The sequence below is a fragment of the Mesoplodon mirus genome (assembly GCF_964341445.2).
Source record: "Mesoplodon mirus genome assembly, chromosome: 9".
Lineage (NCBI taxonomy): Eukaryota > Metazoa > Chordata > Mammalia > Artiodactyla > Ziphiidae > Mesoplodon > Mesoplodon mirus.
In genome coordinates, this window is record NC_138985.1 from 101,349,356 (window position 1) to 101,846,697 (window position 497,342).

The following is a 497,342-nucleotide window of genomic DNA, read 5'->3' on the forward strand; positions in this document are numbered from 1 at the left end:
TATATTTGGTCTGTGTCCCCATTTCTGGCACATAGTTCCTAAAACCCTTGCAATTTCTTAAGTGATGAGAGCAATAAAGGTGTCTTTTGTTATGTTTATAAGGTGACTTTTGGACCACACCAAAGGATGGGTCTGCTTGTCAGGAGAACCAACCATGTGACTAGAGGGCTGAAGCTTTCTTTTCTTTGCTCCTTTTTTTTTTTTTTTTAAGAATTTCAACTTAAAAAAAAAAATTTGTTTATTTATTTTGTCTGCGCCAGGTCTTAGTTGCAGCATGCAGGATCATCGTTGCGGCATGCGGGCTCTTTAGTTGCAGCATGTGGGATCTTTTAGTTGTAGAATGAGGGCTCTTAGTGCAGCAGGTGGGATCTAGTTCTCCTACTAGGGATCGAACCCGGGCCCCCTGCATTGGGAGCGTGGAGTCTTACCCACTGGACCACCAGGGAAGTCCTGAGGGCTGAAATTTTCAGTACCACCCTTGACCTCCAGGGACGGGAAAAGAGCAGAAGGTTGAATCAGTCACCAATGGGCAATGGTTTAATCAGTCATGTCTGTGTAATGAAGCCTCCGTCAAAACCCAAAAGGATGGGGTCTGGAGAACTTCTGGGTTGGTGAACATGTGGAGATGCAGGGAGAGTGGTGCCCTTGAAAAGAGGGGCATGGAAGCTCTGCCGCCCCTGCCCATATTCCTTGCCCCATGCATCTCTTCCACCTGGCTGTTCCTGAGTTATATCCTTTTATAATAAACTGGTAATCTAGTAAGTAAACTGGTATCTTGAGTCCTGTGAGTCGCTCTAGCAAATTAATCCAACACAAGGATGGGGTCATGGGAACCTCTGCTGTATAGCCAGTTGGTTAAAAGTACAGGTGGCAACCTGGACTTTCAATTGACACCTGAAGTGGTGGCAGTCTGGTGGGACTCAGTCCTTAATCTGTGGGGTCTGACTATCTCCAGGTAGACAGTGTCAGAATTGAGCTAAATTGTAGAATAACCAGCTGGTGTCTGAGAATTGATTGGTTGTGTGGGAATACCCTCCCACATGGGAACTGATACCCAGAATCCTTACCATCCTTGACCTCTGTCTCACATTCTATAAAATTCAACCCCTCAGGACTTCCCTGGTGGTCCAGTGGGTAAGACTCCGTGCTCCCAAAGTAGGGGCCCGGGTTTGATCCCTGGTCAGGGAATTAGATCCCACATGCATGCCACAACTAAGAGTCCACATCCCACAACTAATTAGTCCACATGCCGCAACTAAAGATCCTTGTGCCGTAACGAAGACCCTGCGTGCTGCAACTAAGACCTGGCACAGCCAATAAATAAATAAATAAATAAATAAATAATAAATTAAAAAAAATTCAACCCCTCACCTTAGGTAATAGCTGCAGAGATTAATGACTTGTTAGTTGAATCCTATCAACTTCCTTTCTTATTTCTGTATCACTGTTGTGATGGACAGGGCTCCTAAAAATTCAGAATGGGTAGTAATATGCTTTTCAACATTCAAGGGCAAGAAATGTCACCTTTCTTTATTTTCCTAAGTCATACTATATCCAATTCAAGCTGTCACTTATGAAGATGCATGAGAACTTCACTATGAGTCAATTTCCAGGGGCCCCTCTCGCAAGCAGATTAAACAAGGACCCCAGGATTTATTGGTGCCTTGAAAGAGGAGGCCCATTCTCGCGTTTTGGGTCCTGATTGGGCTGCTGCTTCTGCCTGAGACAGATGTAGCCTCCAGGTGCTGGTCTTTACCAGGCTTAACCCCACCCTTCACATGTGGGTGCAGGCAGCTGGGACCTGGGTCTTCTCCTGCCTTCCGACTGGAACTACACCATCAGCTCTAGTGAGTCTCCAGCCTGCCAACTACACATCATGAGATTGCTTGGCCTCTATAATGGGGTGAGTCAGCTCCTAATTATACAAATAGGAAATATATACATATGAAATATATATACACACATATCCTTGTTGGTTCTGTTTCTCTAAAGAACCCTGACAAATCCAGCCTTTGTGTTACAGACTCCCTCCTCCCTGGCCGGCCATCCAGAGCTGCACCTCTCAGAGCCAGCCTCCACATGCATCCACTTATGCCCTCCCCTGCCTGAGGTCCTGCCCACTCCCTGTCCCTCCAGGGCAGGTCTCTGGCACTGTGGGAACACCTGTCCCCACCCAGTCTCCTCCATCCTTGGGCTGTTTTTGGACTCAGTCCTTGGAGTCTTCCTCTATCCTAAACCTCCTGCGTTATGATTATTTTATGAGTTTAGGCTTTTAAAAATGAAAGCACTCAACTCTCTCCTGGGGCTAGAAACACCTCAATTTCCAGGACAACAAGTCCAACCGCCCTCTGAAGAGGAAGAAGCAGAAAATACCTCTCGTTTTTGGTAATGAATCTATAGGAAGGTGAGACGGCTAACTTCGCATCACACTATTCGTACACATCAGCTTTGTCTCTTTATGTCAGGAGCAGTGGTGATGAGATGCTCAACTCCAGGGACACTCAAGCTGCTCACGTCAGAGTCCAGAGGAGGGGCACCCGGGGCTGAGCAGCTCACGGCCTGTGCTGTTGAATGCACACCCTGGTCAAGAGACCCTCTGCTAGACGCTGTGCCCAGGCCCCAGTGGGTGACCGATCTCAGAGGAAGATGTGGGGTCTCCCTGTAAGACCCCAACTACCCTCTGTAGGCCCGGCAGTGCAGACCTCAGTGCGGACAAAGAGCCTGGTCTTCCTAGGCAGGTGGGAATGCTGGGCTAGATGCTAGGCTAGATGGTGGTACTGGAGCCAGCAGGCAGCCCAAGGTCGCTCAGGACAAAAGGTCAGACGAAAGGTCTCAGCAATCTCACAGCCCATTAGGGATCCCCTGACTGTCTTTCGGGCCCTGGACTTGGCTCTATCGGGATTGAACTGACCTGGCTACCTCTGCTTGTCAGAGGTGTGGGGTCGCCTGTTGGAGGCATGGAGTCACTTGCCCTCCTAGGCCCTGGTCCATCTCAATTCTGTTCTCTGTGATGGCTCCCTCTCACCTGCCTCCCCTGAGCCCCTTCAGCCACCTTCAGCCATAGGTGGGCCTGCTTCCTGAGACCTGTCTCAGATATTGGAAGGGTTCCAGACACTCAAGGACTTTCCACGTGAGAAAGAGGAGGGGTCTCACACAAACACTGAGACTTCCCAGGGACTCCCACCCTCCTCAAGAGGGAGACTCCAGGGATTCTCCACATGCTGCCTCCAAGTCCTGGCCTTGCCTCTTCCCTGCCAGCCTGATGTTAGCACACCTCATGGTCACAGAAATGGGATTTGTGAGGCTCTTCCTTGGCCCAGGTTAATAACACTGGTAAAGACCACAGCCTTTAAGGGAGACCAGGAGCACATGACAGTGTGACACACTGTCACTAACACCCGTGCAGAAGGCTGGGCTGGGGGGGGGGATTTCATTAGGCCTCACTCTTGGTGATGTCATGCAGATGCTTTCCAAACAGCGAGCATATTTGTGCAGACCCTACCCAGTCCCGCACGGTAATGAGTGTAACGTGATTGCCAGCCTGTCAAGTACAAGGAGAGGGATGGCCGGATAGAGGTGGTCACAGCACAGAGTGAGGTGGAGATATTCCCAGGTGCTGTCCATGTGCATCGAAACACCCCAGCTTGCTAGAAGACGTTAAAGCAAAAATGCAAGCAAGTAGAGAAAAAGAGGCTTCTTTCCCCAAAATAAAAGCCAAATTCATCAGTTGGTGAAGAACTGATGTCGGATGCGGAGGCTACTGAAGATCTCTGGCTGCGAAGGAAATCTATTTAAGAAAATAGTTTAAACAGTTTGCTAAAATTTCTTCTTTTATTTCTGTAAAAGTTGATATCGGGCTTCCCTGGTGGCACGGTGGTTAAGAGTCCACCTGCCAGCGCAGGGGACACGGGTTCAAGCCCTGGTCCGGGAAGATCCCACGTGCCGCAGGGCAACTAAGCCCATGCGCCACAACTGCTGAGCCTGAGCTCTGGAGCCTGCGAGCCACAACTACTGAGCCCATGTGCCACAACTACCGAAGCCCTCGCGCCTAGAGCCTGTGCTCTGCAACAAGAGAAGCTCGCTGCAACTAGAGAAAGCCAGTGCGCAGCAACAAAGACCCAACGAAGCCAAAAATAAATAAATAAAATAAATTAATTTTTTTTAAAAAGTTGATATCTGGCTGTCCCTGTTATAATAATTCAGACTGAGAACTTTCCCTACCGTGTACTATGGATGTACATGTATCTATCTAATATCGATCTGTCATCTATTTATTTATCATAGGGTAGAGTGGTGGAGACGGGTTGGACAAATAGAGAGAGAGAGACGGAAAGACGGAGAGAGAGAGAGGGCGCTGGACCAGCTTCTGTCTTAAATACAAACATCGTGAATCCTTTGGTCAAGTAGAAGTTGTCTGCCACTCAGGTCTGGTTGATGTGAACAAAAACCCTCTAGGGAGGCACACTTCTGGGGGAAGGGTCTTACATCCCTAACAATCTTGGAACCCAGTTCATGGACTCCCTTCTCCATAAAGGAACAGACGCTTCTATTACTGGGGACCCATCAGAGAACCCAGGCCACAGGGAAGCACATTATATGCCATTCTGTGACCACAGAACCTAGCCTGCACATTCCCAATTATAGATCCACATGTATAACCTTGACAGGAACTTCAGGGTCCAGACTGGGAGATAACCATCGTCATGTTTAAAGGTCTTGCTCCCATCATTAACAATTCCAAATTTCATGATGAGCTTCTGTGCTTTAGAAGAAAATTGACTTTCCTCGTTTACCATAAAGATGTGGGGCGGGATGGGAGTTTTTAGGGCAGGATTTCTCTTTCTTTTTTTTTTTTTTTTCCACAATGCACACCTTTTGTTCTATTGTCCAGAAACACTGTTGACGTCCATTACACAGATGGGCAAACTGAGGCCTAAAACCAGTCCCACTGAGAGAGAGAGGCAGAGCGGGGGGAGAACCGAGACTTCCGGGCTCTCGGCCTGGGGTGCTTTCAGTTGGGGGCGCGGGTCCCGTTTGTAAGTAGGTATCCTCGGACAGCCACTGCCGATCTTTGTAGCTGTGTTAACCAAGTGCGGACTATTCTGAGTCATCGCAAGCAATCAGTGCGGCTGGGACTAAAAGCTAAAGGGACGCGCGGGCGACGGGCCCGGGAAGGCAGTGGGTCGAGAGCCCAGGCGTCCATGCAGTCGGGGCCACCGCTGGGATTCCCGCGGCATGAGCACGCGGGAGGCGTAGGGCAGTATTTCTTAACTGGTTTATCTATAGATTCCTTTGAATCTTCAGTGAATGCTGGGAACCCTCTCCCTAATAAAATACATACATTTTACAGTTTTCAGTGTTGGGGGTCACAGATTCCCTGAAGCCCACCCACGAACAGCAATGTAAGGACCCCTGGTCTTCTGGCTGAAGCTCTAACCAGCTGGCTTATCGATTCCACTGCATGTTTGCCCATGAAGCTTTCACAGGCCATTGGAAGGCTGTTTTCCACCTGTCTCATCAGAGCCCCAAAGTGGGATTATGTGACTTTCATATGTGGCAGATTTAAATACCATGACTCAGGCAGCAGGAGAGCCAGTCTGGCCACAGTGCTGGAGATTTAGACACTGTGGTTTTGAGCCAGAACTGTGCCATTTCTGCAAGCAAAATACAACAACCAAAACAGGCAGTTAAGCTATTGTTAATTTTTTTTTTTTTTTTTTTTTTTTTTTGCGGTACGCAGGCCTCTCACCAATGTGGCCTCTCCCGCTGCGGAGCACAGGCTCCGGACGCGCAGGCTCAACAGCCATGGCTCACGGGCCCAGCTGCTCCGCGGCATGTGGGATCTTCCCAGCCTGGGGCACGAACCCGCGTCCCCTGCATCAGCAGGCGGACTCTCAACCACTGCGCCACCAGGGAAGCCCCAAGCTATTGTTAATTTTGAGGAGACCTTCACAGTGATGATTAAGACAATGTATAATTTCAAAAGCCTAACGAGCAACCTCCTGCAGGGACCATGACGACTCTGGCTGAGTAGGCCAGCCTTCCACAGACCTGTGTTTCTCTGGCCACTGAGACAGCTCAGGGTCTGTTTGGGCTAACAAAACCTTCCTTTGCTTTGTGGTCTGGAGATGCATAAACATGAGACCGTCTGGTTTGTCTGTCTTAGAGATTTTTTCAGTTACGTGGGGATCAGACAGTCTCCTGATCCCAACCTGACACAGAAAGAAAAGCTTTCTTGTAGCTTCTCTGCGCTGAACTTCCCTGTCCCTCCAGCCTCCCCTCCTCCTGTCACCATGGCAATGGGTAGAAGATGAGGGTTTAGTGCTATATTTTGGGGGATCTTAATGTTATCTGTTGAATTGTGTCCTCCCAAATTCATACGTTGAATTCCTAACCCCCGGTACCTCAGAGTGTGACTATTTGAAGATAAGGTCCTCGCAGATGTAATTAGTTCAGGTGAGGTCACTAGGGTGAGCCGTAACCCACTGTAAAAAGGGGGGATTTGGACACAGACATGCACGCAGAGAGAACACCATGTGAACATGAGGGCAGACTGGGGTCATGCGGCTACAAGCCAAGGAACACCAAAGACGGCCAGCAAACCCCCAGAAGCTAGGAGAAAGGCAACATTCTCCCTGACAGCCCTCAGCAGGAATCCTGCCGATGCCTTGATCTCCGACTTCTAGACTCTAGACCTGTGGGACAGTACATTTCTGTTTAAGGTACTTTGTTACAGCAGCCCTAGGAAACAAACACACTGACCTGGGCCTTTGACAGGCCCCAAGGAAACGCCTCGCTGTCCCATTTCAAACATCAAAAAGTGCTCAACTACCCAGATTTTATAGACCAGGTGGCAGAAACATAACCCCACCCTTGGGCCCACACCTAAATCTCTGTCCACTGGAACTGTAATGACCTTTCTGTCTATAGAGGTGTGTCTGTGTATCTGAGATATTCTGGGAACAAGAGAAATGAAGGTGAGCCATTCACAGGCTGGCTTGAGGAACTAGGCTAGAGTCAGCAGAATGGTGCAGAGACATGTTTTCTGCCTGAAAATCTTATAATCAAACACCAAACCTCTGCAGGAGTAGTATTGCCGTCCCTCCCCGGCAGAGCCCCTTGATGGAGACCACAAGCACTGGAATAGGTTTGCTGCTCCAGCTGATACACTGAACACCTCGGGGGGAATTTCTACTTGTGGGAGAAGAGAGGTGAGTTGGGGCCCACAGAAGCCAAGGAGTCCTGGGCTGGGGCTCCGTGCAGGAGCCTCTTCTCCAAGGAGTGTCACCTAACTCCCCAAAAGCTGCAGCTGGCCCCCATCTGTGAGAATTAGGAAAAGGGCGACCCTGTGGGCAGGATCACGAAAGCAGGTAAATTTGAAAAGTGTACCCCTTCCTCCAGGTGGCATGGCTTTGTGATCAGGTAAGAGCTGAATTCCAGATCCTAGTGGCCCCCCAGGCCAGGCGCCCTTGTGCAGTGAGTAACCTGCACAAACGTCCATGGCAACCTATCCACAGGGCTCAGTGAGCGGTGACTACTGAGAACTTTCCCTCTTTCCCCTCTCCCCATCCCCCTCAACATCGGATAAGGAGGGAAGGAGGTCAGCCGCCTTTGGGAGCTCAGTGCTTGTGGAGAGAAGCTATTCTCTGAAAGAGTGGGGATGTGGGGTGCAGTGCTTTGCCTCCATGAAGCCAAGTTGACAGCTACAAGAAAATCCCTAGTAAAGATACGGGGTCTCTAAAAAAAGAGGACACTGGAGTCTCTTTCCACCTGAATGTTTGCTGAGTTGCAGAATGCACTTGCCCCTTGGGTCTGTTCTGGAGCAAGTGAACATGGCGGGGGTGAGGTAGCTCAGGGCCAGACTGTTCCAGGAACCTGGGAGGTCAGCCCTCTCCCTTCGCCCATCTTCAGAGTCTCTAACTGGAGGTGCGCTCAGGGAGGGCACGAGGCAGGCCCATCTGGGTGGCGCTCCATCTGGCACCCCTGTCTTCCCGAACACCTTTCCCAGTCCCGACAGACAGTGGGGTATCCTAAGCCAGAATTCCTCCAGACAGGTCCTATGCCGAGTGTGGCTCTCAGAGCCGACCTCAGGGGGGCCACCGGCCTCCCCTTTTGAAGAACAAGGCACTGTCCACACGAGGCGGGACTCGACGTTTGCACCAGACCCACCGCCCCCTGCGGAGATGGCCCCAGGCCGCGTGTTGCAGGGCAGGGAAGGTCTACCCCTCATCCGCCCCCAGCAAGGCCTGGAACTGGCTCCAGTCCCCACCACAGAGCTTTCCCGCACTCACCGGAACGTTCCACACTTGGAGCATTAGCCTGCCGAAGTTAGAACGTGGTAGTACATCCTTGTTGTCACTAGATGGCGACCCTGTGTAAAGGGAAAGCAAAATGCCGCTGGAAGCTGCCCACCGCCCGGCTGCCTTTTTCTCTCGAGGCGGGGTCCCTGGAGGGAATCAAGACAGCAGAGGCCGGATACGGAAGGTGCTTACTTTCGGGTCCGCCCGGGGGCTCTGGAGGCGTGGCTCCAGAGGGCAATTCCTCCCCCAGTCCCGGGGTCCTTCCCCAGCAGACGACCCAGGGGCCAGCCCAGCGACCCGGGGCTCCCGGAGCTGTGCGCAGACGCGAAGTGACTCCTCGTTACCGGGTTGGGACCTGTTTTGCCCCCCAAATGCTGTTTTTAGGTGAAGCAGTATCTCAGGGCAAGGACGTGAGCTCTGCGAGATGGGGAGAGAACACTCACCTGCCGAGCGGGGGCCTCCGAGGCACAGACTCCGGGCTCAAGGCCACCGCGAAGGTGGCGCCCTCTCGCGGAAGCAGCAAGACCAGACACAAAACCAGAGTGGCTCTGTGTGCTCACAGCTGTACACTTTAAACAACCACCACCGCCACCACAATAATAATAAAAGCTCTGCAGTGTGCTTGGAAGCTTGTGGAATTGCTCCACAGTCACGCATATCACGGCACCAAAATCGAAGCGTTTGAGTTATCGATGAGTCTGTTAAGGTAGAAGAAATGGCCCTTGGGAGCGAATTTTCTGTGGCCCGATTAGACCTCACGCTTGGTGTGAATTCACTCAGCTCTGCGAAAATGCCGAAAATGCTGGGCTCAGGCATCCTAGAACATGCCTGTCCAGGACTTCAGGCTCGAGGCTCCGCGAGGCCGTCGGTGTCACCTGTGGGTAATACACAAAACGAATGAGGGAGGGGGCGGAGCTTCAGAGAAACTTTCACCAGTCGTTTCCAAAGCCAAACCAGGGAACATAAAAATGTTTCAGGGACTTCCCTGGTGGCGCAGTGGTTAAGAATCCGCCTGCCAATGCAAGGGACACGGGTTCGAGCCCTGGTCCGGGAAGATCTCACATGCCGCGGAGCAACTAAACCCGTGTGCCACAACTACTGAGGCTGTGCTCTAGAGCCCATGAGCCACAATTACTGAGCCCGCGTGCCACAACTACTAAAGCCCACACGCCTAGAGCCCATGCTCCGCAGCAAGAGAAGCCACTGCAATGAGAAGCCTGCACACCTCAACAAAGAGTAGCCCCCGCTCTTCGCAACTAGAGAAAGCCCGCGTGCAGCAACGAAGACTCAGTGTAGCCAAAAATAAATAAATATATTTTTTAAAAGTTTCAAAGGCTGTATTCTTACCCCACTCAAAATGAAAACAGTTTTAGTATTACAGGAAACAGGGCATTTTTTTTTTTTTTTACCACTTTGAATCCCTACTTAATTGAATCGTAAAATATCTGTGAGGAAAAAAAAAAAACTCTAACCTGCTTTTTAGACCCCCAAATGTTCCTTAAAGTCTGGGCATATTTGAAAAGTCACAAATGGAGGCCACTTTCTAATCCTCACCTTTTACATCAATTCACAATACTGTAGGCTATGTGTATGTTTCACTTCAGCCCTGAAACAACTCCAGCAGGGGGATGGGGAACTGAGGCTTACAGCAGGGAGGTGATTTGCCCACGCCCAGTAGTAAATTAACAGCCCAACTAGCACTGACATTAGACTGTGCCATACTGCAAGAAGCATTTGCCAAGACCACTTGTGTGCCAGGCACTGTGTAAGATTCAGGGAACTCGGGGCTAAATATGATGCTTGATTCCTCACTTCTCTCAGGTTGAAAGTTATTCAATCAGAGAGATGTTGGAGACTTCCCTGGTGGTGCAGTGGTTAAGAATCCGCCTGCCAATGCAGGGGACACAGGTTCGAGCCCTGGTCTGGGAGGATCTCACATGCTGCGGAGCAACTAAGCCCGTGCGCCACAACTACTGAGCCTTTGCTCTAGAGCTTGCAAGCCACAACTACTAAGCCCACGTGCCACGACTACTGAGCCCCACGTGCCACAACTACTGAGCCCGCATGCCTAGAGCCTGCTCTCCGCAATGAGAAGCCACCGCAGTGAGAACCCCTTGCGCCGCAATGAAGAGTAGCCCCCGCTCGCTGCAACTAGAGAAAGCCCCCGCGCAGCAACGAAGACCCAACACAGCCAAAAGAAAAAAAAAGAGGTTTAGACAGCAAGTATATACAGTGTGAGTTTTAGACAGCAAGTATACAGTGTGAGTTTTGAGTAAGTGAGAAACTGACCCGGAGCTTATTATCTAAGCAGGAAGAGGATCAGCCCCACTGTGTGAGGACAGGTGCTGACACCGAAACGCCTCTTGGGTATGCTGTTCTCTCTTCAGAACAGCACTTAGGAGTCTGAGGGCTTCTCATGCGCACGTGAGATCCATCCTCTTGTGTGATCAACTGATGCGTTCAGTCCGTGAATAATTCTGATCTGCCATCAAAACCCTTCACATGTTCCTGTCAGTGGGATCAGGGAGACCCCTGGCTCAGGAATCCTGCTCTGCTGATTTCCTGTCCTCACAAGGAAACTGGAACATTTCTGACAAGGCAGCCCAAAGGCACAAAGCATACCCTTGGGCACACTTTAAATATCACTCTGAATAATTCATCTTGTGCATTATTTAATAACTCTGCTCTGCAGAATGTTTACTTACACAGTATTTTCACCTCAAACTCAAGCTGAACCATTTCAGAGAACTTTTGACCCAGCAATTCCACTTCTGGAAACTTATTCCATAGAAACACTTGTACAGGGACTTCCCTGGTGGAACAAGGGTTAAGAATCTGCCTGCCAATGCAGGGGACATGGGTTCGAGCCCTGGTCAGGGCAGATCCCACATGCTGTGGAGCAACTAAGCCTGTGCGCCACAACTACTGAGCCCGTGCTCTAGAGCCCGCGAGCTGCAACTACTGAGCCTGCGTGCCGCAACTACTGAAGCCCGCACGCCTAGAGCCCGTGCTCCGCAACAAGAGAAACCACCGCATTGAGAAGCCCACGTACCGCAACAAAGAGTAGCCCCCGCTCGCCACAACTAGAGAAAGCCCGCGCGCAGCAACGAAGACCAAACACAGCCAAAAAACAAACAAACAAAAAAAGAAACACTTGTACAAGGGCACAAAAGTAAATATGCTAGAATATTCATTACAGCATTGCCTGTGCTATTAAAAAATTAGAAACAGGGCCTCCCTGGTGGCGCAGTGGTTGAGAGTCCGCCTGCCGATGCAGGGGATGCGGGTTCGTGCCCCGGTCTGGGAGGATCCCATGTGCCGCGGAGCGGCTGGGCCCGTGAGCCATGGCCGCTGGGCCTGCGCATCCGGAGCCTGTGCTCCGCAACGGGGGAGGCCACAACAGTGAGAGGCCCGCATACCGCAAAAAAAAAAAAAAAAAAAAAAAAAATTAGAAACAATTTAAATGTCCACCCCTAGGAGAATAATGAAGTAATAATAATGATGGTATCTCCAAACTGTGGAATTCTATGTCAGTGTTAAAAAAGGATGCAAGGGCTTCCCTGGTGGCGCAGTGGTTGGGAGTCTGCCTGCTAATGCAGGGGACACGGGTTCGAGCCCTGCTCTGGGAAGATCCCACATGCCGCGGAACGACTGGGCCCGTGAGCCACAGCTACTGAGCCTGCGCGTCTGGAGCCTGTGCTCCAGCAACAAAAGAGGCCTCGATAGTGAGAGGCCCGCGCACCGCGATGAAGAGTGACCCCCCGCTTGCCACAACTAGAGAAAGCCCTCGCACAGAAGTGAAGAACCAACATAGCCAAAAATAAATAAATAAATGTGGGTTTTAAAATATATATATATAAAAAAAAAAAAAAAAAAGAATGCAAGAGAGCTATATGAAGTGACATAAGAAGCAAGTTGCAGAATGTATTAACTCTTGTAAAAAATAATCATAAATATTTATTTTACATATATTAAAAAGTACTTAGAAGCACATGTAGTATACCAAACTCAAGTGAAAGTTTAATATTAAAAAATGTATATATTGTTTGCATGAAAACAGCTTATGTATTAACTTTATAATTTAGAAAATTTATTTTTGTCACTTTAGAAAAAAAGTACAAAGTCAGACTTGGTGAATACAACAAAGATTTGGTGCAAGTTTTCTGGGTCACTTGCAGGTTCCTCTTACCCTCCAGGGAGAGGGCTAATGCCTGAGACATTGTTCTCATTGTGAAGTCAATCTTTTGGCCGGGAACAGTTTTTCTTGCCTGCGGAGGTTGCTTCCATCAGGAAGTGCTGAGCACAGTTGCCCTCTCACTCTCAGAGCTGGTAGCCAGTCACCAAGCGGCCCAGCTTCCATCCGCTGGTTAGGCTCTCATCATGAAGCTCCGAGGGCCGGGACTGGGTGTGTCCTTGGCCTCTGTCTTCCCAGCACTTAGCAATGTGCCCAGTGTGTATTTGATGCTCAATAATTGTTAAAGAATTTGTGGAAGGAAGAGTTTTTGATCTCTCTCGGCTTGATTTTCAGGTTGGGGAAGTGGGGGTGTCTGTGAAGGTGGCTGGCAGTTCCTGGGTCATGAGTCTGTGGGTATCTCCTGGGCTCCTAATTTTGGAAGGTTGTAAGCAGATGGCCCAGCCACCTGAGCAGCACCTGATGAAGTCTTAACACACAGGAGCAGACGCTGTCCCTGGACTTAGAAATGATACCACAGAGTTGATTTGACATTTTAGCAATTTGCAGAATGTTTCTGCTACACGATATCTAGATGTAAATGGTAATCACCTTATATAAATAATGGTAAGTGGGTTCACAGCCAAGGTAAAATCAAGCACTTCTGGGGGCATCTTTGGGGCCAGGGTGCCAAAGAGGGGACTTGTAGCTGCTGAGATCCTTCCAAAGATGCTTTGGACCCCAAATCCAGGCCCACCCAGATGCTAGTTTTCTCTTTGTTTCTGAAAAAGGAAGACAGTGCCCAGCCGTGAGCACTCAGAGCTGAGTCCCAATCTCCCCATTCCCTCTGAAGGGCTCCCCAGCCGCTACCCCTGACATAGAAAACATGACAGGTGGCTCTGCTTTGCCCAGCTCCTGGCCCAGGGCCCTGGGGCCTCGCTATCCCAGACCCATTGCCCCTCAGTCAAAATCTCAGCCAGGCCACAGATTCCATGGACCCAGTGATCTTCCCCCATTTCTGTGAGGTAACAATTCTAACACAGATGCTCTGAATACGACTTAAAGGTGGGGCCTGGTAAGTTGATATTTAATGAAAATGTACACGTATTCAGGTAAAAATTCAGAAGGACAGAAAACAAAAAAAGTCCCATGCCCCCCAGTTCCGCTGCACAGAGGTAAATACCCGTGAACTGTTTCTTGTAGATTCTCGCAATAATCTTCATGCCTGTACAAGCACACACGCATACATGAACACATACGCATCTTTTGGCGGCCACAGATGGACATACACTCTGCTGCTTTTCTGCATCTTGCTTCCTTCTAACTTAGCTTGGAGATTGCTCCAAATCAACTAATACTGATTTACTTTATTCTTTTTAAAGGGCTTTACTATTCCACTGTCTATATGGCAAACATTTGCTGTTTTTTCCTGCCTAACAGCCTGTCCCCTTTCTTCCCATGACAGTAGCATTTTCTTTGTCTCTTCCCCACTCTCAGTCCTGTGATTTGGGTGAGGATGACCCTGACCTCAGCTACAGGCTTGGACATATGACCCAGACCTTACCACAGAGATTGGTTCGGGGGTGGACACATGACCTGGGTGCGGGCAAGGTCAGTCAGGGCCAGGACTTTATCTGAATTATTAAGGGAAGAGAAGCTCTCTTTTTCCTGCTGACCTTGCATCTGGGAAGATGTGGTCCTGGAGCACTTTCCATTGTGTGGAGTCTGAGTACGCAGGCAGTATGGAGAAGAATGGAACCAAAATACAGAGCTGCTGCTGGCCTTGATGACATAGTGTAAGAGTCTGGTTTAGGTTTACCTGGAGCCCTCCCTCTCCACCCTGGACTTTTAGTTACATGCGCCAATGGATTCCTTTTTTGCCTAAGCCAATTGGGCAGGGCTTTCTGTAGCTCACCCTAGGAAGAGTCTTGCTATAGAAACTGGCATCAAGAAGGGGGGGTTGGCAAGTGACCCTGGAATATGGAATTGGCTGAGTCAAGGAAGGTGGAGAGCCTTCTCTTCTTGGCAGCAAGTTGGCCATTCTCATTACCCAGTAATGAAGCAACTAATTAAACTGTGGCCACTCAGACTAGGTGCACTATTTTACTTATAGGAGGTAAGCAGACTAGTCAAATTCATGGGGAGAGAGGGTAGAGCAGTGGTTGCCAGGGGCTGGGAGGAGACGGAAACAGAGAGTAGTTCGATGGGTAATGAACTTCGGTTTTGCGGGATGAAAGGAGTTCAGGAGGTGGATGGTGGTGACGTTTGCACAAAATGAATGTACTGAATGCCACTGAAAGATGGTTAAGATGGTAAATTTTATGTTGCGTGTTTTTTACTAGAGTTAAAATAAAACATACACAGAAGGAAGAAGATACAGCTTTATCATGAGAGGCCCTTTCTGCCTGTGACCTGCAATCCAACGCGGCTGAGAGTCCGGTCGAGCACTATTGGAAAAGCTGAATTTTCTGCAACAAGCTGAGAGCACAGGGACCACAGGCTGAGAGGCAGAAAACAGCAAGAGAGAAAGTTGGGACTTAGGAGGCGAGTACCGCGAACTGACATTTAGGTGTCTCTTGTACGTGTTCGCCTATATGAACTCATTACTTATGACAACTCACTGGGGTAGATGCTGATTTTCAGATGAGGAAAACAGAGGCAGGAGGAAGTTAAACAAATAAAACAAATAAACCTCGACGAAGTAAGGAACAGAGCCAGGACTGTGACCTGGGCAGTCGGTGGTTCTGTTCCTACTCCATGGCACTGGGACACAAATAGCCTGGAAGCCCCCTGAAATCCCAAGCGGATCGTGTTGTCAGAGAAACCCACACCAGCTCACAAAGCCTCAGTCCCAGGGTGACCTCCCGACCTGCTGCACCAGCGCGGTGCCTCTCTCCCTGGATGCAGAAAAGCCCACGCCGCGGGGATTTCGCAGCTGCTGCCTTGCCTACCCTCCCCTTCACTTTCACGTGCTTTAAGTTCTGTGGACTCTCCTCCTTCCAGAGAACAACCTGTGGAGCCGCTTCGGGAAACCGCTGGCCATACAAAATTATTCCAGTGCTTCGAAGATTTACTCGCCACAATCCGCTTTTGGTGTGCCCACGTCCAGGAACTGATGCTCATTTCCTGGGCCACAGTATCATTGTTCAGTGTGTCTCACAGTTGGCTCTGGGATAGGAAAATCTCTTGGCCAACGTCTTTTGACTACCCTCAGTATTTCTGCTTGAAGAATCTGTTTGTGTGCGCTACTTGGGGTCGCCAGCATAGACCGTGTATTAGGGTTAGGTTGAGGATGAGAAAGATTCAGTCATCATCTGGCCTGATGGAAACCAGTGAGGACCTAGGAATCCCCTGGCGGTCCAGTGGTTAGGGTTCCGCGCTTTCACTGCCCAAGGGACCTAAGGTCCCACAAGCTGCGCGGTGCAGCCAAAAACAAAACAAAATGCAACAAAACAAAACCAAAACCCAGCAGAGGACAAACCACATCATCACATCACTGGGGGCCCTGTGACAAAGAAGGACAGGACAGGGGAGTGGAGACTTATTTTAGCAAGATGAGCCACGCTCTAGAGAGAAATACACATCAACTAGACAGAGGGGAGGCTTTGCCCCGGTGGAGAGGAACTTCTTCACCAGAAGGATGTCTCCTCTGTGCCACAAAAAGGACAGTGTCTTCCTGAACCCAAGGAAGAAGGACCGTGAAGACCCCATGGCTCCAAGCAGCGTAGTGAGTTATACAACAATACTCACATGGACTTGGCAATGAGAATTTGATTGTAGACAGCCAAGAACAGACTCTGCGAAGGAAACTATGCCAAAATACCACCATGTAATAAAATATATTCTACCACCAGTACTTAGTTTGTCTTCTCCTTGTGTTGGTTTCACAATTTTTTCACTTTATTAACTTACGGATAGTAAAGTGAATTATTTATGTTTGTTGTTATAAATGATCTGTTCTTACTCCTCTCACTGCCAAGAGCTAAGACCTTCCTGGTGTCCCACAGTAATAGGGAGTCTGGTTGCAGATCTCAGGTGATTTCATTGACTTATGGGGAGAAGGCAGTGTGATTCTCAAGCCCACTCCAAAGGAATAAGCAGAAAAACCTACAACCCGTATATAGCTTCAGCCCTCATCCATATGGAAATACCTTTCCTAATATCCTCCGAGTTCAGCACCTGCTCATAACCATGAGGACCCACACCCTATCCTCACATAATAAGCAGTGAGGAAGTTTCTTTCCAGACGGGGGAGACAGGCCAGCAAATGAGGCCCTTGCCTAATTAGGAGGTATTTGTCTTTAGGGGTCTCATCCAGTGACAATTTACCTAAGGGTTTGTGATGTCTTGTGCTACAAGGGGTCCCTGACATCAAGTGTATCCTTAAATCAGAGACTGTCAACTGGTAGCCCAGAGGCTGAATCAATCATGTAGATGTGTGTGTGTGTGTGTGTGTGTGTGTGTGTGTGTGTGTGTGTGTGTGTGTGTGTGTGTGTGTATTGTGGCTGTTATTTTTTGGCTTATACAAGTTTTCTATTAAAATATGAATTATTTGCCAGAATTAAGAATTATGAAGTTTCATATAACAACTCGTATTTCCAACCCCTTTGGAAAACACCAAAATGCTGGGAAGCGCTATTAACAGTGGAACAGCATTGCCACTTGGCAATAACCCACTGACCTGAGTGAGGGGGCCCCCCACAGCCTCCACTGGTAGGATTTATTCCTTCCTTCCTTCCTTCAAGTGTCTGCCCCTGCACATTTGGGTTCGCAACTCTGTGCCCTCCTGGTCTAGTAAACACCAGTGTTCCAGAATTGCTCAGTGCACGTGGGGATGCAGGGCCAACCATGACACTCTGGCAGGTAGTAGGATAACCTACTCTCATGAAATTTTTGTTTGGCTCTCTACGTATCTCCTAATTGTAAGCAATTTGCCAGGCTTTGTATGTCTTTGCCTTAATAATTGTGGTGGGGCAGAGAGCAAGGCAGCCTGAAAATGAAACTGATCTGTACTAAAAACCTAAGGCCACTGAAGAGATGATGGGGTGTCCTGGAGAGAGGGGGCCCTTGGAGAAGTGGTGAGGTGAGGAGGGTGGACCCTGCCCGGGAAGGGCAGACAGGTCTGGGGACTCCTCCAGGGTAGCAGGGTCACTACCACTCATGAGAGCCTTCTGGAGCCACATGGCTCGGTGGCCAGGAGAGGCAGCTCTGGCCCCAGAGCCCCAGCCCCAGCAAAGACTCCGTATCCCAGGAAAGCCAGGAAGCAGGGCCTGCCTGGCTTGGAGGACAGGTGCCAGCCAGGATTTCCCTCATAAGCCTCAGGGACTCTGATACCACCTTGGAAGGACTACAGCCTTCAAAACAGACTGAGATGAAAAGGAATGAAGGACTGACATAGGCTATAACACAGATGCCCCTCGAAAATGTGCTAAGTGAAAGAAGCCAGGCACGAAAGGCCACATAGTGTAGGATTCCAGTGATATGAAATATCCAGAATAGGCAAATTCATAGAGACAGAAAGCAGATTCGTGGTTGACAGGGGCTGGAGGAGAGGGAGATGAGGGGTGACCGCTTGATGGGTACCAGCTTTCTTTTTAGGGTGGTGAAAATGTTCTGGAATTAGATAGTGATGATGGTCACACTATGTTGTGAATATATTATGAATGTACTAAAATTGTAGCCTTTAGAATGGTTAAAATGGAGAATTTTATCTCAATTTAAAAGATGAGCTGGAATTTGCTACCACCTTAGCGGATGGTGACCTGAAGTTACAATTAAGTTGATTTAAAGGAAAAGGAAAAATTCCGCCCCCCGAGCCTCTGAGTTTGTGGGCAGGACTCATTCCTATTATCTAACCCTAAGAAAAGGAGCCTGTATCCTGAGACACAGAAGGACCCAGGTTTACCTGGGATGGAGCTCTAGAGACAGGAACACGGAGTGTGTTAGAAGGTGGTAAAAACACTGTCCAGGGGAACAAGACTGGGTCCTGATGACCTTGGAGCTCAGCCCAGTCCTGGGCTGACCAGCTCCAGACTTCTTTTATTGGACTTTCGAGTTTAAGCCTTTGCTCTTGCGGTCTTCTCTTACAGTCTGCCGAATCGAATCCAAACGAATGCAGCGTCCTAGAGGATGTGTGATCTGAAGCGTTAGCAGACGTTATGTGGGCAAACTGGTGTGTGAGGGGCTACAGGTTGGGATGAGAAGGACCAAGAGGAAACGTATTCCAGGCAGAGGGGAGAGAATGTTCCCTGGCCTGGAGGAAAGACAGAACACAGTTGGGTGTGTCTGGGGCCAGCAGACAAGGGGTAGAAGGAGATGAAACCTGAAATAGGAGCAGGGCTAAGACATGAGGGACCTTGTAGTCTTGTAAGAAGTTGGATCAGGGCTTCCCTGGTGGCGCAGTGGTTGAGAGTCCGCCTGCCGATGCAGGGGACATAGGTTCGTGCCCCGGTCTGGGAAGATCCCACATGCCGCGGAGCGGCTGGGCCCGTGAGCCATGGCCGCCGAGCCTGAGCGTCCGGAGCCTGTGTTGCCTGTGTTCCGCAACGGGAGAGGCCACAACAGTGAGAAGCCCGCGTATCGCAAAAAAAAAGAAGTTGGACCAAGCCCACAGGTAGAGGGGGCCCTGAAGGACTCGTGAGGTTCACATTTTTGGAAGATGCCTCTGGTGCTGAGACAGGAGGAAGCAAGAGCCGAGGGAGACCATAAGGAGACTGAGGCTGCGGCCAGACAGATGAAATGGACTTGTACTTGGCGAGGGGCTGTGAGAAGGGAGCCTCTGAAAGGGACAGTTCACAGGAGTCGGTACTGATTGGATCTGGTGGTGGGGACAAAGCAGGAAGGTTGAGGACGAGGAATCATGGGCTGAGAGAGGACGCAGACGTGGGGCTGGGACTGGAGAAGGAAATGCAGTCCTGGGCGTGGAGCCGGAGGTGGCCCGGGCTCAGCCACGGAAAGAGTGCCCGAGTGAAGACCATCGAGGGAGCCCTGGCCTGGGAGTCAGAAACCAGCCAACCGTGCGCTTGTGCGGTGCCGCCTTCAGCCATGCCCTTGACCTCTCTAATTCCGGTCCTCATCCTAAACTGGGGGTGTTGTCAGTTCATGTTTGTAAAACCCCCTGGCACTTACTAGATGCTCTGTCAATGTTAACTGAATCTGAAATGTTGCTCCATGCGTCCCATCGGCACTTTGCTCTCTCGTGCGCGCCGATTCTTGCCGAAGACACAGCCCTCACCCCTCTGCTCTGGCTACAGGGTAGCCCAGAGGAAAGCCCCTCATCTTCGTTGAGCCGCATGAACTTGATTCCCGTTTAACAGAGGACAAGCAGGAGGCTGCCAGGTGGACCTGGATTAGAAGCCAGGGCTCCCGGCTCCAGGGTCCGCGCTCCCAGCTCCGCAACATCTGGACTCCTGCCGAGGGGGCGGGAGACCGGGGGGCGGGGCGCCGGGAGGCGGGGCTTCGGGTCTCCTCGCGCCCGGAGCCTCCTCCCTCCCTGCGCCCGCCCTGCCGCACCTCCCCGCACTCGTCCTCCCCCGCCCCGGCTCTGCGCGGAGGCTGCGGCTCGGCGGGGCAGGCGCGGCGCGCGGGGACCCAGGCGGTGGCGGCCGCCGGGCGCAGCGGGTCCGGCGCGGGGAGCCGGGCTCAGCCTCGGGCTGCGCCAGCCGCGACCCTCGCCCACCCGAGGTCGGCCTGGGGGGCCCGCAGGGCGCGCGGAGCGCCGAGTGCGCGTCGGGCCGGGCCCCGCACCTCGGCACAGGAGCGCGGGCGCGGCGCGGCACAGCGACAGGCATGGAGCCGGCCCGGGAGCCCCCCGCGCGGGCCCGGCCGCCGCCGCCCCCCGCCGTCCGCCCCGCGTCCGCCCCCGCCGCGCCCAGGCTGCGCTCGCCCGCCGAAGCGGAGGGCCGCGGTCCCGAGGGGCTGCTGCGGCGATCGGGGTCGGGCTACGAGGGCAGCACCAGCTGGAAGGCGGCCTTGGAGGGTAAGCGCCTATCGGCCCTCCATCCCCCGGCCGGGGACCCGGGAGGCGGGACAGAGTCACCTTGGCCGGTCTCCCGGTGGGGAGAGCGGGGAGCGCGACTCTGGAACCCGGAGGATTGCCAGGGCATCAGATGCCACATTGTGGGGCGGTGGGGAACAGGTAACTGGGGACCACCTATAGTACAGCCCTGACCCTGTCTCTGCAGCTAACTCCCTCTTTGACCTTGGGAGCAGGTTTCCTGCTCCGAGCCTGTTTCCTTATGAGTGAAGGCGGACAGTTACTGTCCGGCACTAACCCGATAGGCATATTGAGAGAGTGGCTTGACCCTATAGCAGTGAAAGTACTTTGGGCAAAGTGACAAAAGCTGTGGACCCCGACGCGGTGCTAATGCCCCGTGAGAAGGGGGTTGGGGGATGGGGCGCTGGTGGTGCCGGGAGGGAGAATCAGCCAGAGGGCCTTCCTTGCAAGTCGGGGGTCCCACCTACCTCTTCCAGTCAGAGGGGCTCACGGCCTGACCCCTGACTGGCCAAAGGGGCGGTCACCAAAGTGGAAGACAGATTTCAAGTTCATGAGTTCTTTCACTTAACTCGTGTGGCTACTTGTGTGGTGTGGGAGGTGCTGAAGCTGCCCAGAGGGCTGGTCCTCTGGGCGTTTCTCGGTACTCTGGACACCCGGAGTCCAAAGGCCGAGGACCTGCCTGGATGGCATCAACTAGGGAAGCCCAGGACCTGGATCACCCAAGCATTAGGGAAGGAGTGTCAGAAAAGGAGGGCTTCCTGGAGTAGGTGACCTCTTAGGAGGTGTGGAAAGAGAAAGATGGGTGCACCAGGCTCGAGGAGTGACATGTTCAGGGATCAAGTGGCGAGGACTCGCCTGTCCCTTGTGGGGAACTGACCTCCAAAATACCAGGATCGGGGTGGGGCGTGGTGAAAAGAAAGGAGTCTGGAGAGCCCAGACCGTGAATGGCTACCCAGGCCTTGCCAAAGTGTTTGGACTTTGTCTGAAGCGGCTGTTGAGAGATTTGAAGCATAGAATGAGACAGTGGGCGGCCCTTGGAAAAGTGGTGGTGGCCCAGAGGGGTCAGACCAAGGCCAGGTCAGTGAGGAAGGCGGGGCCGTGGTCAGGGGAGGGACATAACCAGCGCCAGCCAGGGCAGGTGCCTGGCCAAGGAGGGAGAGGTGGGGACAGTTCTGTCAGCATTTGGCCCAAAGGCTGGTAGGCCAGGGGACACGGATGGCCTGAGGAGGGGCTGTGCAGACTCTGAGGGGAAAGCTGGACACCTGGATGGTGATTTGGGACAAAGGAGGCAAAGATGTTGGAACTCAGTGTAGGAGAGCCACTGCAGAGGACCTTCGGGCTGGGGAGAGCTGAGCTGAATAAAGGTGGACAAACCCTCACTGTTAGATTTGCCTGTGACCCACTGCTTCCCTCCTGCCCAAGTTATTTCTTGAAGTTGCTCACGCCTCTTGCCTGTATTTCTCCACTCAGTCATTCGTAAGCATTTCTCCAGGGGCTGCCCTAACCTCATTCTAACCCCCAGTGCTTAGGGGCCACTTCAGGGGTGGTGTGGCTTCTTTCAGTGCCTCCAGCTGGCTGGCTCCCATCTTACCTCCCATCCTGACCTTGGCCCCTTCTGCTTCCTACTCCCAGCCATGGCTGGGCCGACCACCTGCAAGTTAGGCTGAAGAAGCAGCCGCACGCCCGTCAGGAAATGGCCCAGGGGGCCTCTCAGGACACTGGGTCTTCCAGGCCCTGTGGAGTCTAGCCCACTCTGTGCTCAGTGCCCGCCTGTGGCCCAGCCTCGTCTCGCCTGTCTGGACATGGCTCCCTGCCTGGCCTGGCTCTGTGTCTCGTGGCACCTCTGGCCCCTGCCCTCGTTCCCATGGCCCACCAGGAGCAGCCCCACCCTGGTGCCTGTGGACCTTGGGGGCTCAGCATCTGGGGCCTGTGGGCCTTTTCCCACAGGAGTTTTAGGATGTGGAGTCTGTGTCCCTGCCAGGGGCCTCCCCTCCACTGGTCCCCTGAGCATCTCCTGGGTGTTCCCTGGGCGCCGCGTCTCCTGCGGGGAGAGGGGAGCTCTCAGACCACGATGGTGCTCTCCAGGGTCCTGCCGTGTGCTGATTCCCCCACATTCACTCACTCTTCCTCACCTCCCACAAACACTCCTGGAGGCCCCACTGTTCCAGCCCAGCTCTAGGCACTGGGAACATCCCTGCCCTTGCAGAAGTCACACGACAGGGGCTGAGGCAGCCTGCTGCAGTGCAAAAAGCACGGATTCTGGAGTTGGGTAAGCCTCAGCCAGATCCTTCAACTGCCAGTGGGCTGGCAGGTTTTCAAACTTGTCTGAGCCTCAGTTTCTTCATCTGCTGAGCAAGATAAGGATTTCTGCCTCTCGGAGCTACACGGACAAAGGTGCTGGGGTGTAGGCTGTGTGCGGGTGATCTCTTTCCCCAGTCCCTAGAGCCCGGCATCCCTGATGAGGGAACCCAGGGAAAGTGTATGACCAACTGCTCAACTGAAATCCTTTGACTGCCCATCTGCCTACTGTGAGTCCACTTCCCACCCCAAACTGAAGTCCTCATAATGAGCCCAGTCCACAGACCCTGAGAAACACCCGTGATGGGATGAGGGGTCTGCCAGGTCTGGGGACCAAGGGGTTTTGCAGCCCTTGCTTAGCCAAGCATCTGTCTTGAGACTTCTTGATTTGACCAAGCTGAACCCTCAGGGGGCCTGTGCTCCTGTATTACCACGTACCGAATATTTATCAAGTACCTACAAAGTGCCAGCCCCGTGCTGGGGCTTTCACAATAGCTGTCTTGTTTAACCCTCCCATCTACCCTTGCAGGGGCTTGGTGAATGTTGTACCTGTTTTATATATGAGGAAACTGAGACTCAGAGAGGCTGAGTGTCTTGCCCAAGGATGCACGTTACTCTCTCACACGTGAAATCCCGTCGGGTTTGCCACTAGGCCCTCTGATATGAAACCTCTTACTCTGTCCTGAGCTGACCAACATGCGGCTTGGGGAGGCTAATTGGAGAGAATCAAATTGTGCTTCTGATGCATGTAGCCCTCCTCCCTGTGCTCCTCAGACAACCCTGCCCCCTCCGGCAGATGCTTTTTCCTCGTCACAGGTTAAGTGACGTGGAAAACGTCTTAAATCTGAAGCTGAGATTACAGCCCAGGTCTTTAAGACTCTCCTTCGATGAACAGTTAGCTTTGTAAATAGGAAGCCAAACAGAAATTCTCCTGATTGAGTCCTCTCCCTGTGGATATTAACCTTTCCTTCCATCCTCAGCCTTGGGGGACAGGCTGGAAAAGTGATCCAGAGCTCCCGCCTGCGTTCTGGAAAGACTGGAGGTGATTGGAGATGGGAATCTATTTCTGGCATTGGGGTAGGGAGGGTGAGGAAAAGCAGCCTGGGGGTACAGGAGTGGGGACAGTGATTCTGCAAATCTCAGGCTATAGATTTTCCAGGGCTCACCAGTTCTGAATTTTTAATGTTGAAAGTTTCTTGATAAGACACAAACCCACAACTTCCTACTCAAAACCACACACACGCATTTAGCAAAGCCTCTTAAAAATTTAAAAATGACCAAACTCTACATTTGATAGTTTGTGACAGTCAAGAGTATGCCTTCCAGGCTGTGGCCCTGGCAACTTAAAGACCTCAGCTATGATTCTCTTTTGCACTGTGGATATGAGGGTGTTGGGAGATTTGTCTGGGCTTGGGTGCCAGGTTGTTTTCAGTTGTTCCTTCTAACATCAGGCTGAGTCATATACATTTATAACATAAATAAACTGCACCCTCAAACTCCCTCTAATAAGGGCCACTGCATAGAAGGAAGGACTGCTGAGTTAGACATTTGTTACGGCTTGAATTGTATCCCCCCCCAAAGAGATATGTTGAAGTCCTAACTCCCCAGCACTTCAGAATCTGCCCTTATTTGGAAATATGGTCATTGCCGTTGTAATTAGTTCAGATGGGGGCATACTGGAGCAGGGTGGGCTCCTAACCCAATACGACTGGTGTCCTTCTAAGAGGTGGTCACATGAAGACAGAGACACAGGGAGAAGGATGTGACGATGAAGGCAGAGACTGCAGTGATGCAGCTGCAAGCCAAGGAGTGCTGAAGATCGCCAGCCAACCAGCATAAACGAGGACCGAGCAAGGAAGGATTTCCCTTCAGGTCTCAGGGGGAGCACGGCCCCGCCGACAACTTGACTGTGGACTTCTAGCCTCCAGAACTGTGAGACAACACACTTCCGGGGTTTTAAGCCACCTGCTCTGTGGTGCTTTGTTACATCAACCTAGGAAACTAACACAACATTGTTTTGGCTTGTCCAGGCCCACAGCTGTCCTCGAGGGTGAACAAGGAGTCAGACTCCGTAGCGCACCCTCTCTCTGTTTACAGTGCAGCATCCAGAGCAGTTATCCCCACGAAAGAATGAAGAGAGTCCTCAGTTCTGGTGATGCTGGAGACACAGGCACAGACTCCCCTTTCCCTGAAAGCAGGTGTATATCCGCATGGCCAAGGGCATTGTCATTCAGGGTGACACTGTCATTCAGGGTGACATTGTCATTCAGGGTGCTCTGTAACATGCAAGGCAATGACCGAGCCCTGTTGTAGGGAACCCAAACGTGAGTAAAGCACTGCCCTTACCCTAAAGGAGCCCATGGGCCAATAATCATCATGATAGTAATTGCTAACACTGAAGGAGAGCGTACCATGCCAGGCACTGCTCTAAGCCCTATACGTTGAATCCTCATAAAATTCTAAGAGGGAGACACTATTATGACTTCATTTGAAAGATGAGGAAAATGAAATAAAATAGCAGCTAAGTAGCTTTGCCACTAAAAAGTGGCAGAGCTGGGATTTGAACCCACGTGAAGTGGTTTACGATGCTATGCTCTTACTGCGGTGCCAGGGTTATAGAAGGGGATTGAGAGGCATTTAAAGAAGCGAAAGGAGGGACTTCCCTGGTGGTCCAGTGGTTAAGACTCTGCATTCACAATGCAGGGGGCCTGGGTTCGATCCCTGGTCGGGGAACTAAGATCCCCCATACCGCAACTAAGCCCGCGCAAGCTGCAACAAAGACCCAGTGTAGCCTAAATAAATAAATAAATTAAAATAAAGAAGGGAAAGGCAGGATTCATACGAAGCTCAAGGGGATTAGTCTTACAACAAGCTGCCCCTGAGGACAGCAGAGCAGATACAGAAGGAGCCCAGCCCTTGAGGGCAGGCGTGAGCCTCTGTTCTTACCGCGCCGGAAGCCACCCACCTCTCTGGTCACTTGCCAGTATAGACCGTGCTCATAGGAAGGACTCCTGGATGTTTGTTGGACTTGCAAGTAAAGATGGCAGACTGAATACGTGCGTTTATTTTCTTTCCCTTCCAAAGCTCATTAATACAACAGTAAAGGGATTTTTAAAAGGTCACAAGGATAACAAGAACAGGAGACAAAACAATAGCAACGAGGGGCTTCCCTCCCTGGTGGTGCAGTGGTTAAGAATCCACCTGCCAAGGCAGGGGATACGGGTTCGAGCCCTGGTCCGGGAGGATCCCACATGCCGCGGAGCAAATAAGCCCGTGCGCCACAACTACTGAGCCTGTGCGCTAGAGCCCGCGAGCCACAACTACTGATAGCCCACGTGCCTAGAGCCCACGCTCCGCAACAAGAGAAGCCACCGCAATGAGAAGCCCGCGCACCGCAATGAAGAGTAGCCCCCACTCGCCGCAACTAGAGAAAGCCTGGCAGTGCGATGAAGATGCAACGCAGCCAAACATAAATAAATAAATAAATAAAATTTAAAAACAAACAAACAAACACATAGGGATCAACGATGGTGTAACTGACACTGAATCCACTGGCCTGAGAAAGTTCAGGAAGCAGAGGAACAACCTGAGTCACAACCAGGAACCCCACGCGCAGAGACCGGGGCACCAGTCAGCATGGCTGAGCTGAAATCAGGAGGGCTGGTTGAACACTTGTTAGGAAGACTTCAGATCCCCAAATCCTCTCCCCACTCTGTAAGCCCATCCCCAGCCCTCTTCCTTGGGGAGAGAGGGCCTCCGGACACCAACACATTTGAGAGCAAGCAGTTAAGGCGACATTTATGTATTGAGGGCTCAGGATGGCCTCCTAGCCTCTTTTCCCAGCCAAGCCTACACCCTCCAGGAGGGAAAACAGAAGAGCCGTCTCCAGGGACACTGACCCAAGAGGAAAAACCCAAGGAGGTCAACAAACAGACAGCCTTGAGGACCAGCCCGTCACTCTGCCATGACCCTCACAGTTAATAAGCCCCTCTTCCTGTCTCAGAGGTGCCAGTGAAGTCTTATTCCTCCTGCCTTAATCATGAACAAATAACCAAGGATCTCCAGACATCTCAGGAAAGTCTCTGACATGGAAGCTAGAGATCAAAACAAATGAACAGGAAAAAAAAAAAAAAAACCAGTTTGGAGAAAACAGAGATTATACAGATTAAACTTTCTGCCCACCTCTCCTCCAGCCCCTCCGGAGCCCCCTGCCCCCCAAAAAACCCCTAAAAAACTATCAGTAATATCCTCAGAGAGATAAGAGAAAATTTTGCATCATTAAAATAAGAACAGGATGCTTTAAGAGGGAGTATTCAGGGAACAGCATCAACAAACCCAAAACAACCTTAGCAGTTAAAGATAATTGTAGAAATAATAAAAGATTCAGTAGAGAGTGGGAGATAAAGTTGAAAAAAATCTTCAAGAAATAGCAAAGGCAAAGTGGATATGAGACCCTCTCTCCTCTCTGGTGGCTTTTCCTTTTCTAATAAGGGCACTAATCCCATCCTGGGGGCCCTCACCAAGAATGGAATCTGCTGGTACCTTGATCTTGGACTTCCTTGCCTCCAGGATTGTGAGAGAGAAGTGTCTGTTGTTTCAGCACCCAGTCTGTGGTTTTTGTTAGAGCAGCCTGTGCAGACTAAGTCATAGGTGAAGTAGAATTCCTGATTTTGCCTCATCAGCTTAAAAGAGCTTTGAAGTTGAAATAATGATGAGCACACAGAAGTGTAAGCAAAGGAAAATGATTAATTACAGGGAAACAAGAAGTTGTGTAGAAATAAAGATCATAATACACTGCATAGCTTTCCTGGGAGTAGCATTTACATTGCCATATGAAAAGAACACCTAATTATCAGTCTAACCCAAACTATGATGTTGAGAGAGCAGGTAGTGTGTGAGCGGTCAGGGTGAGGACAGTAATGCAGAGAATTAAATCTTCCTCATTATTGTGGGAAGTTAATAAGTAGTGTCTTAAATAGAAAAGTCAGGGCCTCCCTGGTGGCGCAGTGGTTGAGAGTCCGCCTGCCGATGCAGGGGATGCGGGTTCGTGCCCCGGTCTGGGAGGATCCCATATGCCGCGGAGCGGCTGGGCCCGTGAGCCATGGCCGCTGGGCCTGCGCATCCGGAGCCTGTGCTCCACAACGGGAGAGGCCACAACAGTGAGAGGCCCGCATACCGCAAAAAGAAAAAAAAAAAAAAAAAAAAAAAAAGAAAAGTCAAAAAGTATTGACATACGTAAAGCTTTTAGAGATTTGGAGGTAAATACCAAAAGAATTAGCTAAAAGGGTTGGAAGTAGTTGCCTCTGTGGAAGGGGCAATGTTCTTTGTTTGGTTGTTAGTTTGTTTAGTGAAGTCTGGTAGAATTTCTTGACTTCAGATCTGTTGCTTTTCAGATCCTTGATAAAGGACCAGGTTTCTTTTCCCAATTTGTTGGGAAGTACAATACAGACAAATTACTAGAAACAGTATCAGGCACTTGGAAGTCACAGCAATGCTGAATTGCTGTAACAGTTTCTAGATACTTCCTCTCTCTCGATTTTGGTACTTAGCTCATCATGGGTGAGTAATGGTGGACAGCCCAGCTCTGGGCTGTGGAGACACTTCTTTCATCTATGCACACATATAACTGTTAAAAGGTTTTAAAAATGGTTAAAAATAAAAAGGGAGTTCTCACCTACTAGGATGGCTATAACAAACAAAAACGGAAACTAACAAGTGTTGGTGAAGAGATGGAGAAATTAGAACACTTGTGCGTTAGCATTGCTGGTAGGATGCAAAATGGTGCAGCAGCAGTGGAAAACAGCTTGGTGGTTCCTCAAAAAGTTAAATGTAGAATTCCTATATGATCCAGCAATTCCACTCCTAGGTATATAAAAGAATTGAAAACAGGGACTCAAACAGATATTTGCCAATGTTCATAGCAGCATTATTCATAATAACCAAAAGATGGAAACAGCCCAAGTGTCCATCAATGGATGGATGGATAAACAAAATGTATATAATTATACAATGGAATATTATTCAGCCATAAAAAAGGAATGAAATTCTGATGTGCTACAACATGGATGAACCTTGCAAACATTATGTTAAGTGAAAGAAGTCAGACCCAAAAGGACAGATATTGTATGATTCCACTTACATGAGGTTCCTAGAATAGGTGAATTTATAGAGACAGAAAGTAGATTAGAGGTTACCAGGGGCTGGAAGGAGGTGGGAATGAGGCGTTAATGTTTAGTTGGTACAGAGTTTCTGTCTGGGGTAATGAAAACATTTTGCAAATAGGCAGTGGAATTTTGCAAATTCACAGTGCACAACATTGTGAATATAATTAATGCCACAAATTGCACACTTAAAAACGGTTAAGATGGCAACTTTTATGTTATGTATATTTTATCACAAAAAACCTTTCAAAGACCCTGTGTCTGAAGTCTAAAAGGGTTCTTTCATTACACATCGAATTAAAATTTTAGGTGAGAACAATAAATATAAATTTAAAAGGGAGAAGCCAGAGGATCAGGAAAGCTTTCGTGAAGAGAATGAAGGGTGTGGGGCAGGATTTCAAGAGACTGCAGTGGAGGAGAAGAAACTTGGGAGCAAAGACCCAGCTGAAGGGCTGTGAGGACGGACTGGGGTATTTCAAGGAGTCCGTCTGGCTAAAACCAGGGATGAGGTAGAGAAGCAGCAGGTGACGAAAGACTGGAAAGCTCCGACAGCCACAGAAGAAGTTCAAGTGCGTAGCCCCGGAGGGAGGGTTTTTAAGCAGGGGGATCGCAGAATCAGACAGACCCGTGCTTTAGAATGGCACCTCAGACTTCAGCATCAGAATCTCCTGGAGGGCTTGTTCAAACACAGCCCCAGAGTTTCTCACTATCAGGACTTGGGGCTGGAGGTGGGGATGGGTGGTGGGGATGTGCCAGGTAATCAACCCCTTTCTCTCTCCTCAGACACCACCACGCGTCTCCTGCTGGGGGCCATCGCAGTGCTTCTGTTTGCCATCCTGGTGGTGATGAGCATACTGGGTGAGCATGGACGTCAGAGCATTTATGCCATTCAGTTCCTACACACCTTGTCAAAAGCACGTCTAATTAGGTAAAGAAAGGTTCCAGACATACCGCCAATTCTGTGGGGTCAAAGTAAATAGGAAATAGAGTGTTGGTTCTAGATGAGATTTTAGCCTACAATAGTACATTCACACATCGACTATACCCGTCCTCTTGGCTAAGCCATGCGGCGGAAGTGGAGATGTTAACTTAGGAACGTTCACAAAAATGCTTCGGGAACGCAGAACAAACTTGGTGTGTGTTAGTCACGTGATGCATCTTGAAGGAGACGGTTTGGGGTTAAGGGCCTTACAGTGATAGAGGTGTTCATGCCTGGGGGCTTCCCAGAGCGGGGGGTGGGGGACACATGGGCTAATCCCCGAAGAATGAATAGTTTCCTAGAGAGCAGGAGGTAGAGAGACCAGAGCATTCCAAGGGGGAAGGTATGTCATGGCTTCTGAAGGGTTTGCAAAGTGACTTCAGGACCTCTGCCTTTAATCTTTGAGAAGCACCCTAAGACCTCAAAATGGGAGGAAAATCCACGGATAACATCAATTCCTACCAAACCCTCACCTGTGGGGCATGCAGGTTAAGCAGGGAGTTGTGAGTGCTTAGCAAAGAATGTGGTGACCACTGGGGTGAGCTTGGATTCACCTAGACTACTTGTTACAAATTCAATTGTTCTATTGCTAGGTTGGGAGGACAGGGCAATGTGTAAACACAGCAGATTGATGTTGCAGTAAAACACAACAGAGCCCCTGGAGCTCCTCGTGGGAATGCATGGCCAGTAAGTCTAAGGGGGCCTGTAGCTCACTGAGCAGGAATGCCAGAGTGCCCGTTAATTAACTGGTGTTGGTGTGGTGGTAGCTCCCTTGGGGGCTTGAGTACCATGGACTTGTTCTCAGCTCTGTCCTGGTCTACATTTTCGTCAATCTCTTGTATGAGAACAAACAAAAACATATGCTTACGGAATTTGCAGGTGAAACAATTCAAAGAGGGATGCTCAATAGGACAGATGAAAAAGAAATCAAGATTAAAATTTCTCTTCAGAAACTCAAATGAGCCAATGTGAATGAGATGACTGTGGAAGAAATAAACCCAAGATCCTGCACTTGGATTTAAATGTGATTTACACATGTTCTGGACAGGGGAGACCTGGCTTAGACAGAGATCATAGGAAAATAGTTGAAGAGTATGGCTGAATTCCTTTTGGCAGGGAGGCTTAGAGAACCTCATGGAAGTTCTGGGCCTCCTTCCCAGAGAAGTGCACATAGACACATATCCACAGATTCTTCTCATCGGAGCATCCGAAGACTGGAAAGCCCACAGCAGCTGGAAGGGGTACGGTGATCACTGCTGGGTGCTGGACCACGGCTCACGTGTCCCAGCCTGTTCTGGTGGCAGCATTTTACTGGTGATGTGGGCACACCGTACTGAGCCAGGCAGGATGGAGAAGGGCCTGGAGGGCACCCCCTGCAAGGGACTGTGGAAGGGACGGTGTCTGTTCAATCCTGGAAGAGGGGAGGCAGGGGTCCTTCTTCAAGTAGGAGGTGGAAGACAGACCAGGTCTGTCCGGGTCACTCCAGAGGCAGATCCTGGACCCACAGGTTCCAGGTCACGGGAAGGCAGGTTGGGACTCAAAATTGCGAAGGATCTTTCCAGCAGTTCAGCAGTGTTAGCTGATGAGGGTGTGGCCAATGAGAGCAAGGCCCATCGAGTCCGCCGCCGACGGTTCCCACCCTGGCCGGAGAGAGAGAACGCATGGCCCCCGGGTCCCTTCCAAGTCCGAGTTTCTCGGGTTCCTCTCCTCGCGGAGTTCGGGGAGAGAGAGGAGAGCTTAACCCAGGGGCCTAACCTGCTGTCACTTCCCCTCGGGGCGGTGTCCCTGCCAGTGTCCCAAATTCCTTTTCCTTACTCATTTAGTCACCCACCTTTTACCTGCTAGGCACTGTGACAGGCGCTCCCCCGAGGCAGGTGGCTGATGGGCACCAAAGTGGAGGCCGGTGGAGGGGTGGCGGGGAGCAGTGGGATCCTCGGGGGGCCGGACAGAGGCCCGCTGTGCTGGTGGATGCTGAGCCACTCCTCTTCCCTGCAGCTTCCAAGGGCTGCATCAAGTGCGAGGCGCCCTGCCCAGAGGACTGGCTGCTCTACGGAAGGAAATGCTACTTCTTTTCTGAGGAACCGAGAGACTGGAACACGGGCAGGCAGTACTGTCACGGCCACGAGGCCGCGCTGGCTGTGATCCAGAGCCAGAAGGAGCTGGTGCGTGCCGGTGGGGTGGGGACTTTCGGGGAGAGCCCTGCCCCAAGAACCTGGTGTCCCCTGTGACCTGTTTCCAGAGCACGGCCTGGGGTGGGGGGTGCAGGTGGGCTCCATGGGGTCTGAGCAGGTCCACGAGGGGCTCTTGTTTCCACTGCTATTGTCAAGGCCAACTATGTCCACCCGAGGCTGGTTTGCTGAGCTCAACTCAGTACTGAAGCATGAGCATTACAAATTATACCCGCACTTGTGAAATGAAAAATCGCGTTGGCTTCTTCTACTGGTCCAAATCAGGGCCTGATCTCTCATTTAACACCCCAAACAGTTATATCACTAGAAATGTGAAAGAAACACAATTAGTGGGTCTCTTGGCCATTCTGGGTTTTGAGGGCAACAGTTCATGCAATTCAAAATAGCAGAAAATCTAAAAGTCACTTCTGTTTGTCTCTGATACAACAGTCTGATAGCTCCTTTCGGCAGAGAAAGGCCCAGAAATACGCAGGTAGGAGGACATCCAGCCTGAGCTTTGAGACGTATCCCAGATAATCCATCAAGTAGGCAGTTCCAGGCTTCCTGAAAATGAACGCAGGCATGCTGGCCCACTGAGCTAGGAGACAAACCCTGTTCCAGGCTTCCTGGCCCAGTGGTGCACTCCCAGAGCCTGGGTCCCTTGGAAGCCATTGCAGGCCGCTCCATGTGAGCGCAGGGTGTCTGTAACCCCAGCTCCTCACACTTGGGATGCAGTGATGGGATGTAGACCCTCTCCGTGTCTACACATCTTGGGAGCCAGTCTTCCAAGCTGAGGTTAGTCTGGGGATGTGTGAGCAGTCAGGAGACCGCACCTGACTCTGAGGTTTCCCTCTTTCCTTGGTGCAGGAATTCATGTTCAAGTTCACACGGAGGGAGCCCTGGATTGGTCTGCGCAGAGTGGGGGACGAATTCCACTGGGTCAACGGGGACCCGTTTGACCCAGACACGTGAGCTGAGGCTTCATCTTCTGGCCAAGGAGCTTAGACCGGGGAAGCCATAGCCTCCCAGATGCACCTCCTGAAGAACCTGGTTTTGTGCTAGCTGGAGTCACTCACCTCTAGGGTCAGGGGTATGGGACAGAGACCCAGTCATGATAATGGCTTTACTACTCTCTCCCTGGTAAAGTCCAGCCTGGTTTGGTGGCCCTGCTCCACGCAGGCAACAGAGCTTCCTGCTGCTGGAAAGGGCCCGGGCTCTTTCCACCTTGTGGCTCCCCAGTCCACCTGCACGGCTCAGGGAAAGGGAGGACGTGCCCTGGACACCCCTCTGCGTTGGCCAGAACTTAGCTTCATGGCCACACCTGACTGCAAGGGAGGGTGGGAGGTGGGGCCTCTGTTCTTAGGTGGGGCAGCCACGTGCCACCTAAACGTTGTCACTGTGGGAGAAAGGGGATCTGACCCCTGGGCACCAGGAGGGTTCCCTTAGAGAAAACACCTCTTGAGGGTGTCGGCGGTGTGTGCAGTGGTGGTATTATTTGTGTGGCCCAAGTGCTGTGGCGGGGAATGTGTGATGGGTTGGTGTGTGTGCAAAGCCAGGGACGGTTTGCGGGGCGATGGCGGCAGCAGTCATGGGTGTAGGGGCAGTTTAGGCTTAGGGAGACGCAGAGCAGCACACACAGGGGAGTAAGAACCTCAGCTTCTGATGTAGACTCTCAGGCTGGAGGACTAGGCCCGGGGAGCCGGGCGGGGGCCCAGCTGCTGACCTGACGTGAACTGCGCCCGTGACAACTCCTTCCCTGTGCCGGCTTCTCCCTGCCTCCTGCACCTGTCTTTGTCCTCAACTGCCTCTTCCTTGTTTTCTTTTCTCCTTCTCTTTCCTTGTCCTGCCCTCATCCAAGATCTGTTCTTAGAGCTGCTGAGAAAGTCTTACCCTTGCTGCTCCCACCTCTCCCCTTCTGGAAGCTTCCTGCTCCCGGAACCCAGGGAGCCCTGGAAGCTGGGGTCCCCAGAGCACTGACTACCTGGCAACCAGCGGGCCTTGGGGCCACGCTTCTCTGACATCGAGGTGGTCCTGGCCCCCCTACTCCCTCTTGGGGTCCTTCTGATGCCCTCTCTTATGAGACCCCAGCTCCAGCCTTGGCAGGGGGCTCAGGTCAGGGTGACCAAATGAGGTGAAGAAGAAGTGTTGAGATTCAAAAGGGATGATGTTAGGCGCCCCCGTGCTAGATACAGGAGGTGCAGGCAGGGCGCTGTGGGGAAGGTGGGTGTGGAGCATGGTCCTAGACAGGGCCCTGGGTTCCTGGGACGAGTGAGCTGGGCCCGACAGGATGGCGGAGCCGGATGGAGGAGTGCAGGGTGCGTCCAGGAAACATCCGTGGGCATCACCGGGGGGCTGGAGCCGTGATGCACCATCTGGAGGCGATGGGAGCCATGCTAGCAAGGCCTGTGGGGGCCGACTGTCCCGGAAGGCTGCTCCAGAGGGAGGGACAAGTCATAGGGCCTCCGGGGCTGCCCAGTGACGGGCCGTGTCTGCCAGGTCGTGAGTGCCTGGTCTCTTCTCTCCCCGCCACAGATTCCCCATTTCGGGCCCAGGGGAGTGCGTCTTCGTGGAGCCCACCAGGCTGGTGTCGACGGAGTGTTTGATGACCCGGCCCTGGGTGTGCAGCAAGATGGCCTACACATGAGGTGGGTCAGGCCAGAGGCGGCCCTCCAGCCAGCCTCCAAGACCTGCCAGCCCCGGGCTCGTCTCCAAGCGAAGCAGTGAGGAGGGTGCCTTCCGCCCCTGGGCGCTCTCCCACGCCCTGGAGTCTTGGTCCCTGGTCTCCTTGGCCCCAGGCAGGTCCTGTGGCTCAGTAGTCAAATCCCATGAGTCAGTAGTACAGCAGGCACCTGTCCCCAGCCACACATGCCCACAAGGGCACACAGCCCCCGCTCAAATTCAGAGTCCACCCTTAGTCACCCCAACAAGTCCCTCTCTGGCCCTACCCTGGAACATTCCCTCCTCCGGAGGCCCTGGTGCTCTGAGGAAGGCCGGGGGCTGACAGGCTGCGGTACTGTCCACACAGACGGGCCCCCTCCCCACGCATCTCTCTCCTGGCTGCTGGGGAGGCCGAAGGGAAGCCCCCCTCACCTGGGCCCAGCATCCACTGTCCTTGCCTCGCCCGGGGTCTCAGGCAGGCCCCTGCTGTGTCCGTGGTGCTGCTGTGTTGGTCACTGATGGACTAAAGAGATGACTCGCATCCAGAGAAGTCGGCTGCCATTTGTTCCAGGATCATGGCTGGGGGGAGGGGCATGTCTCTGGGTGCCCGTCCTTGGAGGGACATGACCAAGAGGCACTGGTGTGGCAGGCGGCATGTGTAGGAAGCAAGGCCAAAAACACACTCTGTGGCCTCAGGGCACCGTTTAATGTTGCCAGGCCACTGAGTTATTCTCAGGTGTCTGAGGGGTGTGCTCCATCTGGTTCCTTCATTACTATTCAACTCAGCGTGACAAACATTGATCCACACCTACCTCGTGCCAGACACCACAATAGGCATGGGGATCCACAGCTTTATCCCCCAAGGAGCACACAGGGAGCAGAGGAAACAGCCTGGAAAGCACCAGAACATTCTGGAACCCAGTTGAAGGATGGCTTATTCTGCCTTAGGGGAAGATGGGGTGAAGAAGGCAGGAGGATGAGCCACGGAGAAGAGATGATGTTCATGTTGGGCCGGTTAAGAGTTTGTGCAGGTGCTAGGGCCCCTTCCTGTTCCCCCTTGGTCTGCCTGGAGAGGAAGCAGGGACAAGGGGGTGGGGGGGAGGCTGGTGGTTCCCCTGGGCCGACGGGGGCTGCAAGTGCCACCCTCTCCAACGTACACACGTGGAGCCCAGAGCAAGCTGTGGCCGGGTGAGATACAGCCAGCCTGCGTGGGAGCCGCGTGTATGAATCTGGGTCCCGGCCCATCTTCAGAAAATGGCTCACAGGGAAACAGGTCCTGCTCTGCTCGGCTCAGTCCTTTTACTGTCAGTTTTCAGACAAAACTGTCAGCTTGGGTTCGTTGACCTATTTAGTAAAATCTGGGTATTTTGTGGTTTCATTTTTTTTTTTTTTTTTTTTTTTTTTCTGTACGCGGGCCTCTCACTGCTGTGGCCTCTCCCGTTGCGGAGCACAGGCTCCGGACACACAGGCTCCGCGGCCATGGCTCGCGGGCCCAGCCGCTCCGCGGCATGTGGGATCCTCCGGGATCGGGGCACGAACCCGTGTCCCCTGCATCGGCAGGCGGACTCTCAACCACTGCGCCACCAGGGAAGCCCCTGTGGTTTCATATTTTATCTTTATGGGGAAGCCAGCGTGGAACCTGACTGTGCAATAAAGAAGCTAAGGGAATTCAGTGCGGCCTGTGGAGGGGTGGCAGGAGCCCACCGCCTTCCCAGCCCCTGTGGGGAAGTGTGTTGAGGGGCTGGGGATTGAGGAAGCCGTCAGCTGCCGCTACTGCTGCTTGGGTTGGTCAGGGGTCGGGGTGGTAAGTGGGAGGGCGTCTCTCCCTCACGCCAGTTCTCACCAGTATCCTCCCCTCAAAGATGGTCTCGTTGCATTCCACGTGGCGCCTCATTTAAGTCTCTCAGAAAGACCCTGAGGCAGGTAATGCCGCCACGGGTGACAAAACTGGTCCTGGACGGGGAGGACTAGGGCTGTGCTCTCATCCTGTCCTGTGGGTTCCGGTGGGAAGAAGGCCGCCACGACGTGGGTGGGGAGGGAGCAGTGTGGGAGGGCAGGGACCGAGGAACCCGGGCCACTGGGATCTTAGTTCTTGGGCTTGCCCTGGGACTGCACAACAATTCTAAGTCCGGTAGAGCTAAGAGGAACTCTGACCCAAGGTCATGGGTGTTTTAAGGGATCTCTTCTCTGTTCCTGCAAGGAAGACCAAAACAAAACACTGGCACGCCAAACTTCAGAAACGTTGAGAATTCTTGCAAAGGTTATACACCAACCAGGCACCCGCCCCTCCCACGTGGGCGGAGCCAGGCTGGGTGGGCGGGGCCGCGGAGTCGGGTGCAGTTGGGGCCGGCGGCCACAGGTGGCAGCACGGAGGCCGCACGCTCTGCCGGTTTCGGAGCTCGAGCTGGCCCCCCTCGGTGGAGCGTGGAAGGAGGTGTTGGGGGCAGGCCCAAGGGACCACCCTTCCTCCAGCCCCCCTCCTCAGCCCCTTTGGAGGATTTTCCCTTCTGAGGCAACGCCCCTGGAGTTGAGAAGGTGCTTGGCTGGGAGCCTGGGCGGCTGCGCCCTGGGTGAAGTTGACCCCGCACGGCAGCCCTGTCCTCGGCGTAGCCCCTGGAGCCGGCAGGATGCGGGGAGAAGGCTGGAGCACGCGCACCAGCTCACCCTCAGACGTCCTCTGCGAAGACGGAGGGACGGGGTTTTTTTTGCAGGAGGACTCACTGGGAGGTAGCGTTTGTTGCCGTGCTGGTGAGTTTCACTAGTGTTTGCTTAGGAAACCCTCCTACAACCTTACAGATGAGGACGCAGGCTCAGGGCGGTTAAGGGACTTGCTCTGCTGCTGTACATCACAGGCCTAGGAGGTGGTGGAAGGGGCCACCTTGGGAGAGGACGTGGGGTGCCCACAGGCGATTTTTTTCCTGTGCACTTTTATCGTCGTCGTATGGTTTTTAGGTGAACTTCCCATAGGGAGGGGTAATGCAAACACTGAGTTCCGTCCTTGTCTCCCTTCAAGGCCCAGCTCAGGCTCCCTGGGACTCCTTCCAGGACAGCAGCAGCCCTCAGTGACCACTCTCCCTCACCCCAGCGCCTCCAGCACTTAAGACTGAGCCTCTCACACCGCCGGAGTCTGTCGGAAGTTTTCATCTGTGACTCATCTCTGAAGTCATCTGACCGCTCTTGGCATCTGATTATAAGTCCCCCGATAGCAGGGATTATGTGTCACTGGCCTCTCTGTAGCACACATAGCATGTGCTCAAAAAAACCTGTTGTATATGACAGTAAGATTGCCCCCAAACGTCATCTCTGAAACTCTTTGCCATGGCTTTGGTGGGCGTGGCATGGTTTTAGAGGCCCGGCAAGATGCACTCTTTAGTTTGTTTTGCTTCAGGTAGGTTAGCTCGCTCACATTCCCTAAGCATGTAGATACTGCGCGGGCTGAGTGGAGGTGACAGGGAGCACCCGGGCCGTGAGGGAGAGCTGCCTTCGCCTCCAGAACATCCTCTGCGTCATACACAGAGCCCAGCCGGCGAGGTTAAGGAGCTGGCTGTGAGTGGACACCAGGCCCGGGGAGGGTTTCCATCGGTGACTGGGGTTGGCGGCTGAAGATTCCTGTGGTCACCAGGATAATTATGCTAACGTCACTGTGCTGTTTGTGAAAGACGACCTGGTTTTCAGAAATGCCCACTGTCTGCTGTGCACTTACACCAGGACGGGGTGGAGGTAGAGGAGGTAACTGCTCTTTCCTTAGTCCGTAAAGAACTCCAAACTGGGAGCAAGTAGGAGGTTCAAACAGGGGTCATCCAGAAAACCTCCTGCCGTGCCCATCAGAGATCCCACGTCGCAGCCTGGAGTGGATACGCACTTGGCCTGACTCAGAAGACCTGCCCGAGTCTGGTCTGGGCCCAGCTCTACCAACAAGCAGACGTGTAGCTCAGGCTGCTGTGCTCAACCTCCGTGACCCCAGGCTTCACCGCTAATATAAAGTAGAAATCGTGCCTGCCCTGCCTACCTCACAGGGTTTTGAGGCCTGTAGATGTGAGAATTTCAGGGATTAGAAATGATCGACCCCATTCTCACTATCCATGAGACCCCGAGAGGTTAAATAACATGTCCAAGGTCACGCATCTAGTGGCAGAGCTAGATCTCAGGTCTTGTGGCTCCTCTACTCGTTGTTGATACTATTCTTGCACGTATCATGCTTTGTTTGTTTACCTGGCCACCATCCACGCAGAAGTGTAAGCCCCTAGAGGGCAGGGATCCACTCTCACGCCCCTTTTTCCTCTAGCGCCTGGTACATACTAACGGTGCTTAATAAACGGTGTTGACCTAAACTGATCTTGACTCCTAGTTCAAGTGCTCCTTCTACACCACACTGTCTCTGATCTCAGAAATCTGTACTGCCAGTCCAACTGCCCACAAGAAGTATGAAAACTTGCAGATGTTTGAGAGAAAAAGATAAGATGCTCAACTGCCTTGCAGTGTGCTTTAGGGTCCTGTAGTCTAGAGCACAGAATCCATTTGAACAAAGACATACACATCTAAGACAAAATTGTAATAACAATGAACACTAGTTAAGAGCTTATTAGGGCCAGCCATTCACACAAAGTGCCTGGCCCATAATAAGTGCTTAAAAATTATCATCTTGGGCTTCCCTGGTGGCGCAGTGGTTAAGAATCCGCCTGCCAATGCAGGGGACACGGGTTCAAGCCCTGGTCTGGGAAGATCCCACATGCCACGGAGCAACTAAGCCCGTGCGCCACAACTACTGAGCCTGCACCCTAGGGCCCGCGAGCCACAACTACTGAGCCCACGTGCCACAACTACTGAAGCCCTCGTGCCTAGAGCCCATGCTCCACAACAAGAGAAGCCACCGCAATGAGAAGCCTGTGTACCACAACAAAGAGTAGCCGCCGCTCACTGCAACTAGAGAAAAGCCCGCATACAGCAACGAAGACCCAACACAGCCAAAAATAAATACATTTATTATAAAAAAAAATTATCATCTTGTTTCACTATGATGTAAATTGAGTAGGGTCTTAGAGCATGCTACCTTTTGTAATACCCACATTTCAGAGGCCTACCCAAGAAAAGATCCCTTTCTGGCTTGCACCACAGACTAATGCAGGTCAGTGACAGGGAAAAGCATTGCTCCATCCAGGGTCTTTGCCAGGGTCTTTGAACATAAAGGCTCACACAGGATGTGTTTTAGGAAATGTGGTAGATGTGGCTGCCATGCACCGAGAATTTTTCCTTTCCTCTCATTCTAGGTACATGGAAGGATTGTATTTCCTGGTCTGTTTGAAGGTAGGTGTCAGGTGACATCAGAGCTTTAACCATGGAAAAGTGACAGATGTCGTTTCCAGGTGGAAACATTTAAGAACCAGTGCATACTCCTCCATATTCTCCCTCCCCGCCGTCGTGATTTTTTGATTTGGAGGCTCCATAAGACTGAAGCATCCTGGGATGCTAAGTCAGTGTGTGGGGGAGAAGCTTCCTGGAAAGCCTCTGAGGTTTTGGGTTTGTTGTGATTATAGCATATCTTACCCTAGACTAGACAGGGGCCAGGCCTGGAGGCGGCACACATTCCATCCACAGTCCATTGGCCAGGACAGTCATGGAAGGCTGAGAAATAACTTCTAGCTGTATGCTTGGATACATGAGATTCTTGATTCTAAAAGTTGAGGATTTTCATCAATTTTGGAAGATTCATCACCTTTGTCTCTAAATATTTCACCTGCCCGACTCTTTTCTCTCCTTCCAGGACTCCAATTAAGGCTGTTTGAGATTGTCACACAGGTCTAATGCTCAAGTTTTTTGTCTTTTGATCAATTTGACACATCAATTTGATGAGCTATGACTTTTTAGCAATTTGACTCTTCCAATCAATGACTGAAGTAGCTCTCTCCATTTAACTTTTTAAAAATTTCAGCAACATTTTACAAGTTTTAAGGGTAGAGCTTTTGCATATATTTTGTTAAATTATTTAAATATTTTTAATTTTTATGCTACTGTAGATGAATTTTTTTTAATTTCATAGTTTGTTTGTTGCCAGTATAAAGAATGAATATTGTTAAAATGACCATACTACCCAAGGCAATCTACAGATTTGATGCAGTTGCTATCAAAATACCAATAGTATTTTTCACAGAACTAGAACAAATAACTTCAAAATTTATATGGAAACACGAAAGACCCCAATTAGCCAAAACAACTTTGAGAAGGAAGAACAGAGCTAGGGAGATCATGCTCCCTGACTTCAGACTATACTACAAAGCTACAGTAATCAAAACAGTATGGTACCGGCACAAAAACAGACACATAGATCAATGGAACAGGATAGAGAGCCCAGAAATACACCTACGCACTTATGGTCATATGGTCAATTAATCTACGACAAAAGAGGCAAGAATATACAATGGAGAAAAGATAGTCTCTTCAATAAGTGGTGCTGGGAAAACTGGACAGCTGCATGTAAAAGTCTGAAATTAGAACATTCTCTAACACCATGTACAAAAACAAACTCCAAATGGATTAAAAACCTAAATGTAAGACGGGATCCTATAAAACTCCTAGAGGAAAAACATAGGCAGAACACTCTTTAACATAAATAGCAGCAATATTTTTTTGGATCCATCTCCTAAAGTAAAGGAAATAAAAAATAAACAAGTGAGGTCTAATTAAACTTAAAAGCTTTTGCACAGCAAAGGAAACTATCAACCAAACAAAAAGATGAGCCACCGAATGGGAGAAAATATGCAAGTGATGTGACCAATAAGAAATTAATATCCAACATATATAAATAGCTCAAAAATATCCAACATATATGAACAGCTCATATAAAACAGCAACATCAAAAAAACCAAACAACCTGATTAAAAAAATGGGCAGAATAACTGAATAGACATTTCTTCAAAGAGTAAATGCAGATGGTCAACAGGCATAGGAAAAGGTGCTTAACATCACTAATCATCAGGGAAATGCAAATCAAAACCACAACGAGATATCACCTCACACCGATCAGAATGGCTATCCTCAAAAAGAACACAAATAACAAATGTTGGCGAGTATGTGGTGAAAAGTGAACCCTCATACACTGTTGGTGAGAATGTAAATTGGTGCAGCTGCTTTGGAAGACAGTATGGAGGTTCCTTAAACTAAAAATAGAGCTGCTATATGATCCAGCAATCCCACCACTGGGTATATATCCAACAAAAACAAAAACACTAATTAGAAAAGATAAATGCACCCCAATGTTCATGGCAGCACTATTTACAATAGCCAAGACATGGAAGCAACCTAAATGTCCATCAACAGATGAATGGGTAAAGAAGATGTGGTATATATATGCAACGGAATATTACACAGCCACAAAAAGAACGAAATTTTGCCATTTGCAGCAACTTGGATGGACTTGGAGTGCATTATGCTAAGTGAAATAAGTCAGACAGAGAAATAAATACTGTGTGATATCACTTACATGTGGAATCTAAACACAACAAACTAGTGAATATAACAAAAAAGAAGCAGACTCACAGATATAGAGAACAAACACTGGCAATGCCTACCAGTGGGGAGAGGAGGGGGAGGGGCACCCTAGGGGTAGGGGAGTGGGAGGTACAAACTATTGGGTGTAAGATAGGCTACAAGGATGTATTTTACGACATGGGGAAGATAGCCAATATTTTGTAATGACTGTAAATGGAATGTAACCTTTATATATATATATATATATATATATTTATTTATTTATTTTAAATTAATTAATTAATTTTTGGCTGCGTTGGATCTTCGTTGCTGCACGCGGGCTTTCTTTTTTTTTAGTTGCAGCGAGCAGGGGCTACTCTTCGTTGCGCTACACAGGCCTCTCATTGCGGTGGCTTCTCTTGTTGCAGAGCATGGGCTCTAGGTGTGCGGGCTTCAGTAGTTGTAGCACATGGGTTCAGCAGTTGTGGCTCATGGGCTCTAGAGCGCAGGCTCAGTAGTTGTGGCACATGGGCTTAGTTGCTCCGCAGCAACTTCCTGGACCAGGGCTCGAACCCATGTCCCCTGCATTGGCAGGCGGATTCTTAACCATTGTGCCACCAGGGAAGCCCCAGAATGCAACCTTTATAAAAATTCTATTAAAAGAAACGGAATCAATTTTTGTACACTGATCTTTTATCCTGTAATCTTACAGACTGGCTTGTTAGTTCTAGATTTTTTGGTGGACTGAACAGGGTTTTTAGTTGCATGTGTATCTAAATGTTTTTATTAAAGCATAACATGGGCCACCATGATTCCAGCTCCTGAAATCAATTTCCTAACTTCTCTGTCCAGCTGCTAAGCCAATGCTTTTTTGTGTGTGTGTGTGTGGTACGCAGGCCTCTCACTGTTGTGGCCTCTCCCGCTGTAGAGCACAGGCTCCGGACGCACAGGCTCAGCAGCCATGGCTCACGGGCCTAGTCACTCTGTGGCATGTGGGATCTTCCCGGACTGGGGCACGAACCCATGTCCCCTGCATTGGCAGGCAGACTCTCAACCACTGCGCCACCAGGGAAGCCCACCATGTATTTTATTTTAGCTGTTTGCTACAGCCGTACCTCACTTTCAGGAACTAATGTCTATATTAGTCAGGGTAGGTTAATTGCTGTATAAAAAATCCTAAAATTTCAGTGGCTTAAATATAATAAAAAGATTTCTTTCTTACTTTTTCTGGTTTTGTCCAAAGTGGTTTTATTAGGAGGCCATGAAATCATTCAGTGATCTGGGCTTCTTCATCAGAATGCTTCATCAGCTCTTCCACATGTGGGCAGAAATTGAAGGCAGAGAGTGTGGATCAAAGTATGTGAGTTTTGTTTTAGGGGTCAGGTCTGGCTATATTTAACTGCAAAGAAAGCTAGGAAATATAATCTACCTTTGTACTCAGCAAGAACAGGAAATGGCTATGGGGAATATCCACCCAGTCCTTGCCACATGTGGCATTATCTCCATTTTACAGATAAGAAAACTGAGGCTTGAGAGGTTAAGTGATCTCCCAGCTTTTACAGTCATAAACAACAGAGCCTCGAATTGAACCCCAGTATGGCTGACTCCAAAGCCATGCTCTGAATCGCTCTGCTATGCATAACGCTTTCTCTCCTAGTGCCTCACTGGCCTGTGCAATCTTAAGACCTGTGGCAATCTTTTCCCCCTTAGAAGGGTTTCCTCCAAGCATCCACTTTTTCCTTCTAGTTCTGGCTTTTATTAATGGGTAATCTGTTTGCTTATAAGCAGCCTGGTCCACGGGCTTAGTCTGCAGCAGACAAAGAGTCTGAGAGCCACCATGGCAATAAGCCATAAGAAGACATCGAAACAGAACACAAAAAGACATAGAAGCAGATATCAAGAGGTTTATTGACAGGGTATCTGCCCTCCAGTGTTGTTTTACAAGTGCTGTCAAATGCAAAGTGTCTGAGTAGAAGAGACCACATCTATAGATCAGCGCGTGTAAAGAAAGCACTTAAGAATGGGAATTACGACTTCCCTGGTGGCGCAGTGGACAAGAATCTGCCTGCCAATGCAGGGGACACCGGTTTGATCCCTGGTCCGGGAAGATCTCACGTGCTGTGGAGCAACTAAGCCCGTGCGCCACAACTACAGAGCGTTGATCTAGAGCCGGCGAGATATAACTACTAAGCCCACGTGCCACGACTACTGAGCCCACACGCCACAACTACTGAAGCCCACACGCCTAGAGGCCATGCTCCACAACAAGAGAAGCCACCGCAGGGAGAAGCCCACGCACCGCAACAAAGAGTAGCCCCCCTCCCCCGCTCGCCACAACTAGAGAAAGCCCACGCGCAGCAACGAAGACCAACGCAGACAAAAAAAAAAAAATAAAATAAAGTGTACCCAAGCTGCTTTAAATAATAATAATAAAAAAAAAGAACGGGCATTAGATGGCCTCCTTACCAAAGCGACTTGTCCTGCTGTCGTACAGCCAGCCAAAACGCTGAGACGCCAAAGTTCACAGCAAAGAGGGTTCTTCGCAAGGCAGCCGAGCAGAGAATATGGGAGAAAAATCTCAGATCTCAAACCTGCCTCCCCAAAGGCGAGGGGCTTGGGGTATTCATGGGACGACGAATAAACAGGCAGGGCTGTGTGAAGCGTGGGCGCACGGGGGAAAGCTGATTGGAAAAAGGTGCGGGAATCATGGTTCCGCGCAGGCGCAGGCGTAACTAAGCTACGGGTCTCTGCAGGCGCCCAGCTGGAGGATCGCTGGTCCTATCCAGTTTTAACTGGCTAAGCTGAACTAGACGCAGCTGCAACTCCAAGTTCCTAAAAAACAACTCGGGCAAAGATCTTGCTGTTCAGGCTACATGCGGCTTGGAGGACACGCAAGCGTTAAAGCGATCTTGATTAGTGAAGGCAGGTGGAGTGGATTTGACTCATCACACACCGTTTCAGTCTCACAGAACTGGAGGACTATCTCGCTCCTGGCTGTTTCTTCCCTATAGAGTGAGGATTAGGGTTGTTGCTGAACAGTGGTTTTTTTCCCATCCTCAAGCAGTGCCAGGCAGTGTAAGGAAAATAGATCTTCTAAGGAAGATCTATTGGAGGCCGTTTGCATGGACCAAGTTGGACCTAAAGCGTGCCAGGTGGGGGGCGGGGGGAAGGGTCCGAGGCTCCTTCGTTAAAGCTGAGTACTGGCAGAAGGGAGGGACTGAACACAGTGAAGAGGTCATGAGGACACCCACCCCACCAGTGTTACATTTACCCTTTGCTCTTAGTGTATTCTCTGCTTTTATACTTATTGATATTTGCTTAAGCTTAGCTATTCCAGGGAAGGGTTAGAAAACATGTAAGTCAGACTCTCACAAAAAAATGTAGTACACCTGGCTGTTTGGAAACGTCTCTTGGGCACGACATCCACTACACAACAACGTGCCCCCAAAGCAAGGGGAGCTTGGTGACGTGGGAGCACCTCCCCGCAAAGCCAAAGCCCCAGTGGGCAGAGTGCCGAGCTGGCTGCTGGGTGAGAGCACCATCTATCTGTGGCTTGGCCCTCCCCCAGGGGCTCCTTGGCTCTGCTGGGAAATAGCACTTGTTATGGGCGTCTAGAACTCTGCTTCCTGTTCATTGTCAGTTCAAGGAAAGAATCTGTTTTTTTCATTTCCCCAGTACTGAATATGCTTGGAGGAACAATTGAGCACAATAAGTTTGTCTTTTCACTTTAGATTTATATAACTTTCTGGAGACGCTGGTGGTGAGATCCTTAAACACAGCTGCACTGCATTCCCCTGTTGACACGCTCTTATCTCACTTGGAATATAGGGTCTGCTTCTCCCTCCATTTCCACGGATTGTGATCCCTGGCAGTGCATTTCTAACTTAAAAAAAAAAAAGTATGTTGGAAGCGTTCCGAATTCTGTCAAAATCTTTTGCATGGATTTTTATGGAACTTGAATTTTGGTTGAGTTGCATTTAACCTTGGCTGCATTTAGGGTTTATTAGTAATACCTGAATTCTGGGAGACACGGAATCTGGAGGGTGGGAAGGTGGGTTGATTGGACAATAACACGGGCTGAGTAGTTTGTGCATTTATCCAAATATTTCTTGACTTCCTACTCTGCCTGGCAGGGTAACAGATGCCCTAGAAATAGAGCTGAAAAGACAAATCCTTACCTGCAAGGATTTTGTGGTTCCATGGGGAAGGAAAATCAGGAAAGAAAGATTGACAGTATGGCATAATGAGAATTATGCACAAGGGGTTGGGAACCTGGGCAAGGGACACTCATCTCATCAGGAGCCTGAGGACGAGCCTCCCAGAAAAATGACTCAGGCTGGCTCTTGAAGGGCACAGGTGTGAGAAAAGCAGGAGGATCCCAGGTAGGGGGCGGATGCTTGACAGAAAGAGCTCTGGATACAGGAAGGGATGGGGTGGGCACAGGGCCTTACTCCTCTGAGGCTGAAGGGAGAAAGAGGTGTGAGGCACAGGTTTGTGGGAAGGGGAGGGGTTGAGGGAGCCCTGCGGTGGCCTGGGTTTCTCTGGGTTACTCTGGAGGGTAAGGGTTGGGGGTGGAGGGAGTGGTGGGTTTCCAAGTAGCCACAGGTGGAACGGATGAGCACAGGTGCTGGCCCAAGGTTCCTGCAGTTCTGGGAGCCTGGGTGGAAAAGCAGAGCTGCAGATGGTTGAAGTGGGTAGCAGGGAGCTGAGGGTATGGCTGAGAAGATGGGTGGAGTTGAGGCTGGTTGGGGACCTTGTGAAACCAGGAGGCACAGAAAAGGCAGGCCCAGGAGGCTGGCAGTCCTCAGGCCCGAGAACACTGGCCATGGAAGCCAGGATAAGAGGGCTGGGTGAGGATATTGGAGTTGCAGGGAGTGTTAAAATGGGGCAGCCGCTGTGGAAAAGTGTGGCAGTTCCTCAAAACGTTAAGAATTACCATACAATCCAGCAATTCCACTTGCAGGTGTATGTCTTAAAGAATTGAAAGCTGGGACACAGATGCTTACACACCAATGTTCAAGCAGCATGATTCACAGAAGCCAAAAGGTGGAAACCACTCACTTATCCATCAACAGATGAATGGGTAAACAAAATGTGGTGTACACATTACAATGTAATCAGACTTAAAAAGGAATAAAATTCTGATATACACTATAAGATAAACAGGTGAACCCTGAAAACACTGTTGAGTAAAATAAGCCATACATAAAAGGGCAAATATTGTACGATTCCACTTAAATGGGGTAGCTAGAGAAGGGAAGTTCAGAGACAGAAAGTAGAAGGGTGGCTGCCAAATCGAAGGGGAAATGGGGAGTTATGGTTTAATGGGCACAGAGAGTCTGTTTGGGATGATGAAATTTCTAGAAAGAGCTGGTGGTGATGTTTGCACAACACTGTGAATGTAATTAATGCCACGAACGGTACACTTTATTAAAAAATTTTTTTTAAATATGTATTTTATTTTTTATTGAAGTACAGTTGATTTATTTGTCTGCACCCCGTGGCATGCGGGATCTTAGTTCCCTGACCAGGGATGGGACCCGTGTGCCCTGCATTGGGAGCTTGGACTCTTTTAACCACTGGACCGCCAGGGAAGTCCCTCTAACAGTACACTTTAAAGTGGGTAAAACAGTAAATTTTATGTTATGTACTGATTTTACCACAATAACAATAATGTTTAGAAAAATGACTGCTGGAAGGGTGAGAAGGCCCAGTCAGAGGGGATGGGGTGACTCACCGTGGTGGAGCTCCGGTGGGCCGTCCCGGGGAGGCCCTGGTGGTGAGGCCGGCAAGAGCCTGCCTGGCACTGAAGTCTCGTGAGAGGGCAAGGCCTGGGTGCAGAGGACGGCGGCTCCGCACCCAGATCCGGGATGGACTTGGGAAGCTCTTCGGACGGCAGATGACAGCGGCGACTTAGGCCTCAAGGCTGGAGCTGGGGAGCCGTGGGGGTTGGAACGGCTCGGGCGAGTCAGTGGCAGTGCGCATGCTCCCCGCCCTCGGCCCAGCTGCGCGGGAGCAGGTAGTGAAACGACCTCAAAGCCCGCCCTCTACCGCCACACACAGTGGCAAATTTTAAATGCAGTGGTGGGTCGTGAACATGTTCAGAGGTGTTAAATTCTTTCCGGAGGGCTAAATAACTTACAAAAGACGTGGCTGGTAACGATAACCTCTGCAGCCTCAGAACTGGTCTGGTTCTAGAATAAACAAGCATGCCAGGCTGAGTGTACAGTGATTCCAAACAGTTTAATGTAATTCCAAGACAAAGTGTGATTACATTTCTACACATATACAATATGCATATGTGAGTTTACAAATTTTAATTAATAACTCGTTTCACCTCAGAGACCGAAAAAATGATCAAAAAGAAACTGTAAGTAACAAGCTATAACATAGTTCACCACAACGGGACCCCCCTTTCTCACCCTACAGTTAGTAATATTACAATTAAAATAACTATATTCTTCTATAATTTTTTTTCTGTTAAAATCATCTCATAAATTTACAATGCTATTATTAGTTTCCAAGACTAATATAAATTCACTCCATTTTTCTACAACGAAAATGATCATTAATTTAGAAGCACACGACGTCATGATGAAAAACACAAGCATTTTAGTAGCAAGGACTTGATCAGTTAAGAATTATTTTTCTTGTAAAACATTCTAAAGCCAAGTAAAATATCCATTCTTATAACATACCTATAATATGAGACTAAGGGATAGGTTACATATAGGCCTACAACACATTGGTTTGTCTTTTTAAAAAAGTAGACATTTATAAATAAAAAAAGAAAAGAGGGACAATTCACATAGGAAAAAGAGGTACACGAGAAAATACTGTTGCACGCAATAATTTTCACAAAGATTAACGTGGATTAACACTTTTTATTACAGAAACCGTACAGTGAAGGAACACAACAGGCCAGGGCTTCCATAGGGTAATTGAGCTGAGATGACCTGGTAGAGAAAGATCTGGGCGAGATAGCCCTGGGGAGGAACCGCGTTCCTGGGACCGGTGACCGAGCCTCACCGGGCCTCCTCTTCCCTGCTCTCGTTCTGGGGAGTGAGGCTTTCTATCCAGGGTGTCCTGAATTTGTGGGCAGTTGAAAGGTAAACATTTCTACAGATCCGTTCTCTTTCCATCCTAATGGATACCATTTTTGGAAACGTGATATAATATCAGAGGCTGCAGCTCAATACATGTGGTCAAAGCAAAACAGGATGGAAAATTCCGGTCACTCTGATGTGCTGCCCCCCCCCCCCACTCATCTATGCCCTTGTCGCTGGGGACCCAGAGAGAGCAGCGGCTCCCTTTGGGGCCACCTGCCTCCACGGTGGCAGGGTGGTGGCCGGGGCCCGGCGCTCGGCCTCAGGCCACGTGCGAAGGTGCAGCCTGGGCCGCCCCGGGCTCCCCCCATCCACCACCCAACGCTGACTCCGCCTTCTAAAAGCTCCTCTCCCCCCCTCATCCGTAAAGCTATACTTTTCCTATCAGAAATTTGGTTTGATATATATATACACAAACATATATATCAGCATCTCTATCTATACAGTGATTCCACTAGACTGGAAACTCTACTGCCCCGAAGTATGACTTCCTGGTCTACTTCATTTGGTTAAAAAAAACGCGCAGAAAGAGGATGAGGAGATGCTTTGGGGGCCAGAAGTGATTGTGCCCTGGGAAAGCCACAGAAGAAAGCTTTAAATAAGCAGTAACACAACAGTGAAAGGGTGAAAAGTGACAGGGGGAGTGAGACGGTGGGGAGAAACCATGCGCCGTGGAGACGGCGAACAGGAATATCTGCAGGAAGGGACAAGGGGGAGTGGGGTGGGGACACTTTAGGTTCCATCCAGAAGTCACAGAAAGCTACGAAGGATGGGAATGGTCAAGTCACTTTCCATCTCCCAAGTTCTTCCTGAGCCAAACTATTAAAATAATAATAATAATAATAATAATAATAAAAATAACAATAATAGTAAATCCATTGCCCCTTCAACCAAGCAGGTGAGTATCTAACAGGGAGGCAAGACCACCACTCACAAGGCTAAGTGGGTCCTTCTTCCTGGCTCTTGAGAGCTTCCTGGGAGTCCTGGGTGCCTGGGCATGGGGCTGTGGTGACAGAAGGGTAGAGGCCAAGGTGGCCACGGGGACAGTGACCCAACACAAGAAGGGGGAGGGGGTGCCAGGAGGTCCGCGTGGAGGCTGGCTTAAAGGCAACCAGAGGGCGAAGGCAGAGTCCTTTTTCAGATACAGCATATTTACTTAAAAAAAAAAAAAAGCCAATTTCTATACCTTTAGTTTTAAAAAATATGATTAAGCCCCAAAGACAATGACATAAAATTCATTTGGTTAATTAAATCAAAGGGAAAAAAACCAAACAGAGGAAAGCAGAGGATAATTAGGAGGGGCAAGATGAAAAATATTTTACAATGACATTTCTAATCAAAAAGTGTGATAAGAACATACTATCAACAGAGTTCACAGCGGAAAAGCAAATGCATTAAAAACCACCACCAGTTAGTTCCCTGGTCCCAGGTGTTCTGCAGTTTTCAAGGGGTTATCTGCTAAAGGAATGCCCTTCAGATCACAGCGGGTCCTCTGCCCTGAGGTTGTGGCACAAGAGAAAAGAAGAAATGAACCAAAACTCTTAGGGAAACTGGCTCCTGCATCATGGTGATGGGCCCTCTCAATTATGACCTCTACTCGGATGGATCTCACGGCTCCTCCCCCCACCCCCACTGCCCCTCGGTCCCCAGTCCCCTCCTCCCACTCAGCAGCACTTACAATCTCCAGCAAAGAATCTGGATACCCCCTCCTAATGACCTAGGCTTCAAAACGAAGTTTGACAAAGAGTGAAAAGGAAACACAACCTTTTACACTTATTTTGTTTTAAAGGAGAAAAGGAATAAATGACAGCAGATAGATGGAAAACCCAACCAATAAATATGGGCACAGGGGTGTATGACTCTCCCCTGCAAAACGCCAATCAGAATATTGCTGGGGGCCCAGAAATAGCAGCTGTACCTTCGGGGCCACCTGAATCCCAGTGTCTTCTACTGCCCGGTGACTGGAAGTCAGTGGACCGATGAATAAATTAAACATTCAAATCAAGACAGAATCAACAAACCAGGTATCTGTTCTCTCTGCCTCTTCCAAGACGACCAGTGTGGATACAACGTGGCACGAGATCTTCGCATCTGGCCCAGGCTGTGGACTCACCCCTTCCCTGCTCGACCTGGAAATCCTTTCACATTCTCTCGCGTTCCCATGGAAACCAGTAATATGGAAGGCTACACAACATTACGGGTAGAACACACCTGCCTTGGGGTGCCTTGGGGGAACGTGGCCTCCAACTAAAGAGGCGAAACTGCTGGGGTTTGAAGATGTCAGTTATAAACAGAAATTTTCTTTAAAAAGTACCAGTTTACATGTAAACTATAAAACACTTTAACTATAAAACGTAGCCAGAAATATGCTTAAGTATCCACAGTCAATTATTTAGTTCACGCATTTTAAAATGTGACTCTCTTGATATCTTAGAAGCCTAACAGCATTTTACAGTAGCTAAAAACATATATACTTAACATGTGCATTTGAAAATCACATTTGATTACAAAACACAAGGAATAATCTCTTCCTTGGTTCCATTTTTGTTGTGAAGATTACCTATTTTCAGAGTTCACTTAAGCAACAATGACCGGGTGTGCATTAACCGTTATTTTCAGCCCACACAGAGTTCATAGTCTTTTAAATCCCAAGATCAAGCTGGCTACATGATTTCAAAAAAGGCTATAACCAGGATGAATGCCCACGTTTGAGGTAATTATTGCCATCAGGTCACAGTTTGTGTAAGATAATGTATCTAAAACCTTCTTTAAAAAAATCTTTAGGTGTTCTGTCAGAATTCCAGAATACCTATTGAATGAAACCAACCAGGATCTCAAATTCTGATCAGCTGCGTTTGCTTCCAATGGAATTTAAGTTCTAGAAGATTCTAGAACTTGTGTAAACTACCTAAGAATTTAGGCGAACATGCCTGGAGCCAGTCAATAAAGTAGTTTTTAAAGTAAAAAAGAAACGAAAACCCCACCCCAAACAACTGAGGAGATGTTTCATAACAAATGGTGATAGTTTTCTAAAAAATTAAAAATCTAGTCCTAAAGCATTTCTAAATTCTCGCCACCTTTCAAGCAAAGTAAAAATCTTCTGTGTTACTATTAATCTCATACCTCGGCAAGAGACTCTCCTTATCTCCTGAAAGTTGGCTCGTTTTTCTCAGTTTACACAACTGTTGCTTTCCATTTCTTTGAGAAGACTATCTCGAAAGAAAACTTTGTTCCTCTTTCTGAAAGTCATCTTGTCTTTCTCCTTCTTCTTCTTCTTCTTTTTTTTTTTTTTTTTTTTTTTAAGCACAAAGAAAACAGTTCCTGGACACCAGACCCACATACGGTATTTACAAATTTGGTGTGAATCCCGCATCTGGTTCTACCCAGAGCTGAAGAGTGGATCGATTACAGAGACCAGAGTTGTCATATTTATCAGTGCAGTAGAAAATAGCATTTTGAAAAAAATATATACCTTTAGTATTGCCTTTCTAGAATTACCTATAAGCAAGAAAACAAATTATTTTCTTTTTTGAAGAAAAGAGCGCTTTTTCTCCTTCAGTCTCACAAGAGTTTCTTGTAGCAGCATTACTAAAGCTAACCGGGACCCTGGGAAGGAACAGAAAAGGAACTCTACTACCAATCAAGAAACTCCCCTAATTTTTAAAAAAAAAAAAAAAAAAAAAGAAACTCCCCTAAGATGTTCTCTGAAAGTCAAACTAATTCTGCCCCTGCTGTTTGGACCCAATTCAGGACTCTCTCTACACACAGACCTTCTGCTGAGTTCCACGCGAGGGGGCAGGGTGGCACGGGGCGACGTTCCTTCGAGACCTTTCTTCGCTCACACACCCAGAAGACAGCCGAGGCTGGTGTCTGCGAGCTCGGTTCTGGAGCTGGGCAGGCCCAGGTTCAAGGCTAGGCTCCCCTACTAGCTGTGTGATCCTAGGCTGGTTACCAGCTCACCAAGCCAGCTACCTCATCTGTAAAGGGACTAGTACTGCCAATTTCATAGGGTCGTTATGAAGACGGAAGGAAGTGGGGTAAACATGAGAGACTGTCCGAACAGTGCCTGGCACACGATCCATGGGAACGTCCTTAGATGGTTCATCAGAAACACGAGGCCACTTACTGATGCTAATTTAAGAAGTGCAACAATTCATATTTTAGTAAAGGTCTGATTAACAAAAAACTTCACTAGAAACTTGGGGATTTGGGGCCACCATGGTATTTTCTTTCCTTTAACACATGCTGCTTTCTTACAGGGTCAGCGGTCTCATCAACTCCTTCCTCTGTAAATGGGGGAGGGGGTGTTGTAAATGGCGTGGATCTGAGGGCACCACGAGCTCACACAGGGCTTGGCACGAGCCTGGAGTACTGAAAGCATTCAGCAAATGGTGGCTCTTATTCACTGGACAGATGTGACAAGTTTTACCAGGAAGAGACAGTCAACGTAGCATTCTAATGCAAGGGCCTGTGATTAGGGGCTCTCGAAGGCTTGCAGGAGTCAAGCTGGGGCATCAGGAAGCTCCCTGCTGGTAGAGGTACCCAGAGCAAGCGTGCCCCACAGGAGGGTCGCTTCTCTGTAAATTCTCACTGGGTCTCAAGGGAAGAACTGGCTTGGAGCTGGCTCTCCTGGGCTTCTGGAAGCTGCAGGAAGGATGTGAGCAGCCTTTCCTAGGTTGGGTCACTCTAGCGAGCGAGGGCACCGAAAGCCTTCAAAAGGTTTCTACTGCGTTTAAATGTCATTTCACCGTCTCCACTTCTCCACTGAATCCAGTCTGTGGAGATCAGAAGTGAGCGTCCTAAGGCAGCAAAGCGGAAAAGTACTGACACCCCGAGTCCGGCCCCAGCGTGCACCGGACCCCGATGCGGCCGCACCTCCTCGCAGAAGGTCTGCTCTGGCCGATGCCCGAGGTAACGTGAGGTTAGTTAAGCCCACAGATCCGTGCGGTGCCTCCAGTTTCCCAACAGCAGCAGCATTTAGGGTTATGAACCTCCACTCCTCTTACAAGATGAGCACAGTTTTAAAATAAAAGCAAAAAAAAAAAAAAAAAAAAAAAAATCCAAGTCAGGATAGAGACGAAAGAGAAGGAGACAAATGGGATCGCATCTCTGACAAAGTCATTATTGCCGGGAGAGGAACGCCACTCTGTCCGTATCTGGGGTGTCTTTGAGAAGGGTTCTTTGGCTAAAGAAAGGAAGACTTCACTTTCCTTTCCAGTTTGGTTAGGACAGCTCGGGCCTGCTCAACTCTGAGGCTTCCCCCTCTGAAATCTGTAAGACACACCAGAAGGAAAAGACGGAGAAGAAAAGGGAGGGAAGCATGCACGACCCTGGCGCTGGCATATTTCTTTGCAGAATCGCTTGGACTGGCGTTGAGTGGCACCCGGCGAGGCCCGTGACCTGCGGAAGGAGCCCCGGCCTCTCTGCCGCGCCCTCCCTGCTGCTTGGGGGCACCTCGCTTTCCTCTTCTCTGTCCCAGCAGCTGCTGAACAGGCCAGCGAGAGCCCCACATCCTACCCCGCCCCAGCACCAGAGAACCCGGGAGGAAAGCCGGGGCGAGCCCGTCAACGCACCGCGTTTCATCAACCACAGCCCATCAGCAATAGCTCCTTGAGCCTCCTCATCTCCTTCCTCCAGTTTCCAAGAAAGTCTGCTCCACTCACTCACACGCACTCACACAACCCAAATCCTCCACCGCAAGCTTGTTCAAAAATGAGTGTTTGCCACACCAAAGATCTGGTCAAGGGAAATCCGCCTGTTAGCAGCTGGGCTGATCTCGCCTTCCCTTCCTTACATCCCACAATCTGGTGTTTGGGCGGGTTGAGTCTTCCAGGGTGAAGAGGACAAGGCCAGCTGGCTCCCACAGCCCGCCAGCCACTCACCGCCAGTAAGGCCAGAATGCAAATACAGTCCAGGAGACCACCGCTGCTTTACCCCAACCCTTCTCTTCCCTCTGCACTCCATCAACCACATGTTCCACTTCACAGTATTAACTGGCACCAAGCCTCAGACTCTCCCACCCATCGGCCTGCTCACCCCTTTCCTTGGAAACAGCCAAAACATCACGAAAGAGGCACTAAGCGCAGAGATCCGGGTGCAAATACCCAGAGGGGTCTGCAAGACCCCACCGAGCAGAAGCAAATCGACCTGCGGTTCCTAAGGCTCCAGTTATGAGGCTCTCCTTGACCGCTCCTTTTCAACCTTCCCTTTTAGCCTTAACCACGTTTCCTCAGTAAAGAGGGATGGAGCCAATTCCAGAGCAGATGATGTCCTAAGTTATTTGTGATCTAAATAAGGACTAGGTTGGCATCCCTCTACGTGAGAGCTGGGTCTTAGGGACGGGCAGCCTTTTATTCATCCTATTTGCCAGGGCGACTCGGAGTTGGAGGGCAGGATGGGAGTTGGGGCAGATGCTAAGGACCCCACACAGGGGCTGGCCTCTCCCACTGGGGTCTTCTCCTGGGGCTTCGGAACCACAGCTCTGTGTTTGGCTGGAAGAGGAAGGCAGATAGCGACTCGGGGAGGGCGCTAATGTTTGCTGAGCAGCTCTGGGCTGGGCATGGCCTGGCGTCTCCCTTCATTAGCTTCGGTGAAGCCCGCCATTCCAGACCTTCCTTTACCCGCCCGGAGCCCGGCAGTTTCTGGGTTTGGTGGGCAGCGTGTGGGCACCTCAAGCTGATTTAAAAAGCCCATCGCACACAGCACCATGCCCTAAGGGGCACAGTCAGAGCCCCGTGGGCCTGGCTGCGAGGCCCCACTGTGCCCCTACGTTGGCCAACAATTTCAGGGGGGCAGCAGCCTGCAATGTCCAAGGAGCTGCTGGACTTTTGTTAGTGTCCCTCTGGCCTCCTATTAACCCTCCACCTTTTTTTTTGGGCTCCATAATTTGTCCCTACAATTGTGTGCTGAGAACATGCACCAGGGTTTGGGGGGCACTGAAGAAGTGGGCAGTGTGGTTAGTGAGAGGAAGGGAGGCTGATGTTTCCCAGGGGAAGGTACCACCTGCCTAGCACCTTCCATCAGCTTTTTACCTCCAGTGGCTTCTAGGAGGGGACAGTTATCTCTGCACTGAAGGACGTAAGCCATACTCCTGGTGTGCTGATGGCAAAAGGGGGGACATTTGGGAAAGGGGCTGAGTCAGCTCTGGGCAGAGGGGAGTTTTTTTTGTTTTTTGTTTTTTGCTTGACAGGTCAGTATCAGAATCAAGGCATGCCCGGGATCTATTTGGCAGGTTTCAGAAGTGCAGGGAACATGGGAGAGAACCACGGCTAAGGGTTCAGCCCATGAGATGCCTCCTCAGATCTCCTCTCAGGCCACTGAGAATCTAGAAAAATGCAGTATTGATGGTGACCATGGACCATGTTGTCCAGAGCCCAATTTGACCTGTATAGAGATAAAGGCTTTGATTCTTCAAACTTTTGTTCTGTGGTGGATCTTTCTTGACATTTTCCTAATTCCTGGATCTTTCCTTTCCTTTTTTTTTTTGTTTTTTGTTTTTTGGTCTGACAAAACTAGACATCTGCATGTCCCTCCTGTTTACTCAGATACTCACAGATATAATAAAATAAATTTAAATATTAAAGAGAAAACACAAAGATACTTGGAATAAATGTGCATTTCAAAACCCCAACTAAAGTATCAAAATGATTATGATAATAATTACAATGGTAATAACCAAAATAATTAGTACAATAATATTATCTTTATGAGCAGCATGAAACTTTCATTCCTGATCTGGAAGAAAAGGAAAGAAAATGTCAGGTGAAAGAGCAACTTCCAACTTAAGTAGACGAAATAATTTTCTTTAAAATGGAAGGCTATGTTGTCTTTTCCTGTAAAAGATCAGATCTAGAAAGGGCTGGAAGTGAACTGTACAAGGGGGTCCAGGATGCTACCTAATAAGGCAAAAATGCTGGCTCGTTTGCAGCCGAGACTTCTGTAACTGGGCACGGGAAGATCGGATGGGGCACTGCTGCCCCCGGATGCCGAGAGTCCAGAACAGAGATGGTTCCCCAGGCTGGCGCGGCTCTGGGATCACTCTGGCTCACATGGCCTCCAAAGACTTTCCTCCCCTCACTCTCTCTGGAAGGGCCATGTTTCTGTTGTCTCAGAACTACCGCACTTCCCCACGTCCGGATAAAGACGTATTGAGCGTGGCACCACGAGGAGAGAATCTGGTCCTGCTGCCCATGGCTCCCCGGCGGGCCCGCTGGGTACCTGGGGCTCTGCCCGAGCCTGCCCTGCCTCGAGGGGGACATGGTGTCCTTCCTTCCTTCCGGCCTGAGGCCGGGACTAGGCTGGTTCCGACCTGGGGACCGATTTCTTTGTAGGATAAGTAGAATTCATGCTTGGAGAGGGGAAATTTCCAGAGTTATTTCACATTTCACAGCTAAGAGCTAAGGTAAGGGCTTGGCTTCGTTACTGAATTAGGTCGGATATCGCGATAAAAACACCTTTCACAGTAGATCGATCGTTAAGGGAGACCACAGAACGAGGACATAAAGGGAGGGAGGACGAGGACGGACGGCTGTCCCAAACTGGGAGCCAGCTCTCTGCACCTTGGAAACGTGGCTTTGGGGTCAGTTAAGGACTCGGCGTCAAGAGTCAAACAATTAGGACCACCCTTTCAAGTCCCACTGATGGCCAGATAGCGTTTCCCAACATTCACGTATTTTAAGAATAATTTGCTATGGACAGAGTGACCCCCTGCCCTCACCCCCACCAGTGTTCAAAGCCTGAGAAAGTTTTCAGAATGTATCAAAGGTGCAAAGAGGGCAAAGGGCAAATTTCCTTGGAAACTGAACTGCCCAAGGGAGTGTTTTCCAAAGTGCAGTACAGGACCACACAGTTACCCTCATAAATGTCCCTCCAGCCTCTGCCCACCAGACTCCTCAAAAACCAAGAACGCAGGCGTGCCTTGGGTAGGCCTGGGTAACGCGAGGAACGATTCAGCAGCAAACGACGGCCGATGGTTGTCTACAGGGGGAAGGACCCGGCAAAACGGTGAGAGCAAAACACAGCTGGTGGAACCAGAGGAGAGGGGGCAGGGCTCCGAGAGTGAAGCGGGGGGCGAGTCTGAGAACACGGGGCTGGGCCGGGCACCAGGTCAGCTCTCCATCCCGTGGACAGCGACAGGAAGGCTGTGCCAGGACTGAGGCTGTGCCAGGACTGGAGGCTGAAGGCGGCGGCTGCCTGGCAAGGCCAACATTCCTAAAACAGATATGGGACCTGCGGTCCCAACGAATGGCAGAGCCCCCCCACCCTCCCAACCCTGGGGGCAGAACTGGGTGGGGGTACAGGGTGGGGAGTCAGCCAAAGTAAAAGTCATCCAAAGCCATCACCATCGTCAGATTCACCCACCACTATCCATCTCGCACATCTCTCTCCAGATCCATGGGCTATCCTAGCCCCTGCCAGCTGCCTGACACCCCTCTGCTAGCAAACAGTCCAGGAAAGACAACAGGTATTAAAATAAAATAGAAATTAAACAAACAAACAAACAACAAAAAAAAAAGAGGAAAGGCCAGAGTAAAATGTTGCAACAGCACAGAAGAAGGGCTGAGATGATGTGACTCGCCTCAGCCGGCTTCCTGGAGTACCGTGGAAGTAAACCCTCAACCGCGTCCCCGGTCGCTAAGGCACTAGGAGAGAAAGATGTAAAACCAAGTCTGCGAGAGCCGGCGGCGGTGCCGGGGACAGGAGCGCGGCACCGCGGGCACCCGCGCGTGCACCTGGACCACGGCGCGGGTCACGTGCCTAGGTGAGATCGCTCTTCTTGTGCAATTACATTGAGGAATAGTCTCTTGGTATCGTTGGGGGTGAACACAAAGTAGCACAGACAGATGCAGACTGCGACATCTACCAGGGTGTCGGCGACGCCGCGGGCCCTACGCTACGTGACGAGGGATGGACTCAAAGAGAGAAGAAATCTTCAGAAAAGAAAAAAAATCATTAATGACATTTGAGGAATATCATTGCTTAGGGATTTTATCCAGAGTGCTCAGAAAGAGAAAACGCGCCCTCCTCTCCCAGGGGTCCTCGCAGCCTGGCTGCCCCCATTGCTCCCAGCAAGTGGGCCAGATCGGGGCTTCCCCAACCCCGGACCCGCCCCCAGATACCAGCCTCCTCCGGCCATGGCCTGACCTTTCTAGACGGTTGCTGACCCTTTAGAGTTCTGGAAAAATCCCTAATTCTTACGTTCAATCATTAAAAATCTATTGGCTTTTTAATCCAATAGATTAAAAATCATATCAGGTGTCCCTGACAGCAAATTCTTAAACGCCACTTGCTGCCATATGAAAATAATCTTTGAAAAATTCATAAAGTTCTTCAAACACTGGGCGGCCCCCCTTCCCCCCCCCCAATTTCTGGAATCTTCCGTGCCTCTCTTCTTCTTCTCCTTTCCAGTCTGGTGCAGAATGGGTTCGTGAGCTGTGGTTTTTTGTTACTGACGTTTTCTTTTTTTTTCTTTTTCTTTTTTAAAATAAAAAGCATAGATTTCCCCCCCCCTTAAATCCCTTCCTTCTTAAAATGTTCTCTTCTCCGCTCTCAGTCCTCCTACTTCCTAGTTCAAGTTTCATTTGTGTCCCGTCCCTGCCCCCTGCCCCCCTCCCCTGCCCCGTTTGCATTGTTTCTGTGCGGCACCTTCAGTATAAAAAGCCCAGCTCCCCCCTCGTCCCTCCTCCTCTCCCTCCTCCCCTCTGGCCATCCTCCCTCCCCTCCCCTCCCCTTCCAGTGTTTATATGTAAGGGTACTGGTTGACCTTGGCGGGGCTCAGTGGGTATCCAGTGTAGACGGTGGAGGCTGGAGAGGCGCTGATGTAGGTCTGGTGGGCGAACTGGGCTGGATACTGACTCGGGTGGATGGTGGGAGAGGGCAGGACCCGGGGGCCCATGCTCACGGGAACCTGGTGGACGATGCTGGCTGGGTAGGCGGTGTGCTGCACGGTGTGACGCGCCGAGCCTTGGGAGGCCACCAGGTGGGCCACGGTGCCAGTGGAGCCCAGGGCGGCGGGCGCCGTGTAGGTGTAGAGGTGGGGCTGGGCGGGGAGGTGGGCGGCGGCGGCCAGGTGCGGGTGCACGGTGCCGTGGCTGGGGCTGTTGTGTGGGAAGGAGTATGGCGCCTGGGCCATCGTAGGGGTGATGTAGGCCTGCTGCCGTCGGTGGCTCCCCGTGCGATCTGCGGTGATGTGCTGTTGAGCCTGGAGGGGGAGAAGCACCAGGAAAGGGCTGCGTCATCGGGGCTGGACACGCGCACGCATGCGCACGCACGCGCATGCACGGGAGAGGGCGCGGGCGGGGAAAAGGAGGGAGAAGCGGGGAGTGGGGAGGAGAGCAAGGAGGGGAGGAGGGCGCGGGGGGAAGGCGGAGGGAGAGGAGCGGCAGGCGTAACAGAAGACGCCTCCGTCACGCGCCCGCGAAGTATCAGTTAACCTGGGCTGAGAAGGAAGGCCGTGCCCGCCATGCTCCGGGCTGGGTGACACTCAGAGCCAGCTGCAAAGGGAACGGGAGCCAGTAGGTCCCCCAAGGGCATCCTGCAGCTGTGAAGTGTCGAAAGGAGCCCCTCTTTGAGTGCAGACTGCTTTCTCTCTCACCGTGAAGTCCTGCTCCCTAAACTGCAGGCTCTCAGACACTTCGCTGTCTGAAGTCATAGGTACACATGAAGCAGCCCTCTCTAACCTGGAGAACCTAAGTCATGACATAGACGCGGCCCCGGTTTACAGCCCAGGGGCACCACTTCCGATGAAGGGCTTCTCAACACAAACTTCCCCTTATCTTACCTCTGAGCTTCTAAGGAAACAGGGCCCGGAGTCCACTTTGCAACTCAGACCTGAGTGACCCTCTACACTAACAGGCTGAGCGCTGCCCGTGGAGACTCTGTCTTGTTTACATTCCCCCTGAATGTCACCCACCTTCTCCGAATCCTCCGGCTCTTTTCCTGGGTTTGAGGTCCCTGTGGGAGGCCTCCTTCACCGTAATGACTCACTAGACCCAGCACGGTCAGACTATGGGACCCAGACACAGTGTTTTACCCTTTGCTGGGCCGAAATAGCAAGACGTGGGCCAGCCTATTTTTAAGCTCTGGCACCACGTCACTAAGTACTTCGGAGCATCAGACGAGTCATTTTGCTTTGGGCCGGCTCTCTGTGAATGGCGGATCCGCCTTCCCCAAGGTGACCCACAGCAGAACGAGAACACCAGAGGTCACTCGGGGCGCCTCCTGCCGCCACGGGAGGGGCTGAGGCTCCGGGAGGTGGCCAAGGGTCCACCCTGGCGCCCCTGGCGAGCGGCCGTCGGGCGGGCTTACCTGGCTGAGATTGAGAGGTCGCTGCTGCCGGTAGGCAGTGGCTCCAGATGAGCTCCCTGAAGAGTGACCGCTGGTGGAGGTCACGTTGCTGGAGGACTTGGACTTGTAGGAGGACGAGTGGTGACTGGTGGTAACTGTGTTGGAAGGAGGAAAAGGTCACAGGTCCGTCACAGGCCCTCAGCTGCCCGGAAGACCCTACTCCTTGGGGGACAACAGTGGTCTTTCAAGAACCCTTTCCCAAGACTGGGGGATCACCATTCGGCAGCAACGCCCCCAGACCCGGTGACAATGCCGACTCTGGGCTGGCACCTGGGCTGTGGCTTGGGAGCAAACCCTGCTGGAGTTTAGAATTACTATCTGGTGAGACCGAAAAGCATAAGGAGAGTCTAAGAGACAGAAGGAGAGCTCTCTGCAGCTCCTCGTGTCCCAGCCAGGGGTGCAGTGGGGGGCCATCTGCTGAGATGCAGAGACACGCTGACAGATGCAGCAGGGTACAGAAAACCGAGTCTCAAAAGAGGGACTACGTGTCCCAGGGGGAAAAACAACCGGAATAAAATGAATAAGGCGAGGAGGTTTATATTAAAGAAACCATTCTAGTCAGTTTCGGTGCTGAGTGGTCTGTGAACACCAGCTCCTGGCGGAGTGGGACTCATGTCTCCAGGGGGCAAAGTCAGAGGACTGTACACTCGGGTACAGGATTTGCAGAATCAAGTGCAACTATTCACCTGCCTCTCAGTGTCTCTCTTGACGTCAGACATCTCTGTGCTGAAGCTCTATCTAGATCAAGAGGAAGTGATCCACAGTGACTGCCAAGAAGCCTTTGGCACAGGGAATCCAGACATCCGCCCAAACCTGCGTTGTCCTCCGCAGACTCCCCGACTCTAAAACCACTCACGTTTGAAGGAGCTGCCCAGAGTGGGGAGTTCAAGAGGAGACCCTGGTAGCTAAGGGAGAACCGGCAAGACGTACACAGGACCTCAGAGGCAGGTCTATTTCTTGTGCTGTTCAGCAGAGAATTCAGAAGATTTACTGGGGCTGAGCATCGTTGGGAAACACAAAAGCCTAATATGGTATCAATCAGGTACCCTGGGGTCGCGAGTGTAAAATGGGCAAATCTGGCAGTTCTTGGGGGTGAAGGATGCTAAGAATTAATGAAGCACACATAATAAGGGTCAGGCCCTTGACGTAACTGGGTTGGATCAATTCTATTACGAATCCCAGGGTGATGAGATCAAAGTCAAAGAGGAGACGCCTGAGGCTGGGGCCGGCAAGAGAGAATGCTGATAATTGTTGATGGAGAGAAAGCTGAAAAGAAGGCAAACCAGAAACCGGGGGACAGGGGACTGGGGAGCACAATGAAGTCAAGAGGAGCCTTCTCCTCCCCGATGCAACAGTCCCCCTCAAGTAAAGGGAGAGCTGCCTCACTGGGAAGGGGGCAGCACGTCCTAACAGAGACCCCAAATCCAACCGTGGTTTGGGGCCCAGCGGCCCTCCCATCCTACCCACTGAAGTGCACCCCAGTTGGGGGTGCCCAGGAATTCGTATTCTCCACAAGCTTCCCAGGAGAGCAGGAGCCAGCCAGGCCTTGGTGGACACAGCTGACCTGCATCGTGGAATTGGGGTCTGGTGCTCAGGCCAAGCTTGGTTAGACTCTCAAAGGCCCTCCAAAGCCAGGGGGGTGGAGTGCGGGGTTCCGGGGACCCACTGTAGGGTGAGGGATGCAAAGCTGCAAGTGCTGCCCATCAGGAGAACTCTGTCGCCGTCGATCAGCCATGGTGCCACTGTGCAGGCATCCAACTCCTTCCTGCCCTGCAGCGGATCACCAGCTGTGTCTGCTGCCTGGGCCCAGCTGTGAATGGCACCTCTCTGCTCCTATTTCAACTCTCTGGGCATTTTGTGGTAATTATATTTGAGGGAGAAACTCTGAGTGCAAGGGATCCATAGCGTGAGGCTGCAAGCGAAGAGATTAGAGGGCTTCAGATGAAATGGGTGTGACAGAGCCAGGCTACCGTCATCGCGGGGACAGGAAGTGGGGTCGGAGCTTGTCAAGTTGCCAGAGCAGGGGACCCCAGAATCAGGGAGGGGGTCCTGAAAGGGACCAAGAGATTAAAATAGTAATTTCTTCCTGCAGAGAAAGTGACCATGGAGTGGAGAAGGCAAGTGCCGAAGGTCAAGCTCCGGAGGCGCGTTTCGGAGCTGGGAGGACAGTACAGAGCTCTCTGCTGGAGCCTTGCCTAGTTGCTCTCATAGATCTGCTTCCCGGGAAGAGCCCTGGGTTCACGGATGGCCCCTGGTGGCCCTGTCTGTACAAGGCGGATGGGAGAGTGCTTCAATCCTGGGTGAGCCCTGGAGGGACAGCCGCATGGCTGTGGTGGAGTTAGTTAACCTCTCTGTGCTTCCATTTTCTTATCTGGAAAACTGGGAAAGTAATGGCGACTACATGTAGGGTCGTTGTGGGGATTACGTGAGTTAATGCACATAGAACGCTTAGTATCTGGCACGTGTTAAGCGCTTAAAGGTGTTAGCTGTGCTAACTACGGTTGATGTCTTTATTACCGCCCTGTCCCCTGGCCAAAGCGGACGCTCAAGGAACAGGTGTCTGCCCCAAGCTGGGACCAGCAAGTTCTGTTTCCTGGGACTGGGAAACTGGGAGCCCGGGGCTCACTGGGTCAGGGTGAAGCAGTGTCCAGAGAGCAGGTGTCGGGCCCCCAGTGGCTCAGATCAAGGAGTTCTGGTTCCCGTCCCACCTGGGACTTAGTTGTTGAACTTTCTCTCAGCCCTGCACCCTTCCAATAAATTCCTTATTTGCCTTAAGGCAGTGCAGAGTTCACTCTGTTGCCTCCCAGAAGAACCTTAGCTGACCCAAGAGACCCGAGGAGGCTACGTGAGAAATAGGGATCCTTCCTGAGCTGAGACCCACAGAGGGGATTAGCACTGAGGGAAAATGGACCGTCACCTGCACAGCCTCCGTCCTGACCTGATGGGGCTCAGGGAAGCCTGGCAGCCCAGCGGGGCCCCAGGAGGCTGAGGAAGGCTGCTTTGCTTGATTCCTCCAAGCCTAGGACGACTGAGATAACGGAGGATATCAGCATTGAGAAGGACCACGTTCTGGGGGCGGACAGGCACCAGCATGAAGTTCCTTCCTGCCCCTTGCCTGTCACTAGAAAGACTGTGCAGCGTGTCCTCACAGGGGAACATAAATCTCTCTTTACAGTGGGAAACTATACCATGGGCTTCCCCAGAGACAGTGGCACTAGGTGCCTTAGAACCAGCAGCCTTACTGAGAATAACCTTCCTTTTTTTTTTTTGGTTGAAAACATCCCTGAGAGATTCTCAGCCCTTCAGCTGTAGCAGTCCTTGTGGAAATGCAGTGGAGTGAGTGCTCAAAACCGCCATGGGCGGCCCACAGCCCGACGGCTGATGGTGGAAACGGGCAACGGAGCGTGAAATGCATGACCTGTGGGCTCCACAGACCTGCCTCCCCCCCTCACCGTCGTGGTTCCCCACAGAAAACTGTTGCATTATGTGGGGCAAAGCTGGCCCTCAGTCCCCTGACCTGTCTTAACTAGGGGGTTGGACTAGTCTTAAAATTTCAGTAGCTCTCAATTTTGTCACCTTCCACATTGTGGCGCAGGCACCCAGGCCAACAAAGTTCCGAGCTGGAAGACATCTAGCCTGCAATGATCTGGCCGCTGCCTTGTGCATCCTCCACCGTATTTAAAAGGCCAAGGGAAATTCAACACCAGCTACCTTCCCCGCCCTTTATCAATTCCTAGAGGACCGGCGTAAGGTCGCTCCTGAGCCAATTCTTATAGACCATCGTCCTGAAGTGTAAAGGGACCGTTACTACTACAGAGTTCCCCCGAGATGTCCTGGAACACGGGCATCCTCGATTTACAACACACATCGTCTCCTCCTGTAGGTCTACAGTCTCTGATCTGAAATCCCTGGTGTCACTTTTTTTTTTTTTTTGTGCCACACTGCGTGGCTTGTGGGATTTGAGTTCCCCGATCAGAGATCGAACCCGGGCCCTCGGCAGTGAGAGTGTGGAATCCGAAGCACTGGACCGCCAGGGAACTCCCTGAAATCCCTGGGGTCAGACACTTTTGAAATCAAGAATTTCCGATTTTAGAAGGTCATTTGGTATATATTCAATATATTAGGTTACCCCCAGTGGAGCCCTGTGCACTACCACGTAATTAAAAAAAAGTGATTATTTCTGCTACAGAATACTGGGACATTTCACCAAGTGAGACAAACAGGAATATGACAAAGGGACTATAAATAGCCTCTGGTTAGTTCAGGTCAGGTTTTACCAACTGACTTTGCTGTAAACTTAAAAATCTGGTTTGTGGAGCTTTTTGGATTTTAGATTACAGATGAAAAGGAATATTTCCTTCTCTTCCTGTTCGGTAAAAGGGCCGGTCTTGAGACCTTCACTGTTAATTAAGCAGGAGAGCCCTTCACACCAAGCTGTGCGCACTTAAGGCTGCGATCTTTATAACTGGGGTACGTGCGGGGCTACCTGAGGACTTGAGGGTGCACGGCAAGCAGAGGTTTGAGGGGTCCAGAGTCTCACCTTTCAGATGTATCTTTTCCTAAACAGATGCACCGGCCCTGGGACCCGCGGGTTCCCTTACTCGCCTTCTGTCTCACATTCACCCTTTCTCCCATATTACAAAAGAAAGGCTTCCTTCTCACTCTCCTGAATGTTAAAATGGTGCATTGCCTCCAGGCGTGAGAACCCTAAGGGGCGCCCAAATGGGATAATTCCAGAACAAATGGCTCCTGAGGGACAGCCCCGTGAGAGCAAAGACAAGCCACTCTCAGTAGGAAATGCTGAGGGCTGACCAGGCTTGTTTTCGCTCAGGCGGCCAACTCTTTGCAAACTCCCTACCCCATCCATCCATCCATTCATGAGATACAGTTCAGAAGTGAGGTGGCCATCACAGGGAGGACTTTTTTCTGACAGATGTGAGGTCAGCTCTGGCCTCCTGGGCTGACAACAAGATCCTTGGGTGAGGATCTACCACCACCCGGGGCTTAGTAGCTCCCCCGTAACAAGAGGGCGAGCAGCAGGGAACCAGAAAACCAGCCTCCAGAGAAATGCTGCTGGCCGCCCCGGCCCCAAATTACCTGGCCCCAGGCTGTCACACTCCACCAGCGCCTCGCTGGCCTGGGTTTTCAGGGGCGGCACGATGATGGTTCGGGGGTTCCCGGTGCAGTGCGACTCCAGGCTCCCCTTGCTGTCGAAGGTGGCGGCGCTGTGCCCGGAGCGGTGCTGCACGGCGTAGGGGCTGGTGATGCTAGAGGAGTCGGAGTAGGGAGAGTCGTGGACCGTGACACAGCTGATGACGTTTTTTCTCTGCTTGGACACAGGGCTGGAGATGGAAAGGGAGAAAGCAGGACTGTGAGAGGCTGGGGAGGGAGACACCAAACTGACGGTGAAGAGCCTCTCTGTGCTCTGGGGCAGGGGCGGGGGCAGGCAGAGCCGGAGGCGGGGTAGGAATGTGACTTCTGCTCTCCAGAACCCTAACGGGGAGGCACAAGTGTCACCAGTCTGACCGGTGGGGGTGGAGGAATATGTGAGGATGGGAGAAAGGGCTGGAGGGGGGCCCACAGAAGCTTCTGGACATGGGGGCGAGAGAAACTTCCAGGCAGGCCTGGGCTGTCCCCTGTGCAGCCGGGCTCAGCTGACCTACCGGGGAGGTGCGTGCAGCACAGAGCTGTGTGGCAGTGCCCTCTGAGCCGCCGGAAGGGGACACAAAAGCAAACAGAGAACCCAGCCAGACCCAGGCAACCTGAGGCCCAGGTGTAGGAGAAAAACACCGCCGGGAAGGGAACAACATAAGCTCGTGAGGCTCGGGACCTGGAAGAGCCAGCCAATTTAGGCAGGAGGGAAGAGGACATCCAAGAGGAACCAGGACGCAGTGAGAGGGACGGGAGAGAGTGAGGCTCTGAGCACGCTGATCCCGCACACAGCAGCGACCCAAGACCTCCGGGTCCCCTTCTCAGGAGAGGCCCGGCCCTCCTGCAGCTTCCCCTCTGCCTGGCCGACGATGGGGTGGGGGACCGGCACCGCGTCTGGGTGAGGGCAGAGATGCTGAGTCTGTGAGGGCGTGGCTCTGAATCCCTGGTCTTCATCCTATAACTGAGGCTTAATACACTGATACCAGGAGGTATCAGTGGCTCTGGGCCAGCACATTTTTTCCGGAGATATTTATGTTTGGTTCCTTTGGGAACCAATTCTGTCTGCCTCCAGGCTAGTGAGAGGCTGGTGGGATGACGAATATGGAATTTGTTGCTTATTGGGAAGGTTTTAAAAATGGATTTTCATCTATTTTTGTATATTGATGGTCTATTTTTAAGAAATATCGATTGCCTAAATAAGACGGTCAGTTTGCAACGACTTGGCTAAGAGAAGAAGCTGGTATTTATAGAGCACCTAATGCAGCCGCCACACCCCCTCCAGGTGCCTTGCCCAAGGTCACACAGCCAGCCACAGGCCAGATTCCAAGGTCAATCCTACCACCACTAAGGGCGGCAGAGAAATGAGGAACTCGAGCCCCAGGAAGTGGGAGGACAGCAGGGCTGCTAGCCTACAACAGGCTGAGGGGCTGGGAGTGAGCCCGCAGGGGGCCTGACGCCCTGCTCCCTGGACCCTGCCCTGCTGACATCTGGCCCAGATAATTCTTCTGGGGCTGCGTATTCTGTCCTCCCCGGTTCAGGGTGGAAGGGTCCCTCCCTAACCGTGTTTGTGGACAAGGACACATGCCCGGCAGACAGACGTCTAACTTCACCATGTGTTGGTGGTGTAGCTGTTCCAACCCCTGAGCGACTCAGTCTCCTTATCAGTAAGATGTATATTAACAGTACCAATGTCACAGGCTTGCTTTGAGAAGTGAGGAAAGACATGCAAAATGCTTTGGATGGCGCACGACACACAGTAAGTATACTATAAAAACTAGCTTCTGGGCTTCCCTGGTGGCGCAGTGGTTGAGAGTCCGCCTGCCGATGCAGGGGACGCGGGTTCGTGCCCCGGTCCAGGAAGATCCCACATGCCGCCGAGCGGCTGGGCCCGTGAGCCATGGCCGCTGAGCCTGCGCGTCCAGAGCCTGTGCTCCGCAACGGGAGAGGCCACAACAGTGAGAGGCCCGCGTACCGCAAAAAAAAAAAAAACCCAAAAAACTAGCTTCTAGATGAATGGATAAAGAAGATGTGGTACATATATATAATGGAATATTACTCAGCCATAAAAAGAAATGAAATTAGGTCACTTGCAGAGATGTGGATGCACCTAGAATCTGTCATACAGAGTAAAGTAAGTCAGAAAGAGAAAAAGAAATATTGTATATTAACACATATATGTGGAATCTAGAAAAATGGTATAGATGAACCTATTTGCAGGGCAGGAATACAAAGGCAGACGTAGGGAACAGACGTGTGGACACGGCAGGGAGGGGAGGGTGGGATGAATTGGGAGATTAGGTTTGACATAAATACACTACCATGTGTAAAACAGATAGCTAGTGGGAACCTGCCGTATAGCACAGGGAGCTCAGCCTGGTGCTCTGTGATGGTCTAGTTGGGTGGGATGGGGGCGGGGTAGGGGCGGGAGGGAGGTCCAAGAGGGAGGGGATGTATGTATGCATATGGCTGATTCACTTCGCTGTGTGGCAGAAACTAACACAACACTGTAAAGCAACTATACTCCAGTTAAAAAAAAAAAGCTAGCTTCTATCATGATTATTATTAGGGTTACTTCATTTAAAAACAGGTGAAAAGAGGTTTGCAAAAAACACCTCTAGGCAAAATGAATTCTATGAAGGTACATACTTGCTGGAAAAGTTTCTAGTCTAGGAATAAACCAGAGATTGATATGAAAGAAGTTAAAACTCATCCGTTAGGTATCTTAGAGATCTATGCTAGCTGCCACAGGGAATTTCTGTATAAAGAAATATAATACATGTCTCCACTCTTGGAGGAGATTAACATCTCAGTGGGGGACTGTATAAAAACATGACAAGTTAAACAGTAAAAGCTTTAAAATAATCAGTTAAAGAGAAGGGATGTCATAAAGACTTCCACGATGAACTGTCAAATGAGCTGTGCAGATGATAATTAAGAACTCAAAAGAAGGTGAGGAATGAATTGATTGCATATATTTATAGTTCTTCATGCTAACTTTGATAAAATGGGTATATCTTAATTAATAAAGAGCTACACTTCCTACTTATAACAGTTTAAATCCAAAAAGCCCATATGCTTGTTGCTCAAACATAGTTTGAGGTAAACAGTTACCGTATGACACAGCAATTCTGCTCTAGGTTAAGTACGAAAAGGAACTGAAAGCAGAAACTAACAGATACTTGTATGCTAATGTTCACTGCAGCATTACTCACAACAGCCAAAAGGTGGAAATAACCTCAGTGCCCATCAACTGATCAATGGATAAACAAAATGTGATATATCCACCCAATGGAATATTATTCAGCTATAAAAACGAATAAAGTTCTGATACATGCTACAATATGGATGAGCCTTGAAAACATTACACTAAGTGGAATAAGCCAGACACAAAAGGACAGATACTGTGTGATTCCACTTATATGAGGTTCCTAGAATAGGCAAATTCATAGAGACAGACATAGATTAGAGGTTACCAGGGGCTGAGGGAAGAGGAGTTTGGGGAGTTACTGCTTGATGGGTACAGAGTTCCTGTTTGAGGTGAATGAAAAGTTTTGGCAATAGTGGTGATGGCTGCACACACTGTGAATGTATTTAATGTCACCGAACTGTACACTTAAAAATGGTTAAAATGGCAAATTTTATTATATATGTAGTACCACAACTTAAAAAATTAATGTAATAGGCCAAAAACCATTTAATTATACACTTTAAATGGGTGAACTGTATGGCACGCAAATTCTATCTCAAGTTTTTAAAAGTCCATATGCTTATTCAGAAACAAGAAAGCAGGCTTCCCTGGTGGCGCACTGATTGAGAATCCGCCTGCCAATGCAGGGGATGTGGGTTCGAGCCCTGGTCCGGGAGGATCCCACATGCCGCAGAGCAGCTAAGCCCGTGTGCCACAACTACTGAGCCTGCGCTCTAGAGCCCGCGAGCCGCAACTACTGAGACTGCTTGCTGCAACTACTGAAGCCCGTGGATCTAGGGCCCGTGCGCCACAACTACTGAGCCCACGTGCCACAACTGCCGAAGCCCGCGTGCCTAGAGCCTGTGCTCTGCAACGAGAAGCCACCGCAATGAGGAGCCTGTGCACCACAACGAAGAGTAGCCCCTGCTCGCCGCAACTAGAGAAAGCCCGTGTGCAGCAACGAAGACGGAACGCAACCATAAATAAATAAATAAATAAATAAATAAATAAATAAATTTTAAAAAAAGGAAGCAAATGGGATCAGCGGGGAGGGGACGACTGAGATCTGGCAGAAGAACTAGAAAGTGGGGCGCCAGGGAAAGGTCCCCATGCCTGGAAAGTAGGGACAAGGGACCCAAGGGCAGCAGGAATTGTGGAAAGCTGTGGAAGTGGGAGGAACCCTGGGAGGAAGGAGAGCCGCCTTAAAAAGCACAGACACGTCCTGGCTATTGTCAATAGAGCTGCAATGAATGCAGTGAGGTGGACGGACCTAGAGTCTGTCATACAGAGTGAAGTAAGTCAGAAAGAGAAAAACAAATACCGTATGCTAACACATATATATGGAATCTAAGGGACAAAAAGGTCATGAATAACCTAGGGGTAAGATGGGAATAAAGACACAGACCTACTACAGCATGGGCTTGAGGACACGGGGAGGGGGAAGGGTAAGCTGGGACGAAGTGAGAGAGTGGCATGGACATATATACACTACCAAATGTAAAAGTGATAGCTAGTGGGAAGCAGCCGCATAGCACAGGGAGATCAGCTTGGTGCTTTGTGACCACCTAGAGGGGTGGGACAGGGACGGTGGGAGGGAGGGAGACGCAAGAGGGAGGGGATATGGGGATATATGTATATGTATAACTGATTCACTTTGTTATAAAGCAGAAACTAACACACCATTGTAAAGCAATTATACTCCAATAAAGATGTTAAAAAAATTTTAAAAAGCATAGACAGGTGAAACCTGCAACTGCTTTCTGGGGGGGGGGGGGCGGGGCTGGTCTACGAGCAGTCTGTTGTGTAGTAAGACGCTGTTAAAGGAACGCCCAGCCCTCCACCTCCACCCCTGGCACCATCACAAAACGCTCCCAGGACCAGGGTCAGCGCCGGAGGCCATGAACATGCAGCTCCAAGTGTCCTGACCTTCACTCTCAGCTTCGGTCACAGCCAGTTCTGCCTGATTAAATGACACACACACACAGTGACTCATCTGGTCATTTCACAAAACGCAGAAATGTTCTGCTGCAGATGCATGGTCTGTGGGTGGTGGACCCCACGTGAAGAACAGAGGCTGGCTGCTCCCAAATGTGTCCTGGGAGCTCGTGCTCTAGTCCTGGCGCTGCTGTTCATTTATTGGTGTGACCTCGGGCAGTGGCCTGGATATTGGGGTGACCCTGGATGTCCCTCCAGCTCTAACCTGCTATGACATCCGTTAGGGAGAGTGGCCTTAAAGGAGCCATTGTGATGGTCCCTTGAAGGTTTATTATTAAAGACACTTAAAATAGGATTCTCTTTACTCCTAATTTGGAGAGAAAATAAATCCTTTTAGTTAAGTGTACCTTATATGTAGACCCAGACCCAGACAATTCCTGCTGACTATATATCCTCCTTAGGTTCTGAATAGTTTAGAAAATGAGCAAATTAAACACACACATACACCCCCACACACACACCACTGAGTTTGGCCAAGCTGCAATAAAATTCAAGTTGGACATATTTGGAATTCTTCACTCAATTTTAGAAATTGTGGAGAAGCTTCAGCTCAATATGAGTATGAATTCTCTGACAACTAGAATTATCTGAACATACAATGGGCCGCTTAATGACTCAGTGAGCTTCTTGTCACTGAAGGAAGGCTTTCTGGCAAAAATCTTCTAACAACTGACAGCTTGGTCTAGATGACCCCTCAGAATTGGGGGCCATCTCCCGACGGAAATGTTGAGGAATTCTGCATGTCGGTATCTTGTCATCTACACTAAGGAGTGTGGAAGAAAACCTCTCCGAACTCTTCATGGGTCCCATCCCTTTTTTCTGATCTGGCAGTCCCCATGCCCAGGGAGCAGATAGGTACAACACAGTCTAATGCTGATTTACCTGCCTCTTTGGATTTACATGTGACAGGTTTGGAAAAGGTGAATTAATTTGATAGCTCTGTTTTTAATCTCTTCTATTGTTAGAAATCTCTGTGCTCTACCTGATGTACTATGCAGATTAGAGAACAAGTGAGAAGCTGTTAAACGAGTCAGCTTAAAAATTGAGCACATGGGCTTCCCTGGTGGCGCAGTGGTTAAGAATCCGCCTGCCAGGGCTTCCCTGGTGGCACTGGTTGAGAGTTTGCCTGCTGATGCAGGGGACACGGGTTCGTGCCCTGGTCCGGGAAGATCCCACGTGCCGCGGAGCTGCTGGGCCCGTGAGCCATGGCCGCTGAGCCTGCGCATCCGGAACCTGTGTTCCACAACGGGAGAGGCCACAACAGTGAGAGGGGTCAGGAATGATAATTTTGCTTTGGCATTCTTCTGAAAATTCTAGGCAATTATCAGCTGGTCCTGGAGATTTAGTGACAAGCTTAGTCCTAAAAAATGTGGATTGACCATTATTTGCCTCACGTTGGCTCTAAAAGACGCTGCCCTGTGGTCTGCGCTCACCAACCCTGTTCGCATCATCACCCCCCCACCCCGCCCTCTGGCTGCTGTGTGGAGGCTGAGTCACGTGATGGGGAGTGATCGGCATTTCAGGCAGAGTTACAGGGCTAGCGCTGGGGGTGGGCCGCAAATAGGAAATGAGGTCAGGAACACAGAAGATCAGAATCAAGATGCTCACGGCTGGGAGAAATCAGGTTTGGGAACGAGAACGGTCAGGGTCTAGGAGGGAAGTCTCCACGGTTCACACTGGAGCACTGACAGGGAGAGAAGCTTCCGGCTGGAGGGCTGCACCTGGGGGCACGTCCTTGTTTTCCCCGGACTGATGCTTTCCCACCAGCTCCTCGCAAAGTTGGCCACGCCCACCTAAGGAGAGACCCTCAAACTCCCTTTCCAATCTGAAGTCCCTTCTCTCCTTGCCTCCTGCTTTCTCTCTGATCAGTGGCCCCACATGCTCTTGATCCCTTCTGCCCACCTCTGAGGCTCCACCCACCACCTATCCTGCTGGAATTTGCAAGTCTCACCTCCTCTACCCACTGTCCACACCCATCAGGACCTTTGACCTTGAAAAGCCTCCTCTCCCCTGCTACTTCCTCAAGCTATTTCCCCTTTGAATCCCCACAGGCCTCTGCTAGTTTTTAGGGGGCTGATATTCTGTTTTGTGTTATGATGATTTGCACGCATCTTACCTGGCTTATTACCCTGCAAACCTCCTGAGGACAGAGGCTGCCTACATCATTTATGCAGCACCTGTGGTTCCGAGCGTAATATCTTACCAGCGGGGCCAATAGATATTTACTGTGTTAAATTTTGCCATAATTCTGATAGCTAAGAACGAGTAATCGTATTTCCCCGTTTTTTCCCTCATTACAAAATGCAGTCACGGGCTTTCCTGGTGGCGCAGTGGTTGAGAATCTGCCTGCTAATGCAGGGGACACGGGTTCGAGCCCTGGTCTGGGAAGATCCCACATGCCGCGGAGCAACTAGGCCCGTGAGCCACAACGACTGAGCCTGCGTGTCTGGAGCCTGTGCTTCGCAACAAGAGAGGCCGCGATAGTGAGAGGCCCGCGCACTGCGATGAAGAGTGGCCCCCGCTTGCCACAACTAGAGAAAGCCCTCGCACAGCAACGAAGACCCAACACAGCAAAAATAAATAAATAAATAAATTAATTAAAAAAATGTCAGCGAGAAAGATCTATATCAGAGTCGGGGGGTTTGTTCATTAAAAAAAAAAAAAAAAAGAGAAAAAAAATGCAGTCACATTAACGTGGTCACATTACACGGTGGTTTCGCTATGAATAAAATAGCTACTGGTTTCTGTTTGATCCTCCTCAGACTCAAACACACTTTCCTGTCTTCCTGGGTCCTAAAACATTCCTTTAAGGCAACAGTAAACACTATCAAACACTATCCAGAAAACACTATCATCCCATTCTGTACGCCTCCCGTCTCAATTACGCGCTGGCCTCAGCCTGCAGCTTCCCCCATTTGGCGGAACCTCTCAGGTGCGTTTCGTTCCCCTGGGCAGGCAGGCCGTCCCCTGCACTTTCCACTGTATGAAGCTCTGGTACTCAGCAGCCCACTGTCGCTGTCTGTGGTTGTCGCTTACACATGCACCTGCCAGTCAGCTCCTTCCCTGCTCTCCCCTACGTCTTGACTCAGTTGTGAAGTCACCAAGGTCCTCACATGCTGTCCAGTACTCCAGTTCTCTTCTTTCTGGGCCCCGGAGCTGCTGCGGAAGCAGCCTGTGCTTTGGCTCGCTTTGCGCTCACGGCCCCGGCAGCGGCCTGACAGGTGGAGAGATGCCTCTCTCATCCTTCTTCTCAGACCCACTATTCAATTCTCTCCTGAACACATAGGTCGAGATTCTGTGTCAATTCAAATGTCAAAATGATATTCCAATCTAGTCAGTTGTCAGGTTTTAAAATCGCCTTTTTCCAGTCGTGGCAAAGGGCTGTGTGTGGTTGCTGGTCCTTCTTGTGCCTGATGCTACAAATGTGTGCACAAGCTGCTCCAGGCTGGGGACCGGGCCGGAGTCGGGAGGAGCCTTTCTCTTTGGGAAGGGCCTGCGAGGCGCGAGGCACTGGGCAGGACGGGGTATTGACTCAACTTGGGACTGTTCTCCAAAAGGAAACTGAGCCCAGTTCTGGAACAGGCAGCCTGGGAATGAAGCACTGAACCCCATCCCCCCGGCCCCGTGGCCCCTCTAGCGCCCGGCCCAATGCTAGGACCAGAAATGCTCCACGATATGCTTCTCTGAGACACACTGAAGACTAGGCTGGGCCACTAAAGAGGACACTGGAATGAAAGATACACTAGCCCTATCATGAGAAGGTAAGACACTGAGTTCATTATAAAGATGGGAAGTGGATGCCCCATGCAGGAAGAAATAGCTGTAGTGAGAATGTTTGAATCAGTCTATCTGCATATCTTGTAATGATTTTAAGTGTAGGAATTTATTATCTAATCAAAAGGATTTGTGATTATAATCAGGGACATTGTATCCAATCAGGAATTAGTAATTTGGGCCTAACTGTGAATGTTAAGCTTCACATCAGGTCATGGGATGTGCGCTGACTGGCAGCGTGGGGCAGGCCTCCCTTCCCAGGTCCTGGGTCCCAAAGGGAGGAGCCAGCAGGTTGGGACTGTGAGACTTTGGATCTACAAGGTCCCGAGGCCCGGGGGTGCTGAAGGCCCGGGGACCGACTGTTCAGAGGGGCAAGTTCCAGGGGACTATCAGACAGCCCAAGCTCACACCGCGCTCCGTTGCAGTCTGGCTGGAAAGTGTACAAGAGGCTCTGGCACTAGGGTGAACAGTCTCGCAAATATAATAAATATTTCTTCCCTCTCCCCGGGAAGCATATAGAGACTAAAATGAGTTCTTACTACTTTGGAATAAACAGTAATGCTCTCTGAGTGAAGAGCCAACTGGCAGTTCGACAGACCGGGTTAATCAGACACAGGAAACTTTCTGATTAATTGGACAATTACCTCAAATTCTGAGAGAGCCAAGGCAGTGTTAGAGAAACAGCCTGACCGACTAGGAATAAATTCAATAGTCCGAGGCAGAGATTTTTAGCATACGAGGGTTGAAATACACTGGCACCGTGTGCCTGATTTTTATGATCTCACGTCCCTCAAATGTAAAGGGCCTATAACTTTTTTTTTTTTTTTTGTGGTACGCGGGCCTCTCACTGTTGTGGCCTCTCCCGTTGCGGAGCACAGGCTCCGGACGCACAGGCCCAGCGGCCATGGCTCACGGGCCCAGCCGCTCCGCGGCATGTGGGATCTTCCCGGACAGGGGCACGAACCCATGTCCCCTGCATCAGCAGGCAGATTCTCAACCACTGCGCCACCAGGGAAGCCCCTGTAACTATTTTTTAAGACCAAAGTGACTCAAAATTATCTCCGCTTTCAACAATTATGGAAAATCTGTTTGACATTCCCTTGAAATCACCTTAGGGCTCCAGGACACGGCAAAGCCAAAATTCAGGGGCCGGGAGAGAGGGGTCATCATGCTGGACGATGGAAGGTGGTCCAGATCCACCATAACTGTCTCCGTGCGAGACGGAAACGCAACTGCGCTCCTTCCTGGAGTCTGAAGGTGGCACAGCCTCACCTGGCAGGGGGATGCTTCTGCTCCTCCTCTTCATCCGTGTCGCTGCTGATGGTGATGACGCTGACCGTGGGGCTGGGGGTGTCAGGAATGACGATCGTCTGCCGCTGCCGCTCCCTGGTGGTGCTGGAGGCCCCGTCGCCCCAGCCGCACGTGACGGAGGAGCTGCAGGCCGGGCTGCTGTGCACCAGGGCGCAGCGCGGAGGCGTGTTCTCCTTGACACGCTTGGACCGCTGCGGGGAGCTGACGGCCTGAGAGGAGGACACCTCACAGGTGGAGACGTTTCTGGAACGACAAAGCCACACACGCTCACGGAGAGGGTCAGACTCGGCAGCTCCTTCCGAGGAGCTCAACTGTCTAGAAACACCAGCTTTGCCAAGTCTCCGTAAAACAGAGGGTCAGGGCACTCAGACTTAATGTGACTGCAGAAGCGGCTGCCTGTGGAGCTCTCTCTTCCAGCTAGCTGCGACACAGACGGGGGCAGCAGCCTGGCCTTCTCTGGGCTCCGGCCTGGCCCCCTGCACCCGCCCCCAGCGGGACAAAGGGAGTAGTCAGGGCTCTCAGGAGAGGGCACAGGGGGCAGATGTAACGCCCAGGATTTCAGGGGTGTCTGCCCCAATGCGGCCCCCTGTCTTCAGGGTCAAGGCCCAACTTCCTAAGCTCAATCTGGTCACCCTCCCCAATGTATTTAGCTCTTGTTTTAGAGGTGGAAGAAAAGGTATCTGCACAGAAAGCTTTAGTTTCCTTGCTAATGGCTGGTTTACCACTGATTAAACTAAAACACTTCCTAAGAGTTCCTGGATCTAAAGGATCTAATGTTAAAGTTCAGCTTTCCCTTCTTCCTCCTTTTATGGACATGACCATAAAAGTATCTGTGTGGCTATAATTTTTCAAAAAACGATTTTTTTGGATGTTGACACATGGGCGTCACAGGAAGCTTACCAGTCTGTTTCAATTGCAATGAAAAATCAGGAAAAATGCAAGAGGAAAATGTATGCTTAAAGAGGGACCGTTTTTTTTGCGGTACGCGGGCCTCTCACTGTTGTGGCCTCTCCCGTTGCGGAGCACAGGCTCCGGACGCGCAGGCTCAGCAGCCATGGCCCACGGGCCCAGCCGCTCCGTGGCATGTGGGATCTTCCCGGACCGGGGAACGAACCCGTGTCCCCTGCATCGGCAGGCAGACTCTCAACCACTGGGCCACCAGGGAAGCCCAAGAGGGACCTTTTAATCTTGATTTTGATTACTTATCAAATCAGCCAATGTAGTTTCTGGTAACTTTGGAGAAAAAAATACCTTGCCTTTTCCCCTCCCCATCAATCCCTGTTGACCTTGGTCATATCTGTACAGTGAGACCAAAGCCAGCCTATAATGAAACTTAAGACTGTGATATGTCCTTAGAGATTCTAGCACCTTCTAGCTAAAGGGATGGCAATAAAGATGAAAATAATTCCATAAAGGCAGATCTATTTAATTTTCTGTTTAGTTGATATCAGATATGTTGCTTGTTCCTTTTGGGGGGCTCGTAATAAGAAGTGTTACTGATAAGATTGTTCCATTCTTTGTACTTACCACAGAACTATGTATTTGTAATTACTAATATGTTACAATTTTGAGATTATGTTTTCACTACTCGAGCAGTTAAAATATGGTCCATTTGGGGCCTCCCTGGTGGCGCAGTGGTTGGGAGTCCGCCTGCCGATGCAGGGGATACGGGTTTGTGCCCCGGTCCGGGAGGATCCCATATGCCGCGGAGCGGCTGGGCCCGTGAGCCATGGCCGCTGAGCCTGCGCATCCGGAGCCTGTACTCCGCAACGGGAGAGGCCACAACAGTGAGAGGCCCGCGTACCGCAAAAAAAAAAATATGGTCCATTTGGTGTTGTTAAAGAAAAGTATGCCTGATGGCACCACCTGACAGGGGAAAGCCTTCTAGTCTTCCCAACTGTTATGCCTAAGGCACTGGTCTTAAAAATAGGAAAACACCTAATTTTCACTATAGTGATACTGATCTTGAAATGCACTGGCAATGAGCCTTCCTAAAGGCAGCTGGGTGGTGAGGAGGCAAGAAAGAGGGACTTGCCAGCAGGTCAGAGGCCAAGGGTTCTTCCTGCCCCTACCTGGCCAAGGTGAGCTACAAGGAGGCTAAACCCCACCTCCCGGCCAGACCAGGGTTCTGGCGACCACCTACCAGGGTGAGCATGACAGCACGTGAGGATCGAGACAGTGGCTTCTGTTGCCACACAATCTAACAAAGACACAGGTGTGCTCTCACAGGGCTGCCATGCAAAAGCATTCTGGAAGCCTGCCACTGCTCTGACATGAATTTCCCTAAGTTGTCAGAAACATCCAAATAAGAATCTTGTTCAGGAAGGATGACAACTTAAGGAAGTTAGCTCTTGGATTAGTTTTCAAGTGAAAAAGAATGAAAAAAGGCAGGCCTAATTTATGGCACCTTCCTATAGAAGGAAGTAGAAAACCAAAATTCACTAGACATTTCCTATACCAGACTTCTCTTCATTAGCCTATTCCAAATAAGCAATTAGGTACCTCCCAGCCAGTGCCACTGGAGAGAGATGTAGGAAAAATTCTGCATCCACACAATCTTGATCTTGATTTTTTTGTTTGTTCGTTTGTTTGGAAATCTCTATTTTTTAAAAGTCAGGTCTCTTGAGGTATTTACATCCAGTGGAAGACACCGTTTTGAAATGTCTGATGAGTTCTGACAAATGTACAGTCAGGTAACCCCCATCACGATCCAGATATAGAACTCTGTCATCACCTTGAAAAATCCCCTTATGCTCTTTGCTTGTCAATCCTCTCCTCTCCAACCCTAGTCCCTGGCAGCTCCTGATCTGATCTCTGTCCCTATAGTTTAACCTTTTCCAAGATACCTTATCAATGGAATTAAACAGCACATGGCCTTTGTCAATTTTGATTTTTAAGAGTTCATGGAGATGAAACTGGATTTAAAGGAAATGGGAAAGATTATTGTTCTGCTGGTTAGTGTCTAGGATTAACCAAAGTTACTGCTTATATTTAAACAAGTAGCTAAATGAGTTAAATTTCTGACCTTAGATTTCAAAAAAAGCACATTTCTGCACTACCATTTTTTTTTTTTTTTTTTTTGGCTGCACCGCAAGCCGGGTCTTAGTTCCAGGACCAGGGATTGACAGGGCGGCCATGGCAGTGAAAGCACCAAGTCCTAACCGCTGGACTGCCAGGGAATTCCCTCTACTACTTTTTTTTTTTTTTTTTTTTTTTGCTGTACGCGGGCCTCTCACTGTTGTGGCCTCTCCCGTTGCGGAGCACAGGCTCCGGACGCACAGGCTCAGCGGCCATGGCTCACGGGCCCAGCCGCTCCGTGGCATATGGGATCCTCCCAGACCGGGGCACGAAACCGTATCCCCTGCATCGGCAGGCGGACTCTCAACCACTGCGCCACCAGGGAGGCCCCCCCTCTACTACTTTTAAATAAAGTTATTATGGTTTTGAAAATGCAACTTCAGAGGTCAGCCTGAGTGTTTTCTAGAGAAGTGGAGAACCGCTCAAGGCCCAGACACTGAACACTGTGGTCCCAGGCCCCCAGCCTTTGCGTGCTGGCAGGGTCAGCACTCAGACCTCAGAATGAGTGCCTCCTTCAAACCCTAGTGCTCCCCACATGGTCTAGCAAATTCTACCGGCCACTTTCTGTCCCACTCCAGGGATCCAGATCTTTAACTCCCAAGATCCTTGAGGTCTCCTTCCTCCAGGGAGAGACGCCTTGACCGCCTACCTCGCAGAGGATTGGTGCTGCTTACTCTTCCGGGAGGAAGTGGTGCTGGTAGGTTGCTGCCGCATCACATGGGCCACGCCCACATTTAAGGGCTGAGCTGCTGGAAGGGTCACGTGACCAGTCAATAGCGCCGGCTGCTGCATGATGGGATTGTAATGGCTGCCGTGAGCATGCGTGTTCCTAAAAGATGGGAAGACAGGCTCTTTACTGGTTTTATAGAAACAGAGCTCGTTTTTAAGATAAAGTTCCCTCCCCAGTTAAAAGGCAAACTAAACCCAAAAGGTGGGTCTCTCACTACCCGGAGAGCTGTTGAAGGGAGGAGCCACCCCAGATGACTTCAACAGGTAAGTTTCCCTGGTGCAGTAACATTTCAGTGGCAGGGACACAGCTTGGTGAGTGAGAATGAGGGCATTTCAAGCGGGGAGAATGCCAAGTGGGCAGACTCAGCTTAAGTTCTGGGGAGAGAAAATAAATATTCCCTCCAGCTTTTCAAGTCCCTGAACAGGTGACTGTGCTGTGTATTTTATTTTAGAATTTACCAAGTGCCTTCAGTGGGTGATTCCACTCTGTGAGGGAGGCAGGATATCTTAGTAATACCATTTTATAAGGGAGGATATTGTAGTTTATGTGAAAAACAAACTTCGAAGACTGGGAGCCGTATGTTTCTGGCGTTAGGAAGTAACACTTTAGAATTTTCTCAGCGTCTAGCACAATGCTTAGGCGTGTAGCAGCTGATTAATGAGTTATACGCTTCCTGAATGAACAATCAGATTAACTGAAGGTTGACTAGACATGTATAGAGTTTGGTACTAAGTGAAAATTACTAACGTCAGACACATGTTGATAAGAAATACTGCCAGCCATTATCCCGAAAATGGGTTATATGGGATCTGGGTTGTGTGGCGCTCAAAGGCTTATTTTCCCACAGAAATATTAAGAGTAGTGATGAATTAAGAGAATTGCCCATAAAAACCCATTTAATACATAATAAAATGAAAAGGTATAGAATTCATCTGAATTTTTAAAATATTATGAAATTTATCTTTGAAACTTAGGGGGAAAGATAAATAGGAAAAAAAGAAGTAGGGAGACACTTTTGTAGAGATTTTGATAGTCTTCTGGACATTTACATGAACTTTAGAAACTGATGTTGTAGCTTCTTTACTTTGTTGCTATTTCATCTACAGACATGGCACTCTTTTTCCTTTGATACAGGTCTAGCACTGGTACTTCTGTTTATTAGCCATGATTACGGATGTTCTTTGGACCACACATAAAATGGAGAAGAGACTGAAAAGAAACTGTTGGCTTTAGGTGTCTTCAGATAAGAGATGAGGAGGAAAGAGGGATGAGGGGTAAGAAAATATGCATGAGTGAGTGAGTATGTGAGTATTGCTGAAATTCAATGAGCTAGAAATGCTGAAAGACAAAGGAAAGAAGGAGTACAGCGTTATGTGTGGTCTTTTAGGAGAAGGGGTGAGGAAAAAAAACAGCTGGTCAAACAGCTTTCCACTTGGTTGCTGTCCCTAATGAGCTGAAGAGGGAAGGTGGTCTTGCTGAGCAGGAACCAGTGTGAATGGGGGAAGGGCAGATAACAGATCTATTTACTGCCTGTCACGTACCAGGCGCTGGTACGGTACGTTAACTTCAGTCAAGTGCTTTGTTTCTTTACCTTAAATTTAACCCTCCCAACAATCCTATGAATAGACATGAATATCCCCGCTTTACTGAAGAAGAACCAAGGCTCATACAGGTTAAGTAACTTTTCCCAGGTCATGCAGGGCCAGACATGACCCCAGTTTTACCCGGTTTGAAAGTGCTTCCAAAATGAGTGGGGGTAGGTGTAGGGGGAGTGCTGTCAGTGGGAAGTGAATGGGGCTGTGACAGACAGCCCGTGTTCCTCTCTTCTTCTTACTAAATTAAATTAGAATTAGTATATTAGTAATTAGAAAATTAACTGGCAGAACAGAGGAAGCTGCAGTTGAGGCTGGACTGGGGGCCTCTCTACCTCTCTACCTTTCATCCAGAGCTCTTCATTCACAGTAGCCTTTCAGCTCAGAAAAGGAGCTGTCAGGAGGCTCCATGGTTGTATGGAGACTGTCAAGAGGGTGAGGGGTGTGACCTGCCCTGATGTTTGGGCTGAAAGCGAGACAGTGCAGAGGGCCACGGGAAGTTGGGGACAACTTGGGGGCTGCCATTTGGCTCTGCCTGGTGCAGGGGGGCATGGTGGTGGTGTTGGGATGGGGTGGGTGGCAGGTACAAGGAAAAGTGGAAAGCGGCCATAAAAACAACGGAGCGATGTGTCAGTGATGAAGCTGGCAAGTGGGATGGGGTGGGGGGCTCTGGAAACAGATGCAGGGGGTGTGGCATGCTGGCGGCTGTCAGCTGGTTGCCTCTGGGGTCTGCGGAAAGTGCACTTGCATCTCGAAGATATGACTATCAACTGAAGAGACACACTCAGCAAACACACCAGAGTTTATCATCCCAAATAAAGCCCTTTCTGTCAAGCCTTCCCCTGGGAGGTCTGCTATGACTCCAGTGTGCTCGCATCTCAAAACACCTCGAGAACACTTTCTGGAATTGCATAGGAGCCCCGGGGACTCTCTTCCGCATCCTTTCACTGGTGACAAATCTTTGTTTTCTGAGAGTGGAATTTAATTCTGAGAAACAACCGAAAAATCATCCCATGCCAAGTCTGGTGAATTACACTGGTGATCAAATAATGGAACTGAATTTTGGGTTGAAAATGACAACTGACCATAATGTAATGAAGCTGATTTTCTAGTGTCCTGGTACACATTTATTTAAAAATAACCTCTCATTACACTGTAGTCTTATTCCACCTAATAATCTTTTTAATTTAAAAAGTAGGGGATTCTGCCAGCCCGGCAGCTCTCTGGGTCAGTGGTAGACGTGCCTCCCATCCCAGACATGCCTGCTGCCTTGCTTACCTCCAGTCGGCCAACTGCTGGGTGCCGGCCATGGTCTCGGGAATCACAGTCGCGTGCTGCACCGACGTGTGCGTGGCCACCCCAGTCAGCTGCTGCCACGCCGGGGGAAGCAGGATCTGCTGGGTCCCACTTGGCCAGGCCTGCTGTAGGACAGAGGACGTTCGCTATCACCATGTCTGTTAGTCATAAAATCAATCTGCATGAGTCAAGCACTTATTCTGTGCCCAGGGTTGTGCTAGACCCTGTGATAGGTGTGAAACTGGAGACCTGCTCTCTGGCCTCAAAAACCAGGGGAGATAAAATTAGCACATGGGACGTCAGTAGAAGACAGTAAGTATATGGGCAAAGAACTGTATGGAAGCAATTCATTCACACTGAAGAATGATTTATTTATAAATTTGCTCTAATGAACAATGCTTAAAATTTCCAAGAGTTCATTTATTGATTTATTCTGTCACACAATTATGTGCAAGAGATTGAGGTAGTTGAATTGGGCCATACAAGGGTAACTTCTTGCCCTCAAGAAGTTTTCTGTCTAGTATCCTTTATTTAATATTTTGCCTTTTGTTTAGCAGCTAGAATCTAGAGGTCCAACTTGTGTTATCTTCTGAATCTAAGTTAACATAATTCTGAGATCACCAAGTATCTGATACTTGCCTGCAACCGAGGGCAGGCAAGTGTGCAGTACAGTTCTTAGCTGGAACCTTAAGCTTAACTGAGAATTACCTTGACTTCCTCAAAGCAGAAATGAGACAGTGAGGAAGTCACAGCTTGATTCTTCGTAAATATTAAGCTTTTTCTAAGAAGTCTAAAACGAACTTTCTTGATTCCTCCTTGAACAGACTTACATGTGTGCGTGCATGTGCGTGTATTGTGTTTTGAACTCTCTGTATCTTCAATCACTATTCTGCTTGCCTTTGGTTATTAAATGATTCACAATGAACACAGCTGTCCAAAGTTGGACACTTGAAGGAACACCACTAAGGTAAAATTCCTCTTGGGCAGGTCAAGGACTTAAAGATTTGGGATCTTAGTTATATCTCTCTTTCCATCAGGATGGAGATGACTGACACTGGGTAATGAATATAATGTAGTGCTCCACTAACTGTGCATGTGTTTAATATGTGTGTTGTGGCTCACATGTACAAAAAAGCACTTCTGGAAATGGATTACAAATTTGAGTCAAGGCTTAATAAACAGTGGTGTGTATAAAATGATATAGCCGCAGTTTAGACCTCAGTGGATCGTTCACCTGGTCTATCCTGTCATCTCTGTTGCAGATGAGACCCAGTGAAATCTCTTATACCTCGTAGATATTGCCTGTTTGCTTATTGATCTTTTTTGATAGAGGCAGAAAGCTCAGGGACCACAGATAAAACAGTAAATGCTTAATAAATGTTTGTTGATGAAGGAAGCAGTGCTACCAAGGCAATTAACTATACTTAACTGTATTTCAGGTTTACTGAATTCAAACACAGTGAGCAGAAAAATAATTTAATTGATTGAAACAGTTATGAGCTCAAAAGCTTAAATGAATAACAGTTTCACTGGCAGTAAGATTTCTACTGATTTTGCCTGGAACTTATTTCAGATCTCATAAAAAGCACGTGTTTTGACTCATGTCATCTTTAAATAATAAATCTTGATATCAAGCTAAGGACATTATTTTTTCCCTATTTCCCTAAAATGAATATTAACATTTTACTTCAAAGAGAGATATTTTTGTACCTCCATCACTGATTGATGTGTTCAACTCATTTCAGACAACACTTCATCAGATATTTCTATAATTTATTACTACTTTATAATTTATAAGATTAGCGCTGGTATTTCTGGATGCATACTGTGTGCCAAGCATAGAACTAAGACCATAAATAGATTTTCTGACTTTATCTTAAGACCAATCCTGTGAGGTAGGGACTGCTTTCCCCTCCCCTTTCTCAAATGAGTAAACTGAAACACAGAGAAGTTAAATAGCTTGCCTGGAAATATGGTAAATTAAACGTACATTTACTGCTCTTCCTCTTTAAGCTCAACTAAAATGACAGTGAAGGAATGAAAAAAATATATAGATCCATAGGACAAAGAGAACAGGAAGTGACAATAACAGTTAACAACATTTTAGAAGCTGTTAAACTGAAGGGCGATTACTGAGTTCACAGACTGAAGGAATCTAAGGACAAGTCTGTATATTAAACTATGAGATGCCTTCACCCCCAGATCCCTGGTATGCAGAATTATTACCCGGCCTCCCCAGTCACAAAGCAGGAGCCTGGAGGATTCTCTCTAGGGAAACTGACTATTCCAAGAGAAAAAAATATAGATAGACATTTGACGAGAGGGGATCTGCCAATGAAAATGCTGAGCTCACTCCTTACTGGTCTATAACGAAGCCCACATTCAGCTATGGAGAAGTCTACCGCCCGGCCCCTGAAGCTCTCCAGTTGTTTTAGTGCTGCAGTCTTAGATATGAATGAACAGCCAGGGATCGCCAGATTTTAAAGGAAGCTTCTAACATGAAAGAGACTAAAATTAAAAAATGAAACTCAGAGGAAACAACAACAGTGTAGGAATCAGAAGAAATTTTCAAAAAAATATGTAATTAATGTCCTCACAGAGGTAAAAAAAAAAATCTATCTATCTATCTCCATGAAACAAGATCATATAAAAGAAGATATATCTATATTCAGAGAACAAGAAAGAACTCTTGGAAATGAGAACTATGACAACAGAAATTAACGATTCCATAGAGTTGAGAAAATATTAGGAAGTAGCACAGATCGAATATATAGAGACAAAAAGGTGGGCAGGGTTGGGGGGAGATATGAAAATCATTAGATCACTTCAGAAACACCAGTACCTAATTAATAAGAATTCCGCAAAGAGGGAACAGAGAAAATGGAAGGGAAGAAGTTAACAAGGTCAAACATAAAAGAAAATTCTCCAGGTAAAAAGGGCAAATAGGTTGTCCGGGACAATGTATTCTAAAAGACTCACAAGGAAACATGCAGTCATGAAATCTCAGACCACTGTAGAAAAGGAGAGTCTTAAAAGATTTCAGAAAGAGAGAAAAATAACAACCACTGAACTTCTCAATATGCTCAAACACATCAACACACCAAACACACACGCCTTGTAGAACTCTGGAAGAGTTTGGGGCTGCATAATAATAGACACAGAGGAAACTAACCCAATGAAAAGGTGAGACAACCATTAATTCCAGGAAAAACAAGTTGTACAGGAAAAGAAATGGAATCATAGTATATTATGAGGCTCAGCTGAAAATAATATGATACAATATCGATGATAATAATTAATCAAATTTAAATTCAAAAATAACTTCCCCAGAGTGATAGAGCCAGTAAGTGGTGGGGCTGGCACCTGGACACGGGCAGTCAAATTCTAGAGCCCATGCTCTCAGCCAAGCTACTACCTCTTTTTATGGAGATGATACATAAAAATGCTGGCCCTATTCAGGATCAGGTGTTGGTGGTAACTGCATAAAAGTGGTATGAAAAAGTCTTCCTTATTCATTAACAATACCAGGCACCAGGCAAGACTGACACAGACAGCAAAACAGAATGGTTGGAAAGACTGGCTGAAAATAACCAGAGAAGGTTTTGAGAAGCATCGAAGTTTTGTATTTTAACAGTTTAAAGAGTCCAAGCCAGTGGTTTATCCTTAGGGAAACATTTAAAGGGGTTCAGGTGATACAAGCTGATTGGCTAGAAGAATGCACAAAACTTCTTCATGGCAGGGCAGAGTCTACAAGGATCTGGCAAACAGAAATCTCCATATCCTGGGGGCTCTGAAAGGTCAAAGGGGGTTTGGGATCTTGCCATTTGAAAAGTGAGGTAAATTCAATACTGCATCAATCAAGAACTGTACTTCCCATCTCTCTACCTTTATCTACTCATTCACAGTTTCTGATGGTGGTCAAGATGCCAGTTCTGGGCTGGGGCTTGGAAGGACAGAGGTGACAGCTCCTTTTAGGCGGTACCAAAAAAGCCTTACTGGGCTTCCCTGGTGGCGCAGTGGTTGGGGGTCCGCCTGCCGATGCAGGGGACACGGGTTCGTGCCCCGGTCTGGGAGGATCCCACGTGCCACGGAGCGGCTGGGCCTGTGAGCCATGGCCGCTGGGCCTGCGTGTCCGGAGCCTGTGCTCCGCAATGGGAGAGGCCACAACAGTGAGAGGCCCGCATACCGCAAAAAAAAAAAAAAAAAAAAAAAAAAGCCTTACTGGTAAGGCAATCCATATCACCCCCCTGTCACTGAAATGAGAGGGTGTGATTATACCCTCTTCTTCCATGAACACATCTTTGGAGTGCCCCAGAGAGAGTGTTTCCCTTTGAGGGACATGTGATGCTGCTGGGAGGTAGGGCAGAAAAGGGCAGAGCAAACAAAGCTAACATGAGGGATGGATTTAAAAGACTCTCTAAACTTTCACAGATAAACTCCTTGAAAAGGTATAACTATTTAGATAAAAAGAAATACGCAGGGCTTCCCTGGTGGCGCAGTGGTTGAGAGTCCGCCTGCTGATGCAGGGGACACGGGTTCGTGCCCCGGTGCGGGAAGATCCCACATGCCGCGGAGTGGCTGGGCCCATGTGAGCCATGGCCGCTGGGCCTGCGTGTCCGGAGCCTGTGCTCCGCAACCGGAGAGGCCACAACAGTGAGAGGCCCGCGTACCACACACACACACAAAAAAAAGAAATACGCAGAATTTTGGGATATATTTAAAGTAATAATCTTTGGAGTGCCTTTGCCTGATACCTAGAAATTTACCCAAGATAAATGAAGGTGTCAGCTTCCATGTTTAATTATTGCTTTTTTTCTTTTTTTTTTTTTATAGCTGCCCTACTAGTTTTAGAAGTTAGCTTATTTTCGTCCTTTGAAGGGACCATTAAAAAATACCTAGGAGAGGACTTCCCTGGTGGCGCAGTGGTTAAGAATCGCCTGCCAAGGTAGGGGACACGGGTTCAAGCCCTGGTCCGGGAAGATCCCACATGCCGCGAAGCAACTAAGCCCGTGCGCCACAACTACTGAGCCTGTGCTCTAGAGCCCGCGAGCTACAATGACTGAGCCCGCACGCCTAGAGCCCGTGCTCCATAACAAGAAAAGCCACCGCAATGAGAAGCACATGCACTGCAATGAAGAGTAGCCCCCGCTCACTGCAACTAGAGAAAGCCTGTGCGCAGCAAGAGAAAGCCTGTGCACAGCAACAAAGATCCAATGAAGCCAAAAAAAGAGAAAAAACCCAAAAACCTAGGAAAGCTCGATCTTAATAGGCTAACATATTGTCATGAATTGAGTGACAGAAAAATCAAAAGCAACCAATAAACAAAAAGACACACAGTGATGCTAGATAGGACAAGACTTTTTTTTTTTTAAACTTAAATCTCTCTTAGGCGTCTCTGCATGTCAAGACACTTTGGTCTACCGTGTCCTTTTTTTTTTTTTTTTGCGGTACGCGGGCCTCTCACTGCTGTGGCCTCTCCCGTTGTGGAGCACAGGCTCTGGACGCGCAGGCTCAGCGGCCATGGCTCACGGGCCCAGCCGCTCCGTGGCATGTGGGATCTTCCCAGACCGGGGCACGAACCCGTGTCCCCTGCATCGGCAGGCGGACTCTCAACCACTGCACCATCAGGGAAGCCCTACTGTGCCCTTTTTAATGGCTACATGGTGTTCTGTTTTATGCATGTATCAATTTATTTAGCAAATCTCCTCCTGAGGAATGTTCAAATTGCTCCCAGCAGTTCCCTGTTATAAACACTGTAGCAATTAAAATCCTTGTACATGTATTTTTTTTTTTTTTTGGTTCACTTTCCCACTTAGTGCTTTAGGTTAAATTCACTTGGAGATTTACAGCACGTTCGGGACTCCTTTTCAAGTACGCAGTAGGTAAAGCCCTTCCCTGCTATGATTAAAGGACTGAAATTCAGAAATGCTGAGCATGTTGGTTTCCACCAAACTGAACAATGAAGAACGTCTATTTTAGCTAGTAAGAGATGCCAAGTATTCTTTCTTTCAGAGATGGTTCCTGGCTTACTAGAGTTAAGTGTGCAAACACAAAAAAGGATCTATAAGTACCCTTTAAAGTACATGTGAATTCTGCAGGTTTTGGCTCACAGATGAGCAGCAGTGGGAAAGTGGCCTGGATTTCTCCCAGTCAGATAAAGTATGAGCAAGCTGCTTTGCCCCTGGAGGGAGCTGTGGTTCTCTTGATCTACCAGGGCCTTTTTTTTAACTCCCTACTACCAAACTGTGCAAACAAAAGGGAGCTATGAGGACCAGAGACAGAGGAAGGAATAGAAGGTGTGCTTTATACACTGAAGGTTCTCTGTTTACAAACTTTCAGCAAGACACAGCTTCCTGTGCCATCAGAAGCTGGTGTTAGTGGTCATTTGCAGTCTCAATTTGGACATAAGAACAAAGAGATAAAGAATGGCTAATATCAATCTCAAACAAGCTGTTCCAGAAAACAGAAGAAGAGGTAATAATATCCAGCATATCTTATGAGATTGGTGTAATCTCGATGCCCAAAGCAGGTAAAGATTCTACAAGAAAGAGAAATTCATGCCACTTCTCACTTATGAACATAGATGCAAAAATACTAGCTATAGTGTTTGCAGACTATCCAGAATTGAAAAGCATACAAACACATCAAGCACAACATGATTAAATAAAGTTCACCTTGGACATACAGGGATAGTTTAACATTACAAAATCTATTAAGTAACTTGGTACATTAACAGATTAAGGAACAAAAACACAGGAGTATTTCAATAGATGAAGAAAGAACATTTGATGCAATTTAATATTAATTCATTAAAAAATTAGCAAACTTGATTAAGTGTCCCTATCAACTCTTCAGAGTAAACAAAATCCCTAATGGCAAGCAGCTAGAAGAATTTCCTTTAAAGTTAGGTTCATCATTGCAGCTCTATTTACAATAGCCCGGAGATGGAAACAACCTAAGTGTCCATCATCGGATGAATGGATAAAGAAGATGTGGCACATATATACAATGGAATATTACTCAGCCATAAAAAGAAACGAAATTGAGCTATTTGTAATGAGGTGGATGGACCTAGAGTCTGTCATACAGAGTGAAGTAAGTCAGAAAGAGAAAGACAAATACCGTATGCTAACACATATATATGGAATTTAAGAAAAAAAAATGTCACGAAGAACCTAGGGGTAAGACAGGAATAAAGACACAGACCTACTAGAGAATGGACTTGAGGATATGGGGAGGGGGAAGGGTAAGCTGTGACAAAGTGAAAGAGCGGCATGGACATATATACACTACCAAACGTGAGGTAGATAGCTAGTGGGAAGCAGCCGCATAGCACAGGGAGATCAGCTCCGTGCTTTGTGACCACCTAGAGGGGTGGGATAGGGAGGGTGGGAGGGAGGGAGATGCAAGAGGGAAGAGATATGGGAACATATGTATATGTATAACTGATTCACTTGGTTATAAAGCAGAAACTAACACACCATTGTAAAGCAATTATACTCCATTAAAGATGTAAAAAAAAAAAAAGTTAGGTTCCAGTTAAGGATGCTCAATATTAACACTTATTAAATGTTGTTTTGGAGGGGCTGTCAGCACAGTGATATAAGAACAATAAATAAAAGTTATAAAGATTGTAAAGGAAGAAACAAAACTATCATTTGTAAATGAAAAGATAGTCTACATAGAAAATCCAAGGGAATTCACAGAAACAATCAGAACTAATCAGAGTTTGGAAGGATTGATAGATAACGAACTGAATAAAGAAAAATCAGTTACATTCCTATGAACCAAAGACAATTAGAACATACAGTTAATAAAGTTATTAATAAGAAAACTAAAATATTTAGGAATTACTCTAACAAAAGAAAACTTTAGTGAAAGGAATAAAAGGTAATTTATATACAGTTATACCATGTTCAGGGATGACTTAATATTATAAGGATGTCAATTTCCCTAAAAGTAAATATAAATCCAATGCAAGTCCAATAAATACAAACCAGGGTTTTGGGTTTTGTTTTGGCTTGTTTTGGCACCAAAATTCTTATGTAAAGGTGATGATAAAATTCACATGGAAAAGGGAAGGGATAAGAATAGACAGAGAGGGGCTTCCCTGGTGGCGCAGTGGTTGAGGGTCCGCCTGCTGATGCAGGGGAAACGGGTTCGTGCCCCGGTCTGGGAAGATCCCACATGCCGCGGAGCGGCTGGGCCCGTGAGCCATGGCCGCTGAGCCTGCGTGTCCGGAGCCTGCGCTCCGCAACGGGAGAGGCCACAACGGTGAGAGGCCCACATACCGCAAAAAAAAAAAAAAAGAATACACAGAGAAATTTTGAAGAACAATATAGGAGCAGGGCTCTTCTGACCAGATACCAGACATATATTAAAGTCATAATAGTTAAGACAATACGATATTGGAGCGGACAATGGAATAGAATAGAGTGAGTCCAAAATAGACCTATGCAATGTGACTATATTAAAATTAAAACCCCAAACTTCTATTCAACAAAAGACACTATAAGTAAGTAAGTGTCTTTGGGAACCAACTTTATTTAAAAACAAAAGTGCTTCTAAACTAACATTTTGGTCAAGCTGTCCTTGACGCCCAACAACAGAAACAGTACAGCATGGCGGTTAAAATACAGATGCTGGTGTCTTGGGTTTCTATTCTAGTTCTGCCACCTAATTGCCGTGTGACTCTGAGCCAGTGCTTGTGCTTCACTTACCCTATTTGTCAGAAGGAGACAAATACCTTACTATGTTGTGGGGATTAAATCAATAACAACTGTAAAGTGCCTGGCAAAATGAGGATGTATTTGTTATTAAGGTTCAAGTGACATTAAGGATTGATTACTATTATCATTACACCACTATGGTTACCTAAAATTTCCACGACACTTTGCAAATTTTCAACCAGTTTCACCTCTGTGATTTCATTCTAAGAATCTGTCAGAGTACCTGTGTGAACAGATAAGGAAGGTTCCATCCCAAAGCTTCTGTCATCCTGGTTTTCAACTATAAAACAAAGAGATAATCTCCAAGGCTCTTTTGGGCTTTAAAAAAATAATTTCAATTTTACAAGGAAGAAATGCTAACTGACTTGCCTTGGGTCACAGAGAGTTAGGATTAAACCCTAGGTCTCCCATATTAATTTGCATTACAAAGATACAATGATAATTTCCCCAGGCTCTCCCTGTGTCTAAATTTCTTCTTGTAATTGTAAGCTAGATACTTAGGAAGGTAATTCACTTGGGGATCATTCAGAATATTACTGATATATTCTAATGATCTGAAGCATCTAACTCATTGCCAGGGAGGGAATTAGCAAAGATATGGCTCTTTTGTGAACAACATTAACATGGACCATGGTAATACCAGTAATAATAAAGAAAGAATTACCTGGGCAAGCAGACCTGGTTGGATCTGAAGAGGCTGAGCTCCTGGGGCTTGAGTGACGATGGGAACTGCGTTTTCCATTCTCACAGAGTAGCCAGCATGCTTAGAGGGAGAGGCCTGCAATCCTAGTCCAGACAACGGGCAAGGGGGAAAAGGGCTAAGTGACTGGAAACAGCTGGACGAGAACCTTCCTAGCCCGCTGTGTCAGCTCTCAGCTTCCCTTGGCACTAGATACCGACTGGTCCTTTGGAAGTCTCCCCTTTAGTTTCTAACTTAAAAAAAAAATTTTTTTTTTCTTTTGGCCGTGCCGCATGGCTTGCGGGATCTTACTTCCCCGACCAGGGATTGAACCCAGGCCCTTGGCAGTGAAAGCGTGGAGTCCTAACCACTGGACTGCCAGGGAATTCCCTCTAACTTAAAATTTAAAAAAACCACGAAAACAGCCTTGAATGTTTTCAAAGACTAGGTCAAATTAAGGAATCTTTAAAGCCAAAAGTGGAACAGTTATGCTGGCAAATTACAGCAGGAAAACAACTGCTTTCGACATGAAGATATATCTGCGTATGTCAAAGCCAGGCCTTGGGGGAGGAGTGAGGCGGCTGGAATTGCACTGATTCAGACTGAACCACGTAGACTTACACCAGGAGGGTTTCAGAAACAAATTCTTGAGCTTTCTGTGTAAACTGTAACCAAGCAGTCAACTCCAGCTTAGAATTTTCAGGAGAAGAGTGCCGGGGGGCATGGCCAAAGGATCACCTGGTGGGCACGTGGTCGGGGGGTGGTGTCCAGGAAATGCTTTTCAGACAGATTTATATTCTTCACAAGAACTGGGACTAGTTGGCTGTTGGAGATCGGCAATTTTTTACAGATAAGCCACACAGGATATTCCATGTGAGGAAATGCAAGAGCTGACATCAGCGTAACAATGGGAACACACACAATGTGCTGATTTACAGACAGCAGCTGGGCCTGGGACGAAACCACTGGTAGGTGATGAGAATAACAAGGCGCTGACTTGGTGCCGAAACGTAAGTCCCACTGTTTCTAGGCTGGCCACCGCAGTACGGGGGCCCTCAAGTTCAGTGATGCCAGGGCTCTCACCAAAAGAAATGAAGAGGGCTTTAGCAGGACAGAAGAGTTTGGGGGCCGGCGCCCCAGAGGTGGTCCTCTTGGAAGCAGGAGAGAAGCTGTGTCCGCTCAGCCTTACCTTGGAAGCCGGGTGGACACACGATGAGCGCTTGCTGGAAGGGGTCGGGCCGGGCGCAGATCTGGGCCGCTCCCGTCTGCAGGGGCATGCTCCGCTGGGCCACCGCAGCCATGGATGCCGCTGAGGGCTGGTAGAGTGCAGATTGGTAGTTTAGTATGGAGACTTCAGGATTGGCTAAGGAAATAGTGGCACTGGTGGAGGTGGGAGCCTAAAGGAATGGTGGGGATTAAACAAAAATAAACACAAATAAAAAATGAGGGAGGTGGCATGTTGGGAGACACGAACCTAAATCAAATAAATGAACTCAAAGAAGAGCAAACAAACAAACGAAAACCAAGAGCAAAAAAGCAAAAACAGGGGAGTGGAAATACAGTTGGAAAGTCTCAGGGAAAAAGCAGGCACCTGCAGCCCCATGAGACACAGAACCACCTTCGGTGCTTACATTCAGGCCTGTTCCTAACATTTATGGGGCCTGCAAATGCAAATGGACGCCTGCATATCACGTCTAAATACTGCAAAGTTAAAAATCGGCTAAAGGACTTACATTCTGCCCTTCCACTTGGACACGTACACTTTCATAACCACCTGGAAGACTGGGTTTGAGTTTGAATCCCTCTTGGATTCCTTGGCTTGGCCACTGGAACATGGAGCTGAATGCCTGCCTTCCTTCTCTCCCTGTCCCAGCTCTGTACCACAACTTGAGGGCCTTTGAGTGCATGTATTTGGACTTGGTGGTACAGTCCATACTGGGGAGGATGAAACCAAGCCTGGGGTGCCAGGTAGCCAGAGCTTGGCATGGAAGCACACATACCTGGGGAGGGCCCAGGCAGGGGGCCCTTTTTCTCAGGTCTAAGGGCAGCACTGTTTACAGATGCCCTGAGATGTCTGCAGAGCACCGTTACTGTAAAGAAATACGCTGCAGAAATAGAGACGGAGAGGGACATGCTGAGACTGGGGTTACTTGTTGGAATTCGGTGCATTCTCATGCTGGTGTTCAACTACTAAAGCTGGAAGGCAGGGAGAAAAGATGCCAGTGGGCCAAGAGAATTTAAATGGAGATGGGTTAGACAGATACTGAACTTATGTCCTCTTTCCTTTCTCTTCCAGAAAGAGACAGCATTTGAGATTGAAATTCCACGTGAAGCAAAGCCACACACGGAAGGAAAAGAAATTCTAAATTGGGAATTCTCCAGTTTCACCCCATCTTAAGTCTTCTTCATGCTGATCTTTTAGCAAGATAGGTGGAGTTACCTATGGCTTCAAATTCAACCTTGTTTCTAAGAGGTTTTGCCACTAGAGGTTACAAGGACTAAAAAAGTAAGGAGGGAAAGAGCCACAAGGATATCGTGGACACATACAAAATTAGGATTTCAAGAAGGGTATGCATGTGTGTCAAATGTGATAAAAAGGATAAAGTCTCATTTTACATGATTTTTATACTTATATTTGATGCTGAATTTCAGTGCAAAGCAAAAGAATTTGAAAGTAATCACTTAAATTATTTGGCGCCCATGTTTAGATTTTAAGATATTATTGTAACAATAAGTGTCTGTTTTTGCAGCACCACACAATCGGCCTCCAGGTAGTGTGACTGGGAATGCACGTGTGACACGTGTGGGCCAGCATCTTTTATTGGGTTGGCCAAAAAGTTCGTTTGGGTTTTCCGTAAGATCTTATGAACTTTTTCCATGAGATCTTAGGAAGCTGAACGAACTTTTTGGCCAATCTAATTTTTTTTTTTTAATTGACGTATAGTTCATTTACAATGCTGTGTCAGTTTCTGGTACACAGCAAAGTGATTCAGTTATATATATGTGTGTGTGTGTATATTCTTTTTCATATTCTTTTCCATTATAGGTTACTAAAAGGTATTGAATATAGTTCCCTGTGCTATACAGTAGGTCCTTGTTGTTTATCTGTTCTATATACAGTCGTCTGTATTGGGCCAGCATCTGTGTTCCTACTGATGGCACGACTTGTGTTTCCTCTTTGTTCTCTCCATGGCCTCACCTCTCCGGGAGGCTTCCCCACATACACACTTCCCACCACCTGCTTGCACTCTACACACCAGAGACCAGACCCTCCTCACATCCTCCTGCCTCTGGGCTTCCCTCTTCAGGGCGCTAGCACCAATCTCCTCCAGGTTCCCACGCTGGTGCTCAACTACTCCCCCTTCTGGCCAGTCACTGGTACTGCTGCTCCTTCCTTCGAAATGTCCCCAGAACCCTCTTTTTAATCACTACTTCCTTCCTGAGGCCTGTCCTGGTGCCTGGGACCTGTAAGCCCCTGACTAGTGATGTTCTGGCCTCCGCTTCTTCTCTTCCAATTCTTCTTGGACACAGAGGCTAGAACATTCTTTCCAAAAGACTACTTTGTGCATGTCACCACGCTGCTCAAAAATCTCCAATTGCTGCCTAACGAATGCTGTATATGCATCTTAGTCTGGCCCTCCTTCCTCACAGTTAGGCCAACCTTCCCATTTCAACGTGTCTTCTACTCTCCCTACACACGGCACCAGCAAGATAGTGCACTCACTGTGATGGGGCTCTGGTGATGAAGAACAAAACCACGGGGATATTTTGTCGAGGAGTTCACCTGACTGGCTGTGGCTGCCTTAGCCTGAGGACTGAGCTAGGCACCGGGTGGGAATGTTTATTATTTTGGACTCCAGGCTGTAGAGAACATTAGCTCTTCCCACCAAGGAGAATTGTAAGAACACCAAGGGCCTCCAGGGGGCAGCAGATTCCAGGCAGCCTCTCCTAGAGTTTAGGCAGGAGAGGACAGGCTGGGAAGTAAAGCTGGGCCTTAGCAACACACCATGCCAGGAATGGCCTGGAAAACAGGGTCAATGACTCTTCCGTGGGAGTAGGGGACCTGTCGGAAAAGAGTAAATGGCCAGGCAGAGTATTCACACTTCAGGATTAGAACATATACACTCCTTTCCTATGGGGTGGGGTGTGTGTGTGTGTGTGTACACACACACAGAGGTGTGCTGTTGTCATTAAAGATTGATATTAAGACTGAAAAAAATCTAGGGACATTTATTTGGTGGAACTGGTAAGGCTGGTTGGTGGGAATAAAAGTCAAAGTCTCTTAGATACCAGAGGCAGCCTGAGTGAGGATTGGGGGTTATTCATTCAGTAACTATTTCCTGGGTGTCATCCATATTTCGAGCAGTGTATTAGGTGCTAGATTCTGCTAATTTTCTGCAAAAGGTTGGAAAGCTGTGGGAAGAAAAGCTCAGTCTCCCGGTCCCTTTTTAGTTCTAACTGCTGGAATTCTGCTGACAAGACTGATGAATTGATTCTCCCCAAGAACTGGAAAAGGACAGGTTTTATCTGTCTCGCAAGGAGATCACGTGGACCCAGCAGTGTGGACACCAGGAGCAGGGGCCTGAGCTGGGGGGCTGCCAGCATCCCTTCCAGTTCTAGAATTCTCTGTCAGGCAGATGTCGGTCATAAAAGGATCACAGCATCTCCTTTACCTTATTCCCACATCAAGACAGGAGAGCAGTAAGAGGTACCATCTCAGAAGTAACTCCCTTAGTGAGTCATTTCTGGGACCTTTCGATGAGCCAGTGGTCAATACAAAGAGTGCCTGGGATTCTCAAAGGAGATAACCTTGGGAACACACACGTTCTTACAGAGTTGAATGCGACAGCAGAGGGATTTTGTCTGTTGCACGTGATATTGGAGGAGTTTTGTCTCCTGACTCGGTTTGGTGGCAAAGTAGAATTCCTGTCGCTCACACTGTCAGCCCCGCCTGCCTTCCCCTCCGCTGCCCACTCACCTGGTTGTGGACGGTGTTCAGCTGGTTGTTGAAGGTCATGGTCAGGTTGGTGGACGTGCTGGGGGCCACGTGTGTGATGAAAGGGGTTTTGCTCTGGTTTACCGTGTCATACATGTTCACCCGACGCTTGCAAATCTCCATGTTCTGGAAACATGATTTGACGCTGTTCATGCAAAAGGCAGAGACAGAGGCATTAGGGAAAGACAAGAGGGTAAGGTGGAATACAGGGGAGAAAATGGAGAGAGAAAAAGAGAGAACAGTTAATCTAATCAACAAAACAACCGGGACACTTCACGTTAGGTCTCAATTTCCTGGATTTCTCATGCAGCGTCTGCATTTGCAAGAGTCGGCGGTACTTAGATGAATCCCCGCATTGTCTCACTACCTCTTCTCCCCATCCTGGTGGGTAAAGGTTCTCCACCAGCACAACAGACCTCTTGGCTCTCACTGCATTTCCTCATGCTGCTGATCTGCCTCCACCTTCACTGCTCATTCTCAGCTTTCAAGGTGGTTTCTGGCGCATAAACAAACGTATAAGTTCTCTGATTGGGAGCGTTGAACAGCAGGTGATGACCTGCCTCCACCTTCCTCGCGCTCACCCTTTCCAGCTAGTCTAGGGCACCAGCACCATCTAGGGGTCAGCCAAGGAACTAACCAACCCAGCATCGGGACCTCTTGCCGCTCTTGTTCCTCCCTGGATTGTGTATGGAATGAGAGCAATGATTTTAATGATCACTGCTAGTGGCTAACTTTACTGACAGCGTGGTAGCTGTTCGCAAGCACTGTCTCGTTCAGTCCTACAGCAACCACGAAGGGAAGAGATACGACTGTTGGCCCTATTTCATGAGTAAGGCTGAAGCAGACAGAGGATGGGTAATTTGTCAAGATCAAGAGCTAATTATTGGCAGTCTTCACATACACAAGTACATTCTCTTTACCTTCCTGCATTCTGCCTTTCAGCTTTCTAATTCTTGCCCAGTTACATGAAGTAACATTTCTCTTCCTCTTTTTCTTCCTCCATTGCATTTGTGAATCAAAACAAAACTCTAATTATGAAAGTCAAGTATAAAAGTGTTGCTGACACCAGCATCAAGGACAAGGAAAGCCACGAGTGGCCTCGACCAAGTTTCTGAAAATCCACCGTATAGTGTCCTTTAGAATTTATACATCGTTTTTCATTCACTTGTGTCTTCTTCTAATTAAACTTAATTTTCCTCAAATGGTAATATTCAAGACAATGAATATTACATTTCAATTTAAAACACTTATTTTAATTATAAACAGTTTAATAACAATATAAAATTCTACTATTTTAAGATTACAAATGCATACTGTTTCCACATACTATAGGTAAGTTATATTCTGGGCCAGGCAGGTGCTTGTGGGCTATCCCAAAACATCCTCTCCGTGAAAGATGTTCTGAACTGACTTAGGCATTCTTTCTGAGTTAATGACTACTTACACTGGCTACACAATGCACGCTAAATAAACATCTACTGACTGACAACCCTGGAGAGGAAGGGAAATGTACCTCCAGTAACCAAGAGCTAGAAACACCATTACTAATGCTGGGAATGCCAACATGTTTTGAGCATCTACGAAGTATCAAGCCCACTGCTAAGTGCTTTCACGTGGAGGCTGAAGGAATAAAACAGTAGATTTTGTGTTCTTTTTGGACTGTATTGAATGCATCAACGGTTTTCTGACAATTCAACACAAAGCTTTTAGACTCAGAATCTTCTAACTGAAATGGTCTGAGTTTTTTTCTGTTTTGTTTTTGCGGTACGCGGGCCTCTCACAGTTGTGGCCTCTCTCGTTCTGGAGCACAGGCTCCGGATGTGCAGGCTCAGTGGCCATGGCTCACGGGCCCAGCCGCTCCGCGGCATGTGGGATCTTCCCAGACTGGGGCACGAACCCGCGTCCCCTGCATCAGCAGGTGGACTCTCAACCACTGCACCACCAGGGAAGCCCTGGTCTGAGTATTTAGTTTCAGTTAGAGGAAAGCACTTTCACGTTGGGTTAATTCTGAGAATGGTTTTTAAGGAATTTGTGCACTAGAATCCTGGCATGGAGAAATGAATGGAGTCTCTTTCACCTGTTAATCTGGATGTTGGGGTAACCCTGGCCGAGCCCCAGAGGTGGGATCTCTAGTGGGGGGCGGTGGCCTGGAGGTTTCTTCTAGCCCCAGAGTTCTCCATGGTCTGCCCAGCAAGTTCTAGGGTTACCTGGGGATCAGGCCTACTCTCGGGTAAGCCTGGGTATGAGCAAAGACCCTTCTTTCCTTCCGAGGCTTATTTTCCGAAATCTAAGTTGTCAGTGCTTCTCTTGGTCTCACACCAAGTTTTGAATTGGAAGCTGATGCCCGTGGATTCCACGCTTGGTCTTCATCCCACACAGTGAAGCACCCTATATATCTGTTTCCTTACAGAACCCAGAGACAGACAGCACCCTGAGGTCATTCAACCAAGCCCCCAACTTTATGCAGGGGACTGTCTCACTGACTTGGTGCAGATGGTAACGGGGGCCCTCTAGTCAGCACCCCTCCATCTCCTATCTATAGCTGTTTCTCAGTCATCTCACTTCACCCCGAATACGCAAAGACTCATCTTATGGGGCCCTATCCAGTAAATCACCAAGTTTGACTTTCTTTTGTGGTATAGACTGACACCCCTTGACTTGCCCCTACCACACCCAGAAAAAGGACAAATCCCGTAATGAGAGTTTGCAAGGGATGGGTCCAAGTTCCTTCTTTATACAGGAGTTTGGTTGTTTCAAACGTGCTTCTAAATTAGAGGCAATGTCTGGTCGTTGCAATACAATTTGACTTGCTCAACAACAGCTAATAAGGAACAGACTTAAAACTGAGGAAGCACCGTCTATGGTAGGTGTGACACCATCCTTTCTCATATGCTGGTTAAGGTCAAATCCAGCCTTAATCAGCCCAATCTGATTGTGCCCATGGCAGGGCCCCTGATGACCTGCAGCGGTCTCTGATCTGCGGCCTCTTCCCGTGTGTTCCCTCTCCCTCCTGACCCTATCTAAAAGCTGCTGTTCTCTCGAGCACCCTGCTTCTCCCAGCAGACACCCAGGGAGGTGACTGTTTATTCTTTCACACCCCAAGTGCCTCGGGGTCGAGAGGCTGAAGTGCTGTCTCTCATTCCTCTCTGTTATAGGCTGAACTGTGCTCCCCAAATTCACATTAAGTTAAAGTTCTAATCCCCCCCGTACTTAAGAATGTGACTGAATTTGGAGATAGGATCTTTAAAGAGGTAAAACGAGGTCATGAGGGTGGGCCCTAATCCAATTCCTCAGAAGGAGGAGGAAATTAGGACACAGACACGCATAGAAGGAAGGCCATGTGAAGACACAGGCAGAAGCCAGCCATGTGTAAGCCAAGCAGAGAGGCCACAGAAAAAGCCAACTCGGCCAAACGCCTAGATCTTGGGCTTCTAGAATGATGAGAAAATAAATGTCTGCTGTTTAAGACACTCAGCCACTCAGTGGTCCTTTCCTCCTCATTTCGCCGAGGCCGGGGCCACTAGCTCAGTCCTGCCCACCTGGGCGACTTCAGAGGTCACCCTGACTGCTCGTCAGACGTCCCGGCTTCTTAGTTCCTTCTCACCTCCAGTGACCTGTGGTCAATTCCAGCCACCCATTCCTTAGACTGTCCAACCGGAAACTGCTTTGCTTCCCCCAAATTCAAGCCTAGAAATTCAAGCCTCCCATCTGGTCACATTTTCTACCCACCTGGCCTATTCGACTATTACTACACGAACCGATCTTGGAGCTGATCAGACCACTCAGTCTCTTTGGACCCCTCCCATCTTCACTTCCTTTCTCTTCTGGCTAAGCCTCCCGTAGCCATCACTTTGGATTTCAGCTGCTCCACTGCCAACGCCTAACTCCGTGTCAACCTTTTTCTCTCAGCAGCCCGGCAACACTCCACCTGACAGACCCAGCTACCTCCATCCCTCCGTGTCTCTCCACGCCTGCACCTGGGGAGCTCAGTTACAGCCGCGCTATTCATGTCCAACCTCCGCGCTCAACGGTTCTGCTCTATTTCTCTGTTCCATTTACTCTGCCACCTCCCACTACCTCAACTTTTCTACCCTCCTTAAACCACCACCACCACCTTGCTCTCAGCAGGAGGAGACAGAAGCCGGCTGAAGAAGCCCCGCACCTCTCCTCCCCTGCCCCAGCCACACGCCCTCCCCCATCCGCCCGTCCCATGGGGTTGGCCTAGTCCACCACCTGCCCTCTGAATCCCGGTCATTCCCACTACCTCGGGAAACATCTTCTGAGCATCCTTTATCTCTAAGCTCTTACTACCAGACACTTCCCATCAGCATCTTAAATTGCTCAAGTCCCTTCCATATGAAAGGAAACCCCACCCCTGGGCCTTCCCTAGTCCCCCCTCTGTTTTTTCCCTCCCCTTTCCCAGCCTTCCTTCTTGAAAGGGTCCTATCGATTTCTTCACCTCTCAGTCTTTCAACCTGCTAAACTGGTTTCTGCTTCTACCATCCACTGAAACAGCTCTCACTAAGTCACCAACAACTTCCAAGTTGCCAAATCTGATGGGCATTTTTTTCCAGGCTTATTTGACTTGATCAAGCGACAGCAGACACATCTCTGTTACACACAACTCTCAGCAGCCGTTCCCCCGCCGTCAATCCTTGAATGACTTCCCGCTGCTCTTAGAAGAAAGGCTGAAATCCGTAACACGGAAGGCCCGCCCCTGGCCTATCCTGGGGCCTCATCTCTCCCCCTGTCCTCCAGCTCCTGTGCTGGTCCTGCCCGTGTTGGAGTCTCCATACAGCAACGCCCCTTCCGCTCTCGCAGGCCCTTCCACCAGGCACCTCCCTCTCCTCTGGCGGTCCTGTCCTCGGGTCTTCCCCGCCATGCCCCAAGCAAGGCGCCCTTGTTACATGCTCTCCCCGTCCTATGTGACCCCTGATAGCATCCTGGATATGTGGGGACCGCTGGTTTAGTACCTTCCTCTCTCCTATAGACTGTAAGCTCCAGCAGGCAGGGGTCCCATCTGCTTTACTCCCCACATACTCCAGCCCCTGGCACAGCACACCGCACAGCGAATGAATGAATGAACAAACGAAAGCACACCCAGATCCAAACTGGACCGAGTCCACTCGTGACCTCTGCCCCCGCACGTGGCTTTGCGTCACAGAAACTGCCATTCTGAGCACCTCGCTTCGTGCACAGACCCCCAGGGTCCGGCCCACCCGGCCTTGTGCCCTCTCACGCTCCACCATTCCCCTTCTTTGGTGTCAAGAAAACTTCGGCCCAGGGTCCCAATGTGGCCGCCACCTGTTTTGATAAATAGTTTTACTGGAACACAGCCTCCCTCCCTCATCGGTTTATGTATCGTCTACAGCTGCTTTCAGCTCTAATGGCAGCGCTGGGCCGCTGGGCCAGACAGAGACCGTATGGATGCAAAGCCTCAAATATTTACTATCTGGGGCTTTCAGGAAAAAGTCTGCCGAGCCCTGGAATAAAAAAGCATCGCATGGGACACCTACTGTGTGCTGTGGGGAAAATCGAGTAAGTGTGTCATGGTGACAAAGGGGTGGTTCAGAGTCTCGATCGGAGTGATTCTCTTATCAGCGTCTATGGTCAGCATCTTCTTCAACAGGTCGATGAACTCCCGCCGGTCCGCCTTTTCCACCAACATGTCACTCCCTTCCAAATCCGTCGTCATGTTCACCTGAAAGCAAGTGGGGACAGGTTACCAAGACCCCGCGCGGCCTCCCTCCCCCTGACCCCTCTTATTTTGCGTCCTGTAGCTCCATCCTAATCTCTTGGTTACCCCTTCCCAACCCCTGGAAGGCTGTGTCTGCCCCGTGGGAGACGCTGCCTCGGGTCATCACTGCCCACCGGACGCGGTTGTTCTCTCTGCAGGAGAGACAGAGGGAGGGCACGCGGGGAAGGGAGAGGCCACTGCCGGCACCTGCAAATGTATAAACGTGCCGGGGGTACCCGGCTCCTGTTCATCACTTAGGCGGAAATGCACCTCACGTCACGCCTCACTGCAAAGAACCACAGGATGAAAAGAGTCCTGGAGACGGAGTGCGTGACAATGTGAGTGCATGGAATACTACTGAATGGTACACTTACAAATGGTTTAAATGATAAAATTTATGCTACGTGTATTTCCTCACAGTTAAAAAAACAATAATTACAACCAAGCAGTAAAAAGTAAGATGCAAAAAGGTTTATTTATTTAACCTTCCGAGGGCGATGTTGGGGCCTCAGCACCCTCTTCCCACACCTACGGTGTCAGTCCTCTTGCAGGTCCTGAACTAGGGCCCCAATTATTCAAGTCCCTGGGTTCGCTGGGATCACCTCTGGCCAAGGCAGGCAGGACATCTGAACACAGGATTTTTCTTCCAAGAGCAACTTTATACTAGGATGGCCTTTAAAAGCCTTGTTTTGTGGTGCTTTCTATATTTTCCAAGACATGCGCTGGAAAGCAATTTCGGTTTTCTCAGACAATCTAAGCTTCTAATCAACTGACAAGTACACTTTACTCAGAGTCATGATTTTTGGTTACACTTCTCTTCCATAAGAGGTGTGCTAAGTGTTTATTGGTCTGTAGCTTTATTTTTCATTGCTTTGAAGAAAAACTCACTTTGGGTTGCCCTAATTTCAGACTAGTTTTTACCCTAAAAATAGCTGACGTTCTAGAATTTTCTCTGGGCACAAAGGTGACAGCCTGTGGTCCCTCCAGTGAGCTGAGAGCGACTGAGTGCAGTGGGCTGAACTGTGTTCTCGCAGAAGATGTAACTCCTAATCCCTGGTACCTGTGAATGGGGCCTCATTTGGCAATAGGGTCTCTGCAGATGCAACCACGTTACAGTCATGCTGGAGTGGAGTGGGCCATAAATCCAATGACTGCCGTCTTTATAAGAGACAGAGGGGAGACTGGGACACAGACACAAGAGGGAACACAGGGATGAAGACCCATGAAGAAGGAGGCAGAGACTGGGGGGATGCAGATACAAGTCAAGGGAAACCGAGGATTGCCAGGGGCCACCAGAAGCTAGGAGAAAGGCATGGACAGTTTTTCCCTAGAGCCTGCAGAGGGAACATGGGCTGTTGGTACTGTGATTTCAAACTTCCAGCCTCCAGAACTGCGAGAGAATAAATGTTGTTGTCTTAAGTCACCCAGTTTATGGTCCCTTGTTAAGGTAGCCCTAGGGAACGAATCGTGGGTATTAAACTCGAATGTACTAATGGGCTTGAAGTCTTCTCATGAAGACATCAGTATGATTGGCCAGTACTATTTTACAATTGGGAAGCAATAAACTGAAGCCATTTTTAAAGAGCTGGTGTAAAGTTTTTTAAATTTTTCTATTTTTGGCTGCGTCAGGTCTTCATTGCTGCACACGGGCTTTCTCTAGTTGCGGTGAGCAGGGGCTACTCTTCATTGCGGTGCGCGGGCTTCTCGTGCTTCTCATTGCGGTGGCTTCTCTTGTTGCGGAGCATGGGCTCTTGGCGCGCGGGCTTCAGTAATTGTGGCACATGGGCTCAGTAGTGGCTCGCGAGCTCTAGAGCGCAGGCTTGGTAGTTGTGGCGCACAGGCTTAGCTGCTCTGCGGCATGTGGGATCCTCCCAGACCAGGGCTTGAACCCGTGTCCCCTGCATTGGCAGGCAGATTCTCAAGCACTGCGCCACCAGGGAAGTCCTGGTGTAAGGTTTTAAAAATGTTCCACAAACCCAATGGTATTCTTCCTAAGGCTGGCATATCATTATTTAAGGTCAAGGTCAACCACCACAGTTGAGTAATGTGGAGTTCTACCCGCCATCCTATATTAATTGCTCTCCCAGAAGTCTTGCTGTGCTTGGTTTTTAAAGGGCTAACACTGCATACTCACCCACGGAGCTTACCTGGGCCATGTCATCTAAACAGTTGAAAATGTACTTCCTTGCTTCTTTTGACTTAATCCCCGTCTCTGCTTCATGGTCATCTGGTGTCTGGTCAAGAGAGGCAAAAGCCCATTGGTAATGTGAATTATTTCCTAGTCACTGTGACTCAAACCTGCCAGCTTCTGCTTCTCCCAGAGGGTCTTTTCCCACCTTTCAGAGAAGGAGTCTAGGATTCTTCTTAAAGTGACCTGTGTGCGAATTCCTTCCTCTCTTCAGCCTCCACACTAACTCATCCCTCCTCCTTCCTTCCTTCCTTCCCATGAACACCTGTTGGAGGCCTGCTCGGAGTCAGGTCTGGAGGATCCCCAGATGAGCAAGATATGCCACAACCCTGACAGCCCTGCATTCTCCCCTAAGTTTAAGGAATAAGGTCAGGTTCCATATGTGGAAAAGCAGAAGCCCTTTTTCCACTTGTCTTACAATGTTAATTTAATTTAATTTATCAAACTCGTATACATCGAGCTCTCCCTATGTGCCAGGCACTATTCTAAAGCACGTGAACTCATGTAATGCCCTTCACAACCATCTTAGGGAGGGCAGGTGCCAGCCCATTTTCCAGAGGGAGAAACAGGAACAGAAAGCTTGAGGAGCCTGCCAAGGTCCCAGGGCCAGTAAATGGCAGTTGGCTCCGGAGTCTGTTCTGTGTGTCCCCTCCGCCTGGGCCCGGGGCACACACACCCAGTTCCCGAACTGGCCTCAGTCTAGGAAGCTGCTGTTTCCAATTACTATGGATTTTTGGACTCATTCATGGATCACAGGTAATTAACCCTTCAGATCTCACTCAAGGACAGCACACCTGGAGCTGCTAAGATCCAGGCTTCGATCTGGGAACAGCTGGCCAAGTGGGCCTGAGGTTCTTAACTAAGACGTAGAAGTGAATCCTGCCCCTGCCCGGCCTCGGCCTCTTCCCCACCGGGACTCTTTTTCACCGGACCTGACCTTGAGCTGCTCACCCTCACAGCTGCCAAACGCCAGCCTCCCGTCAATAGCCTAAGACCCTTGTTTAGCTTCCAGATCTCTTTTCAAAGTCTTTTGCCACCATTGGCCACACATTATCTTTAAATGTATTAGAATATAGCGTGGTTTCTGTCAAAAAAAACACCCACCCACACTCTTGCAAAAAAAGAAGCACCTAAAATGAACACAAAACACACTTAAGACTTGTATTATTTTCTCCTTCCCAGGAAAAAAACATTAATTTTAATTACTAGGCACAAATCAAAGTGAAAGCAAAATATGTTTCTGTTAAAGTCAAACCACCAGAGTTTACGGTGTGCAACGGTGCACTCCACCACCTGCCGGCCGGGACCAGCAGACCCCTCCCCGGAGCCTTCGGATGCTGTGTTGCTTAGGCTGCTTCCTCTGCCTGGAAGGCCCTCTTCATCCTTTAGGGCCCGGCTCGAATGCTCCTCCCCGACCCTCTGCCACAGCGGGATTAAAGGCTCCCTCCTCTGGCCTCCCACGCTCTGTTCCTGCCGGGAACACAGCGCTGGTCACGGAGAGGAGGCAGGGCTTGCTACACAGGTTCAGGCTCCCCCTGGACTGGGAGCTCCTTGAGGGCAGGGGGTGGTTCATTTCTCTGTCTAGTAACCAACCAGACAGGTCGTTAAGATGCACTGGATTAAATCTCAGGAGTTTAGCGATCAGAGTTTGAGCCGCAAAAGGCAGCAGGTCAAGCAAAGTGGTGCTTTTTGAACATTCAGATTCATCCCCACCATGTATCAACCACAGTCGCGCCTCCCCCGTGGCCGAATCACAATCAGGTCCAGGACCAACGGGCCGCTGTCAAAGGCTCCCCACCGACGGGAACTTCTTCCCTGCGTGCTGGGTGCTGGAGGGGACGCTCTTCCTACCTTCAGCCTCCACAGAGGATACGGCGAGTCTGTGTCACGGTTGAAAAACCTAGCTGTCTTTGTCCCTGCGCTTAATAAATATTCTGCTGGCAAACCCTGTGTTTGTGAAATATACCGAATCTGCAAGAAAAGATGAGAATGAGGTCAGGGCTTTTCCTGTCATCATACCTGTGGCACACTAATGGCTCTAGTGTCTTGGAGAAAAACAACAATTTTATAGGGAGAGAAAGAAGTAATCAAAGGAGAAGGGGAAAGAAAGAGGAATAAAGAAAGAAAAGTGAGGTGAAAGGAAGCAAGGTTCAGGAGACAATATAACACCGCGTAGCCCCGTCCGTACGTCAGGTTATAAATGAGGTGCCAATCCAGATGAAGAATGAGGGCTTGCTGTGCACGCCTGTGCTCTCCGGACCCACCTGATCGTACTCTGAAGCTCCTGGATACAGCGGCCAGCCCAGGAACAGCTCTGCAATGACGCAGCCCAGGGACCACATATCAATTGCCTCACAAAACGGTAAACCAAGGATGATCTCAGGGGCCCTGAAGAGGAAGAATGGAAAAAAATCATTAGCAATTTGGAAATGCAGGCAGCTATTTCTACATGAATTGTACATAAAATCCAGTCTTTCAAACCCGAGGTACCATTACTGACCCCCTGAAGGGCCTGTCATTCTCGAGCTGGATTGAAATGACCCCTCTATCCTTTGACTTGGTCCTCCCCATCAGCAGGGAGCCTGGCTGAATGACTGGCTGAGAAGAAGGGAAGGTCTGTGGCTCTAGAACAGACCCCCAGGGAACCACAGCTATTGACTTCATCACCATTACACTCCAGCCAGATGAGCTAAGTATCATTTCAGAGACACTTGGGGAATTATGTTTTGTAGCTGAAAATTCAGGAAACCAACCTTTAGAGTGCCCAGTTTTTACAAAGGAATTCTTAAGTACAGGTATTCTATTTTCAGTAATATATATAAAACAAGTTGCCTCCACCCAGAATGGGATTAAATCCAATATCTGTTTATGTCAACAATCCTTAGGAGTTTGTATCACTTTCCCAAGGAAACACTGTGTTTTTTCATTAGCTTCTAAAAAGTTCTCTACTATGACAATTATAGAACCCTGTTCGCGATACCTAGTTTGGGTAGCAATCAGAATTCCATTATAAACCCTTTCCTAACTGTAGAAATTATGTTCCTTCACATGATAAACCAGGTTACATGATGGAACTTCTAAAGGAAATCACCTAAACTCAACGAGAAAATTTCACATGCAGTTGGTAATCAAAACCAAAGACCACAGAGTACCTCTTCTTTTCTAGGAATTGGTCATGATCACTAGGGGTACATTTTGGAGAAAATCACATTCCGAGTATGAGATACGAACCCAGTTTATGTTTTTTTAAAAAACGTGGCTCGAGGCACTCTGCTGATACATTAGCCCAACTTCTGTTTTCTCTCTGAACTGTCCCCTTGATTAAGCGATACAGGAAGATGCTACTCTCCACCCTTTCAGCAGCCTGGAGTGGAGCGCAGGGAGCGGGGACACCTTTCTCTGCCTACGTTATCTTCGCCCAGCTAGCACGAGAGGCGGGGGGTGGCAGGGAAGGTGGCATCAGAGACACCTCCACTTGGAGCTTCAAGCTGAATTTTCCCTGCTTAAAAAGCATCTCCCCACCTGCTCCTTTTTTTTTTATTTTTTGCGGTACGCAGGCCTTTCACTGTTGTGGCCTCTCCTGTTGTGGAGTACAGGCTCCGGACGCGCAGGCTCAGCAGCCATGGCTCACGGGCCCAGCCGCTCCGCAGCATGTGGGATCCTCCCGGACTGGGACACGAACCCATGTCCCCTGCATCGGCAGGCGGACTCTCAACCACTGCGCCACCAGGGAAGCCCCCACCTGCTCCTTTAAATTTGCTCTCAATGCGAATCTTCTTTTTCTCTACATCATGGTACTGAAAAAAAACCAAACAAGAACCAAAGTGTCTTGCTACCAAGTCTTTTGACTTTTCAGGTGTAAAAAGGAGTTTCTTCACTTCCTTGGAGCTGGAGAGTCAGCACTGCTGCCGGTGCTTCCAGAGCTCCACAGTCACGGTCTGGGAGGTAAGAGTGCCTGTCCTGAAGCCCAAGGCTGGGTCTCCCCAGGCTTGGGAGAAGGGAGTTGCTGCGGAGGGCGGCGGGGGGGGGGGCGGCGAGCTGCTGCTTAGTGGGTCTGCCCTGTCCCCATCCCCTCACTGCTGGGAGTCTTCAGCTGCCAGTGTTTGCCTGACACTTCGCCCTGTCTTTGGTCTTTTTCTCCTCCAAGCCTAGTAGCTGACGGTCCGTTGTGAATAGGGGAGGCTGCTCTTGCCCTCTGGCACTGATGCCCTGGGGACGCTGGGGGTGGTTTTATGACACATCACTGCTGGACTGTCCTGTGTCATGGGGCCTCTGATCCCACAACTGGCCTAGGTCACTGTGTCCAGCGCTGCCGCCCCACACCAGGGCTTCCGGAGCCACCTGATCATTGTGTGTAACCGACCAAATTATTGCAGGTTGCCTCTGGTAATGCAATCTCTTCAGAGGTGGTTTTGGTTTATTTAAGAAAACACACCTTTTAGAAAAGAAGGGAATATTTGAAAAGAACATTAGAGAGAGAACAACATGCTTTTCCTACATATGTGTCAGAAGCTGCTTTGCTTTCTGCCCTCTCTGTTCTAGAGTCAGATGTGTCCACCTGCCTCCTCTCCCTGGGAGAGGTATTCTGGTCTGGTCCTGAGAAGCCCCTCCTGTGGCGGCCACTGCTGCCTCAGGATCAAGCATCTCGGCACCTCTGTCCCCTCTTCCTGTGACCTGTCCTTCTGACCTTTGCAGCCTGGACACTCCAGTGTCCAGGTTGGGGCTTAGGAACAGGCTGCTGCTGTTCCATATGGGGAATCTCTGGATGTGACCATGGGGCTGCCCTTCCGATCAGGTTAATCAACTGGTCCTCATGCCCCTAAGCAGGCCACTGGGAACCTCTGGAAACCCATTTCCCAGATTCTGTTCCCTGATGTTCTGCCTAGCAGAATCCAACAAGTAAGACTGTCCCGCAAAGGGCTCTCCAGCAATGTTCTTTGGAGAGAAACACTAGACGTGGATTCCGTCGGCTGACGTTACACGGACAGGGCCTATGAAAATCGTTCAGTCCATTCTCCATCAGAAAAGGAAACGGCAGCAATTCGTGGTACCGTGACATATACAGCAGAGGATTTCTCTTGCCGTGACCATAGTGAACAAATGCTTGAGCGTCAGTCAGGCAGGGCGGCCGGGAGACAAAAGAAACAGAGGGCGCAGCCCTGTCCATGGGGGCCCCAATGCTGGGAAGGCAGCACTAAAGCACACGTGGCAAGTGAGGTCGAGCACAAAACGTACACAACACACACACACACACACACACAGATATGAAAACAGAGTGGATCCAAACACACAAGCTCGCTCCAGCATCTCCCGTTTTAAAAAATCAAGCAGGGCTTCCCTGGTGGCGCAGTGGTTGAGAGTCCGCCTGCCGATGCAGGGGACACAGGTTCGTGCCCCGGTCCGGGAAGATCCCACATGCCGCGCGGAGTGGCTGGGCCCGTGAGCCATGGCCGCTGAGCCTGCGCGTCCGGAGCCTGTGCTCCACAACGGGAGAGGCCACAGCAGTGAGAGGCCCGCGTACCGCAAAAAAAAAAATAAAATAAAATAAAGCAGAACGCAAGGACGAAACACGCCAAACCCAACACCAAACCTCTCCTAATCCCTTCAGCTCCCTGCAGCTGTTGCCCTAGTTCTCTGTTCTCCTTCCAAAGCTGCACCTCTAAAGAGTCGTCTCCAGCAGCTTCCACTGCTTTGCCTCACGCATCTTCCCTCCCTCCTCCAACTGAACTTTCCCCTCTGCTTCACGCAAGTGCAGAGCTCGCCAAGACCAGCAGGGACCACGTCACGTCCCCTGGTCGGCTTGTAAGCTCTGGACCCCGAGAGCCGCATTTCTTCCACGCAGTTGACCGTTCTGTCTTGTTTTGAAACACAGTCTTGGTTTTCACGACACCACGCACTGCCGCGTTTGTCCTGCCCCTCTGCTCATGGCTTGTCTTCCTTTATCCAACTGCTACCTGATGGCAAAGCCCTAGGACCCCTTCTCTTCTCTCTTTTGTTTTTCTAGGTAATTCTTATGGGTTGAATTGTGTCCCCCAAAGACACATTGGAGTCCTAATCCTTGTTACCTCAAAATGTGCCCTTCTTTGGGAATGCGGTCATTACAGATTAGTTAAGATGATGTCATCCTGGGGTAGGGTGGGTCCTTAATCCAATGTGACTGGTGTCCTTAGAAGAAGAGGGAAATTTGGACACAGACGCAGAGGGAAGATGGCCAGGTGAAGATGCAGGCAGAGATTGGAGTGATCTGCCATAAGCCAAGGAATGCCAGGAGCCAGCAGAAGCTAGAAAAGGCAAGAAGCCTCCTCCCCTAGAGGCTTCAGAGGGAGCACAGCCCTGCTGACACCTTGATTTTGGACTCCTAGCTTCCAGAACTGTGAGAGAATAAATATCTGTTATTCTGAGCCATGCATTTTGTGGTACTTGTTTCTGCAGTGCTAGGAAACTGAGAGAGTCATTGTATCTGTTCTTACAGGTTTAAATCCCATTTTGTGTTATTTCCAAATGTCTATCTCCATCTTGGACTTTTCTCAGCTCCAGCTTTATGTTTCTGATGGCCTGGCATCTCCACTGGAATGTCTCACAATCATCTGAAACTTACTCCGTTTGAAAGGAAACTCTTCCCTTCTGCACCCGCCCCCCACCCCGCCTGCAAATAATTCCTCCCTCTGTCCTTGTTTCACTCAATGGAATCACCACCCCACCCCGCTGTTACTCACGTTGGAAACCTGGAATTCACCTTCGATTCCTCTCTCCCTCTCCATCCTCATCACCCAATCCATCAACATGGCAGCTCCGAAGTACATCTCAAATTGGCCCCTGATTCTCCACTGCCACTGCCACTGCTCTGGCCCTGGCCACCCATCTCACCTGGAGCTTCCTACCTGGTCTTTCCACTTCGTCACCCCTTCCTCCAATCCAGTGTCTACTGGCTGAACAGGTCACACGTCCCTCGGCCTGAAGCCCTTCAGAGGCTCCCTGCCACACTTAGAATGAGGTCTCAGTGCCCTCCAGGCCCACGGAGACCTCCTCGGCCGGGCCCTGCCCAGCCTGGCACTGTCCAGGTTCAATAAGCTCCAGGCTAACCAGCTTCCAGTTTCTGGACCTGGAGCCTTCATGCAGTGTTGTTCCTTCTGCCTCAAATGCTCCCTCCGCTGCCTCTCAGGTGGTGGCCTCCTTCTCATCCGTCAAACCTCAGCCTAATCGTCACCGCCACAGACAGGCGTCCCTTGGCACCAGTTAGTCTCCGTCTACAGTGCCATAAATGTCACTTTACAGCACTTTCCCAATAACCTGCTTACTGTCTGTCTCCCCTGCTCAGCCCACAAGGGCAGCACAGTGCAGCACAGTGCCTGGCATTTAGCAGCCACTCAATCAGTAAGGATTGGTTGACTGAATAAACCTTTATTAAATATAAGGAAGTGCTGAAATACGTGATTCAGATGGAAAGTTCTAAGGCAGCACAAAACACAGGAGGATGGAAGCCAGGGCACGAGGCTTTCGCCCGGGGAAGAGCAGGCCTCTGTGCGGGCGGGACCCGCAGAAGTGGAGGCCCAGAGACAGGCGTGGGCATGCGGCCCTGCTCAGCCGAGCATGGCACCCACAGCGGGGCTGGCACCGAGGGACGGAGGACACCTACCTGTAGGGGGCTCACGAACAAATTACAGCAAAAAAGCCAGCGGAGGTAGCGGGGTGGGGGGGGCGCTGGAGGTGGCACCAGGAGAATATAGGGTCAGGACCACAGGGCTGCAGAGGCCCATCCCTTCTCACCTCCCTCTTGAAGCCACCACCCTCTCAGCTCCACGGCTGCGGGATTGCTGGTGCCCTCTGCAATCCAGGCCTCTCTTGTAACTCCCTACTGGCCTCCTGCCTTGGATTTCAACCTTTTCCAATTTACCCCAAAACTCCCTCTCATTCAAAGGCTGTGTCCTTTTCTCTGCATGCATGACACGTTGGTCATATTTCTGATATAGCCTGTCCCCTCCCTGCCTCCTTCCTCACTCAAACACACCCTGTTTTCTGTGCTGGTGGACTACGTGATGAACATATCGACACGAACCACCAGATCGGTCCAGTAAATATTAACTGACCACCTACTATTGGAGATATATGTCCGTGTGTCTGCCCTCTACTAAACCGTCCCAAGGGCAGAGTCTGTGTCTCGTGTGTTCTTTTTTTTTGCGGTGCGCGGGCCTCTCACTGTTGTGGCCTCTCCCATTGCGGAGCACAGGCTGCGGACGCGCAGGCTCAGCGGCCATGGCTCACGGGCCCAGCTGCTCCGCGGCATGTGGGATCTTCCCGGACCGGGGCACGAACCCGCGTCCCCTGCATCGGCAGGCGGACTCTCAACCGCTGCGCCACCAGGGAAGCCCTGTCTCGTGCGTTCTGATCCTCAAGTCTGGCACACAGCAGATGCTCCATAATAATCTGCTCAAAACCCAGGCCACGAGCCCTCGGGTAAGGAAGGCACTTCTCTGGCCCCTCAGTAATCCTTGGGGGAATGAAGACCCTTCTGCTGTGGCCTGGCAGATGCCTGGCCCCTGTTCTGTTGGTCCATAAGGCTCTGAGCTCCTGGATGTTCCAAGTCAAGTCTAAAATCTGTTTCTTTTGGTTTAGCACACCTGAAGCACGTTCGATGGTTGCTAAGGTGCGTTTATTCTTCAGTGAAGAAGAAACCACTCTTACCAAGGGTTATTCCATGCCAGAATTTAGCGTCACTCATTCACTCACCTAGCGGAACAGTTCAACTGCCATTTTCCTAAGCGCCTACTATGTGCCAGGCACCGTGCTGGGTGCTGAAGATCAGAAGCCAGACCCTGTGGCTCCTCTAGGAGTTCACCATCTAGTCAGAGGCAACAGCGGGCCTACAGCTAACACAAAACGCGAGCCCGGCACACGGAAGAGGGGGTACCGTGGGGAGGAGAGGCGAAGCCCAGAGCGCTTCTCAGGAGAAGTGGACAGGTGGGGTGGCCTCCAGGTACAGGGCAGGGTGAGTGCACGTCCCTCCCTGGCTTCTCGCCCATGTCGCTGCTGTACCTCCAGCACCTAGCACAGCGCCTGGGGCATGTAGGTGCTCACTATACATCTGTAGAAGGAATGCATCTTTCTGTTTCAACCCCACACCCTCAGCAGGTGCCAGTTTTCCCTGAAGCTGGCACCTTCTCCTTGGCAACACCTCCTATGACAAAAGACAGACTACTTGGCCTTTCTGCTTCAAAGTTTACATGCTTAAAAAAAAAAATCACATTCCAGTTTCTTGCATGGGGGCCGTTTCTGTTCTCCGTTCGGCTCCGCAGCAGGTAGGATGGCTGGCTTGGGAAACGGCCTTTACCTCTGGGCTCAGAACCGCCCAGGTCCTGTCAGTGACTCACCCTTCACTCACCAGCCCGTGGAATCATCTTACAGAGGCTCTTTGGTGCTATTTTGGAACATCAAAAATACTTTAAACATACATGAAGTGTCAGACAAAATTTGCACCTAAGAAAGAGAGAGATTGTTCCTTTCCAACATTCCCATAGCAAGACATGGGAAATTCTACTTTTCTATAGAAAGAGAATGGACAACTATCATTTTCGACACACCAGTGATTAAGCTTCTATATTTCACTCCACTGGCTCTCCTGACAGTGTATGTGGCTGATAAGGCATTCCCAGATGTCCAGATCCTGTGACCCTATAGGGGAATGACACCCAACTGAGGTGTGGACACCACCCGAGTTCAGAGGAAACACTCAAGATCCCGTGTTCACAGGGAGAATAATCCAGTGCCATTAGGTTGTGGCGGTAGACCGATTTCCTGACGTTGGTAGGAGGATGAAACGAAACAGCATCACAGGAAGCACGTAGCACAGGGCCCGGCATGGAGCAGGCAATCAACAGATAGCACATCGCTTGTCTATAACGTGTCTAAGTCCATGGGACAGCAGTTCAGTAAAGAGCATCCCTTTTCCCCATTTTTAAGGTCCATTTCCTCCTTATAAGTTGAGACATTAGGAAAACTGTTTAAGTATATTGAAGCATACACATTAAACATTTTGCTTCATTTATTTATAAGAAAAAGGTACAAAGATTAATATGACCAACAACTAAGTCGCTACCATTTAGCTTTAGAAAGAAAACTGCCCATCCGCAGCCCGCCCCCTTCCTCCCACCGGGAAGCACAGCTCTAAGTCTGCATTGCCTTTCACGGTACAGTCTCTTCCTCACCCAACCTCCCCGGCCAAGTCCATGTCTCCATCAACCACACAGCACACTAATAAAGCAAGTGCAAGGTTCACGGCCACTCCCAGCTTGGGTAATAAATCTGCAACACTAATCAGAGAGCACAGGAAGAACTGTGCATTTCTGGAAAAATGTTACTCAATTGCTCTGAGTTTTTATTTCACCATCTATAAAATGTGATTATTAATCTTGCCTTTTTTTTTTTCTTGCCTCTACAGCAGCTTGTGAAGATAAATTATGGTCGGCAGAATTACAAGGCATTTTGAACTCCTTGGAAGCAAGACACTTTGTTAGTCCGTGGTATTTTATACTCACTGATATTATAAGGTGTACTTGAACTGAACTGCAGTGAAAAAAGCCTGTTCCCACAAATATATGTAGATTGACAGTAACCTCGGTATGGCTAGGGCAGAAGCAATCAAAATGTAAAACTGTATTTCAGAGGGGTTGTTAAATCTTATGTTTCCACCACAAAAATAAGGAGACTTGGAAATGCTGACACGCTCTCGGAGCCACTATTTGAGCTGGTGACCCGGAGTAGAAGGCAAAGGATTACATCAGAGCAACACAGGACCCTAGAAATGGCAGAAATCTGAGGGCTACGAGGAGGCTATTTTAGAGAAATTGGATCCCAAAGCCCAAAGGATCTGCATGGAAGACACCATGGGTTCATACCATGTCTGGGGGATCCAGAAAGGTCCAAGTGGAGATCAACATAGCAAGAGAGGCCTGGCTAATCTCAGGTCAACCTGGGACTTGATTTTGAAAAAGACACAGCTTCCTCGGTGAACAGGAGATATGAAAGAAACAGCTCTGTCGTTGGGGTGCTAGAAAGATGAGGTGAAAGACAAAGGGACTCAGAGATGGAGCTCCTGGGACAAAACACAGGGTGTGGTTGACCAGGAGCCCCCTTGTTGTGTGAGCCTGCACTGAGCCAAGGTAATAAGGGGACTGTCCTTGCAACGGCCTAGCCAAACGCTGTGCACCCTAAGAGCTCCAGACACACCCCACAGAAGAGTATTTCAGCCCTGTAATAAGCTGAGGATGGCACTGTCATCTGACAGTACCATGGCTCTGACTTTAGAAGGAAAGCCAGGAAAGACACACCACTCGTGCCTGTGGTGGCCCCAGCTTGATGTTACATATGCAACAAAATTGTCGCAGAGAGGTTCTAGAAGTTCTCCCTCGGGGCCACTGTTGATATCCATAAAACTGTGTGCGAGCTGATGAGGATTAAAGACCCTCACTGGTGATTCTGCTGTAATTGAGTATCTCCAGCTCTCACCAACAGAAATGCTCAAGACATCAGAATGAAGCATCACATCCATATGGGAAGTTGATTATATACGTATATATATATATATATATATATATATATAAAATCAACTTCGGTTGATTGTGGGTTTGGCTGTGGTGTTGACGTCATTCTCACGCCACACTTGGACGGCCTCCCAAAGGAAGTGAGCTTCCTTGGTTCAACTGACCATTTTCAGTACAATGTTAGAATCAGAGTGGAAGTTTTTTGGATTTGGATTGGCAATGAACATCCTGGCTCGGAATAAGACTTTCCTGGTGTGCCCTAAATAAACGTATATATCTCTCCACTCCCATCGCCCACCCCTGTGCCGACCCTTGGTTCCCAGCACTGCTTCAACGCTGCAAAGTGCAGTGCCAAAATCTAACCTTCTTGATTATATACCAGAAAAAAAGGTTGGATCTAGAACTCAAATGCCTAAAATCTCCAAAGGCTTCTAAATGATGCTGGTGTAAACTGGAAATCAGTTCTCAGGAATCTGGAGGATAATCTGACATCAGCCTCTAATTTCCTTGTAAACCTCAGTAAGAAATGTTCACAGGAAGAACGACCTGGAATCCACAATGGGTCATTTCAAAGACATGCACACTGCCCTGGCCTTCCTTTTCCTCTTGACACGTATCACTGTACTGTGTCTACTTGGCCTGTCCCAAGCCCTGTATCTCTCAGTCTGGTCTCTGGGGCTTCTACCATGAAGCCAAGGATTGCTGGAGAAAGCCGGATCTTGCTTTCTAACACCCCAAAGGACTATAATGTTATCAGGTCTTATACTCATACTTTTGGCCAAAGAACATGCTCAGTAAGTGTCTGTGGAAGCACCTGTCAGCCAGGGAAATGGAATCTCAGGTTTCAGCACTATGCACACATAATGATTCATGTTACACATGTCCTGCTCCAGGTTCTTATAAAGTTAAAAAAAACAACTTTGTGAAAGATAACACACGTACCAAGAAGTGCACAGAGCAAAGACATACGGCTCCATGACTTATCAGAAGGCAACGCCCAGTGTCACTCCCAGCCGGGTAGAGAGACGCGGTTGGCATCACAAAGCCCCTCCCGTACACGGTCCCCTCTCCGCACGCAGTGGTGACGTACATGGGGGTGTAGACCGCACGCCTCCACCGGGCTCTGCCTTCTCCCGGCTTGCAGTAACAGGGGCTCAGCACAAAGGCCCGGGGCGTCTGGCTGAGGGAGAGGAAGGACACAAAACCTCAGACGTTCCCGTTAGTTCTTTTGGTTGATTGTTTCTTCTGCTTTGTTGCTAGTCTGCTGACTGAAGCTGAGGGTTAAAACCGTGCATTTGGAGCTTCTCTGGAAAGCATGCTGATATCAGGAAGGCCTAACTCATGTTGTCACACTGTCACCCTTGGCTTCCTGAGGCCATGCCTCTTTTCTCTGCGCTAGGAGGGAATTTGGAATTTCAATTCCCGTGGACCAGGTGTAGATGCAGCCCCTCCACTTTATTCAGAGTGGTGATGTGTCACCCCCAAGTGGAGTGAAAGTGGGACATCAGGCCGGCAAGAAAGGCAGGCGGGCCTCCTTCACACCTTTGAGTCAGTGAATTCAAAGCTCACGCTCTACCCCAGGGGAAGCACACTGAGAAGGTACTATTACTTACGTATGTGCAAATTATCCATTTAAATGTAAAACTTTCTATTGGTTAACATTTAGCTTCGACTGGCTCGTACTGAGTACTCAGAAACGTCTGTCGGGGGAAGGGCTGGACCAGCACAAGGCTGGAGAATCAGGATGCTGTCCTCCCAGGGGTCCCTGGGCCTGCCCTGCATAGAGGGCCCTGAGCGCCCAGCTCTCAGCAAGCGGACGGCACCAAAGACAACGCTCATCCTCAGGTTATTTCCTTTATTGCAGCAGCACCAGCTGATCCTGTGGCTTGTGGGGCTAAATCCCGAGGCGCTCTTTATGGCTGATGGATGGGGGTGAGGAAGACAGGGCCTGAAGACAGAAACCTGCTTTCTCTGAAAGGGAGATGCATTTGGTGTCACTGACTGGAGAACTACCAATTGAGAGAGCGGGAGCCGAAACCTGATACATGAAAAGGAATCCGCTGTGTAAAGATGCTGAATGCACGCTGGGGGGTGACTTTCCCCTGCAGCCACAGGGATATTCCCATTTCCTCAGAGGAGGCTTCCCTCCCAATACTGCGCTGTTCGTATAGAATTACAGAGAAAGAAGGGCCAAAGCCAGCTAATGCGCTACCTAAGCAAGTTTTCAACTAAAGTCAGGGGCCATCCTGGCCGACTGGGTAGGTTCTGGCCCACAAAGTGCAGGATGCGTCCCGTCTCCAAGCGGACAGGCGTGAGCAGGGGAAGGCGAGGCTGGCTTTGCTCCCTGGGGATGTGCACACCGTCCTGGCTTTGCCAGGAGACCAGACGGGCAGAAGAGGACTGAGGACACCATCCTTCACCCAATCCTACAACAGGACATGCTGCAGAGTGGACTGAACCACGGTCTGTTAGGACCCGCTACAGTCAGGACAAGGAGGCCGCACCCGTGGCGGCTGGTTGTCGGTTCCGGCAGGCGTTAGGACGGGAGAGTTTCGCCAAACAAAGTGGGCATACGTGCCAGGTCTCCAACCAAGGGCAGCTGATTTAGGGAAAACCTTCCAATATTCACCTCTTCCTAAAGGAACTGGAAAACAGAACAAAACAAAACTCAAGCTTGCTTTCTTGTGCTCGCTTGGGTCACGGAGGGAAAACGAAGCTGCCTCTTTGCAGCTGACATCAAGGGCTGCCGGAGGGCAGCGGACACACCCTCTGAAAGGCCCCTGGACCTTCGGCTCCTGCGGGACAGAGGGATGGAGCCCACGGGGGACAGCCCGGGACCTCACGGTGGCAGATGCACAGCACACTGCAGACTAGAGCCCGGAAGACGTTTCTGGCGGTGGAAGAGGGGTAGGCTGTCCTCGCAGACGAGGATACCACTGCTCATCTGCCCAGAAACTGTTTTTCTCATCATAACAAGGAGGCTTCTTTGTAATCCAAGGGATGAGACTCTTGGATCTTGCCTCTGGAATGGAGCAGCCTTCAGCAAAAGAGACGAAAATATTCACTTTGGTCTCTCGAGCACTGAACCCCACTCCAGCCGAGTGAGCTAACCCGCGTGTGGAATCAGGGCGCTGCACACCAGTCAGCTGGGGCTCAAGAGGGGGAGTCAAAGGAAGGGAAGAAAGGACTCGAGAGGGAGGGAGGCACTGACCCGCTGGGAGCACGAGAGGAAACAGGGCAGAACCCTCCAGACTCGCCACAGTGGTCAGGACGAGGCCCTGGACACCCTCAGGCATCCCCCGCCTCCGCCACTCCCACCCCCAGTCTGCCTCTTTGGAAAGCACTCCTCTGGACCGCAAGGTTTCCAACTCGAATCCTGCTTCCTCCAGAACTCTGCCCTGAGGCTCTCTCCTATTCTGTGTCCCACATCTATCTCCTGACGATTCCGTCTTTCACTCATCCCTGCCCTGATAATTATTTCTTAAAATGAGAAAAATCTTTTGGCAGCTTCTCAGCTGGACTGGAAGCATCTTGAGGCAGTGGGTTGTTCATTATTCATCTGTACACCTGGCACAGGTGCTGTGGGGTGAGTCCTCCACAGATATGGGTGGTCATGCTTCATACTCACAGGCCGGGAGAAGCGACGGGCTCACTCTTTTTCCTACCACAAGCCCCACGCAAGACGCAGTAAATGCTCAACATACAGATGTGTGCTGAACGGAAGTGATGATCTGAGAAAGAAGTAAACACGGGGACTTCCTACTATTTGTTGTTTATGTATTTATGGATGTATGTGTTTACGTTTAAGGAAAGAGAAGGGGTAGGGAACAAACAAGCCCTTTCTAGTACTTCTCTGACAATGGGGATTTCCATGGAGAAATCTGAAGAGAAACCTAAAAAGCTTTATTTATTTTTAGTGGGAGAAGCTTGACACAGGAAGTTTGTATCCTTAAAAGATACGTAAGCAGAGGAATGGTGGGAGAGAAGGAGAAACTATTTATCTGGAATTGAGGAAAGGAATAACATATGGAGATGGGAAGAGAAGAGGCAGCCAGGGAGATTTTTAAAAATACAACTAAAAAAACCACAAGCAATTAAATGGATGTTTGAAAGAACGGCAGTCATCCTTGGTATGAAGAGCTCAGTTTTTTGGGGTTTTTTTTTTTTTTGGCCAAAGAATAAAAATTTTGAAAAATCATTTAAAGTAACCGAGCGGCTGCTTGTCACACTCGCCTCTGTAGAGTGTCAGCTGTGTAAGTAGGTTTTTGTACATACACATTTAGGCTTGTCCTGGATTCCCCCACGAGATCCAAAGTTCCTTGAGAAGAGAGAGCCTATATTTGCCTCCTAAGGAAGTGCTGAGCTGCCGTGCAGCCCGGTGGTGCCCTGCACACAGCAGGTGTTCAATCGGCATTAACCAACTAAATGGAACTCACCAAATTCCGTCCCCTCCGGTTTGAAAGCCTCTGACACAGAACCGTCTAGTTCCTTTTCATTCAGCCTCAAAAAGGGTCGGTTTTTCAAGAAACAAAACAACACCACATACCCCAAAGATTCAACTCTAGATTCAACTTTGAGGCTAAGTGGAACAATTCTGCCTGACTCTTTAACGATGCTTACTTGCGTGAAAATCAAACAGATGTCTTCCTTCTTCTCTCTTCTGGGGTCCCCTGACTTTACAGAGGCTGATAGGCTTCAGATGATCATAGAGCCCAAAGTTACAGGCCATTGCCGGGGACTCACAGTTCAGACCAGGAAATCAATACCAGTGGAGGAAGTGTGGAGTGTACAACACCGAGTATTTCGGGTTTCAGAGAGGAAAGGTTGATGAAAGAAATATGGCACATATTCCCCAGCCTAGTTATGTTTGTTTTTTCTCTGTGATTGCATCAGTAGTTTAGATGAGTCTCATTCCTGCATGCACCTTAACGTCTGGTGAAAATGAGTCTATTCTGCAAGCTGGGGCTTCAGGTCCATCATCGGTTCCGTCATCCCTCCTACTGAGAGGCCACGTCCCACACATTTCTCACCGGCCCATCTGCATCATCCCTGAGGACCATTCGCAGGCCTGTCTTACTTGGCTGGGGGAGCCAGCTTTGGGAGGGAAAGGCAGGGGGCAGAGGTGGGGAAAGGATGCTGCATGGGTATTTTTCTTTCCCTGTACACACTGTGTTCAATATGGACAAATACTTGTGTAGCCTCTGTATTTACCATTAATACCGGGATGAAGTAATTAGTGACTAGATTTTACTAGGGGAAGCTGCAAAGCTCTGGGCGCGGCGGGGACGCAGTAGGGGGGTGCCCGAGGGGGGGCGGTCAGGAAAGCAAAACCCCAAATGGAAGAACGCAAACGCTAAAAGCTGGCATCTGAAGGTATTATTCAAAAACAATACGGGAAAAGGCAGAACTGTATTTCCTCTGTTCTTCTAAGGGGAAGTTCAGAAGAAGGTCAGGAAGAGAACCATGCCGGCCATCTATCACAGCAGCCTCTAACCTAGAAAGGTTACTTACCCGCCTGCAGCGTCATTTCTCAATTCTGTAATTACCACCCCGCTTTCCACAGATCGCACGCCATCACGGCCTTATGAATTATGCATGTCATTTCCATTTAGCAGCACCCTTCTCGGTGACCACCGCTAAGGCAGAGTGGATGGGACGGGGCGGGGCGGAGTGGGCCCCGCCCCCAGGTGCGCGCGCAAACGCTGCCCCCGCCACGCCCCTGAGCCCCGCGCATAGTGTGTACGCGTGGACTCGCCTTGTGCTCCCCTTCAGTTCCTAGCCTAAGGTTTTGTTTATTGAACAAATAAGCACTAGCTACCAGCGGGGATTTTCCTAGGGGAAATCACAGTGGGGCACTTTTCCTTCCCCTGAACATTTGTATTCAGGTGAAATATGGTTAAAATTAGTATTTAGGGTGGTCTTAAAGGAGGCAAAGGCAAGGTGCAGGATGTGTGTGTGTCTATGTTTAAAGTAGCAGCAGCTCCAACAGAGGAAAGGTGCAGAGAAAGAGAGAGAGAGAGAGAGACTGTGTGTGTGTGTGTGTGTGTATGTTTGGAAGCAGTAGCAGCTCCCACTTGGTCCTGCGGTTGGAGTCAGGGTGGGGAGCTGCACAGGGGGTACCTGAAATAGATCCTGTGGCAGGAACTGAGGTCACCCCTCTCTCTGTCTGACCCTCCGATAACTGGCACCCCTCTCCTACCAATTCAGAGGGCCCCAGGGAATCTCAGGGGGCTATTTGTCTTCACAAATGCTATTAATATATCAAAGAGGGTACTATTCTTTGTTCAGGACACTACTTCTTGGGGATTTTCCTTTCAAATCTTAAAAAAAACCATTAGGCTCAGTAGAGAAGTGTCATCTCAGGCAACCGAGAGAATACGAGAACAAGGAAACCCCATGGAGCAGACAGAGGGAAGCAATAATTGAAAGGGCTTCCTTGAAAAGCAAATGGTACACCTGAGTCTATCACTCTAAGAGGTGAAACAGGCAGAATTTTAAAATCTACTTTTAAAAAGTGATTTTTGACACATTCAGGGATGACAGTTTTAAGATGGGCTATGAAAATAGGATATTTAATTTCTGAGGTTGATCTCAAGAACACAGTAGTAAATGAGATGAATATTAGGTACAAATCACGAAGACATAAATATTATTCCCTTAGGTTTTTTGGGGAGATCAAACACTACTCTCAGTGTTTGATCATTTGTTTAAAAAGGATTTAGTGACTATTGTGAGCATGGCTGTGACAGACAGCTTCCAAGATGGCCCCTAGTGATGATCCTTACCTCCTGGTATTCAACAGTGAATCCCCTCCCACATGAATAGGGCAAATGTGTGTAGCCAACAGAATACTGCAGAAATGATAACATGGGACTTCTGAGACTAGGTTATAAAAGATGTTGCAGCTGCCACCTTGCTCCCTCTTGGATCTCTCACTCCGGCAGAAGCCAGCAGCCACGCTGTGAGGACGCTCAAGCAGTTTTACGGAGAGACCCACACGGCAAGGAACTGAGGCTTCCTGCCAACCGCCAGCACCAGCTGGCCAGCCATGACAAAGAGCCACCGTGGAAGATCCTCCAGCCCAGGCAAGTCCTCAGACAACTGCAGCCCCAGCTGAGAATTTGACTGCAACCTTACGAGAGAACGTGAGCAGAACTGTCCAGCCAAGTTGCTCCCAAATTCCAGGCCTACAGACACTGTGAAATAATACATGTTTATTATTGTTTTAAGCCAATGAATTTTGAGGTCATGTGTTATGCAGCGGTAAATAACTAACACCCACATGTGACCATACCTCTAAGGGAGGAGGGATCATGCAAAAGAAGCTTGAGACTTGCTCATTTGACAAGCCTCAGTTGAGCATCTGCCTGGTGCCCAATGCTGTACTTGACGCTCCACCTGGTCCCTCCCCTGCAGGGACAGACACTCTGGATGTCAATCAACGATCACCCTCTTTTTTTTTTTTTTTGCGGGACGCGGGCCTCTCACTGCTGTGGCCTCTCCCGTTGCGGAGCACAGGCTCCGCACGCGCAGGCTCAGCGGCCATGGCTCACGGGCCCAGCCGCTCCGCGGCATGTGGGATCTTCCCGGACCGGGTCATGAACCCGTGTCCCCTGCATCGGCAGGTGGACTCTCAACCACTGCGCCACCAGGGAAGCCCCGATCACCCTCTTAAAAAGGTAGGTGGCACAATGAAAGTGATGCCCAAGGAGGACTTTCAAGTGCCCAAAGGCAGGAAGGCCTGAGGGATAGAGCCAAGGTTGCAAACTGCTATCCCATAGGAAGCGTCTGACACAGACACATAAACTGTTTGGCCTGTAAAGAGTTAAAATTTTTTTTGGAATTAGTTCTTAACATTTAGAAATCAAGTGAACTCTCCTAAAAATTTGGATTTCCAGCTTCTCTTGAAAATTCAGAGCTCTCCCAATTCAGGGCTACATGTCTGTGCTTGGCAGCCATCAGCTTGGGCCAAGTAGCGCTGCCCCCTTGAATGGCACCCAGGTGTGCCCCCTGCTGCATCCTCACTGCTCGCTGACTTTCGCTGACCTTACCCACCTGGCCCTACAGGCATGTGAGTTTGCAACCCTTAAGAAAGAGGCGAGAGGCCAGACAAATGGGGTAGCTAAGCAAAATGATTGCTTTTAGCTATCTACTGGGGACTTTTGATGGTATAAAACTAGTTTTCTTTGATTAAACAAAGAAGGTTTAGTCAACAGCAGCTACCCCAGAAGCAAGGGACACTTCAGAACTTAGAAGGAATATAAAACAATTATTACACTTTACACTGAACAGCATGAACTTTAAAAAGATCCCACGTGAAGTGTGTGCAGTGTGTGTTTATGAAAGTCTCCGTTATACAAGACCTCAGCTGAGAGGAAGTGGGATGCTGGAGTCTCGCTTTGCTGACCTGGCTTTCTACTAGAACAATAATTTACAATAACAGAAGAAAGGAAGGCTCTGGCGCCATAACTCAGTGACTATCTGCCGGATTCTTCCCTCCTACAAGATACAATAATATACCCTTTTTTGGCCCTTGCCCAACTCTCCAATTGAAATAGGATTATAATCAGTTTTCAGAGTGGCTTACTCAGGAATTAACTAGCCAACCCCTGGATAACTGATTCTTGAACAATTCTATACAGTCCTTCGCTAATTTACCGGAAGAGGAATGAAATGATAACGACATCATGCTCTTAAGAATGTCCTTCTTAAACACTCAAGTGCTGGGTGGGAGGACAGGGGCCCTTGGACTGGCTCAGAAAGCTGCTCAGGATGGCTTTATATAAGAGCAAGAGAAAGACACTCTGCCTGCCTCCCCGCCCCCACCCCGCCCCACGCTCAGGAAACATTACTGAGTGATTATGTCGTAAACGCAACCACCAGTATTTACTGAGCTCCTGGCGTGTTCCAGACTCTGCTACAGGGTGATACAAAGTCATGGATTCCGTTCTCAAGAAGCTTAGCATCTGGTGGGCATGTAGAGAAGGATGAATACAGACAGAAGGGATATATGTCAGATGGCCACCAAGTTTACAGACAGCAATCACTGTCTTTCACTCCACAAAACTTACTAAGCATCTGCTCTGTCCTGGGCGCTGAGTATTTGGCAATAAACAAAAAAGGTGGTCTCGCCCTCACGGGGCTTACACTCTAGGGGACTTCAGTGACTCACTCCAGGCTGGGAAGAACATGGAAGAACACAAGAAGGTAGGATTTAACTATGACCGCTAGGGATGGGGAGACGTTCAGCTGACTTGAGAGGGTCCAGAGAAGGCAGGGGGCCTGCAGACTGGAAAACTATAAGCGACGGCGCAGAGGCAGGAGGACACAAGGAACGTCCAAGAGGACAAGCAAGGGACATAATGGGCTAGGCCGGCGTGAGTAACGGGCAAAAGACACCAGGGCAGCAAACACTAACTCTGCATTTCTGGGGCCCCAGCCCTGAGGTAAGACAATAAGCTATTCTTTGATTCCTTTACTCACAAAGTACAGACACAAGGGTGTTTGTCTCTAAATATGAGTAACTGGGAAAGGTGGTACTGAGGCTTATTAGACGCTGTAAGATGGATGGTGGGATTAGAGATCTGATGGGACTCCCACGCTCCTAGCACATACCGTAAACGCCTGACACACCGACCTTGGAAGGAGGCCAAGGTCTCCTGTTGGAGATGCCACTGAGAGCTGAGAAGTGACAAAGGAAGTGAGCCACACGGCCTCGGGGAGCACAGCCCAGGACCCCCGGCCCCACGTGATGCACATTGCCAAGTTTTCTGTCGCGTTAGCAAGGCTTTTCCACCTGGGCAGTGTTTCTTCCCTCTCAAAGGTGGGGAGGCAAGAAGCAAACCACGCCACCCCCCACCCCGAAGACCGCGTCTGTAACAACCCGAGACGGTTTTACGCACGTGCGGCCCAGCATGTCGGGTGACAAAGAGGCAAAACGGGGGTCCCAACGGCGCAGAGACCTGACGGGGCCCATGTTCACATGGGCTTAATGGTACGGGACACACAGAAAAGCGGCTGCTGCACGAATGCAGCTCTTCAAGGTAAACATCATTCACATCTTTGGAGCTGCTTCGGGCATTTAGGAAGGGGTGGGTCTGTCCTGGACTAGGGCTTCACTGAGCCTGTCATCTGGTCCCCTCCGCCCCCCACCCCATGACAGCACCAGCGCCGTCTCCACGGAGGGGATGGCAGCAAGTGAGACTCAGATTCTCACAAATTCAGCAAGGTTCTGTTTTTGCAGAAAGCACGCTCGTCTCGATATTCCTGGTAGTATCAACTCTCAAACCACTCCTTGGATCACCCACCCAATATTTATTTTGGGAACAGTTTAAATCAAGAGAAAAGCTATTTATTTAATAAGTTAAACAAAGGCTGTTGAAGGGGCTCCTTGTGAGCGGGAGCTGGGATGGGGCGGTTTCTCAAGTCCTCGCCAACATCACGGTTCTAGGATTCAATTCTGCTTTCCTTCTGATCCCACACAGTTACACAGGCACAGGCAACACAGAGCAGCGGAAGATCACGCATTTGCACAAAGGGCTGTATGACTGCATAGGGAACCCACCACGATCAGAAAGTGTCCCTGGGAATGAGGATCTAAGGCTGGAGCTGAGGGCTGTGAGCAAGTGACTGAATTCCAGGCGCCCACAAAGTGCAGAGTCAACGGCAATAACCACGCTTGGTTGAGGGAGCACCTTCACGATAAATGCAAACCGGGGAAACAGCGGACGGAAGTACTGAGAAGGCAAACAAATCAAGAGCAGATGAAGCAATTTATGATCGATTAGCAAATGTCAATCTTCCCTCTGGAACAAAGGGAAGATGTACCATCAGGTAAGCTGTAAGCCGCAGTGCAGAAGAGGTAAGCGGAGCTTCGCGGGGAGACGAGGTGGGAGAGGCCTTCCGCCGGAGGTGGCGGCCAGTTCCTGGGTTCCTGGAGATGCAGGAAGGAGGGACCTGCAAGGCCGTCTGTCTCCTGCTGTAGCCGCCGCACCTCATCCCGGGCTGCAAAGTTTTTGCTTCGGGTTCAGACGTGCTCGCTCCCTCTTTCTTTTCTCCTTTCCCTTCTCTCCTTTTTTTTTTTTTTTTTACTTTTCGTTTTTGGCCGTGCTGCGACACATGTGGGATCTTAGTTCCCGGACCAGGGATGGAACCTGCGCCCCCTGCGGTGGAAGCTCGGGGTCTTAACCACTGGACCACCAGGGAAGCCCCTCCTTCTTCCTTGTTAGCAGCACTGCCTGCACCGCCCCCCCTTTCTTCGGCACACTCTTCTCCCCACCGACCTAGAGCCCACGAGACCTTCCTCCTCCGCCCAGGTAACTCACTCATCCAACTTAAGATGTATCGTTAGATCTGTAGTTTAGAAACATAACTATTAATAGCTTATGATTAAGATTTTAGAGCAAGAGCATTCTCCTGACAGGCCCCCAGAGAACCCGTCAGAGCTGAGAAGGCTGGGGGCAGGGAGTGTGGAGCCCGGCAGATGATTTCCGGGGAGGCCCACCCTAAGCAAACTAGGGAGACTGCTCTCATACCAGCCCTGACCTCCCTCTGCGCACACCCGCTGGCCTTCTCCTCAGTTCCCACCCTTAGCCTCGTCTTTCTTTGATAACAGACCCTGATAACCTTCGACTCTTCCGAAGTCCGTTCACATTTATAACGTGCTTTGCTGGCTCTCCACTGATTTCTCCCATCGCTCTTCTCTTTCCTTTGCTGCCTTCCTCTTCCTTCTCTCTTCTTCACTCTGGACCCCCATACCCTCCTGTGGGACTCGTCCACTGTGGTTCACTGTCCGGCACTGGCCGTCAGACAGATGCATCCCCGGCCCCAACCTCTCGGCCTCTAGGTCCATATTCTCAAAGACGGAAGTATCTCTATTTGGATGCCTCAAACTGAACTATCACCTTCCCCCTTCGAAATGGGGTTCCTTTCCAGACCACCCCATTTATCCCAGTAGAACCATTATTTTTTCATTTCCAAAATTAGGACCCTCAAGTCATCTCTGCCCATGGCATCTTCCCTTAAGTCGCAAGTTTCTGCTTTCTTTGTTCCTCAGTCACCTTTTCCTCTTCCTTCTCAGTGCCACGACCCCCGTGGCTTTATCCAGATGTCTGACAGAGTCTCCTGGCTGGTTTGCCTCTAATCTTTCTCCCTTCCAATCCCATCGAAGATGCTGCCAGACTTGTTTTCCCAGAACCGCTTTCATCATACCAACTTCCTTCTTCCAGAACCAATTTGCTTATCACATGCAATCCAAATTCTAAGTGCTTCCCAGCCCCTGAGCAGCCATTCACATCTCTTTACCCCATCCTGTCTCTGTTCAATTCATAACTTCTTCTTTCAGGCCAGAATCTTCCCTTCTTACTCCATACTTTTGTGCGTGTTGCCTTCTCCACCTGAAAGGCCTTCCCCTCTCCGATTCAAATCTGAAACATCCTCGGGGTTCAGCTCCACCCCCTTTATTGGCCGTTCCTCCAGGCCTGCCCCATCAGGAGCCCCAGACTGCTCTCTGCGCCCCCCTTGCCACGGTCTCTCCACAGGAGGCATTACATCAGCCCCAAGCCTTCTTTAGACAATGTTTGCTTTGCCATGACAGCTCATGATCACGCTGTTTACAGTGGGTCGAGTTGACCCAAATGTCCCTTCAGACCTCATCTAGTCAATTTTTCACTTTACTGGTCCAAACTCTCGGGCCTGACCTCTGTGGAGCTTTCAGACCTCACCTTTAGCTCATCTCTAGATACGACAGGACCTGCACAGTCTGCCTACACTCAAATGACCCCTGGCCAGAATGCCCTGCTTGCTAGACCCTCGCTCTTGTTGGTGTATGGTTATGCAGTCCTATCTCTGCCCGAGATTCAGTTTCATTTCTTCCCCCAGGAACTTTTTTGGTGCATTCCAGAACTTTCTTCTCTCCCTTCACTCACCTTCCATTAAACCTAATTGTTTGTAGGTGTAGCAGTTTGAGCCCTCCCACGAAGCTGCTAGCTTCTTGATGGGAGACCGTGGCATCTTCTGTTCCTGGACACCCAGGCCAGAGCACCCAGTGTTATATACTCGGTGCTCACCAAGACACAACTGGTTGTCTTATTTTTTTTTTTTTTTTTACGGTACGTGGGCCTCTCACTGTTGTGGCCTCTCCCGTTGCGGAGCACAGGCTCCGGACGTGCAGGCTCAGCGGCCATGGCTCACAGGCCCAGCCGCTCCGCGGCATGTGGGATCTTCCCGGACCGGGGCACAAACCCGTGTCCCCTGCATCAGCAGGCGGACTCTCAACCACTGCGCCACCAGGGAAGCCCCTGGTTGTCTTATTTTGTCTCACACCACGCACCTGGCCAGCATTCTTCTAGATTCCCTTTAAAAGTTCTGGATCAGGGATCGGGAGACCTGGGTTCTACACCCAACTTTGCCATGTACGTACTTTGTTTTCCTGGTTGAGTCTCTTCATTGTTATGAGCCTAAGTTTTCTCAAATGGAAGATGGTAAGAATAATTCCTACCTGGTCACCTTATATATTGGGGTAAAGATCAACAGAGCGTCAATATACGTGAAAGACTGTTAACCGTAAGCTCAGTTCACTCACTCACTCAATTATTCAATGTACACTATAGAAATGGCAAAGCTGCTTTGGGATCATGAGCCAAGAATTTTCAATCCCACTAAGTTATTTTCATGGAATAATTTCCATGAGAAAATGGGAAGGCAAAACCAAAATTTCCTTCATAGAAACTAACTTAATGCCAACACGACTGGAACCAAATGCTAAAAGTTTTGACAGGGGTGAGCCTTTGGAAGCATAGATTTGGTTTACTAATAAAAGACTTCAGAGCTTCCCTGGTGGTGCAGTGGTTGAGAGTCCACCTGCCGATGCAGGGGACACGGGTTCATGCCCCGGTCCGGGAAGATCCCACGTGCCGTGGAGCGGCTGGGCCCGTGAGCCATGGCCGCTGAGCCTGCGCGTCCGGAGCCTGTGCTCCGCAACGGGAGAGGCCACAACAGTGAGAGGCCCGCAAAATAAATAAATAAATAAATAAAAATAAAAGACTTCATTTTGGGTAAAGAGAGGGGACAGTTGGGGTTCTGATGGGTACAGCAAAGTTGGGAAATGCTTCAAAGGTGGGTAAGACCTTGCTTTGTACATTCCCCGTCCCGAGTGCCCATTAGGCCAGCTGCTTTCTGCTGTCCTCTTTAGGCAGGACCCCAGTAGGTTGCTAAAATACCTGATGATTTTATATCAGAAGGCCAGGCACTGCCAGTCTTCCTCAAGGAGGGTTCTCCACCTGAACCACAGAAGACAGAAAATGATCACTGTCCCCTTTCTAGGCAGCACCCCAGGTGTCCAGGGGAGAAGCTGACTCTTTACACACAGTGGACGTCTAGGGCGGCAGGGCTTCATTCTGCCCTGAAGCCCTGGCTGGAGAAGGTGAGATGCTGACCAGTGGATGTGTTTCTCAGTGAGGCCAACAGCATGTGGTTGACCAAAACCAACAGGGTCCCTGTTTCTTTGCTGCCGCCAAGGGCAAGGGGGCAGGAGGGACTTTCTTTACTCAAGAGCCCCACCTTAAGGAACTCAGTCAATTTTCTACACCCCTGTGTCCACATTTCCCTCGCTGCCCTACGTCTTTCCTGGGAGCATCCCTTTTCCTCACCTTCTCCCTGACTTGCATCGCGATCAGGCCATTCAAACCAAACTCTCTACTCTGCACTCAGGTATGCATTTCACGCAGCTGAAGATTTCCACGGGCACAACTGCACGGCATTCAGTTCTTTCTGTACTTATTGCAAGTCTTAAACAATCCTTTTCAAGTCCATCCTTTTGCAAGGTTCTCCAGGCCCTGAGCCCAGGGCTCGACAGAGCTCCAAGCCCAGGCTGTGGCTTCTCTAAGTCTAGAGTGACGCTCTTCCCTGGGCTCCTAGGGTCCCAGGCCCGGCCTGCGGTTAAAATGATCATCAAGTCACCACCTCCTGGCATCCTACAGCTTCTGAAGTAGGAACCCGTTTTCTCTTCATTCCCTGTCCTTGGCCTACACCTGTCTAAGGGTGGGTCCCTAGCCTGTAACCCTGTGGTGCCACAGCTGCATTCCATCTCTTTCCTGCCCTTCCTGTCTTGCCTTTATTCCTTTATTCAGTTCTCTCTGATCCCCCTTCACACTCCATCTCCATTCGGGGATATAGCTCATCTTCACGGGTTTTGTCACTCCTAAAACAGACCTCTTTACAGCTTCACAACACATTACTGAATGGTAAAAGCAACCCCTATACTTCAACTCCCTTATTTATAATTTGGATATTGGGATTCAGAGTCGCTTGCTCCACAGCTCAAAAATCACCTTTGGATAGTTTTATTTGGCAAAACAACTTTTTATCAAATACAAGCTGTTCGCTGGCTGGCCATATGAATGTTCCTGGAAGGGCCATCCCCCGTGTACAGCCTAACCATTCCTGGGTGCTACTGTCTGTCTCCTGGGGAACCAATAACGGGTGGGAGTGGGGAGAAGGCAGCATTGGGGGAAAAAGAAAAGCATTGGGGGCTTCAAGTGGGACATCGTAGACATATGAGAAAAGTAAAAATTTTTTGACTTAGAACTTCAGAACACACTCAAATAGTATCATTTGCGTGACCACAGCTGACTTTGCTGTCATGTCTACCACAGGACATGTGTTTTTCCCTTACACACGATTCAGACTTTCTTCAAATCCTTTCTGTAAAAAGAAGTAAGAGAAACAGAATTAAAATCATTGTTTGCTCTCTGCCCACAAGCCATGGGGACAGAGGCTGATCTGAGGTCTGCTGTTGCCATATGGCTTCCAGGGCTTTGTTACACTTGTGAGTTGGACCTTGCACCTGTGATCACTTGTCCTCCACAGCCCAGGTGTTTCCAAGTCCTGTTTCGATGGTTGAACTCGTTTGTGACTCACAGTTCTTTAGGCTGGTGCTGAGAATGGAGTGGGGCTGCCTCGTGCCCAGGGCTAGCCAGTCTAGATATTTAACAAGGAAAGAATTATTCCAAGAAACAGAAGGTATCTGAGTTTCCCTGGCAGATCCGGTGACAGAGAAACTCCCAGCCCTCAGATCTTGGCAGGAGATAGGAAGTGGCTTGAGCACCAACAAGGGGAGCTGTGTACAATGGAAGGAAACAGAATCTGAAAAGGCCAAAGAACATAAACGTTGACGTTCCCTTCTCCGATTTGCTGTCTCACATTCCGCAGGCTCATGGCTTCTAACAGACACTCTTTTTTCTTTTTTTTTAAATTAAAAAATTATTTATTTATTTATCTTTGGCTGCGTTGGATCTTTGTTGCTGCTCACGGGGGCTACTCTTCATTGTGGTGCTTGGGCTTCTCACTGCGGTGGCTTCTCTTATGGAGCATGGGCTCTAGGCACACGGTCTTCAGTAGTTGTGGCACACAGGCTCAGTAGTTGTGGCTCGTGGGCTCTAGGGCGCGTGGGCTCAGTAGTTGTGGCTCTCGGGCTCTAGAGTGCAGGCTCAGTAGTTGTGGCTCATGGGCTCTAGGGCGCGTGGGCTCAGTAGTTGTGGCTCTCGGGCTCTAGAATGCAGGCTCAGTAGTTGTGGCGCACAGGCTTAGCTGCTCCACGGCATGTGGGATCTTCCCGGACCAGGGCTCGAACCCGTGTCCCCTGTGTTGGCAGGCAGGTTCTTATCCACTGCGCCACCAGGGAAGCCCCTAACAGACACTCTATTTGGGACAATCCTGGGGTGTGCTGGTACGTTGGCACTGGGTGGGGGTGGAGCAGGTCATCTGTAATATTTGTGGACTTCTGTGGTGTAAAAACTGCCCCCATGGCTGACTTCAAGCCACCAACAGTTGAACTCCTGGCTTGCAAAATTCCTCATTATTTAACCACTAGCCCCTGAAAGCTGGTATAAGCCACCTGCACACCACTGGATAACACATTAGAAACCATGGAGTATAACCCTACAACCAATAAGAGTCTCTTCTACAGAATCCCTGACAACTATTCATCAAAGCTCTGTCTAATCCTCCACTGATGAGCTGCTCACTAAGTCCAAATCTGCTCACCCTAGAATCCCGTAAGTGTGCCCATTGGAAGAGTGCAGGATAAATCTACCTGTCTGGGTGGTGTCTTCAACATGGCAACCCTCTACATATTTAGACGGTTACCATAAACCCGGAGGTGTTTCTTCTCCTTACTAAACAAACATCCTCAGATTCTTCAATCACCATCCTTCACATCAAAAGTAAAACTGGCCCCCCACAATAAAATGAAAAGAAAATGTTCTGTACGTAACATGACCCAAATATGATTCAATGAGAATCATATCCCTATCATCTCCCTTGTTCTAAATACTACGTTTCTCTTACTCTGTCCTAAGGTTGCATTAACTCTTTTGACAGCCACCCTATACCGACGACTCATCCTTACACAACGGTCTTTCCCAAAGCCCCCCAACCCGGCCAACCCTGCATCCCAAAGTCTTTTAATATATTCCACAACTAATTCAGGTTTCTTCCATTAATTGATTTTTATTTATTTATTATTTTTTTTGCGGTACGCGGGCCTCTCACTCTTGTGGCCTCTCCCGTTGCAGAGCACAGGCTCCGGACACGCAGGCTCAGCGGCCATGGCTCACGGGCCCAGCCGCTCCGTGGCATGTGAGATCTTCCCAGACAGGGGCACGAACCCGTGTCCCCTGCATCGGCAGGCGGACTCTCAACCACTGCACCACCAGGGAAGCCCCCATTAGTTGATTTTTAAGAACACCATGCTATGACTATATTATTCTTACTAAATGTTATATGGTGAGCTTGGCTCATGCTTCTATCCTACTGAGATCTTTTCCAATTTTCCAGTAATGTAGTTATTCTTCCACAGTTTGTGTTACCCACAAATTTGATAAACAAGCCGTTTACGTCTTCATCCAATTCACTCACTTTGACAGAATTCTGCAGCAGCTGTAAAAGACCTCCTTCTGAACTGAACAATTCTTTAACCCACGATCTTTGAGCGTGTTCCTCCCACCAGCTAAAATCCACCAACGTTACCACTGTCCAGTCCATATTTCTTCATCTTGCTCCTAGAGTTTCAAACACCCGTCAAATGCTGCACTGAAATTTAGAATGTACTTTTAGCAGAAAAGCACTATATAAAGGTAAGGATTTGCCTATTATCCACCCCACTCCCCTGCGGATCTATCCCTCCAGAAACGTTAAGAAGAAAATAACGGGGACCTTACGATGGTTCCATAGCTGCTTATAAACCACTTTCCAATTAATCCCTTTTAGAATCTTCCTGGGAATTAACAACAGGTTTACCACCCAGGTTCTCACCCAGGTTCCCACAGATCTCTCTAGCTTACTCTCTTGTGTGTTACAGCCAAACCAAGTTTCCTAAAACGCCACTTTCTTTATGTCGCCCTCCGCCCCACCAACCTGGCCACTGCCCCCCTTCGGCTCTCTGCCTGGCGCCTCTTGTCTGTCCACTGCTGGCCACGCTAAGTCCTGCTTCCACCATCCTCAGCTTGTAAACTCTCCCTGCCTTCTGCCCTGCTCATTCCTACCTGCTCTACAAGGTGCACCTCAAGCCCCTTCCTCCACGAAGCTTTCCTCTCAATTCTGGTCCTCACTGACCTTTGCCTTCTTTATATAATATTCATTTGAATGTTTACAGCTGTGGAGTCATAGAAGAATGGCCTTTACAACCTGGAAGACTGGACTGGAGACCACCAGGCCGAGCTCTCCCTTTAGCTCAGCAGGGAGTTTACACCCAGAGATGCAGCAGCACGTGTGGCTGGAGGGCCCCAGGACCTGGGCCTGAGTGACTGCGCTGCCATAGGAGCTGGAGGACACATCCCATGGGCTCCTCAACTGCTCGAGGCTCAGATACGAGACTATAGAGCAAGTTCTTTAGAAAGAGCCACACGGCTGTTGGCTGCCAGTGTTATTACTAGTTACCCTCAGCTAGGGGGTGAAAACCTTAGAGTTCACTGCGCATGGAGGGGGGCTTTATTGAGCTTTAAATAGTGCTATTCATAAGCATTAGGGGCCAAACTTTAAATAACAGCTACAGGTAAAACTGGGTTCATGAGACATTAGAAACAAACAAACAGAAAACATGTGAAAGCTAAATTCAGTTAGACTCGGGGGTACAATTTAACCTTGAGAGACTAGTACTTTCCACCTTCCAACCCTGGAAACTAGCGACAGAGTAACTGATAAGAAGTAACTAGCCCAGAAACCTCCTACACTCTATCTCCAGGTCCCCTCAAGCCCACCTTTGTTTTGAGAGTGCTTTGTCCAGCCACTGTCACCAGCAGAATGAAGTGGTGCCTGGGCCTCTCTCCAAGAGGCTGCTCCCATGAGGACTTTCTCTCCTCACACTTGGTCACTGGCTTCACTGCCACCCCTGCTTCATGCCTAAACACCCAGGCTTCCCCTAACTGAAAAGACCCTCACGGGGGTAGTAATCACCCTGCTTTCATCTTCCTTTTTCCCCTGTCATCTGCATTTTTCTTGTCCTCCTTTCTCAACTACTCCAGTAAGTTTTTTCCCCTGAAAACTCTCTCCCTCATCCCTACAGCATGGCTTCTGCCTGTGCTGCTGTGTTAGGACATTCCTGTGGAGGCCACGGAGCGTCCCCTCTGACGGTCTCTGCGGCGGCAGTGATGTGGGTCTGAGGCCACACTATGGCCCTATTTCTCTGCTGTCCCTTTTCCCCTCTCCACCACAGACTTAATCCTCCCCTTGACTTTCAACTGCGTCTTCCTTCTGAGTGCAAACTCGTCCAAAGCACACAAGACCGACAAATCTAATCTTTGCTCCTAACTGCTCCTGAATTCTATACCTTAATTGTCCAGATGAACATTCTGCTGATACCGGATGGAGACAACACACCAAACAGGCAGCTCGGAATCCCTGTTCTGTCTTATTATAGGTACTCTTTCCCCAGCCTGTCATCAACACCAACACAACAACGGTTTCCAAATGCTTAAAATTCCTTTCCCTTGGTTACCCTTCCTTCTCCTTATCTCACATTCAATACTTTACGAAACCCAGCAGATTCCTTTTCTGTAAAAGATCTAACGTTGCTGTGTCTTCCCCATTTTCTCAGCAGACACCCAAGCTATGCAGGCACTGACCCAGCTCTTCTGCCTGGACTCCTGTCTTCAGCCCCTGATCACATTCATCCATCAATTCACCCCCTAGTCACAATTATTATTCCATTACCCACTTTCCAGAAATCTACAACTGCCCTTTATTCTCACTACATTACCAAACTCATCCCCTGTTAAATTAGTACCTGGTACTTAACTTTCCCTTACATATATAGTCACCCCAGCTGGGACACCCAGGGCTCAGCTAATCTGACCCTGCTGCTCATCTGAGGATCACCCAGGACTGGGATTTCAGTGCAAATGCTTATGGTGAGACCTGTTCATTTTGAGCTTTGAGAACGTTCTTCAGTTGTTCTGTTTCCAACGAGACTGTAAGCTCTTTAAAATCAGTAAGTCAGGGCTCCCCTGGTGGCGCAGTGGTTAAGAATCTGCCTGCCAATGCAGGGGACACGGGTTCGAGCCCTGGTCTGGGAAGATCCCACATGCCGCGGAGCAACTAAGCCCGTACGCCACAACTCCTGAGCCTGCGCGCCACAACTACTGAAGCCCGTGTGCCTAGAGCCCCATGCTCTGCAACAGGAGAAGCCAATGAACTGCAACGAAGAGTGGCCCCCACTCACCACAACTAGACAAAGCCCGCGCCCAGCAACGAAGACCCAATGCAGCCAAAAAAAAAATCAGTAAGCCAGTAAGCAGATCTATACACTGAGATGCCCAGATGGTGGTTTCGATATGGCAACTACTCGATAGACCCTGCTGATGGGCAGTGACCATTAGTAGCCAGAAGCCAGTTTCTACGAGGGCTAGCAATAATGCACAATCAAAAGGACATCTAGAAAAGGATAGAGGTGAGCATGTTTCTGGACGCTGCAATTTTTCAAAATTATTCATTGGTCTACGTGAAGAGCAAATATTTTACCCTTTGGGCTTTCCCTCCTTTAATTAAAAAGGTCAAGATGAGTACTAGGTAAATCAGAGTTTTAAATGGGGTAGGAATGCCAAGCTATCTTTAACCTGCAACTCACTGACCATGAGTTTGGGCCTTCTGAGACTTGAGAGGGGGCTGGCCAAGGTGTACCCTTGTCAGATGGGCTGTCACTATGCCACAGAAAACCCAAGCCTCACTGGAACCATTAAGGATACTCTGGCACTTCTTCTTATTTTTTTTTGTAACATTATAAAGATGTCTGATTTTAACTGAAAGGAATTCACTGCATACGCTTATCCACCTCTTTAAATCTTATTACTCCCTCTGGCACTTCTTAAAAGTCAAAGGTCAGGTGACCAAATGTCATTTTATGGACTGGCAAATATCATCTTCTTCCTTGAAGTTTTAACTAGACAGATAAGACGCTCAGAAGGAACTGTCCCACCGTGTAAGTGACTCTCTGGGAGTTGGTAAAGGACTCCTAGAAAGTGCAGTCATTCTTTGAGGATGCCACAAATAGATGCAGTCATCTGCTAAATGGCACCATGAGACACCTTGTTTTTGATTCTATGACCTGCAGTCATTTTGACTAATCCTTTCAATTCCTCCTTAAAGTGGTACGGAACAAAAACATGCTAGGAAGTGTATTCAACAACCTTGTAACAATATTAAAAAACTGTATTAAAAAAATCTGTATTGCCACTCACACACAAGTTTTTCACTTACAATTTTTTATATAGTTGTAATCACAGTCCACGTACAATTTCGCTTTCTTTTGTCACTGATAGTTTGTAATTACTCTTGTATACTTTTGATCTTTATACTTATAACCCAGACTCCACCCAACTATTAATATTCCATTTTCAAACTTTTATTCTTCATTGCTCATTTGCTGATTCTGTTGTCCATTCAATTTTTAGAAAAAAAAGTTGGATAATTATATATATGCATACAGTTTTAAAAAATCAATTATTTGTAATTTTAAGGAATGAGATTATCAGGTGAAAGGGTATAAATATATTTATGGCTGCTGTTATAATTTGCCAAGTTGATCTTTAGTAGGACTGTACAAACATATAGTTTTAAATTCAATTTTATAATTTTTGATCTACCTCTTGTGTTGAGTCACTGCTGCAGGGTCCTAAAATAGTGACTGCCATTTCAGAAACGGCACTGACTTGCTGGCTTTTGTAATAAGAAAAACAATAACAAAGGGAAAGCTCTGACAAAAAAAGCCATATATCCTGGAAAAAGTTTGTACATTTGTACAATGTACAAAACATATTGGTTAATCTCCTTTACACACAGAACAATCTGGTTTCATATGTAATAAGTTGTGAATACTTTCTATTTTACCTGGGTTATCTTTTAGGTAGGACAGAAGAGAGCATTTATTTACACATAAATTAAAATTAACACTATCTTATGCAACAATAGTTAGATAACTTACTATTAACCAAGTAAGTCTGATTAATGCTACATGTTGTGGGAAACAGACATGATTTACTTTTTATTTAACTGGGTGTCTGGTGAGACATCACTCACGTAAAGCACTGATAAGTGTGCTTTATCACATTTATTTCTTCTAGATTGACTAGAAGAAATTAATAAATGAAATCAATTCTATTAGAGTTTAATGCCATTAATTTTGTGATTAAAATTACAAATGTTAATTCAGATTTTCTGGGACTGTCTGGCTAATGTTAAAATTGCACATTTGATTGGATATTAGCTGTTCTATTTCACTGAGACAAAATCCAGCTTTGAATCCAAGTGGTTAAAAATGGTGAAGTAAAAAAGGACTGATGGGGCTTCTCTGGTGGCGCAGTGGTTTACAGTCCGCCTGCTGATGCAGGGGACGCGGGTTCATGCCCCGGTCCGGGAAGATCCCACATGCCGCGGAGCGGCTGGGCCCGTGAGCCGTGGCCGCTGAGCCTGCGCGTCCGGAGCCTGTGCTCTGCAACGGGAGAGGCCACAACAGTGAGAGGCCCGCGTACCGCAAAAAAAAAAAAAAAAAAGGACTGATGACTATCTTTTATTCCTCTAAATGTAACTATTTACACTGATTGGCTTTTGTCTGTATGCCTTTCAACTGTCAAGATATTTTGAAAATAACAGACCATGGAAGAATTCATGAAGTGGCAGGATCAACCTAACCTGTGCTTTCTAATGTGAGGTGCAGAATTTACAGAAGGGCCAATTCAATTTTCTTATCAAAAACAAAACCAAGAACATGGCCTTAAAATCCCTTCCTTTGGGTTAATTAATCCCTTTAGCTAACAACTACTTTAAAAAATGGAGGTTTATCATTCTGACTAGGGAGTGACCTTTCTGGAAGAATCTCAGAGCCCTCCTCCCACTTAGGAGGTCACAGTCTATCCCCTAGGCCAGTGGGTCACTGTGTACTCAGCCTGCTGTTAAGTCATTTAAAAGGATGAACCATAAACAGAAGCCCTGATCTCTCACTTTGAGGAGCTGGTGATCTGGCAGGGGAGATAGCTACACTGACTTCACATAATTAAAGACAGCGGTACCATTAATAAGCCCATTTTTTTCTTTTGTAACAGGGAAAGATCTTAAAAATTGTCTTCTTAAATCCAGCTTTTCAAGACTCATTTGTGAATGAGAAAACAAGACTATGAAAGGTTCTCCATAAATTATCTGATGAGTATGGTTCTTACACAGATGATATTTGGCAAATGGAGGGATGACCTGAAACCACATAAATGCACTGGGAAATTCCTAGATGTCACTGAATTGTTTCACGAGCAACGATACTACCACACTCACACACACACAAAAATTAAGTAGAAAAGCACTAAAGCCTAGGCTAACCAAATAGATTATATCTCAAAAAAGACTTCAATAATGTGAAACTACATCAACTATGATGGAAAAAAATAGTCTACAAACATTATAAATGTGTCAGTGTGGCTTTTAGAGGAAATGGATGAAATATAAAGAGCTATTGACAGCAGTCATACGGCAATGAGGTCAGCACAAGAGCCAGGCACAGGCGCACCTGGCTGAATCTTAAACTGGGATAATTAAGCTTTATTTATGTCTTGCAATGCCCATCATTTTAATCTTTTATTTATGGAGATTCCAAGACAGAGCAAAATGTGGCACAGTTAACAGGTTAAATGTATTTTTTACTAGCTCTACTAAAAGATTTGGTTTAAATTACCCTCAAATTACTTTCAGACACTGGGCAAGTGAGAACTGATACGGTAAACGCTAAACATTTTCAACTCTCATAATGGGTTTGAGAGGCTGGCCTGAGAAGGTTCAGAAGTCATACAAGAAGCTGTTCTTCCTTCAGTGGACACCTCTCCCCGCACAACTGGTGGAGGGGTGCAGAGTCAAAGGGTCCCCCAGGTCTGCACCCTGATTAAGATTCTGGACTCTCAGGGGGCAGGAGCGACATGATGTCATGACTGATCATTCCCGTAGTGGGCAGTGGAGGGGGAGCTGCACCGCTCACTCCTGATACTCAAATCGGATTGTTTTCAGCCAAGTTTAAGTATCTTCTGGCTTTGATGATAACTTGAAAAGCAACATTCTTAAAACCCACAATTTGGAACAGTGAACCAAAGGAGTAATTTGTGACAGAAAGAACATTAAGATATTTTCATAATACTTGAAAACGAAGTATTACAACTGGAATTTGGTGAAGTGAAATTGGCACGTCAAACACAATAGAAGACTGTAAGAGTAAAAGGTAGAATAACTAAAAGAAACAGTAATTATACCCAAGACAGGTTTATAGAAAACCACACTGGTTAACTTTGTATTTATAGACTTGAAAAAAACTGCGAATGTGACATTTTCTCTAATATTGTGATTGCTCTGAACCCATCTTTATGCCAGTCTCTAAAATTGGTACAGCCACTATGGAGAACAGTATGGAGGTTCCTTAAAAAACTAAAAAAGAGAACTACCATATGATCCAGCAATCCCACTACTGGGCATATACCCTGAGAAAACCATAATTCAAAAAGAGTCATGTACCAAAATGTTCATTGCAGCTCTATTTACAATAGCCAGGATGTGGAAGCAACCTAAGTGTCCATCGACAGATGAATGGATAAAGAAGATGTGGCACATATATACAATGGAATATTACTCAGCCATAAAAAGAAACGAAATTGAGTTATTTGTAGTGAGGTGGATGGACCTAGAGTCTGTCATACAGAGTGAAGTCAGAAAGAGAAAAACAAATACTGTATGCTAACACATATATATGGAATCTAAAAAAAAAAAAAGTGGTTCTGAAGCACCTAGGGGCAGGACAGGAATAAAGACGCAGACGTAGAGAATGGACTTGAGGACACGGGGAGGGGGAAGGGTAAGCTGGGACGAAATGAGAGAGTGGCATGGACATATATACACTACCAAATGTAAAACATAGCTAGTGGGAAGCAGCTGCATAGCACAGGGAGATCAGCTTGCTGCTTTGTGACAACCTAGAGGGGTGGGATAGGGAGGGTGGGAGGGAGAAGCAAGAGGGAGGAGATATGGGGATATATGTATATGTATAGCTGATTCACTTTGTTATAAAGCAGAAACTAACACACCACTGTAAAGCAATTATACTCCAATAAAGATGTTTAAAAAAAAGAGTGCTGAATGCAGATCAGAAAATCAAAGCCGATTGAGAACTATTTATACGATCTGTGTGCCCAAATGGATTGGACTCCCTTACAGTGCTTTCAGTTGTGAGTAAAGTTGTAATGAAGTGACTTCAATGTATTTATTAGAAACGGGCTTTGCCAGACTCTGAGCTTTGAGTGCTATAGTTCAGATGGGCAGAGCAGACTATTTTAATTATTCCCATTTGTTCACTGTAGGCAGACCTCAGAGATATTTCAGGTTTGATTCCAGAACACAGCAATAAAGTGAGTCACACGAATTTTTCGTTTCCCAGTGTATATAAAAGTTATTTTTACATTATACTGTGGTCTATTGTGCTTAAGAAAAGTACTTTATTGCTAAAAAATGCTAACCATTATCTGACAATGCAGCGTTGTCACAAACCTTCAATTTGTAAAAACTGTAATATCTGTGAAGTGCAATAAATCAGGGGTATGCTTGTATTTATAGATCTAGTTTAAAATGACACATTTGAGGGGCTTCCGTGGTGGTGCAGTGGTTGAGAGTCCGCCTGCCGATGCAGGGGACACGGGTTCGTGCCCCAGTCTGGGAAGATCCCACATGCCACGGAGCGGCTGGGCCTGTGAGCCATGGCCGCTGAGCCTGCACGTCCGGAGCCTGTGCCCCGCAGCGGGAGAGGCCACAACAGTGAGAGGCCCGCGTACCGCAAAAAAAAAAAAAAAAAAAAAAAAAAAGACACATTTGAATTTTAACATTATAATACATTGTTCTGGATTTTTGTAAAACAATTTTTATTAATTTCTTATAGTTTGTCTACAGCTCATTCATTCATTCCTTCATTCAATATTTATCTAGTGAGCACAATGCATGCTGGGCACTGTTTTAGATGCTCGAGATAATACAGTGAATAAAATAGACACACCCACTGCAAACCTCCCTGCCCTCATGGAATTTACATTTTACCTCATATAATACACGGCATGTTAATAGAATTGATTAGCTGTTGACTTAGTGATTTGACAATATGTTACATTTATTTAAGCTGGCATGAAATTATACAATATCTTTGATATGGAAGACCAGTCAGGTTTATAAGAATAACTGGGAAAGTTTTAAATATGTCATATCAACTAGTCATTAATTACTGTAGAAAGGTCCGTTCAAGTCCTGACTTCAGAACATAAGCACTTAAAAGAATAATTAAAAGTAATTATTATTAATTTTTATTAATTCTGGGGTCAATTAAGATCATTAAACCAGAATCATGATTTATTTAGTCATTGTGGGTTGTCCTCTACATGACTACCTCATCTTTAACTCCTATTATAAAGAATTTACACTTTTACTATCCTCAGACATGGTATGATTTAGTATTTTATAACATATTCAGTATCCTCCTTGCAAAAAAATTAACGCAAGTTGGAACAAAGCCTAGAAGGCAAAATTACCACCTGCAACAATTAAGACAAATATTTTAACAGCCATAAATCTGTCTAGAACAGAAAGTCCTAGTGGTTAGAACAGGGGTGATTAGAAAAGCAGTGGTTAGAACATTTTTATGGAAAAAATAAAGGGGGGGGAGGGGAGGTTGGAGGAGAGGATGGCCAGTAAGTGACATTAGAGACCTACAGAGTCACCCCACCTGCTCTGAGGCCCGGGTAGAGGTGAAGAGTGGGCAAAGGATGAGCTGACAATGCCAGAGACTGAAAAGAGTGTCAGTCGGGAAGAAACAGAAGGAGCATGTTGGTTGGCAGCAAATGAAGGGAGTGGTGGCAGTCTCGTGACCTTGACAGTGATGTACTCTCGCTCTCATTCATATTCTGTTAGTTCTCTCTCTCCCTCACAGAGGAAAAGTCAGTCAGCCACCAGTGCTCTGAGCACACTGCCAAATCCCCCCTCCCAGAGCAGCAGCCCAGCATCGTCTGCTTCTTTTTATAAGACGAAATGGAGGAAGATGAGGTTGCGGGAGCCCCTGGGGACTGAGGTCTGTGGGGCTACCTGTGTGAGGCTCTGGGCGGGCTGGGGGTCGGGTGGAGATGCTGGCCGGGCTGTGGCCCCAGGTGTTTGCATTCGAATTCCCTCTCACTGTTTCAAGTGGGTCTTTGCTGTCCTTCTACCTGCAAGGGCAGTAGGTACCCTAAAGAAGTCTATTTTTTAAATGTTTATTTCCAGCACATTGTCTGGCACCGGGTAAAGCCCATTCATAGAGGGTGGTGTTCAAACACCTGCTGTCTTTCGGTTTTGGGATCTTCGGTATAAACGTAGTAAAGAAGCTATATATAGCCAAAAATAACAGTGATGCCGATAACCAAAATTTGTGTGGCCCTTCACAGTTTATAAGGCGTCTTCCCCGACACCCTCTCGTCCGTCCCTCGTCAGCTGTGCTGACGGTGGCTTTATGGGTTCAGCGAGGTCAGATTTCACACTATGCAAAGTGAGGGGAGATTTTTGTTTTTCATCTTTTAATCCTCTTCCGTTATCCCACATAGAAAGCAGCAAGAAAAATTAAATGAGAAACTGCTTGGTATTGATTAGGTAAAATGGTGACTTAAACAAAGGAGAGATCCATAAGGACAAGACAGCCTGAATCCATCCAGGGAGCGAGGTGTGAGCTGAGCCTGAGCAAGGAAGGGGTTGGAGGGAACGCGGTAGAGAGAGGGCCTTTGCCTGTGGATAAAGTAGCAACAGGGGCACAGAGAGGGGAGCCAGACCGGCTAGAACAGAACAGTAAAAGCAGATCCCAGGCAGACTGACCTAGTCTGGTCCCGAGTATCAAACCTGGCATGGACCGAATCCTGCTCCTTTCCATGAGAGGAAGAAAAAGGAACACGGTAATCATACTCATCAATTAGTCTTCTGTTTTCAACCTCAATTACCAGAGCAAATTAATTACTTCATTAAGTAGGAGATTCTCCCTTGATTTCAGTCATTAATGAATATTACTAAGTAAAACTGGATTTGTATGTCTACAACTTTCGCTTTTCATACACTTGATAGGGCTTAGGGTCAAGACGAGAAAGAAGTTCTGGATATGAACTTGGGACTCCAGCCCTGGCCATCACCTTCCCTCCATCCATCCAGGCTCTTCTCTGTAAGAACCATCGAACTGAACTGTCCTTGGAATCCAGGTGCCTTAGCGTCTGCCTCTATCAGTCTTCAAACTAACACTGGGATATGTGCTCTCATCTTTTCTGTATTTGTGCCGTGTCTAATTTTAGTTTTATTGTACCAAAATGACTGATGTGGGTTTAACTGCTTTCTCAGATGGGTGTTGGTTCATCCGACGGACAGATGCTCGCTCCTACACTCATTAGCCTGGTGCGTTCTGACTAATTTATGGGAACGAGGTAGGGTACGTTTTCTCCAGCAACACACCCTGCTCAGTGACTGTATCATCACCAAACATTTCAAAGTGACTGAAGCTATGTTAAAAATACCAGCTAACCACTGAGAGAGGTGTGGCGGACTGAAGTCCCTGGCCCCAGGGTGTGGACAGCTTGTGAGACGGGACACACACCTACCAACAAACAAAACGAAAAGTCAGGGCCTGGCCAGCTGGGTGGGGTTGACTTGAGTTTTCTGGAAGGAGCTCTGAGGTGGACCCTCAAGCTAGTGCTAAGAGCTAGGAGAAGGCAAGGGTTTCCAGTCCAGGGACAAAGTGTGACAAGCCAACTCTCTGATGAGACTCAAAACAACCTACTTCTTTCAATGAAGCCTCAACAGATGGCTGTGGTACGTTCCTCCTCGGTGGTTTTCCTACACCCAGTTCCTTCCCCAGTATGAATCACTCCCACAGCAACGTTCCCAAACTACACCTCCCATCAGGTCAGTCCCCTGCTCTGGAGGACCAAGTACAGGCTGTCACCCTAAAATATGGTCCTAAGGTAACTGTATTCATCCTGGTTCCTTCGTCTGAGTAGAGGCCAGCAATCTCCTTCTGCAAACGGACAGGTGATAAATAATTTTGGCTTTCAGGCCACACTGTTGCAACTATTCACCTTGGCCGGCCTGGCGTAAGAGTAGCCACAGACACCTGGCAATGAGTGGATGGCGCTGCCTTGTGGGCCGTGGTTTGCTGACCCTTCTGTAGACATCCCAAGGCTGGGCCCAGCCATGCTGAGCCCTTGGCCGTCCCCCTTGGGCCTTCCAGCCGAGAGACCAACCTCCTTCCACGGAGTCCCCTCACACTCATTACTGGCTGTCAACATCCCACACGCTCTTCTGCCTGCCTCAAAGCCCCCTCCACCGTTACACCCGTCTGCTCCCCCAACCAGCCTCTTCAGCAGACATTTGTGGGCCGCACACTGTGTGCTCAGCGCCAAGTATACAGAGTGGAAGGCTGGTCCCGCGTGGGAGTGTTAAGAGTCTAGTAGGGATGACAGACAGGGGAGGATGATCTCAGCAGCACGGAGGAGCCGGATGAAGCTCCCCTGCCTCGGACCTGCCACAGCACCTGCTCTCTACAACGAAACACCTCACGCTTCCGCATCTACACCCTGGAGGTGAGGCCCCTCCGGAGAAGACACCTCACACGGTTCCTTGCACACAGTGGGTACTCAAAAAACAGTTCATAAAGTGAATTAAAATAAATTAATTAAAATTTAAATTAATAGTGCCTTATGTCTACCTGACACACGCATACAAATTTCAGAACTTTAAATAAGAACCTACTGTATAGCACAGGGAACTCTACTCAATATTCTGTAATGACGTATATGGGAAAAGAACCTAAAAAAGAATGGATATATGTACATGTATAACTGATTCACTTTGCTGTATAGCAGAAACTAACACAACAGTGTAAATCAACTGTACTACGATAAAGATTAATTAAAAAAAGGTGTATCGAATCCGTTGTATACCTCAGATTTAAGCAATGCTATACGTCAATTATATCTCAGTAAGGCTGAAAAGAATTTTAATAAATTTTAAAAAAATAATAAAAAATTTTAGAACTTTAATATTTTTCAATAAATATAATACAATGTTAAGGTGAGGGGACCGATTTCCAAAGAACAGGACCATAAAAGAAACCGGAACTAAGTAGGAGCTGGAGGCTGACATACGTATTTTTTTACACATGTGTCAAACAACAACACAACAGCTCTGTGACCATCCTTCTAGCTGGCGAAGTGACTCTTATTTTGTGGACATGTACTTGCAAAGATTACCCTGAGGAGACGTGGCCACTCCGAGTAGATTAGAGAAGCGGAAATGGGGCTATGGAATCATATTAGGAACGCCATATGCTTGGAGGGACCACCTTTAAACTAAACCTCCTATCAAAACACCTTCACGGGGCACTGCCAGTTATAAATGTGCTATACTCGACTGGGAGAAAATTCCATGAGAGCTTACAAAACCTCGCTAGAAGCATTAAAAATTCCTAGCCGTTTCAATATTTGTCATTCAGCAAATGTTAATATTTCTTTTTGTATTCCTACTGAAGCTTGAAATTAACATGGCTTTTTGTTTATTTCTTCATTTCTGCACTCTTGTCAGCTCATCTCAGGAATGTACTTTGTTAGCTGGCTGCTGCAGCGCCAAAAAAAGAAAAGCCTCAAGACATTCATACCCTGACTAGTAAAAGGCTCTGCATGAAATTTCATTTGTTCTTTAACCTCTCAGAGATAGAACCTTCCGCTTAAAGTAAATATTTAACACCTAGGACGCCTTTATCAAGAAACATTTTGAGACAGACACTAGTCTCTCTCGGTCCCCAAAGCCAGAACCCTGGAGGTGCAAAGTTCTCTGCAGATGATGCCGAGGGACCGTGTGTACAGGGTAGGAAGGCTGGAAAGCAAGGGTGAACACAGAATTTTCTAAGGCAAACTGATCTCTGAAAAGCACCCCTCCCCCTCCCCAAGACTCTTTCAGTCTTGTGTTTTCAAACCACTCTGGATGCAGGTCCCAGGGAAGGTCCTCTCTGCCCCAGAACTGTTTGTGTTGGATCCAGACTGCTTCCCAAGGACCCGACTCCATGAAGCCTCCTCCCAGCTGGGAAGCTGATTACACCCCAGCTTAGCTGCTGCCCTGACAGCTCTGGTGGGCATGGGGCCTTCAGAAGGAGAGCCCTGACCTGGGGCACCTGGGAGGGAGCAGCCTCTGGCTCAGGTACCCAATACTGAGTTTATGTTGCTGACTTAAAATCCTGCCTCACAGGGTGCCTTGGGTGTTTTGGGGATGCTGCTTTATGAAAGCTTTTGTGGCGGCAAGGGGTTGTTTTGAAAAGTATAGACCGTGACAGACATGGGTACTGAATGTCCCCAGTAACAGAATTATCAGAGTCTGTATCCAAAACTGGCTTGAAGAATGCCTCAAGTGTGGCAAATCATTTTTAACTTGATGTTAAGATCGGCCAAGAGTCTTCAGAAGACGGAATCTTTCTCACATCCGTGGGTGTGTGTATGTTTACATGTGCTTGCTGAACTTCCCAGCCAGGACAGAAGTGCACAGCCCCCCAACCCCGGGTTCAGAACACGGCACCTGATAAAGCTCGGAGGACAGCCACCGATGGCGGCTCTGCGTGTCCTTTTAAGGCCGTTTCCACGGGCTGTGTCTCCCGCCTGTCACGAGGACTCTGCTTAGACCACAGGGCCCCTGGGTTACACAGCACCCCCTGTCCCGGGGTACCTGCTCGTGAATTTCCCGTGGAGAATATCATGATGCTATATTCATCCTTCTCTTGGCTGATGTTGACTCACTATATGATAAAGCCACTCTTCAATCTCTATTTCGGGTAGACTATGCACTTCCGGGGAGCTGGTAACACACCTCTCCTAATATAAACGTACAGGAGAGGCCATTAAATGCAGGCCTCTGACGTTTTAATTGGGTCAATGTCTTCACTGCCACATCCCATAACCAACTTGAAAACTAAACTTGCGATGTTTCCTCGGACTTTGGCTTTTAATCGTTCTCTTTCTTGGCCTGTTTTGATAACGCAAGCCCACTGCTATCCGAAGTGAGGACTGGGGACAGGATGGGGGCGAGCCGAGAGGAGGGAGGAAGAAACCCTGCTTTTTGGGTCCTTCTGAGTTGTCCTTATTAAAAGTTGATTTCAAAAGTTTGTGGTGAATTTTCAGAACGCCAGGTATAATCCCTCTATATAAACAGAAGCACAAATCCACTTCCACAGCCCATGTCTGGATTATCTGCCGTTTTACACACTGAGCCCCAATGCTCCACCCACCCTCCCATCTCCTCCTCCCTTCGGCCTGGACAATCAAGAGGCGACCATGGAAAATTATCTCCAGCGATTGCTAAATGCCACGTAGGAAAAAAGTCACATTTTCTGTGAACCCAAACTAAGCTGTTTGCTCTAAATGAAAATTAAGGATGCCGCAGCCCCTCCCAGGAAGCGCATTTAAAGATTCTCACATGACATGTCCCGGTACCCCAGGGACAAAAGGTTTTCTTTAAGAAAAGTCTCAGAATGCAGCCTGGACTCCTTGCTGGCCAAGCCGAGTCCACTGCAGCACCCACCGCTCCTGGGAGTGGAAGGCCTCAAGTTCTCCGAGCCAGAATCCCCTCATAGGTCTTTGCCCGGTGACCCGGGGCCTCGCTTGCAGGACAGCCTCCCTGTGGAGTGGGAGTTGTGTTAGCCCACAGCTGCTTGGCCTGAGTGGGTTTTGTTCTTTCTAGCCCAGGAATCACAACTGCATTCTTCAAGTCTGGTTCCTTCCCTTAATTTGCCACCTCTGTTGCTGGCCCACAGCTTGTGCCACTTTTGGTACAGACCCTGGGTGATGCTGGGCCCGTGGTAACACACCGACGTGGCCACTGCCCCAGCTTCCAACTTTCCTTGGTGCTGCTCATTGCAGGCCACATTGCTTCCACCCTAGAAGGAAAACATTCTTGCCTGCCAATTACCAGCTCAATATTCAGGGCATCCCAGGCCCTGATAATTCAGTCCAAGCTACCTTGCCAGTCTCATCAATCACCACCACGTACATTCACTCACTCCCTTTTTCATCTGTTCATTCATTCATAAAGATCCCCTGAGGCCTACAGCAAGTCAAGCATTGTGCCTGGCACCAGAGACACTAAATAACACGCATCTCTAGCTGAGTTTCCTCAAGAAACTCACACTTGGGCTTCCCTGGTGGCGCAGTGGTTGAGAGTCCGCCTGTCGATGCAGGGGACATGGGTTCGTGCCCCGGTCCGGGAAGATCCCACGTGCCGTGGAGCGACTGGGCCCGTGAGCCATGGCCGCTGGGCCTGCGCGTCCGGAGCCTGTGCTCCGCAACGGGAGAGGCCACAACGGTGAGAGGCCCGCGTACCACAAAAAAACAAACAAACAAACAAACAAAAAAGAAACTCACACGTGAGTAGTGGTAGCCAGACCTATAAGCATGTATGTGCAGTAAAGGGTCCAGACGAAGGGTTCTATCCAGGTACCAGGACGGACATGGCAGTTCTTGGCTCCTTAGGGCCCAGCTTGGATGCCACCTCTGACGGGAAGCTTTCCCTCATCACCCACCCTCCTCTGGGTCCTTTTGGGGGGCAGGGCAGTAATGAATGTGCTCAACCTCGGCCCGCACAGGCACGAACAGTCCTCGATAGCAGGAACTGTGCTCTCTGCTGCAACTGGCACCCTGGCTTGTACACGGCAAATGCTCCGTGCATGTCTACGACTGATTCAAATGTACCTAATAGTAAATCTCAGGCTCAGGGTCGACAGCAACCTTCCCAAAGTATTGCACTGAGAACCCACGTTCCTCCTTCTTCTGATGGAAGGGGCGAAGTGTGCCAGACGACTGAAGTCAGGAGCCTGCCTGCCGGCCCCAGCTCTCCACTCTGAGTTGTGTGCTTTCCAAAGACTCTCCTCAGACCCCTCCGGCCCTTGTCCCCCATCTGTATCTGCAGGACAGTAGAGGCCCCAGATGGGGAGCAGGTGGCAGGAGAGGTCCAGGCCTCAGGGGAGCAACACAGCAGCAGGATGAGACTTTCTGGTGGTGGATGGAGAACGCACCTCTCCCCTTAGGGACGAAGCATGTTCACCACTCACACACCATCCCTTCAATAAGGTCACTCGCTAATTACTGAACAAAACCTTGCTGTTTGTGTGATATTGAGCATTACCCAGGGGGGCCTGGCTTTCAAACTCAGAGTCTGGACTACGGCCACTGTGAGCACATCATGCTCATGTGTTTCCTATACACGCATATGCTACATGTATCGAGATAAAAATACTGTAAGACGCTGCACGAGCTATCTGGTGCAGGGTGACAGATCACCACAAAACTCAGTGGCTTAAAATAACAGTCATTATCTCATAGTTTCCATAGGTCAGAGATACAGTAGCGGCTTAGCTGTGTGGCTTGGTTCAGGGTGTCTCATGAGGCTGTGATTAAGATGATCTGCTTCTAAGCTCACCTACATGGCTACTGGCAGGAAGCCTCAGTCACTCTCTGGCTGTTGGCTGGAGGCCTCGGTTTCTTTCTACATGGGACTCTATTGGGCTGCTCACAACAAACACAGATACATTTCTTTTTTCCCTCCTGTGATTTTGAAGGCTGTAGATGCTTTAGAGAATGGTTGTGAAATACTTAATAGGCTCAGAATCTGAGGACGGATATCTATCTATCTATCTATCCAAACACACACACATAAACGTGTATGTATGTATATTTTTTGTATCTATCTACCCACACACATAAACATGTATGTATATTTTTTACATCTACACACATAAACATGTGTGTATGTATATTTTTATATCTACCCACACACATAATGTATATTTTTATATCTATCTATCCACACACAAACATGTATGCATATTTTTATATCTACCCACACAAACATGTATATATTTTATATCTATCCACACACATAAACATGTATGTATATTTTTTATATCTACCCCCCACACATAAACATGTATGTATGTATATTTTTAGTGTAAGGCAAGTGACATTAACTACTTTCACAATGCTGTGCAATCTTCATCACCATCCATTTCCAGAACTCTTTTCATCTTGTAAACCTGAAACTCTGTGCCCATTAAATAATAACACCCTACCCTCCCCTTTTCCCTTCCCCTGGCAACCACCATTCTTTCTGTCTGTATGAATTTGGTACTCTCAGTACCTCATATAAGAGGAATCATACAATATTTGTCCTTCTGTGACTGGCTTATTACACTTAGTGTAATGTCCTCAAGATTCATCCAGTTGTAGCACGTGTCAAAATTTCTTTCCTTTTTAAGGCTGAATAATATTCCGCTGTATAGGTATATCACATTTTGTTTGTCTATTCATCCGTCTATGGACACTTGGGTTGCTTCCCCCTTACAGCTATTGTGAATTATACTGCTATGAACATGGGTGCACAAAAATTATTATTATTATTATTTTTGGCCGTGCGGCACGGCTTGCAGGATTCTTAGTTCCCGACCAGGGATTGAACCCGGGACCCCTGCAGTGAAAGTGCCAAGTCCTATCCACTGGAGTGCCAGGGCATTCCCTACAAAGATTATTATTATTTTTAAAATTAATTTATTAAGTTATTTATTTCTGGCTGCATTGGGTCTTCATTGCTGTGTGTGGGCTTTCTCTAGTTGCGGCGAGCGGGGGGCTACTCTTTGTTGCGGTGTCCGGGCTTCTCATCACAGTGGCTTCTCTTGTCGCGGAGCACGGGTTGTAGGCACAAGGGTTTCAGTAGTTGTGGAGTGCAGGCTCAGTAAGTTGTGGCCCATGGGCTTAGTTGCTCCACGGCATGTGGGATCTTCCTGGATCAGGGCTCGAGCCTGTGTCCCCTGCATTGGCAGGTGGAATCTTAACCACTGAACCACCGGGGAAGTCCACGAAGATTATTTTTAAATGTTTTTAAATATGTAAACATTTTCAACCATCCACGTCACTGATACAGTATCATTTCAAGACCTCAGTAGAAAGTATTCTTGTTTCTGAATTAATGCCAAGGTTAGTGGTTGGGAAACTTTAAGGAATGAGGGTACATCTTCTCTGGACCCGCCCTGGGCTGGGCTCCACCTGGTTCTCCACCTGGCTCTCCACCTGGTGCAGGCTGGGGCATGGCAACCTGGTGAGTATCAAGAATGACCGTAAAGAAACTCAGGTTTACCTCTATTTAAAAACGTAACACTTTGGTTAACACTTAAAAAAATAATGTTCTATAGTAAAATATATGTGTTCTTTCAAAATCCAAACAAACAGCCCACTTGAGACAAGTTTACAACAGATCCTGAGTTACAGCCTCTGCAAAGGAAATATCAATAATTATAACCCAACTTTGGCTCTTACAAAACTCAGATAATGATACTAAACAGCTGGGGTGGGAAGTTTAAAATTAAAAAATCAACAAATATATAAAGAGAAAAGTTCTTCCCTCCTCTCCAGTAGGAAAGCAAACTACGGCCATCTGGCCTATGAAACAATTCCTTTACTAGGCCATGGGTACCCATCACAAGGTGAAACAGGGCTCCGTGTAAATGAGGGGGGAAAGAGCCGCTGCCTAAGACAGCTTCTGAGGCCAGAACATCCAAAGCCCTGGGGCCATTCCACAGAAGACGGAGCGGGTGTCTAAAGGCATATCCACTCATCTAGGGTTTAATCAAGCTGTCAATGATAAGGATTAAAGATCAGTGGTCAGTGATGGAATTTTACATATTTTTCAAAACTCTAAATGCCTACCACTTAAAAAAATTAATTTGTAACATTCGACAACATATTTATTGAATTTTTATAACATGCCAGGCGTTGTTAGGTACTTGGGATATGGAGCACCTTGGTGAAGAAAACAGACAAATGTGCTGAACACAGGACATCTGACGTTATTTAAGAATTTCGGTTTTAATTTTAACAAAGAGCGTGGGTGATAACTTATCTCCAAGCTTTGTCTCAATCCCCCCCCTTCCGTGTGTCAGGTCCACCACCAGGCACCCTTGCCAGGACCAGGAGGCCAGCACTGGGGAGGAAATACTAGTTCCTTGGATTCCTAAACTTGCAAACATCAAGCAGTACGGAGCGGGTCTCATTATCAGTTCCTCCTGCTCCAAACTAAACACAATTCTGGCCAAAACAGCCCAGCTTTGTACTCAATAATATTCTGAGGCAGTTTTGGGGCGGGTGGATGGATGGGTGGATGGGAGAACAATCTAGATACGAGATGAAACAAGATTTCCTGCAGAGAGGCAAAGATCTCTGAGGAGAAGCCAGCTAGGGCCCTTCCTAGCCATGCTCTGAACAGCTGAGTCTGAGCACACCCGAGGGTAAGTCTGGCCTTGATCTCCAGCACACGGGTTCCTGTCAGCCCAACCCACTGCCAGGTGCAGCCAAGGCTGGCAGACAGACACAAACGTCCCACTGGGCCTGCAGGGACAAGTCCAGCACCCACCGCGTGTGCGCACCCGTGCACGCTGCGTCCCTCCCGCTCTCCCTGAAGCCTGACCGGACCCGGCCTGGGGAGGTCTTGCTCCTACTTGGCCGTGTGGGTCTGGCACGGATGACGCTCATCCTCCGGATGCTCTCCTGGCTCTACAGGTTCCTCAGACTTCTCCACATTCATCCTCTCTGGCTCCTCTCTGGCCACTGCCGCCAACTGGGTGTGTCGAGGAAGTGATGACCTGACCTCTGAATGTCAGAAGCAGTGGAGGGCAGCCCGAGACTGGAAGACGCAGGAAGGTCTGGGAGAACTGGCTTCTTACTCTCCCTAGAGTCTGGGTCAGATGTCAAGAACCAGAAGGTGGGAGCTGACAGGTGCCGTCGGGGTCTCTTCCGAGGGCTGTGCTGGGGGGTGTGCTCCCAGCTACAGGTACATATCTCAGAGGGCTGGTCTTCTACTTATTTTCTACTACAGCCTACAATTTTGGCATCAAATCTTTCCCTGAATAATGTGGTACGAGATAATATTTGCCTATCACTTGTATGTCTCCGTTGACTACTATTTTTTTTAACATCAGAGATGAATTTCCATGTACAATCATTTTCCTTCTTTTTTTTTTTTTTTTTTTTTTTTTTGGCGGTACGCGGGCCTCTCACTGCTGTGGCCTCTCCCGCCACGGAGCACAGGCTCCGGACCTGCAGGCTCAGCTGCCATGGCCCACGGGCCCAGCCGCCCCACGGCACGTGGGATCCTCCCGGACCGGGGCACGAACCCGTGCCCCCCGCATCGGCAGGCGGACTCTCAACCACTGCACCACCAGGGAAGCCCCATTTTCCCTCTTCTTACCTCCCATCCAACCCAGACCCGGAGAACCAACTTAAAAATATTAACGTTCACTACAAGGTGAGTTCTGCTTATGTGTATATTTAATGTTACCAGTATAGAACTTGAAAAAAGTTGGTGAAAAGGACCGTTAACACACAAGACTTTGGGGTACTTTCAGGAGTTTTCGTGTATTAAAATATACTTTTACTTCTAGTTTTATTAAGTTCATGTCTTCAGGTATCATTGCAAGTCAAACCCCAGTATTTGCAAGGCATATGAAGAGAAATTCTCAAAATGAAAAAAACGTAATTGCCAGTTGGTGACTCAGAGCAATAGCTAAAGATTAATCCTGTTATAGCCAGGAGGTGCCTTTTGAGTGCCAAATTTGCCCAGGGTGTGAATGTAGCCGTGGACCCTGTGGTCTCCTCCCCAAGAGCTGGGGAAATAAGGGACTTCTGTCAGGGAGGCCTGCTCTGCTACAGGTGAACACTGACCAAGTCGGGCCCAGGCAATCAGAGAGAAGTGGCCCCATTTTGCTAGTGTTCATGGGGCTGCCTAATCCAATCACCACAATGAAGTTCATGCACAGAACAGAACCCTGAAGTTCTCATGATTAAGGTTTAGCCAGTACAAGTGCATCACCTTGAAGTTATTTATGTCACATCTTCTCTTATGAGAAGAATCAACTTGCTATCCGTTCTGGAATGAAAATAAATATTGCCTGTGAAATGGTCCCAAATTATTTTCAGACAACGTCATTTACATGTATTCGCGGAACTGCTGAAGGTGCCCAGGACTCTGCCTGCTACAGGGGAGCTGTTCAGAAATGTTCCCACCTAATGAGCCCAGACCGGAGCTCCCCGGCTACAGACCTGCCCATCCCTGCCTGTCCCCCACGTCCCGCTGGTCCAAGGGTGGTCTGAGGGTGACGCCTGACTTCCACTGAACCACGTGGCTCAGAACTCCAATGTCATGGCTTGAACTTTGCTAGAGACTAACTGGGGTCTACTTGAAATCAAAAAAAGAGGAGGAGGAGGAAAGGGTTGGGACAAATGAGTCAGTAACCCTGAGAGACACAGAGCTTCCCTGATGGGGTCAGAGACAAAGGTGGCACGGGGCGCAGGGGCACATGGGGGCCCAGTGTCAGGGACCCGAGGACAGGAAGCAGCAAAGACAACAGATTTCAAAGGGACAGCAGGGCAAGTGTTTGGCGGAGGCGTGCCCAGCGGGCCTCTGGAGCACCACAGAGTGCATGTTGGCCGGTTAAAGGAGCAGGGACCACACCAACGCGGAAACGCCTGCCTGTGTTTAGTGTCATAAGCACAGGACACGGCGTCAGGGGAGCCGGGCTGCGGTCCCACACACACACTCGGGCCCTTGATGGATGCCGAGTCCCCTCCCAACCTGGGGTCTGATCCCGGCCAAACTCGGCCGTGCAGGCCTTCCAGCTACTCCTATTCAGCCCCTGGCCGGGGGCCTGAACCCTAAACCTAAACCTAGTATGTTTTAGATGTAAATGTGCTGAGTGGGACCTACACCGAAGGAGGTGGGATTACACAATTGTCAGATGGCTTTTGGCGCCCCGGTGCTGGGACTCTGTGGGAAAGGTTCTCTTTAGACAAAAGCAAATTCCCCTCCTTGCTATCACCGTCCACTATTGGATATATATGGGGTGAGCTGCAGAGCCCCTAGAGTTCTATAGTTTCTATCGTGCAAACATCTGGCACCACTGCTGATAAAATTGAGCATCCAGCAACATGGCAGTTGCTGGTCATTTAGCACTCGGATGAGCCCTTTACCATCAGCATTAACAAACTTCAGCGTCCAGGTCTGTGGAGAGAGTGCCAACGAACTTAACATTCTCTTTTTATAAGACAACACACTAGATATACAATGTAACTGAGGCTTGCTCTTTAGAGATCTTTTTCGCCCCTCATAGTAATATGTTGCTTGGAATCATTTAAACTCTGACCTGGCACCACTGTATGGAACGCAATTTATGCATGAGAAACTGGACTAACGTGAAAGCCTGGGTGTCGGGGAAGCAGGCTGGGGCTGGGGACCGTTGGCTTGCCTCCTTTCTGGCTCTGTGTCCTGGGGCAAGGTAGGTTCTCAGCTTCCACATGTGTAAGTGGGGATAATGAAACGGAGCTGTTCTGATGAGTAAAGGGAATTGTACACAAGATCGTGCTCTGTAAAGTATACAATTATATTTATATATTAAAAACAAGCAATAAATTAAGAACTGTGTCCTATGAAAGAAATCCAGATATTCTTTGGAATAGAAATATGCATGTGGTACACTTATGTCTCCTTTCAGGGAAGGTACTGAAACTATCACAATCCGGTTGTATAAAAAGAAGTTTCCAGAAAATTCTCTATTCAAAAATAAAACTTAAGAAAGGTAAAAGGTATTTAATGTACCAACAGGCATAAAATCTACTTTAAAAAAAAAAAAAAACTAGTGCTCAGAGCAATGCCAGTCTGATGCAATCTCAAACCATAAGGTATCTGAAACAGTATTTTCTTTTTAGTTGAGATATATAAATGTAGTAACATTTGGAGCTCACGTATTTGGCTTCAACGACGACCTAGAACATAATCCAGAAACTGGAAGTGAACTCCAAAAGGCCTTAGAGCGCCACAGACAGGTGTCCTGGAGTCCACATGTGAGGCTCGCGCGCGCCGCATGGCGAGGGGGTCAGGCCCTCCCCAAGAGCCTGCTTCACACAAACGCCACTGGGCAAGGGCACAGCCATGGGCCTGGCTCGGTGCCCCCTGCAATGTTCCACATCCTGGACATGCACAGCAATCCTGCTAAGGGGTACAGGGCGGGTACTCTCCCCGCGGTGGGGACTGTGGCCCCAGACATTCAGGAGAACTCTGTCTTTTTCTGCAAAATGGGGGTGGGGGGGCAGTAAGAGCCACGTGATAGTAATTTTACTTTTCTTACTATCTTGCCACTGAGATAATACAAAATGCCAAAAAGCCAAGTAATGACAGCCAAGTAATTCTCTTCAATATAATCATCACAAGAACGTCTGTATGCCTCAAAAAAAAAAAAAAGTCCTGTGCACCTGTACCAAACATAACTAGTGTACACACACTATGTGGGGGAGCATAGAGAGTCCCCCTACATTTGTGACCAAGGCCCAGGCAGGGAAGCAGAAACTATGGGCCTCCAGCTCTGAAATCCCAGGAGTTAATGACTTTCTCAAGGTCACACATCCGGCCTTGAGGCCAGAATCCAGGTCCTTTGGTTCCTGCGTCAGTATTTTTTCATTACCTTTAACAAGGTGGCTACTTGACTCTGCAGTCATGAACGAATTAGAACATCGCACTGGAAGCGGGGAGGGCTCGGCACACTGACAGCAGTGAGCGGAGATGACTGAACCCTGGGAGGCTCTATGGGCTTAGTGGTTACACAATCACGGGCAGTTTTCTTAACCTCTCTGAGCCTGTTTCCTCATCTATAAAACGGCGATGATAACTAGCTGCAAGAGTTGTGCAGAAAAGAGATGATGTACGTAAAGTTTCCAGCACATAATGGGCACTTAATAAATGGCAGCTCTAGTTATTATCTTAAGAACTCAATGAATAGAGCTAACAGGAGCCTTTTAACTCTGGAGCAAAGAGAATGAAACATCTACATAGAATACATAAGTGCATCTCTGTAGTTGAGCACATTTCATCACATCATAATGATAACCCTGAGGGATTCAGAAAAGGCTCAGCTGAGGGGAGAGCACCCTTGGGTGGGAGGAACCTGGGTTTGGGAGTCTGACGCTCTGGTCCCAATCCCAGCAGCCCTAGTTACTAGCCTTGTGACACTGGCCATTGGTTTCCTGACACTCAATTTTCTCATCTACTAAATGGGGATAATAACGGTTGTCATGAGAATTAAATGTAGGCCCCTGGTCTTTAGCAGGTGCTTATTAAATGTCGGGGCCTTTCCCCCTTTGTCTTCTACTCCGTATCAGACGGCAGTGGGTGCATTGATGTCTTCTTGTTAGACTTCTGTCCAGAAAAATGAAAACATTTTTAAGTATGGTGTTGAAATGGGTAAGTTTCAGTCACCTGGAAAACTTATACACACAGGATATTCTTTAGTCTTCAGTATTGTGACTCGTGTGAGCATTTCTGAAAAAAATCTACATTCATTAGAGCACTAAAGCACAGTATGCAGCATGCAGTAAGCATTTAATGAATACTTGCTGCAAATTGAATACATGAAAGGAGTGATAATCCAACCAAAAAACAAGCAACTTTTATGTGCATAAAAAGTGCAGTCTTGGGACTTCCCTGGTGGCGCAGTGGTTAAGAATCTGCCTGCCAGTGCAGGAGACACGGGTTCAAACCCTGGTCCGGGAAGATCCCACATGCCGCGGAGCAACTAAGCCCGTGTGCCACAACTACTGAGCCCGTGTGCCACAACTACTGAAGCCTGTGAGCCTAGAGCCCGTGCTCCGCAACAAGAGAAGCCACCACAATAAGCATGCGCACCGCAACGAAGGGTAGCCCACACTCTCCACAACTGGAGAAGGCCCACACGCACCAACGAAGACCCAATGCAGCCTAAGATAAATAAAATAAATAAATAATTTTTAAAAACCAATAATTTGTTCTAAACTGAGAAAAAAAATCTGGAACTGAAAAAGCAGGAACATAGTTTTTCTCCTATTCAATAAATAATCAATCATTTTTTTCCTATTCAATAAATAATCAATCGTTTTTTCCTATTCAATAAATAATCAATAGTTTTTCTCCTATTCAATAAATAATCAAGTTTTTCTCCTATTCAATAAATAATCAATAGTTTTTCTCCTATTCAATAATCAATAGTTTTTCTCCTATTCAATAAATAATCAAGTTTTTCTCCTATTCAATAAATAATCAATAGTTTTTCTCCTATTCAATAAATAATCAATAGTTTTTCTCCTATTCAATAAATAATCAATAGTTTTTCTCCTATTCAATAAATAATCAATAGTTTTTTCCTATTCAATAAATAATCAATAGTTTTTTTCCTATTCAATAATCAATAGTTTTTCTCCTATTCAATAAATAATCAATAGTTTTTCTCCTATTCAATAAATAATCAATAGTTTTTTTCCTATTCAATAATCAATAGTTTTTTCCTATTCAATAAATAATCAATAGTTTTTCTCCTATTCAATAAATAATCAATAGTTTTTTCCCTATTCAATAAATAATCAAGAATGGTTAAGTCTAGGTGCTCTGCACAACTCAGTACGTTGGGTTTCTCAAGTTTCTCTTTTGACCTGGCTGACACTGACTGTTTCACTTCGAGTTAGCAGAAATTCACTTCATTTTCCTGACTCATGAAAGAGATGTATTCAGTAAAATCCGCGCCCTCACAGCTCTCACACAGTTTGTCCTGCCCAGACACACGTGCGCTCACAGTGCCACCAGACACCAGATGTGGGGCAAGAGTGAGGTTCTGTCACCAGCCCAGCGAGCAACACCCTCCCCTCCACCACAGAGATAACGTGGACTGACCGTGACATCCCAGCCACACTCGGCTCGGAGCTCCGGGGGGTGCCCTCCCCCAGGGCAGGACCAAAGGCACATTCTTCCAGCGCAGGACCACCACCACCAGGGTGGGCACACCGCCCTGGTCTACCTGAGTCTCAAAGGGCCACGGGCCAGGGTTCAGCGGTCTGGACAAGACTACCGTCACCTGCCAGCCCGATCACTCCTATACATTCCCGTGCTGTCCATGGTCACGCGAGAACAGAGAAAGATGGTGAAACGTGAGGGATGGGGGAAGCAGTGTCCGCTCTGAGTTGGTGGAAGGATGCTGATGAGCGGAGGAAGGTGGGGGAGGAGGGCTGGGAGGAGGGCGATGGTCCCATGTCAACCTGGGGCAAGTGCCTGGGAATCACTTATGGGGCGAGATGCTGCCGCAGCCACATGAGAAATTCCCTGCAAAACTGCTGAACGGTGGTACTTATCTGCCTCAGATGACGGTCACAATATAAAAATTCCCAGGGTCGGGCTTCCCTGATGGCGCAGTGGCTGAGAGTCCGCCTGCCGATGCAGGGGACATGGGTTTGTGCCCCGGTCTGGGAAGATCCCACATGCTGCAAAGCGGCTGGGCCCGTGAGCCATGGCCGCTGAGCCTGCACGTCCGGAGCCTGTGCTCCGCAACGGGAGAGGCCACAACAGTGAGAGGCCCGCGTACCGCAATAAAAAAAAAAAAAAAAAAATTCCCAGGGTCACCCTATTTTAGAAGCCAGCTTCTCCTGGCTAGCTGCTCCTCAACACGCCCTCCTCTGACCGCGACTTCGCCAATTCGTCAAGAAAACAAAATGCCCGTCTTCAGCTCAGCGCATGGGCTTCCCTCACCAACAGCATCTCCATGAAAACCCAAGGAGAAAGTAATTAAAAGTGACATACAGTTTATGAATATTCACACTGTCTCCCACTGGTGGGCCAGCAGCCACATGTGTTCTAGCATTAGAGGGGGAGGCTGCTGGCAGCCGGTACTCCGGGAACAGCGGTCCTTGTCATCAAAGGGACCATCACAGCGGGCAGCTCCAGAGCCAAGGGTGAGGCCTAAATACAACTGCACAGCCATCGAGAGGTTGGAAGCCACCTTTCATCACCGGCCAGCTGGGTGGGCTTGGGGGGTTCACCACACCACCTCCTGGGGCCACGCCATCCATGAAATGGGACTGATGATGTCAACCCAGTTACCTGACGTCAGTGCTACCAGGAGGAAAACTTCTGTACGCATGACACAGAAATGGATCTAGCTGAGCTTGAGGACATTAGAAAGTTTTCCAAGGGGGCCAGAGGAAAGCAAAGAACCAGGACAAATCAGAGCTGTTCTACTGGACAATTTACAGGACGGAAAGTTTGTTACAACCGATACAAACTCCCAAGAGGGCAAAGAATGTACACTCAAGAGAAAACTGTAGGGAAGGGAGATGTACAAATAGTCACTAAGTATCCCCCATAAAAGATGGTTTGGACAAATTGCCCCAAATCATGGGGAAGCATGACTGGGGAATAAAATGGCTGTAAAAATAGAGTTTAATGAAATCTTATCCCACTTAAGACAGCTTAACTCTGATCACAGTGATTTCTAATTTTCCTTACTGGATTCTCCTTGAGAGAGGGGTCTACTTCTGATTCATCATGGCACACTGCCTGGCTTATGACAGGTATCCAATAAACGTTTCCTGAATGAAGGGGGAACGAAAAGCTGCAAGTCAAGATTTGGAGAAGAGCAGACATATTATGAACGTTTACGACAGTTCTGGGAGAACTGGCCAGAAGGGGAAAGTGCATTGCAGACCAGCAGACACCAAGGCAAGGAGCAGGTACCTGGAAAGCCATGGATAAGATAATGTTTGTGGAACTTTGGTTGGTTTTATGGAGAGTAGGGGGAAAAAAGCAAATACGTAAATCTACATGTGGTAATATGCAAATTCCTTTTTCACCTAAAGGCCTGTGAGAATAAAATCTAATTATCTACGTGGCAATCCAGGGGTGGGGGAGGGTGAAACGCAGAGTCTTTACTGATTAGGGAAGACAGTTAATGTGAAAACAAAACCCAGGTACTTTGTACGTCCTCTAAATGGCAGGGCCAAGAAAGGGTGTGACACACAACGGGCACACAGGTGAGGAAGGGCAGAAAGGGCCGGGGGAGGCAAGGATGAAAGGAAAGCACTTGCGTCTCCCTGGGGTCCACACTCCCCAGGGGACATACTCTCGGCATTTTCTTCTTCAGAGAGGTTGACATTTCCGTGCATTTCCACGGGCCAGGCCTTGCATGCGTGGATTTCATTTAATCCTCACACTTTTCTAAAACAGGGTTGTTGTCCCAAATGTAGGGATTAGGAAGGTTAAATAACCTGCCCAAGGACATAGTAAGGTGCAGAACTAGAATTTTATTTCAGGTTTGCCTGCTCTAAAACCAGCAATACCATATACTTTAAGAATACTAAAAATGTCATAAACAAAGGTGTTGTGTTTTTTTTAGACCAAGATTAGTCTCCCTTATAAGACAGAGGGAGAGAGCGAGAGCCACCCCCGGCTCACCATCCACACTGCACCTGCTCTGCAGGTAAGATCATGTTCCTCAGAACAGCACCAACCTCCACTTTTGCACACTTGGTGCCTGGGGCCCTCAAAGAGAGTGAAGATAAAGCTGTTCCTTTTCTTCCCGAGTCAAGGAAAAAACAAAACAAAATGTTCTTTAGTGTTTCAGCCTAGCACCAGAAAAGTACAAATGATCCTAAAAAATCTGCTTTTGTAAGGATTTTAAAATCAGCTCCATAGTTACCGCACAAATACAGTTCTCAAAGCTACTCATATTCAAGCTGGCATTTTTAACAATGTTGGGTCCCACGTACAAATAAACCAAAAAGGGCCTAAATCTCAGTTCCCAATAAAATCTCATCCCACTCCAACTTTTTAGCCTGAAAAAGTTTTTCTTCCTTTGTAAAAAGTAATTTATTGAGGTGAAATTCACATAACATAAAATTTACCATTCTGTGGTATTTAGTATATTTACGATACTGTGTGACCACTACCTCTACCCAGTTCCAAAACATTTCCATCACTCCAAAGAAAACCCTCTTGCCCTTTCAGCAGTTTCACCCATTCCTCCCCGCTCCCTGCCCTGTCAACCACCAACCTGCATTATGTCTTTACGGGTTTATCTGTCCCGTTCATATAAAAAGAATCACACAACATGAGACCTCTTGTGTCTGGCTCCTTGCACTGAGCACGGTGTTTTGGATGTACACCCATGTGGCAGGGTGTGTTGGAAGTTCCTTCCTCTTCATAGCTGACTAATATTCCGTTGTAAGGATATACCACATTCATCCACTGCTGGACATCTGGGTGGTTTCCACCTTTGGTCTATTGTGAATAATGCTGCTATAGATGTACAAGTATTTGTCTGAGTACCTGTTTTTAATTTCTTTGGAGTGGAACTGTGAGTATCATCTGGTAATTTTACATTTAAAATTCTGAGGAACCGCTGAACTTTTCCATAGTGGCTGCACCATTTTACATACCCACCAGGAATGTATGAAGGTTCCTGAGAAAGTTCTTTTAAACATATCTAATTTATGAAAAAAAAATTCCTGAAATGATTTTTTATTAATGCTGACCTTTGCAGCTCATGAAAGGCTTAGGGGATTTATGTAACAGCTTTCCTTTAACAGTCCTTGTGAAATCTCTAATCCTCAACACCCCCCCAACCCCCCCCCCGCCAAGTATGGAGAATATGTTAATCACCAGAACGGACACCCGGGACATTTACAATCTAGGTAGTTGCCCAGGACTAACACTCAGGACACAATTACAAAACAAATCTAAGTCCAAAAGTTCCATCAAATGCAAGGAGGCATAAAATACAGATTTTTAAATGCAACAAGAATTTATAGCAGACAAGGGAGAGATGCACGGAGAGCAAAGTGGCCAAAGAAAGATGAATAGAGAAATGGAGCCTGAGTAAGACCCTGAAGGACGGGTATAATAAATAAGAAACACAATAACCCCTGGCTTCCATCCAACGGCCGCCTCATGGACTGAGGGGTACTCTGCTCTGTTACTTCAGGGTAGCTTGGGCAGCAAGCGTCCTGGGAAGGAAACGAAGAGCTGGGATCCTCAACCTGCCTCGCCAGCAGAGCCCTACATTTCCCAAGGGCGGCAGGGAGCAAATCTCCTGCAGAAGAACCCCCTCCCACCTGCTAAGAAAGGCGACGTTGTCGTGTTTCGTTAGAAATGTTCAATTTCTGTGGCAAAACAAACCCAGCAATTCTCACGCTGTGCGGGCAAAACTAAGTATTTAAGTGCGGTGAGCCTGGCTTGCTAGATGGAAGGAGGGATCACATGAGTGTGTACAAGGTCCCTCCCCGCGTCCCCCGCAGTGCCTGGACACCTCCACCGCGCCTACGCTGCGTGTGCCTTCCTTCCACAGCAAGAAGGTAGATTTCTGTGCGGAGGGACGCTTCATCAAGGCGCAGGTCAGTGTGACACTCGGGCACACCCTGCCGTCCGAGGGCCGGGCAGGGCCTGGAGTGCGGGTCCCTGCGCCCCACGCCCGGGCACGGTCCTCCACAGCACTTGAACTTCAGCGCGCTGACAGATCAACTGCTCTCTACCTGGCACTGCCGCTGTCTGCATCCATCCTATTTACATTTGGGGGGTGTAGGCTCTTGGGGCCGAGGCTGACGGGTCCCCGAACGCACCGAGGGCCGAGGTGCGTGGTTGCAGCACGCCCCGGAGGACGCGCATGCGCACTGTGGCCGCGCGCCTGCCCCGTGGGCTCTCCCACCCGGACTCGTTCATTTCCGAGCTGGCGTAGATGCCGTCCGTTTCTTCGAGTCAAGGACACCACCTTTCGCTACCACCCGGACAGGGAGGGAGCAACAAACAAAACCAAGCAGTATGCAAATCCCAGTGTGCGTGCGGAACCAAGCACAGACTCCCAACGTGACGGGAAAACGAATCATGGCTCCGCGGCCCCCCCCCCCCAGAGGACAGGCCGCCAGTCTGTATGAGGGTGGGGAGGGCAGGAGGGTGGACGGGAGCCTGCTCAGACCAAACACATTCCCGGGCCTGCGTGCGGCCGGGGCCTGTGCACGGGAGCTAGAGGCTGTGCCTCTGCATCCGACATTGTTCTAGGTGTCTTGGCCCGGGGCCCTCCACCAGGGCAGGAATGGCCTGGGCAGAGTGGGACATGCAGGCTGCACTCGTGGGGCTGGTCACCAACACGTGGGTGACCCCCGACAAGGCACTGACCGCACAGTGAGACGGGGACAACAACGCTGCCCAAGCTACCCTCGGAGCTATGCTAACCGTCACCTAAAATTCCTGGAACACAGAAAATGCGAGTCACCATCGTAACCAAAGGCCCAGGCAAATACAAACGGTGAATTCCCCCCTCCGACAGGGTCTGCCCCACTCGGCACTTCTGCTGATTTCTTTGGTGGCTTCGTGTTCCTGAGACTTGCGTCCAAATGGGTGTGTTCCTAAGAGATGCTCTTTACGGAGGAGCTGTGGCACATTCCCCAGAGGTGGGGATAGGGGGCCCGCGGTACCCACAGCATCTGCAGTGTCATGCACACAGGTGTCTGACATCGCCTGCTGAAGAGAGCTTGTAAAGTAAAGCAACGAGATGAGGATATGGGTCTTTCTATACAAACCATGACACAGAATATGAACAGGAAAAGCTGGAAAAAAAATTCTAATGGCTCATTTTCAGAGAAAAATCTATCTTCAATCTTACTGTTTCTGTCAGCGCCAGCAGTAACCTCATTTGGGTCCGCATGGCCCCAAATTGAGAGCCACACATGAATACATTTCTTGCAGGGGCAGCAAAGCAATTAACTGGCAACCTTCTAAGAACCAAGCTCTCGCTGAACTGTGTCCCCAGAGTCTACGTATGGTGGTGCCTTGGTGCCTGGAGACGTCCCACCACTGCTGTGTCCACCTGGATTAGTGTGGGAGAACCTTGGGGACACAGGTAGGGGAAGAGAAGAAGAAGGAAAAGGCAGAATAGAAAGGAAAGGCTGGGCATGGTTAGACATAGTAACCTATTTACAGTCTCCGCTGTGCCCAAGGCTTGGAGGGGCTACGTGAGGCTAAGTACAGTGGGGCGAACTCACATAGACCTTCAAGGTGCCCACGGCCCTGGTGTGTTACGTCACCTGGTCCAGCTAAGGAGATGGCACGTCAGGGAGGTTAGGAGATTCACCTGAGTCACACGGTTGGTGGGACACTGAGACCCGGGTCTCTGTCTCCGCGTCACCTCCCTAGACGATGCCAGTGGTGGCTGGTCATTTCAGGTCACTGTAAAGTGGGTTGATAACATCAGCCCTGGTTCTTTCACAGGGTCTAAGAGCCAGACTCTGGCCCCAGGAAGTGCATAATTTCCTTGGAGGTCAAAGGGACAAGTGCATAACATGCCAGATTATACAACGTCCGAATGTCTCCAGAGGAAGAAAACATTTCTGGCTGTGGCAAATCTGGCACTTGGGCTCCACCACAGGAGCCGGACAGGGCTGGGTTCTGGGGCCTGGGTGCAGCGGCGGGCAGGGGAGGCATCCTGGGAACACTGTGGGCTCACACGGGTGCTGAGGGTGAGGCTGGGGCCTTGGAACAGGACTCCGAATTCCGGGCTGGGAACTGGGATGTGGGAGCCAGAGCAGGCAACAGAGGAGGGAAGATGGAATCAAAGAGGGAGCTGGAGGGAGAAGGGGCTGTCTTCTGAGAAGGAAAAGGGCACGTGGAAGAGCAAGGAAGGAGGCCCCAGTTCTCCTCGGAACTCATGTAGAGAGCAGCCTGGGTGGCATCACAGGGCATGGGAAACGGGTGGGGTGGCCACGAGCTCAGATCTGCAAACGCACAGACCTCTCATTGCCAGGAGAGTCACAGAAAACCCCTGTCTTCAACCGGCCGCTCTGAGCTGCAGAGGACACCATGCAATGACATTTACATGCTGTGGGCTTGTTTCTTCCAAGGAAACAAGTGAAAAGTTCCTGTCAGTGGGGAGGGAACGGAAGGAACGTGGCTCTGTGCCCAGCATGTGGCCTTGGGTCACGGCCCAGTTATTGGGGTGCGTGGCCCAGGCCGTGCTCTAGGGAACTGGCCTCATCACGCCTGGGATCACCGCTGGGGACAGGAGCCCCTCTCCAAGGCCCATCACTCAGAATGCAGACAACAGAACCCACTGCATCCAAGATGGCACGCAGGTGCCCTCTCTTTAGAGGGGATAAAAGACCTTTCCTACAAAACCAGCCACTTCTCTGTAATAAGCATGAATGTCCCCACAGCTGAGAGGCCTGCCGTTGGGAAAAGCTGGTTTTAGGAAAGCTATTTTATCGAAAACGATGTTGTTTCACAGCTGGGTTTGCTGGCCATGGCCATGATAATGTAAGAGCCAAGGGCAGGGCGCTGTAGGCACAGTAAGGCTGGATGACCAAATTCCACAGACATCATCTTCCTCCTGGACTCCGGCATTTCAGGGGGAACAATCCCTCACTTCTCTGTTTCTAGAGGTCACTGTCCTTCACTTTTAGAGGGCAAGTCCATGACCTATACATGAAACGGCAGATGTAAAGTAAAGAAACTGGGGGAGAGAAATGCTTCCGTCATCAACAGCTGTTTATTCCCCAGAGTTGTTTTCATAGTTCCCTGGCCCAGCAGTTTCCAGAAATGATTGTTGCCCTGCTGGCCATCCTGTTCCAGGATGAACAAAGGTATCTCTTTTACCCAAACACAACACAACAAAAACAGGAAGAAAAACTAGGCAAGATAAAGTTGCAGGGTTTAATATTACCACCAGTTTCTTAGAGATCTTTAAGGGTAAATGGATTCTAAATTTTCACTTGGAATTTTTTAAATTTAATTTTCGGACGTAAGTTCTGTGAGTTTTAGCCTGTTACCACCACGGCAGTCAGGACGCAGAGCAGCGCCACCTCCCGAAGACCTCCCTGCCGCTCGGCGGGGTGAATATTCACCTTTCACAGTGAGAACATCTGACTCTCAGGGCCAGAGCTATTTCTGTTCTGGGGGTTCACACTTAGTTCATTTTTGCCAATATAAGTTCTAATTTACAAAGAGAAGAGGACTAGAAACCCTTCACTGGTGGTCAGTGGATGACAAAGAAGCGGCACCAACAGTTTACCCCCATGTTCTGGCCAAACAACTTGGATTTTTAGAGTCAATAATTACATAAAGAAGGTTGTGACTGGGGAGTACACTTCCCCAGTCACACGAAGCAGGATCAGAAGGGGCTCCAAATACGGGGAACCCCAGGGACCAGCCTACCTGCTGCCACTGAACTCGCACACCCACACTCTCCCCACAGAGCAACACACACCACATATACAATACACACTAACATATATGCCACACATACAATGCACACACCCCACGTATACAACACACACACCCCAACACACACAGCCAACACAAACCCCCCCAGATACCAACACATCTCACATATACGACACACACTAACATACATTCACACATCCAACACACACACCACACGTATAGTACATACCAACACGCACTCACACACCCAGCACGCACACGCACACACACCTTCAGGGAGTCCTTGAGCAGAGCCCCGCCCATCGCTCCAGTCTTGGCTCCTGGACCCTTCTGATGTCGGCGGAGACGACAGTGGATACGGGAAGCACGGCAGGTGGCAAACGCACTGTAACCTCTTGAGGCTTCCCATGCCCGCTCCCCACTGCCGTGAGGCCTGTGTCCCCAGCCCAAGTGCAGGATCCACAGCTTCACTGCAGGTACACGAGCAGCGGCAGGAGAGGGCTGGGCCCGTGCCCTCCAGTCAAGGATGCTGCACCCGTGTCTCCCTCCTGACTCAGAGGAAGAGAGGAGGCTCCTCTCCTCAAGCGCTAACCCCTTCACCACGGCACTGGACACTGTCCCGTCCCGACACCAGAGGAGACCCACCAAACACACTCCGTTAGCGCCTACTGGATGTGAAGTACGTGCTGGGCCTCCACGTGTCCACAGAGATGCAAAAGAAACGACACGTGATCCCAAGGAGCTCGGGAATACTGGGGATGTCAATAGCCTACAATGATACCAGGCCAAATAAAATAAATGTTAAGCCAGAGGCACATACACCGGGAAGGGGGCCCAGGGGAGAGCGTGATGGTTACTTACAGCAGAGGCGAGGTGCACCCAGGGGAGCACGCCCCACAGCCACCTCGCTTAGGCCTTAGAACAACCTCGGGAACTGCTGTCGTACTTCCCTCATAAGAGAAAGAACAATGAGCCTCAGAGAGGTTTGGGAACTTGCCTGAGGTCACACAGCTATAAAGGAGCAGATCTGGAATTCAAATCCAGATCTCTGCCAATAGAGTGATGACGATAAGAATAATGATAACGATGATAACAGTAGTGGCAGTAAAATAATAGCAGCTAACATGGGCTGAGCGCCTGCCACGTGCCAGGCACACGCTGAGTAGTGTGTCAGGAGCTTTATCCTCTGCGGGAGATCTTTGTTCATTCAGTTCCTAAGTATGAAGACAAAGTCATGGGGCACACGACTAGCATGTCCGTTAACATCTCAAAAACAGAAAAGCAGATAAGGGGTTAGCGGCCCAGAGGACAGGGCTGTCTCCACACGTGCAAGGTTCCCTAGTCAGGTCTTGCTGGGCTCGGCCCTTTCTTCATACTGGGAAGTCATTTCTAATTCTCTGTAAAGGTGTAATGGGACATGACAGATGTTGGCTGATTTCAGGGAACTAATCTGTTAAAAGCTGAGTCAGCTGTCTTCAGGTTTTAAATTGAAATCTCACAGGTTGACGGAATGAACATTTTTGATGAGATGTGTCTGCTCCCCAAAAGGCTGACAAAGGGGGCCCGTATGATCCAGGGTTTGGAGATACTGGATGCCATGGGCCTGAGGTTTAGGGCAACAGTGAAAGGACTGTAGGAAGGACTACAAGAAGCTGGGCACGTGGGTGTTTCTGCTGTGACAGTGTGAGTTGAGCTATAAACATATGAGGCCACTGATACCATCCATCCATCCATCCATCCATCCATTCATCCGTTCATCCATTCAATCGGCCAGTCACTCGCTCATTCAACAAAGGCGCCTTGGGGAACACACCTACAACAGCTACGAGCACCAGCAGACAGTAACCCGCCTCCACCTCACCCCACGGTTCTGACAAACTCATGCTTCAGGCACCTCCCCCTGCTCAGGTATCTTCTCTCTCAGACAGAGCCTCCATCTCCCACCTCTAGTGGGCAGGCTGGCCAGATAAAAAGGAGAGTGGGGTGGAGGCAAGATTCTTTTTTTTTTTAGCGTTTCATTCAGATCTCCCAACTCCCCCCAAGACCAAAATTTGGAGTTCAACTCTGGATTCTTAGCCTGCAATACTTAAATCTGCCTACGAAGGCATTTCCCCTGTATTCCCTTTCCATGTAAAAACGACACACAGGTCATCGGTGGGGAGGACAGAGCGGATCCCCGAGCACAGGGCTGGTGCTCACACTTTGGGTCCTTCTGGGCTCGTGTCACGTTCCCGCTGATCTCGGCCACAGTCATGTGGTCTGTTCTGCCTCGCAGTCTCCCCTGAGTCTCCTCAAGCCCACCCAGTCCTCGAACAAGCTCGGCCCAAACAAAGGCACAGGAGAGTCAATACCCTTGAGGGCCCTCGGTCTCAAAGGGCCCAGAGCCCCAGCCTCCCCCATCCTGGGGCACAGTCCCTGAGGCCTACAGCAGGCCCCTTGGAGGGAGAACGTAGCCACCCCCTAACTCCTCCCGGGATCCCCCCACCCCATTCCCTTCCTCCTGCCTCCTGAGGTTTTCTCCCAAACAGACATGTTGCACCCAAGCCCTGCCTCAGGCTCTGCTTTGGGGACACCTCACCTACGGCAAATTGCTTCTACAATGTCACCATCTCCATCTCTGCCCAGGAATGAGGGCCACAGCCCAGTACTCATCACCAAGGGCCCTGCTCCTCCACCTGGCTTTAAGACCCAGTGAGCCAGAGGCCAATGGGGCCAAGGAAGAAAGGGAACGCCAGGCTCGAGCTGCCCTGGCGAGGCTGTGGCTGGGTGCTCCCTCCTCCTCTGGGGAGCTGGTGAGGCGGTGGGGAAAGGCTGGCCCGATCTGTCCCAGCTGTGATGCAGAGACCCGCAGCCGGGGGAGGCCAAGGGCAGGGGGGAGGGGGCCCATTCACTGGGGAGGGCACTCAGGACTCAGAACATATAATACAAGCAGCCCAGGGAGACTGGGCAAAGTGATTCAAAGGCAACATGCTCTGCCTTCTCGGCTCAAGGAGAGACGTCGACACCGGGGTAGACGAGGACAGTGGAGCCTGGCACGCCCACCGCTGGCTCCCCAGGGACAGCTCATTCCATGACAGATTCGGGGGCAGAGCTGCATAGCTGAGGGCACTCCTACTCATTTCTTGAAACCTCAGCACAAAGCACAGTGTCTGGCACATCTTCGGAATTCAAAAAATTACTTGTTCGATGCATAAATGAGGATTATAGCTCCAAACCCAGCTGTGGCTACAGGGAGAGTTCAGTAGCTACTAAGTGGTAAGTGCTCCGTTGACTGCAAATTATGCAAAAAGTCACGTGTGTTCATGTCTCCTCTGTCCATCTGCTTCCTCTCCCAACCACCCACTTGCCAGTTCACCAGACCACCCAGTAACCCCTCCTGTCGCACGCACCAATGATTTTTGGATCTCCACTGTCACCACCACTGAGGCGTAAGGGGTGGGACCACAAGGAATCTAACAACTGGGCCCCTCGGCGGGGCTCTCAGCCACCCAGGTAAAGGGGCAATAGCCCCGTGCCAGGTTGCCCATGGCACCCCACTTCTCCCATTTTGACGGGGCAGGTGGTAACCCCCTCTGTGGGGCAACCGACTCTGGGATCCAAGCCACCTCTGGCAACAGTTCTTAAGGGACAAAATAATAATTTTAAAAATGTAAATAAATAACTAAAGCAGGAAGAAACTCCTGGAGGTGATGGATCTGTTTAAGGCATAAACTGTGGTGATGGTTTTACCTCCAAACTCACCAAGCTGTACACATTAAATATGTACAGCTTTTTGTATGTCAATCATACCTCAATACAGTGGCTTTAAAAAAAGAATTCGCCCCAGAGCTTGCTTAAATCTGTCATCTGGCTCCACCCCCCAGAGAGCCTGTTCCTTAGATTTCTTTTGCAACCCAGGAATCTCCATTTTTAACAAGGACCTGGGTGATACTTTGGCAGGAGGGTCCTTGGATCACCCTTTGAAAACAACTGGTTTATACCTTGAGCTCAAGAGTGGTTCCAGCCCTCCTGTCCTCAGGTTTGGGGACATGTCGATGGCAATTCTGCAGCAAGGCAGAAAACTGGGCCAAGTTTCTGGGGCATCAACACTGCTTCTGCACCTGGGCCCTTGACCTCTGGGGTTGCTCTGGTTGGTTCATGTGGTCTGTGAAAGTACATGGTTTTTCAATGTCTTTGAAGTTGTGTGTGTGTCCTTGCGTGTATACGCATGTCTGTTGCGTGTCTCCCTCCATGTGGCAGGCATCTATGTACATCAGCATCTTTGCTACAGCTGAGCATTAGCTTCTGTCACCAAGGTGCTTGCAAGCTCACCTAGCTGTGCGTATGTCATGCATGGGCTTATATTGTGTTATCTGGGTTTATTCGTGTGACTGTGCACGTGCGTGTATGTAGGCAGGACTGGAACACCAGGGCAGAGATACACTCAAATACACAGAGAGGTTCTCCCTTTAATTATTTCATACTAAAAAAAAATTCGATTTCAAATTATTTCACCACACAACTCAAGGTCCTAGAGATAAGTAAGTGAAAACTAAAGATAACCTAATAGCCCAGATAACTTATTGATTACTTCCCCTCAGAAAAGACACTGCACCTCTAAAAGCTTTTACATATTTATAACCACCTCCCTCATCTTGGTGAATGAGACTGTCAGTGGGTTGAATATTTCACTCAATATTCTCAAGGGTTAACTAGAACCCTTTCCTGTTGTATCTACTAGTAATAAAAAACAAATTAACTTAAAAAGCTAATGCCTGCAATGCAGATGCTTTCAGAGCTCTTCTTTTCAATCAAACCTAACTTCTAGTCAGGAATTTGCACAAGCTACGCAATTTTGGAAACTATTTTTATGACTTTATTAAGTTACGCCTCCTTTTTTTTTTCTTTTGCGGTACGCGGGCCTCTCAGTGTTGTGGCCTCTCCTGTTGCGGAGCACAGGCTCCGGACGCGCAGGCTCAGCGGCCATGGCTCACGGGCCCAGCCGCTCCACGGCATGTGGGATCTTCCCGCCCAGGGCACGAACCTGTGTCCCCTGCATCGGCAGGCGGACTCTCAACCACTGCGCCACCAGGGAAGCCCTATGCCCCTTTTTTGAAGCGACTTAGCTAAAGACATTTTGGAAGATGCCGTGTTCCCTGCTGATGGGGAGGAGATGATGGAGGGTCCCCAGTGTGAGCCAATGAGGCCAAGGTCAGCCCACAGGAGAGAACACTGTCCCCTGGCCATGGACTAAGCACAGGCCCCGGTCATAATGAGATCCAGACGCGGGGGTGTGGATGGCCCACAGTTGACATTCTACCAATATACTGACTCAGTGGAACACAGTCAGCTGGGGATGGATGGGGCCAGGACTGGAGCTACGGTCTCTTAACTCTCCTTCCAGAGGCTATTACTTGATAGCAGTGGTGGGACTTGAAACCCGGTTCTGGAGGCCAGAGCTTCACAACTGTGCCTCAGGGAAAGCAAAGTCCAGAAACAAAAGACAGCAAAACAAAACAAAGGAACAAAACCTATTCCCTCTAAGCCAACTCTGCAATCACAGTACCAGAATTTAAAAGCATTAAAAGTGTTCACATTTATACTGGCTAATGGCGGGGGATGGGGAGGGGATCCCCATTATAATCTAGGGCCTCTTCCCTTTATTTATGAATAACTACTATTGTCTCCTAGCCTCTGGGTGCTCCCCAACTTTTTGCCCCCGTTTCAACTGATAACTTCACTAATATCCTTAACTTCACTGAATTACTCCTTTGTTAAGTCCAAGCCCCTCAAGCCTCCATCAAAATTCTCCACGGTCAGGCCTCCCTCATCTAATCCTTACTTGCCAGCCCAAGCCTTCAACTCTTTGCAGGTGTCACTGTCATCCCCTCTCCCCGCATCTTCCCTTATTAATTCCAATCTCTGTGCCTCTCAGGCTCCCCCCATCCCCATCTCACATTTCCTTTAAGATGGACCTCAAGAGTACTTCAATACAGCCTATTCTCTAAAAACCCTCCCTATTAACCCATCTCGCAAAATCTTTCACTGACTTTGAATCTCTTTAACTGGTTTTTCTCATCACCGGTTCCCTAGAGTCTCAATGAATATCTGATGAGTGATCAAACATTTGTAATATCAAAGTATCAGAAATACACTCTAGGCAATTTGTGTCTTTTAATCTCCTCCGAGAAACCATAAACTCCTCCAGATTAGAAATCTTGCGCCTTATCTCCTACCCGTCAGTACATCACAGGACACACAGTATGCACCCAATGAATGTTTGATGAATTGAACGGAATTAAAATTTATCTCCCCCCGACCTAAAACAACCATGGAATCCATTTGAAGATAGTGTCTGAAACCAAAAGAACCAGGCAAAAAAGGTTACATTATTCTGAAAGAGTAGATTACTGGCCTTCACGTCCTGAATTTTTATGCACGCTCCACCCTTTTTCTTTGGTCCTGGTAATGGTCTTAAGTGTTTCAAATTAAGTCTAGACAAGAGCATTTTGAATAACCGGAGCAGAAACAAAAAAATCCACACATTTTAATCACTATTTCCTGCCTGAATGGCACATCTTTTTGTTTGTTTTTCCTGAGTAGAGCTTAATATTTAGTCTTGTTTTCAGTTTGCTGGTCACACTGACAGTGGAAATACCCCAGCATCAATTTATTGCTTGCTCCAAAAAAATAACTGGCATCAATGTAGAATCAAATGCAGTAGTCCCCCCTTAATCACAGTCAGCCGCGATCTAAAAATATTAAGTGAAAAATTCCAGAAACAAACCATTCTTAAGTTTTAAATTGCCTGCTGTTCTGAGGAGCGTGATAAAGTCTCACAAAGTCCCGTTCTATCCCACGCAGGACGGGAAGGGCACCGTGGTGCTTGTGTTCAAGTAGCCCTTATTTTACTTAATAATGGCCCCAAATGGCAAGAACACGGATGCTGGCGATCCAGATGCTCCAAAGAGAAGCCTGTAAAGTGCTTCCTCTAAGCGAAAAGGTGAAAGTTCTCCATTTAATAAGGAAAGAAAAGGAAAGTATGCTGAGGTTGCTAAGATCTACGGTAAGAATGAAGAATGAATCTTCTATCCGTGAAATTGTGAAGAAGGAAAAAAGAAATTCGTGCTAGTTTTCCTGTCGCACCTCAAACTGCAAGTTACGGCCACAGCGTGTGATAGGGCTTGGTTAAGATGGAAAAGGCACTGAATTTGTACAATAAGATAGTTTGAGAGACACCACATTCACATAACTTTTATTACAGTATATTGTTGTAACTGTTCTATTGTATTATTAGTTATCAATGTTAATCTCTTACTGTGTCTAATTTGTAAATTTCCTATGCATACCGGTATGTATGCATAGGAAAAAACATAGTGTACATAGGATTCTTTACTATCCTCAGTTTCAGGGACATCCACTGGGGGTCTTGGAACGTAACCTGGAGGATAAGGCAGGGCTGCTGTAGGGAAACGGCAGGGACTTCCAAGGTATGTTCACAGAAGTGCACAGGATCTGCTTCAGTTCCATCTCTTAGGGTGTGAACACTTCAAAGGAGACACCATTAAGGACCCCTTTCTCTCTCAGTGGGCCTCCAACAACCTGCACAATCTCACCTCTGATTCCCCGTGGAGTCTTGGGGTATGTGCAGGGCGAGGACTTTCTCCAGGGACACCGCTCTGGAGACCGGGGTGCAGTGGGTCTGGGGCAGGGCCGTGGTGGTACTGTGTTCTTAACACGCTCTCCAAGTGATTCCTATGCACAATAAAGCCTGTGACCAGCGTGGTTTGATGGTTTAACTAGGTAACTGACCTCCGAGTTGGAAGGTCAGGTTGGACGGGGCTACCCACGCATCAGGGTTAAACAATGAAAAAAGCAGCCTTTGTTTCCTGAAAAACACACGGTCAGGCTTGCTTCACAGGATACCTACGGCAATATGCCCGGCCTCGACCAAGCACGCGCCTAATAGCCGGGGGAAACCGTTTGCTCCCCGAGACACACCTACTTTTCCAGGTACATACCCCCGCCCCACGAGGACAGGAGCATCTCTTTACATCAGACTGTTTCCACATCACTAGGCGGGGACAACGGTGGGTTGAGACATTTAATACTGTCCATTTAAAAACAGGGCAGGACATTAAATGTCCTCCTCTTTGAAAGTGAGGTCGCCAGGGGATGATGGCCCAGCTCAGATACAGGGGGCCCGGGGGACCCAGGCCCTGCCGTAGGCTAGATCCACAGGGTGATGACTCCTCTACGTCAGGTGGCTCAAACACAGAGTCTCTCACGGCGCAGCTGAAAACGCCGACCTTCTCAGATAACAACGGACCACTGAGGAGCCTTCTCCACCCACCTCCTCTCCCCTGTAAGAGGCAACACAATCAGGAAAATCGACTGGACCAATGTGGCCGGGAGCTGGCTGTCCCACGGCAAGGATTGATGCCGATCGGGCTGGAGGCTGTCCTCAAACCCTCAAACTGCTGTGTGTGGTAGCAAACTACTCCAGGGTTCAGACGAGACCCGGGGGAGGAACAGGACGCTGTGACCAATTTAGAGATGAAGCATCACTTCAGGCAGAAACACTGGGCTGGCTTTCATGTTGACTGTGCCCTTGAAAGCAGAGCTGGGCACAGGGGGGCCACCAGGAGGACCCGAAGGACACTCGCCTTTTTTGGTCAAACCGACCACAGGAGGAAGGGGTCCTGCTCAGAAATTTATGCAACAGTCACATGAGGTCTAAAGAAAGGGGTCACATCACAACCAGAGGGAGGGCCTTCCAAGGCAAATGGGGGCACCGGGGCCGGAAGTGGAAGACGGAGAGGGGGCCTAAGGAGAGCCCTGGACTCACGGCACACGAGCCTTCCACACCCGGCGGGGCGGTTTCTCCTGCCGCCCAGAGCTCCTGCGCTGGGGTCCCCCGTACCCGGGCACCAGGGCCGACATGAAAGCGCAGGAAGCCTGGAGAGTCTGTCTGCTGCGAGAGGGGTGCCACGTGTCACGTAGGCACAGGAAGGTGAGAACACGAGCGAGGCCAAGAGTCCCGAAGTCAGCTTACCCAGTGCATCAAGTTTGGCTGTAAGTATGCATTGCCTTTTTTTTTTGCGGTACGCGGGCCTCTCACTGTTGTGGCCTCTCCCGTGGCGGAGCGCAGGCTCGGCGGCCACGGCTCACGGGCCTAGCCACTCCGCGGCATGTGGGATCTTCCCGGACCAGGGCACGAACCCGTGTCCCCTGCATCGGCAGGCGGACTCTCAACCACTGCGCCACCAGGGAAGCCCAGCAGGCAGATTCTTAACCACTGCGCCACCAGGGAAGCCCCTGCATTGCCTTTTAAATAGAATTTTTAAAAGCCTTTTTACAAGTTGCTCCGCTCAAGTTTTAGAAAACATGAATAAAGCCAGTATCGTCCATTAAACGGCATCAAGTTAACAAAATAATAAAAGCCCGAGCAGCCTTGACTTCACTGCAGTTCACCCTAAATTCAGGCCAAGACCTAGGAAGGAGCGGCCTGGCACGCTGAACTGGCACCCCCAAGTGTAGAGTGACAGTGGCGGCGGGGAGCTGGCCAAGGCACTGGCTATCCCTCGGATGGGCTGGTGACCCTAGATGACCAGAGCTTGCGTTCAGAGAAGGGCACTTTGTCGAGAGCACGCCTGTGGTTCCAGCCCCTAGCCAGCGTCTTCCTTCACCCTCTCCCGGGGGTCCGCAGGGCCTGCTCCCTCCACCTTCAGGCCCAGGCTCCCCTTCCTCGGTGGCCACAGCCCTGGGCTCACAGCCTCCCCCTCTGCCTGGCTCTGGGGCTGCGGGCCTGACAGCAGACCGCAGAGGTCTAAGAAGCTGGTGAGCGGAGAGGAACCGGGTGAGCCGTACAGATCCACCCCTCCCGGAGCCCAGCAAGGACGCAGATGCGAGGCTCCTCCCTGGATGCTCAGGGCAGGTAGGTTGGGGGGAGGACAGCACGGGTGGAGGGGCTTAGAGACTTGTCTAATTCGGGACTGAGATGAGGGAGGTGAGGGGGCAGTGTGGATGTGTGGCCTGTGGCCACAGACCTCCCAGCAGAAGGGGTACGAGGTCAAGGACAGAGACCTATGGGCTGAGGGCCGGGCGAGGGCACCTGCGACACAGCCGGCCGGCCGGAGGGGTGAGCAAATCGGCAAACAAGGTGTGGGGGGGACGGGTATGCCTCAGAACGTGTGACGGGCCCACTGTGCTGACGCGGCTCAAGCACATTCCCCGCCTCTCTCCGTGGCCGGGAAGGAGGTGTGGGGAAAGCACGTGCTCACTCAGGGGTCGGGCCAGCAGGGCTCGGGCACGGAGGAGTCGTGGGATCCTGGTTCTACTGCGCACGTGTCAACCTCTTAAATGTGTTGTCAGCCCCATCTTCTCATGGGAGTTTTAGTTTCGTATTTTGCCAACTTCCATTTTCACCAGGCCGTTCAACATCCCCGCAGACACAGCCCATCACCATCTCCCCAGAACAGATTCACTCGCTTCCCATTTCCAACCAGGCCCTGTGCACTGACGGCGCGCCAGATACGGAGCCAAGGACCCAGCTGCGTCCCGGCTCCGTCATCCAACAGCCCCAACACGGCTGCTGCCCGGACTCTCCCAGGTTAGGGGTCAGGAACAAAGGGGTTAGAGAAACGAGGCAACCAGCCCAGTCGCACAGCTCAGCGAGCGGAGGGTTGAGGCTTTCCTGACCCCAGAGCCAGTGCTCTCATCTGGGTCCCACCAGAGCAGCGATTCCTAACCCTGGCTGCGCACTGGGAGCCCCAGGAGAGCTGTGACAAACACCCATGTAGGACGCCACCCCCAGAGATGTCGACGATTCAGTGTGTGGGGACTGGGACCTAAATCAGGTTATTTTTTAAAGCCCGCTCCACCCACCGGTGATTTTGACATGGAGCCAAGGGTGGGAAGCAGTATGCCACAGACTCCAGGATGGCGAGGGCCTTGCCTCTGCTCTCCTGGCTGTGTCCCGGTCCCCAGTGCTGTGCCCGGCTCATGTTAGAGGTGAAATAAATCCTTGTTGAACGAGTGAAGGAATGAAAGCATCACACTTTCCCACCAAGGGTGCTACAATCCTTCATCTTCCTGACCCCAAAGTTCTCCCACCACCGGAGCCCGCTGACTGGTCCCTAGGCTACAGACCCTCCCTCCTCCCATCCCCTTTCCACACGGACACAGAGCCAGCCTCTCAGAGCATCGCTTTCATCCTATCGCCCACCCTCTGTTGTTGAAATGTTTCCGCACTTGCTCCACGTTTATGGACACAGTTGCAACCCCTTCATCTGGTATCTAAGACCCCAACATCCTGGTCCCAACCTATCCTTGCAATCAGATTTTCCACCACCCACGGATTCTCTGTTCTGCCAGGCAGGCGTCCTCCTGGTCTGCAGCGCGAGTCTTGCGCATTCTTGCCAGAGTGACTTCATAATGCGTGTCCCTCTCGCTCCTTCACCCGTGTCTGGATTCCACCCATCTGTGACAACCTGACCCCCCGACCATGCCTTTGCTCTTTGCCCACAGCCCCCGGGAATCCCTCCCAACTCTGAACCTCTACACTTGGCTCCATTCTTACACGGCTTCTAATCATCATTTCAATGTGCACATGTCCTACATTTCCCGACTACATCATGATCACTTGAGGGCAGCAATCTTACCTCCCAGGCAGTGACCAACACTGCACATGCTCTGTGAATGCCGCTGGGCACTCAGCATCTCCTGTCTCGGGGCAAACGGCCTCACCTGTAATATCTGGACTGCAAGTAGGTGGAGCACACAGCCTTGGACACGTGGCTGGCTGAACCGAAGTCGATGACCTTGACTCTGTACGGCTGTCGAGATGGGTCCACCAGCATGATGTTTTCTGGTTTGAGGTCAGCGTGGATGAGGCCGAGGCTTTTGAGCTTCATCAGGGCTGTGGCAACCTGCTGGAGGACCGGGCGAATGTATTTGAGGGGCAAGGGGCTGAACTTGTTCTGCTTCAGAAAGTCATAGAGGTTCTGCTCCAGCATCTCAAAGACCAAGCACGTGTGGTTCTTGTGCTGGAAGCACTCGTAGGCACGGACGAAGTTGTAGTCGTCGGCGCTCTCTGTGCTCAGGCGGGCCAGGATGCTCACTTCGATCTGACCTTGGCGGGCGTAGGACGGGTGGTTCTTCAGGATCTTGATGGCCACAATCTCGTTGGTGCCCCGTTTCCAGCACTTGACCACTTGCCCAAACGTCCCTCGGCCCAGGAACTCTAAGACCTCGTACGTGTTGGTCATGGAGCACAGCACCTCATGCTGGACCAGCTGATAATCCCCCTCGCTGTTGGAGCCACTGTTTTTGGAAGTGGCGGTCGAGGTGGTGGCAGTGGCTACAGTGGCCCCACTCGCGTTATTCTGAATCATGGGTGGATGCTCTTCGATGATCTGCACGCTGCTTGTGTTCTCGATCTCCTCACTCTTCCGCTTGAGTCCGCATTTTTGGTAGGTATCCAGAAGACTCACAGTGCTGCGACGCATGAGGTTGTGCGGCCCGCCGAGGACTGGCCCGGTGACGGAAGTGCTACCTGCTGATGTCACGACGATGTGCCCGGTGCTTCCTGGGAAGATGATGGTCTGCTCGTACGGTAGGCTGGGGTTTGGGATGGGCAGGGAGGCGCTGACGGTCGTGGCGGCTGGCTGGGATGGTGGCGCGTTCTTGCTCTGGCCATACACTTTGCTGTGGGAGCCGTACCCGGTCATGTCCCAGTTGGAACCCGGCTCTACTTTCAGTTTCTTCACGCTACAGAAGGCACTTGATTGAAGGGTGTGAGGGGAGAAAACGTGCACATGTGAGGCCATACCTGTGAGAAAGTGAAAGGCGAAAAGAAATAGCTTAGTCACCCTTACTCGAACGAACGCGACAGAGCCACTTCAGGCCTGACCGGCGGCATGGGTCCTAGAGTGTATACTGTCTTCTCACTTCGAAACAACGTCGGAAAAGTGAATCTATTCCACCCAGAAGCACCGGCTGGTCGCTCGGTCTGTGGGCTCCAGGGGTTCCAGTGTTGTGCCCGCCACCATCAGGAGGGTGGGAGGCTTGAAGGGTGGGAATACAGTCAAGACTCAGAGACACAATTAGAATACCAGAACTTAGTTCATTATGTAGTGTCTTTTTTTTAATAAATATTGTTTGTGATAGAAACAAATTCTTCCTCGGTTCTCACTGGGCTGCAATCCTATTAAAACTGAAGACTGTATCAGGTGGCCCAGCTGTCACATACTTAGTTGTCTCACGTGGCCAGCTCCTCTCTGTCACAGGCCCTAAGACTGTCAGGCTTACTCATCTGAGGAAACAGCTTCCATACAGGTCCGATCACAGAGTCACTCGTGATCTGCTGGCTTCTGGATGAACCATAATTACCCCCTGGCATCTCAGTCACCTTAAATAATTCTGTAGGGTTGAATCGACCAGCAGCTGGTCCGATGTTTTCATTTAGATTGTCTGAATCATTTTATCAGCTTTTTTTTGGAGGGGAGGAGTGGACAGCACAATTCATGGGCTCTATTCACTCAGCGTTCCTGCTTTTATCTGTCAATAAATTTATCTAGAAAGTAATACTATTTCATATCAAAACCTCACCCACAATTTAGATAACCTCAGAAATCTGTAAGACCATAACTCTGGAATGGCTGTACAATTTATAATTATGGTGATAGTGGAAACAAACAAAAATTCATAAAAGTGAATTAAGGAAAAGTAACAAGGTGATGAGGAAGGATAAGTCCTTACAGGTAAAAGCAGAAACACTGCCCATCTTCTAAGCTGCAGTTGAGAAACATTTCCTATAAAAGCATAAGGAAAGTGGGGTTTCTATCAAGCGCCGTTGGTGTTTCGCGATCCCAGTGTTTGTGTCTCTCTGACCCCCTGGTGTTACCTAGGGGGGTTATTTAACATTTTCCTTTTCTCCTCGTCACCCATCACCCTAGTCCACCCTCTCTCTCAGCAACAACCCACCTTCCACTCTGTCCAGAAGCCTGAGGCCAGCGGCCTTGCTGTCCATCTTTATTCTCTTCATTTCAAAACACTCCTGAATTTGCATCCATCCTCCATCCTCTCTTCCATCTTTCTGGTCTCAGAGGAAGAGGTGTCTCTCTGTTCCAACACTAAAAGTTCCCCCTGTTCTCACGATTCAGCCTCTCTCGTTTTCTCTTGAATGCTATGCTCCCTCCGCTGTCCACTCTGATGGCTTTCAATTTCTCCCTGTTAATTGGATCCAAGTCCTTAGTAGGTACTTAATAAAGTTTTGCCAAAAGAATCAGTGACGATCTTTCTCTTCTGCCTTCACATCTGCACATGGAAACTCCCAACTTGGAAGGTAAGAGGAGTAACAGCCGTATTCTTCCTTTTCGATACTTTCCTTCTTCTCACCTGTAATCAATCGTTTATGCTCCCTTTTCTTCAAGGCTCACTCCTTAATCCATCTCCCCCAACACATACACACACTACAGGACTCTGTTCTTAAAGGTAAACGACCTCCTAATTGCCTAATCCAATGGCCTTTTTTCAGCCTCTAATCTCTTTGACCTCTCGGCAACTGACCAATCTGATACTGCTGACCAGGACTTCCTTCTTGATGCTCTTATCTGGGCTGTGTGAATCTGTAACCTCCCTATCCCGCGTCTGACTGCACATTGTGTGCTGGCTGGTTCCTCTTCCTCTTCCTCCTTTAAAATGTGGGCGTCTCCAATGTTTGGACTCTGTTCTCTCTGGATCGAAGCTGTCACCTCTATGCAGGCGACCCCGACACGTTCATCACAGGCGAAATGCTCCCTCGTGCCTTCCAGTGACGTATTTCTACCTCCTGCTACAAAATCAAGGATGATCTTCCAAAGATGAACTCCCTACCTTTTCCTAAAAATCTAGCCATTTCACCCTCCATGATAATGTCCCCATGGCTGTTCATAAAATATTCTTCTAGTCACTTGGTTCCAAACCTTTGAGGATTCTTCTTTGCCTCCATGGATGGACAAGAAGATTTGGAGTCTCATTTCTCTGTCCTTCAAAATGTCTCTTGTAACCATCTCTTTGTTTCTGTTCTTGCTGCCTCTTCCATAGTTAAAGCATTTATCACTCTCCAGTAGACAAAAGCAAGCACAGACATCTGGTCTACCTGAGCACTCTTTCTTCCTCTAATTTGCCCATATTCAGCCACCAGATTATCTTCCTAGAACATTTCTAAGCATGTCACGTCTCTGTCCAGAAACTTTCAATGATTCCTTAGTGTCTAGAAGATAAATGTGAGGACTCTTAACACTTTCACATTTTTATTTCAACTGCTTTGTTGGTTTCACCTCCAACTATTAACCTTCCTGAACCCTCAATTTTAATTAAGCTGTTCTACTCACTGTTTCTAGAATGTCTCTTACAGTTCCTACCTCCATGCTCTTACACAATTCCCCCGTCTGACATGCCTTCACCTCTTCTCTCAGCTTATCCAAAGATAAGACAATTCAGGTGCCTCCTCTTCCCAGACAACTCTAACCTACACTGATATTCCCAACTCTCCATTCCTAAGGCACTTACCATGTGCACCGCCCATTTGCCCACAAACTGCATTTCTGCCTTGCGGAATCTCTTGTCTTGAATTGAATTACTTATCTTTTGTGCTATATAACTTTTTATACGTTTAAGTCATGTTTCCATAACCAGGCTATATTCAGAAGGCGCGAGCTACAGGTTATACTTCTTTTCTTTTCTCCCCCTAGCATTAAGCCGGGTTTGTTACCTATGGGAGGCACTCAGTTGATGGAATAAAGCACTCTTAACTGATCAGGCTTCGAGGAGAGCTTAGTTTTCTAGCTATAGAGCAATTACCAGTCACAAGCACCTATGGAACCTGGCCTCACTCTGGAGAATAAAGAAAAACCTGCCAATACTTTTCCACCCACACTAAGGCAGAGTCCAGGCAGCTCCTGTCCTGGGGTCAGCAGTCATGTTCTGTCTGCACTTCATCCTCAGGTTGAAGGGCAACCTCAACCTGTCTAACACCCAGCACCTGCTCTGAACCCTACCTTGACCCTGATCCCACAGATCTGACAGAAGCTTCCTTTCTTGTTTGGTTCCTGAACTCCAATATCTACTTGTGTAATATGACTATACTTCTGTAGACAGCCTTCTGCCTGACAGAGACTATTTTGGTTTGCTCATTCAGAATTCACACTTTACCTGTTTCTTCCTATGGTACTTTCTGTTCAAGTCAATCTCCCCTTAATTCTATAATAACACAGAAAATAGCTTTTCTATATTTATCAGTATTAAATAACCACATTGTTCTAGATATTTTATACAATATAGAAATGACCAATCCCTCAGCTTTTAGTAACGTATCCACTGAAAAGGCAGAGCAATAAGCATTTCCTTTCTTCTTTGGTACCGAGCTCGTCCCTTACTGCTCCATCCTCAGTGCTCTATGGCATGAGGACAGGGAGGGGGGCAGCGAGGGGTCAGAGGTGGCAGAAGAAATATGCTGATGTTACATAAAGGAGATGTAGCTCTATTCTCTGTTTTCACTGCTTCAGAAAAATCTTGGTGGAAAGGCCAGGGTGTAGCAGTGGAATTTTACAGAGGGGAAGAGAATGGCTTATGACTTATTTGCTACTGGGATGACAGCCAAGGGTCATAAAATTGTGGAAACTGTCACTGGGTACCTCTGGTGACAGATTCGCGGGATCAGAGAGGAGACCTGCATGGCTAGAGACACCCTTCGCCGCACCGCCTGCTGCAGACTCTGGCCTGGCCTGGTGTGGCCACTGCTGCTCCTTTATAAGGTCAGCAGCCACTCTTCTAAGAACTAGATTAGCAATTCCCGATACAGCCTTATTTCCCCCTCCAGCTTGACTGAGATGTAACACATATAAAATCATGGCAGTTTAATGTGTACAACGTGATGATTTGATACGCATATATGGTGCAAAATGATGATCATAATAAGGTTAGTTACCACCTCCATCACCAAATTACCTTTGTGTGTGTGTGTGGTGAGAACATTTAAGATCTACTCTCTTAGCAGCTTTCAAGTACACAATACCCCGTTGTTGACTACAGTCACAGGCTGTACATTACATCCCAGAACTTATTTATCTTAGAGCTGGAAGTTTGCCATTACAGTCTTATTACCTTTATTCTGTAGCAGAGGCCATTTTGTTCTGCGAAGCAAACTGCTCAAAGAAAATACAGGTAAAGAAAGTCTTCAATAATAAAAATAATAGCAATTATTATTACTACTACTACTGTTACTTATTTTTAAATCTCTAAACTATCTTATAAGTGATAAACCGTGGCTGATAGTTGCGTAGCTTAGTCTTGAAACAATCCTACAGGAATAACCAAACTTATTGCCAAACATGTCTCCTTGAGAGTGTTTTTCTGGAACAAGTTCTCCTGATTCATGGAGATTCCGGTGACCCGAGCCCACACCCTTTGCATTCTATTTATTCAGATCCCCAAGGCTGGGGCCAAGGAAGGCGAGGACCTTTGTGTTTTCCACTCTAGGAAGAGCTGTTTCCTCTCATTTCTTTCTGTGTTGACCTCTGTGCTCTTCAAGGCCTGCTGCCCTCCTTATCTGTCAATTTTCTGCTCAGAAAAGGCAGGGGGTTTAATGGGCATTTTCAGTTTGATCCTATGGCACCATTTCAATCACTTTTTAAGTCATCTCTGCCCTTCCTATTTGGTTCTTGGAAGAGAAAGTGAATTTTTCTCCACCTTCCTTGGGAGACTGGGAGGCTATTACCATATGGGTGTGAGGGCAGGTTTTGAGCCCATGGGGAGTGAGGCACCAGGGAAATCACTGTAAGATAAATCTGCAAAACTCACACCTGCTCCCTAGAGGGGGCCACGAGACCCAGGCCGTTCCACAAAAGCCCGAGAAGCCTCCCAAAATAACTCCTGACATGACTGCCGCATTGTCACTCATGTGAAAGCACAGTGAGTCACCACAATTTAGAACTAAACTTTCTAAAAGGCACATCACTGTTACCACCTGTCTCATAAGAAGGTCAAAATTATAAACACTGAATATTAGATATTCATCAGGGCCTTGCATGCTTTTTAATGTTACTGATACAAGTTTATGCAGATGTTATAAAAGTGACCAGTAAAAAGCATTTAAAAACTAATTTATTAAAATTTAAGTCAACTTGTACTACACAACTGTATGTAATATGTCCTTCCTTGCATATGGCAAATGAAATACAGCTCCTATAAAACAGGCACTAAAATACATCCTATTTGGATGGAGCAGAATTAAACTCCATTATTTGTAAGAAGTCATTTCTTATTACCACAAAGATGAAAGACTGCTTCTTTCATGCCCCAAACAAATCCAGGTCCCAGCTACCCAGGGTGCATTTCTGACACTGCTAAAGGCAGTGAAAGCACTGGGCCCTCTTTTAGCCATTTTATTCACATGCTCACTTCGCATTTTTAAAAAGATATGCACAAAAGTCTGCATTTCAAAATAATATTTTTAAAACATTTGCCTTCTACTCTTTATTAGAGCTGCCATTTATGTCCATAAAATGTTACCACACTTGAATTCAAACCCTATTACTCAGGAGTCTCATGATTCTCCAGCTTTTAAAATCTTGAGCACCCAGTAAGTACCAGGCTCTGGGCAGGATGTTTTACGAACAGGGTAAACGTACATCTGACTTTGGGACAATCCGGAATTACCCTTGTTATTCCAAATGAATGAGTAAGAGCACCCTCTCCACTTTCATTCTTACGAGGCTCCTAGTTTGAAAACTAGGAAGTCAAGTGATGGGTTCAGGCTCCTATAATAAGTGGAAAAACCAGAACTTGACCCCAGAAGTTCAAATCTGGATAATTCTATGTGCCGCTTTGTCTTAATAGTTTAAAGAGAAATTTATTTTTCTAGGGTTAAGAATAATTTTTTCCACCTTAAAAAAAAAGGATAGTTAAAAATCTTCGTGATCTTCCTGAGCTCTTAAGTCACAAGAATTTTTAAAAGGTCATTTGTTAAAGGATTGGCTCATTTAGTTCATTTTTTTCCACATATTTGCCTAGTTTCTTCATAATTTTATATTTCACAATTAGATGAACTGAAAAGTTGCTTCACATCTGAGTACATTTCCTTTCCATTTCACCACCCTAAAATTATCTACTGGAAGATCAGACTCTGCCGATACTACAGGGATGAGTGAGGGTTCAACTATGATTAAAAAAATAATTAAGCTGAATTCAATTTCACTGGACTCTATCAAAGCTTGAGAGAAGGAACTATAAGTGAAATAGTGGCACCATCTTTATTAGTATGTAAAGTTTAATTTTGGTGTTGCAGATCACCACTCAGAATCCAGTTATATTATTAAAGAGAACAGAATCATGAACACCTTAGTTTGGGAATTCCCTGGCAGTCCAGTGGTTAGGGCTCCATGCTTCCATTACTGTGGGCATGGGTTCCATCCCTGGCCAGGGAACTAAGATCCTGGCAAGCTGCACAGTAGGACCAAAAAAAGAAAAAGAACACCTTAGTTTAGGAGGTGCCAACTTCCCCACTTCCTATAGTTCTTTGGCCACACATTTCTACCAAATAGTAAGTATTTGATAGAAGCTACAGATCTTTCTTTTTTTTGTAATCCAGAACTCAAAGGACAGATTAATTCCCATACCCAGCTGACTGCTATATCTCTTACATATCACATTATGTACATAAGGTATAATAACATTACAGAATATTTCAAAAAATATATGAATGTTAGAAATACACATCTGAATGGACATTAAAAATGCCTAAAAAGGGTTAATCTGTATAATCATTGATTACCATAATTAGATGCCTCAGGGGTTGAAAAGTAATAGAAAAAATTTCTTCATTGATATATGTAACAATATTCATAAAATTTTAATGACGGTAATCCTGCTTGTCAAGTTTATATATTTCACAAGTAGTAGAAAGATAATTTCAGGTTAGCCCATTTCTAAATAATACATTTCCAAAACAGTGTATCCTAAATGTCTATGGGGCTTGTATATCATTTTCCATCAAAGTCTATTTATCTGTGAGTTGTGTAATGTTAAATGTGTAGTATAGTCCACCAGAGCACAGTTTAGGGTCAACCACAGGCTCTACAGAATTCTTTATCAATAATGACCATCACAATACTACTGATTCCATTAAGGGCCCTCTATATAAAAAGACTGGAGTTGGGGACAAAAGGAAGCACAAGACATCTAAGACATCGGCACTGTGCTAAAGGAGCTTAAAATCTCATGGGGGTGCCAAGTGCAGTGCAAAGTAAAAAGGACAACTGGCAATTCTGGGCAACATAAGCAACTTGCCAAAGTAAATGCAACAGGAGTTCAGAGGCAGGAATCACTATGGGCTGTGGTTAGGCAAGGGTTTACGGGGGAGGTAAGTAAGACTTGAGCTGCGACTAGAAAGATGTTATATCTTTTGAAGGGCATAAGGACAGTGTTCCAGCTCCTGCTAACTGGGTGTTGGGGGCCTGCAGCCAGCACTGTGGTCTCTGCCCTCAGGAAGCTGAAGCTTTGCTTGGAGACGACTTAGGAACATTTAACACATTAACAGATGCTCACCCCCAACGTAACTACCAGTCTACACTGTGTGCACCAACGGCCTACGTACCCGGAATTGTCCTCTTCTGATAATTTCAATCTTCTAGAAGCAATTTTTAAATACTGAAAAGGCTGGTGTGAAGCCCTACCACTAAAGCCACTCACTTTATCCTGACTGTCATCTAACACTCAATGAACAAGTCGTAGAGGGACTGTCGTTACTGGGTTTGCTCTCTGTGTCAGACTCCAGGTGCACACACCCTACAACCGTAAGGTCAGGTGCATTTCCCATTTTACAGATGGGTAAGTGGAGTGCAGGGACATGACACAGTTTGTCCAAGCTCCCTTTGCTACTACCAGCAGGGCTGGGATTTGAACTAAGGTCTGCCTGACTACCAAATCTGTGCTGTTAACCCTTCTTCTTCATGCTTTAGGGTCTCGGAGTTAAAGCACCAAATAAGGAGACAGGTACCAAAACAGCCAAGGCAAAATGAAAGCTGGTGTGTGAGAGGAGACTGATCTGAAGTATGGGGCACACAGACTGCACGCCACCTGGTAAAACAATGGACCCCACGACAGCACTCCCAAGTCACCTGCATTTCTCTATCCTCTGGTTATGATGACATTTGGGAAATACAACCACTCCAAACTGTTCAAATAAAATAAATGTACCTCCTGAAAGAGGTAAACTTCACCTCTCGGATGTACAGTGGCACAGTAGACAGAGCACCGGTCTTGGGCGAGCTGACCGGGGCTGTCCTAGCAGTCCAGCGGGGAGGTGAGGCGGACCTGGACTAAGGACCCTGCCTGAGAAAACAGAAAGGAAGGAGCAGAAACATAGACTGTGCAGAGAAGAGGGGCAAGACGCACGGACAGACGGGACTCAAGGGCAAAGGCGAGGGAGCAATCGAATATGTCTGGGGGCCTGAAAGGAGTGGGGGTTCCACAGACCGTGACATGGAAGATGGGAGGTGGTCTTAAAGTGTTGTTTCTCTTGGGGGATGGGATAATGGAATGGGTTTTGAACAAGATGAATTACAAGCGCTGACAAGAGATCCAAGTTGAAACCTTCACTGTGCAGCTATTCATACTGAAACTCTGAGGCAGGGAAGTGCTTAATTTACCAAAGTTACAGCGTCAGGAGCCGCTGGTCATTGACAATCAAGCATCTAGTTCCCATTTGCTGAGCTGAATCCTGAATGAAGATAAACCATTTTGAAAAGACAATGGAAATCAATAAGATGGGCTAAGCTTGCACAGGATGAATCGGAGCGGGGAAGAGGGCAAGGTGACCCTGAACCAGTCCATGCATAAGACCAAGGACAAAGGGGTGGAGTCAAAAATATGGCTAAACAAAGATCAGTAGGGCAGAGTGACAAAAATATGGAAAGTGAAAAAGACTGATATCAAAGGATCACATCCCAGAGAGACTGGGAAAGGAATGGTGTTGCTGAAGATGAGAGCCAAGTGAGCGGGAAGAGCTCGATTTTTTAAAAATTAATTAATTAATTAATTAACTTATTAACATTTCTTTTTGGCTGTGTTGGGTCTTCATTACTGCACGCGGGCTTTTCTCTAGTCGCAGCAAGCGGGGGCTACTCTTCGTTGCGCTGCGCGGGCTTCTCATTGCGGTGGCTTCTGTTGTTGCAGAGCACGGGCTCTAGGCGCGCGGGCTTCAGTAGTTGTGGCGCACGGGCTTAGCTGCTCTGCAGCATGTGGGATCTTCCTGGACCAGGGCTCGAACCCGCGTCCCCTGCACTGGCAGGCGGATTCTTAACCACCGTGCCACCAGGGAAGTCCCAAGGAAGAGCTCAATGTTGGAGAGATTTCACGGAAGGCATTAGTGACAACAGAGAGGAGACGACGTTCTGTATGTACCAACAGAAAAACCAGGATGGGAGAATGGGTGAGGGGTCGTTGACCTGAGGGCCGCCAACAACACCTAGATGAAAATGGAATCCGTCTGGGTAAAGCTGTTTCCCAGGAGAAATGGTGTAGAAAGTAGAGCAGATGGCAAATAAAGTAATCCTCGGGGGCACAGACGTTGTCAAACAGTATGAGGAGGACAGTATGAGTCACAGTGAAGAAGTCAAGTACAAAACGATGAAAAAAAAACCAAAACCAATTAAGGGATTGATCCAGGAGAATGAAAACAGAGAAAGCGCTACTGGGCCTGGCTAGGAAGAAGCCACTAGCCCTCTTTTCCCACAGGGTCAGGAGGAGAGAGAGAAGGGGCACTCCCCTGGGAAGAGAACCAGTGCACCATGTTATGCCCCTTGCTTTCCCAAGAAATATGATTCTCTTAAGGACTTTCAAAATCTTTTACGTCATCTGCCTTGAATCTGCAAATTCTACCATAAGCTGTGTTTCTCCAGTTGAGAAAACATCCTTTTCCTACCATTTGCAAATTCTCCACATATCTATCTACCTACTGGCTCATTATTTGTCCAAATCAGCCCTTATCCATGTTCAGACTTATTATCTCTTTCTGAAAGTCGCTAACCTCACCTATCACAGAGTCAAGCCTCTCTCAAATTCCCCTTCCTGTGACTCTCCTCATTGCCTGGGACTAAGCCATAAATCACTATGGATGTGCCAGCCTTTCACTGCAGCGGGTAAGTAAATGTAGCCTATAAATTGATTATCTAGAGGCCATGTTACCAAGTGTTCATAAGCAATCTGAAAATTACCAATCCAAGATAATTCTGGTGAAAAAAAAGAATGATACCGATAAAACAAACATGCTTTTCAGTTTCTTTCTCCAGGAAACTGGAGAATCAATGAAAGGAAAACAAGTGTATAAAAAAAAAACCTCAAAAACTCTGTTTTCAAGCAATAATTGCATTAATTAAGAATGTTAATTATTTAAAAAAAACAAAACTTCTCAACATAGGTGTATGTATTTGCTAGGATGGCCATAACATAGCACCACAGACTGGGGGGGCTTAAACAACAGAAATTTGTTGTCTTGCAGTTCTGGAGGCTGGAAGTCCAAAATCAGGGTGTTGGCAGGATTGGTTCCTTCTGAGGACCCTGAGGGAAGGATGTGCTCCAGGCCTCTCCATGGTTTGCAGAGGGCTGTCTTCCCTTTGTGCATATCTCTAGGTCCACATTTCCCCTTTTTAAGGACACCAATCATATTGGGTTAGGGCCCACCCTAATAATCTGTAACTTGACTACCTCTGTAAAGACCCTTCCTCAAATAAGGTCACATTCTGAGGTAATGGAGTTAAGAGTTAAACATGCGTTTTTACAGGCAAGGCGGTTAGGGAGACAATTCAACCCTTAACAGAAGGTTTAAGGAAATCAAATGCATTTTACTAACGCATAACTGTTTCAGGATACATTGTCATATTTTAAAAGAACTCTCTCTGTTTTTCCCTCCTTGGAGATAAGACATTCCATGTTGTAATTTCCCTATATCTTGCCTCAATGGACCCAGGAGGGGATTTCAATTAGTCAAATATTATATAAGCAAAAGCAAAGTGATTATTTCAAATTAAATTCTGCATAAGTTTAAGTTACTTATGCAGTGCTTCCGGAAAAGGCCATGCAGGAATGTCTCTGCAATGTATATCGAGGGATAATTGTAGTCATTCTGGTATAAAAGAGAATTGAAAGTCACATATTAATAACACCAAAATGGGAAAGTAAACTAAGTTTCTAGCTCAGATTCTGAGTGCTCCAAACAGTTCTGAAGGAGACATGAGTACACTCGAGAGGCAAATCAGTTGAGGGCTGGGCGAGGATGAGGAACTTTCCTTCTTCAGGGCCACTCTCGCCTTAATAGAGCCTCGGATGGGTCTTTTCTCAGACACACTCTACTTCCCTTCTGCTACCCATGTTGTCCTTTTAGTCCAAAGGTGGTAGAGGCTTACATTTTTCAACCTTGCATCTTCTTTCCAACTGAGGATCTCAAGAAGATAACATTTAAACACATCTGGTGGGATGAAAAAGGTAACACACCCACAAACCGTAAAAACAAAATCAGCTGTACTTCTGGGTTTAACCCAGAATTTCATTGAAATACACATTTTTCAAAGATCTAGCAGGCTGCTCACATTGTCCCTGAAATGTTCTAAATGAGGCAGTTAAAGTCTCAGCAGCATTAATTTTCAGGTGTTTGAGTCACAACAAGTCTTTACAAAAGCACTGTGTCCCCGGACTGAATACCTCAAGAAAGCGGTGAGCTGGAGTGGGGGCAGGTACTGAGGGGTTAGCTACATGTCTGGCGATGCTAGGGTAAGCCTCAGATTGAATTTTTCTACCCTTCAGAAATGGTTTATGAGGTCCAAATCAAGACTAAAAATCTGGTAGGCTTGTTTTCTCTTTTAGGCAAAAAAGAAGTAGTTATTCTTAGATTCCTCTTACCAAATTATGTGTTTTATTTAACCTTACCCATCCTATGCCCAGCCCACAACTAATCTGTCTTGTGAATTTAATTAGCTTCTCCTACAGCAATGCTTGGCGCACTCAGCATCGGAATTGAAAACCTACTTTACTCTTTTCCATTTTGGTGTTCTTATTACTGAGCCACTGTCAACTTTCTTTTACACCAACAAATTATGTAAATCTATTACTCTGTTACTCTGGGTAAATTCTATTAAGAAGTGACCCCTCAAGAGGTATGCTGGAGTCCTAACCCCTAGTACCTGTGAATGTGACCTTATCTGGAAAGAGAATCTTTGCAGGTGTCATCAAGTTAAGATGAGGCCGTAGTGTGAGTTCTAACCCAATACGACGGGTGTCCTTATAAGAAAAGGAGAAAGGACACAGACACACAGAGAGAATGATGCCTCATCAGGACAGAGACAGAGCCTGGAGTGATGTAGCTGCAAAAGCCAAGGAACGCTGAGGATGGCTGGGGGTCACCAGAAGCTAGGAAGAGGCGAGGAAGGGTTCTGCCTTGAGTCTCAGCCAGAGCATGGCCCTGCTGACACTTTGGTTTCAGACTTACAGGCTCCAGAACTGAGAGAATAAATATCTGTTGTTTTAGGTCACCCGGTTTGTGGTACTTTATTATAGTAGCCCTAGGAAACTATACTCTTTGTGATGTAACTCAGGATATATTTCATTGAAAAAACATGTTTGTACTCAAGCTACGATAAAGTATTTATAACAATTGCAGAGTCACGCTGGCCGAACAGCAGTCTGCCCTGACAGCCTGTCTTCGCAGCCTCTCACTTGAAAGACAGGAGAAGCATCCTCAGGCTTACACGCCCCCATCTGAAGTCCAAGTCCTGGAAGGGGGTTGCTAAACACCTCTTCTCTTTATGCAAGTATATTTGTTCTTCGTGATCAACATGTGACTTCTCTGGAAGGCACAGAAAAGTTCAGTCTGTTCTCACCAGCTACGGCAACAGTTAAGGAGTCCCGGCCAGCACTTCCTTGGACCTGCCCTCTCTAAACCTCAGCTTCTTGCTGTTGTACAGACAAACCAGGACAAGAGACCACCATCTGCGTCCTGCTTTCAGTGCAACACCTGTCGCTGCCCCTTGTACTCATGTTTATGTATTTCTTTGAACATTTCTCTCGTGGGCTGCTACCTACCTGCAAAGAAAACTTTGTGAAGATGTCATACAGACCCAGGGATGCCCCTGAGGCCAAGTGCACAGAGCTCTTTTTCCTGGGTTCTCTTCAGAGACAATATTCTTTCATCCCTCCTCTTAAAAGCACAGTAATATAATCCTTCCTACTTGATTTAAATGGTGACTGCTGTTTACAACAGTAACTCTACGTTACAGCTCCTTTGCTCCTCGGAGAAGTTTTTCATCACTCTCAGTTGCCTTTCACTGACGTCTGATGAAACTCAACTAGCGATGAATTTGGGAAAAGGTAGAGGAAGCAGGAAGCGCCGCCCGATGGTGTAAAGGGAGGAAGGGGGGCGGAAAGACATAAAGAAAAGCCAGAGGGATGGGGGAAAAGCAGGCTGGGATGCTGGGAGGGAGTAAGGTTGGGGAGGAGGAAAAGGAAAAAGAAAAACAAGACGGGAAGAAAGCGAGAACACAGAATGCAAGTGAAATGGTATTGTGAGCACATGCAGAATAATTAAGGAACACTGCAATGTGTTTTGTAAACTATGAAGCACAAGAAAAATGCTACATGGCATTATTCACAATATTTAGGCATGTATTTGTGTGTGGATGTTGCAGATATAAAAACCAGCTGGCACAGGGATCCCTTGGCAGGACAACCAATAGCCCGTTCTAAGCCGTGCAAATTAAAGCAGGCTCTTTGGGCCGCTGCGAGGACATTTTTATGCTGTGAGTCACTGTCATCAAACCAGTCCTGGTGTTGCTGTGACCCAGCAACCCCACAGTGCTGGCCACTGGCACACGGCCTGAGGGGAGGTGCCCACTCTGATGATACCGGGTCTTGCTTCCCTCCCCCGGAGCACAGCGAAGGCGGCAGAAAGCTCTCACGTGTCCTGCTCTGGGGCACAGAGGATGGCAGCTGGTGACATAGCTGGTCCCAACTTAACAGTGGTTTGTGTTCCAAGGGCTCAATTCGGATCGTTCCTGAGTTCCCAGCCACTGTGTCAGATGTGGGCTCTGCCCCTTGCAGGCTGAGAGAGTCTCAGCAAGTGATGCAGCCTTGGCACCCCAGTTTCCTCCTCTCTGAAATGGAGACAGTATCTCATAGGGTCCTGGTGTGAAGGGAATGAGTGTCTGTCATGCGCTTAGAGCAGTGCCTGGTCCAGAGTGAGCTCTACGTAAGTGTCCGGTGACAGAGGGGGAGGGGGAGGTCAGCTGGCTCGCCGAGGCCCATCTGACAAGCAGCACGGCCAACACGCCGGCTGCTTGAGATGAACCAAGTTCACAGGGTACCAGGGGTCCCCTCAGCACCACGCCTGGCTGGACGAGGGCCTCGGTACCCTATTTCTGAATGGCCGGACGAGGAAAGACAGAAAAGACAATGAAATGGGACGAGAGCTCATTTGTCACTTATCTCAAATGCTATTCCTGGAGGGAAGGCAGGTTTGGACAGGAGGAAGCAACTTCCAACGATTCTGAAGAGGACACCGGGGAAACGTGGAGGGATTCAGAAGATTCAGATACAGACTCTATATTTTACCTACTTTACTTTAAAAGCGTATGTCCTTCTTTTCTGTGTAACATTTTAATCAAAAGCACTACTCCGGCACACTACTGTATACAAAATGGATAAACAAGGACCTACTGTATAGCACAGGGAACTATATTCAATATCTTGTAATAACCTACAATGGAAAAGAATCTGAAAAATACATAAATATATATACATATTTATGTATAACTGAATCACTCTGCTGTACACCTGAAACACTGTAAACCAACTATACTTCAATTTTAAAAAACTAAAAAAAAAAAGCACTACTCCTGGTCATAAACGGGACCCAGTTTCTATGCAGTGTACTCATTGCACATATGTATCTACTGTATAAACTATGACCTAAGCATTTCTGATTGATAATCAGTAAAAAACTGAAGACTCTAATACATGTGATAATTATGTTTAATAAATTATATATGTTCTACTTTACTCTTATTAAAAACACAAAAATAGAGAACTTAAAAGGATGAGATAAAATATACATATTCTAATATTTTCTTCTACATCCCAATAAATTGTTCTGAGCCCTGCATTTTGAAAATCCCTGTTATAACCCAAGTGGCTAAAGCCAAGCAACTTGGAATTAGTCTTGGCCATATGGTTAAACTTGGCCAATAAAAAGGGAGTGACAAGTGTCGTTTCTGGGCAGAAGCTTTTTACAGCCAGTGTGCAGTTTGCCTATTTGGTCCCACTTCTCCTTGGGAACGTAACCAGAGATGATCCCGGGGTGGGTGGAAGGATGGAATGAGGGTTAGAAGGAGCGGAGACCCCAGCTGACTCAAGGGGCACAGGCAGCAAGATGGTGGAGCAAACCTTTGTTATTTTAAGTCCCTGAGATGTGGGGGGGTATTTGCTGCCGCAGTATAACTTAGCCCATCCTAACCAGCCCCATAACCTTCCTTAATGCTCCTATCCCTAATGAGCCTGAATTAATGAGGTTGATTGTAATTACCTTTTGACGCTCGGCATCCTCACCCACCAAAATCAGAGCCCACATTTTTTAGAGACAACTTAAAAAATTCTAAATAGTTCAGCCCCTGGCTTCCATATTTTAGCATCACTTCCGGGCCTTGTGAAAAGGTTTCCTGAGATCAGTGGGTCAAATGATGGAACAGCTCTGACCCTCACAGCTCTTAAGTGACTTCAGGTGTACATGCATTAATCCCCACCCAATAACTTTCCTGAACAAGTGAAAGGTATAGGATCACCCATCACAAATGCTTCTCGTTTGGTTTGGAAACTCTGAGGCAAATGACTTTGCAGTGACAAAAACGGGAAGCTGCTCTCCAAACCCAAACAGGAGTTTGGCACCACAGAATTTAGGCTTACGTGCCCTCGTGGGAGAACCAGCTGATGCCCTGTGCTGCCGTGTTCTCTGGGAAAAAGGGACTTTTCACACCCTGCCCCCAGTTGCATGATGCAACGGTTATGTTCTTGGTAAAGAACAGTCAAGTTCCGACGTCATAATAACCATGAGTATTACTCATGGGAAGCTCACAAGCCTGGCAAGGCACAGTCTGTACCCTCTTTATCACTGAAGTCAGCAATGGGTTTAAAAATAGCATTTCTCACACACCCAGGGTACCACTGATTCATTAATGGCAGAACAAACACTATTCTGGACTCCTTACTTATATGGGATTTTGGATTGAGATGCCTAGAATTGAGGCACACACAGCATCTGTCATTCCCCTAGTAGGGGTGTTACGCTGTACTGTCTTATAAATAGAGATCTGCAGATCCTAGAAGAAGGAATTCTCAAAATTACAAACCAGGATTTAAGATGCCATCTTATTTGTGACTCAAAAATGATGAACCTAAAATGTAAATAGCCAGAATATATATAAATTTGGGAACTATACCAAACATGCCGAACATACCAAAATAAAGAGGGCTGATGTTACAATGATAAGTGATAGCTGTCTCAGCGAAGTCTATAAAAAAAGAGTCTGAGATTTTTCATTGTTTAGCGGGGAAAGAAGGTATTTGAACCTAGATGCCGGATACAGGTTCTTTAGAGAGAAATATCCCTGAAGCAGAGAATGTTTTCATAATTTATAGGTATCCGTAAAAGCATGTAACATTCTGCTCAAATTCTATGCTTAGTAAAGCAATCTCTGATTTCTAACAGGGACCCCAGGAAGCACCTTCTGACTAAGGAGGAAATGCCCTTGTATATGCATGTCTAGGGTTATCTTTCTTTAAATAATTCACATTAATCATCTTCCGTAACTGCGGTCCCAACTTGGCACCAGGGTCTGGTTTCGTGGAAGACAATTCTTCCACGGATGCGGGGCGGGGCGGGGGGGAGGAGGGGCAGGAGATCGTTTCAGGATGATTCAAGCACCTTACACTTATTGTACGCTTTACTTTTATTATTATTACATTGTAATATATCATGAAATAATTATGCAACTCACCATAACCTGACAGGAAGGAGGCGGAGCTCAGGCGGTAAAGCGAGCGATGGGGAGCGGCTGTAAATACAGATGAAGCTTTGCTCGCCCGCCCGCTGCTCACCTCCTGCTGTGCGGCCCAGTTCCTAACAGATCGCAGACCGGTAGCGGTCCGTGGCCCAGGGGCTGGGGAATCCCTGTTCTATAACATCGGTTAGTAGGAATCCGTCCTTCTGAACGTCATAATCCTTGACGAATTTATGAAGTCACATTTCCAAATCTGCCAAGCTGAGGATTCTAGAGGCCGTGGTGGTCAGCCAGAAATATCGGCTGAGGGCCTGCTATGCCCAAGCACCACCCCAAGTGCTGTGGGAAGGCTACAGGCGTCGTGAAAAACAGTACCACTGCTTTTCAAGAGACCAACAAGACGAGATGGGTGACATGTGAAAGGATAACTGACCATATAAGGCCGGCGTAACGGTTACCGACTGACTGCAGGGGTCAGAGGGAGAGTGGGGCACAGGGGAGCACCCCAAGAGGAAGAAGGGGGCAAACGAAGCACAGAGGCCAGGGGACACACAGCGGGCTTAGGGAATAAGATGAGACCTGTTTGGTTTTTTTTAATTAATTAATTTTTATTTATTTTACTTATTTTTTCTTTATTTTTGGCTGGGTTGGGTCTTTGTTGCTGCGTGCGGGCTTTCTCTAGTTGCAGCGAGCGGAGGCTACCTACCCTTCATTGTGGTGCGAGGGCTTCTCATCGCAGTGTCTTGTTGCGGAGCACAGGCTCTAGGTGCATGGGCTTCAGCAGTTGTGGCACGTGGGCTCAGTAGTTGTGGCACGTGGGCTCAGTAGTTGTGGCTCGTGGGCTCAGTAGTTGTGGCTCATGGGCTCTAGAGCGCAGGTTCAGTAGTTGTGGCGCATGGGCTTAGGTGCTCCGCAGCATGTGGGATTTTCCCAGACCAGGGCTCGAACCCGTGTTCCCTGCATTGGCAGGCGGATTCTTAACCACTGCACCACCTGGGAAGCCCGAGACCTGGTTTTATATAAATTTTATAAGCCATGTACTCCCCACAGGACCTGGGGTAGTTTGCAGGTACAATATAAAAATAAGATAACTTAAGATAAAGCAGGACGGAAGCTGTTTAAAGGGAACACAAGGAAACAGAAAGGGTCTGACTGCAGCGAGGGCTCCTGCAGAGAGAGTGCAAATGAACTTGGAAAGACTGGAGTCAGATGCGGAGGGCCTTCGGCACCAGGCTTTGCCTGTATCCGGGAGGTGGTGAGGAGTCGCAGGGGTGTTTGGTGGGGGCGGGGGGAGGATAGGGTTAGCAGGGCTTCTGGATGGAAAATGGACTTGTGGCAGAAGCCCAGAGGTAACCTGCTCACCTTGGAGGTACATCTGGGAGAGAAGATCCTGGAGGAAACGTGGCGTCAGTGGGAACTAAAGCAAGGTCACAGACAGGAGATGAAGGGTCAACTAAAGACCTGGGCAACTAAAGGGGAAGACAGGGCAGGAGAGGAGTCTGGGATATCGTGTAGATCACGGTGACAGATCGAGGGGAAGGCTGGTCCCTTTCTTGGCGTGGCAGAGGGAGGCATGGCGTGGTGCGCACGGCCAGGCCGGCTGGGCGGTGGGCCCTGGGAACAAAGGGGCTTGCGGGGCACGGCGACTCTGCTGCCAGAAAGAGCTCAGACACACCAGGGACCGGGTGGCTGCAGTGCTCCCCTCCCAGGGAACCCAGACAGCAGAATGCAAGAGGTACTCGCTGGCAAAGACTGCCCCCCTAACCCCCAGCCTGCCCGATTCTCGGTGCATGTATTTCGCAAGCCAGAGGTGACCTGAAACTAATCAGCGTTTAGGCTGGGCCTACGAGTTACTGACTTGTGATGCTGGCCTCAGCTGAAGCTGGGAACACTCTCAGAGAACACAGAATCGTAGTCCTTAGGCTTGGGCACCTACGGCCCTGAGTGAGAACACACGGAAACCCTTATAGAAGCCCATGGATCGATCAGAACAACTTGGCCAGTTAGGGCACCTCATCTTACACAGAAGATGTGAGCGGAGAACATCCGAATGTGTGTTCTCCTGCTGACGGCCAGAGGCAGCGGAAGTGCTCTGGCTCCTTCACCAGCATCAGATGCGCCCTGTTTACTCCTCCAGAGGGGCTGAGGGGACCCGGTGCTGCAAGTTCGTTCTAAGGCAGCTCTCAAAAGGCGGCGAAGGACAGAAACTGCACTGCTCACGCTGCACCTCACGGCCCTCAGCTGACGCCGTGTGGTCCTGGCCCTGCCACTCAAGCCCTTTGCATTCTTTTTTAGTTAAGCAGAAAATGAAGCTTTCAGCTCCATTTCCACTCTCTCTGCATGAATCCATTTCTTCTTTCTTTCTTGGCTCAAGCTATATGGCTCATATAAGATTCCCACTGAGTTCTTCAGTGACTCTTACTTTGCTAAATATTTTTCTAAGAAATGCTGAATCAAAATAAAAGGTGGGAGACGGTATGAGAATACATTCTAAGGGGCAAATGGAAATATAAGAAAGGTAAACGAATAAGCCTGTGGATTTCTTGTTTCCCAGCTTTTACTCCCCTCCGTATGTTAAGAGTCATGGGGGTAGTGCCCCATGGAAGTGAAGTCAGCAGCCCAGGAATCTGTTTTCCACACTTACCCCTGCAGTAAAATTCCAGGAAGTCACCAGGAATTCCTTGGAGGAAAAGCTCTAACACCAGTTAGCTCAGAACTAGAAACCACTCTGCAATTTCTTTGTCTTCCCTGCATTTCGTCCAAAGTATGGTTGCAAATCACCACAGTCCATTTTTCCCTGGACTGGAGGAAAGTGAGCTGACGATGGGCCAGGGTTGGTAGCACCTGGGAATGTGGGCTGGGCAGCCCGGGCTGTGACCATCTGGCCTCTACTCCACGAGGAGTCAGGCAGGAAGGTGCCACGCCCCATTGGTCCTGGGCCCCGCAAAGCGATTCAGAGCCATGGGATCACCACTCAGCCACGACACAGAAAATGAAGGGGAACAAGATGAGCCTTTCTTTGGTTGCAGGCTAAAATTTGGGGAAAGTTATCAGAACAAAGCAAAAGACCGTGGTTGCCGGGGAGGTCGCTTTCCTTCTTCTCACAGGAAATCTTTCCTGCTGCTTTAAGAGCAGAGCCGCACCTACTCAGAAACCAAATGTCAGTGCAGAATGGGGGGTGAGGTGGGAAGCTGCACCTTGAGTTATTCAGCCAGTGACGAAGACACCAAGTCACTCCTGAGCTAAGGGAACGCGAGCCGGCCCCAGCACATGACTTAGAGAAAGGGTTCAAGTTTGCGAAAAGAAGGGCCACAGTGAAGGAACCCCCGACTCAAAGCTTAACCGTCTATACACAATCCACATGCTTTTCCCTGAGCACAAGCCAAGCTGATGTGGGCCACAAACAAGACTGAAGACCTCATTCCAAAAGGAATGAGAACATCACTGGGTCACCTGACAAAACTGGAGTACGAACCGCGGGTTACGTGGGAGTTCTGAATCAGGGCTAAGTCTTCCTGAGTTGGGAACTGCATGGCGTCCTGTTCTCAGGACACAGAACACACGCGGGGAGGGCGGGGGAGCCAGTGCTGTCCACTCAAACTCTGCGCGACGCTGGAAATGCCCGTAACTCTTTCTGTCCCACACAGTAGCCACTAACCACAGGTGGCTACTGAACACTTGAAAGTGTGGCTGGTATGACCGAGGAACTGACTTTTACATTTTATTTACTTTTAATTTAAATGGTCCTTTGTGGCTAATGGCTACCGTATTGGATGGTGCAGAAATCAGGGGCCATGACATTTATAACTTATGCTCAAATCACTCAGAAAAAGTAGCATTTATGTATATCTAGATACGTACGTACACACACACGTGCGACCACAGAGTAGAAGTGAGAGGGAGGGAGCACGCGAGTGAAGGCAGATGATAAAGCAAATGGTGCAAAAGGATAACCAGTGCACCTGGGTGAAGGTACGGGGGCTATGCTTTGTATTATTTTTATTTTTGCAAATTTTCAGTAAGTTTACAATTATTTCCAAATAAAATGTTTTTTCAATATATGAGGGTGAACATTTATTCATTAATCACTGAAACCTAACAGGGTCCAACTGGAACTTATTTTCAGGTAGGGGGCTGGAACCAGGAAGTTCAGGGCATCCCAAAATTCTGAACAGATGTCGTGGATCCCAGACAACCCTCGATGTGTCCTCACAGCATGGCTCATCCGCACCCACCACCTGGTGCTTCTCCCCAGGGGCAGGATCAGGGCTTCTCCTCTCTTTGCACTGGGTTCCGAGCCTATACGTCTATGTCCACAGAAGACTTGACTGCAGTGGCAAGTTCAGAGCAGTGTTTTAAATAACAGCTTTAGTGACCGATAATCCACATACCATAAAGTCATCCTTTTAAAACATACAGTCCAGTGGTTTGGAGTATATTCAGAGTTGGGTGATCATCATCACTATCTGATCCCAAAACGGTCTCACCCCCTCAACAGAAATCCTACACCCATTAGCAGTCCCTCCAGTTCCCTCTTCCCCAGTCCCCGGTAACAGCCAATCTACTTTCTGTCTCCGTGGATTTACCCATCTTGGACAATTCATATAAATAATATCATACAATATGTGGTCTTTTGTGTCTGGTTTCTTTCTCTTAACCTAATTTTTAAAAGTGCACCCATGTTGTAGTGTGTATCAGCATTTCATTCCTTTTTACTGCCAAATGTTCCATTGAACGGATATAGCACATTCGTTTATCCATTCATCAGCTGGTGGACATTTGGGTTGTTTCTCGTTTCTGGCTATATTTATGAACAATGCTGCTGAGAACTCACGTGCAAGAGTCTGTGTGGAAAAACATCCACAATTCTCTTGGGTGTAGACCTAGGATTGGAACTGCTGGGTCGTGTGGTAACTCCAGGTTTAGCCTTTTGAGGAAGTGCCACACTATTTTCCAAAGTGGACTCCGAAGTCCCCAAGAGTCATGGCGGACAGTGGTCCCGGTTAAAGCCCACGGAAGGCAATTCCACAGACACGGCTGCCCTCTGTCATCCTGTGAAACAGCACAGTCTCCATTCAAAGCAGGAGTCCGGGTTTGTTTGATTCGAGGTAAATAAATTAGAGAAGCTGTGACTCGCTCGGTGCCAGCAGCACGCTTAGCCTCATACCGTCCAGAGGCCGAGCCAGCACCTGGCATGGGAGGCGAGGCTGGCACGTCTCGCGCTGGTGCCAGATGAAGAGGCTCTCTGTGCATAGAGCAGCTGCAGCAGGACGCAAGCTGGCACTCTCTCCGCCGGTCCCCTCACCATGGCGAGGCTGTCTTGCTACCAGTCAAAGCCCAGGGAGAGTGATTTACTGTCACCCGCAGACTGAGCTCCTACAACCGCCCACTGAGAAGCTGGCAGAGAGAAAGACGTGAAGAGAGTGAGGGCCACCAGGGATCCAGAGAGCAATCAGACGGGGCAGGCGTGGGGGGGGGGGGCGATGTCAAAGAGACAGGGCCTTCGGGGCCTGTGAGTCCTGACACATTCCAGGGTGAAGGCTAAGACAGAAGCCCAGGAAAGCAGCCAGGCCCCCACCGATGCAACTGGCGGCTCAGTAATAGGCCTGTGGCCCCCGCCAAGCTGGTGGTAGACAAATGCCTGAGCTTCATGTTAGGGCACCGGACTAAATTCCTAGGCAGAAGTGCAAATTCCGAAGCCACACCAGCAAGTTTTGAGGTTGGGGTGATGGGCTGCTGAGGTGAGGATGATTTCTGTGGCTCCGTCACAGCTCCGGGGAGCCCCTGGGTCCCTTCTGCCATCCTGAACTCTGGGCCCTGCACCGTCCCATTCTCTTGCAACGTGTCACTTGTCCTTTACCTTTCCCACCTTGGACAAACTTTGCTGCCAAATGTTTTAAATAAATGGTATTCCAAAGGAAAATGGTTACCGATTTTATTTTATTAATTGATTCATTCATTCATTCATTTATTTTGGCTGTGTTGGGTCTTCGTTGCTGTGCGCGGGCTTTCTCTAGTTGCGGCATGCGGGGGCTACTCTTCGTCGTGGTGTGTGGGCTTCTCATTGTGGTGGCTTCTCTTGTTGCGGAGCACAGGCTCTAGGTGCGTGGGCTTCAGTAGTTGTGGCTCATGGGCTCTAGAGCACAGGCTCAGTAGTTGTGGCGCACAGGCTTAGTTGCTCTGCAGCATGTGGGATCTTCCCAGACCAGGGCTCGAACTCGTGTCCCTTGCATTGGCCGGCGGATTCTTAACCACTGCGCCACCAGGGAAGTCCCTGCTATCTATTTTAAAAGATACCTCGGGCTTCCCTGGTGGTGCAGTGGTTGAGAGTCCGCCTGCCGATGCAGGGGATGCAGGTTCGTGCCCCGGTCCGGGAGGATCCCACATGCCGCGGAGCGGCTGGGCCCGTGAGCCATGGCCGCTGGGCTTGTGCGTCCGGAGCCTGTGCTCCGCAACGGGAGAGGCCACAGCAGTGGGAGGCCTGCATAATGCAAAAAAAAAAAAAAAAAAAAAAAGATACTTCAACCACATTTTTGTGTTGTGGGGATGGAAAAAGGGAAGGCAGGTGGCTTGAGATCCTGAATGGCTCCTACTTGGACAGAGTCTGCCCACCAGGCCCCATGCAATCTACATGATCTAGTCCATCCCTCCAACAGTTTCCCCTCAGTTCCATGAATAGGTAGCAGTTCAATACAGCTCTGAATTTCCATAGGTAACTACTCCTATCCCATGTGCCTTCACTCTTTAAGTCAGCATTCAATAAATATCCATTACGATCACCATTATTAATTTCGTGGTGTCTATAATATGCCTAGCCTTTTAATATCATAGATAAGTGGGTCCCACACCTGATCTAAGGAGAAAAGTCTGAGGAAACCAATAAGAACATAGACTCGAGCTTTACATTACTATCTCACCTCATCCTCACACCAACACTGTGAGGCCGTTATCGTTACCCTCTCTTTACAGAAGAAGAAAGAGACTCAAGACTCACAGGCTTAGCTGACAAAGGTCATAAGCTAGCAAAAGGACAGAGCCAGTGTTCACATGCATGTCACTATACCCTAAAGCCTGTGTGGTTTTCATTAATAACATAAGTGACAACGTTTTAAACATCATACACCCCCTTTCGAGCATGATATGGTTAATATTCGTAAAAAGAGCAATGGAGTAGGAGTTAGAAAGGTTGGTTTCAAGTCTGGCTTTGTGTTAACTTTGAGTAAGTCACTTAATATTTCTGAACGCAGGTTTCCTCGTGTGAACGAGGCAACATTTCCCAAAGTGTGCTTTGTGACCTGGGAACTGTTAATATCTGTTATGAAAAAAAAGAACAAAATCTGAGACCAAAACAGTTTAAGAAAGGCTGGGTTAAATAAAATTAAGCTGTTGTCTTTACTGCAAGACTTCTCAGAGCCTTTAATGCACCAGGGCACACTGAATCTCCAAGAGGGCCACACAATATGCGCCACAGCCCAAAGTTATTTATCAAAGGACAACTTTTTCTTTTCCACATAAAGCATTTAATGGTTTTTGGTCAAGATGGGAGATTGGTAAATACTGGATTGGATCATCTCCAAGGAATCTTCTAGCTCTAACAGTCAATAATTTTCTGGTTTATCTTACCCTTCCAAGTAGACAACACACGTTCTGAGGGTAGAATGTGCTTTTCTGTGACATCAAGAAGATGGCAGCCAGGTAGAGGCAGGTCCAAATGTTCATCAGAGAAGCAAAAGGAGACAGAGATGGCTGCACAATAATGGACGTGCATGTCTGGAGGGACCTCCTACCCTTTAAAAATAAGTAACCATCATCCAAATGCAACTGGACTGGCTTTGGCCTCCAAAGCAAATTTGCTGGGTATTAAAGAGATTTAAAACTGTCCTGACTGACTTAAGAGGAGGAATCAATAATGTCTGTCCACGACACTTCAAATCCACATTGAAGGAAAGGCTAAGTTGTCAGGGCACATGTGTGGTTCGGCAGTTTCACAAATTGGTGGCGCTGGCTCTCTAGAGGACAGTCCAGGCCAGACTGCCAAGGCCTTCACTTCTCTGGAGGCTCCCTTCCCCCGGTGTGCAGGGAGAAGGGGCCCCAACTATAGAGGCCCCGAAAGGCTTCTGGGAGGGGCAGGAAACCCCGCTGGGCCTTGAGGGATGACCTGGATTTGAACTGGCAGAAAAGGGACGGTTATAAGTGTCAGGTTGGGGGGATGGAGAGAGAGGATGATGGCTGCAAAGGCAAAGGGGCAGCAAGTACAGAACATGGCTCGGGGATGCTGAGTACAGTTCTCAGAACAGAGAATAATTTCCAGGTCCTCTTGGCAGCTTCAAGGGTTCCCCATAAAACTCCCTTCTCCTTAAAATAAACCCATGATTTTCCTTGGGACTTTTTTTTTTTTTTTTAATTTTTTGGCTGCGCTGGGTCTTCGTTGCTGTGTGTGGGCTTTCTCTAGTTGTGGTGAGAGGAGGCTACTCTTCACTGCAGTGTGCAGGCTTCTCATTGCAGTGGCTTCTCTTGTTGCGGAGCATGGGCTCTAGGCATGCAGCCTTCAGTAGTTGCGACGTGTGGGTTCAGTAGTTGTGGCTCGCAGGCTCTAGAGAGCAGGTTCAGTAGTTGTGGCACACGGGCTTAGTTGCTCCGGGGCTTGTGGGATCTTCCCAGACCAGGGATCAAACTGGTGTCCCCTGCATTGGCAGGTGGATTCTTAACCGCTGGGCCACCAGGGACGTCCTGGGACATTTTTATATATGACTTAAAATTGCCAGATCACTCTTGGAAAATACATTACTCATCGTGGCAGTGGCACTGTGGAAGGAAGATGATGTTCTCAGGTATACCTCCATGGGGTCTTCAGCCCCGACATCCAGGTGCCCAGAGCATGGGGGCAGGATGGAGGATACCCTGGTGCTGCAGAAACTAAAAAAGCTGTACAATTACCCCCTAAGTTCTCCATCTAGAAAAAAACCAGGACTTAGAAATAGCCACTGCCCTACAGATTCTGCCAGAGCTCCCTTCCAGACCCTCGCTACCCCTGCTGTTCTAGGTTCCAAATGTGGGCTCTACGATGAGAGCTTTGTGCTTAGAAGAGCTCGTGACAAGACATAAGGGTAGGCGTTAAGACTCAGGATACTGGGCATTCAATATCTGGGCAGTTAGTTCTAGATGTCACCTAAAAGGTTACAGATTTCTGTAAGAAACCTGGTAAGAGTGATTAACATTGACTGCATGCCTATTTAAAAGCCAGGCACAGTATCTAAAATATATTGAGAAGTCTTACAACTCCACAATGAAAAGACAAATAACTCAATTTTTTTAATGAGCAAAGAATCTGAGTAGACACTTTTCTAAAGGAGACACACAAATGGCCAATAAGCTCTTGAACAGCGCTCATCGTAATTAGTTGTTAGAGAAACGCAAATAGAAACCACAGTGAGATACCTAGAGAAGGGAAAACACATGTCCACACAAAAGCTTGTACGCCAACGTTCACAGCATTACTCAGAATAGCCAGGAAGTGGAAACAACCCCATGTCCACCAAGTGATCAATGGATAAACAAAATATGGTGCATCTACACAATGGACTACTGCTTGGCAATAAAAAGGAATGAAGTGTTGATACTTGCTACAACGTGAACAAAATGTGAAAACATTATGCTAGGCAAAAGAAGCCAGACACAAAAGCCCACATGTCCTAGAATTCCATTCATATGAAATGTCCAGGACAGGCAGATCCATAGAGACAGAAAGCGGAGAGCAGTTGCCAAGGACCAGGGGGAAGGGAGAATGGGGACTGATTGCTAATGGGGCTGGGATTTCTTTCTGGGGGTGAGGAAAATGTTCTGGAATCAGAGAGTAGTGATCGATGCACAACTCTGTGAATAGACTAAAAACTGAGTTGTATTTCAAAAGGATAAACCTTCTAGTATGTGAATTACATCTCAATAAAGCTGAAAAACAGGCACAAGGGTAAATGCTTGATACATATTAACACCCAGTGAAGCTGAAGTGTGCTATCATTCACTTTTTGCAGGTGAGGAAACTTGAGGACTGGCGAGGAAGAGCTAATTGCCAAAAAGTGCCCAGCTAGCCAGGTGACGGGGTGATGGGGTCTAAACTTGGGTCACTGGCTCTAGAGGCCACATTCTGGCCACCTCATCATGCTGCTTCTTGCCAAGATGATAAGCTAACTGGCAACTGCAGAACGGTTCCTATGGAAAAAATAGCACTCCCTGGACAAAGAATCACTGACCGACATAAAATGCTAGTGTTGGAAGTCACATTACGGGGCATCTCGCCAAGTCCCTTCATTTTACAGATGAATAAGTAGGGCTTCAAGGCAGTCAACTGACCTGCCCAACCAAGGCGGCAAGGCTGGTGGGAACGTTCACCCCTCTCCTTTTACAGAAGACGAGCTGGTGTATTGTTCGCTGCAATTAGCCAGGAATGAAAAGGTAGCTGGAGTTCACCCAGTCGGGGCACACAGGTCAACAGGTATTCAGCAACCTTCAAACATGCTGGCCTCACACCCGTATCCCAGCCAGAAGATCACTCAAGCCGGTTATAGCTCAACACTATTCTACGGTTACCCTGAAATTTCTCTCCCAACCCCAGGAGTGCTCTGAAAAGTCCCACTAGGGTGCAACTGTTCCAAGGATCCCTCGGAGCTTTTGAACTACTTAGCGGGAACAGGGAGTTCTGGATTTAGCATTTAAGTGTGAGGATAAAGCACTGGAGACTTAAGAAACTTCCTCCCCCCTAGTCTGAAGTGACACTATGGGGAGCCACTTGAGAAGGGAAGGGGAGGAAAGCTGAAGCCAAAGGAATTGCCGCTGCAACCATGGGGTCTCGAATGCTCTAAGTTGGGGGTCTTTTCAATGCCTGCTTAATGGCTCCATGGGGATGTCCTGTCTCAAAGTTAAAATGTCCCCAATCAAGCTCACAGCCCTGTTCTCCATCCCACAAACCTGCTCTTCCTTCTGTCTTCCCTTTCTCCCATGACTATACGATCATCACCATTCTCCCTGTGGCCCAAGCGAACTACGCTGCTTGCCTTTCACACACCCCTGGGGCTTGCCTGGGGTCCCCTGGCTCTACGTCCCCACCCACTGGGCACTAGGGTCCACCTCCGCCCGCGTGTGCTCACCGCAAGCCCTGTCCCAGACTCAATAAATGCTCACTGAATTGAGAGGCCAATCCCATCCACGACTAGCTGAGTCCTTCCCAGCAAGTGGCGGCCAAGAGGATTGAAACACAGAAAAAGAGGAGATGGGTGACCTCACATGAACAGGTCACAGAGAGGTTATTAAATAAACGACAGAGCCGGGAAGAGCGTAGCAGATGCCGCTCTCTGCGTGTATTCTGCTGGAACGGAAAGGCACACCAAGACAGTGGGGCCACTGCCTGAACCTGTAAATTACTAACTATTTCCGTGTGGTCCCCCGAACTCTCCATGTGCTGATGGCTACTACAGTCAAATCATTACATTCAAATGGAAAAACCTGTGACCTATAACTTGCGCCGGCTGGACCAAAGTAGACACCCACTGTCCCCAGCCGAGCCTCACGCCTGCAGCGACCTTGGGCTCCCTGCCGCCCGTCCGAATCAAGGCCATCCTTCAAAGACCAGATCGAATCAAGCATCCCTGGTCATTCGGGACCTCAGGGTTTTTTCTTTGTGTCTCGCTGCCGGTGCTCATCACATCTTACCTTACATCCCTTGATCTCTTTTGTTGCTTTGTTTAATCCCGTCTGCGATGAGTTGATGAGTTCTTGGCGAAAAGCAGGCGTGTGCTTCGGCGGGCACTGTCACACCGTCTGTGTGGGCGTGAGCCACGACGAGCTAGCACTACCCACTGCCGCCCCCAAGCCCCAGAGCACGAGGCCGCGCATGTGGTACAAGCTACCGACTGCGCAGCTGATAAGCAGCTTTCCCTCAACCCCGTTTCTCTCCTTAACCTCTTCTCCAACGAAAACCCCTGCCCTCTAAGGCCCAGACGTTCCGGCTGAACGTCCAGCAGCTCACTGCTCAGTCAGGAGAGCCCGCCCCTTCCTTCCAAGGCAGCCCCTACACTGTTAAGAGTCCCGTCTGCTGGAGTGAAGGGGGCAGGGCGAGAGGCAGGCACCATCCTGACATAAAGCGTCTCCGCATGACGCCCCTCCTTTGACTCAGGGTTTAGAAAAATCACAAGACTTGATGAACCGTTTGCTTCTCTGTGAAATCAAAATGATAGCTAAGCAGAGTTGGAAAAAGGAGCAATTTTAAAATTATATGGGGCCCTGAGCCAAAGCCAGTGGTGAGCAATGACAACAGTCATTTGTCCAGGGCTGGCCAACACAGGCGTGGGGACCCGTTCTTGTTCGGTGTGAAACTGCATCTGAGAACGCCCGGCTCTGGCTCCATTTTAGGTTCTGAAACCTCCCACCTGCACTCTCTCCAAACCAGCATCCTCTGGCCACACGCTCCATGCAGCGGCCGTCAGTGCAGAGGGGTGGGGGGGTGGGGGGGCTGGGCTCCAGGAGCTCCTCCTGGGCATCTGCACACAGCAAATCGAGCACAAAATACTCCAGGCGCAACCTTCTGCCGTCAGAGAAGGCGGTCTAACCTGGGCATCCTTGGCTTCCTAATCTGCGACGACGGGTCCCTCAGGACAGGTCGAGGGTCAGCACACACAACCTGAAAGCAACTTCTCGGCCTGTCTGGACCCCTCCTCTCCTGTTCGTTCATCTGCCCCGCCTCTCTACTGAGTACTGAACCGTCTAAGATGATTTGGGCTCCAAAAAGAAAGCCCTGTATTAAGCATCTTTTTAGCAAAGCACCTAGAAACGTCTGCTTGCATTACTTCACTTTTATTGCCACCAGTGCTCCATTAGCTGAGGACAAGGCCACGCTCAGGGGCACCAGCAAACCCACGGTAACCCGTTAACCCAACCGTCCCCTGAGCCTCAGTAAAGAACCCACACCTCAGTCTTCTCCTCTGGGTCCTTTCCCACCGCTGCCCTTATGTTCTGGATCCGCACTGTCCAACTGTTCACTAGCCACGAGTGGAAACTTAAATTAAAATTTTAAAAACTAAAAATTCAGTTCCTTAGCCACACTAGCCACACTTCAAGTGCCAAACAGCTACACATGCAGCACGTGGCTCCCAGGCTGGATGGCGTGGATCTGGAACACTATAATCAGTACAGAAAGTTCTTTAGACAAAGCAGTTCTACACAGTGAAATTTAAACTTAGAGGTGGACTTTTTTTTTTTTAAACCATCACCTTGTGGTCTTGAAGAAAATATATTTCCAACCCTAATGGACAAATTGCTTTCCTTAAAAAAAAAAAACCCAGCAAGGCAAAAGGTCACCTCAGAGCAATGTCCCTCATACAACAAACACTCACATTCTTCAGAAGGTGGTCTGCTTGTCTGTGCTTCTCTTCTTTCTACTTCCTGACCTCATAGCCTTACATCCAGCTCCCACTCTCCGATGGAAACATTAACCAAAGCACATGAGTGATTCTCATTCCTCTTCTGGAGTTTATAAGTCACTATTTCTCCACGGGCCCTGTATTAGCTTGCTAGAGCTGCTGGGACACAGTGCCAGAAACTGGGTGGCTTAAAACAACAGAAATTTATCATCTAGACTACATGTTCAAGATCAAGGTGTCAGCAGGGCTGGCTCCTTCTGAGTCTCTGAGAAAGAATCTGTCCCAGGCCCCCCTCCTAGCTTCTGGTGGTTTCTGGAAACCTTTGGTGCTCCTTGGATTGTATATGCATCACCCCGATCTCTGCCTTTATGTTCACATGAAGTACCTGCGTGCATGTCTGTGTCCAAATCTCCCCCTTTTTACAAGGATACCAGTCATATAGGATTAGGGTCCCCCCATTCCAGTATGAGCTCATATTAATTACATCTGCTGTGACCCTATATCCAAATGAAGTTACATTCTGAGGTGCTGGAGGCTAAGACTTCAACATATAAACTTGAAGGGGACACAACTCAACCCATCATGGGCCCTCAAGCCTCCAAGGAAAAGCACTCCTCCTGGCACACTATCTGTTTTCCATTTTTCTATTAATATGAGACAACCCGTAAGGAGCTACTGGCTACTGGGCTTTGTGGGGGCAGGTGGCGACCCAGGCCGAAGCTCGTACTACATAACACTGTTTCCATTATCCATCGAGGCAATTCAAGCTCACAATACTAGATTTAATAAGGTCCAAAAGCAAAAACCAAAACCTGGACTTTGCCAGAAGTGCTAGAGGAAAACTGTCACAACTGTCACGGTCCTAAAATCAGCGCTGGGAAGTCCCTCCACGTTCCTTCAATCAAGCCACCTCACTGTACAGGTATGATCTCCAGGCAGTGTGACAAACACAGATGCAGAAAAATCTCTCCTCACTCAGACTCGTTAACACAGGGCTGCCTTTCACAATCATCATACAAATCACTGTCCGAGCTCATCAAACGTGATCATAAAGGACAGAAGGTCATCCACCAGCACACGGACCCAGAAAGGGGCTTTGGCTCACAGCCCACACATCTGAGTTACAAGATACAAGAGGGTTATCTACAAATCCGGACAGCCTGGAGCAGAGAAAAACAACAGGCTTTAGTGCTAGAAAACCTGGTTTGAATCCCAGCCTCAATACTTATGAGAAGAAAGATCTTGGACAAGGTAATTACCTCCTTAAGCCTCAGTTTAGCCATCTGTAAAAGGGGGAGCACAAGACCCACCTCATATTATGTTGAGAAAGACCTGCTGATGGCCATCATTCTAATAACGACTTTTACTGAATACTGGCGATGTATTCATGATGCCTCCCAACCGGTCTGTGGGATAAGGTGCCGCCGTTATCCCCATTTTTGTTTTTGTTTTGTTTTTGCGGTACGCGGGCCTCTCACTGTTGTGGCCTCTCCCGCCGCGGGGCACAGGCTCCGGACGTGCAGGCTCAGCTGCCATGGCTCACAGGCCCAGCCGCTCCGCGGCACGCAGGATCCTCCCGGACCGGGGCATGAACCCGCGTCCCCTGCATCAGCAGGCGGACTCTCAACCACTCCACCACCAGGGAAGTCCCTATCCCCATTTTTGAACGAGCAAAGTTAGACTTAGAGCCTAGAGCTAGGTCTCTCTGATGGCAAAGCCACGCTCCTAACCATTTCATGATAGGTCTGGTACACAGTGGGAGCTCTATAAATGCTTGTCCCTTCTGCATCCCACCCCTACTCTCATCCGTGGGACTGAACACACTGTGTAACAATCCACGCCGTGCTGCCAGCCACCACTCCTCACACCTGCACAAGGGTAAAAGATCATCAAACGTCAGTTAGAATAAATGTCACCTCTGTCAGGACACCATTATTATCTCATTTGCCACCTCCCCAAACCCTCCCTCCTCTGTAACCTCCTACTCACTACAGAACACTCCTGGCACTTAGGGGTGGTGTCTCTGCATACCCCACCCCTCACCGCACAGCCTGCTTCAGTCTCCCTACTCATTCCCACCCTTCATTCACACACCTGAGACAACAGGATGAGACTGCGTGGTATGGCTCTTGACGTCCCCACTCTTTTTATCTACTTAGCCTGTATACAGATGACACTGACCCTGGGTGAATGGTAGTTTCTTGGTTATAACCTCATGGTTTTAACTGCTAGGCTTCGTCCTTGGGAGTAGTTAAATAAAGATAGAGATTAGCACAGTTTTCCACCTAATTATCCTATTTACAAAAATAGAACTCTCCTCCGTGAGTGTTTCAAATAGAATCCTTAATTTCTACAAAAGATGTCAACCTTACAAGGTCGATTCCTAAAGCCTCAATCAGTGAGCTAGAAAACAACATGGTAGGCGATGGAATATAACCTCAAACTATCTCTTCATATATATATATATATATATATATATATATAGTACTTTATATATGTATATACACACGTATACATATATACATATTCACACACACACACACACACACACACACACACACACACACCAGTTAAAAGAAGTAATGGTTGTAAAGACTGTCTGATGGACACCCAGAGCAGCATTTCCACTGGTTGTTTGGGGCACTGCATCACACCACACCAGAAGGCTAGAATTCCATTTGCTGAGTCGCATTCTGATGTTATGCCTCACACTTCCGCAGAGGACCGATGTGAGAAAGAGCCGTAAGAGCTCAGCTGTCTGTCTGCTGTGGGGATGTGGAACAGCCCGATTGTGATACCACTCAGTTCTTCCCAGATAAAAGTTCACATGCAAAATTGAGTTTAAAAGACAAAAAACTCTTTGCTTCTCTTGAGGACGTGGTATGTCTTCCTTGTCTGGCAGCAAGAATTACTGAAGTGACCACTTCTCTTTGATCCTATGAAGCACAGAGAAAATGTGAGGCTCAGCTAAAGCAATGCAGGGGTCTCATTGTTGGCACATCTGTGATTCTTTTTTCCTCCTGGCTTTGAGCTTCTATATTGATTTGCATTTTTCCTGGTTCTGTTCTTAAATTCTTTTTTGTATTGTATGGGTTATTATAGTCTATGTTTTTATTATACTATAAAACCAATCAGAATTTACAGATCAAGATGAGGTATAAATAATTAATTGGATAGAACTCAATTGAAATAATTACCATAGTAAGTATAGTCAAATTTAGAGAATGCTTTAGTTAAAAAAAAAAAAAAAAGTGACACAATCAGAACAAAACATTAAAAAAAATTAACATGTTGAAGCAGACACTGTAAGTTGCCTTCCTAACAACCACTTCCACTTTTTCCTCTAGCAAAGCCCGGATCTGGTTCAGACGTCACCACCCCCATGCCCCCAACCGTCACCACCGCCAACCACCTCCCACCTTCCCCCTCGTGACTCAGAATCCAATCCTGATGAGTCTAAGCTGACCATTTCCTGTGCCTGCCAGTCAGGGATCCGGGCGGGGCACACACCTGGTTCTACCTGTAAGAAGGGAGAGGAGAACAGCTGGGGGCAGTGGGGAAGCCTCCTTGTTTGATGAGTGGCTTATCGGTGCGGCTAGAATCGCAGACAGATGGGTGGATGGGTGGATGGGTGAATGGATGAACAAACATGGATTTCTCCTGGGCCAACCAAACATACTAATTTTTACCATCACCAAGTGTTGGATACTAAAGCACACCCACTGGGAGATACCGGGATGAGTGAGAAACGACAAAGGGCTCAAGGAGGCAGACGCACTAAGGGCTGCGACACTCCTGAGGACGCTGCTCCAAACGCAGCTCTCCAGATTCTCCCGGGAACATAGGGAGCCCTAAAGGGTCACCTCTGATCAGCGCTCTCAGGATCTCTACACAAGCACCAAATTCCCCACCACCAACAGAGGAACAGCTCTCGATCTTCCACAAAAGGAAAACAGAGGAAAGGGATGGCGGAGGCCAGGGGAACTTAGTACCCCGCCGGGAAGTACACTCTGTGCGTTCTCTGGACCAGGTACCACTGCCCCCACGTTTAAATCAACTGCTCTCAGGTCACCAGTAACGCTGCCTTTTCTATCTTTTCCACACCAGACACCCGTGGGCGGCACACACACACACGCTCGGAAACATTCCAATATTTTAAATGTTCTCCAACCCACCCATACGCCCGCCCCCTCCTGCACACAGATGCGTCTTCCTATGGTTGGGCAGGGGCTGTGTCTCCTTCCTCGCCATCGCCCTGTGTCCTCTGCCCCCAGGTGTCAGTCGCTTCCCACCCTGAGTCTTTGCTCCTCTAGCGGCCCCGAGGACGCCATACTGCTGCCCTAGAGACACCTGAGATGTAGCGCCTCACACAGCTCTTCCCCACTCCCCAGATGGCCTCGCACACAGCAGAACAAAGTAACATTCCTATATATTCCAGTAATCCAGTAATCCCCACTGCCAGACCCTTCCTGTCCTTCCCCTGGTGTGGAGTCTGCACGTGATTTTCTCACTTCCACACTCACCTCTCTCCCTTCTGCACCAAACCACGTCCACTGCCCTTCTGAACCGCCGAAAAGCCAGAAATCTTCCTGAAGGCACTCAAAGCTAACTCCTTGGGGTCAGGACCACTACACCCAATAGCCCCTCAGTGTTCACACCTTTAGGCTTTTGCTTTGGAGGAAATGATTCTCCAAAGTCATCTTCTGCAAAGCAAATCCTACTTCTCACTAACCTGTATTTCCTTACGGCAGAAAAAACTAAACCAAAACAAAACAGTAAACTCTGCTGAAACACGTGGGGTACTGGCCACACCTGCTCGGCTGAAATGTGAGGGGTTTTACTTCGCCAGACTCGCCAGGCTGAAAATTACTTAACTTACAACATGAGTCCAATGCCACTGCTAGAGGCTGAACGTCTGCACAGCTGATTTAATCACAAGGGGACCTAGGTGACAAACAAGGCAGAAGTGAGTACAGGTTTGTCCCCACGACCAGGAAGTCAACTCCAAGTCCATGTCCCACAGGAGGGTGTCTCCATCTACGTTACTGGGAGAGCACTGGTGGGGGTCTGCCCCAAGGTTCTTCTATCCCTCTTTAGGTGACCCAGAAGGTAAGGTGGTGTCTTCTGTTCCCAGCTGAACCACTTAACACAGGGCTCTACACCCAGTGGGCCTCAAATGGTGCTGAAAGGTTGACTTCTGAGGGTGAAGTGCTGGCAAATAACTGACTGCCTTCATGGCACAGAGGGTAGCAAAGCAGTCACCGGCATGCCCTGATAGAAGCCTCTGGTTCAAGCCGAGTGGCAGGTAATAAAAACCAGGTTCCAAAGGAGCTCAGCTGAACAGGGGCTGGCTTGTTAGCTGAACTGGGAATCAGAGAGAACGCAGAGCAACCACAGGAGGCTTCTTCACATCATGCTGAGAGCAGCCCCAACTCTCCCTCGGACGGTGAATGGTGAGTGCAGGAGGAGAAAGGGGAGAGCCTGGAGAAAGATGCCCAATGTCATGAGTGATAGAGCAAATTCCGACTTGGGACCATGCAGAGAGAAGGGTATCTCTCAGCTCAGCAGAAGGTCTTCCCAGCGAGCTACAAAAAGCCTGTGCATCACAGTAGCCAGCCTACTTTAAAAAAAATTTTTTTTTTAGGTTGAGCACAATAGGGAAAATGCAAATGCAGGGCTTATCTGTGACTCTTAGCACTTCTGAAAATGACCATTTTGAGGGTGGAAGGATGACGTGTTGGTGCACATGGGCATGTACGCACGGGCAGGCAGGAACACACACACACACGCCCACAGCGACCCACCCAATCTAGCACAGTACAGGCAGTTAAAAAGGTGAAACTGTTGCTTTAATTGTGCCGATCGTAGGATGGGGAAGGCGCCAGCCGAGAAGGCATTTAAAGCAGATTGCCCCATTTAGGGAGATATGATTCTTGGAAAGGAAGGCTGGCACGTTTCCTAGACTAAAGGTTGCACTGAATAACCAAGGAGCAGGAGGGCAGCAGCCCGGGCTGCTGGGCTTCAACTGGACTTCAGAGGCGGGCGCCACGCCGGAGCCAGAACCGCTCGGGGCCGTGCTCCCTGCTCCAGTTCAGGGTCGCGTCCTGGTTATCTCTGCGTCTACACCCTTAGAAAGTGGGGAAAAGCTGCAGGTCAGGCCTGAACTGAGGGCTGGAAAGAGGGCACGGCACACTAGGCCCTGTCCTTTCATTTCAGAACCATTTAAAGAAAAATAGTTGTAAGTCTCTCCTGATAGAAGGAGCGTGATTGGGAGGTGCTCGGTGTTGTCACCTGGCTTTGGGTCAAGGAAATGCCCAGCTGAAGCTTCATGTGCGCTGCTGGAGAAGAGAACCGATGCATCAGGTTTGGTGGAGGTCATGAGAAGGGCTGGACCCACACACTTCAGACACATTCCCTCCTATCAGGAGTGTATAGCTTCTCTCTACAGTCCTCTATATCAGGACTACACCGTCTCTCTCAGAAGGAATTTTAAAGGTCCCTTAGCCCAACTGTCCATCTTACACTGGATCCTATTCCCCAGCAGTCCCGTCAAAAGGTGCTCATCTTGAACACCTCCAGCACGAAAGGAGTCTCTGATCCCCAGGACTGTCCATTTGTAGAGAGATCTGGGCATTAAAACGTTCTTCCTGACAGTCTGATTAACTCTGCTCTCTGTAGCTCCTCAAATCACTGGTTTCAGGTGGGTCCACAGCTACCTTTTTTGATCCATCTCCCCTTCAGATATGGCTTCTATCTCGTACATTTCAATTCTCAACCAGTGCCTTTCAGACAAATCTTTTCTTACAGCAAATGCAGATGCTTTAGAACAATATTCTACCATCCCTGTTCCTCAGGTTCAGGTACTTTAGGAAAATCTATCTAAATGAAGGAATCAGTGAATTTATCAATCTCTCTCTTTCTCCTACCCTCAACCCAAACATGCCTAATAATAATATGAGAGTAATAATCTTGTTAAAAGTCACATCTTTTGAACAAAATTGGAGCAATATAAAAATCCAGCATTGTCAGCCTTGGATGGTGATCAAAAGTCTCCTGCAAACACACACACACACACACACACACACACACACACACACAAGATCTCACTTATTTCTGTTATTAAAATATCTTTCTTCATACACTGACATTAAAGAGAAATAATTTCTTATTCAATCTTATTTTTCTGACATTAAATTATTTCTTTTCCTACAAAGTATATGTATTTCAGCTACGCTATTTTTTCAAAATTTTTATAATACTTTATTTTTTACAGCAGTTTTAGGTTCACAGCAAAACTGAACAGAAGGCATGGAGATTTCCCACATATGCCCTGCCCCCACCCACGCATCAGCCACGCTCTCTTTAATGTTCTTTAAGGCTTGCTTGAGACCCTGATCTTAACTAATACCACTTTTTTCTATTGTTAAATGTGATTTGTGTCCACACAACCACCTTATAAAAGAAATTCTGGAACACAGCCCCCCCCAGTAAGCTTAGGACTTCTTAAATATACCTGAGCTGATCTACCTCACTCAAAACTCCCTGTTCCCAGGCTCAGAACACCTTTACCTAATTTCTCATGTTTATCTTATATATCTTACCAAGGAGTCTCCAACAACAATAGAATCTAGGGCTTAAAATCATCCTCCTGCAAAGATAATGAGTCTCCTAGACATATGTTCCAGCAACTCTCAGTCATTCATTCTAATGTAAGAGAAGGTAGCATTGGCCATCACAAACCATATATCACACAAAATTGTTTTTACAGGGCTGTTGGATATAACACATGACCTTCTCTCCTAGTGGAAAAAAAAAAAAACACTCTCTAATTATATTCTGCCTAGGGTAAAATAATTAATTTATGTGTGCTAAACCACACAGTAATTTTCAAAAGTAGAGGTGGTCTAGAAATATAAAAGATCCAATCATTCATTCAATAAGAACTGAAAGCCCACTCCCTGCCCTCATGAAGTCTCACTAGAGTGGGTGGCAGCAAAAGGAAACTAAATACGTAAAGAAATCAGCAAATCAAAGCCACAATGAGATACCACTTCACATCCACAAGGATGGCTATGATAAAAAAAAAGATGGACACAGGCTACAACATGGAAGAACTTGAAAATGTTATGCTAAATGAAAGAAGCCAGTTGCAAAAGACCATGTGTTGTATGATTTCATCTATATGAAATTCCATAACAGAAAGTATTAATACATTAGTGGTCTCCAAGGAATGAGGGGAAGATGGGACTGGGGAATAACTACTAATGGGCACAGAGTTTCTTTCTGGGGTGAGGAAAATGTTATAAAATTAGATAGGGGTGATGACTGCACAATGCTGTGTATATCCTAAAAACCACTGAACTGTACCCTTTAAATGGTGAATTACAGCTCAATAAGGCTGCTAAAAATATATATGAAAATCAACAATCTTCATACATGCAAACAACAACCAATTAGAAGACAATGAAAAACTATAAGCATAAACTTAAGATATATATAAACTATATACAGTAAACTTTAAACATTACTAAAGTACACACCAAAAAAAGAACACATGGAAAGAAAACACGATCTTAGATAAGACTCAACACCTTATAAAGATGTTAATACCCCAAGCAATTTATAAATTTAATGTGATCCCAATGGAAATACCAACAGATTTCTTCTGAAAACAAGACATGCTGATTCCAAAGTTCATATGGAAAAACAAACAGGGGGAATAGCCAGGAAAACTCTGAAAAGAAATAGCAATGAGGGAGAACTAGTCCTTTCAGATATTAAAAGACAATATAAACCTCAATAATTAACAACAGATCGACCAGTGGAAAAATACAGAATCTGGAAATAGACCCCTGGGCCTACAGGAATTTAATATATGATAAAGTAGACATCATGATACTGTGGAAAAAATATAAACTTTTTAATAAATGGTGTTTGGACAACTGAATATTGGAAAAATATAAAGTTGGCACCAAAATCTCAGAACATACCCTAGTATAAACACCAAATGAACCAAGAGGTAAGTGGAAAAATAAAATTACAGAAGTACCAGAGGGAACTTAAAACCTGAAATAGGAAATGTCTTTCTAACTCTGACTCAAAATATAGAAGCCATAAACAAAAAGGTAAAAGTGATTACATAAAATTAAGACTTTTGAAGGGCAAAAGACACCACCATCAGTGAATCAAAACATATATGACCAAGCAAGAAGAACTAAAATCCTGCACCCTGTGGAACAAAAACCACATTCACAGAAAGACAAGATGAAAAGGCAGAGGGCTATGTACCAGATGAAGGAACAAGACAAAACCCCAGAAAAACAACAACTAAATGAAGTGGAGATAGGCAACCTTCCAGAAAAAGAATTCAGAATAATGATAGTGAAGATGATCCAGGACCTTGGAAAAAGAATAGAGGCAAAGATCGAGAATGTGCAAGAAATGTTTAACAAAGACCTAGAAGAATTAAAGAACGAACAAACAGAGATGAACAATACAATAATTGAAATGAAAAATACACTAGAAGGAATCAATAGCAGAATAACTGAGGCAGAAGAACGGATAAGTGACCTGGAAGACAAAACGGTGGAATTCACTGCTGCAGAACAGACTAAAGAAAAAAGAACGAAAAGAAATGAAGACAGCCTAAGAGACCTCTGGGACAACATTAAACACAACAACATTCTCATTATAGGGGTCCCAGAAGGAGAAGAGAGAGAGAAAGGACCAGAGAAAATACTTGAAGAGATTATAGTCGAAAACTTCCCTAACATGGGAAAGGAAACAGCCACCCAAGTCCAGGAAGTACAGAGAGTCCCATACAGGATAAATCCAAGGAGAAACACGCCGAGACACATAGTAATCAAACTGGCAAAAATTAAAGACAAAGAAAAATTATTGAAAGCTGCAAGGGAAAAATGACAAATAACATACAAGGGAACTCCCATAAGGTTAACAGCTGATTTCTCAGCAGAAACTCTACAAGCCAGAAGGGAGTGGCATGATATACTTAAAGTGATGAAAGGGAAGAACCTACAACCAAGATTACTCTACCCAGCAAGGATTTCATTCAGATTCGATGGAGAAATCAAAAGCTTTACAGACAAGCAAAAGCTAAGAGAATTCGGCACCACCAAACCAGCTCTACAACAAACGTTAAAGGAACTTCTCTAAGTGGGAAACACAAGAGAAGAAAAAGACCTACAAAAACAAACCCAAAACAATTAAGAAAATGGTCATAGGAACATACATATCGATAATTACCTTAAACGTGAATGGATTAAATGCTCCAACCAAAAGACACAGGCTTGCTGAATGGATACAAAAACAAGACCCATCTATATGCTGTCTACAAGAGACCCACTTCAGACCTAGGGACACATACAGACTGAAAATGAGGGGATGGAAAAAGATATTCCATGCAAATGGAAATCGAAAGAAAGCTGGAGTAGCAATACTCATATCAGATAAAATAGACTTTAAAATAAAGAATGTTACAAGAGACAAGGAAGGACACTACATAATGATCAAGGGATCAATCCAAGAAGAAGATATAACAATTATAAATATATATGCACCCAACCTAGGAGCATCTCAATACATAAGGCAACTGCTAATAGCTATAAAAGAGGAAATCGACAGTAACACAATAATAGTGGGAGACTTTAACACCTCACTTACACCAATGAACAGATCATCCCAATAGAAAATTAATAAGGAAACACAGCTTTAAATGACACAATAGATCAGATAGATTTAACTGATATTTATAGGACATTCCATCCAAAAACAGCAGATTACACTTTCTTCTCAAGTGCACATGGAACATTCTCCAGGATAGATCACATCTTGGGTCACAAATCAAGCCTCAGTAAATTTAAGAAAACTGAAATCATATCAAGCATCTTTTCTGACCACAATGCTATGAGATTAGAAATGAATCACAGGGGAAAAAACGTAAAAAACACAAACACATGGAGGCTAAACAATACGTTACTAAATAACCAAGAAGTCACTGAAGAAATCGAAGAGGAACTCAAAAAATATCTAGAGACAAATGACAATGAAAACACGATGATCCAAAACCTATGGGATGCAGCAAAAGCAGTTCTAAGACGGAAGTTTATAGCTATACAAGCCTACCTCAAGAAACAAGAAAAATCTCAAATAAACAATCTAAACTTACACTTAAAGGAACCAGAGAAAGAAGAACAAACAAAACTCAAAGTTAGGAGAAAGAAAGAAATCATAAAGATCAGAGCAGAAATAAATGAAACAGAAACAAAGAAAACAATAGCAAAGATCAGTAAAAACTAAAAGCTGGTTCTTTGAGAAGATAAAAAAACTGATAAACCATTTGGAGGACTCATCAAGAAACAGAGGGAGAGGACTCAAATCAATAAAATTAGAAATGAAAAAGGAGAAGTTACAACAGACACCGCAGAAATACAAAGCATCCTAAGAGACTACTACAAGCAACTCTATGCCAATAAAATGGACAACCTGGAAGAAATGGACAAATTCTTAGAAAGGTAGAACCTTCCAAGACTGAGCCAGGAAGAAATAGAAAATATGAACAGACCAATCACAAGTAATGAAATTGAAACTATGATTAAAAATCTTCCAACAAACAAAAGTCCAGGACCAGATGGCTTCACAGGTGAATTCTATCAAACATTTAGAGAAGAGCTAACACCCAACCTTCTCAAACTTTTCCAAAAGATTGCGGAGGAAGGAACACTCCCAAACTCATTCTATGAGGCCACCATCACCCTGATACCAAAACCAGACAAAGATACTACAAAAAAAGAAAATTACAGACCAATATCACCGATGAATATAGACACAAAAATCCTCAACAAAATACTAGTAACAGAATCCAACAACACATTAAAAGGATCATACACCATGATAAAGTGGGATTTATCCTAAGGATGCAAGGATTCTTCAATATACACAAATCAATCAATGTGATACACCGTACTAACAAACTGAAGAATGAAAACCATATGATCATCTCAATAGATGCAGAAAAAGCTTCTGACAAAATTCAACACTCACTTATGATAAAAACTCTCCAGAGAGTGGGCATAGAGAGAAGCTATCTCAACATAATAAAGGCCATATACAACAAACCCACAGCAAACATCATTCTCAATGGTGAAAAACTGAAAGCATTTCCTCTAATACCAGGAACAATACAAGGATGTCCACTCTCACCACTGTTATTCCACATGGCTTTGGAAGTTCTAGCCACAGCAATCAGAGAAGAAAAAGAAATAAAAGGAATACAAATTGGAAAAGAAGAAGTAAAACTGTCACTGTTTGCAGATGACATGATACTATACATAGAGAATCTTAAAGATACCACTAGAAAACTACTAGGGCTAATCAATGAATCTGGTAAAGTTGCAGGATACAAAATTAATGCACAGCAACCTCTTGCATTCCTATACACTAACGATGAAAAATCTGAAAGAGATGGGGGCTTCCCTGGTGGCGCAGTGGTTGAGAGTCCGCCTGCCGATGCAGGGGGCACGGGTTCGTGTCCCAAAGCAGCTGGGCCCGTGAGCCATGGCCGCTGAGCCTGCGCGTCCGGAGCCTGTGCTCCACAACGGGAGAGGCCACAACAGTGGGAGGCCTGCGTACCGCAAAAAAAATTAAAAAATCTGAAAGAGAAATTAAAGAAACACTACCATTTACTATTGCAACAAAAAGAATAAAATACCTTGGAATAAACCTACCTAGGGAGACAAAAGACCCGTATGCAGAAAACTATAAGACACTGGTGAAAGAAATTAAAGATGATACAAACAGATGGAGAGATATACCATGTTCTTGGATTGGAAGAATCAATATTGTGAAAATGACTATACTACCCAAAGCAATCTACAGATTCATTGCAATCCCTATCAAAGTACCAATGGCATCTTTTCATGGAACTAGAACAAAAAATCTTGAAATCTGTATGGAGACACAAAAGACCCCAAGTAGCCAAAGCAGTCTTGAGGGAAAAAAAACGGAGCTGGAGGAACCAGACTCCCTGACTTCGGACTATACTACAAAGCTACAGTAATCAAGACAATATGGTACTGGCACAAAAACAGAAACATAGATCAATGGAACAAGATAGAAAGACCAGAGATAAACCCATGCACCTATGGTCAACTAATCTATGACAAAGAGACAAGGATATAAAATGGATAAAAGACAGTCTCTTCAATAAGTGGTGCTGGGAAAACTGGACAGGTACATGTAAAAGAATGAAGTTAGAACACTCCCTAACACCATACACAAAAATAAATTCAAAATGGATTCGAGACCTAAATGTAAGACCAGACACTATAAAACTCTTAGAGGAAAACATAGGAAGAACACTCTTTGACATAAATCACAGCAAGATCTTTTTTGATCCACCTCCTAGAGTAATGGAAATAAAAACAAAAATAAACAAATGGGACCTAATGAAACTTCAAAGCTTTTGCACAGCAAAGGAAACCATAAACAAGACAAAAAGACTACCCTCAGAATGGGAGAAAGTATCTGCAATCGAATCAACAGACAAAGGATTAATCTCCAAAATATATAAACAACTCTTGCAGCTTAATATTAAAAAAAACAAACAACCCAATCCAAAAATGGGCAGAAGACCTAAACAGACATTTCTCCAAAGAAGACATACAGATGGCCAAGAAGCACATGAAAAGCTACTCAACATCACTAATTATTAGAGAAATGCAAATCAAAACTACAATGAGGTATCACCTCACACCAGTTAGAATGGGCATCATCAGAAAATCTACAAACAACAAATGCTGGAGAGGGTGTGGAGAAAAGGGAACCCTCTTGCACTGTTGGTGGGAATGTAAACTGATACAGCCACTATGGAGAACAGTAAGGAGGTTCCTTAGAAAACTAAAAATAGAATTACCATATGATCCAGCAATCCCACTACTGGGCATATACCCAGAGAAAAACATAATTCAAAAAGACACATGCACCCCAATGTTCACTGCAGCACTATTTACAATAGCCAGCTCATGGAAGCAACCTAAATGCCCACTGACAGATGAATGGATAAAGAAGATGTGGAATATATATATACAATGGAATATTACTCAACCATAAAAAGGAACGAAATTGGGTAATTTGTTGAGACGTGGATGGATCTAGAGACTATCATACAGAGTGAAGTAAGTCAGAAAGAGAAAAACAAATATCATATACTAATGCATATATGTGGAACCTAGAAAAATGATACAGATGAACTGGTTTGCAGGGCAGAAATTGAGACACAAATGTAGAGAACAAACGTATGGACACCACGGGGGGAAAGCGGTGGGGGGCTGGGGGTGGGGGTGTGATGAATTGGGCGATTGGGATTGACATGTATACACTGATGTGTATAAAACTGATGACTAGTAAGAACCTGCTGTATAAAAAAATAAAATAAAATTCAAAAATTCAAGATAAATAAATAAATACACACATACAAAAAACATATATGACCAACTGGGAAAAAATATTTGCAACTTATATCACAAAAAATATATAAAGAGCCCTTAGAAATAAAGAAGAAAAAGACCAACATAGTAGGAAAACGTATAAAGTTCAAAACACAGTTTGCATAAAATAAATATCAAATGACATTTACACAAATGAAAAGATGCTCAACCTCACTTATAATAAAAGAAATATAAATGAAAACTACATTGAAATACCATTTCTCACCTACCAGCAAAAATACAAAAGTTTCCTAACAGATTCTATGGGCTCTGCTCTAGGGAAACAGGCACATTCGTAGAATGCTTGTTCTAGTGAAACATGGTACAAATCCTAACTGGAGGAATTTGTCAATACCTTTTAAAAGTTACAGATGTATTTACCCTTTGACCATACAATCCCACTTACAGGATTCTATCCTACAGATGCACCTGCATGAGTATGAAATGACAAGTTTATAAGGTGACATGCTACAGATGGTTTGTAAATAGCAGAGGATTGGATACAATCCAAGATTATGTTAATGTTCCATAAACCTGGTATGTCAACAAAATAGGTACTCTGTGGCTGTAAAAAAGCCTGAGGATAATCTCTATGTACTACTATAGAGAGAGCTCCAGAATACATTGTTAAGAGAAAAAGTTAAGATGTAGAACAATATATATTGTATGTTACCTTTTGTATAAATGAGTAAGAGTGTACACACACACACACACACACACACACACAATTTGAATATGCAAAATGAAAGACTCAAAGAGGGTCAAGACACTAATAAAAATGGCTATCTACGAGGGAACAAAGTAAAGACTTCATTGTGTATATCTTTCTATATGGTTTAAATTTATAAATTTTAAAAAATTAATTAATTAATTTCTTTTTGGCTGCATTCGGTCTTCATTGCTGCACGTGGGCTTTCTCTAGTTGTGGCCATGGGCTTTCTCTAGCTGCGGCCGTGGGCTTTCTCTAGTTGCGGTGAGCGGGGGTTACTCTTTGTTGCGGTGTGCAGGCTTCTCATTGTGGTGGCTTCTCTTGTTGCAGAGCATGGGCTCTAGGCACACGGGCTTCAGTAGTTGTGACACACGGGCTCACTAGTTGTAGCTCGTGGACTCTAGAGAGCAGGTTCAGTAGTTGTGGCGCATGAGCTTAGTTGCTCCATGGCATGTGGGATCTTCCTGGACCAGGGCTCAAACCCATGTCCCCTGCATTGGCAGGTGGATTCTTAACGACTGCGCCACCAGGTAAGTCCCTGTATGGTTTAAGGTTAATTATTTTAACTTTCAAACAAAAAAGAAATGTAGAAAGAATAACTTAACAAATTCCCATATACCTGTCATCTACGTTTAACATTGGTGTAGTTTTGACGTTGCGGTCATATAAACGCATCACCTCTCTCAAAAAAAGCTAAATTAAAAAATTTCTTAAACTGAAAAGAAGCTGAAAGATATGAACCTAACCATACGTCAAACTGGTGACACAGTCACACTGAAGAAGAATTTATTTTTAGAGATTTTAGAACGCAGCTTTCAATTATACAGTTGACCCTTGAACAACACAGGTTTGACCTATGTGAGTTTTTTCAGTAAAAATACTGGAATTTTTTTTTTTAGAGATTTGCAATAATTTGAAAAAACCTGCAGATGAACTGTGTAGCCCTAGAAATATCCACAAAAAAAATCAAGAAAAAGTTAGGTACGTCATGAATGCATAAGATATATGCAGATATACGTGTAACATACAAAATGTGTGTTAGTCAACGTTTATATTGTTGGTAAGGCTTCCAGTCAACAGCAGGCTATTAGTAGTTAAGCTCTGGGGAAGTCAAAAGCTGTATGTGAATTTGTGACTGTGCAGGGGGTGTAGGCTGGTACCCCTAACCCCTGCACTGTTCAAGGGTCAACTGTATATCCTTAGTTGCATGCATGCTAAAGAGAAGACAAAATTACAAAGATGTGTTAAAGTTTCTTTTGTAGTTTCAGCATTTGTAATAATATAAATGTTGGTGTTTTGAAACTTTATTCTTATATTTATAGGTTATAGAAGAAATAAAGATTTTTTTATAGAAAAGAAAGGAGTTATGATGATAAAATTGAGGGAAGTAAGCGAATGCACAGGGTAATTACAACTAAACATGTGTCTGAACTCTTCGTTTTTAACAACATGTACTTTCTAGGTCTGTCCACTGAAACTCTCTAGAAAAAAGTCACCTCTGTAGTAATAACCACCTCTAATGCCCAGATCGTGGTCCCTAACACCATTGTCCAATACCAGTACAAAGTCCAAGATGAGCCTGGGGCCTCTGTACCATTTAGCAAGAAAGCTTTTCACGATTGTGAGGTCCTGTCAAGAGGTCACAGGAGCTAGCTGAGGGGGCCTCACTGCCTAAAGTTGTAACAAAAAGATTAATGATCAAAACATACCAAATCAATAAAAATCCACGACTACTTAATGATAAAAAAGGCAGAAAAAAACTCATTTCTCACTATTTGAAATGGCTACTATGCAACTCCTTAATTTGAAAATTAATCATTAAAGGGTGAGTATTAGCAAAGATCCTGCTTTTCCAGTGAGAACTATTATTTCGGGGTAACCAGTTGGCCCCAGTTGAAGAGGAAAAGCTCTACTTTATATAAGAATTAGGAAAGAATTAGGAAAACATCATTTTAAAAAACCTAATGAAATGTATGAGTTCAGGTAAGAATTATCATTTGGTGCTAAAACCATTCGGTAAATGGTCGGTATGCCAAAGTTATACCTCACAGATCACTTTTTGGTCTCAAGGGGGAAAATGGAACTGGACAGGGAAGGGTTCAGGCTGCCATAACCCTCATCCAGGGGTCAATCTGAGCTTCACTAACAGTGGGTCCCTGGAAGGTGAAGCAAGCACCCAGAATCAACTCTAGGGTATTCTAGCCCAAAATGATGAACCTGAATTCATTGAGCCCCTAAGACAGAGGAAATAAAGGAGATGAAGAATCAAGCTCGACACCACCCTAAGGAAGCAGCCCCACACATCTAGAAGGTGATAGCTTCTATGGGCAACTGGCCTATTTCTTTAGAGAGAGACTGCCAGGTTGGGAGATGAAAAGAAAGTTACAACCAGATGCAGTGCGTGGTCTGTGATTAGATATTGATTTCAACAAACTGGCTTCAAAGGACATTTGAAGGCCAATATTGGAAATCTGAATATGGACAAGGAACTAAAGGAAATAAAGTTTACTGAAATAAAGGCTGTAAATTGTTCATTGAAAAAAACAGATTACAAAACAGTACTACACCATTTTGGTGTTAGAGAAAAAAGTATGCGTACATATATATGCACAGAAAAAGACCTACAAGGATAACAGTGGTAATCTCTGGAGAAAGGAAAGAGAAAGGGTGTGTGTATGTGTTGCTTGCCTTTATCTTCTAATTTTTGTAATTCACAAGTGGTGTTTCTATAATACATCTCTTGAAAAAATAAAAGTCGTTAAATAAGTCTTTATATTTCATCACTGCTAATCCACAAAAGACCATCTAAGAAATGATGCATGATCTTCCTAAAATATGCTAAGTGGTCTGTCCACTGAGAGCACACAGGATTCTTGGGATGTTCTTCAATTTGCAGCTTTGTTACTTGGATGATTCTCTGACAAATCAAAGATTTTCTTCCTCAGATGATGGCAATGCTGTAGGAAAAAACTAATACCAGTTAAGGTCTCAGAGGGATGAGGTGATGGTTTAAGATAAGAAACGAAAGTCAGTTTTTAAAAGGGGTACCTAAATGGCTCCTCAAGCACGCTTCACCTCCACTTCCCTGTGTGAAAAACGTTACCAGCAAAGTTCAAAAAACTCTTTAGGAGAAAAGGGAGACCAGCAGGACTGAACACAGCACTCAAGTCCCAGGGAGAAAGCCCTGGACTAGGTGTACCTGATGGAGAATCACCCTCTGACAATAAAGACACATTCACACCCATTTAGAAACTCACTTATCAGGATTTCTTTTCTCTTTAATCATCACTCTCAAACTGAGAAGATATACTAGAGGCTCTAAAAGGGTGACTTTTGCAGGTTTCTATATTGCAGCATCATACAAAGATCTGTACGAACAAAAGTGTGCTGTACAATCATGTGCTGAGTTAACAAGTCTTGGAAAGTGTCTACAATGCATGTGAAGGTGACACGAGCAGAGAAGACAGAAATGACAGACTCGGCCCATCTTCCCGAAGCCTGCAGTCCAATGGGGCAGGCAGGTGAAAAACAAATACACCCGAACACACAGACACCTGAACACTCTAAGTGTCACGAGAGAAAAGAGCGGCGTGCCCTGCGATCAGAACAGGGGCATCTAATTTACAGGAGGAAGTGACATTTCAGTTGTGACTGCAGAGTGAGCAGGTGCTGGCCAGGCAGAGGGCAGACGAGCATTCCAAGCAGGGAGACTGTGTGCAAAGGTGCTGAAGCAGGAAGCAGCAAGGGACAGTCACGAAGGGGACAAAGGGGAAGACTGACCTAAAGTGAGATTGCAGAAATCAGCAGGGGCCGTGCTGTCGCTGTGTTACTCAGGATTTGGGATTTTACTAGAAGTGTGATGGGAAGCGGTTGGCCATCTGAAGTAGGAGAGTGATCAGATCTGTTACACTTAAAATCCACATGGAAATCGGCTGGAGGCTCAAGAATGGATGGGGGGTGGGGTGGGGACAGCTCAGGCAGGTAGTGCAGACGATATACAGAGGTGGGTTAGACTAGGCTGCAAGGGTCCAAACTACAGCCTGAAGGCCGAATTCAGCCCAAAGCCTGTTTGTGTAAGTAAAGCTTTACTGGAACACAGCCCCACCTACTCATTTACGTCTGGTCTACAGCTGCCTTCACTACCACAGCAGAACTGAGTAGCCGTGACAGAGACCATTTGGCCTGCAAAGCCTAAAATATCTACTATGTGGCCCTTTACAGAACGCCTGCTGACCGATGGACTAGCGGATGGCAGTGGAGAGAGAAACAGGTTCACCATACAAGGCAGATTGTAATTTATCTGTGGATTCCGTATCTGCGAATTCACCACCTTGCTAAAATTTATTTGTAACTTCAAAACCAATCCTCAGCAGGTGCTTTCACAGTCATCCCTGGGCACGCGCACGCTGCCAGGAAAAACCTGGGCTGCACGATGCTTGATGCCTGTGTTCCCAGTTGAGGTCAAAAGAGGTCAGGCTCTGCCTTCTTGCTTCAGCTCTCATACTATAAGCAAGCCTACTTTCCATGGTCTATTTAGTACCACGTTTTTCACATTTTTTGGTACTTTTTTGCTGGGGATTTTTAAATGACCCCCAAGCATAGTGATGAAGGGCTGTCTAGTGTTCCTAAGTGCAAGGAAGCTGTGACGTGTCTCATAGAAAAATGCATGTTAGGTAAGCTTCATTCGGGCATGAGTTACAGTGCTGTGGGCTGTGATTCAATGCTAATCAATCAACGATATATATTAAATAAGGTGTCTTTAAACAAAAACACACATAAAACAAGGTTATGTACTGATCAGTTGATGAAAGTATGAGCAGAGGCTCGCAGGAAGCTAATCCTAGGAGTGGTGGTCCATCATCCCCTAATCCAGCCTCTGCGGTGACTTTACAGAACATAACTATAGCGAAAAACAAGAATGGCTATATTTGGGAAGCAAAAATCAATAAAATTCGGTGATGGATTAAATATGAAGTGAAACGAAGTCGAGGATGACACTCAGGTTTCTGATGTGAACGACTGGGTGGAAGGAGATGCCATTTATGGAAATAAAGGTTTCTGGGAGAAGCACATATTTCAGGTGGTTGACCAAGATTTTTTTTCTTTGTACATGTTAAGTTTGAGATGCTTGTGAGACATCCAAATAGAGATGTCGTGTAGATTGTTGGCTTTATGACTTTGGAGCTCAGAAAAGAAGTCTAGGTAAAGGCACAGCTTTGGGAGTCACTGACATACAGAGACGATGGTGTTTGAAAGCCCTTGGGAGTGGTATGTGCCCCCCACCTGACCCCCGAGCAGGAGGAACTGTGTGCCTTCCTGAATCAACAGCAGGTGAATTTAAATCTTACCTAGGTGGTTTGATTTGTTTAATATAAAAACACTTAGGGGAGGAAACTAATCCAGTGGTCTATGACTAGAACTGGATAAATGTCCACACCCCTTGACCTAGTAATGCTTCTTTGAAGAACCGATCCTAAAATTCAGACAGCCCTTAATGGTACACTGAATGACACTGAGAAATGATTCATGGTAGAAAAACCAGAAACAACCTTACATTTGGGGAATGCTACACTAATAAAACTACCGATATTCTCCTCTGCGATTTCTTCAACAGATTCTAAGCTTAGAAATTTCAACCCCTCCAGAGGTTTAATAAATATCCACTTCTGTTTCCTTCAAGCTTTCTTAAAAAACGGATTTTTTTTAATCCACTGATAAATTTACCTTTATCCATTAAAATGCAGGCTGCTTCAGGGCAGGGGTGTGCATCTGTTTTGTTCGTTGCTGCACCTCTGGCACCTAGGACAGTCTCTGGCATACTTAATGTGCTCAGCAGACTTTTGTTGAATTTAACATTTTAATCACATAGAATTTATCTTGGTATAATGTTGTGAGGTGATAATACCCGTTGCGATTTTTCAAACTGCTATCACGTGGTCCCATTCCCATTTGTTAAATCAGGTTTCCTTGCCCCACCGCTTCGTGGAACCTCCTTCATCATCTATTAAATGCTCACAGACGACAGGATCTTAAATCTGGCACACCTACTCTGCCCACTGATGGGTCTGTCAAGTTTCGTGCTGAATCTGAACCTGTATGGTTTGGTTTAACACATGGCAAAGCCGGCCCTTCCGCTGCTCTTACCTTTCAGACCTGACTGTTCTACGCCGGCCACCTTATCTTTCAAGAAGACCAACAGAGGGCCTCCCTGGTGGCGCAGTGGTTGAGAGTCCGCCTGCCGATGCAGGGGATACGGGTTCGTGCCCCGGTCTGGGAGGATCCCATATACCGCGGAGCGGCTGGGCCCGTGAGCCATGGCCGCTGGGCCTGCGCGTCCGGAGCCTGTGCTCCGCAACGGGAGAGGCCACAACAGTGAGAGGCCCGCATACCGCAAAAAAAAAAAAAAAAAAAAAAAAAAAAGAAGACCAACAGAAATCAGCTTCTCAAATTTTAAAACACTTGTTCAGATTCTGATTGAAACAAAGAACATTTTACATTGGGAGCGGAACCAGCGGATTTACCAGTTTCGCTCTCTTATCAAGGAAGGGATTGGGAAGACTTTCTGCTTTGCAGCTAGAGCCTGGTGGGCAGGGGTGGGAGCTCTGGATCCAGGCTGCCGGGGGGCAACCTCAGCTCAGCCGCCTGTGAGCGGTCGAACTTTCCAGGGCCTCCGCAGCGTAACACAGCTGGGCAGAACCTACCCTGCAGCATTACTACAGCATTCAATGAATTCATATAACTGAAACCTTAGACCAGAACTGGCAATACCAAGGGCTTGATAAGTATGAGCTGTTACCACCTTTTCATAACTTTTTTTCTTAGAGGTCTCAGGCAGATTATTCTCAGATATCTGGTTTAGCTGCTCAAATGGGTTCATGGCGTGGCTGCCCCTTACTATATACCCTCCTACATGCCAGCTCCCGGACTAAGTGCTTTACACTCACCATCTCGTTTGTCCCTAATGGATGGAGAAGAGGTGGATGGGACAGCAGAGCGGGGGTGAGCGTGGGGTGGGAGGATGTGTGTCTGGCAACATCAACGCTCCAGCACCGCCAGCCCCCCGCCGTGGCTGCGCTGCTCCAGGAAGGATCCCGGATCCTTCCTACTCGAGTTAATTGTGGCTCTCCCGTGCCGCATGTTGCACCGACCACTCCAACTGCCCCGTGAGGAGCTGGAGGGCCGGCCGGCCGGCCGGCCGGTCAAGATAAGAGCATGCTCCGGCGTCAGGAGGGCTCAGGGCCTGGCTCAGGAGACTTTGGACAGGTCCTTTAATATCTCTAAGCCTCGATTTCCTCTTCCGTAAATGGAGACAATCACAGAGCTCTTTATGTCGATTAATAATAATAGATTATTACCGTGAAAATGATATCTGCCCATTCTACTCTGAGGCCCCAGGCCAAACTGGATGAACTACAGACTGGCCGGCTCTGGAGAGAGAACAAGAGAAAGTAGCCCCTGCATGGACGGGCCCTGGAGGAGATGGGGCCTCAGCTCTCCCGGAGCTGAGGCAGAAAGACTGGAGGCTCGAGGCCGTCTCAGCCACCAGCAATTAATACCCTGGCCAGGTCTCCGACTCCCACATGCCCAAGGAAAGTTTTCATCAAAGCAACTACATCTGATTTTAAATATACACTGATTTCTCATTCTGAATGCAGTCCTCTAAAATAGGGGCTCTCAATTAGAAATGCAAATTCTCCAGCCCCACCCCAGACCTACTGAAAGAGAAACTCTGAGCGTGGCACCCAGCGATTTGTTTTAAGAAGGCCTCCTGGTGACTGACGGTTTCCAAAGCTGGAGAAGCGCTTCTCCAAAACAGCCCCCTGCACAAATACTCCCCAAAGTGAGCCCCAGTGTACCTGCACTTGGACCCTGACGACCTACGAGTATGACAAGGCAGAGACACAGCCAAGATACACAGAGTCAAACGATGAGCAGGCAGGTAAGAAGCCGGGGTCGCTGTGGGTAGGTGAGTGGGGAATAGTAAGCAGGTGGAAGCAGGGAGGTGAGATGACGTCAAGGGAGGACAGAAGTGGGAGAGGCAGCGAACGTCAAGGGCTGAAACAGACAAAACGGAAGAGCTGCTGGACTGACCAGGCTCTCTGTCACGTTTCACTGTGGGAACAGCATACTGGTTCCTGGGCTTTCCTTAGGCAGCAACGGGAAATGGGCACTTGCATCAACCATGCTTTATGGAGCAACTGTAGCACAACATCAAGGCTGAGGAGGGACAGAAAGGAGCAGAACATCCAGTGAAGCAATCACCAGCCATGACTTGTGTCAACAGGAAACATTTTGAGGTGCCTTTGTTGCCCAAGTTTGTATAGCAAGAAGTCCCCTTATCAGCACTGCCCTGAGAACAGGGCAACAGGGTCTCCAGCCCTGAGCCCCATACTTTCAAGACCCCAGCCACACCCCTCCCCAAGGGGAGAGGTGTCCCCAGGGTCACCAGCTGGTTCCCTGTCCTCTTCCAGACCATGTTCCAGATCCCTGGGACCCTGGTAATCCCCGTCCAAAAGGCCTCGCACCCACTTGTAGGCCGGCCTTCCCCTGGCAGGGCCTGTGGGGTGCACACAGGGGCCGAGCAGGTGGCCAGGAGGCACCCCTAGGTCCGCGGGGAGGTGGAGGTGGTCGTAGGTTGGACATACAAACCAGGAATCAGTGGGCTGCAGGTTGCCCTGCACCGTCACCCTGGGATTCAGCAATGTCAAGTCAAGCCACCCCTTCGTGTGAAAGTCTGTGTGTTCAAATACTATGAAGGGTTACTCATGGGATGGAAGAGCTTCCAAGGAAGGTGGGAAGCGCAAGATGGAAGGGACCCCAACAGGATCCTCTGTGGGGTCAGAAAGGCATGCCTGACAACAGGGATGGGGTTCAAGTTTTGGTCACGTCAAAGAGAAAGAATGACTCGAAGCTCTACCCTGGGAAATCAGCATTTTTTAAAAATTAATTAATTTTTATTTTTGGCTGTGCAGCGCAGCTTGTGGGATCTTAGTTTTCCAACCAGGGATCGAACCTGGTCCCTCTGCAGTGAAAGCGTGGAGTCTTAACCCCAGGACTGCCAGGGAAGTCCCAGCATTTTTTTTTTTTTTTAAAGCCACTTAATGACTGAAAAGTGCTCTGAGGTTCTGTGAAACTCATCACAGTTGTACCGATTTCTCTTCTGTGTTTTTTGTTGTTGTTGTTGTTAATAAGTAGTTCGTGGTGACAAGCTGCGAACTTTCTCAGGGAAACATAAGGAACAACTTCCTAACAGAAGACTCTTTAAAAACCAGAGCTGAGGGCTTCCCTGGTGGCGCAGTGGTTGGGGGTCCGCCTGCTGATGCGGGGGACACGGGTTCGTGCCCCGGTCCGGGAAGATCCCACATGCCGCGGAGCGGCTGGGCCCGTGAGCCATGGCCGCTGAGACTGCGCGTCCGGAGCCTGTGCTCCACAATGGGAGAGGCCACAGCAGTGAGAGGCCCGCGTATCGCAAAAAACAAACAAACAAACAAACAAAAAACCAGAGCTGAGGGCATGTGGCCTTACTTTGCTCGGGACAGTGGGAAACAGCCCCCCAGGGATGGGCTCGGGGAGGGACCGTGGGCGGCAGGGCACCCAGGAGGACCAGGCCCAGGACCTCCCCCAGGTCTGGGAGAAGGTTCGCGGCTGTGACAGCCTCGTGGGAAGCACACCATGGAGCTCCCACTGGCAGTGCGGCCCAGTGAAGCCCCACTCAGTGGGCACTGTCCTGGAGTTTCTGCGCCCACGGCCGGAGTGACTCTCAAGGCAATGTTGAGGCAGCCTCTTCAGTGCTCTGGGCCTCAGTTTCCTCAAGTGTCAAAGGTTGATACGAGTGTGTGAAGACTGACCCAGTAAGATCCTGAGATACTGTGATCCCAGGGCAGAACGTAAGAGAGCCTACCAAAAGAAGAGAGTCTTGAGAAAAACAGAATCGGTCGTCCTTCGGTGTCTGAGGAGTGCTGGTTCCAGGACCGCTGTGGATACCAAACGCCTAGTATGCTCAAGTCCTTTACATAAGACGGTGCAGTATTTGCACATAACCTACACGCATCTGCTTGTTTACTGTAAATCATCTCTAGATTACTTGTAATATCTAATACAATGTAAATGCTACGTAGATAGTTGATGGGTGCACAGCAAATTCAAGCTTTGCTTTTTGGAACTTTCTGGATTTTTCCCCCAAATATGTTCAATCTATGGTTGGTTGACTCCATGGATGTGCAGGCTGTGGATATAGTGGGCAAACTCTAAGTATCATGGTACTGCTAACACCAGCAAGCTTCCCTGGTCCTAGATCACGGCCGTGAGGGGTGGGGGGGAACTGGAAAGGAGCAAATATTTACTGAATGCCCGGATCAGGCACGTGGCCAGGTGCTCCGCCACGCCGTCTCGTGTGACCTCAGCAACAGCCCACCTCCATCACCGCGGCGGGCTCGCCTCCCCCTCCCACCCCCGCACCACGCGGCTCACCCTCTGCTGCTTCATCCCCGCTATGACATCCAGGCCAGGAAAAAAATGACCTTGTTCAAGTGTCGTTTTGATTATATTGGTTCCCTTTTCCACACCACAAAATGTCTCTCGAATTAGAACCCGTTTTAAGCCTTTCAACAACGGATCCCAAACGCTGACCGTTCTCGGCTGCTGGACTGTTTTGTGCTTACCCCTCCGGCCAAGCAAAAATGACCTTGCAAATGAATTCCATTATGCACTCTGCTTGTTCACCTGGTTACACCAGCACAAGAGCTTTGACTGTTTCTGTTGTCGCTCTGGATAGGAAAACCTCACTTATCCAAGATCTTTGGAAATAGGCCGATCCACAGAATTGATCTACATAAATTAATTTTCCCTCTTCCAGTAACTTAACCCTTTAAGAGGCCTTAAATCCTTTCGGGGGAGTAAGTCATGGTCTAATTAAACGAAAGAGTTTCTTTATTTTAACCCTTTTCTTATGGAAACATTTCTGTAATACGTTAGAGAAACTCCCCGTCTCAGTTAACAGAACATAATGAATATTGATTAATCTTTTCCTGATGGTGCAGGTCGTCCTTAATGAATAACAGTGATCACACTGTGCTTCACAGGCAGGAACTTCAAATGCACCTGCCTCAGGGGCATGTGCCCCCCCAATCCCCGCCCCCATTATGAGTTCCCCTGAAATTCACCTTCCTGCAGAAGCTCCTGCTATCAGCCTGGATGCTGGTGGAGTAGGTGCAGTGACACAGAACTCGGGAGGGTGTAACTTGCTGCCTTTCTGCACAATTTTAAGAACTTACATGCTGCTTTTTGTCAGAGCTCTGTAAATTCTTCATTAGGGGAAAAAAGATCAAACTTCCATAACAAGCAATGAACCAGAGTTTTCCAAATTGCCTTACCATGTGACTTTTAAAAGGATTCCAGACACACATATCATTAAAATTTGCTTCCTTAATGCTATGAAACTAGAAGTTCTATACAGAACTGGCATGATGGATCACTTTTCTTATGATGAGCCCTTGGAAAATCATTTTATATTGTGAATAACCATTCCATAGGTTGAATCAAAAGGGTAATATTGATCTAGAGGAAAATGGTAAAAATATAGGGGGAAAAAAACCTTATTTCATCAGAATGCAATCTGTCACTCTGTGAATCCAAAGTGTCATAACCCAATGTTATGGCAGGTTCTACAGTGATCTTTCACTGAGGATGGACAGCACAACCTGGGGGGGAAATGCCCTTGTCCACTCATAGATTAAACTGTATTCTTTCTGTGACAATGAAGGTTTTATAAAGTCTACAGCATTAGCACATGCAAGAGTCAATCAATCTGAATTCTACTTAAACATGGTGGCATTTAATTAATCAGAACCTACTACAGCAAAATAAGTTAGGCAAGAATTGCTAAAACAGGCCACTTTCAAGAACACTACAAATCTCTTAAATGCCGTGTTTAGAAATAAGTGGCTGTAAAACCACAAAATTATTTTGCAGTTTTACAGGTTTGCTGCTAAGGAAACCATAAACAAGACGAAAAGAGAACCCTCAGAATGGGAGAAAATATTTGCAAATGAAGCAACTGACAAAGGATTAATATCCAAAATTTACAAGCAGCTCATGCAGCTCAATATCAAAAAAACAAACAACCCAATCCAAAAATGGGCAGAAGACCTAAATACACATTTCTCCAGAGAAGATATACAGATTGCCAACAAACACATGAAAGAATGCTCAACGTCATTAACCATTAGAGAAATGCAAATCAAAACTACAATGAGGTATCATCTTACACGGGTCAGAATAGCCATCATCAAAAAAGCTACAAACAATAAATGCTGGAGAGGGTGTGGAGAAAAGGGAACACTCTTGCACTGTTGGTGGGAATGTAAATTGATACAGCCACTATGGAGAACAGTATGGAGGTTCCTTAAAAAACTAAAAATAGAACTACCATATGACCCAGCAATCCCACTACTGGGCATATACCCTGAGAAAACCATAATTCAAAAAGAGTCGTGTACCAAAATGTTCATTGCAGCTCTATTTACAATAGCCAGGATGTGGAAGCAACCTAAGTGTCCATCGACAGATGAATGGATAAAGAAGATGTGACACATATATACAATGGAATATTACTCAGCCATAAAAAGAAACGAAGTTGAACTATTTGTAGTGAGTTGGATGGACATAGAGTCTGTCATACAGAGTGAAGTAAGTCAGAAAGAGAAAAACAAATACCATATGCTAACACATATATATGGAATCTAAAAAAAAAAATGGTCATGAAGAACCTAGGGGCAAGACGGGAATAAAGACACAGACCTACTAGAGAATGGACTTGAGGATACGGGGAGGGGGAAGGGTAAGCTGGGACGAGGTGAGAGAGTGGCATGGACATATATACACTACCAAATGTAAAAGTGATAGCTAGTGGGAAGCAGACGCATAGCACAGGGAGATCAGCTCGGTGCTTTGTGACCACCTAGAGGGTGGGATAGGGAGGGTGGGAGGGAGACACAAGAGGGAAGAGATATGGGGACATATGTATATGTATAACTGATTCACTTTGTTATAAAGCAGAAACTAACACCACTGTAAAGCAATTATACTCCAATAAAGATGTTAAAAAAAAAGGTTGCTGCTTTTTTTTTTTATTGGCAACTATTTCACTAGCTTACTTTCTAATGGCAAAGTTACCCATCAGAAAATCACAAGTTGAATGGCTTTGCCCATCATATCTTTTGCCTTTTCCATTGGCTCTAGACCAAAGACAGAGGAATACGGGCTGCAAGTCTGACTTGTAGCCACTCTCATGAACACCTCACTTACTCGTAGAGAACCTGGAAAAACAGGTATGGCTTTCGTTGACTCAGAGCCTCTAAAGAATTTGATGAACTGTCCTTTCTAAACCTGGATGAATTACACCGAATATTACACCAAATCGTCAAGATTCTTCTGTGCACTCTCTCCTCTTCTTTTGAGAGTAGTTCAACTTTTTTTTTTTATGACTTATGTCAGCTGCATTCTGTTTGTCAGACTAAATTCTCCCAAGGTCCTTTCCTGCTCTGGGCTCCACGCTCCCAACAGGTGGAGCTAGGTTTTCTTTTTCTACAACTTCCTTCCCTGAGGGATCTGCTGAGTGACCACCCGATCTATATCCCCACCAATAAGTACCACAAAACTACCTGGAATTAAAGATCTCAGCCAGGCAGCAAAGCCAGGAATTAATTCTCCGACAGCCACGTAAGATGAATGGGTCCATTGGCAACGGAGCTGGTAATGCCAAATGCCAAAAACAGAAAGTCTCTGAGCAGCATGTGCAAATCAGAAGTGTAATATGTTTACAAAGATATAAGATGTAAGTAATGAAAGAGGAAGATGGACTCTTCTGCAAATGAGAGATGGTAATTTCCAGGGATATTTCTAAGGAAATTTGTAATAGCTATTTTCTACATTCAGAAATACTTTTTTGATTCCAAATAAAGAAAATATTTCAAGAGAAAATAGAGAAGTGGGGTCTTCCCTTTATAACTCAAGAAACATGAGCACCTAAGAATTAAGAACCGATGCAAGGGTGCGTGCACGCACACACACACATTAAAGGCATTCCATCTTGAGTCAGACCACGGTCCGGTGAGCTCATGTTTAGTTTTGACTTTCACTTCCCATGCACCCTGAACTCGAGGACAGGGACCCTGCATAAACGTTTGTGAAATGGATGTTTTAAAGACGTGCCCTGCCTGTAAAGTGGGCGTGACGGTGCCTATTTTGTGGCTGTTAGGAGGACAACCGAGTCAATGTGGGTAGAGCGTGTGCCACAAACTAAGTGGGGTCTAAGTTGCAATTACTGCCATTAACTTCAGGCATCTTGGTTTCTTTTAGAGGAAAACAAAGACCTTTCTATATTCCAGGTTTTCCATTTTCTTTCTCTACCTCCAATCCCTCCCCCACCCCCAATAGGGTATTGCCATACAAAATGGAACTATTATGAGTTTGGGCCTTTCAAGTTCACACTCCATCAGAGGCTATATGACATCTGCTGGCATTATTCTGAACCTCGCCTTTGATAGCAACCTGAAGAGCTTGAATTGTCATCGTAAGACCACCAGAAAGCATTGGCAAATGACACGTTCAGAGAACAATAAAAAATGTTCATGTATCGTACCCTCCTGATTGTCACTACTTTGTTCCATATACACCTCAAAGGCGGTTCCTTTAAGATTGGTCTCTACGGGAGGAAGGAAGAGAGAAATAAAGAAACATAAAAAATAAAACACAGGGATTTCCCTGGTGGCGCAGTGGTTAAGAATCCGCCTGCCAATGCAGGGGACACGGGTTCGAGCCCTGGTCTGGGAAGATCCCACATGCTGCGGAGCAACTAAGCCTGTGCGCCACAACTACTGAGCCTGTGCTCTAGAGCCTACGAGCCACAACTACTGAACCCACGGGCCACAACTACTGAATCCGTGTGCCACAACTACTGAGCCTGAGCTCTAGAGCCTGCATGCCACAGCTACTGAAGCCGGAGCGCCTAGAGCCCGTGCTCCACAACAAGAGAAGCCACCACGATGAGAAGCCAAAGTGCAGCAACGAAGAGTAGCCCCCACTCACCTCAACTAGAGAAAGCCCGCGCGCAGCAACGAAGACCCAACGCAGCCAATAAATAAATAAATAAAATAAAATAATAATAAATTAATTAAAATAAAATAAAATATGAAGAATATGAGCATCTGCAACTTGCATAAAGCACCCAATTTTCTTCTGTAGGAAAACTGTTTGGTGCACTGATCCAGAGCCTGGCTCATGGTGGGGCGGGTGCCTCCCCTCTGAGGAGCCCTTGGTAGGGAAGCCACCTCTGGGCGCTCCCTCTCCTGGCCTGCTGCCTGGGTTACGAATGCATCCTGATTAAGGGCAAAGATTATCTTTCATACTTTGGGATAGTTTCCCAGAGGCACAGCTGCAGCCCCTGAAACTCTGTTCTAACGGCTTGTTGCCTCATTTTTAAAGTGGAATAAAATGTGCCACTAGAGAAGAGAAATCCTCTACCTGAAACCAGCAGAAGCTCAGTGGGAATAAAGAATCTAGAAAAGTCACAGAGGGGGTCAAAAAAGGCTCTTTCTTCTGTGGCCATAGGGGGTTTATTGTTGCTGGTGCCCAAACTGGAAAAGGAATAGCAGGAGATCAATAATTGGAATGTTGCTATTATTGGTTTTCTAAACTATTTGTGGGTTATTCTTTCCCTGGAGTCATCATGCCTGTAAGCAGCTCAAAAGCTAGAGGGATTTAACATGCACTGAGAAAATGCCTACTACAGCCAGGCGCTTTACCTGTACTCGCTTCTAATGGAGCCCCGGCACAATCGAACAAGGCTTTTAAAAAAAAAAGCTCAGAGAAGTTAAGTAACATGCCCCAAAGCCATATAGCTAGATTCAAACCCCAGGTTTCTCTGATTCAAGTATCGTACCACACTGTCCAGGATCAGGGATAAAATTAATGAGCCTTGATTCACTCCTCAAGTGTGGTAAGAATGAAAACAATATTTATACTTCCTCATTTTAAAAATATAAAACATAAACACAGGAAAAGATATTTTTGAACATGTGTCATCAAATTCTTTTAATGGAAGATGATTCAGAATCCACTTCTTGGTAGGTGTCTTCAGGCCCATCTGATGATAGACTTCAGCGCTACAGTTTTGGGAACTCTGACTGTATAAGCCAACACTAGTGGACATGGCACAGCCCAGGGACAGTGGAACACAATTAACGTGGGATTTAGGGTCCTCTAATTCAGAACCTATGGCACTATAGACCTTTGTGGTTGGCCTTTGCACTACATATTGGAAAAAGCCTTGCTAAGCAAGTTGATGGAGTAAACATAATTGCAAGGCGAATGTTTAACCTTCTAAAGAAAATAAACCTTTTTAAAGAAGTTTACCTTGATCAGTACCAAGCCATTGAAAACAAATGTGCTATTTATAAACCTATCCTTAAAAGCAAGTCACAGAAGACTGATTATACTTTCCTACCCATTAATTTGTATTATCAAACATACCCTCTTTCCAACAGAGCATTTCTCTCTAAAAACCTGGCAGCTCAGAATGCTCCACTAATGCACTCGGGTCTTCACACCAAATCCCAGCTTGGGGCAACTGCATCCCATTTAAACAAATGAGTGCACCCCTGAATTCCAGCTGAAATGCCTCACCTGTCATTATCCTTCTCCTGAGAACCCCATGTTCAATCTTTCAGTAGCTTAAAAACTATTAGAAATCACTCTTCTTGGAGAATTCCACAGGAAAAGCCCTGCTCCTCCAGGATACACGCAAGGAGTCCATGTGCTCTGATGGGGATACGGTAAAAATCAGGTTCGCTAAATCAAGCAGACGTCACCAAGGAGGGAAAAAGGAGGTCACTGGAGTCTTAGAGGCACTCATAGCAGGACGGGAATGTGGGTTCCGCAATACAATGCCTGATTATAGAGGTCACCTGTCTGTTTTAGAGCATGACCAACAGTCTCTTTCAAAAAAGACCCAGACCTAAGCTTGTGCAGAGTGAAGCTGGGACTGCTTGAGGAGGGGTGACAAGACTAGGAGAAGAATTACAAAGGTATGCAGAAACTGTCTCAGAATCAAAGGGCACAAAGCACAGGAATAATTAAGAGAGCACACAGACAAGACTGAGGGAAACCCAGGGTGGACGGGGTGACCACGCAGGTCACCTGGGACACAGACGGCAGGCTTGCAAATTTTAAAAGTGAGTTCCTGAGACCTTTGAGATCGGTGATGATTCTTACACAACATCTTACACACCCACAGGGCTTTATCTGGTATCAAGCGTTAGAAGAGCACTGTTGGAAGAACAGGAGTGCCAAGTCTTGGCCTCAGGGGTATGGCCTACATTCCATATGGATTTAGAACGCAAGGGACAGGAGGAGGACAGCACAGTTCCCAGGATGGCTTTCCACAAAGTTGACTAAATACATCCCAACCCACATACCCAGCCCCTTGTGAAAAGGGAAAGCAGCCCTTTACTATAGTTCTGAATTCAATGCCAAGTTCCTTCTCCAGTGCTCACCCGGAGTGTCCAGCAGAGGGAGTCTCAAAAGAGGTACTTAATAAAGAGAAAATTGTTTCATTTTAACACTCCACAGACAGTGGAAGCATTGACTGTAGCCCCCTCCCAGAGACACAGACAAACAATGAACGCCCGACTGGGTCCTCCTAGCGTGTTCACAGAGCCACCGGCTCGCTCTTTTCTGCGTGGTGGAGTGATCAGAAATTTCGTTTTGTTTTGTTGAATGGTTAAATGGACCTTGTGTTCTTCAGAATCAAAGAGGAAAGCCCCTGGAATAACATCTCTCTGTTGCCTTCTAAACAGGCCCCTTTGTTTCTAAGAGAGTCTGAAAAAAAATATTTACAGTCCATAGGTTATTTACAGCCTCGTTATCCAGGACCTGACTGGTAACTTTATTCCACCCAGAAACCTAATTCATTTGGAGCCCTGGAACTAATAACAGATTTTCTTTTCAGATAAGTTTTTTTTTAATCTGCCTTTATAACAGAGATAAAACTATTAATGCATTCCCTGTCTCACTCGCCAGGACAGCTCTCCGGATTTACAGAGGATTAAAATCTCCTCGCCCCTCCTCTCTGTTCCCCCACAAACCCTTGCCCCTCTCATTTGCTATTTCATCCACAGAATATCTGAACAAAACCGAAAGAAAGCCGGATGGATTGACGCTAAAAGTATGTAAAGGCTGCTACTTCAGTGATTGCACGAGAAAACATTTTCACGACGAAAATGACTGAAAAAAATCAGGCACCCTTTGCTTCAAAATTCCTCCTACTACAAGCACACAAAAAAACACACCGAAGTGTAAAAACTTAGTTGATTTGTTTGATTTCTGCCTGGAAGCTGACAGGACTGAAGAGAAACGAAAGAGAGAGGGAGTGCAGGAGAAAACGGAGCGCTCGTGCCTTCCGTTCCTTTCTTTCTTCCTAAAGACAGATCAGAAAAAGGACCCGACGCCAGGTGAAGGTGCACGACGCAGGTTTACCCAGACCGATCGAGACGAACAGACGTCTTGGCTGCCTCCCCGACTTGAAAACCTAAACTACATTTTTCCCTTACACACGCTAATGCGGGGAGATTTTAGCCTACTGCATTGTTCTGCCTGGGTCTGAAATGGACTTTTCCTCTCTACCCCCTCTCATCACCTAGCCCCGTACATTCCGACCCGACAGCCCCCCAAAATCAGAGACTCGCGAAGAATAAAGGAGCGTGGGGTGGGAGTGGAGGGAAATGGGAAGGGAGCTGCGAGGACAGAGAGTGGAAAGCACATCATCTTAAAGGTAATTTTCTTTGGGGGAGGGGGGAGGAGGAAAGCTACACCGTATCACCTTTATTTATTCCAAATAAATAAAGAGCACCGTCATGGGTCTGTCTATTCCCCGGCGCCCCCTCCTAATTTCTTTTCTTCGGCCAGGAGCCTACCCTCGCACCCACCAACACCCCCCCCCCGCGCCTCTTTCTCCACCCTGGAAATAAGATCTGTTCGATTCCGGATCCCGGCCGTTTGCTGGGCGAGGGTGGGGGCGGCGTAGAGGGGGCGGGCAGCCGGTTCGAGCCCCGGGGGTGGGGCGCGGAGGCCGGGCGCCCGGGGGCTGCGGGCCCGGGGGCTGCCCGGCAAGGGGCGGCGGGCAGAACAAAGCTGCGGGGGCCGCGGCAGCGAGGCGGCGCGGGGCGAGCGGGGTCGGCGGGCCGGCGCCGCTTACCTTCGTACACGGGGGCCATCGGGGCCGGGGTGTCCGCGATTCATGGCAACGGAGAAGGGAACGCGGCGCGCGAGCTCGGCCCCCCCAGCCTCAGTCGGAATCTGCCATCTTGAGCCTGTGTCTCCGCTCTCCGCGCAGCCGGGGCCGCCAGCGCCCGCATCACCGCCTCACTTGGCCGGCGCCGGGGGAGGGGGCCGGGCGCCGCCGCCGCCGCCGCCGCCGCGGCCCGGGCCCTGCGCGGGGCTCCGGGGCGGACGGGCGGACGGGCGCAGCGGCCGAGGCCGAGGGCCGAGCGGCCGCGGCCCCCGAGCGGGTCCGCGGTGGGGCGGGAGCCGGGGCGGGCAGCGCGCGGCCAGTCCCCGGCCGGGGCTCAGCTCAGCATGGCTGTGTGTGGGGGCTTCGGCAAAAGTTGCACGGGAGGCGGAGGAGGGGCGGGAGGAGCCGGGGGAGGGGCGGGGGGCGGAGGCGGGAGCGGCGGCCGAGCGCGAGCGAGCGAGCGAGCGAGCGAGCGAGCCCGGAGAGCGGATTCCGCGCGCAATCGAGCGCCGATGGCACGGATGCGAGGCGGGGAAGGCCGAGCCGAGGGCAGGAGCGGGCGAGGCCAGGGAGGCTCGGCGAGGCCAGGGAGGCTCGGCGCGGCCCGGTGTGCACACGCTTCAGCTCTGATTGGCAAAGGGGAGCCAGTCCGCAGGGGTAGCAGCCAGAACTTTGTGTGTGCGCGCGAGCTGGGCGGGAGGGAGAACAGACCAGAAGGGGAGCCCCGGCCGGCAGCGGCTCGCCCTTCTCGCACCTGGTTGGCGCTCCCTGAGATCGGTGTGCGATGAATGAATGGAGGAGTGGGCGCACGCCGTCCTCGGGGGGAGGATGAGTAAGCGGAGGAGCTTTTGAAATCCAAATGAGGTCAGATGCAGAAGCCATTCCGAGCACGCTTAAGAAATGCAGCCCCCGGGTGGTCACTGGATTCCTGCGGGAATCAGGTTTCCGCCCGGTCCTCACGCCTATGGTGTCCTGAGGGCACCCCCCCCCAACCCCCATAACCTGGACGGGTGGTTCCCTCTACCTGCCTCAACGCTCTCTCCGAACGGGGCTTCAACTAAACACGCTCCAGACTCTCCCCAGTCCGAAGCCTCGCCAGTTCACTGCTGCAGCTTCTTCTTGGATTCTGTGATGGGATGCCCTGCCATCGCCCCCAACTTAAGAAGACTGGAGCCTCCTCTTAGTCAGTGACACATAGATTGATCATAAAAGATATTCAGTGGATGGCAAGCAGCTTTTTAAAAACATGAAGTGTACTAGAATAGAAAAGATTAGACCCATTGCCCTTAGTAAGAGTACCTGTTTATTTCATAAACCTTTTGTTTCGGTTATATATACTGGACAACTGTGCAGGACCAGGATACAAGTTGTATTTCCTGCTGTGGGTCATAGGTCAAAAGTTTGAAATCTGTATTTGGGGCATATAAAATAATGAACAAACCCATTATTTTCCCACTACCTCTTATCCTTTCCAACCTCCATACCCTGTCACCCCCCCAAAAAAAAACCCAAAGACAAGCCCTTTCACACACTTACCTAGTTTTGTTAGTAGCACATCATTCCCCCTTTGTCTCAGGATGACCTTTGACTCTGCCGTCTTCCTTGCCCCTATATTCAGTGCTACACTTTACACTGCTTCTCTTAGCCTAATGTCACTCACATTTGCAGAATCCTAGATTACCATTGCTAAAGGGGGTCTCGGAGATCATGTGGGCCAGCCATGCCCTTTTAGAATTGAAAGGATGAGGCCCAGGGAAATGAAGTATATTGCCCAGTGTTAACACAGTATTAAATCTTAGAGTTCAGTATGGAGATTCCTTAAAAAACTAAAAATAGAACTACCATATGATCCAGCAATCCCACTCCTGGGCATTTATCTGGAGAAAACCATAGTCCGAAAAGATATATGCACCCCAGTGTTCATTGCAGCACTATTTATGATAGCCAAGACACAGAAGCAACCTAAATGTCCATTGACAGAGGAATGGATAAGGAAGATGTGGTAGGTATATACAATGGAATATTACTCAGCCATAAAAAGGAACGAAATTGGGTCATTTGCAGAGATGTGGATGGACTTAGAGACTGTCATACAGAGTGAAGTAAGTAAGAAAGAGGAAAAACAAATGTCGTATATTAATGCATATATGTGGAATCTGAAAAAATTGGTATAGGCAATCTTATTTACAAAGCAGAAATAGAGACACAGATGTAAAGAATAAACATATGGATACCAAGGGGAAAGGGCTGGGGTGGGATGAACTGGGAGATTGGGATTGACATATATACACTATTGATACTATGTATAAAATAGAAAACGAATGAGAACCTACTGTATAGCACAGGGAACTCTACTCAATGCTCTGCGGTGACCTAAATGGGAAGGAAATGAAAAACGAGGAGATATATGTATACGTATAGCTGATTTTTTGCCGTACAGTAGAAACTAACACAACATTGTAAAGCAACTATACTCCAATAAAATTTTTTTTAAAAGGGAGAAAACAAAAATAAATCAATCAGTCAATCTTAGGGTTAAGCTCTTGGCTCCCACTCTGGTGTTCTTTGCTTCATACCATTCATTCATTCCCTTTTTTCTATCCCCCTGCCATCCTTTACTGGTCCTCAGCCCAGTTCACCCTGAACACTTCCACCTTCAAAACATACAGTTTTGACCATGCCACGCTCCTGCTAACAACCTTCAAGGAGTCAACCTGTGCACGTAGGGCTGAGTTTCCTAGCTCCTTGGCTCTGAATCAAGGCAGGCAGGCTCCGGCTTACCTTTCTAAGCACATGAGTTCAGCAAGTCCCTGCCTCTCCAGCCAGACTGGTTTACTCGTGGTCCTCTCCCAACCTTGCCCAGCTGTGCCTTTGTGCCTTTGTCCAAGCTGCTGTTTTCCCATCGAGGATGCCTTCTCCATCTTCTCTCTTTAACCAGTTTCCACCTGTGCCTGACTCATTTCCTCCACAAAATGGCCTGAGGTAGCGTGAGATTAAGACAGACCTGGTTCCCATCCCAGCTCTTCCACTTAGTAGCTGTGTGAACTTGATCAAATTATTTAACCTCTCTGATCTTCAGTTTCTGCATCTTGATTATAATGAGAGTAGTAATAATAATAATATTCTTCCCTTGTACCTGCAAGTCTCTATCATGACCCTTACCATACAGGTATAATCTCTCGTCCCCTTTCCAGCACTATCTAATAGAATTTTATGCAGTGCTGGGAATGTAACCATTTGTGGCTGTGGAGTGCATTAAATGTGGCTGATGTGACTGAGGAACTGAATTTTTCATTTTAATTGATTTTCATAGCCAACATATGGCTAGTGGCTACCATACTGGATAATGCATCTCTAAACTGTAAGCTCAGTGGGGGCAGAGACCATCTTGGTTGACGTGATATCTCCAGCAATGAGCACACTGCCTGACACATGGTAGGTACTGCAAAAATATTTGTTCGATGAATAATAGCTACCATTTATAGCATGCTCCCTCATGTCAAACACAACACCAAGAGCTTGGTGTAACTTATTTCGTACAGTCCTCCCTACAGCCCCTGGGGTGGGATTAGATTAGAGACGGAGTTTGTACAGAGGGCTAGCAGATAGTAGAGTTCCATGAAAGGTGGATTTTATTATCATGAAAACCTCCCTGTGACCAAAATCCAACTGATTTTTTATCTTTTCTTTCTCCTGCCCATCACACACACTCTGTTGGATTCAGCACACTCCAGTCTAGATGGCTGACTCTCCTTTTCTGTATTGGCACCCTGTCCCCACAACTGGGTTGGCAGCATCTTGGGGCAAGGTCCATGGCATACTTGTTTGGATGTCCCTCGGCTCAGGTCTTGCACTGATTCATGTGTTGTAGCTGCCTCTAACTTCGTCCCCGCTGCTGTCTAGCCATGAGTGATTCTAGGTGGTCTCACTCTCTGGAACACCTCCTCTGTCCTCCCAAAATTCATATGTTGAAACCCTAACCGCCGGTACCTCAGAATGTGACTGTATTTGGAGATGGGGCTCTTTAAAGAGGTCATTAAGTTAAAAGGAGGTCATTCAGGTGGGTGTTAATCCAATATTGCTGGGGTCCTTATAAAAAGAGAATTAAGACAGAGACACCAGAGGAAAGACCATATGAAGACACAGGGAGAAGGAGGCCCTCTGCAAGCCAAGCAAAGAGGACTTAGAAGAAACCAGCCCTGTCTACGCTTTGATCTCAGAGACTCCAGAACTGTGACAAAATTAATTTTGGTTGTTAAAGCCACACGGTTTGTGGTACTTTAGTATGGCAGCCCAAGCAAATGAATACACCCCACTAGAAGGCAAATTCAAATGAAGAAAGATCACTTGCGTCAACTGAAAACATCTTGAGGGTGGCCTCCTTCCCACCGGAAGGGAACCGTCTTGGGTGTGGAAATGGAGTCCTATGAAAGAAGAGGAAGATGGAGCCCAACAGACAAGCCACCCCCCCACCTGCTCTTCAGATCACGGTGACCAAAGCTGACCCATGTGATGCACAACTTCAGTAGAAAACGTTCCACTGAGCTAGCGTACTTGGCATCGTATAGATGGGAAATGTTATTTAATGAATTTAGATACGTTTTCATGATTTGACAGATTGAATCTGCTTGCCTGTCTCCCTTCCCTGAGAGGGGGATATAAACCCAACAGCGAAACTCCACTGAGGGAGAGCGGGAAGGGAGAGAATCTGACACGGAGTCCCAGGGGGCACCAGTATTTGAAAGATGGGAAGAGGGAAAAGAACAGGAGAGAAAGGGAAGGAGGAGGAAAACCTGGATGGATGGTCCCTTGACATCCTAGGGCAGAGACCATTGCAAAGGGAGGTGAGGTCAGCAGTGCTGCGTGCGAATCAGGGGTCACACAAGACGCGGGTGGGGAGCAACCAAAGGTCTGAGCAACAAGAGTTACATTAGTGCCTTTAGTAAGACTAATTATGGGGCACGTATAGGGTTCTTAAATTCAGCCTCCAAAGAATGCGTAGTGTTTGATAGGGAGAGATGGGAAGAAGGGAGGAGGGTCAGGGAGGCGCCAGAAGAGGGCACTAGAGAGCATTCCAGACCCAGAGCATGACCAAAGTCCCGGGGTGAGACATGAGATGGGTCCAGGGGCTAGCACATTTGGCCTAGAGATCGTATGCATTGTATCTTATTTATTTAATAAACACATTAGCACCTAGACAGTGTTCTAAGATGTTTACAAATGTTAGCTCACTTAACAAATCCAGTAATTTACACTACGTAGAACTCTAGGTTGCCGAAAGACCATTCAACTTCGGTATGCTATGAGAAACATAATAAAGGCAAGAGAACTGGAAAGGATTTAGTAACCACCTACAGCAGTTACCTCTTCTAAATCTGTTTTCTACAAAATGGCATGAGTAATATCTTTCTCAGGGATCAGTAGAGTAAACATGGGGGAGCTTGGACCTCGTTTCAAATTCATTTTGCTCACAGGACAAGTAACAAAGGGTCTTTTCTTCATTTATGCCTGCAGTTGTGAAAATGCACAGCATCACAATATCCTCAAGGCCACAAGATGGAGATATTTTTCTTTGTGGTGTATACATTCAGGTGTACATGTCTTGCTCTCACTCTCAGGGTGCTCACCGTCTGCTGCCCCTGCAGGTTGCACCTCATTCAGACTTGGTGTGTGTTGCCCTCATTTGCCTTCCTGGGCCTTATTTCTGGGTCAGAGGCTGTGGCTTTGTCTTTGAGGATGTGGCCAGCGGGAGGCAGTTCACTTTTCAGGATTCGTCTTTCCAGATCTCACCTCTTTTTTGGCGTTTTGCTCTTTGTGTGTTTTCCTCTCTCTCTTTGACAATGTATCTGTCTCATCTTCTTTTCCTCTGTATCTTTCTACCTCTTCCACACATTATTTCTTCTCTCTCTCCTTTCCCCTTTCTTATGATTCTGTTTCTTAACAAGTCACAATGCAGGCCTATATTTGTTTTAGTTATTCTTAAGAAATTACTTCCTATTTCTGCTTTAAACCTTCGATCATCTGAAATGATACATTTTGCATGGAACTGGTGTTTGATAACTACAGGATTCCTTAAACAAAACCTTCAGGGGCAGGGCATTATACCACAGAGGATGTGAAAGGCTGGACACTGCATTCAAATCAGGAAAAACAGGAGCTATGGCTTTAAGGGCAAAGGGTACAGTGAGGCTTGGCAGGGTGAAGGGAATCTGTTTGTGGAAATGGCAGCCTTGGAGGAATTACACCAGCAAAATCAGGGGAATAGGGAAACCATTCATTTTCTGCTTCTGCTCCTAGAAAAATGATCAGACACCTGAACGGGGATACGGGAAAGGTAAAGAGAGGCAGGAATGGCATTCAGCAGAAAAGAGTTATAGAAACAAACAAACAAACAAACTCACAAAAAAAACCCCAAACCACAATCAGCCTGTGAATATAAAACAAGCTATGATGTAGACACACAGAAGATAGGGTGATTTTGTTGGAAGTTTCAGGAATGGCAGATTAGGGTGGATCTGCAGGAGAAAAAGAAGCAATCCAGCCCTGCAGGGAAATTTCTGTGATGAGGGAAGATGGGTAATAGCTTGGTTTGCCTGACATGCAGTCCAGGCTGAACTTGGATAAACTAGGCAGACACGGCACAGAGAGAAGCCTCTAGCTCAAGACTGGATGCAGAAAGGAGGGCAGACACAGGAAGAGCTCCTTTAAAAGCCCGAGCGTCCTGTTAAGCCAAGTTAAACCTAGCTCAGTGATTAATCAGCGGGATTGAGCATTTCTGTGCTGTGCACAGTTTGTATCATAAAGTCTCCTCCCCCCGCATAAAAGAGCCTGCCCCTATGTGGCAGCCCCCAGAGGGAGACTGACTGGAATGGCAGAGGGCTGTCAGGGCTGGCTCTTTGCTCTGATGTTGCCCTGAACGCTTCGATGCCAAATCCAGTGCCCTTTTCCAGCTCCTCCCCTGGTTGATCTCTAGAAAAACATTAGTTAGATGCTGTTAATCCCTTCATTGTTCTTGAATCAATCCCCTCCCTTTTCATAACAATGCACTTCTAAAATTTCCCTTCAACTCTCCTGGTCATTCCTTCTCTCCCCCTTTCTTCCTTCCTTCCTTTCTCTCTTTCTTCCTTTGTTTCTCTCTCTCTTTCTCTCTCTCTCTCCCTTTCACTCTCTCTCTCTCCCTTTCACTCTCTCTCCCTTTCTCTTCCTTTCTTCCTTCCTTCCTTCTTTTTCTTTCTTTCTTTCCTTCTTTCTTTCTTTTTTTCTTTCTTTCTTTCCCTTTCTTTCTTTCTTTTCACCAAGAAATTCCGTTCATCAAATGTTCAGTGATTGCTTACTATGTGTTAGAGACTATAGCAGGAGCTGGGAGTAAAAAGGGAATAAGCCACAGAACCCCTTTTCAGGGAGCTCCAGTTCAAAACTACCAGGTAAAGTGTACAATACAGTATGGTGAGTACAACAATTAAAAGATGCACATGGTCAAAAGCTGGCACAGAGGGACAAATGGCAAGGGGTGTGTTTATAGGAAGCAGGGGAGATGGGTGTCTGTGCCCAGCAGCATGAATTCTGGCTTGGGGACAGTATGTAGAAAGGCATGTGTGTCCAGGATCTGTAAGAAGTCAGAATACTGCTAAACACAAAGAGCAGTGGTCAGGGAGGGAAGCCAAGTCAAGGAATGTGGGTACATATTCTATAGGTGCCAGGTGTGGGGAGAAAATGAGCTCAATTTTGAACTGGTGAGTTTAAGGTTCCTATGAGATATTCAGATAGGAATGCTCAGTTGCCAAGTGGGTGTAGAGGGCTGGGGGATAAAAAAATTTTTGAGTCATCAGTATATCATGGGTGGCTAATCCCATGCGAGCAGGGAGATCACACAGGGAGAGGTTATATATACATGGTGGTGTTTCTCAAAGTGTGGTCCTTGGGTCACTTGCATCAAAACCACACAGGGACTTTCTAAAGATGCAGATTCCTCAGGGGGAACCCCAAACCTACTGACTCAGGAATCTCTGAGGGCAGTGCCTGGGAATCTGCATTTTAAACTCACCCCCTAGAGAATACAGTTATAATAGGGAAGTTCAACAGCCACTGGTCTGGGGCAGCCACTGGTATGAGAAGCTAAGAGTTTAAAGGATGGAACTCAGAAGGGGAACACCTAATCCTTCAAGAGGCTGTGTGATTTTCTCTAGGATTAGGTGCTACCCCAGAGTCCTGACATCCTGGAGATGAACTGACTTGGAACCACTTATTTCCAAGAATCTTGTTAAATGAGAGGAGTGAGGTCTTTTTTTTTTTTTTGAGGTACACGGGCCTCTCACTGTTGTGGCCTCTCCCGCTGCGGAGCACAGGCTCCAGACGCGCAGGCTCAGCGGCCATGGCTCTCAGGTTCAGCCGCTCCGCGGCATGTGGGATCTTCCCAGACTAGGGCATGAACCCGTGTCCCCTGCATCGGCAGGTGGACTCTCAGCCATTGCGCCACCAGGGAGGCCCTAGTTTTTTTCTTTTAAAAAAAAGCTTCTTTTGTCATAGAATTCTGAGGACTTTCACTGTACATGTGAGATAAATTTGAATTTTTAAAGAATTTCTTTTGAAATATGGCAGTATCTTCAGCTCACGTTCTGTTTGCTGTGGGTGATACACTTAATCAACATTCAGAAACTGCTGATTTGCTTATCTTTTCTTGAGGAGACATATACTGCCTGGCTGATTTGAGCTAGTTTGTCTGGTTGAGTTGGATGTTTCAATAGAAGGCAGAACAAAAACAAAAAGTAAGATTTCTTTTTAATATTCTTAAATTTCCTTGTGTTCTTTCAACACTGTTTTGCTGATTCTAACTCCTGAACATTAAATTCTGGGTTAAATAACCACTGAGAGGGGAAGGTGGTGAGCAGCAGGGAGGGGTCAGAGTTCTTTCTTCAGGAAAATAGGCTGGTGAGTAACAAGAATACATCACTGGGCACCTGAGTCTGAACTTTGGGCAAATCCAGGGCCATGCCTGGAGAACATGTGCTAGAAACGGGCTCAACAGGGCATTAGGTATGAGACCAACCCTGCCCACCTTGTCCCCCAACCCCCGCTGTCATTCACTGAACCCCATTTCCCTTACCCAGTGTTCTTAAACTTTTTTTTTTTTTTTTTTTTTTTGGTACGCGGGCCTCTCACTGTGTGGCCTCTCCCGTTGTGGAGCACAGGCTCCGGACACGCAGGCTCAGTGGCCATGGCTCAGGGGCCCAGCCGCTCCGTGGCATGTGGGATCCTCCCGGACCGGGGCACAAACAGCATGTGGGATCCTCCCAGACCAGGGCACGAACCCGTGTTCGGCCACTGAGCCTGCACGTCCGGACAGCAGAGGCCACAACAGTGAGAGGCCAAGGTACCACAAAAAAAAAAAAAAAAAAAAAGAGAGAGACATTCCAGAGCTGGAATCTATAGGCCTTAATGACTAGTCATATGGGGAGGAAGGGGGAGTGTTACGGGTTAAATTGTGTCCCCCACCAAAAAAAAAAGACATATTGACGTCCTAACCATCAGAATGTGAGCTTATTTGGAAATTGGGCCATTGCAGATGTAATTAGTTCAATTAAGATAAGGTCATAGTGCAGTAGTGTGGGCTGTACTCCAATATAACTGGTGTCCTTATAAGAAGATGGCCGTGTGAAGGCAGAGACACAGGGAGAAGGCCATGTGGAGACAGCGAATTGGAGGGGTGCATCCATGAGTCAAGGAATGCCGAAGATTGCCAGAGAACCACCAGGAGCTAGGAAAAGGCGAGGAAGTATTCCCCTCCAGGTTTCAGAGGGAACATGGCCTGTAGACACCTTGATGTCAGACTTCTTGCTTCTAGAAATATGAGACAATACATTTCTGGTGTTTAAGCCACTGAGTCTCGGGTACTTTGTTACAGCAGCTAAAGAAAACTCGTACAGGAGGCGGTTAAGCCACACCAGAGCGGTGAATATGCAGGCTACTCTGAACTTTTATTATTACAACCATTACAGAGAAAGAGGAGCTGGAAAATATGAACATAAATTAAAAAGAAAACCCCAAAATGCTTCACATCAATTCAGAAATGCCTGAAGCCCCACAGCTGCTGCTGGAACTCAGTCTCCTCAGCCCCTGGGTTTGCCTGGTGGTTTAGATGAGGTGATGCGCGTAAAATTGTTTTGTACACGTAAAGTGCTCTGGGTGTGTGAAAGCTCTGTCTTCACTTTAATTAAATCAAAACACAAGGTCATGTGTTGGAGTTGCCCACACAAATAGTTCCCACCCACAGGCCTGGTGACATAATTTGTGGAGCCCAGTGCAAGTTGAAAATGTGAGCCCCTGGTTCAGAAATTATTGAGAATTTCAGGACAGTGTCAGCAGAGCATCAAGCCAAGCACATGGTCCTGTGCACCTGCCCTTGGAAAAGGAGCAGCCAGACCCATGGGGGTGGGGTGGGGCTTAGAATGCTGAGCTGTGCCCAGAGCACCATAGGATTGGACTGGAGGGAAGGGGAGAAACGGGGAGAAAAGGCTCAGGGATGAGAATGGAGGGATGAACGTAGTGCATTGAATGGAGAGTGCCCTGCCCAGCAGGGGACAGAGGTTAGGCAAGACTGAATACAACACACATATAGACAGTTACATTGGGCCTGCACTGGGGACAGCCTTTAGTGCCAAGCAGAGATGTTCGACTCTATTTCTATAAGCAATGGAGAAGCACTGAATATTTTCCAGCAGGAGTCCAAGTTGGTAGAGAGTGAAAAACGGAAAGGAAGGGTTGGGAAACAAAAGCTATAAGGTTTTGAGTCCAGGTCAATCCTACCTTGTAAACTATTATCAGAAGAAGACTTAACCCCTGTCCCCAGCTCTCTATGCATGACACCTGCCTATATGCTGAATGATGGTCCTTGGGGTGATGGTGTGTCATTCTGACCGGGTTTAGCACACCCACACCCCAGACACACAGACTCACCTTTTGGTCTGCTTTGTAATAATTTGAGAAATTACAGAAAATGCCTATCCTTTTAGTATCTCTTTATTAATGAAATGGCCAACCGAGTGACTAGGATTTGATGATCTTTTTACTATGGTCTCAGCTCACTGTATCCTGTAAGAGTATTTTTATCTAGAGTATTTTTTTCTAGAGTATTTTTAGGTCTGTATGTGTAGTTCTAGGTCAATTCCTCCTTCGACTGACACTGAGCTTTAACTGCTGCTTCGTCATCTGAACAGCATGGTTAGTTAGGCCCACGGGTGAAATGCCAAGGCATCTGTTTATATGTTCCATCATTTCCTCCTCAACATCAAGTGTACATATCTCTCTACAATAACTTCCCCTTTATCCCACATACCTGTGACCACGTGGCAATCATTCTATCCCAAACAGCTGCATCAAGATCTTAGGCTTACTAAATAATTTGTCTTAGCTACAGAGTCAGTGGAGCTTTAATTTAAAATGCAAGTAGGGACCAGGGGGATCCTTTGGGGTTCATGGTTGAATGAAGTGTTCAAACGTCCCCCACTTCTACTACAACCACTAAACAGCATGCTGATGATTTTTGACAACTGGAACAATTCAAGTCCTGCTAATTTCCTTTCATCCTCCTTTCTTTTTCCTCCCCAACTGTTTTATATTCATCTTTTATCCTACTTTTAAAGCAAGAAAAACTGAAATAATTATTTAGAAAATCTCCCCTCCTGTCAAGACAACAAAACCTCTCAGGCAAGAGCAATTGACAAAAAGTGCTCCAAAACGAGACATGATTCCTTAAACTTCTGGAGAAAAGAAATCAAGTTTGCACTATGATCAGACTAAACTAAGTTACGTGGTAGTAAGGAAAATTTTTAATGTCAGACCATTTTTCCCCTTGCTCCTGTGCATTCATTCTCATGGATAAGGTGGGAGGTTTAGGTCTCTATATGAAATTTGTATGAGTTAGTGGATGTTAACAGAATGGGTAACAGTGATGGCACTATTGATTGAGACAGGTTCTGGATTTCCTATCTGGTTATTCATTTTAAAAAACCCAAACAAACAACAAACCGAAACCCTAATACGTACAGGGGAAGCCATGGCCTCGGTTACGTCACACATCTGCCGTAACAGATCAAAGCTAACAATGGCCTAACACAATGGAAGTTGATTTCTCCTAACAGTCCAGAGTGGGTGTTCAGCAGGCGACCTTTCGTGCAGTGATGCAGGGACCGAGGCTTCCCGCACTGGTGTGTGGGACCTCAGAGCCCTTTGCTTCCAGCTGGCAGACAGGAGAGAATGGGGAGTCCCAATGGGAGGTTTTCATGGGCCAGGCCTAGGGGTGGTGTCTCTGTCTTCCATCCTCACTCCAAGGGCTACAACTCAGTCACATGGCTCTACCTAACAAGAGTGGGCTGGGAAACGGATCTTCTCCAAGAGAAGGAGAGCAAGTTACAGGAACACCATACAGTCCCTGAACCGCCAAGGGCCCAGTTCTGCACTGGGTCATGTTCAAAGAAACATAGGTTCAGCCTCAAGAAATCATCACAGTAAGAAAGGTAAATTTAAACCCTGGCTACTGTCGCTCAAGAGAACTTCAGAGAAGAATTATGTTCTAAATGCACAAACTCTGTAAGTCTTCTTGCGTCTCGACCTTTGCATGTGTGTATCCCGTACACATGGCAGCCACCTCCCAAAGTCCTCTCCTCCCTACTCCAAGCTCCTGAATCGCTTTGCAACTTAGATCGCTCGGACTTTTTCCTCCCTTTCACCCTACCTGTGCCTCACTTAGCCCTTTAGGCTTCGATTGCCCCATCTGTGAAATGAGAAACTTGAACCAGATGACCTTCATGTATTCAACGCTCAGTGAATATTTATTAAGTGCCCACTGGGCTAGGCCAGCTCAGGCATTCTCAGATGCTATGAAAAGGGCAAAATGCTTAAATCAGGGACTTTCTCTCAAAGTGGCAGAAGTCTTATGAGAATCCATACCCCACGGGGTTGTTTAACAGCCCCTTCATGTAATGAGGAAATAGATTTTTCTGATAAAAATAAGGTCCTTATCTTTGTGTCATTAAGAAATGATCATCGAAATTCACTGCAATTCATGAAAAACAGCTTATAGAACTGGAACTACCATTTCTTTAAAAAAGGCATTCCCAATTTGGGGAATACAGTTTATAGAAGCAAAAATATCAATATCTAACAATATGGGCACAGAAGTATTTAACAATTTATTATTTAATTCTTTATTGTTATTGTAGTGGCCAAAGACTAGACTTGACTGAAGCAGGACACCGGGCAAATCTCCCCAAACCAGAGGATATGATGCAGCTACCAAAAGATAATGTGTTTGAGTTATATTCTTCAACATATCAAGTGAGAAGAGTAGGTTTCAGAGTAAGGTGCCTCATATAAGCCCACATGTATAGGAAGAATTTGGAAATCCCTAACTGTGCTGTGTGTCTTAGTATGATCCTGGTGAAAGGTGCAGAAGGCTGATAACCCCAGTCTTTCCACATCTAGTATGACAAGGGTCAGGAATGGAGATGTGAGATTATTAACTTTTTCTTTACTCATTTTTGGAGTGGGTTTTTTGTTCCATCTCTTGGAATGATTGCATACTTTGGAATTAAAACAATTTAAAGTATGATTTAAAGATGCTAAACAAAGATGTATTTTATAATGACATATGTAAATGGGTGGTAGTTCTCATGAAATTTAGAAAAAAAAAGTGAAGAGGAAGAGTGTGTCTGTGTGTCTCCACATTATAATATTCTTTTCCCTGGGAAGGCAGTTTCCAAAGCCAAGAAGATCAGCCTATGCTATTCTCCATAGCAAGTGCAGCCCAAGACTCTGATTCCATGCTTAGCAAGCTATCTCTTCTTTAGAAATGTCATTTTCCAGTTTTGTGTATATCAGAAGGTAAGTGCCCTGGACCTAAATATTTGGACTGTAGATCTCTCACTCTAATACACTCGTGCTGTGATTTGGGAGAAAAAACAAAGCTAGTTTGTGGTTTGGTTAGAAAGCATCAACTCATCAGATCCTGATGACTGTTTGGTAAACTGAAAAAATAGAGTTACCAAAACCACAAGGCTGGGACCTGGACCACGGCTCCACAAGTTTCTGCAGAGATACAATCCCTATGAGACCAAAGAGCCAGCCAGCCTCACCCATGATCTGTTTGGTGGTTGGTTTCTGGCCTGTGTTATCACCCACTCTCGTCTTTATTCTCTCTGCAGTTCCCGGAGGTTGAAGACGCTATTTTTTAGGCCAATTTACTAGAGAACTTAGCCCAGCATCTACGTATAGTTTATCGACAAAACAAACAAATGAAAACAGTGATAGCCACGTAGGTGGTTATCTTTCAGGAATTCCATGAAACAAAGTTGGATGAATGGTTAGCTGGTCCGCTTCAGCCACCAGGGATGTGGGGCAGTGAGAGAGGTCAGGTACCTCATCTATTTACACAGTCATAGGAGCCAAGTTTGCTCTGAGCCAGGGCTTTGGCTACTAGGTCAAGTCTGCTGCAAAGAATGAATGAGGGAAGAGAGAAAGGATTACCGTCACTCCTCTCCTCCAAAAGGGGTGTCTTGGAAAATGCACTTTTTAATTTGTAAGCATCATTTGGTATTATTTGAGGCTCAGATAAGAGACCATAAATAAGAAATAAGGCAAAACAGTAAAGGAAAAGAGGACCGATGTGAATGTTTGATGCAACATTATCTGACTTACACCAAGAAGGGTCATATCGGCTGTTTGCCTGCAGCCTGCCTAATTCATGGCTAACTAGGCAAGATGTTCAGATCAGATCACCAGTTTCTACATATGTAATCGAATGGTTATCTACCAGGTGGATGGCCTAAGTTAACACTTCTTGAGGAAGAAAAATAGCATAAAACATGCCTGCAGGTATCCTATTAGTCATTGGTACATTTTTTTTTTTTTTTTTTTTTTTTTGCTGTACGCGGGCCTCCCCACAGATGTGGCAAAGGGAAGCAGGAAGCTGTATTCTTCTGGATATCTCACGTTTGTGTTGTGTGCCAAGTAACAGTTGGCATGGGACACTTTCTATTTGGAGTGAACATGACATTTTACAGCTTAAAATCCCAAATTAGGTAACTCCTGGACTCTGAAGGACTTCTCTTTCTTAGCCAATCTTACTTCTCATCCCTTCACAGTTCAAAGTAGATCTATTCTTCCTCCCTATTTCACAGCCCCATCTGGCTTTTCTTTTTTTTTTTTTTTTTTTTTTTTTTTTGCGGTATGCGGGCCTCTCACTGTTGTGGCCTCTCCCGTTGCGGAGCACAGGCTCCGGACGCGCAGGCTCAACGGCCATGGCTCACGGGCCCAGCCGCTCCGCGGCATATGGGATCCTCCCAGACCGGGGCACGAACCCGTATCCCCTGCATCGGCAGGCGGACTCTCAACCACTGCGCCACCAGGGAGGCCCCCATCTGGCTTTTCTACTTCTACTCTTGCTATATGCTGCTTGCTCCACCAAACCAGGTCCTACCATCACCCTTCAGTTTTTAGATCAGGCCCTACCACCTTCACAAGCTCTTCTCCATCTGTAAGTGCCAGTGGTGATTATTTGCACCCTCCTCACATCTGCAATGCTTGTTACTATTGGAAGGAGGTGTAACGTATCCCTTTGAGAATCTGATGAACGCATATACACATATACACAAAAAGTGTTCCTAATTTCAAGAGACTCATGGTTCTCTGAAAACATCACTTTATAGAACACATTTGTTTGGTGCAAACCATATACTTCAATGCTTTCAAATATACTTTTATATTATTTTGTCTAATGTATGTCTTATTGTCATAATGAGACTAAACTTGAAAATAAAGCTATTTTAGAAATTTTTGGTAACCCTCTTAGAACTAGGTAGAATATAGAGCACATGGGAGGTATATAATAATACAAAACAAAATGGATAAACAAACTGTGGTACATCCATACAATGGAATATCATTCAGTGATTAAACCAAATGAGATATCAAGCCGCAGAAAGACATGCAAGAAACTTAAATGCACATTGCTAAATGAAAGAAGCCAGTCTGAAAAGGCCACATGCTATATAATTCCAACTATATGACATTCTTGAGTAGGCAAGCCTATGGAGACATTAAATAGATCAGTGGTTTCCAGGGATACAGGGGGAGGGAAGGATGAAAAAGTAGAGCACAGGGGATTTTTAGGGCAGTGAATCTATTCTGTCTGATACTATAATGGTGCATACATGTCACTACACATTTGTCAAAACCCACAGAATGTACAAACACAAAGGGTGAACCCTAGTATAAACTGTGGACTTTAGTTTATAATAATGTACCAATATTGGCTTGTCAATTGTACAATGTACTACACTAAGGTAAGATGTTAATAATAGAGGAAACTGGGGAGGGGGTAATAATGGGAACTCTCTGTATTTTCTGCTTATTTATCTGTAAAATTTCTAAACTTCTAAAACTGTCCTAAAAATAAAGTCTATTAATTTTTTTTAAGAAAGAGTTTCAGATTTTGACTGTAGCCTCTAATGACTATTGGGATAAAGAATAGGCAACTCCTAATGCAATGCATGTATTTTAGGTTTTCAAAGGTTGTATCTATTGATGTTAAACTCAGTTAAACTTGTTGCTTGACATCATGTCGACACAATATCCAGGATTTTTAAATGAACTAACCGAATTAGTAAGATGTGTTCTCATGATATAGACTCAGCCCAATCCTAATGTCAATGAAAAATTCAACATTATCACACACATTTCAATGTGAAAAATACTATTAGCATATAACTAGTGAGTCTTAGACATAAGCAGAAAGAAACTCCACCAAGACATGGTAGTTATTTAGAAGAGTTCTTTTTTCTTGGTCTGTGTCTCTATTCCTAACAGAAGCTTTGAGGAAAAGCCGTATCTATCTGGAACAAAATGAATATCTGGAGCCACAGAACATCAGCTTAGTAAGTAAAGGGCCAAATTCAGTGTCTCGTTCTCAACTTTGAAGGAACATAGTTAGGGGTGACTGACCCAGGAAACTTCTCCCCCGAGGCTGTTTATGCCTGAGTTGATTATTCTGAGGTCAGCCAAGGATGCTGGCCACAGTATTAGCCATTTACCCCACATTGATTCTTACATAGTATCATCTTGTTTGGTTTTTAAAAAGCTCGAATTGATGGAATGAACCATTCCAAAGTCCTAGTGTTCTGTCCATCTTAACAAATAAAGTTAAGCATGTAGTGATTCAGCTGGTTGGGTAGAAAGTAATCCATTATGAAAGTTTTTTCCCTCTCCTTGGCCATCCTTTTCTATTCTAAACAAATCTCCCAGCTCTTGACCTTCTTGTTTGCTGTTTGGCCTTTGGAGGAATGGAGGGAAAGAGAGAAGAGTTAAGTCAAGGGTCAGCAAATGAAGGCTCCCACATGGTCAGTGGGTTGCTCTGCAGTCCCCTGGGGCCACTCACAATGGAGGAGACAGTGGACACAGTAGTCAAGCATTCCAAGAAGGGTCACGCTGCCCTCTCAGTGACTCTTTTTGACCTCAACCACGGCTCTGGCCGTGCGAAGCATTAATTTGATTCTGCTTATTATTTCCTTCAATAATTATAAAAATAATGTTTTCCAGATAAAACAAAGAGACTACTTGCTTCAACTCTTCTCAATCATTCGTGATGTGCTTTCAAAGTATGTAGCCTAGGGTCGCCATTGTACACACACAATAAATCTTAGTTTATCTGGAATCCAGGCAGTCATGAAGCTTGGATGATGAGGATTTTTTTTTTTTTTAACAGACAGAAGTCAGGGAGGGCAGTCATTGCTCAGACAATGCGATTCCAGCAAGTGCTGCTCTGAATCTCTGAGCTCTGTAGGGAAGAAGATGGATGAGCAGGCAAACTGAGAAGACAAGTGAGCCAGAGGAAAAGGAAGAAGTTGCTGAAGCAGGAAGAGAAAAAGGCATTAAAGGGGAGGAAGATAAGAAATGGAAGCTAGCAGAGGGGGAGAAGCGAATTGTCAGCAGGGGAGGAAAACCAGGGAGAGACCAGGGAGACTGAGTGGGTGGGCCAAGTTTTCCGTGTGCTGTGAACAGGGGCAGCCAGGTATATTGGTCTGCAAACCACATTATTAGCTGCCTACCATATGGCTTCTGAGATACGTGGGGAAAGCAAAGGCAGAACATAAAATGTTCGTCAGTTGTTCTAACACTGAAAAAGAATCTGTAAATTTTGAGAGGTGTGAGAATAGGAACCCTCAATGTGGGAGGTCAGTGTCTTTGTACATTTCATATATCGAGGTTCAAAGAGGATTTCCCCAAACCATGGTAGTTCTCTTTCAAATAAAGTTGTTTCAAACCAACCATAATTAATGTTCCTAATGGTAACCCTGAAGCATGTCAAGAACCTAAAGGAAACTTCAGAATTTTCAAAGATTAGGTATGTTGAGTGCAGTTTGACTAGTGAATGCCAATTGAATGTTAAGTGTGTGTTGCTATATTCTTGTTTTTGGAAGATTGTGAATCCACATGTGAAAGATAGAATCACCCTCAATTACCTAGCATGCAGCTCATTTGGCAACCAGTCTGGACCTTAGATCCTAGTTCCAAGTCTGTAACTATATCTATTGTCTAGTGGACATTTCTGTCTGAGAGCCCTGTCATCATTCAAAAACATTATCAGGAACAGCCTTGGACTTCCCTGGTGGCACAGTGGTTAAGAATCCACCTGCCAATGCAGGGGACACGGGTTCAATCCCTGGTCCGGGAAGATCCCACATGCCACGGAACAATTAAGCCCGCGAGCCACAACTACTGAGCCTGCGTGTCACAACTACTGAAGCCCGCATGCCTAGAGCCCGTGCACCACAGCGAGAGAAGCCACCGTAATGAGAAGACTACGCACCACAATGAAGAGTAGGCTCCGCTCGCCGCAACTAGAGAAAGCCCTCACACAGCAACAAAGACCCAAAGCAGCCAAAAATAAATAAAATAAAATAAATAAATTTATTTTAAAAAAAAAGAAGTAGCCTCATATCTCCACCTGTCCTTTTCTGGAACATTGGCACCATTCATCTCTCATTGCACCTTTGATTCTCTCTTCTTTATCTCCATGGGCTGCTAAATATTTCTTCAAAATCTCTCAGTCCCTCCTCACCATTCTCACTGCCCTGAATTAAGCCCAGGTCCTTATTTACTGGCCTCCCTCTCCACTCCTTTTATTCACAGCACACACGTCCTAGAACAACTTTCTCAACACTCCTTTCATCTGGATCCGATCTGAGAGCCCAGGAGTTTTCCCAGTTGCCCTGGCCGCAAGCCTAGCCTGCCCCACCAACTCATTATATGTCTTATCTGCTCATTTCTGGGCACCCTCCAACTGCATCTTCTCCAGCGGGGAGCGAGGTTTCACGCCAGAAACTTGTGGATCATCCTGTACTCCTCCCTCTCCCTTAAACCATCCATCACCAAGCCCTGCAGATTTCCCCCCAGTGCGTTCACCCATCTCCCCCTTTGCATCTCCACAGTCAACCACACCTGAGTTCAGGCAATCATAATCATTGATAGCTCTAACTATATACCAGGACTTGTTCTGGACATTCACCTGTATTTCCTTATTTAATCCTCACAATAACTCCATGAGGTGTATTTCATCATTATCCCCCTTTTATAGATGAGGAAACTGAGGCTCAGTGAAGTAAATTATCCAAGCAAATAATTAGTAGAACCAGGATTCAAACCCAAAGAGTTTGGTTCAGGAATCCACATGCTTAACTTTTATTTTATATTGCCTCACTTCTGTATATTTTCTTCATTTATGCCTGTTTCTTTTCTGTGTCTGTTGTTTCTGGTACATGGAGGGCAAAGAGACTGAAGAAAGAAGCAGATTGGTAGGTAGCAGGGTGAATAAACAAAGGAACTTACCCGCAAGGCTTGTCTTGGGCTCTGCAGGACGAGTACGTCTCCACACCAGCCCACCACAATCTCAAGTTTATAGAGAAGCCTTAACGGGGCTCATTTACATATTCAGTCCAGATGGTTTCAACAACACCTTACTGTCTCAAGGCTGCATCCTTGAAACAGCTCTTAGTGTGGGAACAGTGGACAAAACATTCCAAGGACAGAGGAGGTGGTAAGGAGCCTCCCATTGCCCTGGTCCAGCTCATGGGTCAACCTGTGGTCACATCCTCCAGCAGTGTTGGCTGAAATCACCAGGTCCACTTTCTCAGATGGATTTAGGGAGGGTCCCTGCCACCTCTGGGAGGAGCCCAGCTGCCCAAGGGCTTCCCTTTTGGGGTGGCCAAGCCTCGTTCCTGGGCCCGGGACACAAATTTTGCAGGTCATGGGATAGAAGGATGTGTCCTTCTCCAGCGGCTTCTCCCTGACACCATAACTCAGCTCCAGCACCAGGAGGGTCTGTGCCCTGCCATCTGCTGACACACATCACTTTCTGGTGAGTCTAATTTTAGGTCTTCCTTCTCATTTTGGTTCCCCTTTGCCTTAATATGTAGAACAAATCCCTAGATTTTTTTTTGACAATTACATAGAAGATTTTAGTGCTTCTCTGACAGGAAGCAAGATTTCCTTCTTTTTATTTAAAAGAATCTCGGGGTCCTCTCAGTGGTTTCTGGGGGCTGGGGGTTGACCGCCTGTGTTCTGCTCCCCTCTTTCCAGGTCTCCCCCTCCTTCTTATTTTTCTCCCTCTCTCCTGCTTTTTTTTTTTTTTTTTTTGCATGTTAATCGAATCTTTATTATTTATTTATTTATTTAATTTTTTTTTTTTTTTTGGCTGTGTTGGGTCTTCGTTGCTGTGCGTGGGCTTTCTCTAGTTGCAGCGAGCAGAGGCTACTCTTCACTGTGGTGCATGGGCTTCTCATTGCAGTGGTTTCTCTTGTTGCAGAGCACGGGCTCTAGGCGCGTGGGCTTCAGTAGTTGTGGCCCACGGGCTCTAGAGCGCAGGCTCAGTAGTTGCAGCACACGGGCTTACTTGCTCCACGGCATGTGGGATCTTCCCGGACCAGGGCTCAAACCCACGTCCCCTGCATTGGCAGGTGGATTCGTAACTACTGTGCCACCAGGGAAGTCCCTCTCCTACTTATTGAGACACTCTTCTCCTCTGCCTTCCATTATGCTTGGTTCTCAAAAGAGATTCTCTGGATGAGCCTCTCCCTACACTCCTTTTCCATCTGCACCTTGCTTCTCCTCTTTGCTGCATCCTCTGCCTGCTGATCTTTTCACTCTAGACACTCTCCTTGGTGAGCTCACACGCCCTAAAGATTTCACTATTATCCCCACGTCGATGGTGTCCAGCCAAGGGCCCCAGCCCGGATGCCTCTGAAGCTTCCTTTAAACAGCCAGTTGTCTGCTGGATATTCTCCCCTGGTTCTCAAAGACCAGACATCGCAAACTCAGCATGTCAGAAGCTGCACTAGTCACCTTTTCTCACAGAATGTGCCTCCTGCACGGTGAGCGAGTCCATCTAGCGCAGCAGACTCTAGTTCGGCCGGGCTCCAGCCAGACAACACTCCCCACTTTTGCGAGGATGATCACCCCCTCCCAAAGTCCTTTGAAGCCTCCAGCCCCAGCTCTTCAAGGTGGCCTGCAAGGTCACAGGGGATTTGGCCTCCTTGATCCCTGCTCCCTGCTGCGTTCTGTTCCCAGATCTCTGCACAGCTTGGAGGTCCCTGCCTTTATCTTCTGTGGCCTTGTCCTTGCCTGCTGGTAAATAGCCTTCTGGGGAGCAAATCATCCCTGATCTATAGCATTTGTGACTCTTCTGGTGTAAATACTACCACCACGGCAGATTTCAGACTAACATGACGTGGGACTTTCCTGGTGGTCCAGTGGTTAAGAATCCGTCTACCAATGCAGGGTACAAGGGTTCAATTCCTGGTTGGGGAACTAAGATCCCACATGCCGCAGGGCAGCTAAGCCCTCGCGTCGCAACTAGAGAGAAGCCCACATGCTGCAACAAAAAGATCCCACATGCCGCCGCAACTAAGACCCAGTGCAGCCAAAAATAAATACATCAGTAAATATTAAAAAAAAAAAAACTAACATGACGTGAAGTTGGGAAAAGTAGCAACCATTAGTATTTCTACCATATATGTACAATAGCCCTAAAAACCTCAAGGCATAAATAATAGTAAAATGTAGGAAAATAATTAGGGAGTAATATATTTTTAGTGTTTGTTACCTTGCTTTTAATGTGATTTATTTAATTGTAAAAGAATATAATTTAAATGTTAATAATGATCACATTTCACAACCAGCTTGCAAGATTGAACATTTAACGATCGGTCCTCGTGAGCTGGTTCGAACCAGCTCCAGGGCACCACTGATCCCTTTCCCAGAGATCCCTCCGCCCCACTGACATCTGGTCAAGGGTTATTAGGAGTCAGCTCTGCTCATGCTGGGAATGTGCCTCTTTTTTTTTTTTTTTTTTGCGGTATGCGAGCCTCTCACTGTTGTGGCCTCTCCCGCTGCGGAGCACAGGCTCCGGATGCGCAGGCTCAGCGGCCACAGCTCACGGGCCCAGCCGCTCTGCGGCACGTGGGATCCTCCCGGACCGGGGCACGAGCCCGTGTCCCCTGCATCGGCAGGCGGACTGTCAACCACTGCGCCACCAACGAAGCCCAATGTGCCTCTTTTTTGTCTCCATCATTGTTCTTTCCACATTGAGTCTATTTATACGCCTGTCTCCCCTCCTAGTCTGTGAGTGTCTCAAGGGCAGAGGCTGTGTCTTTGTAATCCCAGTACAGTGCCTGATACATACTAGACACTCAGTAACCTATCGTTTAAATAATTGATGATGCCTTTCCTATTGGTACCATCCTATCCTCATCTATATCCCTTCCCATCTACTATGGGAAAGGCCTTTGGCTGCCGATGGAACAGTGTTCCAGGTCTCAGTGAAAACAATGCTTGTTGATTGGATTAGCTGACCGAGTGGATGAGAACATTTACAGGTAAGAATAGTTTACCCACATACATTAGAGGTAGGAAAGGGTGTGCTCTCCCAACAAGTCCCCAGAAATGGGGTCCCCATGCCCTTGCCCATCACAGCTCATGTCTATAGGGTGCAAATTCATCACTTGTGGGAAAGTGGTCATTCAAAGCACTTGTACACGTTTGATGTTCTGCAGACTTCAAAGCTCAGATTTAGTCTTTTTTTTTACTGAATGAAAATTAACATTCTAAATCATCATTCTGACAGAAAATCAGACCAGTCCACCAGGAAGACAGAATGGAACAGGGGCTGAGCATTTTTTACGTTAACAGGTAGTGTATTAGCCACGGAGATGGATCAATGGAAAAGGAATCTGTAAATGTCCTGATGGTACTGATGATATTTTTTCAGTTTTTCAACCGAATGCTTGGCATTTTAATGAGATAGACTCTAATTTCTCAGCATTTTTAGAGTCATGCATATTTTTTGTAGCCGATTAAACACATAGACTGTAATCTAGAGTGACACATCTGTAGAACGTAGCTCCAGCCTGAGGAGGGGTATCAGTGCATTTTCTAGAATTGTGATTTTATACTTCACTAGAATGACTTGTTTATATAAAGGAATCTTTCTGTTTTCCAAGAAGATTCAACAGTTCCATTAAGCAGCAGCAAAAGCAGTAGTCACCTCTCCCTAACAGATTTCAATCTTAGCAAGATTTATATTTCACAAATAAATATTTAAAAGCAAATCATAACAGAGTGAAAACCAACACTACCACACATACCCAAACTACACCAGTTAGTCTGGGTCCACTTCGAGGAATTAGGTGTTTCTGAAACCTATGTCGATTTCACTGTCTCCCTAAAGAAAAGTTTGGTGTCTTTATGATTCTATCTCTACACACACACACACACACATCAGTCTGAAAAGCAAAATCAAAAGACTGAGCTCACTCAGATTTAACTTTAATGCAAGTAAGTAGAATTTGAAAGAACAAGCTTTTCGACTGGATTCAGCCTACAGGATATTGAGATTTCTTAATATCTCCTTTTACAGGTGAAACATTATTTCTTGCCTATGAGGGGCACAAATCTATATATACTCTGCACATACGTCACTCTTTGTCACCTTGGATAATGAGTCCCATCTGTGGTGGACAGATGTTTCCAAAGAGTCTAAGATTCACGAGCAAACGGTATGTTGCAGGTGACAGTGGTGCCTGTTCTGAGCGGATGTGTCAAAAGAGAGCTGTGCCCCACAGCTTGTCTGGCAGCCAAATGAGCGCCATCAGAGGAGAACAGAATGGCATGGGCGGGCTCTTTTCGCCAGTCTTTGAAAAGACCAGCATCTTAGGAGATTGGATCTCCCTGTTCTTGATGATTCTGGACTAGACGTGATTCCCTGGCATGACTGAGGCTCTTGGAACTATGGAACTCACTTCCAGAAGGAAAATCTAGGCGTGGTCTATAGACTCGAGAACTAATTGTTAAAAGAAAAAAATAAGGGAAAGAAGAAAAAAGGAAAAGGACTTTTTCACTCTGACAAGAACCACAGGAATAGTTAACCCTGAAGATGGAAACAGCAAATGACCTTTGGTGAGGGACATTTTCTGAACATTTCAAGCAGGATTGACTGCTTTATATTACTTCAGAGGGCATGGAAAGTTCTCTATCATGAATGAGAAATATCCCCTTTAAAATGAGCAAAGCCTTAAATTAGTCCACACAACAGTGTCTGGCCAGGTGGACTATTTCAATCCTGCACTTCCTGGCCTGTACCCTTTAGAGCAATTGCATTTCATAAATTACAGGAACGTGCCAAGAACAGGTGGTTGAGACACGGGAATGGTCATAAGTCTGGGGCTCAGTGGCTTCCAGCCCCCAAAGTCAAGGTTTTCAAGTGCTGGCCTTGACACAACTGGAATTCCTGCCATAGAATTGTCTTCCACAGGTGGAAATTCAGTGTCTTATGTGTATTTCTAATCACCATCCTTGAAAAGCCACAGTGTATAGGAATGTTAAAAAGAGCTCTCTTTTTCCATCACACCATAAAAGGCTAGATGGAAGCTCTTTCTGAAGCAAAGATAATTAAGTTGAAATGTTGTACACTTTGTGGCCAAGGCTGAATTCCTACTGAGCAAATATGCACGAGCACAGGGAGGTGATATGGACCCCACGCTGCCAGGGTGAGCTTCTCAGACTCAGATGGAATAAACACCTTCCATGAAGTTATCCTCCTATCAGATGTTTGCAGCCCAAATCAGAAGTTTTTCTAGAAGATTTTTTTTTCCATTTCAAAAGTAATACATATTCAAGCTAGATTTTTAAGAACTTCAGACAAAACATAAGGAAGAAAATTTCCTTTGTTTTCTCCATAAGTACATGCAAAAACATGTCTTTTTGCCCTGTGTTGCATTCTGTGGGTTAGGTCTCAGTAAAGACAGCACTGTTCTTAGAGACAGGTTTCAAAATGAGTAGGAGGGTCACAAAAGGAGTGGAAGTAGAATATAACATTTCTCCACATTCCCACTCCCTTTCTTGGGGGGAAAGGATGGAGATCCTCAGTGCTCCTGCATGAGTAACATGGCACCTGATCAGCTTCCCATGAAAAATGGACATTCTACTTCAGCCAAAGTGCTTTGAACATCTGCAAAGAACATGATGGGTCACTTGGTTAATCTTCTGAGGAGGTGCCATTTTGTTGGAGGACAAGGCATGGATTTTTCATATCCAGTCCTTCCAATATGTGGTATTCTGGACCCCTTCCAGCATTGGGCCAATGATGTCCTTTTGGGATATGTTTGACCACCCACCTTGGAGGCATCTTATCATTCCCTTCTTGTGTAAGTCATTCCACACCACCACAGGGCTGGCCGCCAAGAAAAAATGCTTCTGCTGAACGGGCTGAGGAAAAGTTACTGCCCACCGGACTGCTTAGAGCTTCTGGAAAAGTTTTCAGGATGGAGGAATAAGTCGGGGTTCCTTAGGTTTGTCCAAATGTTTAGCTATTTTACATCGTTCTTCTTTCGAATAATAACACCCATTACAGATTTATGAATTATGTCCCCAGACCCTGGATTGGGTCCCCAAATCCCATCATAATTGCTTTTCTCTAATTATGTAATTGAAGCCATCTTACCTGTTTCAGGAACCCTAGAACTCAAGCTCTGTGGATTTTCCAGACCTTCCTTATAACTGTGTTAAATGTTAGCAAATACTAGGTTCAGTGATGACAGACATAGGATGTATAGCTTTTTCTGCCAAAAGCAGGTGTAAATGGGAGTTATGACATTTGGGACCCAGTCTCGAAGGCAGCTGGGATGCAGGAGGCGAGGGCAAAATGGGAGCCTCCAGGTCCTGTGCTCTCTCTCTTCTCCAGGAGCAAAGTCTTCGCCCCCCGTCTGTTGGTGTGGTCCAGCTTTCATCTCTCTGTCCAGCCCCCTGTGGATAGTGTTTCTACTGGATTGTTCGTGTGGCTTGAATGCCTCCCTCCCCCCGCACCACCACCCCTCCCTGTCTGTCCTGGATGGAGCACTGCAACGTCACGATGTGTCATCCCTTCACTACAGACACATCATCTAAGAGGAAAGTAGTCTCTGAGTCCATCTCTCTCCGTAGCATTGTGAAGAGCAGGCTTCCTTCTGACCCTCAGCTCACTTCTCCATCCACTCAGGCCATGGCCTGGGCAATCGGTCTGTTCTCCGTGAAGGGGGAAGCCTGGAGCGCAGGGTTCCAGCTCTCACGTTCCCACTCAGGTTTGTTGGGAAGTTTGGATGGTGAGTTCACGTCAGATTCAGGAAACTGGACTCCAACTGCTCTCAACGTGATGGCGGAGCCGTGTGATGAAAGCACTGTTGGCCCAGGGGGCGCATGGCCCGATTTCTAGTCTTGTCTTTGCCAAAGTTCACTGAACCTGACCAAGCTGGAAAGTAAATGCTTGGTCAAGCAGGCATTCTCTGGCCCTGCTTAAACCCCAGGATGGTTGTCACCATCCGATAAAAGAACAGATGTGGGAGTCCTAGTACAGGTGGGGAAATTAGACGCAGGTTCTGAAGCTGTGTAACAAGAGGAGGGTGGCTTTGCCGGAACTGAGCTCCCCAGAATTGGGGGAATTCAAGCAGAGACCAACAGCTTCCAGGGATGCTATGAAGGTGGAAGGTTAGACTAGGTGCCTGGAGTCTCCGTTTGGTTTTTCCAAAGATTGTGGTTTTCCAGACTTTTCCAAAGATGGTGATTCATGCCCAAAAGAGATCTGACCCGGAGTCCTCACACAGACACTGCCTCCTGTGGTCTTGACTGGGGTCTGACGTCGTGGGTCACCGAGTGGCGAGCTCCCCAGGCACTTTCCTCATCCACCCTCCTCTCCCAGCCCCTGTCCCTGAGCCTCTCACTTCATGGGTGTCCCAGAGTGTTTCCTAATGGACTATGCCATGCTTGGCTCCCCTGACCTCAGCTTGGAGCCCAAGTCCTGTCTCAGATTCAAACTGGCTTGGCCAATTTACAAAACTTGTTGGGAGAAGGAGAGGTGTCTGCCTGATACTGACAATTAGTGTGACTTGAATCTCAGTGTTGCCATCCAGGTGTTTTATGTAATGGGCTGTGAATTTCAGGCAGACATTAGGATTGTGGGTTTGAGATGAGAACCTGGCCTTGCTCTTCCACGGCTGTGAAAGTAGCAGAGGGAGCAGGACAGATGGGAGGACAGGACATGCATGAAAAAGAGACAGACCGATGGGAAGATGTTCAGCAAAGAAGCCCATGGGCAGAGAGGTTCCCATGCAGCTCCCAGGCAATTCTCCTAGCTTCTAGGTAGCCTGACCAAGCAGGCAGAATAATTCGGTCACTTCCACGAAGAGGGTGCCTGTTTTGATGTGCATTCTGCTAATTCGTGGCTCATTCGACAAAGCAAAAGCAGAGACTAACACACCCCAAATTGGTTTTGTTGGTAAACATCATCCAACTGTTTCCTTATTAATTTACCTTGGCAATACCTCTCTATTATGTAATTATGTGGAATTTCAGACCCATATTTACTTATATCCCACACACACCTTCTGTTCCTGCATCTTCCCACTACCATATTGAGAGAAAGGACACAGATCTTCTCTTAGCTCCCGCAGAGCCGCAAATAGTCCTATTGGGAGAGAAGACAGATGTCGTCCAAAGAGTGGGGTGAAAGCAGGGCTGTGGCAGGAGGAGGTCACGTAGCAGCAGGGAGGAGGGGGAGGGGTAGCACCTGCTAAGCAGGTGAGCAGGCCTGCCGTGAGCAGGCATGGTCCACCCACAGGAAATGCAGGATAGATATTTCTGGAATAAGAGCTAGAAAAAGCAAAGTGACAAGTGTCTGTTGTGAAAGAACCTAGTTTGAAATACTTCACGTTGATCCTTGGGGAGGACTGGGCAATTCTGGCCAGGTTAGTACACCTGTCAGGGAAAGAGGGAAAGCTGAGGCCTTTCCTGAGGGAAAAAGGAGGGCATCAGAGACAAAATGGGGGAGATTCATAAACGAAAACCAAAGAATTGCTAATACGCTGCCGCTCAAATACAGCAGCACTTCAGACCTGCGGTGTCCCCAGAGGTGCTGTCTGAATCTACTGTGTAGGTGGAGGGAAAACCCTCTGGGAGAGATCTTTCAGCTGGATCGGATTCAGGTGGTTTGGGTAGGGCTCTGACTTGAGCATTAAAGAAAATCTCCCGTGGTGCTTTTAACGCAGAGCTAGGGGCCAAAAGCTCTGTTCTCACAGAGCCGGTCCCAGACCAGCAGCTGCAGAGTCACCTGGGAATTTGATAGAAATGCAAATTCTCAGACCCCAGCCCAGCCCTACAGAATCAGAAAGTGATGGGGGGAGGGGAGGCACAGTCGTCTGTGTTTTAAAAGCCCCCCCACGTGTGTCTGACGTCCACTCAAGTTTGAGAACCGCTGCACTAGAGACATAGGAAACTCGGGATGCTCCTTCCCTTAAAAACGGCTCTCCCTCCATCTTCCCCGTTTCTCTCAGAAACACCACCCATGTCTCTTTCATCCAGCCTGGGAACCTTGGAGTGTACCTCACAGGGCTGCTGTGGAGCGGGGCAGGCAGGGAATAACTGAGTCCAGGGGTGCTGGTCACCCTGGAGCTTGCTTGACAAGACAATTTTCCAGCAGGCAGAAGTAAAGTGTCCTGGGGAAGCCATGCCTTTTTCTAATTTGCACCAAGTCAGGCTTTAATCAAAGGCGGGGCTCTTGCCCAGGCTCTCTTCTCTCGCTCTCCTTCCCAATCCGTCCTTGAATCCTCCAGGTGTTCTACCTATGGAGCATCTCCTGAACCCACCCAGGTGTCCACCAGCCCTGTTCTCCACTTGTCTCCTGCCTCAGCCCTACTCACCAGGTCTCCGCAGCAATCTCCCAGTGGTCTCCCTTGCTTCAGGATCCCCCAGGCCCCCCGTCCATCCTTCTCAACACCATCTGGTACATGTCCCTCCCTCCCTCCCCATTCCACCACCCTTTCACTCACACACACACGTGTGCACGCCTGCCCGGCACATGCACGCACACGTGTGCACGCCATAAGAATCTCTGCCAGTTACTCTGTTGCGTGCAGGGTGAAGTTCACACTCATCCCAGAGGCCTCCTCCCGCCGCCCCTACTGCCCCGACCTTATCTCCTAGCCTTCTTCGTGAACCCTCTGCTCCAGCCAAACTGGTCTACTGGTAAAACCCTGATAAGATAAGCAAGTCAGATTAGAGCCAGTGAACCCGGAACAAGTACAGGCAGCCACAAGGGTGTCCGGCTGGCTGCAGAAACTTCAAATGCTTAGGAGTCCAAATGGATACTCTTGGGTCTTTGATAAATAGTCCCATACTTAGATCGAGTGGAGAATGGTACGAAGGACTTAAGGACTCAACAGTGCTTTCTCTGTATCTCTTCCTTTCCTTTTTTATATCTATATTATAAAGTCTAGCGTTAGAAATGATTTTGTGGGGGTTTTCCGATAAACTGATATATTTTATAGAAAATTAACCAAGTGCTTGGATTATGGGAACAAATCTCAGTTGATTTTCAGGTGTTCTTGCAGAAAGAGCATGACCACGTACCTTCATGACCCAAAGAACACTATTGCCATCTGGTGGTTGCTACCTGAAACACAGGCAGAAGTGCATTTATTCATTCAACAAACATTCCGTGAATACCTATTGAGTGACAGACAGGCTTTCTCCTGGCCGCTGAAAATACACTGTTGAATCAGAAAAGGTCTCTGTTCTCAAAACATTTATATCTAGAGGATAGACATGCAATTAGCCAGGCAACCTCAGTGGAGAAAGCTTGGGGTGCTATAGCAGGACACGGAACTCATCATCATGGGTGGTCCTGGAGGACTTCCTTGAGGAGGTGACATCTAGCCTGGGTCCTGAAAATGCACAGGAAGGAGTCTGGCCTGTTATAGGAGGGTGAGGATATAAGATGACACAGGGCTTGTCATAACACAGGCGGGCACAGGTACAAGGCAAGCTGGGACTTCAGTACACAGACCAGTGCAGACAGGGAGGGAGCTGGGACCAGTAGAAGCAGAGGCTTGACAAAATGTTCAAGGTACAAGGTTGACTTCTTCAGACAGAGCAAATGTTTTTGATTCACTTTGTTCATTGGCGTGTGGAGACTTGAGGCTTGATTCAAGCAGCCCTACAGTCTAAGAGGGGCTAGTTGGGTGGACTAGTCTTGTCTAGTTGGGTCTAGATGAGCATCACACATGGGTGGATGGCACCAATGGTCTCATGGAACTGCAGGCAGGCTCTGGCAGTGAATTTAGAGCAGAACCCCAGCTAGCAGCTGGGGCTCGGGAGGTAGGCTCAGCCTCCTAGAAGGAGTTGGGAAAACTTGGCCAGATGTCAGCATTCCATCATTGTGGAGGCTCGACCCACTTTCTCCCTGATCCCTGAACGGATTGCAGTCTGCTGTCAAAACCCTGCGGATGCTGGATTCTTCTTTCTGGGCATGTCGTCTGTCTCCACCATGCCTGCCCCACCCCCTGTGGCTAAGAGGTGAAAAATGGCTGTTCCAGATACTAGCTTGCCTTAAGGCAGCTCTAAGACTTGCCTTAAGGCAGTCAAGCCATCTGCTGACTCTCCACTTCACAAGCAGAAGGATGCCTGATTGTCCACATGTAGCCACACTCTGCCATGAGGAGTGCCTGGAGAGATTCGATGACAATTTAGAAAGTGCGAATATCTGACAAGCTGAGATCATGGGTGGCATATACTGACAGGCTGAGATGTGAAGGAAACGGGATGGGCCACGTCTGATTAGCAATATCAAGAGCAGCCTGTCATCGACAAGTCCGGATGCTGCCTTTCGATGATGCCCACAGCCAAGGTCCGGATGGTGACACTGCCCCAACATCCCCACTGTGTGACTGGGGACCTGGGCGATGTTGACATGTGGAGGTTAGACTATTATCTGATGAGCTCCATACTCCTTTTAATAATGAGACCAGTTGAGATACAGTTGGCGTAAACAGCATCACGTCACTCTCCTGCTTAAAGCCCTTCCTTCAATGGCCCCTCCTTCCTTTGGGAAGGAAGTAGTACATTTTGCACGTAGCCCACCAGGTCTTAGGTGTTCTGAGCCCCATCTCTCCTCCTCCACCATCCAGTCTCACATTTCCCTTGCCCAGTGCCTCCCAGGCACGCTGGTCTCCTCTGCATTTTTCAGGCACCCCCAGCACAGTGCCAGGCACCGAGCACAAACTCAGCAAATAAATGTTGATGAATGAACAAGAGGCAGGGAGGCTGCTAAGAGACAGTTGCAATCTAGTGAGAGATCATAGTGCTGCGATTTGGGTGGATCTCTCTCCAGGTACAAGCTCTCTGAGATCAGAAACCTAGCTTGTTTGCTGCGCCTCTGCCTAGAACCGTAGCTAACAGCGAGTAGATGCCGGTACATTTATTGAGCGAGTGAAATGAATGAAAGAATGAATGGATAAAGGGAGTAGTGGTGAGAAGTGGGAGAGACTCAGTAGGCAGGACCAATAGGGTTCGGTGGTTAATGAATGTGGAGGTGGGGAGGGGCTGGGAGAGAAGGAAGAGGCAAGGCTGAGCCCACATTCCTGACTTGGGCGCTGAGGGGAAGGAGGTACGATTCACCAAGATGAGGAACACGGGACAAGGTCGAGGCTAATGGAGGAAGGAGGCTGCGCTGCTGAGGCCAGTTTTAGACACTGCGAGTCTGCCGCATCTGTAGGATATCTGTGAGGAGAGGTGCAGTGGGCGGCTGGATATATGAGTCTGAAACTCAGGAATGAGAACTGCGCTGGAGAGAATAGATTGGAGAGGGATCAGCCTATGGGTGTTCATTAAAGCCAAGTCAGTGTATAAGGTTGCAATGTGACAGGCAGCGTGGCTGTATAATGATATAGAAAACATGGTCCCTGCTCTCATAACCAATACAAGATCAAAATTTGATGTAGACCTTTAAACTGTTGACAAACCCATCCATGTCTCCATAGCAACCTTGAAGAGAAGAGATAGTTCTGTCTTTATCTCAGGAGGGAGACACACACAGATGGCGGCCGTGCCCTAATGCAGGAGATGTGCTGGCTTCACGTGGGTCACACAAAGAATGGCACCTGGAAATTCTACGCTAGCTGCTCCAAACCTGTGTCTTCCCCCACGTCTCAGCCATGGGGCCACAGAGATGGACAGAGAAGCGTGAATCAGTCCTTCTCAAATTTCCTTTTCTCTGGTTCTGTCTCTCTACACCCACCACTCCACCAAAGCCACTCTGGGAGTGGTGGTAATGATCAAATTGCTGAATCCGAAGGTACTTCGGTAAGCACCTCACCTGGTTTTTCTGTAACATTCACGCCTGTGGCCATTTCCTATTTCTTTCAACAGTCCCCCCGTGGCTTTGGTGGAAACAATCGCAGACCATGTGTACAAGTGCTTCCCATGTGTCAGGGCTCCACTAAGCATGCTCCACGGTACCTCGTTTTCCTCACAACAGCCCTGGGAAGTATGCACAGTTATCCCCACTTTACAAATGAGAAACAGGCTCCAAAAGGTTAAGTAGCCTCCCAAGCGTATCCAAGCTAGAGAGCTGAAGTGGTTGGTTTGAATCCAGGACTTTTTTTTTTTTTTTGCAGTACGCGGGCCTCTCTCTGTTGTGGCCTCTCCTGTTGTGGAGCACAGGCTGCGGACACGCAGGCTCAGCAGCCATGGCTCACGGGCCCAGCCGCTCCGCGGCATGTGCGATCTTCCCGGACTGAGGCACGAACCTGCGTCCCCTGCATCGGCAGGCGGATTCTCAACCACTGCGCCACCACAAAAGGCTGTATCTTTTTTTTTTTTTTTTTTGCGGTATGGACCCAGCTGCTCTGCGGCATGTGGGATCTTCCCGGACCGGGGCACGAACCCATGTCCCCTGCACTGGCAGGCAGACTCTCAACCACTGCGCCACCAGGGAAGCCCCAAGGCTGTATCTTTAAGCACTAAAATAGGGTCCCTCTGCCGGTTCTGCTGCTCTCTCCCAGATCATCCTTCCTCCACCTCTTTTCAGGCCCCTCTTTGCCCCTCCCCTGCAAGGCTGCTCTTGTTAGTGTTCTTTCTGTGACCCACTACGAAAATAAAACTCCTTCTCTAGTTCAGGTTCCTCTCCTGACCCCTCCAGGGTCTGGAGTCCTCCGCAGCATCCTTACCTGTGTGGCCACCAGGGGCCTCGTGCTCAGCTTGCTCACCGCTGACGTCACAATAACTTCCCTCCACTCATTCCTTCCCCCAAGTCCTTATTGTGTTGTATAGCACCACATGGGCTCCATCAAAGGAGCCAAAACTGGGGAGTTATCTTCAGCAATCCTTTACCACCACACCCAATAACCAAATATTGTTGATTCTGCCCTCCCAGTAAACTCAAAACCCAGTCCGCTGTTCCCCATTTCCACAGCTATTTCATTCAGACCATCCTCTCTTACCTAGATGACCAGTGCCTCTTCGCTGGTTTCCCACCTCAGCTGTAACCCACCCAATCTGCCTTCTAAGGAGTATTCCTAAAAATCCAATCATGTTGCACTCAATTTTTGGTCCTACTCTGGCTTCCTGGGATAAAGTGTGTGGCCCACACTGCCTTGCCTGACCTGGCCTCTGAGTATCTGTCCCCTCCACTCACCCCCAGCATCCGATGCCCTCAGGCAAGCCCTAGACGTGCGTCCTCTCCCAAGCACATCTGTCCTGCTCTCATCTGCGTGGTCACTGGTCCAGTCTAAGCTCAGATGTCGTCTGTTCAAAGCCTTTAAAAGTCTCCTTCCTCCTATTTTTGCCCCCTCTGTGCCCTGTCTGTATTTATGTCACAGTCCCTGTAACGCTGACAGCATGTAGGTGTTTACCTGTCTGCTTCCCTATCCTGGAAGCTGAGTTGCTTGGAAGCAACACCTGGAACGTGAGGCCTTATACGTTGGGATTCCACTCCTGGTGCGAAGTGCCTACTGACTGTCCAATGCGCGTGTGTTAATTGATGGAATGAAGAGTGGAGGAGCCTCTGAATCCGACCCCTGTTCTCAGAAACTGGACAGGGAGTCCCTAAGATACTGGACGACGTTGAGGAGACTGGGCTGCACTGGGGCTAGCTGAGGTTTCCCACCTTCCAAAGGCGCCCCGGTACCTTCTCCATGGAGATAAAGCAGCCGGCAGGCCTGCGCCATCACTTTGTCTTCCTTAACTGCAGCAGCCCTGCATCCCAGGAGCAGAAACAAGCTATGTCACAACTGTGGGCTGCTGGGTGAACTATGAATACTTAAACCAAGATGTGGCTTTAGATTTAGTGGATAAAACATTGGGTTTAGAGCCCAAAGATTAGGGTTTGAGTTCGTCGGCCTCTAGGATTTATGAAATATACAATTTCCGACAGTCTTGTAACATCTCTGAACTCTTTTTCCCCACTTGGAACCCAGGAATGAAAAGTCCTGCTCACCTACTGCCCAGGGTTGCTATGAGACTGAAACGAGGTTATAGGTCAATGTTCCTTGACCGTCTACCGTGCTGAGGAAACCCTCTGGTCCTTTCCCTCGGGGTCCTGCAGAGCAGAGGGAACACGCTCTGAGGCCTCAAACCCTTCAGAGACATGGGGCTTCGTGCAGGCCAGGTGGGAAGCTTCCGCAGAGGAAGAAAGCGTCCGCACAGGCAGTTTTTAAACACAGGGAACATGGAGGAAATACCACAGAATTTATGGAGTGAAAGCTTTAAAAAGAAACACGAGACTTAAGTCAAAACAGTTGACTCAACTCTGGGGGAGGTGTCTGCCTGGAAGTAGGAGAAAAAAGAGCTAGACTTGGAGTGGGTTGAGACAGGAGAGTAAGCTCTGTGGAGTGTCCCGTGGAGCAGGGAAAACCTCAGTACACAGCTCGGGGGAGGGAAGCTGACTGTCTCTGCAGAGGGTAGCACCTACTTGCATTTTTGAAATTCCACTTCTGAGAATGTTGCTTGGGCTATACTCAAGCAAGGCCACAGTGATATGCATAAGGATGTTCGCTGAAGCCTCATTTGTAGTTGGGAAAACTTGCATACAGCTTGAATGCCATTCAACAGAGGATGGGCTACCTGAATTACAACACATCCAGCCAGGGGAATCCCGAGAAGCAAATGATGTATATCTCTGGGTATGAACATGGAAAGATATTCGCCATACGGAGAATGAAAAGGTCAGTTGTAGATGGCCTGGATATGATGATCTTGTTTTCATAAAAACTAAAAATACACCTGTGCTTGCATATGCATAGAAAAAGGTAGGGGAGGGCGTACGCTAATTCCATGCTAAGAGTTTTGTCTCTGGGAGTTGGGATTATAGGCTATTTTCTATACAGTTCTGTAGTTGTTTTTCTAATAGATATATATTGAAAAGAAAATATCCAGAGATATTTTCTTCCCTGGTGGAGCAGTGGTTGAGAATCCGCCTGCCAATGCAGGGGACACGGGTTCGAGCCCTGGTCCGGGAAGATCCCACATGCCGTGGAGCAACTAAGCCCGTGCGCCACAACTACTGAGCTTGCACTCTAGAGCCTGCAAGTCACAACTACTGAGCCCACGTGCCACAACTACTGAGCCTGCGCTTTAGAGTCCACGAGCCACAACTACGGAGCCTGTGTGCCACAACTACCGAAGCCCACGCGTCTACAGCCTGTGCTCCACAGCAAGAGAAGCCACCGCAATGAGAAGCCCACTCACTGCAACGAAGACTCAATGCAGCCAAAAATTAAAATAAATAAATTTATTTTTTAAAAATCCAGAGAATAAAGGCCTAATGTTTAATTATGGTAAATATCATGGCAACAGTCTGCTCCCATACTGGAGAAATCCCAACCAGCCTGTCCTTGTGTCATAGATACCGAAATTGTAATAAATCCTTAATCCTGTTACTCTCCTGATGAAAAGCCTAAAACCTCTCATATTTGACCCTTCCACTCCATCCCAGTTCACTTACTGTCCACAATTCACTGAGTATTATCTCTGCTCTGAGGTGAGTGTAGAATGGGGGTGATTATCTCTCCACGGCACTTACAGCTTCCACAAATCACAAATCACACAAAAGGGCTCCAACAATATTAGTCGGAGGAGTGAATGTGCGAAATTGATGTCACTAGGGGAGGTGGGCACCCCTTAGGACATCTCTGAGCTGGTGGCCAGCATCAAAGCCATCTCCGTGAAGCAGGCAGGGCCTGTGCTAGGCCCAGAGGTCCACGGCGGGACAGGAGGAGTACATTCTAGACGCAGATCCTGAAAAGGAAGATGAGGGCCCTGGGCTCCATCACCAGGCAGCTGTGGGACTTTGTACCATCACTTTCCCTTTCTGGGTTTTCGTTTCCTCCTCTGTAAATAAGAGGTCACCATGGGCTTGGTCAACACACTTTCCAAGCACTTTCCTAAGAGCACAACATCTGGGCTGTTCATAAATGTCCCTTAAAAGGGATCCTGTGGTCGAATGCACTTGGGGAATGCTGTTCTCTGCACCCCCCTCTCGGAGAGTTCCCATGCACATTGGCAGGTTCAAGTTTCCGAGAGGTCTCGAGTAAATGAACTTATGTATCAATGCTCACACCAGCATTTCTCACTTTCATTTCACCTTGGAGCCTTAATTTCTTTTCCTGAGCATCTTTCTGTTACAGACATTGGTCTAAGTAATATCTGTGGTTCTTCCAACTCTCTGAATCCGTGGCCATGATGAACCACGCCAGCTCTCGATCCTCCCACATCCCACACAGTGGTGCCTGTGGCTGAAAGCACCCTATTTCTGATGGCCCTCGTGGAAGCACAGCTTGGTTTTGTGAGGAGGATGCACAGATCCGTTAACATCCCAGTATGGTACTGATCATATGGGACCAAAGAGACATGGAATATGGAGAGAGGACAGGAAGTCTTAAAGGGCTGGGCTAGAGCATGGGGCACTGGTCCAGATGTGATGCAGCTGTTGGGGGACATCTAAGTAGAGATGCAAAATAGGGAGTCAGGGCAAATGGCTAGAGAAAGGGGAAGGTGCTTGGAAGGTACTTGGTACTTGTGTGGTTCACTCCCTTATTTGTGGCTCATCTATGCCTCTGGATCTAACTACCATTTGCGTACTGGTGTCTTCTACGTTTGAATATAACCTTTTGATTAAGAGTATGGGCTTTAGAGTCATACATCCCATGCCTCAGTTTCTACTTCTCTAAAATAGGGTTAATAATAAGCGTTACTTCATAGAGTGGTTTATGAGGATTAAATGAGCTAATGAGTATCTGGATGTTCTTAGAATAGTAACTCGCACATAGTAAGTACTTCATAAATGGTGTTGTCCTTATTCATTATTATTACTTACATTTCCAGCTGAGATTCCTCTGTGACTTGACAGCTCCACTCTGATGTATCCCAGGCATCTCAAACTTAACAGGACCCAAACTCAACTTTTATGCACATAGCATTTTTTTCTATTTTTTTATTTGTGATTATAATTTGAGTTGTTTATGTTGCCACTGGCCTTTGGTATCATAGCCCTTGAAGTAGATACAACATAATTAATATCACTGTGTCCCTACTGTTGAACATTTTTCACTCTTCCCAATTTTTTTTTCTTCTTTTGATTTTTTTCTTTTTTTTTAAATTGAAGTGTAGTTGATTTACAATGTTGTACCAATCTCTGCTGTACAACAAAGTGCCTCAGTTATACACATACACACTTTTCTTTTGTATTCTTTTCCACTATGATTTATCACAGGATATTGAATATAGTTCCCTGTGCTATATATTAGGACCTTGCTGCTTATCCATCCTAAATGGAATAGTTTGCATCTACCAACTTCAAACTCCCAGTCCATCCCTCTCCCTCTCCCCCTCCCCCCTGGCAACCACAAGTCTGTTCTCTATGTCTGTGAGTCTGTTTCTGCAAAACCCAGCTTTTGATCTTCCCAACAATACCCCATCTTTTCCCAGCCTTCCTCATCTCAGTGAATGGTGCTCCCTCAAGTCAGGAACCTGGGGAGTCAGACGTGCCACCTCCTTCCCCTCCCTTCTGCAGCCAATCCACCAGGAAATTCTGCAGAGTCAATCCCCAGAATAGATTTCAAATTCCTCTACTTCTTTCCGCCTCCCATCCCTATTCTAGTGTGAGCAGCCTCATCTCGGGATGAACGAAATAGTCTTCCAAGCGCCTTCCTACTTTTCCTTCCATGAATTCTTCACATGGAGCCAGAACAACTCTAACAAACAGAACTACGACCACACTGAACTTCCCTGGTGGTGCAGTGGTTAAGAACCCGCCTGCCAGTGCAGGGGACGTGGGCTTGAGCCCTGGTCTGGGAAGATCCCACATGCCACAGAGCAACTAAGCCCATACGCCACAACTACTGAGCCTGCGCTTTAGAGCTCGCGAGCCTTAACTACTGAGCCCAAGTGCCACAACTACTGAAGCCCGTGCGCCTAGAGCCCATGCTCCTCAACAAGAGAAGCCACTGCAATGAGAAGCCCATGCACTGCAACGAAGAGTAGCCCCCACTCGCTGCAGCTAGAGAAAGCCCGCGTGCAGCAACGAAGACCCGACGCAACCACAAATAAATAAATAAATAAATAAATAAATTTTAAAAAAGAAGAAATACGACCACACTAAACTGCTAAGTTGCACATCAAATGAAGCCCAGGCTTCTCACCATGGCTCTGAGCTGTCTGGTCTCTGTCGATGTCTCCACCTCCCCCAGCTGCTCCCCCAGCTGACCCACTGGCCTCTCTCAAGTTCCCACAACACGGGGACTTCTTCCCCACCTTAGAGCCTTTATCTTGTCACACTTTTTGGCCCGAAGACTTTGCCCACGGCTCTTTACCGGAAGGTCTCCTCCTCACCTGAGGCTCTCAGCTTCAAGCCTTCCTCCTCGGACAGATTTCCTCCCACACTCTCTTAATGGGTTACCCCAGTCATTCCCAGTCACACACAGCCCCATGTTCACAACCTTCACAGCACAGTTCTCAACTTGCAATTACTTATTTCTTTGTCTACTTGTTTACTGTCTGTCTCTCCCCAGAGAAAATTCTCCAGAATCTAGTACTTCTGTTTTCCAAACACTGTAGACTCAGCACAGAGCCTGACCCCCATACGTGGTGAATAAACAAATGAGTGTCATGGTGAGTGAATGATTTCCTCTCTGAAACACCCTTCCAGTTACTAAAGGTATCATACGCTGACTAATAAGCAAAAGATAATTCTGTCTACCTTAGTCAGATAAGCTCAGAGCTAGAACAAAGGACCCATACATGAGCCAATGGATATGCGATTAGACATTTAAGAAATCCTCCAACTCACGATGAGAGGGCTGACCCGAGGCAAGATCTTCAGTCTGTCCCAACAGGCAGTCACCAGGGACCCCACTGAGCCCACAGGTGTCAATGGACCCCAGGAACGAATGAACTTAATGGGATGGGTGTCCTCAGTGCAGCCAGTATTCTTCATCAGGCTGATGTCTGGCCTCAAATTTTTCTGGGACATTCAGTCTCCTCACCCATATCATCATTTAATTACAAATTAATTTTTTTTAAAGAGGAGTCTTTCTTTCTTTCTTTTTTGCGGCACGCGGGCCTCTCACCGCTGTGGCCTCTCCCGTTGCGGAGCACAGGCTCCGGACGCGCAGGCTCAGCGGCCATGGCTCACGGGCCCAGCCGCTCTGTGACATGTGGGATCTTCCCAGACCGGGGCACGAACCCGTGTCCCCTGCATCGGCAGGCGGACTCTCAACCACTGTGCCACCAGGGAAGCCCAAGGAGTCTTTCTTTAAGGACTACTTGTCACAGTAGAAATCTATGGTTGCAACCATTTTCTTTCCCAGCAAACAGGGAGCCAGTTCTGCTGCTGCTTCCCAGGGAAGTTAATGTAAATGTTTATTGACTGAAGAGTCATCAAGAAACTAAAGTTGCTGATTCATTGCTTTACACTGAAACCCTTTGTTTTTCCCTCCTCTTCCTTCCTCTTTATAAGAAGACACTTCTGAGAAAGAGCACATTTCAGGCACCCACTTGATTTTGATGTGATGTTTTCTTGGTTGCCTAAGTCTTTCATCTGCAGATCGTGGTTCCTGTAACGGCAGGGGGACCAGCCGCGCTCTTTCCTCTGGAGGACCACACCTCTAGGGTCTCTGAGGAACAATGGAAGTCTTGGGGCTCCTCAGACTGGAAGCCAGTGGCCCCATGGTGATGGTGGCCCTGTCAGTGGTCCTCTTGGTTCTCCTGAAGTGGTAAGTGCAGCCAGCATGTTCCAATGGCTGTGACATTGTCAGGAATAGCAGCCGTGGAGCCATGCTGGAGCCGGGGTGGGGTGTGTGGGAGTGTGTTTTCCTTCCCCTCTAATCTAGAGGGAGTTGAGTATTAACACAGCTTCAGAATTGAAAGCAAACAGCCAGGTTAATCTTTTGCTCAAATGCAGGAGATGGAGGTGTCAGGAAAGACTGGTGATTCAGTGGTTGAGAACGCTACACATAATTAAGTTTGAAAGAGATGGAAAAAGCAACAAATTGGAAAGGTTTGGGGAGAAGTATCTCCTTGCACCCCCATCCTATCTTCTCACCTCATTTTTCTAAGATCCTCTCCTCAGGTTGGATTTACAGCAGATTCAGCCTCTTGGGTCTGATGACATTAAAAACAAAAAAGATATAGGAGCTGTCTGGCAACGTGGGCCACTTTGTAGAATGTCATTGACAGGGATTTCTGTAGGTTTAAGGGCAAAGTGGTGGAACTAATTTCTTCACTTTCTAATATTTGATGGAAGGGAATGGATTCCAACGAACATCGTGTGTGCAGTGCCGCAAAGTTTGAGACCCTGGGGGAATCTCAAATTTAAACTGGGAGTAACCCCTGGTGATTTAGTTAATTCAACAGGAGGTTTTCTGAAGTCTGGCTTGATCGAAGGCTGGATGGAAGGTCCCACAATATGTTCTATTTGTGCATATTCACCCTGTCGGCAAAACTTATTAAAGTTACCCACTCCATCAAAAGCACCTGGACTTAGGCGGCTCTGGTTTTTGAGGGAAAAGTGGAAAAAATAATGGAGAACTTCAGTTTGAACAGAATTTCAATTTGTTTCCGGTAGTAATAAAGCCTCCTCTAGATTAATAACTGGGAAAGCACTTTGAAAAGCATCAAGCATTATGCAAATGTGAGGTATTATTCTTTTGGAATTTGCATAGCTGAAAATGGAATTCACGTCTGGTGTTCTAGGATGATGCAATTACCTCTTGGAAATTGGCTCTGAAACCCAGCTCCAGTCCCAGTGCTGCTTTGCTTTCTAACTGGTTTAATTATCTTTTGAACTTTTCTCAGTGTGGCTTATCTTGCCTTGAAACCAGCCACATGCAAGCCCAGGAGCAAGTGGTACCCCCTCTCCACCCCCCACCTCCATTCATCCACCTCAGCTTCTGCTCAGAGATGAGATGCACTTAGCACAGTGCCTGACACATAGTGGGTGCTCAGTAGATGTCAGCCACTAACATTAACAATCATTTATGTAACCTAAACGCAGAGGAAAATAAGTCTTCAGTGCTTCAGGTATATTTAAAATTTCTCATTAATATGTTTATTAATGTTAATTTCTCACCGACAGTTGTGCTCTGATTGTGATTCTCAAAGTGTGTCCAACCTGAGGCCTCCAGGTGGTCTCTCAGCATCATTGTTTCTATTGCACACTTCACTGCACTTCTGTTTCTGTCTTTATTGGGTCTTTTTAATTTCCGTAGTCTTGATTTCCAGCTCAGTGCCTGATATACAGTATGACCTCGATAAATGTCTGATGAATGGATGAATGAATTGCATACATTAGTGTTGCTCTGGTCACGGAAAGGGGCATGTGTCCTGACTGATAAGTTGGCTGTAACTGGGTGTTCCTAATCAGCGTAGATCAGAGTCACGGCCAATAATACCATACCATTCAGCAAGGCAGTGGTGCATTTGTAATCTGTTCTGGGGCCATGTTAATAACCTGGGTCAAAGACACAGAGATAAGAGAGATGCATGAAGCAGAGATGGTGAATAGGACGTGAGGGCCGACTTCTATTTGTTCTAGCAAAAATCATTATTGATTTGTTCACGTGTGCCAGGCATGGCGTGAGGCCCTGGTACAAGGTCAGAAAACAGGAGGTCTGGATCAGATGCCCAGGGTTGGGGAGACGTGGACGTTCTGGGTGAGCTCGGTGTCTGTTGAGGATAACGCCGAAGAGAAGGAGGCAGCAGGGGGGAGCAGCCATGGCCATGGCCGTGGCTCTGGTGCTCCTGGGTCTATCCCTTGATCAGCTCAAGGTCACCATCCGTGGGCTCTCAACCCTCCTCTTCCAGATAAGACTCCAGGTAGCCTCTGAGCAACAGACATCAGCTTGAATGCAGCAGGGCCTCCCTCAAGCTTCATTTTCTCGACAGGATGCATGTGGGCGACAGAGGGGCGCTCTGGGAGAGCTGGGGGTGGAGAGACCCTCACAGCCATGTGGCCCCCGAGGAGATCTTGTGGAGGGTGCTGTCCTGGCCGTTTAAACTCCTTAGTCTTTCCTTTAGGAGTTCCCCCTGCCATGGGACCAGGCAAGCGTGCAATGACAGCCTTGACTCTGGGAAGGTAACATGAGGAGGACCACCTCTTGCCTGCTCAACGAGCCTAGGAGTTCTTTCAAGGCAGGACAGAGGTCCTGTATCTCATTGCAGTTCTGGAAACTTCTGTCCATGACTCAGATGTTCTTCTAGCATCTGGTTGAATGCGGGTAAAGTGAAGAAGTACACATTCATCAGCCCAGCACCCGGGACGTAGGGTTTGGTCCCTGACTCTTTCAGCAGCTTCATCCACCAGGCTCTGACCCCAACCTGTGGGCCTGGCAGTTCTGTGAACAGTCACGTTGCTGCAGGCGTCCGTGCCTCTGCCCTTGCTGGTCTTCATGCTTGGAATCTTCTTCCTCCTCTCTTTCCTTCAAGGAGCTCAGGGGCACCTCCTCAGGGAAGCTTCTCCTGTTTGTCCAAGACACTGAGAAGTCCCACTCACTGTTGTTTTCCTCATCACTCTCATCTCCACCACACCCCTTGCATGCAGTTGGTGCCTAATAAATGTTGGCTCGAATCTCCCCTGGCATTTTACTTTCTTTCTTTCTTTTTTTTGGCCACACCATGCAGCCTGTAGGATCTTAGTTCCCCGACCAGGGATTGAACCCGGGCCAATCCTGGACAGTGAACCACTGGACTGCCAGGGAATTCCCAACCGCTGATATTTTCTTGCTGGTTCATCTCTTAGGTGTCACAGCTCAGTACAAATCTAATTCTTCTGCCCACGTGCATCACCCTTTTCCTGAAAGCCTATTGTGTTTTCAGTTTGGTCCAACGTGGTGTCCACGTTTCTAATTGTTACAAGTGCACTGTTTTTGAATCTCCACTCACCTTGTACAGCAAGACCATGGCATGTACTTAATAAACACTTCTTAATTATTAAGTGTTATGTGAATTTAGAAAGAAGACAAAAGAGTGAATTTCATCTAAAAAGAGACTAATATAACATAGGCATAGTATATTTTGATAGTTTTCCCCAAACTGCATTTGACACAATTTTTTGATGACAGTCACTTAAATTGACAGTTATGAGGCTGGGTCATGTGCACTGGGGTCTGAGGAGATCAGGGCTGTTCCAATGGGGCTGGAGATGAGCTGGTATGTAGAATACATTAGCTTGAAGCACATGAAGCACATGTGAAGGTGATCTAAACTCGTGATAAAACATTTTTAAAACTCATTTTTTCTGTATAAAATTGTTGGAAATCCTGACTTCCGGAAGAGATTTGATGTACAAGAAATAAGTTGTGTGAGTTGAATAGTGGTAGAGGCAATCTTAAGTATAGTGTATATAAACTTTCAAGCGTACCTATGAACTGGCAGCTTTTGGTAAGATGAGGGTTTCTTTATTAAGAAAGAGTATAAGGACTCCCTATATAACTATGTACAAATTCATTTGCCTCATCCGTACAGACAGGAAGTAGATTAGTGGTTGTCAGGGGCTGGAGGAGGGGAGAAGGGAGTGGCTGCTGATAGGTATGGAGTTTCTTTTGGGGCTGATGAAAATGTTCTGAAATTAGACGATGTTGATGGTTGCACAACTCTGTGAATGTACTAAAACCACTGAATCACATACTTTAATAAAAGGATGAATTTTATGACATGTGAATTATATTGCAATAAAAAAAATTCATGTACCCAGAAAAAAAAAAGAAAGAGAGAAAGAATATAATGAAATAACCCCGATATTAATAGTGGTTTTCTTCCAATGGTGGGATTATGGCTGATTTTTTTCTTCCTTTAGTCTTTCTGTATCTTCCGTATTCTTTTTTTTTTTTTTTCCTTTTAATTTATTTATTTATTTTTGGCTGTGTTGGGTCTTCATTTCTGTGCGAGGGCTTTCTCTAGTTGAGGCGAGCGGGGGCCACTCTTTATCGCAGTGCATGGGCCTCTCACTATCACAGTCTCTCTTGTTGTGGAGCACAGGCTCCAGACCCGCAGGCTCAGTAGTTGTGGCTCACGGGCCCAGCTGCTCCGCGGCATGTGGGATCTTCCCAGACCAGGGCTCGAACCTGTGTCCCCTGCAGTAGCAGGTGGATTCTTAGCCACTGCGCCACCACGGAAGCCCCGTATTCTTTTTTTTAATGAATATCAATTATTGAGCAAAAAAAGAGAAATTTTACTAAAAAGAACAGGGAATTGCTCCTCTCTAGTGCTGAAGAGGAAAGCAGTTTTATGCTTTGGGCATGGAGGTCTTGAGACTGTAAGCTAACTATTTCTACAGCAAAGTGGAATGTACAGGGGAGTTTGGAGTAATCAGGGAGCTTCTTGGCTGATGAAGCAGTGAGAAAAGTAAACCGTGGTTGTTGCATTAAGTAACTAAACAGTCAAGGCAGTTAAATATATAAATATGGTGGAAACTGAGACGAGTTGTCTTGGGAAGGTGGAAGGGCTTTCAATGCCAAGCTGCATTTAAATCTCAGGAGCCCGAGACCCAGAGGTATAAATCAAACAGACATTAAAACAGGAATCAGGGTAAGTTAGTGTTCTGATCTAGTCTCATTCTAAGACCAGGTTAAATTAAATTGTGAATGGTATTGGTGATTATTAAGACTTAAGACTACAATGAAAAAGTCCATCCCTGTACTTGGAAGTTTCTTTCTCAGAGAGCTTGCTTTACATGTGGAAAAACTGGATTCTAATTCTAGACCTACATCTAATCACAAGCCATATTTAAAAGAAACCACTGCTCTCTGGGATGCAAGATGGTTCAACATATACAAATCAATAAACATGATACACCACATTAACAGAATGAAGGATAAAAAATCCTATAATTATCTCAATACATGCAGAAAAAGAATTTGACAAAATTCAACTTTCTTTCATGATAAACACTCTCAACAAACTAGGTATAGAAGGAATGTACCTCAACATGATAAAGGCCATAGTATATGACAAATTCACAGCTAACACCGTAATCAACAGTGAGAAGCTGAAAGTTTTCTCTCTAAGATCAGTAACAAGACAAGAATGCTTACTCTTGTCGCTTTTATTCAGCATAATGCCAGAAGTCCTAGCCAGAGCAATTAGACAAGAAAAGGAAACAATGGGCATCCAAATGGGAAAGGAAGAAGTAAAACTACCTCTGTTTGCAGAGCATATGATCTTATATATGCAAAATCCTAAAGACTCACAAAAAAACTGTTAGAACTAATTAATGAATTCATTAAAGTTGCAGATACAAAATCAACATAAAAAATCAGTTGTATTCCTACGTACTAACAACAAACTATCTGAAAAAGAAATCAATCCCATTTATGATAGCATCAAAGAGAATAAACTACTTAAGGATAAATTTAACTAAGGAGGTAAAAGATCTATGCACTGAAAATTATGCAACACTGATGAAAAAACGGAAAAGGTTGCAAAATACATGGAAAGATATCCCGTGTTTATGCATGGGAAGAATTAATATTGTTAAAATGTTCATACTACCCAAAGTGATATACAGAGTCAATGCAACCCCTATCAAAATTCCAATGGCATTTTCCACAGAAATAGAAAAAAATCCTAAAATTTGTATGGATCCACAAAAGACTCTAAATAGTCAAAGCAATCTTGAGAAAGAAGAACAAATTTGGAGGCATCACAATTCCTTTTTTTGGGGGGGGGCACGCAGCTTGTGGGATATTAGTTCCTGACCAGGTATCAAACCTGTGCCCCCCTGCAAGGGAAGCACAGAGTCCTAACCACTGGACAGCCAGGAAATTCCCCATCACAATTCCTGATTTCAAACTATATTACAAAGCTATAGTAGTCAAAACAGTATGGTTCTGGAATACAAACAGACACATAGGTCAATGGAACAGAATAAAACATCCAGAAACAAACGGTCAATTAATTTTTGACAAAGGATTCAAAAATACACAATGGGGAAAGGATAGTCTCTTCAATAAATGATGTTGGGAAAACTAGATAATCATATGCAAAATAATGAAATTGGACCCTTATCTTATACCATAAACAAACAAAAAACTCAAATTGGATTAACAACTTAAATGTAAGACCTGAAACTGTAAAACTCCTAGAAGAAAACATAGAGCAAAAGCCCCACGAGATTGGTCCTGGCAATGATGTTTTGGTGTTTTCGACACTAAAAGCACAGGCAACAAAAGCACAAATAAGTCCGTGGGTTGCATCAAACTAAAATTTTCTGCACAGCAAAGGAAACACTGAACAAAATGAAAGGCCACCCAGTACCATCTAGATTTACTCCATGACTGCTTCATCTGTTGGTGGTCTTGCTTGGGCTGGTCTGTGCTGAATGCAGCTGCTGCTGCTGGTGGTGAAAAAGAAGTCAGATAAGACCCAATGGGTCCACTAGTGACTGCTCCCTCTCCTGCCTGGGCCCCCTACTCTTCCTCAGTGGCAGTTCCTATGGTGCTGATTGTCCCAGGAGCCGGGAAATACTCTCCAGAAGCGGCTTTTGGGGGCCGTTTAGCTTCGTGCATGATTCTTGCTTCTCACCTTCCAGCCCCAATCGTTCAGCCTTTCTGGGTCTCCAGCCAGTCACAGGTGGCTTTGGAAAGCAGAAAGGTCTTGGTCTAGGTCTTGAAACGCAGGGAAGGATTAGCAGAGAAGAGGAGGGAGGACATTTTAGGTGGGCAAGTATCACAGGTGAAGGCAACATTGAGGTTGTAATATTTGGTGGAACAGACCATTCAGAGTGTGAATAATAGATGCATTTTAGAAATACATTTTAAAGGCCGTGGATAATTTCCAGTGCCCCAGAGCATGTAGAGAAGGATGAATGCTATTTGCCTCTTTTATTTTTTGTGCTTTTGTCTAGGATATGATGGGTACTTCAGTTTAATAATTCAGTGATGAGCTTGGAGATAAAACTGAGCCTGCTTATGAAAACTAGGTCTGTGTTTCCTTGAGGACCATTTTCACAGAATATTATTTTTTGTTTTCTCTCTTTTAAATAGCTATACACAATATCCCCAGCCTTCTTCTCACTTTATTGATTTTCCAGAACAAGAGTACGAGTTGTGATTATAAAGTAAGGTGACTGATTATTTTAGCATACACACCAGAACTTATACAACCAAATGAATTTTATGACCTTCAAAGGCAGTTTTCTGATAGGCTATACCCTTACTGCAGATATGCCATATCAGAAAACACATTCTTAGCACTTTTCTTTGGGAACGGTCCTTGGTGTGTGAATGCAGTTTTTTGACCGCCCTCAAGGCAACAAATCATCGTCTTTGTTGAGAACAGATTGATTTTTTAAAAACAGCCCAAATTTTGGCAGCTAGGTGATTAGACAGGGTAATATTATTTTTAATCCAAAACAAAATATGATTATAAAACAATAAAACTTGTTGTTCTTTACTGAGAAGTTTATGAGGCATTTCTGGAAGCCAGGGGATTCTGTAAGGCCACACTCATTGGGCCTATGAGTTGCTCTTAGTTTAGTTTAGCTTTGTTTTAAAGAAAACAACAGCAATAATCTTAACCCTTATGGTTATACCTCTTCTTATCTTGTAAGGAATTCAGGCTTGTGGAATTGGTAGCATCGGCTCTTTGGTCAGAGATGAAAGAAGAATCTCATTCATTCTATAAACAAAACAGGCCATCGGATTTATGTCGGTGCCTTACTGAGCTGCTTGAGTCAATGCTTGGTGCTACTCTCCTGGGAGGACAGTGGTTCTTCCAGAAATAAAGCCATGGACCCATGAATGGACCCTCCCCTCCACCCCTGAGTACCATGATAACAACCTACCAAATAGGCTGTCATCTGCCACTGAGGGCAAGGGCCTCATCTTTGGGAAGCTGAACAGCGTGGCAAGGACTTGTTTCTGTTTGTAAAAATGATGTACATCTCAACAAGGGGGCGAGACTTTGGGGAGAGCAGGGACGGGGGGCAGGTCTCGCACTGCTGTGGATTAGCGCTTCAATTATTAAGCGCCACCTTGTCCCTGGTTTGCCAGAAACCTGTGATGCTGCACAATGTCCTGGGGGTGGGGGAGGGGAGGGGCGTCAGCTGAGTGGGGAGACTCCATGACCCCCGCCGTCTCAGGTGTCTTTGGGCCCCCAGGCAGAGCCTGGCACTGGGCTACCCTGCGGGGCCGTACTAAACCTCTGGGTGGCCTTGCGAAGGTGTGTTTCTTAGGTTTTGCCTCAGCAGATGGAAATTCCTGAATATGGTCCCAGAAACAGATGGCTTTTTTTGCTCAAAGTTCTCTGGGAAAATGGTGTCAGAGAATGACAGCAAGGCCAACCTCTACCAAGAGTGGCTTCAACCAAAACCCCATTTCCCAAGCCCTGCCCAGAACGCCCCAGAGAGAGCCAGCTCCGGGCACCAAACCCAGCAGCTGCCTCTGCCCTCTGAGCTGGAAGGTGCACTGAAATCCTCCCCGAGTCTCCTTCCTCCGCCCCTTCTCTCCACACTCTGCCTGCACATCACAGACTCCTGCTGCCCGAATGCCCTCCCCTCAAATGAAATCCCACCCACCCCTCAAAACCTTGTCCAGACACTGATCTTCCTGAACGCCTCCTTAGCCAGGCCAGCCCTCAAGAGCCTGGCCTCCTTTGAACTCCAGCAGTGCCTGCTGTCCCTTGGCACACACTGTATTATTCTACTGTTCATGCCTGTGTCCTATTTCCTAGCCTGATGATAAGGCCCTGAATCTTAAGACGGTGAGTGCCTGGTGCATAGTAGCTGCTCAGTAAACGTTAATGACCACAATCATGGCGCTGCTTCCAAACGACTGCCGTCACGTGTGTGTGCGAGCCAGTCTCCCTCTGACTGGCTCACTAGTGCCACCATGTTCTCAACATCTGGCAGAATGCTTTGCATGCGGGTCATTGAAAGAGTAAATAAATTCCTTCTTAGTTCATACCTTCACTGAATGCTGAAGGCTTTCTAGGCTATGTGCTGGTTCTACCTCATTGATGGGCTATGGATCACACGCCCATGAACTCAGATACATAAAGTAACTGTCACATTAGAAATCAAAGAGCAAGGCTCTGATGCAAAAGGAAGGGATGGGATAGAATGCAGGACACAGCCATTTAGAAGGTGAGGTATGCGGGGAGCACAGAACACTTGGTGTGTGAGCGGGGTGTCCTGACTACAGTGTAGGGAAGGGAAGGCATTCAGCCCCCAGCAGAGGCATCAAAGGGCAAACACTTCCTTCTTCACTGTTTTATTAACCGCTAATCCCCGCAGTTCAAAGCACCGCTACTCGTGCTTTTCACCAACATCTACTGTTTATATTATTTCCCCATAGGTCCTGTGTTCTATTGTCCAAACAACGATGTATATTTAAGTAATGAATGATTTATTTTCCCATTTTAATTATTCAAAGACAAGCCGATGGAAGCTCTGCCAATGAGGACAGTGATCAATGAGAGAACCAGCATTAGTGTACCAAGTTATAATTCTACTCCGAAGCAAAGAAACTTGACATTTTAGTTAACGTGCACAATCTTATTGTCAATAAAGGCACGATTTACATTTAGGCTCTTCGCAATGTTGAAAATATCTCACGTACCCCCTTCCTATCTTCGCAAATCAATAGGCATCCGGGAAGCCCAGGCTGTGAGCATTGTTAAGCACAGTCAGTTATACATTTAATGGTTTCAAACCTGTCTGTTCACAGAGAGTGACCAAATTGGTAGCATCGTCTCATGATATAAGGGAGGATAGAAGGAGACAACTGGGAAGTTCTTAGGAGAAATACGGCCCTGTGGAAATCAGCAAGACCTTTCCAGCTGAGGGCAGATACACTTTTTCCACTGGAGGACCTTGGGCAAGTCACTTCTTCCTTGCCAGTTTCCTCACTGATAAGAGAGGGCTGACAGTCCCTGGCTCTCAGCATACGGCATCCTTTCCACCCAGGCCCCCGGGCCAGCTCTCCCTCACCCCTCCCAGTTAGCCCAGTCTTGTTTCCTAAGTGGTGCCTGAATCCTTCTTTCCCCCTGTAGTTCAGGATTTCAAGAGCATCCCTTGGCTGGAAATAGACACCCAGCTGATTTCCCTACCTCGTGTCCTGTGCCCCTCAAATTTGTCCTCCAACTCTGCAGCCGGAAGAACACACTAGAATCTCACCGCTGCTTCAGAAAACCCTCCCGTGGCCCTCCCCGCCTGGGGAGCTGGTCTCCCTGGCTGGCGCGGGAGGCCCTCTCTGACCTGGTCCCATCCACTTCCGCGTGGTCACCTCCTCACCTGGCACCTTGCTCTCCAGCGCTCACAGTTCCTTCCCCACGCCATGCTGTCTGCCCTCAATTTCCTTCCCTCTCCTGGGGTGCTCCTCACCCCTTCATTCCAGTGAGAGCCCTGCATCTCCTGTGGTCTTGGCCCTACCACAGCCGGTACCTTCTCTCTCTCTTGTACCAATTCCCTGGCTCCCCCATTAGAAGGTGAGCAGGACTGGGTCTTACTCAGCTTTCCCCTTAAGTGCCTAGCACTGTGCCTCTACACTTCTGTTGGGTAATAGGCATTCGATGATTGATTGAAGCTGAATTAAGAGGGACAGTGTATAGGATTTCATGTGGCACACGCTTGGCGTATAAAGACACAAATTCATGTTAGCTGTTCTTTGCTGCTATGAATATCCTCATAGAGAATTTCCATTTATTTCTGGATGCATATCACTGCAGCCAGCTGCCACCCCTACATGTTATAAAACAAAATTTCACTGAATTGAACTCTGGATCTCAATAAAAGATTTCATCTTTATAATTCAGGCAAGACTGGGCTGTGGGTTGAAGTTCATCTCTGCACGGTTTATGAGGGAAGGCTTGCTAAACAAAATCTTAGTGCAAAGGTGACTGTTGAACCCATTTAAGAAAATAAACTATTCCCAAGCACATTAGCCGACGTTAGTTCATCAACACTGCCTTTAAAATACACACTAAAGGGCTTCCCTGGTGGCGCAGTGGTTGAGAGTCCGCCTGCCGATGCAGGGGACACGGGTTCGTGCCCCGGTCTGGGAAGATCCCACATGCCTTGGAGTGGCTGGGCCCGTGAGCCATGGCCGCTGAGCCTGCGCGTCCGGAGCCTGTGCTCCGCAACGGGAGAGGCCACAGCAGTGAGGGGCCTGCGTACTGAAAAAAAAACAAAACACAAAAAAACACACTAAAACCAGTTCACTCTTGGCTGCCTTTCCCCACGTGTGTAATGGTCCAGAGCTTGGGCTTTGGAACCTGATTGCCTGGGTTCAAGTCCTGGCTAGCTTCATGACCTTAAGGAAGTTTTTAAGGTCGCTGTGCCTCAGTTCACCCAGTTTTAAGTAGGGGTAATAACAGTGCTCACCTCACAGCGTGCTGGAAGGATTAAACTCGGAGCAGTGCTGGGCAGGGTTAATGTTCAGTAAGTGTTAGCTATTGTTACCCCATTATGAACTGCAGGTTTGTACTCCACAATAATCGCATAGGTGCTAGGTAGGTAGATCGTGGGTTTTATTTTATTGTTTTAAAATACCGTTTGGAATTCTCACATGATCTCCAGGACTGCACTGAAGTGAACAGTGAAGAGAGCCACATGTCAAACACGTGGCCTCATTTTGAATGATCTTGAGCGTATACCATTAGGTAGCTTTTGGTCTTGAACAAGTAAGATGGGGTTTAAAAAATACCTATTGGATTTAGCAACTAAGAAGTTTTAGGTGATGTTGGAGGTGGTAAGAATAGACGCCAGAACGCAGCAGGTTGAGAAGTGACTGGGAAAGAAGAATATCCTTTGTTTCACTGGTTGACACTTGCCTTGCCCTTGGGTTTGAGAACTTGAAGTGTAAACGATGCATAGCAAATCAGTAAATAAATCCTGGTAAGTTCTCACTCTATTCTCTCTCACAGACCAGACCTCTGGTTTCCTGCGCACTCTTGTCCAAGCCCCTGCCTTCGTTATCCCTTTATTATGACACTGTACACGTTTCTTTGCAGGTTCAGTTCTCTCCCGTCCTAAAACATACAAGTGAGTCAGCCGACCAACAGCCACCTCTTCTCTGACTACATGCTCCACCTTTGCCAGGACTGCATCTCACCCTTCCCTTCCCAGTCAAGACCCCACGCTTACTCGCTTTCTCAGCTCCCATTTACCCTCAGCCCTACAATGCGGCTTCTGCTCCATTGCCCACCGAAACGACTCTCTCCAAGGCCACCAGTAAGTCCCTGGTTCCCAAACAGAATGCACATTTCCCAGTTCTTCTCTTTCTTGAGTGCTTTGCAGTATTTGACTCTGATATGCTTAGTCTCTTACTGTTGGGTTTAAGGCAGGGTCCTCAGTTGTGTAGGGGTAGAGAAAAGGCTGAGCACCTCTAATATAGTCCCATGGGCTCATTTTACAGATGAGGAAATGAAGGTCTAGAGAAGTGAATTGCCCTGTATCGGTCAGCTACGGCTGAACTAACACTGTGTAATAAACAACCCCAAGCTCACTGGCAAACGACAACATTTATTTTTCTCATGGTCTGTGTGTTGGCTGGGGTAGTTCTGTTCCAGGCTTGGGTGGGGTTCAGATCTGCTCCACATGGGTTTGTGACGGGGCACAGGCTGAAGAGGATCCTTCAGGAAAGTTCTGCTCCTGATAGGTCACAGGGATGCAAGAAATGCAACAGGAACTAAGCAATGTCTCTTGAGGGCTCAGCCTTAAAGTGGCTTAATGTCGCTTTTGCCCATATTCCTTTGGTTAAAGCAAGCCACATGCCCAAGCCTAACATTAACGGGTTGGGGAAGAAGACTCCACTGTAGTGGGAGGTACTTCAAAGTCATAGAACAAAGGCTGATGATGTAGAATTTTGATAAAGGGAGGGCATGAAGAGCTGGAATGATTCAATCTACCACATGCTTGAAGATCATGCATGTGGGTTGTGATCTCTGACAAAAGAGAAAGAGGCCATGAGTGACTAGACAAAACAAAAGAGGAAACAAAGATAAAAACAAACAAAGAGCAAACAAAACAAAAACGTAAAGCTAATGGAAGTTTGGATTTTTATCATAAATGACAACAATGATCTCTGAAAAAAGAACAGATATTGATGGGAAATTTGCCAGCTGAGACACCGAGATGGTGAGTCACAGTGGGTCTTGGCTGTGAAGTGAGAGACTGGCACCAAGAGGGCTAAAGCAGGGTTGTGAGCTCAGTGTAGGGGCTCAGCTTGGACCTGGGCTGAGCCTGGGGATGAACCCAAGAATATCTAGCTGAATAAGCGGTAGAGATCAGGAACTGACCAATGATGGAGCTACAACGTACCCTGAGAAGAGTAAATATTGATTCAGAGATGGGGTAGGGAAGAAAGCAGCTGCCACATAAAGGACCCAATTCTAGTCTGGAAAAGCAGGATTGAGGGAAAACATTTCTGAAGTCCAGAAAGACCAGAGGAAGCCTGAAAGCAGAGAGCCTAGTGTGTTCACCATACCCTGAAATACAACAAGCAGGGGATATCCTCATAGACTGTGAGCTGTATCGTTTGGGACAATTCATTGTTCTATATTTGGCAATACATTTATGTATGCTGTTATACCAAGACATGGCTATGGCTGAAAACATAAATTGCTCCAGAATTACTATAAATATTCTCATGGGTGCTGGGGCCCTACTGAGTTATTAAAGAAAAAATATGCTTTAGGATTGTCACTTGCCCTTCCAGAAACTACCCCTTGGTGCTGGCTAGTGGCTGAAAGGAGAAAGTGTGTGTGCCAGCATCACAAGGCCTGTTAGACACAGTGAACTGAGCTTGAGCTCTGAAAGATAAAAATTACATTCTCCTCTAGGAAGCTGCTGGTGAATCTCAGCAGTGACATGCTCTTGCAATCCAAAATCAGCCATAAACTTTCATTTCCTTTTTTGCTATAAAAAGGATATGCTGACTGAAACAACTAAAATATAGATTAGTTAGCATACTAATAATAAATACCAAAAAATACACACCCCAATATACAAAAACCCCCACAAACAAACAAACAAACCCAAAGCCCAACATTCAAAGTGAGCCAAGGAAAAATGTATTTGAATCAGCATTTTCTTTCATTAGAGTCAGTTTCTTTCCATGTTGCCTCCTCTGACTACAGGGAGGACAGGAAGACCTGTCCCCATCCACATACCCAGGTGTTGGCCTTTCCCATGGCTGGTGACAGCTCTGATGGTCTTTGTATTGGGTTAAGTAGTATCCTCCCACCCCCAGATTCATGGTCACTTGGCACCTCCGAATGTGGCCTTAATTGGAAATAGTGTGTTTTTAGGGGCAACCAAGTTAAGTTCATGCTGAATTAGAGTGAGTCCTAATCCAGGACTGATGTCCTTATAAGAGGGAATTTGGACACAGAGACACACAGAGTGAAGATGTTATGAAGACACAGACACACAAGGAGAACATCATGTGAGGATGGAGGCCGAGACTGGAATGGTGTATCTGCACAGGAACTCCAAGGATTGCTGGCCAACGCCAGAAGCTAGGAAGAGCAAGGGAGGGTCTTCCCTTGGAGCCTCAGAGTGAGCTTGGCCTGGCCAACATCTTGATATCAGACTTCCGGCCTCCAGAATTGTGAGAGAGTACATTTCTGTTGTTGTAAGCCCCCAGTTTGTGGTACTGTTACAGCAGCCCTAGAATATGACTGCAGTCTCCTTCCCCTCATCAGCCTTGCTGAGCCAGAACAGACCAGTCGGAGGCCTGGCTAGAGGCTCAGGCTGTTCAGTCAGAGAGACCAGGCCTGGGCTGCGGGCTGGCCACTGACCAGTGTGTCAGACACTGGGGCTGGTCTCTACGTCTCAGTTTCCCCATCTGTATAATGGACATAACAAGGATGTTGGTGGAGATTAAAGGCCACCATGTTTATAAAGTGTTTGGTACAATGCCTCGCCCATAGCACATGCTTAATAAATGTTAGCTGCTATCATCAGCCATATGGTTTCCACCTCAGTTTGAAGTTTCCCTGATTTTACTTTTCCAGTAAGAGTCAAGTAGATATCTATTCCCTTGGGGATGTACCATGGCATCTGGCACAGAGTAGGCACTAAAAACAACTTTATGGAATGAAGAATGGCACAACTACATCTCATCATAGGAGGAAACGGCTTATAGACTTCATAATTTTTAGTAACCGTCTGGAAAAACCCAAGGTGAAACTTTGGAAGAAGGATGTACTTTAATCAAATTTGTTCATGCTGGGGCATAGAGATGGTCCCTAATGATCCTTGTCCCCTAGGATTCACACCTTTGCTTAGTCCCCTCCTGCACTGTTCCAGAGTCAGGTGACCAACAGAATACAGCAGAGGTGACGGTATATCACTTTTAAGATTAGATTATGAAAGTCTGAGGCTTCCATCTTGGGCTCTCTCTCCGCCTTGGGTTGCTTGTTTAGGGGGAAGCCAGCTGCCATGTTAAGCAGCCCTACGGAGGGCCCACATGGTGAAGCCTGCCAACAGCTACATAAGTGGGCATGAATGTGATTCTCTAAGCCCAGGCAAGCTTTAGATCACTGCAGCCTCAGTTGACAGCTTGACAGTATCCTCATGAGAAACCCTCACCCCCAAACCTCCCAGGAAACACCCTCCTAGATTCCTGACCCTTGAAAACCATGTGAGATGACAAATGATTGTTGTTTAAAGCCACTTAGGTGTTGGGGGGTAATTTGTTACACAGCACTAGATAACCAATACAGGCGATGAGATAGGAATGGCCAGGATGAGCCAGGACTGGGACCAGGGACTGTAATGGGAGACATTATAAAACACAGGAGGCAGGCAAGAGGCCAAACCCAGATGGGTCAGACATGCAGATGGTCAGGCAGGTTCTGTGGGTCTGCACATCTGGTCCAGAGCCCAGGGGGGTGAAGCCACAACCAACCACATCACTGAGCAAAAGGCATTGAGATTTTGGTGACCTTAGACTGGAGTATCACCTTTTGACCTTGTTTTACACAATTTCCAGTTGGACCTTCAGTTGATTGCTGTAGCTATAAGGTCATCAAAGGCCAATGAGTGAATTTGCCAAGAATTAGGTCAACACAAAGATATGGGGATTACAGTAACAAACAAAATGCGATAGGATTATAATTTTTGAAACACTCACAATATTCTTTTTTTGTGTGTGTGGTACGCGGGCCTCTCACTGTCATGGCCTCTCCCGGTGCGGAGCACAGGCTCCAGATGCGCAGACTCAGCGGCCATGGCTCACGGGCCCAGCCGCTCCACGGCATGTGGGATCTTCCTGGACCGGGGCACGAACCCGTGTCCCCTGCATTAGCAGGCGGACTCTCAACCGCTGCGCCACCAGGGAAGCCCTCTTTTGTTATTTTGATTGCTTAAGTTCTTTAAGTCATCTGCCAAGCTGGGAGGCAGAATGGGATTTCCTAGGCTTGTTCCAGGCTATTGGGCAGGTCACAGTGCAATAGAAAGTTGGAAAAATTGGCTGGATTTATGAAGATGTACGTCAAATCCAACTGGCAAATATTTTCTGAATGCTTACTAGGCTAGTTATAAAAGAACTTAGAGTCATTCGGTGCACCTAGTACAGGTACCTAATGCTCCTTACCCTACCTGTGGCTACTCAGGGATATTGAAACTCAACAGGCGGAAAAACAGTTCCTTTATTCTTTGCACAGGCCAGGTCTCCCCTTTAAATTGACCTGGCCTTGTTTCAAGTCTTGGGGCCCTGCTGACTCAGTGGCAAATCTGATCAGTTATTTGACTCCAGGGGGTAAAAGAGTCCCGTGAATGGCATCTGTCTTTTCACAGAGGCATCAGAGTCCTTACTCCACAGAAGTGAGCAAAGCTTCCCACACCCCCTGTCTTGTAGACTGGTCGAGTTCTAGGCAATTTGCTGCTCTGCAAATGTAAAACAAGAGACACAGAGGCTACTAGCTAAGGGCACAGACTCAGAGCCAGACAGCCTGGGTTTGAACGTCAGCTCCTGTACTTACTAGCTGTACAGCCTTGGGCGAGTGACTTAATCTCGCTGAGCCTCAGTTTTCCCACCTGCAAAACGAAGATGATCATAATAGCACCTCCCACACAGAGTGTGGAGAGGAGTAAATGAGTTAATGTGTGAAGCACTTAGAACAGCTCCTGGTCCCTGGGAAATAGTCTGTAACTGTTTGCTACTATTATGCAGGATATAGGGGCAAAAGCAGCCCCCTCTGCCCTCTCTGGGCTCACATGTAATTGTCCTTTGGGGTTCACTCAAGGCAGATGTCTCTCTTTCACAACATCTAAAGGGTTCTTTAAGGACTTCATAAAAACAAAAGGATTAACTACAGATGACTAAGCCCACATGATGGACACAGAACCAGGTACAGTAAATAATGAGCTTAGGCAGGATTATATTCCTACAAACAATACACCAAGTTCTCCTGTTCTTTGTCTGCAATCCCCCTACCATGAGGGAACCAGTGGCCAAGGAGAAGGTCTCTGTGTGCCCAGGATAATCTTGGGTGAGCTCCTGGAGGAGGCATCCCTCAAGCAGAGACTTGAATTCAGGACTTGCCAGGTCAAGAAAAAGGCTGGGTACACCGGGCAGAGAAGAGTGCGCTGGGAGCAGGGTGAGGTAAGCAGGCATCTGGGACACAAGATTTAAGGAGGCACTCACTCCCAGGGTCGTGTAGGAGCAGGGTCAGCACCTGCACATCCCTGGGAGTGAGTGCCTCCTTAAATTTTGCATCCTAGATGCCTCTCTTGTGTCACCTTAATCCTGGCCCTGGAGAAGAGCATGGGTGAGAGCCTGGAAGGGTGAAGCAAGTCGGTATAACTAGCAATGTCCAAGTCATGAAAGACTGCTTGAGGGCAGAGATCACTTGGAGTGAGGCTGAGCAGCTGGGCTGGGGCCAGATCATCAAAGGTCTTATGCGCCAAATAAAGGAGTTTAGCGTTGGTCTAAAAGTGACAGGGAGCCAATGAAGAATTCTGAACCGGTCCACAACATGGTCAGATGTGCATGTTAGCAAGATTCTTCTGGCACTAGCATGGATGGCAGACTGGTGGATGAGGGAAGAAACTGGAGATTGGGAGGCCAATTCAGGACTCTATTGAGTCCATGCCCAAGGGACAGACAGTGATGGCCTGAAATAGGGCAGTGCCAGTCAGAAGTAAGGAGAACTCACTAGAGAAGTGGTTTGAAGGTGATTGATTGCAGATGAGGTTTGATGGGAAGAGTCAAAAATGGCACAGTTGGGCTTCCCTGGTGGCGCAGTGGTTGAGAGTCCGCCCGCCGATGCAGGGGACACGGGTTCGTGCCCCGGTCCGGGAAGATCCCACATGCCGCGGAGTGGCTGGGCCCGTGAGCCATGGCCGCTGAGCCTGCGCGTCCGGAGCGTGTGCTCCGCAACGGGAAAGGCCACAACAGTGAGAGGCCCGCGTACCGCCAAAAAAAAAAAGAAAAAAAAAAAAAAAGGCAGTTTAGAAGCCATTAGGAGTTATTAGGAAAGATAAGAAGCACACGGAAGGCAGTTATCAGGGCTTCCCCAAGTCCAAGGGAAACCTCCCCACGGCCCATTTGTTTTCCATAGGATGCAGTCTCTGAGGGTCAGATGTGTCTTACCCTTTGTACGGTACCCACACTAAGTATCGCTGACCTGAGATGAGCCACTTCCAGACCCCATCCCCCCCATCTACTCATTGGCTTTCCAAGTAGCCTTAAGGTTGTCCAAGTCCTTTTAAAGACTGTGCAGCTGGGCTCAGACCAACACACCACCAAGTCCAGCCTTCCATTCTGGACACGCAGGTCCCAGGGCTCTGACCTGCTTGCGTGATCCGGCCTGGGGCTCTGGGAGACGACGGAGGAGGATGCAAGGGCGTGAGGGCCTGTCGGGAAGCTGGCGAAGCTTCAGCCTCCTGGGAAGAGCCTTACGAGAGACAATTGGGATCCGAAAGGCAGCTGGAGGGCAGCTGGGCTCTGAGGTGCTGTCCAGAAAGGCTGAGGCAGCGACGCGGGGGAAGGAGGGCCGTGTTCGGGGGCCAAGCCCGGAGCAGGGGGAAGTACTAGGGCTCACGTGGAGGCACACACCGGGATGAACTTCCTCGGAGCTAGGTACAGCCACACACACTGACCTTGTGCTCCACTAAAGCCCTCAGATCCCGTCCCATGAACTTCAGGGAAGCTCTCCCGCCCTTCCTGCACTTGAGAAGTTTGGAAGATACCAGCTCTGCACACGTTTCCCGACATTCTCATAAAAATAAAGGGAGTGAAAAAGCAAGTCAGAGCTCTTTAAAACATTAATTAAAGACACCATCGTTTCCTTATTTAACTGAGGGTTGATACCTCATTTGGGATTATTAGCAAACGGAGACAGCCTTTGTTGTGCTTGACACAGTGATTAACTCAGACTCTAGGTGATTTTGGCTTTCTCAACATCTTTTGATGTGCTAAGATTCCCCGGTGAGAACAAACATCATCAATTACTTAAACAAGCCATTACCCTGAGAGCGGGATTACCAGTGAGGCCCAGTCTACTAATTGGCAGATGAAGAGATAGAAAGGAACTCAGGCTTTGGCCTGGACCCTTACCTGTCAGGGAGGAGTGAGAGGCTTTTAAAATGTCTCACGGCGACGTTCCTGCTGATCTGGGACGACCTAGTTATTTTTCCAGCTCCGCAAAAATGCATCTTGGGTGACTTGCGTCTCTAGAACCCAGAAGCTGCCCGTGGTTCTCGGTTGAGAACCTCATTCTCCTGGGCAGGACTCAGCGTTGGAGGAACACAGAAGCATTCACAGAAGCAAAATTCTTGCTTGAAGGGAGTTGGTAAGAAATCCTTTGGCTTGCTTTTTCCCTCACAAGAGCCAAATCCTCCAGCTTCTGGGACAAGTGGGATGAGGCAGGGGCTTCTGTAGGATGCTGCGTCTGAGCTGACAGTCCCCTGACACATGAGGAATTCAAGGCCTAAATAAAAGAGGCAGGTTTTCATTTAAAAATATATAAACATAGAAAATTAAATTTGTAAATTTAAATATATTATAATAAATTAAAATATATTTTATTTTAAAAATATTTACTATAAGTATTTTTTTCTCATTTAATTTTTATTGGAGTATAGTTGCTTTACAACGTTGTGTTAATTTCTACTGTACAGCAAAGTGAATCAGCTATACATATACATATATCCCCTCCTTTTTGGATTTCCTTCCCATTCAGGTCACCACAGAGCACTGAGTAGAGTTCCCTGTGCTATACAGTAGGTTCTCATTAGTTATCTATTTTATACGTAGTATCAATAGTGTATATATGTGAATCCCAATATAAATATATTTTTTAATGCACTAAGCTATGACTCTTTTTTTTTCCTCTCCCCACCTAGAAGAGAGGTTTTGGGGAAGATTTTTTGCTGCATTTATATATGTCATTGGTTTTTCTCGTGGGGGGAAGGGGGAACTCAGTCTAGTTAAATTCAGTCAAATAACCAATACTTAAAAAAATCCAGAAGTGTTCCATAAATATCAGACACCTAACTGGTCTTGTCACATAATTCAACTGCTCTATTTTTAAAATAGAAAGACGAGTCTCGTGTGTATTTGTATCGTGAAACTACTTTCTGTGCTATCTTTTTTTTTTTGGGGTACGCGGGCCTCTCACTGCTGTGGCCTCTCCCGTTGCGGAGCACAGGCTCCGGACGCGCAGGCTCAGCGGCCACGGCTCACAGGCCCAGCCGCTCCGCGGCATGTGGGATCTTCCCGGACCGGGGCACGAACCCGTGTTCCTGGCATCAGCAGGCGGACTCTCAACCACTGCGCCACCAGGGAAGCCCTGTGCTATCTTCATCATTCTTCTCCTTTAATTCTCACTGGCATGAAAGGGCAAGGCGTCTTCCAGAACCCTTCTGTGAGAAGTGGCAGAGAAATGGGAAACTAAGGCAGAGGCGGGTCTGAGGTCCTCTCCCTTCTTTTTTTTTACATCTTTATTGAAGTATAGTTGCTTTACAATGGTGTGTTAGTTTCTGCTGTAAAACAAAGTGAATCAGCTATATGTATACATATATCCCCATATACCCTCCCTCTTGCGTCTCCTGCGCCACTTGCTGCCTTCGGTCCTAGAAGGTGTCAGCTAGTTTTCTTGGGTCGGGCTGGGCACCGGAAGGCACACCTTAGAAAGCAGACCTCACTCAGTGTTAAGGCAGGTGCCCAGCGCTTCCTCCACAGGAACCCCCAGAGCTTGCTCTTCTCAGGGGTCTCCTTGGACACCACCCCCTCAAAGCAGCAGCCTCTTCCAGCACCTTCACCGGCTATGGGTGACACAGTTCTTCTTTACTGTGCCAGCTTTCACACCTCTATCCTCAGTTTAATGGACTTTTGGAAATTGGCCTGCTTTGGAGGTCCCTGTTTTTTGAAAACTAGCCTTGGGGGAAAATAATAAGCATAAGTACCATTTGCCATTTTTTTCCAGTTCAACAAATATGTACCATCCAATAGTTGGACAGAGGAAGTGCCCTTAAGTGATCAAAACACACTTCAGGGGCTTCCCTGGTGGTGCAGTGGTTGAGAGTCCGCCTGCCGATGCAGGGGACACGGGTTCGTGCCCCGGTCTGGGAAGATCCCACATGCCGCGGAACGGCTGGGCCCGTGAGCCATGGCCGCTGAGCCTGCGCGTCCGGAGCCTGTGCTCTGCAACGGGAGAGACCACAACAGTGAGAGGCCCGCATACCGAAAAAAAAAACCAAAAAAAACCCCACACTTCAGCTGGCACATCCTCTGACACATGATGCTTCTTCGCTGCAAGGATCATCATGTAAATGCTTAATTGACTGCTTGGCATTAGCCATTGAACGTGTGTCGGGTCTACTAGGCTGTAAGTGCCATGTTCCTGCAGCTTCCCTGGCGCCCAGCACATGCCTGGCTTGTAGGAGACACGCGTGTCCACCTGATGATTCTTGTAACGTGTCACTTGTAACATGTCGGTTACCATTAGCCCTAACAGTGATGAAGGATGTCATTCCTAGGACTATTCCCCTTCGTGAGGGTAAACTGCTATCGTAGTTTGGAATAAATCCAACGTCAAATGCAGACCAGTTCTCTTAGGTTCTGAGAGATGAAATACAGGACAACAAGTTTCATTAGAACTGATTCTCCACGTGTGCTCTAAAAAAGGACTGAGTTTCCTTCATCGTTCTCTGGCCGCGGTGTTAGACTACGAGCTGAGCCAGGGCAACCTAGACAGAGCACATCTTAAAATGTGGCCTATTTGGACCAGCCTCGAGGGCCCCGTCTTCCTGGAAGTGCCCTTCTGGACCATCCTTGTGTGGCCAGTGAGATCATTCTAGGGATTTCCCGGGCTTTAAAATTTCCCATTGTAAAGTGTTTATTTTTACTGTTAGTCTTTCTTTATGGAGGTGGTAATGGTTTTCATTTATGGTCATGACATAAAGTTTCCTTTTATTTAAGTTTATTTAAAGGGAAGTGGGAAGCAAGTGCTAGCCTAGGTGATTTGCAGATATGGCAAAAATTGTAAAGATGTTGTACAAATGACTGAATTTAGAAGATTAACCTCTTAACACCAATTGAGATTTATTGACTCAACTGACTGAAAAGTTGGGATAAAAATGGAAAAGTTAGTTAACTCTATGCACTATAGTAACCAACAATGGGGTGACTTTATTGTTTTTAAAGTGTAGGCTTGGGCTTCCCTGGTGGTGCAGTGGTTGAGAGTCCGCCTGCTGATGCAGGGGACACGGGTTCGTGCCCCGGTCCGGGAAGATCCCACATGCCGTGGAGCGGCTAGGCCCGTGAGCCATGGCCAATGAGCCTGCATGTCCGGAGCCTGTGCTCCGCAACGGGAGAGGCCACAACAGTGAGAGGCCCGCGTACCACAAAAAAAAAAAAAAAAAAAAAAAAAAAGTGTAGGCTTTTCTGTAAAATACTTATCTGTCTGCTGGTTAGGTGGTAGGGCACCCGAAGCCTGGTTCGGTGGCGCCTGAGGCAGAGGCTGAGTGCCTTGCAAGCTCTGGGCGGGCCTGCTCCCCACCCCTCTGCAGCTGGGTCATCAGTTCTCTCTAAACAGGAAGCCCTGATAACCTCATGGTCTCCACCCCAGACACTTCTTTCCAAACACACTCCAAAATATAGTCAACATCTATATACAGTACAAGCTGGTGCGGTAGCCGAATAATGGCCTCCAAACATCCTAATCTTCAGGACCTGTGAATGCCACTTTATACGGCAAAAGGGACTCTGAAGATGTGGTTAAGGGTCTTGAGATCGGGAGAGTCGCCTGAATTACCTGGGTGGACCCTAAGTGTAATCACAAGGGTCTTTATAAGAGGGAGACAGTAGGAGTCAGAGGAGTTGATGTGACCCCTGGAAGCAGAAGAGATTGGAGTGATGTGGCCATAAGCTAAGGATGCGAACAACGGATACTCTCCTGGAGCCTCCAGAAAGAACCAGCCCTGCTGACACCTCAACTTCAGACTAGTGAGACTGATTTCGGACTTTTGGCCCCCAGAACTGCAAGATAATACATTGTGTTATTTTATTTTATTTTATTATTATTATTTTTTTGCGGTATGTGGGCCTCTCACTGTTGTGGCCTCTCCCGTTGCGGAGCACAGGCTCCGGACGCGCAGGCTCAACGGTCATGGCTCACGGGCCCAGCCGCTCCGCGGCATGTGGGATCTTCCCAGACCGGGGCACGAACCCGTGTCCCCTGCATCGGCAGGCGGACTCTCAACCACTGCGCCACCAGGGAAGCCCACATTGTGTTATTTTAAACCACCAAGTGTGGGGTTATTTGTTAGAGCAACAATAGGTAACGAATGCAGTTGGGAAAGATTAATTTACTGAAACAATTCCTTAACTTTCTGATAGGATTCACCATATTGATCTTTTATGTAATGTGCCACTAATACATTTAAAATCATTCTAATTACAAAGGATTCAATTCACAAGTTTCAAAATCTATTAAAGTTTTTGAATAGGCATCCACATGGCTGAAATCTCAAACATGATATCATGAAGTATTACCAAGAAATACAGTGGAAAGTCTTCTTCCTGTTATGGTCCCTAGATATCATTTTCCACTAAAAGGAAACAGAGTTTCTCGGGATAATGGCTGATTCAGGTCTGGGGCAAGAAATGTACAAGATGTACCTGGAACAACTTGTCATTCAGAGAGTGGGGAAGCTGTTCTCCCAAAAAGTACTCGGGAACAAACTTACACATGCTCCCACTATCCAAAGATGGCACAATCTGACGAAAAAAATAACCATTGCAATGGATCAAAACACATCAAGTATGTTTAAATTGATGAGTTCATAATGATACAAAAATAGCATGTGTACCCAATGTAAGATGTTATGGAATCAACTCATTATTTTGAAAACTAACAATAAAAGGAAAGAATCAAGCATTGATCCTACTTTTCTTTTTTTTCTTTTTTATTTTTTTGCTGTACGCGGGCCTCTCACTGTTGTGGCCTCTCCCGTTGCGGAGCACAGGCTCCGGACGTGCAGGCCCAGCAGCCATGGCTCACGGGCCTAGCCGCTCCGTGGCATGTGGGATCTTCCCAGACCGGGGCATGAACCCGTGTCCCCTGCATCGGCAAGCGGACTCTCAACCACTGCGCCACCAGGGAAGCCTGATCCTACTTTTCTTATGTGAACTGTCCTTAGCAGAGGAGGGTAAATTCAGAATAATTCTAGCTAATAAATGAAGAAATATCACCACTTTGCAGCCCCTGGTGAATGAATAGATTTAGGTGGTAATCCTCACAGCTGCTAAGTTCATAATAAAAGAGACAAGTAGATTGTGAACCTCCTGTGGAGAAGTCTTGCAGAAAAAGCCTCTGGATCAGTGGTTTTCAAACTTGGCTGAACATTGGAAACACCTGAGGATCTTTTTAAGATGCCAAAGCCCAAGTCACACCTTAGGCAGTGAAGTCACCACCTGGGGGTGGGGCGTGAGGGGGGTGTGGAGCGGATGGGACACAGGCATCAGAAGTCTTTGAAGCTCCTCCAGCTTCAGACAAATTCGGGAACCAATGGTTTAGATTCAGCTACTAGGACTAAAGAACGGGTTAATCTACACCATGGGAAGCAACCAGCAGAATTCAGACTGTGGGAAACCCTACGAGCACCACCTGGTTTTGTTGTGTAAAAATGCATAGGGAAAAATGGGGGCGGGGTGGGATTGGAAGGAGAATTTAGAGACTTAAACATACTTCAGAGGCATCTGACCCAATTACGAACATATGGCCCTTATTTAGATCCTCACTCAACAAACATACTGTAAAGAAAAGTTGTGAGACAATTGGGGAAATTTAAACATTGACTAGATATTTGAGGATACTAAGGAACTATTTTTATTTTGAATTGTGATAATGATACTGTGGTTATTTTTTGAAAGAGTCCTTATATTTTAGTAAAGGGCACGGAAATATTTACAGTTGGAATGATTTGATGTCATGGATTTGCTTCAGAAAAATCTGGGCATGAGTTGCGGGGGGAGTAAAGCTGAAACGAGGTTGGTCACAAGTTGATAATTGTTAAAGAGAGTGGTAGGTACCTGGGAATTCATTTTACTATTTTGCCTACTTTTGCATTTCCGTACTAAAACATCAAACTAAACATCTCCTTCCTGCCCCATCCACATCCCCACAGTTCCATCTGTACAACTGGTAACCTCTGCAATTAACTTCTTATTTAGACTTATAGAGATATTTTTAGTAAACATACAAGCTTATACAAATAGTTATTTTTCTCTCCCCATTTTTTTACATAAATGGAAACATGCTAAACTCAATTTTCTGCATCTTACTATTTTCATGTAATATTGTATCTTGATGGCTTTCCATCTTCGTTGCATAGTATACTATGAATGGATGCATCATAATTTATTTAAACAGTCCCAAACAGATGGGCATGTAGGTTGTTTCCAATCTTTTGCTGTTATAAACACGCTAAAATAAATACCCCTGTACATATTTATGTTCACGTATATGTGTAGAACAAATTCCCAGAAGCAAATTTGATGGATCGGTGGATAACTGCATATGCAAGACACTGGCAAATAACCCTCCTTATGGGCTTGTACCAGGATAGAAGTAGAAGAGGTGGAGAGAAGTGGGCAGATATGGAGACGGAGCTAATTGGAAGATGGAGCTAAATGTATTTGCTGATAGATCGTATGTAAAGTATGAAAAATAAAAGAGAAGAATTAAGCATGTCTAATATCAGTCAGCTTCAAGTAAGTTCTGCCTGGGTAATAACAGATTCCCTTCATGCACTCAACAAATCTCAGTGATTTACATCAACAAATATTTCTTTCTTTTTTCTTTTTTTTTTTGCGGTACGCGGGCCTCTCACTGTTGTGGCCTCTCCCGTTGCGGAGCACAGGCTCCGGACGCGCAGGCTCAGCGGCCATGGCTCACGGGCCCAGCCGCTCCACGGCATGTGGGATCTTCCCAGACCGGGGCACGAACCTGTGTCCCCTGCATCGGCAGGCGGACTCTCAACCACTGCGCCACCAGGAAAGCCCACATATTTATTTCTTGGTCATGCTAAATGTCTTCATGGACCACTTCCTTCTTTACTCCTCATCATCTTCATTGCAGAGCCCAGGCTTAGGGAACAGCTCTCAGCTGGGAGACTACTGGCCTCATGGCAGAGGGAAAAGGACAAATGGCTCATCATGTGTTGCTCTCAAAGCTTCTGCTTGGACATAAGACACATGGTGTCTTTTCATACTCAGTTGGTCAAAGAAAGTCACGTGATCAGCCTTATGTAAACAGGGTAGAGATGTATAATCCTCCAACTGGGAGGGATTGTCATATTCCAAATAATTACACACTCTACCATGTCTCAAAGGTTTCTGGCTTGAGCAATTGGTGGGTTGTGGTTGTAACAGTGATACAGAGATGAAAGAGGAGAAAGAGCTTTAGGGGGAAAATTGGGTTCAGATTTAGGTATGTTAAGTTTAAAATGCCTAATACACATCAAAAGTGTGCAGCCAAGGTGGTGTCTGGATAAAGACGAGCTCAGTGGAGAGAATGGAGCTAGAGATAGAAATATGGAAGTTACTGACATATAGATGGTGTTGAAAGTGATGGGACTAACAGAAGGAAAGGAGCCAGAAAAGACTCCTCTGAGGATCAGCCCCTGAGGAGTGATGTTATGAAGCCAAGAAAAGAGAATGTTTCAGGAAGAAGGAAATGTTCATCTGTGTCAAAATGCTGCTGAGAAGCTAGTAAAAAAGAAAAACAACTGGCAAGAAATTACTGGATTGACAAGATCAAAACCATGGCTGATTTTGACAAGGGCAGTTCTGGTGAAGTGGTAGGTGCAGAAGCTTACCTGGGAAGATGAAGAGACGATGGCTATAGAAGGGAAGAGAACATGTCTAGATAATGCTTTTAAGGGATTTTACTGGGAAGAAAAAAGAAAACTAAGGCAATGGCTGGAATCAAAGTAGTTTGCTTTTTTCCATGGATGGAAGACACTAGAATATGTTTGTATGCTGATAGCAGTGATCCAGTAGAGAGGGAGAAATTGATGCAACAGAAAGAAGAAACAGTTGAGAATTCTGAGTAAAAGCAGAAGTGAAGCCATTGGCTTTAGAAAGACAAAGGCTCTCTTTCTCTCTCATCATGGTCATCAGTTAATTAGTATCTGTTATTATTATACCTTTGGTTTCTAAGAAACCTGCCTTTGTTCTCAGTATATTCTCTGCCATGTTCTCACGCAGTGGTTTATCAACAACATCTTAGCTTAGAGGACAGAAAGAAACAGGTTAGTGGAGTTCACACAGCACCTGTTTGAAATGTGACAACTCTGACTCAATCACTTAGCAGCACTGCCACCTTGGGCACACTAATTAATCTCCTTAAGTATTAATTTCCTAATCAGTAATATGAGAAGAATATTTATTTCTACCTCTATATAATTGTTGGCAGGCTCATACAAGACAATGTATAAAAAGTTCTTGGCACTGTCCCCGGTACATAAGAAAGATTAAAAATTATTATAAATTATAATAATAATTATATACCTCTCTTTGTCTATATAAATGTATTTTTCTTGGGCTGTGACAAAGTTGTTGTCAGACTACTAACTACAATGACTGTTTTTATGGTTCTTACTGGGGAAAGAACTGCACAGTAGTCCTCCTTTTCTTCCCCAGGGGAGTGAAGATTATAAGAAGTCTCCTTTTCTGGGTCTTTGGGAACAAATTATAAATGACTGTTACTTAATTTCATGGATAGAGATGGACAGGATTGAAAAGCAACGGGAAAGTGTTTCAACTCCAAAATAGCCGTCCCACTGAGTTTTGCTTCTGTGCATCTTACAGCACATTTTATATTCAGAAGTCTCCTATTAGAATGAAACTATCAGACAACTAAAGTACTACATTTCAAAATGTGTGGGATGCAGCTAAAGAAGTAATAAAAGGGAGATTTATATCCTTAAAAGCATTTATTAAAAACAAAATAATATTGAAAATAAGTGAGCCAAAATGTTAAGAAGCTAAAGGAGGGACTTCCCTGGTGGCGCAGTGGTTAAGAATCCGCCTGCCAATGCAGAGGACATGGGTTCAAGCCCTGGTCCAGGAAGATCCTACCTGCCGCGGAGCAACTAAGCCCGTGCGCCACAACGACCGAGCCTGCGCTCTAGAGCCTGCGAGCTATAACTACTGAGTCTGCGTGCCACAACTACTGAAGCCCGCGCACCTAAAGCCCGTGCTCCACAACAAGAGAAACCACTGTAATGAGAAGCCCACACACCGCCATGAAGAGCAGCCCCCGCTCGCCACAACTAGAGAAAGCCCACGCCCAGCAAAAATAAATAAATAAATTTATTTTTTAAAAAAAGAAGCTAAAAGAAAACACATACACACACACACACACACAAAACAAATACTAAAGCCAAAGAAAATAGTAGGAAGATCATAATAAAAAATGAGCATAAAATAATGAACTAGACAACAGCAAAAGAGAGAAAACTACAAATGATCAACAAAAGTAAAAAGTTGGTGCTTTGAAAAGATTAAATAGACAAACCTATAGCAAGACTAATCAAGGAAATCTTTTCCAAGAAAACTAGGAATGGAAGAAAAGTCCTTAACCCAATAAGGGCTATCTGTTAAAAATCTACAGTAAAATCTTAATTTTAAAACATTAGGGGCTTCCCTGGTGGCGCAGTGGTTGAGAGTCCACCTGCCGATGCAGGGGACACGGGTTTGTGCCCCGGTCTGGGAAGATCCCACACGCCGTGGAGCGGCTGGGCCCGTGAGCCATGGCCGCTGAGCCTGCGCGTCCGGAGCCTGTGCTCCGCAATGGGAGAGGCCACAGCAGTGAGAGGTCCACGTATGGCAAAAAAACCCCACAAACAAACATTAGATACATCCCCATAGAGTCAGAAATAAGAAAAAGATGTTCTCTCTTGTTGTATCTTTTAAACACTGTACTAAAGGTCGCAGCCAATGTGATAAGAAAATGAAAAGTGAGACAAAAGGATTAGAAAAAAAAAGAGAACTGATATTATTTGCATAAAATAGAATTGTGAGCATAAGATATCAAAGAGAATCCACATGTAAACCAGAAGAACTAATAAGAAAGTTTAGCAGGATCATGATTACAAGATGGGCATAAAAAAACAAATGGTGTTCCTACACATGAGCAATAAAAATAACCAATATATGTAAACAGCAAAAAGATACTCTCTGTGAGTAAAATTACAAAACGTTACTAAGACAGAGAATGAATCAATGGAGAGATATAACATATACACAGATGAGAAGACTCAGTGTTGTAATAACATTGGTACTAATTGATAAATTTAATGCAATTCCAATAAAAATTCCAACAGGATTTTTCATCAAACTAGACTGATTCTAAAATTAATATGAGAAAGTAAGATATACTTTCTCTATACTATATACTCTCTACATAAAAAGGCGTAATAGAGTTATAATAGTGAGGCATTGGCATAAGTCAGACAAATGGATCAGAATAGACTCAAGCACCTGTCTTACGGAGGTGTATGATGGAGGCAGCATTATAAATCACTGGGCAGAGAGGGGTGGTGCAGCAAGCACACTGTCTCTTTGCCAACCCTTTATAGAGGTGCACTCAGCTGTGGGGCAAGATTATTTTTCCCAGGGTCTCAATGACTTATCTGTTCTGATGGGCCACCTCTTACTGTAGAACCTGGCTTAACACATCATCCTCTGATGATTGATTTGGCTTCTCAAGTACCTGAAAAGGAGGTGTTCTGAGTAGATACATCCGTTTCTTGTTCCTGGAAAAGGACACCTACTCTTATAAATTAGTTAATGAACATTCTGGTTTGCAGGATATATCTTAGGAGCTAACCTAACTGCTACTAACTGACACATGAATGAATGTACACTACATAGTTTCCAGCCCTGAGAGCAAGGTCAAGAGAGGGCACTGAACATGAAGATGAGGATGTGAAAAGAAAGATGAGGTGCTAAAAGGGGAACTGAGAAGACCTCATATGGAAACTCTATTTCCAAGAACTCCTGTCTTGAGGCATGACTGAAGCAATTTCTATATAGTTTCTTTAATTGTCGTTGTAGGGGAAGAATGGGGCAAGGAAGAAGGAAACAGAACTTAAAGTCAACTAACAAGACTGTAGCTAGTTATTTTCTAAAGAAAGTCTGTTCAGAATTCATCTGCTAATCCTCCTCTCCCTGCCCAAATGTGTGCTTGGAGTCAACTCACAGTCACCTATTGATGACTGCTCATTTCCCAACTAATTCTTTAACCAATTGGTGTAGCACAATCCTGCCTGCCACCTAGATAAACTGTGGTGGGAATAAAGGGGAAAAAGAAAGAGTAATTTCAAGGTTGGGAAATATTTTTTAAGCTGGAGGACAAGGGATGGCAAAAAATGTTCTCTCTCTCGGAATGAAAAAAAAAATGCAGACATTGAGATATACTGATGTGTCTACAAAATTTGGAAAAACTTTATGAGAGTGTTTGGTGAAATGGATACACTGACACTGAGACTAACTGGGACAAACTCTCTGGAAAGCAATTTGGCATTGCATGCCAGTGTTTAAAACCAGTGACTCAGGGATTTCAGATCTGGATAAGCTTCATGTGTAAAGTGCCAGAAGAGCTTGACGCATAGAGATGTTTATTGTTGTGGCGTAACTTAAATCAACTAAAAAATTGAAAGCACCCTAAATATGTAACAATAAAAATAGTTTAGTAAATTATGATATGTCCACAAGAGGAATATATAGCCATAAAAATAGTATTCATAAAGGATTCATAACATGGAGATTTTTTTCCTTATGGTAAATGGAAAAAGTGGAAATATAGAGAAACAGAAAAAAATTATAGAGAATAGGATCTCAGATATATAAAAAATACACTCAGAAAAAACTATAATTATAATAAAATGAGGGTAGGCTTTCTCCCTAATATTTCTATATTTTTTTGCTCAAATTTCTGTCAAGCATTTTAAGATTCATCTTCTGGAAAGCTAACAAACCTCATCTTCAGCTCCCATGTCTTAAAATCTTTTGAAGAGGCAAACATTTAAGCCCTTGTCTAATAAAGTTTCTGATGTGGTCACAACCTTTTATAGAATTGCTGGCAAAGCCTTTAATGGTCGTGCATGTCACCAAGCGTAGAGTAACCATGACAAAGGGACTCTCTTCTTCAAAGTTGGGACAGGTGGGTTACCTCGCACCTCCCGGGCTTTACCTCTTCCTGGAACACCGTGATTTCTGTCCCAGGAAAATTGATATTTGCCAAAAGAATCTTTCACCATTTCAAAAATATAAATAGCCGCTGAAATTTCCAAAAGCAGCTCACTAAGTAGACATTCTTTGATAGGGATTGTGAAGACATAATGAATGGGCCGAGGAGCTGGCTGTTCCCAGAAGCACACAAGAGAGAAACCAACTCCTCTATGGCCGCTGCTTAAGATACACAATGAGGGACTCTTGGAGGACAAGCCATCGTTTGACTCTTTTCTACTTTGGCTCCAACCTCAATCAGCTCATCTCTTTAATACACAATTTATCAAAATGTCCCCCAATTTATCATGAGTGGCTTCTTGGGCTAAGTGATGGGCTGACCGCTCTTGCTGAATGCATCAAGAAAGGGCTTTGTCTTGGGGAAGACAAAGTACTGGGGAATTTCTTACGTTGAAGATGATCCCATGTGGTTCCACGTATGTTGAGAACGGACAGGAGAAGGAGTGCCACTGGTACTGCAGGATTCGTATCCTACAGGGATAACTGACGACTGTGGTCGTAGAAGTAAAACCGGAGGACGCTATCTGAAGCTACTACACATCCTTTCCGTTGTCGTTTTCCAACTTAAGTATCCTTAATGTAAGCAATGACAGATGTTCATGTTCATAATTGTGGAACACACTTGCATTAGTTCCCATCAAAGAGAGGCTGTTCTAAAAATCGCAACATGCTGGCTGCATGATGTCTGCATATTACCTGATTTACTAGCATCCCAGGCCACCAGCACTTTTTTGATGGCTCAGGACTTAATGGCCCAATTTGACATAAAACATAAATTTCTTTCACAATGACAATTAAAAAAATAATATATTTATTTATTTATTTTTGGCTGTGTTGGGTCTTCGTTGCTGCGTGCGGGCTTTCTCCAGTTGCGGGGAGCAGGGGCTATTCTTCGTTGTGGTGTGTGGGCTTCTCATTGCGGTGGCCTCTCCTGCTGCAGAACACGGGCTCCAGGCACACGGGCTCTAGAGCGCAGGCTCAGCAGTTGCAGCGCATGGGCTCAGCTTCTCCGCGGCATGTGGGATCCTCCCGGCCTGGGGCTCAAACCCGTGTCCCCTGCACTGGCAGGCGGATTCTTAACCACTGTGCCACCAGGGAAGCCCCCCACAATGACAATTTTTAAGGCAACAGGAGACATTTAAAAAAATTATTTTTTCATTGACTCTCTAAAACTCATTCATGGGTATTCCTGGTGTACCAGTTTCCTAGAGCTGCCATAACAAAGTAACACAAACTGGGCTGAAAATACCAGAGTTTGTTGTCTCACAGTTCTGGAAGCCAGAAGTCTGAAATCAAGGTTTTTGCAGGACCATGTTCCCTCTGAAATCTGTAGGGAACAATCCTTCCTTGTCTCTTCCTAGCTTCCAGTGGTTTGCTGACAACCTTTGGCGTTTCCTGGCTTGCAGCCATGTAGCTCCAATCTCCGCCTTTGTCATCACATGGCATTCTCCCTGTGTCTCCATGTTTCACATGGCATCCTCTTATGAGGACACCAGCCGTAATGGATTAGGGGTCCACTCTACTTCCGTATGACCTCATCTTTAATTACATTTGCAGCCACCCTATCTCCAAATAAGGTAATTTTCTGAGATACTGGGGGTTAGGACTTCAACTTATTTTACGGGGGTGCGGCGGGGGGGGGGGGTTTGACACAATTCAACCCCTAACTCCTGAAGTCCATGGATTCTGGTTTAGGAGCCTGTTGAGACAGAGAGGAGCCTGGGACCAGAGAATATGAAACATGGATGCAGAGAAGTAAGTGGGAGCAAATGGAACCCACTTTGCAATTTTGCTCAGAAGTCTGGAGACAGTGATCTCTCCCTGCAGATTTTAGTTCAAGGCCTCTAGTTACTGATGGCAACATTTGGCCAATTCCTAGCTGAAGACGTTTAAGTTCTATACTTGACTCCAGGCTGCAAACTGAAGTTTCTGGTTGTGTCCAGAACATTCTCTGCTGATGCCATATGCTTGGAAATGTCTGAATTTTGTGCAGAGACACACAGTGGTATTTTTGTAAGTGGAGTTACATAATTAGGGCATGGGCTTGCATGATAATTAGCATGTGTAATTAGGCACAGACTTCTTGTCCTTTAATTAGACAATCAAGACATCTAATTACAAAATTAAGATGTAATTACGTGGCCCAAGATCGACATATTTCTTTCTACCCATTAGAGATTACATTTAGAAAATAATTCACAAAAACTGGTGAAAAAATGAACTAGAAACCAGATTTGAGGATGTTGAAGGGAGTGTTAAGTGGACTGCTAAGTCTCCTCTGGTCTTTCCTCTTACACGTGAAGGGGGTTATTTAAAACATCATAGTCTACTTGAATAACTTACACACTCTGCTATCAACCTTTGGCATACACACTAATGAAGAGGAATGTTGGCATGACTAATCCATGTAATTCACACATGGCTCTTGAGTGTGGTTTGTAATTACACTTGAACGTGGACTTAAATGTGATGTCCTGGGGATTCATTCAAACCCAATAACGCAGCTAATGTGGTGGAAACCTTGCTCGGGAAAACTGGGAGGAGAACCTGCTTTCCCTTTCTGCCCTGGCTTGGCTCTCCCTGTGGCCACTTTAAAGGTAGATGCTTTGCTCAGAATAACACAAAACAGTTAACCTGTTGTCATTTCCCTGACTATTTGAGTATTCATTGAAATGTTCTTACTTTAAGTGCTCCTTATTGGACAGCAGGCAGCCAAGGGGAAGGTCCAAGTCTACAGCAAACATTCCATCTTTCTAATGATAAGTGAGTCTTAGAGCAGTGGGGTTTTTTAAATTCCAGTACTCCTATGAAGTCTGGCTATATGAATATTCTCTATATTTTTCCTTGCTCTTAAATTGAGATTTGGCTGATCTTTGCATGATGCTAAACACCCAGTCTGACTCATTAATTTTTCTGAACTAACTGAACTTTTGACCTAATTGGCTGACTGATTAGGGATTACAGCCATATGTCCAGGTTTTTCTAAGCCAATTCTGACTTTCACTATGTTATCCCTCTGTTCCCATAAACTGTTGAAATATCCTAGTAATTCCAATGTTTTGACAGCCACACTGCACTTCTCAGACTGCCGCTTTCTCCTGAAAAGTGGCACAGAAATCTGTCGGGCCACGTTTCCTGATTTGGGGTAAGGAAAATATGCTCCCCATATGGTTTCAGGCCATGAAAACAGACATAAAGAGTTTGTAAGTGGTTGCTGATGAGGTCTTGTCTCCATGGTGTGTCCCTTCCATCCCTATTTTTTATTTTTCTCTATTAGGCCATGGAATGTGATGAGGGATATGTCCAGGGGTCAGTTTTGACCAAGGAAAACCACATATTTGCACAGGGAACTGATTTTTGCCATTGTCACTTTTTTTGCTGTGCCTTGTAAGACAATTGTTCATGGTAGATTTAAAGGCCGAGGAGCTGAAGTGGGGAGAGGTGCAGTTTGGTTGGCTTTTTTGGGGGGGGTTGCCCACGCTGCACGGCTTGTGGGATCTTAGTTCCCCAACCAGGGATTGAACCCAGACCCTAGGCAGTAAAATTGCAGAGTCCTAATCACTGGACTGCCAGGGAATTCCCAAGGTGCAGTTTTAAAAAAAATTTACTGGGACTTCCCTGGCGGTCCAGTGGGTAAGACTCCGCGCTCCCAATGCAGGGGGCCCGGGTTCGATCCCTGGTGGGGGAACTAGATCCCGCACACATGCCGCAACTAAGAGTTCGCATGACGCAAAGAAGATCCAGCACACCTCAACTAAGACTCAGCGCAGCCTACATTAATTAGTTAATTAATTTTAAAAAATTTACTGACGGAAATTGTAGGTGGGGAAGGGGCATTTGTGCTACATCATCTCTAAGCGGACTTCCAGCTGAGAGATCTGAGGATGACTTGATCTCAAGCCTGTTATCAGGAGGAGTTTACTGAGCTCCATTCATGCCACTCCCTCACCTCTAGGCCTCCACCTCTTCAGTCCTTAGATGCTGTCAACTGGAAACTTTCTCTACCCTTACTTCTGGTGGACTCAATAATTCTGATTTCTAACAGGGCCAGAAGTGTGAATGTAAACCTGTGTCTTGGTTTTGAAAATGTGCTTTTCCCCTCAGGTACTCCACATCAGCATTTTCAAGACTAGAGAAGTTGGGCATCAGACATCCCAAGGCTTCTCCTTTTATTGGAAACTTGACATTTTTCCGCCAGGTAAGGGCTGCCTTCCACTGTCTTTCGGCATAAGATGCTCTGAGCCCAGTGCAGCTTTACCCACAAAGCATTGTTCTCGTCTAGGTCGCCCACACCCAGGGAGGTCTATGTGCGAAGGCGCCATGGGATGAGCCTTCCTCTGCTTGCATCAATTCCTATGTGATGAGAATGATCCCTCACTGATCACTCATCGATACATACTGAGTCCTGGCATCCATTCATTCATCCAAAAACCCAATTAATGAGTGTCTAAGGTGTGCCAGGCCCTGGAATGTGGAAGAAGTAGAAGTTGCCCATGCCCTAGCGCTAGCATGGGTGGTAGAGATGGTAGCATGCGGTTGTCCTTCAGAGGAGAGGGAGTTCTGTCAGGGCTAGTCATCCTGGAGGACTTCCTGGAGGAGGGAGTCTGCAGGAGTGATAGACACAAAGACAAGGACACACACACCAGGTGGGGAGCAATGACGTGTGTGATTGCACCATGTGAGAAAGAGGGCACAGCTTGGGAAGCAGCCTGGACTAGAAAGAGGAGATTGGGGAGTGCCAGGGAACACCGCTGTGTGTGTGTGTGTGTGTGAGTGAGTGAGTGAGAGAGAGAGAGAGAGAGAGAGAGAGAGAGAGGCTAGATCACTGACAGTCCAGAAAGGCAAGTGAAGAACTGTGCGTGTCCCATCTCTGGTGCATAGAAGTGGGGAGGGGGACACCGAAGAGGAAGATTTCTCTGCAAGGGGGAAGATTTAGGTCAGGTCTGTAGAATCCAACTGCTGTTGAGGTATGGATGTGAAGTGGTGAGGGCTTGGCCCGGGTGGAGATGAGAGCGAAAGAGAAGAACAGCGGGTGCAAAATTAGTAAGTAACTCTTGTGGCCAATTAGTTGTGGAGGATTCAAGGGAGAATGGCCGTGAGTTGACAAAAATCAAAGGTCGGGAGGTCGGCTGGTTTAAGGAGGTGCCTTTGATTTGCAAAGTAACATGGAAGTGGAAATGCCAGAGGGCATTTGGAGATAGGGGCCCAGGACTCTATCTTCGAAGGTTATTTTTTTTTCTCACGTTGGGTTTTCTCAGAAGCCAGATGATTTATTCTGCTAACTCCTGGGGTGGCTGCCACCAGACCCAACACCAGGAGCCTACAGATCCTGCATGTGAAGAGCCACTAAGCCAAACAAAGGCAGGAAGGATGAAACTGGGGCCAATCCTGATAATGTCCCCTTACGATCTCTTTAGGATTTCCCCACCCCTGCCCCCGGAAAGGCTGGCCCTCGGCGTTAGATAGAAAATAACAGGCTATTTCTGTCCTTCTTCCTTCCCATCTCAGTTCCTCTTCTGTTCCTTTCTGTCCCTTTCTCAGTCCAACACCCCTTTCCACTCTTTATTGCTGTTTCTCTGTTCCCAGCATTTTTTTAAAACACCTCCTTCTCTCCTCTCTAGCTCAGGGGTGGCCAGGCCACACTTTCAGCCCACAAACAGCATCTCCTCAAGGCTCCCCATGAGCTCCTTGGAGCAAGTGTGAAGACATTTCTAAGTACCAAAACAGAACAACAAACCAGATAGGAAATTAAAGCAAATAAATGTCACATATTTCTGGGGGGAAATGATCAGTTGCCTTCAGTCGAGTAATTAATTTAGCCTCAACATTTTGAGGAAAGCTGTATCCCCGTCGATGTGACAAGAACGCTGTGCCCTGTCTCTGGATAATTTCCACATATGCTCCTTTTCTGCCCGTCATCCTTGTAGCTGCAAACCCTGCCAAGTTCTTGCTAGAACATAGTTATTTCATTGACCGTTTCTACAGTCACGTGAGCTTTCTCTGATAGACGGCAAGCTTAGACGGCGTAGCTAGATTTAATGAGCCTGGGACGGATTTCCATTCAGAGCATCCACCTCTTCTACCCCCCAACTCTCTACTCTCACCCACACGTCGTATATCTGCCTGACCACTCCATTCCCACAGCACAAATCTAGAGCGTTTTCCTGTCCTCTGGCTCCATCCCAACCCGAGAATATTTTCATGTTTACTTCTTTCCCACCACACGATGGATCCAGCCATCTCCAAGCCTTCACCCCCACCATCCCCCTGTGTATATCTGTACACATACTCCACCCCTACAGCACAATGGGTCTAGCATTTTCTGGCCCTCCACCCCATGTATATCTCCAGGAATCCTTCTTTCCCACCCCAAAGTGTGTCTAACATATAAAGTCACTCTAAGGTTCTTATGCTTTGAATATGTTGATTTTAGTTAAAATTTAATTTGGATCATAATTCAGAATTTGTGATAATTTGGGTACACTCAGCAGACGTTTACGCATATAGTGGCTGTGAAAAGAGGCTTTGCCCCAAATAATAATCATATAAACCAAATTGCAGAGGAGAATGTGGACATAGTTGAGAAAGCAAACAATTTTCAAACATTTTAGCAGCAATTATACAAAAACAGGATAAGTACAGATGATCTCTTCTGTCCGTTAAAGCAGAGCTGACTGAGACTTTCTCTTGGCAATATTGTTTGTTCACGCAACTAGTTTATTCTAATACTCCAAAGTACTTGAAAACAATATAACTTCAATTATTTTTAATTGTTTATGTAACTGTGTTCTCACTATTCCAGACTTTCTTTCTGAATTAGTTTGAATATTTGAAATGGTGTTTCATCTGATTCTTACTACAGTGCTGTGTTTTCTGCAGGGTTTCTGGGAAAGCCAGATGGAGCTCAGAAAGCAATACGGACCTCTGAGTGGGTAAGAGGGAAACTCCATTCTTCTACCATATATTTTGATTTGTGTGTGTTGAATTGATATGGAAGGAATGACAAGCATAGGAATGTTGCATGTGTTTATCACTTTTGAGGATCCACAAAGCGAGTGCCCAGCAGTATAGACAGGGCTCCTAGAGAAGACCCCAGGCATCCCCAGCGTGCACGGTGCTAGCCTGAAGAGCACCACTTCCCAGCTTCTAAACCCTGACCATCTGAGTCAGGCCCTGGGTGCCTTGACCATCTCTCACCACTGTGCCAAAGGTGTGCTGCAAAGGACACAATGGCCCTCCACACCTCAGTCTAATTTGCCTTGACAACCCTTGGCAAGTCCTTCCCCATGAACTTATCTAAACCTTACTTGGACCCGTTTTGTTCAACCCTATGGGTAAAATATGCTGTCAGCTCTATGCCCATATAATCTATTATCTGACACAGTACACGTTTGAAAGTTAAAGGGGGTGCTATTCCTAATTACCCCAGGACAACAGCAGAAACTAACAGCAGAAACTAAGACTGACCTGGATATACTGGGTCACATGGTCACCCTAATTCTCAGCCATGTAAAGTAATATAGGCCTTCCCCTTATTTTTCCTGTATTTTCCCTCTTTCTGCTTCAGAGTATGCTTCCTTAAAAAGAAAATTCGAGAATCTGACAAACCCATGATCAGACCATTTACCCTATTCAAGACTTAACAGACTTGAATCATACTGATTCTCAGCACACATCCTTCCACACTGGAGTCCTAGACATTTTAGTCTTTTCTCAGGCAGCTTCCCTCAGCTACTGGATGGATGATTTTTGGTAGCTCTTTTCCAGATTTTCAGGTCTCTGATAACTTTTTTAGGTGCAGCAAAGTTCTGTGGTGTCCCTACTGTATATCCTAATGGGGTCCAGTGGTTTGTGAGCCCTTCTATCCATACGACGTGATGCTTGTTCTCCCAGTGTTGATTTTTAAAAGGGATTCACTTGTATTCTTTGTGGAAATGCCAGGAGATCCATGGTTTTGGCCAAGTTCTCCTTAGTTTGCTATCACTCTTTGGTTTACTATGTAACACTGCAAAGGTAGTACATGAAGATATTCTACTAGATGGTCTCTGATTAGTTTGTTATTCCTGGATAACAAACTACTCCAAAATGCAGTGATTTAAACATAGTAAGTTATTACTGATCATGTGCCTAAGGGTTGGCTGGAATTGGCTGATCTAAGCTCGCCTGGCTGGGAAGCTCAGCTGGGCTTCCTGGTGCTTCTGCAGGTTCAGCTAGGGAGGTGGCTCATCTAGGCCAGGCCCAGCTGGGGCAGCTGTGCTCCACACTTGTCTCATCCTCCTTGTAATGGCAGGCAAGCCAGGGCAGGCTCTTCTCACAGTGAAGGCAAAGGGTCAAGAGAGCAAGCCCCAAAATGCAACAACATTTTAAGTTTCTGCTAACATTCTATTGGCCAAACCAAGTTATATGGCCAAACCCAAAGTCAAGGCAGAAAGCACACTCTGCATGCAGTGAGGCCAAAGCAAGTTACTTGGCCAAGCCTGACACTGATGGAGCAGGGAGATGTATTCCTCTAATGGAAGAGTGGGGAGATGGTGCATATTTTTAGTAATAGGGCACTCCACCTCACTCTCTAAGACCCCTTTTAGCTTGGTCTTCACTTACTTTTTTTTTTTTTTTTTTTAGTTCATAGCTTCCTGCTTTAAGCATAATAGGTACTCAAGAACTTATCTTTCCAACAGTCTCATTCTGCAGTTGACTTGACATTGACCTTGGAGACTGTCTCATACATTTCTGAGACACAGCACTGACTCAGAAGGACGGTGGCTTCCCCAGAATTAGAAGAAGGTCTTCCTGAGTTTGAGTTCTAGGAATTACCTCCCTGGAGTACTTCTGTACAGATTTTCAGAGTACAGCCCTTGGGTATTTTAAAATAATTTTTAAATGTCAGATGAAGAGTTTAAATGGCACTGTATTAACTGGTGGATTGTGTGGTGGTGATGGTGGTGGTGATGGTGGGGTGTGTGTGTGTGTGTGTGTGTGAGTGAGAGAGAGAGAGAGAGAGAGAAACAACTGATTTCCTTGACGACGGGATGTCCAATCAACTTTCACCCCCAACTTTAACACAAGGTACACTTTTCGTTTCAAGAAAACTTAAATCATAGAGAATGATTTCAAGTGAGGTTGTAGAGAGAGAAATTGCAGTATCAACTCTGGTAAAAAGGGAAAAAAATGAAAGGTGATGGCATAATTTCTTCATACAAAGCTATCAACTTTTTCTGCTTTAGAAAAAATCATGAGCCTTACTTATAATGCTAACTTCGGGCTTCCCTGGTGGTGCAGTGGTTGAGAGTCCACCTGCCGATGCAGGGGACATGGTTCATGTCCCGGTCCGGGAAGATCCCACATGCCGCGGAGCGGCTGGGCCCATGACCCATGACCGCTGAGCCTGCGCGTCCGGAGCCTGTGCTCCACAACGGGAGAGGCCACAACAGTGAGAGGTCCCCGTACCGCAAAAAAAAAAAAAAAAAAAAAAAAAAAAGCTAACTTCTTTTTCAATGTGTCCACTGCTGGATTGAGAGGTACTGCAGAGGTGGGGTAAAGTCCTGTTTGAGCTCTGTAACCTGGGTGAGACTCAGTATGCTCACCTTTTCAGATGAAAGGGTTGAACTAGTCTATATTTAAGGTCCTTTCTAGCCCTAAAAATTATTTTGTTACTGCTTAAATTTGAACAAAATGGTTTCACTGACTGGGAATGGCAAGGATGGACCATGATCGATGAAAGATCCTTCTTTTAGGAAATGATTTGGTTTGAATTGTCTTAACTTTTAGACTCTTTCTGTCATTAAGAAACATTATTGATCCCATATTGGTCCCCTTAAAATTGAAATAGTAGATTGATTCATCATCTGACAAGTGAAACCCCATGCAGTTGACGCCATACAGAGATGCATGTGTCCTTAGATGACAGGGTGGTACTATATGTCGGGAGAAAATGTGGGCAGAGAGGGTCTTCTCTTTGCTCTGTACCTGAAAACCAAACCTGATGATTATTTATGCTTATTATCTGTTGTCACCATAGCAACTCAGTCAGAGTTTGGTTCCCCAAACTGGAAACCTGTTTCTTCCCCTTTTCCCTTTCCTGCTTTGAGGAAGGTAGTGCTGGAGAAACCTTCTGCTGAGAGGGGTTGACAGCACCAATGCTTATTACCATCACCACGACCACCACTGAGAATCCAGTGTCTTCACCAAGTGTCTAATTATGCCGCCTGCTTTGCTAGGCCCTGTGCAAATAAAACTATGCACATTGTCTCTGGCTCCTTTGAACTTGACTGTAAAGCAGGAGGGCTGGCATGCACACCTATACAACTTTTCTTCACAACTCATGATTAGAATGCTCTTGAACTGCACGTTAGCTCAGTAGCCCCCTCCCTTACCCTCGAGGGGTATTCCAAAGACCCCAAGTGGATGCCTGAAACTGCAGATGGTATTGAACCCTATGTAAATCATGCTTTTCCTGTACATACATACCAATGATAAAGTTTAATTTATAAATTAGGTGCAGTAAGGATTAACAACAACGATAATGGAACAATTATAACAATGTATTGTAAGAAAAGCTATGTGAATGTGGTCTCTCTCTCTCTCTCTCTCTCTCAGAATACCTTACTGTACAAATTTAATGCCTTTCCATCTTAACTAAGCACTTATCAGGCACTGTGGCCATATCTTTTACAGTTTGTGGTGTGGCAGCAAAACTAGCAGAAATTTCTTTTTCCTTCTTCACAATTTCATGGACGGAAGATTCGTTCTTACTGTAGATCTTGGCAACCTCCACATATGATTTTTTTCTTTCCTTATTAACTGGAGAACTTCCACCTTTTCACTGAGAGGAAACACTTTATAGCTTCTCTTTGGCATATCCAAATTGTCAGCATCATTACTCTTGTACCGTAGGGCTGTTATTAAGTAAAATAAGGGCTACTTGAACACAAGCACTGAGATACCACGACAGTCGATCTGAAAACGGATTTGGCTACTAAGTGACCAATGGGTGGGCAGGATATGCTGGACAAAGGGATGATTCACATCCTGGGCGAGTGGAGTTTTATGGCAGGAGATTTTATCACACTGCTGAGAACATTGTAACACTTAACCATTGAACACTTATGAAGTGTTTATTGCCTTCAGTCTGAGACTGAGCCCCAAACTGGATTTATATTCCTTCCCAAACCCTAAAAGAAGAGTATCAACATAATCATCATACATTTGTGATTGAGTGTAAACAGGATAGAGATTATGTTCCCTTCAATTCGTGACTGATTTTGTAAGCCAGTGGATGACAAGCATTTATTGTGCTGTTACCGTGAATTACTTAGAAATACATACACAGCAGCCTAAGTTCAGCTCACGTGCAACTCCTAAAGGATCCTATCCAAAGCCCCTTTTCCCCTTATCTCATCTCTGTTGTAAGTGGTAGCTCTGCAGTTATTCTTTTATGTAGCCTCATCCCCATTTCTTTTTGCCTCCCGCATTGCTTTCATCTTGATTTCCAGTAGACCCTCAGTTCCATCTTGTTGAATTTGACTTCCATGCTTCCTGGTATCCTTCACCCATGCCCCTCCATTTGATTCCTGTATCCATCCCTTCATCAAGCCAGATTTGTTGAATAATCTTATAAACTCCCATTAGAACATTAGGTTGTAAGTAGATAAACATACACATGGCACATAATTCATAAAGTATAAAGACACAGAAAAAAAGTAAAATGGACTCCCATCTCGGACCCTCAGCCAGACCTCCTCAGAAGCAAACTCTGTTGTCCATTTCTGAATACTCAAATGAATAATATACGATAGATGTAGTTCTTCACCTTGTTTTGTTCATTAATGATATTTGGGAAATTATCCCGTTTCAACACACTCATTCTTATTAAATGCTGTTCTATTTTTTAAAGATTCCACTGTATGGATGTATGTTAATTTTAAAAACAAGTTCTCAGTTGATGAATGCTTTTTGCTTTTATAAACAATACAGCAGTGAATATTCTTGTGTATACATCATTACTATCTTGTGTAAGTATGTCTGTAGGATAAATTCCTCGAAATGGAACTATCAGGTCAAAGATTATCTACATTTTTATTTTGGTAAATATAGCTAAATTGCTCTCACTAGGGAGCAATTTACACTCCCATAAATAAGCATATGAAGGCACCCGGTTCCCTCACACATTAAAAATGTGTGGTCACAGTTTTAAATCTTTACCATTTGATGGTAGTTTTAACTTGCAGTTCTCTAATTATGAGCAAGTTTGAGCATCTTTTCATAGGTTTAAAATTTCTGAAGAATCCTTTGCCACTTTTCTATTGGGTTATTGATCTTTTCTTAATTTATTTGTAGAAGTTCTTTATTTATTAAAGAAAATAGCCCTTCACGAGGGGTCTGGGTCACTGGAAATCTTCTGCTTCTTCATTTAGCTGCTGATGGGAGTGTTCAGTTTGTGAAAATTCATGATCGGTACACTTTTCAATAATGTATATGACTCTTTTCTGTATGTAAGTGTATTATACTTTAATAAAATGGGTTTTTAAAAGACTTGCAATGTTACCAACCTGCTTCAGTCAATATACAGTAATAATTCACCATTAAAAAAAAAAGAAAATAGGGCTTCCCTGGTGGTGCAGTGGTTGAGAGTCCGCCTGCCGATGCAGGGGACCTGGGTTCGTGCCCCGGTCCGGGAAGATCCCACATGCTGCGGAGTGGCTGGGCCCGTGAGCCATGGCCGCTGAGCCTGTGCGTCCGGAGCCTGTGCTCCGCAGCGGGAGAGGCCACAACAGTGAGAGGCCCGTGTACCTCAAAAAAAAAAAAAAAAAAGAAAAGAAAAGAAAATAGCCCTTTATGTTTAATATATGTTGCAAACATTCTCTCCTTTTTATCACGTCTTTGACTTTGTTTATTGTGTATCTCTTCCAATCAGAAAACATTTGTTTTTGTATTGTTGAATTTAATCTATTTTAATGGTGTCTACATTTTGTATCTTACCCAGTAAGGCTTTCTCCACTAAGGATATATATTTTTAAACTTCCATTTTTTTCTAGTGTTTTTTATTTCATTTAAAATTTTAGATATTTGATCCACCAGGAATTTATTTGAGGGTAAGGATGGAAGTAGGGATCCACACTCATTGTTTCCAGATGGTGGCGTTCCTTCTGGAAACGGATCCTTTCCCAATTGATTTAAAATGTCATTTTTATCATTGATTGGTTCCTATATGTATTTTTGACTTCTCTGCTCCATTCTTCTGCTTGATCGTAGGCTAGTGCCACGCTGAATATTCTCGTTTGGTACCTACAGCACCTTCTTTTTTTTTTTTTTTTTTTTTTTTTGCGGCACGCGGGCCTCTCACTGTTGTGGCCTCTCCCGTTGCGGAGCACAGGCTTCGAACGCGCAGGCTCAGCGGCCATGGCTCACGGGCCCAGCCGCTCCGCGGCATGTGGGATCTTCCCGGACCGGGGCACGAACCCATGTCCCCTGCATCGGCAGGCAGACTCTCAACCGCTGCACCACCAGGGAAGCCCTACAGCACCTTCTTATACCTAGCAGCAATAGAGTATTCTAAGAACATCTTTGTAAGTATCAGAATCTAAAGCAGTCTATCTCCCAGGGAACCTTAGGTCTCTGCACTTTAAAAAAAAAAAAAATCAATTTAGCAAATATAAAGAAGACTTTAGCATAAAGGACCAGGCACTTAGACCCAAAGTTCACGCCCACAGGAGGTAGATGTGTTTCATATGCCTCCAACTTGGAGGTTCTTAGAACCATGTTTTATTTAACTACCCAGCACGTATGAACTAATAACACCTTGTCACCAGGCAGTGAGGAAGCTGAGAACTTTGGGATACATATGAAAAAACATGTGGCATCAGCAAAGATAACAATAGGGTCGTTCAGACATTTTTTTTTAAGCTCATTTAAGATTCCAGAAGGAGAGTGTGTGCTCCGGAACTGACTAAGGGGTGAAAACTTCTCACGTAAGCGCCGTTCACCATCGTGCTTGTGTACTATTTAGATGAGGTTGAAGAGCCACATAGAGATGGTTTACTTTAATGCAGTCAGATGTCTCTGTCATCAACATGTGGGAGGTTTGCTGGCCTACTTCCATAGATCCAGAACTCTGGGAACTAAAAGGCTCCTAAGGACTCAGCCTGTTGCACCCTGTGTCACGTGATTGCTCTTTGCTTTAGAAGACACTGAGGCATCTGAATATGCTGGACTTGAAAACGAGGGAGAGGATGGGTGGGGTGGAAACTATTGCCGATTTGTTGGAAAAAATACAAGTATTCAGACTCACACTGGGCAGCTGATATGGGGAGGTTGTTCTCATTTTTCAACTGGACTGAGCTCCATAGAAGCATAGATGTTGAAGAAAGGCAGAAATCTTAGGTTGAAGTGAAGCCACAGTTGCAAAATTGCCTCCCAGACAATGCGCAGGAGTCAAACTTTTAAGTTTCTGCTGCTAATAGGGAGTGCATGCCTCAGAATGAGACTCATTTCCTAAGTGACCTAAAAATGCGACTCCGCTTTCAGAGGAATTGATGAACATGAAAACACACCATGATCACTGAGAAAACACAGTACCCTTGAGACTGTGGAATTACGTACAGAAATCCTAAATTATCCTCACATTTCTGGCCATAAGGCTAGACTGGGGGCAATATTTGGGTCCCCTAGCTTGGTAAAAGCTGAGTCTTTTATGAGTGTTGAAAGCAAAGCTTAGAATCACTAGCTTCAAGTAATTTGAGTCTGAAACGAAAATGAATATGAGACCTGATGGTCCCTATGTTATAATTATTGAGAGTCATTTCAGTGAGTTAAATATCAATAGTCTCACTAGTCAATATAGATCAATCACTAACACTCGGCCTTTTAGGATACATTTTTAAGTGAGTGTTTATTAAAGTGTTACTGTACTTTAGGGGGCACATTATTTTATAAGAGCAAATACCCTGACAAAATGGGCTGATTTTTTTTTTTTTTAGGAGGCCATTGAGACTAGGATGGAAGTTGTCAGCAGGAATATATTTGACTGTTATCACCGATCCAAATGCATAGCCCAACAGGTAGAATTATCGAAAGGACAATTGTCCTCAGACAACTAGGCGATTTAGACCAAAAAGAGTAAGAAGAATTCTATTAGAGCCCCAGTTTTCTCAAATGAAACTTTAATAGGCTCTTCACCCTATCTGCCCTTCTCATGGTTTCCTGTTATCCCAAATGGTGAATTACTACAAAGTTTCCTTCTTCCTTATGGTTTAAGACTTCTTCCTAGTCTTCATCCAAAGACCCTTCTGAAGAGTACCCATTTTTCTGGACTTCTGACCTCCTCCTTTACCCCTTATCTCACACCACTTTCTTGCCCCCCATCTTCACTCTATGGCAACCTGCAGGTGATGGTTGCTGCATATTTTAGTGACTACTGCTGTCCAAGTTTTTGTGACCCACTCTCCTAAAGATCAAGAGTCCAGGGGCTTCCCTGGTGGCGCAGTGGTTGAGAGTCCGCCTGCTGATGCAGGGGACACGGGTTCATGCCCCGGTCAGGGAAGATCCCACATGCCATGGAGCGGCTGGGTCCGTGAGCCATGGCCGCTGAGCCTGCGCATCCGGAGCCTGTGCTCCGCAACGGGAGAGGCCACAACAGTGAGAGGCCCGTGTACCGCAAAAAAAACAAAAACAAAAACAAAAACAAAAACAAAAACAAAAACAAAAAAAGAGTCTATATTTAATTCCTCTTGTTTGGGTAAAAAAACATCAAATACAGCATGCCAACTTACAATAGAAAACTGGGGTTTAAACTTCAGCTCCGACTCTCTTTCTATCTACCACCTGTTAGCTTAATGGATTTGGGCCAGTCACTTTCCCTCTTGGAACCTCAGTTTTCTCAGATATAAAATGAGGGGATTTGAACTAGATCAGTGACTTTGTTTAATTATAAGCCTCAGTAAATAATATATTTTACATTATGATCCCGTACACACACACCTGAAATAAAAGTTTTACTAAATATCTTTTACTATATAAGATCCACTTTGATCTATTCTATTCTCCTACCCTGTTCTATTCTACTCTATTTCATGAGAGAACAAAACAAATACAAGCTGGTCACGACCCACAAAATTGGTTTCACAACCACTAGTGAGTCAAGATCAGCAATTTGAAAAGCAAAGGTCTAGATGATATCTGATGTCCTTTCCAGTTCAAAACTAGGTGACTCAACTCCAAAAGTCTACATTAGAAAAATTTTATAAGCCCCTGGTTTTGCTCCAGTGTGGTTTAAGATTCTGAGAAATTTCTGACAAAAGAGATTTTGTCAGCTGGAGTAGAATCTAAGATGAAACACTATTCCTCCAGGGATGGGGCTCTTACACTATGTGGACCTGGGCAAAGACCTTGCTGCTCGATAGTCTTTCCTTCTTCTTCTCTAAAATCGTAAGTTGAAGCATTCCCAGAATCTTTCCAGCTAAAAACCTTACCAAAACATATCAGTTGACAATGTAAAACATCTCTCCATAAGATTTCTGCATTGATTGTAAATGTCTAAGTAAGTAATTATGTGGATGCCCTATCTTAGCTAGGTGTGCCCAGTGGATGGCTTTCTTCCAAGAGGTGGGGCAGCAGGAGGGAATGGCTTAGAGACCGGAAGTCGCCCCACTCCCTGGGGTGTCTGGGCATGGAAACCCGACCAGGCTGTGTGTGCTGACAGAGCAGGCTCCCGCTGATGAGCAAAGCACAGCATTGAAAGGGGAAGAAATTGACAACTCCCCATATTCTAGTAATCACTGGACGGTCAGGAGAAAACTGCCCACAGAGAAGGTGTTGGCTGGATAGAAGTCAGGAGTCCACTAAAGCAGGAATCAAGAAGGCCTGTCAGTGGACATTAGGGCCCAACTAGGGGGTGTTCTGGGCCCTGAGAAGAGAGTCTGGCAGGAGCCAGGGCCTCAGTGGGAGGAGCCTGGGGAATAAATCATGTGCAGATAACCAGTCCTAGGACTGAGAGCATGATGTGAGGCCCAGGACTCAGAAACCAGCCCCAATCCCTGTTATCAACTGGGGACGAAAGGTCCCCATCCTGGCTGGGACAGAATTGAGGCTGAGGCTGCTATAGGGATTGTTCCACCTCTGGGGGCAGCTGGACTGGGGGTGGGGGATGAGCACCCAGCTGGGGAGTCAGCCACAGATCTTCAGTTTTGCATTCCTTGACGTGTGTTTCCAAAATCCACCAGCATATCAGGTTCAAAGTGGAAGGGGGCTCCTGTTCCATCAGGGACAATCAAATTTGGTATCAACAACTTCTTTATCCCCCCAAATGACGGCCCTGCACAGATGTGTTCCCAAACAATAGACCATCTCAAATTACAATTGCATAAGAGCTGTTTCTAGTTAATATTTTCGAATAATGAATTTCATATTTAATTGTATTGTACCTGCAACAAATCCAAGTTGTTCAACCCAGAATGCAAAATAGAGTTATGTAACATAGTCATGAATCACTGTGGCATTTGCCAAGGCATTCTCCCATCTGGAAGTAGGTCCAGAGAACACATGGCACTATTCATATATCTTCTGTCAAGAACTCTTTTGCATAGATAATCTCAAAAATTGCACACATTTACCCACTTCTTATGGCTCTTAACCCTAATTAACTGAGAATGCAAATAGCTTTCCCATTCTATTCAAAAAGACGAATGACGAACCATCTTTGATTTCGTAATTTAAAAAAAATCTTTGCTAAATTCAAAGAAGCAACAAATTCCCAATTCCCATGAAGCTTAAAGTTCCTCTTTGATCACTATTTTGTGAGCAGAAAAACTTTTCCAGTTCTCAGAACCCTTGAATGATTAAAAAACAGTTTTAAATTGGTTCCTCACATAGGGCAAAAGGCGCCAGCAATACATGTCTAAACTAAATTCACTTTAGATACACAGTGTAAACTTTCAAACAAAAAAAAGTCATACACCATCACACAAACATTTGAAATTCTACTAAAGTGTGAGTAATCAAAGTTTATCTTTAAAATGGAACATGTTCTCCGTTCTTCCTCAGGACCCTTAAATCTTTCAGAGTTTGGGTTGTTTACTATGCTTTCCAATTCTTCCTGGTCAGTCTTATGTGTAACATTTCTGCAGCTGTGCACATGCAGTAATTCCCAGCAAGGCACTGCCAAGTTTCATGATGCCTACATACCTGGGGCAGATCACAGAAAGTTAACTACTCAAATAAATGCCTTGGGGGCTTCCCTGGTGGCGCAGTGGTTGGGGATCCGCTTGCTGATGCAGGGGACACGGGTTCGAGCCCTGGTCCGGCAGCATCTAGGCCCGTGCGCCACAACTACTGAGCCTGCGCTCTAGAGCCCACGAGCCACAACTACTGAAGCCTGCGTGCCTGGAGCCCGTGCTCCGCAACGGGAGAGGCCACCGCAATGAGAGGCCCGAGCACCACAGCAGGGAGTGGCTCCCGCTCGCTGCGGCTGGAGAAAGCCCATGTGCAGCAACGAAGGCCCAACGCAGCCAAAAATAAATAAAATAAAATAAATAAATAAATAAAAATTTCCTTGATTATTTTTCGCATCTCAAGACCATGCCCCTAACAACTTCTCCCCCATCTCGCCCACAAGCTGCAAGAACTTTGCAACACGCTATATCAACATTTCCATTCTGGGTGAGGCTCTCAGTTTATTGGCCTGTTTTAAAAGGCTTGACTCTCTGACATGTTCCCCAGGCTCCCCACATTAACCACTAAGGAGGTGCTATTAGCAGATGATTCTATTTTTGCCTCTGCTTAAAGCAGAACTTACTAACCTTTGCCCTGAGTGCACGGCTGGTGGACAGCCTGTCACCGCATGGTAGGTGGACGTTGGAAGTGTGGTCTGTTGTGTTACAACACCCACTGGCACCTACTGATACTACTCAGACTACAGGGGAAGTGGGCATCCAGGTATTAATCGAAACTACTGTCCTTCACAACTGGACCCCCAGGGGAAGGGAATCCAAGCCCTCTCCAATTTGTCCCCCTCTATCTTCTCCATTGCTAATGTAGTACCTGGGGCATATGACCCACCAGAGAGGCAGTTCTTCAGTGGACTTTCCATTTGCCTTTGAAAGTTGTCTGTAACTCTTCAGGTTCTCCTCTCCATCTCACTGCCAGACCACAGGTTGTTTCTTATGATGGACATGGCCCCTGGATCCCTCCGAAAGACTCCAGCCCGAAGATTCTTAACTGATTCCCCCAAATCTTAGACTTCTCTGCTAGAGTTTGGGTTCTCCAGACCATCCAATGAGCAAGAAGCCTCAGTTCTTTGTCCTCCTTAGGCTGGGGGCCCACTGTAATGTTTTATCTCCAACCCTGAATGGATGCTTAGAATCCTGAGTTCCCCTCGTCCAGTCCATACTTGTTAATGAGTACCAGGCTTCAGGGCCTGAGCACTCACAACGGACACCCACAGAATAAAGATTTCACCTCAGTAATTGGAATGGGGCTTTGTGCTTCTACAACATGGTCAGCGAGAGGAACTCTATGACCCATGGCTGTGGGATGGATGGGCCCTCTGCTTCCTAGTCACCCCCAGATGTTGAGGATGGCATGAAGAACTTTCGGCTGGAGGACTTTGTTTTCTTGTGTTAAAGTACAAATGACATAACATCGATCATCCTAGCCATTTTTCAACGTATAGTTCAGTGGCATGATGTACATTCACATTGTTGTGCAACCATGGCCAACATTCAGCTCCAGAACTCTTTTCATCTTGAAAAATGGAAACTCTATACCCATTAAACAATAACTCCCCATTCCCCCCTTCCCCTAGCCCCGGGCAACTACCATTCTACTTTCTGTCTCTATGAATTTGACTAATCTAGGTACCTCATATTGATGGAATCGTACAGTATTTGCCCATTTGTGACTGGCTTATTTCACTCAGCATAATGTCCTCAGGGCTCATCCATGGAGCATGAATCAGAATTTTCTTCCTTTCTAGGGTTGTATAATATTCTATTGTACGTATATACCACATTTTGTTTGTCCATTCGTCTGTCGATGGACACTTGGGTTGCTTCCACCTTTTGGCTACTGTGAACAATGCTGCTATGAACACCACTGTACAAATCTCTCTTCAATACGTCCCTTTCCGTTTTTCTTTTTTTTTTTTAGATCTGTTGAATATATCCAGAAGTGGAATTGCTGGATCATATGTTAATTCAATGTTTAATTTTTTGAGGAACTGCCATACTGTTTTCTGTAGCAACTGCATTTGGAGTTGCAATGCTTTATTGTTCCTTTTTTTTTTTTTTCTTTGTGGTATGCGGACCTCTCACTGTTGTGGCCTCTCCTGTTATGAAGCACAGGCTCCGGACGTGCAGGCCCAGTGGCCATGGCTCACGGGCCCAGCCGCTCCGTGGCATGTGGGATCCTCCCGGACCGGGACACGAACCCGCGTACCCTGCATTGGCAGGCGGACTCCCAACCACTGCGCCACCAGGGAAGCCCTATTGTTCCTTTTGACCGTGACTGAGTGGCCATTACTTCTTGCCTTCAAACCTCACAAGTGAACTCTAGAAGAAATATAAACTTCTCCCTGTGCTCCAGAACCTAAATGGTCAGTGTGAGTGACACATTTCTGATCAGAATGCACGGCCCCCGTGATCTTGCCCCAACTTCCTGTTGACTACAAGCCAGTGAGCACATTCTTTACCAGACTAGCCCTGTTATCAACAGATGCTTGTACTGCACCATAAATTCAGTTCGTTTTAATAAATTCCCAGTAGTCCTTACCCAGAGCCCTTTCTCGCCTTATCTCACTCCTCTCTGCCAAACCCTTTACAATTTATGTGTTTGCTTTTCGATTCTGCTTTCAGCCCCCTCCAAGTTTCCTCTTTCCCACCAGGTCACTGTGGCCTTTGTGTCTCATATAAATTTAACCTTCTCTGTCTGGGGCTCTTTCTTGTTCACTGGGCCCACACTTCTCTCCCTGGCACCAGCCCTCCAATCTCTGGGCTTCCTACCTAAAGTGATTTGTCAAGATCATGTCCTTGTCATTTGCGGCTTATGAGTTTTCCCTCTCTGTGTTTCTTTCACTCAGTCTTTTCGCTGTTTTCAAGGCCTGTGTTCCAGCTTTGTGGCCCTTTGCTGGAGGAGACACACTGAATCCCCCCTGGTGCCCCCAGGACACAGCGTGCGCTCTCACTGAGAGGCTAGCTAATTCCATGCTATCCAGGTAAAGGAGAGCTGGCAGGTGGCCCGTGGACCCAGGCACATAGGCTTGGGAAAAAGCTTAGAAGTTTTGGCTGAGATATTGAAAGGGAGACTTATAGAGGCCAACGATATGCTAGGAAAGTGTGAGGACAACCTCTAGACAACCTCTCTGCAGTGGCAGGAGAGGAGATGGACCTAAGGAATGGTGCTAAGGAAGTGGGTTATTGTGCAGATGCACAGAATAGAGAAGGGCAAGGCGAGGGATGAGGGGGGAGGATGGAATCTATAAAAGACGAACAAACAAACAACCACCCTAACAGCCCAGGTGAGTGATGACAGTGATTTGGATCATCAGAAACAGGAGGAAAAGAGAGGGAGACTTTTATAAAGGAAATGTGCTGTACAGCAGAACTGAACTACTCACTGATTATAAGGATAAAGACTAGTCAACGTTAAAGACTAGTCAACGTTAATCACTAAGGTTGGCTTTGAATTCTAGAGACAAAATGGTCATTCCCACCGTCATGAGGAGATGGAACGTGGCAGAGGGAGAGACAGCTCCATCCTTGCCACCATAAGTTGTAGCTATGACTGCGACATTGGGTCCAAGTTGGCTTGGGAACAAAGCACTCGAAGGATTACCTGGCCACACTGGGAAGGAGTGGGGAGGGGGTGAGTCCCAGCCCCCACTTGGAATCTGGAATCTTCTGCCTCTCATCCTTCAGTGGCATTTCCCACAGTGTGTTCTTTGGACCATTTCCATTGACAATAATAATTGTTACATGGAAATAAAGTGAGGAGTTCCCCTTGGCCAAATGCTGGAAACACTGGGCTAGTCAAAGGAACACAGGTCTCTTTATTGTAGGACTTCTCAGAACTGTTCATATAATAATGTGCATGGAAAATCTCCAAGTGAGGAATTTAGTATGTAGTGTGTTTATTTGACTACAGACATTTTTTTTTTTTTTTTTGCTTGCTGGACTATCTCTTGGGACTAGAATATGGAGAATGGGCATTGAGAGAAAACACTATCTAATAAGTAGTAGTATTTTACTCCTAAAGAATTCCACATTAAAAACAGGCATCGATAAGAAGAGTTTACTTCACCATTGTAAATGATCAGTGTTGCCATCCATAATTATTAATCACCTCCTTTTCAAGGTTGTGTGGGTGTATGTGTGTTTATTCTGTGGTGCTGTGGAGAACGGGGGACACACTGCCACATGTTTTGCGTGTTTATTGATTCCCTTTTAGCCCCACACCTTTTCCTCTCCCCTTCCTATCCCCAGCAGACAACCATTCCATTGTTCCATTGTGCTTAATGTGTATTTTTTGGGTGCAAATTCTTGCAAACTGGGTAATATGGTCTCATGTACGTTTTCTTTAGCTTACGCCAATGGTAGTGTCATAGAGCTTGTTCTAGCCTTTAGTTTTTTTCACTTAGTACTATGCTTTGAATCTCCATCATGATGCTGTGCTCCCATGGCGTCTGGTGACTCTGGCTACGGCCTATCACTCTGCAGCATGCCTCCACCCGGCTTACCCATCCAGTTTCCCAGAGGGGAACACCCAGTGACATCCAGAAAACAATGCTGCAGTGGACATCCTTTTCTGGGCCCTTTCTGGACGTGTGCATGCTATATGTCCTGCTTTTATGACGGTAAGAGAGATATAGCTTTGTTCCCTGGGGCCACTTACATAGTAAATTATTACTCCATAGCAGTTTTCCAGTGCTCTGTCTGGGTCTTGTCCTTTCACTACCATCCCAACAACCCTTCGAGTTTACCTGGGCTGACTGCATTAGCTTCAGTATATATAGAAACATCAGGGGCTTCCCTGGTGGCACAGTGGTTGAGAGTCCGCCTGCCGATGCAGGGGACACCGGTTCGTGTCCCGGTCTGGGAAGATCCCCCATGCCGCGGAGCGGCTAGGCCCGTGAGCCATGGCCGCTGAGCCTGTGCGTCCGGAGCCTGTGCTCCGCAATGGGAGAGGGCACAACAGCAAGAGGCCCGCGTACCGCAAAAAAAAAAAAAAAAAAGAAACATCAGTGTCTTTAAGACGAGAATGACACGTGATCAGTAAGAGGAGAGCACAGGGCCATGCGGGTTCTCCTTGTTAATCCAAAGCCTTTTTCTGTCCCACTGTCCTTTATTGTTGTTCCTTGGATGCTCCCCGAACTCCTGCTTTCGGACTTCAGCCCTAACAACACGTCACATTGTCTACTGTACTGCTGTCCTGCTAGAGCACAAACTCCATGAGGACAGGAACTCTGTCTCTTATTTGCTGGGATAGTCCCAGGGCCTAGAACAGAGCCTGACACACAAAAAGTGCTCAGGAACTATTTGCTGAATAACCAAAGGAATCTCCTCTGAGCACAAGCCTTTCAGAACAAATTTGTCCCCAAGAAAACCTCAAACAGGAAGGTCTTGTTATGTTGCTGATTTTGGTGATTTGTATTATTTCTCTGGGACATAACGAAAGGACTTGGGGGAAGTCTCTTGTCCTAAAATCAAGGCTTTGGGTAGAAGAGTCTGTAATCTTTCCCCATCAGTGACCTACGCTCCATCAATGCAGGAGTTAGCCCATAAAAGTACAAAACTGACTTACTACCATGTCAGGCCATCTTGGATATACAGGGTAAGGTGAAGCGCAGGATCTTATGACGCACTGGCTGGGCCGCACTCCCTCAGACCATTGGTTTCCCTCCCCAGGGGCCACCCTCTCCTCTAGCCTAACTCTTAGGGGTCTGCCTAGGGTGCCAGAAAGAGCACTGGATTCGGAAGCAGAGCTGGGCCTGGTCTGAGCTCAGCTCTTCCCAGCGGTGGGACTAGAACGAGTGACTTAACCACCATCTTCACCTTTAAAAATACCTGAGCGCCTGCCTACCTCCCAGGTCTCACGTGAGACTAAAGGAACTATCAGCGTTCTCCCTGAGCACAGCCCGCCCAGGGAGCAGGGATCCTGGCCATGATGCCTCAGCCCACCAGGGGGGGCTCTGAAAGGTCCTCTTGCAGCCACCTGCCATCCCGGGGGAGTGCTCACAGCAGGAGCCCATCCAGAGCCAGCTCTGGGGTGAACTTCCCCAGTTCCTGTACGTGGGGACTCAGAAAAATTGGAGAGGCATTTCTCTGGCCTTTCATGCCTCCTCCTGGCTACAGGGCTGTTCTAGGCAGATGGCCTGTGTCCAGGCACTGCCCACCCAGGCATCTCAGCTCTTTGGGTCTCTATTTTCCTAGCTATGAAATGGGGGCATCGGGCTAGAATGATCATCTTTAACTTCCTTCTATTTCTAAAATACTATGACCTGTGCTTTAATTATCCCCCCGCCTCTTGTTTCCCTCCAACTGCATCTAAAGTTCTTTGGCCATTAAATTCTCCTTTCTTGAGAGTTCCACATCTGGGCTTTCTAATTATACCTAGCCCAGGACAGCACATTCCTCTGACGGCCTGGGGTTCCTGGTCACAGTGTCTTTTCAGAACCGATTCGAGCTTTTGCCAAGCCCCTCAGTTCATATTCTGAGTCCACTTATCATGGAGGAGAGATTTTGCTACATACTCTCACACAAATATATGTCCTGCACATATTCTATGTGATAGGACACACACACATGCACACACACACGTACACACACACACAGATCTCTCTCTGATGCCTGAGAATCTACACGCCTGGGCATAACCATGTGGGCACAAATATTCTGGGACAGCCAAATGACTATTTTAATGTTTCTTTGTCCCTGCAGTGCCATCTAACTATTTATTTAGTAGCATGATGCTGTTTGCATCAACAACTTTGCCTTATAGGCAAAGTTCTTCATGTTTATGATTCTTACTGTGAAAAAAATTGCTTGCCTAACATCTGTTCTGAATTTGTTTTTTCTTTTTATTTATCTGTTCCCTATTGAATTACATTTGCACCAAGGACAGTAACTTGCATTGGAATCTTCAGTGTCCTTCAGGATTTCTATACACTTCAATACATCTCTTAATTACTCTTTTTTTATTGTTATGAGATATACATATATATCCACGCTCATGCAGGCAGGTTGGTTTGTAGCTTACCTCTGCCTGTCCCCCTCTGGGGAATAAGTTTTATTAACTGAATAAATTAAGTGGGCGGGTGTATCCAATCGAGCAGAGAGGTTTATCATTACAGATTTGCCTCAGATAATTTTCCCCCTTCCTGCCCAGTTCCCTCGTTTAGCCATAGCTCTGTTTGGGAGAGAGCTTGACTGGAGCTTGAGGTGGCCACAGCAGGGCTAGAAGGGCCCTTCGTCTTACGGATGGAGAAGCTCTTCCAGGCCGGCTTATGTGAGCTCAGACCCAAGTCCTCATTAACCCCCTGTTCTCACTACTTAGAAACCCACCCAGGGACCAAGCAAGCACATCCCCAGGAGTAGCCTAGAAGGTCCTTAAAGAAGAGTGCTGAGGGGGCTTCCCTGGTGGCGCAGTGGTTGAGAGTCCGCCTGCCGATGCAGGGGACACGGGTTCGTGTCCTGGCCTGGGAAGATTCCACATGCCACGGAGCGGCTGGGCCCGTGAGCCATGGCCTCTGAGCCTGCGCGTCCGGAGCCTGTGCTCCGCAACAGGAGAGGCCACAACAGTGAGAGGCCCGCGTACGGCAAGAAAGGAAAAAAAAATTAAAAAAGAAGAGTGCTGAGACCTGTTTCCTACCCAATACCTCAGAAATCCAGCAGGTGTAGAGACTGTGACCCCAAGACTCAAGGGACTTGCCCCAAGTCACCCAGTTCTAACTCCAAATGCAAAGCTCGCTCTACCATCAGGTCCCCACTCCTCCTGGGAGGGCTGTGCACTCCTCCCCTCTTTATGAGCTCTCCCACACTCACTTCAGTCTGTGTCTATGTCTTCCAACGGCACAAAGACAGACGAGACGGTTCCCCCACATCTGGGACAACTCGCTGCGGGCCTCACACCAGACACCGTCCACTCAACAGCTATTTCAGCCTCCGCTGTGTGTATAACACTGAGCTGATGGTGGTGGGAGATACCGCCCCTCCCTTTCCCCAAAAGTATCACTCCTGTCTCTTTTCCTGAAGAAATCTGGCATCTAATCTAGAAGAAAAACACAGACCTGGTCCAAGTTGCACAAGAATGCCAGGTAATGAGTCACTGAATACACCACGTCGAACAGACAACCTGAAGCCACAAATTGGGTAGAATCGTGGGCCAGTGAAGGCAGAGAAGCCTTCCAGGAGGAGGAAGTAGTCGAGCACAGACTTGAATAACGGGGAGATGAAGAGGAAGAGAGAAGAACGGTCTACCCAGTAAGAACAGTTGGAGAAGGACCTTGGCGGGGGGAATGGTGGGAGGCGGGAAAGTTGACAGCTGGAAATGGAGACACAGATGGATCGACCGGTTGCCATTTGGTGACCCTGGAGGGAAGCTGGAGGCTCTCTGCAGACCACACTCTCTGCTGGAGCGGGATCTGAGTAGCACAACTCGGTCCACCACGTCATGGAAACTTTGATTCAAATGAGATCTTTGGCAGAGCCTTGGATCGCAATGGGGGCCCAGCTCCCAGCGGTGACTCCATGCATAGGCAGACCTAAGTCGGCCACCAAGGTAGGCGCCCAGGTGAAGAAGCCAGTAGGGCAGACGTGCAGGCGATGCCCCTGTCAGTTGGTAGAAGAGAAGGAGAAAGAGTGGGCCACACGTTTTAAAAGGGACAGAGACCAGTGACTTTGGGAATGCAAGATAAAGATGAGTAAAGAGAAACAAGGCTCAAGTCTGGCTTCAGCTCTGCCAGTGGCAGGAATTGGGAAACCAGGAGGACAAGAAGTGATTTCTCAGAACTAGAAAGGCAGTCACAGAATCATCTTCCCATTTACTCATTGGTACCAGGCACTCTGCCAGCTTCTTGGGGATGAAAGGAAAAATAAGACAGGGCTTTGTCCTCAGAGAACTCACAGAGTAGTAAGGAGCCTGTTAAGAAATAAAACACCGAGATGCCAATCAATAGAGGAATGGACAAGGTACTATGGGAACTGCGGGAAGCAAAGGGTCCGAGAAGAGTCCGCAGAAGAAGGGACAGGTGACCCGACTGTCAGAAAGGTTTTCCAGACAAGATGGAGACCAGGACTTCAAACGGAGCCATAGAGAAATAGTGCAAGTGTGGGGAACCACAAATAACTGTTTCACAGCAACAGTGTATGGCTGTAGTTCCCAAACTGTGCGCTACGGCCCCCAAAGGTGCCATAGAGAATTCACAGGTGCTTCCTGGGATATTTTCAATATTCACGGGGAACACAGCGACATCTGTTGGTCATGGTGAGAACTACTTTCAATGTACGCGCATTCTTTTTTCCAATGTCTACTAAGTTGTTACAACATGAATACTTATTAAGTTGTTTGGGCATAACTGCTTAAAAATGAGACTGTTGGGTACTTCTTTTGGCCTTGCGGGGGGCATGAAAAGTTACTGAGTCACTAAGGGTACCATGAATTGAGAAGGTTTGGAAACCTTGGAAGAGCAGTGGGACAGGGAGAGAGGTCCTGCAGGGCTCCTTGATACAGTCAAGAAGTTGGACTTTTTTTTGTTTTTTTTTGAGGTATGCGGGCCTCTCACTGTTGTGGCCTCTCCCATTGCAGAGCACCGGCTCAGGACGCGCAGGCTCAGCAGCCATGGCTCACGGGCCCAGCCGCTCTGCAGCATGTGGGATCCTCCCGGACCGGGGCACAAACCCGCGTCCCCTGCATCGGCAGGCGGACTCTCAACCACTGCGCCACCAGGGAGGCCCAGAAGTTGGACTTTTTGCTTCAAACAATGGAAAGTCATTAGAGGTTTACTGGTAGTGGGACAGCACGGTCAGCTTCCGTTTCACAAAGGTAGACTTGGCCTCGATGTGGCTGTTGGTCTGGAAGCAGAGACTTCTGTAGGGAGCTACTGCAGTAGTCCTAGTGAGAGAGATGGGGCCTGGGCCCAGGGGCGTTAGAGGTTGGGACTGGAATACAGCACGCTCCACTAACTCCTACTGCCCGGCCAACACCATAGCAAATGTTACACATCAAAGTTATAAAAAGACCAGATCCCTGCGTTTAAAGCACTCACAACCAAGTAAAAAGGCAGCCAAGAAAACAATTACAATTAGTAGAGAACTGCTAGGAGTTAACCCGGCAAGATAAAAAGAAGGAGGGCTGTTCCAGGGAGGTAGGGGAACAGCATGTGCAAAGGCCCCCACGGATGGGAGAGGTGATGAAGAGTTTCAGTAAATCAGGTTGATCATCAGTGCTGGCTTTTGGGTGGTGGGAAATAGGGAGGGATGAGGCCAAAAAGCAAGGCGGGGGCTGGGTTGTGAAGGACGTTGCAGTGATACAACGTGCTAAAGACTCCCAGAGGCCTTGGTGGAGACAAACCACTGAAGGGTGTTAAGTAAGGAGTGATGCAATCAGACTCGCATTTCACAAAGCCCTCTGTAACTGAATCAGGGCCCACGTGTAGACAAGCAGCAGGTCAGGAAGACAAGCCAGAGTGGTGGAGGCATAAATCTGAGGAAGTCCATCCAGGAAGTGAAGGACCAGAGGCTCCACCGGTATCTGAGGGCAGGAAAAGGGAGCCGACCAGGCCCCGGGTACCGCAGAGAGGGGAAGGGCTGACTCAGTCCATCAGGCTCTGCAGCGCTCTGCGAGGTCAGGGTCAGCCCCCAGGCATGAGTGCCCTGAGGCTTCCCTGGGCAGGAAATGCACACCCTGATCCAAGTGATGGGTGGGAGTTGGAAGAAAGCAGCTCCTGAATCCAGGGACCTATGACTGTCACTGGCTCCTTAAGAAAAGTGTCCCTGGCAGCTTGAATGGGCTCCGCCTCTTGGCTAACTCAAGACTGCCTTGGTCTAATGACAGATCAGGTGGCTAATGAGAAAGGGCAGGATGCTCCACCCAGCGGAGCAGGGACAGATCCGCAGGACTGCGGGGGCCGTGCTCTCTCGGCAGCACTGAGTGCCGCCCAGCCAAGGGCCCGCTCCTGTGAAAGCGAGACGCCCAGCGCTCCCAGCACTGGACGCCTGCTTAGCTCCCTCTGAACGTTTTGGAGGTTGAGAGTCTCTGACACTCACCACGTGATCTCCAGCAGTCAACGCCCACCCTTCCCCGCTGAGCTGCCCACCACTTCTGTGTCTACAGTCCAAGCCAGAGGTCAGGCTTAAGGGCAGGACAGCAGCTACCCTATTAGCATCCTCCACCTGCTGGGACACAGCCCTGTCACCGAGGCAAGGATTCATCAGTTGCTCGCTGTGTAGCAGCTGTCAAAGTTGCTAGAGACCCTCATCAATCCTTCAGCCCCTACCTGTAAAGCAGAAGTCTCTGGAAGCACATTCAGATTGTTTCTGCTAAAGCGAGGGAAAGGAGCGGCATGTCACCCAATCTCCTGGGGGCACTTCTCACCCAGCTTCCTCATCCCCTACAAAGTGCCACCAGCCGGGTGCAGCCCCCCACCCCGGGAACAGGGGCCTTCACTCCTGACGGGGAGGTTCTCATGACCTCAAGACCGGCGTTTGCCTAAAACCCTACTGTGGACAGTGCATTCTCATGTTTCTCATCTGACCCTCATAACAGCCTCTTTCATCAAGGAAATTGGCTCAGGAAGGTTGTGGTTTGCTCAAGGTGACACAGCTGTTAAATCACAGGGCAGGTCCTTGAACCCAAGTCCTGGCAGCTGCACCGCTGCCAACACCCACCTCGACTCCTAAAAGACTCAGTGGGGCCGATCCAATGACAAAAGTCTTTTTCTCTTTCCTTTTCTTATCACAAAAGCACTCATTGTAAACCGCTGGAACATTTAAGAGATACACAACGTGAAAAGTACAAGTCCGCCACGATTTCCTGATCCAGATACACGCACTGTTAGCTAATATATCTTACTCCAGAGTTATCGTTAACATGCCTGAGCCTATTGCCTGACACAGAGTATGTGCTCAATAAACACTTGTTGAATGAACTGTCAGATAGGCTATTATTTATTTCCACAACTGTATGTACTGTTTCACAATGTGCTTTTCCATTCAGCTGTGGGACTTGGACATCCTTTCGTGCTGGTGCCCATAGGTACCTCCCGATCACCAGCCTTTAGAGTTCAGCCACCCCTGATGGGGGCAGGCCTTCCGGAACAGGGCCAGGCAGCCCACAGACTAAGGGCAGCAGTGCACCAACCTCGAGTCCCAGAAGGCAGCTGTGAACTAGTTTGGTCAAACTGACTGGCCAGTTTCAAAAAAAAAAAAAAAAGAAAAGAAAACGGCTAATTAAACAAGTCAAACAAGTGTTGCTTTTGTCTGCACAATACTTCACTGATTTGCCTAAATCTTCTCTTCCACCAGGTGCTTCAGAGTTGAGTGAGAACATTCTTATGTACCTACATAAGGATAAATGCATAACTGGCTAAGAACTTTTTGCCCCCCAAAGTGACTATACGTACATTTAAATTAGTGGGAAGCAAGAAGTTACCTTCGTAATTGGGCTGGGGTTATTTAAACAAGAAGCTGCTCTGAATTTCCACCTTTAACAGACAGAGTCTGCGCAGCTGGAAGCCTGGCTGCTTGCACACCTCCTCAGCACTGGAGCTGTTCCACCAAGGCTGGCCTGGGGAAGCGTGTCTCTGGTGCAGTTGGGTGGCAAGGTCGCGGCCAGGGGCCCAAGCTTTGGCAGCCGTCAGACTGGGACCAAGTCCCTGTCTCGGGCAACTTCTTAATGTCTCTAATTCTCAGCTTCCTATTGTGATAAGTGGGTATGATAACTACCCTGTCCATTTTCTATGAGGATTAATGAGATCCTACAGACCAGTACACTTAGAACAAGGCCTGGTAGGTAGTGAGCACTCAAAAACGCTAACGATTGTGGTTTCCCCAAAGGTTCTGAGAAGGGTCCTCAAGCCATTCAAATACTTCACTGATACAGGATGTTCTTTCACACCCTATAGAGAGTAGACTTAAAATTCAAAGACCATAATTCAATTTCTTTTTTAATTCATAAGAATTAGAGGATTTAAAGATAGAGCAAACTGCAGAGATTGCCTAGGTTTACTCCCATATTTCAGAGGCGAGGAAGCTGAAACGCAGGGCATTTCCAGAGTCTGCCTACGATGGTTGTCTGAGTGAGTAGCAGAGCTGGATGATCCTGGATCCTGACTCCCAGGCCCTAGCCCGTGTGCCTTTGCAGTATACCAACCCATCTCAGGAGGCAGTAAGACGCGGCCATACGTTCACACCAGTGTATGAAACTGAGATCAGACCCTCGTGGGGAATTAACGTTTTGAGAGGCAGAATGGCATAGGTATTCCAGAAGGTTGAGAAGGAAAAGGGGTACCGTATTAGTTAGGACTTCTGGATTACAAATGATAGAAACTCAACTCAAACGAACTTAAAAGCACAAGCTAACTTAAGCTTGGAGGATGCAAGGAAGACTACAGGAAGCAGACCTTGACCTGGAATTTGTACGTCCTTGACATTCTCCATGTTTGTCTTAAATTTTTGCTTGTCCCTGTTAGAGCTTTCTGCAGGCAGTTCTCACCATGTGGTAAAAGATGGCCACCAACAGCTCTGGATTCATATATTCCCAGTTTAGCATATCCAGGAGAAAAACAGAGCTTTCTTCATGCAGTTTCCATGTATATACATCCAGTGAAGGATTCTGACTGGCACTGACTCAGTCATGTGTGTCCACCCTGTGGACCAGTCACTGTTGCCAAGGAGATGAGATACCATGATCAGCCATGCCTGGATGGTGAGTCCATCCCCATGACCAGAGGGACAGGGTGCTATCGTCGACAGCTCCTCCAGCACTGCATGGAACGGGAGAGGGTGATTCTTCAGGGAGGGCTGGACAGACAAAAACAGTGGAGCCATCCAGGCACCCAAAAGGAAAAACCAACTTCATTTACATGTTTCTCTGTTCAAGATCTTTCCAGGAGCTCCTCAAATTGCAGAAGAGTATTTGTGTAAATATAAATTCACAAGATTACACAATTTACATGTAAAATGGGGCCAGTTTTCTCACGAGGTTCATAAACCAGCTCTGAAGCAATTCTAAAGAAATTGTGACAAAATTGTTTTTAGCATTAGCAATATTACTAGAAAAAAGCACAAAGACTCCCAAGGTGCCTACTTGGAAGGACAACTTTCATTTGAATGTAGAAGTATTATTTTGTTTTTTCTGAAAAACAAAAAAAATTATCTTGGTAATAACTAAATCAGTACAAATATATTACCAAAGTATGTGTGCATCCCAATGTAAATGTTTCCTTTTAGATCTAAGAATTTAAGGAAATGAGAATGGGTGTGAATTTTAGTTAAATATAAAGCAGGGTTTTTAACATGGGGTTTGTGGGTCCCCCAATCTGGTTACTATCAATCAATCAGAATCTCCTGGAGAGCTTATTAAATTTAGAGGGGACTGGGTCCCACCCCAGAGATTCTGGTCAGGTCGGTCTGACTAGGTCCAGACATCATTATTTTCTGAATGCTTGGCAGGTGGTTTTGATCAGTCGTTGAGGCTGAAAACAACTGCCCTAGGACAGTGTTTCTTGAAATGTGGGAGTAGTCACCTTGCATCAGAATCTGGAGAGCCTGTTAAAATGCAGATTCCTAGGCCCCTCCCAGGCCTACTATATCTGCTCCAGTGAGGAGGAGAGCTGTGACTCTATAGGTTAGTAAGCTCCCAGGTGACTTTTATACAGTTTAAATGTGGGGGCTTCCCTGGTGGTCCAGTGGTAAAGAATCTGCTTTACAATGCAGGGGACGCGGGTTCGATCCCTGGTCAGGGAACTAAGATCCCACGTGCTGCAGGGCAACTAAGCCTGCGTGCCACAACTACTGAGCCCGTGTGCCTCAACGAGAGAGCCCGTGTGCCACAAGCTACAGAGCCCCGTGCCCTGGAGCCTGTGCGCCACAACTAGAGAAGACCCACATGCCACAACTAGAGAAGACACACACGCCACAACTAGAGAGAAGCCCGTGCGCTGCAATGAAAGATACTGTGTGCTGCAACCAAGACCCGACGCAGCCAAAAATAAATTAAATAAATAAGTCATAAATCAATCTTAAAAAAATAACCATTTAAAAAATTTGAGATAATTATAGATTTACAGGAAGTTGCAAAGAAAGTACAGAGATCCTGTGTACCATTTTCCCAGTTTCCCCCAATGGTAACCTCCTGCATAACTGTAGTACATTATCAAAACCAGGAAATTGACATTGGTACAAACCATAATACCTATTCAGATTTTATCAGATTTACATGCACTTGTGTATGTGTGTGTCTGTGTGTGTGTGTAGAGTTCTATGCAGTTTTATCACGTGTAGGTCTGTGTAAGCACTACCGCACAGCTAAGATACAAAACTGTTCCATCACCACAAGACTCTCTAGTTTTACCTTTTATAGCCATACCACCCCATCACACACACACACACACACATCCCTATCCTCTGGAACCTACTAATCTCTTCCCAATCTCTATAATTTTGTTATTTCAAAAATGTTATATAAATGAAATCATATAATATGCAAGCTTTCTAGACTGGCTTTTTTCACACACATAATTCCCTTGAGATCTATCCAAATCATTGCATGCTTCAATAGCTTGAGTTTTTTTTTATTGCTACATAGTATTCCATTGTATGGATGTATCACAGTTTGTTTTACCATCACCAGCTGAAGAACATTTGAGCTGTTTTCAGTTTTTGTTTATTACTAATAAAGGTGCTATGAATATTCATGTGCATGTTTTATGAGAACATAAGTTTTCATTTCTCCAGGACAAATGCCCAAGAGCACTATTGCTGGGTCATACGGTAAATACGTGTTTAGTTTTATAAGCAACTGCCAAACTATTTTCCAAAGTGACTGTAATGTTTTATGTTCATGTCATCAATGTATGAATGATTCAGTTTCTCCACATGCTCAGTAGCATTTAATGCTATTTTTAAAAAGTTTTAGCCATTTTGAGAGATGTATAGTGAGATCTCATTGTGGTTTGAATTTGCATTTCTTTAATGGCCTAATGATGTTGAACATCTTTTCATGTGCTTACTTGGCATCCATGTATCCTTTTCAGTGAAATGTTTGTTCATGTCTTTTGCCCATTTTTTAACTGAATTTTTTGTTTTTTAACTGTTGAGTTTTTTGTTTGTTTGTTTGCGGTATGCGGGCCTCTCACTGTTGTGGCCTCTCCCGTCGCGGAGCACAGGCTCCGGACACGCAGGCTCAGCGGCCATGGCTCACAGGCCCAGCCGCTCCGTGGCATGTGGGATCTTCCCGGACCGGGGCACGAACCCATGTCCCCTGCATCGGCAGGCGGACTCTCAACCACTGCGCCACAAGGGAAGCCCCAACTGTTGAGTTCTGGAAGTTCTTTATATATTCTAGATGTGAGTCCTTTGTCAGATGTATGGTTTGCAAATATTTTATTCCAATCTGTTGACTGTCTTCATCTTCTTAGCAGGTCTTTCAAAGAGCATTTTTTTAATGACATCCAATTTATTGATTTATGTGGCTTATAGATTGTACTTTTGGTGTCAAGTCTAAAAACTGTTTGCCTAGTCCTAGATCCCAAAGATTTTCTCCTAATTTTTCTAAAAGTTTTGTTTTACATTTAAGCTTGTGATCCATTTTGAGTTGATTTTTTATATAAGGTGTGAGGTTCATTTTCTGGCCAATGTATTGGCCAAATTTAAAAGAAATTCTATCATGACTTATTCCAAAAAATCTTTTGTAGATCACTTTTTATAGTATAATTTTCTTAGTGGTTACATAAACGTACATGCTTAATTTATCACTATCTACTGGTATCAATGCTTTACCACTCTGAGTAACGTGAGGAAAACGTATTTTCATTTTGATCCCTTTATCCTCTTAGTTTTAAACTATAATTATCTTAAGTATTTTCTCTAAATATATTGAACACCATATCAGATGGTGTTATAACTTTGCTTCAGTCATCAAATTTAAGAAACATAATGCTTACCCACTCCATTGTTCTCCTTTCCTCTCCTTTCTGAAGTTCCAAGATTTCTTCTGTCCTCATTTTCCTTCTGTTTGGAGAATTTCCTTTAATCGTTCTTTTTGGTTTTGGGGGGGGTTGGTTTTTGTTGTTGTCGTTGTTGTTTTCTTTTTGGCTGCGTTGGGTCTTTGTTGCTGCGCGCGGGCTTTCTCTAGTTGCGGCGAGCGGGGGCTACTCTTCCTTGCGGTGTGTGGGCTTTTCATGGCGGTGGCTTCTCTTGTTGCAGAGCATAGGCTCTAAGTGCGCAGGCTTCAGTAGTTGCGGCGCGTGGGCTCAACAGTTGTGGTGCGCAGGCTTAGTTGCTCAGCAAGTGGGATCTTCCCGGACCGGGGAGCAAACCCGTGTCCACTGCATTGGCAGGCAGATTCTTAACCACTGCACCATCAGAGAAGTCCCCTTTAGCCTCTCTCGAAGGGTAAATCTGTTTGTGACAAATTATCTTAGTTTTCCTTCATCTGAAAATATTGTTATTTTCTCACCTTTCCAGAAGGATATTTTCACCACATGTAGAACTTGTGGTGGAGAGTTTTCTTCTTTCAGCATTTGAAAAATGTGTCACTTCCTTCTGGCCTCCATGGTTTCTGAGGAGAAATCTGCTCTCCTTTAATTGGTGTTCCCTATAAATGATAGGTTATTTTTTCTCGGGCTGCTTTCAAGATCTTCTCTATTTTTTAGTTTTCAGAAGTTTAGTTATATGTGTCTTGGCATGAATTTCTCTGGGTTCCTCCTACCTGGGGTTCACTCAGCTTCTTGAATCTGTGAGTTTTTGCCTTTTGCCAAATTGGAGACATTTTCAGCTATTGTTTCTTCAAACCCAGGTGACATTTTAAGTGTGAGAAGCATTGCTCTAGAGTGGGCTTCAAGGGTCCAAGAACCCCTCAAATTTTATCTTAAAATGCTGTGAGTGTCCATTTTTCTTAGGAGAATGTCCACAGCTTTCACTCAATTCTCAAAAAATTCCATGACACGCCCCATAAAGTTTACAAAAGCATTGGTTTATCGTCTTATTGGGTTATTTTTGGTCTTCTTGGCTAAAACCAATTTTTAAAAACTAGTTAGTATTCTTTCTTCTACCACATCTGTTGAATTCCTGTGTCCCAAAGGTTTCTCTAACCGTTTTAGGAAATATGATCACTCACATGAATATTTCTGAGTGCCTGACATGCGCCAGACAAATATTTTTTTTCCCCTAGTTAGTGAGAAGGGGAAGAATTAAAACATTAAAGACACTTTTAGCTCATGAGAAGTTTTAAGTAACTAAGAAATCAAAGTAAACTTTGCTGCTTTCATGTCGTGTGACTTTGTTCCTTACGGCTCTGAGCTGGATATGCCAGCAATCACGTTACATCCTGAAAATATAATTCCATATACAGTACTAAAAACATGGCATTATGCAGTGGGCCCACTTGTCATCACTCTAGTTTGCTTTCTACAGTTGGTAGCCAAGCAGTCTTGTCCCTGGATAATTGCACAACTGATTCGTCTCCCTGGTACACCCTCACTCACCTTTGCCACCCACCTTCCTGGAGTAACTCTTGCGCATCTTTCAGAACTCACTTTAGGAAGCACCACCTCTAGGAAGACTTCATTCTCTCTTCTCCAGGGGTTGAGTTGGGTGTGTCTCCAGTGTCACCCATGCTTGCCAGATGTCACAGTATATGGTGATTACCTAATTGTCACTGCCACCAGACTGTGAGACCCTTGGAGGCTGTGACTGGGTCCGCATGCTTTTGTGCCCCCAGCACTTTAATAAACATAACATGTCCTTAAGCGCAGCTTCCTGTGGGAATTCACCACCACCACTGACTGGCTAAGCCTTTCCTCCATTTCTTCATTAGTGTCATAAGTATCTCTTGAGCTCTTTCACATGTAGGTGTAGCAACCATATGCTCAACCCTTCCCCAGCAGCTTTAATCATTCCTGAATTCTCACAGGTGTTTATTAATTCACTTTAGACTCTTTCCAAGAACGAGTATACAAGTTACTCATCTTCTCTTGCTAGAATGCCTATCTCTCTCGTTTTGGAAGACGTGGACAACACTGACCTCTGCCATTTTCCTCCTTGGTCTTACTATGGGATCTTATGAATTCCTTATTATTGTGTTTAAATTTATAGATCTGTCTTCCCTATCAAGGTATGAGCTCCTTGGGGATAAAGACTGTATCTTATCCATCCCAGAGTCTCCAGGGACTGGTACAAGGCAGGATTCCATAAATGTTTGTGGAATGAAATTTGATGTTAGATCATCACAGCTCTGGTCTTCCTCAAGCTTAGCCATGCATTTCCTCAGCTTCTCCACACCTTTACCTCCTATTTATCTTTTTTTTTTTTTTTTTTTTTTTTTTTTTTGCGGTACGCGGGCCTCTCACTGTTGTGGCCTCCCCCGTTGCGGAGCACAGGCGACGGACGCACAGGCTCAGGGGCCATGGCTCACGGGCCTAGCCGCTCCGTGGCATGTGGGATCCTCCCAGACCGGGGCACGAACCTGTGTACCCTGCATCGGCAGGCGGACTCTCAACCACTGCGCCACCAGGGAAGCCCATCCTATTTATCTTTTATCCTTCATTCTAAGCCACTGTGAATTCTTTTTGGAAAGGAGAAGAGGGCAGATAAATACAACACATTTTAAAGTAATTTTCTTATTCCTCCCAGGTACTATCTTGGTCGTCAGATGTTTATTGTTATCTCTGACCCAGACATGATCAAGCAGGTATTGGTTGAGAAGTTCAGTAACTTCACCAACAGAATGGTATGTAATTTTCTTTCTTCATATGGATGGATGGGGAATCATTCTAAGATGCAAGGACAGCACATCACATCTAACAGGGATGTGACTGGGCCTTTTGTAGGGTTTAGATCAGTTCAACTCAAAACTGTGCTCCCCAGTGAATTTGAGTTTTCAAAAGAGATGTATAGGACTGCTACAAAAGAATGGCATTTACATTTAAGAAACGCTTCAAGAAAGCTAAAGCTCAAGAGGAGTTGGGGCTAATAAAATTCTAAAACCGGGAGGTTTTTTAAAGCTGTGTTCAAAGCTAGAGGAATCCAGAGGGTCAAGTGACCTCAGTCAAGTGACCGAGGAAGACCGAGCAAGGTTAATAAATATCAGAGGGAATGTAAAATATCAAGCTTCCCGTGCTTACATCCTTCCCAGAGAGTATAAACATCTTAAGGCTGGAAAAAGAAGACAAGTAACATTACGAGGGAAATTCATCCCCAAGTATCAAGTCTCTAACACACTAAAGGATGTACATACGCCATCTTTTTTTGAAAGCACATATCCTGCTTTTTATCTTTGATGAGAAATCCCAAAGAATGGAAGAGGTGACAGAAAATGGCAAAGCTCAGTGCTGTCCATATTTTCCAAAAATGAGGAGATGAGAATTCTAGCAGAGATGATCAATAACTTTCATGTTGATTTTTGGAAAAAGTCTAAAGTGAGTTAATAAATAGTTGCTTGTGAGAATTCAGAGAATCACTATGTGCCAACCTTTTTTTTGGGGGGGGGGGCAAATTAAACTCATCTTCCATCCTTACAGGAGTAGTAAGCAATGTATGCACTCTTTTGTTCGTTATTTGACAAACTTCTGCACACTTGCCATATATACCAGGCATTGTCTAGGTAATGATTAGAAAGTGATAGAAAACTCAGTCTCGTCCTTGAGGAGCTTAGAGTCTAGTGGCAGAGGCAGAGAGGAAAGAGACCAGTACAATACGGTATGGTGAGCATGGAAAACACTGCACCATCCAGGATGGGAACCAGGAAAGGCTTATTAGACGTAAGGTGCCTGGGACTGAGTCTTAAAGAAATTAGCAGCAGCCACCTAGCTTTCTGTACTGGTTGAGCTGTCCAGAGTGTTTTTTTGTTTTTGTTTTTTTTTCTCATTAAATTTCACAGGAACTTATGAGACTGGTACAATTATCATCTGTATTTTACTGACAAAGATACTAAGGCTCAGGTTAAGTGACAGCCCTGGTCATATGACTAACAGGAGGAAGACTAATAGGGTTTAGGTGCCATCTCTCAACTCAAGTCCAGGGCTCTTTCTACCATCACTATTGTAACAGCTGCCTAGGTGACATCTCTGGATTATCAAGGTTTCATCGAGTAATTGTTACTCGCCCAAAACACACTCATCTTCCAGCCCCAGAGCACCATGCACACTTCCAGGTACCACATGGCCACTAGAAGGAGGTGATCTGGGAGGGGGTGATCCCCTGGCCTGCTAACTCCTCCATCACCTCAGAATGGCTGAAGGAAATGCAGAAGCTTAGCCACTTCTCTGCCTCCATTTGATTCTCTCCCCAAATACTCTGTTGTCACCCCCCTGTTCAAAGTCCCCTGAAGGTTTTTGTGGCCTTGGGATTTTAGAGCCTGAGTCTGATGGTTAAAGGCAGTCATAGATTGCTGCTCCCCCAGACTCAGCAAGGAAGGTTGATTAGAGAAACAGAGGAAGCCAGTGAGTCAAGGGCCCTGACCGCCAAGCCGCGTCCTGGCAGGCATGGGAAGCACTCCAAGGGCTGCCACGGCTCTTGGCCACGGCTGAGCCTCTGAGCAGTGAGATGGGACACGTCAGCCATGTGTCTCCATACTGTCATGTTCACATGACATCCAAGAAGTAACCAAGGTATAAGACCCCTCGAGCTGATCTGGAATAGGGCTGCTCTCTGATTGATGTCCTAGGGGCAGACACATACTCAAAATACACGTTCAAGCAGTGGGGACCAAATCAAGCTGCCCAGTTTCAGTCCATTTCTCCTCCAAACCATGTGTCTACCCTCCCTATTTTTCCCCACCCCCTGACTAAGATCTCTAGGCCCCAACCTCCAGAATGTGGTTCTAACTTCCTGCTTTCACTCAACACAGTGTCCTCAAGACAAAGTTCAAGTTCCTCAGGTGAGATTTAAGGGCCCCTATAATTTAGATCCATTACATATGCTCCCACCTCAGCTCTCACTGCTCCCCAGTACAAGCAGTCACCCCAGCTGGAGCAGCCTCTCCATTCTCTCTGCAACCTCTCCAAAGGCCCTGCCCCAGTGCCTTTGCTCATGCTGACACCTCCACTAGAACTGGAGACAGCACAGCAGTGGGTCTTATATTTACTAGCAATGTGAACTTGAGCAAATTACTTCTTTAAGTCTCTCATTCTTCCTTTGGAAAACAGGGATATGCTCTGCCTTACTAGGCTGTTGTAAGGCTAAATGAGATTATGTGTATAAGTCCTGCTTTACATGCAGGCGAGACAAGTTTTCACCGTGCATTAGCTGCTATTAACAAGAAGATTCTCCACCTCTCCTACACCCATCGAAACCCTTGGTATTCTTCCAGATTCTCCTCAAATTCTGCTCCCCCGATGAAGCTTTCCCTACCTCAACCCTCATTTACTTTTCCCCTTCTCTGAACGCTAACAGCATTGATCATCTGCATCACTCATTTTCACAATCGCTCCCATCGTGCCTTCTACTATTTACCATGAATGAGTGCACGGCTTTCACCCTAACTTGATTAACTTTAAGCCTTGTCCTTCTCTTTTTATACCCCAGGGCCCAAACACATGGCGACTACTCAGTATCCGATATATTCTTGTTCAAACAGAATTGACTCTCCATCAAATTGACATTCTCCCCAGAAGAACTAGGTAGTACCTGGAGATTCAATATGTACATCCTCTTGTAGGTCATTCACAAACATGTAAAAAGATCCATCAAAGATGAGATCTCTAGGAAACCCCAATGTTTATAATTTTCCATCTGGGAATGTAGCCACTTATCTTTAGCTTTGTTTATGGTCTTTAAGCTAATCCCATATTCATGATGAAACAATGCTTAGTGACTCAAGCTTCAAAAAAAAACTTTAGAGTGGGATTTTCTCACAGGTTTTGAAAGTCAAATTAAATTGGGTTCTGTGGTTCCCTCTTATCCATATGCCTATTTATCTGCTCAAAGTACTCGAGGAGATTAGCGAGGCATGATTTTTTCTTCCTGACACCATGCCACCTTCCTTCTAATAAGCCATGTTTACTTAAGTGTTCAGCAATTCAGCTTTATTTTACATTCATTCAGTAAACATTAAACGCTTACTCCATGCAAGCTTCTACCAAATGGTCCCTTGTGATACAGAAAATACCTCAGCATATTAGTTTGATACATGAAGTGAAAAGGAACTTAAATAACGCATGATTTCATTTTCCAGCTGTAAGAACCCACCTCTGCTCACAAATCCAGGCTTGACTTATGTGTGCCCTTGACAGCCTATGGAGAGTGGCCGGGATGGGGAAGCCGGGTTTAGCTCTGAAATTTGGTGTGACCTGTAGGCATCCCATGAGGGACTGACAGAGCACACTGGCTGGACTTGGGACGACACCACAGGGAACTCCCTGACATAAGTCAGCATTGAGCAAATACTTGAATTCAAAAATTGTTGAATGATATATTTTTTTCCAACTCAAGAACACTGGGCTGAACAGACTCTACGGCTTGGACCCAGGGTGGCAGTTCCTATATCGCGTTTTCCCATTCACATTTTCGAGGCGCTCAGTTCCATGGAACGTGACTGCTTTCTCTTGCCCATTTTCCGAATGGACCCCTTGGGCCTCTATCACTGCCCTCAACACTTCCTCAAGTTGCTTCCAGTGGTGCAACCACAGTTTATCTGTAAACCCCAGTCAGTCTCCTTAGCGCGGAGAGAACCTCAGTTGCCCCAGCACCTCTGGACTTGGCTATTTTTATGCAGGTATTTTTAATTAGCTCCTCTTGCTATCGGGTACTCAATGAGGCCATGCGGGCAGCTCTTTTTTTGTTATCTGCGGAAACTGGAGCTGGGTCCACTTGATTCAGCAGAAAAGGTCCTAACCAGCAGGAGAACGCTGTACTCCTGGCCTGTCATTAAGGCCCAGAGTTGGGGAAGCCGTGGGAAGGGTGCTAAGAGGTAGGGAGGCCTTTGGCCCATGTTGGGTTGGTCTAGTTGGATACGGGAATGGAGAGGGTGTGTTTGATCACTAAACCTGCTGCCAGGAGCTCTGAGCCCTGGTCTGAGATGAGCGTGGCGAGCAGGTCAGGCAGCAGGCATGCCCATGCCAGGTTCCATCACATGTTTGTGGCGTAGAGTGGAAGGTGGTGGTGGTCACCCGTGTGTGGGGTGAGGTGCCAGCCCTCAGGGCCTCACAGGCAACATGGGGGTCAACTCTCCAGGCACAGGTTCACACCATCGACTCACATCTAAAGCCACGTGATAGATTTGGGGAGTGGTTTTATTCAGGACCCCCAGGGCCTGGCTCCCCAGGTACAGCCTCTCCAAGGCTACTTTCACCCTCTCAGCACACGGATGTCGGAACCATAGGACGAGTTCCTGTGAAAGCACTCGGCGCTCGGCACTGGCAAAGACTGCTAAAGTTCTGAGGCAAATACGGCACTGGAAACCTTATTAGCCCCTGTGTCTGCAGCAGTGCCCCATCCCAGGGGCAGGAGCGTGGCTGGTCACAGAGCTCGGGAGCCAGGCAGACTCCACCCGGGGCTCCAGACGGATCGGGCCACCCGTGCTGGGCCCCCAGGGACCTGCCCGCTGCTACCCACAAGGGACAGAGGGGTCTCAGGAAGTTAGCCACAAATGTGCCTCGCCCACACCTGCAACAAGTCCCTCTCCACCAACAGCTTTTGAGAACTAGCTAATCTAGAGTTTCTGGTCCCCTTTCTCTTAAATAAAACATCGAGTAAAAGAAAACATTCTGGTTTTCAAATGGGTGCACGGAGATTCAAGTTTAAGTGAGAATGGTTTGGCCCATAACTTAGGGAAGCTCTCGTCACTGCAGTCAAAACCTGACTACTTTTTTCAGCTTTGCATTTCTTTTTTTTAAAATAAATTTACTTATTTATTTTTGGCTGAGTTGGGTCTTCGTGGCTGCACGCAGGCTTTCTCTAGTTGCGGCGAGCGGGGGCTACTCTTCGTTGCGGTGCGCGGGCTTCTCATTGCGGTGGCTTCTCTTGTTGCAGAGCATGGGCTCCAGGCACGCGGGCTTCAGTAGTTGTGGCACGTGGGCTCAGTAGTTGTGGCTCGCAGGCTCTAGAGCGCAGGCTCAGTAGTTGTGGCGCACGGGCTTAGTTGCTCCATGGCATGTGGGATCTTCCTGGCCAAGGGCTCGAACCCGTGTTCCCTGCATTGGCAGGCGGATTCTTAACCACTGCGCCACCAGGGAAGTCCCTCCTTTTTTTTTTTTTTAAACATCTTTATTGGAGAAGGCTCAACTCACATGATGGGTCCACAGCTCCGAGAGGCAGAAGTTCTTACTTAAAGACCGAACAGATTACAGAGAATCAGAAACCCAGGTGTGCAACCTCATTTGCCTGACCCCTGTCTGTTTTGAGGCAGGTCTCCTTGTTTTATGTGAAACACTGTGCTGTGCACTGGAAACCCTGCAGCCTGAGCTGGGAGCTTCTCATCCCGGGATGGGCTGCCCACAGATCATTCAAACCTCCTGTTCAGAATTTCCAAGAAGCGGGGTACAGGCTCTAGTGATGGGGCTCATCGCTCAAGGGAGGTTATTTTTATTAGTTATTTAGACTGCTGGGAAGTTCTCCTTTAGAGGAGCTGCAATTTTCCCCGTAGCTCCCACTATTGAACCTAATTGTACCACCCAGGGTCAAAAAAAGGAGCCAAATCTTATCTTCCATGTAATACGCATTCAATAGATATTTTTTAAGTACAGACTAAGGACCACAATCTGATCTTCCAAGCCTTCTCTTTCCAGCTATGCATTCTAAAATCTGTCAGAATGTCCCCTCACCATCCAACTGCTCTTCTGAAATGACCAATTTGCCACTTTCCCTCTTCCAGTATCGTATCTAGAAATGAAAATAGATTGGTTACTCTAACCAATGCCTCTGAAATCTTCCATCAGAGAATGAAGAATTCTAATGGAAGCTGTAGGCTGAAGGGAGAGTATTGTCATGGCAAGCTGGTGAGGGAGACAATGCTGACATATTGCACAAGGGTTGGATTTGTCCTCCAAGGGCAAGATAAAAACTATCATGGAGCCAATCCTTAGGTCTAAAGGACAGACACAAAATCCAGTCAACCTTGACTCTTATCTCCAATTTCTTCTGTTCCATCAAAAGCCCATAAACCACCACCCAGCTTTCCTTGGAGTGAAATGCTTTATGACAGGTAGTGTGGCACAGGACTGGCGTTTGCCAATACACAAAATGTACCATTTCCTCCTTTGATTCTGGAACCCAAACAAATGGGTTAACGTTCTAAAAATTCCATAAAACCACAATTCTGTATAGGGACCATGGCACTCCTAAAGAATTTTATTCTAAATATAGAGAGGTATTCCTCTGCAGAAAAAATATCCCAGCAACTTGGTTCTAATATATAATTAAATCCCCCCAGATACTGTGCAGCTATGTATTATAGCTTATTTTGAGTGTTCATATTTTATCAGAAAATTATCATTTTCCTCTGAACAGGAGTTTTTACAAGGCTTTTGAGTTACGGTGGCTGGCTTCATGTTTCAACTATAATTAAAACAGTGAAAAGAAATAGCAAAACCGTGTATCACAGGCAGTTCTGAAGAATGCTTTGTCCTCCAGTCCCCCTACTTCCCCTCACCCTGCAGCCCCGGGGCTCAGGGCTCTGAACAGCTGTGAGGGCCCCCAGTTTTGACGGTTTGGTGGGAGTAGGTGGTCTTAGGAAAGGAGAGAATGGCCTGGGAAGAAGGCATGAGGAGACCTCTTTTTCTGTGTGCTTCCAGACTCAGCTGGACTGTCTCTTCCTCAGAGAAGGCTTCCTGGCCCTTTAATCCCCTATCATTTTCTCGCCTCGCTGCCCTCTCTCCCCCACTTCATGACACCCACTTTCCCATGAAAGGTAATGACAGCTATTTGTTAGTTTAGGAGGTAACTGTCTGCTTCCCCACTAGACTATCAACCCATTGAGGACCAATGCAATGTCTTCTTTATTCAGCACCGTAGAGCCAACTTCTCGTATATATTAGACATTCAGCAAAGATTCGCTGAATGAGAAGAATAAGTGAATGAATGTGTGAAAGAAACATCACGACAGGAAGGAGTTCTCTGGGAACAGCTCTGTTGGGGCACGTTTCTGAAGGACTCTCTTTTCCCCCTTTCCCTCTCCTCCCCCCAACCCCCAGGCATATTCCAAAGACTCAGACACGAGTCTGTCAACTCCTGGCCCAACGTAACCAATCCAGCCACACAAAACCCCTTGCCAAATAGTTCAGACATGAAACTCGATCCCAGGAAAGACGAGCCCACCTCCAAGAAGCCTGCTGTTGGGTCCTCTGGGAGCCCTCGCTCTGCAGGGGGCTGCAGAACACACAGAAGCCGCTGAGTTATTTACAGTGATGACCACAGAGTAACAAGATAGAATTGGGCCAGCGGCGCTTCCCCATCTGCTCCCGGTGGGTCCTCGGCCATGGATCTAGAGATCATCGTCCACGAGCCTTTATATTCTCTACATCCTTGCAAGAGAAGTCTCCTAATTATTGGTCACGGGTGACTTGAACCAGAGTGTTTATCGTGGACTGTAGTGCCACCCAGGTGTCTTGGGCTCCCTTGTGTCCTAACTCTCTGCTTATTGCTTTCCACCAGGCATCAGGTTTGGAGCCCAAACCGGTCGCCAACAGTGTCCTGTTTTTACGCGACAAAAGATGGGAAGAGGTCAGAAGTGTCCTGACTTCTGCTTTCAGTCCTGAAAAGCTGAATGAGGTAAGACCTGGGACACGCAGACTCTCTTCCATAAAGAGCAGGTTTCCTCTCTCCGGATTATGATGGGAGCTGGTTCACTTCGCGTCACTTGTCCATTGCCCCGCTACGCACTTCAAACCTCCCTATTATCCCCAAAGCACAGGAAACTGTACTGGAGTGTCTGCCCTTTCTCCAGCCTTCCGCAGCCCCAGCTGCCATGAATCTGTAACGAGTCAGCAAGCACTCAGGGCACTTCTGCTAAATCCCAAGGCTCTGCCCCGGGCACTTTGGGGGCACCCAGGAGAAAACTGGAGGGGCTCTCTTCAGACTTTCATGTGTAAAGGATCATCTGAGAATCTTGTTAAAATGCAGATTCTGATGCAGTAGGTCTGGGGTGGGGCCTGAGACTCTGCATCTCTAACAAGCTCCCAGGTGATGTGGATGCTTCTGAACAATGAACCACACTTTACATAGCAAGGAACTAGAGAACATCTTGAAATGAAGGTGAGCGTTGAATCAAGTCTGAAATAGGGAAGAGATGGCTGTGGATTGCTGGGGAGGAGTACGAGGATGTCCTTGGGCAGAAAGAACTCTTGGGAGGGGGGCTGGGCATGCCCAAGTTAATCTCTGTGGCCAAGTCAGAGGGCAAAGTCTCATTTACAAGATGCTCTTAAACCCGGGGCTTCCTCCTTCCCGCACCCAGGGACACACCCTTCCCTACCAGCTGTATAAATAAAACTTACTGTTTGTCCTGCTTCCTGACCAAGTTCTCTCACACCTGATCCTCACTGATGGCCCCTCAATTGCTGATCTGGCTTTGATGTCTGTTCTGAATTCTGTGACAGCAACAGCTCATGACTGAGCCCTTGAGCCCTTCTGATGTGATGTGGTTGAAGGGTTGCCTCAGTGGGAGTCCCAGGTACATGGGCAACTCCAGAGCAAGTGCCCTTCCAGAGCCAGCCACCACATCTAGCTGTTCCAGAATGCCTGGCCTTGGAGTGGCCTGTCTTCAGTTCAATACATGAGAGCTACTCTGAGCTTCAACTCAAGATGCTCACCCATATGGTCCTGCTGAATTCATCTAAGTCTTTTGAAGTCCCCCAGAAGAGGAGAGGGTTCCAGACTTCCTAATTAATCCCATCCAAATAAACTCAGAAACCAGAGATCCTGCCCATCTTCAGCGAGGTTTTTCTGTTGTTTTTTTTCCTCAATGCGGTTTTGATTTGTGTTTCCATACGTAGCCTTTACATAGCCAGCTACAACTCACACAGCTCTTACCATGTGCCAGACACCACTGTAAGGCTTCCTGTTCATATTAGCATACTTAATTAGCATACTTAATCTTCACCACATCTCTGTGAGGTAAATACTATTATCAATCCCATTTTACAGATGAGGAAACTGAGGCCCATAGAGATTATAGCTAGTAAGTGTGGCAAAGCCAAGGTTAGAACCCAGTTCCAGAATGCTCTTAACCTCTCTGCTTGACTGCTTCTCCTATCTTGTTCTGAAGCTCCCTAGGACTGTCCCAGGGACTGTCTGGAGGGTGGTGGAAGGGAGATGAAGTAAATGGGACCTCTTTGGAACCCTAGGGGTATCAGAAGCAACACTCCTCCATTTGCTGCCTAAGTTTGGAACCAATTGTATGGAAACAGGTTTTAGACAGAAACCTCCTTTCTCACTGGTAAAGCTGTTTGAGAAATATAGCCTGCCTTCTGGTGGTGTGGGCTTGCTAATGCTTCACCCGGAGTGGGCAACCACAGCCTCCCCCCAGCAGGAGGGCAGCCAAGAGCCCACACTAACATGCCCCCCCCACCCCGTCCCCCCAGGGCTGGACCACACACGCTCAGTTCCTTCTTCAAACGCCTCAGCCTGATAAGGGAGGGCAGGACCCAGCCTTCCTCAGCCTCAGGTACACACTGGAGTCACCTGGGGAGCTTTGCACACCATTGCTGTCTGGGTCCCACATCTAGATTAAATTGGTTTGGTTTGGAATGCAGCCTGGGTCTGAGGGGATTTTACAGCTCCCCAGGCGATTCTGATGTAAAGCCAGAGGTGGGAACTACCACTGGTAGAAATTACCCACAAGGAAACATGAGGAGGAGGGTGTCCTGCTACAGCTGGAAACAGGAGCCCTGCTCCACAGTTAGCCCTGGTATATACTGAGGTTTCATGTGAGAATTTGTTTGAAGGAAGGGCCTGCTTCTTTAAAAAGTTGTAAAGCATTATTTGGGTCACCTTTATTACACCTAGTCACTAAAATGCTGAGTTAACCAAAAGGGGAGGGACGGGGTGGAGAGGTAGGTAAACCGTGGGTTGACATCAGGAGCTCCAACACGCTGCATCCCACTTCCTCGTTTGTGAGTAAACAATGACTTGACAATGCTATAGATGCAGAAAGAATCTTATCATTTGTTAAAAAATAAATTGATGAAGGGTATCTGATTTTTATTTTTTTTTGAAGTAAGAAAGAAAGTTTTTTTGACAGTGAAGAGGAAAAAAAAAAAAAAAAGAATCTTATCAGGGTGTAGATTTCTTTAACACCCTACAGGATACACTCCAGAAACTGATACAGCATCATTGCCCAAACAAATTCAGTGCTCCTGAAATACCAAGCATTTTCTCCTTTTGGTTCAGAAATCAAATTCTTAGTGCCTGAATTCGCTGCAGAAAATAGAGTTCTCCAAGTGGTTCATAGCACTGAGATGCCTAGTAGCCATACATAAGAGGGAGGGGGAAGGGAGGGGGAAGGGAGGGGGAAGGGAGGGGGAGAGAAATTTTCATAGACAGATTCCCTGGGTTTTGCTTCAGATCTAGCTCATTGTTTAACATATTCTACAAGTGAACTTAAAGCTCCACTGGAAATCATCTTTCTACTCAATATAGTTCAATTTAGGTTCTTGGGTTTCAGTTGAAAGGATGCCATTCCTGCGCATAGTTAGTCACCCTCATCCCCACCTGTGGAGAATTTAGACCTGGTGAATTTAAGGTGTTTGGGAGGCATCTAAGTAGATGCATCAGGCAGAAGTTGGCTGCAGATATGGAGCTCAGGAGAGAAGGGTAGGAAAGATGGTCATCAAAAGCACAGACAGGGGGCTTCCCTGGTGGCACAGTGGTTGAGAATCTGCCTGCTAATGCAGGGGACACGGGTTCGAGCCCTGGTCTGGGAAGATCCCACATGCCACGGAGCAACTAGGCCCGTGAGCCACAACTACTGAGCCTGCGCGTCTGGAGCCTGTGCTCCGCAACGAGAGGTCACGATAGTGAGAGGCCCGCGCACCGCGATGAAGAGCGACCCCCGCTTGCCACAACTGGAGAAAGTCCTCACATAGAAACAAAGACCCAACACAGCATAAATAAATAAATAAATAAATAAATAAAAACACAGGGGCCACGGGGATGTAATATACAGCATAAGGAATATGATCAATAATACTGTAATAACTTTGGGGACAGATGGTTACTAGATTTACTGTGATGATTGTTTCATAATGAATGCAAATGTCACACCAGTATATAGTACACCTGAAACTAAGGTAATAGTGTACATCAGCTATATGGCAATTTAAAAAAAAGAAAATTTTTACAAAAGAGAGGAGACACAGACATGGGTGAGGTCACCCCAGGAGTGTATATAGCATGAGAAGAGGGCTGGGGAGAACCATATATAAGTGAGGGGCAGAGGAGAGACCAGCAAAGATGACTTGGGAAGAACAGCTTGAAATTGAAGCCCAGGAGAATGTGGAAGGGAAACGCTTTTCAAGGAGGAAGGAGCAGCCAAAGGTGTTAAATGCTGGTCAAATAGAAAGGAACACGAGGACTAAAAAGTACATGACAAAGATAAAAATTTTCAAAGGTTAAGCCAATGTCTGTGTGTTTCATGCTCCATAAATCATATCCTGGATTTTCTCTCCCCCACTGAATCATTGCTTCAGAAGGAGGCGGCAGTGGGCGACTTCCAGAATGAGGAGGTCTTTGCACAGTTTTGCACATGAGGCTTTCCTGAGCCCTACTGAGACGATGGTCTTGGAGTTGGGAGCTCTGTTGGGAGTGAAAAGTTTTCCTAATTCCTAACGCAGCTCTCTCTGTACATGAAGAGCAGGGTTTAAGGCTCTGAGCAAGGAATGTTACTCTACACCACAGTGTAGACCGGATGGAGGATCTTCCTATCCTACGGAAGATGGGTGGAGGGGAGAAAGAAGGGAGGGCTGGTTGCCAGACATCAGTTGCCAGACGTCAGTGTCCTGACTGCCTCCTTCTCCAGCGCCCATGACCCTCCAAGTTTCTGGATGCTTCCCTGGACTTTAACCTCACATTGGCCTTCTCTTTCTAGTCACTGGTTCTCAAACCCTGTGTGACCAAGGGCTGCGCCCAAATCACCCAGTACCCTTGTTTAAAACACATAATTCTAGCCACCCCAGGACCTACAGAATGAGAATTTCTAGGGCGACTGAGAATCTGTCTGCTTTACAAGTGCCCCGGCACGATTCTGGTTAGAGCCCTGTTGGAAAGCATTGGCGGTGCGAGTCTTCCTCTTGGTCCCTCGTCTGACCTTCTCAGACCCACAGACTCCCCAGGCTTGTAAGAGCTGGGCCCCAGAACCCCACCCTCCTCCCCGGCTTCATATTTCTCTGTGGTACTATCACCAGCTAACATTCCATTTATTTTACTTATTTTTTCTTTACTGTTAACCGTATAGCATGACGCACATAACGGACACTCAACAGTGATTTGCTGGATTGGTGGATGAATGGATGGATGGATAGGGAATCACAGAACCAAGAAGCTTTCTACCTAAGGATACATGTTACAACTGAGATAAAAGGGAAATAATTTCATCAAAGAAAAATTACGTGAGAGGATGTGGCCACTTGTAGGCTTTCTCTTTAGAGGGTCTCAAGTCTATGCATATGTAGAAATAGAGAAAGCAGGTCACAGAGATACAAAGAGGAGAAGGAGGCTCACCGAGGGCCTGGGGCAGAGGAGACAGAAGGGAGAAGCTCGGGGAACCCATGGGAGCCCGCACTCCACCCGGACATGGGAACCTGACTCAGTTTTCCCACAAATAGCTATGGAATGTCAATAATCTCCAGTCCTTTCTGAATCAGTGCGTTGCTTTGGGACTTTTATTATCAAACTTGAGAGTTTATTCTTGAAGTAAAGATGTGTTTTCCCTTGGAATTCTGAGGCTTTTTCCTTCAGCCTCTGGCAGCCTAAGTTAAGTACTTTACTCCCTGTGCCTGTAGGTGTCATTAATATTCATAAAGTTCTGGATGGCACTGTCTTTATTTGAATATTAGGCTGTCTTGGCCAACAATGCCTGAAAGTTACTTTAAAATTAGCATTCAATCATGAATCCATGGTTTTATTTAAAATAAAATTGGTTTTTGGTTTATGTCTTACCAGGGATAATATAGAGAGATAGAGAACCAGTGAAAATTTGATTGACGCATCCCTGATCCCGGAAGAGACTGTCAAAATCATAGTCCAGTTACAGACAAGTTATTGGGATTTATATTAAAGGATGGCTGAGCATTGCTGGGAAAACAACTGATTTTTTTATTAGGGAAAATTCTGTCTGATTAGCCTATCAGAATTTTCACCCCATCTCCTAAGAGATTAATTTTTTTAAAGGGGCAACCAGTAGACTTACTTGGATTTTTACAGACTCTTTTGCTAGATTCCTTACCAAAGACTATTAATAAGTAACACTGGGTTTGTGTAAAAATTTATTATGGGTCAGGAAGTAAATAGATTTAGTTTCAAGAAACAAAACTGGGGCTGAATTAATCCTTTTCTGAGGAAATACATAAATAATGGGATTCCCTGGGGATCCGGGTTAGCACTAATTTTATTTTTAAATTTTATAATTCATCTGAGAGAGGGAGAATACCATGAAATTTATGCATTTGTATATTTCTCTAAGTTCTTCTGGTTTGAAAAATATTAAATCAGTTGGAGTAAGTTTCTAAGACTCTTCTAAGATTGTGTAAGTCAGCACAAAAATGGCAGATAACCTTCAGTGTAAGCAAAATAAAATAATACATTTAGGAGGAAAGCATGTAAACTGTACTTATATGATGATGAATTTCAAGCTATGAATAACTACCAGGGAAAAGGATCTGAAATTGAGTATTGGAAAGGCCCCATGGTCATCTAATTCAGTACAATATTGTAAACTGGCTTCCTCTACACACAGGGATTCACTGTGCATATTAAAAGCTTGTGGGGAGGGAACTGCAGTAAATAACTCTGTTTAATTTTGTTTATTCTGGGTTCAAATAAGTTTTCAATAAGTGAAAACATGGGGAGTTAATATCATAGTTGGCTACTGAGAGAACTGAGGCTTTTGAGCACTATGCCTTTGGAGGTAGATTTCATGGAGAACTCCATTACCAAGTACTTCTAGCAGAGACCAAGCTCCACATTGGATGGACCACGGATCCAACCCAATATGGCAGCTCAAGTCTTCTCAAAGCCCAATAAAAGTGATGGACATTTGCTCATTTGCCCAGATAACTAAGCTGATGGTGACCCACTGAGTGGATAGAAGAGACCTGGCAGCTCCAAAGAGGAGAGCCTGAAGCTGGCTGTGTGTGTCGCCCAAGAGTAAGAGCAAATCATATCTCTGCACATGGGGACTCAGCTAAACAAAAGTCAGACTGGACTTCCCAGGTGGCGCAGTGGTAAAGAACCCGTCTGCCAACGCAGGGGACATGGGTTCAAGCCCTGGTCTGGGAAGATCCCACATGCTGTGGAGCAGCTAAGTCCATGCGCCACAACTACTGAGCCTGCACGCCACCACTACTGAGCACACGTGCCACAACTACTGAAGCCCGAGAGCCTAGAGCCTGTGCTCCAGAACAAGAGAAGCCACCACAATGAGAAGCCCGCGCACCGCAACTAGAGAAAGCCCGCGCGCAGCATCGAAGACCCAACGCAGCCAGAAAAAAAAAAAAAAAGAATCAGCTTCAGCATTTTTAATGACCTTTAAATAGCACATAATAAAATCTTGATTGACCAGACTATTTAAAAAAAAAAAGAAAGAAAGAAAAGTCAGAAAATCAGACCTACAGGGAAGGCTGGTATCCCTCCCAGTCACTGCTGATCCAGCTCAATGCCTAATTTTTCACTTTCATCCAGATGTTTCCTGTCAGGAAGACACAGTCAATAATGTACGAATCTTAAAGATGGAGACAGATGTGGTTATTATTCCCTCTAGGCCTTTCCTGCCTTGGAGAAGACATATTGCTCGGGAATGACTACAATTTTTAAAAATTTAAGTTGATCTGGCCAGCTTATGAGCAAATGCCTAGCCATGACCATTTCAGAGCAAAAGTCTTTGCAGAATTACAGTCATCATCACAGTTTAGTTTGGCCTTTAAATTTTCACTGTAAACGCTTCAGACAATCACGCACGAGGGCTTCTGTAACAGAACATGGTCTTCCTGCAGTGTTGGAGCAAGCAGCTTTCTCTGGGCTGCATCAGCCTCCAGAAGCCTATTTTTAATATTTGCTTTTATTTCCTAATCCTTCCAGACAATAAAAATGAAAGTCATTATAACCAAGTATGGCTGTGGTAATAAATACCTCAGAGTCCAAAAATACATTGTTCCTGCCTGACCAGTTGCCCAGTTTCCAGAACGTCTAGGTATTTATCTAGCAGCAAGAGACCATTATCCTGCAACACGTATTCCACTGACACCTAGTCTCCTAATTAAAATTGGTATAACGATGGACTGTCTAAATTCTGGTTAAACATGTTCCTTTTCCATTTGCATTCAAAAGAAAACATACTCCTCATCATGAGCACCCCATCCTGGGTTATAATTTGGTTTTCCTTTGCCAGCATCATAATGTCACCCCGACTTGCCACTGGTTAAATCTAAAAGAGCATCTAAACGTGCCTCCCAGCTTGCCTGTTGCTTGGCAACGCCAGTGGCCACCACCTCATCAGGGTGAGTTCTCATTGGTTACAACTCCTGACAGGAGCCACTGCCTTATTAGAAATGACACTTGATTATTCACCTAGACGGCTAGAGCTGATACTTACCAGCAGGAGATTTTGCATTAAATAAGTCATGGATGTTTTTAATATCTGGGTGCCAGAAGGAGGTTATAAGTTTCGTTAACTGGTATTAATTTTACATTTATTAGTCACCAGTTTAGAGCACTCGAACATATTACTTTTCTATTTTCTAATCCAACAATATGTTTAAGTACCATCTCCCATCTCCATTAGCTGACCCTTATTTATTCAGAAAATTCCCCCTCTGATATGAATTCCTAAACAGCATTATAAACAGGTCTAAGAATGCCAAACAGAATGAAACATTAAATTCATAAAATTCAACCAATATTTATCAGCTCCTGTCTTTAAGGGATTTATAATGTAGAAGGTGCAGAAACTCCTACATTATTACCAGGACGGTGACAGGGCGCACATCTTCTCATGAGCATCAGAAACCATTTTAGGGGGAGGGCGGGGAGCAGCATTGGAACTGAGCCCTGAAGATCTTGCTGGGTTTTGACGGAGGGAGAAGGTGCGTTGCAGGTGGAATGAGCCGCAGGCACAAAGGCATCTAGACAGAAAGTACAGGGTGTGTTCAGGGACTAGAGGAGTACAAATTGGCTGGAACACGGCGTACGTGGAAGGGATTAGTGAGGAGAAACTGGAAGAAGAGGTGGAGGCATGGAGTCGGCTGTTCTATGCCAGGGGAAGGCTTGGTACAAACTTCACTGTAGAGTGAGAAGCTATTAAATCCTTGAAAGCGGGGGAGTAAGGAAGAGGGCTTCCACTTCAGCTGTTTAGCCTCCAAGATGCCAGACATCCCCTGGACCCTGGGGCGGAGCAGGGAAACCGCAAGTGGTCCCTCTGGAGTCTCTGCTCTGCCATGGTCCCCAGGCGGGTGGCTCCCAGGGGCCGTGTTTGATCTGAGTGGCAGCCTCTGCTCGGGCTCTTCTCTGAACCCCTCTTCGTGTATGGACAGGTGTGTCACCCAGCCTACACACCATCCATGTGCGGGGGGTGGAAGGGGGGGCGGGCATCTCAGTTTAGAATTCTGAGTTGACACAGGAGAGACCCTCTCCTTCCCTCTCCCTGCTCAGGAAACGTGTCTCCCCCAGCACTCAGGCTGACTCCATTCTCCAAACTTCCAGGAGCTCCAGAGGCTTAACTGTGTGTGTTTGTTTGCTTTTCAAGTTCATGGCATCAGAGCTGCACTGAGCGAAATTATAACCTAGAAGTGAATTAACTGAGGAGCAAAAGGAATGTGGATGCTGATTTTGGAGAAAAAAGCAACAAGCCAGGAGTCAGTGGATCTGGAGTCTCACTTTTATTAAATTATGTGAGCAGAAATATAATCAGATTCTGCCTTTTAGATCTTTATGTAATTCTGAAGTCAATGCGTCAAAGAGATGCCAAAAGGCCTTCTTAGGGATGGCATTGCTGGAGGCTTTACTGCCCCCAACTAGGAAGCTGCCTGCTCTTTCCATGGTCCCCAAGCAACTGTCTCAGCTGCTGCCTAGTGACCTCGGAATCCTAGAGTGTCCATGGAAAGGGACTCTGCAGCTCATTGCAAATAGCCCCTCAGTTGGGAGTGAGTGAGGACTCAAGTGCAGAGAGATTCAAACGACTTGTCCAAAGTAAGAGGTAGAACCAGCATGGGTCTCAGGTCTTTCATTCAGGGCCAGCTCCCAGCAAACTGCACTGCATTCATACTGCAATGGAAGGAGCACCTCACTCTATTAACGTTTCTTACATACCTTCTATGTCGAGGCCCTCAAGGAATATTCAGTCATCCTGTTCTAGAGAATCAACTGAATGTGTTGCACTGTGCTCATTTCTAACAGAGCAAATACCAAAAACTTCAATAATACAGGACAACATACAACAGTTGCCAGAAGAGGGTGACATTGAAAGTGTATTAGTTATCTCTTGCTGTGTAACAGATTACCCCAAAACTTAACTTAAAACAACAACCCCTTATTAGCTCATTGCTTCTGTGGGTCAGCAATCTGTGCATGTCTTAGCTGGGTGCCTCTCCATCAAGGTCAAGTAGTCAAGCTGTTGGCCTGGGCAGTGATCTCATCTGAAGTCTTAACTGGGAGGAGATCTGTTTCTAAGCTTACTCACATGGTTATTGGCAGGATTCAGTTCTTAGTGGGCTTTGGAGGGTAGGATAAGAAGCTTGTTCTATGTCCTAAGAGCAGGCAGCTTGTTCTATGTTCTAAGAAGCTTGTTCTATGTCCTAAGAGCAGGCAGCTTGTTCTACGTTCTAAGAAGCTTGTTCTATGTCCTAAGAGCAGGCAGCTTGTTCTATGTCCTAAGAAGCTTGTTCTATGTCCTAAGAGCAGGCAGCTTCCTAGTTGGGGGCAGTAAAGGCTCCAACAATGCGATCCTAAGTCAGTGGGAACCTCCAAAGAATTTTAACAAAACATTGCTCAGATGACACGTATTTTCAGAAGACCAATCTGGTAACTGAGTACAGGATGGATTAGAAAGTGAAAAGACAGGAGGCACTTTCAAAAATTGTTTTCTTAGTACACCTATGTGCCAGGCACTATACAAGGTAGTGAGACGATAAAGATGCTTAAGATATGGTCCTTGTTCTCAAGAACCTCATAGATGATCTCATAGGTGATATCTCATAGATGATAGCTGTGTTCCAGGTTACAGGCGGCAAAGCCTGACTTAGAGTGGTCCCTAGGGAGAAAAAGATGAAGAGACGGATGCAAGAAAGGAAGTGATGTTAACATGGTGAGGCAAGAACAGGTGGACCCCATAGCACGCTGTCTGCGTGGAAGAAGAGAAGAGAGAATGATGCCAGGCATCCAAACCAGTCTGGGAGCATGGGACTCTTCCAGAGGACAGCCGCCAGGCTCGGAATACTCACTGCCTTCTAATACTTTCACACGTTTTGTTTCTAATCTTTGACACAACCCTTCAACAGAGGTATTATTATTCCCATTTTGCAGATGAATAAATAGACTTATTGAGGTTAAGCTATTTGCCCATCACACAACTAGAAAGTGCCAAGGAGAGGAAACCTAATTATTGGCTTTGGGTGTTTTCTCTCCCCAGGCCAAGTGTATTTAACAACTTCAGAGTCTTGGCCTCGAGAAGACCTCTCTACCTCCTGGAATTAACTCTACTGTCCTCTGTCTACACCTTGATTCACAATTCCTCAGACTCAGTCAGTAAAGATTCCTTTTTTTTTTTTTAAACTAAGCAATTATACAGTAAACTCCAGGTGAGCAAGGACTTCCTTCCTTGGGGAATTTCCTTCCCAGGCTGAGGATGGTGCTTTTCGCTTGATGGTTACTGCTAGTTACCAAAAAGCTGACCATCCGTACACTCAGCATCATCTATAATAAAGATAACCAATGTGAGAGGTGAGAGACGCAAAATGGGAAACTCTTTCCCCAGGCTTGGCTGCTGGACTATAACCCTTCCCCCAAATCATTCTTTTTAATCATTAATTTAAAAATTAATAACATTAATATTTTTTCTGATTATGAATATAACATATGTGCATTATGAAAAAAATGTGGAAAAAACAAAAATAGAACTCACTCATTATCCTACAAAGAAGATGAAACAGAACAACCAAATGAGAGTCTTTTGTTAAGATCTGTGTAATGATAGCATTGTGCATTCATCTGTGCATGTGTGTTTGCACAAGCCACCTATGCCTGCTTGTCTGCAAATCTAGGGGAATAACTGTGGGGTTTGTGGATTGTATAAAGATGATTGCAAGCCCATCAAAGAGAGCTTTTGTTTGTATGCAACTCGTGTAAGAGTAAATATTCCATAACTGCTTGGGCATAATGCAAGGAAGAAAACCTGAAGTGATAGCTATTGTCCAACATACAGATCATGCTCCACTGCCTTACAATATTTTCTCTGCATTGCTTTTTAAAACATTTTTCATATTACATGCCCCATCTCATATCACATTAACCTAAATAAAAATGTCATTATCCATTCAGTTCAACAGACAGCAGGCAGAGTGTGGTAGAAATTATAATCACGCCAGCCGACAACAAAGCATCCTAATCACAAGCACACAGAAGAACTGATGGTGGGCAGCTGGTCCAGCCTGCATTTTGCACTGTCCAGGCATATGATTGGACTCAATATGGAGAGACCCCTCTTTATACACAGGGCATGCTTACAAAATATTGTAAGGCAGTGGAGCATGATCTGTATGTTGGACAATAGCTATCACTTCAGGTTTTCTTCCTTGCAAGAGTTGCGTGTAAATCAAATTTTATGTTGCATCCCAGTTTTGTTGCATGAAAGAAGCTTCAAGCTTGATATCTAAAGAGACTTCCTTTCAAACACTATTCTTCGTTTTACCATGTTACTATCCCTCTGAAATAAATCTAAAAGATATTTTGGTATATGAGATTGCATTCAAGTATAGTTCACTTGTACCGCTAATTTTACTAAAACAATGGAAGGAATGTAGTCAGTGAGCTAGGCCTAGAAATGTGACTTAGATAGTACTGACTTCTCCAGCATTAAGTTAGTCAGAGATTTACTGAGAGTAAAAGCCTAGAGGCTACTAGAAGTGACCCATTTGCTCACACTTTTATACTGATGGATTATTAAATTGATGGCTTGTGAGAATTTAGAAAAGAATGCAGCAGTCATAAGCGTCCACTCAGCATTACCAAGATAGTAATTCAGGATAGTCATTCTCATTTTTTCTTTTTTTCTTTTTTTTTTTTTTTTGAGTGGACTTCAGGATAGGTAGATGAGGTAAATTATACTTCTGTTTTGGCAAATTACTTGACAAGTCCTCCGCCCCTGACATTGATAAGATGCTGCCTGGCGGGATATTTATTTAGGTTCATGCACAGCTGACCAAAGAGCTGGAAACAGTGATACTGACCCATTCCGTGGCTGCCTAAAGTCTAGCGGAGGGCCACAGCTCTGTGTCCGATCCTGTGTACATAGCGACAGACAAACTAAAGGCTTAGAAGGCACACTGACCAAATTTCAAATGGAACAAAGAAGGAAGAGCCAAGGACACAGGAGATGAGATCTGAATGTGTGAGCACAGCCGTGGTCCACCCACACTGAGTACAGTCACCCCACTGCTCTACGGCCTTAGGGCTTGATGAGCAGAAAGTTCTTTTTCCCCAGATTTCCTCTCCAGATACTCCCTCTGAGAGTCCCAGCAACAAAATACAAGGGGAGGGCTTCCCTGGTGGCGCAGTGGTTGAGAGTCCGCCTGCCGATGCAGGGGACACAGGTTCGTGCCCCGGTCGGGGAAGATCCCACCTGCCTCGGAGCGGCTGGGGCCGTGAGCCATGGCCGCTGGGCCTGCGCGTCCAGAGCCTGTGCTCCGCAACGGGAGAGGCCACAGCAGTGAGAGACCCGCGTACCGCAAAAAAAAAAAAAAAAATACAAGGGGAGGGCCTCAGACACTCTGCCTTCCCTCCCCTGGGTGTGTAGATGTGTTCTGCTTTGCACGTCTGCTCCTTGACCTGCTGCCTAGCTGCCCATAGGTGCCACCCAGGCTACCGTCCCCGTCCCGGACCATGGAGCCCTGAACTCAGACTAGCTCACTCAGTCTCACTCAACAGGGGTGCCCTTCTGCTTCTCAGGACCAACTCCCACAGCCAGCAGTGGGGTCGCAGGGGACACAGTACTTTCCTTACATCCCAGAGCACAGGGGGCTGGCTTGGAGGGGGCCATAGGAGGGAGGGGTCCAACGAGACCGTGTGATCCTCCAGCCTCGGGCAGCAGCAGCCCAGGCTGGCCCCCCTGCTGGGCCTCTCCAACCACCTGACTGCCTCAGGGCAGGTACGAGTTGGCTCTGCTCAGAGCAGATGGTAGGACAACTTTCTACAGCAATACGTGTTAGGTCAGTGTAAAGCCTTTCCAACGAATGGACCCTCAACGGTCAAAAAATCAACTGCACATGATGATGACTCATGGGGAAAAACCCTGTGGTTTTCGTTGACCTGAACATCAATATTTGTCTGTGTTATGTGTCTTCTCAGAAAGTCAACATGTACCCCTGGCTTTGCGACTGACTTGCAGGGAAGGGATCCATTTACGATTTACGGGATTGCACCTGAAATGCTGTTTCCATTTTTATTATATACCAAGTGCTGTTCTAAGTGCTGGGGATACAAAAATGAACAAACAGACAAAAATCTCTCCTGATCTCAGGAACTGATATTTTGGTGTCAAAAAAGTAAACTCTAAACATAAGTCACATTTCAAAGTATGTTTTCCATAAGAAATGCTCAGAACAATGTATCACAGCATGTTGCTTTAGCTACAATGTTTGTCCATAATGTACACTGGTTAAAAGGATTCCGCAGCCATAAAAAGAAGCGAAATTGAGTTATTTGTAGTGAGGTGGATGGACCTAGAGTCTGTCATATAGACTGGAGTAAGTCAGAAAGAGAAAAACAAATACCGTATGCTAACACATATATATGGAATCAAAAACAAAATGGTCCTGATGAACCTAGGGGCAGGACAGGAATAAAGTTGCAGAGGTAGAGAATGGACTTGAGGACACGGGGAGGGGGAAGGGTAAGCTGGGACGAAGTGAGAGAGTGGCATGGACTTATATATACACTACCAAATGTAAAATAGATAGCTAGTGGGAAGCAGCTGCATAGCACAGGGAGATCAGCTCAGTGCTTTGTGACCACCTAGAGGGGTGGGATAGGGAGGGTGGGAGGAAGACCTACGAAGGAGGGGATATGAGGATATATGTATACATATAGCTGACTCACTTTGTTATACAGCAGAAACTAACACAACATTGTAAAGCAATTATACTTCAATAAAGATGTTTAAAATAAATAAATAAATAGATGTTAAAAAAAAAAAAAAGACTCCCCTTGTCGTTTCCGACTTGGCTTTTCAAACATACAGGAGAGAATAAAAGGTCACGTGGGTGCCCATCAGGCTCCACAAAGAATTCCACCCACTCAAGCCGGACTTTTGGGGTCAATGTGGTGGGTAGCCAAAATGAGACCTAAATCTGTTGAAGGTGGATCACAGCCACATGAATGTTCATAATACCATTCTTTCTTTCTGTGTGTATGTTAGGTGTTTTCCATAATAAAGATATTTTAGTATTAAAAAAAGAAATTCAGTAGTTGTCCTGCATGGACACTGAAGGCCTCTTAAAGTCAAGGGTTCCCTCTTTTTGAAGGTTTAAACAGCTTAAGCAGAAGTGAATAACCATCCATCCACGTGCTGTAAAAATGGCTTTTGTACTGAATAAGAAGTTGAAATGGATGACCTTAGGTTCCTTTCAATACTGAGATTCTATATTCTAGTGGAGGATCTAAAGTATAATTGGAACCAAGCAAACAGGGATTTGGGCTAATTCCAGAGTTGGTACATATGGATTGTGGTCTATTTACTCCCTAATGCTAACCAAATGTCACGAAACTGAGTACTGATTCTCATTTCTAAGCATTTAATGATCATTTTCATAATTATTTCACAGTATTTACTCTAAATCCTTCCTTCTTTCTGCTTTCAAAAAAAAAACAGATTGCTTAAGCTAAAATAGACGTTTACAGCAATCGTATTTTATAATATTTGTGAATTTTAGTTCTTCCTCTTGAATCTTAGGTGCATGAAAGGTACATTCGAAATGATGACCATTTTTCCAGGAAGCACCACACATAACCTCTTCATCTGCAGCTAATTTAGGTGTGCTCCCTGCATGGTGTCCTAATTACACCTTTGTTATCTGCTATCAGATGATGCCTCTAATCAGCCAAGCCTGCAACCTGCTCCTGGCCCACTTAAAGCACTATGCAGAATCCAGGGACGCTTTCGACATCCAGAGGTAAGGGCGCTGCATGGCTACATTACAGATGAGAAATCACATGTTTGAATTGCTGCTTCGTGTAACTGTACGTAATTGCCAGACAATTACCTTGGGACCAGCAAACTATGGAAATGCTTGAAGCTCCTAAAAGTATGGGTGGACTAAGAAGAAGAAATGAAACCCACGGAAAATGTGAAGCAAAAGCAAACGAAGCCCAGGGGGTTGTGGCTTGTGGAGGGAACCCTGAGTGGGCAGTGTTTTGTGGGTGGACTTGCCCTCCGACCTCTATAGACCCAGGAGTGGGCAAGATATGTCTGGGCAGAAAGGACAGGGTCCTGGGGGGCGGGAGTGGCGGGAGGAGTCCATGAATTTTTAATTCAAGAAAAACGGTGGCACCCCTCAGGCTAGAAGCCATGACTTAGTGGTGGACCCTCAGTTTAAACGACTGACAGTCTGGCTTTTTGCCTAATTGTCCTGTGCTAAATTATGGTTTATACCAGATGAAGAGTCGCACAGCAGATTAGCCAGAAGCCAACTCTCTCTTATTATCACTGTTAATAAAATAATAACATAATCATCACCAGCATTTACATTCTACCGTATTGTTTACAAAATTCTCTCCTCTACATTCTCTCTGGTCATGAGATGCATGAGTTGGGTAAAGATAAGAAGGGCCCAGCAGCCATAAAAGCAAAGTAAACAACTCTTAAAACCTTTACATCGTCAACAGTTAGGATCAGATGAAATCACATGCAGTAGTCGAATTATTGTTTTTGCTGTCACAGGGAAATGTGTCATCAATTATAGAAATGTTTTCAATAAAAACAGTCAAAATAGAAGGCGTCACCTGGAGGAAATGTCGTGTAGTCCTTAATGATAAGTGATTGGTTATAGAATTTATGAAGAAAAGGAACTAAGCATGTGCCTACCTCAAGCCACAAAAATAGCCCTTTTCATTATAAAAGGATATGAACACCCAGTTGTGAGCCTTGTTAGAAGCAACCTGACTACCCCTATGACATAGCAAAAAAGAATTATTCTAGCTTAAAATGGCCATTTGGGGGGCAGGTTTCCTAGAGCCTAAGAGGTTAATTTTTCTGAAGCTACTGCCAGACACTTTTCCTTGTGTTTGTTTCTAAAGTACAATGTGTGTTCCCTATAATAATATACATATGTTCATGAAGCTGGTACCAAAGTTTGTCTTGTATTTATTTGAGCCTAAAAGGGCCCTGGTTTTTTGTTTGTTGCTCTTATGAAAACTGTAAAATCATTAGGAGGAAGAGGGAGACAGCTAATAAAACTAGATAATCAGGTTGTTAAGTTCATCAATCACAATTTGCTGTACATCCATCGGTCGTTAGACCCTGGCCTTGGATGGGCTCGGCAAAGCCTCCGTAAAGCACATAGGCTTTGGGTCAAGTGTTTTCCCTCCTTCATGGGGAGGAAAATGTAAAGTGTACTTCTTGGTTTTGACTGAGTCTGGTTTGAAGCTACCGGAAGGCTGAAAGTTGAATCGCTGAGGCTCTCCTCCCCTCCCCCATCTTTGTCTAGATCGGCTGTTATGTGTTTATGTTTCCCCCTCAAATTCTGCGCTCACGCCCCCAGGATCTAACCCTGGGGGCTCCTCTCCCACCACCTCGCTTCGGATCTGCCAGAAGCTCCCCTTTCACACAGGAAGACCATGGAGTCGTGCCCCTCCAGGAGTGCGTATGATGGGGAGGCCAGTGGCTGAGCCCCTTCCAAACACAAACTGTTCTCTCTCCCGCAGGTGCTACTGCTGCTACACCACAGACGTGGTTGCCAGTGTCGCCTTTGGCACCCAGGTGAACTCCCAGAAGGCTCCCGAGCACCCCTTTGTGGAGCATTGCCGGCGCTTCTTCGCAACCTCCATCCCCAGACCGATCCTGGTTTTAATCTGTAAGTACAGCTCCTGCGGAGGGGGCGTAAATTGGGCAAGTTGGGCAGACCCCGTGACACCCCGGTAGCCCCAGGCAGCTTCGGGGCTCAGCCCCTGCCACCTGGAAAGGGTACTCAGGGTGTCTCTGAGAGTCACCCTGTGGAGTCTGCCCTGCAGAGCCCCTGTTTTCCTGGAGCCGCCCAGGCCCCTCTGTACCAGTCTGACACCACTTATTCCCAACACAGGTAGCCCTGGCCTGGCTCATCACTGCCTTAGTGAGCACGGCCACCGTGCACAGGGCTGAGCGCTTCGCCTGCATCGCCTCTGTTAGCGCTGGTTTTCACCCCATCAGGAAGGCATTCTCCTCCCCCACTTTACAGATGAGAAAACTGAGGCTTAGAAAGGCAGAGCCAAGTCTGGAACCCAAAGCTTTCATTTTCTAGGGCATGTTTCTCACCCCCAGCAAATTCCTCCTTAGAACACTCCTCTGCTTGAAGCCAACGCATAGTGAATTAGAAATCATATGTGATGGGTGACTAGCAGATTACCGAATGCTGTGGAGACCAGTCCATTTATTTTATTTCTGTTTTAGAAGTGAGTTTTTACCCTCTGGCCAATTCCGGTATCTTCTTGCTTTTATGGAGGCAATGAAGTGTTGTTATTATGGTTATTGATGATTGCCATAATTCCTAACCATTCTGCTGGGCCGGTAAATTCTATTCATTCCTTGGTTAGTTTCATTCCCATTTCTGAGTCAATTTCTGTGGAAGCCCCTGTCGCCTCCATCTGCTCTGCACTGACATTGTAGGAGTTGTCGCTCTGGAGATCAAAGCAGCCTCCTCCTTTGCCCCTCACCCTCTGCACTCCAAGGGAAATGCCCCTGCCATCAACCATGGAGCGCCCTGCAGGGCAGGTGGGTCCGCTGTTCCATGCCTGCTACCACTCCAAGCCCTCCCTCCCTGCTGTGTCCTTTTGGTTCAGGCTCCCGCTGTTGAAAAGGGGCGGAGCATCCTGAGACCTGCGTGGATCCGTTAGGGTCCCCTCCCCCGTCTCCCACACATGCCTGTGCACAGTAGGCCCACCGTGAATGTTCAGGAGCTGAACTGAGCTGAGCTCCCCAGAGACGGGCTTGGCCCATGGCCCAGGCTACCGTCCAGGAGGGGCCAAGAGTCCCTGACCCAGGGAGCCTCATCCTGGAGGCTTGTCATGCCCAGGGCATGGTGGCAAGGGCACAGGCTGCACATGGCACGGTAAGGGACGTGCCCACAGGGGACGAGGCCAGCATCCTTGTCAGCAGCTGCAGTGGCAGCTCTTAGAAACAATTCAGGTGGCAGCTCTGGGGAAAATGATCCAAAGGGAAAAAAAAATGCAAATGACCAGAAAGTTAAGTAAGTAGATCAGCTTCTACCACTTGCTAAGACTTGAAACATGGCCTACAATCTGTTCCTTCCTGATGAAGTACGGAGACCTTGGACCCTCATCTCTAGGACCTGGGAAATTAACTTACAAGCATGAGACTTGAGGGGTAGATGGAAGTGGGATTCAACGGTACAGACGTTTATCCATGGGCAAGGAAGGGTGAGAAGTCCCGAGGTAGAATAAGATAGAACCCTGCTCTGAGCAGCGGCAGTTCAGAGGGGAAGACAGGCCTTCAAAAGACTAATTCAAGGCCAGGGCTTGCTTCCTGGCAACAGGCATCTAATAGCCCTGGTTTATTCTCACCCCCTTTTCAATGCCACTTTTGTTTTTCTCTTTCAAGTATCATTTCCATCCATAATGGTCCCACTGGCCCGGATTTTGCCCAATAAGAACCGAGATGAACTGAATGGCTTTTTTAACAAACTCATTAGGAATGTGATTGCCTTGCGGGACCAGCAAGCAGCAGAAGAGGTAACGTATTTTAATAGGACACAGCATCGAAATGGAATAGGAGCTAAGTTGGCATCGCTGTCTCTTTTCTCTCGCTCCAGTCCCAACCCCACGCACCCACGCCACGCTGTCCTTCAGTGGCCTAACCACTTAGAGCTTGCCGGGGCAGCCCAGGCGGGGCGGTGAGGAGGGGTAAATAAGGAGAGAAAGGTGAAAGCAAGCAGGAAGGGAGGTGGGGAGAAGCCCAGAGCCATTTGTCCACACTCTGACCCAGGCGAGTAGAATTAAAGCTGTCCTCCCCGCAAGCTCACGGGCCTCCCTATTTCAAGCGTCACTCCCAGCACAGGTTACGGGCAGCCTCAGAGAATTTTCTAGGTACATTTGCCCACGTGTTTTTCATCAGTGTATTCTTTATATTGAAAAACAGCAAGATGGAGCTTTACAGCACAAACATCATCATTAGAGGGGCGTTCAGGCAGCTGTCACCAACCCCACATTCCCTCTCTGCATGGAGGGCATTGCTGCAAAAGGCGTGGTTGAGGGCCTTTGCGTGCTTCACTGAGACCTAGAAATTTCTTTCCTCCTTGAAGACTGGCCCTATGCTTGGCTCACAGTAGGAATCGAGTAAATATTTGTTGACTGAACTTGGCTGAGAATAGAAATAGGAATTTTCAGTGTTAAGGAAAATAATTTCAATATTGCATATGCTCATGCATGTATAATGCTATTCTTTATGGGCCTTACTGCAGTCAAGGAAATCACTTAAAAGGAAAAAACAAGACTGAAATGTCTCTTCCTGAACTGACTTGTGTCAGATGTAGCTTTAGCGTGTTTTCTCAAAGACTGGGCAGCTCAGGGGGGATCACCAAGCGGGGGACGGAGGTCCAGTGTTGCAACATTGGCCGAGCATGAGATCAGGGGTCAGTTAGTGGCCGGGTGCATGGAGCAGCCTCAGGCACAGCCTCGGCCTGCCCGGCTTCACTTTCTGGATACTGTGCAGCAAAGGTGTCCTAGACCAGAAGGTGACGGAAGCTCACAGGTGCAGACAAGCTCACAGCCCTTTGGCCCAAACCACTGAGAACTCAACCTGCCGCCCTTAGAGGTGTGAGAAGAATCAGCTCCCTGGTGTCCCTGGCCCAGCTCTGCTGTCTAAAAGGACAGACCGTTCTCATCCAGGTTCATGCCTCTCCAGGGTGAGGATGGAGCCTGGGGAAGGAGTGGCGAGGGAAGTCCCATTTTCAAACCTTAGTATTGCGGTGAAGGTCCTCCATCACACATGTGGGGTTTGTCACACACCCCGCCCCCAGCCTGAAACCCACTGGTTGTAGAATCAGGCTGAAAATTCTAACACTGTTGCACCAAATAGCTTACTAAGAGGTGAGGGGTTATTAAAGATCCAATTACTGGGATTGCCTCAAGCTTTTCCTTTTATAAACTCGAGAGCTATTTGTTTCAAACGATGAGTTGATCTGAGAAAAACCTCCCAACCACAAATCCAAGACTGCCCGTGTCAAGACAGAGCTATATGGTTACTAAGAAAACTCGCTTTAAACCCATCTAAACTCTGTAGACATTCCATCAAGCAGATGTGTGTTTGCGCAGTGGAAAATGCGGCACAGATGTTAAAAGGTAAATATTTTTCTAAGCTCTGGCCGATGGGTGGATTAGACACCTACATCTATCAGGGTGCATATTTTTCTTGGATATAACCATAAACCAGCACTGTTGCAGTCCTAAATGGGCAGTGTTCAAATAGCCTCCGTGAGGTAGTGCAAACAAAAGAAACCCATCTACACTAATGCTCCTGTCCAGCGCACAGGCCCCAGAGAGCAGCCCTTTCCTCTGGCCTCTGGAGCTGGAGGTTAAGACAGATTTCTATAAGGCTCCATAGCCCTGAAGCAGCCTGGCTGACCCGGGATGAGAGGAAAGGTTGCCAGCTGCAGCTCTGCCACGGGGAAAACCCAACAGTGTGGATGTGCCTGTGCCCCACCTCCCATCATTGCCCCCACATGACTCCAGCCAAGCCACAAGCAAGCCTCAGGGACCACAGCTGTACCGCACCCGAGGAGTTTCAAACGTGCCAGCCAAGAGAGAGCCCGGGGATGCTCTGGGGTCCCCAGCTAGCATCCAGGAGCTGACAGAGCAGAGGATGCTCACCTCCCACGCATGCCATCGTGCCCTGCCCTGGGACCAGGCTTAGAGTCCCAGTTGTTGACCAGGCAACAGGAAGGCAGCTGGTGGAAAGCCAGCCCTCGTGGATGCCGTTTGGGAAGCAGAATAGTAGGGCTAGGGTGGAAAGAGGGTGGAAAGGGCCATTCTCTCAGCCATTCCCACCCGAGCAGACTGGCAGGACGCTGGGGCCTTGCCTCCTAAGTCTCAAGGTTCTTGCCACCCACAGGCTTAGCTGGAAGCCCTGCTGGAATCTCAGCAGACACCTGCCAAGGTCACAAAGCTGGGAAGCAGTAGAGCTGCAAATGTCTTATGTCTCCAAGGTTCCTGCTCCAAGTAGCATGCAGTTGCGAGCAGATCCAACACAGCCTTCCTCAAAATGCCCTTAGGGCGTTGCATGTTTATCTGTGGAGTTATTTATTGCAAAGCTAACGTGTGCTCGGCACAGTACAGGCATGGTGTGCGAGTGGGGTGGGGCAGGATCCTGCCCTGGAGATGCAAGCAACCCCACGTGACGTAACAACCACCTGAACAGATGCTAAAATGTGTGACATAGATTATTAATGCAATAGGAATTCAGACGCCAACCGGTTGAGAAAATGGTACAACAAGTAAAGTACTCTGAAATTATCACTTTTTCTGTTGCTGGTTCTAATGTTCTCCCTTATGCTGTTGAGTCCCATAAACTTCAGAAAAGAGTAACATATTGGTTGTCGCTCATCACATCAAAGAGCTGTTCAAAGATGGGATGTGCCAGGTACACACTGTGTCAGCCCTAAAGCAAGACGTAAACACTTCCATTGTTACGATTAGGGGTAGTAAAAATAAAAAGAATATGCAGATTGCTGATAAGGAAGGTAGGGGAAAATGGGAAGAAACCTCTAACCACTTAAATGGGGTAGGAGATTCCTGAGGATAAAAAGGACCCACATGAGGAGGCTAGGCTAAGGGATACAAAATACAGACTGGAGGCTTTGAAGACAGGCTTTACCAAAACTAGCTCCCTCCCCCACCCCCAGGTCCTGTTAAGTCCCTGCTGTGAGAAACACATGGCGCAGAAGTAAGCCCTGGATGGTGGGGAAGTGAACAGTGGAGCACGTGCTTTGATTTAAATCCATATGATGCTTCAGTTGCTTTTTTGCTGGAAAGACCAACCAGCCAACAATACAAACACGGATAAAGTAAAAAAAAATAAAAGCCCCCCTGGTTTTCCCAGCTCCTCAGCTCACTGTGAACTGTGGGGTACGGATGTTGCTAAACATTTTTAGCAAAAATGGACAAACATAATAAAAGATATTGTCTATGTGCTGTTCTTACAGAAATGAGATTCTACTAGGCATACTGTATGGCAATGTGCTCTTTTTACTTACTGAAGTGGCTTAACATCTTCTTGACTCAGCCCGGATAGAGCAGCCTCATCCTCTGTAACGGCAGCTTCACAGTCTGCTGCTGGCTGCGCTAGTCTCTGAACCAGCACCGCAGTGAGGGATGGGCAGGGGGGTTCCAGGTTCTCTCCATCTCAGACAACCCTGCAATGAAAATCCTCGTTCCTATTGAGCTCTTTTTTTTTTTTTTTTGCAGTACGTGGGCCTCTCACTGCTGTGGCCTCTCCCGCTGCAGAGCACAAGCTCCGGACGCGCAGGCTCAGCGGCCATGGCTCACGGGCCTAGCCGCTCCGCAGCCTGTGGGATCTTCCCGGACCAGGGCACGAACCCGCATCCCCTGCATTGGCAGGCGGACTCTCAACCACTGTGCCACCAGGGAAGCCCTCCTATTGAGCTCTTTAAAAGCTGCATGTGGACTTCCCTGGCGGTCCAGTGGTTAAGATTCCATGCTTCCACTGCAGGGGGTGTAGGTTCGACCCCTGGTTGGGGAACTAAGATCCCACATGCCGCACAGCCAAAAAAAAAAAAAAAAGAAGTGGAAATATGCTGTCCTACACATGAAACCTATATAATGTTATAAACCAATGTTACCTCAATAAAAATAATAAATTTTAAAGAAATTTTTTTTTTTTTTTTTTTTTTTTGTTACACGGGCCTCTCACTGTTGTGGCCTCTCCCGTTGTGGAGCACAGGCTCCCGACGCACAGGCCCAGTGGCCATGGCTCACGGGCCCAGCCGCTCCGCAGCATGTGGGATCCTCCCGGACCGGGGCACGAACCTGTGTCCCCTGCATCAGCAGGTGGACTCTCAACCACTGCCCCACCAGGGAAGCCCTAAAGAAAATTTTAATAAATAAATAAATAAAAGCTGTGTGTGCACATTGTCTTTTGTGCTTCAAGAAGCCTCTCTTATGTGACTCTAAGGCCAAAATATGCGCTTTCTTCTTTTGTTCCTTAGAGGCGGAGAGATTTCCTCCAAATGGTCCTGGATGCCCAACACTCCACCACCTCCGTGGGCGTGGAGAACTTTGACATGGTCAGACAAGTCTTCTCTGCCACTGAATGCACAGTGAATCCTGCCCAGCAACACCAGCCCAGACTCCTGTCCAAGCCTTTGACTGTGGATGAGGTCGTGGGCCAGGCCTTCATCTTCCTCATCGCTGGCTACGAGATCATCACCAACACTCTCTCTTTCGCCACCTACCTCCTGGCCACCAACCCTGACTGCCAAAAGAAGCTTCTGAGAGAGGTGGACCATTTCAGCGAGAAACATGTGAGTCCAGTTGTCCGTGATTGTATGTTCATAGAAGTGAAACTTATTTTTGATAACCATCTTGCTAAAATCACATTCTAAGTTTATAAGGGTGCCATGGCCCACCTTCTCCATCTCTCTGGGTTAACAAGTAAAATGGAGTGCTCAGAACAACAGGGAAAAAGAAAAAAAGAAAAGAAAAATTGTCCCATGCCTTCATGGTCTGGGGTGGTCCATGAAACCAAGCCTGGCTCAGAGAAGCTGCAGGGTCCCAGGCAGTCAGGGTCAAAGATCAGGGATGGGGAAGGAGGCCTGGTTTCCCAGTGCTCTGTCTGTGGAGTCTTCATGCTCAGGGAGGTGGATGTGAGCCAGAAAATGGAGCCAAGTGGAAGGCAGAAGCAGGCCTAAGGATGGGCCAAGTCAAAGCCGGAATGGAGATGGCGTGAGTGCTGAGGAATAGGTCTGTGCATGGAGTGATGTGAAACAGGGCCAAGTCCAGATTCTGGATATTCCTTCTAGATGGGGCTGCTCTTTGCTGGACTGGAAGCAAACTTCCAAAGGTGCTGAGCTCGGCTACTTTTTTTTCTGGGTGCTTATGTGTGTACTGCTTTGACTTATAAGTTGTTAAAGAAAGTCATTTAAAAACTCTGTGCTTTAAAAGGAAGACCACCGGGCTTCGCTGGTGGCGCAGTGGTTGAGAGTCCGCCTGCCGATGCAGGGGACACGGGTTCGTGCCCCGGTCCGGGAAGATCCCACATGCCGCAGAGCGGCTGGGCCCGTGAGCCATGGCCGTTGAGCCTGCGCGTCCGGAGCCTGTGCAAAAACTCTGTGCTTTAAAAGGAAGACCACCATAATAGAAATCTTTCTAGTACATTCTGATGTAATGACTATTACATGCACAATGTTGGGAGGAGGCCTGTTCAGTTATTGGAACCGTCAGAAATTTTTTTCATATATTGAGCTGAAAACTGCTTCCCAGGAGATTCCACTTCTTTATCCCACTGGGGAAAGTAGATGCAAGGTGAGCCTTATCTTTTGAAAACTGCATTACCTGTGTTACTAATTGCTTCAACTTCTGGCTCACCACGAGCTTATGGTCCACGTAAAGTTCTGTGACGCTATGACATCCGTCAAGCCCGGTGTCCCCAGTCCACTGTTTGGACCATTGATTTTCTGAGCACAGGTGCAAGAGTTTAGATTTATCCTTATTATTGCTCAAGTCAGCCAAAATAATTTTGAATCTTGATTCTACCATCTGTCATATTAGCAATTCCTCCAGCTCTGTGTCATCTGAGACTTGCTAAGCATGTCTCCTATTTCATCCAAGTCATTGATTAAAATGTTGAGCAGGACAGGTCTTCCCTCCAGGTTGACATTGATCTATTAATCAGTATTCTCTGGGCATGGAGTCTCAACAAGCCATGAATCCGTTAACCCTACTACCTACTTCCACCACCCATCTCATCCCATTTCATAGGTAGTTGTGGGTTTTTTTCAGTTGAGGAGGTAAAGGAGGAAGGACCAAAGATGATTGGGGTACACTACTGCAAGAGAAATAAGGGGAGCTGAAGGTATATTAGGATGCAGTTAGGGCAGGAAACAAAACCCCAACCCCAAATGATTTAAATACACACATACAAAGGAGGGAGGTACTTATTAATACAGATCATTGAGCAGCTTAGGGGTAGATGTGGCTTCAAGCAAATCTTTATCGAGGCTCAAAGATAGGCTCAGGTCCTAGTTTCTCCCCACTTCTTGGTTGTGCTTCCTTCATACTGGTCCCATTCTCAGTTGTGCCCTCCTCTTGAAGTCCCAAGCAGCCTGCTAAGAACACCTGGGACTACAGGTTTCCTTGCTCATAACCAATGGAGAAGAGAGCCTGTGACCCCAAATTCTCAGCAAGAGTCATCAGGTTCACTCTGGTCAGAATGCTTAAGTCACTGCCCATTCTTGAACGGACTATTGTGGCCAGGGGAATGGGGGCATGAATGGGCTTCAGTCAATCAATCCCACCCCCAGAGTCAATTGTACCCAAGTCAGATGTCTGCAGAACTTGGGAGAGCGATCTCCCAGAGGAAGCTCTGACAGCTATTCCAGGAAGGCGGTCAAGGCAGGAGAGGGAGTTTAGCCCCCTGGTCTCAAATAAACCAGAAGGCAGGTCAAACTAAAGACTTTTAAACCATCTAGAGAGTGATCAGCCATGTAGTGGACATGGTAGTGGGTTGGAGAGGGGACAACAGCTCTGAGAGATAGAAGTCATGATCCTCACCTTCAGGGAACTTAATTGCCAAATAAAACAATAAGTTACGTCTCTTACAACAATCCCTCCTTCCAAATGAACTGCTCCAGGGCAACAGAAGGCAGCACTTAATCAAGTCTAGAATGTGTGGTGTCATTCACAGAGCTTGGGGCTCCAGGAGTCTGTCCCACAGTTACACTGGTTACGTTCACCTGCACAGGGAGGGTTTCCATAGGCCTTCATTCAGAGGCCCTCACGCACACAACTCCTTACCTCTGACATGACCTAGACTGACCTTGACCTCAAGGAGGGTGATTTGATCTCACTAAACCCTGGCCTCCTTCAAATCCCCCCAGCCTAGGATGGGGGCTTCTTTACCCAGAGAACGACCTCCCATGAGGCTGTTCAGAAGGCTGCCAGGCACTGAGATCCCATGGGCAAATAAACAGATTTCAGGAGGTAAAGTTCTTCAAACTTTAGAGTACGTAAAATCATCTGGGAAGATTGTTAAGATGCAGAGTCCAGGGCCCTTCCTGCAGAGATTCTCATTCCATAAGTCTGGGCCAGGGCCCAGGAACCTGTATTTTAAATACGCATCCCAAGTGATTCTGACACAGGCAGTCCCTGGTTCCACCCTGAGAATACAGCCTTGGACTCTCAGGGTCCAAAGCCCTGCCCCAGCCATGAAAGCCCCTGGGTCATTTTCCTTCTCTAGGTAACAGGTGGGACTGTCTCTGAGAAATGGGAATATATAGAGCTGGTCTTTTTAAAAAATAAATTTGGTAGTCACAATAGTGTTAAAAGTTGTATAGCCTTGCACGTGGTACACACGCAGTAAATATTTTCAGGTTCTCTTTTCTTTTCTTTTTTTTACTGTAATCAGAGTTCTGTTAATATGGGCCATCTGTCAGAACATGGAAATGCAGATTAGATGTTCACACATTAGATATTTTCCTGAAAATATTCCTGAAAATTTGCATGTAAAGTATGACTTGTGATAATTTTCCTGCTGGTTTCCATTCAACAAATATTTTCTGAGTGCCAGTTAATATCAGAGTCAGGCTCCAGACCCTACACCCAAGGATGTTCTGACCTAATTCTTCCATGATATCCCTGGAGAGCCCTGCACATCTCATTAGATGGTCTTCCCTTGTATTTGTCAATGAGGTCACTGGATTTGAGCTCTAGAGTTTCTCTTCCCTGAGCCATACCCTTTTTTTTAGCAATGCCCTAAGAGAATCCAACAAAAGCTATGCTTTCTGCTGACAGTAATAGAAAACTCAACCGATGCTGGCTCAGAGTTTACTGACCCATGTAACTGAAAACTCCAGAGTAAGGCTGCCTTCAGGTATGGCTTGACGCAGGGGCTCAAACTCCGTCACTGAGACGCAGGTTTCTGTCTCTCCCCCTCTCTCAGCTCCAGTCATGCTGGGCACACTCCGTTCTTGGACAGGATCTCCCCTAGTGGTCTCAAGACAGCTGTGTAACCAGTATGTTGAACAGCCTAAGTGAACATGGAATCCTGAACATGGAATCCTTTTGTGTTTTTTCCAATTATTTCTTTTAAATATGCTCTGACAAATCTCATCCCCTTTCCTTGATGATACTTCGGACAGATCGCAAAGGTTTCTGTTCTCTTTGGCATTAAATAGCTCAGCAGTCTGGTCCAGGTTAAAACTTCAGTCTCAGACCCAGTTCAATGCCCTTCCATCCCTTAGCTCAGGCTGACCTATGGCCTGAGGAAGCTGTCTGGGGGAGGGGGTGTGGTCTGTTCTTCACCCACCTTCCTCTCCTTCCCCCGTGTCTCCTGTACCCCCATCTCCTCCCAGGGGTGGGGCTTCTAACAGATCCCTAAATCCTGCCTGAAGGGGGCTTCTCTTAGCCCCTCCCCTGTGGTATGAAGGTATGTGGCCTCTGGTATGAAGCGGACGGATGCAGGCGTTATTCAGAGGGCTGACTCCTGCGACCACCCCATATACCCCCACAGTTCCCTGATGGGGGAGGGGCTCCTGCCTCACAGCTTCTGGGTGCTGGGGTCTCCTGGTGGCAGCCAACCCTCTTAAGCAGGGTACTGGCAAGGTGGCTGGAGCTGACCAATGATGCCTTGCAGTATCTGAGTGGCACACAGGAGTCACACATCGTGGCCACACCCACAGGAGCTACTCCCTCTGCTGTCCCCACTCTGTGCCCTGACATATCTCTCCAGTTACTTTTCCTTTGCTCAAATAGGTAGAGAGGGGCTTCCTTGGTGGCGCAGTGGTTGAGAGTCCACCTGCCGATGCAGGGGACACGGGTTCGTGCCCCGGTCCGGGAAGATCCCACATGCCACGGAGTGGCTAGGCCCATGAGCCATGGCCGCTGAGCCTGTGCGTCCGGAGCCTGTGCTCCGCAACGGGAGAGGCCACAACAGTGAGAAGCCCGCGTACCGCAAAAAAAAAAAAAAAAAAAATTGGTAGAGAGGGCAAATGAACAATTGTGCTGCATCAGCAGGCGGCTGCCTCGTCTCTCTAGGAACGGTTCTTTTGGAGTGCCCCCCGACCTCCTTGACTCAGGACAGGAGAACTCTTCTCCAGGCTGAAGACCCCTTGCTCTGATACGTTTTCCTTAAGTCCCTCTCATCTTTTCATAGGCTGAGGATAAGGGCAGTGGACAGCTGGTTCAGGTCCAGCATGAAGGCAGAGTCTCTGTCCTGGAGGTTCTCAGTGAAAGTCTCGCAGCATCTCACTGACAGAGACTGGGTCACGCGCCTGCCTCTCAGCCCATCACCGGGGCTGAGGGGAATATGATGCTCTGAATGGCTTAGACCTGGGTCACTCCCCATCCCTGGAGTTGGTGCCCAGAAGGGGCCTCACCGGAGCCACTCAGAGCTCAAATGGAGGAGGAGGGGGTCCCTAAACCCCTGTTACTAGAAGTGGGGTGAGTGGCTGCTGGGTGGCCAGAAAACAGTGTGTCCACCCACGTACATGGAATCCATGGTCTCCAGATTAGAAGCTCCCACTTTCAAATTCTGTGCTATGCAATCACACTCACCTTTCCCCTGAACCTGTAAAAACCAGCTTTCCAAAGGTGAAGGTATAAATCCAACAGTGACTAGTACTGCCTGGCCTTTTGCATTTCTAAATGATGTGTACTTCTTGTAAATGATGTGGCCACTTCACACCAAGTGTCTGGTGATGTCCACAGAGCCAGCCAATGCTTCCTTATTGGTTAGAGTGATGCCCGGGTTGGCAGTTGGCCTCATAGCATCCTTTACCAGTGAAGACGGGAAATTGTCAGTGGTGAGGCCACTAATTCAGGGGCTCTCCTTGCACAGAACTAAACTTCTGGCACATATAGGGACACTCCAAGGCCATCCTTCACTATTGGGGATTATCTTGATACATGCTTTACAACCCACGCGTTCAGTGCGGTAATACCCCATCTCTCACCACCCTTTTTGACTCAAGTGGCCTTGATTGCTTTTCTCCTTTCAGGGCAGAGATCTCTGTTCCAGTAAAAAATACAGTTATAATACAGTCTATAATGCATGCCTCAGGGCTGCTTCTTTCTAGAACATGTATGTTTTCTCCCAAATCATCTGGCTTTGGAATTGTGTCTGGCCTCCCTTCCTTTCACAAAACTTTCTTTCTCAAGTCACCAATCTCATGGAGAACTCTTTTTTCCCCCATGTGTTTCCTTAGTCATCTTAAAGGGGAGGTACCTTCAATAGTGGAGGGGTGGGGAAAGATTTGGACCATTTGGACCACTTGTAAAATTGAGAAAACACACACATTATTTAATAAGACCTCTGTAGTATGGATGCTTCATTGTGTTCTCCAATATCTAATTTTGAAAAGGATGAGTAGAAAAAAAAAAAAACCTCTTTCCATATAAATTGTTTTTGCTAGAGCTTTAGCACTTTATGTTGAAATTATTGACTTTTGATCTGGCTAAACCATTCTCTTTCCTTCTCTTTGGTGCCGGACTGTGGCAGCCAAAATTTATGACCCATTTTCCTTCTGCTTAATTTGTTGTTATAAATCTGCTGTGCAGAATCCAGTTGTAAATTTATCACAAATTGGACTAGATTGATATACAACCTCTCTTCAGGATAATTTGAACACAGTTATGCCTTAGAAGGAAGGCCAAATTCTTAAAACTTCTCTTGAAGAGCTGCTTTGTAACCATTATAAATACCTAATTAAAATACAACTTTTTCTCTTAAGGATAAAAGAACATTCTATGCTGGGTATTTCAGCTGATTAGCTCATGCTGCTAATGTGAGCAAGGTTGAGGATTTGTTCCTTGAAGTAGCCAGAGGATCTCAAAGGAAAAAAGCATATTCTGTGGCTACACACACACACACACACACACACGCACGCACGCACGCGCACACAGAGTCATTTTGCCCCATCCAGCTGTTTCATAAATACATGTCCTTTTTCACAGGGGTAGGGTTGGGTGGAAAAACTGTGAATATCTTAACACAAATTCATCTTCACTATGGAAAAACAAAGTCTCCCAGTTTGGATTCCATTCAGGGTCAATCTTCAGGGTCATTTTCACAGGGAGTAGGCCAATCTTAAATTTGGTTTTAAGATTCAAGTGAAAAACTGGAAATGGGTTTTTCCCCGTTGAGAAGGTTTCCTGCCCTACGTCCAGGTCTGCTGGGGCCCTGCTGTCTGACAGTTTAGGAGGGGTACACTCAGCTGCTCCCCTGATTCAATCTCCCAGCCACACAGGGCTTAGTGGTTCTTGTGGGAGCTTCCCTTTCCTACAGATCCCATAATAGTACAACAGAACACAACGCAACGAGGTACAAAGCAAGAGATAGGAACAAAGAACACCTTACAGCTCTAAAGTCAAACTGTGAAACAGAGACGAGGACTGGGACCCTGGCACGGTGAGGGTAGTGTCCACAGACGGCAGTACCAGCCTCAGAGTGGAACGCCTCAGAATATAATGTACAGGGCTTCCCTGGTGGTGCAGTGGTTGGAAGTCCGCCTGCTGATGCAGGGGGCACGGGTTCGTGCCCCGGTCCGGGAAGATCCCACATGCCGCAGAGCGGCTGGGCCCGTGAGCCATGGCCGCTGAGCCTGCGCGTCCGGAGCCTGTGCTCCGCAACGGGAGAGGCCACAACAGTGAGAGGCCCGTGTACCGCAAAAAAAAAAAAATATATATATATATATATACGTATATATATATATACGTATATATATATATATATATATATACACACATATATATAAAATGTACATATGAATCCCCTGGGGATCTTGCTAAACTGCAGGTTCCGACGCAGTAGGTCTGGGGTGGGGCCTGAGACTCTGCATTTCCAGCAAGTTCCCAGGTGACGCTGATGCTGCCAGTCCATGGCCCACACTCTGAGCAGCCAGGTTCTAAACCCTAAAGACTGCACCTCCCTTCGTTGTGATGTGCGTAGCAAGTATTTATTTCTAATGAGAGCTAAAGTACTGATGTTCTCCCAATGATTTACCTTTTGTTAATAAAGTAAAACAGTTTCAAAATTATTCCAACGATAATGGTGTCACTCTCACTTGACTGAGTGAGAGAGAAAGTGATGCAGGAATTAATTCTGGATGTGTCTTCAGAAGTGTATTGCCTATAACCCTAAAATCATCTTGCTCCCTTAAATACAGTTGCCCCTTGAACAACACGGGGGTTAGGGGTGCCAACCTGCTGCACAGTCAAAAATCTGCATATAACTTTTGACTCCCTGAAAACTTAACTACTTAGCCTAAGTAACAGTAGGCTAACAAACTCAGCCTACTATTGACTGGAAGCCTTACAGATACCATAAACAGTCAATTAACATATATTTTGTATGTTATATTATACACTGTATTCTTACAATAAAGTAAGCTAGAGAAAAGAAAATGTTAAGAAAATCATAAGGAAGAGAAAATACATTTACAATACTGTCCTGTATTTATCAATACTGTAAGCTTACTTCGTCTGTTTATAAGACGGATCATCTGTCAGTACCTGCATCAATATTGTCTTATATGATACAAAACACCGTAGATGTTATAGGTGTTACTAACGCTAGACATCAAAAAGGAAAAGATAATGTTAAAAAGAAATTCATATTTATTTACAGGTATAATGATTCATGCATTGATAACGAAGAAGCAGCAATATGCTTGCTTTATGGTAGCCTAGCCTATATACTAATCGTTATAAAAGTTTGTATGGCATACAGTATTATAGTCACATTCATAATACAGTATTGGAAACATAGTTACACTTTTTAAAAAACCACTGACCCATGATGACAGGCTGATAAAGTTTCTCTAATTATGAGAGAAGCATACTGTATGTAATATAATTATTTGAAAGCAAAGTTATAGAACAGTAAGAAAACTAACACATTATAAAATTTTATATTACATATCACCTTTATGCCTATGTAAGGATAGACTAGTATCTACATATATTTCATGCGTGCATGACATACCTTTTTCTTGATTTTTTTGATATTTCTAGGCTACGTGGTTTGTAAGTTTTTTTTCAAATTGTCACAAATTGCCAACAATTTTTCCAAAATATTTATTGGAAAAAAACTGCTTATAAGTGGACCCGTGTAGTTCAAACCCGTGTTGTTCAAGGGACAACTGTAATGTCCTCTGGAGTCGGGGGTGGGGCCTGGCGGGGAGCTTTTGAGTTGATTTAAAGTTGTTTTCAAGGCAGATGAAAGTGGCAACCAAAGCCTTCTCTCCAGATTCACATGTAGACTGGGGATCTGTCACATTCGACAGGCACCCACCTGGCTGGACCTTTCAAGCAGGGAGCTCCATCTAGACCATATGCACCTCTAAGGAGCCCCTGGTGTATACGACAGCTTTGGGTGTCAATTGAGAGGCCATGTCAAAGCACCACGGTCAAAGAGAACTTCCCTGATGCTCTCTCCCCGGGGGGCCCAGAGCAAAACCTGTACTGCAGAAGCAGGGGCTGCAGTGGGAGACCCTGGAATGTGTCCAACTTGCTCACTTCCTGTCCTTCTTTCTGGAAGTGTCTGACCCAGAGAAGCAGACTCTCTCACCCTTCCCTGGCATCCCAACAACCAATACCAGAGCAGAGAAGTCTTGACAACCTACAAGAGGGGCCTCTCTGGTGTGTACCTGGATCTCCATCTTGGAAGTTAAGATTTGTGGCTACTGCTCCCAAAGCACCAATTCTGGGAAGGAAGAAGGAAGACAGGATGGGAGGCATCTCTGTGCCCCATCATTAGACAATGCAAGAGTCTCCAAAACAAGGTGAACAGCTAACCTGGACCGGGGACAGAGGTCTCAATTTTAAAGTTCTCAGATACATACACCACCCAGGGCTCAAATTCTTCCACATCGGTTGGAGACATTCAAAGCCCATGGCCACAGTGACCCCTGGGGAAACTGACCTGTCTTGACTTTGAACTGCCCCCAGGGGCTTCAGCGATGGCAGCCACATCCCCCGGGCTTGTGCCGTCCAGAACTCAAGAGATCCGGGCAGCTCCCTGGCCTCTTGCTGTCTTTCCTCTCCCTCCTCGTCGACCCCATTTCTCTGTTTTCTCTCTTTTCTTCAATGTTCGCAGCACCATTTAGCCTTCTTGCTCTCTCTCCTTCCCTGATTCTTATTCTGGCTCTAGGATCCAGAGAGACACAGAAGCTTCCCCACTCCGCCCCGTGACCCACTGCCAACTTGGGAGCCCCTGGCCATCCCAGAAGCCTGTAACTGCACGGTGATGTCCCACTATGGGTGCACTGTGGGTGGTCAAGTGGGAGGCTGGTTGGAAGCAGGAGGGACTTGCAAGTGTGCCTTCTGGGCCACCCGGCTTAACCAAGTGTGGCACTTCAGCACTGTGAAGTGCTGTGAATTTTTAGCAATTAATGCTCCAACTCCCACCCTCCCTTGAAGAGATGTTCCCCCTGGGAATGGGGCACACCAATCAGCATATATTTGGCATCTTTCATGTGGCGACTCAGAGTATTTTATATTCAATATCTGGGCCTCTAGAGGGGCCAGGCTTTGCAAAGCAAATAAGCTGGCGGCGTTGGTTCATATCTATCCAGAAAAGCGAGAATTGAAAACAAACTTGGGAAAGTGAACTCCACAGGTGAAGCTTGGTGTTCTGTGGGTCCACTTGGCATTGAGCTAGATTCTCAACCGAATGGCTCATTTATTTAACTACCGCTCACATTATGGGCTCTTAAGACATCAAAAGTATGCATTTTATTCCCAACAATTGGCTTTTGGAATAAACAAATAAACACATACTTTTTAAAAAAACGTCACTGGACTCTGTTGACCAGTGGCGGAGTAGGAACCTCAGAATGGTGACATCCCGGGCAAATGTAAAGACTTTTTAGATCTACCCATCACTAGGCATCAAATTTCGCCATTAGGAGGTGCTTCCTTTGTTTCAACACACATCCATTATTAAATGCCACTGCTCTTGGGAGGGGTGATGTACTCAAGTCCCCACTAGGGCATCAGCCCCATGAGAGCAGAGACTCTGCTTGTCACACTGGTGTATCCCAGGGCCCCCAACCGTGCCTGGCACACAGGAGGCTTGCGACAAATAGGTGACGAATGAATGAATGTTCACTCCTTTTCTAACTGGAGACTAACCCAAAGCAAATTTGAGGGAGGGAGTCGTAGGGAGGTTACTGCAAGCTAGAAGGAAGGAAGCAGACCAGAGTCAGCGAGAGAAGGCACTGCCGAGGGAGATGCGGGCAGGTGAGAGGGCACTCGAGGCCCCTACAGACCTAGTCGTGCTCCCACAGGGCTCCTGTGGGGCTCAGAACCTGTCATGCCAAGGAAAGGAGGGAACCTGGGCCCTCAGGGTCCAAGGAGACTTTAGAGGCCATGTAGGGCAGCCTCCCACCCAGGACCAAAATCTGAGAGAAGGGCATGCCCCTCTGCTTGAATGCTCCCAGGAGCAAAGAACTCACTACCTATCGTCCTCCCATTATCCTTGATGAAGCTCTCTCTTCCTTACTGAGGGTTGAAATCTGCCTCTGCTGATTGCCCATCCACTTGCCTTTTTCCTACTTCTCTCTCAGTTCATGGTATTTGTCCACTAGCAATCAGCAAATTAATAGTTTCTGTCTAGGGGGCCACTTCCACACTCACTCATAATCTGTCATCAGGCATCTCAGAGACAGAGAGAGGAAGGAAAATTGGGAAATCAGTAGAGGATAAAGAGACCTTTCTAAAATGTTTGCTTGTGGTCCAGACAGTCCATTTACTTTCAGTTTTCTGGTCAGTCTGTTTTGCCCCAGGACTGTGGACAGCATTACGTTTTGTTTTGTTGTGTGTTGTGTTTTCTTTTCCCCCCAGCATTATGGTTTATAGCTGAATATGGTACATGTGACAATATCAACCACGTGAGCCTCCTACTCCAGGCATAGGAATATTCCAGATCAGAGAGAATGTCTGACTCCCCTATGAATTGCAATGTGTAAGGTTTATAAAATTAAGCACTTAGAATTCTGTCTTCAAAATTTAAATATTTAGATTGGGTCTCTAGGACACAAAAGGCAACACCTGTTTCTCACTCGCTTAATTTGATTTTTTTTTCTTCTTTTTGGTAGCACAAGTTGATTTTCAAAGCCTCATTCCTTGAATGTTCCCTATAGGAGGAATGTAATTAAACTCCACTGGCCTCCCCCTGCTGGGACCAAGCTGGGGCCAGAGCTGTAGGAAACATAAGACAGATACCCTGCGCAAAGAATCCTTATTATAAGGATGAGAAGAGAAATCAACCTCCCTCTGGTTATGAGCAAGAAGCTTTAGAAGGCCACCCAGGCTCTTTTTGCAATGGGCTTAGTCTCCAAGACATTTTAATTAGTAATTTAAGACTGGAAGGAAGAGGATCAACTCCTCACCGCCTCAGTGATAGGCAAGGACTTCAGCTCCACGAGAAACTGGTTCAAGTGCTGAGAAGGAGGGAGGCCCGGCGGGAGGGTGGTTCTCGACAAACTTTTTCATGGAAATGGCACAGCTAGGTATCCTGCCCCGTCATTCACTGTGTTTGGGGTCCCACTCGTTGAAGGTGGTTCTCAGCCCTTACCGCGGACAGGCATCGCCTCTTGCTGAGATACCTGGCAGGTGGCGAGCCAAGAAGCGCTCACTTAGGGAGGGGCTCTCAATCACACTTGCACAAACCTCGACTTCTCTCTGACTGAGGAGCACTGCCCCCAAAAGTGTCAGGCCCAGCCCTGCCGAGGGCCCACATGGGGGCATAGAGCTGCTACTCACTGGCAGTGTGACGTGGGTGACTGGCATAATCTCTTTGTTCCTCAGTTTTCCTATCTGTAAAATGGGAATAGCAACAGTGTGTAGCTCCTAAGTCTGTCGTGAGGCCTAAATGAGTGAATCCATGTACGATTCTGGGCACAGTGCCTGGGTATTTAGATATATATCCCCCTCTACTCTCATCCCCTCTCTGTGGATCAGTTTCCTTATCTGTGAAAGGACTAGACCTCTTCTCTGCTGGCAGTGATGACGATGATGATGATGATGACTGAATGTTTACATGCCAGGCCCTAAGCTGAATATTTTACATACAAAAGTTAACTTGATTCTCACGATAACTTTATGAAGTAGCAACTATCACCATCCCCATTTAAATGATGGGAAAAGACAGGCTGTATAAGTCAGGGATCTCCAGAGGACCAGAACCAATAGGAGAGAGAAAGCGGGTAAGAGAGAGAGGTTTGAAGGAGTTGACTCCTTCCATTGTGAGGCTAACATGGCCAACATCGGCAGGACCGGCCAGCAGGCTGCAAACTCGGGCAAAATTCGATCATGCAACCTTGAGGCAGAATTTCTTCTCTAGGAAACCTCGGTTTTTGCCTTCAGCTGATTGGATGAGGCTCATTTCCATTATCAAAGGTAATCTACTTGGGGCTTCCCTGGTGGCGCAGCGGTTGGGAGTCCGCCCGCCGATGCAGGGGACACGAGTTCGTGCCCCGGTCTGGGAAGATCCCACATGCCATGGAGCGGCTGGGCCCGTGAGCCATGGCTGCTGAGCCTGCGCATCCAGAGCCTGTGCTCCACAACGGGAGAGGCTACAACAGTGAGAGGCCCGCGTACCGCAAAAAAAAAAAAAAAAAAAAAAAAAAAGGTAATCTACTTAAAGTCAACGGATTGTAGGTGTCAGCCACAACTACAGAATATCTTCACAGCAACACTGAAATTAGTGTTAGGTTAAATAACAGGGCACTACGGCCTAACCAAATAGGCACAAAAGACTAACCATCACAGAAGCATTCAGAAAATAAGCAACTTGTCAAAGGTCAGACACTAGGAAGGGCCTAGTCTGGACTGGAGCTCACATCTCCGGCCAGTTAATCTCTGTTCTTCTCAGCACTGTCTCTAGCGTTCATGAGTCTGCAGTTATTCCTCAATGGCATGTGCCCCGCCTCGGGGGGGTGGGTCAATGACAGCGCCAGCATTTCGCTAAAGAGGGGCTACCGGGCTGCCTTCGGAGATGAGTGGCTTGCAGTTGTGTTTGCACCACACATTCATGGCATTGAGAACATGCCAACTGCCCAGGGCACACAGCGTCACTGCCCAACTTTACCAGCGCCATCTTTGCCCTGTCATCCTGGCTCTCAGCCTTGAGGATAATACGTTTTCCTGGAAGATCCTGGGTTTCTTGTGGCTTTTTCAGGGTCCGTTCTCTGAGTTTATGAATTCTTTCTTCATGGCCCACAGAGTCGAGATGAAGAGCACGGGAACAGCTTCTTCCCTGATGCTCTTACATCCCTGGACGCTTACCCTACGAGGCAGGAACATTCCTGAAGCAGGAACATCGTACCCCCAGGCTGCTTTCTACCTCTGCAGACACCCTTCTTGGTGCTTTTCTCACTTTTCCATGAAGCTGATCTTGTCTCATTCATTGTAGAAAGTTCTCCTCCTGCCACCCCAGACTTTCTCTTTGGGTCCCATGACCCTGGAATTTCTCATTAGCTGCATTTCCTTGTACTTCACTGTCACTGTACTCTTTGAAATGTGCATCTGAGATGTTTGTCTGGCAGCCTCATTGCCAGCCTGCTCCCCACCCCACCCCGACCCCGTCTGTCCATCCCTAGTGCCACGGTGGAGAGGGGCACTGTCCTCCCTCTGCCTGGGTCTCTACTGGACGCCAGATTTGATGCTCTCCTGGCTGGAACCAGCTGTTAACTGCTGCTGAAGCCCTTTGCATCTTGATTTAGGCAAGTCCTTGGGAAATGGTCAAGAGCCAGGGAACAGCCCTGCATCCTGAGACTGCAGAGGTGCTGCCTGCCCCCCGCCCAGAAGTGGGCTCTTCCTGCCTGACCCCTCCCTGACATCACTGCCACATGCCGCTGCTACCCTCGGACGCCACGCAGAGCAGGACCTCCCCGAGTTCCCAGAGTCTCTGACTGAAGTGGGCTGAGGCCTGGGGTTATAGAGCAGACCCCAGCCCGCCTCGGTGCAGAATCTGACTTCAGGCAACGAGAGACGCGCTCACACTTCCTTCTCTCATCCACGCAGCAGCTCAGACCAAGGGCCCACATGCACATCAAGGCCCAAGAGCCGCCAGGGGGATCCCCACGTCCTTGAGCACTTACCAAAATTCCCACTTGCTGGGATCCACCCCAGAGGTTCTGACGTAGTTGGCCTGCCATGAATCCCAGGCATCCCTTCTTTAAAAGCCCCCAGGTGATTCTAAGATGCAGCCAGGTAAAGAGCCATTGCCATACTCCCATGAGGTATATACGCAAACTTAACTTTAACAGTGACCTCGGCTTGCATTATTAAGGACAAGACTAATTTTATAAATACGCTGCATAATGACTGCAGCTGCTTTTTGCTTTTTAGAAGGTCACTCACTCATCGGGTCACCAGAAAGCAATGGGTTTTCTGTGACTGTTCTGTCATTCAGATCCAGCCCATCCAGAGAGCCAAGAAACAAAAGCCCTGCCCGGCGAGCCCCACGAGCCCCACGACGTGGTTGCTCTGGAACACTCAGCAGACCAGCTTGTTTGAAAGAACCTCTTAGAATTACGGTCCTTCAGTCTGGAGGATACCAAACCCAAGAGGTCATCTGGTCTGTGCCCCACCTGCAGGAGCGGGAGAGGCTATTTCTCCATCTTACAGATAGGAGGACTGAGCCCCAGGGAGGTTCCCTCAGGCCACATCTTATCTCTGAATGAAGGAGGTGTGTTTCTGGCTGCCCTGGGCCTGCCCCTCCTCCATCCTCTCACCTTTCCCCGAAAAGCTCCTTTAATGATTCCCCAGCCTGCCCGCAAATTAGTGATTTGTAGACCTAAAAGATAGTAATGATGGTGGTCACCACCCTCATCATCGAAACAGTAAACATTTATGAAGCACCATAATCATTCATCATAAATTTTATGTGGTAAATAAATCTGACCTAACTCTATAAAGAAATAGGCCCTTGCAAACAAGGGATGTTACATTAATTACAAATCTTCCAGAAGCGTCTCATGGAAATGTCTCAGGTTCCATGACACACGTACCTACCATTTGGCGGTTTTGTTTCTGGGCTTGAATCTCTGTGAATTCCTTGTACAGTGTCAGGGCTATCATCCCTCTTCCCTGCTCTCAGTCTGTGACCTGTGGCCGGTTGTAACCCTCTGCTGTTTACGTGAGCTACGTTAAGGCCGGGTGCAGAAACACCCCATGTCCAGCTTGGTTTTATCCAGGAGTGCTCCTCAGGGATCAAATGTTCACTAGAGATTAATACTGATAATAATTATGATGGAGAGAAGAAGAAGAAGAAGAATTACTATTCATTGAACACATGCTCTGTGCCTGGTGCTGGACCAAGCAATTCTAACAGCCAATTTGATATTTTCGAAATATAGAAAATATTTCCCACTTTAGAGATTAGGAAAGTGAAACTTGGAGATTAAGTGACTGGCTCAAGGTGGAAGCAGAGCCCAGATGTGAACTCAGCTCCATGCGCTCAGAGCTCCTTGGCACTGTTTTGGGAATGACCACCTGGTCTGCAGGAGACTGTTCTATGACGGCAAATGGTTGGCCACAGCACACCTCTGGGATACATGTATGACCATTTTGCTAGTACTGTGACAGCCGGGTCTCTGCCAGGGTGTTGGGGAATCCCCAAAGTCCTCCTCTCTTGGGTGTCCCCTCCCTGTCCTCTGCCACCAAGTACCTAAGGACATTATCAGAATAATGGCTTTTTTTACTTGGATCTTTGGCTCTGAGAAACCAAGAAATCCTAGTAAGTCAAGATGTGTTTGTCTTTACCATAAAAACAACAAACAGATTAATTTATTTCAACAACCAATAGACAGATCAAACAAAATAAAAATCCATAGCAAAAGAAAGGGAAAAAACCCTAAGCCAAGAAGTACAGTTTCTTTTTACTTAACATCTGACAAATTTATATTCTCCCCACCTGCCCTTGGGTGTCTTAAACTTCTATTAATATTTCCACGTAAAAAAATTTGTTTCCATGTAAAATCTACCATATCAGGAATTCCTCTATTCATTCTGTCCCTTGGGTTTCAGAGAGACAGTTTCTTCCTCTGGGAATAAGTCATATGTCAAACCTGTCATTTATCACCATGTCTAGTAGAATATTTCTTCCTGTCCCTCAAATTTTAGCTTCAAGCCCACTTAATAAAGTCTGTGAATAGCCTGACAAACATCCTCCTTAGGCGCCATGAGATTTCTGGTGAGATAGGCCATAATCTAGCAAAACAAATCCTGTCTGTTGCTGGCATCTAAACAGTATCCTGTTATATGTCCATACTTGCTTTCCTTTTCTACAACTGGAATAAGGATGTAAACATCACCCATGCCTCCAAATCTTATTTCCTACAATGAATTTAAAAGCCTTGGAGATGCAATGCGGGTTTCTTCTGGTTAGTCCATTCATGTCCATGCAAATCAGCTGAAGTGAGAATTGGCCCGTGGGTTTAATCCACCTCTGCTGGTGCTCCCTCTTGGACAGAAGTTTCTAGAAATCAGCACTTCCTAGTTGACTATGTTAGGTCATTAGAGGCCTCTCCCTCTTCAGTTGGGAAAGTCAGTGACCAGAAAAACAACAGATTTCCCCCTTAGAGTTTGTTTTCCTTAGTCACTTTCAGAAAGTCAGGAGTCAGCAACCTTAGAAGTAATTTCACTTCCTATCCCCTCCTCCCCCTCTTCTTCCTCCTTCTCCTCTTAGGCAGAATGACATGCTTCTGCTTCTTGACCCCTAGACAGGCTCAGCTGTTGACACCCTGAGTGCAGGATCCTCTTGGTCCTCACAGCTGGGCATATAGTAGGCGCTCAACGTTAGTTGAATGAATGAATGAAAGCTAACATCGAAATAAACTGAGAGATCATTCAACCTAACCCCTTTACTTTGTAGACGAGGAAACTGAGGCAAAGGACATTAGGAGACCACCCAAGACCATGCTGTTTGGGTGTGGTTTCCTGACTCCCAGGCCCCTCCTCGTTTCTCCATGTGTCCTAATAGCCTGTCCTCCTCTCCTAAGACAGAGTGTAGATGGTGTGCCCTTGTCCCTACCCGCCACTGCTGGGGAAGGGAGAGTTCGAATTTGCAATGGGGGAGCAAGCACAGTACACCCCCAGCACGCCACTTTTGAGTCCTTTCTCAGTGCCTGTATTTTCTCTTCTGGATGAACAAAGAGTCCTTTTTAAATTGTATAGGCCTCACCTGCCTTCCTCCTGTAATTTCTGCTGCAAACAGCCTGCCTTCCAAGCCTGGCCTGGCAATCTTCAAAGATTCCTTAAGGCCATCTGGCTCCCTGCCCTCCTCTAAGCTTCTGCTGTCGGGACCCCTTTGGGGATGTAATGTGTCCTTCATGAGATTTTACCCCTACTTTCCAGAAGAGACACGGGCATTTCATCCACAAATAGTATTTCACATTTTTTAAAAAAATTATAAATGCTTAAAAAAAAAACCCAAAACTGGTGGTATACCAGGAGCCTTCAAGAGGATGACAGTCATCAGTTAAAAAATTAAGCAAATCAGCCTGAAGATAAGGCATATCTATTATGCTCTGAATATGAAATTAGCCAACTGGTGGCCATTTCTACAGTGATGCTATAGAAAGGAAACAGCAGAAATTGCTTTTTTTCCCTTCACCAAGAAACGTGAAGGCAGAGATCAAAAACCACATTTTTTCCCTTCTCGCTTGTCCAGTCAAGCTAACCTTCACGATGCACAGTGTTTATCGGTGGGAAACTGCCAACTTCTAGATGAAAGACAGGGGTGTACTCTCCTGTTTTTCACCACCAAGCTGTGATTCTTCTGAAAGGTATTAAAATGGAGGGAAAACAACAACTGACAACTGGTCACTCACTGGGATTGTTTTTAAGGATTCGAGACAGACTATAAGTAATTCAGTGAGTCACTCACAAAGACCCTGGCTCTGTGCGTTTGTGGCCACAGCATTTGGGCAAGCCAAAGGTAATCAGCGCCACCAAAATGCAGAGCAAAACCCTTATCAGAAGGTGTCATTTTTCTCTAAATGCAATTTTTTTTTATCACTCATCTTTTTTTTTTTTGCATCTTTATTGGAGTACAATTGCTTTACAGTGGTGTGTTAGTTTCTGCTTTATAACAAAGTGAATCAGTTATACATATACATATGTCCCCATATCTCTTCCCTCTTGCGACTCCCTCCCTCCCACCCACCCTCCCTATCCCACCCCTCTAGGTGGTCACAAAGCACTGAGCTGATCTCCCTGTTCTATGCGGCTGCTTCCCACTAGCTAGCTATTTTACATTTGGTAGTGCATATATACAATTTTTACTGGAGCGTGATGACATAGTGAATAACTTAACATAAATTTGCATAATACAATACAGCTGTTAATTTATGAGCATATTAAAACACAAGGTTTTGTAGTCCGGGGCACTTAAAAATCTTACACTTTTGAAACTTTCCCTCCTGTTTGCTGTTTATTTATTACTTACTTAGTGTTGCCGGATAAAATACAGGTGTCTGGTTAAATTTAAATTTCTGATAAACAACTAATCATTTTTTAGTATGAGTATGTTTCATGCAGTATTTGGGACATACTTCTATTAAAATATGATTCATCGTAGATCTGAAATTCACATCTAATTGGATGCTTGTTTTTTTATTTGATAAATCTGGCACCTCGATTCTTGCTTCATGAACACCTGAGCCTCTATTGGCTCCTTGCTGGCAGGGTGAGAGGGACTGTGTGCAGGGAAGGGCCTGATCTCTGGCCCTTGGTATCTTCATGCAGAGTCAAAAGGAATCAGATTATAGAAGAGACAGTGCAAAGGGGGAAACTGAGGCAGGCAGACAGCTGTGCTTTCCTGGCAGCACTGGGAGGAAATGAGCTATGTTTTTCAAACTTGTTTGACCACAACCCATCATAAGAAATATAATGTATAATTCACCCCAGTATACACATACCTATGTCACTGAAACAAAAATCTTATGAAGCAATAAGTAGTCTTCTACTTGTGATAGAAGACTCTGTCTTCTATTCTGTTCTATTTCATTTTTTTAAAATTCTGGGCTTAATCCCCTAAATTGAATTCATAATTCCCTAAAGGACCATAGCCCACATTTTGAAAAACACTGGGTTAGACGGTTACAGGTCAGGAAAGTGAATGAGGAGATTAAAAAAAACTCCACTTTACGAATGAGGAAACATGTCAGATCAGTTAAGAGACTCTCCAAGTCCATTTCACTGATTTGTGGTCAAACTAGGAATAAAACTTAGGTCTCCCAACTCCCAAGCCTGTGTTTTAGGTTTCATTCTACCACACTTTCTAGCATCCATTTTCCTGTTCTCCAAGTTATAATCCACATTCTGAGAGCCGCATTTTTTGGCTTTATTTTATCTAATTATATTACATCTACACCATTTTGTTATCACTTCATATTCTTCTAAAATTTCCAAGATTTATATAAATTTCTGATCTAAACTGACTATGTCATTGCTTATGACATCCATCTGACTTATATCAACATTTAAACTAATTCATCTTGGTACTTACCCTTTGATCTTGAGCATCTTACTGCCCCCCTGACCCCAGTCTTGTCTAGTGAGACAAGTGCCTCAGGAGATCTTTACAGTGCCTCTTCCCTGTGCCCACCCCTGGACTGGCACTGTCAGAGATATAAGAGAAACATAAGAACAGTAACTATTACTCGTTAGCATTTGTTCTCCCTAATCTATGAAGTTGATAGAGTATCTATTATGAATATTGCCTTTTATAGAGTTGAGAAAACATTGGCTCAGAGAGCTTAAGTGTCTTTCTCAGAGTCACACAGCAAATACAGAACTCAAGTGTTCTTGCTCTCTTACACTCTGTCGTCAGGACATGGAGGTCTGTTAAGCTGAGATGCCTGCAAACTGGCAGGAAAAAGACCTCAAGTCAAGAGATATCATGTATATTGTCTATGTTTCTCACATGCTAAGTCTATATTTTCAGAGCACATACAGAAGTTTCTGGAACCTTATCATTCAGCTTACTATCCTCTCCATAGCCACCCACCCCACACTTTTTATTTTCTTGTTGTAACAGACAAATCTAGAAAAATGCACGGTCTCTGAAGCACCGTTCCCATTCCACCTCTCGCGAGACTACAAGAGTGCACCTTGGCTTGCAGCATCCACATTCAGGGACTCCCTCCAATATTTCTGTTAGCTCAGCAGTCAGTGAATTTGCGCAGGACGTCGGTCTGGCACTCTCCCTCCACCCCGCGGGATGAGCTTGCCATTTGGCTTCTCCTGGTCCCAGCGGCGCCTGCTTGAGTTGCCAGTGGACAAGGTGGTTCTGGCAACCCCACAGGGCTTGGCGCAGGGGAGTCGCAGCCACCCCTCCAGGGAGGTGCGAAGCAACGATGCCCACAGCAAGACCCACAGACAGAATTCTGCAGGTCCATGGCCCTTGTACCAACTGATCTTCACCCATCCTGGATGGAGCCAGGCTGATGGCTAAGAGCACGGGCTCTGGGTCAGACTCCCCACCTCAAAGCCAGGCTGAGCCCCCAAAGCAGCCATATGACCCTAAGCTTCAGTTTCCTCAACTGTAAAAGGGGATAATAATCATATCTGATTAAGTGAGATAACACGTAAGTACTCAGCACAGAGCCTGGCACCTAGTGGCCCTCTAGAAACATTTGTTTCCATTTTGGTTATTTCAAATCTTCCCATTATCCACATCTTACGGATCATTCCAGAAACCCTAAGTGGCCACATGTCCCCTCCGAGTGTTCCTCCCCGCCTTGCCGCCAAGCCCCTACTCCGCCCAGGGTCTCAGCATCTGCTCCCCTCGGAAGAGGGCCCCTCCCCTGCCACCCCTGGGTCCCTCACTGCATGGTTCCTCCGAGTCCCCCCCACTTTCAGCTCAGAACTTTTCTGCCCTCTTTCCTTCCAGCAAAACTCACTCTTTCAACATCCCAGTTGCCAAGACACTATTTTCTGCTAGGGACCAACAAAATGATAAAATTACCAAATCCGAGGACTTGGAAGGATTTCCAAGGATCGTTGGTTGATCCCAGCAACCAAGGCTGGAATGCCCTTTCCCAGGCCCTGCCGGAGGATGACCCTCCAGCTCACTCCAGGAATGCGGGCACACCTCTTCCATCTCACATGGCTGGACCAGACTGCTAATCCACTGATCCGCTTCCCTATAGCTTCCACCCATGGCTTCCAACTCTGGGACCACATAGAATAACCCTTTTTTTTTTTTTTAATTGGAGTATAGTTGCTTCACAATGTGTGTTAGTTTCTGGCGTGAGACCCAAGCGGGCTTTCTAGGAGCATCTTCAGGGAGAAACCAAGCCAAAGAGCTGGTCAGGCCTACCAGAGAAGCGGTCAGTCCAAACTGGCTGGCTGAGGGGCAGAACCCAGGGCACCAGCCTGGATGGACCCGGGGAGGCCATACGAGGCTACAGCTGCAGCAGCGGCAAGCACTCCCCAAGGCCTGTGCGGCCCAGGCAGCGTTAAGTGCTGTCCACGAACCAGGATCTCTGCCAACTACAACTCGATGGAGGAGGATTAGTACTGTCCCCATTTTACCGGGTGAGAAACTGAGGCCGATGGTTAAGTTGGCCACGGTCACACAGCTGGTAAATGGTGAGACATCAATTCAAACGTGGGCAGTATGGCTCCTGTGTGCTTTTAAGCTCTGTGTCACCTTGGCTTCCAGGGTGGAAGTTTGAAGTGGGAAGCAGGGGGCAGACCCTGGAAAAATTCCCCAGGCTCTCTGCACAGAGCTAGACTTTCTACAGTGCTCCAGAAGCTGTGGGCTTGGGCAGTGCCCTGGGAGGTTAAATGAACAGTGCCGAGCCCATACTCAGCCTTTATCTTGCAAGCCTTCCCTCGGGTATAGCGCAGGGTCCCCAGTGATCCCAGGGTGAACCACTGTGAATCAAAATGCAAGAGGAAGATGCTCTTCCCCTGCGCTTTCCATGGCAGAGCTCAGAGGCCTGGGGGAGCCCAGAACCCAGGTCTCACTTCCACCCCCCAACAGAGACTAGAGTTTCAAATCCACACATGCTGAGTGAGACGCCAGAGTGCTCGGCCCAGAAGGCTGACCGACAGTTCTGATGACCCCGGCCAGAGACTGGGTGCATTTTCTTTTGACTGCATTTCATTTTTTTCAACTCGTCTGGCCATTATTCTTACAGGAACCCTCAGGACCAAAGGCTCCTTCCCTGGCTACATACATATAAAGCCTCACCCTGTGTTTCCCAGCTTCATTCGCCATAAATCAGCTTTCAGGGCCTCTGAGCCTAAAACAGTCACCTAATTATAAAACACATGTATGATTATGACACGATCCTCCCACTAAGATTACTCATCAGAAAGGTAACCCACAGGGATATTAAGAGCTTTCTGAAATGTGTTCCAGACGTTTTTACTTTAAATCCGTATCATTGTTGCCATATTTTTAATTTATCTTTTATAAAAGCCACTGGGAAAATAAGTAATCTGAGGGGTCCCAAAGATCGGAGCAAGCTGACCAGGCCACCCTCGCCTTGACCTAAAAGATTCTGTGGGTCACAGGCCCTCTTGGAGCTCAGAGGGCAGCGGCACTCATAAAAGGAATGGTGTTTTTTCATCAGGCGGTTTTTCTCAATTTTACAAAATTCAACTCCCAACCAGAAACCCAACCCTCCCTAGCATTAGTCTAAGTTTTTGGAAAGGACTCTCTCGTCTTCACTGGGGCAGCACTCACAGCGTCCTGTGAGCTGGGCCAAGCCAACAGATATAGCACGACTTCTGTGGAAGGCGACGGCTCCATGTGGGGTTAACAGGCCTTGAGAAGATCCCGAGGGCGCCCCTCCTTTTGCTGGAGTTTAAGTCCATTTCCTCCTGCCAAGCCCTTAGCAGAAATTAAGAGCAGCTTGGCACCATGCTATTTTCAGTAAACTTTGCAAATATACTCATTGGTCTGACCAGGACCCTCGGGGGTGGCCCACTTTGGCCCATTGTTCTTTGAGAAGAATCCAGAGCCAGCTGGGGGCAGCGAGAGAAGGCGGGTCAGCAGCCTGGGCTGGGGAGCCACCACCCTAAATTCAACTCCAAAGACTACAGGGCAGAGCAGTGGCTGCCTGTGGGCCCAGTGCCTCCCCAGATGCTTAGGGACATTAAAGGTCAAGGCCAAGGAAAACAATAAGGCAGAGAGTCCCCATACGTAACACATGAGAGCAGGTGCCACAGAATTCTCCACTGCTTCCTCTCCCTTCCCGGGAGCCTCGGGGTGAGACTGGGCCTGGCCAGCTGGAGCACCCGGGGGGAACGTGAGGTCTCTGCGTGGCCCCCTCCCCATCTCCCTGGTCTGGGTTTAGGGACACTCAGGACGCACTCAGGTCCCCCCTCTTGCTGGATTCTCCCAGCCGGCCCCTCACATGCTTCCACCTGGGTTTATGTCCCGCCTTATGAGGCATCCGTCCCTGTTCCCCTGCCGCGCCTGCACATCCCCGAGCGTCCTGCTGAAAGAGGAAGGGAAAAGCCCTCCTTGCCTGTTTGTCTTTACTTGGCCTTGTCATGGCCTCTGGAATTGAGGAGACGGGTCCTTCGATGGGCCCTATGAGCCCCTATTTCTGCCAGGCTCCACCCTCTCTCTGCCTACTGACCTAACACACAAACCCTTCCGAGCCTCAGCTTTCTCATCTGTAAAATAAAAACTCAGTGAGATGATCCGGTGAAACTCACCCCAGGCCGCCCCACAGAACTGGGTCAGTAGTACTCAGCGTAGCTGCGTAACTTCACCCGCCTAGAAAGACAGTGCTGGTCTGCTCTCTGCCCCTCCCCCCACGCCGGGCTCGCCCTCCCTCCCCGACCTTGTCCCCACTTCCCCGCCCCTCACTCAGGGCCTCGGCTCTGGGGGAGACAGAGACCAGCTGCAAGGGCAGCAGCTGGCGTCTGGGGACGCGGGGTGTGCCCTGTCCCGGCACGCCTCTCCCCTTTCATCAACGCACGCATGGGTCCGGCATTTACGGGCAGATACACCAGCTCCAGCATGAGAGCCGCCAGCAGCCTGGCCTCCTGGGGGAAGTGGCAGCCGGCCTCCCAGACCCGTCTCCTGTGCGGCGGCCCCTGGCCCTCGCGTCCTCCGGGGAGCCCAGCCTCCTTTGTCTGCTGGGAGGTCATCCCACCACCCCTGGTCCTGACCCCTGGGGTGCAGGGCTCTGAGGCTCTCAGCCCTTGAGCTCCTGGGGGCCCGACATCACCCCATCATGGTCAGGAAATAGGGCCCCCCACACAGGCCTTGCCCAGCTCAGCTGTGCCCACCCTCTCAGGGCTGCTTCTCTGTCCCCCGGGTGCTGCCACAAGTCCCCCAACCTGGTCCATGGCTGTGGACTTGGCCCCAGGCTCTCTGCACCTGCGATCCTGCAAAAATCCCTCCAGCCAGCTGGTCCCGCCTCCCTCAGGGTCTCCTTGCGCGACACTGTCACCTCTGGTACCTGGAGGGACCCCAGTCTGTCCCCACCTTAAGGTTAAGTCCTTTTGAGAAGCCTCACTCCTGTGCAGGGGGAAATGCAGTCAGGCTGGGAGGCTGATGGAGGCCGTCTGACACAAGCGGCAGACACGGAAGACAAAAGAAACAAATGATTCCTTAAGATCCACGGCCAAAACAAATTGCCGTAATTAACACGTGCCACTGCAACCATCTATGGGCTGAGATGCGGTTGGCATGAGGCAGAGGCATAAACCACAGAGCGCACGCACTCCAATAAAACGGCCGTAAACGGTGCGGCTGTGAGGGAACTCGGTTCAGTTTTGTTCTAAAACCTTGTTTAAGTGCTTTTAGTGTTCCTGTGTGGAAGAACACAAATGCTTTTTGAAAACTGCTTCAGCATAAGCCTCACCTTCCCTGGGAAGCCTTTCCGATCCCCCCAACCCCACCCCGGGCAGGAGGGGTCCTACGATGGCCCCTCCAAGCTCCCAGGGTACCCACGCTTCCCTCCATCAGAGCCTCAGCAGCGGGGTGTCCCCTGGGCTTCTCTGCCTCTGGGGACCGAGAACTGCCCATCTCCACCCCACCCCTAGGACCATGTCGGGCACACAGCAGGCATTAGGTGACGGCCAGCTCAGCAGAATGATTATCAAGGCATGGAAGGGGTCGTTTGTAAACATCAAGGGGACCCAGAGGTTGCTTAGGGGACCCCTGTAGGACAGGGGAAATTCTTGAATGGAAGGGATCTTATTCGCAAGCTCCCGAAAATAAATAAATACTAAAAATAAAAGCATAAAGGTAGGAACACATTAAACAGAACCTTTTTTCATGGGAGGGCGGGTGGGGAGTAGTGACTTGCCCTCATGTGGCCACAGTCACCCTTTTGGGATTTGTTCCACATTAAAAGAACAGCCCAATAGCAGAGGTAAGGAAACCAAAAACGGATAACGAACGTTAGGCCCAGGGTGGGGACTGGGTGGAAGCCCCCCGGGGCTGGGCAGCTCTGTCCAGATGAGGAGCTGCCTGCCGTAGGGGCGCTCCTAACTGAAGCCTTTGTTGGATGCTTGGAGGAAAGCAGTGGGGCTTGGGCTGGGAGCACTCATTCCATTCCAGTTCATTCCATGAGACCCTCCCCATTCCATGAGGGATGAAGCGTGCAGGTCTCATTTCAGGGAGGCCTCCTGGTGACCTTCTCTCTCTCCCTGCAGGCTTGATGGGGCACACGAGGGAAGGAGGATGGCATGCAGTAGACGTTATCTCTCCCCACACCCACCCCACAGAGCTGAGCCTTCCTCATCCGTAATGTGATAAGAGGGGCAGGATGTGCCAGGCCCCTCCTGAGAGGCCTGGTGGGGACCACCTGCAGGCCAGCTGGCAGGAGCCCGGCCGTTTGTCCTTGGCAGCCCCCTTCACCTGGGGCCCCAGCCTGCACCCAGCAGACCAGAGGCTGAGGCTTGAATGCCGCATCTCAGCTACTCTGAACGGCAATCAGCCCGCAAGGCCCTGAGGCACGTGCCAGCTGTGATTTAGTAAGTCTCCTCCCACCCCCAATTTAATTTAAAGGAAAAAAAAATTTCCTTCCCAAGAACCTCATTCTTATTTATCCAAACCTACTCCAACAGCTCCCAGAGAAAGGGAAGGATGCTTTCTTGTGTACCCAGGCCCACAACGGTGGGGAGACTCATGTTAGCTATTACTCTGGGGCCCATTTTTATTCGCTTTGCCACTGTTGAGGTCACTCTGGCAAGGAAGCCTTTTCACTAAAAGCCACCAGCTGCAGAAAAGGGGACAAGGCTAAAAGCGCCTTGGGTGGAAGAGGTGAGAAAGAGGTAGGAGGTGGCCCTCAGACAAACCCCAGCTCTCCCAGGGCCTGGTCGTGTGGCCTTGGGCAAGCCACCTGAGCTCCAGAAACCCCGTCTCCTCCTGTGCAAAGTGGGATCTTGTGAGGACCGGACAAGATGATGGGGAGGTGCTCAGCTCGGTTCTTGGCAGATGAAGAGTTGAGGTGGGTCTCCACGGACCAGCCGCAGCTCAGCTGTAGCCCCTGCTGCATCTTCTAGGGTTTATCTTCCAGTTTCTTCCTCCCCTGATGACAGGAGTGGGGACTTCTCACCAGCAGCTCCCCCAAGGCGGCCCCCACTAGATTCTTAATTCTCATCGGCACAACTGTTTCCATCTCTCCTGGGATGACTCCAGGCTTGCAGCTTCTGCTCACAGGGTCACGCGTGTCCCAAAGCAGAAGAGTTACAAACCGAACTTCCTAAGAAAACCCCCTATATGGCGCTTACGAGGAATCCTCACTACAGCCCTCAAGGTGTGGTTTCTCCCCATTTTACAGATGAGCAAATTGAATGTCAGCATGGCTTTAATAACTTGCTCAGTATCTTCCAGCTAGATCTGATCAATTCCACATCTCCACTCTTCCCTGTTTACAATTCTGCCTGCTGGTCATGAAATTCAAAATCTCAGGGGTTCATTATTTAAAAAAGAGTAAATTGCCCTTTAGACTTTTTTTAGAACTTCAAAACATACTCTTAACTAGAGTTGGGTTTATTTTAAAACTGAGCTGGTTTAATGGATTTTTTAAAGAGTAATAAGTGAGGGGGGACTTCCCTGGCGGTCCAATGGTTAAGACTTGGCGTTTTCACTGCCGAAGGCCCGGGTTCAATCCCTTGTCAGGGAACTAAGTTCTTGCAAGCCTCGTGGCGTGGCCAAAAATAAACAATTAAGTGAGAATTTCTGTATGGGCAAAAGTGAGGGCCGGTCACCTCACCTCTCTGGGCTGTGGCTGTTCAACGGAACAATGCGAAGGTTAAACTCATGTCACGTCCAAGTCCCTGCTCTTTTCTCCCAGTCATGTGCCAGCTGAGAGCACTGGGCGACACTTCTTTCCCCTAAACTGGCCAACAGATATACCTCACTTCCTGCATTTGTTACAATCTGGTACCAAACGCCACTTAAAGCCTCTGGATATTGCTCTTGGGAAAGGAGACTTTTTTTCTTTTTCTTTTTCTATTTCTTTTTTTTTTTTTTGGCTCAGGCCTAGCCCTTCCCGCTTACATCCTGAGCTGTAAAAATGGACTGAGCAGGCAACAGAGAATTTAAAATGAGCTGGGGGGGAAAAAATCCTGCTACAATAAATCGCATCACAGTGGCGATCTCTATCTAACCAGAAAATTCTCAGCCCAGACAATGGCTCATTTATTTCCAACAATATTCAATACAACAGAATTCCAGGCCAACAAAAGGATTTCTACAGGTTCTTGGAGTTGGTTGTAAAGGGGTATAACCTACATAGAAAAGAGAGCTGTTCAATTATAGATTCCCAGGCTTGAGGGAGACCTTTGTAAAAAAATTGTAAGGTGGTCTGCTGAAAATGTGGCGTCTTCCCCGGGGAGTATCTCACCTCCTGGCAGTGCAAGGCAGAAGCACCAGGCCCTGCCTGGGGAGGGCGTTCAGGTGAACATCTGGGTCGACGTGGCTGCTGGTGGGATGCTGAGCAGAGCCCACTACCCGAGGCCCTCAGATGATACATTTTATAAACATCCAGGCAGGCAGCCTTGCAAGACTCCTGGGCTTTACAAATACATTTAGATTCCATGGTCAGCGAGACCATATTCTGAGCATAGGCGGGAAAAAGGCAGCAGGAAACAGGAGGGCAGGGAGGGGTCTGGAAGCAGCCTTCTAAATTTAACATGCAGTTGCTTTTAGGCCAAGTGGATGAAAAATAAATTCCAGTGCTTAAAGCTCTTATCTTTGTTTACCATTTCCCCAAACAGTAAGTGACCTGGACTATGGCTTTTAGACTGAATTATCAACCAAGATGCACACAGGAATGAGGGATGGGATGCTGGGGGCTGGGCCAGGGGGATAAATAGAGCAAGCTGACCGCTCGCTCTCCACGTTCATGTGACATTTCCTCGGCCTGGCAGAGTGACGGGGATCTGATGTCACAGGCTGTCCCTGGGTGGGCCAGGGCACAGTCACGATGCGTCAGACCATCCCAGACATGGAAGGCACCATGGAGTCATCCACCTCCTGTTGATGAGGAATCCATAAATATCCTACAGCGACCTTTTCAGATGCTCAATAACAGCTTCTGAAAATCTCCAGTGGGCATGGGGCTTGCCTGCTTATCGTTACGTTCTAGTCATTTGAAAATGCTTCCGTATGTCCAGTCAAAATCTTTCTCTCTGGGACTTACTGTTGGGCCTGACTCCACCCTCAGCACCTACATCCTTGTCCTTTGTCATGTGCCTGCCACTCAGACAGGTGACAATGCCCTCATTTCTCCCCTTGGTTTGCTCTGTTCTCCTGAATTCCTTCAGTGTGACTCACAGAAGCATGTCGGTCCGCCTCACTCCCTCTGGCTCCATCCCTCTCTCCCTGCCCATCCCTTGACCCCATGGATGCTGGCTTTGGCCTCACTTCCCTCCCCCAGCTGACCGACGCAATGGCCTTTCCTGTCCCTCTGCCACCTTCCCCCAGGCAGCCCTCACAGCTCGGTGCTCAGCTCCGTGTTTTCCTCTCCTACCTCCATCCCAGAGCACTCACGCATCTCTGTGGGTTGAACTGGACGCCAGCCCCTGCTGGGCCCCCCAGCGCCGGCCTGCCAAAGCCGAGCTCCTCCTGCAGGAGGGCAGCCTTACCCAGGTCGGTCCTGTCTCCGTCTTTCTTCCAGCCCCCCAGGGATGAAATCTGCAAATCGCTTTTAGGTCTTCATTCCCTGACCCCTTATATCCAGGGATTCACCTCGCCGGTGAGTCATCCTTTCTACCAATGACTCTGGATGTTACTCAGAACTACCTTGGGAGCTTTTACAACCATACTAATTCCTGTGCCCAGTCCAGACCAATCAAAACGGAATATTTCTAAGTGGGGCCCAAGCATCAGCAGGGAGCAGCCGAGAGGGAGATTCACGGCTTGCAGTGCTCCCCTCTTTCAACCCCTTCTCCCGCTCTGACAGCTGACAGTGTCATCAGAGCTCATCACTTTTGCCTGGACTCCTGCTGTCATCTCCTGTTTTATTGCCCTATTCCCCCAACTCTTCCAAATATCCCTCCATGTCAATATCAGATCACAAAGTACCATTTTCAGTATGTTACCTCTGCTCGTCAAAAACCTTCAGTGCCTCCCTCTTATCAAGATAACAAATCTTTGAACAAGTAGATGGTTTCCCGAACACATAATAAGTTGTAGGTATGGGACTGTATCTTATCGCCCCTTTCCCTTTTTTCCTTTCCCCCAACACTCGGCTAAGTGCCTGTCAGGTACTGGACGTCTATCTGAGGAGTGAACCAAAAATATTTATCTGCAAATTAATGCCATACACTCTCTCCCCAGTGCAGAAAACGGGCTGGGTGCTTCAACTATCATTTACTTAGGGGCTTATTTCTTTAAACATCACATATAATCAACGGTGGACGATCCATGCTAATGGAGAGAACCGAATCCTAAATATTACAAGACAGCAGATAATTCAAAAGCTCGAATCTAGTTGATTTGGGAACGTGTTTTATGCTTATGAGGGCTTATGTCTGGTAATTGAGACAATTTTAAAATTAGGTAATTAGATGTGTCTTATTTTTTCCTATCACCATCCCCCCACCCCCTGCCATACACACTATAGGAATACCTAACGTAGTTCCCAAAATAATACACTATTTTTTCTCTCAACCTTTTCCTGAAATAGAGATGGTGGTTACATTCCAGCATACTGGAGGGGGCAGGCAGAGGGAAGAAGGGAGGAACTCACAGTGACAGTAAATAGAGGGGACATGGGTGTCAACGAGCTGCCTTTCAACTAATTCACCATTAAAATTTAGGCAGTACACACACCAGTTTGTAAACTGTTCACAGTATCTACTAAACCTGATCACACACATCCCCTGTGACCCAGCAATTCCACTCCTAGGTACATACCCAACAGAAACGTGACTTACGTTCACTGAAAGCCGTATACAAGAATGTCCCGCTTTATTCATAATGGCCCCCAAACTGGGGACAACGCAAGTGTCCATCCACAGCTGGAAGGATGAACAGATGTGGAATGGACACACTGCAACTCACACCACACCACCGATGAGTCTCAAAGACACAGCAGTGAACACAAGAAAGCAGGTGCAAAAGCCATCGTACTGGATGTTCCATTTACATAAAGCTTTTTAAAAGGCAAGATAACCTCTTGTGTTAGAAGTCAGGATAATGGTTACTTTTAGGGGGCTATGACTGGAAGGGGTCATGGGGGGACTTCTGAGGGCTGGAAATGTTTTGCATCTTGATCTGGATGCTGGTGACACAGGTGTGCTTTGTGAAAACTCACTGAGCGCTACACTTTTCTTTGTGTTCTATTTTTCGGTGTGCATGTTATTCTTCCAGAAAACGTACAGAGGAAAGTAAGGGAGGAATGAAGGGAGGGGAGAGGGGAGATAAAAGGAGAGAGGGAGCGCAGTTTAGGCAGCAACGCATGGTGGAAAACCCTTGGAATCTGAAGATCTGGGTTTAGTTCTGCCTCTGCCATGTCCTAGCTGTGTGACCTTGGACGAGCCACTAACCTCTCTGAGTCTGTTTTCTTCGTCTATAAAATAGGCAACAAAACTGCCCTAGCTGCTTCACAGTGCAGTTGTGAGGACCAAATGGTATAAGGGGTGTAAAAATCCTTCAGAAGGCAGCACAGTACTGCAGGAGGGGAACTACCATTGTTATCACAGATCTCTGCAGACAGGAATTCCAGCAGAGGGTCAGCACCGTCAACAAAGCTGAACCCAGGGCCGTTGGTGGGGAGGGCCGACACCGTGGTGTGTGTGTGTGTGTGGTTTATGTTCTTTCATTACATCTCCTCAACTAATCCCTTAATGGCCTGGGCCTCAGAGTACAAGAGCACCTGGAATAATCCCTGTGTTTATGTGATATGGGTTCTGTCTCATTCCTTTGAAAGTGGATATAAATAGATGCCATACACTCCTAATTACCTCTTCTAAGGTAGGGATGCCCGTCTACATCTAAATCTGTCACATTCCTTAGACCAGCACACAGGACTGTCTGGGCATTGGTTAGGCAAGCCAGCCATGTTGAGAGAAAGGAACCCGCCCCATGCCATCCCTCTCGGGTCGCCCCACCCCACCCCCTTCCCCCATTGCTTCTTGCTCCAGGCCTGAAATAACTCACTCAGAACATCTATGGATGTCAAAGCTGAAGAGTCAGAGCTGGAAGGACCCCAGCACCCCAGTTTAAGAAGTGGTCTGTGAAGAGCCCAGGCCCGGGGACTGCAGGCTTTTCTCCCGGGTCAGTGGGCAAAAGGGCAAAGCGAGAGTTGCCAGGTTTTCCACGGTAGGGTTTCATCTAATAGTCTGTGTTCCCCAGAGAAGGAGTGCAAGTGGAAACCTCGATTTCTCCCATGGCTGTCGCTGTCTTGCCCCCGCTGTCCCTCGGCTGGAACCCCAAGTCTCATGGGACTGCGAGTTCCCAGCTTCTAGTGGGCAGGTGAGGGCAGGCATGCCCCCGCTCACTGCACGCAACACCAAGTCCAGCACGTGCAGGTGAGTACCTAGCAATGCTATCCGATGCTTCTACTTCTTGGGAGGAACAAAACTGAGGCCACCCCCCCCAGCTTCTATTTCCTTTAGGAAAATAAGAAAATATTAATTTTTCTATTAGGTCCCTGAACCTGCAGGAAAAATCTTTTTGAAAGAAATGACATTTTAATTTTCTTTTTCTCATTTAGACTCCATATCAGCACACACCCAGTGTGAGGTGTCTGTGTAGGTGTGAGTGACTCAGTGTGTGTGTGTGTGTGTGTGTGTGTGTGTAACGTGCAGAGAAAATGGCACACAAAACTCCAAATGTAGCAAAGTGAGATTAATAGGCGAGGGCAATATTTCCTACTTAAAAGTATTTATCAGTAGATTTTTCCATAGAGTTCCCTTAACCATCAGGTTTAGCTGCTGCATTTAAATATTGGTTTATAGAGCCTAAACTAAATGATAGAAAGACTAAGAGACCAAGAAACTTAGAAACAAAATTAGCTGTGACTGCCCACTGAGAACTCAAATATAGATGAAAAAGTCTCCCTGAAAATCAAAGAACTCTGGATTGAGAACATAAACCACAAGGCAAAGATTCCGTTTGCTTTTTTTGTTTCTATTTTCCCCAATATTTAAGAGTTAGTCAGTATTTCCCAGTATTAATTATTTTCAACCTTCCAAGAGTACAGTTACTTGTTTTACAGAATCGGTCCCAGCTGAGGTGAATTCTATAGCACTGTATGATTGCTTTCCTCCTTGACACATCCTCACAGGACAGTTTAAAACGTAGAACAGAGGGGCTCGTGGTGAAACGTGCTCCCTGCCTCCAAATATGCTTAACCAGAAGTACTGTCTGCTTGTCTGGTACCTTAGTTTCCGGAGACCTTTCACCTTAACCATCTCATTGGCTCTGCTCTGAGAGATGGGTGGGGAAACATCATGACCTGGAACTTAGAGACCAGGTGATCTGTTGATGTTGCCTTGGTGACTGGCCCAAGGCCAGGGCTGCTGGGCAATGGATCCAGGACAGAATCCCTGGCAGGACCTGGTGACCACCCCGAGGCCTGGCCCAGGTCAGGGAGAGAGGCTGCACGGGCATCCTCGTTGCGGGGAGAGGCAGATTGATTTTAAGGTTCCTCCCGATTCTAATTCTGGGTAACATGGCCTGTGCTACAGGTCCCCAAGGGAGCCCCAGGGGATCCATGTTTAACATTATCTTTTGGAAACCCAGACGCTTAAAGTGCTTACTGGCTTGAAATACTCTGCTCAGACCTCCTGAGTCCCCCAACGCTCCAGGCAAGCAGACCCCCTTGGCCCTTAGCAGCACAGACAGAGGGCCTGGCACGCCGAGGGTGACAGCACAGGGAGGACTGGCACAAAGCTCAGCCCCGGCTCCCAGCCTCCCGCCTGCAAGGACGCGGCTTCTATTTAAACATCTGGCGTGAGCTCACCAGCCTTTTCTTCCAAGGAAAAGCACTTTCTTGACTAAACTTCCCTTTCTTTCCCTTTTTCACTTCAAATAAATTCCACTCCCACCCCCATTTTTAAGTGTTAGTTTTGCTGGACGGCAAAGAAAAATATGCAGCCTGCATACGGCACACCCACCTTTTCCATTTCATTTCTTGACGGCCACGCCCCCCATCAGGTACCATGCCCGCTGCGTTCACTCGCGTCTGCCCCGGCCCAGGTCGCCCTGAACAGAGGCCTTTCTCTCTCCTGTGCCTGGAGTGCTGTTCTCCATCCTCCAAGATGCCCCAGAACAGCAGCTCTCCCAGTCAGCCAGCCTGACACAACCATTTTTAATTCTTTAACACATCTCAGAGTCTTTACATGGGCTCTTCCACACACTATTGCTATTTCAATTTCTATTTAACACCTTACATGTTTTTAAATTTGTATTTTCAAATTTTATTTTTTCAGAATAGCAATTAATAGTTATTCCAGTTAAACTGATTTTTTTAAAAGCATGAAGAAAATAATTTATATTTCTTCCACCAAGGAGAAAGTAACCACTAATACAGATTTAGTTCTACTTATATAGGTATCTTTCTTTTTCTTTCTCAAATTACAAGATTACATCATTTTCTTTTTTAGCCTGCCGATGTAGTGGATTACGTTGATTGATTTTTGAAATAGCCTATCATAGCTAGAAGAAATCTCACTTGGCTCTAGCACCTTAACTTTTCATGAAGGAAAACTTTAACCTGTACAAATTGTCAGAATAGCTGAGAACCTGTGTACCCATCATCCAGCTTCAACAAATGGCAGCTATGGCCCCTCCGGTTTCCCCGCCCTCCCCCACTGCCATTGTTTAAAAAATCCCAGACATCGTATACATGTCATCTGCAAACACTTCAGTATATATCTCTATAAGAAAAGGGCTCTTTTCTAAAACTTGACAACCAGGGGCTTCTCTGGTGGCGCAGCGGTTAAGAATCCACCTGCCAATGCAGGGGACATGGATTCAATCCCTGCTCCAGGAAGATCCCACATGCCGCGGAGCAACTAAGCCCATGCGCCACAGCTACTGAGCCTGCATTCCAGAGCCCACGAGCCACAACTACTGAGGCCACGTGCCACAACTACTGAAGCCCGCGCGCCTAGAGCCTGTGCTCCGCAACAAGAGAAGCCACCACAATGAGAAGACCGTGCACTGCAACGAAGAGTAGCCCCCGCTCGCCGCAACTAGAGAAAGCCCGCGCGCAGCAATGAAGACCCAATGCAGCCAAAAATAAATTTTAAAAACTTTTTAATGCTTTAAAAAAAAAGCAAAACAAAACAAAACATGACCACCGTACTATCCTCACACTAAAAACCGAATGAACCTTAATTTCCTAAGTGCACCAAATATCCACTCAGGGTCCAAGATCCCATGATTGCGTTATAATTTTGTTTTTAGATTGGGTTTGTTTGAACCAGCACCCAAACAAGCCCACCTACTTTTCACTGGCCTTTCTTATTCATCATAAATATCCCCGTTTAGACATCACTTCCTCCTGGCAGCTTCCCTGATCCCAAATGCCGGGATGTGTGCCCCTCGTCTGCTGTCCCACAGCACCTGTGCCCACCACTCTATAACCTGCAGCCCCGGTTTGCATCCTGAGACGGACTGTAACCTATCCGAGAACACATCAGTGCTAGCACAGTGCCTGGTCAACAGTAGGCACCAACTCTGCAGGTGAATGAATAAGTAACAAATGAGTTCCCACACAGGACTGCTTCTCCTCCTCCCCGCAGAAGCCCCTTCTGTAACATGACCCACGTTCAGTACAATGACTTGCTCAGAAGTCTGGTTCCCCACAGAGCAGAGACGTACTCATTCGGGGATCCCAAACACCCAGCCCAGCACCTGATACCAGTGGGTGTTCCCTGAGGGTTTGGCTTTTCTACTCCACATTCTATCTGTGTGACTTTGAGCTCACAGCCTTTCTTCTCTGGGTCTCACGTTGCTCATCTCTATAATGAAGAATTTGGATTCAAGATTTCCAAGGTCCTTTTGGGTTCAGTTTGTGATTCTGAGCAGCAGCCCCGCCACGCAGGGAGTCTCCATTTGCCATACGCTTGCTGCCCTCTGCTGGCAGGATTGGTGCAGGACAGCCCCCCCACCAACCCCGCTCCTATCCCAGATTTTCCTGAAAGAACTATAGGCGGGCAAAAACAGGTCCCCAGGGGTGAACTGGTGCGTGAGTGCGTGGGGGCTTGAACTGCATTGCCTCACCTGGATCTGGTTAAAACGTAGAGGCCTGCGCCTTCCCCGAGCCCATCCATCCACGCCTCCAGCAGAGAGGATCACTGGGGCAGGTCAGACGGACAGACTTATGCAGTGGTCTCACGCCCTTGGCTGCACAGAACTAGTACCCAGGCCCCCACCTTAGACCAACAATCAAACCCCTGGGGGGCAGGGCTCAAGCATCCTTATATATTAAAAGCCACCTGGTCACTTCTAATATTCGACCACATCAAGAACTGCTGGACCAGCACGCCGATGTTGATATGTGTATCCTGAGCCCAAAGCTAAGAAGTGGTGAAAAGCTCATCTGGGGAAAATAAATGAAGACTTGACTTTATAATACAAATTTCCCTTGGCCTAGCTTTAAAAGTTCTCTTTCAAGTACTGACAGCTGCTCAGCCAATTTTGTCTAAGGAACCAATACCATTGACTCATTTGGGATGCTACTCCCAGATCTGGTTTCTTTTACATTGATAGTTCTATATTTTGGTGCACAGTACCACCGTTTTGTTTTGTTTACATTTCTGCATTTGTTAAGACTTCTTTGGTTGCAGATAACAGAATTCAGCTGTCACTAAGTTAGGTCAAAAATGGGAACTTAGGGCTTCCCTGGTGCTGCAGTGGTTGAGAATCTGCCTGCCAATGCAGGGGACACGGGTTTGAGCCCTGGTCTGGGAAGATCCCACATGCCGCAGAGCAACTGGGCCCGTAAGCCACAACTACTGAGCCTGCGCATCTGGAGCCTGTGCTCCGCAATAAGAGAGGCCACAACAGTGAGAGGCCTGCCCACCGCGATGAAGAGTGGCCCCGGCTCACCGCAACTAGAGAAAGCCCTCGCACAAAAGCGAAGACCCAACACACCCAAAAATAAATAAAGGGAACTTACGGGAAGAGTACTGAGATGCCACCCACAGGGCTACCTGCCAGGAGCAGATGGCAATCAGGACACCAGGAAACGGTCTCTGTCTTTTGCCTCTGCTTCTCCACACATCTAACTCATTGCTTCTTTCTCATAGCAAACGTGTTTTCTGCTCATTAATCCACAAGGCAGAACATGGCCACCAACAGATCGTAACTCACCCGTGTTCAGCTTCCACCTGCTGGAGAAAAACTCCTTTTTCCTCTGTCTCAGGTCCAAATTCCAGGCTGGTGCCCTCATATCAGAGGCCCACTCTTGGTCCAATCAACCGTGGCCTGTAGGGCTGACTATATAATTTGTTGAACCTGACGCAAAATGAAAAAAGCAGGAGAAAGTGCCATTAACAGTACATATAGGGACTTCCCTGGTGGCGCAGTGGTTAAGAATCCACCTGTCAATGCAGGGGACACGGGTTCGAGCCCTGGTCCGGGAAGATCCCACATGACGCCAAGCAACTAAGCCCGTGCGCCACAACTACTGAGCCTGCGCTCTAGAGCCAGCAAGCCACAACTACTGCGCCCACGTGCCACGACTACTGAAGTCTGCGTGCCTAGAGCCTGTGCTCCGCAACAAGAGAAGACACCACAATGAGAAGCCCACGCGCTGCAACAAAGAGCAGCCCCCGCTTGCCGCAACTAGAGAAAGCCACATGCAGCAACAAAGACGCAACACAGCCAAAAATAAATAAATTTATTTTAAAAAAAAACAGTACATATAAAAGTTCTATCTTCTTTCATCTCTCAAATTATCTCAGTGGTTTTTTAATTTTCTATTTAATACCAGTCTAAGTAAAGAAAACTCTAAATTTTACATTATTAGCACGAATTTTACCACTCATCTCTGGACCATGCAACGCCACAGTTTTAAATGTTAAGATCAGAGCATTTAATGCACATGCAGAATCACTGAATTACATAATTTGTATTTCGTGACTCACGGGACAGAAGAGACAAAGACAAACCAAATTATTGATGACTGGAAGGAGGATGAGAGGGTGCACCAGGCTTCCCCAAGGGGGCTCGCCCTGGGGGGCGGGGACACGGGGTGGGCTGGGAGAGCCCTGCTCTCTCCTGCCAGCCACCGGGCCCATGAACCCTGGGGCAGTGTCTAGGGAAGCGGAGCCAGGCGTCCCCCCCTCCCACAGGCCCAGCCCCCAACCCACAGTAGGCTGTGACCCTCAGAGATCTTTAAACCTCTCTGCCAGGACACGTGTTATGCCTGGACCAGGGGTGGGCAGAGGCTTGCCCGGGGCGACACAGCCATGGTGCTGCCAGCCCGGGGCAGGGACGGTTGACATGTGCCCACCCCGAGATGCTTCAGGGTGAATGCACCCCATTCCTACCCTCTCTGTGCCTGAGCCCAGGCCCCTGCCGGGGGTGGAGGGCAACCGTGGTCAAAGGGCAAAGCAGAGACGGGTGGCCGGGCTGGGCCCCAGGCACAGGGGCAAGACAGCAGGCAGCTGAGAACCCATCCTGGGGAGGCGGCCAAGGTGGGACCACTCGTGGGGAGGCTCCAAGCCCCCAGCACATGTTCCATGGTCCCCTCAGACTCCACTCCCAAAACACACATTCAAAGATCATGACGATTAAGAATCTCCAGATGGCAACCCACAGAGCATTAAACCCCAAGCACAGGGCCCCTCTCCTTGACCACGTGTTTATCGGGCCCGCCCTCGTGGCCTGGGATGGAGGTGGAAGTGTAGGGTCGAAAGATAACCTTCTAAAGAAACAGTTCCCAGAAATGAAGATGGAGAATGTTGGAAATCCAACTGTTTTCATTTTTGCCCTTCAAATTTGTAAACATTAGACTGCACATGTTCTCTGCAACTGGACTTGTTTTACTCAGTATTTTATGCACATTATTAATGGCCAAACTACACTGATGGCTAGACTCTAATAGATTAGCTATTTACCAGGGACGTCAAGCCTCCACATGTCCTGGCCCCATCACTCTCCCCTCTGCCCCTCCTGTCCCCGCATAAGATACTGTGTATTTTATGCACATCACTAATGGCCACTGGAATAGAGCCTACGCAGGGCAGCCCTGTGGCAGCTACTGCAGGGCCCGCAAGATGGACTTGCCCCCAAGTGCTGCCCCCTGCTGTCCTGAGAGGGGAGGACAGAAGCAAGCCGACCTCCCAAACTGAAGACGCCTCTTTGATTAGCATTAACTGATTTAGAAAGATGAGGCTGTCACCTGTCAGGCAGGTAACTTCACTCAAGCTCTGTTGGGAGTGGGGAGAGAGGACGGGAGGATCTGGGGGAAATCCTTCCTTGGGGAAACTAGCAGAGCAGCTAATAAACTTCTATAACCCCACCCTAACTCATCCCACTCACATGGGAGCCCACATCCAGTTTCTCAGTTCACCATCACCTCCTCCTCAGGCCACGGGGTGAGGGCCAGAGAGTGACAGGGTCACCCCAGTGGAAGTCATCGAGGGGATGCTAGGGTTCCCCAACACGGGGTGCTGGAGCTGTTCTTCTCCACACCTTCCTCCCTAGTACATGCTGGTAAATCAACATTTACCAGCTTTTTACAATCTGATGAGTGAAAACCAAAGCTCATGGCTTTAATTTGTATTTTTCATCATGGCAACTCATATTTGTTCTATCTCCTTATTTCCTTTGACCACTTTTCTGAGGCGTTTGTTTTCTTACTGATTTATTGTAGCTCTTTGGGGGTTTGTTACCATTGATCCTTTCTAGATGTGGCCATTTTTGTTGCTGTTCTTGTTGCTATTTTACTATTGGTCTTTTAACTTTATGATGTGCCCATTACTACCATGTGACAACCTCTCTGAGCCTCAGTTTCATCATCTAAGAGATGGGAGAACAGCTGTTCCATTGGTTTGCTGGAGCATTAAGTGTCAACAAAAATAGTCAATAAACAGGGCCATTCCCGGTGGTCCAGTGGTTAAGACTCCACGCTTCTACTACAGGGGGTGCGGGTTTGATCCCTGGTCAGGGAACTAAGATCCCGCATGCCATGTGGCACGGCCAAAAAATATAAATTAAAAAAAAAAAGAAAATAATCAATAAACAATCAATAATAAGAACAGAAAAGAGTTTTATGTGAGCCAAACTGAGAACTAGCCTGGAAGCCCACTTCCCAGATTACTCTGAGAAACTGTTCTGGAGAAGCAGGGTTTTCAGCCCAGTTTTATATCTTCTCAGAACAAGGAACATTAAATGGGTCAGGGTTACATTTCTTCAAGGTTAAAAAAAAAAACAAACCACAAAAGAGACCAGCACGTACACAGCAAATCAACATGGCCTTGGCACCCGGGAAGGGAGACTTATCATTGAAGAAGTGCAAGCATTGGCGTCCCAGGAAGAGAGGCATTTAATCTCTATTTTTAACATGGACATTCTTTACTTCTGGTCAGTGTGCCCTTTCCTTTAATAATTAAAGCAGATGTACAATGTATGTTTGGTAAGCCACCAACAGGCTATTTTAGTGAGCATAAAATTCAAGTTAACTCACGTATAAGCCAGATTGGCTTTCCTATATCTCAATATGTAAAAATTTCTTTCCTCATAAGGGAGTGTGTACAACATGTAGCCTGCCAGACCTTCAGCTCTCAGTAAATGCTAGCAGTGAAGCTGCTGCCATTGCTTTATTACAAACTCCTCTGACACTCAAAGGCCCCGCAGTCCCAGGCCTGGCCTGCTCATCTTCAGTGACGGACAGTACTGTGAAACAGGCACAACAGAATATGCAGAATATTCTGTAGAGTGCTAATCTAATGCAATTTGCGTAGTATCACTTTTCATCTTGTGGGTTTCCATGTAAGTCTTTGCAAACATTGGAGCTGGGACTCTGAAGTTAGCGGAAAAGACAGAACACCGTGTGACTCGATGTAACTCAACATTCTGTGTCACCACCCCTCCATCAGCCGGCCCCTGAGTACTGCAGCCTCCAGAAAGGCCTGCCCTACCTGGACATGGTGATCGCAGAGACCTTGAGGATGTACCCACCGGCTTTCAGGTAAGTCTATACCCCAGGGCCCCTGCACCCCAGGACCCCTTCAGCATCACTGTTTGGAGTCCTTGTTAGTCCTCAGTCTATCACCACCTGGGTTATGAAGAATGCTGGACCCAAGGTCCTGGAGGTCGAGGTCTGAAACGGGTTTGTTTTTTTTTTTTTTTTTTGCGTTACGTGGGCCTCTCACTGTTGTGGCCTCTCCCGTTGCGGAGCACAGGCTCCGGACGCGCAGGCTCAGAGGCCATGGCTCACGGGCCCAGCCGCTCCGCAGCATGTGGGATCTTCCCAGACCGGGACACGAACCTGTGTCCCCTGCATCGGCAGGTGGACTCTCAACCACTGCGCCACCAGGGAAGCCCTGAAACTTGGGTTTTTTAATCCCCTGGGGCACTGGACGCCATGCCTGACATAGGGTCACCCTAGCAATAAATGTCCGGCCTATATTCCTATATGTTAACCATATTTTCAAAGTGTCATTGGTCTTTTCTTAACATGACCTTCCTCCCCAACCCAAGCCGATCTCTTTGACCTCCTAGCCCTTAGATGGCTTTTGCTGTTCCCCTGGTCTGTTCATTCATTCATTCACCAACTATTTATTGAGCATCTGCTCTGTGCCCCGCACTGGGAAATCAGCCAAAACAGATAAAATGCCAGCCCTTGGAGTTGATGTTCCAGGGGGGACTTCCAAGGCCTGGGACGCTCCTTCTTATTCTCCACACTCCACACCCGTCCCCTCCTCAGAGCTCCGATCCAAGACTCACCACTCCAGGAAACCTGGCCAGCCTCACCCGTTCCCTGCCTCTCCTCCCCCAGCACTTTGCACGCTAACTCTACTTCATATTATATTTTTGGATAATTCTCAGCTGCTCTGCAACATTTCACCAGTGTGCAGTCATCCGGTCACACCAACCTGTAAGTGCCTTGAGAGCAGGAATCAGGCCTTCTGCTTCTTTCAAATTCCCCCAAAACAAGATGTTACCGAACCAGGCTGGTTCGCCCCACGCATAGCGGGCCAAGTGCTGAGATGCTGAGGTTGTCAGCAGAGAAGAGATACATTCACAAGGCAGCCAAGCGCGCGGACAGGAGAACACATCTCAAACCTGCCTCCCCGATGGCAAGGGGCTCGGGGTATTTATGGGATAAAGCTGCGGCGTGGTGGGCCCTGGGAGCATGGGAAAAGGTAATGATTGGAGATAAGAAAAAGGTGAGGCAATCGTAGTTCTGCACAGGTGCAGCTAAGCTACAGGCTTCTCCATAGGACCCAAGTTCAGAAAACGCCTGCCTTAGCGTGTTCCGAGGATGGAGTTTTGGGCCCTCTGACGTCAAGAGGTCACCGAGCGAACACTCGCGCATGCCCAGTTGGAGGGTCGGTGGTCTTAATCAGTCTTAACTGGCTCAAGCTCCAACTAGACACAGCTGACTCCAAGCTCCTGAAAAGCAACTTCGGCAAACATCTTATTGTTTAAGCTACGTGACGCTTGCAGGGCACGCAGCCGTTTCTGTAGCAACAATTAAAGGGAGCTTGATCAATGAAGGCAAGTTTAATGGGCCTGATGATTACTCTTGGTTTCAGAGGCATCCCATGGAGCACAGGGTCTTCACTTAGGTCCCCAGGCCCTTAGAGAGTGAAACATTGCCAGATTTCAGGTTCTAGAAACAGAAGCGACACAAAGCATTTAACTGTATATCATAAATTCCACTCTGCATCTCTATGAAGTAATGTACCACATAAACCATATGGAGATAACTTTTGCCATTTTAAAAAGAGAAAATGTGGATGATTTGTAGGTATCTCAAAATTATATTCCAAACCGAAAATATCATAGAGAGTGTGGTTGTAGATATTGTCCAAAATGTTCAGACCCAGAGCCAATACAGAGAATTCCTGGGGTGTGAGTCAAATCACATCGTCCTCAGGCACACATGGTTTCAGTCTCCTGGTCTGGGAGCAGACGAGGAACGCCAGGGCCTGCTTCATTGCTCTCCTGACGCCAGCATTAAGACCTGATTCCACAGGCCTTCCCCGACTTCTTTAGGAGCCTCAGAGCAAACTGTCATCCAATCTTTGTTTTTGAATGATTTATACCAGCTTCCTTCCAAGGGAACTGTGGGCAGCTGCTATACACGTGAAATTCAAAATAAGACATTCAGTGATAAAACAGAACAAAGGCTGTTTAAAGGAAAGAATCCTTTACAGGACCCCAGAGATGGCAATAACTGGGGTCAGGCTTGGTGCCTGAGACTCCTGGCAGAGAGGGAAACCAGCTGAGTTGAACAGTCATATTCTCTAGTGGGAGGAAAGTGTATAAATTGATCAAAGACACATCATTTCCTGGATCTAAACTCAATCAAGAATTCATCACATGAGACCTTGTATAGATGATATGTTGAGAGACAAAGTCAGCAGTCTCTTCAACCCCAAAATTCTGCAGTCAATTCTCCTTCTGACCCTTTGTAAACAGCAAAGCGTAAAAGGAAGTCAGTGAAGGCATTGCTCTGGGGAACCAGGATGCTCGTGATCTGAGAGTATCTGGAGGGCAGGACAGGACAGAACGGGACAGAAACCAGAGTATCTGGATGAGTTCGTTAAAATTCCCAATAAAAATATAGAGCCAGTGCTCCATAATGACAGAGCGACTCTAGACATAAAGTCAAGACAGTCTCGGTCCTGCCCTTAGTTTACTGTGTGATCTTGGGAAAGTTCCAGACTGTTCTGGGCTTCTGTTTCCTGTGCGTTCAGAGGGCACACAACACCTGCTCTGCCTACCCCAGAAGTGTTGGGAGAATCAGTGGGACAGTAGATGTAGAAACGCAGTACCCCCGCAGGCAGTGTGCCGTGTAAGGTATGAAGTAAAGAACAAGAAGCACAGAGCTTAGAGTTGAATGGCCTGACCCCATCTGGCTCCAGTCTCGGGAAAGCCACACTCTCCCTTCCCCATACCTACTCCACTGGTGTTTTTAATCATATCACTCTGCTGACTTCTGTTATCAAACAACAGAAGTGAGAGAGGCAAGTCATCATTATTCTCACCCAGACAAGAGGCCAATTCGCTTTGGCCCTGGGCATAGGATTTGGGGGTGAACATAGGGGCAGTGAGAATTTTATTTTTTATTTTACTTTTTTATTTTTTCTAAGACTTTTTTTGATGTGGACCATTTTTTAAGTCTTTAGTGAATTTGTTATAATACTGCTTCCGTTTTATGTTTTGGTTTTTTGGCCACGAGGCATGTGTGATCTTAGCTCCCCAACCAGGGATCGAACCCGCACCCCCTGCACTGGAAGGCAAAGTCTTAACCATGGACCACCAGGGAAGTCCCATTACTTTATTAATTTTTAAAAATATTTATTTATTTGGTTGCACCAGGTCTTAGTTGTGGCAGGCAGGCTCCTTAGTTGCAGCAAGCAGGCTCCTTAGCTGTGGCATGCAAACTCTTAGTTGTGGCATGCCTGTGGGATCTAGTTCCCTGACCAGGGTTCGAACCTGGGTCCCCTGCATTGGGAGCACAGAGTCTTAACCACTGCGCCACCAGGGAAGTCCCTACTTTATTATTTTAATCTTAGAAAAATGCTTGGCTTTTCCCAAACACTGACACACCTGACACCTTTATCCATAAAAAACTCAACATGGCCTTTGTGGAAAACATAACAATTCTCACTGAAGTGTTATTAATGTCAATCCAGGAATCCAGGCAGTATAATTCAGCAGATTTTTCTGGCTTTGTATGCAGTCTAGCCAGATAGGAGGCCCAACCACTTACAGAAGGGAAGGCCCCATTTTCCGGCTTTTAGGGGGTCTTGCATCCAGGTCCAAGCTATTTCTAGTAAAGATGAAAAAGAAGGAAGTCAAAGTATATCCTTACCTGATTGCTCAGAGCTGAGGCTGCACACATCAGAGCCCCCTGCCCGCTCTGATTTGAGCAGGAGTGTTTTGTGACTAGCCCCAAGCACATAGTAATCGCATTAGTAGCTTCAGATCTGAATGGGGGTCTCACAGCCCTGGCCTTTCATGTTCCTGATATATTAAAGGCTCATAATAGAGTGATGAACGCTGCAAGGAGCTGCTGGTACTCTTAATTTCTTTTATAAGCAGGAACAGGGTATAACAGTAATTAGTATAATAACTGTATCTCCTCTGAGATATCTAGGGAAGCCGAGTCCTGCAACCCGAAGTAAAAGCCATCCTAGATTGTTTTTAATTTTTAAAATATTTATATTACCAAAACGATATGCTTCTACTTAAAAAAAAAAAAAAAAAAAAACCTAAGAAATACAGAAGGATCCAAAGAAAAAACTGGCACCCCTGGTACCCTGCCATCCTCCACCCCAGCCCCAGCCCTTAGAGGAGGTGATGGTAGAAGTTTAGGTAAAAGTTGGTAAAATAAATAATCGGACCAAGATGTTTTCCTCTCTAGTAGCAGTTCTCCATAGCAACACAGACAATGAAGGGGAACAGATTTTCAAACCCAAATGTCCTGTAGGTAAAGCGAGGGGGTATGTGCGGGGAAGAGGTCCCAGTGGGAATGGGAAGGAGGAGAGGTGGCCGGGGGAATAACCCTGCAAAGCCTCCACTTCCAAGGCACCTGTGCACCGCAACACCAGGCATAAAATGGGCTCTTCAGTCTTGATGGGTGGCTGAAGGAAGGAATGGGGGAATCTAGAGACCGCAGGGTCCAGAGCAGCATAGGGTGAATGGCCCAAGAAGGGATGGGATGGGGAGTGGGTCACTATCCTGGCCACCCCAGGAAGAAGGCGGGCCCTCCTGTCCCCCAGCCTCATGCCACACTGCAGACCTTTGCCCCAGCGTGGCCGCCCTGGAGCTCCCGTCTCTGCTCTACCTCAAGGCGGTGGTGACCCATGTGTCCCCGCAGGTTCACACGGGAGGCGGCACAGGACTGCGAGGTGCTGGGGCAGCGCATCCCCGCGGGCGCCGTGCTGGAGATGGCCGTGGGCGCCCTGCACCATGACCCCGAGCACTGGCCGCGCCCTGAGACCTTCGACCCTGAGAGGTGAGGACTGGCCCCTTCAAACAGGCCCTGGGGGACGTGAGTGTGGGGGGATTGGAGGTGCCTGCCAGGAGACACAGATTTAGTAAAGTCCCCCAAAAGTCAAAAGTCATAGCAGTCAGAGAGACATTTTTTAGGCATAATTTCTAAAGGAAATAACTGTACCATTTTTAAAAGCCCAAAACATAATCCAGAGATTTAGCATTTCCACAGCACTGCATACAAGTAACAAGACAACTTTTTAAAAAATAAATTTATTTATATTTATTTTTGGCCGCATTCGGTCTTCGTTGCTGCATGCAGGCTTCCTCTAGTTGCGGTGAGCGGGGCTACTCTTCAGTGCGGTGCAGAGGCTTCTCATTGCGGTGGCTTCTCTTGTTGTGGAGCACGGGCTCTAGGCGCGCGGGCTTCAGTAGTTGTGGCACATGGGCTCAGTAGTTGTGGCTCGCGGGCTCTAGAGCGCAGGCTCAGTAGTTGTGACTCATGGGCTTTGTTGCTCTGCAGCATGTGGGATCTTCCCGGACCAGGGCTTGAACCCGTGTCCCCTGCATCAGCAGGCAGATTCTTAACCACCGTACCACCAGGGAAGCCCAACAAGGCAATTTCAAATGGGTGTCCACTATTTGTTCCAAGAAACAAGGACACATTTCAGGAATGCATTAACAAGTAGCAGAATGTTGTTTCCTTTTTTAAAACTTAATGCCTGTTCCAATACAAGAGCATCAACAATTTCTCCAGGAATTCATGAGAACCAGCTACCCTAACATGGTAGACCTGGATCCTCTCTCCTCTCCCCTGCATGGATTTGGTCCACTGTCTAGATTTCATTTCTAGACCCCCAATTTAAAGTGTCTGAGCAGGCATCTACACCCCCTCCTCATCAGAGTCTTCGGATATTGCTTCCTGGCAAATAGGGGGGCTAGCCAGCCTGCAGCTCTGTTCCCACTGTTCGTGGCTCCAGCTTCCTGTTAATGCGGCCCCAACTCTACAACCTGGTCCCTGGGAAACCATGGGCAGTGGGACCCAGATAAATAACATTCTGCTGCCCAGCAGCTCCTGGAATTATGGTAAATATCAAGAAACATAAACAGCAGCTGCAAGGCTTACAGCATCACCTTTGAAAACAAAATGTGCATTAATATGATGTTGAAAAGGTGGGTCAAGGGCTTCTTGGGCCCATAAAGTCCAGAGGTAGTAATAAGTGAGCTGGCCATTACAAAATAGTGGCTGTCACGTAGCGTTACTGTCACAGAACACACGTGGCAAATGCTGTCATTTGGTAGCAGATACGGCAATTCATTCTGAAGAAGAGCTTCCAGTGGGTCAAATGCTGCCACCCCCAGTGGTTCAAGTTTCAGTGCTTAAACCAGAAAGGTGAGTGTGGGCAGGGAGACAGCTGCCCGACATGGCATCAAGAGACAAACTGGCAGGACATGGCCTCCAGAGGAGTCTGGTGCCCAGGGACTCTGCTTAGGAAGGGGATGCCGGCCAGCCAGTGTCACCCTCTGGCCACTGGGGAAGTTGGAGCCATGGGTGAAGCGAGAGCTGTGGTTCCTTTGAGACTTTCATCCTGGATTCTAGTGGGCCTGCAAACTCATTAACAACACAGTGAATTCATCAGGAGAGGCAGAGAGGGCAATGCTGACGTTCCAGGTGATTCTATCAATTTAGCGGTGCCTTTAGGGCTCTGCAGGACAGGAGGAGGGGAGCCGGACTAAAGCACATGGATGAGCTGGTGGTGGATGGCCACCAGCTCCAAAGCCTTAGGGACTGACCGGTCCAGGAAAACAGGATCCTGTAGGCCGAGGTGGGGTGTAGGCCTCACGTGGTGGGAGCGTGGCCTCAGATGATGGGGTCCTTTGGTCAGAGCCAGTGGCTGAAGCCCCAGGAAGGGAGGTGGTGACCCAGGCCAATGCTGACCATGCCGCCCTGTAGGTTCACAGCCGAGGCCCGGCAGCGCCAGCAGCCCTTCACGTACCTGCCGTTCGGGGCAGGTCCCCGGAGCTGCCTCGGGGTGAAACTGGGGCTCTTGGAGGTCAAGCTGACGCTGCTCCATGTCCTGCGCAAGTTCCGGTTCGAAGCCTGTCCTGAGACTCAGGTGAGCCCTGCTGCTCCGGGCGCAAGGGGTGCCCACCCCAGTTCCCTGATGCCTGCGGTGGCTTCCCGGCTCTGCGTGAGCTGGGGCGAGTTCCTTAAGCTCTCTGGGTCTCAGTTCCTTGATCTGTAAAAGGGGGACCATAACAGTCACACCTCCTCCCTCTTCTTGTGGGGTGAGGATTGAGTCAATCGTTAAGCTCCTGGCACATAACCCGAGTCTGTGTTATCTATTATCATTCTTGTCCTCTGTACAGCAAGGCTGGGCCTCACCATGCTGTAGCTCTCCCCTCTTCAGCAAAGAGGACCCAGTAACCCTGCAGAGTAAATTATATGATTCCCATTCTTCAGATGAGGAGCTAAAATAAAGCTCAGAGAGGTTAAGTAACTTGCCTGACGTCACACAGTTGGACTGCACACTCCTTGAGATCAGGGACCAAAAGACTGTCCCATTCATTGTCGGAGGCTCCAGCCCCCAGTTTCAGGCAAGGCATGTGCCCACTCAGTCATTCAACAAACACTCATGAACAAAGGAATGAATCGCCGGAGAGTGAAGAAATTGAGGTTCAAGCCAGATCTCGCTCACTCTCAAGCCCTCCCTCTTTCCTCTACGTGCAGCAGCCTCTCTGCACAGCATCAGCTGCTCCCCACACAACCCACAGCGCTCTCCTCCGCGCCCATTCACAGCCCCTCAGCACGGCTGCAGACCTGGACAGGAGGGCGTAAGGGGACAGATAAGAAGGACACAATGACAGATGGTAACAACTTCTAGATTCAGAGAGTGGCATTGCCTCTGACAAACAGGGAGACTGGGGCGAGCTGCTGGCTGGGGAGCAATAATGAGCTGGGCTGAAATACAAAAGGCTGAGGAACTGGATGTGACGATGTCCATAAAGGTGTGATGGTTAAGGCTGGAGGGAGGGAGGGGCAAACTGGGAGCAGAGGACAGCAGGCCCCTGCCTGCCTGAGGCACTCCGTGGGTACAGGACTTTCTCTGGAGGTTTGTCTCATTTACCCTTAATCTTGGCATACAATACAGCAGCCAGACCAATGTCCCAGAACACTGCTTATGCCTGGAACTTCCCAGCTCAAGATCCAGATCCGAGTCCCAAGCCTGCTGGGTCCAGGGAGAACTCTGAGCTCACTTTGCCTTCCCCGCCCCAATGTCCCACTCCAAGAGCCTCCCACCCACTCCCCACTGCCTGCTCAGTCTGTTGCTCCTTCTGGAATGCCATCCCTCCCCCTTTCCCACCCCCAGTCTAATCCCATCCTCCAAGTCCTTTGGTGTTCCCTCAAATCCCGGAGTGGCCCCTGAGACGCCCTGCTCACAGGGCGTCTCCTATTCCTAGCCCCACCCCAGGCGCCCGTTCCTCCAGGAAGCCCTCCCTGACTCTGCCAGCCACAACAGACCTCTGCTTTTTTTTGAAGTCCAATGGTGTTTCAAGTGTGCCTATAACTGTCTGATACTGTAGCCACTAGCCACGTGTGGCTATTTATATGTTAATAATAAATCAAATCAAATACAAAATTCTGCCCCTCATTTGCATTAACCCCCACTTCAAGCATCCAGCAGCCACACGTACTAGTGGCTACCGTACGAGAGGGGGCAGGTCTAGATCGTCTTGTTTCCTGAGCGTATCACTGGTCTCCCATCTGAACTCTCGAAGACATCTGAAAGCCCACCCGGCCCCAGCACTAGGGCCTCATGACCCTTCCTTCCTTTGAAGGTTTCACGGTAGCCACTGAACAGTCCTTTTACACGCAGCTCAAGAGGACGCCCTGCTGCTTGAGTAATTCTGTGGCTTTTCTTCCAAGTCTCTAGTCCTCCATCGGTCTGCCTAAGCTGGACATAAGGAAAGCCTTCTGAATGGCAGCGGGCCTTCAGCAGGGAGCTCTCCCCAAGCCCCTGGGGAGTGGAGGTCTGCTCAGTTACTGGCTGGGCCCCAGGGAGAGAGATGAGGGGAGATGAAGACGGTCTGAGGCTTTGCTCCCCTTCCAGTCATGGGCCCTCGGGCAGGTCACCTGGCCTCTCTGAACCTCCATTTCTTCATTTGCAAAGTGAGCTGCTCCCACCTTAGGCAGGCTTATTAGAAGGATAAATGTGGGACCCCTCCCTTGTGGTATTTTATTAACACGGGAAAGGTGGTGAGCCCCCGTCCAACACCTGGCCTGAGACATAGTTCTGCTGCTTCTCAAGGTCCCCCTGGGGTAGCTGCTTTGCTCACTCCCAGCCTGCCGGCCCTCAGCCCTCAGCCGAATTCCCACAACCCTTCAGGCCCCGTTCCGAGGAAGTTTTCCTGTCGATAGGATTAACTCTGACAAATATCTTAATTTCCTCTATTTTAGGTACCGCTGCAGCTAGAATCCAAATCTGCCCTAGGTCCAAAAAATGGCGTCTACATCAGGATTGTCTCCCGCTGACAAAGTCACGACCAGCCCCTAATTCAAAGAAAACCCTCATTTGGAAATTCAGATTTTTGGAAAAACATCACTGAAGCAACTGAAAGCGCGCCTGGCATATGATAATAAGAGGCCATTTACATAACATTTCCTAAATGCTTAATAAATGTTTGTTGCACTTAGTTTTGACTTTGCCAATAGTGTCTGAGCAACGGATCCACCTCTCTCAATCAGGGATTGCTGATAAATGAGTGAAAATGTAGTTGTGACAAAATGATTGAGAACTTGGGGTTTTTAGAGAAGTTCTGGCCGCAGGATAGAAGGAATCGATAGGGCAGGGGACACATGGATGCTCAGGTGAGTGGTCCTGACGGCCCCAGCTCGGGGGCCTTTTCACCGTGTGGTTCATTTAACTTAGAGAATAACATTCAACAGAAGCTCAACTTCAAACGTGGTTCAAATGCTTTATCATGCCTCGATTTTCCTAGGTAGGCTACTACTAACTTTGTAAGTTTAATGCACAGAAAAGTGATAGAGGCTGAAGTGTACTTTTTCTTTTAAAGAACATCCTACCTTAGTTTTGATCAAGTAATCAAAATACAGAGGTGAATTTTAGTAAAAGTAATTATTGTGTTGCTGAGAAGCTCAAATGCAACAAAGAGTTTGCAAACTGAATCCCGGATCTGCCACCAGCAGCCTGTGATCATGGCTTCTGCTCTTGCCACCTCTGTGCCTCCGTTTCCTCCCCTGTAAAACAAGACTGCTGACCCAGGTCACAGCGCCTTCCTCTACTTAACATCCGAACAGCGTTAAGGGGCTGATGTTGTATAAATAACAGAGCAGGGACCTGCAAGCGAGGCTACGGTACCCAGGCTGAGCCACCTTTACAAAGTGCAGGCTGCTGCAGGAGGGCCGGGAGAAGGGGTCTCCCGTACCCACTGCTGTGAGCGCTGCTTCTGCTGTGTGTCCTCCCTGCGTCCAGCACGCCACGCTTCCCCAGGGTGCTCCCCGGGAGGCTCCCCTCTCAGAATATGAGGCCAGCCTCATGTCTGTTGTCAATGTCTCTCTCTCTCTCTCTCTCTCTCTCTCACACACACACACACACACACACACACACACACGTTTGCTCTGGATCCTACTACCTCTTTGCATGAAAATTCTGAGAGGTCTTTTTGACTCCTTCCCATCACAATGCCCACCCCCTCCGGTGCCCACAGGAACAGCTGCCCCATGCTCCCACCCACAGCTGAGCTACATGCACCCCATCCCTTTCTCGAATGTCCAGTCCAGGTATTTGCCAGTGTGCTTTCTCAAAGGTCAGCAAGTGCAGAGCCCTCGGCAGTCTTCACAGCGCACCCGACTTCCCTGGAGCGTTCGATCATCTCCCGCCCCAGGTTCCCCTTGCCACTCTCCTCGCCCACACTCCCAGACGGACCACTCTGGCTGCTTCCCACCACCCAGCTCCCAGCAGCCTTGGATCTTAGAACTACAGGCAGAGGCATCATGTGGAGACTGGACACACCGTATCAGGAGGCTGGGGAATGGGAAGGAAGGGTGCAGGTGAGGAGAGGACACCTTGCTGAGGACTGAACCTGAGGCCAATGGGACCAGCCATCCAGGACGAGGCAGATGGCCTTATGAGGTGGAGCCTCATAAGCCATCCTGCCAGCCCCTCCACCGCCCAGCAGAGACCCCTACCAACCACTGTGTGTGGAGGACACAAGAACACACCACCTGCTCCGTGTCCACAACACAGTGCACAATAGTGGATCTGGGTTTCGTGGGGCTTGAAAGCTGAGTTGAGGGAAAGAAAAAAAAACAAATACGTAACTTGCAAATTTAACCAAAATGTACGATCACGCAGCCATATAGCAGGGGTCCCTCCTCAGGCTGTGGAAACGGTCCCAGCAAATGAGGGGCCATGAACCTTCAGCTTCATTGGCTGCATGATAAATCCACACACAGCCTCCTTGAGGCCAGTAACGGGGGCTCTGTTATATCCCGAGCCCCAGAAAAGTGCCTGTACACAGCAGGCGCTCAATAAACAGACACTGAAGAATGAGCTGCAGCCATCACCCACGTCAGATAAATATGCCTTTATTCGCAGACTCTGCTGTGACGCTGCAGCACGTATTCAGACCTCAGGGGATATAAAACCCTTATTCACAGGGTGCTCGGTGCTGAGGCACCTGCCAGGGCGAGTGCACTTCCCGGGTGACGGTGACTGCTGCCAGGACTAAGGGAGACCGACAGGGACTCAGTGACACCACACAGTAGCCACGGTCCTAACAACGTGATATATGGGCCAATTTCAAGGCTGGAAGCCCAGGAGAAGCAGCAGAAGAGCCGCCTAGATTAGAGACACAGCAATGGACACAATGACTGTGCCTCACCAGGCCCACAACCCAGGATTTCCTGCACCAATGGCTGCTGTGTCATTCGGACAAAAACAAAACCAGGTGCCACCAAGACCCTGAAAAACCAAACCACTGAAGAGACAGAAATTCTTGAAAATTAAAACCAATCGATAAAACAGTGTCTGCAAACTCTGTGCCTGGTGCCAATCTGCAGCAAAGTCAACAAAGAGTAAAACATAAAACTTTAACACCTGAGTAAAAAGCAATAATGGGTTCACCTACAATCACTACTGGCTAGTCCAAAAGTGACTTAAAAGTGAAAATATTATCAGCCGGAGATTAAGAATGTACCTTCATCAAAAAGTTAATGTTAAATGAACGGTTCATTAAAACTTTTTGTTTAAAAAACCCCCAACTTTCCCTAATAGCTATTTCAAGTAAGATCAGCCAGAAAGGCATAAAACCATCGGGCGCTCACTTCCGAAAACTGAAGAAGGATGCCAAGGAGAGCAGGCTGGGGGGGGCAGCAGTGAGGCTGGGGGGGGCGGCAGCGCGCCCGGGGGAGTCGGTGTACTGGATGACGTACTCCGGGTAGGCCTGGTGCTTCTCGAAGACCACGAAGATGGAGGGGTCACACACGCAGTTCACGCAGCTGTCGTACAAGACGTTGCCCTGACCCTCCTTCGCCGGGGGGCGGACCAAGGTGGCGTTGCCTCGGACGAATTTGCCCACCAGCACCCGAGCCAGGAACATCGTGTGGGACTTGGTGTCAGTTTTGCTGTAGTGGTGGGAATACGCGGCGTCCCGGGCAAAGTAGCTCCCTGCAAGGACACCAGGGCTGGGCTGGGCACCAGGGGACAGCCCGCAGCCGAAAGAGGCACGCCGGCGTCCTGCAACCCGGGCGAGGCCAGTGGCCTCTGCCCTCCCTCTACTCCCATCTTTCCAGCTTTTCCCTTGTAAGGAGCATCAGAGGGGTCACCAAACTCTGAGACAGAAAACTCCTTTCAAGTTAGGATACTACAGGTCTCTGGACACCTCGTTACTGAGCCCCCATCCCCCGCCCAGAACCTCCGTTTCCTGAGCCATAAAACGGGGCTGTTGGGCCCGACCTCCCAGGGCTGGTGCGGAACGTGGCTAAGACCCCACACACGGAACACGGCGCAGACACCGGCAGCCCAATGTACGGGTTCATGAGCCCTGTCAAATGGGGGCCTGAGCTGGAAGCTGTGCCTACACATTCAGGTTCACAGCCCACCACTGGCTCTCGTGCAGCTCGACCCCGCAGCCGTCAGCACACAGGACAGAAGCTAACGGACGGACTCGGCAGAGGGGCTGCTGACTGCAGATCACACCACTACGAGCTTCTCTCCATCTAGTAACCATGTCGTGGTTACAGAAGAGAATGTTCTTGTTCTTAGAAGGTGTTACGGGGTGAAGTGGGGATGATGTGTGCCGCCTACTCCCAAATGGTTCAGAAATAAGGGAAGGGGTGATAAAGCCAATGTGAAAAGTGTTAAAGCTGATGAACTGGGTAAAATTTACGTGGGAGGTTTTTTTTTTTTTAATTATTCTTGCACCTTTCCCGTGAGTTCGAAATTATTTTCACACAAAGTTTAAAAATAACTCAAAGTTTAAAAATAACTAAGAGACAGGAAAACGGGGAACTCACATTATAGTAAGAATGACATATTTACACGAGCGTATCTGAGCATTCAGATTTCTACTCTAAGGAAACAGCACAGGCAGGTGGGGACCTGACTCCGGGCTGGGAAGGGTCCCACAGGGATGCAGACCCATTTCCCAGTGAAGCCAAACCACAGCCTAAGCAGGGCCACCCCTGCTCAAACCCTGGGTCAGGCCCAGGGCTGCACACAGGGGAATGAGAGTAAGGTGCCGCCAGCTGGGCCTCCCACATCCTGGCCAGTGCTCACTGAGTCTGAACCCGCTGGTTCAGCTCATGCTGGCTCCCCCCACGCCCTCCATCAATTTGCTTTAAAGTGGTTTCCGAGCCCTGGACAGCGAGGCCAAGAGGGTTCTGCCAGCAGGGCCGCCTCGCACTTACCCCTGCCGTAGGAAGTACCATGGAGACCACTGACCCGCCAGTCAAAGTTCTGCTGGCAGATGGCGTCAACGAAGTCGGTGCTGGTGCCGTGGAACAGCTGCCTCTCGTCCACTGTCTCCCCGCTGTTTCTCTTCTGCATCTGCTCCTTCTGCCTAGAATGACGGGAGTGAACGTGTGCTGGCGGCAGAGGACGCCTGTCACCAAACACAGGCCGCCCAGCCCAAGAAACACATTTTATTAGATGTGTCATGAGACCAGGAGCCACAGGTCCATGAGACTCCAGCCATGGGCCAGGGGCCAGAAAAGGCGAGAGCAGGGCCTGGGTGAGAGCAGAGGGAAGCCTTCCCTCCAGGGCTCCAGGCCTGCATTGCTCCATGAACCCCCAAAGCAGACAGACCAGCCCTTGGAAGGCAAGTGTGCTTCTTCCCACCATCCACCACGCCTGGAGCTTAGCCAGGGGGTGGGAGGGGGGGCCTCCTTCTCCCTCTCCTGTAAGTTACCTTGATCTCATCACCAGAACCAGAGTTCAGATCACACTGCTCCAGCCTCTTGTGCGGAAGATCAGCAGGAGCCCAGGCCCACTGCGGTGCCCTGCTGTGGGCTCCTCCCCACCCAGGCTAGTGCCTGAGACATGCCAGTCCTCAGGCACAAGAAGGAGGCCGCTGCTCTCTGGCTGCCAGGACAGCAGCTTTACACTCCCCAGGGTGTGGGTAGCTTATTCGGACCCGTCTCCTGTTGGTCTTCAGGGAGGCCGAGGGCACTAGTGCGGGAGCCAGCTCTGTCTCTAGGGAAGCCGCAGCCTCCCATCTCCCTGGAGGAACATGCCAGCACTGAGCTTGTACGGATGAGGAGGTGGACAGGAGAGGGAAACAGCTCCTGATCCCAGCAGCACTGGACAAACAGTGGCTGTTTTCTCGGACTGTCCCTGCAGCGTGGGGCATGTCTGGTAAGCAGCTGGCTGAGGGCACAGAGGCACCAGCCCACCCCGAGCGAGCCCCCAACGCACCACTGGTAGACTTCCCAGAGGGCCAGGTTCTGGACCCGCTCAATCTTCTGAACGCAGTAGAGAGGCATCGTGTTGGTGAAGAGGTTCCAGATCTTTCGAAACTCCTCTGAGGATGAAGGGAGGGCGATCCTCTGTAAGGGGCAAACAGTTTTACTCTGTTATCATCAAAGTGTAGAATATACATCTCTTCCCAAGGCTGCTCATGAAATGCCAGAACCACAGGCAAACCCAGACAGCTTCTACCACGCTCCCCTTTACTTCAAGGGGCAGCCTCTCCAGGCTCCGGATTTGTGCTATTTGTGGTCACTTCTCTCCTCTCCACTGTGAAGCCAGCCTAGAGGACAGGCAGGCGACGCTATGTGAGTACCACCCTGGCTGCCCCCAGCACACCCCTGCTCTTCTTCTGAGCCCACACAGGGCCGACTACAGAGTCGACAAGACCATGGAGCTGGTGCCAACGGATGTGGAATACACACATCTGGCAGAGAGGGGGAAAACCCTGCCACAGGCAGCAATGCTGCGTGAGCCCCACACACGGCAAGCGCCGAGCGAGAGGCCAGGCTGGCAGACGGCACACAGCAGCCCAGGAGCTCAGCAAGACCCGCGGGCGCCCCTCCCTCCCAGCTGAGCCCGCCCTTTCCTTTAGCGTCTGGCTCTAGGAAGCAAAACTCCTGACGAGCCCAGAGGGGCCCGTGACTCGCGGGCCCCAACTGTCTCACAGAGTGACAAGCCACAAATCCCTGCCCTTGCTGCCTGGACCCCAAGCAGCCTCCCTGTTCCCAGCTCCACCAGCCTTGGCCCAGTGACAGCCTGACCTGGGATCACCGTCCTCCCCCACCGAGTGAAGCCTTATAATAACCACCTCACCCCCCAAAGACCGTAAACCATCAGGACTCTGTGTAAACATCCATGGGTCTCTGCAACCCAAAATCTGACTTTGGTTTCCTTGCTCCCATCTCACTAGATGCCACCAAACCCTCTCCCTCAAGCCCTGCCCTCCCAGCCTGGAGCCTGGCAAGGACTCCCGCAGCTATCATGGCCCGCAGCTCGGCCCCCTGACCAGGGCACTCCACAGCTCGGCCCTGACCTCCCACTCCTGTCCCCCAGCCCCCGCCTATGCACGCCTTCCACCCGAGACACTCCGTGTCCTGACTTGCGTTCCTTCCCCAGCCAGTTCCCATCAACTGGCGTGTCCTTCCCCACCCTCTGCCTGTGTAAGCGCCAGCCATCATTAGGTGTGGACCAGGTGACACCTTCCTTGATCCCTGAAATATAGTCGCCTGGTCCCCTGATGGTCGAGTACTGTGTCTGAAAGTTGCCCAGCCCTCCACACGTCCTGCCAGGGCTGCTGGTGTCTGGGTGTGCTTTGTGCGGCTCCCAGGCACATGTTGGAAAAACCGACCTGCACAGTGCTTGCCAGGTCAGAGGCCAGTCAGAGTGCTCCACGTACATGGGGTGTCATCGGACACCGGCCTGAGCTCTCTACTCAACTCAGCGTGGCGCCTGCTGCAACTCGCTGAATAGACTGTTCCTTCTCTCATCTTCTAGTAAGTTCCTAGTACCTCCCAACAGCAACTCCCCTTTCAGATGGTCCTCATCACACCAAACCTTCTGCTGGCTTCTCCCTTTTCTTGCTTAGTAAAACTTTTATCAGCTAAGCAGCTCTTAAGCTCCTTATTTATGCCCTTCCTAGAAAATGTCCAGTTCGTCATCCTCCCTCCACCATACAGCCTCTCCCCTCGAGCCATGGCCACCTCCTGGGTAGTCATCTAGCCGTAAAATCCCCAAGATCTGAAAGAAACCAAACCTCGCACGCACCTCTCAGCGGCGGAGGACACAGCGTGGTCCACTCACACTCACCTGTGTCTAAGGACACCCTCCTCCCCAACCTGGGGCAGTGCCAGTCTCATACCTTAAAGCCGGTGTCTGACAGGGCCAAGGGGTCCCAATGCTCAGGAATGCTCTTTAGGCCTTGGGAACTGACGCTGTTACAAAATGTAAAGAGAAACACTTAGTTTGTTCTTAGACATAAGTAGGTTTCCCAGGGGTGCCTCCAGCAGCCGAGGCCGTCAGTCTTGAGCGTCAGCATATGGTTCTGTAAAAGCAGGTAGGAGGCGAGGAAGCACATAACCACACTCTCCACCACGTGACAGCACTTCCATCTTTGCCGATGTGGTCAAAACCAAAACCAAACCCAAAACCAATCAGGCACGAGGGATCCACTTCTCACCTGTATCCCAACTCCAACACATAAGGGACAGAGCATATGACTAAAGCAGCGCACCCAAACCCTCATCCATGATTCTGAAATTCGAAGAGCCCTGAAACTTTCATTAAAAACAGCCTCAATGGGACTTCCCTGGTGACACAGTGGTTAAGAGTCCGCCTGCCAATGCAGGGGACACGGGTTCAAGCCCTGGTCCGGGAAGATCGCACATGCCACGGAGCAACTAAGCCCATGCGCCACAACTACTGAGCCTGCGCTCTAGAGCCCACGAGCCACAACTACTGAAGCCCGCGCGCCACAACTACTGAGCCCGCACGCCACAACTACTGAAGCCCGTGTGCCTAGAGCCCGTGCTCCACAAGAGAAGCCAGCTCAATGAGAAGCCTGGCTCAACAAAGAGTAGCCCTGCTCACCGCAACTAGAGAAAGCCCGCGCACAGCAAAGACCCAATGCAGTCAAAAATAAATAAAATTAAAAATAAATTTAAAATGCTGTGAATTCAGAACACAATGATAAAAAAATTTTTAAAAACCCAACAGCCTCAATGAAACTAACAAAGCCTTGTAAATCAACTATACTCCAATAAAAAACAAATTAATTTAAAAAAACAGCCTCAATGACGTATAACTGGCACATAAAACAGTTTTTAAAACATAAAATTGATGTCAAAATTCATTTGGCAGTAGAAATTTGACTTGAACTGCTAAGAGGCTACTTGTGGTCTATATATATTTCCTTCTTAAAGTGACTATGCATTTTTTTACTGCAAAAAATATTAGCATGTTTAATTGCATGTGTCACATAATACAAAGCAGCACATGCTCTTTCTAAAAATGAAATAAAAATAAAAACTGATTTCTAAAAAACACATGGCCCAAAGGATTTAGAAATAAGGACTGTGAAACTCTAACTCCAAATCTTTCCTATTCAGTTTCAGAATGCTGTTCTTCCTACAATAGATCTACCTTCTGTTTCTGCTGGCATGAGACGTGTACCTTCATCCTAAGCCTCAAAGAACTCCCACAAATAACTTTCCTAGGAAAATGGCACAGTTTAAAAATAACTAAAAAAAAGGTCCCACAAGCAAGAATCAACCAGAAACAGACCCATGAAGACTTAAGATGCTGAAATTACCATGCAGATTATAAAACAGCTATTCCTTCTATGTTTAAAGAAATAAAAGACAAACTTTAAAACGTATGCAAGGTGAAGTAAGTCAGAAAAAGAAAAACAAATACTGTATGTTAACACATATATATGGAATCTAAAAAAAAAAAAAAAAAGAATGGTACTGATGAATCTAGTGGCAGGGCAGGAATAATGACGTAGACATAGAGAATGGACTTGAGGACACGGGGGAGGAGGGGGAAGCTGGGGCGAAGTAAGAGTAGCATCAATATACGTACACTACCGAATGTAAAATAATTAGCTAGTGGGAAGCAGCAGCATAGCACAGGGAGATCAGCTGGGTGCTTTGCGATGACCTAGAGACATGGGATGGGGGGGTGGGAGGGAGCCTCAATAGGGAGGGGATATGGGGACATATGTATGCATTATGACTGATTCACTTCACTGTACAACAGAAACTAACACAGTATTGTGAAGCAATTATATTCCAATAAAGATCAATTTAAAAAAAAATCATATGCAAGGAACAGAAAACTGTACAAAGACCTGGAGGACCTGAAAAGAAAAAAAAACAAACAGAACTTGTACAAATGAAAATACAATCCCTGAAGAAGAAGTTCAATGGACACAGGATTACTAGCAGATGAGGTGACCTAAAGAGAGGGTGAGCGAGCTGAAAGGTAGGGGCAGTGAAATGATTCAGAACGTGGCGTAGAGCAGGAAGGAGACAAACAAGGCAGGGAAGAAGCCAAGACACGGAGAGCAGAGTGAAAAGGCCTGAATCTGGTCAGAGCCAAACTGGATCTCCAAAAAGAGAGTAGCTAGGACAGCATGGAGGCGATTTTCAAATAGAACTAATGAGACATACCAACCTACAGACTTAAGAAGCAGAAAGGATCTCAAACAGGACAAATAAAAACACATACCCAGACACACCAAAGTGAGAGTGCATAATACACAGACAAACAGAAAATCTTAAAAGCAGCCAGAAGGGGCAAAAAAGTGATTCTGGAAGAAAGCATCAGTTAGACCAACAGCTGATTTCTCAAAAGCAGCAATGGAAACCAAAGCACAGTGGAGTGATATCTTCAATGTTTCAAGAGAAAATAACTACAAGTAAAATGTCTACACCCAGTAAAAATATCCCTAAGATTGAGGGCAAAATAAAGACGTATTCAGGCAAAGAAAAGCAAATTTTTTTCCCAACAGATCTTCATCTAAGGAAATGTGAAAAGACAGAGAAAATGGTATAAGTGGGAGTAAATTTAATGAAACAGTCATAATGTAAAAAAGCAGTGTCTCATGAAGTTAAAAAATAGCCAGTCCAGAGGAGGGACTTGTGTCAGCTGGTAGGACAGCAAAGATACTGACTGACTTATACCTAAGTGAAAAACTCGTGTTGTAATTTCTAGAGTGGCCTTAAAAAAACAACAGTTAATAGAGTGCATAACTTCCCAACTAGTAGAGAGGAATAAATTAAATGACAAAATATATCAAAAAGAAGGTAAGAAAAAAATAAGACAATCATATGACAAAAACTTCATGGAAGATGAACGGACAGTAATGAACTAATAAACCAGATACCTGATGTGTAAATGCCATTTCAATCCTTAAACTTCTGAATATGGAGATCATATTCTGTGACCCCCATTAATTATGTAAATAGACGATTTGTTTCTAAAAGTGACCCACACAAGAGTCCCAGGTGGCCACAGAGGCCCAAGCAGACTTGCTTGCTGGAGTCATGACCACCAGCTACCGTCACACAAGTTGGAGGGAAGCACGACGCACTTCACTGCACCAACGTGTGCGACATAGCAGGGAGATCCTGAATCCCTTGTATCTTACTCTGAATTTAACCAAAATAACCTCTCTTATTTCTGACATGTGGTGTCTGCCATGGTCCCCTGAAAACTAAGTAGAGTGACAACAAAAGAGATCCAGTCTCAGAAAGGAGACAGATAAGTTTTTCTAAACTGCATCTAGGGTAGGCTCTGGATAGGGAGAGACTAAAAAATGACGTCCAGAAGTAGGATGACTCATAGTTAACCAAAACTAAATCCAGAAGCAATCCACAGGGGAGACTGAAACATTTAACTAACTAAATAATAAATATTTCTGCATGGTAAAATACTTCACAGACAAAGCCAAAAGGCAAACAACAAACGAAGAAAACACATTGCAATTTATATAACAAACCGAAGGCTGATCTCCCCATTAGACAGAAGACTCTTAATGTTTAAGAAAAATACCAAATGTTGAGAGAAGAATGGACAAAAAGACAAACAGTCCACTGAAAAAGAAAGGCAAATGGCCCTTGCATGTAGGAAAAAATATGAAACCTCACTCATAAGAGAAAGTTCATTAAATACACTGAAACACCCTTTCCCACCTATGAGAACAGCAAAAATTCAAGAGCTTGATGACTCCCTCTGTTGGCAAGGGGGAGGGAAGCAGGCACCTCACACATTCTGGGGTGAGTGCATAACGGTCCCACCCCACAAAGAGGAACCTGCATTTACCTTCTAGGACTCTAACCTGAGGACCCACCTCCACTAATATGAAATAGAACATACACCAGACATCCTTCGTGGTGTCATACTTGTAACAGCGAAAGACTGAAAAACGGCAAAACATCCCTCGAAAAGGGACAGATTAAACTATGGTACATGCAAATGATGGAGAACTGTGAAGACAGAAACAGAATTTAGAAGACGTCAATGAACTGAAAAGGACTAATTTTTTTTTCAATATTTGTATATACTGTGAAATGATCACAATAAATCTAGTAATGATCTATTTTTAAGTGAAAAACAAAAGGTACAGAATAGGGCTTCCGTGGTGGCGCAGTGGTTGAGAGTCCGCCTGCCGATGCAGGGGACACGGGTTCGTGCCCCGGTCCGGGAAGATCCCACATGCTGCGGAGCGGCTCGGCCCGTGAGCCATGGCCGCTGAGCCTGCGCGTCCGGAGCCTGTGCTCCGCAACAGGAGAGACCACAACAGTGAGAGGCCCGTGTACCACAAAAAAAAAAAAAAAAGGTACAGAATAGTATATATAGAATGTTACCTTTTATGCAAGAAAAGGAAAATAATAAGATACTTTTATGTATGTGCATTTGCTCATTTTTGCAAAAATAAACACAGAAAGATAAACCAGAAACTGATGAAAATGGTTGCCCATCATAGAAACAGTGTGGAGATAACAGTGAGAATACTGACTACTGAGTGTATCTTTTCATACAGTTTTGACTTTTAAATCATGTTTTACACATAGCCAAAAATAAATTTTAATAAGAAAGGGAGGAAGGCAGGCACACTTGGCTTCGAAGGAAACAGGGAGCGGGAAACCCCAGGAGGTTACTTTGTTAGACTCACAGGTACTCTATTTGCTTGCATTGGCAATACTTTTTCCCTCTAGTTCCTTAAATGACCCTGCCATGCTCCACAAACACAACCACTGAAGTCCATCTGTGAAATCTTAAAAGAAGAGACAGAAACACTGGAAGTTCTCTGTGAAACAGAAACAAGCCAGATTTCTCCGGCTGATGGAGGGTGCAGTCCGCTAACAGCAGTGGTGGCTACAGCTCTGGCTACAGTCCTGGCCTGGGCTGTCACACACCCAGACTAATGGGCACCATGGTACCTCTCACCATCCAGGCCACCCTCCCCCAGGAAGTGGCCGTGGGGATTAGAGAGAACTGACCCCTCCCCCAGTTCCAATCCTAGCACACTTGCCTCAAGCCGAAAACTACTGACTCAGAGGGGTCTCATCAGTTTGCAAAGCTCACAGATCTGCCCATCAGCTGCAGGAGGGCCCTGCCTGCTCCTAAATGCATAGAAGGCCAGGCACCACCCTCGTGGCTCCTGGCAGCCTGTGACATAAGGGATCCCACCCTGGGGATGAAGTTGGCCCATTAGTGCCTGCAGCACCTGTTCTTGGTATTATTCCATGATATCCAAGTACTAAAATAATGGGGTTTTATTGGTGTAATTTTTGGTGTATTTCAACATTTACAAAAATTCAGGTCTGTGACTCAATTATTCACTTGAAAAGACAAGCTGATGAGCTGGCTTCAAGTCTAGAGTGGCTTGCAGATCACAACAAGCAGCCCTATAGTTACATATCACAATGCCTCAACCCACAAGGATAATTCTTTCTCTGTTTCAAAGCCTTTCCAACTAGTGGAATATGCATGTCAGCAGTCAAACTGCTACAGGTGACTCTACACTGGAATTGCCATTCATACATGACACAACTGGAGGAAAAAGAGGAACTTAAAATCCTTGGTTAGAAACAAAAACCACAGTTTGCTACCAGTGGAAAAAACCTGACTAACCAACATACACACAAATGAACAGAAAAACCCGAAGAGCTGTTTAAAAAGATTTCCTGCAAGTTATAAAACAAAAGATATAATCACTTGAAGATGGAAACAGAAAATATTAGGAGTTAGATTATTACTATTTCCTCACCATTCTCTAAGTTAGTCTAAACTAAGAAAGAACTTTTTGGCTTCTGGAAAAATCTGCACAAGAATACCTGATGTCTCAGTAACATCACTGGCAAACAAACTTAAAGATAAAACATCTAATTAAGTGATTTTTCTGGTGTCTTTTTCCTTTATTTTATGTTGTGTTTGGCTTATCATTTAATGCTTTGTTAACTACATCTGCATCATCGTTAAAATGATTATACACCAAACATTTACTTTTTATAACTTTGTTGTATTTTATAGCTTTATAATACATGCTACTATGTTTTCATTTGAATGTGGTAAATATACACTGGTTTTTCTGTTTCATGAAGCCTCAGCCTTCTTACAGATCACTCAAATGAGCAGCAGCACTTTGGTATTAAGTGAAGGGAAGTACAAATACACTCAGAGGAGGGCCAGGCACAGGACACAGAGACCGAGAGTGCCAGGGCGTAAGTCTGCAAGCCAGCTAACCCTCTTAGTGCTGTAGCTAGTCTGAGGAGGTTTTGTACCTGCAGCAGAGTGCACAACAACTGATACACACACAAGTTCCCCAAATGCCACCTACCAGGTCTGCTTCAGCTTCACATCCTGGGGAGATACGTATTTGGGTCTCCGGCAAACCGTTCTAACTGTGCCATAGGCCAAGTTTTTCTGAACGAAGGCTGGGAAAACAAACAAACACATATACACATATGGGATAGCAATGTTTTATAAACACAAATTAAATTAAGCTAATCCAAATGTAAAGCTCACAATCAGTCTGTTAAAAAAAATCAGGCAATTTTACACATTTCAAATATTCAAAAAGAAAACAGGTATGTGTAGGAGACTGGGTTTAATGAATAGATGAATGATTAGTAATTGACCTATCAATTATACATGAGTGCTTTTAAATTCTTCCTACCAATCTTGTTTAAACTATTATTTTGCTCAGCAATTTTTCCCAGCTTGGATATAAAAAAGCTTCAGCCCGGCCTGAGACCGATTTACCACATCTTGAGCCAGTGGGATTTAGAGTTAGAATAATAGTTTTACTCTTATGAGGTTTTTTTTCTTACTTTGACTAAACTTACCCTACAGAAATACTTCTCAACTTTTTAAAACCTGGACTGTCTTTAATAAGTGAAATCCTTGCCCCATGCCCAAGATTCTCAGATTCCTCCTGAGGGCAGCAGTGGGGGGACGGGGAAACTATCTTTCATGTTGAAAAATCACAATACCTCTAAGTTAGACTACATGTCCTGACCCACCAGGAGAACTCTGTCAAGTCTTATTTTCTGCAGTAGAGTACAAACCATTTTCTTTCACTTGAAAAAATAACTCACCCTACTGCATTTCAGCATACACCCGGTGATCACCTAGGCGTGTGTCCCTCATGCCACAGCCCACATGGTCATCACGAGTGTGTCCCTCATGCCACAGCCCACATGGTCATCACGATGGGCACTCCTGGGGGGTCCCCACATTCTAATCGGGAGCCCATAATCCAGAGGTGGCTACCACAACCCCTTCAGTTACCCGTCACTCAACCTCCCACCAATACTCTGCTAATTAGCTTAAACGGGCTTTTTATTGGTCTGTTGACTAACACTGCAATGAACCTCAAATGAGTTTTTACTGGTGAAATGAAAAGGTATTCAAGATAAGTGAACTGGATAAATATATGCGAGACCCATTCCCCACTGTCCCCTAGACAGGGTAAATGTGAGGCCTTCTCCCTAATTTGCCCTTAAAGAGGATACACTAGGCAAAGTCTCTAAACAAGCCCTGATCTTGGGGATTCTGCCCAACTGACACCAGCTAACAGACATCAGAATTCTGCCTCTGGAGTCTTGGCATTTGCCTCGAGTGACTGTTTCACAACAGGAGTCTAAAAGGCAGAGCCAAGTCTTCCCTGGTCCTACAGAACGAGTCAGTTGTGCGTGTTTCTTAAACGTCCCTGCTTCCTCATAAATATTTAGTTAATAAATGTGCGTGGCAGGCTGCGGTCTGAGACTTGCTTTCACTCTACCTAGTAGTCAGGTTATGAAGGGAGAAGTTAACTCACCTCAAAGTACTTCTGTGGCTACTGTTATGTACCAACAAACAAACAAAAGAATTGTGCCCACCCAAGTGAGCCTGAGTGAGTCTGCAGCAAACATGCTTTTTCTTGCAGTCTGCAGTGAACTCAATGTGTATGCTCTTCCCCACCCTCATCTTGACTGTTCTGTCCCCTGGGGCTGCTGCCTATGTTGAGAATGATAAAGGCTGCATCTGACATTTCTGGTTGATCTGTTTTGGTATTATCCAGATACTTTATCCCTAGTTTTTTTGTTTTTTGTTTTTTGCGGTACGTGGGCCTCTCACTGTTGTGGCCTCTCCCGTTGCGGAGCACAGGCTCCGGACGCCCAGGCTCAGCGGCCATGGCATGTGGGATCTTCCCGGACCGGGGCACAAACCCGTGCCCCCTGCATCGGCAGGCGGACTCTCAACCACTGCGCCACCAGGGAAGCCCTGTCCAGATACTGTAAAGAAATATTTCAAACTACGGTCAGCAGGAGTCAGATGGGTGCTAGGTGTATAGACTTGTACTTCAGGCCTTTCCTGACTTATTATTTCATATATTTCTCACCATCCCCTTTAAGGCACTTGTGTTTATCAGACTGTGGGTTGCAAACCACCTCACATGTGACTTGTGTTCCCCAGCTGACACTGCAGACTGTAAGCAGTTCTCACTGTAGAGCAGAAGAAACTTTTAGGCTCTCTGTACAGGCACATCGAGAGGGCAGCAATTCTACTTCAAGTAAAATCACGAGTGCTACAAACCACAAGCAAAACCAACTGGCTAAAAGCAGGCAGACAGAGTGGATTTAGGATAATTCACCAAAAACACTTTGCTGCCCTCCAAACAGAAGGTCCACAAAAATAAAGAAAATAATAAACTATGCTTAAAGGCAGGCCCACTTAATTTCCTTGAAAAATGCTGAAAACTCAGAGGGATTCAGAGTTTAAAATGTGAATTTAAAGGCAAAACTGAACTGAACAGGGATGGACTGATAAATCTCTGTGAAAATGGCTTGAGAGAAGCCACAAAAAACCTGAAACTTAAAAAAAAAAAAAAAAAAAGTCACAAATAAGCCACTGGAAGGCCTGACCAAAGCATGTTTGGTCTGTTTCTGTCTATCTGTCTGTCTGTCAAGGCAACCAGAACAAGCCAAGGCCCAGACTCAGGATACCATGAGCAGAGCATCTGAAAATCCACTTCCCAACAATTTTTAGTTGAAGTGTGTGCCTACCACGGCCGGCCATCTGTGATGAAGGTGTCTACAGAAAACAGAGCTGCACAGCAGAATCACTATGACATGTGTCAGCAACCTGGACACAGGGACGCCCATGGCCTAAAGGACAACCGCCACTGCCCACAGGCTGATGCTGCTTGTCCTCCACAAGGAGGGCTCCTGTCTCCTCCTATCCCCCTTCAGGCAGCTCCCCACCCATCCCGCTGGCGGGCCTCCATCCCCCCTTCCAGTCTGGCAGCGCTTCAGGAGCAGGGACCACCCCATTCTTCTCTTTCCTGGCTCTCAATGTGTGTGAGGACTTTCTCCAAGGTTAAAATGGAAAAGGCAAAGCCAGCAGATGACCAGGCCTTGCTGGGTGAGTGCAGCGGGTCAGGAAGTATCTTTTTTCTTTTGGCCAGATGAAGCAGCTTGCGGGATCTCAGTTCCCCAACCAGGGATTGAACCCAGGCCACAGCAGTGAAAGCCCGGAATCCTAGCCACTAGGCCACCAGGGAACTCCAGGAAGTACCTTTGAAGTCTAATTCGTATGTGTGCTTTCCTGCCTGGAACTTCAGAGCGGCAGCCTGGGGGTCAGACCCTGCGGCACAGTACGCCAGGTAGGCCTTCTCCAAATCGCTGTTGCTGACGCTGGTCACGGGGTGCTCCATGCCCTGTGAAGGCAAAGCCAGATACGAGGTGAAGGCAAGAAGAAGAGAGACGCTGGGGGCGTCCGCACCACCCACAGATGTGCCCATGGTGGTTGTTTGTGTCCTGGGGGAGGTGGCGGAGAGGAGCCGGGCACGGGGCGGTGGCAGGAGAGGGAGGCGCAGAAAAGGAGCCGACGCAACTGCCTCCTGAAAGCTGCTCGGGAAACAGAAGCCCATACACGAGGACCCCGCTAACCCAGACAACGTATGGGAGTGATGAGAGAGAGGGCATTCAATTACTCGTGAGGGATGATACAACCCTTCAAAGGAAGGTGAAACATCAATGGTGAATTCTCAAATGCTGCTTCACGGAGGGCCTGAGCGACACTACCTCCTCTGGCCCTTGTTCCCACCACCCTTTAATCAGAGTTCGGTTCTCCTTGCTGTGGTCTTTTTCTGGTCTCTTGGAGAGCTCTATTTTTTCAATTATCCATTTTGAGCCCTCATCTTCTTCCCCATTACCTACATGGTATCGAAGATGTTGGAATGGACTGACTTTGAATTCTGGCTCTCGAATCTGTCTCCTCTATAACCTCAGCACGTTATTGGAACCTCTCTGAACCTCAATGATCTCAACTCTATGACAGCAATAGCAACAGAATTTAAATCATACTCATGTCATTATACAATAGGACCGTCCCATCCTCAAAGAACTGAAAAAGTGATTAAAATAAGGCACAGAGAGCCCTTAGCACAGTGCCTGGAACAAAAAGCAAAGGTGCCACAGAAATAGAGGCAGATACCTGGGCATACAAGTCTGAAGTTTGGAGAGGAATCTGGTCTAGAGACAGAGATGCAGACATCACTCAAGGTGGCCACCAGTGTCAGAAGAGCGGGGGGTTCAGGCTAGACCCCGGGAAACGCCAACATTCACAAAGGAAAGTAGAAAAAAGAAGCCCATGAAGGAGACAGAGGAGGAGCAAAAAAGGAGAGTGAGGCTCAAATGTGACATATGAAACATGTTTTCAATAAAATAAATAAGAACTTTTAAATTTTTAAATAAATCAATCAAACAAAACAAAAGCAAGCATAGATACAGAGGACAGACCGGTGTTACCAAAGGGGAAACAAAGGGGAGGTGAGGAGAGGGTGAAATGGGTAAAGGAGGCCAACCGGCGACAGATGAAAATAAACCTTTGGTGGTGAGCATGCTGCGGCGTATGTAGAAGTCAAGATACATCATGGCACACATGAAACTCATGTAATATTAGAAAACAATAAGTAACTGAATAATTAATCTAATTAAAGAAAGAAAGGAAAGGAAGGAGGGAGTGGGCAACAAGCTGGGTGGAGACTGGCAATGCCACGGGATTTGGCACCTGGGCCCTTTGCCAGCGGCTATGGCTGGTGAGGGCTGTGCCGAACCGGGTCCCACCTCCTGCAGGCATTCCATGAATGGTGACCAGATGAACAGAAGTCAGATTCTGGCAAGTGGAGGAAGCAGAGATAGATGGGTTGTTTGGGTACAAAAGGGTGAAGGCAATTGTGGAGTTTTTTTTTTTTTGTGGTACGCGGACCTCTCACTGCTGTGGCCTCTCCCGTTGCGGAGCACAGGCTCCGGACGCGCAGGCTCAGCGGCCATGGCTCACGGGCCCAGCCACTCCGCGGCATGTGGGATCCTCCCCAACCGGGGCACGAACCCGTGTCCTCTGCATCGGCAGGCGGACTCTCAACCACTGCGCCACCAGGGAAGCCCATGTGGAGCTTTTAGATCAAACCAAAGGAGATCACAGGAGAGGGGAAAAGGCAAAAGGTAACTCGACACAAGAAGACTGTTAAGAATAATCCAGCCCGGATACAGGTTGGGGTAATGTGTCGTGGAGCCCACCACGTCAGGGACGGCAGGTTCAACGTGGGAAAACTCAGTGGGCCAAGAAGAGTAACACATTTATACACAAGATTAGGTTATGGGTTAAACTGTAACCCCCCAAAAGACATGTTGAAGTCTTAACCCCCAGTACCTCGGAACGTGACCTTATTTGGAAACAGAGTCATTGTAGATGTAATTAGTTAAGATGAGATCATACTGGAGTAGGTGGGCCCTTAACCAACATGACCAATGTCCTTCTAAGAGGACGACCACGTGAAGAATGCTACTGATGAGCAGGTAGAGAGCAGAGTGATGCATATACAACTGAGGAACGCCAAAGATCACCAGCAAACCACCAGAAGTGAGGCAAAGACAAGCAAGAATTCCCTACAGGCTTCAGAGAAAACATGGCCCTGTTGCCACCTGGATTTCAGTTTCCAGCCTCCAGAGCTGTGAGACAACAAACCCCTGCTGTTCTAAGCCACCCAGTTTGTGGTACTTTGCTATGATGACCTAGGAAATTAATACAGGGTGGAGGCAACCTGGATCTGAAATTTGGGCATATATCCTCAGCTCAGGCAGAGAAGAACCCAGTTTTTCTGATAATCAAGAGAAAACTGTCTTAAAACTGGCAATTAGCAGAAAACTAAGAAAGAAATCCAATTATGGGGTGACATCAGAAGTGTGTGGAAAAGCAAGAGCTAGAATGGACAGGCCACCCTATGAGGGGCCCAGCTGTTGGTACAAAATGAGACCATACAGCCGAAAGTCACCGAGTCCACACGTGCACATCTGAATGCACCAGCATGTGGTACGTTGGTAAAACCCACGGACAGGTTATTCCCAGAGATTCTCGATATTCTGAATACTCAATGTTCTAAATTATGCACTCTGGTTATACCGCAATAAAGGAGTAGCAGCCTAGAAAAGAAAAAGGGAAAACCCTAAGTTGGGTTGTTTGGAGGAGAAAGACCCCTGTCCCCAAAGTTGTGACAATGCAGTTTCTGAAGTCACCCAGGGTCCCGTGTCATCCCACTCAGCTCCCAGAAGGGGGACGAATCACCAAACAAAACGTGAGCGGCTGTCACATTTGCCAGTTGCTTCTTGCCTGCTGTGTGTTCCTCCATGACGTCTCCGGGTGAGCTCCAATCATCATCCTCTCTCTCGCTCAATGCCAGGCTTAGCCTCTGCCCTCCCCTCCTGACCAAACCCAGAGCAATGCTGGAGAGCCTCCCTGGACAAATCCAGGGCAGACAGAAGGAACCCCAGGACGCTCAGAGAGGGAGACGGGTGGGGAAGAGGACGGACAGAGCAGTGAAACGGGAAGGCCGGCGCTGGAAGAAGTGGAGAGGAAGCATGAGGGCGCAAGCCATCTCCTGAGAGTGACCGTGTCCGACTGGCCAGCGGGCACAGGCAGCAACACCTCTGTCCTTCAACTGGCCAGTCTATCCCCTGAGGATCTGCCAGTTGCAGGCATCATCCTCAGCAGGGGGGCGGGCACACCAGTGGCAAAAGCTCCCATGAAGCTCACATTACCAAGCCCCAGAGAAAAAGATATCCCAAGTGCAGGAGAAAAAGCCTTACTACTATAGCATCTTACAACCCAGAAGAATACAAATGTCTTTTGGACCACATATCCCAATTTTCATTTGGGAGAAGGTGTCACTATAGAAATGGTGACCTCCCTATACTTATACCTCTACAGGTAACCAGGGGGCTCCCTTTAATCTGATTCATCCACGAACATCTTTGAATAATTGACAGCAGCAATTATTCGACACAGATACCAAATCAATAGCTGAAATCAGTCCATTTTCGTATACTTGCCCACCTTCTGTAAAGTTGCTGCTACAGAGAAGGCAGAAAGCTAGCTTTAAAAAGCCTTCAACTTTATTCCACAGCTACACAAACACTCCAGCACACACAGGCACTTGCTCTGGAGTTACCTGCTCCACAGTAAGAGAGGCATCTTTCTACCCCATTTAACGAAACGTGATCTCACTACAACTAAAGTCATTCAGTCGTAATGAACAAACAGATAGCTAATTGTTCAAAGATGGAACTTCATACAAATGAACTCTAAATTATCCCGTTTTGCCATAATTTCCGCAAAGCAAGTGTGTCATAAGGGGACCTGGGGACCTTTGGCTCTGTCAAGGGCTCCCCAGAGCAATCCTTGTGCCCATGTTTGGAAAGGTTCTCCCATCATGGACCCTCAGGAAGGAACACTCACCCTCTTTCCATGACACTTACTTGTCTTCCATACTCCTGCCAAAAGCCAAATTCATCCTTCCAGTACCAAACCCACTCAGTGGTGAGGACAAAGTGTGGAGGTTTGGTGAGCGAGGAGGCCGTGGAGAGGCGGCGAGCCAAGGAGGTACCGAACGTCATGGAGCTAAACTTCAGAAAACCAGTGAGAAAGCTACTGGTGCACCCGATCCTACAAAAGAACATGAGAAGTAGACTGAAAACCCACCAGCCGCATGGACTCAGATACTCGGCTCCCCCATGGTCTTCTAGATACTCAGCTGGAAGATGTGAACATACATGTGACCTGAACATTTACAAAAATGTGTTGGAGGGGGATGCGGGCCTTGCTTTTTAAGATCCATTTTGCTGTGTGAAAATAATAAAATCACAGTAATATGGAAAACCTGTTATCATGACATTCCTTTCACTACACAGAAAACGCTGGTTAAAATATTCTTTTTTAAAATGCACTGCTGAGATGGCAAGAAACAGAAATCCTCAGAAGCCAAAAATAGTTAACATACATTGAATGCATGTGGGGTGGGCCAGCCCCTGTATGAAGTGCTTTGTACATATTAAGGGATTAAGTCTTCATAACACTGAAGTTACAACTTATCCCCATTTCACAGATATGAAAACAGAAGCCCAGGAAGGTTCAGAAACCTGTCCAAGGTCAAACAGCTAATAGATGGCAGAGCGGGGGTTTAAGTCAAGCAGTTTGGCAGAACAGACTGTACTCTGAGCCACCAGGATCTACTCCCTCTCCAAATGCTGAAGTGCCCCAAGAGCAAAGGGAAGGTCTGGAACCAGACAGGTGAATGAGGACTAAAGCCAGGGGCTGTCCAAGGGCAGTGTCAGTGAGTAACAACAAAAAGCCCTGTTTTTAGCAGCAATGAGGAAACAGAAAACAAATATGGGATCTGAATCTGGTCAGGGGTCAAATCTCCAAAGAGATACTTCTGCATAAAACCGTGACCCTAGAAGACTACATATCCTTAGTGAAGGGAGGCCAGGAAAGGAATCTGCTTTGCAAAGAAAGTCAGCAAGAAAATTTGCCTGTGTCAGTGTTAGCTTTAGATGGAAAGGAAGAAAACTTCCACTGAGAACTCATAAACCACTCAGGCCTCACAAAAGTTAATTCACACTTCCTGCGTGAGAATTAACTTGAAAGACTCACCATGGCAGTTCCCAGAGAAGCAAACACAAATCCCCCCTGGAAGGAATTCCCCTTCAACTCGGGCCTCAAAAGAATTTCCACAGGTAAAGTTTCAGCAAACATGGGCTTACAATCAAATAAATCAGAAACAAGACACCATGAGCAAAACCCAGCAAAAACAATCAGTCCACCAAAGACAACAAACATTAGAGTTCTTGGATATAAATATGCAATATGTATGAAGTGTTTTTGAAAGTTAAATTGAGTATCAAAAGTATGAGTAAGGATAAAGAAACTATAAGAAACTGGACAGCCACATGTAAAAGAATGAAATTAGAACACTCCCTAACACCATACACAAAAATAAACTCAAAATGGATTAAAGACCTAAATGTAAGGCCGGACACTATAAAACTCTCAGAAGAGGGCTTCCCTGGTGGCGCAGTGGTTGAGAGCCCGCCTGCCGATGCAGGGGACACGGGTTCGTGCCCCGGTCTGGGAAGATCCCACATGCCGCGTAGCGGCTGGGCCCGTGAGCCATGGCCGTTGAGCCTGCGCGTCCGGAGCCTGTGCTCCGCAACAGGAGAGGCCACAACAGCGCGAGGCCCACATACCGCAAAAAAAAAAAAAAACAACTCTCAGAAGAAAACATAGGCAGAACACTCTATGACATAAATCACAGCAAGATCCTTTTTGACCCACCTCCTAGAGAAATGGAAATAAAAACAAAAATAAACAAATGGGACCTAATGAAACTTTTTGCACAGCAAAGGAAACCATAAACAAGACCAAAAGACAACCCTCAGAATGGGAGAAAATATTTGCAAATGAAGCAACTGACAAAGGATTAATCTCCAAAATTTACAAGCAGCTCATGCAGCTCAATATCAAAAAAACAAAGAACCCAATCCAAAAACGGGCAGAAGACTTAAACAGACATTTCTCCAAAGAAGACATACAGATAGACAACAAATACATGAAAGGATGCTCAACATCACTAATTATTAGAGAAATGCAAATCAAAACTACAATGAGGTATCACCTCACACCAGTCAGATTGGCCATCATCAAAAAATCTACAAACAATAAATGCTGGAGAGGGTGTGGTAAAAAGGGAACCCTTTTTGCACTGTTGGTGGGAATGTAAATTGATACAGCCACTATGGAGAACAGTATGGAAGTTCCTTAAAAAACTAAAAACAGAACTACTATATGACCCAGCAATCCCACTACTGGGCATATATACCCTGAGAAAACCATAATTCAGAGTCATGTACCACAATGTTCATTGCAGCTCTATGTATGATAGCCAGGACATGGAAGCAACCTAAGTGTCCACTGACAGATGAATGGATAAAGAAGATGTGGCATATATATACAATGGAATATTACTCAGCCATAAAAAGAAACAAAATTGAGTTATTTGTAGTGAGGTGGATGGACCTAGAGTCTGTCATACAGAGTGAAGTAAGTCAGAAAGAGAAAAACAAATACCATAGGCTAACACATATATATGGAATCTAAAAAAAAAAAATTTTTTTTAATGGTTCTAAAGAACCTAGGGGCAGGACAGGAATAAAGACGCAGTCGTAGAGAATGGACTTGAGGACCTGGGGAGGGGGAAGGGTAAGCTGGGACGCATTAAGAGAGTGGCATAGACTTATATATACTACCAAATGTAAAATAGATAGTGGTAAGCAGCCGCATAGCACAGGGAGATCAGCTCGGTGCTGTGTGACCACCTAGAGGGATGGGATAGGGAGGGTGGGAGGGAGACGCAAGAGGGAGGAGATATGGGGATATATGTATATGTATAGCTGATTCACTTTGTTATAAAGCAGAAACTAACACACCATTGTAAAGCAATTATCCAATAAAGATGTTATAAAAATAAATAAAATAAACTATAAGAATGAACCAGGTAGGGCTTCCCTGGTGGCACAGTGGTTGGGAATCTGTCTGCCAGTGCAAGGGACACGGGTTTGAGCCCTGGCCCCAGGAGATCCCACATGCCACGGAGCAACTAAGCCCATGTGCCACAACTACTGAGCCTGCACTCAAGAGCCCACAAGCCACAACTACTGAGCCACATGCCACAACTACTGAAGCCCGTGCACCTAGAGCCCATGCTCCACAACAAGAGAAGCCATGACAATGAGAAGTCTGTGCACTGCAACAAAGAGTAGCCCCCGCTTGCCGCAACTAGAGGAATCCTACACACAGCAAGGACGACCCAACACAGCCAAAACTAAAAACAAACAAACAAATAAATAAATTTATATATATAAAAAAGAATTAACCAGATAAATTTGAAGGAAAAAACAGAACCTTCAGAATCAAATAATATAATAATTAAAAATTTTAAACCACGATAGGACACAGTGCAACTCAGACAAGGCTGAACTAGTGAACTGGGTGAACAAGTGAAGCAATTCCCCTGCATACAGCAGAGAGAATGAGAGAAGTTAAAAGACATAAAAGATAAAGTAAGAAGATCTTAACATATGTCTAATCAGTTCAGAGAAGGAATACTTGAAGAGATCATGCCTGAGGAGCTTCCAGAATTGATTAAACATAAAGCCTCCCACTCAGAAAGCACAACAAATTATAAGTAGATTAAATAAATATAAATCCACACATAGATCTTAGTGAAACTGCAGCACCAAAGAATGATGAGATATTTAAAGTAGTCAGAGAGTAAAAAGAGATTACCTATCATGATGGGTTGAACTGTGTCCTTACAAAAATATATTCGAGTCCTAACTCTTGGTACCTGTAAATTTGGAAATACGGTCTTCACAGATGTAATCAAGTTATGATGAGGTCATACTCAATTAGCTTGAGCCCTAATTCAATGACTGGTGTCCTTATAAGAAGGAAATTTGGACACAGACAGAGACACATGGAAGAAAGCCATGAGACAGCAAAGGTAGAGATTACAGTAATGCAGCTATAAACCAAGGAATGCCAAGGAACACCAAGGACTGCTAACAACCACCAGGAGCTAGGAAGAAGCAAGGAAGGATCTTCCCCTGGAGTCTTCAGACAGAGCATGGCCCTGCTGACACCTTGACTTTGGACTTCCAGCCTCCAGAACTATGACAATAAATTCTTGCTGTCTTAAGTCACCAAGTTTGTGGCAATCTGTTATCGTAGCCCAAAAAAACTAACACATTTATACTGACAGCTAACTTCTAAATAGAAGCAATGGAAGCAGAAAACAATGGAATAATCTTTGAAGAACTGAGAGAAAATACCCAATAAAACTATCTTTCAAGAATGAAGATGATATAAAAACACTTTCAGACAAACAAAAAATACATCTGCCCCTAGACTCTCACTAAACTAACTTCTAGAAGATGAACTCAAAGGAAAATGATCCTCATGGAAACATATGAACAAAGGAATTGTGCGCAAAAACAAAATGGTAAACCTAAATGTCCATCCGCAGATGAATGGATAAAAAAGATGTGGTACATATATACAATGGAATATTACTCAGCCATAAAAAAGAACAAAATAATGTCATTTGCAGCAACGTGGATGCAACTAGAATTATCATACTAAGTGAAGTAAGTCAGAAAGAGAAAGGCAAATACCATATAATATCACTTATATGTGGAATCTAAAACATGACACAAATGAACCTATCTATGAAACAGAAACAGAAACACGGACATAGAGACAGACTGGTGGTTGCCAAGGGGGAGGGGGCTGGGGGAGGGATGGAGTGGGAGGTTGGGTTTGGCAGATGTAAGCTTTTATATATAGAATGGATAAACAACAAAGTCCTACTGTATAGCACAGAAAACTATATTCAATATCCTATGATAAACCATAATGGAAAAGAATATCTAAAAACATGTATATACATGTATAACTGAATCACTATGTTGTACAGCAGACATTAGCACAACATTGTAAATCAACTATACTTCGGAGAGTTCCCTGGTGGCCTAGTGGTTAGGATTCCGGGCTTTCACTGCTGTGGCCCACGTTTAATCCCTCGTCAGGGAACTGAGATCCCACAAGCTGTGTGGTGAGGACAAAAAAAGAAAAAAACAAAACAAAACTATACTTCAATATGAAATAAATATTGATTAAAAAAAATTTTTTTAAACCAAAATGGTAAACGTTTAAATTTAAACAAATATTGACTGTATAAAACAATGTTAATTTCTAACTTCTGGGATTAAGAAAATAATAGAAGCAATACTTACACAGCACATCTTACATGACTGGCATTGTTCTGAGTGTTTTACACACATTAATTCTTTTAATTCTCAAAATAACACTCTGATATAAGAACTATTATTTTTATCTACTTGATATATGCAGAAACTGAGGCACAGGACGGCTAAGTACTTTTCCCAAATTCACACAAGTAGTATATAAGTTTGAATGGAACTAGTCAGAATTCAAGTGTTCAAGATTGTTTTATTGTTCAGGAGAATGATAAAAGGTATTGATTAGCTTAAGTTGTTAAACTAAGGTATATTAAGTTACAGGGTCTGTTTTCCAGGGTAACCACTAAAAGAACAGAAATTCACTATGTAACTTCCAAATTAGTAGATGAGGGGGGGAAAAATCAAATGTGGAAACATCTAAGAGAAGAAGATCAAAAAGAGAAAAGAAAAATAGAAAAAGCAAGTCAAATAGCAAAAACCAAAACAGACAGTAGAATAAATTAATTCAAATGTATAGGTAATCACAACAAATGGATAAACCACGATATTTAACTTTTGATTAAAAGAGAAAGATTGTCATACTGAAAAAATAACCAGTTCTACAATGTTTACAGGAAATATAACTAAAATGTAAACAAAAGAGCTTGAAAGTAAAATAGTGAACAGTAGCTTAAAAAAAAAGCTGGCATAGTTATATTAATATCAAACACAACAGACTTAAGGCATAAAAGCATTACTAGAAATAAAAAGCATCCACTTTCTATTACTAACAGGCTCAATTTAACAGGAAGATAAAAGTTTTAAACTTCTATATACTTCATAATAGTTTTTAAATATATAAAATAAAAATTGATGGAATTACAAGGAGAACCGACAAATTCATAGTGAATGTTAACATACCTTTCTGAGTAGCTGACACAAGAAGCAGACAAAGAAACCAATAAGGATAAAGAAGATTAGAAACACACAATTAACACACTTCATCTAACACCACATCCAAAAGACTCTGCATACACAGAATTTTACCAAAACCATGTACTACACCCATAAAGCAAGCCTCAACAAAATTCGAAGAATCTATTATATAGCCTGACCACAGTGCAATCCATTTAAATTTAAATTTAAAAACTAATTTTAAAATACACTTAGAAATAATCATGGGTCATCTAATCTATGAGATCAAAAAAGGAGAAAAGTTTGTTCCTCTAAAAAAGAAAAATATTAGCAAAATTAATAAATCTCTGCAAGATTGATCAAGAAAAAAGGGAGGGAGAGAAAAAAAGATTAGAACTGTAAAGGGGGACAAAATTAAAGATGGTATAGACACTAAAAGGGATATATTACAAGTAACTTTATGACAGTAAATTTGAAAATAAATAAAATGAACAAACTCCTAGAAAAAATATCAAGTTGACTCAAGGAAAAAACAGAAAACCTGACTGGTCCTAAAACAATTATAAGAAATTGGGTCAGCAGTTTAAAATCTTCTCAGGAATTAAACATCAGGCCCAGAAATTTTTAGACACATGATCATTCAGGAAAAAAATAATTCTAATTTCACAGGATTTTTTCAGGATAGGAAAAGAATCCATCCCAATCTTTTTTTTTTTTTTTTTTGCGGTACGCGGGCTTCTCACTGCTGTGGCCTCTCCTGTTGCAGAGCACAGGCTCCGGATGCGCAGGCTCAGTGGCCATGGCTCACGGGCCCAGTCGCTCCGCGGCATGTGGGATCTTCCCAGACCGGGGCACGAACCCGCGTCCCCTGCATCGGCAGGCGGACTCGCAACCACTGCGCCACCAGGGAAGCCCCCAATCTCATTTTTATGAGGCTAGGAATTTCATAATATAAAAACCAGGCATCATTTATACTGTACACCTGTAACTTATATAATATTGTACGTCAACTATACTTCAATTAAAAAAAAACAGGCAAAGACAATATGAAACAATTATAGACCAATCTTATTCAAACGTAAATGCAAAAATCTTAGACCAAATACTGGCAATACAAAGTTCACCATCATGTGCATATGTGCATGTGTACACAGGCTACATATGACTTAGGTCTGGGAATGCAATGGACTTAACATTAGAAAATTAATGTAAATCACTGCGTTAACAAGTAAAGGAGAACAAAACATTGGCTCTTAATTAACATAGAAATAGCACTCAATAAACTTCAATTTCCATACACAATTTAAAAAAAAAAAACTCTTGGCATACTAGGAATAAAACTAGAATTGATTAGCAATGCCAAAGGTTCCAAACATTCACACATGCTTAAGGAAAAACATTTTAAAATTACTCCTTTTAAAATTAGGAAAAAAAGAAGAAAAGAATAATCTTCCAGCTATCACCACGTCTACTGAGCACAGTACAGGAGATCTTAGCCACTGTAATAAGACAATAAAAAGAAATAAAATGTGTAAGAACTGAAAAGGAAAAACAAACTGCTATTCACAGATATTAATTTCTATACAGATATCTAGAACATATAGATAACTATACAGATAATTCAAATAAATTATCAGTAGATTCTGAGTTAAGATATTTTAGTAAAGTTGCAGGATATAAGATAGAAAAGTCAATTGCATTTCTACACATCAGCAGGGAGAAAATACAACAACAAAAAAATGTAACTAGGGATGTAATGCACAACATGATTAACTATAGTTAATGATGCTGTATGGTAATTTGAAAGTTGCTAAGAGAATAAATATTAAAAATTCTCATCACAAGAAAAAAAATGGGTAGGGGTAACTATATGAGGTGATGGATGTTAACTAAACCTATTGCAGTAATCACTTGGCAATATATACTTGTGTCAAGTCATTGTGCTCTATACCTTAAACTTCTACAGTGTTTTATGTCAATTATCTCTCAAAAAAGCTGGAGAAATTTTTTTTGAAAAAGGAAATGAAGAAGGTAATAAATCCCTAAAGAAAAAAAAAACTAACAAAAGATATACAAGACCTTAATGGAGAAAATTAGAGAACTACTGAAAAATATTAAAGAACGTTTAAATGAGATGCTATCACATATATGAATAGAAAGTCTTGGCATCATTATGATGTCAGTTCTCCCCAAACTGATAAGAGACAATGCAATTTCAAGTTAAAAAAAAATCACAACAGAGTTTTTTGTGAAAACCAACAGGCAGATTTTAAAATTTCTAAAGAGGAGCAAAAGACCAAGAGGCAAGACAATTTGAGGAAAAATAAAGCAGGGATTTGCCTTATCACATGCCTAAACGTACTGTAAAGCTCTTCTACATGAGACAGTGTGATGTTGACACAGAGACACACAGACCAATGAAACAGAAGAGGCCAGAAACAGACGGGTGTGTATTTGCTAACTCAACACCCGACACAGACAGCATTGAAAACAGGTGCAAAAAAGACGGCCTACTTACAAAAGTAGTACTTAGCATCTAAGTCTGAAATTAAGCTATAAAACGTATTCACATTTTGCCAAATCTGGCTCAGTTTTGGTGGGTTTAAAAATCGACTGACTTCTGGAAACGAATGGTAGAGATGGCTGCACAACAATGTGAATGTGTTTAATGCCACTGAACCTTACACTTAAAAATGGTTAAGATGGTAAATTTTATGTCTATTTTATCACAATTTTTAAATTTTATTTTTTTGCTGAGTAGAGTTTAAGACTTTTTTTGTTTTTTGCTGTTCTTTCGTCCGTAAGAACATATCTTTCTAAAGATGTAGAGTCGAATTACAACGTATTAAACAAATCACTTGGAATATTTCTTCTCTATTAGGTTTATCCTTTATCCCATATATATTTTGGTTCATTTGTCTCATTTTGATTTACTTTTTTTTTTTTTTTTTTTTTTTTTTGCATTATGCGGGCCTCTCACTGTTGTGGCCTCTCCCGTTGCGGAGCACAGGCTCCGGACGCGCAGGCCCAGCGGCCATGGCTCACGGGCCCAGCCGCTCCGCGGCATGTGGGATCCTCCCGGACAGGGGCACGAACCCGCGTCCCCTGCATCGGCAGGCGGACTCTCAACCACTGCGCCACCAGGGAAGCCCTTGATTTACTTTTTGAATACTTCTTTTTTACTTTTTTTATCCGAACATTTTATTTTTATTTTTTTAATGGCTTACTTCTTTCTTTAAAATTTTTTATTTTATATTGGAGTATAGTTGATTAACAATGTTGTCTTAGTTTCACGTGTACAGCAAAGTGATTCAATTATACATATACATGTATCTGTTCTTTTTCAAATTCTTTTCCCCTTTAGGTTATTACAGAATATTGAGCAGAGTTCCCTGTGCTATACAGTAGGTCCTTGTTGGTTATCTATCTTAAATATAACAGTGTATACATGTCAATCCCAAACTCTAAATGTTTTAAATATATTTTTAAAAAGTGGTCTTCGGAAAAACTGGCAATTCATCTGCATAAGAATGAAACTGGACCTACACTTCACCACACGCAAGGAGAGGTTAATACAGTTCTTAAAATGTTAAAAATTTTAAAGAAAACTCAGGACAAATATTTTATGATCTCAGGATAAGGAAGGATTTCTTATGACACAAAAGGTATAAAACCTCCAAAAAAAAAAAAAGAAAAGAAAAAAAGTATAAAACTATAAAGGAAAGGATGGATAAATACTTCTCTTCATTAACAGGTATCATAAGCTGACAGGAGTTCATTTATTTTCAACACACATTTAAAACTCAGAAACTTGAAGAGTTCCAAAGCTAACTAATGAAGGACACAATCTTTCCCCTCAACAAAACAGGCAAACTACAAGCACAGACATTTCACAGCAGAAGAAGCATAAATGGCCATTGAACATGTGAAGAGACACTTTCCCTCACCAGGACTCAGGGATATGAAAATGGAGACCTTATTTTACACCGAAGACTAGAAAAGTGCAGACGTCAGACTACACCAAATGTGAGGGAGACATGTCACCACAGACCGCTAAATGGGGGTGGGAAGCAGTACAATCACTGTGGAAAAGAATCTGGCATCCCCTGGCAGAACTGAGGAGGGACCAGCCTACCTCCCAGCAGGCGCACCCCCGAACACCTACCCCAAGGAAGCCTGCGCACACATGGCCCGGGAGGAGCGTTAAGAACAGAGCCCTGAGAGAAGCCTCCAGGCAACGGTCCAGAGTAGCTCCATTCAGATGAGGTTCAAGGACAGGAGAGACTATCTGTGCTGACAGACGTTCGAACAGTGGTGGTTTACAGGGTGGGCACTGACTGGAAGGGGGCAGGGGGGGACCTTCTGGGTGATGAAAATGATCTACAGCTGGATCAGAGCGTTGGCTACGCAAGCGTATGTACCTTCCTCGAAACTCACTGAACTATATACTTAATATCTGTGCATGTCACTGAGTATAAATTTTAACTTAAAAAGCCTCAAAAAAAAAAAGAGAAAGAGAAGGGGGGACGTAGATAAAAGCTGGTTATGTGAGCCACTTAATCTTCTGAAGGGGGATAATTTGTTTCACATGCTTCACCAGTAGCAATTTGCACATAATTGCACCCTAAGCACAAATTTATTTTATCCACTCAAAAAACGGGCTCAAATTCTCTTCCTGGCAACACATTTTAGCAAGTTTAATCCAAGATATGATAGGCATTTGAAAATAAGGCTACCCAGGACTTCCCTATTTACTCTCAACTGACTAAGTGAAAATACTAGGACATACTTAGGAAAATAAAAAAGGCTGAACAATAAACAGTAGTTCAGCTGTATGACTTTACAGGCAAAGGCTGTAAGTTTCACAAATGATTGCCTCTTGCTTTTCTGGACTAATCCATGAGGATCTATTTACATGATCAATCCCAGCATCAAATAATTCAGAACTTACTTGGTACCCACCCCTTCTCTCCCCATAGCTCCTCCGTGAAAAAAGAGGAAGACGGGGCAACAAGGGCACCAACCACCGGCACGACCATCGACCTCCAATTTCGCGCACGGAGCTTCCCGCCTCCTTACTGTGTGTGTGTGCGTCTGTGTATGAAGCCCATCAAAACTAAACCCTACTGTGTCTAAACTTCCCGTACCACACACAAAAGCCCAGGCACAAAGCAGACATAAGTGACATATTTCATACCCGTCTCTTGCAGGATTGCAATATGCCTCTTCAATAAGGTCCATTTTTTGCAAATCCTTCCACCTGCCTCCATCTAAGACTTGCCATCGATATGGCAAATGGAAATGAACTCTACTGCACCTATCTGAAATAAAAATATAAAGAAGTGAGCACACTGGCAATACACAGCCTGGCCCAGTCCCACGGTTCTCAAGGGGTATGGTGCTGCCTGCTGACCTGGGAACATTCTGGAAATCTATGAGGGAGCCTTTTTTAATGCAGTCATACCTGAGCATTTAGATACCAAATACTATGCATTTTAGGATATACACTTTCCTTTTATGTCTCCCTTGTTAATAGGACATTAAACACACTAAACTGATTTTTTAAAAACTGTGTGTTGGTGGGTTACATTATGTATGAATTTCATGTCATGAGATAGATGGTCGAAGGCTCCATGTCTGCAGGGGCAGTCTGTCCGTGCATTACTGCTATACACGTGACACTTGGATGGGGCGTGGTCACACCAGAAACGGGAGCAGGTTCGTCTCTACCAGAACCATCCCAACCCCAGCAGGTCCTACAGCAGGTGGGTCAGCAGTGTGGTTTCAGCCCACCTTGATCTTTCTGGCTGCTACGTTACTCACCCCTCCTCAACACACCCCACCCGCCGAAGGCATTATACACACAGCCCGGGTCTACGGTTTCCATCCAACTACTCCCCCATGCCTTCCGTGTGCTCCCGGGGCCTGGACCTCCTAGCGCCTCCTGCCCGCCTTGCCTTGGCTCATGCCAGCCACTCACCTGGAACGCTGCCCGCACCCTCCCTCTACCTTTCAACAGACTGTGAGGTTCTGGTACATCCTGACGGAGGAATGTTGTGAGAGGAAAGAGAGACAGGAAAGAAGAGCAATGGGAATCTTCACACTGACACCTGCAGGATTTATACTATTAGGTAGAAAGATACACAGGTGTGGAATGCCTCTATTTGGGTAAAAGAATAGAAAAAATAAGATTAGTGATACTCGGACTAAATACACATGTATGCACACATTATTACTTGCTGCGGGGTGGGCGGAGGACTGGGTGGCGCAGCACAAAGTTATGAGGAGAGATTTGTTTTGAATTTTGAACCACAAAAATATATAGTCCAAAAAATTAAACATCTAGTTAAGTGAAAAAAGATACAAAAGAGCGTTCATAGAGTGCACCTGTGTAAAGAGAAAGACTAAACATACACACTTGTGCTTGTATAAAATCTTGACGGAAAAATACTCAAGGAACTAATAATAATGACTGTTTCTGAAGGGAATCTGGGTGCTGGGGAAAAGGGTTGTGATGAAGACATTTCTTACTGACTGTCTTTTGTACATTTTGAATTCATCTTGCAAAATAATAACAGTGAAGCATGGCTAACTTGACACCTGAAAAAAATTAAAATTTTCTAACATCGTACGCAGTCTTTCAGGCAAGTCTTAATGCCACTTCTTTCCCAGAGACTCCACCAGGGAGCAATGGGGTGGCAGGGACCGGGGAGGAAGTGGGGAGACGGCCTGGGCTTGTCGAAGACCAGGCCTGGGGCCAGGCCGACAGGGCTTAGAGAACAGGAGGGACCCCAACCAAGGAAATCTCTGCCAAGTTCAACCAGGCTGGCAACAGCCCCACTGGGGAGTCAGGATGTCCTGACCTGTCCAGAGTTAGGGCAGGGATGGCTCACACCAGGCCAAATGGAGTCCTCTTAGACTCCTGACCAGGGTTGTGGACAATAAAGTGATAACCAGGGGCTCGACCTGAATAGATACGGTCACAGCTGTGGTCCAGAGGTCCCGACCAAATAAGATTTCTTGTTTCCTCCTAAGGGGCACGAAGGGAAATGAGGAGGAACGAGTGTTCAGTCGCTCATCTATACAGTCCAGCACAGGTGACTCCTGGACAACCTGAAGAAAGGCTCTCCCCTTAAGAAGGCACCTGTCAGGGTAGGAGCACCACCCACCCCTCTCCAGGCTGACACTTCCTTGGGAAGGACATAGGGGCCAGGGGAAGGCACTGTGAGGCCTGAGGCTTCTAGCTCTTACTCCGACCTGAGCGTGGAGCCCATGCTGCTCACAAGCCGCAAGGTGCCCTGAGGAGGAGGATGCCACGCAGGCCACTGCAGCCGTGAAGACGGCAACAGCAGAGTCCTAGCTCCGCGCTGGGTGTGTAAAGCCCCTTCTCTGCTACATCTTTCCTGGTCCTTCTGTTCCCTCTCTCAGTGTCCCTCCCTTCTTCCAATGTTCCCCACCTCACTGTTGCATTCCCAAGTCTAGGTTTTCTAGAAGGTTAGTCACAGAAACCAAATCAAATTGGCAAAGTACCCACATCCACATCCCCTTTCTCCCTACTTCCCTTGAAATGACAGACCACAGAGAAGAAGAAATCCAAAAGCACTGGAAAATGGAAGTACCATCAAAAGACCAGAATTACTAAAGAATTCCTAAAAATATGAAGCAGTAAGAACCAAACCAACAAAGAGAGGAAAAATACATGCAGAATATGCAGAAGAGAGCCACCCCAGAAGTAGGAAGGAGCTGGGGGCTTCACAAACTCAGAGTCAGATGTAACAAGGAGCAAGAAAGACACCCGGACAAGAGCCCTGAGAGGAATCAGGACCCAGTGGAGCAAGTGCCCCATCAGTGCCTTGCTTGTGCCCAGCAACCTTGTTCTTTGTGCCATGGAACACGTGGGTGTGGATATAGGGGCTGGAGAGAGAAGCATGCGAGAAAGCCATCAAAGCCCCCGCCATGACCTTCGAACATACGCTAGCAGCCCCCGCAACCAACCAAGCAAGACTTACCGCCTCTTCCCCATTAAGCCTGGAATCAGAATCGGCCTCCCCCAGTAGGCACAGGGATTTGATTACCAACATGGGCACACAACCAAGAGCCACCCAACACACGAGGAAAAATAACACAGACAGGCAGCTAACTCACACAGAAGAATCAACCCATAAGGAAATAATTTTTGGAGAAAACAGATCAAGAGAAACAACCAGACCTAAACATAAAAGCTAAGCCTATAAACTTCTGGAGAAAAAAAAAGAAACAAAACATAGGAGAGACATTTTCCTGGGCCTGGAAGAGACAAAGATTTTTAGGACACAAAAAACACAAACTATTAAAAAATATATTAAAATGGACATCAACATAAAACATATTCTTCCAAAGATACTGTAAAAAAAAAATGAACATGAAAGACACAGACTGGGAGAATATATTTTCAATACCTATTATCTGACAAAGACATGAATAAAGAATATTCAAAACTACTAGAAGTCAATAATAAGAGATCAAACAACCCAATAAAAAAATGGGCCAAACAGTCACAAAAGACCACACGTTGTATGATTCCATTTATATGAAATATCCGGGCAAACCCAGAGACATAATGTAAATGCCAGGAGCTGGGGGGAGGAAAGAATCGGTAGTGACTGCTAATGATTATGGATTTCTTTGGAGGTGATGAAAATGTTCTAATATTGACCATGATGATGGTTGCACAACTCTGACTATATTAAAAACTATTAAATGGGTGAATTGTATACTATATGAAATATACTTAATATCTTAACAAAACTGTTATCTGCCTGTAAAATAGGCAAAAGATTTAAACAGATACTTCACAGAAGATATACAAATGGCCAATAGGCACATGAAAATAAATGTTAAATATCATTACTCATCAGGGAAATGCAAATGAAAGCCACAATGAGATATTACTCATTTGCCAGGATGGCTAAAATTTATAGGACTGACAATACCAAGTGTTGACAAGGATGCAGAGCAACCAAAACGCTCACACAGCTGGTGGGAAGGCAAAATACATCCACTTTGGAAGACAGTCTGGCTGTATCTCATAATGTTAAACACACATTTATCATATGATCAGACATTCCACTTCTAGGTCTTTAGCCAAGAGAGGCAGACATACATCCACATAAAAACTTGTACATGAATACTGATAGTATTCATGTACTATTTTTTATTTATAAAAGCCAAAAACTGGAAACCCAAATGTTCATCAACATATAAATGGATAAACAACTTGTAGTTAATCCATGAAACAGGAGAATACATGCTGTATGATTACATTTATATAAAATTCTGGAAAACACACATCTACTCTACATCAACAGAAAGTAGATCAGGATTGCCTTGGGTCGGGAAACTGGGGGGTGAGGATCGACTGTATAGGGGCATAAAGGGAATTTTTGGAATGAGAGAACTGTTCCGTATCTAGAGTATAGTGATAGTTACGGGGGCAAACATACTTACCAAAACTCAAGGGGTATACTTAAAATGGGTGCATTTTATTGTATGTAAATTATAACTAATAATGTTTATTTTTAAGACTATATACACACACACACACACACATATGTGTGTGTATATACAGCACATATTCCTTGACCTAGTATTCCATTTCCAGGAATCTATCTATGGAAATACACATGTGTACTCAGATGCTCAAGGGAAAAAAAATCACTCTAATCAAATACTACACAGTTGTTTTTAAAATCCTGGTAGACATACACATACATACTAATGGTAGAAAAAATCTCAAGGACACACCATTAAGTAAAAGAAGGAGGTTATATAATGTGCATGTTCCCATCTGTTGAAAAATATGTGAAACAAATATGACCACACGTCACGTGTTTACCTTCAGAGAAGGCTGAAGGAAGACTTCAGGCTTTACTCTGTATCATTTCACTCTTTTACAAAGTGAAAGTATTCATGAATTGCTTGGGTGGTTTTTAAAGACTGAAAACAAAACAGGAAGTTTTGTTTTTTGTTTTTTTTTAAAGCAGAGTCACCAAATTTGAGAAGGAATCTTTCTTCAGTCAAAGCCCAGGACAGCAGCAAGAACAAAGGTTTAGCGAAAATACAGTCTCACACCCACACCCACACCAAGATTTGCTACTTCTGATAAAAGAGAGAATGTGGAGAGAAACCCCAAACTTAAATAAATACTCATCCCCCAAGAGTGAACACAGGTGTCTCCTCCTGAGGGAGGGCGTACCTAGGTTCTAAGGTATCTCTGAGACTACAACCTCCCTCCATAAGGGACACTAGACTGGGCATCCGAGTGCCTCTGCAGGTCTCTGACCTCACGCTACGTTGATCAAGGGGCAACACTTGACACTCATTTGCTGCATGAACCACACAGTCATGCTCCCCATCTACAGTTTGATTTTTAGAAACTCAAGTAATTCCTACCACCCTCAACTCCTCAACAAAATCACTGAAGTCCCACCAGCTCACAATTACGATGGCGTGACCCTCTCTGGACAGGGGTGGAGAGAACCTCGAGGGGTGGTGTCAGAGCAGAGCTCTGGGAAGCAGAAGCAGTTATCCCACCCACAAGTGGATGAAGGGGTTTCCCCTGACTCACCTCGAAAGGTACAACGTTTCCAGATATGGAACAAGCAAATCTCATCACTCTCCTCTTGGTTGGCAGTGTCTGGGGACACAGAGTCTGCATCTCTTCTTTCTACAAAGAAACACTGCAAAGATGTATCACCGATGCTTCTGACATGGGGTTGGGGTAGTTCAAGGTACAAAGGAGAGAAAAAAGGATTCATTCATCCCCCTGCATGAGGCAAAAGTGGGCAAGGTAACCTCACAAAATCTTATAAAGTTCTGGATGAAAGCACCCTCAGACACACAGGTGGGCCCTCTGCTTTTTAGGGAGGCATCAGGGAGCCCAAGGTCACAGGGCTGCTTGCCAAATTCAGGACGTCATGATTGGGGGCTGGGGGCGAGTCTTTTCTCAACTCTGGCTGTGCACCCAATTCACTAGGAGACCTGTTTAAAAACAGAAGTGCCCGGCTCTACCTCAGAGTGACTCAATCAGAAGCCTTCAACAGTGGGACCTGGGACACTTTTTTAATAGGGGGGAACCACTAACCAACACATTTTCCTTCTGTATCTATGGATGTGATGAGCCCAGAGAGCAAGTGAAGGCTGCATTTTATAAACTAGATTTGATTGCAAAAGCAAATATTTGTCAATGAACTATTAGAATCGGGTGCCACTACCAAGAAAAAAATAACAATAAACAGAAAGCCCACAATTCAAAATGAAACCTAATTTAGGTTAATTATAAAAATTGTAGGGACTTCCCTGGTGGCGCAGTGGTTAAGAATCTGCCTGCCAATGTGGGGAACACGGGCTCGAGCCCTGGTCTGGGAAGATCCCACATGCCGCGGAGCAACTAAGCCCATGCGCCACGACTACTGAGCCTGTGCTCCAGGGCCCGCGAGCCACAACTACTGAAGCCCACGTGCCTAGAGCCCGTGCTCCGCAACAAGAGAAGCCACCGTAATGAGAAGCTCACACACGGCAATGAAGACCCAACGCAGCCAAAAATAAATAAAAATAAATAATTCTTTTAAAATATTGTAATATAACAAGAGCGTGCAAGTGCTCTCAAAGTTTACCTTTACTAGAAGTGCTTCAAATGAGCCGTTACCTAATAATTACATTTCGGTGGGCCCCAACTGCCACCATATAAGCATATAAAACTCATTAGCAAACCCTCCCTATCTTGTTATTCATCTTCCCTTGTTTTATAGGCCCCTCAGACAGCCACAGGCTGCACCTTAAAACCCACACCTGTGGAGCCTTAGAGCTGGCTTCCCTCTCCCCCCAGGCGCAGGTATCCTCCCCTCCCTTTCTAACAAGGCCATAATCCAATTGACACTTTTAACAAACTATTTAAAGCAAAACCTGTTTGCTTCTAGGCTTCTTACTGTTGAAAGAAACTAACCAAAAATAATTGAAGAAAATGTAAAGAAAAACCATATGACAAGGACAACTTTCAAATATAAAAATCAGGTAAGATTAGAGTGATGTTTGTTTGCTGGTCATCCTGGCACTGGTATTTTAGTAAGCGTTCCATTAAAAATCCTAGATTATCACTACGGCTAACAAGTGGCGGGGGGAGCCACGGCTCACAGTCACCAAGGTATAACCAGGGCCCAGGATGGTGGCCAGCACATGGCCAGGACTCAAATTTGTTGAATGAGAAAATGGATCATCAGAATGGCCAGCCAACAGCAGATACTGTGAAAATCCAAAGGACACCAAGGCATCACAGCCTCCCTGAGGGACCATGGTATTCACGTCCCAACCAACAGGTACTCAAGAAATGCTTATTAAATAAACAATCTCTGCTCAAAATTCCCCCATTTGCCTGTCACTAAGCCTGATATTTCTCAAAAAAAATTTTTTTACAAGTGTCCTGACAGATTCATCCATTCAACAAATGTCTCAGTGCCTGCTGTGGTCCGCACTGTCTAGAGACGAGCGGTGAACAAAGTCAATCCGCAGTGACGAAAAAGATCCATTCATGTCAAGAAGAGAGCTGAGATGAAAATATGCTTCATTCAAAAATAAGTAAGTAAATAAAATATGCTTCATTCACTCATTAAAAAATATATATCTAAACAGAATGCAGTGCAAAGGATGGCCCCAGAGTTGTACAGCACGGCATTAACTCTGGGGTCCCTCACTGGAAAACAAGCTCTCCAGGGGGGCAGAGGGAAGACTGGATAGGGAGAAGCAGCATCTCCCATCTCTGTGCAGATGAGGCCCAGAGAGAATTCACCCACCCTCGACACCAGTCGGCATTTGTTTAGAATGTCTTGCTCGTTCACAGCTCTGATTTCAATTCATCTTCACAGTCCCCACTGGCTAGGAGGGGATGGCCAACTTCATTTTACTAGAAGCAGCACAGACTTGCCCAAAGTCACACATGCCATTTAGCGGTCAGCTGGCATCCAGGAGCCCCAGCCCAGAGCCTTACCGGAAGTCCCCCGTGAATAAGAGGGAGGAGGCGGCACTCTGATGGAGGGAGAGCTCTCATTCTTGATGTCATGAGCATTTCTGTAAATGGAAGGCAGCCTGCTCACCAGCTCTGACCTCATGCCCAACTTCTCCAGTTTTTCCAGGTTCTCAGAATTAGAGAAATCATGGGATCTCTTACAGCCAGTGCCAAACTTGCATTCACCCTGTGAAAAATACTGGCAGATGTGGAGTTTGACACATTGCTTTTTAAAGGAACAAGAGCCGTAGGGTCCATGTCCTTTGTTGTAATGAAGGCAGATCTGTTAACAGAGAAGGGAAAACGACAGCCGCTTAGAAAGGCCTCACACACCACCACCTCCGTACTGAGCCTGCTACTACTTCCTACTAGAGGAAGAGGTTCCTCCGGAGACCTAGCCAAGGCTGCGATCCCGTCGCGACACCGGTCGCACAGCTCTGAGAACACCCCTCACTCTAGATGGACGCCGCGAGCACATGCCCTTGGTAAATGGGACCCGGGGAGGACAGCAGACTGCTCAGAACAAGCCCCTCCGCCGGGAAAATCCAAAGAACACCCAGCTGATCAGAGCTGCTCCCTTCACAGGAGACAACGTTTCGATGTAACTCACACAGCAAACCTTACACGCTACCTACCCCCGCCCCCACTGATGCACCAACTCTCTCTAACCCAGGGCCCCGTTTCTCCCAACACTTTTCTTCTCCAATTCTAGGTCAAAGAGGCTCTGAGGGTTTAAAGTATCTTCAAGAAAGCCAAATACAGCCCTTTCATTTCCCAAGTGCAAAATGAGACTCAGAGAAGTTAACAGGCTTGCCCTGGGTCACACAGCTGTCTAACACACCTGGCACGTACAGTACCTGCTGGACTGGGTTGTTGGTAAGGTGGGGCTTGAACGTGAATCGACTGTTCCTTTTCCTCTACATTCCACGTTCTTGGAGGTGAGAACTAAACCAGAGACCATCAAGGGCCCACCCACTCAACTCACAGGCATTACACTGAACAGAGGGCTACAGAACCCAGGCCCAGGTCAGCAGGGGGTCCATTCTGGAAATGGAAGCCCCGAGGGAAAAGCTCAGAGGGAGCTGGGCCCTAACCTTGATCCTGCCACTTACAAGCTGTCTGACCTTGGGCAGGCCACTCACCAGCTCTGAGATTCCGTTTTTTAATGCCCCCAATGGGAATAATGCCACCTACATTGCTGGGCTATTGTGAGAATTAAGTAAGAAATATTCCAAGTGACTCATACAATGTCTGGAACACAGTGGGTGCTCAACTCATGGTGGTGGCCCCCAAATGGTCGACTGATAAGGGGGCTAGCCTGAGAGCAGCGGACCTGGCAGGAAAGCCGCCCTGGATCCGCGCTTTTGGTCACAGCCCCCATGTGCTGGCGCTGTGTCCTGAAGCACCCCACACACCCCAGGAGACAGAGGCTGCACATTCCAGGCCGGTCACCTGCTGATTCAGTTCTCATACCACTAACGAGGTGATCACTCCAAAAAGTTAATGCCTCCCCTCCCAACACAACCTCGCCCCAACTCCTGCCTGTAACACAGGAGGCTGTATGGCTGAGCCTCCACCTTCGCATTTCTCTCTCCCCTCCCCCTAAGTCCAGGTCGTGCCGACGTACACACTGTGCCCTGACCAGGTAGGCTCCCCGCTCTCTGCCTCCCCTCTTCCCACACCTTCATCCTTCACTCACCCTAAAGCACCCAGAGCAGGCACCATCTGCTCCAGGGCACCTTCCCCGGTGCCCAAACTGTGCCCCCGAGACCGAGACCAGAGCACCAACTCCTGCTAAAGCACGTACAACAGCACCTTGCTATCATCCGCCGGTGACACCATCCGCTCCTGTCCCACCCAGCAGCTGTGCCCCCCGGAAGGGCAGAAAGGGTCTTTCACCTCCTTACCACCAGGGCCTCGTCTGCACCGGATCATCAATAAAGGTTAGGTGAATGAAATCTATACTAGTTTTCAAAAGGCAAAGGAAAACACTTGATACCTGTTATGTGCCAGTCATTTGCTATGCAGCACCTTTCTCAAATGGGAGGTTTCAACTGAGTAATAAGGAAGCACTGTCATTAAAATATATCCATCTAATCCCCATTGCCTCATCCAAGAAGCAGTGCCAGAGCATCCCACAGAACCTGTGCTGGCCACAGAACGACCGCTCAGATCTGCCACAGGGCACAGGCAACCCTCGGCCCAGCTGCTGCCCTTTGCAGCCGCCCTCTTTACACAGAGGGCGCCCCCAAGGGCTGCTCTCAGCCAACGACCAGGCAGGTCGTTCTGGGGAGACACAGGATGCCAACCAACAGGGACTTTAGCTCAGAACTTTTCGCTGGCTGGGCAGAAGCTTCCTGAGAACGGCACTGCAGTCAGGGTCTCTTCCTACCGGATCCCTTTCCTTCCCCTTCTCCTGCCACAGATGTCAGAGCACCACCACCACCTGAAGGCTTCCCCACCTTCTTCTGCTCCCTCCCCAATAAATCTCTCACACTTCCAATCCCACCTTGGTGTCTGCTTCTCTTAGGACTCGAGCTAGTCCATGACCATTGCAGTGAGCTTCAAAACAAGTGGGTGGTTACTGTCCAAAATGCAGTATGAGAATTCACCTCAACCCAGTTAGAAAACTTCCCCACAGACCTCCGGGGTCTGGTGGTACCTGCATTTTTCTAAGTCCTGCTAGACAGGGAGGGGCCAACTGGAATCTCTCACTCCCTCCGCTCTGTGTAACAACTGGCTGCAGCCACTGGCCAAACGGGCTCCCCCAACCTCACAGAAGCCCTGCCAAGGAGGTACCAGCCCAACTGACATAGAGGGAAAGGAGGCTTCAAGAGGGAGCAAGGTTGGCACAAGATGGCAGGGCTAAAAATCAGCAGAGCCAGGAGCTCAGTCCAGGTCTCCCTCCAGGCACACCCCAGCGATCACAGTGGGGCCCTTGGCCTCTCTTCCGCCATGTCTCCCTATCTTCCCACCTCCTGGTCCCTCCCTCATCACTTACACTCAGGCCCACCCTCTCCTGGCACTCACCTCCGGCAAGAGCAAGGGGTCGTTCTGTAACAAGAGCACGCAGAGCTCACTGTAGCTGAGGTGGTCCACGCCGTGAGTTTTCAGCACGTGCACGTTGTGATCAGACCTCAAGTTATGACCGTTCCTACAGCCCTTCCTGCAAAGAAGCAGGGCTGGGGTCACAGTTGAAATGTCTCCCCAAAACCCTTATGTTGAAGTCCTAACTCCCAGTACCTCAGAAGTGACTGTATTTGGAGCCTTTCAAAAAGGTGATTAAGTTAAAATGAGTTCACTGGGGGGCCTAATCCAATCTGACCGGTGTCCTTATAAGAAAAGGGGATCAGGACACAGAGAGAAGACCGTGTAAAGACACAGGGAGAAGAAGGCATCTGCAAGCCAAGGTTGGTGTCAGGAGACACCAACCTGCTGACACACCTTGAACTCTGACTTCCTAGCCTCGAGAAGTGTGAGAAAATAAGTTTCTGTTGGTTAAGGTACCCAGTCTGTGGTACCTTGTTACGGCAACCCAAGCAAACTAATACAGCTGGTAAAATCAATCTTTAAGAAAAATTTTCAGGAATAGTTCCTGACATTGTTTAGAAGCACCAGAGAAAACCAGCGTGTCTATGCAACGAAAAATCATAGTGCTTATGTACAAAGGAAGAGATGGTGCCTTGCAAGTTCTAGGCCCAGGGCAGCACCTCTCAGCAGGTTTTTGATGAGAATGATGGGGCCATTCCCCCAGAGTCACAGCGTGCCAGTCTCTGGGCACTTACAGGCATTTAACATTGGCTGAATAAGTGAGTGTGGACAGCTTATGGTTACAGGTGTGTACACACACACACACACACACACGTGTGTGCACCACTACTGAGGCCCAGCCCTTTTTTCTGCTCCCCTCCTGCATTCTTTTGATCAACAAGCCCCTCCTGAACACTCTCTGTGAGCCAGGCACTGGCACCATGCCCCAGTGATCCAAAGATAAGCCTTCAAATGATCACCTGAGTCAACAGGACCCAGAAGAGTCAGGTAAATAGCATGTGCTTGACTCAAGACACTGCCATACCTATGATAAGCATCTCAAAAGAAAGCGGAACCCCCGGATCTACGCCCCCAAACCTGCACCTCCCATGGGCTCCCCCATCTTAGTAAAGGGCAACTTCCCTCCTCCACTGCACAGGCTGAAAACCTCGGAGTCCTCCAACTCCTCTCCTTCTCTCTAGTGGAGACAGAGACATTGAGATGACTCTAAAATGCTGTGGGAAGAGCAAGGCCAGCTATGCTCAGGATGCATCAGCGCAGAGAGGGGGCACCTGAGCCTGACAGACGTGGGGAAGCAATCAAGGGATGGTGCCTGGAAGGTATCAAACCTGAGCCAAGTACTTAGGGTTGAGGAACCAGGCACGGAGAGCAGGGAAGAACATTCTAGGCAGAGGGGCTTGGTCATTACAATGATGACGATGGCTACTAAAACTCATTGGGCATTTACCACAAACCAGGGTTTGCCTAAATGTTTTGTGAGTTAACTCATACTGTCCTCAACAAGCCTCTAAGGTGGGTAATACCATCCCATTTTGCAGATGAGGGAACTGAGGCTCAGATAAAAACTAATTTGCCCAAGATCACTCAGCGGGCAAGGAGCACAGCCAGGGTAGAGACAAGGCAGGCTTGCCTTGGAGCTGGGCTCTGAACCACTGTGCTCACTGCCCCCTAAGCACAGGATGGAATCGGGGACCTGGGGCCCTCCCCAGCTGTCACCAATGAACAAAAGCAGCACTGGCGATCTACTTCTGAGACAGCTGACCCTGTGGTTGAGGAAGACAAGGAACTTCGCAGGGAAAGTACAGAATGTGCGGCTGACCACACCCACACTCCCTTATGCAACCCAGAAACAGCCAGAGAAGGAAGGTTCAACAAACTGTCCTGAGTAAACCACAAGGAAGAGGGAAAAAAGAAGAAAACTCAGGATCATCCAGGTCAGTAAATACCAGATTTCCAAGACAAATAAAATCTGACCCCAAATTTTGGGAATTAGCCTAATAGGGCTGCCATCTTTATTTTACCCACTACGGACATTAACAAGACCCACCAGTGGTCCCCGTCATTAGGTCCCTCCAGCCGCCATTTATTGTGTCTGCCTTCCTCTCCAGGTGTGCCCTCCTTCAGCCCGCCCGGAGGTGCTGCCTATCCACCAGCCCCCCCTGCAGGCCCGCCTGCCCCAGGGCTCCACTCTCAGCCTCCACCCGGATCAAACCCACTCCTGGTGCTGCAGCCGTGGCATACAGTGCCCAGCAAGTCCCAAAACTAGCATCTCAGGGCCCTGGCGATCCTCCCAAGCTTCAGACCTGGATAGCTACACCCCGGGCATGCTTTGAAACAAAACCCTCTCACGCTCTCTGTCAACAGTAAGAAAGGGAAATACTAACAAAGAAAAATGAGTCATCGCCTCTCGGATCCTGTCACCACCCTCTCATCAACTCTCCCAAATTCCTCACACATACGTCCCTTCCTCTTCAGGGTAATTCTGGGCAGCTGCTTCCCAGGGACCACATCTCCCAGCTCCCCCTGCACCCAGGCAGAGTCATGAGACATCCTGTGGTGCAGGTGCCATGGACAGAAAATAGCTACCATTCCAGACCTGGCCCATAAAAACCTCCCACCAGCTCTCTACCTTCCATCTCCTCCACCTGCTCCTTGGAACCTGATACCCAGATGGCCTTAGGAGCCATGGGTTGAGGAGGGCAGAGTCTAGGTCCGCCAGCCTGGGTCCCTACATGACTGCGCGCATCAAGGTCCCTACCCCATGCTGACTATTAAACCTTACCCTTAGACCTGATGTGAGCAACAAATAATGTCTACCATGTTACGACGACAGAAAAAAGAAAAGAAACTTATTCTTCTAAATAACGGGACTAGCTTCCATACAGGTCTGCATCACATCCTCCTCTAAATAAGCACCCGCACCACTAAGATCTCTTCCTCAAACGCACACCTGATGGCTACTCGCCTGCCATTTGACGGGCCCCATCACCTTCAGGGTAAGGTCCAAATCCTTTAGCATTAACCTCATTAATCCACTCCACAAGTCTCACTGAGCACCTGCCAGGCGCAGGGCACAGAGCTGAGGGCCGGGAAAGGCCAGCCAGGGCCAAGACAGAGGGGCCCCTGCTCTCCGAGTTTTCAGTTCTACTGAAGGGATGCGCGGCCATGACGGGCGCTATGAGAAAAGTGAACAGAACAACGTGATGGAGAGGAAGAAAAGTGATGCCTGAGTCGAGTCCTGAACGACACAGCAGGCAAACCAGGAAAGGCGGTCCAGGAGAGCAGAGGTCACGGGACAAGCAAAGGCTGGGAGCGTTCCAGGACCAGAAGGGCATCAAGGGAGGGGACCAGGAAGGAGGGCCGGCAGGGACCAGTTCCCTGAGGGACACGGGGGGCGACGGTAAGGAGCTTGCATTTTATTCGAAATGCAGCAGAAGCCACTGCCGGCTTGTAAGCAAATGAGAAAGGTTTCAGAAGAGTCCTTCGGCTGCTGGGCACAGAGCCCGCCTCTGCGTGGGCCCTCACGGCCAGCTCCGGAGCCCGGGGCGCTCTGGAGCTCCAAGCAGAAGTCAGCCGCAACCCCTTTGCTTCTGGAGCTCCCTCCCTCTTCCCTCGGCCAGCGCTCCCCAGCCCCACCCCGGTACTGCCACTCCCAGGGTGTCCCACCCCCTGCTGGGCTCTAAGTCGCTCTCCGAGACCGCAGGGGCCCAGAGGACACCGCTCGACGCGGAGTCCGGCGCACAGTTCCGGGTATTCAGTAAATGCTCGATAAATGTTCGCGGAAGGGAATTCCGGGGAGAGGCCAGGGAACAGCCACCTCACTGTCGCCCCCGAATTTACGAAAGGCCACGACCGGGCAGGGAGCGAAGAGGCCCCCTCCCCTCGTCGGGCTCCGGGGCGCGGCGCCTTACCCGTCCCTCAGGAACTTGCACTTGCCGTAGAACAAGAACTTGCAGAGGTGCAGCTGAGCGCAAAGCCCCACGCAGCCTGGCTTCGGGCCCTGGTACGCGCCGCACACGCGGAGCGGCGACACGGCCAGCACCAGACGCTCGACGGCCGCCGCGCCGGCCGCCCGCCGCGCCACCGCCAAGCGCCCGCTCTCCCGCAACAGCCGCTCCAGCACGTCCCCGCCGACGCTCGGCCGCAAGCGGCGCCGCAGCTCCTCCAGCTCCAAAGCGCCCCCGGCCGCGCACAGTGCCTGGGTAACCTCACGGAGGAGAGCGGCTGGCGCCATGGCCGTCGGGCCTGGGACTGGAGGGGCGTGGGCGGTTCCCGCGAGGTGGAGACTCCGGCCGGAAATGAAACCGAAAGCTCCTCAGGGCCGGGGGGAAACAGAATCCGGCCTCGCCACGCCCCCGGCCCTCAGCTGAGCGGGGCTCGGTGCCTTCCGGCCCCAACGCCCCCGGCGGCGCTAGGCCTCACGCCCGCCCCGTCGGAAATCTGCAGCCGCTTCTTCGGCGTCCCGGGGATTCGTCGCCGGGTCCCTCAAAGTGGTGCAAGAATAAGAGTCACCACAGCCTTGGGGGCCGCGCTCGGCGTTCTCGAAGCGCCTTCGCCTGGACGAGGTGGGTGGGGCCGCCCGGGAGCGCGCGCCGCCCCTTTAGAGTCCGGGCGTCGGGAAGTAGCGCGGCTAGCGGACCCCGCACCTTTGCCCCCGGCGCTAGGCGGAGCGGCAGGGAACGCCCACCTGCAAATGGCCGGGCGGCGTCGCGGAAGCCGAACCCTGGACGACGCTCAGGAAAACCGGGAAGAGGAGCAGGGGCCCCGCCAGGGGAAAGCAGTCACGCCGAATTGGAAAACAGGCTTCAGTGTTAGCCTTCTTTTCAGTACAGGCAGTGAATCCCTTATTTTAAACATGAAAGGGTATATCCTTTTAAAAAGAAAAGCCGTTTCTCCCCACCCCTGCTGAGTGAAGATGGAATATTAAAGGCCATGGGGGGCACAGAGACCCTCACAAGCGTTGCTGATGGAAATGTGAAGTGTTAGAGAGAGCCCTTTGGGAAAGTAATCCCGGAATATTTATTAAAATGTTTAATGTGCTTTGACCCAGCAATCTTTCTTCTGAGAATCTTCTAGAAGTAAAAGGAACGGTAAAGAAGTTATGTATAGGGGGCTTCCCTGGTGGCGCAGTGGTTGAGAGTCCGCCTGCCGATGCAGGGGACACGGGTTCGGGCCCCGGTCCGGGAAGATTCCACATGCCGCGGAGCAGCTGGGGCCGTGGGCCATGGCCGCTGAGCTTGCGCGTCCGGAGCCTGTGCTCCGCAACGGGAGAGGCCACAACAGTGAGAGGCCCGCGTACCAAGAAAAAAAAAAGCGTTTGTGTGGAGGGGGAAGGGTTCTGGGAGCAACACGGTTGATCGTTGTCCAGACTAACACAGCTCGAACTAGCGTGCATTGAATCTCTGCCTATTGACCTAGAGAGAATCCACGATGTGTTGTTAAGTGAAAAAAGAAAGCTGTATAAAAATGTTTAAATCGATAGCAAGAAGAGAATCCCATTTCTGTGTGCATGTGGCGGGATATTTTTGAATGGGCGTCGAGAAAGCTGAGGAAGGACCCAGTGCTGTTGGCACTGACACTGGTTGTAGAGAGTATGCAGTAGAAGGTACAGGGAAAGTGGGAAAGGAAAGTTGAGGGGGCAGAAGAATTGTGGGGGAAAGATGTAGTATTACATTAACTTAAAATGAACATAAAATTCTATTTATAGTATTACAACGAAAGTGCAAAAATCTATTAAGTGCATGGATCAAGAGTAGATAGTAACACAGACAAATAAAAATGAATTAATTAGGGGATGGGGTGAGGGACAATTTTTCTCTTGGATTTTAATTGTTCTTTTAATTTTTTAAAACAATTTATTTTTATACAGCAGGTTCTTGTTAGTTATCTATTTTATACGTATTAGTGTGCACATGTTAATCCCTATCTCCCAGTTCAGTTCATTCCCCCCTCCCCCCAGCCTTGGTGTCAGTACGTTTGTTCTCTCCAACTCTGTCTCTGTTTCTGCCTTGCAAACCGGTTCATCTGTACCATTTTTCTAGATTCCACATATATGTGTTAATATACAATATTTGTTTTTCTCCTTCTGACTTACTTCACTCTGTATGACAGTCTCTAGGTTCATCCACGTCTCTACAAATGACCCAATTTCGTTCCTTTTTATGGCTGAGTAATATTCCACTGTATATATGTGCCACATCTTCTTTATCCATTCATCTGTTGATGGACACTTAGGTTGCTTCCATGTCCTGGCTATTGTAGATAGTGCTGCAATGAACATTGGGGTGCATGTGTCTTTTTGAATTATGTTTATCACTGGGTATATACCCAGTGGTGGGATTGCTGGGTAAATTTTTTTAATTGTGTAAAAAATTATTAATAAAATTTTATTTTTAATTTAACTTTTAAGTTTTATTTATTTTTGGCCACACCACGAGGCTTGTGGGATCTTAGTTCCTGGAACAGGGATTGAACCTGGGCCCCGCCCTCCATGAAAGCACTGAATCCTAACCATTGGACCACCAGGGAATTCCCTTAACTTTTAAATTTTAATTGTGGGGCTTCCCTGGTGGCGCAGTGGCTGAGAGTCCCCCTGCCGATGCAGGGGACACAGGTTCGTGCCCCGGTCCGGGAGGATCCCGCATGCGGCGGAGCAGCTGGGCCCGTGAGCCATGGCCGCTGAGCCTGCGCGTCCGGAGCCTGTGCTCCGCAAACGGGAGAGGCCACGGCGGTGAGAGGCCCGCGTACCACCAAAAAAAAAAAAAAAAAAATTTTAATTGTGGTTTAGTATTGTTTTGTAATAAAAATAACATGTTTTAAAAAAGAAAGGAAGGATGATGCTATTATCCGAAAACTGGGTTCGTTTCTTGGTTGGGTATTGAGCCAAAAGATACAACCAAGCCAAAGATCGACTGGGAGAAGGAAGGATTTATTACCTGCAGCAAGTAAGGAGAACACGGGAGAGCTTTCGCAAAGCAGTGCCTCCCCAAACAGCAAAATTGGGGAAGTTTTAAGCTAAGGGTAAGTGCATATTCATGAAAGGGCTTGAGCAGAAGTCAGCATAGAATTGGGGCAAAGTTGACAGAGCCCAAGCTTTAGTTAATTGAAGTCATGAGGTTCAGAAACGGTCAACAGCATCATCCCTTAGGTTCCAGTTTATTTGGTGGTTGAGCACCTGAGGGGGGTTTACATTCTGCAAAACAGCTCAAGTAAGTGCTTCAGACTAGTCTTTACCATTGAAACAGAACTGGGAGTCTTTACAACTGATTTGTTATCTTTGCTGTTGTTACTTCTCTTGCCTAATGACAGTTTGTTCTTTTGTTCCCTTAAGACCATAATTACTGAAACCTGTTCAAGGGCAAGCATTGTGTCCAGGCCTAGATCTCAAAATGGTTTAGGCCTAAAATGGTTTCTCTCGTGTCAAGAAAGCCATGTCATGGGACTTCCCTGGCGGTCCAGTGGTTAAGACTCTCCCAGGGCAGCAGGCATGGGTTCGATTCCTGGTCGGGGAACTAAGATCCCATATGCCACATGGTGTGGCCAAAAAAAAAAAAAAAAGCAAGCCATACCTGGTTTTCTTTCTCCAGGGATCCCCTACCTTATCTGCTTACAATATAGCAATGGAGGCGTAGATTGTAATGATGCCTACAAGTCCAGGAAGGCTAAGGACTGCCATCAGTCACTAGAAGCTAGGAAGAGGCCAGGAAGGATTCTTTGGAGCCTTCAGAGGAAGCACAGCCCAGCCGACATCTTGATTTCGGATTCTAGCCTCCAGAACTGTGAGAGAATAGATTTCTGTTGTGTTAAGCCCAGTTTGTGGTAATTTGTTATTGCAGCCCGGGAAACTAATTCAGGCTTCTATTTTCCCAGTGAGATGTGAAGAAGGATTATCAGCTGCAAGTGGGGCTAGAGTGGAGACCAGGGAGGGAGAAAATGTAACCCCGGGATCGTAGCTTGTTTCAGAGAATAGAAGAGCAAGTTTCCCACAAAAACACAGGCGTGCTAGACAATATTAAGTCCCATGTAAGTTTGAGGATCATAAATTTAAACTTAAACCAGTCAACCTGGTTATGCGATAGGTTTTTTTTCCAGCAGAGATTAGTTGCTTCTGAGTTGCAGGGAAGTTGGGTTCAACTTGGATTGGGGTTTTACCTTTTGAGAACAACTTGGAGGGAGATCAGGACAAGTTTTAGAGGGCCTTTGCAAAGGGGAAGTTGTCTTAATAGACCATTGGAAACCAATCTGGGTTGGAAGGAGAGTGAAGGTGAAGGGAGTGTAAGAGAGAGTGGGAAAGATCAGGGGTTGGACATCCAAGTTAGACCAAAAAAACCACTGCAAGAATGAAAACCTGGGGGAATACATGACACGTGATAAAGACAATAAATAAATAAAGACAATAGTACAAATTATACAAATAACAGTGAAGACATAGAAGGTAAAAGAGTTGGGAGGATAGAAGATGGTGAGCAGAAAGTGGTTACTTGAAACATAGTAGAGACTTGCTTATGAGGCAATTAAATCCTTTTATAGGGAGTGAACCTGTTTTGAAAGGTCCTTCTGCTGTTTGTGGGAAGTAGCTGTCACCATGGGCAAACCTCAGTTGTTCTGGGAACAATCACTGCCTGACCCCTCTTCAGTGTGTAGCATGGGGAAGTGGGAGTCTCATTGTCTTGAGCAACCATGTAACAGGACTTTGTTGCTCTGTGGCTTGACCACACTGCCCTCCCAATACCCTGCCTTACACAGAGCCGGTCTCTGGGTAGGAGGGGAGTACACAGCAATCCCTTCCCTCATCAGCACCCTGCCCAGGAGTTAAAGCAGAGCAAGCAGCACCCACGAAGGGTCCTGCCTCAAAGCTCTGAAAATACTGCTCTGTGGAATCCAGTAACTCCTTCAGGAAGCACGTTTTCCTTTCCCTTTGGTAGAAAAAAAAAAATCCTTTCTTAACCTAATTAATCTGTTTTGTAGTTTTACACAATAAGCATTAGTATAATCTGTATTTTTTTTTCCATTAGCTCATTTATTTATTCAGTGTGTATTGTACCACAACTAAATGCTTTCATTTTACAGAGGGCAGGCTTTAACAAGTAAATAAATTAGCCATTCAGATACTAGTAAGTGTAAAGATGTAAATGGATGAAGTTTGAATTTCACTGGGGAGTGAGGCTTGGTACTGTTACATTAGATGGTCTAGAAAAGTCTCAGTAAGATGCAAATTTTTTTTTTTCTGTACACAATAAGCATTAGTATAATCTGTATTTTCAAATCAAGTCACACCTATATACAGTAAAGTTTGCAAAGCATTACCATAAAGTTTTTAAGTTTCAGGTTCTAAGGGAGGGAGGGATTCGGGGAGGGAATCATGAAAATGAGGACTATCCGTATTTGTTCATGTGTTTATTCAATGTTTTTGTTTTGTTTTGTTTTGTTTTTGCGGTACGCGGGCCTCTCACTGTTGTGGCCTCTCCCGTTGCGGAGCACAGGCTCCGGACACGCAGGCTCAGCGGCCATGGCTCACGGGCCCAGCAGCTCCGCGGCATGTGGGATCTTCCCGGACCGGGGCACGAACCCGTATCCCCCGCATCGGCAGGCGGACTCTCAGCCACTGCGCCATCAGGGAAGCCCTATTCAATGTATTTTTAGTGAGATTTGTGCCAAACTCTGGGGAGGTGCTGATGACAGGAGAGAAATACATGTAGTCCTAGGCCTAAACTCAGGCTGGTTGTTCAGACAAAACAAGGGACACTGCTGAGTGAGAAACACAGCGATGGGGGCACGGACAAGGCTGAGAGCTGGGGAGGAGGGAGTGTTTCCCCCCTGGTGACCTGCTCTGTGTCCCATTCAGCATCCTGACCCAGCCCAGCCCTGCTAGGTCACCAGTGCAGAACCCCAGGGAGCAGCAGGGCCTGATTTCTGATGGGTGTGAATGCGTATCATGGTATAATTAGCCTCCTTAGGGCAGCTAATCCATACCCTGTGGTAGAACACATTTGTCTTTTTTTTTTTTTTTTTTTTTTTTTTTTTGCGGTACGCGGGCCTCTCACTGTTGTGGCCGCTCCCGTTGCGGAGCACAGGCTCCGGACGCGCAGGCTCAGCGGCCATGGCTCACGGGCCCAGCCGCTGCGCGGCATGTGGGATCTTCCCAGACCGGGGCACGAACCCGTGTCCCCTGCATCGGCAGGCGGACTCTCAACCACCGCCCCACCAGGGAAGCCCACATTTGTCTTTTTTAATTACAGATTTGATACGTTATTTGAATTAGAAAACAAAATCATTAAACCAAAGTGTGTGCAAGTTCCCAGCCTCAGTGATCTCCCCATCCCTATTCCCAGTCCCCAGAGGTCACCGGCCACCACTAACTTGGTGTGCATTATTCCAGAACCTGAAACGTATCTCAAGTTCCCTAGGTATGGAAGCTTCTAGAATAAATGCATAGGGGAAGGTGAAATACTGTTTCTTACTATTCTTGTGAATCTTTTGTCCCAGGTTATATTTGCCTTAGAAAAACTTAGGAAATTTACACGTATTACTGTCTATTTTTAGGCCCTTTATTGTTCTCCAGCTCTGGCTAGAAGGAATGGGAATCTACAAAACTTCAGAACTAGCCCTTTAAAAAGCCTAAAGAGTATTTCTGGGACCGAGGGTGGGAAGAGCCCGGCAAGGAAGGGGAGATGGGGGAGCCCGAAAGCGAATGAAGAAAATGAGACGTGGATGGGGTGGGGGTGAGAGAGGAGCCAGGCTCCAGAAGGTGTTCGCGCCGGCAGAACCCAGAACCGTTCTTCTCTTTCTCCTTCCTCACCTGGGCCGAGCCACTCACCAGGGCCGAGGGGCAGCGCGGGAGGCATCAGCACATCCCCGCATCCCGCAGGGGCTGCGCAGGCCCGTGGAGGGTGCACAGGCACGGCCTCTGTGCAGACCCTGGGGACTGCAGCCGTGGGAATTCATGCTCAGTTCATGTGTCACGTGTCCCTTGTGTACAGCCCGAACTTCACTAGAAGGTGAGGTCCTAGAAGAGAAACCACACTCTTTCATGTGTGCCCAGCTCCTGGGGAAGTACAGACTCAAAACTTTAGCTGAGTGACAGGAAACGTCTGTAGGAAAATACATTTTTGATTCAAAATGGGTGCCTACAAAGACAATTTTAGAACAAAACCATTCCTAAAGACCATCTATTCCTTTTCAATAATTGAAAGTATACAATAATTAAAAATAATCAGAGAAATAACATGGCCTTTGGAGTTGGGCTTTGATTACAGTCTCAGTTCTACTCATCAGCAGCGTGAACCCGGACACGTTATTTACCCTCTGGCCTTGGTTCCATCTGCAGGATGGGAAGGACAGTACCTGGCTCGTTGGGCTGCTGTGAGGAAGAAATGAAAACATGCCTCGTCCACAGTGAGTACTCAAGCAAAGCTACCGAGGGCTCCTCTTCCAAACCCTGCCTGCCTGCACAGGACTTAAGACGCCACCCCTCCCGCACTCTCCGATGCCCTGCATCCCTACTGGTGTATCTCACCGTCTCACTGCTTGGCAGAAACACGGAAATCTGGCTAAAGTCTAAGGACAGCACGTCCTGATCATCAATTCTAACAGACGAGCTTAATAAAGGGTCAACACCCCCAAAGACTTACAGACAGTATGCGGATTTTTTACCAAAGAACAGATTTGTTCAGATCCGGGTTTCCATCAGCTGGACGAAAGCAGGCCAGGAAGTAGAAAGGGGAGGGTATAAACGTGCCCTGGGTAGCACTCCTGTGAGGCTGTTGAGGTGTGCGCCCTCTGCACCTCCTGCGCTCTTGCAGGTATTGG

At 47.1% G+C, this 497,342-nt stretch overlaps 4 protein-coding genes across 10 annotated transcripts; 2 read left to right on the forward strand and 2 right to left on the reverse strand.

The window, feature by feature from the left end:
* Nucleotides 1–20,259: 20,259 nt before the first annotated feature.
* CLEC2L (C-type lectin domain family 2 member L) lies at nucleotides 20,260–39,043 on the forward strand (the record flags this gene model as incomplete). The annotated part of the gene is made up of 6 exons (XM_082631581.1): nucleotides 20,260–20,449; nucleotides 29,710–29,784; nucleotides 31,901–32,067; nucleotides 32,941–33,041; nucleotides 34,606–34,718; nucleotides 37,745–39,043. 5 exons carry the CDS (start codon nucleotides 20,260–20,262, stop codon nucleotides 34,715–34,717), a joined length of 645 nt encoding a protein of 214 aa, XP_082487707.1. The 3' UTR covers nucleotide 34,718; nucleotides 37,745–39,043.
* A 20,981-nt stretch (nucleotides 39,044–60,024) lies between these two features.
* On the reverse strand, nucleotides 60,025–308,844 carry HIPK2 (homeodomain interacting protein kinase 2). 6 transcript variants are annotated; one of them, XM_082631980.1, is made up of 15 exons: nucleotides 308,641–308,844; nucleotides 181,989–183,072; nucleotides 108,354–108,477; nucleotides 107,941–108,060; nucleotides 106,049–106,135; nucleotides 103,681–103,865; nucleotides 98,147–98,309; nucleotides 94,358–94,565; nucleotides 93,154–93,275; nucleotides 83,743–83,885; nucleotides 80,792–80,971; nucleotides 77,026–77,307; nucleotides 66,744–66,988; nucleotides 61,608–61,741; nucleotides 60,025–60,501 (listed from the first exon to the last, which is right to left on the reverse strand). In XM_082631980.1, exons 2-15 carry the CDS (start codon nucleotides 183,068–183,070, stop codon nucleotides 60,040–60,042), a joined length of 3,537 nt encoding a protein of 1,178 aa, XP_082488106.1. In that variant the 5' UTR covers nucleotides 183,071–183,072; nucleotides 308,641–308,844; the 3' UTR covers nucleotides 60,025–60,039. The 6 variants fall into 6 exon arrangements, with proteins under 6 accessions (XP_082488106.1, XP_082488103.1, XP_082488105.1 ...); XM_082631977.1 differs by lacking the exon at nucleotides 308,641–308,844 and adding an exon at nucleotides 248,201–248,591; XM_082631979.1 differs by lacking the exon at nucleotides 308,641–308,844 and adding an exon at nucleotides 184,227–185,825 and having other exon boundaries at nucleotides 83,743–83,882; nucleotides 94,358–94,484.
* TBXAS1 (thromboxane A synthase 1) lies at nucleotides 288,691–442,051 on the forward strand. 2 transcript variants are annotated; one of them, XM_082631982.1, is made up of 13 exons: nucleotides 288,691–288,852; nucleotides 324,949–325,042; nucleotides 327,724–327,776; nucleotides 358,680–358,776; nucleotides 366,636–366,752; nucleotides 382,482–382,570; nucleotides 384,321–384,469; nucleotides 386,209–386,339; nucleotides 390,830–391,144; nucleotides 432,339–432,430; nucleotides 437,297–437,434; nucleotides 439,367–439,529; nucleotides 441,872–442,051. In XM_082631982.1, the coding sequence occupies exons 1-13, from the start codon at nucleotides 288,764–288,766 to the stop codon at nucleotides 441,944–441,946; spliced, it is 1,602 nt and encodes a 533-aa protein (XP_082488108.1). In that variant the 5' UTR covers nucleotides 288,691–288,763; the 3' UTR covers nucleotides 441,947–442,051. The 2 variants fall into 2 exon arrangements, with proteins under 2 accessions (XP_082488108.1, XP_082488107.1); XM_082631981.1 differs by lacking the exon at nucleotides 441,872–442,051 and having other exon boundaries at nucleotides 439,367–440,611.
* Nucleotides 442,052–444,006: 1,955 nt separating this feature from the next.
* Nucleotides 444,007–489,869, reverse strand: PARP12 (poly(ADP-ribose) polymerase family member 12). The gene is made up of 12 exons (XM_082631842.1): nucleotides 489,446–489,869; nucleotides 485,514–485,649; nucleotides 482,466–482,766; nucleotides 480,051–480,149; nucleotides 474,642–474,765; nucleotides 463,211–463,397; nucleotides 458,970–459,111; nucleotides 455,749–455,845; nucleotides 449,263–449,335; nucleotides 447,351–447,481; nucleotides 446,345–446,496; nucleotides 444,007–445,103 (listed from the first exon to the last, which is right to left on the reverse strand). The coding sequence occupies exons 1-12, from the start codon at nucleotides 489,766–489,768 to the stop codon at nucleotides 444,757–444,759; spliced, it is 2,112 nt and encodes a 703-aa protein (XP_082487968.1). The 5' UTR covers nucleotides 489,769–489,869; the 3' UTR covers nucleotides 444,007–444,756.
* Between the last annotated feature and the right edge of the window lie 7,473 nt (nucleotides 489,870–497,342).

Coding starts and splice junctions, on each gene's coding strand:
- HIPK2 (XM_082631975.1), bottom strand. CDS start 184,311: ATGCAAATTCAGGAGTGTTTTGAAATGAAGAGAATAAAGATGGACAGC. Junction 83,886..93,153: donor AACCAGGTCTGCTTGCCCAG/GTAATTCTTTCT, acceptor TCTGTCCTACAG/CAGGCCTGGCCAAGTGGGAC. Junction 60,502..61,607: donor GACCTCTCAATCTCAGCCAG/GTAAGCCCGCCC, acceptor CTCCCCCTCCAG/GCTCAACAGCACATCACCGC.
- TBXAS1 (XM_082631981.1), top strand. CDS start 288,764: ATGGAAGTCTTGGGGCTCCTCAGACTGGAAGCCAGTGGCCCCATGGTG. Junction 288,853..324,948: donor CTCTTGGTTCTCCTGAAGTG/GTAAGTGCAGCC, acceptor TTTTCCCCTCAG/GTACTCCACATCAGCATTTT. Junction 382,571..384,320: donor GACGCTTTCGACATCCAGAG/GTAAGGGCGCTG, acceptor TCTCTCCCGCAG/GTGCTACTGCTGCTACACCA.
- PARP12 (XM_082631842.1), bottom strand. CDS start 489,768: ATGGCGCCAGCCGCTCTCCTCCGTGAGGTTACCCAGGCACTGTGCGCG. Junction 474,766..480,050: donor GAAACGTTGTACCTTTCGAG/GTGAGTCAGGGG, acceptor TTTTTATTTCAG/ATAGGTGCAGTAGAGTTCAT. Junction 447,482..449,262: donor TGTCAGACACCGGCTTTAAG/GTATGAGACTGG, acceptor TGCCCCTTACAG/AGGATCGCCCTCCCTTCATC.